Genomic DNA, 506,656 nt, shown 5'->3' with positions numbered 1-506,656 from the left:
GACTACACCGCCGCCCAGGAGCCGGCGAGCACCACGTGACGCGCCTCTCCCCCACCCCGCGCCTTAAAGGGGCCGCGGCTCCCGGTTGCTCCCACTGGGAGCTGAGGCGACAGCGGCCGCGTTCCGTCGGAACGGCGGGTGGGCAGCGGCCCCGCGGGGAGAGGGTATCACCCGCGGAAGGGACCGCAGCCCGCCCCCCGCCGCAGAGAACACACCCGCCCGGTGCGGGACCGCTTTGGCGTCACGTGTCGCGTGGTGCATCCGGCTTCGTGGGGGATTCGGCCGTCGCCGCAGCGCTCCGCACCCGCGGACACCTTCCTCCCCAAGCCCTGGGGCAGGCTGGCAGTGGAGGTCACAGACCTCAGGCCCGTGGCTGGGGGCCCTGTTCCACAGCTCTAATTGCCCTGAGGCCTTTGCTCATAGAATCATAGAACAGTTTGGGCTGGAAGGGACCTTCAAAGCTCACCCAGTGCCACCCCTGCCATGAGCAGGGACATCTTCACCAGATCAGGTTGCTCAGAGCCCCGTCCAGCCTGGCCTGGGATGTCTCCAGGGATGGTTCATCTACCACCTCTCTGGGCAACCTGGGCCAGTGTCTCACCACCCTCAGTGTAAAAAATTTCTTCTTCATGTTTGACCTGTGTGGTGATGAGGAACAATTCATACAGACATAGACAGAGACGCACACACACGAAGTTCTTGTTAGCAGCAAGACCAGAGACAGGCAGAGCGAAGCCCTCTTTTACTAACAGTTCTCAATTTATAGGTTTACAGATATAGGGTTGGACCAAGAGGTTAGACAGTTTTGAAAAGAACACTATCCCAAACACACCACACTCATGTTGTGACTGTTCTCAGTCACGTTCCCATGCGTATCTTGTGGGCAGCATTCTGACCCACTCATTCAGATGCCCAGGCCCAACATTCATACATCATACCTATAGGGGCAGTTCTCCGACCCGATATATCATTCTCACTGTTCTGGGTTGTCGCTTCTTACACTCATAAAAAACATACTTCTGTATAATCTGTCCATGGCTCTTTAGCTGGAACTACACATCCTGCCATTCCCACAAACCTGAATCTCCCCTCCTTTAGATTAAAACCATGCCCCCTTGTCCTGTTGTAACACGCTCTTCTAAAGTCTGTCCCCATCTTTCTTATAGGCTCCTTTATACTAAGGGAAGGCCACAATAAGGTCTCCCTGGAGCCTTCTCTTCTCCAGGCTGAGCAACCCCAACTCTCCCAGCCCATCCTCGTGTTCCATCGTGAGGCGGTGGCCTCAGCCATGGGGCTCCTCACACCTGAGGTGCTGGCCCCTGGGTTAAGTCAAAGGCAGCTCTCCTGTACCCCAGCTCCATCAACCACGGCAGCCAGGCTGCTCCTCTTGCCATCACCCCCTGCCCCCACATTACAAACCGCTGCTGCCATCACCATCGGTTCCCCTGGTTGTTCCTTGCAGTGCACTTGCTGGCCCAGGAAAGATGAACTTACGTAGTGCTGGGCTTTGACGTGACTGCGCGGCATGGTATAAAAATAACAGATACAAGCACGTTATACCTGCTGATAACTCAGGGCAACGTAAAACTTTATTGCAATGTTACAGCTTCGATGGCATTGTGTGGTAGCAATGGTGTGTCGGTACGTAGTTTAGGGGCACCAGTGTATTTGCCTTTCATTCACCATGCTTAAAAGGTCAAGGAAAAGCCTGATGGTGTTCAAAAAAGACCGGACAACGTCCTCAGACACATGATGTGAAGTGTGGGGTTGCCATATGCAGGGACAGGAGTTGATGATCCTTGTGGGTCCCTTCCAACTCAGGACATTCTGCGATTCTGTGAAAACACAGCTCAGGAGTTTTGGGAGGGAAGTGGAAGAAGGCACCAATTTCAGCGAGTCCTGATGAGCGGTTGGCGGCTCCAGCAGAAGCTGCCATCTATGCTGAAGCTGTTCCAGGCTTAGTTTGCATCGGCGTACACGGAGGAGCTTTGTGTGTACACACAGGCAGCTGTGAAACCAGGAGAACACGTTTGCTCGTTTTGTGGTCTAGTAAAGGGTGAGTTTTTTGAGGCAGGGCCCTGTTCTTCAGAAGCGTGTTCAGCGCTCAGCACACACTGCGCTGCATAAACAACAAATAGCAGTGGCAAGAGTAGGGACTTTGCAAAACTCATGCAATTGTATGCAGACTTTTACCACAAACAAATACATTCTAGGCCTTGTAGCATAAATTCAAAGTTGACTTTGTGTGACATCTCTTCTTAATACATGTCATTATTTTCAGAGCTCACATCTTGTCTTATTTCATGTCTTATTTCAGTCTTATATAGTACTGTCTTTATCTTCCTTTCAGAACTGTATTTTCACTTGGCCTCTGTTCATTTAACACTATGCTTCTGAAAGAAAGATTACAGTTCTGTCAGTCTCTCTATCCCCTATGTGTTACAGATAAAAGGCATTATTATGAGAAACTATTATAGTGAAATCACTCAACCATACAGGAGTTAAAGTAATACTACTTAGTCTGATGTCACAGAGTTTAATTCCCATATTCTCCTTATAAAAACATAGATGTTTTCCTTTTACACTTCAGAAAATAAGGGCTATTCAGATGATTTCTTTTTAATACCAGTTTTCAATATTAAAGAAGTTCCACAGTATGAGACAGTAGGTTTTTATAAACTGTGCAGGTCAGAATCTTTTTTAAAACCTGCGAGTAAATACGCTTGCTCAGGGAAATGAAGTACTTCTATGGTTTTGAACTGAACTCAACTACCACAGCTTGTTTCTAACTTAGGATTAGCTGCTGAGCCGGTAGGTTGTTTTAGAAATCAACACGCCGCTTTGGTTGTGGATTTGACCATTTGTATGAACCGGAGCAAAAGGGAGAGGAAATTAACTTGACTGCTTTGAAGACCTACAACTAAGTTTCTTACCCTTACTTGAATTAAATTATTTAAAATGTTCCACTGCATCACTAAGAAAATAAACTCAGTGATTTGAACAAACTAACTTTAATTTACCTCATTGTTAATTTCAAGTGTGGCATTGCACTTCAAAATCCTTTGGAGATGGGAAATTATTTATACTCTGAAAATTTTTCAGATCTTCCAGGAAAAAGCTTTATAAAACCTCACAGCATAAAGGGCGCAGATCACTGCAGTGCTTTCCCATGCTCTTCCTTCAATCACACGAGTTTCAGCGGCATTGGAGTTTTCTCTGTGGGCCATGAAGTCAATAAGAAGCTGTATGGAGAGTTGTGCAGGTCACAGTTACCTTCTAGTTCTGCCTTCGAGATGCGAGGTGGCAGGGAAAACTCAATAGCGTTTGCTGGAATGTTTGTGCTGATTTCCCATTGCACACACAACGACATAAGAAATGTATACACTGAACTGTTGTTGTAACTGCGATTGAAAAATAAGAGATCTGCTAATTGTTAGTGTTCTTGAAATAATAGTCTCTGTGCCAAGGAGGTTAAAATGTATGGTTTCTTTCATTTCAAGGGTTCATAATTACACAATTAGTTCCCAATTCTGCAAATGCGGCTTAGTGACATTAGTGATAGACAGAAGTCAAAGGAACAACTCACATGCAAGGCAGCCCTGCAAAGAGTTTAAAGCTGTCCTTCTGTTCTACACTGTTCTCTAATTACCCCCATTCACTGAACTGTTGTTTTATCTATATTTCCAAAACTTACTCTGGGATCCTGGGTTTCACTGTATTTTTCCCATATTGCCACAGTTTTGCTGAGGACCTGGGGCTTTTCATTGACGCGAACATTATACAACTCAAGCAATTTGTCAATGTAGTTATTCTGCAATGAGCACTCATTTGTCTTTGCTGTCCAACAAGCTGTCATTTTAATAGCAAGTTCATTTTTCTGAAAGGCTTCTCTACAGGAGAGTGAACATGCATGCGTGTGGGTTTAGGGAAGTGCATATTTATACATAAGTGAAAACAGTTAGAATATGTTGAGACCAAACACTTCATCTCATGAGTGTTGACAGGGGCTGTGGCATTACAGGTCCATGTCTTTCACCTCCAGAGGCTGTTCTGTCTTGTCCCTGGGTTGGGTTAAGAGGACCTACTGTACTTTGATTTAAGGATCAGTGTCACGGTGAGAGCCGCCCTCTGTGATCCACATCCCACACTCACATCCCACCACTCTTTGGGAAAGCACCTGGAGGTGACTGAGGTCTCACAGAGGAGCTCTGTCTGTGGTCACACAGTGACAGCACCATGATGACAAACTGGCATGGAAATCACCAGATCAGCATCACAGTCTACATCTACACAGAGCACCTTTTAATCAGCTCACCTCTTCTTGTCGTCACCACTGCCAGAGCATCTGAGCTCCTTTGGCATACGATGGATATTAACAGGTTCTGGGGTGGCCTTCATGGTGTCCTAGGCACTGCCTCCTTGTCAAAGAAAGAACATGTTCTTGGGATGAGGTTATTGATTTGTTTGCTTTGGTTGAGGATGTTTTTTGGTTGCTTGGTTGCTTGGTGGGACTAAACTGAAGAATGAAAGGAATGTAAGGAATGTCCTTCTTCTAGCAAGGCTTTCTGTAAAGCAAAGGGCTGCAGGTTTTCCTTTAGATGTCCAAATTCGGTTTCACTTCGTCTCCTCTGGAATGTGTTTCACAACCAGACGCCTCATCTGAGAAAACTTTAATGCTGGAAAGGTTTAGAGTAAAATAAAAGGAATCTTGCATATTGTGTAACAAAATTTGGTTTCAGGAGCTTTGTTACCTTTTTGGCTTTATTGTTGTTGGCTTTTTTCCTAGACAATCTTCACTGGGCCTTAAAAAAATGTGTTCTTCAAAGCCACAAGCAGAGAGGTCTTACCAAAGCCAGACTTGCTCCAGAGCATCCACCATGGAGAACAACATCCCAGGGAAGCCCTGGCTTGGTACGTGCTGTAGCTGAGATGTGTGAGTCCTGGGTGCTTGTTTGCAGTGCCAGCGCTGACAGACTCCTGTGTTGTGCTGAACTTATAAACAATAAATGCTGCGGCACAAAAGCAAGATATTGGTTTTTTTTTTCTCCCAAGTACCTCAGTAAATAAACTGGACAAAGGTCTGTTTCTTACAATGGCAATGCTAGAATGTGTGTGTCTATTGAACTCATCTTAATTCAGCATCCTTTTTCCCAATAATCATTTGATTCTCAACTTTTCCTCCCCTCAGAGTAAACGCTTTCAGCCTCTTCTGAAGAATGTCTTTTGAGACATCTCCCAATTTTTATAAGGCATTGCTTAATTCTAGCCATTGAAATACAGGTTATGTCATGTAATGATGCCCTGTGCGAGCTAACATTTTACATAATGAAATGTGGTGCTTTTTTGCATTAAAAAGCCACATTACCATCCCTATCAAAACAGTTACAAAGAAGCATTTTGCGCATCAGTACTGAAACCGCAGATAAGACTCTCCACCCGTTCCAATTTATCCTAACAAGACTATGAGATACACCTCTGTGTAGGGAACGGTCAGCCTGCGGGTATTGCCTACAATACCAGCAGCAGTTCAAAATGAAGCCGAGCAACTTGGACACATCTGCCCTCAAACGCTTCTGAACCCTTAAAATAAAGTGTACAGGGAATGAAGTTTCATTTCCCAGCTGGAGTTTCAGAAAAAAAAGAATCCAATTTCCACCTTTCAGCACAGGTGTTAAGCAACACGCTCAGAGCTTTGCTGCTGCACTGGGGAGTGAAAAGGACATTTCCATATTTCCACGGTGTGATCTTTGCTGTTCACAGAGTCCCCGTGCAGCAGGAAAATACAGCAGCAGTTTCCTTGCTCTCAGTTTCCAGTCCTGCCTGCCCAGCTCTGTGCCCCGAGGAGCCCAAGCTCTCTGCTCCCTCTGAAGGCCACAGTCACCAGGGATGGTCACCTTCTCTGCCTTCTGCTGCCAACATTATTGCCAATAATCCTTCAGATGAAGCAACCATTCCCTGAGAGGTCTCCCAGCATTTTGGGTTGGTTCTGCCCATCAGGTCAGAAATATTCTAATGGTGTTTCTTCTGTTTCCAGCTACTGCTGTATAATACGGTTTGGAGCTCCTGTGACCCTTTCATTTCACCTTTCAAAAGCTGCTAAATCCACCCATCAGTTTTAATTCAGAGTATGACAGCTGAAAGAGCAGAACCTGCCTCCTGGCACCCATTAGCACCTACAAACCTTTGTCCAATTTCATTGCACGTTGTACCCATAGGAGCATGTTCTGCTTTTGCACTTGTTCACTTGTAGCTTTTTCACATTATCAAGATGAACAATGCAGTTTGTGAGCCTTACAGTTTCTATTTCTGCTTCTTTGCCTTTTAAATTTATCACCACAGGGGGAAAAATAATATCTCCTTGTCAGCTGTTTCCTCAAAATATCCCAAATAATTTTTCCCTATCACTGACTTGTGGTTTTAGTAGCAGACAGATATCTTCATAAAATTAGTATGCTCAACAGAGCCCATGGGTCACCCCGGTTTCCATCCTGTGTCTGAGAAATCCAGCAGACAAAAGGGTTAAAAATTTCCCGTTTCCCTCTGCTTGTCTCTGAGCAATCAGCTTCGTGATTTTTTATTGCCATTTGTAAAGCAGTTGAACCCAAAATAAGAGAACAAGGGGGTTTTGGGGCTCACACCACCTTTCTTTGCTGGAAAGAGAGAGGGAGTACTGGACAGGAATGTCTCCCCACCAGTGTGACACTGGGGCATCCACAGCAGTCACAGACAGCATGTTTGTCCATGCTGGTTGAACCGAAAGAAGTGGAGAACTTGGGCCTTAGGATGCTGCAGTCGTAGACTTTAAGCCAAGAAAAGCCCAATTTACCTGACCACCTTCAACGTCACTCTAAAAATTTCACTTATTATTGCTAAGCCCCCAAATTACTTGCTGAATGACAGTAAGTTTTCCAAATGATCTCTGGTCTCAGCCTTAAAAATACAGAGCAAATGAAAACATGTGGTCATGGAGAAGATTCTACTGGGGAAGCAAATAACACTCCTTGTTAAAATGTTAGTAACTCTCCTATAACACAGAATTTGCTGGGCATGGCCTTGCCTGGCAGAGAGCAATGGCGATGTTCATGGTGCGAAGGCCGGCTCAGCTGGACTAGCCACACCTGGAGCGTTGTCCCCTGCTGTCGTCAGGAAGCCCAATGTCATTTCATGCGCCTGGAACATGCTCCTTCTTCATTTCATATCTTGGTGGCTTCCCCACTGATGGAATGAGGAGCATGTGGGTGCTCCCCTGGGAATGACCACCCAGGAAGAGGGAAGGGGTGGTGGTACAGTGAGTGCACTGCCCCTACTTTATTATGGGGTGGGTGGAGAGTGAGATGGGAAGGCAACACACAGATTAAATCCAAGCAATAAAGACTCAGACTTGGCAAGGAGCGGGGTCTGTAGGTCTCGTGGTGTGGCAGAACGGGTGGGAGTCGTGTTCCCAGGTGGGCAGGCTGAGGGGAACAAACATGAGGAACTCACTTTGAAGAAGTTTTGAAACCATAGCAAGGCACTGCACTGTGCCTTGCTCAAACAAAACAGCAGGAACCGTGATGAAGCCGATAATCCTGGTTGTTTCAGGTTCCTGATCTCTGCCTATCACTTCCCCAAGTCTTCTGCAACGTGCAAGTCCTTATTTCTGTCCCCACCCTGAGCAGAGTCTGAGAAGAGGTCCATCGAAAGCCTCTCCATCCTCTACAGGAATGGGCTCAAACCCCCATGCGCCTATTACCTTTGCACCCTAGGCTGGGGTGCAGACACCCAGCACCAAACCATGATGCTTTAGCTACATGATATGGTAGAGGACAAGGCACCAAAACTAAGTTTGGCTGCTTTTGCCTCTGACACAAGGTTCATCTGAATCACCTAACACTGTACAGTAGACACATCCCATGTTTGGAGTGAGGTTTTTGGCTGCAGAACATATCAGTTTAAGTACTAAAAAAGAAGTGAACTAGAAAAGCTAATTTCTATAGGCAAAATGCTGTTTCTAACAATGTTGTGCAAAGGAAACCAACACATACACTACCACTTTGTCTCAGTGACACGCTTAAGATTTATTTTTAATCCAGTGATTACTTTCAGTTCTGTTTGACAGAGGCAGAGATCCCCCAGATGTGCCATCCTACACGTTTTAGGCAGACATTAACTTTCACATCCCCAGGGTAGCCCCAAAAAGGGAAAAACACTTTTGGTCTCTTATCCGTAGCGAGAGGCAAGAACCCGTCAGCAGGTCAGCCCGTGCGTAGCCGCGATCACAGCATCAAAGATGCTGCTGCTTGCCCGACCAGGCTGCGGGGAAATGAGAGAGCTGGGAGGGGAGGGAAGGAATGTGGAGATGCAGAGTCCAACCCCATGGGAAACTTTATTTCCACCCCTCGTAGAGCAGCATATTTCACTGAAGACTGAGATCCAGAGGTGGCCTCACTGAGATGCCTCCAAGCCTGGGGCATTGGGGGCTGGCGTTTGGTCCAAGATCAAAGATACCAAAGCCAGCTGTGAAATTCCAGTCCAGACCAAATTCCTTACCACAATAAGCGTCTGTACTTCAACTTAAATATTTAGTTTGCTTGATGCGATTATTGGAACTGACTGGGCTTGCCCCTGGATTGTTGAATTCTTTCTATCTTGTCTCCTGAAGTCCAAACCAGGTCTTTTAATCCTCAGGAAACTTGAGCAGTTAATATAATGATCTGATTCAAAAATATGCTGAGCACCAGAAACCTCATAGCAGGAAGTGTAAATACATCTGGGTTTCAGCTACAGGTCCTTTAAGAGCTACCTGTTATTCTAATGACTTTACATCATTTGCACAGTGGGGCTTTTTGCTGGATTGATAAGCCGTTCACTGTAAACAACCATTTCATGGCATTTATATGAATACAGGGTGTCATAATTCTGAGCTTCTCTCATCCCTATGAGATAAAATATTCAAGGAAATTCCCCAAAGGGCAAGTCACATTCGGATAAGGCTGGCATCACTCCAAGAGAGTGCGATTGCCAGAGAAAGGGAATTTACGTGACGAAGAATGAGAATATAGCATTATTTACCAGCTAAGAGCTGATCCTGGATGGGTAGAGCATCGTTTGCCTTGGTATCAGAGGTGGCTGAGGCTGCTCCACATCTCAGCCCTGGATTTAATAAACACTGACGTGTTTGCACAGTACGTGCTTACAAGAGGCATTTCTGTAAGTGCACGGAGGCCGTTTGTGAGTTAGCAAGGCTGGCTGAGACATTTTCTGAGCCACTTCAGTATCTGAGTTGTCAAGTGCAAGAGCAATATCAAAAGCTTCATCAGACATGGGCTTGTTAACATGCACTGTTTCTGGGCACAAACCATTAACAGAGGGCTACGGCTGCTGGATTTCAGGGCTTTTGCTGGTCTGAGTTTATTTATATATTTATTTATGTGTTTTGAAGTGGTAAAAACCCCACGTGCATCAGATTGTTCACGTACGTGGATAAGAAGGAACTTGGCCCCTCTGGTGATGTTTAGCGCCCACATTTGAGCACACCTTTATCTTTAACTCCAGAGAGAAGTCAGGGCACAGTCGTACACCCCTGTTTGTTTTCAAAGCGTCCACCTTCAGAGAGAGCATCGCACCATCAACCACGTGCCGTTTGTTGGGGAAAAGGGTGGAATGAGGAAAGACTGGACGTTGCAAATATTTTACCCTACCAGTTATAGAGAACATCAAGAGAGAGCAGGTCAATGCAGCTGGAAAGGTGCTGTGCTCAGTTGGGTCGCTCCGTTGATTTCTGCCTGTTTGATCCCCCTGGCATATACTGGCAGGCTTGGGCACAAAAGCAGCATCTTTCTTTCTTCTGTGCAACTCTTCCTCCCACATCACTAAGTTCCCTCCAGGGTGGTGCCTAAATAATTTTGAACAACAGTGAGGCAGAAATGTTTTTTCAAGGGTAAATTTTCCTATCCTTTCTATTAGGTACCTGAGTCAAGGCTGACTGAGAAATGAGACATTTTCTCTTCCCCCTTTTAAAATGCCTTCATTATTGTAGGCAATTCATGCCAACTGAAGTCAAGGAAAGTAGGCTGTAGTTTGGTTTGGTTACAATAACTTTATTTATACTTCTTTTCCATCACATTTCAGCTTCTATAGGCCATACAACAGCTCCATGTCTTGGGCTAACGAAGCCCTTTTAGTCATCTCATTCAAAATTAAAAATATGACAATGCTGTTGTGCTAGACAAGAGATGGGTATATTCTCCCAATTCTTTTATTTCTTGGTGACTAAATTAGAGACAAGTTGGAATAAAGAAGAGATATTTGATTACATGACTGCAAATAAATGGTATACAAAACCACTACGTCATGTGCTTCAGCAGAAGAACTTGCTGCTGTGAGAAGTACTCTGCGCTAAAGATTTACTTGAAAATCCTGCACTTCTCAAAGAAGGGTCACCTCTCTACCTTTTCAGCAATCTTGTTTGCTTCAAAGTGCAAAATAAAAGAAGTGGAAAATGACTTTATTTAAGAGTGTGTGGTAGCCGGATGCATCATAGAGAAAATAATGGTTAATAACTTTAATCCAGAAAGGGCAGCGGATTCAGCCTGAATGAATTGAAAAGCTTTGTCAAAGAGAGCAATTCATTTCTGGCAGCTTGAAAGCTTAGAAAGCTGGTAGGGGAAGAGCTGCCAGAAATGTGTTTCTTGGAAGATGTCTTTCTGCTGAGGATACCCTTTAGGATTTGATCTAGCCTGGATTACTCCTTGGATGGTACTTTCTGCTCGTGCTCTAGCTTAGGACATACAGGGTCTGGGATGAGTTTCCTTTTCTGCCCAATGCCTCGTGTGGCCAGGACTGTATATTTAGCCTCCTTGGCCTCAGTTTCCCTTGGTTAAAATGAAGATAAAAACTAATGTGCAAATCTTCCTTCTGAGCTTCTCCAGTGCGGTGTCTTACTGTTTCCAGAATAAATCACTGAAGACTGCAAGGACAGGATGAATCTGACCTATAAAGTAGGTTGATCTGTAAAAAAAACCTACCGTAGTTGAACATCATGTAAGAAGTCAGTGGAATTATACTGGCACAGGTCAAATAACTATAAAACTATCTAAGAAATGGTATCCAATATAGACAACATTTGAAAAGCTGTACTCTGTTTTGTCATCCTGCGTTAGGATGGCTTAACGTTCGGGCAGTTCAGATCTGCAGTCAGGAGTTATAGATCCACTGCCTTGTCACAGTAGTTGTGGTAGTTGGTTAAAGCACCATCCCTCAAGCATTTATTAAAGCAGTTTAAAACCTTTTCTTTTTAAAAATGGCAATAAAATACTGAATGGCTATCTCATAGCAATTTAATAACTGTTCTAGTTCTACCAGTTCCATACAGTATTTCCTTAGTGCTCTCACTGTTAAAGCCTTACAAAAAACCTGTAGTCCCTTTTTCATCACCCAGGGTGAGATGCTGGAGTCCAAACACCATCGTGTGAAGCCAAAGGAGCTGCAGCCGTTCCCGCCCTCTAAGACATTGATCTGCCCATAACTCAGGGAAATAGATCTGTCTGAGTTTATAGTCAGGATGTTCTTAGCTGTTAAAGCAAAATCTTCTTTCCCTCCCAGGTTTTAAAATGTGACCCTGTTTGCTGGAGAATATCTCTGATCATATTTTCAAGTTCTGCATAAAACTGGCTAAAGCTCCCACTGTTGCTGTTAAACTGCAAAACGTCTCATCTGTTTTGCCTAGTTAACTTGGGCACAAAAGCAGCAACTTGGGTGAGTTTTTACAGCATTTTCCTCTGTTATCCTTGGAGCTCTGGTACAATGAAGGCTTTGTCTAACCAGAGCTGTAATTATTGGTAAGAACAGAAAGAAGAGGGGAAGTGAAGGAGAGATGAGAAAAGCATCCCCTTAGGGCACATCGCAATCCACCTGTGACCTTTAGGACACCGTGTCAAATAGCTGCCTGTTGTGGAGACCAGGAGGGCTTTTGTGCTTTGGTGGAGCAACCTGAACATATTTGGGTTCAGCTGTGGGCCAATGCAGGATTAGGTTTGGATTTGCTTGCTGCTTCATATGAAAAAACCTAATCCGAGAGAAGAAGGAGAGGGAGAAGGTGGTGATACCAAAGCTGCCATGTCCTGTGTCAAAAGAAATAAGGAGACCAAGCAGAGAAGTGAAGCAGTGGTTGAAGAGCTGCCGGGTCACCAACAGTGGCCAGGCCAAGGGCACAAATTGGGCTTGGACTTGGCAAGGAGCAAATGAAAGAAACAACATGGCTGTGGAAGATGTACCCCAAAAAAAGGCTGAGAAACTGATGACCTCACAGGGCTGTACGTCCCAGGTGGTGGGCCAGGGAGAGCAGATGGGTGTCCCGTGATTGAACATCATGGAAGGGGAGGTAGCGACTGGAGGGAAGAAAGGAAGATGTGGATTCTTGGAGATGTTTCTGGGCCTTCAGCTGCAGTGAAGTTCACCTGTAGAGAAGCCACCAAGCTTCACTGGCAGCTGAGAGCAGGAGGGAGGGTGGGGAAGCAGAGACCAGGAGAAGACAACACAGAAAATGCAGCCCATGGGAAAAAGAAGAACAAAAGGCAAAAGGGACAAGGAAAAATGCTGAGTTTTTGAGCTACTGCTTTTTTCACTTTATTAGGCCCAGGTGCAAAGGCAGCCGGGGGGCAGAGCACCTTTGCGGGTCTGTGCGCTACAGTTAAGTGTAGTGGTCATCTCAAAATGCCCCGAGGCAACACATGAGCTCATCCATGTCCCCTCTACATGGGATGGAAACTTTTTCTTAAAAAAAAAAAAAAAAAAAAGGAAGAATTTTCTTAAAAATGCTTAGGATACATCCATATTACTGTAACCTGTTCTTCCGTAGGAAGTCCAGCCTCAGAGTAACCATGACAACAACCAGCACCCATTTTCCCCCCAGTTGTAACCACTGTCAGGGAAGTTAGTCCTGGCTTTACTGCAGCACCGGAGAGGCCATGCATGGCTGCACATGTCTGCAAGCTCAGGCCTTCGGCTGAAAAACCCAAACGTCTATAAATAAAAAGGTTATTTTCCCCATGAACTTACCTCATTCCAATAAAAGAGCCCAATAACAATACTAATTAATAGTTTTCATTTCATTCCCATTGTCGCACTCCACTACTTCCCAAAGCCTGAGGCCCTGTTGGTGCCTCCATCATCCAAGATGCAGGTGACTTTCTTTTCCCAGATCCTCACCAGCATCAGAGACAGAGGTTTATATTTGTTCATTTGCTCTGTGGATTATTCAATTTTCTTAGCCCGAGGCAGCCTGCAAGAGTCAAAGTAGTAAAGGAACCTGCTTGCTTTCTGTTTTCTAGCCATCCTGTGTGGCTGCTGAATTGCTCTGTGTGGCCACATCTTTCCTCTGGGGCTCACAGAGGTACAGAGGGGCCACCAACATGCACACATCCCTGGTACATCAGCTGATGGCAGCTTCTCCTGGCTTTATCTCTATGAGATTGTGTCCTGAGTCCCAAAGTCCTGCTTGCCTCCATCCATGATGGGAAATTGTGCACAGACTGCTGAGGGCTGCGTGATGGGAGCTCCCAGTGTGGACAGCAAGTGCTTCACCTTCAGCAGCAGCAGTAAGCTGGGAAAAGCTCAATTTCCACTCCAGGTGCAGCATCTCCACCTTTCACCCAGGTGGCTTTTCTGTCTCATCAAGACCAAGCATGGAGGAAAATGCCTTTTCAGTGTCAGGAGCGTTGTCAAAACATTTCACCTTTAGTGAAAGCAACCTTCTGCCTGCAAGCTGAAGTGATCCTTATTCTTACTGCATCCCTGGATCACCCCTGAAAATAAAGGCATGTACAAATATCACAGACAGCTGACAAGTTGAAGACAATTAGTGCTGCTCACTCTGACCCACAGTCACACCACCTCTGTTGACCTTCTGGCTGTTTTTCCAGCTTCCCTCTCACCACCAGCCCCATTACTGTGTTTTGCTGTGAAAATATTACAAAGTACAGCTCAGTTCATAAAAAACCACAACTCTGTCAGGGGTGCACGTAGCTTTCACATCACCGCAGGCTGCGAAACTCCCCCAGCACAGTGACATCTCCCCCAGCTCTGCCACCCTTTTTGCACAGAATGGCTCTTGCAAAATTCATTAGTAATTACATAAAACAAGCAGGTTCCCCTTGTTTTGCAGCAGGAGAAACGCTATGAGACTGACCTATGCCACAGGTGCCTTCCCCGACCTTCACTTTGCCTTATTTATGGCTGTGTGTTAGGAGTGATCTCTGGGGTGACCACAACATCACGGAGACATTGCAGTCAGCAGAGCTGTTCTGTCTGCACGGGGCGAGGGTGGGTGATGATACCGGGCTGCTTGGAAAACGTGTGATAAAAGGAAGATGGAAACCACAGCCTGACTTTATTCTATAGCTTTGTAAGTGTCCATGTCACTCTTATGTATTTTTTCTACTACTTTTCTGCTTTGTCTTTAACGGGCAAACACTTTCCATGAGAAGCTGAACACATGCAGTACCATTTTGTCCATTACCAGCCTTATATTTGCAGGCTCTGAAGCCATTCCTTTCCACAGTGACTTCAGCCAGTGGAAGATGTGATTTATTTTAGCACGATGCGACTCCTTGTAATCGGAGCTACGTTGCTGCAACAGCCACGGGCTCCCTCCGCGGTGCAGAAAATTTTGACGCAGTGCAAAAACTCCTCCTTGCAATAACAAAAGAGACGTGGAGAGACACGCTCGACAGGCCTCCGTCACCAGTATTAACGCAGGTCTTGGAAACAACATCCCAGGCCTGGGAAGCCAGGGCTGCGCTCCTGGCCGTGCTCACCCCGCTGAGCACACCCCGCTCGGGGCCGTGGAGTCAGGGCTGGCAGCCGCAAGCGTCAGCCCACACCAACACACATCCACCTGGGTACCCTTACCTTCTATAAACAACAGGCTGAGAGCATTTCGGAGAAGGGCAATGCCTTTTTCATTTCCCTGCAAAGCATCCCACTCTCCTCTGGACACTGCGTAAAGCTGCTCTGCCGTTTCCAAGGTGATGCCTGGAGGTGAAGCCTGTGATATATTCTCTTGCAGGTAGCAGCAGCTGTAGCCGAGAGATGCCCTTGGATGGGCCATTGTTCGAAAGGAGGTAGAAAAAGATGGAAACAAAAGATCTATTTGTAATGATTTTTTAAAGATCAGTAAGAAAATAAGACAGATTAAGGCAATTATTTTATGCCATGGTGAGTGTTTTCTAATAAAATTCAAGTCCTTGCACCTGGGAATGAGCAATGTACCCACATTGTAAACAACAAAATGAATCACTTGATCCTTGTTAAGTTCTGTCCTCTAAGGTGATGGTTGCAAATGTTGTTCGTGCCTAATAGTAAGCCTTGAGTTGCCTGAGGAAGACTCTGATTTTAGGGTTTCTCACTTTATAAATCAAAAGGCATGTGTTCCATTCCATGGGCTCCTTACAGGAGCACTTGGCCCCTCGCTGCATCTTGGACCTGCTAACATCTTGGGGAACATTTTGTAAACTATAAAACATCTTTCTGGAATTTTGTCTACAGAGTTTTGCCACAAGCCAAAAGCTAAATTTATTTTGAGCTTGATTTACCCTCACTGGAGTCTTTCTGCTGACCTCCTTCAGCTCAAAATTTCATAAAAGCCTGTGGTTTTGCAAGCAGTGGATGCTTGGTTTAACAGATACATTTCAGCCAGTGTCCTAAGAAAACAAACAGAATACTGACCCCAGAAGATGCCTGTCTCCTTTTTGGTTTTCCTTCTAGTAATTCTGTGGGGAAACCTTAAGCGTATACCATCCACACTTGGATATAATGGGCTTTTCTTTAAAACATTAAAATACGTTGTTGCAGGGTAGTCTTTGATGTCCAGATCAGACCAAGACCTCGTCTGGGCTGCTGTCTGCCTCTGAGCAACCAATGCCACATGTTTTAAAGGAAAATTGATAGAGCCAGCCCCAGGCCTCGAACATGTGCAGTTTGTAGGATGCCTATTCCCAGGGCAGCTTTGCCCAGCTGTGTAGAATTCAAGATGAATTGTGATAGGACAAGGGGTGATGGTTTTAAACCAAAAGAGGGGAGATCCAGGCTAGACATGAGGAAGAAATGTTTTACACTGAGGGTGGTGAAACCCTGGCCCAGGTTGCCCAGAGAGGTGGTGGATGCCCCATCCCTGGAGACATCCCAGGCCAGGCTGGACGGGGCTCTGAGCAACCTGATCTGGTGAAGATGTCCCTGCTCATGGCAGGGGTGGCACTGGATGAGCTTTGAAGGTCCCTTCCAGCCCAAACTGTTCTATGATTCTATGATTCTGATTCTCCTCAGCTCAGGGCTGACCCCATCCTAGTTCTCCCTGTGGCTTGATAGTGACCACACAAAAGCTGCTGGTGGCTGCAGAATGGTGCCTGGCCATCGGTATGGGGTGCTGTGAAACCTCTGCCTCCACATCCAGTGGCATAGCGCTGCGTCAGCTCCCATATTTGTTATTTGTACCCAGAGAAACTGGGCTGTGGTGTGCTAGGGAAATATTGGAAGTTTGTTTTCCATGGAAAATGATGAAAAGCCACGTGCAAAATCAAAACCACACTGACTTCTGTGCTGTGCAAATCCTAGGCTTACAGCAGCTCTGTGTTCTGCCTGTGTAGGAATACGTGCATTTGTTTGCTGTGCTGAGTTCCAGGCAGCACCATGGTACACCCAGAGGGCACAATATGTGTCTGAATTAGGGTGCAAGCATCAGTTCAGCAGCATGTTGAGTGGGTAATCACTGGCAGATTATAGACTTACTACACATTAGTTCTAACTGGTGCAGGGAGCACTGGGGAGCACCAAAGCTGTTTCAAAATCAACGTCTCTTGATGCTTACGTCTGTTCGTGATAGTTGTGGCCTTTTAATCTGCCTCTGACGTACCAAACTTCTGCAAAACGCTCATTTTTACTGAGTTATAATTCTTCAAAGTGCATTCGGGGCTTGCAGCAAGGTGCCTGGCTCTCCTGGCAGCGCAGAGCTTCCGTTCGGCTGGAGCAGCAGCAAACGCCGTGCTGCAGGTCCTGCTGTGTGACATGCGAGTCCTGGCAATTAAAAACTGTGGCAGAGTGGGCACGTCGAGGTAGAAGGAGGAAGGTGGTGAAGCAAAGTGATGACATCTCTAGCTGAGTGTTTTTCCCGCAGATTGACATCATGAAGACCCATGTGTGCAGGCTTGGGTCAGGCTACACACACATTCACAAGACTCAAGTCACACACTGTTGCTTTAAGTTCACCCAAATTATTAATTGTATTATGTAGAGCAAGTTCTAACATCACAGCTTCCTGTTCTTACGTCAGTTATCCTAGCGAGACTTTCTCAGCATGAAATTGGGTGCTAATTAAATTGTGGTGGCTGGTATCACCGAGGTGTTCTCTGCAGCAACGCTTCCGTAGAGGGGATGTTCAATGCAGAAATTGCTTTATCTTTGGTGGAAAGAGCAAAGGTTTTGGAGTGGTCAAACTGTTTAAGAACACGTATGTATACGTGTGAGAAATGTTGATTGCATCATGCTGAGACTGAAAATAAAAGTCAGGGATTCAAAGCGCCGTGGCAACAGTTGAATGAGATTCAATATTCACTTTTCACACAGGCTGTGAGCCTGGCGCAAGTGGCAGGGATGCTGCTGGCCTTAGGGGATGCTGATACACCCACTCGTGTGTGTGCCTGACCCACAGCTCCAGCTCCCCTGCTCCAGTGGGGGGATTGGACTGCATGATCTTTCGAGGTCCGTTCCAATCCCTGACATTCTGTAATTCTGTGATTCAGATGAAGAGATTTTAGATCCATGCAGGAAATAAAGCCAGTGTCCATCTAAGGGCCCAGCTGTCTGTGGAAGGAGTGAGGCTATTTTGCAGAGTTTGTCAGGTCTCAACTAAGGTGAATGTGTAGCTCAGTGTCTGTGGCTTTCAGGAGCTACATTACCTTTCAGTTAGTCCTGTCTAGACCTGATAGATATGCCAATCTGTTTCATAGATACAGCAATGTAAAACTCATTGAATTTCAACTTAAAAGGAACAAAAGGGCCATATTCAAAGTTTACCAGGATGTGTAATGCTGAGAAGCAGCTGACTCTAATCACAACTCCCTGCAAAGCGCAGTGGATGCAGGCATCCATCACTTGCGATGAGTGGAGCTCATGGAAATAATACTGAGCTTTGCTTCTAAACCCATCCTGCACCGCTCTCCACCCCACTGACACCGTACTGCGCCTTCAACTTCCCCATCCCGAAACAGCCCATGCAGGGACAGGGGTTCCCTGGCAGGTCTTGGCCACTTGTGTCTATGTACCCTCTTCCCCAGCCTGGGGAGGAGCTGCCTGCACAATGCAAGGTGTCACCGCCGCCTCCTCTGATCTTCTCCTGCAGAACTCATCTCCTCCAGCCAAGCGCCAAGCAGTTCTGGGTGGGAAGCTGCAGACGCAGTAGGCAGAGCAGCTCAGTGGGGGGAAAATGGGGAACCCAGCCAGAGAACAGGGCCAAACCCCTTGCTCACGGCCAAGGGATGTTGTCACAGGAGCTGCTCTCAAGGGCTTTCCCATGCTGAAGCAGTGACTTCTTCATCTCTGAGTCATCAGCCCATGCCCTTCTAGGACAGTGGCAACCAGATTCCTTAATGGTTTGGACTTCCATCATGGAATTCTAGAATCACAGAATGGTTTGGGTTGGAAGGGACCATAAAGATCATCTAGTTCCAACCCCCTGGCCATGGGTAGGGACACCTTCCAGTAGCCCAGGTTGCTCAAAGCCCCAGCCAACCTGCTCTTGAACACTTCCAGGGCTGTGGCATCCACAGCTTCTCTGGGACGCCTGTTCCAGTGCCTCACCATCCACCCCATGAATAATTTCTTCCTTATATTTAATCTAAATCTACCTTCCTTCAGTTTAAAGCCATTACATCTTGTCGTGTGTACTACATGCCTTGTAAGAAGTCCTCCAAATCTCCCATGACTGGTAGAAATTTCCCCCTAAAGAACAAGCCCATCACTTGCTTGTCCAAGTCAGGCCAGTGAAGGCACCTGACACCTCCTCTGCACCAACAGCAGCTTCCAGTCCCGCACAGGGACCAACCACGGTGCTGCTGGTGGGGACCTGGCGGGGAAACACTGACACATTTCTGCAAGAATACAGATGTTTTGTCCTTAATCTTTAAGGGTCTTAAAACATTGTGAGAACTTTGGAGGAGCCAGTTTGCAAATGACCCAAGGACAGAGGAGAGGTAGGAGCCTGTTCCAGAGTGCTGGGCACTGAACAGGCTCCCCAGGGAGGTGTCACAGCCCAAGCCTGACAGTGTTCAAGAAGAGACTGAACAACACCCTCAGACACATGGAGTGAACTGTGGGGTTGTCACATGCAGGGACAAGAGTTGAACTTGATTATCCTTGTGGGTCCCTTCCAACTCAGGACATTCCGTGATTCTAAGTGCTTCCCTTTGGCAGAGGAGCTCGGAGCAGGCAGAGCCAGCAGCACCCGGCTGCAGCTGTGGCCATGGCTCGGGCAGAGAGAGAGCAATTACCTGAACTGCCATTTCTCCAGGACCCCGGGATTAATGATCAGGTTCTTATAAGAAGTGTCAGGAAAGCTATTACCTCCCCACAAATACTCAGCAACGTTTTAGAGAGTTAATTCATTTTCCTCTCCTCCTCTCTTCTTCTGCGATTTGCATTATCAGTTGCTAAATATATTACGGCATGCTTTACCCCCATTCTCCGCTTCAAAGACCTCTCTGTAACAATTTCATAAGTAATTCACTACTTGATCTTATAACTCCAGCACATATTGTCAACCACATGAATTTTATTTCTGTCCAAATCATCATCCTTTTGAATGTTAATATCCATTATTTCCTCTAGCAGAGTTGCTTCTGTTCTACAGCAGTAGAAAGAAAACATTTTGGTCTGGCTGGAACCATTAACTGGAGATCTGTGTAATGGAGACATCCCAGTGCTGCCCATTAATCTCTCCACTGCAGCTGAGGTCATTTGGAAAATATGAGTTTTCACTTTGCTCATCTCTGATCTCTAATCTGAGACATAACTTCTTTTTCTGCACTGATCCTCAAGTACACAGAGCCCATCACCGTTTAAACACATCTGGCATCTTACCTCCAGGAACAAAATACAATGTGAATTTATGATACAGGGGTCCCAAATCCACACTGGCCCACAGGTGAGCAATCTGGTGGCATACACCAGAGCTTCAGCAATTGCCTTCTGTCACAGGCAAATCCATAGGATTCCAACACCTATGCACAACAGTCAAATCACTGTTGTCCTGTCTACTGAGGACAGATATGAAGCTCCCTTCCAAACTTTTGACCCTTCTGCATTACCAATTGGATGTATATGAACCACATATTGTGGTCTTATATTCTGAATTTTATATATATATATAAATATATGTACATATATATATATATATATATATATATAAAATAGATGTTCTGGTCTTTCCACCTTCAAGTAGGAGAGTGACCCTTGGTTTCTGCAGTGGCAACATCTTATGGTATTGGGTGACTCTTGTCCTACCTCGTCCAGAGGATGAGGAAAATGGCTTGTCTGGCCTTTGCTCTTGGGCTGGTCCACACCAGCAGAACATCTGGCAAAGCCACCACTACCAGGACCCCAACACTGCTGCTCACCCATCACCGCCTTGAAGGGTGCTTACCTATTTGACAGAGAAATTAGTACAACACCAAAATAAGTATGAATTAAGATCAAGATAAATTGAAATAAATCTGAGCTAAGAGGGGAGGAATTCCCCCCTAGGGCCAGAACAGGGGCTCACAAGCCCTGTGTGCAACGGTGTGGGGAAGTCAGCAAGCACTGGGCATTGCAATATCAGTGTCCTGTGCTGGTCTATCACAATTATAAACAAAAATGCTTTCGGACAAAATACTTAGTTCTGCAAGAAGAGTATTTCGCTTCATTTCTAGGCTGCCCAGAAAGTAAAAGTTCCAGAGGAGCCTTATTAATTTTCTTAATAAACGTTTTCCAGGGGCTGGGAACCTCCCGACAGGGTCCCAGTGGACTCGGCCACTACGTTTGGCGCTAAATTCAAACTGCCCTTCTGTGAGTTGAATCATTTTGCTGTTCATCCACCCACCATTGCACTGGTCAGGTGTTTCTCCTCTTATCTCACGTAAAACGTAAGGTTAGGTGTTGGTGTGATGCCTGGCTCACAGCTGAACCACAAAAACATGTTTTAACATTTGCCATTAACCTTGAACAATCCCTTCGCTCTCATACTGACCCTGTTATTGCAATACACTAAATAGTTGTGTTAAAACCTCTCTAACAATTCTTTCATTAAGCTAAATAAAAGTCAGCTTTCTTCCATACAACCCACCAAGATCGCTAATCATCTCCATTGTTTTTCTCTTGCCTTCGTTTCATACTATCAGTATGCAGCTTAACCAGAAATTGCCGGCTTCATCATCTGCTTTAATAACAAGTGTTTGATAATTGCAGGTATAATTATTCATAACACTGACAAAATTTGCTATTCGCCGCTAATTTCTTCAAATTGCTCAGGGCATAAAGCAAAAATAGACTAGTTAAAGAGACATTATTTTCTAATCACATTTTGTTACCATTTAATGAACAAAATCTTCAACCCAACATTCCAACAATATTTCATCACAATAATAGAAACAAACTAATGGCAGCATACACACACATACGCTTTGGATTTTGGTTAGAATCACTAATCTCAGACCTCTGCAGGGTGTATGTCCACACCAAAACGGTGCAGCAGCAGCCAATGGTACATTCCCCCACCTTGTTTTTATCCAATTTATATGTTTTGGTTATTCCCACAACCAGAAAATGCGGAGACATGGCACCAAACCCCAAACATAGGATTGGCATGAAACAGAGTCCCCCTCACGCTGTCATCTGTGTCATTCTCTGTGAGGTCAGTGCATCGAAAGGGACATTTCCCAGGTGTTCCTGGGAGCCCTGCCTGTCCAGGAACAAGCCAAAGCTGCACCGTCAAACACCAGGCTTGCCCCAAACTCTTCCAAAGTGTTTGATCTAGGCTTAAACAGACACACGGAGTTTCCTGTCCTAGTGAACTGTGCTGTGTTGGGGTCCGGCTGACCACGGCTCTGGACATCGGTGCAGTGGGGAATGGGGGATGTGGGACACGAGCCCAGGACCACAGGTATTTCCCAGCCTATAAACACAGCACGTTACCCCGGGGTTCTCTCGGATGTTAAAGGTGCTTGTGGATATTTGCTGATTGAGATGTGGCAGCCCAGAGGGATGACTGAGGATGTTAGAGCTGCTAATCTCACTTCAGTCCAGAATACCTAAACATTGCAAGTTCAGCTGTAAAGTCAGTGTATAGGATAGTTTAGGCTAGACATGAGGAAGAAATGTTTTACACTGAGGGTGGTGAAACCCTGGCCCAGGTTGCCCAGAGAGGTGGTGGATGAACCATCCCTGGAGACATCCCAGGCCAGGCTGGACGGGGCTCTGAGCAACCTGATCTGGTGAAGATGTCCCTGCTCATGGCAGGGGTGGCACTGGATGAGCTTTGAAGGTCCCTTCCAACTCAAACGATTCTATGATTCTATTATATGATATATAGAAACATAAATATCTGTTTTCAAAATAATTTCAAAACAAACTTTACCAGACATCCCAACAGATATGAAAAAACAATAAACCAAATAAAATCCTATACTCTAGCTAGGTAGCAGTGGTGGGGTGTAACAAGAGTATACACAGATTTACTTCTATTTCTTTAATATCAAACTCATCCTACTTCCATTTCCAAGGAGCTGCTGCACACCCAACACAATTATTTCATTCTTCTCTTCAGACCAATAGGTATTGCCCTGCAAAACCCTATTGCTGCCAGGGGCAGCGGTGGGTTCACAGCAGATCCCGCAAACAGGGCAAGAGCTGTTTCCCCTCAGTGTCCCGGAACACATGGCAAACCACAGCCCCGCACCTTTGCAGGGAAGGGGGCCCCAAAAATTGCTGTAGGGAACCAGGAGGCATTTCTTGAGTCACCAGCCTCCAGCACTGCTTGAATCCCTCCCCGCTGCTCCCCTCGGATCACGGCTCGGGGGGACCATTTGCAGCTCCTGCAGAAGGCTGTGGAAGTTCATGGAACTGGCTGATTTTTGCTGGTCAAATAAAAATAACGTTAAACATTGTTTTTAAGTTCCATGCACCTCCAGCTGAAGTCCCGTTTCTTTCCGAGCAATGGTGAAAGCCACCCGGCCAAGCAGCACTGCTTTCCACGCAGTGCTCTCTGCCTTCAAATACAAGAGGCAGGAAAAGGGTGAAAATAAAAGGAGAATTGGATGGCAAACCTAATAAATTATCTCTACTAAAAGAGAGCCCTTGGTATGACAAAAGCACTTCAAATATGTTTTAGCCAGAAGTGTTGGAAAATCAGTCTTTTGCAAGCATTTCTTCTAATGAGCTCTTTGCAATTCCTGAGCCCAGACGTGGAGCCGAGAGCTCTCGTCCCCAGCCGAGTCCCGGCTGCCCCTGCGGCCCCACGCTCAGTTTGCTCAGCTAAAGGGTACTAATGCTTCAATATGCAGCAGGCATTTTCTTAAATGTTGAAAGTCTTAAACAAATTATAACCATCCTATAATTTGGCAGGTTAGAAAAGGAGCTTCTAAAGAGCCTTGTTAAATGAATGACTTAAACCTTCACCCCGGGCTATTTTTAGAATTCATTTGTCTGCACTCCAGCGAGGAGGAAGGCACAAATATATGCACGATCCATGTCTAAAATTTTGATTGCTGAATTAGTTAGAAATAAGCTACGATCTTTGTGGCTATTAATAAATGATTCAGGGAAATAGTGCTGGAACATTGGTCACTGAAATAGCCACAGCTGCATATCCCTCCTCCACAGAGCAAGAATTGGAATGAGATTTATGGAGGAATTTATGGCAAAGGAAAGAAGCCGTAGCACACCACCTCCTTGCAGCAGAGCTTTAACGCCTGATTTACACGCTCCCTTCCACTGCAAAGTGTGCGCTTTTAATCACGCTAATTATAAAGTGCCCACTTGTCATGATGCTGCAAATCAAGATATGCAAAGAGAGCTACACTGGAGTTTGCATAAAAAAATAATGCTGCTCCATGCAGCCCACCCCACAGAGCCACGAGGCACCTGCATCGAACGTCTCGGCCATCCGGAGCAGCGTGAGCTCCTAAGCACAGCCAGGACCTTTCCTCAGCTGGGGAGAATATTTAACCTGGCACCTTCAGAGGCTCTGCAGGAGCTGCCACCACATGGGCCTCTGGGGACTGGGAAGGGCAGAGGGTATCGGAGCCGCGATCAAAGGAATGAACAGTTCTTAATTGAAACGAGGGACAAACAGCTGCCAGAGGCAGCAGAGGTCCTGCACCTTCCCCAGGAAGCAAAGAGAATCCCTCACTAGATGTGAATGCATTTTGCTCACTCCCTGAGAAACAAGTTTCCATATGAATAATTGAAGTGTGTTTAAAATGGATGTCTGCAGTTGCTTACACAGACAGGCCTCTGAGACCATGAATCCCCCGATCTCTGTTACCTCTGTATTGAATCACTTATAACCTGTGATTTTTCTGTGTAAGGTTTTTAATGCCTATGTCTTGATCATGCAATTTGAGAAAGGAAAAAGGGTCCCCATTCATATTTTCATTCATAATGTATGTGCGTTTAACTGCCTTGCCTACAATCTTAAGGTAACATCTAATATGGAAAATAAAAATACACCAAGTCTGCATCTACAATATCTGGGTAGCAGAGTTACTAGTGGTAAGTGAGGCTCCCAGGTTTATGTTGCTGCTGGAATCGAGGGCTTTACAGAATGAAAGATGTTGCAACTATTCAGTATCTTTTAAAAACGGTCTTAGAAACCTCCGTCTCATTCTGAACGAAACCAGGATACATCGCATCAGGTTTGTATTCATCCTTCACCCCTGGCATGGGGGGGACCCCTCTCTGCAGTGACTCGTCTCACCCTTCACTCCAGACATCGCAGCACCGCGAGCAGCCCCCAGGCTACATGTCCCACCTGAACCCTGGACTGTGCTTCTGCTCCAGCTTCCCAGCCCGGGACTGGCCCTGGACTTCATCTTCTTCCATACTCACCCCTTCTCCTCTCCAAAAATCTGGTCCAGAATCAGACCCCAGGTGAGAACACCTCTCAGCCACCGCTGTGTGCTTCATCCTGTGGAAATGTCTCATTGACAGCAGATCAGGGGGTGGTTCTGATGGATCTGGTATTTCAGCAGAAGCAGAACAAGGGCTTAACTGAAGCAGTAAGGACTCACCCACCACAACAGCCCATGTGTCTGCAAAGCCTCCTGCTTAAAAAACTGATTGCTGATTAACAGCTGGTTGGTTTATTGCATTGCTGTGGTTGCCAATTTAATATTGATTTCACATTTTAACCAGGGACTTAAGGAGCTCAACTCCTCGTGCAGTTCTGTTGTACAACAGCTTGTGGGAGGTACACAGCAGATCATTCATCTAACATGGGGGAATGCTTATCACACAGAACAAAACATGAATCATTTGGGATATAATAATCTTACAATACTGTGCTGTAAATGTTCCCTTGAGGGACAGGGCACAACTCATGACTAACTTTTAATTATCTATTAAAAACTTGGGAGTTCCCAAATGTCATTTTCCACTACGTGAAGTGGCAGCTGCAGTAAGTACCTGCTCATCAGACCAAACATTCAGATGTTTGAGCAGCACTTGAGTACCTTTCTTACCCAACTCATCTATGACAGGTGGCGAATCTCAGTAAGAAACTGAAACATCAGCATCTAAAGCACCTCAGTAATAAACTGAAACAGTTGTCAGCAGGCTTGTTGTTTCTAGATGCCATACTAGAGGCTTTCTATAATCAGAACTAGAAACTGGCAAAACTCCACATGAAGTGGGACCCCAACCCTCCAGAAGCAGTTTATGCTCTTACCAGGTATAAAAGCAAGCTTACCACTTTCTTCAAGTTCTATTGGCTCTGCTTCTGAAGCCATTTCTGCGGTGGAAGCCACCACCCTGTTTCGCTTCCGAGCTTGCCTAGAATTAACTGCTCCTCCACGGCGCTTTCGTTGGGTCTAAGGAGAACAAAGCCTTAACATTTCCTTACAGACAGTTAACGTGGCTCTCATCTTTGAAGCACCAATGAAACCACACAAGGATACACCAAACACTCCCCTGGCAGGCTGTAATACGCATCCAATGGTGGCGTGGGCCTAAACACATCGCATCCAGGAAACGTCATCACCTCAGGTCTCTTACCAATTGGGTCACAAAGGAAAAACGTATTGTGATGTATTGTTTGCAAGCGGGAAGACTGGTTCACAGTTCTATCAGATGTTGGCTTCTAGCCAACCATTGCAGTCAGTTATTGCAGGGGTTTTGCTCACTTTGTAAACACTTCTGAACTATTCCTAGCAGCTAGAGAGATCAAAAATCTCAGCTATCACAGAATATGGAGTTATGTGAACTTGTAACACGCTTGTGTTCCAGAAGATGTACTACAGACTCTTAAAAACATTTGTATAGGTACCATGAACAACACGTTTTAACAACCTGGTTGGCACTGGGAAGTAAAATACTTACTGTGCTCATGGTCTTTCTTGATCTAAAAATCACAGAAAAAGCCAGAGGTACGAATACAAAAAAAAAAAAATTGCAAGGAAGCCCCAAGTATCAATTCCTTAGATTCCTTTTGGTAGCACACGGTTGAAAGTCCAGATTTCTCAGGGTCGGAGAATGATGCTCTTCCAAACCTACAAGAAAAGGAGAGAGAAGATCACCCATCTGTAACGCTTGTTCTCTTCCATACACCCCCTCCCCAAGATTCCCATTCCTGAGTCACCGGTTTGTGTCCAAAGCTGGAGGGAAGTCCCAGGGTTTGGCATTTGAGCCTCAGACACCTGCTGCTGGGCCTGAAGTCTCCGTCAATCTTATGCATTTCCTGAACTAAACACCAGAATAAGCCAGGCTGCCAGCCAACTAGAAAAATGCTAAGGAGTCCAAAAGAAGTTTAACTGAAAAGCAATGATTGACTCTCGATGCAACGTCTGTGTGTGGTACTGAAGTTCACAACTCAAAACTTTCTCATGTTGAAATTACTCTGTGTCCAACACACAATGAGGAGCCGGGGGGAGGCAGTTGGGGGAGGCCCAAACAAGTCAAATAACTAGTTTTAGATGACAAAGCATTACCAATTAGTAGGGAGTGGGATGGAATAGCACTGACGGTCCATCGTAATCTTGAACTAAGGGAAGCCTGACTGACTTTTTTTCTCGTATACTTTCTCTTGGTATTTCTCCAATCATGAGTTTTCAAGCCCAAAGATACATTTATGCGCAGTTTTAAGCAACACAAGATGCTGCTCATCCACTTTCTCCTGCTTTTTTGTTTTAGAACTGGATTGCAAAAGCTAAAGAGGTGTAAAGAAAACATTGGCCTGATACTTGTTGAAGATGGTCACCTGACTAATAGGGATGAAGAAAAAGCGGAGGCATTGAACGCTTTTTTTGTTTTTCCTCAGTCTTCAGTAAATACTGATAGAGCTTGGGCTGCCGCGTCCACTGAGTTGGAGGAGCACAAGTGTGGGAACAGTGGCTTTCCGTTGTGGACACCGATGTTGTCAGCGATCAGCTGTGTCAGCTGAACGTTCACAAGGCCACGGGGCTTGCTGGCATTCATCCCAGAACATGGAAAGAGCTGGCGGATGTCACGGTAGAACCCTTCTCCATCATCTCCCAAAGGTTTTGGAAGTCTGGGAGTCTGGTGACTGGAAGCTCTCCAGTGTTACTCCAGTTTACAAGAAGGGTGTGAGGGAAGACCCAGGAAACTACAGACCTATTAGTCCAACCTCAGTGTCTGGAAAAATTATGGAGAAGATCATGGTGGCTGCTGCTGAAAGGTGTTTAGAGAATAATGCAATCATCATCAGGAACTGTCAACACAACAGAAAAGTCCTGTTCACCTAAGCTGATTTCCTTCTACAATAAGGTCACCTGCCTTGTGGATGAAGGGAAGGTGGTGGATGCAGTTTTCCTGGATTTTAGTGAGGCTTGGGATAGTGTCCCTCACAGCATCCTTCTGGACAGGCCCTCCAGCTGTGGGACAAGCGGGTTCATGGTGCGCTGGGTGAAGAACTGGCTGGAGGGCAGAGCTCAAAGGGTTCTAGTGAACGGGGAACATCTGGCTGGTGACTGGTGAGCAGCAGTGCTCCTCAGGGCTCAGTTCTAGGTCTGGTTCCTTCCAGCTGGAAAGAGTCCACTCTATCCCCAAATCAAAATCAACATGTTTTCTTTCTTTTTCCATGGACTACCTGTTCCATGCCAGACTTAGTGATCAGTGAGCCCTCAGGCAGCTCCTCTGGCCACAGCAGACGAAATTTTCAGAACTGTTATGTGTAACTCCCTCCCCAAATATGAACAATTTCAATTGTATTAAAAAAGATTTCTGCTATGCATAACAGCAAATGCTTCAAAAAAACCACCACCTACACTTAAATGAATAGTATCTTCAGAGCTTTTCAAGCAGATGTGAGCAAACAGCCTTATGTTCTCACCTGAGGTGTAGAAGACCAAGGCTCAGAGTTCGCTCCCTGACAGAGAAAGCTGGGAACTTTCAACCTCTTGCATCTGCAGCGCAGGACTCACCCAGGCAACCGTTTCCATAACATTCTGTGTCCAGGTAACGCCAGTTCTCCTTGCACACTCAGAAATTCTACAAAACAGGTAACCTATAGCATCTGTTTAGTTTGTTTGGAGAAGAAAAGAGGTGAGCTTTATGACTCAGTGATCCTCCTCGGCCTCTCTCCAGCACGATGTTTCACCTGTGACACGGAACGGGCAACGTGAGCTTTGTCAATGTTTTAACAGCGGGGAGACACCCCGACACGCTGCAGCTCTCGACATGAGGCTGCTCCGCCTGCGGGTCCTGGGATCTCCCCCAGGATCCCACCTCAGCACCCCCAGTCCCCAGCAGGACTGTGCCCACCAGCCCCTCGTCCCTCCCATTCCAGCAGCACCTTCTCTCCTTTGCACACACTGACCAAAAGGACTCAAAGGTCTGGGGATGGAGGATTCCCCCCCCCAAAAAAAATGAATGAATACACTGTGACTAAAAGAACAAGCTCTTCTGATGGATCAAATCAATATTTTTATTTCCACCTGTTAAAAGAACAGTTTGCCTACCAGCAGAGTCCAACATAGACGGGACAGACAGACATGAATACAATTAAATACAGGGAAAAGTCAACTATATACAACAGGACAGACATTTACATAATGAAAAAAAATCTTTATATTATCTATCACTTGCCAATGTGAAGCAACACTGGAACTCAAATAGATTTGGGTTTCTTTTCTTTTTTTCCCTAAAAAAAGTGTGTAAAGCAATTTAGTATTTTTCCATGTACTGAGACTTAAAATTAACTTTGAGATGCACAGAATGTGTGGCACTGCACAGAGTACACAAAAGTTAAATATTTTATAGTTTGTGGTATCTAAATTTTAATGAGCTCTATGTATTGAGACACAAACTATAAGGTGGTATTTACATGGAGGGAGTTGTGCAAAGTCCTTTTCGGCTATGGCTAGTGCACGGGGAAAGACGCACAGATCTGTGACTCGCCCTCAGCCCCAGAGGTAAATCCCTTAAATCTTCTTCTTGTTGTCCCTCTCAGACAGTACCCAAGGAAAATGGCCATCATTATTTCCTTGTTTTGTTTTTAAACTGTTGAGAGAAAGCTGTTTCCGTGGCCCTTAAATATCTTCACAGTTTTAATGTTGGGCTGCTTCTCTTGATGCAATTAATGCTTCAAGCAATCTGCAGTACTGCTTCATCACTTCTATGGTTTTTTGGGACCCAAATTCCAGCCGTTGTTGTCACTGCACCATCCTAAGGCTGCTGTAGTCCTTGCTTGTAGTTTATATTACCAGTGGGAGCACACAGTAACTAAGGGTGTGTAACTTTTTAGTAGTTACCATATTGCCACAATGCAGAAACTGCACATTCCTGGTAACAGGGCTGAACCAAAGCTACCCCGAACCAGGGTGGGGAAGAAACTGTGTTTCTTCAGCTCACCTTTATGGAACAAGCCTCTGTATTGCTACATCCAGAAACACCCCTAAACATCCTAATAAAACACACTTCGCTTTTGGGTTGCAATCTTCAATACACAACTTGAGACAGCTAATTAGAAGAGCTGCTTTAAAAGGCTTCCTACAGATGCCTATGATAGTTTAGAAAGACACATCAGATACCAACATTAACTAAATGTGTCCTATAGTTGTGCTGCGCTTTCATAATTGACCAACTGCCAAAAGGTGTTTGAAGTTTGACTTTTTTTATTTTTAATTGACCAAATTTCAACCTTCATAGACACAACTACTGCATATATGGATCATAAAAATACTGATTTTAATAATCTCATCTACTTTTACTTACTATAATCCTTTTTTATTAGCTCATCTGGGATTCCACATCAGCTTGCAGAGTTCAGCTGTAACAGGTTTAAAGCAGACATTTGTACCACAAAAGTGACGGGATAACAGTGCGTAAACCTGCGTATTCCTGCCTTACTTCAACAGAGGAATGCTTTCTCCTAGACATGAATCTGACTTCTTTTAAAAACCACACATTTAAAGCAAGCTTGACAACCCTCAGGGCAAGGGGAAATGAAAATTCTCTCTCACAAAGCTGCCAAGCCAAGATTGCTACCAACCATCTTTTAAAGCCCCCACTTCCTAAATCCACGGCAGCACAATTGTTTGTTAGTCCTGTGCACCAGGCTACAACCACTCAGGTGTCAGTAAAACAACTGAAGGGAACAGCGAAGGGAACGTACAGAACTTTAAGCATTATGCTGGGTACACTTGATACAGTAAGAAGATCTGTAGGTAGTTTGGTATTCAGCTGACAAGAGGAAAGCACACAATTTGCTTCTTATTCACCACTAGCAAGCCTAGAGAAGATGATATTCTCCTTAGTTATCAGGAGAGAGCGCAATAGAACAGTTAACCCAAGAGACCATCTCATCACCTTAGGAAAGAAATTCAGTGTTGTGATTCAAATAAAGGAATTCTTGGCAGTTAAAACATTCAAAGAAGTATTTGCACATTGTACATGTTGCAATTTGTCTACATCAGATCTCATGGAGTTCATAAAGAAAACTACATGTTCAAGCCTTCTGCTTAAAAAACCTGATTGCTGGTTAACAGCAGGTTAGTTTATTGCATTACCCTGGTTGTCAACTTCAATACTGAGTTATGATAAAACAAACCCTCGGCACAGAACTTACTCTACTTGGGCAAAGATGGCAGAGCACAAAGCAATATTGCCATGAGCTTCTTACAGGATAAAACCAAAAGTGTAAGGAAATGGCAGATTGTTCATCTATATTTTGAAAGGTAACTGTTCCATATCCACATGGAATGCTGGGAATAATTTAAAGAGTAAGAAACAACAAAATATTCAGACCCCTCTTATTTAAGCATTAAAAAAGTAGAAGGAAATGGACTAACTGCTTCTTTTCTGACATAGGCTGCTGGTCTAGTTTAAAGACAGTCCTAAATTTAACATTTTAACCAGGGACATAACAAGAAGCAGCTTGCACCATAAAAAAGCTGCCTATGTATGTACAAGTTATTCTCCAAAAAAATCAGTTTTATTTGGATGTGTGCACAACCTGCTGTTCTTTAAGTCTTCAGAGCACTGAAAACATGACATTTTCTCCCAAAATCTAGTTGAGTCTGTCCTGAGAAACAAAAGAACTCATATATAAATGGGATGATATTGTCTGTGAGTGAGTTTCTTCCTGCAGGTTGGGCAGGAGTTGGCATTCCTAAGGGAATCACGGAGGCACTGGCTGCAGAAGACGTGGCCGCATTTCGTCGACACAATCAGTCGTCCACTTTGCACAATCTGGAAGAAAAGAAACCACAACTGGTATCCGGAGGAGAGAATTCAACAGCGCTGCTCTGTTGGCACCAGGCAAACAGGACCTGGAGTATCTGGAATCAGCACATTGCTACTTTAGTGATAAGGAACCCAAAGATGGCTCAGGGCCATCTTGGGAGGTGTTTCTCCCAGGACATACACCACTAAGAGATGACTGTGAGTTCCAGCCTGGTTTCACCCCCAGTCCAAGGTGTGTGCTCCAAGGCAGCTGTCTGCAGCACCCGCAGAACCCGACAGCGTCGCACAGCTCACCCTGCGCCCCGTCCTCCCTCCCACAAAACAGAAACGATGCCAACACGCGGATCCTCACCTCGGAGTAGCCGTCCATGCAGATGGGACAGCTGACGGTACCAGACGGCCTTGCGGGAGAGAGAACAGAACCACAAAGAACAGGCGCCGTTAATTTCACCGTGCACTGAGGGTTACCATACACAAAATGCCACGTAGCCACCCACCTGCACAAACTAGCCCTGTGCAGTACCTGTATGACAGTATTAACCTTCAACAGGTCATTAGGAGCTTTGTAACAAAAGCACCTGCCTGTCCTTTAGAAACTATTCATTCTGGAAGTGAAAGAGGTTGCCAGAACTTAAAACATCCCCTATTGTAATTGAGTAACATCCCAGCCCAGTAACATATTCATTCCAAGAGCGCTTTCCTTAAACAATGAAGGGTAGGAACTCACTAACATGAAAAAATATTCAGAAATAAATTTCTAGTTCAGAGATGGAAAGGCTGATTTGGTGGCTCCCACCAAACTGTGGTTACAGATGTTCCTTTCCTCAATTCAGCCTCCAAGACAGCTCTACTGCACACACACTTACTAACAGCACAGCTATTTGCGTAAGGAACATGTCATACTGTAAGTGCTGAGCCATATTCTCTGTCTGAAAGATAATTTATTTACAAATTAATCTCTATTTTAAATGACCACAGTAAGCTGCTTTTATAATTGTAGAATCATAGAATCATTCCAGTTGGAAGAAACCCTCAGGATCAGAGTCCAACTATAACCTAAATCCAGCACTAAACCATGTCACCAAGAACCTCCTTTAAACACATTTTAAACACTGTCTTTACCATAAACACTTGGCTTTGTTACATCACTGCCCATGCTAAGCAACACTTTGTAATTTATTAATCAAACAGGAATAAAAAGCACCAAATATCCTTTATCCCATGGTCTTAAATTGAAGCAGTGAGCACTAACATCGACCCCTAGTTTCATATACATAATTTAACTCCATTAATTCTCCCATTTTTACTACTCAAATTCTTTATCAGCTATAATACCAACTCAGTAATTAATTACAATTTATGATCACTTTCATATAAGCACGACTAGTATAACACTACAGAGTAACATCTTTGTGTCAATGTTAAATTCTGCAGCACCGAGCTATTTCAGCCTTACTGAAACAGAGCCCGAGAGCACATTCCTTAACAGAGGAGCCTGAGATCAAAGGAACAAAACAGTAACATTTTACAGTAACTGATTAGTGGGATTTATTCACCAACATACTCAACCAAATTAAAAAAAAATAAACTACAAATCCACTAGCAAAATGCACTATGTTTTAGAACAGTATAAGCTCTTTAGGTGGCATAATTAAGACCCAACACCCAAAATTTCCATAATTAAATTCTCTCTTACATTGTCTTCCAGTAAGCTAAAAAGCTGAAAGCTCACAAGCTTTATTAAAACCTGTTTTTTTTCCCCCCAAACTACTTTACAAAAACCTTTATACCACAGTTGTCATGTTCTGTGTCCTCCTTGGTCACAGGGACACCTGATTTCATTTTATTAGTCTAATACATTGCTCCTTTTTGAACATAAGGGAGTGCTCCTACAGCAGGAGTTTGCTGTTTCTCCACAGAACAGGGTCTTTGTTGTGCAGACACCTGACCCGAACAGTGAGATCACCATCTCACATGCAAACATATTGGAGCTTCGTGACATACATGGGACAGAACAAAATCTGGTCATTACTGCCCCAACCGCCTTGCAAGCACACCTTTGGAAGAAGGGTCACCACTGCGAGAAAGAGAGGCAGTTAACTGGCACAGTGCGTAAAAAAGCTGTGAATGAATAATAGCTCTTACTGGAATTTGCCAGGTTGCTGCCTGCTGGTCTTGTCATACCAAGCTTCATCAACACCAGTGAAAATGTTTCTATATCTAACATCACTACTAGAGCTTTGCGTGAAAAGTAAACACAATGCATTCTGAGCTATGGCCTGTGACTAATCCTCCCTCCTTGCCATACTCCCACATTCATCTTTAACATTGTACGCAAAGTTGTACATCTGTCTTGGGCCGACGTTTTATCCTGAAGTGCAAATGGTACCATTTGGTCATCGTGTGAAATGCTGTACTTGTTCAAAGAGGGAACTAACTAGAATAAGACAGCAAAGATAAAGCAGGTTATAGCAATATACCTTAGTCCTGCATGTATAAGAAAAGCAGAACGGAATGTTTGGTAGGTCACAACGCATACATACTTTGAACTTGCAGTTTCATCTTCTAGTGGTCCCAGCTCTCGAGACACTTTATCTGTCACATACACATCATTATCTCTTGTTTCATCTTCATCATCGCTACTCAGTACACAGCTGTCCGACTGTCGCTGGCTTCTTAGTCTAAGATTCCTCCTTTGTCGTTGATTCTCTGTAATTTAATTTTAGTAAGTTAGATATAATATATATATATCCCTGAAATGCATTATAAACAGTCTGTAACAGTTCATATTTTAAATGAACCATATTCAGCTGGGTTAAGAGCAAGCTTAAACAAATTAGTCTCCTAAATATTAAGGCTGAACATTTCCAGACATTGGGAATATTCTGCTACATAGACAAAACATTTGCTTTATTCACCCTACAAATAGCCAAAACATCTTAAAGATTCTCAGTGTCATAAGCTTCATCCAGTTACACCACCTGTGAATAAATCTCCCCTATAAAAGGGAAGCTACCTCTCCCAATCCTTACTAACACAGAAAGCTCCCAGCCCGTGTCGAGGAATTGCAACAATTGCTGTGTGAAATAAGAGAGAGAGAGGGGACTGAAGCTTCCAAGTAACATGGCAAGGCAGCACATACACAACAAAAAGTCCTGGTAAAACACAGAGTATGTTGTTCAGAAAGTTTCAAAAATTATGGAAGAGATGCCTAAATCTAAAAAAGTAAATCATGGAGCTGCTGTTGTTCCTCACTGCTCTATCCAGGTATGATGCTAAACTGTTCACTCTTTTTCTCTGTGTTAAACCAAATCTCCCCATTCAACGCAGTTTCTTTAAAACAAGTCTTTTTAAGAACAGTACTTGAAAAATCACAAAAATATTTGAAGCACTGTCTCCTTAGACATCCTCATCATCTTCCTCCTGAGTTAAGCTAACTTGAAAATGGAGTTATAATGCCCAAGATAACAGGAGATTAAAAAAAATAATTGCCTGGTCTTAAACATCCAAAGGTTAAAGAATTGCTGTTTGCTTTTTAATGATTAGAAACCACATGCAATAAATATATCTGCAACTTCAGTGTATATGTAACAACAATCAAGCACTAATCAAATTTACATAAATTCCTCAATACTGAAGTTCCTTCCTGCATAAGTATTCAGCTACAACTTCTACTGCAAGTATTTTTAATTTGCCCTTGCTTCACTCAGAGCACAGACTAGATTACATTTTAAGGAAGCAGCTAACAACATACATCTCATATCATAATCAGAACAACGTCTGAAAGTTGTAAAGGATTAACTTCTTTACACCTGTAACTACTGTAACATCTAAAGTCGAAAAAAAAATCCACACCTGTTAACACATCTCAGAAACAAATTTGAGGCATGTTATGACTTGATAATGGAAGTGAATACTATAAATTACTTCTTTAGTACCTTCACTGCAATACAGGCTAAAAAACCCTGTTGATATTTTCTTATTCAAAGCAGATAATGCAGTGTTAATTAAAATTATTATAACTTTGGGCTTACAGAACTTCACTATCTGGAAAATAAGAAACTATATTTTGAGGAGCTTTGATGTATTTTATTTCAGATAAAATCTAGACAAAATACCTAGACAAATCAGAGAACTGGGCAACCACCAACCATGTGAAGTTTAACAATGGCAAATGCTGGATTTTGCACCTGGGACATGGCAACCCTGGCTGTACATACAGACTGGGGGACAAGATGTCGGAAAGCAGCTCTGCAGAGAAGTATCTGGGTGTTCTGGTCAACGGCAAGTTGAACATGAGCCAACAGCGTCCCTGGCAGCCAGGAGGGCAACTGTGTCCTGGGTGCGGCCAGCACAGCATTGCCAGCCAGGCAGGGAGGCGATTGTCCCGCTCTGCTCTGCACTGGTGCGGCCTCACCTGGAGCACTGTGTGGAGCTCTGGGCAACACAGGATAAAAGAAGACATAAAACTACTGGAGGGTGTCCAGAAGAGGGCTATGAAGTTGGTCAAGGGTTTGGAAAGGAAGCCATATAAGGAGCGGCTAAAGTCACTTGGTTTGTTCAACCTGGAGGAGACTGAGGGGAGAGCTCATCGTGGTTACAACTTCCTCACGAGGGGAGGAGGAGGGGCAGGCACTGATCTCCTCTCTTTAGTGACCAACGACAGAACTCGAGGGAATGGCAGGAAGATGTGCTGGGGAGGTTCAGGTTGGACATCAGGAAAAGGTTCTTCACCCAGAGGGTGCTGGACACTGAACAGGCTCCCCAGGGAGGTGTCACGGCCCCAAGCCTGACAGTGTTCAAGAAGAGACTGAACAACACCCTCAGACACATGGTGTGAACTGTGGGGTTGTCACAATCAGGGACAGGAGTTGGACTTGATGATCCTTGTGGGTCCCTTCCAACTCAGGACATTCTATGATTCTATGAGATACTTTCTACAAGCTCTGACAGTGACAATCAAACACAGATTGGATCCATTCTCTAAGGCTCTGGCCAGATAATTTAGTACTGTCCTGTGCCTTTTGGTAAACACAGTTTCAATTCAGGCTGCTCAAGTTTGTTGGAAAAGAAAAAAAATAATTAAGTGTAGGACAATTCCATTATCAATTCTAAGATGTCAACTCACCTTCAACAATCTTGCATCAAAGTACATGGGAAGGGAGAGAAAAAAAAGAATACAATTAGCCTTTGGAGTATACCCCTAGTGTTGCAAACTAACACCAGATAAGCTCAGCAATTACAACAAAACAAGCAAAGAACTGAAGGACATCACTATGGAATTTGATTAAGAATGTTAAAAGTAGCAGTAAATGAGCTGCTCCTCTGAAAAGAAGCAATTGCTTCTGGTTCTGCTCACACTGCTGCAAAGGGATGGAAAAAGAGACAGGTTCTGAACCACCTGAACACCCCCCACCCCCTCCCCAGTTTCTGTACCCTACTTTGATTTAGGCTGGAGGAGATTCCTTCCCTCTTCCTCCCCAAACAAGCAAATTCAGGTGTGATGTCCATAAACACTTCAAATTACATTACCAGCTGCTGAAGAAACAAAATAACCAAACCCAAACCCACCGTTGACTTTGGTGGACCTGGAGCTGGGGCCAGGCAGATTCTGTCATGAGGTTCCAGGCCTTTCCTTGGCAAAGGCTAAGGAACGATCCCAGCAGGAGATACCCGCAGACCAGTCCTGCTGCTTCTGGTTTTTATGGCAGCAGGGGCATCCTAAAACCCAGGTTATAAACTACACTGCGGTCTGGATCAAATACTACTCTAGCTTTAAAAATTGCAGGAAAATAGTGGATTTTTTTAAGACTTCTTGGAGTAACAAACTGAAGTAGTTTGTACCATGGTCAGCTACAGTTGCACTTGGCATCTGACAGGAGAACCTTAAACTGATGTTGCAGCTAAACTCTTCATCTCTGACTTATCTCCTTCACTTTTTATTTAAATCATTGGCCTATGCCTTTGATACATCTGGAATAGCTTCAGCTTCAAATTGCATCTACTTATGCTATATTACCTATGGCTGGTATATATTCTCCCCAAGTTTTGGAGCAACAAGCTATTTCAGATCACCCTCTTGCTATTGGCAAGTGCACCCACAGAGGAGCTCCTGTGCTGACCTGTAATGCACGGCTTGCAGGCACTGCCAAGCCAACTTTGAACTAAAAACGTACGTTTAAAAGTCGGATTCTAAGAGGGAGCACAATACACACCTATTTTAACCGCAACATTTAGACAAGCATGCCAGTCACTACTTACCACAACAGAATCATTGTGAGTCAGATCGACGACTACAGGATCTGAAGATTCACATGTGAGATCTACTACTTCTTCACCAGCTTAAAAACAGAACACTAGAATCAAGATCAGAGATCTTCTGCATGTTGCAACACAAAAGGAACAGCAGCTAAGCTCCTCGTGCATTTCTGTTGTATGACAACAGTTTGTGGGAAGTCCGCAGAAGTAGATTATTCATCTAACATGGTAGAATGTTTATCACACAGAACAAAACACGAACCATTTGGGATATAATCATCTTAGAGTACTGTGCTGTAAATGTTCCTGTCTTGTATGTCTTCCAGTCTTTCATAGTCAAATGCACAGCAAAAAATGAAAAAGCCATATAATTACCTGGAGACCAACAGTTACATTTATTCTTTCCTAGGATTTCAGAAGGTAATTTAAATAGCTATTTAGGAGGTCAAGGAGGCATTGTAAAAATGTACTGACCAGTACTGGCTCTCCCTTCAGGGACACGGCACGAATAATGATGAACTTCGAATTATCTATTTAAAAACTTGGGAGTTCCCAAACATAGTCTGCCACTATCTGTAGTGGCAGCTGCAGTAACTCAGTAACAATATTCAGGAAGCAATTGGACAACGCCCTGAGACACACGGTGTGAACATTGGTGTTGTCCTATGCAGGGACAGGAGCTGGACTTGATGATCCTTGTGTGACTCTTTCAACTCAGGACATTCTATGTTTCTGTGAAATCCCAGCTCATCAGACCAGATATTCAGATGTTTGAGCAGCACTTGAGCACCTTTCTTACCCAACTCATCTATCACTTGTGGTGAATGTATTGCACCTCAGTAATAAATTGAAACAGTTGTCAGCAGGCTTGTTGTTTCTAGATGCCATACTAGAGGCTTTCTATAATCAGAGGTTTCCCTCCTTCCCAGCAAAGGGCCTAGAAACTGGCAAAACTCCACATTAAGTGGGACCCCCAACCCTCCAGAAGCATTTTATGCTCTTACCAGGTATAAAAGCAAGCTTACCACTTTCTTCAAGTTCTATTGGCTCTGCTTCTGAAGCCATTTCTGCGGTGGAAGCCACCACCCTGTTTCGCTTCCGAGCTTGCCTAGAATTAACTGCTCCTCCACGGCGCTTTCGTTGGGTCTAAGGAGAACAAAGCCTTAACATTTCCTTACAGACAGTTAATGTGGCTCTCATCTTTGAAGCACCAATGAAACCACACAAGGATACACCAAACACTCCCCTGGCAGGCTGTAATACGCATCCAATGGTGGCGTGGGCCTAAACACATCGCATCCAGGAAACGTCATCACCTCAGGTCTCTTACCAATTGGGTCACAAAGGAAAAACGTATTGTGATGTATTGTTTGCAAGCGGGAAGACTGGTTCACAGTTCTATCAGATGTTGGCTTCTAGCCAACCATTGCAGTCAGTCATTGCAGGGGTTTTGCTCACTTTGTAAACACTTCTGAACTATTCCTAGCAGCTAGAGAGATCAAAAATCTCAGCTATCACAGAATATGGAGTTATGTGAACTTGTAACACGCTTGTGTTCCAGAATATTTACTACAGACTCTTAACAACATTTGTATAAGTACCATGAACAACACGTTTTAACAACCTGGTTGGCACTGGGAAGTAAAATACTTACTGTGCTCATGGTCTTTCTTGATCTAAAAATCACAGAAAAAGCCAGAGGTACGAATACAAAAAAAAAAAATTGCAAGGAAGCCCCAAGTATCAATTCCTTAGATTCCTTTTGGTAGCACACGGTTGAAAGTCCAGATTTCTCAGGGTCGGAGAATGATGCTCTTCCAAACCTACAAGAAAAGGAGAGAGAAGATCACCCATCTGTAACGCTTGTTCTCTTCCATACACCCCCTCCCCAAGATTCCCATTCCTGAGTCACCGGTTTGTGTCCAAAGCTGGAGGAAAGTCCCAGGGTTTGGCATTTGAGCCTCAGACACCTGCTGCTGGGCCTGAAGTCTCCGTCAACCTTATGCATTTCCTGAACTAAACACCAGAATAAGCCAGGCTGCCAGCCAACTAGAAAAATGCTAAGGAGTCCCAAAGAAGTTAAACTGAAAAGCAATGATTGACTCTCGATGCAACGTCTGTGTGTGGGCAGGAATCACTGGGAATTGTGTCATAAACAGCCATCTTCAGTGAACAAAAAAATGCAGATAATCAGTTTTGATCTCCAGCCCATCTCCAGATTCCAACAGGCAGGAGCTGAACAGCTTGAGAGGAATCTAAAGCAAGCGGAGAAGAGACATTTCAGTTTAGAAACCCTCACAGACCTGCAAGAGAAGATGAGTCTACCATGGCTACCCTGTAGTAACTGTAGGTGTGCCTGCTCCTACCCATCAGACAGCAAACTGCTACTGTGGGAGGAGATGAAAAACACAGAGGCCCTTATGAGCAGCTGACATGGTACCAAAGTTCCCATCTGAAACTTACTCATGGCACAATTATCACGTGTCCAACACATGATGAGGAGCTGGGGCTGGAGAGAGTGCAGGGACCAGGAAAAAAAACTAACCAAGACAATTATGTTAAACAACAACTGCAAAACTGTATTCCTGATAATGACTTTGATCTATGCTGCAAATACCAGCACACACGTGGTTAAGCTGTTCTCAGATTAAGAAACACAGAGACCATGCAGCAGGATGGAACAGCACTGGTAGTCCATCATGATCTTGAGTTAAAGGAAACCTGACCGATTGTCTTCCTCTTAAACCTTCTCCCTCTATTTCTTAAATCACTAATTTTCTTAAGAGATCCATTAGCACTGAAACATTGTATTATTAGCTTGAAAAAAGTCCTTACACTAAATCTGGTGCTTTTACCAAATTCAAAGATACATTTATGCACAGTTTTAAGCAACACAGTATGTCACTCCTGCATATTCTCATTTTAAACTGGCACTGGATTGCAAAAACCAAAACGAAAGTCAACTCTTTTTCTTTGTTTGCTACTTGGACCTCTTGCTGTATGCCAGACTTAAAAATCAGTGAGTCCACAGGCAGATTCTGGTCACAGAAGATGAAGTTTTCAGACCTGTTAAGCATAACTCCCTGTCCCAATACAAACCGAACCCGTTTTGACAGTTCTAAGATTTAAGATGTTTTTTTAAAAGCACCTGTGATGACTCCAATCATAAAATGTTGCACAAATTCTCGCTGCCCACAAGTGGGTTAAGTACCAAAGATGAGCTATCACAGAAGAAAAAAAAGAAAAGAAAACCCAAACAAATGAACAAACTTACGTTTGAAAATTATGGTGAAAAGAAAACGAAGGTAATACACAATAGATCTGTCATGCCAAGACCACCTTGCCCATGTTAAATACACACCACTTTACCAAGGAACAGATTATCTATAGGATTACTATGGCATGTCTCAGAGGATCTAATATCAGACCTCAAAGGCAACACAGGCAAGAGATACTTCTTGAGCTCAGTGACAGAGGGCACCAGCGGTATTGAGACGGTTTAATTTTCAGAATCTCACATCAGCAGTAGGCTTTCCTTATACTTAATCCAGAGAGTATACATAAGGCACAAATGTTCTAGCTGTAATGGCTCAAATCTTAATGTCTTCAGAAGCTTCTTGTGAAGAAAAAAGTTGAGAACGGATACCCATAGGGAGGCTCACGACTGTTAAAGCAGCCTCATAGGTATGTTCATCAGTATCAACATGACTCAGCTCAGGAGTCACATTTATAAAGAAAATCAGACTGCTGGAATTTATTAAGTCTATGTTAGGAGTCTCATGATCCAGCAACATTTTTTTTTTATAACAAACCTCCTCTGTGGGGTCGTATATTTCTATACATTATTGACTTACGTGGGAAACTTAATAGAAACTTAATTACCTGAACTGTAAGAATGGGTAGCAAAAATAAAGCAAAGCTTACATCCTTGAACATACCATAGACCAAGTTTGCACAACAACAGAAGTACACAGAACAATTCTGAGTTTTGCAGTTTTGGAGACATACTCATCAATAAGAATTCCTTTCAGATTTCCAAAACCTCAGGAACACTCAATTTAATATGATTTATTATATAGGTCTGGGCAGCCCAAACTAAGCGATGAGGTCTATATGCTCCTCCTCCAGCAGTCACTATGAAACCCAGCTCCCCGGACTGAAAAATACAAATACAATTACTGCATCTACCTCCGCCCTCAGCCCATAAACATCAGGTATCTTCAGCAAAAGCTGTCAGCTCATCTGTCACACCTGTAGCAAGATGCATTCAGGCAAACTTCTACAATTAAGATTTTTTTAAGGGTTAAAAAAAAAAATACGTTTTTAATATGAAAACTTAGCAGATCATCTTAGCAAGCCAATGAATACTTGTAACTTTTACAGACTTTTGATTGCATTACTGCAGGACCATTCCGTACCAGAAAAGCACTCCCCTTCCTCTCACACAGAGCTCTGCGCGGGCAGGTTTTTTTCCTGTCATTTAGCTCTCCCAAGGGCTTAAGCAGCGTTGTCCTCATAACAACAAAATTCAAGGTTTATTCTAGCTAACTCACTAGCATTTTAAGGACTGTATCACCAACCTTCCTATGTACAGGGAGATACTTGGAAATAAAATAAAGGTAAATTCATCTAAATTAAGAATGTTTACACTATGAGAAAAGGAATACTGATTTCCATATTTATAATTTAAGTTTCCTGTTAAATTTTTTCCTCTATTAAAAAGTTCACTTTTCCCTGAGTTCAAGTTGACCTAATTTAACATATTTGAATTACAATTCTAAAAAATTGGATTATCTAGACAACATAAACTGAAAATTTTTCTTACATCACTCTGAAAACCAAGTCTTGGTCACTTACATGCTTAGCATGAATTGAGGCAAATTAGCTTAAGCAAGAAGTAGATATTTCTACCATGTCTCACTAACTCAAACAAGTTATTTATTAATCATGCTAAATATTACATATACACTAAAGCAACTACCTGAAGAAAGCAATCATGTCAGTCTAAATGTTTGGTGTGTGCAAGGCACAGGTGACAAAAACAGTATATATTGTATTTGTCATAACAAGATATGCTATGCCTTTAAGAGCTTGCTTCTCATTTCTACTCTTAGGACCCCTCTCTACATAACTAAGAACAGGAAACACAGTATCAAATATGAAAGCACATATAAAGCTTTTTCTGTGGTCAGAAGATGCATGTACAAAGAGCTAGTTTGTTTGTTTGTTTTTAATCAGAGGGAACAGTAACATGCCATTTTACTCTTTCAAAACTTTCCCATCATCTTATTTCCAGTACCTTCAAAGATGCCCTCATTTTTTCAGAAGCACTACTGCAGCTTCACTGAAAACAGATGCTGAGTCTATTGTGTTTAACCCAAACTAGGTCAAGCAATCCCATACTACAAAAGCTTTGTGAGAGGCACTCTAAAGAGTAAAGACGAGAGATAAACAACCTACCAGAGTCATAGACTAGCCTACCTGCTTTAAGCAGTCAGATACATTTACAGCCAAAAAAGACTTAAGACGAATAAGTTTATGAGCAGCCTAACAAAAAAGCACCACCAAACCAAGGAAGCTAAATAAACATCCAGAGAACAAAACACTGAAAACTTTCAGCTGGCCAGATGTTCTGTTTCAGAAACAACAAAAAAGACAAAGACTGGCCAGAAGGAAAGCTCCTCATTGCTCTTGTGTGCAGAATTTTCTCTGTCGGGCTGCAGCTTACGCTTAATAGTCCCCAAATGAAATACAGAAGAAAGGGAAAAGAAGTTGAGTGTTTCCACGTCCTGCAACGGAGCCGTAGGGGAGCGCTGAGGCAGGGCAGAGGCGTCCCCTCCGCTCCCGCTGTCACACAGCACGGCAGGACAGACCAACAACCCCGCACCGCGACGCGAACTGCAGGTGCTGACCCCCCTTGCACCCCCGTCGCCTCCTTCCCAGCGCTTGTCTCTCAGCCGCTTCAGGACAGAGCGGCCCCCGCAGCGAACACGGTTCACGACCCAGTCAGCACCCCGGGAGGCCGCAGCCCGGCGGGTCCCGCTTTCGAGGGAACGCCGGCGGACAACAACCGGAGGCCGAGCCGGCCCCGCACCCCGCCCGCCCGGCGGGAAGGGGACGGGACCCGCGGGCAGGGGAGGCCGGGGCCGGCCCCGAGAGCCGGGCAGCGCCGCTCGCAGGCCCCGGAGCCCCTCAAAACAACAAATAAAACCAAACCCCCGGCTGGGGTGGGGGGAGGCGGACACGCCGCACGGCTCCTCAGGCGGAGGGGGACCGGGGGGCCCCTCAGGGCCGCCACAGCGGCGGGCAGGGCCGCGCCCGGGGGAAGAGGCTCCGGCCACCGTCCCCGCCGCAGAGGAGGCAGCAGCCCCGCAGGGCGCAGCCCCGCACCGGCGGAACAAGCCCCGTCACCCCCCGCTCCCCTCAGCGCCAGCCTGCCCCTCCCCCCCCGCGGCCGGGCGCGGCTGCCCTGCCCCAACCCCTGACCTACCGCCCGCTGCCCCGAGCGCCTCGGAGGGGCAAGGCAGGCAAGGCAGGCAGGGCGGGCCCGGGGGCGCCGATGCCGCTCCCGGGCGCCTGTCCCACCCCCAAGCCGGAGCCCCCGGCCTGCAGCGCTCACCCGCGACACCCGGCCCGGCAGCGGCGTACGACAACGCCCGCCTCCTCTCCCCCGCCATTGGAGGGGCCACGGGCCGCCGGAGCACGGAATGGCCGTCGCGCACGTCAATCAGGAAGCTGTGAGACACGCGGCCCCGCCTCTTATCCGGCCCCGGGGTGTGCTGGGAGTTGTAGTTTCGCTTGGCGGGGGCGGGGCGGGACTGCTGCCCCCTCATGGCGTCCCGGGGCCAATGGCATCCTGGGGTGTATTAGAAGGGCGGTGGTTAGTAGGTCAGAGAGGTTTTCCTGTCCTGGTGAGACCACATCTGGAATATTGTGTCCAGTTCTGGGCCCCTCAGTTCCAGAAGGACAGGGAACTGCTGGAGAGAGTCCAGCACAGGGCAACAAAGATGATGAAGGGAGTGGAGCATCTCCTGTGTGAGGAAAGGCTGAGGGAGCTGGGGCTCTTAAGTATGGAGAAGACTGAGGGGTGACCTCATTAATGTTTACAGATATATAAAGGTGAGTGTCACAAGGATGGAGCCAGGCTCTTCTCGGTGACAACCAATGATAGGACAAGGGGTAATGGGTTCAAACTGGAATACAGGAGGTTCCACTTAAATATGAGAAGAAACTTCTTCTCAGTGAGGGTGACAGACACTGGAACAGGCTGCCCAGGGAGGTTGTGGAGTCTCCTTCTCTGCAGACATTCAAACCCACCTGGACACCTTCCTGTGTAACCTCATCTGGGTGTTCCTGCTCCATGGGGGGATTGCACTGGATGAGCTTTCCAGGTTCCTTCCAGTCCCTGACATTCTGTGATTCTGTGATTCCCCTGGGAACTTTTCCTCAGTCTCAGGGTTAGTTCGGTTCTGCCCATTCCTGAAAGGGATGGCCGAGGCAGGACTGTGCTTTTACAGTGTTCTGCAACGTTGTTGTATGGTGGGGGGTGCTGTGCGAGCTTTAGGTGTTTCCCTCTTCCCCCACATGTCAGTCTTCTGGAAGTGTTTCCAACGTGCTGAGCAAAAATCACCAGAACCATCAACTTGGGACATTGTTACCTGTTGTCTGTGGCACAATTAGTCCAGATCCTCTCTGTAGCTCGTTACAGGCCCTTGCAGCGGTGTTTTTGATGCCCTCAGCTCGCTGCCCAAAGGGCCGTTTCCCATCTGCTCAGTGTAAGGATCCCTCTCACTGCCCTGTGCTCGGCTGCTTTGCTCTTTGTGCATCAACTCGGAGCTTTTCCTGGTGACTTTTCTTGTCTTCTCCCCTGAATTAACAGAGCTTGAGATTTGTACTAGGTATTTTTATTTTTTTATTTTTTTTTTAACTTGCCATTCCAACATTTCTGCGTCTTTGATTTCATTTAAATAATAAACTATCTTTTCTTTAGGGCAAGTCGGATTGCCTGGCCGCGGAGCCACCGAGCTTGGGCTATGCCTCATTAGCAGGGCTGATTTGGAAGAGCCACATGCCACGCAGCAGTGCCTGTGTCACAGGCACCCTGTGTCCCACACTCACACAGGGCTCAAACCCCTTGGTCTTCCTCAGGTAGTCTGGGCCTCTTAGACCGCAATTACACCTGAAAGCATTTGTGGTTTGGCCATTTACACTGAAATAAGAGACCTCTGGAATGCGCAGCTCTCAACACTGAAAGCATTTGTTAATGAGGCTGTCAGTAAGATCAGACAGGTGAAACCTCTGATTCTGCAAGTCTGTTTTGTTGGATGATATAAGAGTCAGCCTTGTTCCCTGACCCTCGTTTTCTTGGCACAAATGTAACAAATGTGTAAAGAAATGAATCATGAATTATTCATGCACCTGTGTTTCCGTGGAGCATGATGAGTGTTGAGGCATTGCTGACTCAATTATCTGACCAGGTTGTGGGTGGTCTGTGCCAGAATCTCTAGCTAAGGCAGCGGTGTTGCCTCAAAGCTCACCTGGCCCCAGTGGTATCACACCTGCTTTTGTAACATAAGGCTAAGAAATTCTACCAGCCCTTTGCTGGCTCATCACCTCAGGTTTCTGTGCATCACATTCCTGGAAGGTGCTCCAGTGGCCACATGTACAGTGGTTCTGGACAGGGTCTGCTGCCTCCACCATCAAGTTATTCACATTTGTCAGGAGGATTGTAGTATTTTTAATGTTATTCTGTGTGTTCTGTTGCAAGACATGCCATCACTGAAAAATCAACAGGCTATATTGATATAAAATATGGGAATATATTAGCATTTTTCCTGAAAGACTCACATTCTTTTACATTCCTCAAAACATTGATTCTGAAGATGACTTTATGCATCAGATTCTAAAGTAGCAATAGGGCCATTTGTGACTTCTGAGGGTAAAAATTCCACAGCTGCATTAATGAGCTGTGGGAAACTACAGCAGATCTGTGGAATCCTTGACAGAGAGTATGGGAACAGAGATCAGCCTTGAAGATATTAAGGTTTACCCTTGAGAAGGATGGGAGTAAAGGAGTATCCGCAGATATTGAGTTGTACCCGTGAGAGGGAAGGGATGTGCCCGTGAGAGAGAAGGGAGTAGAAGAGTAACATGGATGATGGCAAAATTAGCCAATGAGATGTTACTGCTGTAACTTGTAACCAATAGTGAAGAGACACATGAATTGGTAGAACTGTATAAAAATGCACTTGTAGCAATAAATGGCATCTATCTACTACTTCCATCCTTGGTGCATGTCGTTTGTCTGTCTCAACCGCGACACCAAGCTTGCTCTATTCCTCAGTCCTTTCATTTGAGAGCAGAGAAAATATGGAGAAGAAAAGAATTGTGAATCGGCTTGATCACAATTCAGTAAGAATTCTGAAAACTGGTTCTAACATCACAGGGGAAGAAGCATGCAGTATGATTTCCATGTTACTTACCTACATAGTCCTGTCTAGCTCTTTGCTTAATGATGATTTATTTTTTTTCTCAAAATGCAAGAGACCTCAAAAAAGCAAAGAGGTACTATTCAGCTGTGCAATATCCCAGCCCACGGCTGCCAGCTCTGTTCATTGCTGGCTTCTGGAAAACCGAGGTGTTAATAGTCACTGCTCGGCTTTGTTGCTCTGGCACGAAATGCAGCAGAACGCTGCACAACCGCAAAGGAAGATGAACTCCCTGCCACCAAGGGTTTGTCATTTTAAGCTGTTAGAATCCTCTACTAGATATGGTTTCACAGTTCCCTCTTCTCTGTAGATCTGCTGTTGTTCCTTCTTGTCACTCTCCTACATTCCTTAACTCTTCCTTACTGATCTTGAGTCCTATATCACTTTAGCCGGCTACAGTAGCATTTACTTTGAATGAAAAATAATTTTATCAGCTTGTGGAAGTGATCTTCACAGCTAGGTGGCAACAAAAGAATTCCATTAGGCTTCCTTCAGTAAAAAGCCAGAAATGTGACGTTGGGAGAGCATTAAAAGCAGCTGCCTGACTATAATGTCAGCGACAGTCTCCTTCAATTTAAATATTTGCAATAGCCATAATTAAACACTTAGTAACTGGCATCAAGTTAAAGTAGAAATACATGACATAGTCTTACTGCTGTGTGGATTTTAATTCAGATTTATATCTCCCTTGGCCATGTGCCTAGAATAAGTCTTGTGATTTAAAGGCTGTTTTACACAGCATAGAGATTGTCATAGAGGGCAAATTATCTTCTAGGTGAGTAACAGAACTGTGACTTTTTCTGGAAGCTGCTCCCTAAAAGGATCAAACAATGTTATGTTCTCCTTCCACTGTTTAAAGACTCAAGAGATTCACATCTGCAAATAGAGGGACGGTCTGTCTGGGTCACTGGATGTGGTCTCTGGCTCCTGGCGGTTATCACATCATCTAAACCATCTCCAACAGTTTTTTCCTCATCCTCTAAAACTTGTGTTGAAACTGGTGATCTTCTTGCACACAGTTACTGTCAGGTAAGACGTGTTAGGAACTTGGGCTGAGTATGCCTCCTGAAAGATGCTTATGTACACAAATAGTGCTTGTTTTTTGCCCTCATTTTTATTCTTTTGGAAGATGAGCATAGCAAACCATGGCATAGTATACAATGCTAACAGAAATACAGATCTCAGCATTCTTACCTAGATATTTGCCATTCTGCTCTAGGAGCTTTGATAGTAAATTTTCAGATTCTTAAAGCTTTTGATTCTAACAGGAAAAAATGTTATCATTATAGCTTAAAAATAAAATTCTCTTACAAAAAGTTAACACATTTGTATTCTGTTTTGCCTGTATGACCCAAATTTTTCTAATCACACTATAAAGGTGAAGTAAAGATTAAAATTCAACCTTTTAATAGGCAGGCACACTGGGAATTTCCACCAGGCCTGAATTAGTTCCAAATGTATTTTATTTTACTTCAGAATGCAATACGTGGGCTGTAGGTGTCCTTCTTGCTGCCTCAAAAGCAGCCGTTTTCTGAGCCGTTTCTCTGGCCATGAGGCCATGTTGAAGGATCTTGACCTGTCGTTCCCGACTCTCTTCCAGTTCTTTCCAACGGTTCCATTCCAAAGAATCCTGTGGAAAAGACACATGGATGAACAGAGTGCAGAGACTACAGCGATTATCTTTAGAGGATACACTGAACTTCTCTTTGATAGCCTGGCTGGTTGGCAACATGGTTTATTTGCCAACAGGATTGTGAAACTTGCCACCCTCAAACTGGGCATGATGAATAGAAAGGTAACTTGAGTTGGTTGCCCAGTTTAAGATTAATTAAACACAGCTGCAACACTCCACAAAATATTAAATCAAGATAAAGCTACATCTGGATGGTTTGCTGCCTTATGTTCTTCCTTTGCCAACAGTTTATTCTTGAACTCTTAAATGAACAGTTGCACAAATCCTATCAGACTCTACGGGTTTGCTGATTCAAAAGCTGGGTTCACAAGGGAGCATTCAAAAAAACCCCTCATAACAAAACAAAACTGCTACATTTTCATCTGATTCTTTGCTTAAAATTATGGAAATTGACATTTTTTCATTCATGACAGTTTTTCTTACGGTTACTTTTCCAAATTGCAATATAAATTGTTTTATAGTGTCCTAGTCATTTATAAACAAATGTTACACTGACTTATATCGGCACAAACCCATTGGACCTAAAGTATCATCACAACTGAAGCCACAGCCTGGACTTGGAACCTTAATACAAGGGGTTAGTGTCATTTTCTTTTTCTACTGATTGGGGAAACTAAAAGGCAGTACAGACTGAATGCCAGGTACCTATCGCGTTATAACTAAGGGAGGAATTTTCTCCTATAGTCACATGAACACCCTTTTCAGCAATATACAGTTCAACTGGAAAAAAGATGCTGCTGAATATATCTGACTGGAATTGAGCCACTTCCCTCCAGTAGAGTTTTGACAGGGTCATGCAGAGCTGAACAGACCTGATGGAAAATACACTAAAACAGCTAAATAATTTATAGTAACCTTGAATTTATCTCTCTTTTTTTTTTTTTTTTCAGATGTCTTAACATTTGAGCAGAACATACACAAAAGCACTGTGACATCTTAACAGACCTACTGTGTAAAGCTAAGCTCAATAAAAAGACAAAATCTACCATCAAGACAACTTTCAAACCCTGGCCTTTCTGCTCATTCACATGACACCAAAGGACTCATGCAGACCCACATCAGGTAGTGAAAAAGTTCCACCTGGGAATTTATTCTTTATATTTGTTTATTTTAAAAATCTTGGTGAAAATTTTGAATGATATGGCTGCTTTCCCTTGAAGTCTGCATTTATTGCTTCTGCTTTACTTTGGACTCCAGGCAGCAAAGCGTTTAAGCATGTGTTCAAAACTTCAGTTCAGAAAGTCATCCCAGTTTAGGAAAAGCTTTCTTCAAATATGTCTTCAATGCTTTCATTGCTGAAAGGGATAGACCTAGTTGTCTGTATAATACACGTTTCCCTTGCCTGAAATGGGAATTTTGAAGGCAGCAGGCATTGATACTTTGAAAGATTGCATTGTTTTGGTTTTTAAACTATACACACATGAAAAATACAGATTTCCTCTTCAATGAATTCAGCTTCATCTAACTTTCTGACAAAATAGGTAACGAGTTATTATTTTAACAGATCGGGAGAATTGGTTCTAATTTTGCTTTGGGCTAGTTCAGCTTTTAGAAAGTGATCCCACCACGCCTGTTCACCGCCGTGTTCCATATGTGCTGTCACTGGGATATGAACCACTTGTAAATGTTAGGCATGCATGAGCAATGGCAGAGGGAGCAGCAGGAGCAGCAGTTCCTCACCGCTTGTCTTTAGACACTTGCCAAGGAAACACAACCGGTGAGAACAGCCTATGGGCTATTGGTGCTTCCATCCAATTTTGTGGGAGCAGGCTGGGGAAAGGTGAGGCAAAAACCATGGGAATGACCAACTGGAATGTGCCTTGGGTGAGACTGGGGGAGAGCGTCCCAGTTTGGTGTGTGATAGGCAGCTGGGAAAGACCAGAGTTCGGGACAGGGGTAAGATGCTGTTTCGGTGGGAGGAGAGCATGTGGTAATAAAAGTGGGAAGCGTGTTGTATGGGTGAGCCCTGCTCCGTGGCAGCAGGATGTGTGACAAGAAGCCGAGGTCAAGGCCACGGTTTGGAGAAATGGTGCCGAGGCAGCACACAGGGAGTTGCTATTGCCAGGCATTTACAGCACCATCTGCCTCCGCCCCCCGCCAGTGCTGGCAGCTGAGCAAAGGTCTGCGAGCAGCAGGTCTGTCACACAGCTTTTCTCCTTACGGAACACCCAGACCTTCCTCCATGCGATGCTGCTTTTCTGGGGAGTGATCTTTAAGAGTCCTGCTTGCTTTTTGCGCTCCATTGTTTTTTCTACAATCTTTTTCTGCAGGTTTAAAATACGTTCATCTTTCATAAGCCTTTCACCAGGCTGGGACTTTCTTTTCTTTTCTTCTTGCCTGAAAAAAACAAAAAGAAGCAATGAAAAGGTAAAATAATATCAACTCACAGAATAAATCCATCTGAACATATATTATCTTGAGAATAATGAATTTGCTCTTGCTTCTGGGAACCAGCTACACTCAATACAGGTTTAAATCATATAGCTCGATGAATGTGGTATTCACAACTTGCCTATTGTTGTTTATAGAACAGCTTTACTAAACAGTATAGAATAATTTCTTCCCACAGGATGCCATGATGACAATATCTGAAGTATTTCAAGCCTGACATGACATTCTTTAGAAAAAGCAAGTGCAAACACTGTGATAATATTGCAGCTTTTTGCTTGAGAGAACTATCGAGTTTTCCTTATACGACCATTAGTATTCATCTCAATTGCTGCATTCCTTGGCAAATTCTTTTCTATGTAATCTCAATGCCCCGATTCAGCATCTATGGGGTGGTGAATTATTAAGGTTAGTGGGTTTAGGTGAGCATAAATTGATAGAACCACGTGCAGCATAAAAGTAAGGCATAAGAGAGAGGTTATTGAATAGCCTTCATTATTTTAACCTTCCCCTTCTACTGTAGATACTTTTCTGTCCTCTGGAGTTGACATTTATCTGGTTTTGCTTACTTTCACCCAACTGGCACAATTTACTCACAACTTCTTCATGCAGGTTACACCACCTTACACAGTGATTCACTTTACATCCAACTTTCTCTTTTATTCAACATGGCCCTTGAATTTGGCTCAGTCTGATCAATCTGTAGTATTAATACTATGTCATGAGCAGCTGTGATTCTCTGGACAAATTTGGAGTCAAAGTAAGTTTCAGATCTGCCAAAGTATATACACAATTATATAATGTATAACCAGGTTATATCTGATGACTTCTCTCGGCTGGCAGGTTTTGTAAAAGGTCCTTCTGTATTGCAGCAGTACAACTTTACAATTGCTGTTCTTGGAAACCAGATTAAGACTGCAAATGACCGAGAGCAGAGTGCACTGGGGCGTCATTCAGCTGATACTGTGACTGTTATTCTGTCCATGGCAGCACTAATTTCACAGACTGGCTGCCCCTTGGAAATGCTTGACAAAAGAACTCTTCCCTTATCTCTTGGGTCTGATACCGCAGTGTTTTCAGTATGAGGTCCACTCTTTTCAAGGAGCTGGAGGAAGGGGAAGAAGGAAGTTCCTTCTCATGCTAAACCCACCAATTTGCCTCAAAAAGTGTCTGTATCAAGATTTCAGGGATCCAAACACTTTGATCATCTTGGGAGAGATGAGATATTCCCAAATCCTCAGGAATGGCATGAAGGGGAGATTTGTCCCATGGCACATTCTGAAACGTGACTGTGAACTCTAAACAAGGGGCACAGTTTCTTATTTCCAGTCATTTTCCTGAGACATCTCCTGAACACCTCTGCTCCTTGAGTCATGCTGTCTGGTTAGGATAACACTTCTTTGTCCTCATTAATACTGTGACATACTCTGCTACATAGAGATTAATTTTTAACACTATTCTGTAAATCTAAAAATTATGTGCTATCAATCTAACTGTGAACATGGATTATTTCTATTTGCATTGTAACAAGGCATTGCATTCCACGGGGCATAGGAGAATATAACAATAAGGTTTTGTAAACACTTGATGATTAAATATTGTCAGTGGGAATAAGCAACAAAATCTTTCATTACACACAAATCCACATTCTTGTAAATACATTTACAGGAAATATAGCAAGGAAATATAGCAGGAAATATAGGAAATATAGCAAGAGGTTTAACATCATGAAGCAGCAGCAGCTTCATTCATCAATAGAAAATTATGTGATGACTTATGGAAACAAATATGCAGAAACCATTTTAATTTGACTTTTAAGTTTATTTACCAGCTACTGGTATTGAAAGAGCACCTTGCACAGAAACTATTCTTTAAGAATCATAGTAGTTCCTAAAATGTAACGTCAAATATTTGGTAAAAAAAGAATTTGTTAATTTTCTTTTCTTTTGGTCTCAGCTAAGAGTTTTCTGTCCCTTTGTGATTATACCATTATTTAAAAAATATTTCCCTACCAAAGGCTTTGAAAAAAAAGGGCAATATTTTTGAAGTCCGTATGTATTTAAAACACTTTAACGAACTCTAGGTTTTGCTTAGTGACCTTGTCAGAAATTACCTTTTAGTGTTAAGGAATGAGATTAGAGGATTCTTGAACGTGCTCATGGAAGTTTGGATAAGTGTGGGGTATACAGATAAACTACTCAAAGGAGGAAAAATAAGGGATTAAAGATTTAAGAGAATATGGATATAAAAGCAAACAGTGAAAATTTCTTTATCTACCACAGATTTCATCCACAATTCACTTTCCATGTAAGCCACGTGTACAGTCAAGAGCAGAAAGACTTTGCCTTACTGTGACAAAGTACAGAACAATTCCATCAGTGATGGGTAAAATGTGTCTTTCTACTTAAAATAATGTTCCAGGCATCATAAACTGCAGCTGATATCCCATATTTGTTGTCTCAATGATTTCCTTAGTAGATATGAAGAATTAAAGTATTTTTTTAACTTCATGTTTTACAAACTTGGTGTGGAGTTTGGCAGTCCAGCACCTTCTTATTTACATATCCCTTGTATTTATTTAACTATCTACCCTGAAATTTTAGCATCTGCCCATATGCATTCTAGGGTCAGTAGGTTATCCAGCCTATAACTAAAGACGCAGAAATTCAGCATTAAAGGTTTTCCTGTAGGAAATGAAACCACTCTGAACACTTGGATTAGGTCTTCTCAGCTGAGTTTTAAAAATGGGGAATCTGAAGACCTGCACAGAGGATTCCCCCCGAAAACCACATTCATTTACATTTTCAAACTCCAGCTGTGCATCAAAAGTATAAGGAGACAGATGTGTGACACTGAGTCTTAACTGACTCAGTACTTGTAGGAGATGGAGTAAAAATGGCTGCTTGACCATTCTAGGCACCAGAAGATCAACTTAAGCAGCGAGGACCGTGTTTATAAACTCACCTTACAAAATGGAGTCTTGGGCAATAAACACAAGTATGTATTTTTAAAGCAGAAGTAGGATTGCTTTATAGTGCAATAAACATTTCTTTTTAATTATTTCCTCATAGTCTCAGTGACAAGGGCTGTCTGTACTTCAAAACACCTTGCCTTTTTCTGTCCTGCACGATATGATTCTTAGTTATTGCGGGCACAAAAATGAACCTCTCTGTTAACTGTTAAGGGAGTCATTATTTTGACATTTAAGAACACTACACTATTAGATTGATTAATATTTTGTACTAATTTGAGGGATTTAAGCACTCAAAAATCTGACTCCCTTGCAAAACAATTAACTTATTAAGCACCTAATTTTAGGTGAAGTCATTGTTATTCCTAACGGTGTTTTCCTCATTTGAAGTAACAATTATGAAGCTGTATAATCAAAGTTCATTCATAGAATCACAGAATGGTTGAGGTTGGAAGGGGCCTCTGGAGCTCACCTTGTCCACCCGCCTGCTCAAGCAGGGACATCTAGAGCTGGTTGCCCTGGACCGTGTCCAGGCGGATTTTTAATATCTCCAAGGATGGAGACTCCACAACCACCCTGGGCAACCTGTGCCAGTGCTTGGTCACCCTTACAGTAAAACAGTATGTCCTGATGTTCTGATGGAACCTCCCGTGTTTCCTCTTGTACTTCTTGTCCTCTTAGTGGTCACCACTGAGAAGAACCTGGCTGTGTCTTCTTCACAGGCCCTCTTCACATGTTTATGCTTCTGATCCATCATTGCTGATAAATTTTCTCCTTCTGTTTCAATGCTCATGAAGAACTGATTGCCGGCAGTAGGGACTTGGAAAATAAATCTTACTTCTTTATTACCAACACATGCAAAACCCTAAGTATTTATGAAATTTTTGAAATTAATCAAATCACAAATATTACAAAGTACAAAACCAAAGTCCCTTATATTGCTAATTATTCAGCCTTTTTCATTATTCTAGGCCGTGTTTTTGAAAACCTGAAGCAACAGCCGCACACAGGGACAGCATGGCACATGTTTGCCTGTTCCATCTTTCCACATCCATGTGCTGCCCCTTCCCTCAGCTGTGTGCTGCAGCCCAGGGCCGTGCTGCCAGGGAGCCTCACAGCTTCTGGAGGATGGGGCTCCCTTCTTCCCTCCTTGCCCCAAAGGGACTGACCCCCTAAGTCAGACCTGGACCTTCCAGGGAACATCTGCTTCAGGGAGCTTGTTCTGCTTGGAAAGGACTGTCACAGTCATCCATCCATAACTCTCCCTTCTGTTTTTTCCCCTCTCCTTCTTCATAACCTGCCTTCATCTAGGGGTGGCCCTGACTCGGGGGGAGAGAAGAGGTTGGGGCAGCAGGCACCGTCACGTCACTTGAAAATGAGCAGGAAAACAAACAAGGCAGGAACATGAGCAAAACCAGAAATAAGGCTGGATTCCATGTACCTCACATTTGTGCCAGTGGCTGGTGGGGCAGTGGATGTGCTACTGTTATCTGTGTGACACAAACAAAAGGATAGCCTGGGGTTCACTAGATTGGCTTGCAGAGGAGCCAGGAATTGAGAATGTGAAGTTTTGAGAGATGACTCTCCTCTGAATAGCTTTAAACCACATGGATGATGAGAGCGTGCAGTCCCAAGACCAAAGTAAAACCCCCCAAACCACAGATAGAGTGGAAGGAGGGAGCCTCAGCCCCAACTGGTTTGATCGGTTGCTTGGTTCTTAGTGCATTAAATTACTCGCAGTAGCAGAGGTAGCCTGATTGGAATGAAAGGGAATTGTACCTGACATACACAGGCACATCACTTCAGTACATTATTAGCACATATTCAAACACTTGTAAATCTTTTGGTGCTCATGTTGGAAAGCTGAGAACTCAAATGTTTGTCCAACTTACATGCCAGTGCTGATTTTCAAACTGTGTGAAATTCTAGCAATTAAAGGGATGTCCTGTGTATATACTGAATTGATTCTTAAGTGTTCTGCAAGCGCTCACAAAAGCACTGCTGTGATGGATGTCATGGCTTTCAGTCTATTAAAGGCTGATGTCCCTGTAATTTTTCATGTTCCGTTTCCTATTTTGTTTAATATAGCTCATTATATGCTTGCTCAATGTGCTTCTTTTGTGTTGATATATGTCTGTTTGCAAATGACACTGAAAGGAACCTGCTTAGTAGGGACCCAATTAAACTCCAGCTGACACTAACTAAAGCACATTTGTTTAGCAGCCATTAGCTGATTAGCAGTAGCCTTCAACATCATGCAATTTAAGATATAACATGTAATTTTCTATTGATGTATAAGGCTATTTTATGAGGAGCATTGGTAAGATTTGCTATTCTATTCCTGTGATTATGAATTCATTCTGTAAACATAAAACTTTTCACGTCTCCCATGCAGTGTATCAATAGTGCAACCCAAGCAATTAATCACTCACGCTGACTTGATGCATATTTCAGGATTCAAGATCTGTAAATTAGGTTTAACACACAAAGCCTACAGTTTGTTTAGAGAGAAATAAAAGCTGCAGCAAAGTGTCTAGCATTTGTAAATAGGCCAGCATGCTGTATTCCTATATTGACAGAAATAACACCGTAGATTTGGATTATAGATGAAAATGCATGAAATAATACACTTCCAAAGAACATTATTTGAAGATGCCTCTTTATGGTTGATACTTCCACATTACATACATAGATTGCCTGGGAGCCATGAAAAGAAATGTCTTATAACATCTATAATGAAACTTTGTATTTTCTTTGTATTTTGGAGAGCAAACAGGGCTCCATTAAAATTACTGTATTACTTATCATGAGTGTGATGAGAAGCTTGCAAATTAAGTATTTAATTTCATTTGGATTCTATCATCTTTGGCATGCTAGTCTGTTCTAAAAAGCGTTTCAAATGTCAGGACAAAAAGTGAATCAAAGTTAGCTTCTCATTCAAGCACGGCTTGTTTCAGAATCAGAACAGCTGAATTAAGATCTGAATTAAGCCAAAGAGTCTATTTTAAAGGAACCCACCACTATACAAAATTCACAGACTGCACGCATAGCATTACAAACGATTCTTGTCGTAGTTACTAGTGAAACAGGTTTTATATATTAATAGTACACCAGTTCTTAATCTGTAGTTTGTATCTCTAGCAGCAAGCGGTGGTTTAAGTTGTTCCCGCAGGCCTTCGCAACCCTGAGTGTTTTGCGATGTGAGTGTTATTTCCAGCTCCAACTCCATTTCAGGTTCTTTAGTCTTGAAATCTTTTCTCGATATGTGCCATAGGAGAGAGGGTCACTGATCTATGCAGCCAATCCACTGCAGTTGCAGTTATTGATTCATTAAATTCATTAAACTATCTTCTTAAGCACTAATATAGCAAAACTGCAGTCTTTGGAGATTAACTATCAGCAACAAACCAAATTAGAACTGGGACTAGTGAGAACCAGTTAAATGAACACATCAATACTGCCTTCTGTAATTGCGATTTAGAACTGGATGATAAATCAATAACATGAATTGAACTCCAGGAAGCCACCTTTGGTATCTCAGCGATAAACGTGAATCTCACACGTCTGAAGACGTGTGCTTTTAACCTCATACAATGTGTCTTCAGAATGTCAGCCTGAACGTGTTTGCAAAATAAATATGGCAAGAGCAGGACTAACCTCTCAAACCCACAAGGCAAAAAGTGAAAGACAACTTGCAAGGAAACAGTAGCAAGTAGTCAAGATACAGTAAAAATCACAGAATCACAGAATCACAGAATTGACTGGGTTGGAAAAGACCTCAGAGATCATCGAGTCCAACCCTTGGTCCAACTCTAGTCCGTTTACTACATCATGGCACTAAGTGCCATGTCCAATCTCAGTTTAAAAACCTCTAGGGACGGCGAGTCCAGCACCTCCCTGGGCAGCCATTCCAATGCCTGACCACTCTCTCTGGAAAGAATTTCTTTCTAATATCCAGCCTAAATTTCCCCTGGCAGAGTTTAAGCCCATGCCCCCTTGTCCTGTTGCTGACTGCCTGGGAGAAGAGACCAATCCCCACCTGGCTAGAACTGCCCTTCAGGTAGTTCTAGAGAGTGATGAGGTCACCTCTAAGCCTCCTCTTCTCTAGACTAAACAAGCCCAGCTCCCTCAGCCTCTCCTCATAGGTCTTATGTTCAAGTCCCTAAAAATGGTGTAAGATCAAGGAGTGTGCCATATTTTATACTTTCACACGGGCTTTCTTCCTTCTCAGCTTTATTTGTACATAGCTTTAACTTAGATTTTAAACTCCTTGTGCAAGGGACCTGTCTTCTGCATATGTGAAGCACCTATAATGGTTATGGACAATGGATAATAATAATAACGGCTTATGACAATGAATAATAAATACAATAATGAATAATAAATATGAATAATGAATACATAATTTGATCAGAGAGCCTGTAAGCAAGGAATTTTCTCTTTGATCTACTGCTATAATATATTTAATTTATAACTTATTATTGTTATCAGAAAAATCTCTTTCCTAAAGTATTTGGAACTTCTAGAATAAGGCCTGCCTTTTCACATAACCACTGAAATTTAAGGAAGAAAACGATAGCTCTGATGTATTGGTTTAGATGAAAATGAGAGACCCCTTTAAGTGGCAAGCTAGAATGATTCTAATAACATTGAATTAGTTCTCATTAGCTGAAAAGGAACAGAAGAAAGGCAGAACTTATTTCTCAATGTATAATATTGGCTCTGAATCCCAGGGCAATACTTTCAACACCAACTTATGGAGTGTCTTCAACCATAAATGATGAGATAGATTTGTTAAATCTGATGCAAATCATTTTTGAGAATAAAAAGGAAATCTGGGCCCCAGTATAACCCTTGACAAAAGTCAAGGGCAGTGTTTATAAGTTTATTAGAGGGCAGTGTTTTGCTCCCTACCCGTTTTCCTCCTCGAGGGACTAGCAAAATACTAACAGAGTTGCAATGTCTTAAATGTCACATGCTGTTTTATACTGACTTGAGAGCAGCTGCTCGTCCAAGTTCTGCTCTGAACATGGAAATCTGGTCCAGTTTTTCCAGAAGAAGTTGTTCCTTAGCTTGTTTTTCATGAATTATCTGGTCTCTCTTTTCTTCCTCTGCTGCCTTCTGTGCTTCTCTGAGTAGAGCGAGGCGTTCACGTAGTTCCACTATCGACATTTCACAAATTAAACCATGGCCACCAGTCTAGAGAACATGAAATATAGGTTTAAATAACACTGTAAATACCAAGGGGAGAGCAAATGAGTAAAACCAGAGTATTTTGATTGTGCTTCTCTTCCGTATGTGTAAAAACCACAAGGCACATAAAACATTTCATGGAAAAGCATTGAAATATACAGTAGATCAATAATAAATACCATGTATTTGCTGTCCAAAAAATTCTAGTTGACTTATCTTTTAGATTTAATTAGACTTCTGAAGTTTTAAAATATTTAAAACTGTTTTGTTTGTTTTAGTTTGTAAAACAAGAACAGAGTTTACACTAAAAAATACACAATTTTTGTATTTACCTGTTTCCAAAGCATCGATTTGATCTATCACATCACCTACTATTTCTATCTAAAAAGACTAGGACTAAACAATGCTTTGTACCCAGGAAATTCAGATCTTAATCCCTGAAGATAAATATTCAAACTTGAATGTTTAATGAAGGCTTTTAAAAATCCACTTTGCAATGAGAGTGGTAATGAGCCTGATTCTGAGATGTAATGAGACTTCTGCACCTTAGTTTGCATAAGAAGACTGATAATTTCTACAGATTTGTGAACACTTGAAGTTCTCAGCCCTCTCTCTTACATATACTCTTCCTTTCCCTATGTCTACACATATATATATCTGCATATGTGGAAAACTTGCATAAACGCACACAAATATTGAGCTTCTGTGTAGCTTTCTCTGCAAAATTTAATCCATTTCTCACCAAATGATATTCTATTGTCTATCTTAATATAGTTTTGGTACACAGCTTTGGTATGTATCTTGTATAATACCATGGCATGTTATAATGGAACATATGGGTGCAGGAAATCACGCTGCTAACCTGACTCTTGGTATATAGTTGTATAACATTAAGAGTGAAACACTGGTTGGGATTTTAATCATGGAGACCTCGGTCTACTTAGTTACATAGAACTAGTGATAGAAAATTAATGACGATGTTTGGAAAGGATGAAGTTGGGGGGTGTGAAATCCGAAACAACCACCACTCCTCTAAATTGTATTTCTCAGACTGAAATTAAGTGGTAATGATAAACATGTAAGTAGAACTCACTACAATCCTTTTAATGGAGGGATATTATTCAGTTAAAGAGCCTTCATTTTTTCAAGCAATCCTTTTTAGCAGGAAAAAACAAGCCCTTGTTTTGAATACTGAGTGAGTTGTTGACAGAATAGTGGTCGCTTTTCTGCTTTTGAGTTTTTTACAAAAGAGAACATGAAAGGGAAAAAAAAACAATCAAAAGCCAAAAAAAACCAAAACCAAACAATAAACCACCCCCCCCACCAAACCAAAAAATAAGGATGTTCTGTCATAAATAGACGCTCAGATTGTCAGTTTGGCTGCAATAACTGACTTGGGTTGGGTCTCTCTTCTCTGGTCTGGGATCTCATGTAAGCAGCCTGGTCAGGTACTTGTCCCCCAGGGATCAGCCCCTGGCTGTTGGGAGCGGTGGGTCCATGGAGTGGGGAAAAGCCAAGTGAGATGCAGAAAACAGTGAGTGCGGGTGAGGGGGTGCAGGGGCAACAAAACCACAAAAGAGAGTAAGACAAATAACAAGGCTTTACTCTCTGCTGATACAGCATCGGTGCTGAATAGGCATTATGACTGAGTTAGTCTGGAGGATCTAATGACACAAGCTTGTCAGTGAAGGAGAAGGTGTCTTGGGTGGCCATCCCTGGGGACTCCTCCAAGATCTCCAAGAGTGTTTCCTGCAGTTCTGGTCCCCATAGCTTCTCTTTCTAAAGCTTCGAAAGTTAAGTCAGTAGAAAGAGACCATCAATCTTTTTTCACCTAAATTCTGACTCTTCAATTTTGACTCAGTGGTTTCTGCTTCCATGCTCCTCATGTGTACCAAACACTTCCTAAACATTGGTCACCATCAGTAGAAGACTGATCAAAAGATTGATAAGAGTTGGATATTAAGCAGTCTTTATTTTTGCATCTCTTTGAAAAATATACGTTACTGAAACAGTAAATGATAATTTATCTGCTTCTCAGATTTCCATTTAGAGTGAATTTGCAAATAGCAAGTGCTGTAATACCTTGCTTCTAATTTAAACTAGTCAGTGACCTTAAAGTTGTATTCACAGGAAGTGGAAAGAAAATGTTTTGCCAGAGGTCATATATACCAGTGGTAGTGTTTGAGCATGGCAAGCAGACACCCAAAAGGTGTAGGAAAGAGAATTTCCTAGAAGTATAGAATGGTAGAGGCTGAATATTCTGAGTGTCTGCATTTCCAAAATACTCAGTGAAGACAGCACAGTGGTTCCTAAAATATGAAAAGTCCTTTACTCATGGTGGTGTTCAAGCAACTGAAGTGCCGTCAAAGGAAGAACTGGGTACCTTAAAAATTATGAGTGAAAATTTTATGGACACATACTTAATTTCTCTAGGCCTGAAAAAGCCTTTTGTAGAAAGAAAAAAAAAGAAAACACACCAGGGCAAGCTATCACCAAAAGTGTATTAGTTCACTCAGAGTACTACAGTAATAGTGAGTATAAGGGAACTGTGAAATTGAGATCTAGAATTATAGAAAGATTTGAGTTGGAAGGGACCTTTAAAGGTCAACTAGTTCCAACGCCCCTGCCATGGGAAGGGACACCTTCCACTTGATCAGGTTCCTCAAAGCCCCATCCAGCCTGGCCTTGAACACTTCCAGGGATGGGACATCCACAGCTTCTCTGGGCAGCCTGTTCCAGTGTCTCACCACCCACATGGGGAAGAATTTCTTCTTTATGTCAAATCTAAATCTATCCTCTTCTAGTTTCAAACCATTGTGCCTTGTCTCGTCACTACAGGCCTTGGTAAAATATCTTTCTTTGTCTTTCTAATATGTCCCTTTATATAGTGAAAGGCCACATTAAGGTCCCCCTGAACGCTTCTCCAGGCTGAACAACGCCAACTGTCTCAGCCTGTTGTCATAGGAGAGGTGCTTCAGCCCTCTGATAATTTTTGTGGCCTTCTCTGGACCCACTCCAACATGTGCAATAGCTGGACACAGGACTCCAGGTGGGGTCTCACGAGAGCAGAGTAGAGGGGGAGAATCACCTCCCTCGACCTGCTGGTCACGCTCCTTTTGATACAGCCCAGGATATGGTTGGCTTTCTGGGTTGCAGGTGCACATTGCCAGCTCACATAAATTTTTTCATCCAAGTCCTCCACAGGTCTGCTCCTAATCAGCTCATCCCCTGCTCTGTATTGATATTGAGCATTTCCCCAACCCAGGTGCAGGACCTTGCACTTGGACCTTGCCTTGCTGAACTTCAGGAGGTTCACACAGGCACATTCCTCAAGCCTGTCAAAGTCCCTTTCCTCAAGCATATCAATTGCATTGCCCAGCTTGGTGTGAACCACAATGAGGGTGCAATTAATCCCACTATCTATGTCATTAGGGAAGATATTAAATAGTATTGGTCCCAGTACAGACCCTTGATGGACTCGTTACTGGTTTCCACTTGGACACTGAGCCATTGACTGTAATCCTTTGGATGCGGCAACCCACCCAACTCCTCATCCATCCAACAGTGCATCCATGGCCACTCCGTTTTCAGCAGTTACACTTTTGTAATGTGTAGGATAAGCTTGAATTTTGAATGAATTTTTCACATACAGCTTGAAACCTGCTGTTTTTCTGCTTTTGTCTTTTGAGACAAAAAGAGATGGGAAAATGTATTTAAAGCCATATTCTGTAAACAGTGTTTCAGTGGAAGCTCTATGTGAGGTCGGCAGGCACTGTAAGGGGCAATGAGATGAACTAGGTTCAAAAAAAAGAAAGTACTGACATTCCAGTCACCTTCATTTCCCTGAATGAAAGCCTGCACCATTTTACAGAAGTTGTTGTGATTGAAAAAGTAATGACATTTCCACATCCGACTACATCATACCATTATGTGTTTGCAGCCTACACCTTGTGACTGAATCACCTGGGTAACAAATAAGCAGTGGGACCATGGTAAGGGCTCTGCTCAGGGTTGACACAATTTGCAACTCTATCTGCAGCAGTAAAAGACCTCGGGATTGAAGTAGCTTTTGGCCATTCCGTGCAGACAGTTTATAGGGTCTGTGGTGTGCAATAATTCTTTGTACTCTTCACTTTCTTCCCCTGCTTTTTCCATTGTGGTTCAGTGATATTTCTCCACAAATGGGTGGAGTGTGTCCGGGTTTGAAAAAAGAGATTTGCCTTCTTTGGCTGGAGAAGAAGTGGAGAAGTGATGGCAGCTGCCATAAAGGCAACCAAAGAGAGTAAAGGGGGAAGGGACATCTGATTTTATTCTTGTTTACTTATTTCACACTTTAACATTAGATGTATGCTAAAATCTGATAAATGAGATAGGGGATTTATCTAGTAGCTGCAAAGACAGTGGGTAGCTTTGGAATCAATAATGGCTCAGTTCTCTTCAGAGGAGCAGGAGATAAAACCAAACCATTGTATTGACTGTTCCAACGGCCCCATGGAAGGAAGACTTGTTCCTTCTGTATTGTTTCTGTAGAGTAACCATGGATGTTTTTAAAATTTGTGATCTTCATTTGAATACTCATGAAAGAAAGAAAAAACCCAAATAATTATATTTAAATTTCCAGTGTCATTTTATATTATTCTGTGCTATTCTTCTTTCAATATGCATAAGAAAAATGGAAGAGTAGTTTCAGTTAATTTCTGATTTAGTGGTAAGATAACAGATTTCAGACACTGCCTGAGTCTGGAAATTGTGCAGAAGTGGACATTGCAAAGCCCAGTCTCAGGCATATCAATTGTTGTACATCAATAGTAAGTCCAAGAAGTTTGGGATACATTTACTGTAGACTTAACCACACACACAGAAGTCATTTCCACAATACGTGCATAACAGCTCAGCAGGTTTTGGGTTCTCTTGACAATCTCATACACCTGAATGTTCACAGTTGTGAAAGCAGAGGAAATTAATTTTGCTAATTACCATGGCAATCACCACTGCAATGTGAACAACTGTACATCAGTCCAAACTTTGTGTTCATTCAGTTCTTACCCAAGACTGACAGATCTGTGAATTTGTGAAGATGGATAGAACACATTGTAATCACTTGTCGGTCTCTTTTTGAAAGATATCAGGAAACACAGATCCTCTGGCAAAATTGAAAGTTCAAGGGGACTAAGATTTCAGTTATCATCACAATATTCTTCCTGGTAAAATTTTCATTTTATAAACTTTGTGAAAGTTCCAGTTCAGATCTAACTGTTGTGTCATGGAGTCACTTTGTATTTCATGTCATGCATCCAGACTGACATATCTGCATGCAGTACCCAATTCCACTGAATGTGTGAAAGATGTACAATATATATTTATGTAAACCCAGTAGTTTTCCTTTTTGAGCTTACCTCAGTTAAATCAACAAACTTGTGTCTGAGGCTTGGTAAAGACGCAATAGCTCGTATTTGTTGAATTAGTTCGTATCTTTTCCTAAGCTTCTCCTCCTCTTCTTCTAAAGCTTGCCGAAGAAGTTCTCGATTTTCTTCACAAACTTCCTGAACTGAAAGAAAAGAACTAATCTCTGTGAGCTGGCTGCATATTTTAACACATAGTCCATCTGGAGGAAAATTCACATGAATTTGTGAATAACGATACTAATACTGATCTAAAGGTACTTGAGGGAACCGTCTGGCATTGGTGGGAGGGATGGCAAGAGAAACAAATGAGTACTTCCCACCTCCACTATCTATCATTCTATTCAACATATAAACATACTGTTTATATACATAGACACTCTGAATTACTGCTTTGTAATTTCTATTCTAATTAGTGCATACTGTTTCATTATTCAATAAAAGGATATGCAATAGTAAAAAAAATCCATAGTTTTACAAACTATATATATGATATAAACCATGGAATTTTAAAGGCTGGTACACTTTGCTGGCTCATTTCAGAGTGGCTAATGCCCTCTGCTCCCCTCAGCCCTTCCCGGTATACAAGGATGGAGATACACAAGCAGAGAAGTCTGCTCACCAAAATATCCACAACTCCATGTAGCCCGTGCATACAGTACGTGTTGGCATGGCCTTGCACCGGAATATGTCCAGACATGCCAGTCAGAGCAGCCTCCTCCATGGGCCTCATTAGCTAATGCATTAACTGGAGAATTTTCTTCAAGAATAGTGGAGGATGAGTAACGCTATTTCCCCTCATCCTAATGACCGGTCTGTCTGGGAGGTGCTACGTCTTTCTCCCTTGTGGTACTGTTCTTCTAGGAGATGGCTTTTCTTTCCTTAGCTACAGTCTTCTTCTCTGGAGAAGACCACAATGAGCCACAATTCTTTAACAGTGGTTGCTAGGCAAATCTTCTCTTAATGATATGAATCACAGGAATTTGAGCTTCTTAACTTGATTTGACAAAAAGTACAGTCATTCACATATGCTACTTTTAGACTGAAGGGAAACATTGCAGAACAATAGTGCTGTATTTCTCTCTTTTAAGCAAAGAGTAATTCCAATGACCAGTAGCTTAGAATTTCTGATCTGCCCATTACAAACTTATTCCTGGAATTCATAGTCATACATTTGTGGGAACGTATAGCCTGGATCTTTCCCTCAACTTCCCTTTCCTTTCTGTAAAAATTGTAATTGGCCCAGGAAAGTAAAGATACAGTAATTTGGGGACATTTGTCATAATTTCTCATTTTTGTGGCAATATATAAATACCTATCTGCTGTTTGTATTTCTGGAGCTTTATTTTTGCTTGCTTTGCGTTCTTGTGTCCTTCCACAACCTGCTCCACCAGCTCTCTCATTTCTTTCTGCTCCTGTAGACGTTTCTCTGCATACTGGTGCATCAGCTCTGCTTTCTAAATCCCAAACAAACAGGTGAATAAAATTTCTGATAACTAGTGATCTGAATACCTCAAATCGTTGAAACAGCACAAGGACAAACGGATCCAAAGTATTACATCATCCACAAAAGTAGCAAAGGACATTGGCTGGGGACAACACAGAGACCCAGATTTAAGCTCCCTTCTCTATGTTTTATTTCCACACAACACTCCTCCATAGCATTTGCACTTCTGTTTTCCACGATTCCCTCCCCATGTTTCTAAAAGCAGACAAAAAGAAACCCATCTCTGGATCTGGCTGTGAGATACCAAGAAAAAGAGTGCCACTCTAATGCACAGCTGGCTGTGTGCCTGCAGGATCTTCCTGGGCTTAAGTTGTAGCTCTGCAACATACAGAAAGCCCAGTTTGGGCTGTCACGTTCCTTTGTCAGTGGAAATGAATAGGAAACAGGAAACTGGATCTTCCCAGACTGCATTCTTTACCGTACTTTCTGTTTTAGGTGGAAGACCAGAGTTTTAAAAGAGGAGGAGGGTAAGCATGAGAGCTGTTGGTGAACAGGGGACTGGTGCTCAGTACTTATATGTATGAAGCGTTCTGCTTGCGTCTGTTGGCAAGTGAAGGGAGATGCCTGGTTAGAGCAGGTTAGAGCAAGTCTGACTTGCACATCCCCAAATCTATGCATATCGGGACATTTCTGTCAACAAATAAAACATTTATGCTCTGAAAGTGAGATGAATATAATAATTACAGTAAATTTGGAATGAGTGTGAGCGATCACACTGTGCTCACTTGTACACAGTAGGGTTCTTGCTGCAGCCTGTCTGAACAGACATGAAGACTCAATGCCAAAAGAGGACTGAAAGATTTTTTTAAAGGACAGAGAAGGAGCTCATTGAGTAACTTTCCCTTTTGCAGGGTGGCCTTTATGAAAATCTCAGACATTTGTGGTCCCATCTTAAGTTGCCAAGGCACTGTAGAGACATTTGTGAGAGGTGGCCAAGAGAAAAGAACTGGCTGGCCCACAGGGCATAGTGGCAAACTGGGCTAATAGAAAACAAAAGCCTGTGATGGTGACTATGAAAACTTCTATATATTTTGATCTAAAGCATTAGTTGTTTCTTTATTGCTTATTTAGTTTATAGGAAAAGCACTGGAAAAATGTAATGTGAGTTTGGGCAACTATGAAAAGATCTAACAATGTTTTTGGGAAACTGTGATTTGCCAGATCAGAAACTGTGTGAAAGTACTTCTTGGAATAAATATTCAATTTTCCATTTATATAAATCCAAAGAGGGTTATCTGCCTGAATTTTCCCCTAAGAGAGATTTAGGCATGTCAGATAATACGAAATAAATTGAATTATATCTGTTTGAGAAAACAAAATCTTTCATATTTGTGGCTCTCATTTTAACAAGATAATGACATTAGTCATATATTGGTGATTTCTTTGCAAATGGTGTTTACTATCTTGGTATGTGTTCAAAAAGGATATGCATAATGACATGAATATAGGAGAGAATGCTTTAGCCTTCTGTTTTTTTTCAATTTGCTTTATAAGTGTTATTGGTCTTGTAAAAAGTACTTTAGTGGATAAGCATTGCTGTACCTGGAAGTTATAGCACTACTTTTCCATTGTTTGCAGACCCCAGTGAGTAAAGACACTGTATAGAACTTTTACACCTTCATATAGGAGGTATCATCTGTGGTATGTTTTGCACGGATTGAGTGTAAGCAAAATTTGAGCGATGCTGTATATATTACCTCTTCTCTCATGAGATCAGCTTTCTTCTTATTTTCTTGAACCACATTCCGATGGGCTAGAACTGCCTCTTCATAACTCAGTTTCCCTTGAAGCCTCCTACACTCTATTTCAGCCAGCTGCTCTTCCAAATCTTTTCCACGCATCTGTTTTTGCCACTCCAAGAATTCAGATGGGTCTCTAGCCCCTTGTAGCAAGTTTTCAACTCTGCAAGAGAGAAGAAAGAGTATATTATTCCAGGGATCTGGCCTTGCAGCCCTGCCTTGGTTTGTAAAACATGTCTAGTAGTTTGTTGTGATACAAAGTGTTCGATCTCTGCAGGGAAAAAAGGTGCTCATGGCAAAGTCATTTGACTGATACATTTTAATCCCACTCTAAGAGGTGTTCCTACTTTTTGGAAAGCCTGAGAAAGCCAGGCTGGAAGAAAGTGCATGAGGGCAAGGACCCGAAGGCTTTCAGGAGAACAAAGCCCCAAGAGCGGGCAAACTTTAGCTACATACGGATTCTCATAAGGCACAAGAAGCATCAGGCTGAAGGTATGCACATTTGCTTTGCTTAGAGGTAGAAAGAACAAATAACTTTTGTCTTTGGTGATCTTCTTGGCCACTTTAACACTGAAAACTAAAATACTTTCTGCTTGATTCTATTTCTGTTTTGTAATTTGTCAATTAAATAATATTGCTGAAGTGAGGCAAAGAAGTATTCAGCTATTAAGCAAAACCATGTTCTTATTTTTTTGTGCTGAGAGGGAAAAGCAAAGCCCTGGGGCAGGCCTGTCCAAGTCCTGCAGCAAAGCATTGAATGAGCCAAGAATTAGGGCAGAGACACAAAAATGAAGTGAATTGTGCCTTACTGCTGCTACCCAATGTGTGTGTATATATATATATATCTATATATATATATGTATCTGTGGTGTATTAAATGCAGCTTAAGATTAAAACTCATTAATATAAAATAGTGTTAAGTTAGGAGGAAAATCTATGTCTTTGCTGAGTGGAAGAAAATTCTGGCAGATAGAGTGAAGACTATTATGTGTAATATAAAAGAACCTCAATATACATACATAGCTGATAACAGAACTTGAGTGATGCATAGTATTTTACTGCTAAAATCCCAATCCATACACCAAAATTTGCTAGGTCCAAAGAGCAAATCCAACCTTAAGTAGTCATTCTGGGACTTAAAATCCTAACAATATTAAGTGCTTAGCCTGCTAAGTCAGGCAGATTAGAAATAATACTAAATCAAGATGACACGGTATAGGTTTTATCTTTGTTAAAATTATTAGTGAAATGTTCTGTAATTCTAGTCATAGAATACAACCTGCAGTGGCCATTCAGGAGTCACCCTCTTCCTAATTAATGTCAGCTGAAAACCTGTCCTGCTGAATAAGGATTCCTTGTGTCAGAGGAACCTTTACATCAGGATTTCTTAGAGCCCTAAGTGCACCAGAAGGACCTTCAACCTCTTACTCCATACCCCTGCCTAGGATTCAGCTGCTTGTGTTCAAAGACAGCTCTGTTGCAGTATAACATCGGATCAGGCTGGACCGAAAAGAGCTGTGCAAGGAAGAGCTGTTACCGTCCTGTTGTGTGTGTAGGGTTTCTTCCTGGGAGCCACACTTAACCTGATGTTAACAGCTTTGTCCTTGCTAAGCTCCGCTGTAGGCCTGCCTGCACCCGGCCCGGTACCTGGTTGACCCTGCCTTGTTGACTTGGCTGCCTGGCTTGACCTTGGCCCTGACTCATCACTACGGCCTCACTGGGCAATGGCTGGACTGCCGGCTAACGCTGCTGTCTGTCACTGGATCCGCTGCACCGCCTGGCCAGGGCACTGTGGAACGGTGCTGCTGGCAGTGAGGACATTGTCCCCACGTGCCTCGCTGTCACTCTTGGCTCCGGGCTCCTTGTGCCTCGTGGAGCAGCACACTCTTAGACTTCTGTATCTTTCTGTGATAGAAATGGACAGGTATTTTTATATACATATAAACAAGTTCAATGATCAAATCTGGCATGTAGTTGACCGCAAATCATTGAAGAAAATGGAGGTATAAGAAATTATTTGGCTTAATATACATGCATCTTTTATAACGGACACAAAATAGATGTGTATTTGGGTCACTATTTATTCTGGAGAATCATAATAAATATAACAAGTGATCCTTATTGGACTTTGCAAGTAGACCCTGGCTAGAGTGTGAAATCAGAAGACAATCACACTGTGTAGCATCTACAGTAAAACACTGACTTTAACACAGACTTTCATTTCAGTCGACTTTCCTCTTTATTTATCAACTGTATTTATAGAATAGCTTTCTAATGCCTTACAACAGATCCATTATTTTAGTTTACCTGGAGTGTACTTAATCATTTTTAATGTGGTTAATTATTCTATGCCTGGGGACATGAAAAGTAATCTGAGAAACAAGTGTGATTGTTACCTCTTGAGCTCCTGTTCCATTTTCCGCTGATAGAGGGCACCCTCTCTTAAAATAGCCGCAGCATTTAATTTAATAGGTATATTGTCAATCTGTCAGGAAAGGGAATGTATATACTAGAGTTAGTAATGTAAACCATAAAACAGAGTATAAAAACATTTCAATGGGTTAAGTAAATCGACCTAAGACACCATAAATTTTGCTTAAAGCATTCATCTAGCATTAATCTGACATTCACAATGAAATTGCATGCTGTTCATAAACCACTCAAGCTGCTTAAGAAATCAGCAAAGTCCCCCAAGTGGATTATAAATTTGTAATCACTCTTGGACCATGTCAAATCCCATAGAATGTTTTCACTTCCTTTGATTTTTTTCAGTGCTCATATACGTAGTGTGCAGGGATTCCATCTGCTCTGGACAAAGAAAACAAACTGCTTCTCTGAAAGACAGTTAGCCAAAACCATTAACGTGCAACATAAGCAGTATATTTCATAGGAAGGTTTCAAAGCGTTTCACAAATAATCACTGTTATAACTTCAAAATCGTTGTAAGACAACTGGCATCACCAGTTGCCACGTCCATTTTCTAGACAGTAGAAGGGAAGCAGAGTTTTCAGTGACTTTGAGTCCTCATGGTGTAACTTGGACTGGATCCTGTGGCTGCTTTGCAGTTCTTCAAAGTCTCATTGCCTTGGGACTAACTCCCAGAAAACCTCTAATGCTGAGAGAGGAAGAAAACAACCTCTTTGCCAGTTAAAAATGTTCGCTGCACCAGCAGGCTATTCAGAAAAAAATATATATCACCTTTGCAGACACATATAATAGACCTGATCTGAACCGAGGCAAAGCAGTGCTGGTGGGATAAGAACTGGGATCATTCCTGCAGAAAACAAAGCTTAGTCACAACACATTGACCTAAATCCAGACAAGTTATGTGTTCAGAATCCAAATACATATTTAAATTCCAAATTAACAGCTTAATGAGTGGCTGAGAAACAGAAGCCCAGAATCACTGAAGCTATAGACTGCAAATATTGTATATGCAAATACCTACTGCAGTCTCCTGAAATACATAAGCTCACTGGAAAAGGGATGTTTTACAATTGATATTAATTAGGCAGGTTTAGGATAACAAACACATGCTATCACCTAGAAATTCACTAAGTAGGATTACCATGTTTTCCACACAGATGGCACATTTTAATGGAGAAAAATGAGTTACCTGTCTGTTTCTTGACAAAATTATGATAACTTGAAGAATTTAGGAAAAGAAGCAAACCAATGTATTATATTTTATTTCTTTTGTTTGACTCACTATAGTTACTCTTCTTAACGCCTAATGATGTCCTTACTTCCTTTTGGTTTGTTTCTCAATGCTCCTGGAAGGCTTCTGCATTACATGAACAATCCCTCTCCAGCCTGTATTTTACACATTATACTGGCTTAGAGTCGGCATTTTCTCTGACACATGTAGAAATTTTCGTATTTTTGTCAATTACCTGTGTATAAAGATTTCATGTTCTGTATTTACTAACTGTACTTTGGATAGAAAATGAAACTAATAATGATTATGGAAATACCCTTAAGTTTCCCAGTTTATTGACTGAAATGGAAATACGACTGAAGTTCATGTAGTCAAAAGAACTAGGACTCCCAAGACATATGCAGACAGGTATAAGTAAAAGAATTGAATAGATTCCTCTCTGTCATGTGGTATCAGGGAAGTTTTAAATTTGACTCATTCTCTTCCTGTCATATCTTCCCTTTTATCAAGATGAGAAAATGGAAACAATCGGGAAAATCACAGAACATTGTAATTCTTCTGGAAAAAAATTGTATTCACTGTTTCCATGTAATGAACACACAATAGCTCACCAAAACCAATAAATATGTAAAGAGCAAATCCTGGTATGAGCAAGAGGCAGATTGAGATGGTGATGATGCATTTGTACTGTCTTGTTCTTCTAGTGAATAGGATGAATAGACATTTTGTAACAGCAATGAGAAAGGATTGCTGCTGCATATAATGTGTCTGAGATGAAAAAGATGTGTTTACTATACTCTAGGTGTTCTAAAAAGAGGAAGGGAAAATACTAGTTGGGTAAAACATTACATAATTTCATTAATTTGAGGACAGATTATAATTTTATTTGTACATCTTGGATAAACCTTTCTCTTAGGATCTGTCTACTCACAGAGTTGCACAGGCAGGAAGGCAACGGCAATAGAAAGTATTTTAAAAGTCAATAACAATATGCCTATCTCAGCTTGAATGTTATAGCAGGATCTTGAATATCACCTAACCAACCTTTAAGGCAAATGTGTTTAGACGAGATAAAACTGATTGTGCTCCTAGAGGAGACACTAGCTGGTGTTAGAAGTGGCTCTGATCGATGCTGTAAGATTCCAGATCCATATTTTTCTTTATGCAATTTAGGCAGATGGTTTGACTGTCATTAGTCCACACTAAAGTTTCAGTATTTTAAATTATCAGAAAAGGAAGCAGAATATACAGAGTGTTGAACTAAACCCACATAATTACAGGTCCTGCCTGTGTGGATGAACTATGTAAATGTTTCCCATTTTGGTATTTTCCCCCTCTTTTGAGTGCAGAAGGAACGGGGACATTACTACTTTCCTGTAATTTCATGCTGCAGGATTGTAAGCAAGCAGACTGCATAGGGGCAGGGAAGAACCAAATGAAGTTTAACAAGGGCAAGTGCAGGATCCTGCACCTGGGGAGGAACAACCCCAGGCACCAGCACAGGTTAGGGGTGGACCTGAGGCAAAGCAACATCGCAGAGAAGGGCTTGGGAGTTCCGGTCAACAACAGGCTGACCATGAGTCAATAATGTGCTCTTGTGGCCAAGAAGGCCAACGGCACCTGGGGTGCATTAAGAAGAGTGTGACCAGCAGGTCGAGGGATGTTGTCCTGCCCTTCTACTCTGGCCCTGGTGAGGCTGCATCTGCAGTATTGTGCCCAGCTTTGGGCTCCCCAGTTTAAGAAGGACCAGCAATTACTGGAGGGAGTCCAGAGGTGGGCTACAAAGATGATGAGGGGTCTGGACCATCTTTCTTATGAGGAGAGACTGAGAGAGCTAGGTCTGTTCAGCCTGGAGAAGAGAACCTGAGATGGGATCTCATCATTGTTCGTAAATATCTCAAGGGTGGGTGTCAAGAGGATGGACCAGACTCTTTTCAGTGGTGCCCAATGATAGGATGTGGGGCAACGGGCACAGACTGAAGCACAGGAGGTTCCATCTGAATATGAGGAGAAACTTCTTTACTCTGAGGCTGCCAGAGCCCTGGAACAGGCTGCCCAGAGAGGTTGTGGAGTCTCCTTCTCTGCAGACATTCAAACCCACCTGGACACATTCCTGTGTGATCTGCTCTGGTGAACCTGCTTTAGCAGGTGGGTTGGACTGGATGATCTCCAGGGGCCCCTTTCAACCCCAACCAGTCTGTGATTCTGTTATAGGTGACACTGTTATTAAAGATAACTTCAGTATGTGATGCCAGATATGCTTTACAAATAGTTGCCAGATGCCCAGCTCCCCAAGCAGGGAATCAGTCTTTCCAACGTATATATTAGCTGTACCTAAATACGTAGTTTTAAAGAGTAGGTAGACCTGCTCACAAGATATTTAGGGTCGCAATACAAGCACACCTTCCACATTAGATTATTCTGCATATGAACGTAAAACACATGAAAGGTGAAAGATTGAACGATGTAAGACTGAAGATTGTCTGTAGTACAGTTATTGCAGAAATAGCAGTGTGAGCTTTCATGTGTTACCATGTGTTACACCATTAAGGCTGAACAGCCCATTTTCCATGTTTACAATTCTCTGACCCTTGGAAATCCTAGCAGAGAAGCAATCAGTGTGGTGGATTTTATGACCTCAGTATGTGTTTAAAGGCAACAAGACAAACATCCAGACCGATTGTATATTGTGTATCAGGCAGTCATTAGCTGGAGTGATTGCTCAGCATTCCTTAGGATATAATTTTGAAACAGTGATTTACAGACACAAGATTCTTCTGTCCCTATGCTGAGTTTCTAAACCAAGGTTTCACAATTATTTTTCTTCCTTTTCCTTTTCCTTTCTCTTTCTCTTTCTCTTTCTCTTTCTCTTTCTCTTTCTCTTTCTCTTTCTCTTTCTCTTTCTCTTTCTCTTTCTCTTTCTCTTTCTCTTTCTCTTTCTCTTTTCTTTTCTTTTTCTTTTTCTTTTTCTTTTTCTTTTTCTTTTTCTTTTTCTTTTTCTTTTTCTTTTTCTTTTTCTTTTTCTTTTTCTTTTTCTTTTTCTTTTTCTTTTTCTTTTTCTTTTCTTTTTCTTCCTTTTTCCTGTGCACTATTCTCACAGAATCACAGAATGTCAGGGATTGGAAGGGACCTCTAAAGCTCACCCAGTCCAATCCCCCTGCCGGAGCAGGAACACCCAGATGAGGTTACACAGGAAGGTGTCCAGGCAGGTTTGAATGTCTCCAGAGTAGGAGACTCCACAACGCCCCTGGGCAGCCTGTTCCAGTGTCTGTCACCCTCACTGAGAAGAAGTTTCTTCTCAAATTTAAGTGGAACCTTTTGTGTCTGCACCCATTACCCCTTGTCCTATCACCGGTTGTCACCGAGAAGAGCCTGGCTCCATCCTCGTGACACTCATCCTTTATATATCTGCAAACATTAATGAGGTCACGCCTCAGTCCCCTCTTCTCCAAGCTAAAGAGCCCCAGCTCCCTCAGCCTTTCCTCACACAGGAGATGCTCCACTCCCTCCATCACCTTTGTTGCCCTGTGCTGGACTCTCTCCAGCAGTTCCCTGTCCTTCTGGAACTGAGGGGCCCAGAACTGGACACAATATTCCAGGTGTGGTCTCACCAGTGCAGAGTAAAGGGGAAGGAGAACCTCTCTGGACCTACTAACCACCCCCCTTCTAATACACCCCAGGATGGCATTGGCCTTCCGGGCCACAAGGGCACAGTGCTGGCTCATGGTCATCCTGCATTCCTTGCCATTTTACATAAAAAAAACCCAATAAGCCATAGACGCAATCCATCCCATTCTCCACCCACAAAATTTGGAGTAAAAATGTGGATTCCAGCAAAGTTTGCATCACCACAGAATTTATAGGTGCTTTCACTCCATAGTTTTCAAGTACATCTGACAACATTACCTTAAAGGTTACTCACCTTGCTTTGGATCTTTTGAGCCTGGATTGCTGGTTTACTCTCCATAGTGTCATCGGTGTCCTGCAGTTCAAAATAAAAATACATTATTTCATTTCAGAGACAGATTTTCAAGTACTCAGCAAAAGTATTTGATATTTACCAAAAACAACTCTTGAATATTCATCTAGAGTGACAAATAAAGCCATAGGGGACATATTTTGGAATTGTTATATCCACAAAAACTTGCTATGTACACCAAACTTAGAATATTTCATATCAAATTATCATGAAAAGGTAGGTCCAAATATTGACTAAAACTTATTGACAAAAATAATGTTAGAAAAGTAACAGTGATGTTTTGTTTGACTATGAAATGTTACCTATATATATATATATATTCAGCTCTTAACTGAAATAGACTTTGGGAAAACAAAACAGGGTGTCAAAGCACACTTAATGAAATTATTAAATAGTGGTAGAATTCTACTCATGGTTATTGATTTCATTTTATGGTTTTAGCTACAGATACTGATGTGAAAGTGTCTGGTACCATGGGGATGAAAGCAGTGAATAGAATATGCATATGTGATGCTGAAATGAATATATTACATACATAATTTGGTGACATAGTTGTAAACTGGGAATCAAGCAAAGCAAGAATTCTGTATGAATGGGAACATATCCCCTCAGCTTGGCTGCTCTGTGGCATAAAAGTGGAATGTGGAAAAATAACATGTGGGTTTAGAGAAATATTGCCAGTTTGGAGTCTTGTTGGAGTGGTATCATAGGAAGGCTAACAACACGGATGTGAAATGACAGAACAGCTACCTACGACAGCACATAATTCCTATTCCTAAATAAATAAACATTTTCAAATACTTTGAGATATCTTTAAATACTCCAGCCATTTTTCTTCTTCGTACTGGGGGATTTCTAGACAATGCAGTATTTTCTAGCATACCTCTTCCTTTTCAGGCTTCCTGGTTACACACTTGAACTGGTTAGCTGCTGCTTTGAGGAGCGGAGCCTAAAATTAAAGCAATTAGCTTAAAAAATACAGTACATTTAAATTCTCTAATAAGAATTTTCTGTCTCAAAAAGCCTTGCAGCCCAGACCAGTATATAGTTTCCAATGAATGAAAGCTTGACTTAGTATTGATATGAATTTTCATTCCTGATTAAAGACATGAAGTAGGCAAGTCTTGATTTTCTCCATAGTTCTTCCTGGCTGTATCCTTTGCATAGGGCACTGGGCCTTTGCTAGGTCTGCCATTATGAAACTTGTTCCTTATTCAGAATTTGACTTAAAAGTCTCATAATTATCTATGGCACATCAGTACCATCCATAATATCCGTTTCTAAGGCTAACAAACAATGGTTTCAGTTTTGAGTTAAATTAGATTCTGATCAGGGGATCAGAGCATCGAGGGCTGCACCAATAAGCATAGCCCTAACAGTAATTACACCTATAATTTTTAAGGAGGAAGTAAAAGCAACCACATTTCTAGTTTTTGGATATTTCTTTTGGCTGTAAACAGTAATCTCTAATCGACGCTGTGAGACACAGACTGGATTTTCTAATGTCTTTGTGGCCAGAAGTGATCCAGAACATCACACTAGAGTGTGGCTTCCAATGTTCACACTCCTCCCTATAGGAGCTCAGACGTGGTACTTACAGTGACAGCTGAAGCTTCTGCAAAAATGCTACGAAACACATGGCATTTTTAATGCATATTTCTTTTAGGAGTGAACATTCCGGCTTGTTTAGCAAACAGTCCAGGGAACTGACCTTTGTGAATGCTTTGGATGCCTTTTACAACATTCCAGAAGCGACAAAAACTGGTGTTATTGCAGCTATAATTTCTGTGGTGGTTTTCCTTTGTTCCTTGTGTTCACGCATTTTCTCCACTGAAGAATGTGGCTGGTAGTTTAAGTGATTTTATAGTTATCATAGATTTTTGAAAATATAGGCACTGTGGTATCTTGCTTTACCTCCCTAGATTTTCTAGGAAGTTTGTACATACAAATAAGCACACAGACAAACAGGCATGTGCTTGCTCCACAATATGGAAACAGTAAAAGGATAAAAATCAAGGTTGTTTTCTTTTATAATGAAATACCAAGCATAGGAAATGTGATGGGCCAGCAAAAGGAATGCAAAGCTTATTCCCCTAGAATCTATCACACATTAAGGCATTTACTACAGTTTAGGAACAGAATCCAATGCCCCTTTCACAAGGACATGAGGAGAGCCCAGAACAGTGATAAATGGACTTGTAGTGTCTAGTGAAAGCCGGAGTAAGGCATTTTCAGAAGGGTGGTACAGATAAAAAGGAGTCAAATAGCATGCCTTTTATCGAGCTTATACCGGTATTCGATTGGGTGTGGTGATTGCAGTGTGGGGAGGAAGAAAAAAAGTGGAAACTGACATTTAATTAATTCTCTTCCAAGGAGAAGACGACAACAATCTGTTTTAACTATGATAGGAGCTAACTCAATGAGCAGGATTCATTATCAAAGTTTGGATCAAATAACTAGATGTGGTTATTTTTCCAGGCCTTCCCTTCTCCTGCTCTCTTAACACACAGCCTGTGTACTCTGCTTCTCTACAAATCCTGATGAGTTCCCACTCTCTCAGCCTGCTGAAGAGTATGGGGTCCACACACAAAAATATCAGAATCTGCTGGTATTTTAAAATGACGTGGTGATTTATCAGTTACTATAGAAAACAAACAAAAATATTCAGCATATTTTGTATATTGAAGCCTAAATTATTAAGTGAATACCTTACATAGCCACACGTCCTGTTGGAGTAAAAGAGCCATCAAACTATTTCAGGCTTGTGAAGAGAAGAAAGTCATTGTGTTTCTGCTGCCTTACATGGCCACTTGCATAATTTCTCACACAGTACTTGTACAGTGAATAAAAGGTGGATCTTGTCTCAGACAATTCATAATAAAATAATGAAGATGGAAAAAGGATGACAGAACAGAAGACAAAAGCTTCATGACTCTAGAGAAAGAGCCAGGAGCTATAAGGTGCAAAAGCAAATACAGTTCAGACAAAGTTCTAAGACTTGTGAAAATGGAACAATACAGAAGAAACAGTTTAGAAGAAAGAAAAGACTAGAACAAAAATATAATACACTTACTTGTGCTTTTCGGTAATTTTTTGTTCGGTTTTTCTCTAGTTGCTTTTTTTCCTTTGGAGGTTTATAGGTGCTTGGAGGAACCTGTATTAAAAGGCAATAATCTCCACAATATGGGGTATAAAACTTTGCAAGTGACACATTCTTACAGGAAAAAAACACCTTCACTTTTACCATAGAACAGCTGCAGTTATTTTTTAAATATTGATTCTTTTCTATTAGTGCCAGTGTAGAAGACATGGACAGATTCCAATTAGCTGGGACTACCCAAGCTTTTCAGTCCTGTCAAATGCAATATAAACCCCGGACAAAAGACTGGAAAGAAAGAAAAATCTGAAACTAGCACAAGAAAGGCTAAATAAATAATAAATCCTATGCGCCCTACCAAGGGGAAAACGAAGTTGCCAGAAGGGGAGAAGTTCTCTTTGGTGTCTCATAAACTTCAAAGCACTGACAGCCAGATAGGGCAGCTGAATAAAGTGAAGCTGTGGAGCTCTTCGGCACAGTAGTAGCAACAAGCTACAGAGACCCCAAAGAAGTTTAGGGAAGAGAAATCCTGTGAAGTTTATGAAATACCCAGGAAATTCACTGTAACTGAGGAAGCCTTGGAACCGAAATGGTGGGAAACAGAGAAGGCAGCTGGAGAAAGCAGCAGCTATGCTTGGCCTGTCCCTGGAATCTTCTCAGTTATCTGTGTTTGGCCACAGCTGGAGAACACCCACTGGGCAACATGGGCCTTTGCTCTAGTCTGCTATGGCTGTCCTGATGTCATAGAATCATTTCAGTTGGAAGAGACCCTCAGGATCATCGAGTCCAACCACAACCTAACTCTAGCACTAAACCATGTCCCTAAGAACCTCGTCTAAACGCCGTTTAAACCCCTCCAGGGATGGTGACTCCACCACTGCCCTGGGCAGCCTGTTCCAGTGCCTGAAAACCCTTTCCACGAAGAATTTTGTCCTAATATCCAATCTAAACCTCCCCTGGCACAACTTGAGGCCACTTCCTCCTGTCATATCACTTGCTACTTGAGAGAAAAGACAACACCCTCCACGCCACAACCTCCCTTCAGGTAGCTGTAGACAGCGAGGATGCCTGGAATGCCATTGGAGGTGGGGAGTAAATGTTTGGAGGGAGAGGACTGAGGGCTCTCCTAGCATTAGTCACAGATTTGGGAAAGCATTCACATGTCAGAAAGCACTACAGATAGAAAGAGCAGGACAGACTTCTCAGCTGGCTGTCACCTGGATCAGCAGAAGACTGGGGACTGGATGGTTTTGAGTTTGGCTGGAACTTCTGGAGGATTTTGATATTTGCTTGAGCAATAAATTTTGCCCCGAAGCAAACTCTGAAAAGAGACAGGATTTCTCCTTCCTATGTGCATGAGATAGTCTGGCAGTTTACTGGACATCTGCTTAAATATTTATCTTGCTAAAAATGTTCTAGCTCAATTAGAAATTACAGAATTAATTCAAGAATTAATGGGAAAAATCTATAATCTGTATCGTACTGAATGGCAGTTGATGGAACATGGGGATCCCATCTAGCTTTATGAGACTACATAAAGAGTTATGCTTTGAAAACCTCATGAATCTGATGTACTTTCCACTGTCTTTGCTATTTAATGTCATTATCTACAGGGAAAACAAATGCACACACAGAAGCAGCTAGCAATTAAATACACTGGTGAGACTGCTCAGGTATTTTTGTGAGGTTTTTAAGTGAAGTAGAACTGCAAGTATTTCCCAGCAGTACCTAATAGTTTTTATTATGCTTTTATGGATGCAGAAATTAAAGCCCAGAGGATTTGCAAAGGCTTGCGCAGGCAGAGGGTATCAGTTTATTGCACTCTTCTTCCCAGCCATGTGCTTTACCTGCAAAACTGTGCTCATCTGCCAGGGTAAGCTGAAAATCTCTCCTCAGAAACTGCTCTGCTTATTCCAAGTAATTTAAGGAGGAGACTTTTCAATCGGCTCTGTTTCAAAAATGACCTTAGCCTTGTAATTTAACCCTCAGATACCATGCTGATGAGTAGAAATTGGCCAGATAGGTAGACAATACAGTTGCCGGTAGAGGATGAAAAAGTCAGTATAAGTAAATTGTAAATTCCAGCAACAGATGAAAAAGTCCAAACTGTACCTATTTAATCCTAATGTGAAAAAAGGGGGGATATGGGTAAGAAACACCAGCCCTGCTTTTCCTCTCCAGCCAGTGGTCAGGCTCCCTTCTGCTTTCTGGATATCCCTTTACCAGAGGTTTATTTAGTGAGTGGCTACCACAGGAAGTTTAAGAAAGAACAAAATGAATAATCACTTGAACTTTGGTAGTCATCACTCTCCTATTTTAATAAAGTTACTGTCGTAAGATGGAGAAGGGCAATCTAATGTAATGCTATTGTATTAAGAGCTTCTAGCTTTATATATAAAAAGGTCATAAAGTTAAATATATTGTTGGGTCTGTATATTTGCAAGCAAAATCCTCTGTATTGGCCAAATGAATTCATCCATTTAATTATTTTAAACAATCAAGTGACTCCACTCATGAAGCACAGCTGAAATGATATACAAAATGTCTAAAAAATGCACTAAATTTGGCTAAATGGTGTTACAATAACATCTCAGTGTGACCCTTTTTTTTTTTCCTAGCTACACAATTTGTATACAGAAAATCTAAAAATAAAATAATGGCATAATCTTATTATTCTATTACAGTGGTGATATTAAAAGAATGGATTTTATTTGTAACTCAAGGCCAAGATATCCAGGAAGTTAAATGTGTCCAAATCATTTTCCATGTTATCAGGTTTAAACACCTGTCTTCATTTGTTTTCTTTGCAAACTTCAAGCTAAAGCAAAGATTTTTCTTTGCAGAATTGTATTTATGAATGTCTATATGCATATGTGCATGCTTGTGTGTGCACCCATGTGCTTGTGCGCAAAGGACAGTGGAGAAAATAATTTATAATCTTTAGACCAAATATTTAGAGTGAAAGATGTCGTTATTAAACTTTAAAATTCAAGTGTTTTTCTTTTTTGACTTAGTGCCCCCATTTCTGATGAATGTCTTTGATGACAAATGATTACTTTAACCTTCTAGGCCCATGTTACTCCAATGAAACCTTGCAAGGTCAGCGCAGGGTCCCATCTCGGTGTAAATCGCTAGGATGAATACCTGCCTTCTGCAGTAACCCTCAGCTCCAGGCGCCTCCTGCGAGGAAAGCTGGGCAGGGAGAAATTCAATGAAATACAACAAGAGCAAGTGTAGAGTCTTGCATCTGGGCAGGAACAACCCCAGGTTCCAGGATAAGTTGGGGAATGACCTATTAGAAAGCAGCATAGGGGAAAGGGACCTGGGGCTAGTGGTGGACAGCAGGATGACCATGAGCCAGCACTCTGCCCTTGTGGCCAGGAAGGCCAATGACATCCTGGGGTGGATTAGAAGGGGGGTGGTTAGTAGGTCAGAGAGGTTCTCCTTCCCCTCTACTCTGCCCTGGTGAGACCACACCTGGAATATTGTGTCCAGTTCTGGGCCCCTCAGTTCCAGAAGGACAGGGAACTGCTGGAGAGAGTCCAGCCCAGGGCAACAAAGACGATGGAGGGAGTGGAGCATCTCCTGTGTGAGGAAAGGGTGAGGGAGCTGGGGCTCTTTAGTTTGGAGAAGAGGAGACTGAGGCGTGACCTCATTAATGTTTACAGATATATAAAGGATGAGTGTCATGAGGATGGAGCCAGGCTCTTCTTGGTGACAACCAATGATAGGACAAGGGGTAATGAGTTCAAACTGGAACACAAAAGGTTCCACTTAAATTTGAGAAGAAACTTCTTCTCAGTGAGGGTGACAGACACTGGAACAGGCTGCCCAGCGGGGTTGTGGAGTCTCCCTCTCTGGAGACATTCAAGACCTGCCTGGACACCTTCCTGTGTAACCTCATCTGGGTGTTCCTGCTCCGGCAGGGGGATTGGACTGGATGAGCTTTTGAGGTCCCTTCCAATCCCTGACATTCTGTGATTCTGTGAATTACCTGCTCGGTGCACAGGACACTGTCCCAGCTCCTGAACTCAATGGATGTCATACATCTCATCTTACTTCGCATTTTATCTCTACTATAATGCAATGGAGCAGAAAGAAATACCTAAAATAATGATCCTATTAATCAGAAGGAATTAATTTCACCATAGGGATGCAATAATTATGAGCATTCACTGCTCAGAATCCAGACGCTTCCCTATGAATTCGTCCAGCTGTTTCAAAGCTGAGCAGTAACCATGTCTGCAGTGATTGTGAACACAAAAGTCCCTGCTAATACGCCCCATGACAAGTTCTTTGACAAATGCATGAGAACCATGAGTAAAAGTGGATATCTCATAGAACTAACAACTTTGTGAGAAAACGGATGAGAACATTTCTGCCACAGATTATAGGATGGAATCTGGAAGGGCTTTATTTCCGTGCATTCCTCTCCACAATACAGTAGCCAAAACGGTGGCCTGCTCTCACTTTACTAACTCTTTCTTGCCATCTGGGCTGCCTTTTCAGTCTGTTCATTTCAGGATCTAATATGGTGATACGGGCAACAATATGGCAAATTAAAGTGAAGCTTAATTTGCTGAGATAGGTGCAGAAATGAGCACAACATATGTCACTACTACGCTAATGGGTTTAGATTCACACAGCTTTTAAATTTGCAGACTTGGCCAGAATGTAAACCAAATTTAGTATAATCCTAACAACAAAAATGAACTTCAGTAAATGCATCCGCATGAAAGCAAATTTATTCTAAGAGGGGCTGCATGGCGTAAAGGTACTAAAATGACAGCAATATGACTCATTCCTATACTGATTAAATAGTTATTAAATGCAGTTTTTCAGAGCCTGGTATTAAGCTGTTTCAATGTAAAATCCCATTAACTGCATAACACAGTACCACTAAATTGCTCTGCCATCCTTAGATATAAATCATTTCTAAGAGCATTCAATACATGTATTATTTAAAATTGAAGTGCTAATACAAGGTGGCAGATAATGCCCAAAACTGTGACTTCCCACTGCATTTAAATATAGAAGATTTTGGAGTCTCTATTAAGTTAGTCCTAGCAGCTTGATCCCAAATCCTGTTTGCCTTGTCCCAGTGAGGTAACTTAAAGCCAGTTGTGTGTCTCCAATTTGTACCAGTGTAACTGAATCACAATCTTAGACAATAAGTAAAATAAAAGCATAGCATTTCAAAGATAAATACGGTCTCATTTGTTTGTGAGCAATAATTTCACTGAAAAACCTTAAGTTTAGAGATTCAACATTAATACAGATAGAAAGGAATAAAATTCCACTTTCAAGGAGGAGCTGTAAGCCTGGAGTCCACCTCAACTCCAGTGAAATTGCTTTGTGATTTATTTTAATGGGAGTTCATCTACAAAATAATCTGAATTTATACCAAAATTTCATTAGAATGTTCTTTTCTTACCTGCTTCAGTACATTATCCAAAGCAAAGATCTTACAAATCCAAGGTCTCCCAGAAACACTTGTACCAATGCTATCATCAATTTGTACCCATTGTATAGTTTTACCTCCAAAAGTCACAAAACAACTACAGGAACCATTTTTTCCCCTTTCTTTTGTTTGGCTTATAATTTGCTTACACAACATTCACTGAAGTGAAAAGAATTAGTTTGGTCTTTTTTAGGAATCTGATCTTCATTAACACAGAATATTATAAAAATCCTTTTTTGATCTGTCAAAGGTTGTAGATTTTCTACAATTATTTTGAAAGAGACCATTAACTCCCTTACCGTGATTTTGTGCACAAGCATACATAAAACTTAGTAACTCTCAAAGCATAAAATACTCACAGGTAAGCTTTTAACCAGTGTCCGTATTGGCAGAGGTACAGGAATGGCACGTGGCTTGGGTACAGTCAAATTAAATTCCTCTGGCTGAGTGACCCTCGAAGTCTTGACAGTGGTAGTACGATTATTCAGTTTATCTGTGAGCTGTTCAATCAGTCGCTGTACTTTCGGCTGCCATCTTCAAATAAAAACAGATTTTTCAATTTTATTTCATTATTTTCTCTCATGCAAACTTACACACCGGGTATGAGGTTGGCATTGGTGCAAATTCTGCAGTGCTTTCAGACATTCAATTTTAATAAAACTGACCTATGAGTTTGTGCTCATGATTTAGTAGGACTGCATTACTTCACCTCCTGATGGATGCCAATCCATTCAGACTAGTGGGGGTGAAATAGCCACAGTTTTTGCTGACTAAGCAACAACATCACCAGTTTGTTTTGCAGGAGGACCAGACTATGAATCAGAAAAGCAGCTTTCATAAGCTAAGTACATGCTTAACGTACTTAAATGAAAAAACTATGAAGAGTGGTCTGAGCATTGCCACTTTTACCAACCGAGAGCACACATAAATCCATCTCATAGCACAGTCGGTTCTAATAAAAAAATAGAAAGATGTAAGGAGTTGGGTGAATTAGCGAATGAACCCTCAGTGAACCCTGTGGGGCAGTCAAGATGATTTTGTTTTCTCTGTTTGGACTTTGGTTTGTAGGAAGGTTCAGACTTCTTCCAAGGAATGGCATGAACATGCAGAATTCAAGGTAAGACACAAGTTATCACGGGCCTAATTATAGTGACAGCTTCATGTCAGTTACTCCTCCTCTGTATGTGTTTTGTCTTTAAGTATTACACATGCAATGGAGCTCTCCCAGAACTTAAAAAGCAGCCGACAGTGTAAATTTACAGTAACTTGTTTATGTGACTGTTACCTTAGCTAGTACTGTCATTGTGGGATGAGGCTTGCAAGTAATTTCTGCAAGTAATGTAGCTCCATTAAAATAAATAGGAGTCTTTATGTTAACCTAATTGACCTTAGAAAGGGGAATACAAAGACACATTTAAAAGACTCCAAGCTACTGAACGGATTGAACTGACCAATGCATCCTTAGCCTTTCGAAGCAAGTTTCAAACCTAGTAACCAAATATGGGCTTTAACATTCTTGTGCAACTTAGATTTACTAATTCTAGGCAAAACACGTTTGTTACGTTAAATGTAACTGACTGTGAAGAACAGCTCCAATGAGCTTAGTGTTAATGAAACAAGCTATAGATTAAGTATCTGCCTGCATGCATATGTATATATATGTGTATATACAGAGCGTGGATATGTGTGTCTATCTCTGTCTGTATATCTCTGTCTGTATCTTTACACTATTGTAAGCATATGTTATAATTAGAATTACTACACTGGAATAAATTGAGTCAAATTCTTACTTCAGATATATCCCTGCAGTTCCTGTAGAACTGTGTGGAATCTGGAGTATTGCAAACCAAATCTATGGTGTACATTTGCTAATTTGGCGTAACTTACATAGTAGGAAATAACTAATTCTACTGACTTCAATTTCACAAAAGTGAATGCAAACTCTTTTTCAGCTAACATGGTTTATAATCTATTTTTGTGTAATGGCGTTAGCCACGATCTGGGTTAATCTATCATGCAGTGAGGAGGATGTGTGATTGCAGCCACACAGGTGTACCAATGCTAGCTCCAATTTATCTGTCCTGGCTAAACATGAGAGTGAAAAAGTGACACAATAGGCTGCAGAGCTACTGTTTCTCCACATGGAAATGTTGCTACTACTGTAGCACCACCTAACCAATGTGTGGACACACCTGGCACCTCAAAGCATTAAACGATGCTGCAATTATGTAAATAAATAATAGTTTTAAAAGACTTGTTTACATGCTTATCTGATTTGCTCAGAAGGGATTTTACGGCCATTGGCATAATCAAGTCTGCGCATAAAGCCCAACTCAGGCAAGTCACTCATCTTTTTTCATATACTTAATGTCATACAGATACTGAAGGAACTTAGGAGGCATGAATCTAACTCTGTGAGATAATGCGAACCTTCTATTTTTTGTTTTCAGAGTACGACGTTTGATCTGTTCAGGGGCACTGAGAAACAAATGTATGACAGCTGCAAAAGGACTTTTCCATGAGAGAACCTTGCCTCTGGGTAAGCAAAAGGGGTTCCTATAGTCTCATGAAGACAAGAAGGGTTCTGAGTGACTTTCAACAGGACAAACACTTTAAAAGCAAATTGAACTTTGAGGGGAAGCTTTCTGCATCATTTAAACTTTGAGGCGGCCACAGGCTACTTCAGTCCTGCTTACCTTAGCAGTGGATCAATCCAGTTCTCTTTTACATAAGGTGAATCGTAGAACTTACTCCATTCATCTTTTATCCACGTGTTCAAATACAAGGCATTGAAGAAAAATCTAAGAAACTAATAATAAGTTATTTCTTTTAAACATGAGTACTGAATGTATGGTGTATATAAGACTACAAAAAGACAGTTGCTTTTACTAGAAACATTGCTGAAGAACTTGCTTGTATTTTACCCTCTAATCATAATCATAGGTGCTCAAAGTTCTGTTAGAACAGCCCCATGTCTTTCAGCCCTATTTTGTGAAACACAAATAGATACCAAAAATATTTTTAGTGACCTAAAAAAAAAATCTAGAGACTACAACATGGTGATGTGTTGATGCATCTTTAATTTGCTTCAGACATTGTGAAACAAAAGGTTTTATTCAAAATTAAATTTATCACCACTGCAACACACTGATCTACTGATTTTAGTATAATTATACAATAGAGCTCCAGAGTCTAATACATGCACAATCAACTCCTCATTATCTATTGCTAGATGATCCATGGTGCCCAGAAACATCTCAGGTTTGGCATTGCATGTGATTTCTTAAGTTCCTTTCATATCCCTGGGAACGGGGCAGGGAGAATTGCTGAGAACTGTAGTAACTGCTATACAATATAGTTTCTTCTTTTATTGAAATATAATTAATTGGCATATTCCCATTAAACTAGAAGACTGAAATTTGGCACACTTAAACATTACAGAGCTCTACATGCTGGAGAAATACCAACTAACATTTGAACTTCTGTTTCCCACTGGAGTTCACCAGGAGGTCAAGAGCTGTTCTTTAAAACTTGAACTCCTCGAATGGCCTTTTGAAACAGACTCTTGGAAAGTGGCACTTGGATTCAGCATGTGTCATGTGCAGCAATGTAAATTGCAAACTTAAACATGAAATTTTTCATTAAAATTCTTGGAAATGAAAGTACAAGCAAGTATCCTGCTGAAATAATCCCAGTAATAGTAAAAAGCACACTAAATAATATAGACATTATGAGACATACTGTAAAGCAGTGTGCAGTCACTTGAGAAGCTTCAATTGGAGACTGCAGAGCTTATTAGTTCAGATCTGGCATCAGCCCTGTCTTGGGCTGGTTTTCACAGAGCCATACAGGTCTCTGTATTGAGTTTCTGGTTCTGGAGGACTACCAAGGAGCTTCTGAATTCACATGTTGCCAGGGCCAAGGTGGCTCAGAGCTTTGTGATTATTTCAGCTATAAACAGTTCAGATTTGACTCAAGGTGTCTGCTGCAGATGTTCAACAGCTGTAGAAAGCCTGCTGCTTGAAATCTATAGTCTTGATGTGACCATTTCCAACTGGAACAGGCTGCCCAGGGACATTGTGGAGTCTCCTTCTCTGGAGACATTCAAAACCCATGTGGAACTCTTCCTGTGTAACCTCATCTGGGTGTTCCTGCTCCAGCAGGGGGACTGGACTGGACTGGATGAGCTTTTGAGGTTCCTTTCAATCCCTGACATTCTGTGAGTCTGTGATTCTGTGAATTAATCCGTAAATTAGGCTTATTTTCATCTATGGTGCTTTTGTTAGAGTCAAAAGACTGATCAACAACTGAAGGGGTAAATGAGTATTACCCCCCTGGATTCCTATTCTTGTCTAGAAACTACTGCTCTTCCCCAAAACTGCAGATGCTGGCATATAAATACACCATCCAAATGAAGATATTTCATCCCTAAAAGTGTGACTATAAACTAAGTGTTGAATTGTGAAGAAGTTGTTTTGTTGGTGCTTGTAGATTCAGTGGAGTTTACTGAGTATATGATAAGGGATGAATTCTATCCCATTGGTCTAGAAATTCATTTATTTTCCTTATGGAGAATCTTTCTCTGTAGTGCATGTACATTGGATTACATTTTTCACCTAACATACTAATTTGTACTTATGCAATGTGTAAATAAATGCTAGAAGTCTAGACAGAGTTCATGCTCTCCAACAGGACCAATGCACTGTATGCACACTACTTCCACCGGTTATCATAACAAAATTGTATAACCATGTATCCCACCTGTATATATGGTTACAGACACAGAGAACATGTCCCCTGCTAAAGTACTCTTCTTACCTTATGGAAGGCCCTGACTATGGACAAAGTTTACAAAAAACGTATTTTTAAACAGATGTAAGCACGTGTGTATGCAGGGGTGGATTGAACATGTGGGGTGTACTTAAAACGAGGCAGACTCTGAGGGCTGAAGCTAGTTTCAAATTTCTAGGCATTCAGATTGCTCACAGAATAAGCTGATGTAGAAATACTGCAGGTGGTGATTTGTAAATCCTCCGGTTTTCTTTCACTAGATTCCATTAAGCTGCACTCCTCCCTCTCCGTGTCCTCAGCATTCCTCTTTTAGAGCCTAGTCCAACCCCAGAGGCTGCAGCCGGTTGTCTGCTACATTGCCGCATGAAACCGAGCCTCTGAGCTGTTTCAGCTCTCCTGGCTGATCTTCTCCATCTGGGTCTTCTAAACATTTGCTGTAACTATCTTTTACAAAGTATTTGCAACTCAACTACCTCTTCAAGGCAGATGAAACTGTAATAAAGGCACACAGTTAGTGATTTCTAGCTGTTGTATTTAACAGCTGGCTATTGCCCCTTGAGGCTTCCTACTGCAACATCAGTTATGTCCTGGTTACGAACATTTCACACTGTATTAAGACAAATGGTAATTATGTGGTTGATAAACGCTGTGATGTAGTCCTATGAGGTACGGAGAATGGTTCACTGTGTAAGCAGATATCAATACTGTGATGTGTATTTTAGTAGCTTTAGTCACAGTCCACAGAGAAATGCTACTATAAGGATATGCCCCAATATGCATCACGCTAGAAGGCTCCGAACGCTGCCCTGGAAGGGTTAACCAGGGACTGCAACGCAGGGATTGCAAACGGCACTGCAGGGTCACCAGACATCACTTCTGACCAGAGTCTGCCTGAGCCAAAGTCCGCGATCTTGGTTTTGATAATCCATATCACAGATGGCGAACGTGGGCAGCATAAGACCCGTGAAGCCATAGCACATTTCTTAACTACAGAAACTTTTGTGTTTTGCGAGCTGAATTGCTAGGAAAGATCCCTTATATTTCTGTTTTGTCTTTGGCCACATGTGACACGGGAGGCAACTCCAATATCAGCAGTTGTTGCTTTTATAGCAGCAAAACCTGGCTTGAAGTTCTCATAGGTTTCTGTTTGAATATTACCACCATTTGTCTCCTTAAAGAAGTCACTGGACAGTTAATAGCACTATTCTGCTTACTCCTCTGTCTTGAATGTTCCAAGACTTTCACTGCTCACAGATCTTGACAACCAAGATTCCTTTCCCTTCTAGAAGTGGTGGAATTACACCAGAAATTAATTGTTCCCAATTTTTTACTATTTTCATGTACTCTGGCTGCAATAAGACAAGTGTGTATTGTTAAAGACTGTTTTGTAATGCATTTTTACAGGCAGGCTAAATTAATACCTTGCTTTCGAGAATTTGAATATGCTCTGCTAATATTATTAATGTGTTTTACACAGTGGGATTTTATAGATTTCTCAAAAACAAATAAAAATGGGAAGTCTCCTCATTTGATATTATCTTTTCATCCATGTAATCATCTGCAGAGCTGAAATCTTTATAATCATAACATAAGCTTTTGACTCTTGAGTTAAGGAAGGAACTCCAAGAAACGGCAGGTTCTTTTTCTCCAGGCAGGTCATCTGCTACCTGCCAATGATGTTATTTTGCCGTGCACACCTACAGCTATTTGCCGTAGTAGCAAAAGCAATCGAGGAGGTTCCTGCCTCTCTTTACCTGCTGATTCTTTCCCTTTTATTGTAGTTTAGCTCTTCACCTATGCCAGCTCAATCACCTGCAGGATTGTACCCTTCAACTGCGACAGAGAAATGAAGAGGAAGGCCAGAAGCTCCTCAGAAGGCTTTCCTTTAAGGAAATTGTAATGGGCGACCCTATTTTGAGGGTCTTGAGGTAAAGCTGTAGAGAAGAGTGTCCTACATGCTCACATGTCCTTCTGCCATTGTCTGACCCAACTGGGACCTTTTTTGCCCCCATGTCCACCATGAGGCTGATCTTGTCCTCCTATTGCTACATCATCATAACAGCAATTACAACACCCATTCTTATATTGTGATTTTCCTTTGCAGATCCCTGAGGTTCTTGATGAAGGACTTCACTGCTATTAGAGGCAATCAGAACATGAAACAGAACAACACAGGGTCTTGAATGCTAGAAACAAAACACTAGTTATTTTGCATTTTTTACAAGAAAATTATGAAATTATAAAGCTGTTTACTTCAACTTTTTATTTCAACAGTATATTGTCTCTAACATACACACACTTAAATTTTACAAGAACTATAAAAGAATAACATGTATGAGTAATAGAACAGAAAAGTAGGCCTGAGCTAGCAATACATAGCCAGGCTCTTAGAAGAACAATCACACTAAAGTTACAAAATTGGGTTTTATCCTATGGTTCTGTAATTATACAACCATATGGAACTTTTGCATGTATACTTAATATTTAAGAGAAAGGTTTACTCACACAAATCAATCTTATTCAGCTGAATAGTCCATTTAATTTCACAAAGACTACTCATTTGAGTAAAGTTTATCTGCAGGATTAAGAAAATTGCATTCAGCCTGTGATGTGCAGAAAATATTTTTTTATTAAAGTAAATTTATTCTAAGTAAATATATGTGAATATTTTTTCTGCATCTTAACTGAACTCAGAGACAATAGTCATCAGGCAAAATCTGCAGGTCAGCACCCTGAAGGAGAATCCCAAATTTCTGACAACTTCTGTTGCTAGGGCTGCAGATCTGCCTTCTGCTGTTTTTGTCTCTGTTGCTGGGGGGACCAAACGCTGCTTCTAAATCCTCTGCTGCAGGTGCATTAATATAATGTAGCATCACTTTGGAGACAAAGAACCTCTTCTAACGCAAGAGAAGAAAACCTAGGTACCATGGTGATGATGATCTGATAAGATACTTAAGCAAACAAAGTTACATCTACAGGAAAAAAAGTAGCAGGTGCAGATCATTGTGAAATGCAGCACTTCCCCATCAGAAAAGAGTCATCCCAGACAAGGAAGGAGACGTTATCTGAAATAGAACATCAGGGCACTGACACTTGAGCCATATAGAGCTAGGTGAATGCAATCAGCAAGAGGTAACTGGCAAGAAGTGGGAAAACTGTGTTGCTAGCTGGATAAGCTCAAGATGCATCCAATCCAGTGGCTGTGTCTGAGGTGTTTACCAAAGAAGGGCTGGGAGAGCATTTCAGAAAGGGTGATTTGTCTGTCTACCAGATTATGATAATTCTTCCAGCCACTTCTCTGTTCCAACAGTTAATGAAATATATCATTTTTGTCTCTGAATGGAATTAATAAAAACCATTCCATAGTAAGCCCATCAAAACAAATTGAATAGAGTGTTTCTAAAAATGTTACGCAGACAATCCAACCTACTCTCTTCCTACATATTACAGAGCAACTGTACTCATTATAGAGACACTGGCATCCACAGGAACATTCAAAATAATCAGTACAGGGACAAGCCTTAGCCTTTTGAGTATTAATTACTGAAAATTGCCTATCTCTTCAATTCCACATTTTTTATTCACAGAATCACAGACTGGTTGGGGTTGGAAGGGACCTCTGGAGATCATCCAGCCCAACCCAGCTGCTAAAGCAGGTTCACCAGAGCAGAACTTTGTTGTCGTGCTCTCTGTTTGGCAGCAATGGTTTGGCCAATGGCACCTATGTAATTGGTAATTGGTACGTGCATAGCTCCAAATGAGCAATTGCCTTTTGGGGAGGAGAAAAAGCAATGGAAGGGCAATAGGCTCAGTAGAACAATAGGTGGTAGGAGGCAGTGGGTTGTTCAGGGAAAAAAGAGGAACTGCAAGTTCAGCAGGAACTGCAAGTTTCAATAAATTCATCACATCTGGAAAAAACTTCTCTTACCTAAAGTCAAAGAGAAAATGCGAGCAGAGCCAAGAGTATCCAAGTTAGAGGGACGACTGTAAATCACATGAACTGTAAACCATGTGATTATTCTACCTTCTCAGACTATACAAAATATATTTTAACTTGATCTTTGACTGAATATGAGGTAGTCACTGTGTAAACATAGATATTGAAGAGTTTTGTGATAACAAAATACAAATTTATTTTCTGAATTTAAACAGATAATAACACTGATTTCTCAATTTAGATTATCCTGAAAGTTCAGAAAAGTCATCTGATTAATCAAAATGAAGAGATCATGAATTATTTTTAAAAAGTATTTTGTACTTTCATTACCTTTTGCATTTTTGCAGTGTCCAGAGATTTCACAATTCTGCTGAACTGCTGAAGACCGAGCTCTTCTAGTTGAAAAGTAGCCAGGTAACAGATAGCTATCAAAAGATACATACATTTAAAATGCAGCAGGAAATTCAAATAAAGCTACACTCTATACTCAGCGTACTCTTGGATTTAGACTTACTTTAATTTTAAATAGTGTTTAATAGTGTCAATAGTAGCATTTGGAATCCTGTAAGGCCCAAGGTAAGATCTTGCCATGATTTCAGAGTCATTTCATAGCCATCATGCCAACATCACCACTAAAATAAGCAGTTCTGTCAACCTCTGATGGCTTGTTCCTGTCCCCTCCTTTTACCTCCTGATGTTAGAGCCACCCACACAGCCACGTTAAACCAGACTGGGAATTTTAACCTGAAGCACTTTCTTGATCAGTTCACTGGCTGGCTGCTAAACACAAGTTCTAACTTAGAGGAAATTTGACAGAGGGGTGAGATTGAGCTGTCAGTGGGGAGGAAAAGGGTGGCCCCTCTCTTTGGGGGCTGGTACCAGCTTATACAGCAAATACCTGCATATTCCACCTGCGAAATGCTGTGTTAGTCTGGCAACAAGGCAAGGAGAATAGGAGTCAGATGGCTGCTGAGAGACATGACTGAAAAGTTTCTGACAGTATTATCTTGCAGGAAACAGCTCTCTTTTAGTGTAACCAAAATCTCCCACGTAAGCAAGCTTATTCTGGGAAAATTTAATGTGAACAGGAGACATAATAGTAAGCTTTGATAGTGAATTTTTCAACATAATGTTTTCAGAGACGATAGCTCTTATTCTTCCGTTCCAAAATCATAGTTTACTATACATAACAATTCATTTTTAAAAATTATACATAAAATATATTTCTAGTATTTAATTTCCTTTTTCTTTTTAAGTGACCATTTTGCAGAAAGTGTTGTAATCTTTGTTTTTATTCTGAATCAGAATAAAACCAAATTTTTAAATTGTGACATTCTCTTGGAAATCCAAACCTAATTCTTGCATCCCCCTCTGGCAAGTATGCAGTTCAACACAGGAAGAGCCACAGCCAGCGCTGTGAGATTTTTGCAGACTCGTGAAGTTCATGAGCTCCCGTATCAGCTTTCATTTAACCATATTCACTTTGATCGATCGGGCTTCACTTGCACTGCAGTATTTTAGCTGCCACCAAATAGTAAGGATAAAATCAGTGAATTCTGACCAATGTGCTGCAGGCAGCTCAGTGTATCGTTAGGCTTCAATCTTGCGCTTTAGCATAGCAACATATTTAAGCAGTCTTAGTAGAGTATACATTTATCTTCTACAAGCTTTATTAAATTCAAATCTGCTCACACATAGCAACAGCCTTTGTAAGCAGCTTTGATCATTTAAGTGTCAGTGCAGCTTGGCAAAGGGAATCACAAGCAGCTTAAAAAAATGTAAGCCAGTGACCTTAGACTCTTAACTTGTTGATAAAGGAAAATTTTCCAGGGTCTACCCTCTGCTATGATTAATGAAGGCTTTTGAGCGGACCAGTCCTGACAATCCAATTATAGCAACACTCAGCTTAAAGGTATAATTTATGTGCCCCAGACAGTGAAAAACATGGCTATGGAGAAATGGAGACAACGAAGCATTACCATTTAGAATAAACTCAATATACTATTAATTTCATCCTTGATAGTTTAGGTTCTATTTCATTTGTTATTTGATTTAGATTTCTATACCTTTCCAGATTGTGACAGAAGCAATGAGAATTGCCATAAAAGTTTAGCAGTTTTAAAAACATAAAATGTAGATATACTGATATTAGATATGCTTTTGTATTTTTCAACCCCTTTGTATTAAACTGGCTGGATTTTTCAGAGTACCCACAAAGCTTCAGAACATATCTCACTCAGAAAACCAGTGCCAGTGGGATTTGTGATTCCAGTTTATTTAGGGACTTCACAAATCAACCTCAGTATGTGTGTATTAAATGCATAGCATTTTAAATTACTTTTGAATGTATTTCTCAATGCCTGAAATAATGCTGGGAGTAGTAGCTACTCTGATTGACTAGCTCATATGATCAAATATAGTTGTATTGTAACTGATTCTAACGAAGTAACTAATAAAAGGAAAATAATTGACGTCACTCATGGAGACAGACAGAAATCTCTTTATGTCATTGTGATGGTCAGTTACAAAAACCCCATGTGTAGGTAGAGCCAAACAGAGCTTCGTACTGTGAGACATGCCGAGCTCCTCAGCAGCCAGAGCTCTGTTATACTATTTCGTATCGGAATGGCTGAGCTATTAGGTTGCATAGAAGAGAAAAAAGGGAAATCACTGAAGACATTTTTTTTAAGTGATGGTTAAACTTCCACGATATTTCTTCCAATCGCCAATGCTATTTTCCATCTGCATGTTACCTAATCTGCAGGTATATTCTGCAGCATTTTCTTCGGTAAAATTCCAGCTAATACCAGTGAGAGTCCAGACTAAATAACAAATTCAGGATTTAAACTTTAATAGTAAGACCATTGGAAAAGGTCCTGTATTTCATACGGCACTGGGCACAATGGGAATGCTTCAAATGTAATATAACATTAAGACCTATGCTAGTAAAATGATATTTTTAAAGTTTTGTGGTAAACACATTTGGTGCTTTAAAGAAAGCTTACCTATATAGAGGTTACGCTCAGAAATCAGGCAGTATTTCCCATCCCGAACAAAAAATGCATTGACTACTACATCCAATAAGGATTTATATTCTATGCATCCAGCTAGTGTATCCAATACAAATTTTTCTTCTGTCACATTAAGGGTCTATAGAGATACAAAATTAATAATGATTAATGCGTTCTGGAAAGAAAACGTTAGGTGTCTACAAAAAGAACTACAATCATTTTGAAATAATTGGAAAACATGAATAATTAACAGCAATGTCTTTGGTAGGGCTGACACACTTCTAATACTACCAACTAAAGCAGTCCTAACAAATTAATGGCCCTTGTTAAGTAAAATGTAATCTTCCCCAGTGTCAAACTTTTGGTTTATCTGCTGACATACACGTTTAGTTAAAAGGCCTTGATGTGTGAATGTCAACAGTTAATGCAAAGAAAATCTGAAGTTTCTGAGCTGTGAACAATTATTAACTTAGTCAATAGTACAAGAACATTTCAGTAAGAGTTTGCTTTTCCAGTAGGAATCCTGTTCTCTGTAGATGAAGTCTGTGCTGATTGGGGAGATCACATTGAAGGGAGAAGCTGGACAGGATTATGGAAAAGACCCTTAACTGCTACTGTAACTTAATATTGGAGAATATGACTATTTTAAACTAAACCTGTGAGTGCCGGGATTCTTATTAATGCAGACTGTGTTTCTGATCTGCCTGTGCTCTCAGTCACTCGCAATGTTTGTGCAATACCACAAGAGAACAGAAAAAGGAGGATCAGATGCCTACTGTATTGGATCCCACTTCATCGTCCCTTTAAAAAGTCTGAATGCTCCTGAACTTTACAGGAAGTTCCGCTCATAATAAATAATCTATGGAATTTCTGTTACTACATGAGAGGAATTTCCAGTGTGAACCACCTTTAAACACTGCAATAAAATCTGAGGCCCAGAACAGTTTGTTATAACATGAATTGAAAAAGGACAGCCACACTGACAAAATGACAAACAATAATGATTCTTTGAATTAAGGAGGTTAGCCAAGAAGCCAAGAAAAAAGCTAATTGCGTCTTCTGAAAATATATAGTTCACATCTGATATATGATCTCTGCCAGAGCTCTGAGGTGTGGGAACAGTTGAACTGCAATAATATATCAGATCAGAGGTTCACCTTGCCTAGTAGGCTATCATCTGCTAGCATCTTCATTGCTTTATTTCCCTAATATGATGCATTTCTAGTTTGAAAGTATTATTAGAGGCTGCTGGAAGGAACTATGTGAGTATTCTGATATATGTAGGGCTCCGAGATTGAGCAAATATATGGCAAAACTTTACAGTTACAGTTCTAATTTTTAAATGTAAACAAATGATGCAGAAGTATTCCAAGTGTATTTTTTCGGATGATCATTCAGAGTAAACATAATTCCTTTATACTAATCCTGCTCAAAAGCCAGGTTTCTTTCCTTCCCATTTGTGCATCATCACTACAAAAAAAAACAGTGCCTCCATATAGTTGTCTTGATATCCATATGTATTTATATATGCATATACACACATACGTATGCAGGCAAAATTTCACCTATATACATCCTTGTGATTTCTTTACTGCCACTGGGATTACACTAACACATCTGACTACCTGTCCAGCAGAACTGTAATAGACATATTATTAGTGATATACACACAGAAACAGAATCAAGCTTGGTTTGTGGGTTTTAGGTCCTTAAGGCTAATAATAGTTAAAATGATAGAAAAGCTTTATTTCTATAACTGACATAATCATATATGACCCTGATGACACCAAGTTGAGTGGAAGTGTTGATCTGCTGGATGGTAGGAAGGCCATACAGAGGCATCTGGACTGGCTGGATCATTGGGCTGAGGCCAATTGTATGAGGTTCAACAAGGCCAAGTGCCAGGTCCTGTGCTTTGGTCACAACAACCCCAGGCAGCGCTACAGGCTCAGGGAAGAGTGGCTGGAAAGTTCCTGGAGGAGAAGGATCTGGGGGTGTTGATTGACAGCCGGCTGAACATGAGCCAGCAGTGTGCCCAGGTGGCCAGAAAGGCCAACAGCATCCTGGCTTGTATCAGGAATAGTGTGGCCAGCAGGACCAGAGAAGTGATTGTCCTCTTGTACTCGGTGCTGGTGAGGCTGAACCTTGAATCCTGTGTTTAAGGAAAATAGAGTTCCATGTGTTCACAATGTCATTCCCATACAAATATCTGAAAGTGTTCTCTATATGGCATTGAATTTCAGCTTTTACTCTGATTCCCAAGTGTTTAAGTTGGAAAAGAATGATCCTGTCTGAAATTACCCTGAATGATCCTGTGAAGAAAATGTGATTCTTGTCTGAATATGTGCTGATTTGTGTTATCCCCCGCTTTTGAGAAATCCCTAGTGTCCTTAGCCTGCTTCCATGGACATATTTTCCTCTCTCCTGACACTTAGCTGTAGCTGGGAACTATAAGAAAGCTTAAGCATAGGGCTTCGTACACAAACAACTTTCAACACGTTTTACTTCAAGAAATAGCATGAATTAAACGGAGAATTATCCGCAAAAAGCAAGCTTTGCCACTGTGGGTGCATGGTAATAAGGATGGTTAGAATGGGACCTGTTCAATGTCCAGAGACATCAGGAAAGGATGAGAACAAGAAGCTCTTGTTTCTAGAGAGAACAAAGGAAAGGAACATCAGCCAAGCCTTGTGAGACTTCTCAGTATAAGGATTTAGTTTAAGGTGAAACAAATGTCTTAGAAACAAGATAATATTTGATAAAAAGATAAAATAGCTTTCACCTCCCAAGTGAACTGAGTAATAGTATGTACTGAACTTGTGTACTTGCGGGCAGAATATGCACATTTGGCAGATGCAGACTGATTAATTTATAGTGCTTCAGATATCAGTGCTACTCCTCTCCAAGGGTCTAATCAAAACTCCCTGGAAATGAAAGAAAATACTCCTAGTGATTTCACTGAGTTTTAAATCAGTTGCCAGAACCCAGTCCTCTTTCCCTCTGACGTCAACAAAAATGCTTCCAGTAATTTCAATGGGGGAAAAAACCCTGAGATCTTAAGATATAAGTAGAAGAATGTCCTGCTTCTACTGTTTACAGTTGATGTTGCAGGCAGAAACCAGTATTTTCATCTTCATGTGATAATGCTGACCATCTTGAAGAGGTACACTTCATGTAATTTTCCCTTGCATTTAATATTAAACGATGAGTGGGACTGCAGAAAATTTAGATTCCATCCTTTCCTTAGCAAGATCCTGATGTGTATCTATGTAACTAATAACACAAACTAGACTTGTATTTTTTTCACCAAGTACCAAAATAATCCTGCATTATATTATTTTCATATTTAAAACTAAATGTATGACTTCTGACATTTAGGGATTTTCCTCACAGTTGAGTGGGCATGTGTGAGGTGCACAGCTGAACCAACACAAATGAGAACTGTGAAGAGTTATGCCAAATTACACCATGTTCTTGTGAAATGGAAAGCTCATGAGCGGGTTCATCTTGCTATCAACATGAGAGGGATAAAGGAGTAAAACAGTGAATTTGGGGTAGCAGTTCTGATTTTACAGAGGTAAGCTTTTTGGTAGATGGAATTTATAAAGGCCGATATGATAGGTCTGATCCTGCAACTCTAATTGAAGCAAATAATTCCACTGAAAATAGAGTTATTTGCATAGAGAAAGGCACAAACATTGCATGGCAACTTCTGTGTTAAAATCTGTCTCTTGTTATCACAGTAAAAGCTTGATTCTAACAGTCACAAGGAAGAAAAACTGCCTGGGATGCTTCAGTTAGGTACAAAACGTAATCTTTTTTCAAAAGGAACAGATGCAGCCCATTTCTATAAATGGCCTGATGAAACAATATCCTTATATACAATATACACTAGATGAAGGATCATTCTGAATATGGATAATTTTTGATAGATTTAATTGAAGAATACTTAATAAAATGGGGGGTTTACTACACAAGAATGAAGATATTATCTGGAGGGCATCAGTCTAATGAAAGGAGTATTAAAAAGCATTTAGGAAGATAAACAAGGAGAAGCAGTCGGCATTCAAATGAAGAACAACAGAAATAGAGATGTAAATTTGAATGTGAATGCTAATAATTTAAAGAACCAAGATAGACTTGAATTTTTTAAGTTAATGTGTTATTCAGGATAATTCAAATTGAATTCTGTTTTAATAGCAACAAGGTCACAAGATCAAAGCAAAAGCATTTATTTGCAGTTATTATTTATTTTTAGGAGGTTTGAGGGACATAATATGATTCTTCATGATTGAAGGTGAAGGCTTATTTGTTGCAACTAAGAATCACCCGTCATATTACTGATGAACCTATGTTCTTATTGAAAACACTGAAATGAAAAACAAGCCAAATATTATGTTATAAACATCATAACATACAATACAATAAAGATGAAGACTGTAAGTAGCTGAATTACAAGTCAAAGTGTAGTTTTCCTCCTGGAAGAGAATCAAGTCTGATCATTCACCAAGAACAACAAATAGAAATTCTTTGTAAACATTTAAAATTCACATGTTGCAGAAATAAATCGTAAGGAATTTAACACAGAATCACTTCGAGGCTAATTTGATCATAACATTCAAATTAGAGGAAACCATGTTATTTATCTCCCACTATTTGAGAATTAAAACTCCTTACCATATTTCATTTGTATTTCTCTAAAAACAGGAGGCTAATAATCAGTGAGTTTCCCTGTACAGAAGCACGAACTAGGAGTTGGAAGATAGGAACTAAGACTGGAATATGTCTTTTCTCTCTCACTTCCTGAGTGGCCTTGTAGAGATTGTTCTCATTCGACACCTTGGTTTTAAACACTATTAACTACCTGACACTCAGCAATTTATTTATACATTTCTGTCACACCTAAAGAAGATTCCATCTTTATACACACAGTTCTTCAGGAGAACCTGAACTGCTGTCAAAGTAAAGGTTTACCTCTGATTTCAAAATTTACTTTCGTACTAATTTTCTGATTCCCCATTTGTATCCTGAAATACCGAGTGGCTGAAAGGTGCAACACATGGAAAAGAAAAATGTATCTCAGTGGTTATTGGATGCATTATCTGCTTGATCTACCTCAATTGCAAAAATGCAGGGAAAGATGGGTGCTTTTTCAAAGCAATACACAAGGATTAGATGTGTGGCCACCGTTACTGTAAATGGACTGTGTAAATCTAAATCCCACATAGAGCTTAAAAAACGTAACTCTTGATAGCAGTATCTAATGCCAGCATTTCTCTATAAATAAGGGTGGCCAACTACTTATCTCATTTACGTTATTATATGTACAGAGTAATACTTCTGACTCCTGGAATATACTTGGAAACAGACTGTACGCCCAAATGTTTTCCAAACAGATTTGTATCGCAAAGCTTGAGACAAGACTTCCTGCAATGAAAGAATATGTTCAGATGGGAACACTGATATTTAAACAAAATTATAAAGATGTATTAAGAAATAAAAACTAAAAAAATAATAATGAGGTTCCTTTTGCACCTCTTGAAGTTAATGGATACCTTTCCATGCTATTCAACAGGGACATGGTGAGAGTGGCTCACATGGTCTGAGAGAGGAACTAATATTTAATAGAAACCTGTCAAATATTCAAGTTTTTAACTATTGGAAATAGTAACTAGTTGCAAACCAAATGCAGGTTAACCGCTAGGGATGACACACAGGGTTCAAGCAGTGCCTTAGAAATTTGGCCTTTTGGTTTTCTTAGGAAAATCCACACACATTTTGCCAAGTGAAAAATATCCACTTGAGTGTGTTTTGTGTGAATGGATACTGCAACAGTAAGCTTCCCTGAAGATACTTTGTGCCCTTGGTACGCCAAAACCAGGGCCAGCAGAGCTCTTGCTATGGTACAGGATGAGACTGGGATAAGCCATAGGGGTCAGTTTGGGAGCTCAAACTGATAGAAGAGAGTCTTTTTCACCTATATTCTCTGTGACATCTGCCTCTTGTGGGCTTCAGTTTGAAGACAGAGAGATTTATGATTCGATTTAGGTACAGTAGAGAGTGGAACTGAATGTGCAAGAACTTTGAAGTGAGCAGAACAAAACCAAGGAGGCGAACAGGACTTGCTGGACAGCGACAATAGCACAGGAATCAACAGGGTGAAGAGATGAAACTGGGATAGGTTAAATGAAGAGACCTGGGCCAGTAAGTTTGAGGGTAAGAGAAAGGACAGGGACAGAAAGATGATGGAGCTTAGAACAGAACCCAGTTTATCTTTCCCTTCCAGTTGCCCAGTATTTGGTGAGCAGAGTATTCCAAACTTCTACTGTACAGCCATTTCCCAACCATCGTGAACTGCCAAAACATAAACATTTCTACACAGTCTTTCTGCAAGAGCAAAATATCCTATCATTATTTCACACAATCACATATTTTGGGTTTTGTTTAAATTATTTATCCAACCTTAGGTGTAGGTAAAATTGGAGCCTCTAGAGATTCAGAAAAAAAATCTTGCTGCAGAGTTATAATGTAAACCTCTGGATTGTGTCATCTTCACAGCAGCACATTGAAACCAACAGAAATGTCGTGTTGGATTTTAAGCAGAATATTCAACAAAGGCCAATTCTATACTTACTAAAAGATTTAATATGGAAATCTGCCAGTTACTTTTTGCTACAATTTGAAAAGCAAGTTATTCACAGTGGGTGGTATATTTTCACCCTATGGCTTCAATCCTTTGCTTTTTATGCTTTTTAAAAAAAATATATATTCCCATTGTAAAGTCCGTCATTTTAACATATATTTGCTTACCCACTTTCACTTCTTTTCTTTTGCCTCCCTTCACCATTTTTACCAGGGAATCCCACAAGAATGGTCTTATGACCCTGGTTGACAGGGATATTTTGATCAAGGCAGATTGTGCCTTCCAGACTCACTCCCTTAGGACTATGTCCTTTCATAACATATTCACATTTATCACATACACGAATAAAAACTCTAACTACAGTCTAAAATGCTGGCCTCTGGGACATTTCCTTCTTGTTGTTGTCAGCTTAATTTCAACAGAGCAGAAATGTTAACCCAAAACTTCAGTGCTCTTCTTTCCTCAGGTATTGGTACTACTGCCACCCTATCAAGATGCTTCACAACTCAGTTCCATTCTACCTGTTATCTCTTTACTGATGTCATCCCCCATTTCTGATCAGCCAAGGATTCACATCTTCTCTTTTCATTTTTTAGATTTCCAAACAAGTCATTTTATTTACTTTCGATCAGCTCCTACAAGCATTTATATTACTCTTTGCTCCTTGCAGTTCAGGTGAGAACGTGTGGCTGTCAGAGGTACTTCTCTCCAGGACCTTGCACTTGATAATACTGGTTCTGAAGTGGCTCCCGCAGCCTGGCAGACACTGCTGGTGTGCTGAACACCCCTGAGCATATTCTGGAATGACCTGTGTGTGCTGTCTTTGTATTTGAGAGAAATAATCTAGCCCAAAATTGTTGGTTTCACCAGACGCAACCACAAACAGCTGGACAATAGGCTACAAGCAGATTCTATGTAGGTCATCAACAGGTTATCAAAGAACTAAAGAAGAAATCCCAGGTGTCATATTAGAAGAACATGAAGACCATAAAACATCCAAATACAATAAAGATATATAATATGAATGAAACACACGCTGTTGATAATGACTGGAATCTGACTGGACTTTTAAGGCATGGAAAACTAACTACCGATTAGAAAAGTATAACAGATAGAAGATAGTAATACGTAGAAAAGTCAAATCTGATGCACTACATACCTAAGTAAGGAAATAAATATAGAAAGAGCTGTACGTTGCAATTATTTAGATTTGTGCTCTCGGAATCTGACCCTCCTGATTTTTATCTGGTCAGTACTATGCAACACTAGGTTTGCTATTTGTCGTGCTGTTAGCATGAGACATACAGGCTTGAATCTAGTCTGTGATTTAAAGTGATAGTGTTAATCAGGATACAAACTGGAAGAAGTTTCTGCATGCATCAGTTAATATTGGCTAATTGGTAAGTGGCCAAGCCTGGAAATTATGTGTACAAAAATGCTACAATATTTTTATTATCAGGGACCTATGCTCTATGAAATAGAAATGAAGTTAATTTTCTATGATGAATTATAATCACCCATTTGGTACTGAAACAAAGCTGAATTTTATATAAATATAGATCTTACTTTTTACTTTCCTGGATAAAAAAATATGTAGTAAGTGAACTGAAACGATCCCAGGGAAAGATTTCTGCCTTATCTTTGCCATCAGCTACCCTCCCTGTTTTTCCCCTTTCGAAAGGTTTTACTATGAAACTGAAGGTTCACGTTTCTCTAATAGAGTTTCTGCTTGTTTTGTCTTTGTATAATATCACCTTTTCTGGCTGAGAAGAACAACAATCTATCTGAATATTAATTTTTACAAGTATTTATTTTGGCAGCAGTGGCAGCTGAATTTATCTGCTCTCTGCCCAGTGAAAAATGATTGTATTGAAACTGGATCAGTTCCCTGATGTAATTCAGCATATGAATGCACAGAGTTATGTCTGTACTACAAGGCAGGAGGACAGTGACAGAAACGAGCAGCCTGAGTGGGAACTGTTTAAGAAAGCAAACACCCCAGAAATGTGTATGGATCCACTGCCTCAGCCTCTGATTTTCATGTTACACCTCCATAGTTTTACCTTCTTATAGTCATTTGTCCTTATGTAAAATCAATGTAAAAGACTGTCTAAGGGGAATAGCAGTGTTTTAGACCTTACTGTCAGAAGTGGAAACGAGCACTTGAGCTACACGGCAGTGTGGAGTCAGGGCTCTGACAACATAGTTTGATAATACACAGCATGCAGAGACAATAGCAGTCTAAACAATATCCCTGTCATCCCCTAATGATTTTCTAAAGCTGATTCAATCCAGTAGCTGCATCAGCACAGGTCAGGGTGGCACTGAGGACAGAGATGGGCAGAGGTGACAGACCATGGTCAGGAAAGGATGAGGACTGCTTCAGCAGTTACATATCGGCAAATCTTGTTCTGGTTACTTGCTGTGTTAGATTAAAATCAGGTAGCTGTTTTACTGACACTTGCCTTGTCCCACTGTTCTGATAGTCATTTACATCCTCAAAGCAAGAGTAACTGATGCTGTGAGTCAGCTTCTGAACTGCAATCGTATTTACAAAATGGGTGCTGCTTAGAGAAAATTCCATTTGGAAGAAGGAAAGGAGATAGGAAACTACAGAACAGCTTAGTCAGAAGTGGAAGAGAAGCTTTTCCTATCATTGTCAGATCCATTTTAGGAAGTTGCTTTCCCTTGCCTTTTGTTGCTACCCAAGCAGTTATTCAACACCTCTTTACTTCTTTGTTTTCTGGTGATAACCATAAGGAATTTGGACTTCAGTCATAAATTAAAAACATCACTGTCAGAAAAATCTATGAAATTACAACATATTAGGAAACAGATATCTTTATGTTTAAAATCAGCTAGTAAAATACAGTAAGCTAGGTAAGACAAACTGAAACTTAATATACCTGCAACAACTTAGCTGATTCATTCAAGAAATCCTCCATGTCCTGATTTTCAGGGTTAAATTTGTTAAGCTGTTGGACTATTATTGCAATATGTTTTCCATGGCTGACCATCTTCACCATGGAGAATCCTATAAATATAGTAAATCATTAATTTTTCATGCCCCCTTCAGTTGTAGCATAATGTATGTTGATAGGCTCATAGAAAAGATATACTGCAGTAATGTAGAAGAGAACATTTAGGTCAAGCTTTCAAAATCACAGTTACTCAGAACAGCTAACAGGAGAAATGAGAATACAGTACAAACATCAATAAAATACAAGGCATAATTACACATTTCTTATTCTGCAAATGTCTCAAATATCCGTAGGATGATACCTGACATGGTTTTTGTATCGGGTTATTTGACAAAATATAATTGAAGATAACAGTAGAGAAAAGCATGCATTTTTGCATGTGTGCTATCCTGGTGATATTTAATGTTGCTCTTCCTGGTGAGATGCAACTGAAAGCAAAATTTTACTCTTAAATCTTATCACATATTGCTATTAACAGCCTATTTTTTCCAAAGCAACAAAAGCATAGGAACAGAGAGGAATTATAAGGAAGCAATGAGCCAGTGTTGGTCCCCAAGCTGGGCAGCGATCGCAACACATCAGCAGTCTAGGCCACCGTCAAGGTTTTTGAAGGCACAGCACTTGGGTACTTTTTATGCTTGATGCTTTGTTTGTGAAATGACAGGGTTACATCTATCTCAAATGATGTCTAACATGCATGAGAGTTTGCATAACTGGATACCTGGATTTTAATGTTCACGTGACAAGAACTATAATTCATTTGCTTATACACACGCACATGCTGTTGTGTATGAAAGGCCAATGATAGTAATGATCAGGGCTCTAAGTCATTAATCTGGTTTAGCGATGGGAAAAAACGAGCATTGAAGTAATTTTCCATGGTGACATAAAAATATATTTCTGAAAATCTTTCTTGTATTTTAGATATCATTGTATTCTGATGTTAGAAAAAATGCTTGATTGAGATGATTCACTGTGGTAAAGAAAATGCATTTCTTGTTTTAAAGGGATATCATAATATTTCCAGTTACGGTGTTTTTATGCCCTGCCTTTCAGCACTATCACACTCAATTATAATTGTCTGAATATCACTTTAATTACTAATCTCAAACTGCTGAAAAAACAGTTTGTCTGTGTTTATGCTCAGTATAGGCATTTAGTTACCTGGTATGATCAAGACAAACTGACTAATTTAAAAATAAGAAGTCCAACAAAACAGGGCTGGATCATGACAAGGGATGGTAAATAAAAAAAGAGGTGCTGCTGTGTCTCTTTCTCACAGAAGGAATCACCATTTCTCCACTCCTCTGAGAAACATGATCTATTTCTCTGTATCTGCCAAGGTTCTTACACTCACAAGGGATTTTGGATGAGGGAGACAGAAATACCTCTGTACTCATTCAGGCTGGATCGTAATTCAGGCTCGAACAGCTCTCCCAGCGACAAATATCTTTTCTTCTGGCATAGTAGAAATGAGTTTGAGCTCTCATGCACTGTACATGTTGATATTTACCCCTTCCCTCCCAATAACTATCATTAAAACAAAAAATTTGAATATTAACACTAAGACATATAGTAATACCTCGGGAATTCTGGGTTCTTAACAGGAAGAACTTCACTTGTGATTGTATTTAAACAAACTGCTATTATTATCATCCATGTTTTAAAACAGACACATCAGGAATAAAATGTTCTGTGTTATGACATGCATCCTTATTTCCACAAAGCCATTTATAATATTCTAATTGCTATGTAAAAAAGATATAAATCTATGCTATGTACAAAATGGTAGAAATTTTATTCCATTATAAGATGTAGAATTTCAGTTAAAGCAGGTAAGAACCTGACTTAGATTTACTTTACAATGGAGCTTGGAGATATTTTGCAAGCAATTATGAATACATAGGATAAGACTGGCCACAATTGTAGGGACTGGTTTCAACAACCCAAAAGATTCCTTCAGGTTTTACATTTGTTGCTATGCTCCTGGCCTAGAAAGCCTGCGATTGCATTTTCTCTCATGAAACCCATCGTTCTTAAAGAGAGGGCTGAACTAAGCCTCTCTGCAAAATTCAGTTAGATCAAGTAGCTGCTGCTCAAAATGGAACAGGTGTTTTCCCCAGCTGTGTGCTAGAAAAAGAGCCACAGAATGCCAGGTACACTTGTCCCAATAGTCAATCCCACCATTCACATTTACTCTGGACTTTCTGCATCACTGACTGTCTCCTGTGCTTAGCAGAGAGCAGTTCTGGGCACAGATCCCCTGTTCAGCAGGTTCCTCCCTTAAGGCAGCAAATCATCAGATGGAAAACACTCACCGTGAGCCGCTATAGCTGGGATCTTATGTTCGTTTTTAATTTGCGTGTATTTTGACGTTTTGCACACTGTCATGGTTTAACCCGAGCTAGCAATACAACCACGATAGCCACTCACTCTCAGACCAGTGCAATTAAAAACATCAGCTCTGTGCTGGGGTGTTATCTCTTGTTATCAAACTAAGTCCAAATGATGACCGTGCTAGCTAGGAAAAAGAAAGGTTTCTAACTGCATGCAGAAAATTAACTCATTTTCAGTCAAACCAGCACACATACCTACTACAAGTATTTTATTTGGCACAGTATATTTTTAATCGAATGCCTTGTGGAACTTTAAAATCAGATATCCATTGTATAAACCTTCTGGCGAGTAGGTTTTGTCATATTTACCAGACAGGGAAGCCAAAGGACACCAAGGCTGGCTTCTTGCCCAAAATCACAACAGTTAATGAAAACTCTGGGAGCAAAGACCAACGACCGTGTCTACAGTAGGGAACAGGCCCCGCTGGTCTTTTATATCGGATTTATAGACACCTAATAAAGGAGTGAAGTAGTTATAAGCCTGCCCAGAGCTCCTGACACTTTCTGCACACCACACACATCAAGCATTTGGCTTTAAAAAGCCAGTTTTTGGCTTTAAAGATGCCACATACCACTACAGCTCCTTCGCTGCCAGCGGAGGCCGGTGAGGCCGCAGGGGTTCGACCCCCCGGGCGCCTGAGGCAAACGCGCGAGCGCACGGCGGCCCCTGCCCCGCGGGCGGCCCCTCCGCCCGGCGCTGCCCGCTCCCGTACCTGGCTGGTCCCGCCAGCCCGGGCGGCCTTCTGCGTCCCCGTCGGAACCCGGCACCCGTCTCTCTAGCGCGGGGGACCCTCCGGCCGCAGAGACCCCGCTGCGGCCGCCGGCGGCCCGCCCCGGCCCGGCGCGGTTGCTAGGGGGCGCGGGGGCTGCTGGGAGCTGTAGTTCTCCCGCACGCCCGCCGTCGTGTTGCGAACGGTCCGATCGGGGGCAAAGAACTACCCATCCGGGAACAAAGATGGCGGCGATTGTTTGCCGCCGTTGCCAAGCAACTCGTTCCGCCCCTCCTCGTTTTTTCCCCTCGTGGGCCGCTAGAAATCAATCAGCCGATTAGCAGGCGCTCGGGTAGGGCTGCCTGTCACAGGAAGAGGCTTGCGATCCTGAAGCGGACACGCTCAGCTTTACTCACACATAAGACTACAAGTCCCAGCATCCAACGCGCCACGGCGCCTTGCACCGCGCCTCCGGCTGCGAGCGGGGCATGCTGGGGCGCGTAGTCTCTCCTCCCCCTGCCCGTGTTACGCAAATGAGCAGCCGAGTGGGCGGGGCGAGTCCACTGAGGGGCCGCCCCCGGCCGCCATCCGATTGGTCGCGGGCGCGGGCGCCGGTGGGGAGGGGGCGTGTGGGCCCGCCTCTGCGCATGCGTCGCGGGGGCGCCGCTGCCGGCCGCGCAATGTTTTGGGGACTGACAGCGGCGCGCGGAGCCTTTGGTGCGGACCGGCGTTCGCGCTGAGGCAGCGCGCCGAGCCCGCGCTCCGCCGCGGTCCGAGGTCTCTGCCCTGGCGAAGAGGAGGAGCAGGAGCACCGGCGGACGAGGACGAGGACGCGGCGACCCAGCCGAGCCTCCCGGCGAGGGGCAGGGCTCGCACCGGTCCCCCGAGCGGCGCGGGCGGGGAGCCGGCAGCCCCTGTGGCAGCGGCAGGCGGCGGCGGCGGCGGCCGGGAGGCAGCGGCCGCGGGGATGATGAACAGGTTCAGAAAGTGGCTCTACAAACCCAAGGTGAGCGCGGAGGAGCTGCCGGTGCCGGGTGGCCGCCGCTGCCCGGCTGCACCTGGGCTCGCCTCGCCCCGGGGTCACCTCACCCCGCGGTCGGGAAGTTGAGGCGCAGCGCGGAGACGCGGAGCCGGGCGGGGGGACGCGGAGCCGGGCGCGCAGCCGCGGCGCTGGCGGCCGCGGGTCGTTTCGCGCCGGTGCCTCAGCCGGGAGCCGCCGCCGCGGAGGTGGCGGGAGGTCGGCGGGGAGCGGGGCTCACTCCGCTTGTTTTCGGCGGGAGCGGTCGGGGTGTGCGAGGCACCGGCGCGGGTGAACGGCGCTTCCCGGCGTGCGCGGAGCGGCCGGCCCGCTGCGGGGGGAGACATGACAAAGCAGAGCGTGTGCGGCGGGGCCGTCCGGACCTGCCGGGAGCGCCGCCCGGGGCGGGCGCGGGGCTCTGCCCGGCTCCCGGGGGAGGCTCCGGAGGGGCTGCGGAGCGGCCGGGGGGAAGCGCCGGTCGGAGGCGGCTGTGCTTGGGCAGCCCGGCGCGGCTGAGCTGCGGGCGGCTCTTCTCTGTGCTTTGCATGTAGCCTGAAGCAGGAGAGACACGGTGCAGGTGCTGCTCCTCCGCTGTTAATGCCGTCTGCGTGCACCCGAGAACTTTTTAAGTAAAAAAAAGAAAATGTGGCATGGTGCTCTGTAGGTGTGTATTTTCTGCCCTTCTCGCTTTGGAATTCTTGGCAGGAATCCAAGAATCATAGCTGGCTTTGTAATAAAATTATCTTCTGGCAGGAGTTAAATAACAACTGTCTGGAGAGTGATCTTGTCTCGCGTGTGATGTTCAGATCGCGTATGAAGGGCATGGCAGATTTTTGAGCCTCTACAGCGTCCTTTTTTTGTCCAGGCGTTACAGCAGTCAGTGCAGTTATTCACTTTATGAAGTACTTGACTTAATTTTCATCCCTGTCTTTTCATGTCCACCCATTTTTTCTTATGTTTTAATTTCAGTAATAGCGTTAAGACTCATTTTTGTGAATCTTCCATGCACACAGTCAAGGTGATTCTGCAAAGTAAAAGTTCAGCCTGTGCTGGCTTTATGGATTTTGTATGTAGTCATAACCCTGATGGGTACTGCTGATGAACACATACTTGTCTGATATTGCTGCTAATAACTGAGAGCAACGTAATTTAGAGATTAAGTAACTGAAAATACAGTAACAAATTGTAGATAGCTTTCAATAAACTTTATTTGTTTATGTTCTGTACCAAGGAATAACTAAGAGACAAACAGTTAATGAACAAAAAAGAAATATTCATAACCTTAAATGCAGAAGAAATTTCAAATACAGCTTTTGTCACTGATTTTAATCAAAACTATTTAGATTTTGCATTAATTTTCTAATGGAGGTTTTTGATTATTTTTTTTTTTTAATAAAACTTACTTATTAATATACCATCCCTATGTTGTATCCTGTTATGTTCAACATCTAAGGTCTGTATCAAACAGCGCATGCTTACATTTCTGTGGGACTTCTCTGTGGTAAAGGAGCTTTCCAAGCCTGTCTCATGTATCAGTAACATGTATTACTGTTAGTCTCAAACCACAGTGTGTCCTTTTTCCTGTACATTTATAGTTTCTTTGTGAATACTTGTTGTTACATTCAGTAGCTTACTACATAATTTTTGTACTCCTATTCAGAATAGGCTACTGGCAAGCTGCAATAGCGTGTGTTCCTTGAGAAACAGGCATTTCTTCTGATGTGCCTGCTGGATTGGTATGGATAGTATAATTACACAGAAGTTTGAATAGCACTTTTCTGGTAGAAAGTAAGATGGAGGAGCTGGTTGTACTGCTTGCTTTCCTGTTTCTTCAAGGATTCCTTCCCGTGAGGTTCGTGGGTTCCACAGTCTATTTTGAAGTGGTTTTGAATATAATGTATTTGAAAATGGCACTTTTTTGTTTTTAATATTTGGCCTGATGGGGGCTGTCACCAGTAGTGACTTTATGTTGCTTAGTTATAAACTTTTCATATGTATTACAGGTGCCAGGTGCATTTTAGCAGTTAGATTTTGCTGCTGCCAATGACGGGTAATGCTTCTTTTGAAGTATTTCAGATCCTACTGTCATATAATAGGACTTCTGCACGGCAGCAGATTTTGATGGTTCTGGGCATTTGGCCTATGGCTCTGATTGCCATTCAGAGGTGCTTTTGAAGGCACGGGGGGATGACATCAGAGTGCAGCAAATTCACAGCGCAGCCCGTTCAGAAACCTGAATATATTGTTTAGCTCAATCCCAGGGGAGCTATTAAACAATTCTTCCTAAAAAAACCCCAACCCCAAAATATGTAAATTAATTCAGCTTAATCTTTGTAAACGGGGGAGGCAAGGAAATGGAATAGAACAGATATGGCTTAACAAGATGGAATTACAAAACTATCAGGATAATCAAATAATGAAGTTACTGTAAGATGCAGGGACCTGCATCTAGACAGATATTTACTCGGTAATGGCTGTATCTCTGAACACACCAAGGATGGGGGCAAAATGTGGGTGAAGGAAGTGGGATGGGGGACAAAGTGTGGGTGAAGGAAGCGGGATAGGGGACAATATGTGGGTGCAGGAAGTGGAAAGTCTTGCCTAATGTCGTGAGTGTGTCAGGAGAACATCCTGGCTTTCCTGGCTCCTTGTGTGGCCACTGCTCTTCCTGTCCACCCTACTCGTCAGGTATGCTGATATACCAGATTTTGATAACCCGCATCAAATGCCAATAGCAGAGGTAACCAGAGAATGAAATAAATAGCAGTGACATGATCTGTATAGGTGGTAGGAGGCACTTTTAAGTGATGTATTGGAGAGGGAGAGCAGAGATGAGATTTTTGTTTCCAGCCTCCTGTAACACTTCAGTTGTTATTAAAGTTTTAAAATATTTTCTGTAAGATGTGTTTTCCTTCTGGGAACTGGAGGTTCAGTGCGTTAAGTTTTTGGTGTTGGTGTTTCCTTTTGAACCAGGAGAAAATGCAAAGCAGGGATTTGAAGCCATAGTGTTCTTGAATTGCAGCACAGTGGTGGAACAATGACTGTTTGACCCCCTCCAGACACTGCAGGCTTCCCAGGCACGGCCACCTTTCTGGGACAAAGGATGGCCCCTTCTAAATCAAAATATTTGTCTGTATGCACAGATATAATAGAATATTTCCTCTCATTTCATGGAGTTTCCGATCTCCTACCTTCTGCTGCCGGAGCATTCCACAGGTGTCAGGTCAGAACCTGCTCCCGGGCAGATCTGAGCAGCCCGCAAAAATATGGAACTGGACTAGTTTTGTGGAGTTCTGAAATGAATTAGATATCCAAAGTATTCAGAATAGCTTCTGGGAATGTTGCTGCTTAAATTTAGAGACTAACTTGAAAAAAGTGTGGGTAAGTAGCTCACTGGGGTAGCTCTTTTGAATTGAGCTCACGTTTATTGATATTTTGAAAGAACTGTTTAGTGTTTGATAGGGAAAAACAAGTCTGTCTCTTACCACAACTTCAAGATGTTTTTAATCTGTTTAGCATAACAGGCTGAAACATCTTCAGAGTATGTTTATTTTTCTTTTTTTTGATTTTAAAAAAGATTGCTTATCTTGTGTTTACATATATGAATCTGAATAAATTTTTACCTGGGAAACAAAAGCCAATAAATATGCTTTTTCATGAGACTTTACCTTCTTTTTTTGATATTTATTTCAGTTGTGCATTCACTAGCCTCATTTTTTTGCTCCTAGTTTCTTTTATGTAGTAAAAGAATGCAGGCTTCATGTGGTAAACATTGAAGAATTTCTTGTGATCCTGTAATTCCCACAAAACTCATAGTCACTGGTAGATCTAAAGATACTGCTTTGTGAATACTTTGTCCCAGTTAAATGATGCTCGCAAGGCTTGCATAAGCATTGAGGTTTTGTATGTGCTTTTGGTTTTCTTTGTGTGTGGTGCTGCCTCTTTATGTTTTAACACCCCTATTCTCTAAGATTACCCAAGTACGGCTGTGCCCATAGTGCCTGTTTTAAATAAAAGGCTGTATAACTCACATGGAGCTGTGAAGCACTCCTGGAGCACTCGGACATGCTGAGAATTGCAGGTGCTGTCTTCCTGAGTATTTGCTCTAAACTACTTCTCATGGGTTTCTTTTTTAAATCTGATGGTTACTTTCTGCAGCTGGATTAGCAGATACATCTTCAAGACAAGAGGTTCTTGCTGCCTGTTAAGACGATGGTGCTCTCTGGTCAGAAATAACATTTAGGGATAAGTGGAATGGCTGGCACTTCACAGAATCACAGAATGTCAGGGATTGGAAGGGACCTCAAAAGCTCATCCAGTCCAATCCCCCTGCCGGAGCAGGAACACCCAGATGAGGTTACACAGGAAGGTGTCCAGGCGGGTTTGAATGTCTGCAGAGTAAGAGGCTCCACAACCCCCCTGGGCAGCCTGTTCCAGTGTCTGTCACCCTCACTGAGAAGAAGTGCCTTCTCAAATTTAAGTGGAACCTTTTGTGTTCCAGTTTGTACCCATTACCCCTTGTCCTATCATTGGTTGTCACTGAGAAGAGCCTGGCTCCATCCTCATGACACTCACCCTTTATATATCTGTAAACATTAATGAGGTCACCCCTCAGTCTCTTCTTCTCCTTCTTGGAGAAGGCTCGTTTCTGTGTTTGTGCATACTGCTTTTCTGTAACTTTTTTAGGGGCCATCTTACTAAGGTACATTTTATGAAAGTAAGCCATAGCTAGTAATAATTGTTTCTAATAATAGTTGTTAAAGGACTTTTTAAACAAAAGATAGGTGTGGTAATAGAAAAAAAGGCTGAAACTGAGATAGTAAATGGGTATATTGGAAGATGATTTCATGCAAGTAAGAGAGAGAGAGAGAACACTACTAAAGGATCAAGAGGAATCCCCTTAAATAGGAAAGTGAGAACCAACGGCAAAAAAAATCAAATGACCTCTGGGAGCTTCTGCATTACTTTGTACAAGGAGAAGTGCTTAAAAAAAGCAAAACAAGTCCTAGGTGAGTGCTGAACATCAAAAGCTGCATGTAAGGTAATTTTTCTCAGCATTGTAGCTGGAGTTGCTTAGTGGCAGAGCTGACTCAAAAGAAGAACAATATGGAAAATAAAAGAGGAAATAGTTAACTTTTTTTTAAGGAAGAGAAGAAACATGTCTGTAGGAAATTTTAGAGGAAAATATGATTGCAAGTAGAAAAAGTGGAAGGGTTTTTTAAAGATTAATGGAAGTGTGAACTTCAGAAGAATGGAAGATAGTAAAAAATTGCACAGTCAACCATGCCCTTAACATACTGTAAAGAGTGTTTTTAAAGTTGGGTCAGTAGAATGAGATTCCGGAAGAGGGAGAATTATTTTAAGCGGTGTTTTGATGGATGGAAATGGTCAGAAAAGAAATAGGACAAAGCTGCTGGAGTAGCCAAGCATCTATTGAGACTATTTTTGGAGTAGTGAATGAAAAAGGATGATTTTACAGAGTGATAGGTTGAAAGCAGTTAGCATCTTATGTTAGCTCTGATTTCCAAACCTGGCAAGTGAAGGGTTTCCTCTTCACAGAAGAAAATCAGAGTGTGTTTGGTCTCAGGAAAAATGTTTTCTCTAAAACTACTTGAATGAAGAGTGAAAAGAGAGGTAAATGCTATTTGTAGTATAAAACATCTTTTTCTTGGTGCCGTAATCAAAGCCTTTGGGCACAGCAGTTTGTGAACAAAACTTGTTATTTAATGGAGTATTTATATTAAAGCCTAATGACTTTCAAAGACAGAAGAATGAGGAGTTTTTTTTTCTTGGGGAAACAGCAGTTACTGGGTTTTTGGAAATCTTTGTTTTCATGATTAGCTCTTTGATCTCGATTATCTGCGTAATTATTCTTGTTGGTACTGTCTGATCAGAGGCTGCAGCTATTGAACTTTAATCAGTGTTATTGATAACAATCCTGAGGAAGGCAACTTATGAATCATCATACATTATTCAGTTTTAGAGTTTTGCATACTGAATTGCTTCATTTTAGAAGCACCATCTAGTGGTTTGAACACTAGTGTGGAAAATAACAATTCTTTGCTGATTTATTCTAGCTCTGCAGCTGAGTGAAGAGAATTACCTACAGTCATATTGTTTCTTAGCTGTGATTTTACCTGTATCTGAAAAAGGGAAGCAGGTAACTTGCAGTTGTCTATTAAGATAATTGCTTGGCTGTTCTAAATTACTGTGATGCAAGAGAAATATACACACCTTGTGAAATTATTTTTGATGTGGATTGCTGTGAGCAGAGTCATATTATATCAGATCAAAGGTCCGTCAGCCTGGTGGGATGTCTGGTGGTTATCTCTTTCTCTGTGTCCTGGAACAGATGCCTAAGGAAAAAAGATGAGATGAATAGAAACTGATATTTCCCCTGGGCCTTTTTTCTTTTTAACATATGGTAGTCTGCAGCATAGGAGTTGGCTGAGCTGCAGGTTGTATCCTTGTAATTCAATAGCTCATGAACATTTTTCCTTAAAATGTCTAATAGTTTTTCCATTTGTTTGTGCTTCTGGTCTCCATAATGACTACTGGCTTCTCAGAACTTAAAGCTGAGCTTCATTCTAGTGAAGTAAGCATTTTCTTTATAGGCTTTCCCAAGCAGCCATTGGTGTGACCCTTGTCCTGCAGACTCTGCTGCTCTTCTGCTTAGAAACTTGATTTGCTTGTTTAGACTCTGTTCCTCTCCCCCACCTCACATAGGGGTACTTGACAGAATTCAGAAATAATTACTTTTTAAAGATCACAATGCATTCTTCCTAGGTTATTTTAGAAGAATGACAAAACAAAATGAAAAAACCCCACCAAAATACCCTCTGTTTTGGACCACAGAAGAATATTTGCTTACTGAAGTAACTGAAAAACAGCACAAATCGTTTTGACATGCTTCATTTAGCTGCTTTAATAGTTATGACGATCTACTTTCCTGGCAGTAGTGCTAGCAACATTCATTTAAATGAATTCAGTAAAGCTTTTTTAAAATAATGATGTTAAAAATAAATTAATTGAAGGCTGAATATGTTTGTTTGGCTCATGTTTGAAGACTGACCAACCTTCCCAGTGCATGTGAAAGAGCAGGTTTATCCAGCTTGGTCGTTTTACTGGAGGATGCTGCTAAATTGGAGTCTGTCTTACCTGTTCTTAGCTGAGTCTTTTGTTTTCATCTTGAAAGTACAAAATATTCCAACTCCTTATTGTATCTAAAACTACAAGCTGGGGATTGTTGGTATAGTGGCCGTGTGTCCCCCGCTTGCATTCGGGAGGGGAACTGCTGCATTCTGTGGTAGCTGAAACCATTCAATCCTGTGAACTCCAACTATCTGTAAGTCAGCTAAAGCAAAGCACTTAGGCCAGGTCTGATGGATAGCTTAGTGTAACAGAATATGTTTTTCTTTTGAGCGAGTGTCAGCTGTCTGATATTTAAAAACAGGTGAGTGACAGAAGTTGTAATATATTTTATAGAGATCTAGATTTAGGATGTAGGAAAGAGCTTTTTGGGGAAATAGAATGTTTGGGCAACTTAAAGATACAGCCTTCCTGTCTCGACATAGCTTTCTGCTGTAACTGGAAGGTCTGGCTCTTATTTATTGATTTTTGGTGGTGTGGGTCAGATTTATTACATCCTGTCTGTGTATTTCTGTTCTGCCCTGCAGGCTGTAGGATTTTCCATCTCTTTCCCCAGTAGTCGGTGATTTTTCTGCATTCCTTCCTCAGGCCTGCAGCCTGGCAATTCTCCTTGATCTTTCTGATCCCATTGATGGTGGTTCTTACTCTGATTCTTCTACATTCACCACCCTCTTCTCCCTTTAGTATTATTGCTTTTGATCCTGTTTAGGAATAAGATGCCCTGAAAGGCTGATCGAGAGGAACTGAGTTATAAAAGGATTCCACGGCGTGGCTGTGGAAGTGTGTGACAATCGACAGCAAGGACAGTTGACCTCTGGAAACGTCACGTAGGGACTGACACCACTTTGCTCTGTCTTTGTGGGCCATAAGCTCATTTTGCTTTTCTCTCATGGGACCTTTATTCATACCTGGTAGCCATTCCGAGTGAATAACGTGAGCGAGCATCACGTCAGTTCCATGTGCGCCGTTGTGTGTGGGTGAAGGAAAGGAAAGCGAATGGGGAAGAGAACACTGAAGGGGCAACAGGTGAAGGCGGCAGGTGGAAGGAAAAGCTCAGCGTAAAAATGTATGAAAAGTCATTTGAGGGAGGAAGAAGGGAGGCTTACTCTCCCACTCTTTCAAAATGCCTGCTCTTTATTTTCAAATGGGACGCAGATTAATTTGAATTGGGTGATGTTTATGCTGAAATGTGTTAATTCCTGCCATTGACTGGCACTTTGATCTCTGAGAATTACAGGTGGTTGAAGCTAAACTAACCAGATGCTCTGGGTGTTCTGCATTTCTGCTTTGCATTCTTCTAATTCTCACCTTCATTGTAAACCTTTTAATGTAGGAAACGTTTCCTGATACTCTGAAGTTTATTCAGGTTGTTTCCTGCCATGACAGGAACTGAGCATGGGTGGGGTCATGCATGTATGTCTATAAGCATCTTTTGGATGTTTGTCATCTAGGAATCTTTTTTTAGGAATGATATAGGATCTCATATCAGCGCCTTATTCTCTAATTCTGCTGTAAGCACTAATCTCCTGGCAGAAATGTCACCTTCCTGTCTGAGTCCAGTTGCTGGAATTTGTGTGCCCTCACCATACAAATGAGAACACATCAGCAAACTTCCTGTAAATCCCTCCACATGCTCTCAAGGCGCTGTCTGCTTTTACTTTGGTTTTAATATTTGAGTGCCGAACATATTATTTAGTGGTTTTTAAAAGCATTTTTGTGAAGCTGTACCAGTATACCTAGAATCATAGAATGTCCCGAGTTGGAAGGGACCCACAAGGATCATCAAGTCCAACTCCCTTCCCTGCATGTGACAACCCCACAGTTCACACCGTGTGTCTGAGGGTGTTGTTCAGTCTCTTCTTGAACACTGTCAGGCTTGGGGCCGTGACACCTCCCTGGGGAGCCTGTTCAGTGTCCAGCACCCTCTGGGTGAAGAACTTTTATCTAATGTTCAACCTGAACCTCCCCTGGTGCTTCCACTGACCATGTAATTTTTTTGTTTTCTGCTGTATTTTAATAAGAAGATCCCTGCTCAGCCAAGTTGGCTTTTTGCCTCACCTGCTAAATTTTCGTCACTTTGGAATGGCCTGGTCCTGTGCTCTTGGTAAGTTGTACTTAGAAAATGACCAACACTGATGGATCCCAACACCTTCAAAAGCTTCTTCCCAGGGAATCTTACTAAATACACTCTGAGCAACCTGAATTCTGTTCTCCTCATATCTAGTGTTAAGGTCTTGGTGGAACAAGATCTCGTTAACAGCCTTACAAAAATACCTTGAATTGAAACTATGTCATTTTATGGTGAAAGATGGGTGGAAGCCCTTGCAGAATAAGGAAGACTTAACATGATGTAAGGAGTGGGAAAAAAATGTAAAGGGCCATCAAACAAACCTGATGTTGAACCCATGCTTCAACTTGCTTTGTATTTTAAAGAATCTTGCAGTCCTCACTGAGGTGTAAGAGATGAAGTGGAAATGGTAACTAGGTTTTTCTGTGTCCCTCGGTGACGACTGGTGCATGTTCCTCCTTGAACACGGTAGTTGTGTGGTTACATGAGCATAGATCTGTAAGGGCATATGGTGCCCTGGCTACAACATATTGCATTCTTGCAAGTGTACGCATGTGCTCTGTTGCGTGGTTGTGAAGAGGTAATAGGAACTTTGGCATTCATTTTTCTGTAAGTTTGTTTCTGTTTGATAGGTGTGCTTCTGCTTACGAGGTTGGCCAGATCTGGAGGTCTGTTTTGGAGACTAAAGGCAGCAGTGGGTTCTTTCAAGGAATGATCTTCCTGTGCCTCTCACAGCTGTCTTAGAATTTTTGTATAAAACAGAACATGACAATGTTATGTCATGATCAGCAGCAAATAATTGGAAGAGGTCAGATTATTTTATGTGCCTTATGTTAAAAAGTGCCTGTTGTTTACTGACAGATGTTCACTGGTGTAATTGTTATTTTGGCTAATATTTCTTTATATTGAAGTAGTTATTGAGCATTTTCTTCAGAACTGTTGTGTTCATGTTGGAGAGTCTGGTTTCAGATAGCATGGAGGTGTTATGGAGGTATTCTATGGAAGGGCATTGTAGTTTCACTGTGTTCTGTTACTTTTTTTCAAATTGCTTTGTCTAAGCAGTTCATTGGGAATGTTTATGGAGGATGAATTACATCCAGAGCAAATGTTCTCAGTTTCAGTAAGACTGTTTTTTAATTTTATATGGTTTTCCTTAGGCTGTGTGATATCTGTGTCCAAAAGTTTTGTTCACTGTTTGTGGTGGCTTCTATTTCCATAACAAAGATGTTACTTCCTCCTGGAATTTCTGGGGAGTTTTGTACATAGTTATGGACTTGCTACAATTATTTTTTCCATAATGGTTTCAGTCAGGATAGTTGACAAGTACTGTATCTGATAGTGGTGACAGTAGGTACTGAGGCAGAAAGGTTTTTCTCCACTTCTCTCAATAGAAGAGCCAAGGAGGTGAGGCTTCTTATTGGGCATTTATCTTTATTTTAGAGCATATATTCCCTTGACACTTTAATTTCTTTGTCCAGTTACATTTAAAGGTATATTTTCTCAATTATTTGTCCACGGTATTTCCTTTGACAATTAGTTTCTTTGAGAAAGCCTTAGCCTTAGGTTGTCTCTATTATTCAGTTGATTTGTTCTTGTCCTATTGAACTTTTGAGAGTTACTCTTTAGCACTCTCACAGTAGACAGTGCTGTGTGTAGCTGATGGCAAGAAATGAGTAAGTGTTAAAATAACTCACACCTCTGAGTTTTTAAGCATTTTTAGGTATGGAACTGGGATGCAACTTGTTCAAAAATGAATGCATCTTTAAAAAGCATAGCATGCTTTTCAGTATAAAAGAGTGAAATGATTTTTTTACTCTATATTAGAAATGTTCTGTTAATTTCTTGATATAATGTGTATATCAATCTATATGTGCATATATATACACATACATATAATCTACTATTCTGATGTAAACAAATAAATGTAGGTGAATTGAAGATGCCGAGCTGCTTTTATTTCTGACATGAAATGAAGAGGTAGTCCATTGCTTAAATTCACCTGACTTGGTTGTTGCTTAATAAGCTTTTTGATTCATTTAGAAGAAATGTGTATCTGACAGATATTCATGCTTTTTGAAAAAATATAAACTGTCTAAGACTGTCATAAATAATACTTCATGAGTGCTCCTGAAGAGCTAATACGTGACGACCCTTCTCCTGGAAACATTGGTTTTAATGTAAGAAAGAGAAGCACATTCTTTGCTGAAGCCCAGAGTCATTTGTTATCAGGCCAAGCAATGAAATGCTGTGAGGTTGATTCAAGCTCTTTTTATAGTTATTTTTCTCTCTTTCTGTCTATATACATCTGTGTGTGCCTGTGTGTTGTGTGCAGTCCAAAACTTGTGTATTGCCTGTGCATCTTTCAAATACAAATAGTCATTCTTCCTGGTTTTCAAATTGGGGGACTGAGGCACCAAGGTGAGATGAAGTTATTCAGTGCCCCTAAATGTAAGCCAATAGCCAGACCAGCCAGAAAAGCTTCATTTGAGGGTTTCTTAAACATTTTATTCCTAATTCACCACTTCTTCCTCTTGGCTACTTTATATGAGGCTATTTTTCCTTTCAGGTTACGCTGCAATAACATGTTAAAGCTGAAGCAGCAGACTGGATTGTGCGTACTTTGCTATTCAAAGACTGGAGTGCAACTTACTGTTGCCATATGTTAATATTAGCCGTCCAGCTCTTGCTCACAAATGAGGACATATGGGAGATAGGTAATGGTGATTTTCAGCTGTTAATTAGCCACGTTTAAATCAATGCCTCACTAACCATGCCTTCAGTTCTGTCTGTGCCTCCCATCTCCGCTTTGTGGTAGGATCACTGGTGTATGTTGACACGCGAAGCTGCTGAAGGACAAACACCACTCAAGTGCTGCTGTGATTTGGTGGGTGAGGTGTGTCTTCCAAGGCCATAGCTGTCCATGGGTTCTAAGTGCAAAGTACAGAAAATCAATTTGGTTTGTATAAAATAAAGCTGATGGTGTGATAAATGCTGTATAATAAAATAGGAATTAGAAATATCTCTTAAATGCTGGCATCTGCTATATATAGAGGTTTTACAGTATTGGATGAAACTTTTATCAGTAGTGACTAAACTTAACCTTTGAGCCTGTTTGTGCCAAACTCTTCTGATAGAATATGAGCCTGTTTTATAGTTACTCCATGTCACAACTCTGGTTACTTAACTCTGTTACTATATTCTCTTTATGACTCCCTTCTTTTACTGCTTATTAGACAACTATTCTGTTAAAATGACTTAAATCTTCTCTAAGGTACTCTAAGATATGGTCAAATGTATTAGTGCAGTTCTGATCCCTGTGTGCACTTTTCTCGGGTGTTCACAAAATATGAGTCCTATCAAGTGTCTTTGTGCTCCCCTCGTGAATTTTAAGTCAGAAAGTGCAGAAATGCTGCTGGTGCACTGCTGGCACTCTGCTCCTCTCTGAAGTCCCTGCTGTTCGTGTTGGAAACTGGCTGTGTTTTGCATTGGATCAGCTTTATAACACAGGTGGAAACTTATTTGCCTTGTTTATATAATTTTGCAGGGTTAGTTGTTGGCTTAATCAGGAGCGGGGCTGCACAAACTCCTCTTCTGGTAGCAGCATGGTCTTTATGTTACCTTGTACCAACTATGGAGTTGCATCTTCAGTATCTTTAGTGCTTGTGTCTGATGTTGTGTTAATGATATAAATACCGGCAAAATGAAACCCCAATCCAAACTGCACCTATTCTATTGCTCTTTCTTTCGTATGAAAGATGTTAATCCCTGTAAAGCAGAGAGCAGTCTGAAGCCTGTGTAGGTCCCCCACAGGAGACCAAGAGTTGGGACTTCTGGTACAGTTCTTTACCATAAAAATAACTTTGGGTGAGCCTGTTTTAGGTGACACTAAGGTGCAGATCTCGTATAAAATGTTAATGCACGTAATCTTGCAGCGAGAAAGGCACAGATAGCATTTGCTGGAAGCGAAGCTCTGCAGAAGTAGTGAAGCAAGACAGCGAGCCGTGTAAAGGGCAGGGTTCTCATTCCTGAACTGCTTGATACTTTGAGCTAGCTGTTCTTTGCAAAAAGAATCGTGAAGGTATTTAGTTAGTGCTCTGTGTTTGGCATATCTGTTCTCCGCTTCTAGTTCAATATATGAATTGTCAAACGTAGAACATGTGAATTTGGGGCTTGGAGCCAGTTAAGTGAAAGATCAGCTAATTATACTATTTCAGCATTAAATAAAAATTAATTTCAAAGCCTCTAAAAGCCTTTATTTAATGAGCTGGCTCAGAATTAATATATTTAAATGCCAGTATTGTCAGATAATGTAACACTTTTCACTGTGTACTTACTGTAGTGAAATTGAAAAAACTGTAAGAAAGGGGAGAAGTACCAATTCTTGTTAAATTTGATTTTGGCTGAGAAGTGCTGGTGTGGTTCTTTTGTGTTTCACCTGCGTTTTGCTTGCTTGAAAGCCAGCAGATAAAACTTCTGCACTGCTAAACAGAAAAGTCAAATTTGGGATACACAAATAAGAGATACTCTGTTATTTATTTCCTACCACACCCTGCCTGCAAGTAAAGCCCTATCTGCACGAGTCACTGCATTTTGCACTGAGAGCTTTATTGTGGTGTTAAGTGGTCACAAAAAGAGCTAAAACCTGCTATTTTTGAGGAGCTACTCTGAAAGCAACATAAGTTCTTCCAGGGAGGTTATTTGCTTGAACAACTGTGGAGCAGTATGGTTGGTGACAGTATGTGTTTCCATATCTATGTGCTTGCTTTCCCCATTTCCCAGTCTGTTTGATCTATGTGGAGCTGTTGGGTATTTCATACCTTTTGTACAGGAAAAAGACAACGCTATGGACAAATGTTGCCTTCTTCGATATTATTCCCACTTAGAACACCTTCTTTTGGTAGGAGGGAAATACTTTTTTTGTGATTCATATCACCTTTCTCTCTGGATAAAACAAGGTGTTAAGGGAAGCCTATTCTTAAACCAGCTTCAAAGTTATTTCCAGTTTCTAATTACTTCTGAAAAATGAGTAATTTGCTGAAGAATGTGGGGATTTGTCCTGGTTACATCTGGGTTAGAGTTAATTTTCTTCCTAGTAGCTGGTATAGTGCTGTATTTTGAATTTAGTATGAGAATAATGTTGATAACATACTGATGCTTGTTGTTAAGCAGTCAAGAACTTTACAGCTTCTCATACTGTGCCAGATGCATGAGGCCAGGACAGCTGACCCCAGGTGGCCAGAAGGGTATTCCGTACCATATGGTGTCGTACTCAGTATATGTTTTTGGGGAGGAAGAGGAGGATGTTTGGAGCGATGGCGGTTTGTCTTCCCAAGTAACTGCTACATGTGATGGAGCCCAGCTTTCCTGGAGGTGGCTGAACATCTACCTGCCCATGGGAAGTAGTGAATGAATTCCTGGGTTTGCTTTGCTTGCGTGCTTCGTTTTTGCTTTACCTGTCAAACTGTCTTTACTTCAACCCCTGTGTTATCTCACTTTTATCCTTCCAGTTCTCTCCCCCGTCCCATCAGGGAGGAGAGGGCAACTGGTTGGGTGGTGCTTAGTTGCTGGCTGGGGTTCATCCACCACAGGACTGCGTAGAAACTGCCTACAGGCGGTGTTGGAGCACCCTCTGCAGCCGCATAATGATATTTAAATGAGCTTTGTACACATCTGGTGATAGATTAATTGTATGAATATCCAAAAAGGAAAATTAAGTATCCAGGTGCTTTATTCTGCTCTACAGGCCCATCAAAGTACAATGGTAGATCCTTAGGGAAAATAATTAATTAGCGCGTTGTAGACCTTTTGAGTCTATTATCCTACTGTACCTCTCCTGAAAAGAAAACTCTCCGCAGTTGCTGTAGGTTCACTGAAGTTCAGGCTGAGAAGTAAAGAATAGCACATCCGATGGGAATCGTGTGAGAATTAGTTCTGTATGATAGGCAAATTGTAATGCTATTTAATAAACTGGGGAGGAAAGCTTGATAAGTATTCCCCTTTTGAACGGCCAGTTTACTGCCTTGTGATCACAAGTCTCCAAGATTTGGTAACGTGTGAGTCGTTTGGGAGCTCTGGGTTCAGCAACGGACTGATCACCAGGGTCATGCTGGGACATCGGTTCGGGTCAGGTTGGGAAAGAGTGTGGCCAAGTGTATGTCCAACGCTGTGTGCTTTCTGTAAACATATGGGGATCTATACTGCTGTTGAGTGGCTTGACCTTCCTTAATTTATGAGCCACACTAGGTTGCAGAATAATGTGTTGTAAGGTGTTCAAGACTGTGTAACTGAGCCATAAACATCTTGTGACTTGTTCTCAACATACAACAGTAATTTAAATTATTTTCTATGATGTCTTAAGTCAGTGACACTGCGTATATACCAGGATCATGTCAAGCCTTCTTTGTTTGTCTTCAATGTCTTTAAATGATTTGTTCAGAATATTGTAATGGTAGCTAGTGACAACTAATGAAGCGCATGGGAATTCTCTGCTGTGTCTGTGTAGAGTTGCCTGGCTCTGGGTGATGCTATTATATAATAGCTGGATTTATATATAGATGGATTTGCAGCTCTTCAGAAAATCAGAATTCTAGAAAGGATGAGGTTGGAAGGGACCTGTGGATCCTGTCTAGTCCATCTTGGTTTCTCAGGACCATGTCTAGTCAGGTTTTGAATATCTCCAGGGATGGAGACTCCACAGCCTCTCTGGGCAACCTGTGCCAGTGCTCAAGCACCCTTACAGTAAAAAAAAGGTGTTTCCTGGTGTTCAGATTGAATTGCCTGTATTTCAGTTTGTATCCACTGCCTCTTTTGCTCTCACTGTATGTATTTAGATATTTATACACAATAAGATTCACTCTGGGCCTTTTCTCAGTCCCAGCTGTCTGTCCTAGTATGACAAATGTTCTAAGGCATGAATCTGTGGCCCTTCGCACTCTCTCCAGTATGTTCCTGCTTGTCTCTTACTGGGAAGTCCAGAACTGGACTCAGCACTCCAGGCGTCTCACCAGTGCTGACTAGAAAGGAAGGATCATCTCCCTCCACCCACTGGCAACTCTACCTAAGGCAGCCAAGGATGCTGTTGGCCTTTGGTACAAGAGGTCTTGCTGGCATCTTCTTCAGATCTGGCAAAAATGGTTTTCACCATCTCTTTGAACAATACATTGCTCTTCCTTCATAATTAGTTCCCCAAACTCTCAAGGCAATCACTTTTTCCTGCAAATTGATCTAGTTTCTTCCTGCCTTAATCACAAAGAGAGGTGGAAAAGAAATCTATTTTCTAACTTTTTTTCACAGTGGAATGCTGGTATGTATGGGGTTTTTTTGGTTCATTTGTTTTGTGTGCCCTCCCCTCCCCAGTAAGCTTTTTTTTTTAAATACTTTTATGGGCTGTGGTTTTTCAAACTTCCTGTTCTTGTTTCTTTTCTGCTCCTTCTCTAGTTTGAGATGTAGATCTTCTATAAATCTTGATAGGCAGGACAGCAAGAGTGCAGTACGGACTAGAATGGGCATCCATGGTAGCTTACATGTAATCTTGTTTTTATGGGTGTTATGACATTGATTTACATTTGGTTGATATGTTGTAATTAGCTGATCCTCCTTCGCATTCCTCATTCATTAGAACCTGTTCTTCATGAGTACTTTCCATTTTGCAATTTTGCAGAGTATCATCCAATAGTTTTTTGGATGGTGTCTGTTACGGCAGTGAACTCTGTGACCACGCAGTCGACCCAACCTGACAGCTCACCCTGACTGTTCCTCACCCTCTGCCGTGGCCCCGCTGCTCCCCCAGTTTTTCTGTGGCATTTGCTGGAGCACAGCTGAGCTGACTCAGACTAGAACAGTTTGGGGATGTGTAAGAGGACCTGAACAGACCTCTTTTCCACGTTCCTTCCTGCCCTTTGGAAAGCTTTGAGATGTGTGCTTGTTTGTTTTTTTTTTTCCTCCACGTTTGCTGGTGAAATCAGTTTGACAATGAAAGGCCGGATGAGCTGTAGTCTTGTGCAAGAACTGAATAGTAGCCAACCATGTAGGCAGGAACAGGGGGGAAGATTCAGAGAAGTGGGATTACTCTGTAGGCAACAGCAAGTCATTGAAGTTCATAGGTGAAATTGAGCCAGTTTATTCAAATGTACATTCCTTTCCTGCTTCCCAAAGCATTTTTCATGCCTTAATGCAGTTGACTTATTAAAGGACTATATCCACACTTAATTTTTTTTTAAGTTGTATAGAACCAGGCCCATAGCAGCACCTGAAACATGCTCAGATTTTAACAGCAAATTGTATCTATTTTAAAGTTATACAAGAAGTTAAACAGGCCTTATCGCAGGGCAGGTTTATCTAGTTTGTGTTCCTTTAGCTGTAAATAGGAGCGTCACAGGGGTCAGTGTGAAGAGTTTGAGTGAGGTAAAGGGCTGCTTCTTCTGTCCTCAGTAGACCAGTCTTGTGGTACAAAGGAGTTGAACTGACTTCTGTCCGTAATGGAAGGAAATAATATTGGTAGTTTATTATCTTATTGTCCGTTCCAAGCTTACAAATTGATGCTTTCTGTGTATCCCCCTGTATCTTTCGAAGTTTCTATGAATCCTTCTCACTTCCTCATCTCAGTGAAATGGGTTTTTTGAGTTCTCTTCTTGGTCCTCCTAGTGTTCTCTGCTCTTCCCATGGGATGGTCTTTGGCTCATTCCTTAACTATTCCATGGGAAATTTTATTTGGTACTACTGATATAAATAATATTTAATTTTTAACATTTTATTTGGTAGATATGTGTTAATTTCATTACCAGAAATGCATCTCTTTCAGGACTTTAAGTTTCTTGTTAGAGAACTTGTTAGTATTCTTCTGGTGTAATATTAGAGAAACAAACATTTTTAAGCCTATGGATTTGTAAAGCACAGTTGAAACCTTCACATTCTTCCATGTTGAATGAGATTGCCTCAGGCCAAGAGCAGAAGATCAACAGAGATCTGAGAGACACCCTAAATACACATGAAGTCACCACAGCTATTGAATGAGGCAGTAAAATTTATGTTTTTTTTTTTTGAAGTCAGAAAATAAAAAGTTTTGGTTGCTTTCAGATCCTTTATTGATCAAGGACAGGTTTTGACTGACAACTTTTCATCATGTTAAGTGAGTGATGCTTGATTATTGGACCATACACCTTGCAAAACTGTTGATTCTGTTGCATTCTGAGTCTTCTTGCCAGATTTGTATGTGGGTGCATGATGTGGGTTTGTGGTGTGTGAGTGTTTTTTTTTAACAATGAACTTGAGGAATCATCAGTTTTGATGGTGAAAATTCTTCTGGGGAAAATAGCTTTTATACTTAGAAATTTTGACTGTGGATACTTTGAATAGAACCGCATTTGCTGACTTAGTTTGTGGTCTTTGGCTCCTAAAATATCTATTTGCAGCATTCTGAAGTGTTTTCATGAGAAGTTGCATAGGCTTAGGCTATTTTTAGAAGAGTTTCTAAAGAGAAAGGTTTCCCTGAAGAGAAAGCTACAGCTTGCTTTCTATAATGAAAGTACCCGAAGTTCAGGGTGGAGCTACTTATTCTTACGAATTAATGTAGTAGAGGTTTCCAGAAGGTGTCTGTAAGTTGATGAAGAAGGAATAAAAGAATTCAGCCTTTTAGCAGGTGATTTTTAGAGGTGTTTGCATGCCAGGAGAACCTGGGGCAGGGGTGGCACCTCTGCCAGTCTTGTGTTTAATGTCTGTTTGCCGCTGCCAGGGAGCACACCATGAACAGCCTTATTTTCTAAAACTGTAAAGCTTTAAACCAAAACTATATTGACTGTTTTTTCCATTTGCAAACAGTTGGAGTATTTGCAATTATGTAGGCTTTACAAGAGCTGCAGAGAAGGAAGAATATTGCCTCCTTTTCTTAAGGGAAGAGGAATTGCAGAGCTGTTTGTAGGCTGACTTCAGTCAAGTGAAGCTGGTCGGCTTCCCGCAGCAAGGAAGCGAAAGACACTTCTGTGGGAGACAGTCTGTAGCACCCGTAGTTAGTTTTTAGTGTGACTTCCCACCTTGAAGAGCTCCTCTCCTTTCTTCTGACTCCTAAGCAGGGCAATTCACATTCCTGCAAGTCTGGCTTCTGTGAATATTCCTCTTGGAGTTCCTGAAGTGAGCTGAGGAATCTGCTCTCAGCATTTCTCCGTAAGAGGTACTTCTGGGTTTTGCACATAAAATAATGATTTTATTTACAACTTCAGAGACATTGGAGAAAGGAATTGTAGCGATCAGTTAAGAGTTTGTATATGCTATATTGGATTCCTTCCATTTCTGACCTTTCCTAAAGTCATGGTCTTCTGTAAGAAAAAATTCAAATAAGCCTGAAAGACACTAGAGGACATTCACAATACCAATCATGTTATTTCAGTCTGTTTTTCTCCTCCGACTTCATCCTTTTATCTCACAAGAACAGCATCAGCTGCCCTGAATCTTTGTTTTAAAGATATTACAGCTTCCAAGAATAAAAAGATTTGTTAGAAGAGCATTTTTAGTATGATTTGCCACAACTTGGTTTATGTTTGAGTGCTTTCATGCAGCTTTTGTAAATGGGATTTTTGTTGGTGCCAGAATGTTGCTAATGGTAGCAACTGCCTCAAGGTGAAATCCAATTTCTGTCTTGAAAAATTCACACTTAGGGCTTAGTTTTTATTTGAGGATGGGAAAATATTGCATCTATTTTAAGGTAACTTCTTGGTTTAGGTAGATGTTTGGAAGAAAATCACTTTCCAGAATTGGAATATTGTATTTTAAACGTAATACTTACAATATATTTTGACATTTAATTTTGCAAGTATTAGTAGGTATAACTTTGTTGGCAGTTTTGTCATGTCAGCAGAGAAAGTTTGCGAAGGGATCGTTACCTTTGTTTTCTGCCTCTATGCATTATTTCTCACTTGAACTACAGAATCACAGACTGGTTGAGGTCGGGAGAGACCTCTGGAGATCTTATCTACCGCCCTGCTCAAACAGGGACGTGTAGAACCAGTTGCCCAGGACAGTGTCCTGATGGCTTTTGAGTATCTCCAAGGATGGAGATTCCACGACTTCTCTGGGCAACCTGTGCCGGTGCTTGGTCACCCTCAGAGTGAATAAATGTTTCCTGATGTTCTGAGGAAGCCTCCCATGTTTCAGTTTGTGCCCGTTGCGCTGGTCCTGTCACTGAGCACCACTGGAAAGATCCTGGCTCTGTCTTCTATTCTCACTCCCTTCAGGTATGTATATGTGGTGATAAGTCCAGGCTGAGCGGTCCCAGCTCCTCCAGCTTTGTCTCATAGGACAGATGCTCCAGGCCCTTCATCATCCTCATGGCCCTTTGCTGGATTCTCCAGTATGTCCAAATCTCTCTTGTACTGGGGAGCCCAACCCTGGCTGCAGAACTCCAGGTGTGGCCTCACCAGTGCTGAGCAGAGGGGAGGGACAACTTCCCTTGACTTGCTGGCAACGCTTTGTCTAATGCAGCCCACACTGCCCTTTGCCTTGTTTGCTACGAGGGCGCAGTGCTGGCTTATGTTCAACTTGTTGTCCACCACAACCTCCAGGTCCTTCTCTGTGAACGGCAGCACAACCCCTGGTGTATCAGCCACTCTTTCAGTGCAAACTTACTGAGGGTAAACTTTGCCTTATTATCCAGATCATTAATGAAGATGTTGAATGGGACTGGACTCAGTGTTGACCCCTGGGATACACCAGTAGTTACTGGGCACCAGCTGGACTGTACCACTCATCATTGCTCTCTGGGCCTGACTGTTCAGCTGGTTTCCAATCCACCTCACTGTTTGGTCATCCAGGCCACACAGTGACAGCTTGTTCATGAGGTTCTTATAGGACACAGTGGCAAAAGCTTTGTTTAAGTCCAGGTAAACAATATCCACGGCTCTCCCCTTTTTGGTCAGGCCAGTCACTTCATTGTAGGAGTTCATCGCGTTGGTAAAGTATGAATTCCCCTTGCTGAATCAATGCTGACCATTTCTGGGCATTTTCTTGGTGTTCATATGCTCAGAAATGGTTTCTAGGATTAGCTGCTCCATCATTAAATTAAAAATGTTTGTGATGGATGATTCTTCCTACCAGAAACTAGCTAAAATAACTTTTTTTGAGAAAGACAGGGTTGTCAGGCCCCATTCAGCATGCTCTTGGGTGTTATCACTCAGGTCTCAGCAGGGGAAAGGGATTATTGTAGCATGGCTTACATTATAGCATGAGTCTTGAGTTGATGTGGGTTAAAGTAGTTGCCAGGATTTTGTTTGGTTTCTCCTGGGGTTTCTGGTCCTTGCTATCTTCATTTTCATTTCCTCTGCCAATTTGACTAAAGCTAGCCAGGATCTACCAGTCTATTGCATTTACCTTTTTGGTCATCATCTGTGTAGATGAGTGGCACATAAAAGGCACTTTTAGACATGGCCACTTCAAGACTCCTCCACAATTTAGGCCTTTTGCTAAAAACAAAGGGACCTGAAGTTGTCTTAATTTCAGTGTTTTACAGTACTTTGCATTCGTGTATTTAACTTGGATACCTTGAGGTAAAGTGACTGCACTGGGAATAATGGAAATTATGCAAAGTGGCTGGATTAGCCCCTGTTGTATCCCCACTGTCTTTTCTGAATATCAGCAATGTCTGACCTTTAACTGATATTCCTAGTAGCTTTTTCTAAAGAATTGGTGAGCTCAAGCAAAAAGTGTTATGAGAATGGGACACAAAGCTTGAGTTACAGCTTGAATTAACAGTGTGGTAAGGCAGGGCCCTCAGTTTGTCATATAAAAAGTACAGGAGTTTGCTTCTTAGATCTGTATTAATCTGATTGTAGAGTAGTAATCCCAAATTTGCCTACCTATGGGTGTTGCTTCCCTTCTGTTTTTCCCCTTCAATAAGCTTAGAGTAAAATGTGGTTGCTTTTTTTTTTCTTTAGGTATGTCTTCCATCTATCTTGTTCGAGTTGAATTTTCTTCTGAACTGCTTTAAAATGGTCAGATCAGCCCTTCTTAATAAATTCAATTTCTTTAGGAATCAATGGCCTATTCCTTTCTTCCAACAAGACTAGATTTGTCCTAGTTAAGCACTAAGTTGAAAAAATACAGTAGAAATGTAGTTGCAGTAGTAACTTATCTTTTCCTGTATTTGAGCAGAGGCATGCCTAGTTAATGTTTTCTTTCTAAAACAAGCCAGCCAAATCCCCCCCCAACAACAAACAGTTGTGTGATCTACCCGCCCTGTGACTGAGCGTTCATGAGCTTTATTGTCCCTTGTGTGACATTCCTCACACAGCTCATAGGACACTTGGTGCAGCCAGTTGCAGTATTTAGCAATTTAATAGCATCAGCCAGAGTTGCTGTGATCTGCAGAAACACATTCTCCAGACTGTGGCAGTGAGATTGAACAGCTTTAGTTATTCTCAAAGGGGTTTTCCATTAATTGCCCTTGTAAATCCCCTTAGGTAATTAATCTCTGATATAGTAATTAGTTTATAAAATCACTTAGTACACAAACTGAATGCACATCTTAAGTGGAGGTGGCTGTGTGTGTGACAAGTGGACATGAAATACTTCTGAACCAGTTCAGCCAGTAACATTTTTAATCAACTGTTCTTGTTTCCTTACTAATTGTAATATGTAGTTGTGAGCTGAAAAGTGCTGTTGCCCATTGACAATTGTCTGAACAAATCTCTGTACAAAGAAGCATTCATAACTTGTTAGACATTAAAGTGTTTTACAACAGTTTACTTAAATAATTTGCGTGTTTTGGTTTCTAATGTGTAAATTGCAAAAATGCATTCTAGTTGCAATGTGTCAATTTTAACATGGGTTTTCGCTCATCAGAATTATTGAAAGAAATTGTGTACATCCAAATGTGCACCTTAACGCAAGGAAACTTTTGGAAACAGCTAAAAATGTAATCATAAACCACTTTTTTCTATCTTAGGATTTAGCATTTTATTTAGGAACATGTTTTAATATGAGTATAATACAGCAGGTAGAAACTTGAAACAGCTTGTGGAATTTGTATTTCAAAGCGCTTAATGGAGCTCCTGTTAGAGCCTGTGCTTGGCAGAACTGCTTTGTGTGTGACTGACCAGCTTCTAGGATAGTTTCAGATGTTCTTAAAACTTAGCAGATCTTTATTTGGGAAATGTCCGGGTTAATCTTCTACTTAAAGTGTGCATTTTTTTCTTAATTTTGATTTTAATCTGAAAAGTTGATTTTTACTTCAACACAGGCAAGTTGATAGATTTAGAAATTGGCAAAAGAATGAGAAATGTAAAAGTTCAAATCTATTTATATTTAGTGAGTTATTGTATGCTTTCAAAGGAGGGGTCATCCCAATCCAAATGTAGTGAGTAAGGAAATAAAACAATCAATCACATGCAAGATACTATGGCTACCTGGAAGTTGAAGCAAGTGCCTGGGAGATATTCCATGATTTATTTTTTTTCCCAGTATTCTGAACAATTTTCTTCTTAAATCCTGAAGGAGGTTTGGTGTTTGTTGCTGGTTTTGTTTGTTTGTTGTTGTTTTAATCTGAGGAATACATGAACAAAAAGGAGCTTCACAAAGGTTTTATTGTGGTCTTTTGACTACCAAGCAACCTATGGTAATTATGTCTGTTTTGAAGATAATTTTGACTAGTTATCATATTAATTTTTCTGAACACTGAATTTTTTTTTAATTAAAGGAAAATGCCAGGGATTTTTGATGCAACTTAAATTCCGTACTGCTCTAGATAGTAACTCTGCAACGGGACTACTGTGGTTAAATCATTGACCACATGGTAAAAAGTTACAAAGGACCGGAGTGCAAGTTGCTTTATAAAATAAGCCATGGGCTGTTTTGGATATTAAATTTCTATGAACAATTTCAAATAAGGACTCTAACATAATGTCACTAAAGAATTTGTAATGTCTTATATGACTAATTTTTCCATATGTTGTTGTGTTTTCCTGTCTCAAGATAGGTATATGGATTTGGTTATCTACACTGTATAATTTGACTTCATCTAACCACATATAGTTTTTCAGAAGGGATAAAATTTTTGTATGTGTTGAAAGTGTGATACTTCAGTGACAAGAAATTGAAGTTTGTATCCTTTGATTTGAAATAACATTGTTTATTACAGCGTCTGAAGCTGTAGGTAGGAATTCACTATGAAAATTCTGACTTACCTTGTCTTGCCTGTTTTACACTTTTCTGACGTACTTCATAAAACCTTAATAGTATTGCAGTTGCCTTGCAGTGATGCTGCAAGGAGCAAGTGATGAATTAAGAACAAATACTGTCTTTGATCAGGAAAAGGTCAGATCCTCATGTGATGTCGGGGGATAATTCTCTGTAACAGGGCCTGCTTTTTTATTTAAACCTTAAACCTTTTAGGCTGTTTATGGAGGAACAGAAATGGGGCAGTATTTCAAAATGCGAATTATAAGATTAAAAATGATAGAGATATATAGTTCTGGTTATTAAAAATAAATGAAACTGCTCAAATATAAACCTGACTGTTGTCACTCTGGTTTGTGGCTCAAAGGTGTGTTTTTGTAAATTCTGTTTTAGGTGAGACTTTTAAAATGGATTAAATGGGGAAATTGTTGTTACTAATACAGCTTTTTCTGTGTACATCATTTTGTCTTGCTCTTTTTTAATGTTGCTCATATATTGTTTCTTGTATTCATAGTGTAGCAATGATTTAGAAAAAAAATGCATGGGTGTGACTACTGCAAGGAGTTAGAGCTGTTCTCTTGTTGTCTGTGACAGAGTATAATTGATAATGTTAAGTCTGTTTGTAGTTGCAAAGAAAACTTCAGCGTGGAGTTTGTCTCACCTGACACTGGGATTAAGCCAGTGAAGTGGGGAAAGAGACCTGGGGTTCCTGGTGGACAGCAGGACGACCATGAGCCAGCACTGGGCCCTTGTGGCCAGGAAGGCCAATGACATCCTGGGGTGTATTAGAAGGGGGGTGGTTAGTAGGTCAGAGAGGTTCTCCTGCCCCTCTGCTCTGCCCTGGCGAGACCACACCTGGAATATTGTGTCCAGTTCTGGGCCCCTCAGTTCCAGAAGGACAGGGAACTGCTGGAGAGAGTCCAGCGCAGGGCAACAAAGATGATGAAGGGAGTGGAGCATCTCTCTTAAGAGGAAAAGCTGAGGGAGCTGGGGCTCTGGAGCTTGGAGAAGAGGAGACTGAGGGGTGACCTCATTAATGTTTGCAGATATATAAAGGGTGAGTGTCAGGAGGATGGAGCCAGGCTCTTCTTGGTGACAACCAATCACAGGACAAGGGGTAATGGGTTCAAACTAGAACACAAAAGGTTCCACTTAAATTTGAGAAGAAAGTTGTTGAGGGTGACAAGACACTGGATCAGGCTGCCCAGGGAGCTTGTGGAGTCTCCTTCTCTGGAGACATTCAAACCCACCTGGACACCTTCCTGTGTAACCTCATCTGGGTGTTTCTGCTCCACCAGGGGGATTGCACTGGATGAGCTTTTGAGGTCCCTTCCAATCCCTGACATTCTGTGATTCTGTGTAACTCCACTTGGTTGAGCTCAGTGGCTCACACAGTGAGGTGCTGGCGCTGCACAACCCTCCATCTCTTAGAGGTGAATCAGTTCACAAAACTGAATTAGACAGTGGATCTTCAACTGAACGCTATTTGCAAAAGATTACTTGAAGTAACTGTAGAGAATCTGTGCTCTTTATGGAGAGCACTAGTCCTGACTTTCTGCTTGTGATTAGTGATACTCTGCAAACCAGCACATCCTGTGGCTGAGTGATTAAACCCAAGCCATGCAGGAAGATACGATCTTTCATTTGCAATAACTATGACTATTTTCACATTGTGAAGAGACTCTTTTGCTTTGTTCAGCAGTAGCTTAAAGGCTTTAAATAATTTTTTAGTTCTGAAATAAGTTTTGACACCATGTTAAATGTTTTCTTGCTAAGGTTTTGGGCCTTCCTAATTTTTCTGCTTCTGTATGTTCTGTGCTTTCAGTGTTTGACAAATTTGACAGACTTGCTCTGCAAGAGAAACTCTGGAATCAGCAGAACAGAAATAAACCCGTTATATGCCTGTTGAAAGGTAACAGATACAACAGGAGTTTGCAAGGGTCACCTTAAAGAATCCTGCCGTGCTGAGATTTGTATGTGCAGATCGCATCGTGAAGCAAGGAACAGCATGAGATTGGTCTGTTTTTTCTTTACAGGTAGACTAGGTAACAAATACTTTAGTTTTTATACTTAAAAATATCACCACTGAATTAACTTTGGTAAATTTTTATCTTATTTATTAAACCATGTGGATAATATACCAGCTGATATTATGTGAAATTTTTGTGTGATTTCTGAAGCATAAACCAAAAGTAATTGTAGTGCTACCTGCAGCTTACTGGAACCTCTTATTTGAAGTTTTTAGGTGTGTTAGTTTATTCAGCTCTGTACTTGAGGTGTCAGGATAGCAGGCACCTCAGTGTGGCTTCGATTGTTTTCAGTCAGCTGTATTAGAATTCAGCTTAAAAATGTGTGATGTGTTTCAAATGTCTGAAGGGAAGGGCATGACACCTCACTGAAACTGTAATATCTTTACTTGAAGATGGTGTAGAACTGTCAGGGATAAACTGATTGTGAAACCAATGCAAGATGGCTTATTAAGGCCGAGCACTAAGGAAACCATGTTATCCTCAGGCAAACGGTGGTTTTGATGTGTTAATACTGACTCAAGTAGTCTAGGAGATGGTAAGTCTTCTGTACTAGTCAAAGAAAAATGTATTGTCATAATTCTGCTGCACAAAGGGAAATAAATCAGTCTAAGTTTTATGAAACTCAAACCTGTGGACACCTCAAAAGGCCACGGTTAAGCTTGTTTTTACTTGTGTTTTTGTTAGAAATCTGTTCTATGTGGTGCAAAGACTTGTCTTGTATCAGCTGTTCTTCTGCATTTTCGCACTACTGGGGCAGGGGCTTCTAGGGTGAAGGAAAGTTCTAGTTCTTGAATAACGTGTAACAAAAACCAGTGGAGAATGGGCCTGTGAGGAGCTGCCAGCAGTGTCCTGCTTGCAGGTGTTTGAGGAGGATGCTGCATTATCCCTTAGAGAGGTTTTTAATGCTGTTCTTCCGGGAAGAAAAAAGTGTTGAAGCTTCTACTCTCTCAAATCTTGTATTTTTACATCTTCTACAGTTTTGCCAATTATTAGATAGTTTTTGTGAGATGTTAGAGCTCACTCTTTTATGCCATTTAGTATATCTAACAGATTACCTATCCAGTCACATTCAGGAGAGTTGATACAGTTAACTTACAGGCATTAATTTCTCATCTTCAGTTCAAGTGCATTACGTTTGCAGAGGAGAAGATGGCCTTTGTTTGATGTTCAGGTTGATCTTCCTGGAGGGAATGTCCTTACAAGAGTTTAATGTGCTTTAATTTGTGTGCTGATGTAATGCCTTTGGCTAATTTGTCTTCTTTCTCTTGAGTCTCTCTGTTTAGGTGATCCATTAGACATGTCCTCTGAAGGCCAAACTCAGGAAAATAATTGCTTGGTTATCAGGTGTTTCTTGTATTTAAGTTGTGCTATGTTTGAGACCTTTTCATTTATAGTTATGGGTTTCCATGCTGGTTCTGCTCACTTCCAGCTTTGTTTAACAAGGAGGGAGTGTGAGTAAAGATGTAACACTTCCTTACGTTGGTCATTTATATTGTAATATCTGATCTATTTTTTTTTTTTCCTCATGTTTGTACAAGCTGGTGTTCATGGCAAGAAGAGATGTGGTGGAATAACTATTCCCCAAAGCAGGAATCTGAAGCCAAGGGTGTCATTTGATATGGGAAGCTCTTTGTGTGGCTCTGTTTCCCAGTGCCAGCTGAGTTCTGCAAAACCCCACCAGCCCAAGATATACAACTTCTTCTCTGCAGCCACTTCCCTTGGTTGCAGCTGGGATACAGGTTCCTTTGCAGGGTTCCTTCTCCTGAAGGCTGTCCCCTCCAGGGAGGGACATTGCCTTTGGGAAACTGTGGGTGCTGACAGGGATGCTTGAGATGTGAACCTCTCATGGCTGCTGTGCTCTGACTTGGTAACTGTCACCAGGGGCCCATTCTGGAGCGCGAGAACTTGGACGGGATGCGTTCTGTGGAACGTTTGCTCATATGCTAAATATTGTTGAATTTAGCTGTTGGTAACATATTAATCATTGCCAGGAAAAAAAAAGTGAAGAGAATTTCATTCAGAGCTGTGGAAGTGATTGCTGAAGCTTCCTCAGTGAATGACAGCAGTAGGAAGAGATTATAGGCACCTTCGCTTCAAGGCCTGTGTCCTGCTCAGAAGATTTCTTGTGTTAAGTGGGATTAGAAATGGCAGAATATTTGTGCCCATAAACTGTGTAATCTGAAAGCACTTTGCTCTTTTTGCCCTGTTTTCTTACATTTTTCAAAGGAAAAAGGAAACCTGTGAAAAGAAACACATGCAAACTACAGACTGACCTATGGCAAAAAAAGCAACCAAACAACAAAAAAACCCCAATAAACCAGATAAGCGATAGTTTGTCCTGAGCCTTGAGCACCACGTTGCACTTGAGCTACAGCCAGGAAAGGAGTCGGTGGGTAGGGTTGGAGTCACACAGATCACGCTGCTCTTTCTACTGTAGAGTATGTTTAGCCAAGTGCCACCAAAACAATGTTGATCTGCGTGGCTTGAGAAGCTGAGCTGTGGAACCCTGTGGTCTCTTGCCTCTATGGGAACAGTTTTGAAACAGCAACTTTAGAGAACGTGTTCCTGTCAATCATGGGTATCAGTACTGGAGAGCAGGTGTGCCATTGTACTCCATTACTGTCTTTTAGTCTTAGGTTATAAAGTGACACATGCAGTATTATAGAAGCATGACTCCACCACTTCCCTGGGCAGCCTGTTCCAATGCCTGACAACCCCTTCCATGCAGAAGTTTTTCCTGATATCCAAACTGAACCTCTCCCAGTGCAACTTGAGGCCATTTCCTCTTATCCTTTCAGTTGTTGCTTAGGAGACCCAGCCCCACCACACTACAACCTCCTTTCAGGCAGTTGCAGACAGTGATAAGGTCTCCCCTCAGCCTCCTTTTCTCCAGGCTGAACAGCCCCAGCTCCCTCAGCCGCTCCCCATCACACTTGTGCTCCAGACCATATCTGCAGACATATTCAGAATTTCTGTTCCTAAGGCAGTATCAGGGTCTTATGTTATCATGACTATTTAACTTCCTTGTATTTTTATCTTCCCTGCACCTCTCATCTCTCTAGTGATGCTGCAGTTGAACTCTGCTGGAAATGAAGTTGCAGAATAAAAAGAAGGGAGTGGGAGTGGAAGAAGAAACCAAAAAAAAAGAAAATAGTGAGCAGGAATGCTCCTTAACCTTTTAGTAATTTTGGAACTATAAATGCACATCAGAATGCAAAGAGTCATGTTAAGCATCTCAGCTAGCTTTTCACCTGTGCTCTGGTTACAATAAAAGACTATTATAATGTATGCCTAAGTCTTAGTTTAAAACCAAACCAAACCAAAACATCCGCACCCTCCCCACACCCTACATTTTATGTCTAGAAATGTGGCGATCTCCTTGTAAAATTTGGTACACTCGACATAGTGAAGACAGAAGAGTCCTGCCATTACTGCCATTCACAGCAATTTTATATATATTCATAACTTGTTCTTTTGGTGGGGTTACTTTTGCATAACTAATGGCATGCTTTATTTACAAGGTGCTAATGCTGTTGTCAGAGGTCAGCTCTGACACATATCAGCTCTTGTTTTTTCACTGGTTTTGGCTCAATTGCAATAGAAGCTTGGAGGTAAAAAGTTATGATGTTAGACCAAAAAGTCATAATTCAATTTTATACTTGTAAATTATAAATTAAATTGTCAACACCAGTTAACAACACTGTGTTTTGTGATGAAGTAGGACTTTCTTGAAGAAGCTATGTTTTTTCACAGCCTAGAATTTCACATGGCATTCAGGATGTCCTTACCAGAAATCATGTGAACACAGCTGAGAATGTAATTACAAGATTTTCAAAACAGACTAAGTGGGAACAAGAATAAAGCTATTTCTACAGCATATAGCACCATCGATATTTATCAGAGATGATCAAAGATATATAGGTTACATTTTTAGCTTTATTTCAGTTATAAAGGCAAGACCTTTACAGATTGTGAAACTGGAAATCAAAAGAGGAATAGTGACCTTGCTCCAATTGGAAGTATTCCTCTTAAAGAAGGAAGAAGATCAAAATATGTTAGAATGTGTTTGTACTCTTACAGTATGCTTTTTCTTCTAAAATGGTCCCTGGGGAGAATAAATTCAGACAGTTGTAAGCACCTCGCTAGTGCTGCTTCTCTGTTCAGAGTCCTTTGTGCACGCTGGTCCCTCTCATGGCAAGAGATGACAGAAGTAGTTCCTTAGGAAAGGAAACCCCATTGTTTGCTGTTGAGATTTACTTCTTCCAGTGGAGCATCCCCTCTTGTTTGCTGTATATGGCTCCGTTCTGGGGTTTGGGATGGCCCATGACACCCGTTTGCTGTTCTACCGGCCTGGCAGTTTCACTTGCTCTGGGCATCCTTCACTTTCTTGTTGTTTGACAATGTCTAAGTGTTGCTTTTCTCTTGTGACTTCCTTGGGTCTATTTGCTTATAAGCTTACATGCGTGGCTATATAGGTTTACACGTTTATCTATCTTCATACATTGACTACATTGTTACAGTTTAGTCATAACAAAGTAGTACTTAGAAACTGTGATGTATCCTGCTTGTGATGTATCCTGTCTTGTGTGATCCTGAGCTGGATTATCTACTTGGAAGATTTTTCCAAGCCTTACTTGCTGTTAGCTAATAAGCTATTTAATTAGTAGCTGTACATGTAATGTAGTTGCTGAACTTTTGATTTCTCCTGAACTAGAGCAGTTGCACCACCATCAGATGTCGTCATGCTACAGGACTTGTGCCCTTCCCAGTGTATGTTTTCAGCATCCTTATATTTGGGGCAGCTTAAGCAGGTAAAGTAGTGAGAAAATAGGAATGGTATGAATCTGAGTGGGTACCTGCCTGCCTCCTGGTGCTGGGCTCTTCATGGCCCACATCTGCAGCATCTGTTGCCTGGGCTGCAGGATGTGTCTGGCTGGACACCGCTCAGCATCACGTGCAGGTGTGTGCACAGCTCGCCTGGAAGGCTGTGTGAGTGCTTGGATCTCAATGAGAGAGAATTTCCCATTGATGAAGTTTTCACCAGCCAGGAAGGAGTGGTCGTTTCCTGAGCAAGAATAACTGTCATTGGGTTTCTTGTTTGTTTGTTTGTGATTGTTTGTTTTTTTCTGTTAAAATAAGAGGGTTTACCCTATGTCTAGCAATTCTGGCATCAGTGAAGTTATTTTATGTAGATTAACCATCTTCTCGAGTGAATCCTTACCTCTTTTGGCCTGGCATTGCCACTGGAGAAGAGCGGGTGCAGCCATCGCCATAAGCCAAGTGACAGGCAGCGACTTGTTTGTGTGCCTGAACTTCCACATGTTCTGAACTGCTCTCTTTTTTTCTCCTGTTACAGATCATGGAACCACATCACAAATTCACTGTAAAAATCCTGAATAAGAAATTATCAGAGATGCAATATTAACATTTCACTGGTGATTTTTTTTTTAACCTTAAATAATAACAGGCCTGGGAAATATTTGCGTTTTGAGTTAAAAGATGTACGTATTGCTTAGAAGCTTTCATGTCTGCTTGTAGAGCTTATTTTCTCCTGACTGACAAAGTTACAATTTGCTGTTTGGAACTGAGGATGCTTTGTTAGAAGCAAGGCAGGAGAAACCACTTTAGGGTTTATTTGCGACTTAAAAGAACATGGCTTGTGTGGTGGGTTGGAGGCTTTGAAGTGGTGACTCATTATGCATCATCAGTATCAGGAAAGAGTGCTTTATATAACATTCATTTTTGTATCTTGGTTAAAAATTTCAGACAAGCAGACGACATTTAGGAACAGTGAATGTGATGTTTGAAGAAGCACTAAGTCGGAAGTTTGGATGATGTACATTACAAGTAACTTCAATAAGCAACTTTGCAGCCGGACAAACAGGGATTTCATATCTTTATTCTAGCTTTGACTATTATAAACAACTTGTACTTTCATTATTGTAATTTTGGAATGGTTTAAGTACGAAACAATGGTCTATGAGATTTTATTTCAGATTCCTTATTGGATTTATCATGACTGTTACAGTGTCCACCTTTGCCTTAGTTTTCTGTATACCATGAGGAGCATGAAGCTTCATCAGCTCGAGATTTTTTGGGAAAAACATGCTCTGTGAGACTGAGACAGAAGACACAAAGTTTTAATTGCAGAGTTGCTTCCACTGAAACTCTGACATAGCCCCTACTATACTGCACATTGGATATCATCAATATACAGCATTCTGCCATTTTCACTGGAGTTATTAATGTGCTTTGGTATTTTTTTAATATTAAGAAACATGTCTGTGTCCCAAAACGACCAACCCCAAACAAAAAACCCAACCAAGCAAACGCCCTGGAGAAATTTGTGGAGATTGAATAAAAAGAATGTTTTTAGAATCCTGCAGCTGTCTGTTGGATGTGTGCAGAAGGTTCATAAAGAAACTCATGCAGACGTAGCAGAGAAGTGCGGGAGTTGTGTGGCCTGAAAAGGAAACCCCATGCCGTGGTGTAACATTGATACCTGTACTTTTCCTGCCCTTCACTCATCTGCAGTTAATGTAATTGTTAATAAGGACTTCCAAGAACAATTTCTTAAAGCAAAATGGCTTGCGCTGTAGTTTTAACAGTATAAGTTTTGATCTGATTGATCAGAATCCACATACTGAGTATTTCCCATGGTTTGTTCGAGTATTTTTCTGACCTTCTGCCATCACTCTTATGAGCATTTAAACTGTGATGCTTGGGAGACGATCATGCGAGGTATTATCTCGTGTTTCTCGTTGCGTTGCAGGTCTCCGGACTAAGTCAGGTGTGGTTCAGTGCCAGTTACTCCTTACTCAGCATCTTGGTCTGGTTCCATGTCACTGCTGAAGCCTTGTGCTGCCTTGGTGTTAAGGATTCAGAGGATTAAAATGTTGTTGTTATTGATATAAACTGTTCATAATCTTGATTATTTTTAAAGAAAAAGTTATCTTTGCTAAGAGAAATGAATATGCTAAACCTTTCATTTTTAAAGATGAGTCTGCAGTAGAAGTGAGCAGGTATACAAAATACCTGCAGTTGAATGTGTGTGGTTGTTTCCTTCTTTTTTTCTTTAGGATGGATGTTAGCCTGCTGGCTTAATTGTTTTTGTGTTTGCTTCAAGGAAAAATGAAGTAGTTCTTTATTCTCATTTTTCCTTAGTGGCCTGCTGTGATAGGCTCTGCTTGTTGGGTAAGAGAGAAGTCGGCAATCTTATTAGAAAATTCTATTTTGTGCATTGAGACTTGGGTTTGGAGTACAAATGCATGCAATTAGATTTGAAGAACTGAATCCCCTTCCTTGTGCTTTCTTAATGTACTTTGGAGGAATTAAGTTTTAAATTGCATCTTATTGATTAAAACCTATGCAGTATGTCTCCTCTCAAGAGCTTTCATATCTAGAGGTGAAGATAAACCTAATCTCCAGTGGAAAATGGAAATGGAGGATAAAGGACTTGCTAAGAGCTGAGCCGAGACTGTAACCTGCTTCTTTTAGCCCAGTCTTGCTCAGTGGGTACTCTGACAAATTGACTGGCAATGGAACCTCCTCTGTGGGCCGACTGGAAGAACTTGCTCTGGTTAAACCTTGTGTGTGGCTTGGTGAGAAAAAGCCCTTTGATCAGAAAAGCTCTTGGCATTGGAATTTCTGGTTCATATCTCATGATGAATTCTGGTGAACAACATTATGCTTTTTGTGGAACACACACCTTCAAGTTAGTTCTAGTGATCTCTTTACAATAATGTTGCGTCATATAATGTTTTTCATTACACCTGAGACTGTTTTTGTGGTTACGTTTTTAATGTGTGCAGTGTTTTGAATATTAAACAAGTACAAAAAAATTGATCCTCCATTTAGGAAACAGGCTGGTAGAAGCTGGCGGACTCAGAGTACTTCTCGAAGTCCCCAACATTACTATGACCTTAGGAAAAAACAATTACAGTTCTACTGAAAGTATTTAATAAAATAGCATATAGAATCGTTCTAAGACAATATACTGATATGATTGAAAGGTTATTTTTTTTCTTGTCTTTCTGAAAGCTGTCAATGGCCAATTTATTCAGGAAATGGGAAGATTTTTTGAATGCTTGCTTTTATGTTTGCTTTTTGTTTATATGCAGCTGTGAGAGGGTCTGGAAAAGAAACATTGGGTCCAGGCAAGGAGATGACAAAGGATTGTGCAAATTCAGGTATATTAATATATCACATGTCTGATTTCCTCTTAAAGATCCTGGTGTCTAGATGTAAATGTTCATCTTGATTTGAAATAAGCGCCTTTTGAAGATGTCAAAAGTTGGCCATCCAAAATAGGGGTTTCCCATGTCACCGCTTCTGAAAACCTTCTCTCGTGTTGAGGCCTTCACTTTTCTTCATTCCTTCAGCAAGTGAGGCTACTTCTCTAAAATATTCAGTTCATTTTCATTCTGATGCGTCTTGATTTTTGTGTTGTGAGAAAATAACCTGTGCTAGTTATTGTTTAAGGGGTTTGAATTTCATAGAAGTACATCTGTAAGGACACTGGAATGTTTAACAGGAACAGTACCCTTAAAGTGAACCTTGAAATGTGGTTTTGATCAAGTCCAAATGTAAAGCACGTTTTCCCTTGCAGGTGCCATGTGACTGTGAAAGCTGCAAAATACTGTAAATATTACTGTAAAATAATGCTCAGCTTCCACAGTAGCTTCTGCTCTGTGCGTTTTAAAAGCATGGTTTCAATAAGTTGTCATAAAATCATCAGAGCTAGTGCAAGAAGCCAGAGATGTTCGTGGAGCAATTTGCTTGTCTCTTGGCTTTGCAAGAGGTGGATATTGATGTGCCCAACTTCATCTCTCAGAGTTCAGTATTACTGCTAGAATGGCTTGTAATTGGTTTATGTCTTAAGAATTATTTTTATTTGTGTGGAAAGGTTATTTTCTTTCTCACTTTAACATAACTGAACGCCTTCTGTTTAAACACTTGATTGTTGCGGGGTGGGAAAGATGGCTTACCTTGAGAGATGCTGCCTGAAAACTATTGATTTGCAAGCTTGCTCTGCAGAGTTATGATAAATTGAAAACATCAGCGTTATAATGGAAATATTTGTGAAATTCCCCTAATGCTAACAGTGTGGTGGGTGTTCCATAGTGTGAGGTAGTGTTAGTCTTTTTAAACTGTCCAGTTTCTCTACCAATATAAAATTATTTATCTTCTGTGATTTTTTCCCTTTGTGGTTCCCGATATTATATAGCTTCTTGTGTGCACCTTTCAGTGAATGAGTACAATTCTTATCTGCAAAGCTCTATTTTCTGAGGTTTAATCCTGAAGGCATTTTAAAAATAAACTTGGCATGCTACACGCAGCTATAGGAGGAATTTTCACTGTATTAAAAAAAAAAAATCTTGTCTTGCGGCTTTTTTCTTTTTACCCTTATATTTATTTAACAGCTCGATTCACTGAAAAGATGCAGTTAAATTGCTTGATGCTTGATTGTAGGTGAAATGCTGAGGGAACAGGATGAGTGAACAAACCCACTATGCTGAAAAAAGTTGCTTGAGCATTTCAGTTCAAGTTCAACATGTGTCCAGTACCTTGCTGTGTTTTTCTGCATTAGCTGTTGCTTACCACGTTTCTTGAGACAGCCTCACCATCCTGACTTTTGTCTTGATTCTCTTTACTGTGCCATTTCAGACTCGGCATTGACTTCGCCTCTGATCTGTGTGTCTTTTTTTTGCAAATGCTTCTGGCATAGCATCAGTATGATACAGCCTTCCTGTACATCCATGGATATAAAACACTTTAGGCGTATTGCTGTCATATTTTTCTCCTAATTCATTATTTTCCCTTTGCATTTAGATTCATATGGCTACTTGAAATAATATGCTAACTGGTTGCTGTCACTGTGTGTGCTTATTTGGCACTGTTTTCCACGGCCGCCTTCTTCCCTATTGTAAAGACACATAAACATATAAGCTATTTCCTTAATTTTCTTTATTTTCCTTCCTGAACCACATACCTCAACCAAAGTCCAGCAAATGCAGGAGGTTTTGTTTAATATTGAAAGGTCATCTCTCTGCAGTTGGACAGTAATACCCAGCTTGTGCTGTGTGCTCTCCTCCCTGATGGGAACTCCAAGTTGGTGTTTGGTGGTGGTTGTTGGTTTTATTTTTGTGTGGTAGTGGTGTTTGTTTTATTTATGTTTGTTTGTTTTCTGCTATGTAATCATAAAGAATTTGGCTGTAGCTAATCTGTGCATGGGATTAACTAGCATGCTGGGCATATCTTGTTCTCCTGTTTATCACTGAAAATCCTAAAGCTCTTTCTCTCTCCAAATATTCAGAGTGATGTACAACAGCCCCGAGGTGAATGGTAGTCTGGGAAAGGGCATCTGGAGAGGTGACAGATGAGCACAAGCACTGAGAAGAGACAAGGACTGTTAGCTGGCAGAGGGAATTTATTCCGTGTTTCTGTGACCTGAGTTATGAAACATCCCCTGAGTAATGTCCAGGGCAAAGGGACAGTCACTGGCACATCTTTTGAGTAAAAGAAGAGACCTTGCTTGCTTTATGTATTTCATTTTCCTTAAACAAATAAACACAAAACCTTTGTGAAACTTGGGTGGTTGACTGCGTAGGAACCTCATCTTAGTGCTTCTCATCTCCCCCAGTCTAGCTACAAATATTTATCAATTTTGTAATTTTTTTTTGTTTTTTTTTGTGTCTTCTTCTTTGAAACGTTAAGATTCTGTAACCTCTTGTATCATACTAGCAATACTGGTATTAAGATACTTCCTAGAAACCACACACGTTGTCCAAGTCATTTTAGTTAATGCCATTTCCAAAAAAACCCAAGCAAGCTGCTTTGCAATATTACTGGTATATATTGATTTATACCAAGTTTTGGAGACTGGGAGATGATGATAGATGGTGATAGTTGTTCATCGTCGTGTTTCATGTAACAACAAGAATTTAGGTCTTGTAATGGACAAATACACGAGTTGTAAGTTCCAATCAGCATTGTGCTCGTAGTGTCTGAACGGTTGGACTCACTGATCTTGAGGGTATCTTCCGACCAAAATGATTCTATGGTATAGAAAGGCAGCAAAGCAAGGCAGCTGAGTGGTAGCTCTTTGCGTACATTGCAGAGTGTTTATTTTGTCTATCTGTAGTTATTGTGTGGCACATCTGTGTGGTTTTAATTAGGAAATTTATTTTCCACATGTTTTTTTGGTGGTTTCTGCTCGCTGACACCAGTCTCTATAACCTTATACATAAACCCTAATAGCAGCAGCATGATGGTTTGTAGGAAATGAGTCTGCTTTTCTAATCTTGGATGAGTTGTGATTTGTGATAGTTACCTGTTTTGTAGAATTTAATACTTCATTTATTTCATGTCGCTTTGGGATGGTGTTTGAATAATTTACTTTTAACCCCCAAAAGTGACTTGAAAAGGTGTATTTAATGTAAAAGAAAGGAAAACATGGCTTTTATGTTACAGATATAATTGAAGTATCACATTGCATGTAGCTGCCTTTAGGGGTAGATGTGCCATTTCTATCTTATTTTGCCAAAGAAGCTGGCAGTATGGATTCTGATCTCTTTTCATTAAGTCTTTAAGATGATGATAACTTGTGCTTTCTCTGAGCAGGATTGAACACAACCCATTGTGACTTAAATAATGTTTCTCAGTGTAGGTGTAGGCCTGGACCTTGGGTCAATAGAAGACACAGGTTTGCACTGAATCTATTTTGTGAAGATTAATGGAAATACTTAGTTTGTCAATATCTGCTGTATTAGAGGGAAAGCTATGCATGTCTTTTTGGTTTTTTTGTGTTGTTTTGTTTTTTTACTGTGGCACTTCAAGGCTATATTGTTTCCCATGGTATTGCAACTAAAATAATTCAACTTGTAGGGGAATGACACTCAGAAGTGTTTTCTCCATTACTTTATTGCATGGCAGCCACAAGTTAAATTACATGATCCTCAGTTTTAATGGGAAATCACCATTTTACTTCGCTCCCATCACTCCTTTGTCCCTCTGATAAACCACCAATTCTGCTTTCCTCCAAGCTGTCAGCCAGCTTGGATAAGCCTTTCCTTTTATATTTTGAGTGAAAACTAGTTAAATTTTATTTATACCATTTACTCAAATACCAAGAAAATTGTATATATGAAGTTTTAAATAACTGTTGAGGGTTAAGATTGCGAGGTGACAATAAAACCCTGGCAGATGTATTGTTAACCCCCTCTTCCCCACCCCCTTCTTGCCCATCCCTCTCCCCCCTTCCCACTCAGGACAGGTGATCAGGAGGGAAAGAAGGACACAGAGAAGAGAGTTGGAAAAATTAACCATGTTTTACTAGTGCTACTAATAAGAATAGAAAAAATAATACAAAATATACAAAACCAATCTTGAAAGTCTCAGCAACTGCAGAGCCGGCACCTGAAGTCCTGGACTGGACTCTACAGCCAACCAGAGCTGGATTCAGTCTGTCACTAGGCCTCAGTTTGCAGGGATGACTAGCAAGGTCCTCTCCTAATGTTGGCCATAAGCAGAAGGGAAAAAGCTAAGGCAAAAGGAACGACATTCCTCTTGATCTCCCACTTTTATATGAAGTATTCACATGAATGGAATGTTATACACAGTTGGTCAGTTTCTCGGTCACCAGTTTCTCGTTGCCCCTCTTGCGAGATGTCCATCCGTGCTTATCAATAAGTTTGCATTCCATTGCTATGTTTACCCAAACATGCATCTGGTTTTCCAGGAAAATGCAGTTAATATGAAGGCTTTAGCTTACAGGCAAAATTCGCTGAAAGAGAAGCTTGTTTTTAACAAAACCAGGAAAATAACAAACTTCCCTTTTCATGACCAAAATAAAGCCAAGGCAGGCTATTTAGAACAACAGTGGAACAACCTCTTAAATACTTTCTGACCTTAAAATAATGAAATATAACAATAGCAAAAAAAAGAACAAACAAAAAACTTGGTGGGCTTGTCCTATTTTGGAAAGATGATGCTGGAGTTGTTTTGGATTGATGGGGAAGGTAATTGCTGAGTGCAGGTTCCTCTTGAGCATGTTGCCTGTCACTGGGCATTTGTTTTCTAGTTGGGAAGCTCCAGTTCAAACCCCTCACTTCACCTGCTCAGGAGCCGTGCAGGGCTCTGCAAGCACCAGGAATTAAATAACAAGTCGGGATGTGTATCCGAGAAGTACCTTATTACATAGTCCTTGTCATTGTTGCCAGCCCTGTTGAGCTGAGCTTGCCCACAGCCCAGCCTTGCAGGGACTGGTTCCACTGGCAGCTCTTGGCATATCTCAGGGCACTGAGCTTCTTCCACAGACTCTGGTTGGTGTGTTTTGCAGACTTTCTGCCTCATGTGCTTGAATATCAGGCTCCCATAGATGGTTTCTTCATTGCCCTCATTTGTCTGGGCTGCGGTAGCTGCCGCTCTCTCAAACCCCAGGTGGTGCCAACCAGTGTGTCAAGACCTAGAAAAGAGTCAGTTGCATTGACTTGCTCTGAATATTTCCCATGTATCACCCTTCAGTTGGTGTGCAGCCAAACACATGATATCACACATTAAAACAGAAGGCAATTGGTGTGATTATTTTATTTATTTATTTATTTATTACCCCTTGACTTCAGTTTTCTATGATTTGGGTCTGTTCTGGCATTAAAAGAAAAGCATAGTTAAATCTATTAAATAGAAGAAAAGGTCTGATAACTGAAGACTGTTTTGAGGTACTGGAGACATGGGACTGCGGATGTTGAGGTCAAATTATGCTCAAGGTTTATTTTGTAGCTCAATAATTCATGTTTTGAGATTTTATTCTTTAATGCAACATGTTGAAAAAACATTTTACTTGTTATTGATAGAAAAAGCCTTTTGAGTTATTTTGATATGGAAGGAGATGATACTTTAATTCTCTTGTTGAAACACTCAGGCTTTCTTGTAAGTAACAGGCTATTTTTGTTGTTTGCTCATTTTTTTTTCCCTTCTGCTTTCACTAGGAATTAAACATCTTTTAGAATTTGCTTTTAGAATGCTACTTTCACAATTTCTTGACCTTTCTTTCTCATCACTGCCCCTCTGCTTATCTCCATTTGAAGTTATGAGCCTTTTTAAAATCTATTATGTAGTTTTCATTGTCGTAATATCAGTTTTCTTCTTGTTTCCTTAAGAGTGAAACAAACCCCCCAAAGAGAACTGAAATCTCTGGGACAGCTCAGGATATGAACCTAATGGACCGAAGCATCCTCAGCTCTGACCTGTGTTGTCTTTTTTTTCTTCTACAAGTTTGCCCTGTCTAGTTTTCTCCTGTGAATTCACATAGCAAAGTCCTCAGAAGACAATCAGTTTAGTTTTGCAAAGCAATGAAGCCCTTCCCATATTTTACATCTAATGTAGTTTTAACAGGTACAAATATATATTTATCAGGAAAGTAGCAATAAGCTGTAATACATTGGTGCGGACTAGATAACGCGTCTCATTTCTTTGATAACCTTCAAAGAGCAACTGCTATACGCTTATTACAAGCCTTTTTATTTCTTTGATTCAATGTTAAAAGCAGTTCTCGCTTTACTGTTTCCAGCTGTTGGAGCTGTGTGATTTGGCTGGGCGGGCGGTTTGGGGAGTGCTTGGCTTGCTGCCCGGCCTTCGGCAGCCTGTCATGGGCAGATGTTGTGCTGTCTCCTTCCGAAGGTTTGAAAGCTGCTCAAGTGAATTCTTCAGACAGCACTTAGGAATCCACATGCAGGCTTTTGCAGGCTAATAATTCAAACTGTAAGGCTAAAAATTTAAAAGCTCAAGTGGCATATTTGACATGCTATTCAACGAGAACACACACACACAAAATCAGTGTCTGCCTTTGCTAGATTAAAAATGTACTTAGGAAAAAATGAAGACAAATCCTAAAAAATGCTGGCAATTATGTAAGATTATGAAACAGGAGAATATATAACTCCTCACTGAGAGGAGCGTGTTGGTCTGTTTTGCAATGTGTCTATAAGATGTAACTTTGAGTATTCACATTTTGAACATGCAAGCGACTGGCATAGATTCACTATGCCCAGTTCACGTATTTCCAGGCTCACGTATATAACTGAAAAAGTAAAATGGTTTGCATGTCCATAACTAATAGGAGAAATTTGGAATATAAATCAGTCATAAAAGCTGACAGTGTTTCATGTAACTGTAACTTTGAAAATGCAAATATAGAGTATATTTGTTTAAAAATTACTCAAGTCTACTGTTCTACACTATACTGGCATAATGATAACTTTAAACCAGTAGTAAGAACTTGTTGTTACTGGGCTAAAAGAAGTTGCAAACAGGACCAAATGTTTTTGTTTTTTCCTTTTTTAAAATTTTATATCCAAAACTTCCTCAAGACAATAAGTTGAACACAGGTGTGCTTTCTTAACCTTATGTATTCTGCTCATCTAGAGAAATTGCTGTGAGAGAGAAGGTCTAAGATGTCTAAGGAGGAATTTGAAACAATTGATGGCTTAAAGAATGGAAAATTTCACTGAGCCAATTTTGGTACTGAATTGTTTAGGAATATTTTCTTGTTCCAGCTCTCTCATCCTTCTATTTTACTTAAATAGCGTGTACCAGCATGGTACATTTGTTTTCACAGGATCACAGAATGTCAGGGATTGGAAGGGACCTCAAAAGCTCATCCAGTCCAATCCCCCTGCCGGAGCAGGAACACCCAGATGAGGTTACACAGGAAGGTGTCCAGGTGGGTTTTGAATGTCTCCAGAGTAGGAGACTCCACAACCTCCCTGGGCAGCCTGTTCCAGGCACTGGCACCCTCACTGAGAAGAAGTTCCTTCTCAAATTTAAGTGGAACCTCCTGTATTCAAGTTTGAACCCATTAACCCTTGTCCTGTCATTGATTGTCACCGAGAAGAGCCTGGCTCCATCCTTGTGACACTCACCCTTTATATATCTGTAAACATTAATGAGGTCACCCCTCAGTCTCCTCTTCTCCAAGCTAAAGAGCCCCAGCTCCCTCAGCCTTTCCTCACACAGGAGATGCTCCACTCCCTCCATCATCTTTGTTGCCCTGGGCTGGACTCTCTCCAGCAGTTCCCTGTCCTTCTGGAACTGAGGGGCCCAGAACTGGACACAATATTCCAGGTGTGGTCTCACCAGGGCAGAGCAGAGGGGCAGGAGAACCTCTCTGGACCTACTGACCACCCCCCTTCTAATCCACCCCAGGTACCATTGGCCTTCCTGGCCAGAAGGGCCCAGTGCTGGCTCAAGGTCATCCTGCTGTCCACTAGGACCCCCAGGTCCCTTTCTGCTATGCTGTTCCCTAACAGGTCATTCCCCAACTTATACTGGAACCTGGGCTTGTTCCTGCCCAGATACAAGACTCTACACTTTCCCTTGTTATATTTCATTAAATTTTTCCCTGCCCAGCTCTCCAGCCTGTCCAGGTCTCTGGATGGCAGCACAGCCTTCTGCTGTGTCAGCCACTCCTCCCAGCTTGGTGTCATCAGCAAACTTGCTGATAGTGCACTCTGTTCCCTCAAATATCCCAAATGAGACGTGTTACCTAGTCCACACCAATGTATTACAGCTTATTGGTACTTTCCTGATAAATATATATTTGTATCTGTTAAAACTACATTAGATGTAAAATATGGGAAGGGCTTCATCGCTTTGCAAAATTATTTTGGGGTATTTGTAGTTAAGTGTCAACCACAAGAACAAAGCTCCTGTCAAGTTGTAGATTGAAAGGACCAGACCGTTTAAGCTAATGTAAGTGTGAAGGCTCCAAGAGAACAGAAAATACTTTTGTTACAAATTACAGCTTGGTTTTGGTGTTCTTACCTCAGTGTACTACTTGAATACATCTTATTTTCTGTACTTGTCCTTTTCTCTTATTCTTTTTTTCTATGGTAGGAGGTACAGGGATTTTGTGTAAATGCGCTGTGTGTTCTTTAGTGTCTGCTGAAGGCCACAGGAAAAGAAGACAGAAGTGATCCCGACCATCCTTTATTTAGATTTTTGCGAGTGAATAGACATGAAGGATGATCCTCAAGTTGAACTGAACTGAGTAATGTGAATTTGTATTGTGTGTGGTCCCTTTGGGGGATTTAAAGGTGTTTGGGTTTTTAGAAATGCTTTTATCCTCACAGCAGTTTAGTTAGTGGTCTCCTACTGCCACTATTGCCCATGAGGAACTGATTTATAAAGCAGCACAATATTTTAGTTTGTCTCTTGGCAAGTTTTTGCACAGTGCATTGAATTACAAGGTTAAACTTGGGGTGTTTACTAAGGGGAGATCCAGAAGTTCTGCAACAACTTATGCAGACACCACGTTGTACAGTAGCTTGCAAACAAAACAAGCTTCTAATCACACATTTGCACTGAATTAGCCTCTTTTTGCATGACCACGGTCTATTTCCCTTGTGTTTATTTTATTAAACCTAAGACGCAGGGCAGTATTCTCAAATGCTGAATATCTGATGGCTTAGGGCTGAGATGCAGGTATCTTTGTAATTTAAATCTGATAAAGCTGCTGTTGATGTATGAGGTGAAAGAAAATCCTGCTTGCTATCACATAACTATTTTCTAATTTCTGTGATAACACAGAATACATTTATTCGGTTAACGTGTTCCTTGTAGATATGCCTGTGTACTTGTAGATACACCCATGGATCTATGCATGGAGCTGAGGAGGGAGATGAGACACTTTTGTGTTTTTAATAACATACACATGATGTGCTTGTGGGGTCACGGGATATGTGGGGTGTGTGAAGGGGATTTTGGTGCTGCCTCTGCACCAGAGCTGGGTGAAACAGGATGGGCGACTCAGCCTCCTATGGTGACAGTATGACAGAATGTTCAATAAATCTAATATGTTTATTTTCTCTATAGTACTTTATGCAATTTACAGAGCTTTTATTTTTCCGTAGACAAACTCACATCTGGGGCTACACTATTAGTTATGCGAAGATTTGTCTCTTCTACACAACCCGTAACCTTTATAGTACTTTTTGGAGTTTGTAAGCAGCACAGTTAGGATAGGGACCTGTTGCTATAGACTGAAATGTGTCTTTCTCTCTTCCAGTTTTTTAAACAGAAACAAACTTTGAACTGGCTCTTTTAATTTATATATAAGAAGAAAGTTACAAATCTAAGTTAATCAGTTTGAGTCATCCTCCGCTCATTCCCTGATTTCCCCTAAGAAATCTCTTTCTCTTACATCTTTTTGCCTTCAAACTTGTACAATTACAAACGATGGTGACGCACAATGAGATGTATTAATGCAGCAGTACGTTTTCCTTTCCAAACGTAATCTGTGTAGAATAATGAGAAGCCCAGGCTGATCTCATTTGTGATATATAGGGTGTTAGCAAGAGGTGGTTTCTTCTTCTGTCCTTGATGAAAATTTGGCTGTTCAAGATCCTGGCTGTCCATGTGTTAGCAGATGGATTTCCTTGGCTCAAAATGTCACCAAGTTTTATTGTGGTGGTGGCTCAAGGAAGAAATTGTGGAGAAAAGGTTGTCATTAGCTAAGCAGAATTTAACAATGAAAAAGCATTCTGACAAAGTTTATTTAGAAACATGTCCCATCATCTTACAGTTTGTCATCTTTAAGGTTTCACAATTCTGTGGAAGAAAACAAAAGGTACAGAGAAGCATTTTAAAAAAGTAAAAGCCCCCACCTTGTACTTCATCTTTAATGTCCATTATAATTAAACCTGCCTAATATTGGTTAGTTTTTGTAGCAGATAATTGTTAGCTTTGATTAAATAATTCTCTTCCAAATCCACTTTAATTTAAAATCCTGGGAATTAACTTATATGCCAACTGATTGCAAAATTGTTATTGTAATTGTTGTGGTTTAACTTGAATATTGGCAATAAACGTTACGCTTCACTTTAAATTTGAATCTGTCCCAGATTCATAGTAAAATGTTCATTAATTCTGATCTCAGACGGTGCATAAAGTCTTGTAAGTTTTGTATTTAGTTTTTTTGTATTAACTTTTAAAAATAATCACAATAAGGTCACTCCTTAAAATATATGCACAACTCTGAATGTTACAGATGGTTGAGTGTCCACATTTCTCCTATCATGAAGCAAGAATTAATACATGGCTTTAGAACTGAATATCAGTTTTGATTATCTTCTGCTGAATAGGCCCTTAGAGACAGTAACTGTGCACAGTTTTGAGAGCAACTTGTGCTTCATCAAGTAATACTGCATGTGTGCATCAGGCTCTGTTGGATATGTACCTTATGTGCCTCCTCCAGCCATCAAGTGCCTGTACAAACTTTTTGCAGCATTTTGAGTGCAGCACCAATGAGCACTTAAATCAGCAACCGGATGAATCCAGACCTGGGGTCCCCTTGCCCCCCAGAGCAAGAACACTGACATTAAAAAACAAAAACCAAACCAAACAAGCAAAAAACCAAACTTAAGCTTCATAACTTTAGAAGGCAAGGGTACACTAGTATAAAACCCAAAATATAATCCCAAAGTTGCCTGGAGTGACTTGCCCAAAAGTGGTTGGAAGGAATGAATCATGAAAACTTTACGAAGGAGTATCTTGCATTCCTCTTTTGCTTTTTGCCTAGTAATGCAGAGTATCTTGTGATTAATTTGCTTTATTGTGTGTTGGTTTTTGTTTTTAAACTAAACAAACATCAACTCCCCCAGCAAAACAAAACGCATGCATTACAAATGCCATGTCCCTCCTGCGAGCCTGCTTTTCCTCTCCAGCCTTTCTGCCATTCCTGGTCCTCTGGTCTGTGGTACGCAGGGAGTGAAGTGACTTCAGAAACTGTCACTGACTTTTAGCTGAGCAAGTTATACACAATTAACACGTTGCTAAATGGCTGAAAATGCCTGTTTAAAGCTGGGGAGACCCTTTTAAAGGTCCTTATGCTGTCCTTCCTATTTTTCAGGATAGTGATAGAAAGTAATTTTGTAGTCAGGGTCCCGGGACTGAAGAAACAAATCTCACGCTGGCACTCGGACCCTCAGAGCCATCTCGTAATAACTCCATACAAGGTCTGGCGGGGTAGGAGTGAAAAAGCTCACTTTGAGCATAGCAAACCATGTGGTGCTGTGCCTTGTGCTGGTGGTTAAAGTAGTGCTGGTAACGCAGCTAAGAAGGGGAGTAGGAGGGGGAGGATGTTTGTGGTTTATGGCATTTGTGTCACAGGTGAGCGCTGCGAGTGCTGAGGCCGTGCTGGACATCTGCCCGCTGAGGAGGAGCGGTGGATAAATTCTTCTTTGCTTTTCGTCTTAAACTGTCAGTATCTCGATTTGTGAGTCTTTTTGCTTTCCTTTTATTTTTCACCTCATTCCCTGGGAGATGTTTGGCTGCTGGTTGGGGTCACCCCACCACAAACTCTTCCACAGGGCAGCTGGTACTGGATGGAATCAAAAAGTCATCACAGGTGGAGGATGAATATGAAGCCAGACCTGTTTTGTGAAGTGAAAGCACTGAGTGCGCTGCTCAGAGGGAGGGATGGACCGTGACAGCTCTAAGATAAAAGGATGCTTAAGCATCTCTAAGGGGTTGGTGCAGCTGGTTAGATGGATGTATGTTCCCTCCGCCCTAGTCCTGATCAGGCTGGTGGTGTTGAAGGTGCAAGACGGGCTTTTAAACTGAGTTCTGGACCTCTCTGAAAAACAAGTGAGGCTGTGTAGTTGTTTTAGAGCTATTGTGAAAATGGGCTGCTGATGCCACTGATGTATCTTGTTGCTTTTTAGAAAGGATTTGTGTAATGAGCTAGTGCCACTCTGTCAGACTGCTCTTGTCCTTAGCCAGATGGTTAAACTATCAGAGAAACTATGTTTGATGATTTGGAAATTTGTGTATTTGTAATATTGTCTGTGTAACCTATATTTACAGAGTGAGAATGAAGAATTCTGTATTAACTTGTCAGTGGAGGATATTATTAATTAGATTCTCTCATGAGCAAACTGATATAATCTGACTGAAACTGTTTTTCTGCGTGGGTAAGCAGATGCATTAAACTGTAAACAGGAATGGATCACGGCTTATACTTTAAAATGGGAAAACCTTAATGTTAAAGTTGGTGATCAGGTTCAACATGAAATAAAATGACCAGGCCATCAGATAAATGTGTAATGCAGGGCCAGATCATCTTCACTCATTATCTTAACACCTCCTGAGATAAACAGGATACTCAATGCCTTTTAGTGCTCTGTTCAGGTTCCCTTTAAAATGAGCCAGATGTGGCTTATCAGTTTTTACTTGAGGGAATTACGGTACTGTATTGCTACATATCAGCATAATTAGAGATGTACACTCAGGGAAGTTAAAATTGGGTGTTTACAAGACATAAATGTAGTTCTGTAGTTATGAAGCCCAGGAATTAAATAGCTGAATTAGTCTGGCAGAAGCAGAGCCAAGAGAATTTACTGAAAGCAAGAAAAGGAAGTCTGAAGTACATTTTCTTTATTACTTTAGTTTTATACAGTCTGTTACTGATCAGCAAACGGGGCAGTTACAAAGGCTCTGGTGAGCCATGAGAGTTACAGTGAACAAATCTGCTCATCAATTGAGCCCATTATAGCCAAATGATACCGTAAACATTTTTCTTGTGTTTCTGCTGTTTACAGTCAATACTTTTTACATATTGATGGAAAAAATCACTTTGCAATCTGCAATCTGTCACGTTTATTAATGCTGTAATTATTTTTTTAAAGGTGTGTGTAATGAGAGCACTCTAGGATGCTGGCTAGAACATTAATAGCCAGTCCTGGCAAAACACCCACTATCAAATGCAATGTTCAAAATACTATGTATGTTTTATGGACATGAATAATAAACAGTTATTTTTGAGTGACAATTAACTCATGAAACCAAGAAAAAAATCCTACTAGATGCTAGAGGTAATACTTTAGTGTAGTCCTAAATGAGTCTTGTGACACTTTTATTCAGACTTGGACTGTTTTGCCCATCCTAGCAGGACACAGAATTTAAATGTTTACTGTGAATCAGGAAGACTGTCCCACCTGTTCTCGGTCTTTCTCTTTGAACATGGTATTTGTGCCATCAGTCAGCAGGAGTTCTCCCTCTCTTCAAGGTTTCTGCTTGGTGATCTGCTTGAGAGACTGGATCTTCAGATTTATATTTCAGTTCAGAACTAGAAATGTCAACAGGCCTGGATGTTTTACTTTAAGTTGGAAGCCTTTGAAATGCACAGTAAATACCTCTGACACCATAGGAAGTTACTAAGAGCAAAAGTCAGGAACTGGTATAAAGAAACTTTAATTTGCTTATAGTGGGAGAAAAATCTTAGAGCATGTAGTAATTAAGATAATGTAGGAATCAGTTGCAAAGTGTCTGAAACTTTTTAGGCTTAGGAACAAATGCATCTTAAAACAGTAAGGGAACTTCTGTGCTTAGTGAGGCATCAATACATGTGGTCACATTTCTCAAAATGCAGCAGTCTTTGCTTTCTCTCCTACCTGTTCCTTTTCCTCCTCAAGTATTATTTCAGTTTAGGGCGAAAACAGTGTTTCTATCAACTTTATGCCTTTATCTTAAAAGTATTTGGTTAGTTTTTGTGGTTTATTATAAACAAGTCAAATGAGCAAGATGCTTTTTGTGGCATGTTGGTAACTTTACAGGTTTTAAAAAGTGGTGTGGTCTGTGTGATATGGCTGAATTTCTAGTTATAGAATGTTTTCTAATTCCTGAGTATAGAATGGTTTTATAGATGCTGTACAGAGATCAAAGGAGATGGCAATAAGGCTGTCCAGTGTGAGATCTGGAGCTGCATTGTATCTCATGTCCAGCCATGTTCAACACAACTTCCAGAAGCTTCAGGTAACTTGTGGGCTCTCAGCATTCCCTGTTGTGGCTGGTAATCTGCTCTTTAACCACCAGCAGGATGCTTAACAACTGTGTGCTGTTATTTGTCTGAATTTGATAGCTCTGCTTTTGCTTTAAACTGAGACCTGTAGGTACCGAAAGTGCAAAATATTATTTTTCAAGCTTTCATTATGCAGATGCTCTTCATTTCCCTAGTTGTGGGTGGTTTTTTGTTTGTTTGTTTGGTTTTATTTTTTAGGACTTTAAAGCCATTAACCAATTACAAGAGAGCTCGTTACAGCTTGGCTCATTTAGTATGTTCCCAAGGAAAAAAGCAAATTGCTGCTCATGCATTCAGGTGTAGTTGAGTGTGCATTAAACTCTGCCTCACCCCGAGTGCTATTCTGAGCCGCATGCAGACACGTGCCGGGTTCAGCCAGGTACAGCAGCAAAGCCTGGGTGTCCTGGGGATGTCGGCTGTGGCAGGATGAGAAATCACACACTTTGCTGTTATAACAACCATCAGAAAAAAACTTCCGAAGAGATGGAGAGGGTTTCAGTGGAAGAGTTGTGCTGGTACAGCGTATTGTTTTCAGTCTGGCTAACAGAAGCAGGGCAAAGCATGTTTTTTGCCAATATAGCTTGCACTTGTATTACAGGAATTAGCAGAGGCTCAACTATAAACTCTGTGTTAGAGTTACTGTTTGTAAATCTCTCCTGACTCACTTCCAGCCCCTGCTAGCGAGTGGTACAGCCACAATTGAGGAGTTCTCTTCTGGGAGGAATGCAGTGAGTAGTGACTGAACTGTGCTCTTGGGTTGCTCTGAGTCTCCCAGCAAATGAGTTACTCATGTTCATAGGCACAGGAAAGCCCATTCTGAGGTCGTTAAATGAGTTGATTTGGATCTGGGAATGGGAGTTACTTCATTACAGCATCCTTTCCCAGGGATTACAGATGACTGTAGGTCATCTGTATCATCTGTAATCATCTGATTACAGGTGGCTGTAGGTTTTGGTGACTTTTAAGATGAGGTTTTGTATTTAATAGCATTTTGATAAATATTGTTAGATGGGAATTGGCTTTATTTGCTGAGCATTTCTTCTATGAACTTTCAGAAAAAAAAAGCTAAGTTCTGCAATACTACACCACTCAAGCACTGAATTACAATATTTGGTTTTTATGGCCAAATGCCAACTGATCTGAAATCAGGTAATTATATCCAGTGTTTTCTAGTACTCCATGTGCCTGGTAATGAGTATCTAGTATTTATAGGGAAAAGAAAACAAGCAATGCCTCGTGATAGGAGCCAAATATGCATATTTCTATATCCTGTTCTCTTATAAATACATTTTGTTGTTTAGCATCTAACATACTTAATTGTCAACTTCTACAAAAAGTGACTATAGGTGTTTACCTAGTGGTTTGTATTCTGTACATGCTTCACCTATTTCCTTGTTTCTAAGTAGATGTATCACTTGAATGTGTGAATATTCTGAGTTTAAGGCAGTTTGAGAGGCAGAAGTAGTTAAATAAAGCTAAACAAGCGAGTTGGTCTTTAAGATGTAATACAATGAAATGTTTTTAGCAAGTCTGGTGTTTTTCTGAAAAGTACAGTGAAAGATTATATGATGTTTGAAAATATACCAGTCTCTGACTTAAGGGGTAACATTGTATATATACAGTATCCAAATAGGTGCCTTATGGAGTAGATAATCCTGTACTGTGCAGCGTTTGCTATAGTATTATGTAGTTTGGCTACTGTAAATTGTGTGTACCTGAGGGAAAGATATTGTAAGAGTAAATACCAACCAAAACTTTAAACTCCCTATTCTGCAGTCTTTAGCCAGGCTTCCTCTCAAGCAGGGCTGGGTGGGGGCAGGCTGGGTATTAAAACTCTGTGATGTAGTGGGACCCAGTGGATGTGTGCCTGAAGTGACAGACAGTTAAAAACCAAGAGAAATGAGCCTTTAGATGTACTGCAACAAGGAACATAAACTGGCTGGTTGAGACCGTCGCACTGAGAAGCTGCTGTTTCTCTCCCGTCCCTCTGGGTGTGCTTTAGCGAAGCGCCAAGCTGCGAGTTGCTGCCGGCAGCCATGGGATTGTGTCATGTTGCCGACAAAAGCTTCGCTGCGCGGCCACATGACTGCGGCATCCAGAAATAATCACATAATCTCGCTGCTAGAGGGCCTGCCTCAGACTTACAGCACAACTCTGTCTGCGGAGCCTCATCTTTTCCTTCTCTTTTTTTAAGCTGAAGATGGAGTGAACTTTCTAAATGTACCAGGCCCCTTATGTTGCTTGTCTGGTTTTTATCTGCTAGACGCTGTTGTATATTTACAGGTAATTGAAACTGTACAAACACATAATAATTTTCAAAGTGGATTTTTGCATTAGAGGATGCATCTTAAAATTGAACATAATTCCAGGTTATTGCTTGTGAAAAATAATGTACCTGGGAAAAGTTGCAGATAATTGAATTTCCATTTTGTTTCTAGGGTTATGTGTTGTTTGTTTTTCTTTTTTACTTCAGTGGCATTTCTGAAAATCTCAGTAATTCTGTTATGCAACCACTGGCAGCAATAATATGCTCTGAAAAAGCACAAGCGGCCCAGTCAAGGCCGGGACGGAATGTAATGCTTTAAATCGGGAGATCTATTGAGCAACCGGATCTGGTGAAATACGCTGCTGCCGCAGCAGGGGGCTGGGCAAGGTGTCCTTTAGAGGTCCCGTCCAACCCAGCCTGCTCTATGATTCTGCGAAGTATTAACACACGTTCAAGCTTTTACCTGTTTTAAAACAACTGCTATTCTTTTGCTGCTTTGCCTTTCCCGTTTAGATAGCAAAAGGAAGACGTTATTTGTAAGATCTACCAGCTTTTTACCCAGTTTTTTTCAGACTCCGAATATAATGTTATGTAATTGTAATAGGCTTATATATTTATTTGTTTAGGTGTTGGGTTTTTTTGAGTTCTGTATTCAGCATGCCAGCTTTCCCTGTTGTATGTAACCTTCAGAAGCTGCTGGAGAAGGGATGCTTTAGCTTTTGTCAGGCCACATTTCTCTTGTCAACAGAGATTATAAAGACAGGCAGTTCTTGTGTTTGGGTGACCAAAAAAGCAAGGAGGGAGACTGGCTGCCCAGATCTTGGCTGTGTAGAAGCTGGAGGGGGTTGTACAAGTCTTGCATGTTCATTTGCGGGGGTGAAGTTATAGTGTAAGGCTGGTGAGAATTGTCCCAATTTTACATGGTCAAGTCTTACCGGCTGGCTGATGTAAATCAATTTTCTGTCTTGAGTGGGTTTTCCAGTTTTTAGCATCTATCTTGACTGTGTCAAACACACGCTTATGAACACTTGCTGCTTGAATCATCCACAGAATCACAGAATCGACTGGGTTGGAAAAGACCTCAGAGATCATCAAGTCCAACCCTTGGTCCAGCTCCAGTCCATTTACTAGATCATGGCACTAAGTGCCATGTCCAGTCTCAGTTTAAAAACCTCCAGGGACGGTGAGTCCAGCACCTCCCTGGGCAGCCATTCCAATGCCTGACCACTCTCTCTGCAAAGAATTGGTTTCTAATCTCCAGCCTAAATTTCCCCTGCCAGAGTTGAAGCCCATGCCCCCTTGTCCTATTGCTGACTGCCTGGGAGAAGAGACCAATCCCCACCTGGCTATAACTTCAGGTAGTTATAGAGAGTGATCCAGCCACTCTAATAGGACGCTTCATGACCAGGTATCCGATGAGTTGACTAAGTGTTGTGAGGCATACATAGCCATAATTCTATAGGTATTGCATTACAGTTTTCCCAGCTTGTTGCTCTGGCTTCAAACTTTGAGTGGGAGGGTAGAAGATCAACTTACCCATTCATTTCCAGAGTTGCCTGTAATGTCTTCATCAAGCTGGTCGCTGAAGCTGCTATTTTTCAGACACTTCTGAGGATGAAGGCAAGTTAGGGATAACCTTTGATGCTACTGAATTATGCAATAGCTGCTGTGTGTAACTGTTATTTTTATGGTTATCACTGTCCTCCCCATATTCAATAACACCAAGAGTCTCATTGTCAACAGAGTTGTAGTGTTTTCAGCGCAAAAGATAATATATGTATGGAATGTTGCACAATAAATTCTTGATGTCAGTGCCGCCTTACAGCCATTTTTCTTTCAGTCTGAAGAACATTACAATGTGTTTGTGGAATTTCAGATGTAGTGGGCTTTAAAATGTGAAATACAGCTCTTCTGTTGTGTGAAATGATCGCTGTACACATGAAAAATTATGCCAGCAAAGCTTCCTGGGGTTTTTTAACTTGCCTCACAAGTAATAAAAAAGCCAGATGATGATAAAAATCTTGTGAACAGGTGTTCACCATTTTTTTTATTTGAATGTTTCAGTAACCTTTCTTACTGCTTAGTCATGATATTTTTTCCTGCAAGTATTGATTGTTTAAAATTATAAGAAGTTATGGTAGCAATACTTTTTAAGCTCAGTGAAGGCTTAGTGTACTGATTCCTAATCTAAGTGAGGCCGGGAGTTACGGATCGGGAGTTTAGTTCAATGAGAAATCTGAACTCCCTCAGCTGCAATAGTTTCAGATTTGTAACTTCAGGCAGGGTTGAACTTTGGAATTGACTTGGATCCTGTCCCCGCAGGCCCCATCAAAGTGAGGAGAGCTGTAGCGGTGGGTCTGGGAGCTTTGTTGGGGACGGATGCAAAATGCTTCCACTAGTTCAGAGTAATTTCATTTTTAATTATAATAGCTTTTATCCGAGAATCTCCAAGTGCTTTGTAAACACTTTATGGTATTGTTCTCACAATGTTCTCCCGTATTGCAATGCTGTGCAATAAGGGAGTGCTGGGGGAGTGAAAATACCTTAATTTTCCATTTGTGAGATGGGCAAGTTGTGGGTCTAGTGCCACAGGTGTTCATCATCTCTTCTTGTGAGAGTCACAGGGTAGACCACAGTTTTACTAAACTTAATCATAGAGTTGCAGGGTAAAATTAAAGGCTGTAACCATAGTGTTAAAGGCCTAGAATTGTTCCATGGTCACAGGGAGATTTAATGCTGATATTCAGATATTCATACAGCACTCAGCAGTGTTGTCAGGCCCAAGGCTGATAGTTTTCTATGTTCACAAGACCTGAAAGTTAAATTAAAATTAAGGGCAGGGAGATCCATTCCTTATTTAATCAGTTTGTTGGCTTGTTCTGCTTTTTTGTCATATTTTGATTTTTTTTAATACTATTTTGCACAGTTTCTGGGTTAATGAAAAAGTTTGTAAAATGGCTTTTTAAGAGCCACAGTTTTAATCACTTGAATAGAAATTAAAAAACTGAGAGAAACACAGTAAGAGTAAACACGTTAATTGAATGAGGCTAAAAGTCTCAGATGCCAGAGTTAAGAGAATACAAGTTCTGCCATGTCCTTGGTGGCCTCCTCGTTTCTCTTTGTTGTGGTGGTATTTTTTTGTTTGGGTGTTGTGCTTTTGTTGTGTGTTTTGTTTTGTTTTTCCCTTGTCTTATTTAATCAATATACTTTTCAGCTTAGTGCTTCTTGGTATCATGGTTCCATAGCAAAATGTGAGCAGCCCAGCAATGCGTCAGGTTACAATCTGGAGTACATCAGCAGCATAAAACTGTATCTGGAGTTCCTTGGCTTTGCTCATACCTCCAATAGCCATTTAATTATGGATTTGTGAAAAGCAGAGAACTTGGTGCGGAAACATTCACTATGTTTTAATGATTTTTTTTCTTTTTTTCCAAAACTGGGCATGCTTTGATGGAAAACCAATTTCATTTAAATAACCAATCATAAGAGTTACTTGGAGACATGATTTCAGCAAAGAGGAGGTCATGGTAAAGCTGAAAACTATGAAATGCAGTAACTTATAAACAAGCTTTTATGAAAGACATAAAGAGTAAGAAACTTGCCCATCAAATATTTTCGATTGAAACGTTCTGCTTTTCCTTAGATGCACATGAATACTCCTTTACAAATTGGGGAAACCAATACAAGTATGAAGACTTCTCGTTAGGATATCTTATTTGTTGTGGTGGTGTTGGTTTCTCTAGTGTTCATGCTCCATCAACAGCTGTATATCTGTGAAGATCTGCAAAGTTGACTCTAATGAAGAATTCAAGAAAGGAGAAAGATGTGCCAGTGCTGCAAAGCATCAGAGATCTTTCTCTGCAGTTCTATTGAGGGTTCCCTGCGGTCTTAGGTATCCTGGGTTGTTTTCACGTCACAGTGAGGAAGAAGTTACTTCTGAAAGTGGAATTTATCTAGAATACCTGTGTAATTGGCATTTTGTTTGTTTGTGTAAATAATTGAGGAAACCTGTATGTAGCATGTTGTAAAGATAAATTCTGGATTTGATTGTTTCCATGCTTCCACTTGGGCTGGATAGTGATACCTCTAGATGAATTTGGAAGAAAGTTTTATAAGATGACAAAAAACAACCTAATGAAATAAATTAGCAAAACCCGGTTTGGATTATAACTTTATTTTCCAGGTCTGGGGTTTGGCTCCTCTTCTGCCTTTAATCCTTATTTTCCAAATGCATATGCAGGCTTTTTACCCTTTTTGCACAAAGTAATTTCTTTTTCTTAATTCCTCCTTTGTAGTCACATTCCTCAGAACAACTCCAAGTTTTTTTCTGTTTTCGCCTATGGTGAGGAAAATAGGATTTTCCAGTTCTGCATTTTGGTGGCAATTCTCAGTTCCACTGGTTTCTGTGCTAAAAACGCAAGTTTCTTAGAATATTAGATGCCTCGAAGGTTGATTTCAATTAAAATATGTGATAATGAACCAGGATTATTGTACATTAAATTACCACACACTAACTGTGCAAGTCCACTTCTTCCCTTTGAAGCATTAGAACAAATGCCATTGCAAAACACTCGGTGTGACTGCTGGTGAGTTGTGTGTTACTGGGCTCCAGGTGTGAAATACCCAGGTGTTGGGCTCCTGGTTGTGCGTTCTGGTGGCTCCTAGAGACATCGCCCAGGTTCTGTGTGGGGTGGCAGCCCAGCTGTGATGGCTCGAGGGCTCTGGTGACGTGAGGCTGAATGGGCGTCATTTCACTGCTGAGGATTTGTTAGACTTGGCCCTGCTGAACCAACGTCTGTGTGTTGTCCGCCTTTGACTTGACTTAGAAACGATGTATGTGGCAGCCCTTTGAGTCATTAAGTTTTTCTTTTGTGTACCCTGTTTCCATGAAAATAAAGCAGGGTCGGTATTAATTTTTGTTCCAAGACATGCTTACTTTTTTACATGTAGAGCTGCCTGGACACTATTTAAATTGCCTTTTTTTAATGAACTGTAACTAGGGCTTATATTTCAAGCATCCTCAAAAATCCTGAAAAGTTATGCTAGGTCTTATTTTGGGGGTAGGTCTTATTTTGGGGGTAGGTCTTATTTTGGGGGTAGGTCTTATTTTGGGGGTAGGTCTTATTTTGGGGGTAGGTCTTATTTTGGGGGTAGGTCTTATTTTGGGGGTAGGTCTTATTTTGGGGGTAGGTCTTATTTTGGGGGTAGGTCTTATTTTGGGGGTAGGTCTTATTTTCGGGGTAACAGCGGAGATAAAAATATCTTAATGGTTTCTTTGCATACTATAGTCTGCTGTCTTGATTTCTTGGTGTTTCTTCCACCCCTCCACGCCCCAGTTGTTAGTCTACAAGTACAAACTTGTCTAAGTGTCAGTGTGTATGTGAAGATATTTCTATTTACGTCTGCATCTGATATAAACAGCATGGAACGGTATCCCTTCAGTGTCTTCTTAGCAGAGGACACTGGTTTAGTTGCTAAACCAGACACTAGTTTTGCTAGGTTTTCTTCATCATTTGCTGGAGAGGGTCAGCTGCCACCATGTTGTGTGTCCCAGCATTTTCCACCCCAGTATTTCAGTATGTGCATGTTTACAGAATATTTGTGACCAACTTCTGGAGGAAACCTTGGGGATGCTCGCTGGTACCCTGCACATGCTGGAGTGCCGCCTGGGCTATTGTCAGCCACTGGAAGATGGACCTTCCTTTGCAAACCTTGTATCCTACACCTTCCATCCCCTCTGCATTCTCCCCTTGCTGTGTGAGCTGAATTATGTAGTTCTTGGGTGAGCTTGGCTGCTGTGTTTACAGAGCTTCCGGAAAAAGTAGGACTGGTTTGCTGGCACGGTTCTATCTAAATACGAATTTCTACAGATTTCAAGACTGACCTTGAGGTTTGTTATTATAATACAACTGTATAAGTGCTATAGTGATAGCACTACTTACGTAACATTTTCTGATTAAAAGGAAGTAGGAAGCAATTCATGATGTCTTGTATTCTCTAACTTTCTTATCATCATTGAACCTATGAACCTGACATCAGAGTACGCTAGATGCAGCAGTGTTACATATGTTTATTGGGGGTTGTTTGTTTTACGGAGAAGTTTGAGTGAAAACAGGTGATAACTCTAGGCTGCATTTGGCTGGTTATGGCTTCACTGTTGAATGCTGAAAGAATAACATGCCTGTAGCAGCTTGACATAAGAGTCAAATCCATATAATTATTTGTTGCTCTGCAACAAGTTGTTGTGAAGACTACGCACACAAGCAGAAGCCAGCTTCTGAAAACAAAACCATGTTGGGTCTCAAATTATGATCATCTTCAGGTACTTCTGAAAAGGAGGTGAACCAAACTGAACAGCTGAGCAAATAGACAAAGACTTCAACTAGAATTACAGCAAGGCAAGGATGGCAAAGCAGCGTGGAGCTCATGCCCCATTCAGGTTTACTGACACAGTCTGTTTCTTGCCTTCTGTTTGTTGAAGTTCCATCTTGTTTTTTCTTTAGAGCTTGCTGTGAAGTACAAGTCTTGAGGCTCGAGATGGTTTCTCAGGATGATTTTGGAACACCGCAGCATAACCACATCATGATGAAGCCTGCTCAGAACTATGGCAATATAAATATGATGTTAAGGTTGATTATTAAACTGCAGAAAGTGACACGGCCATTTTTTCAAAACTAATTACTTAGATTATTGCCAAACTAGAATTAAATTAGGTTTTTGCTAATAACCAAAAGATGGAAGATAGGAAGCATGAGGAGTGGCATAAAACCCAGGAATGCCCACATTTTGCTATTAAGAATTTGTCGGCATGTCCACCTTAATAAATGTGTTAAGAGAATTGTTTTTATTGCTAGTGGCTCTTTGTCACTCTCAAGGTGTCTCTGAAAAAGCAGATGTCGCAAAAGAATTGTTTTGTATATGTGAGATAAACAGGATAAGCAAAGAATTAAGGAAAAGTTTTATTTCCACTTCATAAGAAGAGGCATTCTGTTTTATCAGTTCGATATCAGCAACTAGTTCAGTCTGTCAGTTTGAGGCTTTATGTGGACTTTTCCAATGGCAACCAGCGAAGATTTTTTTTTTCCCTTTGTATATAAATCTCTAAATCTGTCCAAGTCTGCCGTCAGCCTGGCTGTTCATCCATATGCTGCAGAGTTCTGGAAGAACAGGAATGCAGCTATTTCTTAGACAGAAGCATTTTACTGTACTCTGGAATGCTGGATGTGGAAGCTAATTAACATTTTTTGGAAGCTTCTTCATAGTTTATTATCACTCAGTGCAAAACTTCACCTGGGTATATGTAAACAAGTTCATATTTATCTTAGGGTAGTATAATGTATGAATGGCAATGGCTAACAAAAAAAATAAGGGATGCAGATCATTTTCTAGCATCTCACAAAACAGTTTCTCTGAACAGTGTAATCTTTCCTATGTAAAGCAAACAGTCACTTGGGAACCGTATTTATAATTCTATATTATATGTTCTTACATGTGAACTAAACTTTTTCTCAGTGTGCTGCAGTGGTTCAGTATTTTGTTTTTAAACTGAGCCAAAATACCCATAAGAACTCTTTGTGGGTATAGAACCCAGATTTCAAGACTCTCAGAAACGTCTAGATGCCCTCACACTAGTATTTGAACTTGGACTGGTGCAGATTGGAACCGTGCAGGATTAGAGGGTCATCTGGTTCTCTTAAATTATTTTGCAGCTACCCCATTAGAAATGTATATTATAAAATATTTCTGCTTTTTATGGCCATGCCCATTCTGATGAGAATCTACTACGATTCTGGTTTTAAGGAAGAAAAGAATAAATGTGAGTGTATGTGAAAACTTTCTTCCCTGTTAAACAGAGCTCATGCATTTCTCCTTCTGAGTCCTCTGAATGCCCAGGAGGTTTGGTGATTTCAAGGCATAAGGAAAAATAGATCCATCAGTGTATACACTCCAATGAATGCATCCTGCACTATGTTACCACTAAAACTGCTTGCGCTTAGTACAAGTAATTGAAGTCCACTGACTACATTATTTTTCACTCCTGGGTAGGAAGAGTACTTTTCACTTTTCTGACTCTCTGATAATAAAAGCAACATATGTTTTAATTGCTGGTTTCTTGATGAATGTGTAGTACTGATCATGACCTAGTGTGGTGGTGTGTCTTTGGTTTATTTGTTTGTTTGTGGGTTTTTTTGTGTGTGTGTTGGTTTTTTTGTTTGACCTGATGTGAGAACATTGGTATTGTCTTGATGGTTTGATCTCAGTTCATAGGTGTAGAGCTGTCAGGGCTGGTGGCCCTGGCCAACAAAAGCAGCACATCTTTCTCCCTAGGAAGTGATGACTAATTTTTCTTCAAATTAACCTTCGTTCTTTATGTCTTACCTGTTTTCCTGGGTAAATTTCTCTTGGGGATAAGCCAAGGCTGCTAATCCACATGTAGTTCGGAGCCATCAGGTATGGTGTCAACTTTTCCACTTCAGTCTGATATTTTATTTCTTTTGGTCTGAGGAGAAATGGCATGTGAGCAGAGGGCTGCCTGAGCAGCCTGGGCCTAGGGGACGAGTGGGGGAATCAGGTAGCAAGAGCTTCCGTGAATGAGCACATCTTGTACTTCAGAAGTGTTTTGGCATAGTTAAGCCACCTGCTGCACAGAACTGAGATGTTTCAAAGGCAAATGCTTGCAGTGTTGCCCCCGACTGTGCTTCGCTCTTGCAGAATTGGTCTTTTTACTTTGTGTCCATGGTTTCTCATGGGGCTGGGCAGCCTTTCCGCACCGTCACAGACTGGCTGGGGTTGGAAGGGACCTCTGGAGATCATCCAGTCCAACCCACCTGCTACAGCAGGTTCACCAGAGCAGATCACACAGGAATGTGTCCAGGTGGGTTTGAATGTCTCCAGAGAAGGAGACTCCACAGCCTCTCTGGGCAGCCTGTTCCAGGGCTCTGGCACCCTCAGCATAAAGACATTTCTCCTCATATTCAGATGGAACCTCCTGTGCTTCAGTCTGTGCCCGTTGCCTCTCATCCTGTTGTTGGGCATCACTGAAAGGAGTCTGGTCCATCCTCTTGGCACCCCCAGTTTCCCTTGCAGAGGTGTAGCATCTTGGGATATTACACTTCAAAACTAGACCCGATCCCTAATGCTCAGCTCTCAGAGGAGTGTGGTGTGATTTGACTGTAGCAAATGTTGTTCCTCCTTTGGACTGCTCGGCATTGTGCTTTTTCTTCTTTCTTCCTGGGGCATTGTGGCTGTTTATGCCTAAGTGTGACTTTTCTTGGCACGAGCTGACAGATAAACCTAAGAAATACTCTGAAAAAACTGCTACTTTTGACTCTCTTCCCAGCAGGGAACTGTGCTGATTTTATGAATGGGGAGAAAGTGCTGAGAGCATTTCTGACTAGGCTGGAAAATAGTCTGGAAACCTCTTCATGGATGCAGTAAATTGGGTGGGAACATAAAGCAATAAACTACCGGTTTAGTCTGGAGACCCAGACAGATATAATTTCCTAATACCAAGCATGTATATTTGTATCTCTTCAATGTGTATAATAGAATATTAGTGACTAGGATGGTCGATTTGGGATAATCTGTGATTGAGAGCTAAGAGCTTTGTAGAACACTGAATCCAGACTTACTTTTGGCATAATGGAAAGGGGCACCCCATGTTCTCTAAACAGCCAGGGTATAGATAATAGAATTTTAACAGTGCGCTGCTCACTATTGTCTGTATATCAGTGATGCTCTCGTGCTTAGGATGTGTCTCTGGCAACAAACATATTTATCAGTTTCTGTACAAGACTTTAGTGGAAGGCCGCTTTTTTTGATATCTAACTTTCTGCTTATCTTTTACTTCATGGGATTGTGCAAGCTGCTGTCTCTGGCTAAGGTTGTGTCCAGAAATACATTAGGCATGTAAGAGAAATTTCTCCCATTCGTTGTCTGGGAGTAGGGGGGCTTTGTTGGACCACCAGGAACACGGGGCTGTGTGCAAGTCTGGCCGGGGCAGTGACACGGAGCCACCCGTGTCCTACATGAGAATGAAGGGCACTGTGACACTGAGGGGACAGCCCACAGCCTCATTAGGCTCCTTTGCAGGAATTTGGGGTGTATTACGCAGGCTCTTTACGTACACATCTGCTCCTCACAAGTGCTGGCAGCTTTGTGGTAAGAAGCCTATATAATCATTAGGAACTCTAGCAGTCTGGTTTTTTATGTTTTGTCTAATGAAATTATTTCCTGGGAAATGAAGACGTTTGTAATGGCTCTTCTGGTAATTTGGCAAGTCTCACTTCACAGGTAATGTACTTTTTCCTTTACAGAATAAAAAAAACTTGCATAGCTTTCTAGAAATTGTCTTTTACAAAGACAATTATATATGTACAAGAGCTCTTAATGTAATTTTCATAATTTGAGTTGCCTCATTTGCTCCAGGGTTTATCTTGTTAGGAGGCTTGCATTCATGATAGATTTAGAAGTTAGCTTTGGGATTTGCTGCTCAGAAATTACCAGTGAGGAGAAGGGCTGGGTTTGCTATGGAAATTTTTGCTATGGACACTTTTCAAAGAGCTGAGGTTTGTGTTGGGCTTGAAGATGGAATTTAGATTTCATCTTTCTTTCCTGTATTGGTCCTGTTCTTAACGCTAGTACTGGTTTAGCTTTTGTCTCAGCCTGAGTGCTTTCGTTTGTGCTTTTTTGTGTCCTGTACTTCAGATTTTTGTCTGCCTCATCACAGTACTTCAGCATTCAGTGACATGTTAAACAATGACTACTATATTTCGCGTGCGGATTTTGTGTAATTTAAATGCAGCAGCTGCCTGTCTCAAACTGGTCTTTCTGAAGCAATCTGCATTCATATACCTCCTGGAAAATAGTTTTTGCCCTAATTTTTAACAGATTATTTTGTTGTTTATGGAATAAATAAATAAATGGATGTGTCTGAAATGAGTCATCATGCTGTAATGTCAGTACTTCTACCATCTTACTGCAATTACACACAGACACCCTCCCCTGTAGTTAATGCCTGTTCCTTTGTCTCAGGTTGTACTGGGACCTGTCCAGTCCTTAGGCTGCTGTGGTTGGTAACATGAACAATTGAGCAGTAGCTGCTTGGAGAGCAGAAGTACAATGCCAACTGCATTTACATTGCTGTGTTTTCAGTCCATTTCCAAAACATAATTGTGTTTTGCTGAATATAAGTAATCTTTGATACCTCTCCAAAACATATGCGTATCCCCAGACTTCATCAGTTCCAGGCTATATTCTGCCTGTCATCTCCACTTGATAAATTCTGGACTTCCCTTCTCTCTCAAATAAATAAACAAAAAAGTAAATGAATAAAAATTGTTTCTGAACGCATACTATAATTATGGATGTTAGTCATGATTCTTGAATGGTGTTTGTGTTCACAGCGCAGTTTTGGGATGCAATAACATCATCCTCTGAAGTTAACGTGTCTTCCCAAAAAGAGCCTTTAACTGGATCTGTTCTATTTTAACCTGAGTTGTAATGATTTCCTACGTATATTGTTGATAATTACAAATAATATTAAAATTGTATCAAGGAAAATCAATAGCAGGTAGGGAAAAAAATCTGAGTTCTGTTATATTGACACGTGTATTTGCAGTTTAAGAAATCCCTACCGGTCTCCCAAACATTTTCTTTGAAAGGGAATGCTTTATTTCACCTACATTTTGATAAGGAAAAGCAACGTAGCTTTGGAAGCTGTAAAATATTCAGTACATCAGGAAACCGTTGCCTGACTAGATAAGCATTTTACTGTAAGACTTTTCAATTAATTGCTTTGAGTGTTTGCGAATTGCCACCAAAGTGCAAAATATGGTTTTCCTTTCGGTACATTTTCACAGTTGCTTGTGTCATATATATTTAAAGGGGCTTTTTTATGTTTAATAATGGCTTGGGATTTTTCTTTTAGATCATCGTGGGTAGTTCCTGAAGTTCTGCAGGCATTTGCAGGCTTGCCTGTTATGTACATGCTGGCCTTGGGTAGCAACAGTGACCGCAGCTGGAGAGCAAAGCTGCAGATACTGGAGCTAAATTCAGGTGTAAGGAGCTTGTCTCTAAGGTAGCAAGTAAGGGCAAAAAAGAGATCTTTAGTTCAGTAGGCTCGAGCAGATGTTGGCTCTCACCTTCAGAAGGAAATCGAACCGCCACGCCTGCGGCAAATCCAGAAGGGTCCTTCTGCAGCTCGTGTCTTTGAACCTGTGAATGGAACAGTGAAGTATTGATTGGGCTGGAGGGAAACTTGGCTGGTTTAAGCAAAGGCTGCGCTGGGAAAGTGCTTCCAAATTCTGACCTCTGCTTTGCAGTTGTTGCACAAAAGAGAAAAGCTTGAGCAGGAAAAAACTGGTGACAACTGTTATTTTTACCTGTTTTGAAGTAAATTCCTATGTTTTAGGTGAGTAATGTGATCATGTGCCTGTAGGCTGGACAGCTGTGTAAGTCAAGCTGGATGCAGCTATTACCATCTATTTTCAGAAGTCTTGAAATTACTGGAATAATTAAGAACTTTAATTTCAGAAACATCAGAGAACTTTTTTGGCGTTTTGATTTTACGTTGATTATTTTCTTCAGGGAAAAATAGCCACTGTTTCTCAGTTGAGCAGCAGTGAATAGCTTTGATCCAAGACTGCGTGTGTGCTAAACCCTCTGCCAAATGCAGCATTCATAGCAAAACCAACTCAACTTTTGAAACTGTTATGCCATTGAGATGCAAGCTATAGCTAGTCCAGTAGGTGTTCTTCCCCAAAGCTTTGGAAACACTGGAATTCTTTGCCCCATTATAAGCAAAACCAGTCATGAATCTGCCTCTGATTTTGGCACGGTCCCCAGTCTGTGTTCATTGCTGGAGCCCCACTGGGTGCAGAGCAGGCGTTCTCTGTTGATAAAGACCTACTGTAGGTATCTGCATTGACATGGAAGTGAATTGTACGTGCATAAATTAATATTTTTGCCTTATTAAGCATGCTTCATTTTTCCAAGACCAGATTTATCTTTTTTCTTGGTGTCTTCAATGGTAGTAGGCTTTTTTATTATCAAGTATAACAAAGGAAAACTAGTTTGGATCATGTTCTTGTCAAACCATTGTAAATATTACCATCAGCGTTAGTGGTAATGCATTTCATAGCTTTCATCAGAAGTTCTGCAGTTAATGCCTTTGCCTCTTGTGTCATTTAGCATACTAGAGGCAATACATGCCAACCAGAAGCTTGCAGAATTAATTTGGGGATGACCCGAACATGTATATTATAGTGTGAAAGTGATACTGGTGATGGATAAAGAATAACAGGCAGTTTGCTGTATTTATTATAGTTTTTCTGAAAGTTGTTTTGGGGAATGTGGGGAAAGAAGCGTCCCTTCATTTAATAAGTAGTGCTGTAATTGCATTGTGTGGCATCAGGGTTTTTTTGTGTGTTTTGTTGTCGTCATTTACCTAAACAGGCAGCAAGCAACTCTGAGAAACTTGGTCTTTCTAGAAGGAGACAGTATGTGATTTATTTCTTTTTAAAATCCTTGTATGAGTCACTAATATTTAGTGACTAGAGGGTTTTGTGGGTGGTGTTTTGTTTTTTGAATTTTCCCTCTGCATAGTGAGTATAGAACTGTACATCTTGGGAAAATATATGACAGAAAAGCGTTCGTGTTTATATTTAACTTCTGCTTAGTTTTTATGCATTCTGTGTCTTTATTGCAAAGGAACTGGTTTGGGTGGGGGAATTGCTGAAGGCTGATGCAGCATATCCAACGTGCATGCTGATGAGGAGAAATGGTCAGACTGAACCAGTGTGCTGAGCTAGCACAGGAATCAGGAATGGCTGTACAAACACAGTTGTTTCCCAGGAGAGATTTTCTGCGTGACCAGGAAGGCAAGGACAGCCCGTGAGTGTATTTTCTGAAAAGCCCCAGGAATGTCTCCTGGAGCAAAGAGATGCAGTTTGGCAGGGCTGGCAGCAGGGGCTCAGGTGACCCTGCTCCCATGAGCTCTCATCCAGTTCACAGCCTTCCACCAAATACACACTTTTTGTGCACTTGAGTGTATTTTTTCATGGACGGACTGTTTGAAGAGTTTTTAGCATGGTTTACAGTCCTGTGTGGTTCTGCTGTTGGTCCTTCTGGTGCCTTTTTCCTCTCTTTTTGCCCATCTCCTGGCAGTTTTTGAAGCCACTGTTTGTGTTCAAGCATGCGTGATAAAAAAGGGTGCTAACCTCAGTGTCAAGTCCTTAAAAGCAATGAAGTTCCTAAAAGTTTCCTAAATCATTAGGTAGGTCCCTACCTAGAAAGCAGAGCTGATGTTAACTGCTCTGAGTGACGGTGTCTTGAGTGGGTTTGTTATTAGACTTGGATGGATCTCCAGAGGTAGGTGCTGTGGGGAGCACAGGATAAACAGCAATACAAGCTTGCTGTTATCTGGAAAACAGAATAGGAAACCGCATCTGACTGATGGTGGCACGCAGAAAGCTACTTGTTAGATGATTCAGCCAAAATAGTGGAAATAAGATCAAAATATTTACTTACTCAGGTGTTCATTTGAAGTTATTGTCAGAAGGCAGAAGCTGGGAAAAGTTCCTGTACTGCAGGCTGTAAGAACAGCTTCTTTCATCACTGGGCCTGAACAGATGTGTTTCAGAACAAAGTTCTGATGAAATCTTTTTGATGCAATGATTGATTCTGCTCGTGATGCCATGGTAGTTAAATCCTGAATATCTGGCAAGGTGTTCAGCCTGAGCTTATTGAAAACCTCCTACAAGGCAAATGAATTGATGTATGAGCAACTTACACAGATGACTGTGCTTTTATTAAAATACAATATGGAACACCTCAGATTCATCATAAGCAAGTTTGCTGAGGCAAGGAAAAATAAAGATGCACTTTCAGTATGAAGAAACCTGGGAAAGGCTATGGAGTAATTCTCTCATAGTCAGCAGGCTTGAACTCGTTGCTGGGTCACGTTTGCCTCTTGTTACTTTTCTCTGTGCCGTGATTAACTAAGACATTTATTTCATGATCCAGAAGTGTAATGCTGTATATAGCAGATTGTTCAGAACAGGTCGGTACTGAATAGCAAGGCAAAATTGGCATCCTACCAGGTCTGCCAAGCATGAGTGAAGTGCTCGAACTACAGACCTGGGAGGAAACAAGTCCTTTTAGGATTTGTGCGTGCCGAAAAGAGGCTGCAGAGCAATCCTGTAACTGCATTAAGTGGCTTTGTTTAGACTTTGATTGTTTATTTTTGTATACTTTTTTTTTTTTTAAGAATAGAAATATGATTCTGAAAGGAAAAAAGCGTATAGCGAACTAATAATTAGAAAGACATTAACACTGAGGACATGTCCAAGAAGAGAGGTCATTGTTCACCCTGGTGTTTAGGAATTGTTATAAACATTCAGACACATCCATAAAACGTGTTAGAACATAAGTGTAGTGGGTTAAAAAGTCATCTGATGCAGGAAGTTGTGAAGACATGCAGCATGGCAAGATGGAGGGGTTGCATTATTGTAAGAAAGACAGTTGGGTGCCGCTTGCAAATGTCACATCATTCCTTTAGAATGGGTGGGGGGAGGGGAGCACAGATGTAGAATTGAACATAGTCAATCAACAAGCCTATGGAGCTAAATTGGCTATTTTCTTCTTGAGAAGTAAAAAAACACTAAAAAACCTGAAGAATGTATTACCTTTCAAGTGATACTTAATGTAATCGTAGAATTGTTAAGCTTGGTAAGACCTTTGAGTCCATCTGTGAGCCTAACACTGCTGAGTCCACCACTAAACCATTTTCCTGATAGCCATTCTAGACCTTCCCTGGTACAACACTGCCTCTTCTTCCTTGCCTGTCCCTTCTGAAGAGTTTATAGCCATCCATTGCAGCACATCAGCTGTGGGAGTCACCCCACCATGTTTCTGTGATGGCAGCTGCCCTGGCTTGTATCAGGAATAGTGTGGCCAGCAGGACTAGTGCCACAGTCCTCCCCCTGTACTTGGCACTGATGAGGCTGCACCTTGAATTGTCTGTTCAGTTTTGGGCCCCTCATCATAAGAAGGATGTTGAGGTGCTGGAGAGTGTGCAGAGGAGGTGAGGAAGCTGGTGAGGGGCCTGGAGCACAAGTGTGATGAGGAGTGGCTGAGGGAACTGGGGCTGTTCAGCCTGGAGAAAAGGAGGCTGAGGGGAGACCTTATCACTGTCTGCAACTGCCTGAAAGGAGGTTGGAGCATGGAGGGGGTTGGTCTCTTCTCCCAAGTAACAAGTGATAGGACGAGAGGGAATGGCCTCAAGTTGCACCAGGGGAGGTTTTGATTGGATATTAGGAAAAAATTCTTAATGGAAAGAGTTGTCAGGAATTGCAGCAGGCTGCCCAGGGCAGTGGTGGAGTCACCATCCCTGGAGGGGTTAAAGATGTATAGATGTGGCTCTTAGGGACATGGTTTAGTGCCGGAGTTAGTTTATGGTTGGACTCAATGATCTTGAGGGTCTCTTCCAACCAAAATGGTTCTATATAGTTTTCATAGTTTTCCAGATGCCAGTGACTTCCAGGTCCTCCTGTTTGTTGCCCATGCTCTGCATGCATTGCTGGAGATGCACTTAAGTTGGGCTATTGGTCCTGCCACCTTTTTACAGGGAGAAGCTCTGATTCCTGTGTCAGTATTCTCAGGTGTTCTGTGGTTACTAACACATCGACGACCCCTGTGTCTTTGCTGCACAGCTCTCCGTCCACTGAGAGTGCAGATTGAATGACCTCGGTAACACACCTTCTCCCAAATATTGGCATGCTGCCCCCAGGCTTATCTCTAGTGAGCCTGGTTTTATCCCTTGCCCACTTTAAATCTAGTTTAAAGCTCTGTTTGAGTTTAAATAAGTCTAGGCAAATCTGAAGCAAACTGTATAAAAAAAAAATTTAAAGAGTCATTTTTCTGTTTCAATATGTATCCTGACAAACTGTGTTTACTGTTTCTAGGTAAACAGACTTTCATTTAAGTTGATGTTCTTGCAGCAGCTGAGAATGAAATGTGATAATTTTAAGGTTGAGCTTGGGGAGATTGGCTGCAGGAGGGGGCTTTGGGGAAGCCTTTACAAGTTCGGTGAGTGGCTTGACCTTGGCTGGCTGCTGGGTGCCCACCCAGCCGCTCTCTCACTCCTTCTCAACAGGCCAGGGGTGGAAGATAGGATGAAAAAGCTTGTGGGTTGAGATAAAGATAGGGAGATAACTCAACAATTACCTCCATGTGCAGAACAGACTCAATTTGGGGAAGATCAATTTTTTCCTAATTAAACATAGCCTGCCATAGGCTGGGTGTGGCGGTAGCATTGCAGCGTCCCTGCTCTTCACATGGCAGAAGTAGCTGCTCCATCACTTCTGACATCTGCTTAGCGTGTTGATTAGCGCGTTGACTTCTTCCCCACGGCAAAACCCCTTTCTCTTCCTCAGGTCTGTTTTCTTTCCTCAGAACTGAAGCTGCGGTTCAGCTGCAGGGCGCTCCCGTTCAGCAGAATACACAGCCAAACGCTTAAGTACTGTGTTCAGTGTATGCTTATGTGCTTCCACAGAAAATACGGATTTGAGCACATGCTCTTCTAGATTAGTGTTATGAACACTCAAAAATAGAACGGTGACTTAATCCATCATAAATGAAAACTGACTGCATGGCAGTCTCAGAGATTTGCTACTCCAGTTCAGTGTAACCACCCACATTTTCCCTTTTAGGGGGTTAGCATTATACCGATCTGTAGGGGAAACAGAAATCTTAAATGGTTTGGGGGAGTATTGCAAAAACCCATCCAAAAACTCATGTGTTGTCTAATAAATCATTATTTCACTGTTTGTTTTTTTCTTCTTCTCCTGAAGGTGCTGCTAGCATTTTAGTGTGTTAACCACCTGTTCACCTGTCTGTCTTGAGTGTGTAACGATATTCTGTAGATAAACACAGAGCAGCTGGCAAAGCTTTAACCAGGCTGTAGCATTTTCTCAGTGCTTGTTTTTTAAAATCCACATGACCAGTTACCAGTCGTATTCATCTTGGAGTCCTCTTTATCCATGTGCAACATCAGTTTAAGCCTTAAATACATTCTACAAACTGAGTGCTGAGGGAATTTTTTTTCCCTTTATTCCTAAACAGATAGGGCTTCAGGTAGGCAGTAGATTAAAAGAAACAACAAACCAACCAAACAACAAAGCCCCCAAAGCAACTGCATACTTGGAATGGCTGAGTTCCCCTTTCATTTAATGTTGTCAAGGGTTTATGATTCTGGGGTGACAATCAAACCCTGGCAGGTGTATTGTTAACCTCCTCTCCTCCCCTCCTTCCCCCTTTTTCCTCTCTCTCTCCCCCCTTCCCACTGCAGACAGGCAATCTGGAGGGAAAGAAGGACAGAGAGGAAAGAGTTGGAAAAATTGAAAATGTTTTACTAATGCTACTAATAAGAACAGAGAAAATAATACAAAACATACAAAACCAATCTTGAAAGTGTCAGCAACTGCAGAACCGGCATCCAAAGTCCTGGACTGGACTCTGCAGCCAACCGGAGCTGGATTCAGTCTGTCACTAGGCCTCAGTTTGCAGGGAGGACTAGCAAGGTCCTCTCCTAATGTCAGCCATAAGCAGAAGGGAAAAAAGAAGGAAGGGCCTAGATCCTTGTGATCTCCCACTTTTATATGAAGTATTCACGTGAATGGAATTTATAAACAGTTGGTCAGTTTCTTGGTCACCTGTTTCTTGTTGCCTCTCTTGCGAGATGTCCATCTGTGCTTATCAATAACTTCGCATTCCATTGCTATGTTTACCAAAACATGTATCTGGTTCTCCAGGAAAATGCAGCTAATATGAAGCTTTAGCTGACAGGCAAATTCACTAAAAGAGAAACTTGTTCTTTAACAAAACCAGGACAAATGTGAAAAAAGAAGTTTTGCTACTAAACATTATGACATTTGAACTTAACTATTAGAAATCTTGGCTCACCTGCCTGTTAGAGGATGATTGTTTCTTATTGTTATTCATTAGCATTTGGAAATCAATGAAAAATTCAAAGCACCTGTCCAAAGGAAGGATGTGAGTACATTTGGTTACATGGGAGGCTACTGATGTAACAACTGGCTGGTTCCTTTTGTGAAGAAATACCTTAAATCTTTGGAACTTGTCATCTGCCAGTTAAGCCTGTTAGTGCAAATGTGACTGGTGCAGTCAGTTTTCAACTGGATAAGTTGCTGTCACTGTAAATCTGTTATTTTTCGAGCTGGCGGTGAATAAACTCAGGACTTTGTGCCTAAATCCTATTACATTTGAACAAAACACTTTTTCCTTCTGATGATGTTACATAAGTCTTAGTTAGGTTTAATTAGCTTAAAACTAGTTACATGCAACATCAGTTGTAAGCTTTAAAAATAGTACGTTGCCTCATCACTGACTGTGTTTGAAACGCTTAGGACCTAATTGTGCCTTGTGGTGCACGGCACACATTGTTGTCTCATGTATGAGTTGCTTTCCAAAATATTAGATGGGGGTTTCTGCATGTTGCAGAGTAGGAGGGAGTTCTTAATCTCCAGCTTTTTCCAGTTGTTACCTCAAATGGTATGTGCTTTCACTTGTGATGCCCCTTTTCTGATTTCTGTGCTATGCAGTATTTGTATTTGGCATTGTCTGATAACTGCAACGTCTATTTCGGGGAGTGGAGAGTTGTTGTCTGGGTATGTGGCAAAGCACTTCTTTCCTCCAAAATACAGTGGACAAGAGATTTGGGCTGAGAACTACTGGCCCTTCCGTAATAGAGACATTTATTCCACCCTTTCCCTTACCAAAGGGGAATGAAGGAAGCTACATCAATGACAGACAGTTCCACTGATGTGAATGCCACGGCCTTTCTCTAAAACTCTTCACTTGGGCCATTAGAGATGTAGCACCAGCTTTATCAGAACAGAAGCTGTTGAATGGGCAGTTGCCGTTCGTTAACCCTCCTGGCTAAGGAAGGGTAACGTCATGGGGCACCCGCAGCGATTGAAACTATCAGGCGTAGAATATCACCCATTACTGTCCTGCGATTGTTTGTGGATGCATTTGCTGCGAAGTGTAATAAAATGCATATACTTCTGTAAAAATACGCCTTTTGCCATTACAAAATATTGCTTGAAAAGTTACTCTGATGGATATAGATTTACTTTGTTCTCTCATCAAAAAGCAATCTGCGTTTACCGTCGGCAAAATGCATATAATTAATGCTTTTCCATACAGTTTCGTTCCATAGGGATCGGGTTAGGGTTTCTGAGCGTATTGAGGGAGACACAAATGTTTAGTGCTGGAAAAGCAATGGTGAACAAGGGGGATCTGGAGCCCTTCATCCTGAGTCCGTGGATTTGATTTTATGCAGGGCTGGGGTTTAGCTCTTGTTCTGAAACCTTTAGATCAGCAATTCAAAAATGATGAATGTTATTTTCCAGAGGATAACTGACAGGCATCAGAAGATAATTACACCACTAGCTGGGATCTTGCTCATCTGTATGGTTCCCTTGCCTCAGTCTATTCTTTAGCTCATTTGGAATGTCTCTTTTGGGAGGGGCTCCGTTCCTGCTGCAGTGTCAGTGCAAGGAAAATCCTGAACAATATCTTTACTTCTCTACAAAAGATCACGGAAACCTGGGGGAAACGTTCCCTTTAGTGTTAAAAATTATGCGCTGCTGTCACTTAGAAGATGATGCATATTTTATGTGTTAGTTGAAAAAAGAGGCAGTATTGATACTCGAAAGCTGTTGTTTAAAATCAAGCAAAAGGTACTTGTGATTTTGTTTCAAAAGGAAGAAAACCTCTCCAGAAAGAGCCCTTTGTGTGGAAATGTTTTTTCAAGATGATTCTTAAATTCCAGAATTACTGAATGGTTTGAGATCGATCTCTCGGCACCCCAGCTTCTCATTGTAATACCAGGTTTTGGTCTAGCTCTTTGCTTCTGCCCTGTGGTGGGAAGCCTGTGCTAGAATTTCTTCCTTTCCCAGTTAGTTGACACTTCTTTTTAGTGACAGCTTCTGGTTGTGATAGACCACCTTGTTTAGGAGATGTGAGAACAACATCTTTTCATCTCATAACATGTACTAAGTGATTTTTCAGGCGTGTTACTCAACTAGTAACCTGTGGCTAATGGGTCTCTTAAATTAAGATGTTTTCCTTTTAACGTTCTATTATAGTCCGTACAAATCCTGATTGATAAATCAGATCAGAACGCATTATGCAACAAACAGAACTATCCTAATCATGGTCACTATTCATTGGTAGGACTTCATGGGCAAAAAAGATTGACCAGTTCAGTAGTAGATACAACTTTTATCACACAGCCAGTTTTAATCTTGTGGATGGCAGGCTGTTGTCTTGTGATTTTGATCTCTGACCTACTGAGAGTGGTATCTAATACAAAGTAAAAGTCATTAAAATAAATATTCAGTGAGTAATCTTTCATATAAAATATGAATGATGTGGCATTACATGACTTCACTAAATGTTTTAAAAAACAAATGGTGTGCTGATCTCTGTGCTGACTGGAGTGATAGACAGTGTACATCGCACAAATCAGGATAAGAAGTTGTGTGACCCATGTCTGAAGTGTTGATTTCACATCTGTGGAGAACATGCACCAGTGGTACGGTAAATTATGTGCTGGCAGTATAGCTACACAGATTAACCTGGACCATTGGGTGGGTTGAACATTAGAGGCGATATATAAAGAAACATTAGGCAGAAGGAATGCAGAGTGTACTTAGAGAATGAGACTCCTGCCTGCATAGCTCACACTCAGGAGGGCCTTGGGATGATAACAGGTTTAAAACTATCACTACATAGAAGAACTTCCACACATCCACCCCAAAAATCCAACCAAACAAAAATCCCCTTCACAATCCCAACCCCCTGTGTGCAACATACAGTGCTGAAATGATTGAAAGGGCCACTGCGGTCTGTGGATACAGAAATGGGCAAATAGAATTACCAGGAATACTCAGTGCTTTATAGTGGAAAAAGGCAAAATGAGCAGTAGCCAGAAGCTGAAGTCCAGCAAATCAAAACAAGGTATTAGATGCATTAATTTGATGGTAAATATGATTAATTCTTGAAACAAACTACCAGGATAAGTGGTAGTTTCTCTGCTAGGTGCTTTCATATGGAGCCTCTCCATTAAGTTGAGCAGCTGAGGCTGGGAGTTACTAATTCTGCCGAAGAATAATAAGTAATTTGGATGCCATTATTTGAACCATATTTTGCATAATCTGAAAGTAAAAATTGGCATAGAGCATGGTGCTATCTCTAATTTTCTACTACCAATTGGAACAAATTGAATTTAGAAAGTTGAGATTACTTGCTTTAAACAGCCCCCTGCTAAGAGATTGAGTTTCATGCAGCTTTGGTTTGCCAGAGACCACATATGACTGACACAATTAATCAAAGATCGCGCTACTAATCCGCACCAAACATAACACAGTCGAGAGAACTCAATTAAAACTTTTGTTCTTCCACTTTACAAGATCAGCCACGTGGGAGTGAAGTATCTCAGCCTTGCTCGTTTTGCTTGAGACCGGTCTTAATAAATTGCCTTATTTTGCTTCTGCAGTGCAATTTAGAAGCTTGTACATCAGCAGTCATGCTTTGCCACAATTCCACGCATGAACTCCTGCATCTTTGGTTAACAGCTTCGTCTAGAAAGTTTTAATAAATGTAGGTAAATGCTGAAGGAAAATGTAAAAATCTGAAAGAATAAAAATAATTGGGTAAGGGAAATACTGAAAGAAATGCTTTACTAAGCCTTACTTTATAAATACAGAAATTTAGAACCAAACAAAATTAAATGTAGTAGTTTACTTATAGACTCTCCTTCTTATTATAATTCATTTTGAATCTTGTTTGTTTCCCTATCACAAGCTTGATCCTTCTCCCTGGACACCTTAGATCAAGGCTATAGTGAAGACTCTAAATTTTTCACAGCTTACGCTTCAGGTACTGAAACTGCTCCACAAAAGACAACATTGAAAGGATCAAGAGCAAGAAGCTTATGATTGGAAAGGCGCTCCATTTTGTAGAAAGTGGCTGTTTAAAGAAGAAAAACAAAGTTGTAAGACTTAAATTACTACATTTCAACTGCCTCAGAAGATGTTTCATTTCTGACTTGGTTCAGAATTTACATGGTGTTAGTGCTGAGGTAGGAAGCTGCTGGACAGTGTGTCATTTACAGCAATGGAAAGGCAGCCTTAAATTCACTGTGTTCGTGCCCAAATGAGACACGGAGGAACCAGGAGTTTTCTGTTTTCATGGAGGACTCTTGTCCCGTTAAATTGCTGACTGAGAACCAAGCCAGCACTTAATGCTGAGGTAGTATTTAGCATTGTTTGTAAGGCTGAACCTTTTTCCTGAAGTCTTACAGTAATAAAATACTTGGCAGTCGTTAACTCGCTGATCCTGTCAAGTGTGGAGGATGTACACTGTCCTCTTCAAAATCTGTTAATACTCTGTTGTTCCTTTTCAGGGACCAAACAGCTGTGTGGGTTTTAATGGTTTTGTACTATGAAGACATGAAAGGATTTTTCTGCAGGATATGTATCTTGTGGACACCAGAGCAGGGAGTTTAACAATGTGTTGTGGTATCTTCTGCTATTTTTTTTTTTAGTATGAAGCAAAAATAATTGCTTTTTTCAAGTATTCCCGATGGGCATTTATTGTGCTTTCGCCACTGCTGAACCTGTGTTGCTGTTGGTAGAGGTTTGCTACTGATCTTCTTGTGTGATTGCAAACAACTTGTGTGTTCTGCACCGGAGCTGCGGGACTGGGCGAATGTGCAGGGCAGGATTCAGCTCTAGGACACGTTTATCCCTGTTACTGCTTTAAACGTGCACTTTGGCAACGGCAGTGTTTCTGATGCCGCTACATCCTTGTCACAGAATTGACTGGGTTGAAAAAGACCTCAGAGATCATCAAGTCCAACCCTTGGTCCAACTCTAGTCCATTTACTAGATCATGGCACTAAGTGCCATGTCCAATCTCAGTTTAAAAACCTCCAGGGACGGCGAGTCCAGCACCTCCCTGGGCAGCCATTCCAATGCCTGACCACTCTCTCTGCAAAGAATTTCTTTCTAATATCCAGCCTAAATTTCCCCTGGCAGAGTTGAAGCCCATGCCCCCTTGTCCTGTTGCTGACTGCCTGGGAGAAGAGACCAATCCCCACCTGGCTATAACTTCCCTTCAGGTAGTTATAGAGAGTGATGAGGTCACCTCTAAGCCTCCTCTTCTCCAGACTAAACAACCCCAGCTCCCTCAGCCTCTCCCCATAGGTCTTGTGTTCAGGTCCCTTCACCAGTCTTGTTGCTCTTATGCGCAGCCCTTAAGAACTTTGCCGTTTTATCCTTTTACAATAGTGGAAATGCTTTGTGTTTCAGAGAAAAAAAGTTACAGTTCACAACACGTACTTCCTCACGATATCCTCGGTGGTTTTGTCTTTTGCCATTTGTCGCATTTGGTGACGTTGCCTTTTAAAGTGATGTTATCTTTTGTTTTGCTGTTGACTGATTTCTTCATTGTGTTGCACTTGTTTCTTTAGGGACATGTTTTGCTCTGGTGTACTTACCTTGTATATCTTCGTTACTTATCATTTAAATGTGTTGTATTTTGGTAATTTCAACATTTTCACTGGGTTTTTTTAGTTTGTAAAAGCACTGTTTTCTTTTAACTGAATGGTTTTATTTACCTGGAAGTTCTTCCCTGTGTTATTGTAGGTTTTGTTTGTTTGTTTGGCGTTTTCTCCCTCAATATTTGAGTCTCTAAATTGCTTCCTTGCAACTTTGTTTCTATTTTTACTCATTATTTACATAACCCGGCCCTTCTAAAAGCACTTTTGTGTTGTTTTATTCTTCAGTGCATTAACAATCAATTTCAGATATTTTACAGTTATTTGTTTTCTGTGGTATCAGGCTTTTTTTTTTTCCCCTCTCATCTAGTGACAACTAATTCTGATTCCCACTCTACAGTTAATATAATGTTTCTTACACTGTTTTCATTTTAGACGCATCTCCCACAGATCTTGTGTATGTTTTACCGATGACTTCTTTGGAATAATAGGAGGTTGTGCTTATCTGAGCCCAGGAATCTTTCACCAAGTTCTTGGCAGCTACAGAAAGCTGCTCCCTCCCTCCTCCCACTTGTATCTCCCCTCTTTTAACAGCCAAAATTCTCATCTCCTCCCACATACACTGATTTTCTGTTTTTTTTTTTTTTTTTTTTTTTTCCAGTATTTTGATAACACCTTTCATAGGGATCAAAATTTCCAGTTCTTAGTATTAAAAACATTTCCCTTTTATGGGATAAACTTTTATTATTAATGCTTCTCAATATTTTTTGGTTCTATGATAATTGTTATTTTGTTTTAATGTGGCCAAAAATCCATTATGATAATTTTCTTTGCCATTTGCAACCCTTGTGGCTTAGTTTTCTCTCTCTAATGCCTTGTTTAGTTCTATTATTTGCTTTGTGAAGTCTTTACGTCTATTTGGTGCTGGTAACATATTTAGTAGATTCAGGACTCTTCCCTTCCGCGATTTGATTCTTGTGATTCTCCAGGTGAGGATTCTGACCCCATAGCACCATGTGTCCTGTTCCAGGGTTACCACACGGCTTGATGGGTTATCATAGTGCTGGGTAGATTTTGGAGTTTTAGTTTGTTTTAACTGAACTGCACTTCTGTTTCATAAACAAAACTTGTGATTTGGTTATTTGCCCCACCAGATAATTATGCCACAAGTAGTGAGAACACCAGGATGATTTTGGCAATCATGGCAGCTCAGTAATGCTCTAAGTTTATTACATGAGTTTATTACACTACTTATATCACTTAAATGTAAAAAAATAATCGCAATACATAGAATTAGCTGAAGTGGGTTTTTTATTTGCCAATGTCATGTAATATTGTGTCTATGTCTGTCTTCAATGCAGAGAACAGACCCGCAGCTCCTTGCCCAGTTCTACTACGCTGATGAGGAACTAAATCAAGTGGCGGCTGAACTGGACAGTTTGGATGGAAGAAAAGACCCACAGAGATGTACGCTGCTCGTCAACCAGTTTCGCTCTTGTCAGGTAATCAAACCTTCCTGATCCCACTGACATTTTGGTGTACGTTAAATGCGTTACGTTGTTATTTATTGCGTTAATTAGTTTTTACTGTCAAATCCCTTTAAAATTAACCTTTAGTGGATGTATGCATTTCCTTAGTGTAAAGGTTGGATCTTTGAAAACACTATTCATAAATTAAATCTACTGCATCTCATTTAAGAGTCTGGTGATGCTTTCCATTAAATAAGAACATACATCAAAGACTTTGTTTCCTTTATATAAAACAAGCATACAGAGCTTATTGGAACATGAAGTCTTGAAGATGAGAGGAACTACTGGGCAACCAAGCAAATGAGGGTTATTATCTGTCAGTTATTTCCAAAGTATGAATCTGTCCCTAAGTTCACATTTTGTCATGTAGTTCACCTAAAAAAAAGGTTCCTGAGAGTATTTGCTGAAACTATGGTTATACTTTGGGCAGGAGTTGAAGGGAGAAGAACCAGAGACTGGAGAGACCAATTCAGCTGAGTCCAGCTCTCTAGCCTGGATGGTTTGGGACTTTGATTTATTATAATAAGAACAACTCAGAAATTGAAAAACCATTTAAAATATACTTTTCCCTGTGACGATGTGTGCCTTTGTACAACAAGTTTTTCAATAATAAAATTCAAAATCAGAGGTGGAAACTACTTCTGTGGTACTCTTCATACTTACACGGATACTTAGATACTTCTTCTCTCAGTCACACCCAGGAAAAGCACTTTAAATCAAAGGAAACCCAAGTCCAGAATACACCATGCTCAGGTGATGCAAGGATTTCAATGTGAAAAGCAAACACTTGCGGTCAATTCAAGAGAATTGTAAGTGGAAACGCCATAGTAATAAAGATTCATTTACATCTCTGTGTAGTAAGAAATGGCAGGTTTTTTGATTCATCCCTTGCTAGAATTTCTTACTGCTACCAATAGTAAAATGTGCCAAACTTCATTATGTGGAGAAAATTTCTCGCGAATCAAGTGAAGATGGGTTTGAAGAAAAGTGCCCTGATCACCATAAAAAATGTTCACATTAAGTTGGCTAAGTCTGAAAAGGAAAAGTCAGTGACTGTCTGCTTGCTTGCAAGAAAAGTAAGTTTTTAAAGTGCAGGGTTTTTTGAAGAGCACTTATAGAGAGAGAGTTGACAGTCAATTTATTGTTATGTCAGAAACAATTTCAATACTTCTGTCTACTTCGAATGTCTTCAGTTTTCTGCTGTACTGTCACTGGAGAAAAACGTGGAGTTTAAGGGTTTACCAAACTGGAAACTGGGTTTTGTAATAGTCAGCATTCAGTGACTTGGAGGGAAAAAAATAGGGGTGAGAGTTATCCCGAAAGGTCATTGACTTCAGTCTCTGTGTGATAGTTCAGCTGTACTTCAAACACTTTTCCCAAGTATTTGTCTGACTTGTTCTTCCAAACCTCCAGTAATGGACATTCCACAAACTTTCTAGGCATATTATTTCCAGACCTTTCTTTTTTAGGAAAGGCTTTCTGAAAGTAAGGGTGGATGACCAATATCATGGTGCGAGATAATCTCCTTGTTTGTTGTTTTGTCCCTGAAGGTGACAATTCAGTTCTCTGCAGGTGCCCAGGTTTTCTGGTGTGTTTCTTGTAGCACAGGCAGACCAGAGGAGCTGGTCTGTTCAAATAGTGATTTCTCTGGGTGTTTCACCTCTAGGAACACAGGGAACACCGACTCCAACAGCTCCTCGGTCACTTCACTTGGCTTGTTATGTAGTGACTCACCACCTTGTGACTCTTAGTACCTTCTGATGCCTGGTAATTTCTTCCTTGCGTTGGTCAAACAGATTTCTGTTACTAAAACAAGCTGTTGCTGGAGCTGAAAGAAAAGATGGAGATGGTTTTATGTTTTCATGTCACTGTTTTTTTGTTTTTGTTTTTAATTTCCAGTTTTCGGGGCTCTGCAGAATAGGTCAGATCATTGTCAAATCTCTTTGCTAATTAGGACCTACATTATTTTGTAGTAATGTATGAGCAATGTTTTCTGGTTTTTCCTTTTAAGAACTTGTCACTTAAATGCCAAACATGAGAAGGAGCAGGATTTTAGCAAGTATTCAGAGTGTAGGTATTTACTAAGCAAATATTGCATGGTGAGAGGAGAAACCAGCTTAAGGTTTGGTGCAGATGGAGAACCAGCAGCCAGTCCTGGGGTCAGAATGGTTGTAGCGGAAGGTTGTGCACGTGAAGAGATGGAGAACAGCCGCGTTGTGCACCACCTCTGTGGTAGCTGCCACAACAGCACGTAACTCTGAGACCTTTTTCTTTATTTTAGACAAGTTCCCTTTCTGACTCTTGAAGCAATGCTTTTGAAAAAATTTTGTGACTGTAGAATGTAATTACCCAGACTCCCAGTCTTTGTGTGATTTCTTTTTTTCCTATTTTGTCCTTTTGTCCATTCTACTTCATTTTTTTTATCTCCATTAAGCTAACAGAGGCATCATTTTTCTACCAGACTAAGCGTTTTCAAGGGATGAAGATTTCTAAAACCTCTTGACCTTCTGTCTTTTCATTTGGTTCTGAAATTATTTTATTTTTCCTGAGTTGTTTATTTTCAGGTGATTTTCTGATAGCACCTGCATGATTAACAGATGCTGTTTGGAAATTTTATTCATGTTTTTAAGCTACTGTGATTTTATGAAACATCGACAAGCCTTACAAATTCTGGTTTTTTTTAGAGAGAGGTTCTGGTCTGTTGGATCTCAACCATATCTGAAGAGCTAAGTTATTTATTTTTGTGTGTATTTTCAACCTTTGATACTATTGTTAAAGAGCTCCAACTTTACTGTAGTGGTTGAGGAGATTCAGAGAAGACCAAAGGGCTCTGCCTGAAGGATGTAATGCTTTATGGTGGACATTTGTCCAGGGTTTAGATTGCGGGGTGACAGTAAAACCCTGGCAGGTGTATTGTTAACCTCCTCTCCTCCCCCCACTTCCTTCTTTTACCCCTCCCTCTCCCCCCTTCCCACTGCAGACAGGCGATCGGGAGGGACAGAAGGACAGGGAGAGAAGAGTTGGAAAAATTAAAAATGTTTTACTAATGCTACTAATAAGAATAGAGAAAATAATACAAAACCAATCTTGAAAGTGTCAGCAACTGCAGAGCCAGCACCCGAAGTCCTGGACTGGACTCTGCAGCCAACTGGAGCTGGATTCAGTCTGTCACTAGGCCTCAGTTCGCAGGGAGGACTAGCAAGGTCCTCTCCTAATGTCGGCCATAAGCAAAAGGGAAAAGGAGGAAGAAAAGGGATGAGATCCTTGTGATCTCCCACTTTTATATGAAGTATTCACATGAATAGAATGTGATACACAGTTGGTCAGTTTCTTGGTCGCCTGTTTCTCGTTGCCTCTCTTGCGAGATGTCCATCCGTGCTTATCAATAACTTCGCATTCCATTCCTATGTTTACCAAAACATGTATCTGGTTCTCCAGGAAAATGCAGCTAATATGAAGCTTTAGCTGACAGGCAAATTCACTAAAAGAGAAACTTGTTTTTTAACAAAACCAGGACAACATTCTTAATGTTTTTTGTCTTGACAAAACCAGCAGTATTAGTCAAGGCGAGGTGAAGGTGGGGGCACTGTGCTGTTCCCATGGATGTGCAGAGAACTTCAGACTGTTGACTCCCTATTAGTAAAAAACTGTAGCTCTGAACCTTGTCTTTTACTGTTTTGCCTTAGTACTATTTGATGATAAAAATCACACTTTTTACAGTAAATTAACTCTTCTGAAAACTTCCGAAGATCCTGCAATTTGGATTTCAAATGCTGTGAGTTGACTGTATAGCGTGATGCTGAGTGGTGTGTATCTATGAGTGTGAATCAAGGCAATGGTTTTCAAAGCTTCACTTTTCATTTCCACGTTAATGTTATTTAACATTTGTTTTTTCAGTTATGGTAGCTTGTTATAAAAATGACATCTCTTGTTTTGCTTTTGTGTTTGCATGTCAGTGGTAGAATATTCTAGCAACATGTCTATTAATACAGCATCTTGCAATTATTGTGTGGTTAATACCTGTCTAACAGAATAAAACACTTATTCCTCTACTGGTGTCTGTTGAAATGAGCAATAACTTAAGTGTGTGGAGGTGCACAATGAGAAGCTGTGTAGTTTTTTCTTAAATGGAAGAAAGGGTAGATAGCATGTCATACTTTGCTTTGTTGAACTTGACTTATGGTAATAAAAAGGGCAAGTTGGGTTTTTTTTTTTTTCTTAAGGAAAACATGTTTGCCTCAGTGAATCTTGAGTAATACGCAGTGCTGGTGCTTCTGATGTTTATTTCCCTGCAACACAAATAATAAGTTGCTGTATTTTTATACCAGTGGCGTAACAAGGTGTCCTTTCCTATGCTGCTCCCATCATCATACAGTGTTGAATTTCATGAGAAGTAATGGTACTTTATGTATACTTTTTAATTAATGACTCATGCATTTGTGGTCATTTGCTGAATTAATTTGTCTTGATCATTGCTATTTTCACATTGATTAATATCTTGTTACTTGAGTTGATAAACTGGTTTAAAACAATTTCTCAGCCATTTAAGTGGAATTAGATTCATGGTTACATATTGCAGAACTTCATTGGTTTCATTTAAGATTAAGCAGTAAAAAACCCCTTTGTTTCTAACCCAGAGATTTTGTTAGGACTTGTACATCAGTGCATCAGTACTTCACATTGTGAAAGTGGCTTTAGGGCCGTAGTATTTGCTTGCTGTTTCAGTACGCTGAGGATTATTTCTCTTTGTATAGTAATGAGGTCTCAGAAGAGTGTGAGTCAGTTCCCAGCATGGTTTTATCAAAATTATTCCTTGAACTGCATATTTTGCCTCAGCAATGTGTAATCTGATCTGCTAAAGCACATTAGGAAGGAATTTGCCCCTGTCAGAGCACTGACCTGGAGCAAACCACGGACTCGCCTGGCTGTGTTACCCCTCACGCTGAACCACAGAGCGGTAAAATGGGGAATTTATAATCTTTGTGAAACATGACTCTGGCTCCCTGGTAGGAGTGACTGACACTGCGTTGACTGGCAGCACATTATATTGGCTCTTCACTCTTTTCCTGCTATTTGCCGGCTTGGGAAGCACCTCTTGAATTACTGCAGCTGGCAGCCCAACATTTTCAAGTCAGCTCTCAGCAGTTTGTTTGTTGTAATATCAGGCTTTAAAACGTAGCCTTTAGTGGGCTGCTTCGTGTGTAGGTCACTCCTCTGTGTAGTGGGTGAAAAGCAGAGACCTGTGAATCTGAGCCTCATTGTCTGTCATAGCATAAGTTAATGTTGCTGAAGAATTGGAACCCATAGAGGAAGCTGAAGCATATTTCAGTGTTGTGTTATCACTTGTCTGTCTCAGTTTATGTAGCAGTATAAAGTATGTGGTGAAAATTATCAAAAATTCTGTGTTTCAACCAGACATATCTCCATATTTCTTCCAGCCCAATTTAACAACTGAAAGTGTCACTATGAGATGAGATTCAACTGTCAATGAAAACAAAGCTTTTCCCTTATTGTAAAGGAGTATGTGTTAGAGTGGTTCAGATCTACAGGCTGAAGGAGCCGACTGTAGAGTGTGGGAAGAGGATAAAAATGGGCTGTGGGAAACAATAAGATGGTAGAGGGTACAATGCTGCTGGGAGCCCATCCTTTGTAACAGAGTGGTATGTGAAAATCATAGAATCACAGAACGGTTTGTGTTGGAAGGGACCTTGAAGATCATCTAGTTTGAATGCCCTGCCATGGGCAGGGACGCCTTCCAGTCGACAAGGTTGCTCAAAGGCCCATCCAGCCTGGCCTTGAACACTTCCAGGGATGGGGCATCCACAGCTTCTCTGGGCAGCTGTTCCAGTGTCTCACCACCCTTATAGTGAAGAATTTCTTCCTAAAACCTAATCCAAGTCTTCCAGTTTAAAGCTCTTACCCTTCGTCCTATCACTAAACTCCCTGATAAAGGGTCCCTGCCTGTCTTTCTTGTAGGTCCCCTTTACATACTGGCAGGTTGCTGTAAGGTCTCCCTGGACCCTCCCCTTCTGCAGTCTGAACCCCAGCTCTCTCAGCTTGTCTCCAGCAGGTCAATGTCTGTCCTGTACTGAGGACTACCAGAGAGCTGGACACAGGGCTCCACGTGGGGCCTCACCAGAGGGGACCAGAGGGGCAGAATCACCTTCTTTGGCCTTTTGAGGCAGCCCAGGACACCACTGGCTTTCTGCAGGTGCACATTGCCTCCTCATGTCCTGCTTTTCATCCACCAGTATCCCCAAGTCCTCCTTCTCAGGGCTGCTCTCAGTCCACTCATTGCATAGCCCCTGTGTTTGGGGTTACCCAGGCCCAGGACCTTATGCTTGACCTTGTTGAATGCTCTTAATCTTTGAAATACGCTTTTTGTATATCTTAAAAGCTTAAAAACTTTATTTGCTTTCTGAAAGTGGAGCTGGATGGATAAGTCTAAAAGTGAGGGAGACTCTTCATCAAATGCTCTTTAGTGTCTTATTGAACCAGTGATGTTGTCTGACAATGGAGTACTTAAGGAGGTAGCTACCAATTTCTGCCTGATACAGGGAAACCAGTCTGGTTGCCTTGCAACATGCACATGGGTACATTTCTAGATTGGTTTTTTCTTTAATTAAAAGCAAATAAACAAAAAACCCACCACCATCACACATAATGCTGGAGTTGTTGCAGGGTTTGCAGAATGCCCAGTACAATTTCCCAGGCGGAGGAGAACCGTGAGTGAGCTGCAGTGGACTCTGTCATAGAACATGGACGGGTTTCTCTGTTGTGGGAAATTGAGAGGATCTTCAGAGTATGACTTCTGAATTTTTATATATATTTAAAAATAAGAAGTTGGTGTAGCATGGAATGACAACACAGGTGGCAATCAATAATGCACAAGAGTGTAACTGAAGCTAGACTGGCAAGTTGCTAAATAATGAAAAGGGAACTTATCTTTGTATAGAAAATACAATTAATTTTTTATCAATGAAAAAGGGATGTGATTATATTAAATAGTGCATGCTGGGGAGGGCATAGGTTGTTAACGAAGGGACTGGGATAGGAGGTTCTCTTGCACCATCTGCTCACGGTGACCCATTAAACACATGCCAACTCCTATGGAAAAGCACTGTCTTTGGAAGATGAGGTAGCCATCCATTTAAAGCAGGAGGAGATATGAGGAGAGCACGATTAATATTTTATCTATACTTCAGTTAGAACAGGATTCTTGTGGTGGCTTTTTTTTGGTCCAGGTGTCACAAGTTTTGTTTATATTAAAAAATGTGGCATTTTCTTGTTTGTGAAGGAGAACATGGCTGTAGAAGGCTCTTAATTTCTAAGGTTATGAATTCTTCCAATATTCTATTTAAAAAGATAAAGTGACATTTAATTTCTTAATGCGTGATTATCTGCTCTAGATCATACTTTTTATATTAAGAAAAATGGACATGTTGGTGTCTTGATTGAATATTGACATAGTGGGCCTGAGACACACAGGTGTAATTCCCAGAGCATTGAAAGGCTAAATGAGGACAGTGGAACCAGGTCATTTTAAAACTGACTTTTCTCAGCACTTGGGAAGTATGAGACTCTACCAGATCGGGTTCTGTAGGAATTAATGTAATGTGACATGTCTGACTATCAGGGGCTTTATAGTTCTTCCACATTCTCCAGTGGTGCCGTCGGAGGATTGCTGTCAGCTCTGCTACATTGCTCCTTTTAAGTTTGATTTTTCACTGTTGCAATGAAGGATAAATTACAGTATCAGTCACTGAATTGTTTATGTAGTCTCAAGACTTAAATATGCTGCAATTTGCCTTCTTTCCTCCATATGCACTAGGTAGCACCATGTTAGCAACATTAACAATATGTGCAAATTATTTATTTGGTGATATTTCCGTACTTGCGGATTAAATAGTTTTTCTGTTAGAAGCTTTTTCACTTAACCATCTAAGGAAAAAACTCCTTTCTTTCAATTTAATTTTTCTTTAATGCTGGTATGATAAGAAAGACAAGGCAGCTAATTATTTGTTTTTAAAAGCAGTTCTCAGCAGTGGAATTTAATTTTCATTGTGACTGTAATGTACTTTAAACAAAGGCTGCCTTTTTCCGTATGAAATAATTCATAGTTTGTTAACCATTTCGTCTGTTTTCAGGGGATACAACACCAATGCTATAACACTGTGTGTGTATATGTATTTCAAATATGAATAATGGAGAATATTTTGTAGAATATTGTGGAACCTTGTTTTCTCATGCGCCAAGGTGTCACATGTTTTCATTAAAGAAAAGGAAGCCTTTAACTGTTTATCAACATGTATATTATGCATTGGGCACAACAAGGACTTCTACATATTATTATAGGAGGGATTACGAAGTACTTTGGAGTTTGAGAGAACAGATGAATTAACCCTGCCCTATTGTTACTGTTAGTGTATAATTTAACAATAAACTACTAACTGAGTGGCTGGAGATCGAGGTGATGGGAAGAAAATCAACTGTTACCCATTAGGGTAGCATATTCAGTCATTGTACCTTTACAATTAGCCAGAGAGAAGGAGAAGCTTAAGTAGTTCAGTGATAAATCCAGGCTCCTTTAGTGGTATAATGATACATGGACTGTCTTCTGCCCCAAACTTACGCTTTGAAAAGAACGTGTGTTAGCTCATTGCAGCATGGTGTTCTTGGTGGAAAAAATCAAGACTTTAAAACAGTAATTTAAAAATAATTGTTGATTTTTCTAAGAGTTACATGTATTGACAAGTTAGTATTGCTTCAAAGAAGTTTGAAGTGGTTGGAATGCAAACAGCTTGGAATAAGCAAAAGTTTGATGTGGAAGATGAGGCAGGTTCCAGTATAAGTTGGGCAGTGACCTATTAGAGAGCAGCGTAGGGGAGAGGGACCTGGGGGTCCTGGTGGACAACAGGATGACCATGACCAGCACTGTGCCCTTGTGGCCAGGAAGGCCAATGACATCCTGGGGTGGATTAGAAGGGGGGTGGTTAGTAGGTCCAGAGAGGTTCTCCTTCCCCTCTACTCCGCCCTGGTGAGACCACACCTGGAATATTGTGTCCAGTTCTGGGCCCCTCAGTTCCAGAAGGACAGGGAACTGCTGGAGAGAGTCCAGCACAGGGCAAGAAAGATGATGGAGGGAGTGGAGCATCTCCTGTGTGAGGAAAGGCTGAGGGAGCTGGGGCTCTTTAGCTTGGAGAAGAGGAGACTGAGGGGTGACCTCATTGATGTTTATAAATATGTAACGGGTGAGTGTCACGAGGATGGAGCCAGGCTCTTCTCGGTGACAACCAATGATAGGACAAGCGGTAATGAGTTCAAACTGGAACACAAAAGGTTCCACTTAAATTTGAGAAAAAACTACTTCTCAGTGAGGGTGACAGACACTGGAACAGGCTGCCCAGGGGGTTGTTGAGTCTCCTATTCTGCAGACATTCAAAACCCGCCTGGACATGTGTCCTGTGTAACCTCATCTGGGTGTTCCTGCTCCGGCAGGGGGATTGGACTGGATGATTTTTCAAGGTCCCCTCCAATCCCTGACACTCTGTGATTCTGTGATTCATTGGAGAGCAGGCGTTGTCACTACAAGCTCTTGCACGACTTGCACACAAAAATTTCCTGTTTGAAAGACTTGGGGAAATAAACACTTGTGTGAAATGAATTCTGCAGCAAGTGTGCTGTGTTGGTTAGCAGTGCTTGCTTTTTTGTTTATGCCATCTACTCTCTCCTGCTGGATTTTCGTTTTTTTATAGAGCAGTGCTATTTTTTCAACACTTTCAAACATAGTGTTGAGATGAATAACAGCAGTTTTGCACCAAGTACATGGTTCTTCCAGCTGTGAAGCAAATAAAGCTGACTTTTTATATGCTGATACTCACCCCTGTTCCATAGTTCAGAAAGAATCCCAGAATTTAATTAAAAAATGTAGTGCTCTTGATACTACCATATTGTGTACACAATAAACTCTTGGTTTTGCCCTGAGAATATACTTTGATTTCTCAAGGTGTCTGCACATGAAGATTACCTAAGCAAATACCAAGCAACAGATATTTATATTCTTTGATTTCTCAGTTGCCCTGGGGTATCTGTAACTGCTGCTGAAGTCATTGTTGTTCCACTTACGTAGTACTCATAATAAAACAATGTTGTAGAGCATGTGGAAGCATAAGTGATCATCTTTAGGCTGCAAAGCTTGTTGAATTGTTTTGTGCAACCGAGGCACTGAGATAAATTGTCTTATGGATGTAAACTCTTGTAATTTTTGCTTTAGAATTGTTCTGATGCTGTGAGAAGGTGTTTTTTTGTCTTCTCTCTGGCTAGGTCTGATTCAGCCTTGTAAATAAACAAGAATGAATGCTAGCGGGCTGGCAGAGTCATGTCTGCTTTTGTCTTGGAGTGATAACTGGGATTAAAAATTATTTCCCATTTTTACACATTCCTACAAACCTGCGGCCTCAGTGTCAGCCCTCTTCATTATTTAGATTTTCCTTCATAGGGCTTTTTCAAATTTGATTGAAAAATAATTTAACTCTGTAATGGAAGGTGAAGACTTCCGTCTGTAGACCTAATCAACGTATTTGTGGTTGGCTGGCTTATTCTGCAATGCAAATAAGACTTTAAAAGGACATCATATTTGAAAATTGAGAAAATAAAATTTTGAGGGCCTTCTTAAACAAGGAAGGCGACATTATGTAACTTTTTAGGAGATCCCTGAATCACTCATTTAAAATATACAGATGGTGGAAATGATCCAAGGCCCCAAAACTCTGTCTTAGAATAGAGTCGTCTGAAGGTTTGTGCTCTGCAGTTTTGAATTGAACTGTTGCTGGATAACTCTTTATCGTTGGTATAATACAACTGTAGCCTTTCTTTGTCTTTTGTCTACAGCTGCAGAACTTCAACATCACTCTCTTAATTAACTCTGTATGCAGTGAAATCAGATTTTCCATTGTTTTTTAATGTAAAGTGTGTTATTTCTCTCATAGCAGGTAAAGGCTTTTAAAACTACTGGTACTGTGGATTAGCATGGCTAGGTTTTATAACTCTATTAATGAAAATGCATAGAAGGTTTCAGAAAAAATATTTATGTAGATTTGAAATGGTTTGGTCAGAGTCCTGTGACAAATTTAGCAGCTGTGCATGTGGATTGCCCAGTCTTTGATTCAAGCAAGCCCTTGGGCACCTGGTAGAAATGTTATAAACATTTTAGTTTCAGTAAATCTCTTTATTACTTGGATATGTGGTTGAGTATGGACGAACAAGATAAAAAAACTTTGAGTTTATAAAAGATTCTGCACGAACATGTATTTCTGTATTATCACACATAGCTTCTTGGGCATAATTCCATGGTTTGTTTGGCAGTAAGGTTTTCCATTCCAAATTTACACTCTCTTTGTTTCTGTCCCCACACTTTGTGGCACCCCCTCAAAGCTCAGCTTAACCTGATTTGAGGCTGTGCTGCCATCAGAAGAGACAGAGCCTCGTCTGTCCGTCCACCCTTCCAGCACCAGTCCGTGAGCTCCAGGAGCCCGGCTCGTGTTCCAGCAGTGAGCGAACAGCCATGGAGAGGCTGGGATCACCTGGAACCATGGTTGTAGAGGGGACTTTGGGGTCACACTTTCTGCCAAATGGTCCTATGGATTTGCTGTGCGTGTAGAAGTGCTGACGTACAGCTGGAGGAGAACCTGCAGCAGAGATGAAGCGGTGGGTGGATAGATCCTTATCCACAACCAGTTTAAATAAGCTGTGGTCAGCTTCAGACCTCTAGGAAACCGCATCTTCAGCTGCACAGATTTGCGCAGTCCTTCTCTGAGCTTTAGCAGTGAAATGACCTGGGTTGCTGTGGATCAGCGTGCTGGAACCATTCACACCTGCCCTCTGTACGAGTAAGTTGCTGGTGACACAGCCTGTGACAGCCTGGAGGTGGGAACAGGAGCTGCAAAGTGGCTGAGATAAGGAGCTGACTTCTCAGTTGGTCTTGCTGTCTAGTGCTTTACCCTGCCAAATGGCCTTATGCTGTTTGCTGCCTGTCTTTGATGAAAAGTGGCTATTTCAGGTGTAAAAGAAACTTATCTTGAAGGTGTCTCCTGTTATCTGATAAGTTTAAGTGGTATGAGAATAAAGAATCTCTAGGTAGGAAAAAAAAACACACCACATGCCCTTTTATTCTGTGCTTTATCTAAATTGTATCCATACTGAAGAGAAAGCAATTTTTAAAAAGAAAGTCAGCATTAATGAGCATCCCCTGATGAGGAGACTATCTGTGAAGAGCTGTTAAATAACTCATAGGACAATGCCAGTGTCATAGTGGATTGGCAGCAAGTTATCTAAGAAATACTAATTGTATTCATTAACATTCTTGACAAGAGCAGCCTGGGAGGATGTTCCATAATCACTGTGCACAATGAGGCAGTTCAGAGGTGCAGCGTCTTCGTGCTTGATTGCATCTGTCCCTCGAAGAACGTTTTATTGTAGAATAAGGCAGAAATAGATCTCATTAAAGGAGACAAGTTAGACTAAAGCTGTAAAACTTCCCACTGGATTCTGAAACGTAATGATTGGTTTGAAGTAGGCAAGAATCTATTTCTGATGTTCTTTCGTTAATTGATATAAAGGTTAAACAGTGTGGATTGAGCCAGGAGTACTTTTGGCTAAAGTAATAGCCAAGTCTTTCAAACCTGCTTTATTTGCAACCCTTGAGACATCCTATTAGTTTTGTTAGTGGAGGTCGATGAAGGAGGCAGCAGGGTAGTTTCTGAGATTGAGGGGAGAAGTTGACTAAAAGAAGCCTTTCGTGTTACCAAAGTTTAGAAACTGTAGTAGACAAAGGCATTTTAAACAGCAGAGGGAAGGTGTAGGAACGGAAAGTGGATCCTCTCCAGCCCGTTCTATTGTATCAGAATGCTTGGGTGTTACTCATCGATCTATGGTCAGGAGAGAATCTCGCTCATTTTCTGCATTGTATTTGTTTGTGAAGCTCTTTCTGAAATATAACAGAGCTGGTGGGCTATAGACAGATTCCTGTGAGGTCTGTATTTCAGAGACTTGATGCAGATGCAAGAAAGCCAGAAATGAGTGCCAGAAGGATCGGGCACTTGAGTGATGGGAAGTGAGCTGAGCCTTGTTCAAATAAAATTTTTCTCTTTTATACAGTGTCTTCCAATTTAATTTGAGTGGGGGCAGTGCCAGCTCAGAAAAGAAAGTGAAACTGAAAAGAATTTAAGTGATGTCACGATTAACCTTAAATTCCAGACAATACACGTTTCTGCTGTACTGTTTATCTGTGATAATAGAGTTTCCAAGTTTGGTTGGTTGGTTTTTTCCTGTAGTTTCATCCCCAGCTGGGTTAGCTTATAATTCATTACATTTGTCATTTAGTAACTCCTCGTGGTGGTGCCTTGTGTGAGCTGTGTTGCTCCACCAGCTGTCTTCTCCGTGCTGCCTGACGTCTTCCAGCAGTTATGTCAGGGACCTCTTTGCTGGTTGGGTTTGCAACCGAGTGAAAGCTTGTAACGTTGCTTTGGAAAACACGCCAGCTCATCGATCCTTTCAGATGTTTTACTGTCCTTCAAAGTACTGTGGATGAAGAAAAGGAACTTGGGTATCATTGTGCTAAATACGCTAAAGAGCCTGTCAGAAAAGTTGATTTTTAAAAAATTTAATTTTATTTTTGTTTTTCCCTGTTGGGACTCAGGCTACAACCGCAGATTTGAAATTAACTTCTTTTTTCCCCAGAAATTTTAAGTGATCAATGGTATAACATAGCTAAATATAAAATGAATATGTAGCAATAAATATTTCTAATTAGTAAATAAAATAATTGTTTGTTTGTTTTTATTTGTATATTTAACAGCTTTTCTTCATTGTTGTTGGGAAACTTTTGGTCACTTGCATTACTTTTCCCTATAGAATGATTGTGCTAATGGCTAAAAAAGATGAAATGCCTGACCAAAAGTTGGAGCATCAGCACAACTCTGTCAACTAAGCAAGAATTTTATTTTCTTTATTAGCTTTGATTCATATTTGATCTTATGTAGGGAGTGCTGAATATTGTAAGATATTTTTGCTTTGAAAACAGGATTGCAACAGTGTGTTGTACCATAATCTTAAATTGTGGTTTCCCATGTTAACAAGCTTTTTCCTATGTTGCCACTTGCTCATATGGGTCAAATAGGCTGTTTGGAGAAACCGCCTACTAGACTCTGGGCAGAGAGGATAGCAGATGCTGCGCACTGCAGGGCAGGGAATTAGCTCGCAGTAGAGAGCCATAGGGAGGGAAGCCGGTTGCACAGCAGCTGCACATGGGGTGCTTGGGGGTGCGGGATGCTCGCCCTGTGGCGCCAGGGGTGCGGGATGCTCGCCCTGTGGCGCCAGGGGTGCGGGATGCTCGCCCTGTGGCGCCAGGGGTGCGGGATGCTCGCCCTGCGGTGCCGGGGCTGCGGGAAGCTCGCCCTGTGGCACTGTGGATGTGGGAAGCTCGCCCTGTGGCACTGTGGATGCGGGATGCTCGCCCTGTGGCACTGTGGATGCGGGATGCTCGCCCTGTGGCACTGTGGATGCGGGATGCTCGCCCTGTGGCACTGTGGATGCGGGATGCTCGCCCTGTGGCACTGTGGATGCGGGATGCTCGCCCTGTGGCACTGTGGATGCGGGATGCTCGCCCTGTGGCACTGTGGATGCGGGAAGCTCGCCCTGCGGTGCCGAGGTGCGGGCTGCTCGCCCTGCGGTGGGAAAGGCATGGCAGAGGTGGCACCAGGTCGTGATGATGTTGCCTCCGTTCTGCAGAGCAGCTTTGGAGCAAAGCGAAGAATGTGCTGCCAGCTCTGTGCCAGGCTGAAGTTCTTTTGTGCTTGGGAAATCTTTAAGTACAGTTTTGGTACCCTGTACCAAGGCAGGGAGGCAGTGGCCTGATACTGATGGAGCAGAAAGCCCTTTCTGTGTTTATTCCAGCAGATACCCACGTTCAAAGCTAATATCTTTTATTTTTCTGTTGCTATGAAACTGTAAAAGGGGATGTTAGTATACCAGGTTACTTACTGGCTTATTTTCAACTGTTTTTTAATATAAGACGAACATTTTGGAGTCTTTACAGTATGGCTCAAGTATGTATACACTGCTGTAAGAGCATGTTTGTATCCATGATGTTTATCCAGTGACATTTTGATTCATTGTGGACAAAATTCTGAAGTTTTCACTTACTGATAAAGGGAGGCTTGGCTGAAAAACTCTGTACTGAGAACAGTCTTTCAGTACAAATGTTGTTATACTTCATTTCTGTGAAGACAGTCATGTCTAATATTAGTTGGTGGCTTTTTGGTGTGGAGGAGTAAAACTTTGTTGTTGTTGTTTTCCTTATGGTAGCATCAGGACCATTACAATTTTGAGACGTGAAAATGTTCTTTTCTGCAGAGAGAGAGAGGATGATGCCCCATAATGATGTTGTGCTTAATGTAGTCTGTAAAGTTGATGTTAGTTATAAACAGCCCTTCTGTAAATGGGGATTCCTCTTTGTCTACTGAGAGCTATATTTGGGTGAGTAGTAAAAAAAGAGGGAAATTCATTCAGTGATTAGGTCTTCATGTTAGAGAGATGCTCAGAACAGTTGTAAGTTAAATTTAAATGTAATTTGTCAAAAGAGTGCACACTGGCTTAGTGAAAAATCTCATTTTAGCTAATAAATAACTGCTACCTCTTTGTTAAAGAACCGTTTTCATTGGAAACTGTGCTCAAATATCTGTGACCTCTTGTTTTGGAAAACTGGTGAGCTGGTGTTAAACCACTTGTTGTGGTTTAACCCGAGCTAGCAATATAACCATGATAGCCGATCGTTCACTCCACCCCCTCTGTTAAATATGAGGCATGACACTAATGGGTTGGAATACTCCCCTTCATCAATTCGGATGTCAGTCAAGCTCTGCCCCATCCCTGCCCCGCTTCCCAGCTGCCTCATACCTGTGGGCAGAGCTCACAATATCCTTGGCTCCCAGACCAGAGCAATTGAAACCGTTAACTCTGTCCTGGGGTGTTATCTTCTTGCTCTCAAATGAAATCAAAGTAATGCTAGCTACAAAAAAATAAAGGTTCCTAACTGCATGAAGAAAATTAACTCACTTTCAGTCAAACCAGCACACCACTTCATGTGTAACAATCGCTCCACTTGAGCAGATGTAATTATTCAGTGCATGCATAATAAATTTTGAGTATATGCAGGAGGTAAGATGACGATTTCTCTTAAGAAACCTGGGATGTTTGGAGTGTTTAGTGCCCTCCTGAGGGCACGCTGGCAAGAGAGTTCAGGAAAAGAAGCTTTGACGTTGCAGTTGAACACAAACCGCAGCAATCGTCCTTGCTGAAATCGCTTGAGATACAAGTTGCCTTTTTTAATTCATTATGAATTTTGGCATTGCGCTATAAGTGGGCTGGGATGAACTAGAAACTACTGCCTAAAGTTCATACATAGGAAAAACCTAAGTGACTTATAGAAAGTGGAGCATCTAGAAGTTGGCAGTGGGAAATACTAATAGTCAAATAGCTGATCAGACGGAGAAGAGTGGCTGACAGTGACAACCATTGGGGTATGTCCAGGGGGCTGGAGGGACAGCATGAAACTTGAACCTGGAACTTGTGTGGAAAGAGACTTTGAGTCTGTGATGGGCGAAAGAGTTGTCTGTAGAGACCCTGCTGGGTTCTGAAGCCAGAAATTTGGATGTCCTTTGAAATCCTGTTACTTTACATCAATGAGTATGTCACCTTATTATTGGTTTCTTCTGCTGATGGAAGTAACCTCTAAAAACCTGACCACTAGGTAATTGCTTCAATTACAATGAGTTCTTCCCTTATGGTTGGCCTGAATTTGTGTTCATCACTTCTGTTTGTTATAAATGTGATGTTGAAGGAGCTAAAATACCATCTCTTAAGCTCACGGTGGTATTATCAAAGACCATGTTACCTTGGCTAGATTTTACCAATAATTCAAAATTGGGTATTAAAGAGATACTGAACAACAGAGGAAGTTACCTTTCTCTGAAAAATCAAGACCACCTCAAGAAGGTCATGGCAAATTTAATAGCATGTAAGAGCAGCATAGATTTTATCAAGGACGTGTACGAAAGGGTAGTTAAGTCTGCATTTTGTTCATCTAAACATATGTTTTAGAGCATAAGATGAAGTTATTGGCTTTTCTTTTTGTCCCTGTTCCAAAAGCTAATGCAGTGGTTGCTGTTAGCTTTGTGCTCTGATTATTGAGTATATGGGCAATTGCTGCTGGGCCGAAAATAAACTGACTTTTTGTCCTCTCTCACTAGCACTCATTATCTTTGCTATCAAAATAAAATATAAGTGCTCTCCATTCCGTGAAACACTGAGCTGTGTTTTCCAGGAAATGAAGAGCTTGGAGTAAATCCCAAAGCAGGATCTCGGCAGCGGCTGCCTGGTGTGCTGCTGGAAACCAGAGCAGCTGAAACAAACCTGGGCTCATCCCGGTATGCAAACGAACCCAAAGATAACAGATAAAGCCACCAAAGGATTCATTAAAATCCAGAGGCTTTTATGTAGAAAGATGGATCAAGTGAAATATTTACTACTTCAATTCCACCTAATTGATTTCTGTTGCTTAAATTAGAGCAAACCCTCAATGCTACTGTCTATCCGAAGCCATTCGTTCTTAGCTTACAAAGCAGAATATTGTAATTAACTAAATTGAATGTTTCTTGGGGCTCTTTTAAAGAAAAGACTAATTTGCTTACAATGCATTGGGCAGTCTGTCGAAATTGTCTGGCATCTGTCCAGTTTCAGAGCATCTGAGACTTGAAATCATGGGAGCAACTCCTCTGCATTTCCTTTATAGGTTACTTTGCCCCGGGTGTCGTCAACCGGGGAAGGAGTGGAATGGAAGAGGGAAGGAAAGTGATGGAGAACTTGGTTTGTTTTGATTTTTGTTGGTTGGGTGGGGTTTTCTTGTTTGTTCTGGTTTTTCTTAATCCTCCAGTATCCCCACTAAAGTGTACAGGAAGAATTGCTCATCTTATTAATTAGCTTTTACACTCAGCTTTTGGACAGAATGACCAGCTGCCTTTGTGAAGCCAGGTAACTCTTTACAACTAATGGCTACTAGTCCAGAGATTGAGCTACTGTGATTTGTCTCCATTGGGAAGCGTATATTAAAATTCTAATTACTTAGGATTTAGCTTACTAGTACTGCACAAGTTACCAATAACTGTTTGGTTTTTAAAACTGACTCAGGAATTTTGGCATACATGGGGATGTCTTGGTAGATTTTGGGTGCTCTGGAGCAGAAGGATCTAGAAGCTATAGGAATACTGAAGAAATGAAGAAGAATATTAAATATTGTTTAGGTGGTAAACAACTGATACACTGAAAAATTAGTATTATCCTTGCTTTGTAAAAAGTTCAGTTGTCTTTATTATATCCTGTTGCCTTGAGTTGCAATATTTGATTTGAGATAACTGCATTAAGGTACAGAATTTCATGATGCTTATTATAATTATCTCCTGAGATGATTTAGACAAGTCTTAGTACAGGTATAATGGTTAGAAAAACAAAACAAAAATACAGAACAGTTGCTTGGCCAGGTATGAGTCCTGCTGCCTTATTCTGTTTGCATAACACGTTCTTTGATAAATCAGGAATTTTCAATATGTATGTTAGGTGGTTATAAAAGGAGAATTCAGTCTGTATTGTGGCTGCTTTAAAATGAGATAGCATTTGAAAAATAAAGCATTTAAGTAAAAGATTAAACATTTAGGGAGAGAAGCTTATCAATATGGGTCTCATCCTATTCTGTGTATCTTTTTAGGGAAAAAAAAGGCAAGAGATTGAAAATTACATTTTCCCATTTTCACATAAAATAAATTGGAATATCATGTCCTAAAATAAAATTGAACTGGATTATTTAAAATCTGAAATAATCAGATTGAAATATAATTCTTCTCAGAGTTCCCTGACTTAATAGTGTTTTGTATTTCCCTCAGCTTTGGTCAAATTTAACTGGCAGGGTTGCTTTTCAACACTGTACCTCTCCAATGGTAAAAGACCTTTGCAAACTACTGTTAATTCCCTGAAAACAGCAATCTGCTTTTTTCATCCTAATGTACCAAACTTTATTGATCTGGCGATAAAGTGGGAGCTACAGCCAAAGCACCTGGTCTAAAAGTAAATCGGTGATAACTGATTTAAGATACATCATGAGTGATACATCATGCTCTGTAGCTTTGGGTATGAACTGTGTGGTTTAGGTGTTGATTTCCTTATGGGACCTACTTTCAGAATATTCTGGTTGCCCAGTTAGACCTAGCTAAATAATGATGAGAGAAGGATACTCAATACCAGGAATTCAGAAATGGAAGGAAGGAGAATAGGGAACTTGTTCTTAGTCTGCTGTTTCTCACCCTAACGCAGTTCCACCAGGGAATATTGTGAGGTTGTATTTTCCCCTCAGTTTCTCCAGTGGGCATCCCTTTGCATTCCTGGGGATCCGAGTGCCCCGCTAATCCTGGCAGTAGGTTATACCCAGGAGAATGAGGGATTGGTCTAAAATTAAGTATTTTAGATGTCAGGGAATCCAGTTTTCATTTTCTTGTCTCTTCTCACCCCTGCTGGCCATGGCCTGTGTTGTGATGCCATGGAGGAGCTACAGACCATTTGGATATCACATTTATTTCTAGAGAAGATGGTTGAGTATTGCATATTTTAAATGTACAGGGTGTTTGTTTAACAACTTTATTTAAGTGATATGCATTACCTCATGACAGACTTGCGAAAAATACATTTATATAAAAATGTTTTAATTGATAACACAATACTTTATACCAATATGTAATAAATATTGCCCATGGTTAATTTATTATTTTGAATGAAGACAACCAATATTACAATTATTTTGTGGCAACAGCAGTTACAGCAGCCTGCACTGAAATTACAGGAAATGTGAATGCCATGATCTAGTAAACAGACTAGAGTTGGACCAAGGGTTGGACTCGATGATCTCTGAGGTCTTTTCCAACCCAGTCGATTCTGTGATTCTGTGAATCTGTTTCTGTGCCTCAAGTAGGTTTTGTCTTTCTCAGTGGGGAACACACAAAAGGGGTGGGTTTCTTCAAAATTCTTGTCTTCTATTTTATTTTCTTTTTTAAATGCAAGGGAAAATAAGATAGTAAAGCGTGGACTTTAAGTAATTCTGTCTGTTAAACAGTTCTATACAGACAGATTTGGTTTATTTGTTTCAAAAATATTTTAAATAGAACATGAATTCTGCAAATAGTGGAGGAAGCATGAGACAGACACAACATCCTTAATGAAAACACTCAGTCTCTTTCATGCTCTGCATCTACCTTTATTATGTTAATCAAATTCCGTGCAGTTCCCAGCAGGGGTGTGTGAAAATTATCTCTTCAAATAAATGAATGCAGATTATTTACTACATATCAAGAAGCTGGTTATAGGTCTTTGATCTTTGTCTTGGTCCAGACATGGATCAGAGCAGTTATTAGAACTGTGACTTGTGCAGTGTCCCCTTGTCCTCTGGGGTGGCCCTTGGCCTGGGACTACCTGCTTGGGATTCCCAGGGTGACTTGAAGTGGTCCCAATATAATTCGGTTTATTATGCCTCCAGGGTACTCTGTCACATGTTCTTTTGGGGAAGAATGAAGTGCATATCATTGGGGCTGCTGAGAGGAAATGAGAGAAGTCTCATTCACTTCTACTTTTAGTTTATTTTCTGGTATTTTGCAGATAGCTGGAGGTAATGAGCTCTTCAAATCACTCCTCCTCATCAGAAGTCCCACTAAAGTAGACTAAGTTAAGTACGGTGTATCTGAGAAACAGTCTCTAGGAAAACTAGGAAAAGTGAAGTTTGCCACTCTGTTTTCTATGCAATATTCTCCTCTTTGTTCTCTCTTTATGTGATGATTATAAGAGTTAAATACTGCATTTTCTGTCTTAATTGGTTTTTGCCTCACTAATAAATTCTGTTAAAAGTTAAAAGTCTGTGGGGTTTCCGTGGGAACAGTATATATGCTAAGCTGTGTTTTTGCTTCAGGATAATGTTTTGAACATCATAAACCAAATCATGGATGAATGCATTCCACATGAACGGGCCAACCGAGACTTTTGTGTGAAGTTCCCGGAGGAAATACGCCATGACAACCTTGCAGGACAGCTTTGGTTTGGAGCAGAAGTAAGTCTCTCGTGTTTCTGTTACTTGGGGTTAACGGACAATTTTTTTTGGCATAAAGCCCAAAGTTTAAGTTACTTCTTGAGACTTTTCTGAATATGGTGCATATAATTTCAGGGCAAAGTAATTATCTTTAAGAACTTATTCGGGGTGCTCGGTAGAAGGGGACTGCATAACTATGGGTTTGGTATTGGTTGGGTAACAGTGTACTGGTTTATTTTCATAGTTGCCTGCTGACAAGTAAAGATATAAAAGGAAACTTTATCACAATAAAAGTTTCTTTCCAACAAATAGAAGTGCATGCTGTCACTTTATTTTTTTTATGCTATAACTCATAATAAACATACATAAGTTTGAGCTGACATAATTCACTTGTTTCATGTGTATGCTGAAAATATAATGGTTTCTGTGTAAAACACTGAAGTCCATCTTTCTTACTTGCTTTCTCTCAAAGACGTGCTTCTACAGCAACCTGTAGGAACAGGGGTTTTTTGTAGTGAATGAGCTTTAATTGTTTTAACCAGGGGAAGCCTGAAGTGTCAGAAAAAAAGGGTGTGGTATGTAAGGTACTTGTTAGTAGTTGTGGCATCTTTAATGGTAAATGTAGTGTCTTCAGCTCTGCTGGCATGAAGGTGACTTGAAGCACGATGGATTTGTTGAGGGTTGGGGAGGAGCGGGCTGAACATCCCACCAGACAACAGCACTTTGTGGTGTTGGTTTTGTTGTTTTCAGCTTTGCCTTTTCTGTATTTGAAGCAATCCTTCGGCTCCTGTTATCACCCATTCTTTTCTCTACCGGCTCGTCCTTTCTTTTCAACGTGCATGCTCTCCATCAGGAGGTCCTATCTTGGTCAGTCCAATGTACCTGCAGATGTTCTGTTTCTGAAACTGTCTTTGACAGTGGTTAATTGTAGGCTCCTCTGAGTCAGGGAAGTCCCGGGTAGAATTTACACAATGAATTTGTTATGTTTTGTCTTCAGGAAAAACAGCAGCAATTTTTCTTATCGTGGTCACCTTCAGTGTTGTCACCCAGGTGACACTATGCTCTCTTTTACAACACTGGGAGTCTGACACGTAGGCTTAGTGGTGCTTTCTTGGTAGGTAGGAGAAGATGGGGTAATGCTTTCTGCAACTATCTATAATGAATCCCTGTGAATCTTGTTATCCTTATTTACTCTAAGGCACTAACAAATTGGGATTACATAAACGAACAGGAAAAATGCCAGCCCATGTAGTAACTTCTCCATGCACTGTGGAAAATGCTTGAGGGAATCACCAAGACAGGCAGTATCTTCTAGAAGAAGACTATGTTGTATAAACTATTTATGTTGTATAAACCAATGCTTTTACTCCTTCCGAATCAAACTTTCGCTGTCTCCGAATCAAACCAGCAGACGGGAGAGACCTGTTTGTTTCACAGAAAGTGCTATACATGGTGCTGAGGTCATGCTGACTTGTCCTATGGTAGGCACCGTCCTCCTGTAAATTCATGTAGTAAAGAAGAATGTATGGGCTGTTACGAATGTACACTTATGTATCCTTGTCAGTACAATCACTCTTAGTTATCAGACTAAGAGTACATATCAACGAGTGAGAATTGTTGTGTCCATATTACCCACAAATGCTGCTTTGGCTGGTCAGAGGTAAGAACATGATCTTCCCTGAGTGCCTGTAGAAGACAAGTTGGTGCATGAGGCTACTGAGCCAGGGCTGAGATTGCAGGTCCCCCTGGAGCTGCAGAAATGCCTCCTGTCCACAGGAGTGCAGGGGACAGGGAAGGGACACAGAGCTGCAAACTGGGTTTAAAAAAATAAATAAATAAAACCCAACAAACCAACCAACCAAACTAAACAAACAAAAAAAAAAAAAACAACCAAAAACACAAAACCAAACCAAACCAAAAAAACCCAACCAACCAACCAACTAGAACAACCTTGCTTATTTTCCATTAATAAAAATATTTCCCTTAATACAGCAAGTATGATTTACATTGACACTTGTTGTCTTCCAAAGGTATCCCTAAAGGAGCAAAGCCATTCACGGAGATTATTAAATAGCTTGCTTTAAATGGCAAGATTTTAAAAAACTTTTAATTATGTGTTACAGTAAAAATCTACTTTTAATGTCTTTGTGAGCAGGTCAGAAGGAGTCATGTGTGATTTTTGGGGCAAGGAGTCTCTTAAATAGCTGCTTTCCAGAAACTGAAAGGTCACAGAATCAGTGATTTTATGGGTTTTTTAAAATATATTAATGGTTTCTGTGGGACATGGGATGCTGATCTAGCTGGATCCCTGGTCTCATAGCCAGTGTGACCAGTTTTGCTGCAAAAGACATCACAGCTGCAGAACTTCTTTTTGTAAGGAACAGATTTAATTTACAAACTCAAGCAGTACAGCCTGAATCAAAACAGACCATTGATAGTACTTTCTCTGGATTCATATCCCTTTTAAACAAGCAATCTTTGTGTACATGGAGTATATATCCTACCAATGCTTATTGCCTAACTAGTGGGAGAAGAGCTTTTTTAAGTTCTTCTGTCAGCTTCGTGGTTCTTGCACTTGAGTCTCCCCTGTTCTCATGTCTCCCTGACCTCTTATCAGAAGGCCTATGACTCTCAGCATATTGGTCTTAAATCTTTCTCTGTTTTATTGATTTGCAGCAAATTGGGGCCTAGTTCCACCCTTGTTCAAAGTATTAAATATCACATCTTGTGGGTCGTTTTAACAGAAGAGTAACTTTGCAAAAATTAATATTTTCTCTTAATTTATTTCATAGTGCTTGGCTGCTGGTTCAATTATTATGAATCGTGAAATTGAGAGCATGGCTATGAGGCCATTGGCCAAAGATCTGACCCGAAGCCTGGAGGAAGTGAGAAATATCATTCGTGACCAGGCCTTAAGGGATTTGAACCTCTACACAGAAAAAATGAAAGATTCACTCAAGCACTTTGACGTTCTGTTTGCTGAATTCGAATTAAGGTAAAAGATCTGAACTAAATGCATTGTGGGCATTGACTTTGCTACTACAGCTGTTGGGTGGCTTGTTGGTTTTTGGAAGTTGGCTGTTTTGTTCTGGTTTATTTTTATGGAAATAGTATGTAATTTTTTTATCATGGTGTTTGAATTCTTTAGTAGTTTGTTGTGTTGTTAGACTTTTTCCTTCCAGTGCACCAATAATGAAAAGAAAATGAAATAGCTTTTTAGCAATCAACATTTGCTCTCTTCAACTAAACTATAATCTTCCACTTACATACTGGCATATGGCATTTGAGGGAGGCTTTCCACAACACAAAAGCAAGCCATAAATGTCTTCCATTAATGTTTTCTTTGTCAGATGAAAGGCGACAAACAAGAGATATTAAAAAAAAATTATAGCAAACAGTCTAGAGATTGGTGTTTTGTTCTCTTGTGCCTAGAGATAAAGCAGGATGCACCCAGTGAATTTAAGAAGGCAAACTGAAATCTGATGAAGTGTTTTTACACAAGCCATAATTCGCTGCAGGAACTCACAGATTTAAAAACTTGAGGTTGAAAAATTACTTGGGGGCTTATAGCAAAAATAAAAATAACTGCTTTGGGGGTATGAAAAGCAGCTACTTATGCACGTTGACCGTGGCTTGCACTGCGCTTCAGAATTTAAGCCGGCTTCCCGCACCTCTGAGATGTTTGTGGTGCTGGGCGTAGTTATACACAGGATACTGGACAAGATTATCTATGGGTCTGACATAATACAGCCATTCCTACCTTTAGCAGAACCGGTGTCTCGGACAGTGTGTTAAATTTTTCTTGGTAATAATCTGTAGACTGTCTTGTCTCCTGTAACTGTCTGCCCTTCCTCAGTACACATACTCTGTTCTGTTGCGTTGCACAGGTAACCAGCTTGTTCTGATTCAAAAAACCATGATTATACTGTTACATTGAGAATAATTTTAATTGGAAACACTGGCTAAAAACATGTTTTTAAGTGCAGTTTTGAGCGCAGACGCCCATGACGACAGTCAGTAACCATTCCTTGATGGTGCCTGTGAATTGTTTCTGTTTATACCAACTCTACTTAAGCATTTTTCCTTACCATTGTTTTACAAACAATTTTTTCTCTTCCTATGTTACCTGTAGTCTACAAATGACCAATTAAGTAATACGGTGACAGAAAACCACTTACTTTTACCAGTATTTCTTGCCTTATGAACTGGTGGGTTTGCCTGTAATTCCACATAGAAATGAGGCCAGATTTTGAGTCTCCTGAATTGTCTCTGCTGAGTAACTGAATTTCACTAATGTAATTACAGGTCAAACCTTTATAGATGAAATGTGAATTTTAGGTTTTGTGTTGGTTTATTGGTTTTTGTTTGTTTGTTTTGATTTGCTTTTGGTGGGGTTTTTTATTTGGTTGTTTGTTTTTTCCTTAAGGAAATGCAGAATAAACTATTGTATTTTCAAGATACGGCTCTAAAGATCCTTCTAGGACCTACCTGCCTGTGCCACACAGTGTGGAGTTCCAATGTACTACGCACTAAACGTGTGCAGTTATAAATTACTGTTGAGTTTCACTGTCTCCATCTGCAATAAGTAAATGGGCTGCATTTGTTATAGATTCTTTCGCTGTACAATTTTCATAGTGAGTGCGGTCAAAATAAATACAAAATGGTACAAAAAAGCTTATGTTCCTAAGACGATTTGTCCTAGGTTTGTTTTTATTTATGATCTGATTTGTTGAAGTGTGTGAAATAATAGAACATTATTTTATAATCTCCGTAGTTATGTGTCGGCCATGGTACCTGTGAAGTCTCCAAAAGAATATTATGTACAGCAAGAGGTAATCGTACTTTTCTGTGAAACTGTGGAGAGGTAAGCATTTTAGTCAAGTACTGTATTTTCATTTCTATGTGTATTTTCAGTCTGAGCTTTTGTGGAAATACTATAACTGTAGCCTTTAAGAATCGTCATAAAACACCAGGTATTTTGCTTTTCTAGTAGGAAAGTTAAGAAGTAGAAAGTTACAAAGCATTAAGCATGCTTGCCAGGCACAAGCCTATGCTTTTATTTTCTAGACGAAAAAAGACCCAAAAGTTAATAATCCAACAATAACAATATTGTTGGTATGCTTAGTTAAATGTGTAAGTGAAGACTAAGCATTTAAATGAGCTAAATCTGTTTAAGGCATCAAGACTTAATGATATTTCACGCAAGAATACATGGGGAGATGATTCAAATCATCTGTGAACCTCCAGTGATTATTATTAAGAACTTGGAAAGTGTCTTTCAAATCTATGAGGACTAAAGCTTGACTCTCTATGTATGAAGAGATGTTAAAAACAAACAAAACCAATCCCGTAATTCCTAAGTGTAAGGTACAGTTACTGACTGTAAAGTGCACTTGGAGTAAGTGTTGGTTTTACTGCCATATTAAGAGAACTTGTGAAGTAGGACCCAGAGGCTGGTGCAGTTGACACTTCCATTAAGGATTGAAGGGCTGCAGAGGTCACTGTCACCGTCTGTAGGTGACAACAAGATCAGACGTGTTTCAAGCATTTTAAAAGACAGGATTATAACCCGTAATAGTAATGAGTTGGAGGAATTACCGTCCATCAGAGAGTTACCATTCTTTTCAGGACCAGTCAGATCTCAGCAGGACTCATGTGCTGATTTGAGTGTTGTCTTTTGCACCAATATGGACAAATTGGACACGAAGTTTGAGGAAATTATGAAACTTTTGAGTAAACTGTGAAACTTATGAGTAAATCAAGAAATTGTGAAGAAACCTGGGAAACGTAGCCAAGTGAAAAGACTAAACAAATTGGGGTTTGGTCTACAAGGGGCTTAAGATATTTGAAAAGTTTTTAGAGGACAATGAAGTGTCCCCCAAATATTAACCCTCAGACTTCAGCAATAGTTACTGTATAAAAATGGCTTTTCTTTAATGTGGTTAGTTTAGGGGAGGTTGACCTAAAAGGTTATAGCAAGTTTTATTTGAAAATGAAACCAAACACTTTAACCTATTACTTTAAAAATGTTTATTTTAATTGAAAAACTCTAAGCAGAAGTGGTTTTCCGTAGCAAGCTGCAGCTTGGCATGAAATAGTAAATAAAGAGGGCAAGTGGCATAAAGAATATTTTGGTTTTGGATGGCTATAAAAGCTGTAAGTGTTGAAAGTTGTTGGTTTTCTTTAAGCAGAGACTACAGCAGTCAGTTATATACGTAGTGTTTTAGATTATACAAAAATAGTTCATGAGCTAAATACTGTCAGTTTGGTCTGGATTATAGCATATTTACAATTTTTTTCCAGTTTAAATTTATTCTTCAAGAGTTTGATCTCTTACTTCATAATTTTATTTTTCTGCCTAGAGCCTTAAGGCTTGGATACCTCACTCAAGATATGATAGATGACTATGAACCAGCTTTAATGTTTACAATTCCAAGATTAGCCATTGTATGGTAAGGAATTTTAACTACTCTCTTTATTTCAAAAACTTCATTCAGAACTTCAGCATGTTTTCTTTCACCTGAATTTGCTTGTACTTTCTCTGTTTTTTTAATCATGACCAGTTTCATGTGGACTATCAAAAGAAAATAATAAAAGAGAAGGTAAAACTCTAACTATAGAAGGCAGGAATGTGGAACAATTGATCACTCATCCTCCAGAAAGAGATTTAAAGATGACTGAAGAACATCAGTCTATAAAATGTCATGTTTTCAGAATTACTTTTTGAAAGCAGATGTTTTCTTACACTCAAGGATACAAGTCTTGAAAACCAAAAATTTTCCATAGGAATTATGTATTTTTCTTAGTGACTTCAGTTTCAAAAGGAGCTGTCATGCCAAACTGAGTGCGTTGTGACCCTGAGTTAGGCTTAAATATTTTCCAAGGAAAGTATTAACATGTATAATGTTGTGTAGATTTGTGCCCTGTATTGACCACTCAAGACAACTAAATAAAACCAGGTTTTTTACTTCATGCAGTTTTTGCAATATTGAACAAATCAGATGCATTTTTCCTAATGCGTCTTCATGATTTACTAAGACAGCCGTTTCTCTGGAGTAAAGCCAGCATGTGTTTAATATTTTACTATTGTGAATGTTTTAAAGTTAGCTAATATAAGCAGCATAATTGAGGGAAATAAGAAACCTCAAATCCTGAGTGTAATACACTTCTCCTCAGGAAATCTCTGTGGCCCATTGTTCCTGTTAAATAGGATATTGTCTGTAACTGTTATTCTAAAAATGATAACAGTAATAATCTGATTATCGAAAGACAAGTGGAGTGTGAGAACTCAGTTTGAAGCTGCTGAAAGACGCAATGAAGAAGAATACATTATGACTAACTAGAAAACCAAGGGCTCTCTGGAAAATACACCATGTTAGTCCCCAAATTACAAAGGAGGAGAGAGGGGCAGAAAAGACGTTCAACTACTCCTAAGTATCCAGTGATCTGGAAATAAGTCGCTACCATGTGAAGTTCCACCAAAAAATGAAACCATCCAGATGTGGTGTTGTCTGGAAGAAATGCAGGCCTTTGATTTGGGCTGTGAAAGACAAAGCCTTTAAAGTCAAGACAAATGCATCCCAAAGTTGCCATGGGGTCACTCTGTTCCTTAATGAGACAGATGGGTCTGGGGCAAGAAGTGCTGAATCCCTTCAGGTCTGTAATAGCAAAGCTTTAAGGAATACTTTTCAGAGTCACTTTTGTCTACAATTGGTTTTCAGACATCCGTTTACCATACACATTATACAGCATATGTTGCCTGGAATGTTCATAAGTGTCAGTGAGCCTTGCACCTGGTATGTTTGATCCCTGACACACAGACAGGTTTGAGCAGGAGTGGAGGAACTGTTGGGAATTCTACAGTGAAGTACATGAAGGCATTCAGGATTGTGAACTAACCTCTTTCCAGGGAAATTTCTGAAAGTGCTGAGTTGATTTAGACGTATGGTATGATCTAAATGTATTTTATGTGATTTAGCAAATGTGTTTTTTCTACCATGTGTTAGTATCGGATTGTATTTATAGAATCAAAGAAGAGTTCAGGTTGGAAAGGACCTTCAAAGCTCACCCAGTGCCACCCCTGCCATGAGCAGGGACATCTTCACCCGCTCAGGTTGCTCAGAGCCCCGTCCAGCCTGGCCTGGGATGTCTCCAGGGATGGTTCATCCACCACCTCTCTGGGCAACCTGGGCCAGGGTTTCACCACCCTCAGTGTAAAAAATTTCTTCTTCGTGTCTAACCTGAGTCTCCTCTCCTTTAGTTTAAAGCCGTCACCCCTTGTCCTGTTGTAACAGGCCCTGCTGAAAAGTCTGTCCGTATCTTTCTTCTAGGCTCCTTTTAAGTACTGAAAGGAACTCAAGAGTCAACTATCTTACCCAGAAATTATTTAGACTGGAAAGAAAAAGCCATTTGAAACTTCTCTCTAGTGGTCTTTCTTTAACTTATTTGATAATCAGTTTATTTTTTTATTTTTTTTAATGTGTCGGCTGCAGCAATTCTATAAATGTATGTTACTTCCCTTACATTTCCATTGCTTTTTCTCATGTTTTGGGAGAGGATGGGGTTCTTTTTCTGTTGCATTAAATAACATCCAATTCTAACTGTGGGCAAATAAGACAAAAATAAGATAACAATATGTAACAACTCTAGTTCTAATGTTTACATACAGTTAGATTTGACTCCTTACTCAGTAGGTGTTCTATATAATGAAATTTTCATTTTCGTGTGTGTTCATGCATGTGTTTGTATTACAGTGGCCTTGTTGTCTATTCCGAGGGACCATTAAACTTGGACCATAAACCAGAAGATATGTCTGAACTCTTCAGGCCTTTTCACACATTGCTAAGAAAAATAAGGCAAGTAATGAAAGGTGGTTGTAACTGCTTCTCTTCTGAAGTGAAAATCAGAGGCTCAAAAACCCACATCAATTCCTAGGAAAGTGTTTCTGTTGGCTATGTTAAACATAAACTGTGTTCTCATCTCATTTGCTTGATATACCCATTGAATAACTAAAAGCAGTTTTTCATTTCATGGGAGTTTTCTGAACTTTTCATTTCTGCGATACTTTCTCTCTCTGAATATAATTTTATTACATTTCAGATTGTCCTTATGGTTGGGTGATGCTTGAAATACTGAAGTTGCAGTTTATTTTTGGGAGAACCTGTTTCTAATTAGCATCAATGTTTCTGTTTAACTGGGCTTATTACATTTTCTCAGTATGTTGTGATGCAATACTTAGGTCATTCTTAATCTGATAGAAATGACTATCAGTTTTTCATATTGTGGACCTGTTTTTACAAGATGGATTTTTTTATATATATACACCTCTTTTCACAGTACTTCAGTCTTGATAACCATTGGAGAAGTTGGCTTTGGCTCAATTTAAGTATAAAGGGCATTAACATGTTTTTCTTAGTTGAGGTGTTTAGAAGACTCATCTGTAACTTTGGAGAAATGAAATTGTATCTTTAAAGGATCTTTATATTCAGTTTTTTGTTTTCACCCTCAAGGTATTTTATCTGGGTGTTAAAAAGCCCTTTTCTAAATCCGTGAGCCATATTATTTTCTTAGAATTTTCTTAGAATTTCTTAGAATTCTTAAAATGCAAATGTTGTTCCTATGAATCTCTAGAGACAATTTGGCAGTTTTCCTTTCACTTGTCCAATTTTCACTAGTTTATTGCCTTCCCTGTGTGCCGTGATGACAGTTTGATGTAAGAATATTTTTCATATAGATAAGTTTATCCAGATTAATCTCCTCTAACTCTAAGTGAGGCACCTCCAGAGGGGGAACTCAAGCTCTGCCAGGGGTGGTTCAGAGAGGAACCTATATCTGAAGTTGGCTTGTACCAATATCCAAACCATATCCTTTTGTGTCTCTTGAAGATTTCCCAGGATTTCTGTCTAGAAGTGATACAGTTTTATTTTTAGGTACATTATATTTATATTGAAATCTCAGAATTAAAATTTACAAACTGACTTTTTTTATGGTTTTGTAAAATACTGAGCGAAGAAGAGCAACATGAATTGAGGAGCAAAACCTAAGTTAAAGGGGGGAAAACAACTTTAATGGTACTGAAACTTAAGAAGTCTGTGAAGTTTATGTTGAAGTATCTTATTCCCAATATATGGCTGTCGCAGGAATGTTCACCAGAATTCCACTGGCTGACTAAAGCCAGAAAGAATATTTAAAAGCTAAATGCTTCTCATAATCTTTCTGCTTACTGCTTACATTTCACAACATGGAAAATGAAAATCAATGAAGTCAGTTTATTGCTTAGTCCATTTAATTTTCAGTTAATCTGAACTTAACGCTTGGGTTGAAAACACATTAGTAAAATGCGTGTTTGTTCAATAACTATAATTTTCAATGGAAAAAATGAAAATACTCTTTCAGAATATGATCACATCTCTGCAGTGTCGTAGAATCACAGAATGTCCCGAGTTGGAAGGGACCCACAAGGATGATCGGGTCCAACTCCTGTCCCTGCCTGTGACAACCCCACAGTTCACACCATGTGTCTGAGGGTGTTGTTCAGTCTCTTCTTGAACACTGTCAGGCTTGGGGCCGTGACACCTCCCTGGGGAGCCTGTTCAGTGTCCAGCACCCTCTGGGTGAAGAACCTTTTCCTCGTGTTCAACCTGAACCTCCCCGGCACATCTTCCTGCCATTCCCTTGCATTCCAGTACATTCCTCCATAAAGTTCTACAACTTTTTAGCCAACTTAATGTTTTAACTCATGGAATAACACCAAATAGCTGATTATTGTGTAGGATTACAGGTAATTTTTGAGATGTATTATCCTAAAACATTCCTCCTGTTGAAGGCAGTGATAAGCACTGTATTTATGTGGATCCATGTAATTAAATCAGAACTAGCAGAGAAAAATATCTGTTGGCTATGGAAATTTTTTGTGTCCTGTTGGTGGCTGGCAACTTTGAAAACAATTCGTATTGTGGAGACTGAGCAAAAGCAGTAAGATAAGGGTTCTTGTTAAGGTTTTGATAAGGTTGAGCAGCAAACAATGACTTTGGGTGCTTTAATGCCTAAGCAAGGTTCTTTTGTTGATTTTTATTTTAGATATAAAACATCAGCATTGTTATTTTATACATCTACCAATGCACAATTATACAGTAGTGTTATCTCTGTTCCTCTTAAACTGAGATATTTGGACTGTTTCTACCAAACTACCATAATCTGCCTAGTAAGTACTGAAAGCCATATCACAGATATTTAACTTGGATGCCTGTGACACTGAACATTCTTCAGATAAAATGTTACCTATACAATATATATATTTGAGGCTGCTACATGGAGATTTTCAAATATAAGCAAACTTGGGATTTTGCTGTACTGCTTAATTCTGCCCTGTTTCCAGTGCCCTCTGCTCACCCAGCACCTGTTTGTGGAGCATTACAGTTGATGGGAGGGTCCCGATGGGTTTTGGTGGTGCAGAATCGAGCAGACTGCGCATCGAGCGGTGCAGAATCAGAGGATCGGACCATTTCAAGTACACCAAAACCCTTCTGTATCATTAACTAGAAATTGTATGTGGTGTACCTGTTGTCGGTGTGTTAAAGAATGTGGGGAGGCTTGTGAAACTCATTTGCTTTTAAAGTCTGCATAGTGATTGGGGGGAAACTAGTTAGTTTTTCAAAGGTGGCTGTGTTTAAAACATTGATTTAAAAGTTCAGCAGTAAAGGAGTACCAGTGATATTTGTGGTGTGTCAGTGCCGATGTATCAGAGTGGATCTGTGGACTTTGCTGCGCTGAGCTCAGCTCAGCACCACAGAAGCAGGAGGGTGCAAATTTCATTCCTGTACCTGCATTGTGTTCTTGTGGCAGCGGCTGCATAAAGGCAGCTGGTGATGCTCTGTTCAGAGCTTGAACTGAGGCACAGGCTGGCAATAAGAACAATGCCATTCTCTGAAAACAGACAATTTAAAATTCTAGTTGGAACAGGAGCAAAGTAAATGAGGAAAACTTGGAGAATGTGCAAGATCAGTGCATCTGGGTGTTTGTCCTCTATCCAGCCAAATTTGTCTTTAAATGGACATTTAGCCTCAGATCTTTGAAGAAGTAATTTGTGCACCCTGGATATTGGCAGCAGAGTAAAATTATGTTTATCCATTTTGCAATAGGCATAGTAAATTTCTACTGCTGCTTGTAACGAGCAGAGTACAGCTTAAGGACTTTGTTTTTCTGCCGATGGTTGTAGCAGCTGGAAGAAAAACATTCCTCATGTTTTCAAGGCTGGATTGCCTTGCTGTGATACTGTGCCAAAAAGAGTAAAAGCAAGTGAGGCCTCAGCCTGCACCCTTTTAAATTTGATGTTCTCTGCAGCCTCTGTGAGCAGCAAGCTCACCACTGCTGCCGGGGGGGGGGCTGCAGAACCTCTCTGTATAATGGAAGCAGAGGGAGAAATCTCTTTTCCATAAGAGCACAGTGCTTGCTTGGATCCACTGATGAGTTACAGATGCTTCAGCAGAAAGGAAATTAATCGTGGAAGTAGCTACAGCTTAATTAAACCTTATGGTTTAATAATGACGCTTGATGTTTAGCTTTAAACTTTCAGTAGTGAGATTTAACATTTCTTTCTGTACGCTGGCTCATATTAATTTTATTGTCAATAGGCATTTTAAAACATGCCACGTTCCTAATGTTGGCAGTGAATCCTGTGTAATCTCAAATACAGTGCGTCAAAAAAGTAACCTGATCAGGGATTTGTCACCTTGCAAGGATACTTGTATTTAGCACAGCCCAGTGAGCTTAGGGTTTTTGTATGCAGAGAGGTGAAGATAATTGTCCGAACCTCTTTTAGAACAAGCTGTATTTGTTAACAGCAAAATTTCTGGTGTTTGAATTGGGAAAATGAGAATATTTCCTTTGAATTTAAAGCAGGATCATTTCTCTACTGAAATAACAGGTCTGGTGGACCAGCACATGTAATACAACCAATTCTGTATCGCAGCTCTTGCAAGGCAGCATGAACCTGACTCACCTAAAAAGACATGAGTACCATCAACTTATTCCATTAGTTTTTTTTAAATGAAGCTTTATTTACCTCTCCTTGAAACTGCACACAATTCTTATATTTTGGGGTGGTGTTGTTGACAGAAGCGAAGAGTTTGTTACTCAGGTCAATGAAGCTAGCCAGGGTGAAGGTTAATATGTGTTTCTAGCACTCGCTTTTCAGTGAAATGTGTGAAACCCATATGGGGTAGCTCTGAGCATCCAGACATCCAGGCATCCTGGGTGCTGCTCTGGTGTTCTGCAGCCTGAATAGAACCCCAGACTAGATGCTAAAAGACAGAAGATTCAGTCTTTGATTTTTCCCTGGGCCCATTTCATTCCTAGTTATGCTGATCAGCTTGAATGGAATGCAAATCCCTTTGATTGTTTCTAGTATAGTCTATGTTTGTAGGATTGCTAATTCTTGTGTTTTGAGAAGCAGGTTTGGCTGTGGTGTATGGAGGAGCGTAGCTGATGTTTAAGCAGTTTACTGTTGAGCAGTTCCTGACACACACATTTTCATCTGTGCAAGAAGAGTTCCCTGAGGACTGCTGAGCACACAGATGCCACCTTGGTTCAGAAATCCCTGAGCCAGAGGCTGATGTAAGCCAGTGGGATGCACTGGGCAGAGATCCCAGAGGGCTTGGCCAGTTCTTGTGCTCAGCCTTAGAACCTACTGTAGAGACAGGCTTCTCTACCTGATGGACCCTGGCCTGACCCAGAAATATTGTATAGAATCATAGAACAGTTTGGGTTGGAAAGGACATTCAAAGCTCATCCAGTGCCACCCCTGCCATGAGCAGGGACATCTTCACCCAGATCAGGTTGCTCAGAGCCCCGTCCAGCCTGGCCTGGGATGTCTCCAGGGATGGTTCATCTACCACCTCTCTGGGCAACCTGGGCCAGTGTCTCACCACCATCAGTGTAAAACATTTCTTCTTCGTGTCTAGCCTGAGTCTCCTCTCCTTTAGTTTAAAGCCATCACCCCTTGTCCTGTTGTAATAGGCCCTGCTTAAAAGTCTGTCCCCATCTTTTTTTTCTAGGCCCCTTTTAAGTACTGAAAGGCCGCAATAATGTCTCCCTGGAGCCTTCTCCAGGCTTAGGTTTTAATATCTTTGCAGGTTTAATATCTTTAATATCTTTGCAGGTCAAGCTTAAACCCTTCACTGTTGAATTTGCTTACTCTGTGTTTTTTTCAAATTAAAAACCCCCAACTTTTTATAGTCCCACATTACTTTGTTTCTGCTTATAAAATCCTACATCACAGCATGTCTGTCAAAACTGACAAACTCAAAATTCATAATACAAAGCCTCATGGCAAAGATTCTTTTATTCTATGTTATTGATTATATTGGTGGAATTCTTTCACAAATAAACAACTATTTGAATGTTGACCTTAAAACTTAAACCATTCTCTGTCAGTTTGTTTTGATGGTGATGTTAAAATGATTAATCTCTTACAGATTACTGTTTAAATAAAAGATCTGAGTAAAGAGATGGTATCATTATATACTGTTTATGCAAAATAAATAAATGTACAGGTCTTGTAAATGTTCTAGTGTGCCACAGATAACTTTATGAGGTAAGTGGCTGTGTCAAAGATTGCCCATTTCCCTTTCTTACTCATTTATGACTGAAAAAATTGTCTAACTTCAGACTTGAAGATGCATATGGAATGATACAAAGAAATACTGACTTCTCTATTAGGGAATGTGGAAACAAGTGAAAAGGGGGGGATAAAATAGCGCAATTGTTCTTATATAGGGTACTTCTTCCATAGAATTTTTCCATTAGAATTTTTTTCAGGGTCATATAACTTTCATATAAAACATGAGTTTTTAAAAAATAAATATGTTAATTGTATGCAATGTACATAACCATAAAAATGTATGTTCTATACTTATCCTGACTTAAGTGTGCTTATCTAAACTATTATATTTTTTCCAAATTGTAGAGTAGCTGATATACACGTCAGATACCAGTGATGTATTTTTTAGGCAATTTGATCTTTTAGTGATAGTACTTGGAAAAAGATTTGGTGTTTGAGTTAACAAGAATACAGGCCATTGCCTGGAAGTCAAGATGTGAGATGCATTGAATGTGTCTTTGGGGTTTTTTTGGTCCTCTTGTTTAGACTGAAGTTACTCCTTTAAGGGAATTAAGTTGTTGTTGTTGCTGTTGTTGCTGCTGCTGTTAAGCCAGCTGCATGTCATCTGCTAGCCAATGATTTCTAATTATGACCTCCTAGCCTCTGTTTAAGCAGAAGGTCTTCCTTTTCGCATACATTCATCTATGCTAAACTATACTTGCTGATCTTTGAAAATGTTGACAGCAGTTCTTGACAGAGGATATTTTTATATGTGGTTTCTAATTCAGAAGCATATTGTAAATCAAATTCAGACCTAAAATTAAGTGCTGTGATGTCTATGCATTTGTTTTAATGTTAGAAAGCACTTACGTGTAACCACCTCAAATAACAGTTTAGGTGCTTATCATCCTTAACTGCAATACTGAGGATGCTTGATAACATTGGGGATGTTACATGACTCTAGAAAACACAGTTTAGTAAATACCTAAACGTTTGCTTTTAGGTCCGCCTGATTCTTCACGTCATGCAGAAGCTCAGCTCCCTCAGGACTGAGTTACATGTTTGAGGCAGGAGACACCCATCTCCCAGTCCTGGTTTCAGTGAACAGGCTTCCCAGACATCAGCGTTACATAAGCAGTGCTGATGAAATCTTTAATGAGTTCTTTTTGTCTGACAGTGTAATGGTGTGAAACTTGTGCGGTACTCTTTTGCAGAATAATTTTAAGAATCTAGTACGAAGGATGGCAAATTGATTTGCTAAGCAAATTCAAATCTGTGAATTAAAAAATTAAAATGACAATATATCTAATGCGGGTCATACTGTCACAATAAGTAGGTGGGGAGGGGTAAAGATCCATTTTTGTGTGTGATTTGATTTATTTTGGGCTGTCATTGCGAGGATGTAAATAATTTGGTATCCTGCATATGCATGAGTAATCTCAAATTCAGGAATCAGCAATCATGTGTTCTGAATATCAATGCCAAATGCACCTTGAGTTACAGCTGAAAGTTCTCTGTGCCCCCAAATTTCTTTACTAATAGTAAAAGCTTTTTTAAAAACTGTAACGTCAGTGCCTCCTATGACTGTAAATGCAAACTGACGTGTGTGTTCCTTCATTTTCAGGGATCTACTTCAGACATTAACAGAGGATGAACTTCACACACTGGAACGTAACCTCTGCATCTCTCAAGATGTGGATTTTCCTGTCAGAGCAGACCCTGAAGTCCCCTCTGTCATTACACCGGGCATAACTGCGACCTTGCCTGCCAAGCAGCTTTCAGGAAAAGCTGAAAACACGGAGGCTGAGCTGGCTTGTTCTATGCAGTACGATGAACAGGAGCTGGAGCAGCTGAATAGGATGGTACACAGAGTCGGAGATGAAATGTCTTCTCTGCTTTCCCCTCCAAGCATCTGTCAGTCTCCAGCTCACAGACCTAGTGTGAGAAACACTTCTAGCACAGAAGCTTCACCAACAAGACACCATCTTGACAATTTAACTGATGAAGAGGACAGAGTGTTTTTCATGGATGACCTAGATGGAGCAGGAGAAGCTCTTGCTGGGTTGGATTCAGTAGGTGATACTTTTGCTTGGGTGAATAACCCTTGCCATGATTCGAAACAGAACCTGCAATATCGAGATGCTTTGTTGTATGAGAACGGCCATCAGGCAGAGGAAACTTTGCTTTTGAAAGATGCTGAAAGTGACTTAAGCAATAATAACAATATTGAAGATAGCAAACAGATGTCTGGCATCTCAGTTCAGAATTCATGCAGCTGTCTAGAAGGTCCAGACTCACAGTTATACCTCAATGGCTGGGATGCATATGCTGATGATGCAGAAATGGCAGAAGTGATAGCTCACAGGACAGGGGGAATGAAAATATCTGCTACTGTGATATTCAACCCTAAATCTCCCTCTAGCTCAGAATCCCCAGTAACAACTCCAGAAGCTGCTATTAGTTGTGTTCCTGGATCTGCTAATCCATTACCAAATGAGGAGGATGAATCCCATAAACTCAGTATAGCTGCCACAAACTGTCTAATTAATTCTTGTGTGTGTTGTGGCAGCTGTGAAGACAGCAGGGAGGACAGTGTTAAAGGTTTGAAGACTAAACATTCTGCAGGAGGTGTTGTAAATGCTTCATACACGTTAGTAAAGTCTAAAGAAATGGACCGTGTAGATAACTTGGACGATTCAGTCCCTGCACAGGAAACGTTAAGACCTGAAACTTCTACTTTGTTAGCAGAAAGAGACTTTGGCAGAGAAGAGCAAAAACTGCCTGTCTCCTCTAAGTGCCTGGCACATTCCTCAGGTTCACAGGTAGGAGCAGAAAATGACTCACAAGGAGAAGCAGAAAGCATCACAAATCAGCAGAAGAAGTGGGAGAAGAGAAAACAGCTATGTGAGAAAAAACAGGACAACAATGAAGATGCTCATAGTGAAAGGACAGCCAAGGAAGACGTCAAGTCAAGATCTAGTTCAAGGTAAGAGCAACTTGAGGTTTTGGTCGTAACGTGCATGTAGATAAATTCCTGTATCCTTGTGTTGATTGGTGTCTTATTAATCTTGATTCGAAAGAATATAGTGTGTTGCAGGATTAAGGAATTTTTCAATTTAAATTTTTTAATGCAAGTACCTTTTTATTGGACTTCATCAGCTTTTTTGGAAAACATTCAGAGAATGCTTGAGTTTTAATAATATAATGTCTCCGTATCATTGAAATCAAATACACTAATCTCACCAGTTTAACGTAACAAAAAGCGTGTTGCTACTAAACATTACCTGGGTCATTACCTCTGTCCTACTCTGCTGTTTTGCAGGAAAAGTGTGTCTGGCAGATACTAAAAAGTTGACTTCTGCATCAGTGCACGGGATTAAATTGGGATCTAAAAATGTTACCTTAGTTTCATTTGAGAGATCTGATCACGTTGCCTGTGGGCACGAGTGTATTTGTGAGTGTCTGAGGCTGAAGGAGCCTAATAGAGTGCAGGAGCAGCTTTTAAACCTATTGGACCATTTCAGCCAAAGCTGATAGAAGAATAGAGGTCATGGATTAAGGTTCTACATAATGACAGTAAGGAGCTAGAGAACACGGAGAGACCATAATAATAGCTGTATTAAAGACAATGCTATGCTTCAGCTTCACTTTCATTAGACATTAGGGATCCTACGCACATCAGTAGGAAAACAGGTTTCATTTTGCTTTGCTACTTAGAGGATAACCTGTTTTGTGGTGAGTAATGTCTTCAGTTCCCTGAAGTATTAATATCATAAAGCAGAAGGAAGAAATTAACTGCAAATTATTGTTGTTTTCTGTATTCCTGTGACAGCTTTCTTCCTTCGTGCCTCACAGTGTCAGTACATGGAAATCGTGTGTGTGACGGAAGATCTCTGTTTCTGTGATATGTGTATAGAGTTCAGGGTCACGCAGTGGGGGTAGCTTGAACCATGAAGCATTACCACAATATAAAGGCTACAGAAATAAGCATTTGTTTAATAACACACCAATTGAATTATGAAATATTTTACTGGTAGTGGAAATAGAATTGAGAGTTCTTTGGAATGGTGTTTATTCCCCTTAGAGGTAAAACACAACTTACTGTGCATGAAACTTCACTTTTGAGAAGGTCATTTTATCTTTCTCATTATTCTGAGTATTTGAGAACTTAAGCTTGCAAGCATGATCATATTCAAGGCCTTGCAACAGAAAGTTAGTGGGCTTCATTTTAAGAAGTAATTCACAAATCCCTTTGACATTTCCTAATTTTATAACACTTCAAGTGGGATACTGCTTACAAGTAATTATGTTTAATTATAATGTCCTGATAAATCATACGTTGTTTACAAAGCTCAGACAATTTGCCTGCTAATTTTTTCCTTGGGGATGGTATGAAGTGAAATTTGGGAGAACAAGTCTACAAAATATAATAAAATTATCTATATGTATAGATATATAAAAGCTTCTTTTTCAGCCTCCCATGGTTTGTTTATGTCATGACCTCCTGTCCGGTCTCAGTTAATATTGTGTAGAAACTTAGTATGAGAACTGTCTGTTTACGGAGTTCTGTAAGTCTGCGTTGCTCCTGTTTGCTCTGGACCCGGCTCTTGGCAGCGCCCCTGAAGGGCTCCAGGATCCTGCCCGGCCTCTCCAGCTGGTTCTGACTTTGTAGACCTTGGTCACACGGTGCCTATGTGGTGGCTTTTTCAGGTTGCAAAAGTCACAGCCTACTTCGCCATTCTTTGTCCAGAAGTTGTCCACAGCTTTGATAATTCCTTTTGTCTTTCTCTGAATTTTTTCTAATTAATACTATTTCTTCTTAGTGCTAAGTGAATCAGAACTACACTTACTCCAGACAGGAACAAACCATGGATTTGCACAGTGGCGTGATTATTTTCTGATGTTTTTCAAGTGGCTCCCGGTATTTGACTTTGGATTTTTTTGCCAAGTGGTGTGCTCATGTCTTTTTGAAGTTGTTTGCCAAAGCCCCAAGATGCTGCTTGTGAGCTCAGAGGCTGTCATTCTGGGTCTCTTGCTAAAATTGTTCTCCCTGTGTTTACCAGTTGAATCTCACCTTGCGGTTCTATTACCTGCTATTCAGATTTAAAGATTCTGTGCAGTTGTTCAGTCTGCTCTTGTTGTTGTTAATAATAGTTTTGCACTGGTAGCAACCTTTCAGACCTCATTGCTCTCCCCATTTTTGCAGATGGTACCTGAAAACAAAACCCCCAGGGTCCTAAGGAACTTCAGCGGTGACATATCCTGCTCTTCTGAGGAGTGGTTGTTTAACAGCTCCTCCTTATTTAAGGTTAAGGATTATTTATCCATTTTGAACCCATTCCTCCTATACTACAGCTCCTTTCTTTTTCTTAAAAGCCTTTAGCGAGGTCTTTAGACAGAAGCTGTTTGGAAATCCGGAGGCTGCCAGCTGAATCACCATTCTTTATGAGCTTCTTGATTCCCTCAGAGAGCTCCCAAGAGGTTCCCTCTGCCACATTATTTCTTCCCTGTCAGACCTTCCCATTATTGTCTACCTATTTTAACTTTTGATAGATTCTGTTACGTTGCTTGGTATGAACATCAGGCTCACAGAACTAGAGCTGTTTGCATCCTCCTGGAGTCCTTTTTCTCTTTAGATCGCCACCTTTAAACTCCAGGCATCAAGGAAGTATTAAATGAGAGGTTAATAATTCATCTGATTCATTCTTGAGTTCTCCTAAAACTCTGGAGTGAATATGCTTGAACACTTTGTTCACAAGTTAGTGGGTTTTGTCTGTTTTCACTCTAGCCTCTTCCACAGTTAGTATGTCAATTACATGTAATTCTGTATATTCATTGTTGAGACAGCTGTACATCTGTTATTGGTTGGCAAATATTCCATTTTTGCAGAAGTGGAGAAATAGGGATGGAGGTATTTTGATACTGGATTCTTGCTCCTTTATTTGGAAATGTTCTCATATTAACTCCTTCAGTATATTCTGCGACACAGAGATGCTCGGGGTCTACTGAGGACTGGATTTAAAAATTATATGTGCGTAGATCCTTAGTTTTCTCATATATCTAAATATAGATTTGGTTTTTGCCTCTGAATCACTAGTCATGTTATCGGTAAAAGAGATAATCCAGTTACAAAACAGAAGTTGGTGGACCTTTTCTTACTCATGCTGCCTGGGCGGTGACTAATCATTGCTTTTCAATGATATTTTTAAATTTGAACATCACATTAGGCTTCTGTGACTGCTCCCTATTACATGCTTGTGAATGCCAACTTAACCGTAGGGGAAATGTTGGAGACAGTAGATTATTTTCAGAATGATGGACCCATTAGCTAGAACAATAAGCAATCTAATATATGTGGAATAGCTGCAGGATATGCTCATTCATCAAATCTATAAATGTATTTACTTTCTAGTTAGTGTATGTCACCAACTAAGTGGGGAAAATTTTCTTTCCCCTGTGTGAATCAAACAGCTGTCAAATGTGTACGTTATGACACAACCTGTTTCTCTTAGTAGATCAGTTCTTATACTATGCAATATGACATTATTTATAGGTATCATTTCAATGATCCAGTCAGGTTTACTGTAATTAATCCGTTCAGTCTGAAAGAGCTGGGATTTCAGGTTTCTCAGCATTCAGTGGAGTTTAAAATACAGATTAAATGCTTTTCTACTTATGGTTTAGGTATTAACATCAACCAATGTCTTTCTCCATTATTTGCATCTAAGCATCTCAAAAGCACCAAAGGCACCAGGAGTCCTGGTCATTAACAAGATGCAAATGTGAGAAGAGCACCAGCAAGACTACAGTCAGTACCGGATCTGCTGGAGGGATGGTGTGATAAGTGAAGGCTGTCATGTAACAAACCCAACTGTTAAACGGGGGAAATAATATAAGAATAGTGCAGAAGGTGAAAAACTATGACAAAGCAGCATTTGGTTTTCTGGGGGTAAAACAGGACATAACACCAAACCCAAGCTTCAGATCTGTATCTAGTAATCCCTCTTTTTTAACTGGAAGCAAGTTATACAGATTTTTTTTTTTTTAAAAGCTCATTCTGTCATAGTATTCTGCTGGCTTTTTCCAAAGAGAAAATTACAGAGCGACGCTCATGTTTATTTGGTGTTTTGGAAATACTTGGCTTTCTGTGCTTTCCAGAGTTGAAGAGTCCTTGTAAAACTGCTAGTTATCCTGCATGTTTTATGGAGCTTGACAGCTTGTTTTGTGTTGTCACGCAATGTTGGATGTTTGTTTATCTACACACCGACCTTAAGAGAGTTCTGATATAAAAAAGGATTCGTAAGCGTAGTTCCTCTCTGCTGCAGGTCTGTTATGTCTAGCTTAAATTATACTTATTTTTCTTTGCCATTTTCCTTGATCTGTTTAGTTAGTGTACTCTTGCTGAAGCCTTTCAGAACGTACATGAGAACTCGCAAAAAACTGATAGTGAGGAGAACTTCTTATCTTCACACTTTTGCAAGCTCTGGCTGTGGCCATCGCCTGTTAGATGCCGGTGCTGTTTGCGTTTATTTGTGGGGGCTTAAAAAATAGAACATTTTGCCATATGCCTTTGCAGTGTAAGGAGGAGGAATGAGGCATCCTTGGAGAAGGATGTTTTGCTATTTGCTGATCTGTATAGCAATTCTAGAATATGATGAATAATTTATTCTCTTCCAGCTTGGTATTCAAGTTGTCTCATTTCTTAGTGTTGCAATTCTGTAGTCTAAAATTGTATATATTGTAATATACTTAAAATTTTATTTCTTCAGCGTATTAAAATGACTTTGTAAAAATGTGAACACCTGTTCTATACAGTTGGTTTCTAATTTTGATTTTTCTGCCTGTATTTTATTTTGTTCACTCCTTAGCAACATGTGATGTGTGCACGTTTTCAGTACAACAACTCTTAGGGTAAATCATTCCACCTTTATAAATGCATAGAAAAAAGCGGTTGTGTTTTGGGGATGGTTACCATTTACATTAAAAAACAACAACAAAAAACCCACACAAATTATCTTTCTAGCTTGTCTTTTGCTTTGTAGCATTTGATTCTCCAAATGCTCCTTTATCAAAACTAGATTAATTGATATGCAATGTAAATTAACTTGATTCAATGTCTTAAATGCATGTTTTCCCTATCATATTCCCGTCACAGTAAGACTTAAGAAAATTCTGTGTCTACATGGCAAAGTTGCCTTTTCCATAAAAAATTAAGGACAGCTTTGCATGTTCACGTGAAGAAAAAAGTGTCTGCTTAGTGTATATTCACTGGCTATTCAGGAGTAAGAAAACTTCTCATCAAGAAGGAACTGGTAGTTGATTTAGAACAAAAAAAAAATCATCATTTCAGCTGCAAAACTTCCCTTGAGCCGTCCTTTCACTGGCTGCTGATTGAAATACCCGTTCCCTGGCTGCTATTCTGTTTCTTTGTGCAACAGGCCAAATTCAGATTCGATATAAATGATCTTTTTTTCATCCCTCCTCCCCTTCTCCTTTTTAACAACGCAAGTGTCAAATTAAAAGTGGCTGAGTTTGACCTTGGCTGTTGAACACTGATTTTGTGCGGTATCTCATCACGTGGCTGCTGTTATGAAGCCTTAGTGTGCAAATAAAATGTGTCAGTGGTTTATTCCAGCTTCTTTTACTAGGCCCATATATCAAATGCAGCAACGGTGAACTGTATTAACTCTTAACATGCACATTCCTGAAATGAGTCTAGTAGGTAAAACAAGAGTTCTGCAAGCCACTTATTTGGGTGGGTTTGGTGTAGCTGACATATGAGGCTTTGGAGTGAACTCTCATGTTGTGAGATAGGAAAGATCTGACCAATTAACTAATGCAACATGGGATGTAATTGTAACTCAAGTAATAACATTCATGGAGAAACCATCCCCTGAAACAACCAGAGGTTCAATTAAATGTGAGAGGCTGGAAGCACATTCCAGTAGAGAAGAGCACACAAACCAGGATGAAAGTGACTTTCAGTTTGGTTTTTTCTTAGTTACAAAAAATGGTTCGCTAGTTTGGTCTGCTGGTATTCCATGAAAAGAGGCAACCACGTCACCCCATGGCACTTGCTCTGTTGCCTCAAATCTTTATTCTGTATTTTTATCAGAAGTGCTGAAGGATTCTATTTTGACGAGCATGGATTCTGGTTTTATCCTGTGCTAGAATGTAATTTTTAAAATAGCACCGTAGGTGTTGAAGACTTCACAAACGAAACAAACTTTTGCCATATTACACAGTTCTAAAAGTCCTGTGAATCCTGGTCCAACATGGCATTAATTTCAAACGAACATGGGATGCGGTGAAGTTCGGGTTGCCCATGGGCTGCTATGGCAGGAGTTAGCTGTGTCAGGTACAGAGCATGTCTGTATGCACATACCTTCTCTCATAATTGTGCTAATGAACATGCGTGCTGAGCTACCATCGGCTGATAAGAGGAACTGTGAGATGGGAAAAGCAGGTCAATTCACCTCAGGATCTACCAGCATCTTAGAAAAGCTGAGCGAGTCTTCAGGCAGACACTAATGAGAAGAAAATTCTGCAAACAGGTATCCTGAGAAGGGATGCAGTGAGTATGTCAGGTGTCTTATTTTGTTTGTGGGTTTTTTGTTTTTCTTTAAAGCTATTCATTATAGTACTGAGAAGGTATAAAACAGAGTTATCTTTATTGGATTCCCATTTCTTGGTACTAAATAAACACAGAATTTCTTATCTGAAGAGTTACAGCCTGAATATGAACCAGAAATAAACATTGTAAATAATAAATATTATTTCTGGTGCAAAAATTCAATCTGTGTTGGTACACAAGTGAGAAAAATGTTTGCACATTGTAATTGTCTAAAGACACATCCTTTATTACAACAAACCTCTGAGAGCGTGATTTGTGTCAAGTGTGTCCAAACAGTTTGTGTTGCCAAGTGCTGACTGAGCAGATGGAGATCTAATATCTGATCCTGAAATCAGTGGAGGGCTCAGCATGCCAGGTTTGTGCACCGAGTAGTAGAAAAGGAAGGCATTTGTGAAGCAGTTTAGAATGGCAAATGGTGTGAAGACAAGGCTTGAAAAGAGATAGTGGAGGTGATGAGAAGAAATTCTCTTGATAGCGACTGGCTAGAGGTGAGAGGGTTCAATGGAGGGGATGATAAGTCTGGAGAAGAGGTACAAGGTATGGTCAGAGAACGTGTGAAGATGAAAATAAAGATAGCATTGAGAGCTTTGACAATGTAGGCTGGTTGTGGGCCGTCATGTTCAGGTTACTCATCAGATTTACTTATCATCAAGGTCCAGCACTTTGTGCAGCCTTTATCAGTGTAGAAGGCTTGGGCTGTGCACTCCACGGGTTAGAAAGTAATTTCATGACTTGGGACAGTGTTGACAGTAAATATCCACTCTTAATAGAGAGATGATATTTGGGGTGGTAGTTTGGTTTATGTTTTAGCCTAGAGCGTTTAACTCCCCCCTAAGATATGAGAAATTTGAGTGAGAGAAAATAAAAGGTGCTGAGTTTGCTACTTGTTCTTGTTTCCTGGTTCTGCTGTTCAGAGATTACTTTCTTCTGAACAATAAATTTAATCTTTGCAAGACAGCTTCTCCTGCTCAATCACACTGTGAAATCGCATGCTAATGGTTTTTAATATCATTTAGCTGCCATAAAACAGGTACTACAAGTACATTTTAGTGGCATGACCATATTGTAAGATTGGATGGGTAAAGGTGATGAGCTATAAAAGAGGAAGCCTTTGTTTAAATGCATATATCTCTTCATAATGTGCAGAATTAGCAAGGGAAATTATATAAAAGGAATGAAAGTTAAATAGATTTTTGTTCAAGTCTGATAAAATTATTTTCCAGTTGTGACTGCTCTCCTTCCATTGAAACCATAGTGCACTTGGGATTTATTTCCACATTGGCAGTCAGAAATGAGGAACATGAAGGGATACGTTTTCCAAGAGATTAGTGGGAGGTAGGCAAACAAATCCTATTACTTCTTAGTGGGATTAGAGCACATACCTTCCATACGCTGCTTTGAAGAATTCCCCTTAAGCATTCTTCCAGACTGCTAGCTGCAAAAATATCTACAATAGTAAATTTGGTAGAAGAAAATAATTTGGAGTGTAGCTGGTTTGACTATGTACCCCGCACACGCCTACAAATCAAAAGAACATTAAAAAATCTGCTAGTAATTGTGGAGAAGTAAGGTAAAATAAGCCTGACCTATATAATTACATCTCTTTTAACTGAAGGTATTTCATAGGTTTCTCTCTACATTGTCCAAAGAATTCTGTTGACTGAACATTTAAGCTCAGCAGGCTCGAATGACTCTTCTGCACTGCCTGGAGCCAACACAGCTTTGATACCTCTGCTCAAGATTGCATGTTTTCTTATCTAGTATAATTTAATTTTTTTCAGCTTGTGGAATTTCCTGCGGTTGAGCAGTAAATTGTTACTGAAACAAAAAATTAGTCTTTCCAAGATAGTTCTATAGTTGGCCCCTCAGTTCAGGAAAGAGATTGAAGTGCTGGAGCGGGTCCAGAGAAGAGAAACACGACTGGTGAAGGGACTTGAACATAAGACCTATGGGGAGAGGCTGAGGGAGCTGGGGTTGTTTAGTCTGGAGAAGAGGAGGCTTAGAGGTGAGCTCATCACTCTCTAGAACTACCTGAAGGGAAGTTATAGCCAGGTGGGGATTGGTCTCTTCTCCCAGGCAGTCAGCAACAGGACAAGGGGGCATGGGCTTAAACTCTGCCAGGGGAAATTTAGGCTGGATATTAAAAGAAATTCTTTCCAGAGGGAGTGGTCAGGCATTGGAATGGCTGCCCAGGGAGGTGGTGGACTCACTGTCCCTGGAGATTTTAAACAGATTGGACATGGCACTTAGTGCCATGATCTAGTAAACAGACTAGAGTTGGACCAAGGGTTGGACTCGATGATCTCTGAGGTCTTTTCCAACCCAGTCGATTCTGTGATTCTGTGTGATAGTCCTCATGAAACTTTTTAATCTTTTAATGCTACTTATGTTGATAATATGATGTAAGATGTAAAACAAAGCATTATTTAAAAGCTTTTCATTAGCCCGGGGATGCCAGATACAAGTTGTGTACCATTCATTTAAATTGTTCATATCCTTTTACTTAGTAGCCAGTGGATGTCCCCTAATGAAGAGCTGACAGTTTGCCATGGGACTGCTCCTTCCTGCTCATCTGGTGGTTTAAAGCACAAAATTAGGTGTGCATATAAGGCAGTTATAGGGACTGAGCAAATTTAGGGATATAGGTGTATTTTCATATCCGCTAAAGACTCAGCTTTCTGCCTCCTCATAGGCTTTTTCCTTCCCTTTGGGAGGAAACTTGGATCAAACTTGTCACGATATTTCAGAAAGTTTTGCAGCTAATTGTTTAGGTTGTTTTAGCCTGAAACATGCAGTGACTCTGTGAACTTTCTGTTTTGTTATATTTCTGCTATAACATCAAACCACACTTGGCAGCATGGGTACACTGTTCCTTCTATGCATTATGAAAATGTAAGATCCTTGGTTCCTTCCTGAATGTTGTATCTGTATGGCATGAATTAAATTGAAGATTTTTGTGAGATGTGCACCCACTGAATTTGCAAAACTGTCTGTCCTGTTGTGAGGAAAGCAGAATAGGTTAGTACCATTTTCTCAAGAGCAAAAACTGCCCGTTGACTCTTATTCTTGTCTAATCCATGAGAAGCCATTAGTTATCACAGTGCTCTGTTTTTCACCCTTGTTTGCTTCAGCAGTTCATTTTGTTTCTGTATGTTTTTTCAGTTCTCAGGATGGCTTACGTGATTCCCCCCTCAGCTCCATCTCCAGCAGTGACTATGAGAGTGTTTCTGTCACTACATGTAGTGTCTCCAGCATATACGCTCTGAGGTAATAACATCGCTTCGCAGTCAGATTTGACAAATGGTATTGGGTTATGCTTGGTTAAAATTTTTCATTGAATTAAGCATCAAGTGACAGCAACACTTCTGAGGATTCTTCCTTCCCAACAAACAGCAGGTGCTTTTTTCTTCTTCTCGCAGTTTTCTTCAGTGCTGTGGCAACTGAGAGGCAACTAATTATGGAAAAGTTTTAATGCATACAGCAATGAATTATGAATGTCAATGATCTCTAATTTATTTGTCCATAGAGCATTTCTTAGGAGAGGCTTCAGGTTTTAGCTTGAAAAATATCAAATGTTTGTCTTAGATATGTCTTGGCTTTCTAGAAAACCTATTTTTTCCGTTTGGTTTAACCTAATAAAATGAGGGGAGCGTTCCAGTTAACAATAATTTAACTTCCATAGTGTTGTTGGCCAAAATTGGTAAGAATGCTTGTTTATATCATCACCTTCTGAAATTCTATGAGTGTTAACTTCAGTTAGTTTTGTTCAGAGCACTTAAAGAGAATAATAGAGGAATTAAGTTTAGGGCAGAAAAAACGTAACTAAAGCAGAAATATGAGTTCTTTGCTTCTTTCAGTGTTTGCATGACGTATGTATGTGATGTATTGCATACATTGCATGCAGTAACATTTCTACTCCGGTATAGGCAGATTGAAATACCACTAGTTCAGTTGAGGTAGATCTTCTTCCACTGCTTCTTGTCCTCCCTTTTTCATCCATTTATCTCTACCCAGCACTTCATTTGAACTTCAGAAATTCCAAATTTTATCTAGGTTTGGGGACAGAAAGAGGGAGTAAACTGTCTTTTTTAATAGCGATAGAGGAAATGGTACGTGTATATATATATATATATATATATGTATATATATATTTATTTATTTATTTATTTGTTTGTTTTTTTTTTTAAAATGTGCCCATCTTTAGGCTCAGTTTTTTTAGAGTTTCATATTTTTAAGATAAGAGCAGAAAAACGCAACTAAAACTGTCTTTTCAGGGGTTTAATTTGGAAATACATTTCCTTTTGACTGTTCTTCAAACAGAACCCAATTAACCTGTGTGCAGTGGTTGCCCTCTTCTAAATACCGTCTACATCCAAGACTGTTTCACACAGGCCTGGCTGAATGGACAGTAGAAGTAACTTCAGTTATTCTTCAGCAAATAGGCCATTTCAGTGTACTTAATTTTCTTGCTTTTTTTCATTAACAATAATTACAAATTTGCAATATTTTATGAAAAATAATTAGCCTAAAAAAATTCCCAAAGTGCATTTATTTGGCATTTCAGCCTACCGTGAAGTCATAATCAATTCCTTGGTGCTGTTAGATAACAAATACTGAGGCTGAAATTCCTCTTGTCAGATTGCAGAGTGTTTTGCAAATCTAGCTTAGCCAGATGTCTTAGACTGGTGTCTTAGACAGCACAGACTGAATGGGTTTTAAACAATGAAGCATTGTATATGTGGAATTCTATATATATACGCATTTGTTTTCCAAATGGAGAACCAGGAAGGAAATTCCCAATTCTTGGATCCCAGAAGTGCTGTTCAACATGTGGGTCTTTGATGCCATTTTCATCTCTATTGGTAGCAAAAAGCTGTATGGGCTGTGGGAACCATTTGGGACCCGTTAAAGAAGGCGGCTTCAAATCAGCCTGTGATTTGCTGCCTTAAACTTTTTCCATCATCAACCGGTGCTGTATAATTTTTTGAGCTATATTCATCCCACCTAATTTTAGGCACCAAACTGATATACTTAAATTAGTTTTGCTGCTGTAGGTTCCTTGTTTAGTCAATGGAGAAAAGCGGTAACCTCGATTAAGCGTGTAATTTGTTGAAATGCATCTGGCCATAGATTTTCCTTCTGAAATCAGAACTGTGATTGCATACTTTGATTACTGACTGTGCACACACAGTAATTTGAAAAACATTTTAAAACCTTGCTGAAGATTTCCAGAGCAGAAATCGGAAAAAAGGTCTTAGAGGGCTTCTCAAATGGTTTTGCTAAGGAAGAGCTGATTATTTCATTGGCACCTGTGTAGAAGGTTCCTCCTCTAGTCTCGGAGCTCTGATGGTCGAGAAATTTAATGTTCAGCTCAGTTCAGGTGATGATCTATTCAAAATGTTCTTTAAGCAGTATCTAGACATGAGGTGCCCATATCAGTAGTGAATTTTCTCAGCAGTGAATAAATGTGTTCCCTGTATTTCAGAAGGTTTCAGAGAAACTGTGGTTTTAAGCAGAATTTTTTTGTACCATCAGTGTGACTGTGCAATAATACTGCTGACTTCAGTGAAAATGAGATGCTTATAACTACAGCAGGGAAGTGGCAATTGGTCCATTGTTTGTATTATGATAGCTCCAGGAAACAATCCACCAGTTTTTCCATTTTAATGGCTTATTTTTTGTAAATGTCATTTTTAGAGCCATTTTTAATATAACTTACTCAGTTGTAAATAGTCCGCTAATAAAAACACACTGCTGGAATCTTACCCATTTCCTTGTTGGAAGTAGTCAAGCCAGTAGCTTCTAAAAATAAACCATTTGCAGGAGTTTGTCCGTCAGCTTTCAATATGTATTAGAATTGTTGGGCAAGACCCTGAGAGAGCCATTAATTTGAGTGGAAACCTAAGTGAGGGCTATTCAAAAGCTAACAGAATGAGATGACTTTATGCTGAAAGCCAAGAATGAACTTGAATTCTCTGCAAGACCGGAGCTGGAAAATGCCAAGAAAAGCATTGTTTTGGGAAAGATGAGGGAAAAAAAAGTGAAACAACAGAAGAATAAGGTAGTTTATTTTAAGCCAATGGAGTTTTTGGAGTAAGGCAGTGCAAGGGAAGCTTGAATACAGATTCATCAGTGTTTCTTCATTTGCCTGCCTAAAGTACATGCTAAAGCCTACTTCATTTAAAGCCTATGATGACCCAATAAATGACAACTTTAAATATAGATAATAACTTTTAAACTAACCTTAATGATACAACACATGCCTTCTCTGATCAGCAATCACTTTTTTTAAGGTATGTCATTGTAGCTTAAATATTGGTGTTTTGGGGTATTTTTTTTCTACAGTTTTAGGCATTTACAAAAACCAGTGGTAAAGTTTTAGTCTGTTACCTCCTTTCACAGACCATAAATACCTAATGTGTTGTGTGACTCAGGCCTCTGCCTAAACAGCAAGACTGCTAGCAATTACAGTGAGATATTTATCTGGCTTTTTCTGTTGGAATATCTGTATTTGTGTACATGTGGGCAGCGCCCAAGGTCGTTGGCTTGCTGGATGTAGTTGAAGGCTATCACTTTATGTATTTTGAGTATATCCTTGCTAGTGTAAACACATGTGAAACAAGGCGGGGAAGATTATCATAGTGTATGAATGAGAGAGATGAGATTTTGATGACCTGTTTCAGAAGCAGAGGGTGCTTTGCAGGAGACTGAAGCCACCTTGCCAGTCAGTTTGCAGAACCACAGAACAGCCCAGGTTGAAAGGAACCTTGAAAGATCGTCTGGCCCAACCTGTCATGGGAAAGGGAGCCTAGATGAGATCAAGCACCCTGCCCAGTTGCATCTTGAAAACCTGCAGTGATGAGGAATCCACCACATCCCTGGGCAGGTTGTTCCAGTGATTCGTTGTTCTCACTGTAAAAAAATTATGATGTTGAGATAAAACCTTTCCCGGTGCAGTTTGCACCCATTGCCCCTTATTTTCTCCACACGGCTCCTTATGAAGAGAGCCTCCATCCTCTTTGTAGCTGCCCTTGAGGTACTGGAATACTATGGTAAGGTCCCATCCAAGCCTTTTCTTCTCCGGGAAGAAAAGACCTAAGTCCTTCAGGCTTTCTTCATATGGCAGGTTCTCTAGCCTTGGATTATCTTCATGGCCCTCCTTTGGGCCTTCTCCAGTTTGTCTGCGTCTTTCTTGACTTGTGGGGACCAGAACTGGACACAGTACTCCAGGTATGGCCTGACAAGCGCTTGGTAGAGTAGGATGATCACATCTCTTCTCTCTGCTAGTAATGTCCCCATGGATGCAGCCCAGGATCCAGTTTGGCTTTGTTGCTGCAAGGGTGTGCTGCTAACTCCTGCTCAGCTTGGTGTCCACCAGGACCCCCAGGTCCCTTTCAGCTTTGATTCTGCCAATCCCAGTGCAGGACCTTGCACTTGTCTCTGTTAAACCCCACACTGATTCTGCTGGCCCACTCTTCCAGCCTGCCCAGGTCACTGGGTAAGGTGACCTTCCCTTCTGACGTGCCCACCTCACCACCTGCTGCAGTGTCATTAGCAGCCTTGGTGGTGGTGCTCTCAATCCCATTGTCCAGATCATTTCTGAAGATGTTCAACAGTGTGAGGCCCATCGTCAATCCCTGGAGGATCCCATCTGTGACAGGCTGCCAGCCTGAGTAACAGCCACTGATCACCACCCTTGGAGTGGAGCCTGGAGGCCAGTTTCTTGCCCATCTCACAGACCAAGCCAAGTTCTTTTGGGTGACTGGTTTGTTACAAAGCCAGGTTTTGCTCTGGGTTTTGCCATCAGTAGACTTGAGCACCTCAAAGAGTATGCAAGAAGGAAAAATAACTTGGACTGTGAATTATAGTAGGAGAATTTAGATCTTTTGTCTCACGGTCCACAGCTACCCACTCATCTGTGCTATTAAAGCCACAGCACAGAGTACATGCCCACAAGTTTTAATAAAGCGATCGTAACTACCCCGAGGATTTTGTAGATGACAGTTTCGAGGACAACAAATGCGTTAGCAACATGTTTTAACTGATGTGTCACACTTTGCTTGATCAGCCATGTCTCCAGATCTTCTCTCTTGTAGTTTTACCGTGGTTAACCTGGTCAGGTTATACTTGTTTAAGCTGTGCAAAATGACAGATTAATTCTGCGTCAGTGTTTGGTGCTGTCGCTCTTGGTTTGATCAGTGCGTTACTGTGGATGTACTTTCCTTTTTTACTGTAGAGCTTTTCTTTACCGAAAGACGGCTCGTAACCAGAAAAAGGCTGGTGATAATAGCTTTATGTGCTGGAATCATGGAAATAAAGAGCTCAGCGAGAAGAGCTGTGGGAAGAGAAAAGGATTTATACCTTGAGCAAATCGGAATGGCTCTACAATAGGTGCCATTCCTGCCTGATTATTTTGAACTGCAAATTGCCTGTGTGTGTTTTGGGCACCGTGCGGCTGGGCTGTTTCATATAGCTCTGTCACTCAAGCAGCATGAGGGCAATTAATATGCATATTAATACAGTTATAAACAGGGTGCTGTGTACAGTCTTCTCGCTTTGCTGCTAAATCCCTTGTCCCAACAGCCAGCTGAGCGGTACCAGAAAAACCAAATTGCCGGCGTTGATGAGGTCTGTCAGCTTTTGCTTATGATTTTAGTCAGGGAGACATATGTGACTGAAGCAGATGTCTGTAGCTTTTCACCACCAGGATTCTTCTGGATGTGTTTCATGCCTATCTTGTTCTTCACGCTGCAAGACAAAAAATCCAATCTCCAAATGTTGCAGCATTTTCTAAGCTGTAGCATTCCCTTTTAGGAAATTCCACAAGGTATTTTGGGGTATATTATATGTTTATCTTTGTCTTCCGTAACAAGTAACTGATGCAGATTTATTTTCTCAAGGAATAACCCAGGCAGTTTGTGTTGAACTACTGTTAACAAGTGCTTTTTACAGTGGGAAGGTGAAAATTCAGTTTGAAGTTTATTGGTCTTTCCCTATTAAAATTATAAACGTCATATTTTAGCTATGTTAAAATATCCGATATTGTTGAAGTAAATTAAATATAAAGTATGTTCCTCTCTGTGTAAATCAAGTGAAATAGGACAATATTTTAAGCAGCATGGGCAATAAGTCTGTTCTAGCAGAACTGGTAGACACCTCAATATTTGGCGTTTGGGGGCTGTGTTCCAGATGCAATATCATCTGCCTGCAGACTGACAGAAGCGATCATAATGGGTTTGTGTTCTAATTTCTACATAGCTCACTTGTAATTTTCATTTTTAGTAATTTGGCCACATTTATAGTCATGTTCATTTTAATGATGTGTAAAAATCTGTTGTGGAATGTCACTTGGTGTTCCCTGCGCTACTAATAGAACAAAAATTACTAGCTCTCAGAAATTAGATTTCATTTTACAGATCGTTTTCCCAAAAAAAACCCCTTAGAATAGCATGTTTGGAAGTTTTGAGATTATGTGTAATTAACTAAAATCACTATGGTAACTGCAGCTTTTGCAGAGTTTTTGGTAATGCCTAAAACCAAGATACGTTGTAAAACCACGGTTATATTGGAGGAAAAGAGAGGGAATTTCTTCATACTGGCAGAGGCATTGAAGTTGAAAAATGAAGAGAAAGCTTTCTTTTCTAATTACAATTTTAAGTCTCCACCTAATACTTTAATTAGCTTTTCTCAGCATTGGCTCCCACGGCTGGATACTGAGTTCCTGCGGGATTCTCCTAGACCCAGAACGCCTTAATGCTTCAGCTGGTTGTTCTGTATTGTTCTTTGAGGGAACCGATGGAGGCGATATGAAAACGTTGTGCTAATAAGTTTCCCTATCCCTCAGAGTTCCTCCTGCTGGAACACGTTTTTCAGTGCTGCTGCTCCATCTTCATTTCTGCCCCACGCAGGAGTTGCCACTCAGGAGAGTACCTGCTGGAATTGGGTGCTGAATTAATTCACTTTTAATTCAACTTGCCATACAGCAAGTTGCATATCGCCGAGGACACTGCAGAAGAGCTTTATGAAATCACTCTTTGCCCTTCAAAGTATTTGTATCCATCTTCAGGTCTCCTGGTTCTGTCTGTCCTGCATCAGGTTCTGGATAAGGCTTAAAAGCTGGGACTGGTGTTCCCATCCCTGTATCAGAGACTGGAGCTGATATTACATACCATTCCTTTATAAGTGCTATATTATTTCTGTTTTTCACTTTCAGTTTTTCCAGTTCAGGGTTATTTTTGAAGTTTAAATATTTATGTGCTCTAATCTCATATTATTTGTCCTTTTGCAGTGTGAGTGAATGTTTGGGAGCTTTAAATGCATGTTCGATTAGAAAAAAGTGTTACAAAAAAAGGTCATGGTGGAATTGACAACATCTTAGAACCTAAGCAATATTCTAACTTCTATTATTTTCAGTTCTATTTTTTTCTTGAATTTTACAATAACCTGATCTTGCAGGTTTTATCCCTTTTTTGTTCGATTTTAAGAAAAACAGAAAATGTGGTACCTTGCGAGTATCTGACGTTAAATTTGATGGTTAGTAAGCAGCCCTGTGGATTACTAATGCTCTTAAGTTATTTGTTCATATGCACTCTTATAGAAGTTTTATCTCTAATGACCAAAAAAGCTATTTGGGAGAGAGCACTGTTAAAGCTGATAAATCCTACACTGTCTGTGGTGTTGTTTTTTTTTGTTAATTCCCATTTGAAATACAGTATCTTTGCATTCTTCTGAAAACCCAGGCCAGACTGGTAATGAGTTTGAATGAGCCCGTTGTTGAGGTAGAGTTTCTTATGGTGGATCTATTTAGCAAGATGCAGCTCCAACAGCTGTGGGTTCGGATAAGTCCAATGTGATAAGTACAAGGAGAAGGCTCTGCAGTGTGATGGTGGAAGGGCTGAGGGAGGATGTTCTTCCAGAGGGGTGGGTGGCTGCACAAGATGCTAGGACATTGAGCATGAGTTCTTGCTGTTTATTTAAAATTCAGTTTTCTTCAGGGCTGGGGAATTTTCCCCAACTGAAGGTATAATTTAGGACATGTGGCTAATCCCATTAGCCGAATGACTGATATTCATTAGCTGACTTCAGATTGCCCGCCTCAACTGGGGCCGAGTAAACTAAGAAGGGGCTTCTGCAAATCTTCCCCCTACTGTGGAATTCAATAATTCCCCTACTGTGGAATTCAAAAGGTTGACAGCAGATGGGGCTTTTAGCACATGTCCTGACATGTATGGAGCTCATACATGTGATAATGTTGTCATCTAGTCAAGTCCACTCCTTTTCTGGTGGTGCTTGGTTGGGTTGTTCCTGACAGCGATTTGCATGCAGTTGTCTTACTTGTTTCTCAAGGGTTCTGCAGCCTTGGGAACACTTTATGGGTTTGATCTGTTTCCCTCTCTAGAATTTTCTCTTAAAATAGAGACAAAATACATGAAGGATTGCGTTTAAAAACCCTCTTGACACAATAAAATATTAGGGTTAAAAAGTCAAGAAATAAAGTTCTGAACTGAAGCATTTTTTGGTCTGCTTTAAATGTAGCTTCTGAGATCATTCCTTAAAATACAGTCCCTACCTAAATAACTATATGCTATTACTTAAATAAGACGATATGTTCGGGATTGGGTTTAAATGACTCTGAGTGTATAGCCACTCCCCTTCACTTAAAATAATTGTAAGAAACCATTAATGCTAATTTTCTTCCCAACCATATAAAAACCAGTACATGTTAGAGACCAGAGAGTGGAACCTGCTGTTCATTGTGTTCCTTGTGAGAGTATCCAAAACGAAACACCAGAAGTTCTGCAAAAAGCAGAATAGGAAGTAGTAATTATATTTTTTTTGAGTGCCATGGAGTCATACAAACCAAACCTCTCTCACTTTTCTCATGTATGCAACCTTTGTCTTTCCCCAACTATTGTCTGATAGTTTAGATGGCCCTTGGAACAGTTATTTATTCTTTTTTCAAATGGGAACCCAGAGTTCACTATAGCCTTATGAAGTATAAAAGTAGCAGTAATAGCTTGGGAAAGACAGGTTGACAGGTTAGTGGTGGGGTTTCCAGCTACAGCCTCCACAAATATCAGTGGGATCGATGTAGTTTTAGAAATTGTGAGCAGACAATCACACTGATTTGCCTGCAAAAGTTTAGGAGCTTGATTTTGGGTTTTGTGGGTTTTTGTTGTTGTTGTTTGGTTGTTTTTTTTGTGTGTTTGGGTTTTTTTTAATTATTTAAATTGAAAATATTGAGATGGAAGAGAAAAAATCTTAAATATCATAGATTGGGTAGAAAGTATATGTTACACATATTGTACACGGAGCATAAAGTGGCCGTTGTGCTACCTTCTGTATGGACAAAAATGAATGCCAGGGAACTCATTATATTGTTGGGGTTTTTTTTAAATATTTTACAAACAATAATATTCAAAACATATGTATGTATATATAATGGAAATTTAGGTACATGATACAGCTATGTATGTCTATATATATATCTATATCTTTATCCTAGTTATTCAAAACGTGGCATTTTGAGTAACAGATGAGAGAGATTCATTAAGGTTCATTAAGATTTGCACCAACTAGTGCAAATGAACTGATGTTTAAGTTGAAGGAACTGCATTGTGAATGCTTTGTGGACAGTCTGTCGTAATTCTTTTATGAACCATCACTGGTATTTAAGAATTGCCCTACTATCCCTTTGTAAAAACTTTCAGCCTGGTTAATAGTTGCAGCGTCCTTTTGTGACATAGGAATGTGTGAAATCATAGAAAACCTTTTGCAAAGTTGTCGCATTTTGTTACTGTAGAAGGCATCTCACCTGCTTCCATATGGCACGGATCAAACTTTGCTGAAGAGCAGCTCTGTCTCAAAATTTATCACACTCATTTTGCCAAGCAAGTAAACCTCTACATCAGAATAGTACCACTGAATACATGGATTTTTAATTCACTGTGAAGTGGATTTATAATACAAGCTTTGAATTCCCACTGCAGCGGGAAGTGTTACCGCTCTTGTTGTGAATAGTTTGCTGGAGATTTTGAGCAAGTGAATAGTCATTGCTGGTGTCACGGGGGTTAGTATAACACAAAAGGTGTAGGGATAGGTGCTGAATTATGTGTTAACACTTTTCCAATAAACATTTGTAGTATTGTTCATAGAACTTCTAAGCATTTTGCTTTTAGACTTCTGTAGAATGAGTTTTTCTTGCTGGAACCTGAGCCCTCTCACTTTAATGGCACCATTGACAATCTTTGGAAATCTGTGCCTGAAAATTAGCTGTAATCAGACTTTGCCTGTAATCGGAGACTTAGAGGGTTATCTTACTTTCCAATTATATTTGGTGACATTGCATCCTTTATAGTAGAATAGATATATTGGGGTTACTCCTTTGCAAATAGTGGCCACTTTTGATCTAAGGTTTCTAAAAAGAAATAAAACCAAACGACTTTTTAAAAAAGGTTTTGCTATTATTTTGAAAACATTGTAATTCATTTGATTTCTTTGTATTCAATACAGTGAGCTTTTAAATTATTTTTACCTGCCAGTGCTGCATATTTAATGCATACTTCAGATATTCTGAGGGTTTGTTTGTGAGTAATGAGAAATTCTTTGAGACGATCTCATACATTCTGCATTCAGTTTGGAGCAGATTTCAGGTTTAATGGACCAAATACTTCTGGACAAATTTGGAAGGAAACATCTGTTAGTGGTTGCAGATTTCTACCACTACTCTTCTTTGAGCTCCAATGTAAAATATTTTAATTAGGACCAACTTTGAATCAATTGACTTTGGTTGTTCCATTTTAGACTTTGCTGCTTTCACTGGTTTTGGATGAGTGTCAATGCTCAACAAATTCAGCACAAGGCCATCAGTAGCACAGATGATTACCTGAAATAACTGGCCTTTCAGAAGTCTGAAAGTGTCAGACATAATCGTGTTCCACATGTATGGATATGACTGTTTAACCTGTCTCAGAAGTAACCTTTCGAAATTTAATTCTGTAATGTTCCATGGGTGTAAGATGATCTCGTGTACAATTGCATTATTGGGTTTTGGTTGCTTATACATATATCGCTACATTTCCCAGTCAAACTTTGACACCAGGCAACTGCTCTAGAGAGAAATCTTTAAAGTGCTGAAAGATTTTTTGCTACTGTTGTAACTTGACAAATGGAGAGCAGTTTTAAAATTGCCAGCCAGGTTAGGTAAGAAGCTAATTCATTGCATGTGGCACAGGGTATCTGTTCCTTTATAACATATAGGCAGGTTTACTGTTTGGAATCAACCTTTTTCATAATGTCTTATTTCTTGATATTTGCCTTCTGACGTGTTAACTTTGCAGTGTTTTTACAATATGAAAAATAAATGCATGATAAGCATTGCTTATATGATAAACATTTCACAAGGGGAGTTCCACACTTATTTTGGTCTTGTCTCTTCTTAACCTAATTCCTTGGGTAATGCAGGGTTCTCTTCAACCAAGAAGCTGAGAAAATGAGGACTTGTCTCTAGCTGCTTAGTATGGCTATTTACGTTCTGCACTGATACTGGATTGTGCAGATATCGGCAGTGAAACATTCCAGATCTGAGTGTAGCCTGACGTTAATGAAATGCTTCCTATGCATCTGGTATCAGCTGAGAATTCTGAGCCAAATCATGCATGTTGGATAAGCCAAGTAGGAATGGTATTCCTTATAGAACTAAAAAAAAATAACTGGTTTGAAAGAATAGTTTGGGGAAAAGGTAAGCTGAACTTTGTAGATCAGAATTCAGGTTTATTTTTTATAATATCAATTTTAAAAAAAGAAAGAATTTTAAATATTTTCACAGATGCCATCACTGCTGTTTGGGGTACCCTGTTATAAGGAAAGCTGTCTCTTTTGCCGTTTATCTGAAACAATTGCTATATTCATGTTCTTAGAGTAATTCTGTCCGCCTCTATAACATTAATTTTCTGGTTACATTATTTTAACAGTAAGATACATTTTAAAGTAAAGAACAGATGGTCATTAGCTATTCTTTGAGAGTCATTTTCATCTAACTCTAACTTGGCCCTGTTGCTGAAGGTAGAATAATGGTTTCTAAGTCTGTAGAGATTCTTAGGCGCACTTGTAAATTATTCTGTATCGTTGACTTTTCTCTGTCCCATGGCACAAGCAATCCTGAATACAAAATATCCTTGTTTCTGAACGTTTTGTTTATGGATATTGTACTTGACATGTGAGCGTGCATATGGAAGTTTATTTAATGGCAGTATGCAAACATGCTGACCTTCCATCCCACAGTGCTGAAGCCGTTTGTATGTGTTCAGCAATAGGGATTTTTAAGGCAAAAAATGTTCAAACCAGTCTTGTGGTGGGCCATGACCAGTCTTAGTGACACACCACAAAATCTAACACGGAATAGCCTGGATCAGAAGTAGGTCAAACCAAATTCCTTGGAGGAATTAGGAAGTAGGTAAAACTACATTCCTCCCAGTTGGAAGAAACTTGAAAAACCAAATGTTATTAGTACAGTTGGTCAGAGCTCAATCAGGACTGTGGAATGAGCCTTTCTTCCTTTCTGCAAAATGGAAAAGGACTAAGTAGTTTATATTCTTGAAAAGCCCTATTGACAGCTCTCTGCCCACTGAACGCCTTACTCTGAAATATTTCTTCAACTGTGATTTGAAGGGAAGAGTCATCCCTGAATCAGCCCCCCGCCGAGGGTTTTGCTTATTGGGAGTTTCAAAAGACCACGGTATTGGGATTGTGTAATTACAGACTGCATTTGGCGCAGTCCTGAGGCCAAATCTTTTAGAAAGAAGAAAATAAGTAGACCATATTTGGTAATGTTATGAGACAGGAAAACTCCTTTATCTGTATACGTGAGTGTTTGTGCGAGCAGGTGATTGATTGAGCCCGTACCATTGCAAATTAGGAATCGCTTCCTGGCTCTCGTGGCTTTCAGTTTACCCCTTCATAAGCTGTGTTCTTATGTGACCTTCTCATTGCCTCAAACACTGGCCTTTCCACACCGACAGGCTTGCTATTGTAATATATATATTATATCCCCTATGGAAAACCAAAGGAAAAATTGAGAGCGCGCGTTCTCACTTGTTTCCAAGTATCTTTAATAAACCTACACAGTTGTGGTGCTGAGGGAACTGTAAACATAGAACTAATATCTTTTTACAAGAATTTGCTTTTGGTAATAGGAATAGATAACATGAATGAAATTAGTCTCTTGCAAGCCGGCTCTTTACTCTGTCTTGGAAAGAATGGGAAGCCAGTTAAGGTACTCGTGCTACACATTTTCCATTGATATTGCTGTCAATAAGTAATCTCCAGTATTTATTTTCAGTTCTGTTTTTACTAGGGCTTTTAAGGTGGTGTAGCCTAATAAATTCATGTTTATATTTAAAGGATTACCTGTATAGCCTACAGCTAGAATTTCAAAACTACATCCCAGAAAATTTTCTTAAAAATAATTATAATTGTTTTCTATGTGTCTTATCCTGCAATAACTGCTCTGCATATTGTCATGGGGTCGGGATCTGCAAGGTGGTGAGTGTTTTGGCACCTAATAAAATCAGATTGAACTCAGAATGTGTTAGAAACTACCTTCTTCATTATGCTATTTATGGCATCAGCGACTTTTTATTAACATAGCAGTCTGCGTAGTAGAGACTTCTGGAATTTTGGACAGCCAAAGTATGATTATAAGTAAAATATTCTAGTTTTCTGTGTAATCATTGGTGAGATCAATTTCTTTCCGATATAAAGGGAAGATGATTTAGTGTTCCTTTGTCTGTGAATGTAGTGGGGTAAGGTGGCGTGTCCCCTTCGGTCAGCACACGGAACCCTCAGGACTTCAATATAATTACACCCTGTGCTCTTACTCCCCATTAAGGGGTTTTCCATTGGCAAAGTGCTACTTTTTCCCCTAAGTGCTTGTTTTTTAAAGAATACATCTTGATTTACAATTCACAGATAGTTCAGGTAATTCCTGAATCTTGAAGAAGCTGGATTCCCACCAAAGCTTCCCTGTGGTCTCAGGTTGTTTTTTTCCAACTGTGCATCAGGTTTTCCAGATAAAATTTAAATGGATAGTGAATATTTGGTGACACTTTTTTAATCTCCTTGGAGTTGATGATCCATTCCATTTCAATAGTTTGACACTGCAGCAATTTCTCCAGTTAGGTATATATGGGGACTAATCTACCTTTCTACTCTGTAAATTATATTTTATCGCTCTTCTTTCCATTTTCTTATGTAAAGTTATATTTAGACTCTATTCCCAATATTTTAAGGTACCACAACTTAGAATTTTTCTTTTTTCAACTTAACTTCCACATTAATCAATTTCTAAGTTGACTTTAGAGCTGACCTTCTCATTTTTAGGTTGATATTCGCCTTTTAGATTTGTGGTGGAGTTATGGTCTCAGCACTGAGCTTTTAGAAGAAGTTAATGTGAAAAATGGCACAGAAATTTGTAATAACTAAGGAAAATGCAGTAAAATACAGACAAATGATTTTCTGCTTCAAAGTGGTTTTTTTTTGCAGCTATGCCACAGAGTGAAAATCAGACATATGATGGCGATTGATTGTGTGTTGATTAACTTCAAGAAGAATTTACAGCAATTAGCTCTGGTTTGCTATAGAGTTTTGCCTGAGTCATAAATCCTTTGGGATTTACTGAACATCCTGAACAACTGAATGAAGATTTACGTTACTTGTATTTTTTTTTTTCATCTACAGCAGTTTAATGACAAGTTCTAGTTCATCGGATGACATCGATGAGGAAGAAATCCAGCTCGCTCTGCAGGCTGCTAAAATTGCCACCCGAGAAAAGATCAGATCCAGATTTCACGGCAGTAATGACCTTATTCACCGTCTTTTTGTCTGTATCTCAGGTAGGAGAGTAGCCTTTATTTCTGAGTGTGAGCAGACTAGAGATTAAGTTGCAGTAAAGACTGTATTTTGGGGCCCAAGCTGCAGGCTGGTATAGAAAGACCTGTTACTTGATGGGACCTTACAGGATCAGAGATGCAGACGTCATAGACCTGGAGTGATGAAGAATTTGGGCATGCCCACATGTTTGACGTGAAAGTGCTTCCTTTTTCTTGGTGGTGCCCTGTGTTTTCAAGGGAAGAAAGTTGATGCAGCAGTTGTATTTTGATGCAGAAAGGAATCCCTTGTTTCCTGCAAGGGACAAGGAAAATACATATCAAATTCCAGATAGCATGAAGTCCAGAATATAACTTGGCCATTATGGAAAATTAATTTAATTAAATGTTCAGTTTTTATTTCTAACACAAAAAAGTGATCCTCTCAAAAATAAATATGAGGCCATTACTGGTAGCAACAGACCATGAGCCATCACTGTGCCCCTGTGGCCAGGAAGGCCAATGGCATCCTGGGGTGGATTAGAAGGGGGGTGGTTAGTAGGTCAGAGAGGTTCTCCTGCCCCTCTACTCTGCCCTGGTGAGACCGCATCTGGAATATTGTGTCCAGTTCTGGGCCCCTCAGTTCCAGAAGGACAGGGAACTGCTGGAGAGAGTCCAGTGTAGGGCAACAAAGATGATGAAGGGACTGGAGCATCTCCCTTATGAGGAAAGGCTGAGGGAGCTGGGGCTCTGGAGCTTGGAAGAGAGTGAGGGGTGACCTCGTTAATGTTTATAAATATATAAAGGATGAGTGTCACGAGGATGGAGCCAGGCTCTTCTCGGTGACAACCAATGACAAGACAAAGGGTAGTGGGTTCAAACTGGAACACAGGAGGTTCCACTTAAATATGAGAAGAAACTTCTTCTCAGTGAGGGTGACAGACACTGGAACAGGCTGCCCAGGGTGTTGTGGAGTCTCCTATTCTGGAGACATTCAAAACCCACCTGGACACCTTCCTGTGTAACCTCATCTGGGTGTTCCTGCTCCGGCAGGGGGATTGGACTGGATGAGCTTTCGAGGTCCCTTCCAATCCCTGACATTCTGTGATTCTGTGAGACAAATTTGCTTTTTTTTTGAGGGTGGTGTAATAGTCTGGTAATGGTTTACCCATTTTCTCAAACTCCCAGGTGTTGCTGACCAGCTGCAGACAAACTATGCTAGTGATTTGAGAAGTATCTTAAAGACCTTGTTTGAAGTTATGGCAACCAAACCTGAAACAGAAGACAAGGAAAAGCAAAAGAAAGGTAAAGAGACTTAAAGATTTGTTTTCTGTAGTGAATTTCTGCTGTAGCCCCATGTGAAGTATTTGTCAAGAATTTCCTTAACATACTGTGACCTTTTTGTCAGGGCTTAATGTACAGTGATTGCAGCTAAGCTTAAAAAAAAGTCAAGGAAAAAGGCTGTAAATGAGCTGAAGTCACTGGAAGTGTCAGTACAAATGAGCACATCTTGAGGCAAATGTTGAAGGAGTTAAACCCCTCAGAGTGCATCTGCTCATCTCCTTATACCGATGTGTAACAGAACAGTGTTTGTAGCCCGTATGGTCATATTATAATCTATGCAGGACTTCATAGATGTTTTTTTCTGGTATTATTTCACACTGGACACGTTTTAATTAACCAAGACATGCATGTTTGATTTTGAAGTTTAAGTAGCTGTGTGAAGAGAGCCAACTACAAGATGAGAATGCTTAGGAAAATGCTGGAATCAGGTCTGCCTTGTAGAAATTGCAGAATGCTGAATTTGGCATTAAAATAAATTTTTAAAAAATTTAAAACATACCACAAACAACAAAAAAACCCACCACTTTTGAATTCTAGGTAACTAAGATAATGGAACCAGAACTAGACCATGAGCCAAAGCAAGAAGTTATTTTCTCTGTTACCATTTTGGTTATTTCTTTTTGCAAAGAGGCAAGTCTGCTAACTTATCTAAAATAACCGCGTAATCCCAGCAAGACTGCAGTTACCTTTGTCCTTTGTTATGATTCGAGCTATCAGCATCTGAAGGTTATCAGAGCTGTCTTTTTTTTTTTTTAAAACCTCCCTTATCTCTTGGTTGAAAACTTTTCTTTTTCTCCCAGTTTCATGTAAAAGCATTGAGGATTTTATATGAAACACCAAATTAAAAGTTGTTTAAATTTAGCAGGAAAACCTCCAGTCCAACCCAGTTCTGCAGTGGGATAATGCACAGCATGCATTATAGCTCTCTATTACTTGTGGTTCAAAATTCCACAACATTTTTATGGTGACAGGTTGTCATGATGTGAAAAGAAACTGGGGTTTTTTCATTGGCAAGAAATATTTGGCTTAGACAGAATTGCTAAAGAGAGGATCAAAGAACTCCTGAACATTCAAGCGAGAGAAATAAACTGGAGCTGCAAAGAATTTTCACTAAGAAATTAGTCAACAGTGCTTGGTTGGAATAATTTCTAATGGATTAACTATTAATATTGCATTAAAAATGTGTTGACAACAGTAAGCATAAAGAAAATGAGCGAAAGAAAGTCAGGGACTTTTGGGATGAAGTTTCTCTTTGATATATGTGATCTGCTGTGTATTATTCACCTGGGGAATCTCCGGGTGTTCTTATAATCTACTTCTTTGTAAAGGAATCAAGAATAAGGAAGTTAGAACAGATGGCTACTATAATCTAATCCCAGAAATCCTAACGTGAATATTTAAAGTGCAAATTGGAAAAATATGAATTTCATTACTTTTTGGTTTGTTTTGCAGCCAATCAAGGTTTAAGGAATGCAGCGCTGGAAGACTGTGCTTTATGTCAAGAAAGTATATCATCCTCAGAACTTGCAGCAAAAGCCAGAGATGGGGACTTTGAAGGTACTTTATTTTTTCTTGGGAATTAAAATGAGACAACGCTGATATATTTTTTTAAAAAGAAGTAAATAAATTAAAACTCTTTTAAAGTTTGACTCTGGAAAATGACTATGAAATGTTGTCATAGTATGGTTTAAAGTCAGATAATAAGATGAGCATACTTCTTTCAGATTTTCTTCTAGCAGCCTAATGAAACTCTGATCTACAAATTGTCATAACACTATATGAATTCCTGTGTATCTGTGGAGAAAAGTTCTGTATAGTAAAGGCTTTAATGTAGCCTCTGACGTTACACGTGACAAGTTTTAAAGGGCTGTGTAAGATGCAAAGCCCTAAGTAAGATCATCGCAGCTCAGTCTAAAGAGGTCTTTTATATAGTTTGCTATATGTGGAGGTGCTACTTTTTCCCACAGTAGAAGTACCTTTCATATTTTCTTCACTTTTGTCTTCAATATTATGAAAATATTTTGGTTATTATTTTCATATTATTCACTATATAACTTCAAATAAAAAGTTTTAGGTAAGTTTACTTTCATCTCCCTGAATACATGGTAAGAGTGAAGGAAAGTGCATGTCTAAGTCCCAAAGATTTGGTTGGGGTCCAAGCATTCCGAGAGCTCAAAAGTTGTTGTTTTTCTTTTTAAAATCTGTGTTGCTGCGGGAATGCTTAAGAGTCAGTTATGGACTGTAGCCCTTGTATGGTAAACTTGGTATTAAAAATGGATTAAAAGATACCAGAGCACTTGCAGTCAAAGAATAAGAGAAAGTAGATGTATGAGAATGGAGCAAACAAGAAAGCAATCAGCTTTCATCTTCAGGACTAAGCGGTGGTTTCAGCACACCAGGAGCCCAATTATCGGAGTGGTGGGATCTCTGTGGTCAAGTGAGAAATAAAGGACAACCGTCAGCTGTGAAACTGCATCTAAGCTCGCCAGAAATTCATGTGTGCAGTAATTTCCCTGCGCTTTAGAACTTTGATCAATCGTTGTCTGTTTGTTGCCATACACTTACTGCTGTTCCAGTGAGGGGTTTTGAATGCAGGGTGACAGAGTGGAGTGACAAACTGTGTGTGTCTCTGTACACAGAGGGGGTGACCAACAGAATAGAAATGTAGGTTCATGTCTTTTGTAATAAAGATCAGAAATCACAAGGAGGAGAATAAACCCTTTGAAGATAGTGTTTTGGAGTAATGCTACATAATTATAAGTGATCTTGTGTTTATGTAAAACCCGTAGTTTGCTTGCTCACCAGTCTTCTGAAGCTGCAGGCTAAAGGATCTCAAATCTATTTCTTTAGAACAGCAGGGCTAATTCATGTATAATGCTCTGTAGAAATAGTATCTCTTCTGGAGGAAGATGATTTGGTAGCAGATAAAGAACTATTCCATAGTAATTTTAATTGATTTTTCTTTTGTGCCATAATTCAGATTGTCACAGAAGGTGCAGTAAAGAACAAATCTTTAAGAAAAATCCTTACCATGTATAGACTGTATTGGAAAAGAATGCAAGAGATTATTCATTCTCTACCATTTCGGTTCGTATTCTTTTGTTTTGAATCGATGCCTGATGCTGTCAGTGAATTTGACTTACAGAACTTGAAAGCAAGTTATTCTCAACTGCAGGATGCTGAATAACCTTCTCACGGTGGATGTACATTTTGTCACGGCAGAGTCACTTCACTTCCCTGGCAGGTTATTCAGCTTTTAAGGTTCTTCAGCTTTTCATGGCATCTTCTATTGGCAAAGGGAAGGTTTTATGTTTGGAGAAGTGCAGCCTGTGTCTTGGGATGTTATTTATTGAAATAGAGAACAACAGTCTGGGAGCTTAGGGGATGTTATGGTCACATAGGAATGTGGTAAAGGCTAATCTTTGGAGTTACAAGGGCCCCTGCAGCACCCAGGCAGCGTGAATCAGTTGTGTCCTTGACCTGAGCGAATGGTAAAATCCAACCTGTAGCATTAATAACACATGCAGATGACTACAGCAAAAACAGCCTCCTGCCTGCACCTTTGTTCCCAAATAGCAGATTTTCACGTATGCTGGTGTGAGGGAAGGCAGAACCTTGTGGGATAACCAGGTCCCTTTTGAATAAGTAGACTTGGGTGCCAGAGTGAACTTGGCTACCTTCGCCCAATGTGTTCCCATCCTTTAAATGGAACCTGCAGGTGCTCTTTTTGGTACCCACGCTCACTCAATGGGAAGGTGTGGACGCCTCTGAATCCAGCTCCTCGCAGACTTTTTCTGAGAGTCTTACTTGGCTTGTGTGTAAGTGGTCGTGCTATAAATACCTGCTTGTACAAATCAGTACAGCCCCTCTGACTGTGTAAACTACCTGGTGTAGTCTGCTGTCACTCAGCTTTCACGTTTGCTGATGGGCAGGAATTTTCTGTACCACAAAGAGACAGAGTGTGCTGGGGAGCATGTGGATGAGCTCCACCTTCCAAACCAGAACAAACCACAAAAGGTCTACAAAAAGCAGCATCTGAAATCGGTCAATTTTTTGAATTTGTGGGAGCTGTAGAAACACCCATTCTTTCCCCTTTCCTCCAATATATTCCAGGCTTCTGTCCCTTCAGGTCACAAGTGGTCATCGCTGGCAGCACTGTACAGACTTTCTTCCACTGAGGCATGCAGTGATAGCTAATGAAATACACGTTTTTGCCATCCTTAATGCATCCAGCATGAGGGATATACTTAGAGCAGTGTTTTAACTTCAGCAACCGTGTGCCTTTCCCCTCTTATAACACCTCTCCACCTACTTCATTTTTGCTGGCCACTGTGGAAGCAGCAGCCCCTGACTTTGGGCGATGTGTGAGTGCGGGTGGAAGTTGTCTGGTGGTCAGAACAACCTTTACTGTATGAACATTGTGCCCTGTTTCGTGCACCAAGCCTGGTGGGCTTGTCCTCCGCGCCAAATCTGGGCCACAGGCCACCCATGGGAGCGAGTGCACTGTGGTCATCTCTGCAAGTGGGTGCAGTGCAAAGTCTGGGAGCGTTGCACCACTCTGCTGACAGCATGGCACCATAATTAATTATGTCCTTTTTTGTACATCATTTCTACACTTCATGTCACTCTTAGTGATTTCAGCTGGAAGTGAAGACAGTTTAAAGCAAATGAGCACGTCAGTGGCTCCTCCCTTCTGCCATGGTGGCGGAACATGAGCATGTATCCAATTGAGAAAGTCCCGCAAGCTATCTTCCAGGAAAGCTTCTTCCAATTATCAAATAAATACCTCTTATGGAAAGTACCAAATGTTTAAGATGGCTTCCAATCAATGGTAAAAAAAAAAAAAGGAAAGCAAGCCCAGCAACCTGCACAAATAAATGCTTTTAAGATTCTACTGAAGGTTCCAGCCTCTACTCAGATTATGAAGATGAATTGTTTGTTTTTGTCAGATTTCTCATTCTTACTGTATATAGAACCCACCAGCTGGTCTGGATCATAAAACAAATATGAGTGCTTATTATGAGCCAGCTGACATTGGCAAAGGTAGAAGGGTTAAATCCTGTGACCTCCTGAAGGTTGAAATAGAATGAACTACGGATTGGCGTTCCAAAACAAAAGCATTTTTGAAAGTACAGGTGAGCCTAAGGTGTATATGTTCATCTTTGCAGTCCTAAGGCTCTAGGACTTTATTTAAAGGAAGCATGTGTACTTATATTTCACAGAATATAAAAGGCACTGTATATTTATAGGGAGAGAATGTAAACATTTATATTTTCCTAGAATATAAGATAAACTTATACAATATTGTGTCAATGAGTTATAAATACAGTGAAATTTCATGCCCTGTTTCTATGATGAAGGAAATGGCCAGTGGGGACAAGGTTCTATGTATAAACTCAAAGCAAATTGTAGTGGCAGCTGCTTGGAGAAAAAAACCAGGCTGGATTCTGCTACCAGGGGTTCTTGCTCTGACTTGCAGTAACAACAGAAGGGATCCGTGTCCCGGGCCCCTTGGTGGCACTGCCTGTCCCCCCATGTCCTGCTGAGCCACCAGCCAGCGTGGGGAGTGGGTTATGGGAAGTTCTGAGATCCAGGTTGGGGCAAACCACTGTTGGATAACAAGCGGGCCAAGAAGTTTGCATGGGACTGTGAGTGGGCAGCGCGGGTTGCACATGAATTACAGCAAACCTCTGCATTTGAAAATATAAGAAAATTACTCTTAGTTAGAGTGGTATAAATGCTGGACCAGAGCTGAGTCAGCTTTAAAAAAATCATCAGGGAAGTAGAAGTTTGTCTTTCTGCCTTTTATGTGTCTGGGATCTTGTTTCCAGCTCCAATACAAAACTTGCTTTGTCTCAGTCAACAGTTTCCCATATATATACACACAGAGTAACTGCTTTTTTTGTCTTGATAAGGATTTTTATGTATTAATTTCTTTATCAATCTGTAAATGTGATCAAGGATAAATCCCTGCTCACCATATTTGGGAGCATTATGTTTATCCTTGTGAGCTTGGTGATTTTAATAGTGAACTTTGGCAAATCTGAGTTTTGACCATACATGTATTTTGGGGTAATTTGTAACTCAGGAGGATTCATCTATTGCGATTGAGGGAGGGTGAATATTTTCAACTGTCAATGTTGTGAAGTTACAGATTGGCTAAGAAAGTGAGTTACACTCCCTGTCTAGGAATAAGCATGAGATGTCTAGAAATCAGAAGATTTTCTCAAGGAAAATCAGAAAGCATTTATGAAGCTGTTGGTGCTCCTTGAAAACATTTGCTGCAGCATCTCAGCTCTCTCTGCGACCGTACGCTCGTTTTCACTCCTCATGCCTTCAGCACCCGTACAGAGCTGCCGTGCTCGCTGCCACCCGCTTACAGCTCCAGCCATAATGGATTTGCTGTGGCTGCCCATACAAATAATTGCTTGTGCCAAATGGTGTTAGCATCTGTTTGCTGCATAACAGCACGCTATTTCTCCTTGATCCCTCTCCATCTCGGAATATTCCAGCCCACCCACTTCTGACAAGTCACACGTTCTCGCTGCTCTCCAGCCAAGCACAATTCATTAATTTAAGGTCCTGGGGCTGGAGCTCTTGTTGCAATAAGAAGTCCCAAGGTCAAGAAAACCCACCCATGCTTCTGCATGCAGAACCTGATCGCCATGAGTTAGCTGTCAACCCAAGCAGAATGCTTCAGTTTTATTTTTGTCCTCTGCATGCCAGTGGCTACTCTATTAGTTATAATGATGTCCAGCAACACTTTCTAAATGAAAGAAATTAAATTGTTGCACAGTTAAATGGCCAAACATATTCCATCAACATAACTTTTAACTTTTTACTTATTCGACAGCTCTGCTTACACTGCGAGAGAAGAATCAAGCATCAAGTTTTCCAAATTGAGGCAGTGTTTTTTAATCAACTGAACATATTTAATCATGCATATAAAATTACAGTGTTCTGTACAGTTTTTAGGTTGTATTGCGATAATTTGATCTGACTTACGTTTTAAGAATTTGTCAGAGCCTTTTACCTTTTCGAAGTCTGTCCCTCTCGGTCAGCACAGTGTGGAACTTGTTGAATCTTCATTGCAGGAGGATAATACATCCCATAAGTGCTGTAAAGCTTATCCAGCTCCACAATGACATAACTAAGACTTTGATTAAGGTTGAAATTTTTTGTCCTAAAAGTACAAATATTGAGCGTTCTCCTGGCATGTAGTGTGTAGATCTGCATCATCAGCTTGCTTCTGGTTCGTAGTGGTTGGTGGCTCTTACAGGGGAAAGATTCCTAGTAACGGTTAGATGGAAGATCCAAGTTGCTGGTCCACCTGATTTAGAGTGAAGGTTTGAACCATATCCTTGTGTCAGTCAGTGTTTTCCATCAGAGTGGTTCCGTTGCACCTAAATAATTATTTGGCCCAAAGAACGAGTAGCTGATCGTGTACCTGTATGGAGTGGACATGGGATGTCGTCGCTCAAGGTCGTGTTGAATCAGGCAGAGCAGGTGCTTGAGCCCAAGTCTGCAAAGCTCCATGCTTTGGGGAAAGCTTTTAGACTTGCACTCCATCCTAAGAAGGGTGTTTGACAAAAGCTATCCTTGTAGCTAATAAATATGTATCTCTTTTTTTTCTCCCTCGCCCCCAAAATTTCAATCAAATAATGTTGTTGAAGCGGAAAATTTATTTTTATTGAAAAACTTTGAGTCAGCTGTAATCAACATTTAATCTACTGAGCAAGGGTAAAGATTACTTTGGCACACTTGCCTCCTAGGAACCTTATATAAGAGTCAGAGATTGCCCAGGATGACATGCGGAAAATTATGTTTGATAAGGGACAAAAAGGTTCATCTTACCATGACAGTTGAAGTGAGGGGTGAAGTCATGTCACCTTGGTTTCTCTACTTTCCATGCTTAAAACTATGAGTATTTACTATTCCTGCTTTCATTAGAAGAGCCACAGCGAGCCCTTGTGACCTTTTTCACAGCTGTGAGGATAATGCACTTTGACGGCTGCAGTGGTGTGAGTTCCACAGGCGGTTGCAGGACCAGCCCCCTTCAGGTTAGTTGGGTAGGAGTGTAATTGGAGGTATGCATGATATGCTCTAAAACCCACTACACGTTGATGCAGGAAGAACTCCCGCTTTTTCTGCATTAGGAATATTTTATTAAAACAAAAGATGCAGAAAGAGTCTTTGCTCTGAATTGTCTGGCCTTAATGCAAACACCGCCACAAACTTAGGGTTTAAGAGGTGCAGTTCAATAGGGAGCTACGGTGTGCTTGTTTTCTGATTTGTTTTCTACCCGAGCACAGGTTTGCTGAATTAGGCCTTCTGCAAGTTCCAACACCTGTTGAGATTATTTACCTCCCCCAGCCCTTGACCCAGTCTCCTGTGTCTCAGCACCACTAAATAAACTCTCTGGTCTAATGTTGTTTGAATCAACACTGTTGGTGGGTCTGGGTCCGGGCTCTCATCTCCTTGCTTTCTGAGACGCAGAGATGTTCTCCTTGGTTTTGTAAGATTAGGTGGGACTGCGCAGATTTGTAAGATTAAGTGGGGCTGCACCGATTTGTCAGATTAGATGGGAGCTTTTGCACATATTTAAGCAAAATGAATTTGCATGTGCTTTTTGATATGCTTTACAGCAGCTGTGGTTTTTATCATGCCTGTGCTTTTCTTACAGCGAAAGCTTCAGCATCTTGGATTTATATGAGATTTTTAACTTTTATACAACAGAAAACTTTTTTAGCTAATAAAGTTGCAGAGACAAGATAGGATGAATTCTAAAAGCTACAGCATAAAACAAATAAAAAACCTCTAAAATGTCATGATTTATGGGAGATCATAATGCAAGCTTTTTGAATAGTTAAGAGTTGGGAGTGCTGTTTCTTCTTTTATTAAATGTCCTTTTCAGTCTTCGCATTATTTAATTTTGTACCTTTGTCTAAATTTGTTTCTTATTCATTTAAGTACTCATTTCTATTCCTTTCTCAGCCTTTTTTCTCTACATGCGTTTAATGTTTTCTTCTAAGATTTATTTCTGTAGTCTTTCTGTCTCGTTAATCCTTCCCTTCCCTTCCTCCTCCTCTTTGATGTTTGTGCTGTGGTCTCCACCCGTTTCCCAGCAGACTTCTCTCAGCTCTCATTGCACGATAAAGCAGGAGGCCAATTAGCCCACGAACAAGGTTTTTCCCTTCGTTCCTTGCACAAATCCCCGAAGCACGGGCAGACGCTGCTTTAGAGCTGCATGTTTCCATTTGCTGCTGCACGCAGAGCTAATGGAGCAGCGTAGCTGGGAGAAGAACTCAAACATAAAAAGCCTTGGGGTGTGGTGCTGCTTCCAGCACGTCTTCAGGCTAATGCTGGGGGTTTAATTTGTATAACTCACTCTGCTCCTCATATTGAAGCTTCATCCCCTCGTGAGACTGCTCTTCAGAGAAAATTCTGAAAACCTGTTCTATAAAAAGCCGGATGATTCAGGAGTTTGTAGATGTAAGTCAGAGATGCCGCTCGTGAGGCTGAGTGAGATGAGGCTTGTGAAGGGGACCTGGGGCTGGATCCCATCGCTGCTGGGGCACGTGGGTGCTCAGAGGCCGAGTCAGTGGGAGATTCAACCTTCCTGCCCGTGTCAGCACTTCAGCTTCATCCAGGATTGCGTTTAATTTTGTAAGTGCATACTCTCAAAATGAAGCCTCTGTGTTTATATGCAGTGTAAGGACTTTTTTGGTCACAGCTGGAAGCAAAGGCATTGGCCTCGTGGCCCACACTTTCTTATTTCAAATGTTACTACAAGTCTGCACCACTGCATGATTTTGGACATTCCTCTCCTGCTTTCTCCCTACACAGACTCACTGACTGTAGCTGGGTGATGAGGATTAAAGCAATTAATGTTTGTGCAGCAGTTTGAATGTTAAAAGCCGTTACATAACAAAGTGTTACTATTTGGGGGTGTGCTGCAGTGCAGCAGATCTCAGTGCGAGCAGTGGTGATGTTCTTAGGGACATGGTGAGGTTCTTAGGGACGTGGTTTAGTGCCAGAGGTAGGTTATGGTTGGACTCGATGATCCTAAGGGTCTCTTCCAACCAAAATGGTTCTATGGTGTTGGGAGGGTGCTGAGCCCCAGCAGCAGTGGGGCACGGGGCTGGTGGTGCAGCCCCATCGAAAGGCCTTACAGCTCTTGAGTCACTGTCCGGGGACAATGTGCCCTTTGGCTCACTCAGCTGATTCATCACATGAATGCATTGGTAGATGTGACACCAGCATGGAGGTAAAGAGAATGCCTGTAATGTACGAGAGCATTCTGTAGAGAGGGTTGTGCTGTTTCTGTACATTATGTACCACTAAGATGTAAATTTTTTTTGCAAATATAAAAACAAAGTTTGCAGGTGAATTCATCTGGCAGTCAAGTAATTCTGTAACCAGGAACTATGGATTATACAACTATTATGAATTTATAAGGTGGTTATTTATCAAACTTGCTGTTTCTCATGTTGTTTTGTTGTTTTTTTTCATTTTTTCTCCTTATTTAGTGTTGCAGACAATTAAATCCATACAAGGTCAACTAAAAAAAATTAACATTTTTAGCATTGCTCTTCAAGGGCAACAACAGAATAAAAAATAGCAAACATTTGATAAGCTGCTTTCTGTCCGTGAGCTCCAGAGTCTTTGTGGTGGGGTTGCATTACTTTATAACACGTCTGAACTAATCATGCTCTAATGCAGAGGTGTCAAACTCATTTTCACTGGGGGCCACATCAGCCTTGCAGTTGCCTTCAAGGGGCCGAATGTAATTTTAGGAGTGTATCTCTGATCTAAGGAAAGGAGCGATCATGGTACCAGCTGCTGCGAAGTTGCAGCTCACATTGGTATGCTTCAGTTTGTACAGAAAGAGCCTCTGTTTTGTGGCTTTCCTGTGAATATTAAAATTAGCCACTAGCTGAACATGGTTGCACACCTGATAGTGCAGTTGGTAAAGCATTGGTAGCAAAGTAGGCATCTTGCCAAACCTGCTTCATCAGCTCTTTGTTCCTTTGTGAGGGAGACCTGGTGGCACAGAGCTTGGACAACCTCTACATTTTGGTGTCTAAAATCAGTGAGAAGCCATAGGATAGTTAAATCCTCAAAAATATAATCAAGGCTATGTAGTCTAATGGCATTTTTTAAACAGGAATATCATTATTGGCTCAGTTATTTTGGAATATATGTGATAATCCAAGGGACCTCCTGGATGGAGAACATGGAGATGCTTCAGGTTTGGCAGGCTTGCCATGGCTTCAGATCAGGGAGTCCTGTGGACATGATATGAAGTGTTCCAAATCAACATCATAAACTGATATGAGGAGTAAGTTTCACTGGACGAGTTAGGTGTAGTAGCTAAGGAGGTTGCAGAGAAGGAAAATAATTGGAATGGAAAATCCCTTGGTTTCATTACTATTAATGCTTCAACTTAAGCTGATGTTCCTGCATCTCCGTGCTGAAGGAAAACCTGCCTTTGAAGCAGGAATTTGTAGCCTTGTGTCCCCACAAAACATTTTTCTGGTGAGCAGTTCCCAGGGATGAGGTGAAGGCTGCTATGTGCAGCCTCCTTTTTCTACCACATTGGTCGTTTTTGTGCACACTGACTTTGGTTTTGGCTGTTGTCTCTACAGTCATGACCTTTGTCAGACCGCTTTGCTCATTAAGTGAAAGATTCCTTCCTTAAGCTAGTTTAACTTCCAGAGTAGTTCAGAGGAGCCCATAAAAGCTGAGTCAAGATTTGAAGTTCTCTGTTTTTATTTATCTACGTTTTGAACATCTTCTGCATTAAATGCTATACCCTTTTGACTTTTAATTTGACAAATGTTGTGATGTGACAAACACACGAAAACTGGTCATGGTCATGTTTGAACAATACAGTGGTTTTTCCATTTAATTATATTCTTTCTGCCTGTAGCTGTAGTTCTCTTGACCTCTGCGTTAACTGCACCATATATTTTGTTGTTTGATAATATGCTTCTTGAGGTGGGGATCTTGCTTGTCAGGTTTCTAAATCAGCAATTGCAGGGGTTGCATAATGTACATAATACACATAGGGAAGGTGGGTAAAAACATCCAGAGTTCATGTTTACTGTGTCCACAAACTCCTTCTGGATGGAACTTGCTTTGCCCTTCATTACATTTTAAACAATTTAATTAAGCAGTAGGCTGCATCATTCCTACACTCATAATTTTGGACTCTCTGAGGCCATGTCAGCCTGTCAGCAGCAGAAGCAGCTCAACAGAAGTGAGCCCAATACCTTCTGCTTTGCCAAAACCAAATTGTTCCCTGCCCAGCTTTTATGTGAGGTTAGAGAGCTCGCAGCAGAAATAAACAACCCAAACGGGCTCTTCTGGATAGCGGTCGAATTCTTTCTCTGCTAAATCCTGTACACTTCATTTTGTGGTTTTTCTGTTGTTACTGGTGATTTCCAGTAAGAGTCCTAATAGTTTAGCAGACAGTAATCAGGCTTCGAGTTTATTGTCTGTGGAGTTGCTTGCCTAATTGCAGAAAAGCAGCCAGCCTTTGTGTAGGGAGGGCTGGAGAGGCTGGGAATGGTCTCGGCTCTGAGCTGGTTTTGCATTGACAAAAACACTTGTGATCCAGCTCTGCTTTCACAGTCTCTTGTTTTCATACTTTGTTTTGCTTATCTCCTTTTCCCTGCCACTTGTCTCTGAACAGGATATATTTCATTTTGAGTCCAAAGCTGCTGTGGGTCGTTTCAGTGCCCGCTGTGCTCTGCCCAAAGCTGGGCGCCCGGCAGAGAAGGGGGAGCGGAGCCCTCCTGGTCTGCCTGTTCACAAAGCACCTTGAGAAACTCAGATTAAAGCAGCTGCCGTTATATTTTATTATCCCTGCTCCCCTGAGGATCTGGTAATCGCATGTTTGTTTTTATTCCCTTTTGATTTATGTTCCCTTTTGTTGCTGTGTTTCTGACAGATCCTCCTGACTGGGTTCCAGATGAAGTCTGCAGCTACTGCACTGCGTGCAAGGCTCCTTTCACAGTCATTCGCAGGAAACACCACTGTCGGAGCTGTGGCAAGGTAGTGACTCAGTCAAACATGTGAGAAACTATCTGCCAGCACACCACAGAAATTCAGCTGCACTGCAAAATGTGTGTGCTTGGCCAGGGTTTTCAAGTCGCAAGTGTTTTTATGTGCCTTGGCTATCAACTAGTCAGCTTACATTTAGAAAGCGGGGGAGAGGGTTTTGACTTGTATATGGCAATAAGCATTTGTCTTCTAAAAAGCAGAACTCCCTGTTGAGATCCTGGAACAAACACCCCGAATCCAAAGTCACTCTGGACGACTGCTCTGAGCTGGAAGGAGCTGCAGCCGGGGCTGCGAGGGGTGGTGCTCAGCCCGGCTGCGGAACCGCGGGTCCCTCGACAGGACTGCAGCATGTGGGGCTGCTGCTCCGCAGGTCTCGGGGGGTGAAGAGGGAGCGAGGGAGTCACCCAGAATCACAGAATGTCAGGGATTGGAAGGGACTTTGAAAGCTCATCCAGTCCAATCCCCCTGCCGGAGCAGGAACACCCAGATGAGGTCACACAGGAAGGTATCCAGGCAGGTTTTGAATGTCTCCAGAGTAGGAGACTCCACAACCCCCCTGGGCAGCCTGTTCCAGGCTCTGTCACCCTCACAGTGAAGAAGTTTCTTCTCAAATTTGAATGGAACCTCCTGCGTTCCAGTTTGTACCCATTGCCCCTTGTCCTATCATTGGTTGTCATCGAGAAGAGCCTGGCTTCATCCTCGTGACACTCACCCTTTACTTATTTATAAACATTAATGAGGTCACCCCTCAGTCTCCTCTTCTCCAAGCTCCAGAGCCCCAGCTCCCTCAGCCTTTCTTCATAAGGGAGATGCTCCACTCCCTTCAGCATCATTGTTGCCCTGCGCTGGACTCTCTCCAGCAGTTCCCTGTCCTTCTGGAACTGAGGGGCCCAGAACTAAACACAATATTCCAGATGCGGTCTCACCAGGGCGGAGTAGAGGGGCAGGAAAACCTCTCTCGACCTACTAACCACCCCCCTTCTAATCCACCCCAGGATGCCATTGGCCTTCCTGGCCACAAGGGCACAGTGCTGGCTCATGGTCATCCTGCTGTGCACCAGGACCTCCAGGTCCCTTTCCCCTACATTGCTCTCCAACAGGTCCTCTAATAGGGAGAACACAGCAGCCATGTGCCTCAGGAAACCAGACATCTGCCGTCCTGTTTTACTTGCTTGCTAGCGTACAAGTTAAAAAGGGAGAGGGTAGAGAAGCTGTTTTTGTTAACTTTAGAGTGAACTTGCAGGAATAGGACCTTTTGAGATGTTCACAAACATTCCCCTAGTCTGTCTTTAAAGCCAGTGGAGACAGACGTGCCTCTTTGTCTCTGGAGATGCCTCCCCGGTGACCTGCAGAGACAGACTCCTTGCCTTGGCTCATGTCAGTGCTCGGGCAACCAGGTCAGAGGGGCGAAGCACACTCCATTAATTGGTCTCGGGGCTGTGAATTGCTGCAGAGGGCTTTTGATTGCTGTGCTGAGGGAGGGACCTTGGTGTTGCTGTTGCTGGTTCACAAGAGCCCAGCACACTCGGTCTTCTCTCCCCTCTGTTGAAATCAGTTCTTCAAAGGATCTAAAGTTGAAATCTCCCTCTTGTTTTTCAGATCTTCTGTTCCCGCTGTTCCTCTCACTCTGCTCCTTTACCTCGCTATGGCCAAATGAAGCCTGTCCGTGTTTGCACTCACTGTTACATGTTCCATGTCACTCCGTTCTATAGTGACAAAGCTGGTATCTGACATATTAAACTACTGGTGTGTCTCCTGGAGTCTTACACAGACTGATAGATTTGACCTAAGCCAAGAATTAACTTGAAAGAGGGACCTCATGAGGGCATGTAAGCTCTGACATCCATTATTATAAATTTTGTACAGACAGTTTTTATTGCATTTTACTAAGCTGCTAAAGGGAAGTATGAAGCGTCTGTAGTTCTGAGGCTACAGTACAGTCTTCCATAAATTTATACCATTAACGTTACGATGCCATATGCAGAACAAATGCACTGTGTGGAAGGAAATAGGGCTCAGAGAACTGAACAAGCGCTGCTGCTTATCTTACCTGCTCGGAGCAGAGTAGCCGGTTAATTAGTCCATCCCAGCAGATCAATCCCAAGGCTCAGACACTGTGCTCACTGGAACACCAGCACGGCTGTGGGGCTCGGCGCTCCCGCTCCTGCTGCGGTTCAACTTTCCCGTCACTAGATGTTTGCCACCTATGCTAGGATTAATTAAAGCAAAGCTATTTCAAATCCACATTCAGTATTTTAAAAGGCAAAATTTTCCGTGGATCACATAGGAAGCACAGAGGGTCCTGAAGCAGTGTGTTTCTGTTGCCTTTAATTTACCAAGCAGAGCAATAATTCCAGGTTGTCTTTTAAAAATCAAGTTTTACAACTTCCAGTTCCATATTTTGGAGTTTTGGAAGTGTTTATGATCTGCGTCATTTGTGCTAAATCCTGTTAATAAAATTACACAGAGCTTTGATTTCTATATCAGCATTTAAAACTTAGCAAACTTCAGAGGAAATGGTTACCTAATGAATGAACGAATATGAAAATACATATTTTTGAAAGGTTTAGCAGCAAATTTCAGTAGATGTGACAAATTATTTATCCCCTATTGAGTTTTTAAAATGTTTTTTAAAAGGCAAATATGTAAGGGTATATCCCAAAGGTCCTCCAGAATGATCAGCCAGTGAAGGGTACTTGTCCACATTTGGCAGAGTAACCGTGTAAAATATTGCATACTGTTACTTCAGTCATGCTAACAACTCAGAAGACGTTTGTATTTATTTGAAACACCAGGGATGAATTTTTATCTCCACTTGGAGAGGAAAGAAATAAAGCTCACATGGCTTCATCTTACGATCTTGCACAAACTATTTGCAGTAGGAGCTCCCTGAGCACTGAGGTTTCAAAGGTGGTTGGACGTGCTTTGAGTTGGCCACATGAAAAGCGAGACAGCGTGTGCTGTGGTTACAGGGGGACGAGATCAAGAGCTCTTCGCTGGATCCTCTTTCCTAACGCGCGGTGTTACACACTGTGTTCCAAAGTGAGAAATACAAAGGAGGATGAAGTTGTTTGCAGTATCATGCTCAAGAAGGGTCGTCATTCAAAATGACAAAGCAAAACTGGCCAGTGTTGATTTTTTTTTTTTCTTTTTTAGTTTATTTTTTGGGAACATTCCCTTTGATAAGTGGCTTAATATTCAGTGTTAACGAGCCATATAAGGGTACAACAGTTTGGCACTACTGTCGTTTTGAATCACATGAAACAGCTTCACTTAGTTCATGTGTAATGCACAAGCCTTATGATGCCGTTTGTAGACAATGTCGGCTACGGTGTGTTATTCTCACCTTATTTATATTTTTATTATTGTTATTTCCCTGAAGTCCTTCCCATGGAATCCTTGAGTCGGAGTGTCGGCATTCACCAGAGTTCGGAAAGGCGTGAGGCTGGGCGGCTGGTGGGAGGTGGGTAATGGGGTGCAAGCGATGATACTTATTCAGGCTTAAATCTCAGGCTTCACATTGCAATGATTATTGCAGTTTTATTTTTAGAGAAAAAAAAAAAAAAAGACAAATTTATTGCTTCTTTTATAGGATAAAAAATACAACAAACTTCAATTGTGAAATAAATATGCACAAAAAGTTGCTTCTGTGAAAAAAATATCTTATTTAATGGACTAAATATTTATTCAAGCTTGTTTTTATTTTGTAAATGCTGTAATTCAGAATCATTTCCATAAATGATATTTAAAGATCTCAGACACTATAGTTTCTTATGTAAATACAGACTCCTATTTCTCTTACTGAAAAGCACAATGACTATATCAGTACTAATACACATTTGCCTCAAGGAAGACTTTCATCTTGTAATCTCTTCAGATAATTAAAGTGTCAGGACTTTGTACTTCCATGTGCTGGATTGCTCTTTCATTTCGGGGTCTGCTTACATGGAGTGACAGCTGCCAGCCTGGCCAACAAACTGGCCTTAAGTCTTTCTCACTTTGTGAATAGCATGAAAGAAACTAGTTTAAATTTGAAAATGGAAGTCGCCCCTATGGGGAAAGAGGGGGGTAAATCAAAACGCGAGCACTGGCTTGTCCCTTAGCGTTGCTTTGTGCCATCTCTTGCCACCGGCTGAAAATGTCCCTTCCCGAAATACCTTGTGTCAGCAGCCCCTTCACACGTGAGGTGTTTGATCTGCCTGCGTCAAATCTGAATAACCTTTTCTGTGGGCAATACAAATCTGCGATGAAATAGCGCTCCTCGCGTCTACCTGCACAGTTGTTCTGCTGCAGCGTTAGATGTCTGGTGCTGATTTGTGCTGCTCCTTGTATGAGATGAAACTGTTGTAGGTTTTATGAGAATTAATGTTGTTTTTCAGAGGACTTGATGCACAGCTTCGGGATGCCATTTCAATGAAGAAAAACCACGTTACAAGTCTGTGACACTGAGGTCTCAGCTTCAGTGGTGCGATAGCAGGAATTGTATGGGAAGCCTGCACACAAGTTTAAGATTGCATTTAAATTAACTTACATAATATTTATGGGCAAATAATGCTGCCTTAAGGTGTGTATAAATAAGTGAAGAGTAGAAATTAATTCTAAAGGGACTTTTAAAATTAAATTTACATCTCTTCAGTGTTTTGAGGGGAAAAAAAGCGATCTCTGTTTTCCAAACCACAAGGATGTGTTCCGCCGTGGTTTTCCTGTTGGGCATGCTGTACCAGGAGCACAATGGAATAAGAAGGTAAGAGCAACGTTGCCAAAGGTGCCAGTAATTCACCTGCTGTTGGGCTCTGCTCTGTGACAGGCTCCTCCTGAATTAATGCTGTTTTCAGGGGAAAAGTAAAAAATACAGTGAACTTTGAGGTGATCCGTTCTAGGTCTGTACAAACCCAGCAGCGCGTCCTGCTCTCTCCAGGTTTGTGAAGGGAGGTGGGATATCGGGGCTCCTCTGCAATGAAAGGAGCTAGAGTCAAAAAATACCTCTGCTTCCAGAGGGTTCTCCTGTCCAGAATACTCAGAAAATGCTGAAAATCTGTCACACAGCAGCTCAGTGAGGAGGAACCTGGATGGAAGCGATGGGTGAGGAAAGTGACCTTTGTGTGTGTGTCTGACCTGGGAGGGAAGAGGAGGAAAGTGGGGCTCATAGAATCATTTTGGTTGGAAGAGACCCTTAAGATCATCGAGTCCAACCGTGTGTGACTGTGCCTGTCCCAGGAGGGCACACGGGGGGTGGCGGCAGTGGGAGACTCTGCTCTAGGAGAGCGTCAAAGCCAGCCCCACTGCAGTCCTGCCTGGAGCTGAGGGAAACCTCAGTGTCTCGTCCCCAGCTGAACTCCCTGTCAGTTAATGCAGAGTCAAAGCTGCTGGGTCTGCATCCTCCGGTTTCCATGGCAACCCCCGCGAGCATCTCCCCGCGGAGTGCCAGGACTGCAGCACTCGCCCCGGTCCCCTGCGTGGAGGCTTCTGCTTTCTGCTTCGTCAGAGGGATTGGGATTGCTCAAATGTGTTTGTTTGTCACGAAGATTTATGCTGCAGAGTCAGACGCTCACTGTGAACTCTGTTTTCCGATGATAACATTTTACTGAATTATGCTTTATTTATGTTGCTTGTCTGGAAGAAATCTCTATGGGCATCCTTTTGGCTACTTCTGAGGGTTCTGTAGCTGTTTCCCCTTACTCTTTTTCACCTTTTACCCCGCCCATCACCCAGCGTTCAGTTTCTGCTGTGTACAAACAGAATGTGTTATGTAGCCTGCTTGGGTATCTTCCAGGTAGTGAAATATTAGAGGCTATATCAGACAATTCAAGGAGCTTTCATCCCTATTCCTTCCTGATCTTGCCCTTCAAGTTCCCAGGCGCAGGCTCGTTTCAAGCTCTCATTTGGTGGTGTTGTACCTGCAAGAGCATCCTGCCACACAGATGTTTAAAGCCCTGCAGTATTTCTTTACTTTGTGGAGAAAGGATGGATCCTAAATCTCAGGTTTCAGTAGCTGTTAGTGAATTATAGATGTAGTATAGATGTTGCAAAGACTTTTTTTGGTTCTCTTTGGTCTTAAACCAAAAAATGGCAAAATATTAGGCCAGAAGGATGAAGAGGAGAAGACTTGTTATAGCAAATCGGGAGGTGTGAAGATGATGTTTTAATGAAATAATTGGTATCTTTGAAAACTGTAACCGCATGTGCAAAGAGTTCTGGGACTCATGCATAAAACAAACTGGGCAATTAGTCTTTCATGAGCTCATTTCGTTTCTTGTTTTCACTGAACATGAAGGCTCTGAAGTGTAAAGTATGATTTACCCCCCCCACCGTGTATCTCTCAAAGGTATGAAGTTGATTAGTCTTCTGTTCATTTTTTCTCTGCAAACCACCAGTCTGTCAGGGCTCTGACCGAGCTTGTCTGCAACAGAGAAAGCTCTTGTGTGTCCAGAGCGATGCAGCCAACAGCTCTGGGGCTGTTGCTGGTGTCCCATGTCCCAGCGGTGCTGCCACCTACTCACTCACATGAGCATCAATGTCTGACACAGCCCGGGATGCGGGGACCACCGCCCTGGGGAACAGCAGAGCCCCCCAGCCTTTAGCTCTAACTATTTATTACAGAGATTTTATTTGCTGAAAATAACCCCGTGCCAGGCACTCAAATCACTTAAGCCAAGCACTAAACTTGCGTCTTACTCTAGAAAGTCTTACGTATTTTTGCGGTTTTATATAGTTATTCACAGGGCAATAAAACTGTTAGCAGCATGACTTGTTTATTTGCTGAGTTAATGATAAAGAAATAAATCAGCAGCAGGGAGGGTGTTTGAGGTGATGGCTTTTCTAGGTGATGTTGCAGCAGCAGGCAGCTTTCAGGTTTTTAGGTGTAATTAGGCTGTGGTACCAATGGGCTTGTCAGTACAGGGGGAGATGCTGAGATGAAATAGTCCTGAATAACATTTGTACTGATAACTTCTCTGTGATGATGTCCCATAAAAGGTGTTAAAAATGCCCATTTTTCTGAAAAGATGTGTCTGAAAAATGCCTCTTAAGTGCCTCAGGCTTTTTTGACAGCTTGGAGAAAATAGTCCCTCATCCTTCACGTGGCTGCACTTCAGGTCATCCCACACAGACCCTGTGGGTGAGGAGTTGTGTGTCAGCAATGGTAAGAGCAGTGAGACTGCCCTGGCTTTGTTAGCAAAGGACTTGTCCCATGCCATCTTCCCTTGCCTTTGGGGAGCCTCCCAGATCAAATCTTAGGGCACTTGATGGATAATTTCTTTTTTCTGGCTGAGACCATTTGCGATTGTCGCTTCATTAGCAGTTTTTTTGTTTATTATGCAGCAGTAAAGCCTGCTGGTTTGGGCTTGGTTTGCTTTGGGTTTGTTGTTGGTTGCTTGGTTTTTTGTTTGGTTGCTTTTTGTGGGTTTTTTTTTTAATTAATTTCACTTTCTTTGGCCTACCTACAGAAAGCTAGAAATCAAGAACTGAAGATACAAACAGGAGAATAATCACTTCTGCAAGTTCATACATGTATTTAAGGGAACTACCCTGTGATCCCTTAACTCAAACACTGGGAGATGGTGCAGAAAAAAGTGAACCTCAAGTAGTTCAGAAGTGCTGGATGGCGGTCTCTGAACTGTCTGCTTCTTGTCTAGGGGGGCATCTTGTAGCTACTGAAAAGGGTAATGTGGATGGATGGTTGCTGGGGGAAATGGTCTTGTTAGCAGGGAGCAATAATGAAAGATTTGAGCCAGTGATTGTAACTCATCTTCATCTAGAAATAACTCTTCCCTAATTTAAAAAAATAATGAGGGAAATTGCCATACTCCCCATGTAGAGAGGCTCTGTTCAAATAAGAAAAATCAACTAATTTGATCCAAGTGTGCTGGAACAGCATATAAAGCTGTTACAAATTCAGTGACCAGATTTATAGCCTCTAATTCCCACAGTTTTGGGAGTTCATTTCATTGGCCTGGAAAGCAAAGAGGGAAAACCTTGCCCAGCTGCACTCCTGAAAGGGATTTTCTCCATCCTGTTTGCTCATCATGTGCTACTTGCTGCCTTTCTTTCTTCTCTTTAAAGGAATAATGTTGGTGTTAGACTCTCCACTGAGTCTCAGGGAAAATACTTCTGTGTTTCTCTCCTGTAGGCAGCATTTGAAGCACGGCTGGTTTTCTGTGACTAGTGTCTGTCTCACCAACTTAACTTGTGGAAAGCTGAGGTTTCAGATGCAAACTTGCATCCATGTGCAAACTTTGCCTTACACTGGAAGAAGAGCAAAGTAGTTGCTGCAGTGGAGAAACCAAAGATCGGGTTGGTGTAAAGTGGAAGAGCCCAAGGGCTGCTTAGGAAGAGACTCTTGATGGTGCTTACTAAAAATACCCAAGCAGAAAGTCAGCCTTGGTCACCAAGAGGCCACGAGGTCGCAGGTGATGCAGCTGCAAGTCAGGGACCTGGGACCTGGCCAGGCTGAAGGGAGAAGCTGGGGAGCAGCCACCCCAAGGGACATGGCCCAATGTGATATTTTTTCCTATTGTTTTGCTAAATACAGATCCCAGGAGGAATGTGAGGTGTTCTCTTACCTAATGCATCAAGGGTATTTTCAAGCAGCTTGCAGAAAAATTCACTCAGGTGCATTGGGTGTGTGACTTCTATATTCACACCCAATGTTAACAGAAGCGCTCGTCCTTGGCAGGTGGAAGGGGACAGAGAGAGGCTGTTGTCTTTTTGCTTGTTGATTATAATTTTTATATTTTTAATATATTTTTTGCTGCAATAAGAAAAAGGAAAGAAAAAAAAAAGAAAGGTGTTCACTTTTAAAAAGTCTTGAATTCCAATTCATGCAACAATTATTTCTCATGATGTGATCTAATTGCACAGTGCAAATAAATACCAATCATAAAGTCATATTACTTTGGTTTTAAGAAGGTAAATCATTAACCCCAAATAACACAATTCTGAAAGCACTTCCTCTGAGTACAAACAGCCCAGAAGCTGCCGAGAATCCCAGGGCAGTGGGATAAAACCCTTTCTGCCCAGCGAGCCGCTCCTGGAGGCTTCCCAGTGCCATCCGAGGTTCTGATGCTGTTACGGCATTTGCTGCCAGAGGAAACTGGTTCTTGCCAAATCCTATCTTTATAACTGCTCTGTGTGCTGCTGGGGTTCAGTGCCGGTGGCTCTGTGAGCCTCTGCAGGGTTGCTTTTGTGATATTTAGAAAATGGTTTAAGTACATGGCAAAAAGGAAGATGTAGCTGAATGGGGGGAAGGTTTGAGCTGGTGTACTGCTGAAAACAACATTTCTGGTGTGTTTGGCTGTGAGGGAATAGCCATGGGAATGACTAAGGGATTGGAAAGCGCACTTTATGATGAAATCTTAGAGGCTGCAATCCATTGAATGTGTCAAAGAGAAGATTAACTGCCCACACAATCAACAACCCTGTAAATGCCCAAACTGGAGGCACAAATCTGATAACCAGGGCTTCTACATGGAGCCAGCAGGTGTCTACTGGGAACCAGCAGCCAGAAGTTGAGCCAACTTGAACCAATCCATATGAGAAAGAAGAGGTTAATTCTTGTGTGGGTAACCAGCTATTGAAAGAGTGAATTAATAGTTGTGGTGATCTCTGCTTACGATCACTAGAATTTTTAACATGACATCAGGGGCTTCCTGCAGGCGCAGTGGTGTGGCCACCTGCCCTGGGGCTGAACAGAAATGGATTGTCAGTGGGGCTGCCCGCACTGGAGGTCAGAAGTGCTGGTCATGGTGGTCTCAAATTTATATATCAGTTCAGGCATCACCAAGAAGAGGGATCCCTCTGCATGCTGACGTGCAGGAGAGATGCAGCAGGACAGGCAGAGCCACTCAGTGCTCCCCACCTCCTTGCTTCAGCCTGGAGTTAATCCTGTGCTGGGGCTGGAGTCACCAGTGTTGGACCCATTCTGAGGATCAGGGGAAGAAAAGTAACGGATTGAACACAAAGAAGGAGGGAGCAGGGAAAATACGCTGCTGTCTGGGAGCCCAGCGTCTAAAGGAGGGGAAGGAAAATCCCTGACCACAAAAATCCTCTTAGGTGCAATTTGCAGTCAGCTAAAGGAATTGCTTGCCAGTTTGCCAGCAGCAGGTCTCCTGTCCTTGAGAGCTGGCTGTGATTTCCCACCGCGCTCGTCAATTCTGGCATGGGGCTGAAAGCATCGCTCCTGCAAATGACCCAGCTGGGCTGTGGGTGCCATCAGTGTGCCATGCATGGGAGCTGAGCAGGGCTGGGTAAGTGAAATCACTGCTTTCCCACCCCCAGCCTGCAGCTAAAGAAGAAATGATCCTTCTGCTTGGTTTTCCTTCACAGCTGCTGGCTGTGACTCCGCTGCTCAGCTGAGCCAGCCCTTATAGCTGGGCCCTGGGTGATAGAGGCTGTGAGCTGGGATTTAGAATCATAGAACAGTTTGGGGTGGAAGGGACCTTCAAAGCTCATCCAGTGCCACCCCTGCCATGAGCAGGGACATCTTCACCCAGATCAGGTTGCTCAGAGCCCCGTCCAGCCTGGCCTGGGATGTCTCCAGGGATGGTTCATCCACCACCTCTCTGGGCAACCTGGGCCAGGGTTTTACCACCCTCAGTGTAAAAAAAAAAAATTCTTCCTCACATAAAGCCTGAATCCCCCCTTTTTTAGTTTAGAACCATCATTGCTTGTCTTATTGTAACAAGTCCTTCTACTAAGTCTTCCCTCTTTCTTATAGGCCGCTTTTAAGTACTGAAAAGTGGCAGTAAGGTCTCCCTGCAGCCTTATCCAGGCTGAAGAGATCCCACTGGAGAGCTGGGAGTTGTGTCCCTGCTCTTCATGTGAACTTTAGGTCAGTTACTTTGGGATTCGGGCAGAGCCTTTGCAGCCACTTCCCGGGGTGCTGCATCAAACCCCAATATCCTCCCCGTGCCTCAGTTTCCCGCATGCAGAGTGGGGAGGATGCATTTTCTGAGGAACTGGACATGGGTCCCAGTGGCTGACCCTGCACAGATGTTATGCTGAGGTACAACAGAGGATGTAAATAAATACCATACACCAGAGGGATTCATTCAGGTTCTCACCCAGCAGAGCACATCAGCTCCAAAGGACCGGAGTGGGGAGCCGTGCCCTTCTCCTGCCCGAGCATGGGGAGCGGGATGCTGGTCCCCACCACTTCTTCCAACCCCCATCCCAGGCCATGGGCACTTCTCCTCCCTTCAGAGATGTTCAGGCCAAACAGAATGTTGTGAGCATTCATTTGGGCATCCCCACAGCTGAGGCATTGCAATACTGTGCTGTAGTGGGGTCTATGGGATATTGTATAGTGATTCCTTCCTCAACCCTGCAAACTGCACAGCGCCCCTTATCTTCCCCTGCTAACCATAGCACCAGTATGCTGTAACAGTCTTGCTTATGTCACTGCTGTAGGCATCTTATCTCCATTCTACAGAAGAGTTTGTTAAAAGACTTGAAAACACAAGATCAGATCATCCCATCCTGCTATCTCAAACAACTATGAATAATCCTCTTCTTAAATCGCTTGTACCTCATCATGAAGGTAAGTGCAGTTTTCTTTGCTGTACTCAGACCTTAATCTTCTCAGTAGACAAGGTCTTAGAGATGCTGAAGTCTCCTGACCCTGATGTTTTAGTGGCCCTTTGAAGCTTAACCTTGAATCTCGTGGTCTCTCTGTTCTTCCTGCATGCCAGGGGACTTCCCTTCTCTGCATGTCACCTTATCTAGAGATGTGTCTGATGGGAAGGAGAGAACTTCTGGGAAATGTCTGTGCTGCTGTAAAGAAGGGTGTTGTGCTATGTGAATTGAGGCCTGTGGTGGCTCTGGGCTCCGGATCTCAAAATTCACAGCTTCTCCTGGTCCTCTGAAAGTGATTGGTGTGCTGCAGGTTTCCTTTCCCTTTGGCAGGCTGCTCTCATCCTAAAAGTGGTCTCTGGCTTTCATTTGGCTTGTTAAACTTCCCAGGCCCGTTGGACGCATCAAGCACAGGCACTGGTGGTCAACGTGGACCTGCAAAGAAAATTTTGCTCTCATCTCCATCACTTCCATCTGGGTCTACAGGAGCAGCTCCATCTCCATGGGTATTTACTGGCATTGAGGGGTCACTCAGCACACGAGGTGCTGATTGCTGGCTCTCTGGTGTGGTGTCAGCAAGCCTGGAACAGCAGAGGACATGTAAATCTGCTCCCAGGGACTGGGCTGGCGAGCAGAGCCGCAGTGTCAGACCGGGGGTGTGGGCCAGGGCCGCTTTGTAGTCGCTGTAGGATGATGTTTGTGTCTTGAGTTAATCTCTTCTCTGGCTAAACGCAGCAGAGACTGATTGATTTGTTTTGCTTAGATGGTAATGAAGCAGTTAATTGCACTTGGTAACGGCTGCTCAGAGAAGCATCTTAGAGGCTTCCCCACAGATCCTGGGCTGTGTAAGCACATCCCAGCCATCTCCCGTTTCCCAGGTCCCTTGCTTTTCCAAGCTCCCTTGTTGGCTTGTTCCCTTCTACCCAAACATGTTTTATCTCCTCATCTCACCAGTCCTTGGTGCTAAATATCTGCAGCGAAATGCAGCTGGAGCGGTGCCTGTGCCAGCGCGGGCTCCTCCGGGGGCTGCCTGGGCACCAGAGCTTGGTGACCCCAGACCCGTGGGCGCAGGTGCTTGTGCTGCTGATTCTGTGTGTTGTTACTGTGGTGAGTGATTCCCACCATGGCTTCTCACTGTCCTCATGTGTTTCAGGTGTGCAGAGGCTCTGCACTGCCCTGATGGATCTGCATGAGCTCTTCCAAGTCTGCCATGTGCTAAAATATTTCCCCTCCATCCCACCCCCGATGAGAGCCTCCTGTCCCCTATCCTTCCAGGGCATGACCAGGTTTCTTTCTTCTTTTTCAGTTTCTCGACTACGGCCTTTGAGCCTTTTTAAGGCCTGGTCTAGCATCCCAAAGTCATCTTCCAACAAAACAAACATTTCATTTTTAAAAATGCAGCAAAGCTATTCTTTCCAAGTCTTCTTGCCAGATCATAATTTCTCCTCCTTTAACAGTCCAGTAGCTTGGGGTGGGGAGGAGGCAGTGCTTTCACAAACCGGCCTGCTTCACCTGCTGTCGCTGTGCCAAGTCAATTATACTTGTAGGTCAAGTGCTTGAGCTGCACGGGAGTTGACTGCATTGGGGGGTGAGTGTGGAGTCCTGCCATTCTCTGCTTAACACTCACACTGGAGCATTAAAGCCACTGTTCTCCACCATAAAACACAATATTCAGGTCAAATGCAAGTGCTTCAGTCCCAAAAGCTTTCCCACCTTGTGTGTTAGCAGGGATCACACCATCCTCTCAGGGCTCTCATCAGCCATCATCCCCAGTGCGGCTCTGGGGCTGTTTGCATTCGAGCCGGGTGGTTGCAGGGTTTGGCACCAGCGCCTCGGAGGCCTCTGCTCCCTTGATGATGGCACCGGAGGAAGCCCCAGCTCTGCAGGGCTCTACTGCGCCCCTGCCTCGCTGCTCGGGTGAGGAGTTCAATAAGATTTTCCAAATGTTCATGAGCCTTTTGGAGACATAGAATAGAATCACAGAATAGTTTGGGTTCGAAGGGACCTTCAAAGCGCATCTGGTCCAACTCCTGCCATGAGCAAGGACATCTTCAACTAGATCAGGTTGCTCAGAGCCCCGTTCTTGAATGTCTCCAGGGATGGGGCATCCACCACCTCTCTAGGCAACTTACGCTGATGTTTCACCACCCTCAGTGTAAAAAATTTCTTCCTCATGTCCAACCTGAATCTCCCCTCTTCTAGTTTAAAACTATCACCCCTTGTACTGTCATAACATGCCCTTATAAAAGCAGAGGGTGAGCTGAGGTGTGAAGCTGCTGAGCCTTCTGGGGAGGGAGCAGCTTCCCCGGATGGGATAAAAGCTGCAATCTTGATTTTCATTTCTAACCCTTTCGGGACAAAATGCAACTGATGCTTGTCCCTTCTGCCCAGCCTGCTGTCACCTCCACATCGCCTCTGCCCAGGGTCCATCAGTCCCGGAGATGAGGAGATGACTGGTAAGCTGTGGGTGATCCCAGCAGGCAAACAGCAATGCAGCAGGCAGCGGCGCAGCAGAAGCAGCAGACAGCAATGCAGCAGCGGTCCGGCAGCGGTCCGGCAGCGGTGCTGCAGCCGCGGGCTCGGTGTGACCCCGTGCGGCCGCCGGGCGCAGCGCGGCGGGCGGGCGGTGTTTCTCACCCCGGGGAAAGGAAGGCGGGAGAGTAACTTTAGCGAAATGTTACGGTTTTCAGCCCAATTAACTTCCAGTCTTAGGAAAAAAAACCAAACAGCAACTCTTTTTCTGTTCTGTGAATTCAGTCGCTGATGCTGGATTGACGTCCCCTAAATAATCCTGGCTGGCTTGCGGCAGGGATGCTGGTGCCCAGATCTGGGAGCTGCATCCTCCCACAGCCCTGTAAGCCACGAGTGGGTGCCTCTCCCTCTGCCGAGGTTCCAGCACCTTCCAACCTGCTGTCCCCTGCAATGACTGCAGCATTTAACAGGGGAAACGGCAACAAGTCCCGTAAGCAGCCAGGCCCTCAGATCCCCTTGGAATTATAGCTGGGGATCAGCGGTGTTCTAGTGTTTTCCCAGTCTCAAAATCTTCACATGGAAATTGGTAGTTGGGGTTGTTCAGCCAAGACTCGGTGCCTGAAGTGATCGCTCCTCGCTGTCCGCGGCCTGGCTGTGCGTGGAGCCAGCAGCACGTAGGGCTGCCTCATCTCCTTGCCAGTTGTGTCAGGATGAGGGCTGGAGTTTTACGCTTCACCTTCTCAAAGATGGTGGTCATTTCCAGCCAGGCTGATGCGTGAGCTGGCTGCAGGCTTCAGGCTGGGAAATGGCTCAGCCACCAAAAAGACCCAAGCAGCTCCCAAACATCTGCTCGCGCAGCAGTGTGTATGAGGTGGGTTTTGGAAGCGTGTGGAGCAGGACAGCCTGGGCTGGTGCTGCTCCTGCTGAGTTGTGACAGCTGAGAACAGAAACCAGCTCTAAACATTTGGTAGTTCAGCCCTCTCAGGCTTAACGAAGAGCCTGGAGAGTGCAGAACGAGGGAGCGTCTGCTGTGCTCTCCCTGCCAGGGCCAGTGTTTAATGTCCTCCCTTGGGGTGGGGGGAAGGAGGAAGGTCTGCTTTTCTGCTGCCCTGCCACAAATGCTTGATCTTGGGTTTTTTTACTTATGGTTCTCCACTGATTTCTCTTACTGCACTTGCCAGTAGTCTGGTTAAGGCTTTTGGTTACTAGGTTCATGGAGCAATAGGGCAAGATGTTCCTCTTGGAGGGCTGCCCCATGCTGGCAAGGAGCGGTAGCCACACAGAACCAGCCAACCCTGTGCATGATACTTGTGATCATCTTTGTGTGGCTCCTACTGAAACTCAGTATGACATTTTACACCCATCCCATGCAAAGATCACCACATAGCTGGGTGATACCAGGAGAAACTGGAAGGATGGGACTTCTCAGAAGAATGACATTTCAAGGTCTCCCATGCTGCTTATTTGTTCATTTGCACTGACAACTGTTTACAAAAATCTCCATACGTCTATTCCAGAATGCACTACTGTCTCTAAATGTTCCATAGTGTGCGGTGCTCAGCTTCTACCCCAGAAGCATCAGTGCTGCTGGCACAAGACATGGCACCAATGTGCTGACCACAGAAACCTGGTGAGTGGCTATCACAGCAGAGCAGAACCAGGCTGCTCCACAGGGCTCCTGTTCCCACATACTGCTGATTAAATATCTCAGCTCTTCCTTCCCCTCCACTTGGAAATCTCCCTGTTAACTTGACTTAAGTCCTCCCTGTGGGTTTGCAAACTTGGAGGAATTTGGCTTTTTTCTTTCAGAGATGAGTTCTCCTTGCCAAGAAGGTTTTAATAACTCACCATGAAATTTATAGCTTATAAATTTAAACCACACGTGGGAAAGTGGAGCTGTAACAGTTTAATCCAATTTAACCTTGAGCGATCTGTTCCGCAGCACTCAGGCAGATGGTTCACACCACAAGCAAAATTCCACTGTGGGGTGGCAGACAGTGGCGCTCTCATCACATCCCCGTCCTTTCCTGAGATGGACAACCATGGTCCTCTGCGTTAGGTCCTTTTGACCAAACCTTTTTTTCATCCTTCTGCTGCTCTATCCCTGTGACATAGTAAGAGCCTGATGCAGTGTGGAGCTGGGCATACCCCTAGGAGAAGGCTGGGATAAGGCTTGTTCTAGCTGTCATGGTTTCCTTCCTTTATTAAATAATATCCTTTTCATGTCTCAGGGGCACACCACCTACTTTCCCTGCCCCATGACAAGAGGAAGGCACATTTCACAGGTAACCATACAAATGTACCCCTCTGGGGAAGCAATCTCCTGGGGACCTCCTTGATATCCTCCAAGTGGGACAGTCTCTTTGCCAAGTGAATCCTATGGATCATAAAAATAAAATAAAATTGAGCTATATTACAGCACAAAGAGCTGGACTGCTTTTGAGCAGTGCTAGAGACTTCATGATATTTAAAGAGCTGTTCCCATGTCCCTCAGCAGCCAGCACAGCAGACAAGCAAAGCAACAAGTGCAGCAGCTCTGACCTGCATGGCATCATTATATCCAGAGAGGAACTGATTCCTTGATCTTGGTGAGGCTGTGGTAAGGCCTTGGAGCTCACTATAGCCAGTGGTGGTGGAAACCTTATAATGACATAAAACTGCCTGATAACAATTGTATCCTCCCAAGTGTGATGCCCAAGAGACCACCCCCACGAGTACTGGGATCTCTAGAATTTACAGCTTTTGGCTTTGCAGCCATTCATGATGAGGGAGAGTCAGCTCTGTCATGGCTCCCAGCCAGTTCTACCATTGGATGGTCCAGTGTAATGAGACCCCTGAGGTGTTGAGCTCCTCCACTTTTCAGGGTTTTATCAGCTTGCTCTTATGCTTTGGTACTCACCTAAGCAGTTCTGCTGGGCGATCAGAAGCTCTTGTACTATGGAAATTGACACTTGCTGTTGTATCTCAATGAAACTAAGGCAACAGTTATGCTGACAGGCTGCTCTCCCCTCCCAAGTGCCTGGGTCATATCCCTTGATTCACAGAAACACAACGGTTATAAACCATGATTAGTGTGCACTCAGCAGGTAAGTGTTGAAAGTTTTATTTCCATTGACCTGCTGTGTCTTTTGTAGCAAAGTCAGTTTTATATCAACACTGTTCACATGTGGAGACCTGAAAGACCAACTGTACATTCATAGCGCAAGTTGGCCATAGAATTGACAAAAACCCGTTGAGTGAGGATGTAAAATGGTTGCTGACATGGGGATGCTCTAGCCCTGGGAGGATGCACTGACTGCAGACAGACTTGTGTTGGTGGCTTAAATCTGGGAAGGCTGAAGTTCTTGAGGGTGTCCAGCTAGGGCAAGCAAAGTCAATGCTAAGCAGTCACAGACACCCTTACATGTTGCATCCATCCACAGCAGTCTGGGTTGTACTATTAAGAAGAGCTGTGCTGCTGATCGTTCTTTTGCAGTCTGCAGCAGGCTATGCCTGTTGGAAATGTGCAGACCTGAGGATTTTCTGGAATGGTCAAGTGAAGAATGGAAATCCAGGCTAGACACATCATGGCTGACTTAAAGCTTAGAGGAACTGCATCAATAGCAACGCTGTTTCTGATCCAACTGCAACCAATGTTGCTTGTGTTTGGTGTGTTTGTGCACAAATGCCCTTGGTGCTGCCCTTCTTGGAGATATTCCAGTGAAAGGCGGGTAGACAGCAAATTCTGCTTTTTGGAATTCTTGTTTGTTTGTTTTTCCCCTTGGGCTTGTGCATTTAGCAGAAGATCATCAAATAACTTGCTTTGGTGAGATTTGCTTGTTTGCTGTTTTTCTTGAGAGAGCTGATGACATGTTAGATGTGACATGGTGAGACCAGAAATGCGTTTTGTGTTGTGTTCCTGGCCAGGCAGTTCCCCAGGGAGGCTGATTGCTGCCTGTGCAGCTCAGGTTGGAAACTTTGGGGTGTTGGAAGAAAAAATCTCAAAACCAGATTCCCTTCCAGTTTGCCAAGTGTGCCAGGCACCTCAGCTGACTCACCGAGGCAGAGGTTTCCAGAATGACTAATGACCAAGCGGGCATTGATTTCCACCTGTCTAATGGGACATGGCTTACAAAGTCTTCAGTTCCCAGACTGGGTGGGGTGTTTGCCCTTTGAAAATCAGATCCATGTATTGTGTATTGAGTTGGCTGCCCCAAAGAAGAAACCATAACCTTGAGATCAGGTAAGTGTGTCAGCGCTGGGCTCCAGGCTGCCAGTCATGCAAAGTGCTGAGGCAGCTACTAAAGCTGCCCTCATGTGCTCTCATGCCTCATCATTGACATGAGCAGGGCCTGAACCAGGCTTTTCAAAGTCTCATGGCCTCATGTAAGGGGTTAATTTACTCACTAAAATGGACTTACCTTCCATTTTTTTTTCCTGTAAGGATAATATTTGGTCTCCTGTTGCCACTTTTCTGCTCTCGGTGAGCACACACAATTTCTATAGGCTTTCTCCTGGCCATTCAGTGAGCCTTGAAGATGTTCTTGGTAGCTCCACATCAGCTCCACGGGAGACCAAAGCAGACCCTGAGGCTGTTGTGAAAACAAGAGCATTGCAACATCATATGTTATTTCTCATCATGGCTGTGACTGTTTATTCCTGACTCAGTGTCACAAAAGAAATACAGAAGTTCATTAGATGTCTTCTGACACAGAACTTACCATTGAGCACCCAGTTAACATCAGTGGCTTCATATCTGGTCCAGGCTGAGGTCTTCAATTGATGTGGGAGTGGGGAAAGTCCAGGTCTGGCTTGTGAATCTGACAAGTGAATCTGCTGTACAGCATGAAGTTACCCCATCTAAAGAGCACCCACTAGATGTGAGGAGACATGGATTTGGTTTATTTTTTGCCTTTCTTGTTCATTAGTCTCTGAATTTGATGGCACACTACCAGGTGTGTGTATTTTCCCTGCTCTTTGGTGACAGTTGTCAGCACAGATACAGCAGGTTGTCCCTCTTCCCTGCTGTTTCAAAGGACACAGCAGTGCTGGGCTGCTGTGGACCTGACGGATGTTCTCCTGGGAGCACTCCTGGACTTGTGTCCCACTTGCAAGGTGGGTCTGTGGGGCTAGGCAGTGCTCCTGGTTTAAATCCTTGAGGCATCCACAGCTTCTCAGTCCCGAAACATGGGACTGTCTCCCTGTAGAGGAGCAATGAGGGCTCTTCCTAGAACCCAAGAAAGGGTCTTTGCACTCCCCCTCCAGACTTAGAGCTACACCTGTGACTGGCTGTTGCTTGGACTCCAGTCCTTTATGGGTGTTTTAAGGCTAATTTTGCCTGGGCAGGGACAGCAAGGAGAGTTGGGTACTGTCACTGTGGGCTGGTGATATATAAGATATCCAAGTAGCCCTGATGACTGTGACCATGATCAAGCCGAGCAGTGTTTTGTGGTCTGTGCACTACATGTACATCGCTCATCAAGCTCACCTTTTCCTAGGAATAAAACTACAGTCTCAGGCAAGGGAGGAAGGAGAGAGCATTAGACTTTTAAGAAGCAGACTTCAGAGACTGCATCCTTGAATTTTCTGCCATTTAAAACGTTTCCCTAAGGTTTTACCAAAGTTAAATGAAACTATAATTACAATATTTTAATCCAATTAGCTCCCTTTGTGATCTGGCAGGTGCAAATTGGAGATGGATCAAACTTCTTCTTTCAGCGGATTATGCCTGGAGCCTCCTTAAAGCTGCTGTCTGGCCCTGTGTGTACACGCTGTACGACTTGCGTTATGGGGGGCACTGCAGCGAGGTCCTAAATTATGTATAGCATATGAATTATTGCTGAAATGCACTACTAGGACTTCACTCACCAAATATTTCCAGCTCCACGTGAGCAGCATGGGAAAAGCAAAGAATCTGCCTGTGGCATGGGCAGGGTTTTCATTTGCATGGATTTACATGGTGTGTGTCACTGACAGTCACAGGTCACCTGGTGTTAGCCTGATACATGCCACTAAATCTTGAAGGAAATGTATTTTGCAAGCTTTCATCTGATTAGCACAGAAATTACACTGGGACTTATATTTAAAATGGGGACAGAATTAAAACAAAACAAAACTTGGTGTTTTATTTGAAAAAAGAAAAGCCTTTGAAGGCAAGACAGCTGCCCTTCCTCAGGCAGATCTCCAGCTCACGTCTGGGACAGCATCCCTTCTTCATCCTGCCCATCCAAACCTGGAGCAGCCAGCCCAGCCTCTGCAAGAACAACTCCAGAGGGACATCTCCACAGCCGGAGCAACAATTATGGCCCAAGCGGGCAGCATCCTGTGGAGAACAGTTACACATGGATTTCCTAACACCTTCGGGTATGGTTACACTAAAAATGATGGAAAACTGCCAGGTAAGACCCCAGCTCCGGGCAGTGTGTTTGCATAGCAGAAGGGTTTCTGTCTAACAGCGCTGTCCTAATGTGGCCACATTGCCCCAGCGACCCGCACCATGCACTGAAAGGAGGAAGAAACTGTTTCTTGATAAAACCCATATGAGAAAACCCAATGGGCCCATTTTGACAGCGTTACACCGCCCATCACTCAAACCAAGGTGGGAATAAAATTACACCTTTTCTTTTACTGTGTAATTTTATTACATGGAAGTGACTGCATTTGCTGAGAAATGTTAAACCTCCAGATCAGGCACATTAAGTGGCACAACTGTCCCTTGAACACACAGGTCTGCACTGGCTGAGCACCCGCCTTTAACGCATGGATATGATCAAGGATAACTTCCTTATCTTTGGCCCGTTTTGACCGTATAAATATGATTTATTTTGCTGTTTATGTTCTGATTTCCTCTGGCAGGACTGCTGCCAGTCTGTGCTGAACGAAAGCCTTCACTTCTTTTAGAAGAAGGACTATATTTCAAAATAAGGTTTCTTTCAATACTTGTATTTGAAATCCCTGCATGCTGAATGTGTTATGTGCCATTTCTGTTTCTGTATTCCATCATCTCCCATCTTCAGGACAGGTAGAAAGGGAATTTAAAACTGGCTTTTCCTACAAAGACAGTGCTGTGCCAGTGAACAGAGAGTGACCAGCCCCAGTGAGACGCTGGAGCTGAGTTGTGAGGAGCGAGCCACAAATCACATGAAATAATAATTACAAAAAAAGCCCCAACATTGAATGTTTTCAAACAAACTGGAGAAAAGTTATTTTTGCACAATAACAGCATGTGAATGTAAGGTGGTAAAGCCCTGCTGGCAATGGCTTGCTCTGCTGTTGGGTGTAGAAATGCAGCTGCTTGGTGTGAGAGGGAACACAACGAAGGTGAGACAAGCGAGGAGGGGGTGTGTGTTTTAACAAGCAATATACCATCACATCATGGACAGTGGAAGTGCTGCATAAACCCTGGGACACCACAGAGCCTGTATATAAGATTATTGCTCAGCAGAACTGTGTATGTAGGAATGTATGTTATAAGGGTAGCAAAGTACAAGCTGGAAAGGATGTTTTGGTGGGGAACGCGTGCTTTTTAATGATCTGTGGTGCAATACAGATCTGCCTTTCATTTCCAGGGGAGGGAGAAACCGGAGACTGAGAGGGGGTTAGTCTGCTATCTGGTTTGACCTTATGATTTGACATCTTCACTTCAGCTGAAGTTCCCCTGTTTAACGTGGGGGCCCAGACCACCCCCTGCTCTGACCCTCCACAGACAAGGTGCGAAGTGGAGATGTCAAGAAGCAATTTTGGCTGAGAAGCTCTTTGCTCCTGCGGGAAGAAGTGCAGTGGTGAATGTTTGCACAAAGATTTGGGTTTGGAGTCCTCAGTTGGCCCAAGAGGTTGTTTAGTTTGAGTTTAGCTCTGTTTCTCTACATGAATTTTTTAGCACAAAAGCACAGAGAACAAGAAGCAGAAGCCTTGGCAAACTGAGGAAACCCACCCGGGGAGAATGGAAATTTACCATGGTTAGTGAACCGGAGTCAACAGAAAACTAGGAAAAAGGCAATGCGCAGGAGAGAAAAAAGGTAAGGCAAGCAAAATAGTCAGATTCGAGTCCCATAACCAGTTTAGTGAATTTACTTGATGGCTGCCTAAAAATTCATGTCCTTCATAATTTTTATTGGAAAATGAAAATCAGGCAGGTTTGGAAAAAGCTCTTTTTTTTGTTTGTTTTCCTTTGTGTTGTTGCTGACATCATGGTGGTCTACCCTGGGCCTCTTGCTGGGAGGGCTTCCTACTGTGGGGCTAGGAGAAGATGGATTGAAACAGCCTCTACTCTGGGCATAGGTCCCCATCGAGCCATGCTAACTGTGGGGGCTGAGGGAAACCTTCTACTCCTCCAACATTTTGGGGGGTGGGGGCAAAACAATCTGCAGAACCACATTTCTGTAGGAACAGCCCCTTCCTAAAGGCAAAGGCTGGTGGTGACTTTCTGGTGGGATGTGAATGTTTGAGCAGTTTCTCATGCCCATCACAGACCTCCTGGGTGCTGCTGGGAGACTCCCTCCTTTCCTTGATCCTCTCCTCGCTGCTGCTGAACTGCGCTTAACAGCATCGCAAAAGGACCAGGACACAACAATGGTCACAGAGGTGGAGAAAACAGTCTGGTCACCACACCAGGTAAGGTGGCAGGAGCACCAGGCTCCACCACAACTCCCCTCCACTTCCTTGCTCTACTAATTTGCTGCCCAGAACATCATGCAAAAAAAAAAAGAGCTGCTCCATGCATGGCAAAATGAGTCATTCCCCAGCCCAGGCAGGAGAGGGATGGTGGGCTGGAGGTTGTTTTGTGCTGGTGGGGGATTTCTGGGTCTTTGGCTGCATCTTTCATTTCTGCCTCTTCATTGACTTCTCAAGAAGTGAGAAGTGGATTTGTGCAGTTTAGTGTTTTTTGAGGCTGCTTCCTCTTGCTCAAACCGCCCGATGTCACCCGACGTGGGCTCTGACGCAGCCCCGTGGTGCCACCAGCCCTGTCACAACCCTGCTGAGCTCATTGTGGGAACCCAGCGCTACTGGGTAACGCTCAGACATCTGTAAGACTCAGCAGAAAAAGAAACCGGAGTCTGGCAGTGAGCAGAGAAAAGTCAGTTAAGGATGAGGGTTTTTGTGAGGTGCCTGTGCTCACTAGGGAAGATGGAAATGCTTAAGGTCCTTGTCTATTTAACAGTGCTAGATCAGTGGGAGTTGGGGTCCTGCCTGAACCTGTGCCTGGGAGAGAAAACACCTGAAAGCACTTTGGCTGAGTTTGGGAGCAAATAACCACCCTGTTCCCTGATGAAATCTGTAACCCCCCAAGAGGCCTCTAGCATAGGGCCTCTGCTTAACTGAGGTGCTGAAATTGCCATCTCCTGACTGTGACAGAGGAAGATGTCCAGCTGTGCACAACATGGCTGCACAAATGTCCTACATGAATGGTCAGACACCTCTGAATTCTGCAGCCTGTATTTTCTCTTCACTGACTGTAGAAAAACTGGGGTGCCTCCAGGTGGCAGCCCTGTCCACTCAAAACAGGGGTTTGTTTTTTCCTGGAGATGGTAAGGAGACCTAGGTAATGGAATTAACTTGGGATTCAGCCCACCTTAGCAGCACGGTGGTAGGATGGTGCCATGTGTGTTCGTGGTGATGCTCCCTTCATCCATACATTGGTCCAGCACCTGCAGAACTCATCCCAAACAAGATGTGGGCTCTGGGCCTTACTGGCCCATGCACAGGGTTGGAGGGTTGCAGCTCTGGCCCCACAACTTTCACAGCAGCCTTGGTTCTGCCCAGGGCCAGGCTGGCAAGAATCATGGGAGGAGAAGGATGAGCATGAAACAAAGTACAGAGCTTAGTCATTGTGCCATTCAGTTGACTGATTATGGACAGGAACCTGGAAATATAACACAGAAATGTAATTAGATTAAAACCAAAACAAAACCCAAGAGGTATAGACCTGAGTACTACATAGAAGTGACCACCACCACCAGCAAAAAGTCATCTTCTGGCACTGGGTGGTAAAGATACCATCTTCACCCTTCTGTGCTTGGACCATACCTACACAGCTATTTGGAAGAGAGGTGAAAAGCTCAGGCTCCAGCCACCTCTGCACCACCAAGATTTAGGTGGCTGGGCACCCACAAGCATGTTCTTGGGGAGAACTCAGAAATCTATGGGTAGCAGCTGAGAGGCTCTTTGCAAAACTTCAGCTTGACCCCTTGGTGGATCCAATCAATAACACCTTGAAGGACTTCCTGAAGGTGTTTAAAATAGTAATAAACCATTTAGAAGTTGACAGCAGTAATGAATTCGGATGTTCCCAAAATTTGCAGCTCAGTTTCTATTGGAAGCTATTCTATTTCTATCACAGAAAGCGACTGGTGACAGCCAACATGGCTTCACTAATGACAAATTGTGCCTGAAAAATGTGGTGGCCTTCTATGATGGGGTTACAGCATTGCTGGATGGGGGAAGAGCAACTGACATCATCTACCTGGACTTGTGCAAAGTGTTTGGCACACAACATCCTTGTCTTTAATTTGGAGAGACACAGATGTGATGGATGGACCACTCAGTAGATCGGGAATTGGCTGGATGGTTGCACTCAAAGAGTTGTGGTCAATAGCTCAATGTATGAGTGGAGAGCAGTGACAAGTGGGGTCTCTCAGGGATCGGTATGGGGGCCAGTATTATTTAACATCTTTGTCAGTGACATGGACAGTGAGATCAAGTGCACCCTGAGCAAGGCTGCCGACAACACCAAGCTGTGTGGCGTGGTCGACACTGGAGGGAAGGGTCCCCATGCAGAGGGACCTTGACAGGCTTGAGAGGTAGACCCATGTGAACCTTGTGAAGTTCAACAAGGCCAAATGCTCAGGCAATCCCAAGCACAAATACAGACTGGGCATAGAATGGATTGAGAGCAGCCCAGAAAGCCAACCATATCCTGGGCTGTATTAAAAGAAGTATGACCAGCAGGCCAAGGGAGGTGATTCTCCCCATCTATTCCTCCTTCATGGAACCCCACCTGGAGTACTGCATCCAGCTCTGGGGCCTCCAACATAAGAGGGACATGAACCTGTTGTAGTGCCTGGAGGAGGGTCCAGAGGAGGCTATGAAGATGATCAGAGGTCTGGATTGCCTCTCCTATGAAGACAAGCTGAGACAGTTGGAGTTCTTCAGCCCGGAGAAGAGAAGGCTCTGAGGAGACTTTATAGGAGCCTTCCAGTACCCAAAGGGGCCATACAACAAAGCTGGAAAGGGACTTTTTACAAGGGCAGGTAGTGATAGGACAAGGGGTAACCTCTTTAAACTGAAAGAGGACAGATTTAGGTCAAATATATGGAAGAATTTTTTAGTATGAGGGTGGTGAGGCACTTGAACAGGTTTCCCAGAGAAGTTGTGGATGCCCCATACCTAGAAGTGTTCAAGGACAGGTTGGATGGAGCTTCGAGCAACCTGGTCTACTGGAAGATGTCCCTGCTCATGGCAGGGCGTTCAAACTAGATGAACTTTAAGGTCCCTTCCAATCCAAACCATTCTATGATTCTGTTCCTAAAAGAAGGATCAAAATCAAAATGTTTCAAGGATCTGCCTAGTTCATTTCTCACAGATGATTTATAGCATTCAGGTAAATGCCCCGTTTTCTCACCAGAAAGGAGACTTGGTGGGCTAAGCATACAGAACTTGAAATTTTGCATCAACGCAGTGAAAAAGCAATGCAAAGAGCTGGTGTCTGAATTCTGGTTAGTCTAAGGATTGAAATACTTTCATTTATACATTTAACTAAGGATGAGCTTTTGTTTCTGTCACAATGCACAGAATTATTTCTAAATCATATTTAAGACTTCCAGCAGAAGAAGTTAACTAATGCTGTGAACTCATGCAGCCAGGGGAGCTCTAAATTCATGTGGCATTTAAGTGGGGAGATTGAAGTACTGATACCAAATGAAATGTTATTAACAGTTTTGCACAAGCAAAGATCTTCAAGAAATTTCAATGCAAGACATTTCAGTGCCTCACCACCCTCATAATAAAAACATTCTTCCTTCATGAAGATGCCAAGGTATGTTGCGGTAGTTTGGACATTTCAGCATCTCAGGTTCTGCTACAAGTTCCGTGCTTCTTCTCCCACATCATATCCCCCTAAGGAAGGTGCTCTGCCCTGTGGTTTTTACATTTTTGCTCTTTTTAACTAGAAAGCAGCCCAATTCCAAATGTTCCCATCCAGATGGCAGTTCTGCCGTTGGTGGTGAATCACAGAATGTTAGGGATTGCCAGCCTTTCATCCCTTGTTGCTTTGCCAAAACCAAACAAACACAAAAACCACCAAAACAAAGAACAACCACCAAGCAAACCCAAAAGCCCCCAACAATACAACAAAAAACCCCACAACCAACCAACCAGCCAAAAAACCACCCACCAAAAATAATAATAAAATATTACAGAGACACTCTGCATTTTTCAAAAGCCCACACACCTATCTTACAGCAAAATTTTCTTAACTACACAACTGTGATCAAGTCAACAACTTATAAGCATAGGGTTAGGCCACTAATTAAGCGAGAACTGTAGGAAAGATTTAAGTGGGATTTAGGGGTTTGACCTGTCCTTTTTCAAATGCCAGGTTTATATACGTGACCATGCATTTCAAATGGGTCAAGAGAGCTTGGCTGTAAGTACCCAGCACTTTGCTGTGAATTAATATTTAATCAAATGTACAACATGAGGCTGAATATTAAAGCTTATCTTTGATTTTGACTTCTATGATTTTCTTGGGTTTCTAAACCCCTCTGAAAATACTTGAGCATTTCATAACAGTGTTACTCATAGGATATGTTCCTTAGCTATGATTAAAGCTAGTGAGAATGTAAATCTACAAAGGGAAATCTAAGCATGACCTCATCAGCATAAAGTACGTGGGAGACTAATTTAGTTATATCCCTATTAGTAATGACAAATCAAATTGTTCCTCCTGTTAAATCGCTAATATAGCAAGGTTTTGCAACTCAGCACATAACACTCTTGATAAATCGGTTCAGCCTGTACACAAACACTGATGACTGCTTTAAACCTGGGTTCATTCCTGATTTCAAACTCTTTCAGTGCGTTTTAGTTGAGCTGTCCTATTTCCCTTAATATCTGGAAAGGAAAAAAAATTAAGTTAATCTCTATTCTTATGCACCGCATATTAAGCACTCAGCATTTATAACCCTGCAGCTGATTGCTTAGCAACGTCTTTGGGAGGAACGGCTCACCTGATGCGCTATCGGGCGCTCCTCTGTTCCCAGGGAAGAGCAGGGATGAAATGAGGTCAGGCAGCGTAAACTTACCCTGTGCCGAGCGGCATTCGCTCCTCTCCATAATGAAGTTAATCAAAGTCATTAATTTGATCCTGTTTTATTGTTATAATTGGAAGCTATAATTTGAAGCAGCTCAAAGAGGCAGAGTCTTATCTGTAATTATACCTTTATAATTACATTTATATTTTAAAGTAAACATTTTCATGTATTGCTGTAAATAGACAATGTATGATGGAGAATAATGCTGTCTCATACTGCTTTTCAGCTAGAGCTGCGTTATTGAAAACATGGACTGTAAATGGGAGGGGGAGCTATTGACATCAGCCAGTTGTGTGCCATTTAATTTGTTTTTTTCTTGCATCCTAAGGTTAAAACTGAGCCTAAACCCCTATACAGGCCCAATATCAAAGGCTAGGGCAAGTGGAAGAGAGAAAGGACTGCTGTTTAGTCTAATTAACTTTTAAAAATTGCAGAGCCAAGGCTCAAAGATTGTCCTCATGTAGCAAAGCTCTGGGAGTTCACGGTGGCTGAAAAGCCACATGCTGGAGACACCTCCAGACCGATGGCTGTCACAGCGGCCAGCAAGGACCGGCCCTGCTGATCCTGCGGGTGATGGGTGAGGAGAAATCCTGTTGCTTGTCCTGTGTTCAGCATCTCGCTCGGTGAGACCACGGTGGGGGTATGAAAGCACCTTTCGTCTGCACAGCCAATTTGGCTGCCTCTGTTCCCCTGGGGCTCTGCTCGTTGGCTGTCTCCGCGGCATGCATATGAGTTCCCTCCTGTCTCTGCTCTGGAGCAAACCAACTGGTTTCTCTTGGGATGAAACCTCGGCACGACTGACGGTGCTTTTTTCCAGGGCTGCCCAGACAGAAGAACCTGTCATGAGCTGGGCCAGACTCTACACTGGATGGTCCTCCAACCATCCCAGGAGATCTTATGTTCACCGACCTCCATGCTGAACTGCAGAACCCAAAACACCTTTACCTCTTGCTGCAAAACCAGAATGCTGGCAGGCTGCCCTTTCATTGCTTGGAGAATTTAAAAGTAATTTAAAAAGCTTCTGATAAATAATTACTGATCCAGGGTCTGTAGTACTCTGCAGGGAGCTGAGAGGAGACCCAAGTGGTGCACAGCATGAAGGTAACCATTGCCCTTCAGAGTGCTGGCCCTTGGCAGTGAGGACACAAGCCAGCCTGTAGCGAAGAGCAACAACTTAATGGTGCCTCCCAGGCATTTTCCACAGCAGCAGCAGCGAACACACAGCCTTTGCCAAGTAGCCAACACTCAGCATTTCCTTTCTTCTCCCTGAGATCATTTCTGGACTTTGGAAATCTCTTCTCCCCTGTGGCTGAGTGCTCCAGCAGGAAAGCGATGGAAGCTCTCCAGAGATGTAGAAATGGGTGACATGGAAGTGGGTCCATGAGGATGGGTCTCCAGAGGTAGAATGAGGACATCAAGTGTGTGGAGCCCAGAATGAGGGAAACGAGCCTGTGCAGAAACATGAAAAGTACGAAGATGTTGCTGGAAGAAAACAACTCAGGAATTAATCCCAACCCTGCTCCATTTTGGAAGGAATCTCCTGAAGAATCTAAGAAACCTGGCAGTTTACATAAAGAGTTGAAAAGCAAAAGCTGAGGTGTTTTTAATGTAGTAAAAACTGAATTCACGGATTTTCCCCTCAGTTCAAGAAGGACAGGGAACTGCTGGAGAGGGTCCAGCGTAGGGCAACCAAGATGATTAAGGGAGTGGAGCATCTCCCTTATGAAGAAAGGCTGAGGGAGCTGGGTCTCTTTAGTTTGGAGAAGAGGAGACTAAGGGGTGACCTCATTAATGTTTATAAATATGTAAAGGGTGAGTGCCATGAGGATGAAGCCAGGCTCTTCTCGGTGGCCAACAATGATAGGACAAGGGGTAATGGGATCAAGCTGGAACACAAGAGGTTCCGCTTAAATTTGAGAAGAAACTTCTTCTCAGTAAGGGTGACAGACACTGGAACAGGCTGCCCAGGGAGGTTGTGGAGTCTCCTTCTCTGGAGACATTCAAAACCCACCTGGACATGTTCCTGTGCCACCTCACCTAGGCGTTCCTGCTCCAGCAGGGGGATTGGACTGGATGATCTTTTGAGGTCCCTTCCAATCCCAAACATACTGTGATACTGTGATACTGTGATTTTGTGAGAAAGGGAGAGTGAAAGGGTCCTGTGTTCTCTACATGCTAATAACCTTGATGCAGCTACCAGCAATCTTGAATATATGTCCTTCTTGGCAAACTAGTGCCAAAACTGGGAGCTGAACTCTGAAGCTGATATCACCCTCAGGTACCTGGCTCTCAGCAAATAGATGTTTTCCATTTCTCATCTATATTTACCTCATAGTATATGTGCAATATATTTATAACTAAGCATCTGTCCATACTTGGCGTATTCTCTTCTCTGTTTAAACACACACCTGAGAAGAATCATGAACAATTTGCAGTGAAGCCCATTGCCTGTCACAAGGAATAAAAGCATTTATAGAAAAAGTTCCAGTACATCTCTGTAAAATGAATATATGAACATTGATTCATGAAAGATGAACTAGAACTGAATGACAAAGGACCTAGCAGGCACTGCGTGAACAAGCCACACAAGAACCTCAGGGCCCACATATCAGGTCAGCGTGCTTTATTTTACCTTACTGCAATGTTTAGAAGTGATACGGTATTTTTGAAGCCTTCATTTTTCAGTTTCTCATTTGAGATGTTTTTACATGATATTGCTGCTGTGAAAACGCTTGTCCACCACCAGATGTAAAGAAAAAAAAAAGGTAATAATAAAATTAGCTTCTCAAGATGTTTCAATTTGAGCACTCAAAACCAATGGTCATTCTTGTAAGTTTTGGCTATGGACACTCTGTCAAGGCTGGGAGAGAGGGGCCATAAAAGCACTGTGCTCTTCGTGCAAGTACTTGTTCTAGCAGGAGGCCAAACAGGTATATTTTGGGGCTGGTTTCTCAAGGAGGGCAGGGGACTTTCTAAGAAATCAGGAATATTCTATTAAATTCAGCAAGTGTGATTGAAATGGGTACAAGTTCACTTCAACCACTTTGGTCTCCTTCACTTGTATTGTCTCAGGATCCTTTAGAGCAAGTATCCTCCCTCCAAAAAGTTGTGTAAATGTATATAGCCAAGTGATGGGGAACTGGACTTGATCAAACAAAGCTGGAAAGGCTGGAAAAGCATTTTGCACCTCATTTCATACAAAGTCTGACCTGGCTGGGGTGATAGCAGTGGCCTCACCAGCACAGCCTCCAAAACTAAACACCCCATGGTTTCCTGGTTGCTCTTATCCTTCTTCAGCATCTCTGGTAACAACACACCAGCAGCAATCTTGGCTGTTTGAACAGAAGTCTCCCCTGTGTAGTCTGTTATTAAATTCTCCTATGTCTTTATTAGATATCAGATGCAATGAAAGAAGGTGACATCTCCAGGGAAATCTTGCATGAGGTATGGGGATGCGATGTTAATTGACTGGGGGAGACGGAAAGTCTACAAGTGTCATGATCTTCTAAAGTCTCCATGAAAGCATTAAGATCCAGATCTCTCTCTTTTTTTCTTGTTCTTTCTCCCTAAAGGCAAGCGCACTTGAGAAGCACATAGAACAAGGTACTTGTCTCTTCCCTACCCAATAGTGCTCCCTTCAATTTTAAGGATCGATTTGGTGTCTTTATTTTATATTATTTTGCCGTTATGGTGTCTATCCTGCTCAAGGCAGGAGGCGGCAAAGCAGGGTGCCCAGGTAAAGAAATAAATAGTCTAAATTGTTGTATCATATGACATTTGTATTCCTTAATTTAAAAAAAAAAAAAAAAAAAGTTAAAATAGAGTTGAAATAGGTTGAAAGAACTTGGTTTGAATTATTTAAAGCCAGGTGCTGAAAAGCTCAGGACTTGCACAGATATGGTTAAACCATGGTTCAGGAGCACTGTGTTTACGTTAGCTTTAGCCCATGTCCCTCCTGGTGTACCCTGGATGCAAGCACATGTCCTGCTCCATTCCGCTTCCCAACAGGTATCCTATGAGGGTCTGCAGATGTATTTATGATACCAGCAGTACTCACAAAGGCCAGTTTTCATACCAGAAACCCTCCTGTCTTTCACCATGGCCACATGCTCCCACAAAGCTCACACCAGGTACCTCCTGCCCTCCCACCCCTTCGCCCTTGGGCTGCCCAGGCCAAGTTTTGGGATACAGCCTGTTCCTGTGGACTTCTGCTTAAAGAACCCTTCCAGTCTGCAGCATGGCCTGGAAGATGTCTTTTCAGTCAGGGTGAGCATTAGAGGACTGCCCTTATTGCTAGAAACCTGGGATATATTTGAGAATTAAAGTGAGTTAAAACACCCTAGAAGTTTAAGCTGGGTTTTTCTTTTATTAAATTTCCAAACGACCAAAGCGGGGTGGGGGGAGGAGGTGGAGAGAAAGACATCTTAACGTTCTCCTTAAACTCATTTTTAGCTGTAAACTAATTGGAAATTTGTGTTTATTTCTAATGGGGAATGCATTCTAATGTTTATTTCTAACGGGGAATGCATTCTGCACCGCGAGCGCTGCAGCGTGGTGAAGGACGTGCTCCGTTTTCCATCCAGACCAGAAAAAGGATCTTCCGTTTGGGTGGAAATCACAGCCAAAGCTGCGTGGGGCGAGGACGGCTGGTTCTGCACAAGAAGTCCACGTGGTCCTGGGTCCGGACTCACACCCACCTTGTCACAGTGTCAGTGCTGGCTCCAGTTTGCTCTATGTGCGCAGATTTCCCTTGCGTCTCTCCGGACGGGGAGACACGTACTCGCAGCACTGTTGGACATGGCGCACACCCCCTCTGTTTTGGAAAAGCAAATCAAGGCACTGTTTGCTCCCAGAATACATCTACATCCCAGCTGCGTTATTAGTTGGCTGTCGGGCTCTTCCGAGCCCAGCGGTCAGACGCAGCTGCTCGTTAACTGCACAAAACCCTGCGCCTTTACGAGGAAGATGTGTTGTGGTTGGCTGGGTGGGCTGTGGTTCTTGGATTGCCTCAAAAATAGTTTTCTGCTTTACTAGACCTGAGTGGCTGATGATCTTAACATTTGCTCTAATTGCTGTTTAACTTCAGAGCTGCTTTAATACATGTAGCAGTAGTAGTTACAAAGAAAATACTCTACCAGAATTGAAATAATTAAAAAAAAAATATATATGAAGCTTTCACATGTACAGGGAGAGACTTAAACATGCACCGAGCTTTTTAGGGTCTGGATTTAAAACAGTATAATCACAGAAACAACAACAGAGGCCCTAAGGGTGAGAGAGGTGATGTCGTGCAAATCAGAAAGGAAGGAAAGCGTGCAAATTGCTTTCTAATAGATTTTTTTAAGGTGTTGAAGGAGACTTGTTGGTTAATCTAAGCTGTCTCTAAGTTGAATTTTTGTTTTGTTACAATTTATTATTATGATGATCAGGAACTGATGTAGGATTGCTAGGAATAGGTAAAGTGCTACTAAAATCCGTAATAGTTTATCTTTGATCTGCTGAGATACGGTATCAGCATGTCAACAGCCCGGTAGCAATCAGGACCTGGTTCTCTTCTTGCAGGCACTGGCACTGGGGTAAATCTCTGATTCAGGACAGCATTTTGGCACGAGCTGAGCACTAAGTGCGCAGGCAGGACAACAAAATCTCACCCTTTTTTAGCCCCCTCTTGCTGCCCAGAACTGTGCAAATCTCCCCACAACCACCCATTATGGACGAGGTTTTCCCTCCAGCCCTCAGACCTGTGAAGAGCTGGGAGATGCAGGAGGGATGCAGAAAACTCTGTCCTCCCTCCTGACCCCTCTCGTGTCCCAAAAAGGAGAGCGAGCAGCTCCAATGGAGGTGACTGATGTTATAGCCCAGCAGCAGAACCCTAGCAGTCACATTTTCATGGCCTGTCCAAGCTGCAGGTATGATGACCAAAATCCAGCTAACATCCAACTGGAAATGCAAGATGTTGGCTTCAGAAAAGCTGTATGCCTGGAAGGTCTGTAGAGGACCAAAAAACCCCAAGAAGCTACAAAAAATGATAGGGGTTCCATGGTGACATATCTGTGACTTAGCAACAGGGTTCCCTCGAGGAATAAGGAACTCATCCCACCAAACCAGGGATTTATTGCTGCAGACTCCAGCACGGACAGAGAGACCTGTACTCCTGCAAACAACCCCTCAGCACAGACAGCTCCGCAAATCTTGTCTTCTAGGCAATCACTCCTGTGTCACAACAAAACCCCCTCCTTATTCCTAATACCACAAGTCGGTGGATTCCAGAGGGTGAATGGGGCACTACTCTCCATCAGAGCATCCCGGGTGTCTGTGTCTGTGGGGGCGAAGCCCAGCTGGGGCCCTGCACTTCGAGGAAGCAGAGTAGTTCAGGTCAGACTCAGCCTTCCTTGCATCTTTTTTGTACTACCAAATGTGTGTATCCAACCCTTTTGTACTCAGAAGTCTACAAAAAAAATAACACAACACCCCTTTGTTTGCTTGTGATGTCTTTTATAAACATTGAGGATCAGTGTAAAAAAGGTAAGCAATTACCATGAATAATGTCGCAACCATTTCCTTGCAGTAATGCTGATAAGCGCTCCCACTGCAAGCCCTGCAAACAAATGTGTCAGCTGAGTTTTTCTCCATTGGCATGACCCTTTGCGACATCACACATGAGCTGAATTAGTATTCTTGGGATGGCAGGAAAAGCTTTTTCCTCCAAGTATTTCTGTGAGCGTGCAGGCTCCGGTGGTGCAGCTGACCCTGCCGAGCCCTGAGACAAGGAACACTTTCCCCATCTCCTTCACCTGCAACTTGGCTGAAGGCTGGGGAATGCAATTGCAAATCATTTTTCCTTAAGTGAAGGCCTGTCCTGTGAAGTGAGACTTAGCTTCTCAGATCCCTTGTGTTTTGACTCACTTTTACCACCTTTGGATGTGTATATTTGCAAATAATTTTCACTGAGAAATGACTGAGGGTCTCTGGATACAGCTGCTCTCTAAAATCAATTGACACTTTTGAGCCATTACTGCCTGCATCCCAACTGTAACTCAGCTGTGCTGCAGTAGTCAGATACAACCAGGAATTAAAATGCTGGTTTGTTGTGGAGATTTTTATATTTTATATATATAACATGTTTTTCTTTTTTAATTTATTTGTTTATTTATTTATTTATTTATAATTAATTCTCACTCAGAAGCACTGAGATTTTATAGCTTTCTGTCCTGGAGTTCAAACTAATGCTAAGGGGATCATTCAGTGAATGCTACTAAATATTTGTTCAGGATGGGAACATTCAGCACTGCTTTGGCAAAGTATTTTCTTCTGTGCACTCCTGACTAATAGAGTTTTCCCTTTTCTTTGTAAAAAGCAGATTTTCCTGCAGTTGTTTCAATGAGACTTGAAGGTTCTGTACCCTGGGGCCATTGCGTAGCTGCTGGAGCTCTGCTCTACTGGTGACCTGTCCTTCCTTAGAGGTTATTAATACTTTCTTCATTAGCGATTTAACATTGCAAAATGAAAACTGGTTACATCAGCTACGGACTCACTGGAGCTAAGTTTGTGAACGTAAAACATCATCATTCATGGTGATGAGCAGGTACCAAGTATCTGCTCTCTGCTGCCCTACAAGCAGTTGCAGGTTGTCCACCTTCTTATCAGCCAGATTTATAAAGAACCAGGTAATGGTATCAACACAAAAAGTCCTTCATTGTAACATTTAGGGTTCTTCCGCGGGTGTTTCTTTCCTTCATCACCTAACACTCTCTTCTAGGTGTTGTGTGTCTGTAGAAGTATTAATACAGTGACTCACATAAAGTTGCCCATGGCTTTGTTAAAAATATTTAACTGCTCTTAAGCTTCTGGCCTCATCCTCTGGGGGAATTGCCTTTTTTCAGTTTCCTTTGGTCTGTGTGTGCTCTCCGAAACCTGTTAGCAGGAACCATCAGCTCAGGAGTGGGTGCAGAGGGTTGGACCTACTCAACCCATACTCAGAGATGAACATCTGGCAGAACCTCTGGTGCCATCTGTGCCAGCTCCTGGCTCCTTCCATTGCTGGCCAAGCCTTACAGGGCCAGCACCGCCAGCAGCATCAGGTGAAGGATGCGGGATCCCAAATGGGAACAAAACGGAGGTAAACACCTAGTAGATATAAAGCAGAGCGGTTGTGGAGGGTCTTCGTGGGGCTGTATCCGTGGGTATTGTAGGCCAGTGTGAGCAAGTGTTTGTATTTCTCTGCTGGTGTGTCTGATGATCTGGTAGATCTCATGCAGTGCAACATCTGTGACACCAGCATGAGAACCCACACCTTTCAGCAGAGGCGTTTCATTAAGTGCACTTATTGCTTAGGCTAAGCGGGGAGGGTAAGACACTCTTGCTTGGGAATCATCAAAAAGTTACACTCTGGGGCTGTGCAAGCTGAGAACTGTGTACACAGAACAGATAATTATCCCCCAAGTTACAAATGGGCTCAGAATTAGAGCGACAGCCAAGCTTTGCATTAGATGGGAACAGCTGCATACACCATAGCCTCCAAATTTCCATAGAAACTTGGATCAGCCATAGAATATCTTCATTTTGTAAATGTTTTAATTATGATGCTATAACATTGTTCTGTAAGGATTGCAATGCTAAAGCCGAGGCTCCATGGAAGCCAGAGTTTAAAAGCAATTTCCCTAGACTGTATTTTAAAAAAAGCAAAGCTGGTTTAGGATTAAGACTTATGGTTTCTGATAGATTTGATCTTTTTCCATGCTACTGCATGCACTCTTTTAAATAAATAAACTCCCACTGAGCTTGCTACTCCAGTGGGACTGGATTGAACTTCCAAGCATGCATGAATTATAAAGTCAGATATATGTTCCTGCAGAGAGGAGAATTACTCGCATAAACCATCACTGATGCACGTAGCCTGCCTCAGCCCTTGTAAAACAAAACCCCGGGTGCGCGGGTGCAAAGAGCCGGTGCCGCACCCTGACGGGTGCATTGCCCCACGCAGACGTGTCGCTTCCTGGGTGTCGCAACCGCTCCACGTTGCGGACAAGGAGATGGCCCTGCAGATTGCAACAGGGGCTGGCAGGATGTGGCTGCTGCGTGCGTGGCGGCTGCACCGCTGCCGATGTTTACAAGATCAGGTACCGAAGTGGAAGTGGAGTCTGGCGGGCGGCCCTGGGAGATCTGGTTAGATCAAAGCCTTTCCCACGGCCAGGGCTCCCGGCGCGGTCACAATGTGCCTCGCACGGCAGCAGTGAGTGGCGGCTGTGTCACCGCACTGATGCTGTCCCCTGGGGTCTGTGTGTGCCCCAGCACAGCTGGGCCGGAGAGCTCTTCTGCAGCTGAGCTTTTGTAAAACCAGCCAGAGGACCCAAGCTGCTGTTGTTTGATGCTGCAAGATGCTCGTGGGTTGTCCCAGCCTGGTGGAGACATGGGTGTGGAGCTGCACCATGCAGCTGGGAGCCTGCACAGGGCCAGACCTGCCTGCCCAGGGGCTGCGGGGCAGCAGGTCCAGCTGTGGATGCTGCCACCTGTGCTGTCACCTGCTCAGCCACCAGTGCTGCCACTGGTGCTGCCACCTGTGCTGTCACCTGCACAGCCACCGGTGCTGCCACCTGCGCTGCCACCTGCGCTGCCACCTGCGCTGCCACCTGCGCTGCCACCTGCGCAGCCACCTGCGCTGCCACCGGCGCTGCTATCTGTGCTGTCACCTGCACAGCCACCAGTGCTGCCACCGGCGCTGCTATCTGTGCTGTCACCTGCACAGCCACCAGTGCTGCCACCAGCGCTGCCACCGGCACTGCCACCAGCCCTGCCGGCCATGGTGGTGCCCTGCTGCTGCTCTGCCCCCCAGGCTCCTCTCCCTGCCCTTTCTTTGCCTGTCCTCCAGGGACATAAGGCCCTAAGGATCAATGCTCAGCAAAATGTTCCTTAACTAATACATCTGCCTGGGATAGTCGGTCAAGTTGTTCAGATGAGGTAAAGCTTTATTTTTTTTCTTTTGTTTTTCTTTTTTTTTTTTCCCTCTTTCAGGGCAAGTTTTGTTTGCATTTCCTTGTGGGATGAGTAGGCAAGGGGGAGCTAAGCATCAAACCCCAAACCTGTCAGCTGTTTATGGGCACGGGGCCAGCCATGGCTCTGTGGTTTCTATGTGCTTTCTCTATAAAATGCTGTGTTTTGCTGCCCTGCATTATAAGGAGTGGAGACGCCAGTTGGTGGGAGACGGTGCAGCCGAGCAGTCGCACTAACATTCCCATGAGGCTTAGGTCAACAGAAGATGTTTGCCCAAGCCCAGCAAGCTGTGAATCAGAATATGGCTCCCAACAAAAAAGAAACCCTCCTAGCCCGTGCTTTGCGAGTCATCAGTCACAGCAGAGTGATGAAACACTTGTCCCTTCTCACCCTGATAAGCGCTTTATTTTTAGCTTACCTTTTAGCATCGCTTTGGCAGCTGGTCCTGCAGGCTGGGCTGTCGCTTCTGGCTCCCCATGCAGACGCAGACCCCGCTGTCGGCGCATGCTGGGCTGTTGCTGAGCCCTTCCAGCTCCTAATTTACACTCCAGGACAACGTGTCACTGCAAAACATTTGCTTTGTCGTGCCTTCATCTCCCTTTCACCTTTTGCCGCCATGCCGCTTCACGCTGTGACTTCTTGCAGGAACAGATTTCTGATCAGCTCCGCAAATGTCATCCTACATCTTCACATTCACTCAGTGCCTTCCAGCAAACTGAATATTTTAGGGGCGCTTTGGGGTAACTTGTTAAGACAAGAAAATGCCGGGCAGGACATTGTTCTGTGCAGAGGAGCTGCCCGTGCAGCTCCAGCTCTCACTGTGGTGACAGAAACCAACTGGCTGCGTGTGTCCCGCCAGCAGGGTCTGGGTGGATGCTCAGGTGGCTGCTCAGAGTATCCCAGGTGATCCCAGTGTGTCCCAACCAGAGCCTGTGGCAGAGTATGGGGACCATTTGCGAAAGCTGCTGCCAAAGTGAGTGACTCCATGTCCCCAGCTGCTGTGGCTTTGGGTGCTTTGGGGCTTTTCTAGTAGTGCTGTGAAAACACCACCAGGGATGGGAAACTTGGGGACTGGCGATTTTCTGCTCGCAAGTGTTAATGCGTTCAGAAGCAAATTTACTTGCAGAAATGCTTTGAATTGGACACAAGTTTGTTCAAATCAAAAAACTAGAGAGAAGGAGAAATTTTAGTTCCTGTTTTCAAATGTTTTGGTTCAATGTCTTTCGGTCTTACAGAAAAAGGTAATGTATAAAGGCCTGCATCAGATTTCACAGAAAGCAAACACTTTGATGTACCTGAAGTTAAACAATTTTTGAATTGCAATTGATAACAAATGTATTACCTGATTCAGAGTGGAAAACAAATTCTGAAATTGCAGATTTTTCCCATAAAACAAAATTAAACAAAACCTGGCTCTCTTCCAGCTCTCCCTTCTGAATGAAATATGTAGCCCAGTTCCCTGAAAATAAGACAGAGCTGTACGTGTGACCAGGATGGTCCCTTTCAGCCAGTGTCTCAGGCTGCTGGATTTCCACATGGGATTTCTTAGCTGTGTTGGGTCAACCAATCATGTGCTGGGCAATAAACTGGAGGGTTTCAGGACCCGGCCCCTGCTCAGCCTGTTTCCATCTCCTGGCCTTTCCTAACAGATGGCAATCCTCGTGCATTTGCTGCTCCACGATTTCTGCTGGTGCTTCAGAGCATTTCAAGGTCTATCCCAATCCTCTAACAGCAGAAAAGGACCTCAAAGTCCATCTGATTTCTCTGAGGAGATACCTTAAAGATATTCAGTTGCAGCATCTTCATCAAGCACAGGTGAGGAGAGCAAGTCTACCTTGTAAAACACTCATGTTTTCTCCCAAGAGCTTTTCCCTCTTCCCCTTGAAATAGCTGGTCTTCCTCCACCCTCCTCTTCACCAGCAATTAGCCAGCAGACTGCAAAGTTGCTCATGGTGGGGCTCTCGGTTGCCTCACTGCACACCGTGCGCACTGGGAATCTTGATTATTGTTATTATTATTATAGTATCTAAAGGGCTCAGGCATTGCAGCAGGCATTTTGTGTCAGAAAACAGATGTGCACTTGAAGGCAAGATTCAACAAGTGGGAGACAAAATTAGAAGGAAGGGTTGATATTAGGGACAAGTGGCCAAACTGACCACCACCTCTCACCCTTTGAAGTGCTAGATAAGGCTAATAAATGGAAATGCGCTCCATAAAAAGTTATTAAATGTTTTAAAATTTTAGGCTAGTTACAGACTTCATTTATTTTTCTCAGCCATACAATTTTGAGAGGCTTTGAAGTCCTGTTTTCTGAAGTCACTTGGGCAACCCAAGTCCCAGTGACTTTCAGGGAGATGGTAACTCCAAGATCCCTTCGCTGCTCTAAGAAGCAGCACATTGTTTCTTCCTTCATCTAAAGATTCTTGAATACTGAACGTGGGGTCAAACGTTTTTGAGTTAAGATATGCACGGGGGGAGGAGAATGAGGATGATGCATCTAAAAAGCCCAATATTTTATCTAAAATTGCCCATTTATATGACATATCTTTTTTTTTTTTTTTCCAAAGGTGATGCTAAGTACTTTAAACACCAGTAAAACGTGAGTTTACTTGATCATGAACTTGACACTTTAGATGTACTAAAAAAACATAGCTTAGATAGGCCTCCTCTCAGTTTATGTGTTTATAGGTATTTGGTGGAAAAAAAATAGGCAGTTTTAGATGTTTGTGAGTCTCTAAGGAAAATGTTCATTAACACAGCGCCTGCAATCAGCCACGATGTTGTGTCCCCACAATCAGCACCGTCCTGCAGCACCGGTGTGCTAGAAATCCCCATCAGTGCCCAGGAGGGGATGACCAGGAGGTGTTACCCCATGCCAACAAGAGCCAGGGTATTTCTTAAGCATGATCTGTAACCATCTTGCAGAGATCAGAGTTAATTTGTGGACAGGCAAAAAAAACCCCAACAAAATATCTTTGGAAAAATCACCGGAGCATTCAGGGTCTGTTTTAGATTATTGTTTTTCAAGAAGACATAAGGTGGTCCATTTGTGATGAGGGGAGATGTTCGTACAAGCCCTCTTGAAGTGCCGATGTCTGCAACCTGCTGGTCAAAGATGTGATGCTGTAAAATCACAGGAAATGGAAATGAGTTTATCAAAGTGGGTATTTTTCATGCGTCTGAAAGTCTGACATGGGAGCTTTGCCGAGCTGCCATCCTGGAAAAGCTTGACTGCTCCCATTCAGAGGAAATAAATAAGAATATTTTACTCTTTTTTTACTGTTGATAAAGGGTTGGTGTGGCCTGAGGACAGTGAGCTAAGGGAGAAGAAGCAGAGGGAGAAGCACTCCAAAATTTGGCTTCAGTAAATTGTTCCTTAGAGTCAATGACTCATTATTTTCTTTCAGTGCATGTGGCTCTCTGTGTATAAACTCAGTCAGAAAAATATCCTTCAGTCATTCGTGAGAGCTAGTAATGCTTTCCTAAGGATTAATTCCTCCTAAAAGATACTGCCTGCATTCCTTTGGAAGATGCCCTCCCACAGGCCCTCTCTTACAGGGCTGCACTAAAAATAGTGCTCAAAGCTTCGTTGCGACAGCTCCGTGTTGCAACTTTCATGGTTAGGTAGGTAAAGCTACTTTAATTCACCCAGCTCAATCCACTTAAATTTGCATGATAATGTTGTTAATTATCCATGTATTTCAAACTGAATAATGATTTCACAAAAAGATAAGACAGGGCCCTGGTTTTCTTTCCTTATATTTTAAAAATGCGCATAGAGTTTGCATAATTAACATGCATTTTCTCTGGAATGGAGATTTGTATCTATTGCAGGTTGAAGTGCAAGCTTGTCTGCACACTGGGACGCCATCCTCCAGCCAAGCCATGCGCTGGGATGCTGTTGTTCTCCAGATGAGATGTGAGCTGGGACGTTGTCGTTCTCCAGACGAGATGTGAGCTGGGACACCTGTTCTCCAGCCAAGAAGTGTGTTGGGTTGCTGTTGTCCTCCAGCTGAGACGTGAGCTGAGATGCTGTTATTCTCCAGCTTAGATGTGAGCTGGGATGCTGTTGTCCTGCAGCTGAGAGGGGTTGCTGTTGTCCTCCAGTGACTCGCTTGGCACACGTGCTCCAGCAAACCTAACTCGCCATAGTTTGTTGCCACATCGGTGCTGACCAAAGGAAGCTGCTGGGAACATGTCTCCAGTCTGGGTTAAAAATCTCTGCAAAAGGCTGTGCAAAACAAGCTGCCGCCCAGCTCCTCTGCACCTTTGCTGCAGGGTGGCAGGGGTGGGTGGGAAGGGCAGCAGCTCACCCCCTGCCCAGAGAGCAGGACCTTTCTCTTATCTCCATACAGATAAAGCAGCTGGTGGCAAAGGGCACTTCCTCACCGTTGGCAAATTCGGTCAGTCTTGGCAGCACATTTAGTCCTTGACCTTCCCTGCGGTCTGTGCAGATGCAGAAATCAGGGCAGGCTGGATCTCCCAGGCAGAAGCGAGCACCCCCAGTGGGGATGGGACAGGCAGCACCAGGTATCCCGCAGCCACTGCGGATGTTCAGCCCTTGCCCAACCACGCACCCCTGGAGCAGGGCACTGCTTTAAAGAACCCCAAAAACCTTTCTGGCCCAAAGGAATAATGAACACAGGGGATATTTTTCCACTAACCTTTCCTTACATCTCTTCTTCAGTGCATGAGCCTGGTTCTTCAGGGGAATATAAGGCACTCTGTCTCTTCTGGGTGAGAAAAGAAGCATCTTTATTCCATTTTAAAAATGACCTTATGGAAATAGGGTTGTGCCTTGCTTTTCTGTTGTCCGGGTTGGTCTGAAGCATTCTTCTTGTCCCTTCTCCAAAAACCGGACAAAGCAGCCAAGGACAGAGGAACATTCCCTGAGCTTGTGTGGGTGCAGAAGGGTGCCTGGTCTGGATGCCAGGTAGAGAGTTAAATGAGATTTTGGCATTGGGGGACAGAAACTACAGCCTTTGAAAGCAAAAAGATCATCCCTGCTGCTCCCTTTACTCTGTTGACTTTGTTTGCTTTGCATGAATGGTTACTGGGCTGGCATGTGGTCAGGTAAAAAAAATATCTCTTGGCACTTTGAGATGAGGAAACTCATCCAGTGTTAAAAGGAGGTGGTGAGGGGCTCTGAGGTGCATCTTTCTCCTGGGAGAGGGAAGAGATGCTCCCATGGGGACCTGAGTGGTGCCCAACAGCCCTGCTGTATCTGAGACACATAAAGCTCCATGTCTGCTAGTACTTGAACCGATGTTAATTAAAGCATTTTAATGAGGATGTTCTGAGAACTGCATGTTAGTCTGTGCATGCCCTTCATGAAATATTAAACATCTCTGCCCTTTCAGCAGCGTCCTTCTCCCCAGAAGGTCTTCCTACAAATGGGGTTTGACACTCCTGATAATTTTGGAGCTAAAGAAACCTAGAGAATTAATCATCTACAAAAATCTTAATGTGATCTTTGATGTTGCAGTCAAAGGAGCACATGCCAGAAAATGTTTTGCTCTCTTCAGTTTGTACTCTGGTTGTGTTTGTTGTTATTTTCCCATCAGGCACAACAACAAGCAGCTGATTAACTCATTAGCCAAGAGCATCAAAGCGCAGGGTGAGAGCGTGAATTCTGCTCCTGCCGCTCTTCGCAGCTCGGTGGTTTCTGCAGGACCCTCTGAGGTACAAAAACTCATCTCAGTTACTCGCGGACAGAAGCGCACCCTGTCTTTCTCAAGTCTTTTCTCCATACTTAGGGACCACGGCAGTACCGGAGCATCTCAGCCTCTGTCCAAGGGGACAACCCAAGCTGCAGCTTACATGTTCATCACCCAGCAGACAGAGGTAGCCCCACAGTGTGGGTTCCCTCCTCCTCCCTGAAAAACACCCTATCCTATGCCAGGAGCTCCTCAGGACCACATCATGGGCAGGGGGTCTCCTGCAGAGAGCCACACACACGGAACAGTGAGGGAAAGTGCTACATGGTGATGCTCCAGTTTGAGAGGCCAAGCACCACTTGGTGGACAGGTGATGTAAAGAGCACACATGCACATTTTCGTAGCTGCTCCTAACTATTCAGCTTGCTGAAGTTGCAGGAGCAACTGGTAATGTTGTGTTTCTCTTGTAGGTTCAGGTCATGTGGAATTATGCTCCAGGTCTGGCAAAGGCACTAGTCTGCATCTGAGTGCTGCTGCCTTGGGTTGAAGGCCACCAAGGTGTTTTCTCCCTTAAGTGGTGTGCTCCATCACAGTGTGGCTATTGCCCAGCCTTGAAAAGACCAGCAATGGCCCTGATCTCACTGGTGGTGGGTAAAATGACCTGTCTTCTGTATATACCTGCAGCCCTTCAGAAAGAAAGGATTAGCAGTTTGTTGCACTCATGGTAAAATCTTGCAGACCCAAGTATCTGTCTGTGCAAGCCCTATGGATGTGACACAAGAGCACAGCAAGCCCATGGCCTCCCAGGAGTGATCCCGTGCAGCAGTCACCCAAGAAATGGCCAGCAGGTACCCATCAGGTGCCCAACGTGTCTCTTGTTTTCCACCTCCTCTCACTCCTGCCCCAAGGTTGTGGCCTCCTGCCCTCTCTCCTCTTCACCTCCAACATATATGTCCATTTACACCCCACCAGCCTCTGCCTCCTCCTTGCTTGCATCCCTCGAGCCAGCCAGCACCTTGGCCCAAGATGTGTGAAGCCCAACAGGACCAAGCTGGCTCTGCCAAGGGGCCTCACCACACTCTGCCAAAGCTTCTTACTTTGGCTTTAGCAGCCTTCTAAAACCTCCACCACCCATTAGGCGTTAAGTGTCCACCCCACCCACAACAACTGTGGTTTGCCTGGCTTCCTTGAACATCTCTTCTAATGGGAATCACCACAGTCCATTGGGGCTTGAATGCAACCCAACAATATCTTGCAGCTATGCACAGGAGCCTCCTGAGCTGCTGAACAGTCAGTATTTGTCACAGAATCACAGAATCAACTGGGTTGGAAAAGACCTCAGAGATCATCGAGTCCAACCCTTGGTCCAACTCTAGTCCGTTTACTAGATCATGGCACTAAGCGCCATGTCCAATCTCAGTTTAAAAACCTCCAGGGACGGCGAGACCACTACTTTCCTGGGCAGCCATTCCAATGCCTGACCACTCTCTCTGTAAAGAATTTCTTTCTAATATCCAGCCTAAATTTCCCCTGGCAGAGTTTAAGCCCATGCCCCCTTGTCCTATTGCTAACTGCCTGGGAGAAGAGACCAATCCCCACCTGGCTATAACTTCCCTTCAGGTAGTTATATTGGCAATACTGGCTTCAGGTCCATTATGCATGGCACCGTCATGAAGGGAAAAGATCAGATTTTGCACCTGCAGAGCTGAAAAGGACTCATAGCTTAGCTCCTTGTTTTAATCCTAGAGCAAAGTTTTTTGCAAGGAGACTGCTCGTGCTGGCAGCACTGGGGATCAAAGCTGTTCCTGGAGAACTTATCAGAAAGGCTGATGGGTTGGTCACCTAACCAATGGCAAAGCGAAGGAGAGGAGCCTGACAGGATTAAAGTGTTTGTACATCAGTGAATCTCCCAAGTCCCAGCCCTGGCAATGGCGCTGCTGCTGAGCTGCTGGTTCTCCAGGGATCCTCTCTCTCCTGCAGCCCAGCCAGCCTGTGGTTCATTTAGCACTGAGCGAAAAATCAAACACTGAGGCCCTTTGTTTTGCAAATCTGCGACACAAACAGGCCTCTTTGCAAAGACCTGTGTGCACTTGCACACCCACCACGGGCTTAGTTTGCACCTGAAACCCTCTGCTGACATGGTGCTCCATGGAAGGAGACAGAATCCCAAGTGAAGTCATGCGAGGAAACAGTTGTGTTTTTTTGGCTTTATATGAGGAGCTGCCACAGTGCTCCCGAGAAATAGATATCCAACAGCAAGCCACAGGCGGTATGAGATGACAGATACATGTTTAAATAATGTCTTTATTCCAGTTCAGCTGAAAAAATAATTATTGAATTTGGGTCTTAAGCCAAGAAGTACCTTTGTTTCTGAGTGCTCATTGATTAAAACATCGTGTGCTTTCGGCTTGGTTCTAATAAAGATGCTACATTGCCCTTCACACAGAGCATTAAAATAATATCTTTATTTGGAAGGAGAGAGGAATTCAGAAGAGTGACCTTAATGTTTCTTGAGATTTGAAGAATTTCACCGAGCCTGGAGAAACTCCTACTTCTAAATGCAGGGATTTCTGTTAGAACAGGAAGTTTCTCTTGCATTGTTATCCAGCAAAACAAGCTCTGGATTATATTTAACTCCATTCATTCAGCACAATGAAAAGTAAGGCTCCAGCAAATTTCCTTAAGCAAGTTTATTAATAAGCACTGGTTGTTTGGTGGCTGGTCATTTCTAGGTGGCTGGGGAAGGTAAGATATGCAGGACAACCTCCCTTCCTCCTCTGAACCAGCTTCCCAGTGGACTCGACTCCTCAAAGCACTTTATAACCTTCACTGGGTACCTGTGCAAGCCTGGCAGCCTAAATATTGTCCCAGGTACATCTTTCAACCCTGTCCTGGTCATTCATGCTTGCTGGCCCATGCTTCACTGGAGGTGCAAACAAACCATCGAGGGCAGTTTAGCAGCTTCTAAGCTGGAGGAAAACAATGTTTCCATGGGTCTCAACTACAGGTTCAACGCAGTTCTGTGTAAAACTCCTAATGCTGCGGCTGCTGGGCTGGAGGAAGCCACACTCGCTGCAGGTGCTGCAATGAGAGCGAAGACTCCCAGTATGGGAACACATGTTGAAGCCACACACAAGTCAGGTCAGCGAGGGCAGCTATAGCCAGGCTGTAATTAATTCCTGGCCACATCCATTGCTTTCTGTGTATCAAAAGACAAATCGCTTGGCGTGTGTCTCTGCTGAGGACTAGAAAACAGACTTAAGGTGGATTTGTGCCTGACAAACTTCATGACCCATAACTTTCCATCCATTTTGCTGGCTCTCACTTGGTCTTAAAGTATCTGTAGTGTGTTTAGGATGCGCTGAGCTCAACATTTTCAGTCTGTGCCCAACTGATTTAGATCACGGGTCTTGAAGTTCGGGCTCGCCCTAAAGGAGTGAGGTCCCTACCACCCACCCACATTTGTAGTCATCAAGGGGGCAGCTCTAGAGCTGAGTGTCCCTGCAACTCTTTCAGCAGTGGCATACACTTCCCTTTAGGCCCTGAGCAAAATTCAGGCAATAAGCTATCTTGGTTTTGCGTAGACAGGAAAAACTAGTTGCTTTCCTCCCACTAGGAGTGATGGTGAGGAAGGGAGTGGAGTGTGGTTCTCCAAAAACAAAGTGCAGCAATATGTGGCTGTGCTCTCCCCATCTAGAAGCCGTGGCAGGGTCCCTTCACAAGTTATGGGCACAAGGGAAGAAAGGACCTGGGAAGCAATATATAGCAACCACAAACCATCACAGTTGGGGGGTCAAATGCAGAGGAAGGAGTAATGTTAGTCTAACTTTTCCCTACAAACTGTAGAAGTCCACGTACAAGAAGTAAAAATTACCTGGTACTCTGGAAACCAAACACCAGTCCTGGGAAGGTGGTGGTCAGCATGGCCACGGGTCCTTTACTGGAACAGCTGTGCCCGCCTTGGCTCCTTCGGTGCCCATCACATCAGCAGTCACTGAGACTTCCCAAAGCTCAGTAGTTGGCACCTTTCAGCCTGCAAACCCAGGCACTGCTGCAAGGCGCGTTTCAGCCAGATCTGGAAGATCTCGGCCAAAAGTATGGCAAACAAACTTAACTTTTCCTAAGGACAGCTGAGACTGTGCCACCAGAGCACGGCATCTTCAAACCAGGCACAAAGGAGGTAGGTAAAGCCACCTAAGCCAGGCAAATGTTGTAGAAGCAAGTTATAGAAGTATTAAAATATTAAGCCACAGAAATTCTTGAACTTTTAGTCATTTTTTAATGTATGTGTATGGTTGGCACTGCTCTGTTATTCCTGCCAAGCACTCAATTAGCACTTGAGTTAATAAGATGGTTTAATGACTGTTAAATTAATCAACAACTCTGACACTGCTTTCCAGTGTTTTCCATGGGAAAGATATTCTTTCAGCCCAATTGCTATGTTATCATTGTCGCTAATTATTTGTGTTTATTATCTTTAATATGCTTATTTGATTTCATGTAAAATTAGATGCAGTGATAGGGGATGTAATTTGGTATTTTTCTCTAATGTGCTGAACAGATGAGGATTAGAGCTTCACAGCTATGAGAAAATGAGTCCTTATAAGCATTTGTTCAAACAGAAATCACAGAGCCTTTTTGACGACTGTCATACTTGCTTTGATTTGCTCTTCATCAATGCTTTTGCGAGTTTGTTCACAGAAAGCTTTGCCAAAACAAAATAATTGCTAAGAAAGGCGAAAACATGTAGTAGCCCAGGAATACCTGTGAATATGTTTGGACTGACCTGTGCCACAGCTGCTGTTTCTTCTGGTGGTCTCACAGTGATCCAGGCGGGAAAATAACAATATTTTGGGGGTTAGCTCATCAGTCACTCAAAACAACTAGTGTACTATAAATAGAAGGGAAACAGCAAGTAAAAACAATATGCAGTATGTCCTAAAAAAATAGGGATTTAGAGCTGTTTAATCCTGAAAAATTAAAAGAACAAAACAAAACACATGACCTGCGGGTAGTTCACAGCTCTGCCCTGGCTGGGGCGGTGGGGATGACGGTCTCCCACCCAGGCTGGATTGCTGTGGGTCTCGGTCTGCGATACCTCCCAGCTCCCTTCAACCTGATGCTTCTGAGTGGAATAGCCTCAGGCTGGAGCTGCGCTAAGAGAAATGAAAAGCTTTCATAAAATTATGTCATGTGCTGAATGTGCCAGCCTGTCGTGTAATAATAGCTAAAACTTTCTGTAATTAAAACAAGTAGCTAGTTATGGTGTCTGACTATGATCAAAGCTCTTTTGTCTGGTTTGACAGTTGGCACATGTGAAAGATTTTGGCTTACATGGAAAATACTGTTGTGGTTTTTCTCTTGGTTTTAAATGGCAAAAGACATACATCTCGGATTATCCCTAAACTGAAAGAAAACAGTAACGGGAAACTGCGAACCAGAATGTGCATGACGTAAAATGTCTACGATTTCTGGCAGAAGCAGCTCCTCTCCCCAGCCGTCAGGCCTTCGCAGCAGTTGACCCATTTCTGCAATGCAAATGGTTCTATCAGGTCATTTTATATTTCTGCAGAGATGGGAATAAAGCTCTTGAGAAGATTCCCAAATGTCCTGCACTGCCTTTTTAAAATAAGAATTGCTTTTGCATAACAAATATTTGTCTGAATTGTGACAAACCAATTGTCTCCTATTAGAGGATTTATTTTTTCATTACTTGGCTTGTAATTGTTTTGAGACATATTATGGATAATAGCTGCTTTCTGTTCACAAGAGAAACCTACATTATTTTTCCATATTCATGTTTGGTATCTGTATTACAAAATAAAGGGCTGGGTGAGTAAATATAAACTGCTTTTGCCCTCAAATTCTGATTCATCTCAAAAAAAACAAAACAAAACAAAAACCCAAACTAATCCAGAATTCCTTTTGCATCTCTGAAAACATCTACTTCCGCTTAGCAGTCTCTGGGAGGATAAATATGAAAAAGTTTTACAAAAAAAACAGATGTGAACTGATTGGCTGAGGAACATCAGCCAATAATATGATGTTTTACACATTAAGCAACAAAACATCATCTGAGTGAAGTGGCCAGCTGAGCATCAGGGTTTTTCCATCCCTTCCCCCGAAGTTCTGAGGTACATTGTGTGAAGATTTGCTTCTTCCACATCATGTGTGCAATTATGTCTTTTTGTGCTTCCTGTAATTTCAAATTATGACCTGTGAACTCAGTGGGCACAGGCTGAATACTCCCCAAGTTCAGCTATGTTTGATGTGGGTTGTCTTCTTATCTTGGTGAGGGCTGGCAGAATGGGTTCAACCTTCAAGTGCCACTCTGCATGCAAGCGTGCCTACACCCTGCCACTCCTGACCAGAGATCTTTCTACCTTTCCAGCCTATCAGAGATGACAGGAAATCCTCCTCATTTGGATATCTGGCTAATCTTCAGTCATCTTGGGCTACCTTTGCTTCAGACAGCAGGACTTCAGTGTGAATGGTTGGAATCCACCTCTTCAGTCTGTTGTCCTTGGAGCAGCTTCAACTCCATGGCTGGTGCTTTTGGACCTGGAGCAGACTGGTCCCTGGAGGCTTAGCCAACAGCTACTGCCAAATCCTGCTGACCCCTGTGAGAATCTCCAGTGGTTTGTACCTTGGTAATACCCCATGTCAGACTGCACCTTCTCCACTTGTAACCTTGGTTCATACAGCATTGTCTACAGAATGACCCATCCTTATTTTCTCTTGGGTGTGTGACAATTGCTCTTTTGGTGTATGAGGAGGAGATGCTTCCCAAGCATAGAGACAGCCATCCAGGGTGCTAGTGTGATGTGCTCATGTGGGCATTTCAGTGGCACAAGACCTTTGGTCATTACAAAAATAAACCTTCAGCTCAAACATTATGAGCCACAGCATTGTGCAGGCTGCAGGCAAAGGTGTCATTAACATATCCAGGGACATTTCCTCCAGGTGACGACAGACAGTATTACCATCATCTGCAATACCAACAAGCAATGTGCTGTGACATTCCCCCGTCCCTGGCAGGAAGCTGGTGACCTATGGAGCTTTCCTATTAGATTAATTTATCCACAGCTCACCTTCAGCAAGTGCTTTTAATTGACAACCTGAGTGATTTACCTCTCACAGAAGATGAGCACCGGCATCTTGTAGACCACTTTCTTGGACTGGAGGCATTTGGAAAAAAACATATTTAATGCAGATGTCAATGCAGAAGAGTCGAACTTGCTGTCCTCAAAAAGGAAGGGGTCAAAGGCTGTGGTTGAACCTGTTTCTGCTCTTATGCTCAGTCTGATTGCCTGAATGTGGCTACCTTGGGCCCGCTACTGGGATTTCCATTGCCTATTTCAAAGAGCTCTGTTGGATTCCACCTCTCTTTGCTGCAGAGCTCTGGATCCAGGCTTGTCCCCAGCTCCTCATGGCATTCACACCAGGCGGCTCTCACCATCAGGGCATGCCTGCTCCCTTCTGTAAAAGAACTTTTCACTAGTAGCAGAATTGGACAAGAGACATTTACTTGGCACAATATACTTGACTTTTAGCTGGCGGTCTTACATGCCAAAGGTGAAAGACCTTGGTCTCTGCTGTGGCTTGGTCAAAGTCCATATGCAGCCTCAAATGGATGGAGCATTGGTATTTTTACATCTCTCCATCCTGAGATCTCATCAACGATGATGAATATTTTCCCTTTGTCTGTAGGTACAGGAAAGAGGGAAGGTCCCTCACCCAAATCCCCATCACACTGGGTGTTTGTCTACTCATTGTGTGAATGTACATGTTGACTATACACACACTTCTAACCTTGCTTACCATAACCAGCCTCTCTTTTTGCACACAGAGGCTTCCGTGGAGTTATCTCAAGTCCTCAGGGATTGATTCCACTTAATGATAAAACAAACTATTTGTGTTACTACTATTATAGTATGAAGTGTTTCTCAATATTCTATTGTCTCACACCAGGATATGGCTAAGTAGGAGAAAGATGGAAGCTGTATTTCAAGCTGGGCAGGGGAAAACTAGGCTATAATTTGCATGGTTGCACAAGGTAAAAGGATGCACTGTGCAGTTTAGCACTTTCACAAGCTAAGGAACTTGAGAGCAGAAAGGTTCCCTGAAACCCAAAAGCTGGAAAAAGTGTTGCTATTTTGCACCATTTAAATTCTTAGGTTGTGTGAGCATTGCGCAGATGGTTAGGGTGATGCGGTTTTAGTGGGCTGGACTAGGAAAATGGTGTCTTCTGTGATGGTAACCGGATTTTTTCTATGATATTCCTTCCTATATTGACTACCACTTCTCTTGCCAAAATGCAGCATATGTATTTTTCCATTCATGTTTGTGTGTGTGTATATAAATGCAGACATATGTATGTATGTGTGTGTATATATATATATATCTCTCTATACATACACACGTGGCCTGGGGGACCTGCCTATGTCTGCACAAATGCCATCTGAATTCTTAACTCTGCTTCTATTAACTTTTAGTGCTGATTACAACATCCATTTCACAGCAGAATAATGATCTTCACTCCAGCTCAAGGCATCAAGGACCATCAGCTCTGTCCTCACAGCACTTGGCTTTTCATGGATCTCTTCTAAACATGCTACTTGAAAAAAAAGAAGAGAGAATTTCCTAAACTGAGAGCTATAAAGAGATCATATCCTACTGCAGAAGGGACATACAGCCCCAAATAAAGACCAGACTAGAACCAGGAGATTGAGCACAAATGGGTGGGCCAGAGCTAATTGCCCTTTCCTGAAAGACACCAGTCAAACCTCAGAGGACTCAAGAAGCTGTAAGTACTCCCACAAAGGGGAAGGCATTGAGGTGTTTACTGTTTTTCAAAGATGTTTTTCATTATTTGCTTGACTTTTTAACTATAGAGCAAAGATGACTTTAGGAAGTTCCTCTGCAAAGCCCACATGTACATTGATCTGTCATACATATGAGCTCTCGGGAGGGTGAAACGGGAAGAAAGCACATTGGCTGAAGTGGAGCTGCTGGCAACATCCACAGCCTGAGAGTCAGATAGACCTGTAATAAAGGACCGTTTAAACAAAGGATTTCTAAAATGAGTAACGTTATTTTAAACAAAACCAGGCTTATAACATAAGGGGAATATATATTTAAATAAAAGCTTAATCTTTAAACCTCCAGAGCATACTCCCACGGCAGTCGCTAAAGTAATATAAGCTAAAGCCTCAAGATAATATAATAAACATGAAGGATTCATGCAGAGAGGAATCCTGAGGTGCTTTGCACTGTAAAATGATACAGAGAAGACTAATAATTATCAGTTAGCTGTGAGGTGGTGTCTTGTCTTCTGGAAACCCCTGCAGAGAGGTTTCCCATATAAACACGAGGTAATGCTGGTTCAATATTCCCCTCCTTCTGGCCATGAATAGCTTGAGAATCTTCTAGCAGTTTTTTCAGTAAATCCTTCCTCTACAACACACGTAGTTCAGTCGCTCCTGTTCCTTAGCTGAGCGTGGACCCACTTGCCTGTACCCTGCAAAATCACCAGGTCCTGAACATGGCTCAGTTACAAGGATTTATTTAAAAAAAAAAAATTAAAAAATGATCACAATGTATACAATCTGCCAACATAAAATAATGGGCCAATGGCATAAGCACCCGTAATGGCCATGGTAGCACATGCTAAGCAGGTGTTGTGGCCTGTGATACCTTGTTATAGAAAACGCAGAGTAAAGAAGCCCAGTTGTGTCCTCCCACCTCTGCCCTCCGCAGCCAGCTGTGCTGTGGCATCTCTCCAGCTGCTGGCAAAACATCTCCCACACGGACAATTGTGAATATGTTTCATGTGGTTGGAGAGTCCTGGAGAGACAGGCCAGAAATTCAGCCTGTTATGCTAAACCCAACAAATAGGAAATTATCTGCATATAAGTATAGTTTATTCTTTTCCACTTGAAAGGAAATCCCCTTATCAGCTCAGTCTCATATGAAAACAACCATGGACAATGTGAGCCAAGCCAAGTGCCCTTGCTGAGAGGAATCAGTGGCCTTCCCTGGCAACTGAATCCATGCCTTTGTGGCCCTTTGGGGAAGGAGTTTTACCATATTGTGTAAAATAAGTTGCCAGATAGTGCTGTTGAAGGGGAAAGTGGAGCATGGAGATAGCACATGGCTGGTTTGCTCAGCCAAATACTAGGAACTGATGCAAAAGCAGGGAAAGAGATGCGAGGTTGGAACAGATTTGTTGGGTCAAATACCATTTATTTCCCTTTTAAGTAGACTGCAGCCCTGCTGCCACTGAAATAAATGAAGATGTTACTATTAAATTTAAAGAAAGTAAGCAATACTACGCCTTAGAACCAATGGAAACTTTACCTCATTGCCTGAATAATCAAATTTTAGTTCTTCCCCCATTCCCCCTTTCTGTGTATATTCATCTCAAAATGCACTGGGTCAAACTCATTAAGTCTTATACAGCTAAAGATTATGCAGGTACAAGTGGGATAAAGCATTTTATTAAAAACCAAACCAAAGCAAAAAACCTGAAGTTCCCTGCTGCAGTAGTACAAAGATATCTTAAAAACGAAAACAAGCAAACAAACAAAAAAACCCAAAACTAAACCTCCAAAACCAGTTACAAGGATTACAGGTGGCATGAAGCCCTGGTTAAATACAGTGCTCAGAAATTCAGCACAGCCACATACAGAAGTAGACAGTTCTCCACGTGTTTGTCAGGAAACACAGCAACCCCTTTGAATTCTCTTAAGTCAGCTCCAGGAAAGACACATTTTTCCATGTTATCCAATGGTCAGAACGGTGGTTTTTACCCCAGAAGAGCAATGATGTGGCTGATACAGATAGAATTTGGCAGCCCCACTGGTGGGCTCTACACATATCTCATACAGGGATTGAAATGTAAATTTTCTCTGCATTCAGCCTGGTTTGATGGACTCAGGTAAGAGCAGAACATGGGAGCTTCTCTCCTGGAGCTGTTCTGAACCACCAAGCCACCTCCTTCTCACCAAGGCTGTGCTCTCCGAGGGGTGGACAAGAGCAGGCAAAGAGTAAGACTTGCTACTCATATAAATTCCCACCAGCCCCACCAGGATGGTTTATACGAGTAGTGAGGTGACTCCCACGTTTTGTAAAGATCCCAAAGACCCTGCACAAAGAGCAGCCGAGGAGGGAAGGAGCAGCAACTATGTGGGACTGGAAGGTAAAATGGGCTGATTGCCTCTTCAAGTTTCCCTTCATCTGTTGCCTGTGGTGGAGCTACCAGCAGCACCCATCGAGCAGGAACACTGCCTTTCCCAAGCAAGGGGAGATGGTTCCCACTCTCCAGGGGACTCCAGTGGGAGTCACGGCTCAGCAGCACGGGGCATCCACCTGCCTCCAGGTAAGAACAAGGCCTGCACAGCATTTTCAGCATCCCTGGGGCCCTGTCAAACCCTCTGGACTGGAAGATCATTGCCCTCCCATCCCTATTCTGCCCTGACAACCAGAATTCATTCTCCCCAGTTTCAGTGCGTGAATCCAAAACCCCCATATTTCTATCTGGCTTCCACTGCAACGTAGCATCATTTTCCTGATGGCATAGGGTCAGTTAAAGTTCTGGAGTTGTGTTGTGGAGGTTTTCTCCACAAAAGCGGGGATGTTAACCATGGTGGCACAGCTCCAGCCTCACTCACACCCCTGGGCTGTCCCCCTGCTCTGGTAGCCCCATGGTGTTTAAACAGCTGCCTCACTTCATCTGGGAGGTGGCTGCCCTTCAGTCCTGGGAGGAGACCTCATCTTCTGGATAGTTTGCATAACAATTAACATTTGTCAGCTGAGATCCGCCTGGTGAAAGATCACTATTTATAAGTAGGTGGTGAGTCTTTTGAGGTGGGAATACTTCTTGAACCACTAAAAACTAAGCTGAGAGTGGGGGCAAGCCTGAAGGTGGGCTGATTTCAGGTTTAGGAGGAGTTTCTTTTGCTTCCAGCTTGGAGGTAGACAAGTGGAGCTGCTGTGAAAGGGGGGATTCTTTAGCTCTTACAGATTTCGTTCAGTTGTTCCAATGAAATAAATACATCTGCCTTAAACAATTGAAAGAGGTATTTACTGCCTGTGGTTTAACAACTGTACTTAGTCAAAGGGACCAGTCAACTAGAGCCTTATAATTCTTCTCTAAAGAGAGGACGAGAGAAAAGAATGAGACGACAATGCAGTATTTATAATAAAGATGAAATGAGTGGAACTCAATGGCGCCAGCAGCCCCGGAGCTCCTGCTGCTTGGCCTAATGCATTTTGCATTAGCACGTCTGGATATCTGGCACAAGAAGGTCCTAAAAATGCTTTTACAAAGTCGCAGCACTCTTACAGCAGCAGCATTTCTTCCAAGCACCGCTGACTGGTGCAGCCGGGGTGGGCATCCGCTGCAGCTGGTGAATCCCCACGAAGGTTTTAGGTGACTGAGACCTGTTTCCCACTCACCTCCTTGCAGAGGGGTTCCTTTTTGCTCTGCTCACCTCCGCACGTTGACAAGTGGCTGCACCAAAAGGGCTGATGCCCTCACGGGGCACCTGCTCGAGCAGGGGTGGGTATAGGGGGCTCTCATCCCTGCCTGGGAGCTGGGGGCTTGGCCCACTAGTATAGCCTTCTCAGGTTATACTGGGAGGCTACTGGGCAGCTAGAGATCACGGTGAACATACAAGCACCAAATTATATCTGTAAATAGATTCGCTTTGCATTGGCTAAAAAAAATAATATCTGTGTTACAAGAACCCCCAGACTTGCATCCCACACTACTTCACTACTCCAACAGCTAATCTTTTATTTGCCTTGGAAGCAATACAAAATCCTCCAAGGAATTAACAGCCAGCAACTGCATTTATTTTTCATTATTTCCCCCAACAGATTGGAGAGATAACATGTCTCTTATTTCTTTCTGAAACCTGGATTTGAAAAACTTTGTGTTGCTGCATCTTCCCGTAACCCTGCAGAATTACAACTTTAGCAGCAACATGCAAAGCCCAGCAGCACCCCAGGACAAACTCTGGGGCAGGTGTAAAGACTGCCTGGGTGTAGGAGTCATCAGAAGCAGATGGCAAATGGTACCTCTTTTTAATAACTATGATCATAGAAAGGGGAAACCCAGCACTTCAAGGTTTTCTTTTGGTTTTGACATATACAAATGATTTATTGTCCTAAGAAATAAGTGATACCAAAATCTATTTCAAGAATTCTTAAAATATAGACCTTGGATGCTTGGTTTTCTTTTTGCCTAAGCCTCTCTTACACGAGCTTATCTCTGTACAGAAGCAGCACATTGGTGCGAGGGAAAATTATGCTGGAGGCTGCCAAAAAGTGTGGGAACAAGTCAATGAGGAGTGAGGCAGGGAAAACAAAAAGAACTGATGAACTTTTTGTCCTAGTTGCTGTATGCTCGAGTTCAACTAAGAACAGGACTTCTTCCTTCCAAAAGTAAGGCTGATCTCAGCCTCTGACCCCCATATTCTAGAGCAGTGGGATGAGGAGCAGCTCTGAGCTCTGGCACACTGAGCCCAGTCAGTCCTGAACCTCGTGTTCGTGGACAAATGACTTTTGGCTTGTTTTATTCAGCAGCCCTTCTTGTTCTTCTTAGGATCTGTTGGTGCTGAACTCCAAACCTGCTTTTAATATCTTGACCCCATATAGGAGAAATACTTATTAGATCCATAAGATGTAGGCAGGGTTGTTTAGTTATCATAGCACAGTGCCTAGAAGGCATCCAGCAGTGAAAAGTCCAAGCCACACTGCTTTTCACTGCTAACCTGCTCTTGTACCAAAAGAGAATGAGCACATTGACTTCACCCAAACTGGAGGGTGAAAAGAAACCAACACCCAATGGTTGTGTTTTAATACAACCATTATGAGATGTGTCTTGCAAAGAGCAAGCAGAGACTTTCAGACAGAAGGACACAGAATGTCCCAAGTTGGAAGGGACCACAAGGATCATTGAGTCCAACTCCTGTCCCTGCCTGTGACAACCCACAGTTCACACCATGTGTCTGAGGGTGTTGTTCAGTCTCTTCTTGAACACCGCCAGGCTTGGGGCTGTGACACCTCCCTGGGGAGCCTGTTCCAGTGTCCAGCACCCTCTGGGTGAAGAACCTTTTCTTCATGTCCAACCTGAACCTCCCTGGCCCATCTTCCTGCCATTCCCTTGGGTTCTGTCGTTGGTCACTAAAGATAAGATATCAGTGCCTGCCCGTCCTCCTCCCCTCGTGAGGAAGCTGTAACCACCATGATGTCTACCCTCAGTCTCCTCCAGGCTGAACAAAACAAGTGACTTTAGCTGCTCCACATATGGCTTCACTAACACTTCACCAGCAGCCTGACCTATGGAGTAACAAGACCTTTAAATACCATATCTGGTGACAGCTCAATGCCCGGCACATTGAGCCAAAAGCAAGTCTCCAAAGCAGGCAGAACCCCCAGGTCATGAATCCCCAGATTCAGGCAGTTGAGGCTGCTCAGGATACGGCTTGGATTCAGAGGTGAGATCTGGACTGGGGTTTTGACCTGACTTGTCACTAGTCAGAAGAGTTCCTGAGGGAAAATGTCTTACACTGAGTAACCTCCATGTCAGGTCTTGAGTACATCTTAGAGTGTGGATTGCTATCCAAGAGGAATCTGAAGTATTTAGCAGCACAGATGTTGCCGGCTTCAGGAGGATGTGCCGCTGGCCTCGCTCCACAGGTTCCTTGGGGACAGGCTCAGCTTTAACTGAAAGCTGCTGCAAGTTTTGCAGACTGTTTTAGAGCAAGTCTGGGCACCCCGGGTCTGCGGAAGGGGCATGTCAGGGCAGAGCCCTCCACTTCTTCGTACAGAAAAGCGAAAATGTTGACTATGAAAGTGATGCTAAAGCAAGCAGTCCTGGGCTCTCAGGAATCAGGAAAACCCCTTGTGTTCCTGCCTTAACACAATCTTGACACAACTTTCTAGTGGGATGCATTTCAACATTTTTTTAAGCACCAATGCCTTCTTACCATCTCCCCACTCTGTCTCACGCATCGCTACTTCTTTGCCTTTTTTTCTAGTGCAACCACTGGCTCAGAGAGTCTGAGCTGTCACTCAGCCTGGATGGAGAAATGGCCATGGAGGGATACCATTTGTGACAGGTAATTCTGATTTATGCCACTCCGTGCTATCACACAGGGATTTGAAAACAATATGCGCTGGTGCAGTCGCATGCATTTTGCTGTCTGCTGTTCTGCGAAGCCTGGAACAGCTTAAGGCTTGGTATGTATCCTCCTCCGCTCAGAGCAGAGAGCATCCTGCTATTGCTAAAAGGCATTTTGGCAACATGCATAAAGTATTATCCTTCCTGCAGGAGTTCTCAGCAGCGAAATGGTCGGAGTCACCGGTCCAGGCAAAGTAGATGTGGCAACAGGCTGTGCTGTGGGAGGTTTAGTTCCCCAGCTTTGCTGTTCATGGTTTGCTGGGTGAGCTGGGAGCAGCTGGTTTCCCTTCCATGTGGTGCCTGGAAGCAGCAACAGGTCTGGGAGCGGAAGGTCTTGGGTGTCACTTGCTGTCCCCTCAGTTTGAAGAACAGTAACTCATTGCTTTAGTAAAGAATCAGTGCCCCAAAAAACCTTATTATGGAACTGGCCTCAAGGCAGGACAGCAGGAAACCCAGCGATGCGATGGATCCATCACCGCCCTCAGAAATGACCCACGCGGATCCCACCAGGGAACGGACATTGCGCAGGAAGGGAAATCTCTGAAATGCAGCTCCCTCAGGAGATCTGAGAATCACCTGAGGAGGCGTTCTGAAGAAAATGAAGAAGAGCGGGAACAGTGGGACCTCTGCATGGGTGAGATCCTGGGGATGGGGCAGGGAGAGGGGAAAGGAGAGGTGCAAGATGACCCCATGTGGATGTGCGGCCCTGCAAAGGAAACCCAAAACAGGGCCCCTTGCTGCATGATGGGACCACAGGAGCAGGGGAGCGCCGCGCTGGCCCGGGCACTGCCGTGCTCTTGAGCTGTTGCCCAGCAAAGCAACCACTTTGTGAAGCTTTGGTGAGCCAGCAGACCCCGAATCCCAAACCCCGAGGGCAGAGGCAGGGAGTCTGCCCTCCTGAGCACACTGCAGGTGATGGGGTCTGACCGTCAGAGGACACATTGGGTTGTGGGTTGGTGCCGGCTGTGCGGGCAGCCCCAGCCTGGGGATTCCCTGCTTTGGGGTACAGGGCTGTGTTACCTAATTTGTCTTCTTTCATGTTTTTTGCACATATTTTCATTGTGTTGTGCTTTGCTAACGCAGTCACGTGTAAAAAGCAGTCAGGATATACTACATGAAAACAGGAAAGATCTTTAATCTTAGGGTCATGAGAATGACACTTGACTTAGCAAAACTACTTGTCCAGTTGCTTTACTTCTAATGTACTTGTTTTTTCTTCAGTACTGACAGTGCTTCAAGGCTCTGGATTTCAACAGTGTCTCCAGTTATGAAGCTTCAGATGAGTGATGGGGCAAGGTAGGTCTTGAGGGGATTGCAGTGAACTAACAAATGACACTATCCCAGAAGAGCTCAGAACTCGCTCTCTTTCCACCCATTTATTCTTTTGCCTTGAAATACATTCAGAAGTCCCTTACACAAATCAGTGGTTTTTATTTCATTGCTCAACTTTCTTCAGCTATTTCACCCTATTGGGTGAAATATTTGGAATCATGCAAATAGATCCAAATATTAATAACAGTTGCAAATTAAATTATGTTCTAAGTACTTTATAATAAACAGAGTGAGAAAAAATATATTCATGTTAACACCTGAATTTATTGTGTAAGCAGAATCAAGAAACTGAAGATGAGAAGGAATGTTAGAAGTTGCAATGACCCTAGATCTTGGGTCACGCAATTTGAGCTCAGCCACTGGAAAACTGTTGTGCGTATTTGCTTTGTTTTAAAAAACACACTGATGACCCTGCAAGAATGCTCCATGGATCAAGTCCCCAAAATTACATGGTAAAGTCCGTGATCAAAATATATCATTTCATGGTAAAGTCTCCAAACCTAGGCTGAACTTCACAATGGTGCTGAGCCTTTACAAATGCGTTCACTGCTAATTTACATGATGGCACCACCCTGGCACAGGGTTGCTCATCCCACTTCGGCAGTGGACCAAGCCAGCTGGCATTCAGCATGAATAGGGAATGGGTATGGGCGAGGAATAACATCTACACCCTGCTCTGCTGCCTCCTGCCTGCCCTGTGTCCCCAAACCCCACCAGCGCCACTTTGCAGCATCAGACCGCATGGAGCTTTTCTACAGTCGCATTGCAGGTGAGGAGTGAAAAACCCTTGTTTCAAACTCCTGCGTTATCAGAAAACTTCTAGAGTTTCTCAGGCATTCATCGCAAACCCTCTATCTCTCCAACAGTGAAATGCCTTGCAGCGGGATCGGGTTTTATCCAGCACCAGGTACGCTGATAACCCTCCCTAATCAGCCACCAGCCTCTGCTCGGTGAAATCGCTCCCTGCCGTACTTTTACTGAAGCTATTTTTAAATGACAGTGTGATATTTGTTTCTTTTTGCCTGTTTGTCAATGGAAAAACTGGCTGTGCGTGGGTCTGTTCTGGCAAGAAACTTGCAGTGATTTTTCAGCCCTTTCCAGCCGGGATGGAGGGACGGAGGCAGGGCTGGAGAAAGTGCTGGTTGCAGGCAGGGTGAGTCCCCTGGGAGCAGTGACCCCACGAACCTCTGCCTGGCGGGGTCCCCCCGTGTCCAGGTGTGGGAAAAACCTGCTGGGTTCCTTCTGACTCTGGTGTTGATGTTGCTTTGGGCTGGTTTTCACAATTCAGGTTGTTTTATGTTTAGCTCCGCTGCTACTTTCATGAATGTTGGGGTTTGGGGTTCTTTTTTTTTTTCACTTTAATTGTACTAGATTTTCACGAAATTATATTTTTAGGTTTCAGTTCTGAACGGCCTCAAAGCATGAGTATCTAAAAACTGAAAATTAAAACCTGAAATGTCCAAATGGGGTCACTGCGTGGACCATTCACATTTCTTTTTGTCAAACAGCTTTCCCAAACGGAGACGTAACCAGTTCCACCTCTTCATCCAAGCGCCTGGACACCACAGCATGTTCCACAATGGGCTTTGCATCTCATTTCTCTCAATAATGTATTACAGATTGACATTAGCCACTTTCCAACCCCTGGGGATTTCTTCTGGATGTAGGAAATAGGAAATGCCTGCTGGAATGTTGCTGATTCCCAATCCATCCACCCGTAAGCACTGTCAGATGACAGTTGTCCCACAGTTTTTTACCAAGATTTTCTAGCCCGTCAAATTCAGACACGAATGGCTCACAGTAGATAAGAACCTACTGAGAAATATGGATTGTCTATGTGTGTGCAGCGATCGGATATAAAACATGCCTGATTAAATCCTGGAAAATTACATTTTCTGGTTTTAAGTCCTCTGTTTGTACATGAGCCCAAGATTTTTGTTTCTGCACCAATGAGTTACTCCAGGATTTGTTCCACCCCCTTTTCTTACATATAATATATACAATACTGCTTCCCTACAGAGCTAATCCCAGAGACTTCAGCAAGATTACTGCTCAGGTAGCTCAAGTACCTTTCCATCTAAGAAATGGGACTGTACCAGTCCCATGAGAGGTGCCAGTCTCCAGGGTCAGCCTCAGGAGTAGAACTACATCTTTACTAACATTTTCTGCCCTGATCCAGCAGCTGCAACAGCTGGAGCAAGAGTGAGAATTTCATCCCTGCTTGGCCTGAGCTCTGCCAATTCCCATCAGTTATCCAGGCTGGTTTTCTCATTGCAGAATCCAGTAGAACTAGATTGAAACCAACATGTTTATTTTCTCATAGAGAATCTGACCAATATTCTAAAATCTCTTAAATTTTCTAGTTTCTAATCCAAAAGCCATTGGGAAGACCAGATACAGTTTGATGGGCTAGATTTTAAAGATAAGTTGGACCCCAATAATTTCTGCTGCCTTTGGTTAAGATTCCCGAGGCAATAATAATGGAAGCTGTAAAAATATGTCCTTTATTCACCATGGCTTTACATCAGTTTACCACTCTAATCATTAACTAGCCTGCTGCATTATCTGTGAAAATTGCTCTGTAACATTTATGAGATGTGACCTTTGTTAATTCAATGTTACAAAGTGTTGGATTTGTTCTGTTTGCAAGTGGAACAGATTTCCAAATCACTCTGCAATTAGTACAGTTTGATCTAACCAGCCTATCTCTGCATGGGGTGGCCTTCTCCTGGAACAGCAGGATCGCTGTCAGAAATGGAATCTATTTTCCATATGGCTGAAAGGAAGGCTGTAACACCTGCTTACACTGCATCATCTTTGGCAAAGGTAATTTCTGAATGAATATTCCCGATAAGGGAAAACAGTAACCAGACTTAGAAAGCTTTTTTGTTATAAGAAATACCTCTATTAAAAAAAAAAAAAAAAAAAAAAAGAAGTATGTGGCCAAAAATGTTTGCTATTTGTAATATTGTAAGGAGAGACCAAAAGGTAACAGGACAATCTCAGGCTGAAATGGGCACTATTAGTCATTCCACAACAGATACAGATAAAGCAATGACAAGTGACAATAGGAAGATTCAGGAGAGCCCAGTGGCGTCAGGATGCTTCAGTACGAGATTCTCCAAATCACTCCCAAGGCCACCATTAGGAGTGGATGGTGAGGTCCTTCCCTACCATCTGGGTCCATCCCCAGCCCATCTTCCTGATCCAGCTAATGCTACCACGAATTTCTGACTCTCACCATCACACAGGACAACCCGTACCACTGCAGCGTAGGTGGTGTGCTGGAGGAACCAAGTTTTGTTGGAGCAACAGCTGTGTCGGAGCAGCATCACGCAGCGCGGCCATGTGGCACCACTCGACAGCAGATCAGCAGCAGCCTGCAGCATCCCCAGAATTCGTATCATATTTTTCCACCCCTGAGCTCTGAGTGGTCCATGTCAGCACTTGGTTTTCAATACAGAGTGATCACCGCTTGCTCCAACTGGATCTGCCTCATGTGACACACAACATTGTGAACAAACTGAGCATTTTCCTGTCCTTGCATCAGTCCCCTGAGCTTGTCCACTAGTGATGGAAAATATTAGAGTTTGGTTTGATGAGCCAAGTTAACCTCCGATTAAATCTCTGTGTAAAATCATAAAAGATACCCATTTGGCCCCTCATGAATCTGTTTTAATTTTCTTCTAGCGTGACATCTGAATGTGCTTTCCTTCGCAGGAAACAAACATCATTTTGGACAAAGCAGGGACTGGGAAGCCACAGAGACACCACCCGCATGCTGTGCTCCCTGCCTGGGAACAGAGAGGGAGGCTGGGGCTGAGCTGGGATGGGATGGGATGGGCGGCGGGTCCTTGTCCAGGACAAACTGGTGCAGCTGCCACACGGACAGCATGGCTCTACCAGGCCAAGGAGAAAGGTGCTCAGGTCCTCACAATGGTCTTGCCTTTCAAACTGGTATTTTACCACTTTTTTTCTTTCTTAGGTATGAAATGGAAACCGTATTAACCTACAGCACAGGATCAGTTTGGTGTGAAGGCAGCAGCGCAGGCTGCAGACAGAAAGTCCTGCCTGTGCTCTGCTGCCAGAGTGCATCTTTTGGTCCTAACATTCAAAGCTGCCTGCAAGCCTGGCCAACAGTGCCTGAGGAACCTCCCCTCTCCTGGTGACCTTGACAATGTGCTGGTGAACAAAGGAGCTGCTAAGGAAACGAATCTGAGTTGTGCCTGCGAATGACATGGGTTTCTTGGCATGTGGCTGAAAATTGTGGCATTTGTTCCTAGAACTCAACAGAATCGGGGAATCCTCCTTCCTCCACGTCACTTTGCTGTCCCCTAAGGGAAAGGAAAAGGATACAAAGGTCTGAGCAAGGAAAGCGCAAGAGAGAAGCTAGAGACACGTACAGGCCAGAGAGAAGCTAGAGACACGTACAGGCCATTGTGATATGAAAAGTGGGGGAAAACGGGCTCTGTCAGTACTGGAGCTGCAGCATTGCCTGTGAGCGGCAGTGGGGAGAGGGACCCCCCAACAGGCTCCACTCACCACCAGCCCACCCCAACCATTTATTTAGATTACCTTCTCATCTCCCAAAGTTGTTTCTGAATGCAGGAACATTTGGAAGGGGTTAAATCACGTGCTGTGAACCAACTGGCAAGAAGGAGAAGATTTGAGAGCAAACACATGAAACCAGGGAGAAGGGGAAGGAGCAGCTGCTCTGATGGGATGAGCTCAGCCCCTCCAGGTGTCCCAGGAACACGAACACATGCCCTGCCAGCCGTGACGAAGACAGCAGGACTGGCAGCGACTACGGCACTCAGAAGTGTGGCAGCAACAGCACAGGCATCGCTGCCCTTCAGCTCCTTGCTGCGGCTCCATCATCGGCATTTATCGCAGTTGCATGTGCCTGCACTGGTGCAGACTGGGCGAAGTCCTGGGTGGCCTGGTTATCCCACAGCCCTGAGGCAGACACAGATCCAGGGAATGAGGGAGCCTGAGACAGAAGAAGTGGTCTGGGCAAAAACATGTCTAGAAATCCCCAGGCTCCCACAGGAGAGCAGCGCTAGAGCCAGGTTCTTCCCTGCTGGGCTGAGCAGGTTCCTCTCTGCAGCAACTCAACACAATGTTTTCTCTTTTCAGGATCATGGATTACTCCATCAAACGAAAGATTTTCCTGCTACTGTGTCCTTCCTCAAAAATGAGACTCTCTCTACCATGCACTGCTGCCCTCTTCTAGCAAATACACCCAAGTAAGTGTGCTGCAAGAGGAACACAGCTTTGCAAAGCCTGTGAGATCCCAGCATCCATGGTGTGAAATCCCCATTCAGTTTCAGGTCTTCTCTTTGCCTTTTTTTTTTTAACCACTTCAGCATTTTCAAGCTTCTGAAGGTTTAGGAGTTTCTACATTTTTGCATAATTAAGCAATCGAGAGCTGTGGTTTATCTACTTGTTTCCTGCAAAACACAAAGCGCCTGAGAGACCGGGGGTGTCTGTGTGTGGGGGGTGTGTGCACGGCCAGGTTGGACGGGGCTGCCCACCCAGAGAGCACGAGGGTGAGTGTGCAGCACCACCAGGAGAGATATTCCCTGGGTCCCACTGGTGTAAAGAGAAGACCACAGCCACATTTGCCCATGACTTCTGGAAAGTACCGCTCACACCAAGGTGGTGTGTTGCAGCTTATTGTCACTGCAGCTTGTTGTCACTGTGGCTCTCAGGCTGTATTTCAACGGCCATGGCTGTGCCAGTTTGACTGAAAATGAGTTAATTTTCCCATGCAGTTAGAAACCGTTCTCTTTCATAACTAGCACAGTCATTATTTGGACTTAGTTTTAGAGCAAGAGATAACACTCCAGAACAGAGTTGATGTTTTTAATTGCTCTAGTCTGAGAGCCAAGGACATTCTGAGCTCTGCCCACAGGTGTGAGGCATCGAGGCACGGATGAGGCAGAGCTTGACTGACATCCAGACTGATCAATGAGAGTATTCCATCCCAGTAGCGCCACGCTTCATATTTAAGGAGAGTCAGGATCTTCTGGGCGTTCTCTCTCTCACGTTCTTCTTCACTCTTTTTGTCGGAGCCGGGGGAGTTCAGTTCAGGACGCTTAGTTTGGCCTTTTGCTGTTTTGCAGAGGCCTCTGAGCCTTTCTGCCTTTTTTTTTCCTTTTTTCTCTCTAACAGGATCAGCTGTTTGGGACCAGGTGCTGCTTCCTGGGACTGGCTGCTCGGTGTGGACAGAGTTCATGAGGAAATGCCTTGAGTATATTTTATCTATATTTTATATGTAGTTACTAGTACTGTATTAATATTTTGTTAAACTGTGTTTATCTCAATCCAAGTTTCTCCCTTCTCTTTCAATTCTCTCCCCTATTTGGGCGGGGGGGGGGGGGGCGGGGCGGGATGAGTGAGTGGTTATTGTGGTCGTTTTGCTAGCTCGGGTTAAGCCACAACAATGGCACCCTCTTGTCCTCACCAATGTCAGCGACATTTCCCACCATCCGAACCCTCTCCTCCATTGTGGCATTTGCCACAGAAGTGTTTTGTTGATGAGGAGGTGTCTCAAACAGCTGTGATGAGGAAGGGGCACGGTGGGTGTGAGGGATGGTCCATCCACGAAGATGCGGCAGCACTGCTGGAGAGGTTGGTGCTCCCCATCCAAGCTGCCCCTTCCCCTCCAGCCCTGGTCCTGCTGCTGGGCTGGGACCATCGGGCTGGGGCAACGTGGCAGGCTGTGATTGAGCAGCACTTATTGTGGAACCAGCTTTCCTGCTGCCAGAAGGCAGCAAAGTTCCTGTATGAAAATGTTTTCAGTTGAGGATATCACAAAAAGTAATAACAGATATTAAACAGTAAACAGTAGCTCTTTTCCTCCAGCGAGGAAAAAAAATCACAATTACAGGATTTGCATGTCACATAGCTGTTTACTAACATGTAACGTAACTTTAGGGATCAAAAGTGGGGAAAAGAAATGGAATTAGAGGAAATGTGGGGTTTTTTATCCTAAATGTTCTCCATAAAACTATTATGCTGAGAGGATGACTAATGTAACCAGTGTGTGTTTTGAAGCGTGTCGTGAACACTTTTTATGCTTTCTGAACACACAAAGAGAAACCCCAGGAGAGAATTAATTTACAAATCTGATTAAGCATAGTGCCTAAGTGGCAAAAAGCATCATACAATAAATAACAGACTCCACAGGTAAGCAAAGCTTTAAAAAAATAAAACAAACATATTCTACAAAGAGCCCAGATGTGTGCATTTTGGGTAGCTTAACACATTTGGTTAGATGTCAAAGGTAGAGACAATGAAAGCAGAGGTCATGCTGAGGTATTACTTCCAACCTCTTCTTCATTAAGCCATCATACTGCCTGCCTAGTGTCAAGCACGTATCTTAATTTGAGAAGCAAAGTTGAGCCTGTAAACAGAGGAAAGAGTCATAAGACAGGGGTTTTCTACCTGTAACAGACTTACAGTGTGGTTCTCGGCCAGTCACAGTGGAGTAAGCTGGGGTGAATCACGAACCTGCCGTCTCCCGGGGTTTTTATCTCCCACCAGGTGCAACATATTCCCTCACCACTGACCCACAACGTGGGGGAAAAGTACCCCAGCACTGACTCCTTACCCTTGGGTACAAGATCTGCTCTGCTTCGCACAGGGCCATGGCAAGGTCCTGCCCCAGCCTCCTTTGGCACAGGGCCCAGCGACCTGAGTCTTGACCAAAGCTGCCTTTTGTATGGGTTGTGCGTGTTTATAGAGTAGTTTATGACCGCGCTTCAGAAACGACCAGTAATACTGCTCAGCAATTGGAGTTTACCTGCCTTTGGGGACTTTCTGAGTTCACGGGAGTCTGTGTGTTAATTACAGCGTGTTATAGCTGTACATCAGGGTGCCTTCAAACTCCAGAGAGATGTTTATTAGAAGTTAAAGCTTTAAATCTCATCAGCGCACCTCTGAATATTGCAGCGATCTTTTATACATGGGAATATACTTCTGCTAATCTTCTCACCCCCTGGGATAACCGCCAATATACGTAACACTTTAAAATAACCCTCATCATTTCACTCAAAAGCCAGAGAGATGACAGAGTGACTTGGTATGACTTAGACTTTCCCATGCAAGTGAGTGAGTGCGGAAATGCCCTGTCCCAATGCTGTTGTGGCAGTTGTCTGATATAGGTCCGCCTTCTGTTATCCTTAGCACATCCGCATGGGAGGCAAAAGTGAAAATCCATCCCTGTGTTACACTGGTTCCTGTGAAGAGAAGGAGGACTATTTTGCGGTGAAAGCCCTGAACTGGACTCCAGGTATCCAAGTCACTACAGGTACGTCATGACCCCTACTAATGAGATCCAGGGGTTTCTCTGTGTTTCTACTTCTCTCTGCATAGGGAAGATTTACACAACTTTCTCGTACCTTTTTCCTTTTTTCTCCATGTTGACTTTAAGGTCTTCACATTAAAAAAATCTCTCTCACTGTGTGAAGATCATCTAGACTAGAGGGACCTTGGTCTCCTGTAGATACCAAGAGACCAGCAAGAATGAAGAAAAGGTGAAGAGCTGCCAGTGTCTTGATCAGCTAGAAAAGAGAACCCATTAAGTAATGCCCTGAAACTTCTTTTCTGAGGGATAGTAAAACATACGCTCACTTGCACAATGCAGACACTGTCAGCGAAGCAGGAGGCCGTGTCCTCGGCATTGCGAATCTGTGCCGTGGCTGCAGGGAGCCCAACACCTTGGACGTGGCTCAGGAGGAGAATCTGTGTCACACGAAAGGAGAGGAATGGAAACAGTGGGAAACCACCGGCAACAAAGGAAGGCGAACAAAACCAGGACAGACGGGATCACAGACAGAGCCAAGTACAAGGCAAAAAAATAGACTGTGGAAAGCTGGAAGGAAAACAAAACAAGTAAGCTAAATTCTCCATCCTGGCCCCATCTCCCACCTCACTTGCACCTTGTTACTGAAATTTTCTCCCACTGCTAAAATCAGTGCATCAACACAAAGGATGGGGCACCCCACATGACACTTGCATGGTAAACATCTTCCTGAGGATGAAGCTTTCCCCTTGTGATTTTGGCAGTTTGCAGTTACCACGTTTAGCAAACACAGTGCTGTGTGGGTCCCATAAGGCTGGGTCCAAACCACTTTGTGCTACAGCAACGCCAAACCAACAGAGCAGCTTAAGTGATTCATTTTTATTTTTGCATGCAAGGCTGCTTTCAGCAAGTGGTGCCTTTTTGAAGGCCATTCCTTTTCCACTCCACCCCATCACAGAAGTGTTTTGGGGTTGTCGAGCAAAGATCTTCCCTTTGCTGGAATTCAGTGCCTCGAGCAAAGCACCAAAACCAACATCCAGCTTGAAGGCTTAGCTCGGAAATAATACAGGGAAGCATCACATACAATCGTTGTTGGCCAGACCTATGCCACCTCCCATCCACGATCCCTGAAAAAAGTATTCACTAAATCAGTTCCATCCACACAGCGATGGTTAGTCTGCCAACACTTACATACTCATTAGCATGATTGATTTCCCATTATCTAATTAATTACTGCAGATTTCACATTTTCACATTACCTACTTTGCCATTTGTTCAAGAACAGCAAACGGCTCGTCACCACAACGTGATGGCAGCAAATTTGTCTTTGTCCTGTACCTTGCATTTTTCCCCAAATCGATGCAAAACTCCAACCAGGGACCAGCAAAAGCGGTCCAGGAGGTCTCTGGGTGCTCTATCCCCTGCCTGAGGCTGCAGCCAAACCTCTCGCAGGCTTCTTGAGCTGAAGGTGCCAAAGGCTCCCGGTTCCCAGCCCAGTGTCTCGCTGTCCTCGCTGTCACAACGTTTTGCTGATATCCGACCTCCTTGCTGCAATTTAAATGCATGGCTTCTTCCTCGCTCAGATGCTGAAAGCTGATGATTTCCTGCTTGCATTAGCTTTTTGTTGCATAGTGAAGAGAGCTTGTTAGAGTTGTTCTGCCTGACTCCTCACTCAGTTTCTGTACTTATACCAATAAAAGAGAGTGGGAAATTGTACTTGCTTTATGTAGAATAAGAAACTATGTAAGACAGTATAAAACCAAGCCCATATTTTTTATTCTAAACCACACATTACAGATGCAGTTCCTATAGGGTGCACATTTACCATTCAGTTTCATTTCTGCATAGGAGTAATTAGCTTGCAATGAGGAAAATCATTTAATTAGGCCCACAGCTGATTAGAGCCTGGTGCATAGCCTATCAAAATAAAGGCAAAGATAGAAATTGATTTCAACATGTTTTGGGTCAGACCCCATCTTCCAAAGCAAATAGAGAGATAAGACAGCATCTGCTGACTATTCACCTGCCAAGTCTTTGTGCTGATCTCTAATTTTAGGTCCTGCAGGCAATTGTCTAGGTTATTTACCACCTGGGCTGTTTTGATCTTCTCTCAAATGCGTGTATTGATGTACGAGCTCTCTTACCTCTACCAAGGTAATACTGGCCCAACTACACTAGCAGTATGAGGTTCAGGATCAATATTGATTCCTCCCTCATTCAGCTGAACAGCATTTTATTTACCTAAATACTAATATCTTTTAAGGGCCTGAACTGGCAAATCTTGACTAAGACGTCTGAAATGTGTGAGTTGGACATGCTACAGAAATGCAGAGTATGATCATTATTGTACAATATGGGATGCACCTACGATATTCCCATCACACGTTCACCTGGATCCATCACAGCTAATGCAAGTAAGCAACAGAATCCTACAGCTGACAGTCGATCTGCATCCACCCGATTAGGCATTTTTTCCTTACTGGGCACAGAACTCAACGATTTGCTTACATACTTACTGCAGACTTCTATATATCTTATAGATAGACATTATTTGATAAACAAAAGTCTGTCCTCCCATAGATGTATGCACATCACTTGGCTCCTGGAGAATGGCTGCATGAAAAGACATCAGGAATCCACTTCTTAATTTCCTTCTCATCTCAAAATCTGACTTACTCAGCTTACAACTCAGTTGATTTTGGATGTCCAAGCACCCATGTAAGGAACCTCCATACTTAAATTTGTAAATCTAACTTTTTATTTCTTCGTTCCCTATCTGTAATAAATATTTTGTGAACTAATGGCCGCTAACTATTTTGTTGTTCTGCATAGGACACGTGAACTCATTCTTCTGTATCTAGATGGATTTTCAGACCAAAGAGCAACACAGATTCAGTGGAGCTTCTTCCTGTAAACTCAGCAGACATGATTCATGGATACACGGGAGGCAGGTACATTGGGTAAGAAAATGTTAAATTTTTGTTCAGAGGATAGATGCCACTGAGACTGTGTTACCACTGGCTGATTTTATTCCTAAAGCCCACAGCTGCCTCCCTGTCCTCTCAAAGTGGACACTGTGTTTGCCAAAGGCGGGCTGGTTTCAGCTCCATTTGCTATCACGGATGCACAACCCTGCTCTGTTTCTCTGGTCTGCAGCAGTGCTGCTCAGCATCAAGGCAGCTTGGAAGATGATCACAGCAAGGTAGAATACGTTTTCAGTGCTATATGATGTGCTTATATCAAAGTTACCTAACAAGAAGGTCTGACTGCAAATTTTATCAGATAAAGGAGAAAGGTTTCATTTATCAGCTCGTTCAAGCAGTGACCTCAGGCAGATGCCCATGCCCCCCAAAAGCACTCGAACAGAAAGCAGTCTGTGGTTTCTTCAAAGTTCCTTTGCACTGCACTCATCTATATATTTTGTGGAAGTTTAATGCAACACAAATGTACATAAGGCCCCTTTCCTACACTAGGGGAATGCAATAAGGCTTGTCTGAGATTCAGATGCTACATCAAATAACAAATCCTTCCTCTGCAGTGTATTACAAGGCCAAATATGCCGAACTGGAACGCCAGGTCATCCTCCCAGCTCTTCCCCTGCCTTTGCTGAGTGACATTACCCAGTCGTTTTGCCTTTGTCTTGTTTCTTCTTTGTCTTTTAAAATGAAAGCCTTGATACCACTTCCTTTTGCAAAGTGCTGAGCGTGGCAGCATCAGTGAAGATTTTTAGGATGATACTATTCAAAATTGCCAGGCATGGTTTAGGTGAAATAGAGTTGAGGCGGAGCAGGATGATGGAGTAAATCAGTGTCTCTCAAGCTTTTCAGTCTATGCCTCACTTCAATCAGTTAAGAATAATTTCATGCCTGATCACAGAAATGGCTGCAGGGCCTGGCGGCAGCGTACTGCGCGTCTCGCTGGTCGGGGAGCCCTGGTGGAGGGGGCATTCGAGGTCCCTGCAGCCAAACTGTCAAGGACGCTAAGATACAAACGTTGTCTTTCATAATTCAGTGATTAACAAGAAATGAATGTTACAAGGGACTGGCATTCAGTTTGAAGTACTGTTTGTTTTTTTTTCAGATTTGACTTTCAAGCATGTCTGTTCTGTAGCATTTCATAAACCCTCGCTAAATCCCAAACAAAACCAGGAGAAATTCAATTGTTTTGGCAAAGCCAGTGATTCAAAGAGTGTGGCAAACAACTGGTCAAGAGCAGGCAGCAAGCTGGGCTGGCGAGTGTGAGGTACAGAGCCACCAACCCAAATGCGTGGGAGTCATTCAGGTCCATAGGACCATACAGTATCTATACTGGTTACTTGTTGTCGTGGTCCTTGGACCAAACTACTCTCCAAGCCTACACCTGAGTTTGGTTCTAGGAGTAGGACAGGTCAAGGACCAACCCAGAAGGCACATTGGATGAGATTGCACAGACAGGACTGCTCCACACTACAGAGTCCCTCAGCACTGTAGCAGCAACTCCTTTGCCCAACACCCCACGTACCCTCATGTCATGTAACCTCAGCTTCAAGCTCTGAAGGCAGCTTTCTGATGGGCTGCCACACATCCTCAGACACTTTGCACCTAAAAAAACAACCCTAGACTAAAAGCAAACCACACAAAAAATAAAGTGATGACTAAAAGCCACATGTGTGCCAGGAGCAGCCTGGAGGAGACGCAGGGCCCAGCGGCTGCAGTGACACCTGCCATTTGAGATGAGGGATGTGCCCATGGTCTCCATGGTCTTTGGCCTTGCTTCATTTGGTAGGGTAGATATAATTGGAGCATCTCAGGTTGGGCTTGGGCATTGACAAAACTGTTACTTCTGAAACTTCTTTCTATTCAAATTTCAGGTGTTTTGGTTTCTGCATCTAGGAAACAGGAGTCATGATCTGAACCACAGGTGAGATGAGAAATTAAATGGGATTTGAGATGCTGAGACAAGGAGCTGAAACTTGTCAGTGCCAGCTCTGAGTGCAATCCCCTCCTGTGCGGGAAGATAACTAACTCTTTGCTAATTACCTAAGCCTTGCAACACCCAAGCAAACAGGGGGATGAAGTCTGAGGTACAGTGAAGGAGGTTATTTCTTGACATAGGGATAAGACACAATTTAAAGAAGAAAGAAACAAGTAGGAACTTCAATGAGCCAAATTTGAAAAGCATGGGAGGCCTAATTATTTCTTTAAGGCTGTACATGTGGAATAGTGAATGAAGCTGCTTGAACCATGGATCCTCAACTCCAGAGCTCTGCCCGCATCACAGCTCCGGGCAGTCAGCAGTTCCGATGTCACTGATCTGACACGCCATGTCACACACAGGACGGATTTTGGAAAGGAAAGGCGTTGTAACTTTTAAAAATGTAAATACTACCACTCCAATCGCAAAGTGCAGGCAGCAAATAAACCGCAAACAGTGCAGGTTGCAGGGTGTGGCTGCTGATGACTCTCCCTTCTGCTTCCAAACAGAAAGTTTTTCAAACTTCACCGAGAAGTGACAGCTACCCCTTATCACTGAAGGCCAGCTGTTTCTTTAGGACTCAGCTGTTCATGCTGCTTGCTCGTAGAAATGGAAAAAAGCTATTTAGAGACGCAAATCTGCAAAGCCTCTGAGCACATGTATATCTTAGAGCATGTCCTTCAGCTCTTGAAGTAATTCGCTTGATCTTCTTTCACACCCATTTTACACCTCTGCACCCGCGCTGACACCACCAAAGCTGGTCCCAGTTCACTGGCACAAGTAAAACCAGATCCAGAATGATTGATTCCAGGTATTTTAATTGTTATGGTCGCTCCTGAGGACTCAGCTGAATTAACTCTAGAAGAAATAATCTTGGTAAGACTACTCTGAATTCTCTAACACACTGTTGCACACCGTACAGAAAGGTCCTTTGATGCAACTACAGGCTAAATATGTGTCAGCGCTTGTTTGGGTCCAGCCAGCCCATACAATGTCCTTCCTAAACGCATTTGCGTTTACTTGGGATTTCCTGGAAAAGGCAATTATCCATGTGAAATTGTGCTCGATCACATTAAAACCACTGTCTTCAGAATACTTCTGTGCCTTATCTGGCCACCTTTGCATTTTCTTTACTACATGCCCTGTGCACATGGTTAGGCAAAGGCTTTCCTGTGTGGACAACACAGACCTATGCATATACGGTTTTACGCTCTTTTGTAACAGACAGAAATGTCAAACAGTGTCTAAATCTACTTCCAGTTAAGTCATCAGCAAAACTACCACACATTTCAATGGGTTTACAGTGAAAACTGTACTGTCACACACATGCAGCAGAATTTCAACAGTTCAAGCAGCATGTGGAAAATGTTACGCCACTTTTTTTTTTACTCTTGCAATCTAGGCACCAAATTCTCTTCTGCCTCTTCTTCATAGAGTCAGACTTTCTCCAAGCAGATATAAAATTCTCTTAAAACGCAAGGCTGTGAAGAAAGCAGCATTGTGACTGCAATCTGTCTCATCCCTGATGCCTGGACCAAACGGCAGCAATATATGATCTATGTTTCAGCAATGTTCAAGAGCCACATTGCATTTGAGTATCTGAAGCAACAAGATATAGGCTTACAAATAATCAGGTGCAATGTATATGTAGTTTTACGACAATCCTGTAAAAAGAGTAAAGCATAATCTTTATTTTAATCTGAATTGCTATTATCCTCTTAAAAGGAAACTGTGGCTGACATATTTTTCCGAGGAATAAACACACAGGGTGATATTCTGCATCCCTCCTCTACACTAAATAGCTTACTCAAACATTAATAGTTCAGTTAAAATCAATGGGACCACTTGTGTGCGTAACTGCTAGTCTGCAAGAGGACTGATTACAGCACTTTAGGCCTGAAAATGTACTAACTTGTGACCACAGCGCAGCTTGAAATGTGCCTCTTTAAAAACTACTTACTCATGTTAAAACCAACCAGCTTTAGGCAACAGCTGCGCAGCAGATATCTGAGATAAGGATGCAAAGTTAGGAGTGCAAATAGGGTGGTGTGGACAGGAAAGGTGCTGAGCTCCTTCCTGTTCAGCCTGCACACCAGGAGCCAGGCTATTCTGGTAGATGGCTTCTGTGTATCCAGATGACGAAAGGCAGCTGAATAAGCTGGCAAGGGTTGGAAAGCTGGCAGTAACTCTGACTGCACTTCTGAGAGCGTTCCACTGTTTCTTTTTTTCAGCAGGTCAGATTATTGTGTACAGTTTAGTAATTATTTTAAGTCTCTGTGCATGTTTTTGCAGTATTGCCGTTTTCCTCTCTCGTCTGTGCGCTGTAAAACATCAGAGTATGCGCCAGACACACTTTTTACAGCACCTCTGGCATCTCATTTCTATCGTCTTTTTCATTCCAATTCATTTCTTGCCATACTTTCCACTACGACAGCAGGCAGCTCTTCCTTCAGTTGTAGTCATACGCCAACATTCTTCTGATTGATGCTAAGAAGAAACAGGACTGAAATCTGCTTGAAATGTCAGCTGAGTGGTGAGAAATCCCACAGCAGACACACCGAGAGCCCCTTTCTTGCTCTAAGATGCTAAAGGGCCCAACCCCAATGGCCCGTGGACGCCCAGGGGGGTGACGCCCGGGGACCAGGTTGGTTTTTCAGCTCGCTGGGCGCTGTAGGGAGGCGTCTCCTCACGGCCCGCTGTCGCTCCCCCCCACCGCCCAGGGATCCCTGAGGCTACCAGGGGTTCCCTCCCCGTGGCCTGGAGGGAAAAATAACGACCTTTTGGGTCGAAAAGTGCCCGCGGTGAGGGGGCGGAGCGGCGGGGGCACAACCGGCCCGCGTTGCCCCGAAAACGTGCCCGCCCCCCTGCCCTGCTGCCTTTTCCGGGGCAGCGGGTCCGCCCCAGCCGCGCCAAGCGCATGCGCAGCCCCCGGGCCGGGCGGGGCCTCGGCTCCCCCGGACCGGACCGGAGCGGGAGGAGCGGCCGCGGGTGGCCGTGCCCGCGGGGGCAGGGGGCTGAGCCGGCCGGTAGCGGCGCGGGGACAGCAGCGCCGTGCGCCCAGGGGCACGCCAGGCCGGGCCCAGCAGTGCCCGGGCGGGTGTGTGCGGCCGTGCCGAGCAGGCGCGGTTATGGCCGCAGCGGGTTTCCTCCACACGGGCCGGTGATGCCCGGGCCTTGGGGCGGCGCCCGCGCTCCTGCACCGCCCGCCCCTCCTTTTTCCTTTGTTTCTTTCCTCTTTTGTTTTTTCCCCAGTTCCTCAGGCCGCGCTGCCGGCAGCAGCTTTGCCGTTAACGTCAGCGGCTGCCCCGGCGCTCCGCACGGCGGCGTGTGCGGGCGGAGCCTTGGCTCGCCCCGCCCCTCCGCCTGCCTCTTCCTCACAGCAACGCCACGCCCCAGCCCGCCCATTGGCTCCCCCCGCCTGCCTCCCCGCCCCCTGCCGCACGGCACGCGCCTCTCACCCCATTGGTCTATTCTCCGCCCTTATTTGCATGGAAGTGCGAGCACCAATCGGCGGCCGCTACCTGCTTAACATGCAAGAAGCCGGCCACTCAGCGAGCGCGGGGGCTGGGCCACCACGTGCTGTTGCTAAGCTTCGGCTTCTAAATTGTTACTATAGTGGCCAGCCAATCGGAGGGCGCGATGGGGATCTGTCAACATTCTCTGTCCCAGCCAGAGGAAAAGGGGGGGCAATGTGGCCGCCGGTTGGCCCGACTGCCGCCCTGCGTCCCGCCCCCGCGCCCAATCGCGGTTTGCTATTGGCGGCGCCCGCTGCCCGTCGCCTGTGTGTCAAATGTAGGTTGAGAGAGGTGCCTTATAACCGGGGGCTTGGAAGTCCCCCGCGCGTGAACTCGGCGCGGTGCGGGACGCGGGGCGACGGGGGGCTCGGGGCTCGGCACAGGCAGCCATGGAATTGAACTCTCTGTTAATTCTCCTGGAAGCGGCCGAGTACTTGGAGAGAAGAGACCGAGGTACTGGGCGCAGGCGGGCAGTCAGTCAGGCACCCGCAGGCGCCCCCGGCCGCGCTCGGCCTTTGTTGTGAGGCGGCGGCGGCGGGCGGCCCAGGCCGGGGGAGCAGCCCCGGTCCCTCACCTGCCCGGGGCCGCGGGGGTGAGCCGGGCTCGGCCGGCGGCACGGCGCTGGGGAGGAGCGGTGCTCCTCTCCTGCCTTTTTTCTTCTTTTTTTGATTTAAAATCGGTTATTTTTTTGTCAAGCTCTGGCTGGGGACGGTGCGTGTTGCAGCGCTCCGGACACCTCTCGCTCCGCTGTGTGTGGCAGTCGGTAATTGTACGGCAGCGCTCCCCTCCCCCAGCGCAGCGTGACAAGGGTTTGCATGATCCGCCTCGTTTTTTAGTGTGCACTCCAATAATCCTCCTAATTTCGGCACTTTTTTTTTTTCCTTTTCTGTTTATTTTTTTTTTTTATCCGTTTACCGAGTTGTTATATATATATTTTTTGTCTCGCTTCTTTAAGAGATGCCAGAATAAAATCCAAACAAATCAACCGGAAAAAATTCTGTTCTTTACCCTAGCGTTCCTGCAAAGGAGGAAAAAAATGCATGGAAAAAATATATTGCCACTAATGCTGACTTTGTCTCTAGAAGCAGAACATGGCTATGCATCAGTGTTACCCTTCGATAGTGACTATTCCAGAAAGAAAACAAAGGCAGGCACCATGGCCAGAAAATCCCAGAATAACAGGTAATAGACGCACCGCTTTTTCAGAATGAATCGGCAGCTTTTCCAATGTGTCTAGCTTATGTGCAGTGCATACATTTATTAAAAATAATAACTAATCCAGTGTCTTAGTTTCCCCCATCCCGGTAGTCGCCATTTTTTCCCTGGATGGGCTTGGCTCTGTTTTGATCTCTCATATAAACACTGCCACGCGTACACCATCTCCTTAGTACTCACTGCACTTCTAAACCATCCGCCCTCATCGCTCCTTCTGCTCTGCGCTCACCGACAGCGGCTTTCACTGCAGACCTTAACACCATAATCGCCACCCAGACTTCTCTTTGCATGACACTAATTTTTCTCCCCCCATACCCCGCCTCCCACCCCGGAATTTATTTATAAACCGCAGGCAGCGAACCGGCCGCCTCCCCCATGGCAGCCGCAGCAGATGCAGCCTGTGGTTGCAGCGTGGCGCCGGGCTCTCGGAGGGGGAGCGTGTGCGGGGCGGCGGGTGGAGACCCACTCGTGCACTTGAACTTGTGTAGGTATTAAGAGAGAAGGTGCCAGAGTGAACTTGACCCCTCTGGGGCTTCTGCCACGCCGCCGGATCGCCAGCCGCCCACCCACCGCATGCAGATCCATCAAAGCGCATGACTCGGTCGTTTTTTATCACGATTATCGTCTGCCTTTTTGTCGTGGTCGTGGCGGTTTTGTTGTTTTCCCCGCAGCCGCTACCTGTGCTGCGATGGCACGAGCGGAGGGCTGCTGTGCGCAGGCTCTCTGCAGCTTTGTTTGCTGCTCGGGCAGCGGCTGTGTACGTGCAGGAGGCTGTCGCGCAGGGACGGTGCTGGCCCCTGTCCTGTGCTGTGCCTGCTCTGCTTTGCTCTTCCAGGGCTGCTCCGGAGAGGACCGAGGGCTGTGCCCAGCTGGGCCTGCTTCTCGCTGGAGTGGCGATGCTCTCCCCAGCACAGGCTCCGCTCTGCACGGTCGTGCTGGATGGTGGCTCCTGTAGAATAGCCTAAAATGAACTCGGCTTGCACGTGACTTGTTTTCCAAAGGAGCAGTGAGTCTCGGCAGCCCGCTCGGCTCTGGCTCCTCCGGCAGGCATCCCGCACGGCCGCAGGATCTGCCGGGGCTGGGGCGGTGCAGGGCAGCTGGCCAGTGGCTTGTGGGGCACCGGAGGCACAAACTGAAATCAAAAGCTGACGAGCTCCCTCCCTCAGAAAAACGTGAGCTGGTGAGCACCCTGCTCGTGCCCACTGCTGCCCAGCAGTGTGTCTTGAAGATAGCTGAGGGGGAACAAGTTGTTCCCCTTTGCCCCCGCTCCAAGCAAGGCAACCATTTCAGGGGGTATTAATTGCAGTACTTCTACTTTTTGTTTTTAATTGAATTCTTTGTCTCATCTTGGAGCTTAGAGAAGACAGCAGTTCATTTTAAAAAAGAAAGTAATCAAGAGTGGGAGGCGTGTCTTTATTTCCTGAGACACTTTGCTCCTGAAGCTTTTAAATTATTTTCTTATAAATTATGCTTACTGCCTTTGAAAAAACCCAACACATTTAACCTAATCAGGTCCCACAGGATTTGCAGCTGTAAACTACGGATTTCTTCTCTTCTGTCTCTTGCATCCAAGAAATCTGTGTTACTTACAGAGCTATTATTCCATCGTTTCCGTTCTTAGGTCTCTTGTCATCCACTGCAAAATAGTTATTTGTCTGAACTGTAAGCTGCTTTCAGGAGTTTTTAGGAGAGGATTTGTAATCTATCAAATACAGCAGAATTAAAAGATTTCTGGTTACAGATTTGCTAGTGTTATTAAAGCTGAGGCATATACGTCTGCTTGCAGATACCTTCTTGCTTTTTTGATGCCTGTAGATTTGTGTTTACCTGTTCAGACTTTCTGGTTCTCACACCGTAGCAGTGGCAACCTTCAAAAATGCCATCCTGCGGTATGGGATGTATACGTTTACTTACACTTTCATTTCTTCTAGCTGCAGTGATTAGAGTAGGGGTGAGTTGTTTGTGTTATGGGACAGGATAATGCTTGTGAAGAAACAATTTCACGGGTGGCCAGCACCAGGACGGTGCTTTGCCTGGTTCAGCACAGACACCAGCCTTGCTCACTGGTGTGGGATGCAGAGGCGCGTTGCTTTAATGCAGCACCCTGCAATTTTGGGGACAGAGATGCAGCAGCAGGGCCCTGTGGGTACCTCTGCATTGGACTTGCTGAGCCTGTACCCAGCAATCGTTGCTCAGGTGTGCCTGTGTGCTCAGATTTCAGGGGGAGAGATTATCCTTATGTTGGAACACCAGTCTAAAATGCATGAAGGACACCAGCATCACTGGTTTATTGTTTGTTGGGGCTTACAGGCAGTGGGGTCTGAGCCCCAGACTAGAGTCTGAATTTTTGGTAATACAGTTAAATCTTCCTAAGCAACTCAGAGATGAACAGAGGGAGATGACTGGCCCAAGTTCAGGGGATCTAAAGTGGTCGTGGGTGATGTGAACCACCAGGCAAAGTGTTTGTCCATATTGTTCCACCTGCACCGTTTTCCAGACGCTCTGGGTTTGGAGCATTAGATGCAGGCGGGCATGATTGCGTACGTGTCCGAAATTTATGCCTTATTATTGCGTTGCTTTTCTTACATATAAAAATGTATTATTCTTAAGGGTGGAAGAGTAGGAACAGAGCAGATAACAGCACATTTCAAAACTGCAGGGGCTTTGTTGTTGTTTTCATTATCTATTTTTGCATCCTGCTGCTTGCAGCATCTGATCAGATTAAAAAGTGAGATATATTTTAGTTGTTGTTTTCATGCTTTATGAGCAATACATATATAAAAGCATGAAAAAGTGTCTTCCTCCTCATTCTTGGAAAATCAGAAAAGAGGAGGAGGAGAAAAAATCTGTCAGATGTGAGGAAGCCTGGTGTGCTTTACCCTTCTTCTTTGTTCTGCCTTTTCTCCCCCGTGTTGCGTGTGTGCAGGGGGGACGAGCGTACCCCGTGTCACACAGCGGTGCTGGCTGGGCGCTGCGGGCTGGGCACCCTGCAGGAGGGACGGATGGATCCCAGCTGCCCTGTTGCTCAGGTCTGGGCTAAAAGCTTGCCAGCCTCTCGACTGCCGTTAAGTGAGAGGCAATTTTGACAGGTTTGGATTCATGCAGGGAAGAATACCAGCAGAATTGCGTTTAATTAAGCAAAATCTATAAGCTTTCTGTCCACCGCAGGAATTCAAATGTCTTTGCTTTGTCCACTGGTAGGTTTGGGTCAAAATTGGATGTGGTCATTAGCAGTTTGTTGCTAAACAATATTCTCGGGGTTATTGGTAGCAAACAGAAACAATTTTTAGCCATTTCTTTTTCACTTCTACATTAATATTGCTTGATTTTACATGTTTTCTTTTCAGTTTCCCATGGTGTGCCCTTTCCCGTGTCACACGAACCAAACTGCTTTGTTTTCTTTCTCTTTCCGGTTTGCTGTTTGTACCGTATCCTAAGCTGAGATTCAGACTTGTTCCCCTCCAGTAGTTTTGACCAAAATCCTCTGGCAAATGAAACTGGATTCTTGTTTTGCAAAGAGGACAGGAGATGGGAGAAAAGCACACGATTGTCTTTTGAGGGGAGGTAAACCTGGGTCAAATCTTCTTGTTACGCTAATACTTATCAGGTACTTGACCACAGTATAATAAATGTCTCCTCTTAACACAGCAGCGGCTGTCGTTCCTGAAGCAGTGCCATGCAGTCTAACGATTCTTGTTAATGTGCAGTTGGAATTATAGAAAAGGCATGAAATAGCTGGATTTAGTGCAGTTGTGCCTTGAAAATGCTAATAACAAGTATTCAGAAGGCCCCCTGAGCTTGCTGGTTGATCCAGAGAAATGGAGAGGTAACACTTGTGAGGTGTGCCGAGGAGGACTACAACGCCAATCCGAAATTGGGTGATGTTTGCTCACAAGGGAAGGCGCTTTTTGACAGAAAAACAAGCTGACCTGCAGGGATTGGGCTTCCCTGTGCCCTGGCTGTAGTGACGCCCACCAGGAGTGCGGTGGCTTGAGCTGTGCGTGGGTGCAGGTCTGGGGGTGCAGGTCGACATCTGCCCTGGCAGCCAATTTGACATGAAAGGGTCAGAAATAAGGTAAAATCAAAACTAAAGTGTTAGTGTTAATGCCAGTCTACTGAGGTCACAGTTAAATTTACTTGCAGAGAAAGGAAGTGTACGGCGATGGTGCAGTGTGTTTGGCCTGTTAATTTAGGAGCTGGTTTATTGAAGGAAGGGGCAGCAAAATAAATGCCGGTTTATAAATATGTCTTCTGTATCTATTAATTAATAATTTTACTCATGTGTTTTATAAATAGACTTGGACTTTGTGCTGTGTTCTGGTGAAGAGTTATATCTAGAAAAAGATGAAAGCTGTGTTTGGTGTTTCAAATAAAAACAGAGCCTCGTATCTGAATTCCTCTGTTAATGTTGGCTCACGGAGAGGGTCAACCCATGGCCTGCAGAGCGAGCCCCTTGCTCTGTGCAGATGTTCTGTGCCCACACAAAGCAGCTTAGGGATCACAGCCTGATTTTTATTTTATTTTTCCCTTTTATTTATTTTTTCCTTTTTTTTGATGGAAGGCCGAGAATAAAACCCCGCAGACCAGACTCTGCAGACCTGGCTCCTCTGCTTTTTTGCCTGGCTTTCTGAATTCGGTACATCCCTCTGGGTTCGCTTTCCTAATGCTGGTGGCAGAGGGACGGCAATTGGAATCACCATGCCCGTTTTTAATGTTGTTGATGCATTTTTAGTCCCAATATAATAGATCTTGCAAACTGGTCTGTCGCCCCTGAGGAGCTGCAGGGGGTGTGCGATGCCTGAGAGTTGCAGTGCTTGTGTAATTGAAGAAAACAAATTGTCACCCAGTTAGAAGTGTGTTCGGACCTCTCTGCTGCAAATGTGTAGCAGCACAAAATCGAATGAGGTGCTGGAGCCAAAGCTCTTGCTATGAGGAAAATGCAGTAGCCATTTCTAGTGCATTGATTCCATACAGACTGTTTCTTCACAGGCTGGAGGCAATGTGTCCAGTTTAAAACAAATGGAATAAAAATCAGCAACCCAGGAGCAGTGCGTACTGGTCAGAATGCACACTTGTGCTCAGGTTTGCCGTTGCACCACTCCTTATATCTGGTGGTTGGGGTGCTGTGCTGTAATATTGTCAAGTGCGTCCCACATCAGGTTTTATGTGAGGACAGGGAAGCAAGTACCCTTGTGGGTGTATGAGCTGTGTGCTTTCACACACCAACATGCTTGGGAGTGGGACTTGGATGCAGACACTTCATGTGTAGCACCTTGTAAAACTTCCTGCTTTGTTTGTTCTTTCTTTTTCGGCCTGGGCAGAAGGTGAAGTGCAGGCAGCCCAGTTCACACGTGGCCCTCCAAGTGCTGTGCGACCTTAGGTGGAGTTGTGTCCTCTGCACGTGGGTTGTACAACACCCTGCCAGCTCTGCCTGCACCTGAAAGCCCTGCTGCAGGCGAGATGCTTCCTATGGTTTTAAGCACTTTGTTAACTACCCTGCTTTGCTCCCTATAGCACTTTAAAATGCATTGGCAGCTGGTAGCATATTGGTGAGTTGCAGCCTGAACCTTGCTCTCGTTAGCATAGGGGAAAAGATTTCTGCAGCGATGCTGACAGGTCCCCACTGTTGTCAGAAGCTGTGCTGGATCCTTCTGACAAGGTGCACTGTCTGGTGGGGCAAATGGCTGGAGGAGCAGGAGAGGGTGTCAGTAATAGAACAGGCAGCGCACTGGGCATGGAGTGAAATCTCAACCCAGTACAAATGGGCAGTTCCTGCTGGCTCACCTGTAAACTGTTAGGAAGTGGACTTTGGGGAGGACTTGTCTTTTTTGTGTTAGTTTTATCATCTCAGCACCTGGTCTAATTGTTTAAATGTGTCTGCTGAATGTTGGTTGCATCAACCAAATTCTCAAATCCAATACCTCGACTCTTGTTTAAGGGGAGCGAGGTTGGTGAAAGGGGACAGCTCCGGGGATGTGCTGTTGGAAGTGGCACAGCAGCTTGCAAACCAACATCTGCATTTACTTCACTCCTCCCCCTCTTTCACATCTTCTTTTGACGATTTATTCACAAAGAATATTTAAATGCTACTTCATAGCTGATGGACTGCTTGGCATTTGCTAAAGAGATATTAGGGCTGTCTCAGCAGCAGCATTGCTGATCTCCTCCTTCTGAGTCTGTGACTTTGTTGATGATTTTTTTTACTGCTGGCTTTTCCCTTTTATTTTTATCTGAACCTTTTATTGACACCTTCATCACTGCTACCCCCAACTCCCCCAGGTTTTGCATGGAGATATAAAACCCAAATATTGGGCTTAAGCTAAACACCAGAAGTCCTCCTTCTCTTGCAGCCGCTTTTGAAGGGCTCCACAGACCATTTGTCTGAAAACCACGACCATGCATCTGTCTCTTTTATAGAAATATATATATATCCATATATCATCTTAGTCTTGGCCTGCAACTTATCTTCTACTGAAGTAATAAAAGACTCTGTTTTGAAACAGAGGTAGTGCTTGGGGTTCTGGTTTCTATGCAGACCGGGTCTTAGTTTTTTTTTTCCCCTCACTTCAGTTTGCATGAAGAACAGAAAAAGCTGGATGTTCTTGCAATATGGCGTTGAGCTTAAGCTCGCTATATTGGATTCTGTATCTCCAGGAGAGAATAAACAATATTTAGAGAGTGTTCCATCTCTTCTGAAAACAAACCCATAAAAAAAAAAATAAACCATCACGCTTAGAACAGGGTATTTAGCCTGTTCTGTAGATGGAGCAACTCCCAGGTACATGTCAAAACTCTCAGTTTTGATTCCCGGGTAGGGCCTGATGCTTGAGGCATTAGTCAGCCTCCCTGCACCTCCTGAGCTGTGTGCTTGGTGCCCGTGTCTGCACACATTGATAGGACTTCTGCATCCCAGAGAGCTGTGCACAGAGGCACCCGTTTGCTGCCGCTCCGCTCGGCAGCTGGTACAACTGGGGTAGCAGCTGTGCCCCCCACATCTGGTCTGGCAGGACATGCCGCAGGGTCACCCTTCATGATCCAGGGTGCCTAGTAGGCGTGCTGCACGCAGGATTTCCAGCTGTGTGTCGCATCCTCTCTTGACCCAGCAAAATACTCTGTGCGGGTTTCATATTTTGGCCAGCAGCTCTGCTGCACAGTGGTCACCAGGCCTGCCCGCTGGAGCTGGATGTGAGCTCCGCTACAGCAGGCAGGTCAGAATCGAGTCGTTACAGTAATGATGTTCATCTTAAGTATAATTGCCAAAAATGTCAGGGAGGTGATGCCATAGGGCTGAATCTAGGCCAGCCTGTATTTCCTCTCCCCCAGAGTCCCCCGTGAACCGTAGCTTTGTGCCTTTGACAGGCCCATTGGGGGTGTTTGGGGAGAATGGTTCCTCCTGAACTTAGATTTTCTGTGGGTTTTTATAAAACATTGGCAGATTTGGCATAGTGTTTGTCACTTTTCATGGCAAAATCGTTTGAGCTATCTCTGTGTGTGTAGGAGTAGAAAATAAAAACAGTATTCCCTTATTATGGTCAAATGGCGAAGTAAATCACAGCAAAGCCAACCCACCTTGACCTATTAATTTAGCACAGAATGTGTGTAAAAGACTTTCACTGTTGCTGCGTTAGTGGGGAGCACGAACATTGCCTGATAGTGGCTCACTTGATGGCAGCAAGTTAAAAAAAAAATAAAGCCATCGAAACAGATACCAGGTAATAGCTGACATAGCTGATGTCTTTGTAACAACACTGGGATGCTTTCCAGTGAAGATGGATTAACATCAGCGCGGCACCTTATACACATTTGAGTTTTCTTTTATCTGCAGAGGGGCAGTTCGCCTAATTCCTTGCAGGATCAGGAGCTGCGCCGGGCTGAAATAAATTGCTTGGCGATTTGTTCGTTGGTTAGTTGTTTGCATGAGCTCTGCTTTGTTTTCCCCGCTTCTCTGGGAGCGGAGAGATGCTTTTGTCACCAGCAGCACTGAGGTGTGCCGCAGCGTCCAGCTGCCCGCGGGTGTGCGGGAGCGGAGGACGACTCGTGCGTTTGTGCGGGAGGAATTTCTGGCGCTGGGACGCCTCTGCTCGCTGGCTGGACTGTGCGCTTACACCTCCCCAAAGCCGCCTCGGCCAGCACGTCGTGCCCAGATGCAGGCAGGGGTTACAGCACGTTAGGAGAGCTGCTTTGACGTAAATCTGCCAGCCATAAAAGCTGCAACCGCCTTTGTATCTTTTGATCCTCAAGTACTGGAAATGTTTTTGCTTGGACTAAGCTAAAGGTCCAGGAAGTTGCTGGGTTTGAAGTGGTGACAATAACTTCATTTTAGGAACGTTTTTAATCTGAGATGTATAAATAAATAAAATTAATATTTCCAGCTGAATCGAGTAAAAAAATAATCCTCCAAGAAGTTTGGGCTGCCTTGTAATGGCAAAAAACTTGAGGCATTGTTTGGGGCAAAATATCCTGAATCCTGGTAGATTAAAAGAGAGCAGCACACTGATGTGGTCTGTTCAGGGACTGTGATGTTTTGATTTCTTATTTTTCTTCCCGTTTGTAGACTCAGAGGAATTAAGAAGATTCCTCTTTATTTTTTTGCCATTAAGATGACAACAGCAAAAGCAGTGGTTAGCTGCTGATTTTTCTTTCTGCTTCTCTGTGGGCTTGAAAGCTGGCTTTCAGGATGCCTCTTACTCTTACCTGTTCCTATTTAGATCTTCTAACACCTTCTGCCCCCTCATGATTTTTCTTCACAGATCAAAATCTTGTGGGCTGCTTTTATTACTAACCTGCTCATTTTTTTATGTTCAATTCTGTCCCTGAATCTATTGAACACTAATAAATGCAAATTTATTATAATTCCCCCCTAAACCCATGGTTTACGCGTGGAAATTAAATTGATACCTTGAAGTATCTAAGGGATGTAAAAGTGAACCAAATTAACAGCAAAGCTGTTTCGTAATCCATGTAAATACGTGTTTTAAGAGAGCTCTTTTGCAACTTATGCAGGTGTTGGCTCTTAAATATTCTAAATCTTTGCATTTATCCTTTTTTCTAATATTACTTTTCTCTTTTTAATAGGTCATCACACAACGAACTAGAAAAACATAGGTAAGTCTTGAAAAAAAATTTTAAAGATGTATGGTTGTCATTAGACTTACCAAGCTTGTTGAATAATATTTTGTTAAAATTGTTTTGATTCTGCACTGAATATTTTATTAAGGTGGGAGATTTTTGTCAACTAAAATCTAATAGGGTATGAATTATTCCTCTTTTTTCCTGTTGTTAGGTATACTGTTTTTGAAACACCCTTGATAATTAGCTTTGGACTCATTAATGCTGTAGCCAGTTAACTGTATTGCTACTAAAGAACCTGATTGCAGCAACTGTTTTCTAGAGGTGTTAAATATTATAAGTACAATCAAAGTGTTTTGTGATTAAGGTGGATGATTTTGGGGGAACAAAAGGGTTATTCTGTTGTTGTTGTGTTTTGGTTTTTGTTTGCTTTGTTTAAAGTATGCCTAAAGTGCAGTTAATTTTCCTCTTGCATGTAAGTACTTACAGACACGTTCTCCCCCCGTCCCTCTGCTTCCTCGCTGGTACGTGTCCTGTCCACAGAGCTGTGTGTGAGCTGGAAACCAGCAGCTCCTGGGCTGCAGCCCTGGTTCTGTGAGACCTGTACTTACCGAGGACATTCCTTAGACCCTGCAGACTGGATTTTTAAAGACCTCCTGTTTGCGCAGTTTTGGGGACAGTGTTCACTGTCTGCTGAATCCTGTCAGAGTCTGTTTGCAGGTGGGCTCTGTAGCTGCAGGAGCCTCCCGGCGTGCGCTGCTGCGGAGGTGCCCGTCGCCTTGGCTTTCGGTTCCCTTCACTGCCTTTCACTTACCATTCAGTACTCTGTCGGGTAGTTTATTTTGTTCTTTTTCATGCAGCTTGTGGACTTTTGGGTTTCATGCATCCAAAGAAAGCAGGGGCCGTATGTGTGAATGTGAAACCTATTTGCATGCTTCTGAGTACATAGAACGTGGTTGATGGCACAAGAAGATTGAACTCACAGGGTTTTTGTGTGTGTGTGTTGTTCTGTGGCTGCAGCTACGTAGCAGCTAGACCATCACTTCCCTTGCATGCCTGCATGCTTTCCTGTAGTTTAATTGTAATATGAGTAAACGATAGCCCTGCCTGATGGCCACGTGGCCATCCCAGAGATGAGAGGAACTGGGGAGGCTTGGGCTCAGTCACAGGCCTGGGCTGCAGAACGCAGTGCATTGGCTAAGGCAGTGACATCAGCTGGCAGAAGTTCTGCTGACAGAGACTTTGGGAAAATAACTTCATGCAAAAATTCTGTCCTTTGGTCACACTTATTTAAAAACAAAAAAAATCTTTGGCCCCAACTATGCTTCTTTCTCACTCTCTTTTTTCCCATCCTCTTTCCAGATACTCTGTTCCATTTGCTCCTTTTCCCCTGCTCCATCATTACTGACTTGTCATCATCTAAACTACATATTCCTTTTTTTTTGCTTTTTTCCCAGTCATTTTTATAACCTGAGCATGGAGTTGCCTCTTTCCCCTGCTCTGCTTTAACATGTTTAAGCAGCTCAGTAAATGAGGCACAGCAGCATTTGCAGGAGATGCAGAGGCAGAAGAAGGATCTATCAATTGTAACATCTCTGTTCTCACTTCTGGTTTTGTTGTATCTTTGTAGTAGCTGGACCATATAGTATTTGCCTTGCTAGCTTTTCTTTCTCTGCCGTCTCAAGGTCAAAATAGGTAAACTGCAAAGTACGTCTTGCAGTTATACAGTTAATATTTGTAACTGCTGCTGCTTGCTGAACCTCCTACAGTTACACCACACTCAAAGCCAGAGTTTATTATTTCTGGAGAGAACCTGCAAATTAGCACAAAATCTTTGTGTGTGCAAACAGGTGTTCCCAAAAGCAGATCAGGTATGCACAGCTGTAGTTATCTAACGTATCGGTGTGAAGAACTCTTGTAATGTATTTATGTTTTTTAACAACCTCCTCCTCTCCCAGTCCCTCACGTGGTGTCTGTGGGCTGGACCGAGCGCTGGAGGGCAGGGAAGAGGCTCCCTGCTTTGCAGGGTCTTTGCGTGCTAGAGGAGGGTGGCCAGAGCTGCCACCAGCCAGAAAGCCCCGGTAGCCATGTACTGGTGCAGGGTGCTGTTTCAGGTTCTGCATTGGTGTTGGACACAAGCGGTTTGGTCTCTGGTTTTGATGGCGGTGCTTGATCTCTGTGTCTGTGCAGACTCGGCCGTTTGGCGCCACTACTTTAAGATGCGTTTTTTGCTGCTGGGTCTCTTTCCTGTATTCTCTTCAGGGGATGCTCAGAGGAAGATAAATGGAAGCAGAAACGTAATTCCAACAAAAACTCTCGTTATACGATATAACTCAGACTCCAGTTATGGGAAAGTGTTTGTCAGCAATTCATACATAAAGTTCCTTTCTCTCTGTTTAAGTCTCCTTAGAATACTCTGCTCAGAACTTAAATGTGTGTTCATTCATGATAGTGAAGTTCTGTAAGGACTCAGCCCTCTATTGGCAGTCCTGGTTTGGTCCTGTGTGATGGAAGTTTGCATCTCAGGGCCATGAAACAGGAAACCCCCTGAACAAAAAGCAGGAAGGCAGGAAATCTCCTGTCCTAAGGACAGATGAGGTTCCAGAAGATATTTTAATAATTACAGACAGGTCAATCAGAGTGGCACTTGGATATAACTAGTTCCTAATGACAAATGTGTACAAGTATATTCATGTATATATTTTTGTTATTGTTCCCAGCCAGACCAGTGTACCTGTAGACTATCACAGAACAATGTAAATAGCAAATACACTGGTAATCATGACTTTTTGTAAGGCAGTTTTTAAATGGACCTAACCTGACAGCTGTACAGAGGAATTCAACTTTCATAGTGAAAAAAACCAAACCAAAACAAAAAAACAAGCAAGAATTTTAAAAGGCACAGCATAATCTCATTTATTTGCATCAATTTATGATAGTTCTACGTTACAATGGAAAAACCAAGGTGTACCCCCCGACCCATCGCAGCTCCTTTGGTGACAAAGTCATGTCACTCCTGCCTGGCCCTGAGGAGCTCTGCTGCAGGAGGAGTTCGAGATCTTGTCATTTCTGTGGCCAAATATTTGAAAATAGCTTGTGAAACTGAATGATTTTAAAGAACAGCTTTTAAGAATTAGTGAGGAAATAAATAGAAGCGTGCCTCGAAATTGGCAACTCGTGCTGCTGTCCCCAAGCTGGCACCATGTGAGCTTTGGCTGGGTGACCATGCATGGTATGGCACGATCTAGATGGATGGTTATCTCCTGTCTCTGTCAAACCATTTGTATTATTCTCTGTGGAGTTTTTTGTTGGTTTGAGTTTTTTTTTTAGTCAAGAAGGAGGGAAGGGGCTGATCCGCAGAGATAAAAGTTGTCCTGCCTGCATTCCACAGAACAGTAAACTCCTGGCAAGCAGTGGAAGTATTTTTAGAAGGGAGAGCTGATTAATGCCAGTGGGCAGCAGGATGGGGACAGGATGGACCGGCGATCTGGAGCACGGCAGCGCTCAGCAGAGCAGCATCCCTTGCGAACGCTCTCCTGCCTGGAGAAATGGGCAGATCCCATCCCAGGGCCTTTGGCGCAGGTGTGACAGAGCCTGGTGAGCTGAGCTTGGTGGGTAAAACCAGGCGTTGCTGTCGGGAGAGCTGTGCTCCGGGGGCATTCCCCTGCTTTCCTGTGCAAGTTGCTCCAAGAAGAAGCAGCACACAATGTTTAGCTCCATCGCTGGGTGTTGGGTGGGACAGGGAGCAGTTCTCTCTTGCCCGGGTCTCGCTCGTTGGTGTTGCGGCGAGCTGAGACTGCTGTGGAGATGCCCTGGATCAGCTGAGTGGGACAGCCCTGCAGTTTTGGAAGTGCAAGAGCAGCATGGGGAATACTTGAGACATAGTGACTTGCAAAAACTTTTAGTAGAAGAAAACAAACCTTTCATCCTTCTGAAATGAGCCTAACGTATACATTGTTTATGGTGCTGAGCGGGAGGAGACTGAAAGTGTTCTTGTACATACAGAAGGTAATGCAGCCCTGAGTTTTGGATAGGGCTTTGTGTAGTTCCTAAACCTATAATCTCGCCAGCAAAAGGTTGTATGAAGTAGATACCTGTATATAAATATAGGTTTTGGTGAAAAAGAAATATTTTGATGGAAGCATTATGATGTACAACATCAGTTGATAAAGTAAATGCAGTAGGTGCCTCTGAAGAGATAAGTCAGTTTTCTCATGAAAGAAGTGCAGATGAGCTTGCCAGGAGCATAGTTACGTTCATTGGTACATTGTTTTCACACACCAGGGTTGCTTGGAGGTTAAAGTTTGTTTAAGCTGAGAGGGCACATAGATGGATGTCTTGAAATTCTGTGGTTCTTCATGTTACTGAAAGAAAAGCACGTAATGGCCAGTTGCTGGATAAGCTTGGAAGTTTTGAAACCAAACTGAAACGTCATTGAAATAATAACATACCAAAACAATGCTTAATGTTTATTTTTATTATGGGCCGCCTCTTCAAAGTCACAAATTACCATTGCAGTTCGTACTGTTATGCAGCATATTGTTACGTGTTGATCCGTCACATTGAATGGCTGAGGTGCCGTCACTAGTGGAGGAAATCCCCCGAGTGGCTGCTGGGGGTGAAGTGTGTCCAGGGAAGGGTCACCCTGTAGGTGTCTGGCTGCTGGGGGTGAAGTGTGTCCAGGGAAGGGTCACCCTGTGGGTGTCTGGCTGCTGGGGGTGAAGTGTGTCCAGGGAAGGGTCACCCTGTGGGTGTCTGGCTGCTGGGGGTGAAGTGTGTCCAAGGAAGGGTCACCCTGTGGGTGTCTGGCTGCTGGGGGTGAAGTGTGTCCAGGGAAGGGTCACCCTGTGGGTGTCTGGCTGCTGGGGGTGAAGTGTGTCCAGGGAAGGGTCACCCTGTGGGTGTCTGGCTGCTGGGGGTGAAGTGTGTCCAGGGAAGGGTCACCCTGTATGTGTCTGGCTGCTGGGGGTGAAGTGTGTCCAGGGAAGGGTGACCCTGTGGGTGTCTGGCTGCTGGGGGTGAAGTGTGTCCAGGGAAGGGTCACCCTGTAGGTGTCTGGCTGCTGTGCTCCCATCGCAAGCTCACCCCAGCCCGGCTGCACGTTCCTCTGCTGGGTGCTGCCCCACGGGAGGGAGAAGTTCTGCTTCTCCAGCCAGCTCCTTTTCCTGCCCCAGCTCACTCTCTCAGGCACACCCAAATGCCAGCACAGGGAGAGGGTGGGATTGCTCCTTTGAGTGACAGTATCAGTTTACAGGACAGAATAGTGCAGTTCATTTTGTCAGTTTAATGTTTCTCCTAAGTGTCCAGTTTTGGCCGCTGTTGCCTGGAGTGTGCTGCACTGGATGGGTCTTACTGACCTGGTACAGATCTCGTGGTTATAATGAATCTATAAAAACTGCTGCCATTTTTAGAACATGTTCACATTATACATAAACCATCTGGATAACGTGGCTGCTACATTAGTGGTGGGCAGAACTTAACCTCTGTATTTGTTTCTTCTGGTTTTCTTGTCCATTAAAGAACTTTTTACACCATCTGGTTGGTGTGACGTGGTTTATTGCAATTCAGGTGAACACAATATACATACTTCTGCTCTGCTTAAGCAAGGTAATGTCTTAAGACTCTTGACTTGCCTTTGTGAGAAGACAGCTACCATGGTTTGGGCATCAGCGCCCCCCCAAGCTGTGACAGCCTCTCAAAGGATGCCAGACAGTGCTCAGGTGAATGGCGATGGCTCAGACAGTGCGAGGCTGAGTTTCAGCTCAAACCTGCTTTTACCTGTCATTTACCCTCAGGTTTCCAACAGAGAGGCAAAGTAAATAGTGGCGTTTATGTCCTAAATTGCTGTAATAAGATTTTTTGGGGAGCTTGTTTAGCAAAGTCTACAAAGAACTGGAAACATAGAACTGAAAATTTAATCCTGTGCTTTTCTCAAATTGTCCCATGTTTTTGAGTCGGATGAATCCATGGAATTAAAGAAATGAGAAGGTTTAAATCTCTGTGCTGAAATGCTGTTCTTTCCTCACCTTTTCCCCACCTGTAGGCAATCAGCAGATGTCCAGACCTGTGGCTCATCCCGTACTACATGCTGCTGTAGCTACTGTATGTGCTGTGCACTGACCTGCGGTCTTTCAGTGTACACAGCAGCTCACCTGATCGTACACTCCCACCACAAGTGCCTTCCCACCCAAACCGCTGGTTTGGAACAGAGGGGTGTAGCACGCAGATGGAACTTGGAAGTTAATCTGCTCGGGAAGTTCTATTCCAGGTATCAGAGCTGTGCACATCCTCATGCTTTGGGCAAAGCTTTTATTCGGCAAGGAAAAACAGACTAAAATACAGTCTTGACTACATTTCAATGTCCTTTTTCCTGCTGAAGCTGGCTTTGAACTGCAGAGCCTAAGTGCAGCCTTGGGTCTGAGCTCCAGAAAGCGTGTGTGTCCAGGCCGGCTGAGCGGCCAGCAGAAAGCAGATGGGCGAGAAACCAAGTGTGCGTGCGTTTTTTCCACTTGAATTTGTTCATCCCTCTCTCCAAACACAAGTCCATTGTGTGTCGGCCTCTAATGGACTATGTGAAAGGTGGTTTATGTTCTCAGCATCTGCTAATTGACCTGGCCAATTCTTATCCGCCATGGTGGAAAGAGTGGGCTGGTCTTGTACAAAATAGATGGGTGCGCCAGACTTCCAGGTGCTCTCAGGGCTGCACAGACAATAGGTAGGTGCTGCTTCCCTGCAAAGAGGGGAAGAGATACCTGATGGTGACCTCTCTCTTGATTGGAGGAGAAAAAGATTTGTTGAATTAGGTATCAAAAAAATGTATTCCTTTTAAGCTTGCTCAGCTACGTCTGGGTAAGCTGAAACTTGATTTTTTTTAAGGTATTTAGGCAGCTAATGGGCTTTAAGAAGCTGGCCTCTGAAATGAGTCTTATGTAACATGATGGGAATCCTTGGCTGAATCCCAACCAGTCGAGTCTGTGGAAGCCCACAGACAAAGACTGGGTGCACAGAAGTGGTACCTGCCATGGTCTGAAGAGGTGGCAAATGCACCCTAAAGCCAGCAGTGTGTCTCCAGCTGTGGAAGGCAAGGTTGGTCCTGCACTCAGAATTCACACCAAATCTGCAGGAGGCTGGATTATTTTCTCCCAAATATGGCAGAGCACAGAATTTCAAGGACCCCATGTCCCTCATTGGAGTAGACATTGAGGAGGCTGGCTATGTTGTGTGGGTCACTTGTCCCGTCCCCTCCTCTCCATGTTGTACTGGCATCTCTGCCTCTATTTTCTGCGCTCCTTTCTGTGGGCAGCTTACCCCATTTGAGTGTTGGATCTACCGTGGCCTGGTCCCAAAGTCAAACCCTCTCTTTCTGGATGGAACAATGTGTACTTTCCTGTTACAGCTCATGCTGCTTTCCCCTTGTGCTCTCTGTCAGCGGACACTTGTGCTTAAATTTACTACAGAGAATTCCTTCGCAGGTCAAGTAATTTTTTAGCCTGTGTTTTTCCCTGCGATACACCTGGTGCTTTAGCATGTGTCAGGCTGTGCATCTGATTCTGCACCCCGCTTGGGGTGTTTGGGTAGGAGCTGTGTGTGCCTGTCCACAGGCTGAACCCCATGGCACATCCAGTCAGCTACAGAGGGTGCAGTTAAGGTTCCAGAAACCGTACTGAGCACGAACATTGAGCCAGCAGATGATAAGTGTGGAAAAGCATAATGCTCTTCCCTCACGGAAGTTTAATTTGGGCCTTTTTTTGAAAAACAAAAGCAATAAGCAAAAGCCACAAAACAAAATAAACCAGACAAAAAAAACCCCAACCAAATAAAAACTCCATGCATGTGATCCAGTGAAACTGACTTTTCTTGTCCTAGAGAACTGCGCAATTCCCAATAATGGGTAAGATACTCCTTTCCCCCTTGTCCCTCCCTATTTTTGGAAGGAGAGGGTTATTTGGGAACTTCAGAGTTCTGTGTTTTGGGGTGGAAACTGAAACACATACTGAGCTATGTACCCGTCCTGCTAGAAGAGTACGGTGACAGGACTTGCCAAAGGATGCCAAGTAGCTAATATCCTTGTTTAATTCTAGTTTACGTTACACATTTTTTTTCTATACGAATTAGCATAATTGAGTGTGTAGTACCTGGAGATTGGTGTAGCTGATACAGAACAGGTGTGCACTTGGATGTACGTACATGGGGTCATCTGGTGCAATGCTTCTAATCTAAAAACTAATAACTCTAGTTACAGGCTACATGCCCTGTGTTAAGAAAGCCTATATTAGGTTCTACCTTATAGCGAGACAGCAGAAGATTTGAGGAACAGTCAAAGACTACATCTGAATATGGTAAAACATCTCTACAAGGTTGGAGAACTGCTTGAGAGTCCTCTCCTCCCAACTGCCACCTTGGGATTAATGCCTAACAAATTTATCTGCTTTTCTCTCATTGATGTTTCAATTTAGGTAACTAAATGAAGATACAAGGTGCTAAGTAAGGCGCCTGCCTGGTGCGTAATTGCTGCCAGAACTCGGCAGCTCCTGTTGAAGCTGGGAGTACTGTCAGAGTTTACAAATACCGGCTGTGCAGACACTGTGTGTCTTACATACCACATTCGCTGGCATTTACAAAACATAAAGGTAGCAAACCCTGTAATTCCCGCAAGAAAGCTGACTTAATCCCGATTGGTAAATGCTGTTGTGTTGACTGCTGAAATGAACAGCATGGGTGGAGCAAATAACTCCTGCGAGTGAAATTTAGGAGCTTGGCATGTGTGTTTGGCCAGAAGCAGTTACTGGGTTTAGGTGCTAAGAGGTGTTTGAAATAAACTGTCAGGTGTCGTGGTTCCCACTGCCTGACTTCCCATCCTCACGCGGCAAGTAGGTCCAAACTTACGGCTTTCCTTCCATTGCCAGACAAGCTCAGGACACTGCATTTAAGTAACCTGGGTTGAGTTTTGTGGGGAAGAAATAAGAAGAGAAGGAAAGAGGGAAAGCTTTGAAAAGCTGTTCCGTAACTTACCATCCCCAAATGGATCGTTTTCAGATTGTGCTTGACTGCACCCTGTTTGGCACAGAGACAACCAGCTTTGTACTGTTCAATGGAAAGGGAAATAGAACGGAAATTAAATTATAAACAAGGCACTATCTGTGCTGTGGCAAGCTAAATCTAAACTTTCGAGGCAGGACTGTCAGATATCTGCAACTCTCCACTGTCCCGTGATGCCAGATTTTGTCGCTGCTTGCTTGAGAGGGAAATACTACATAAGTGTTGCTGAGCTTTTAATTCATACAAAAGTAAGAGTACCCGTTGTAGTCTTGGAAGAGACCATCTTTAATTACAGTCAGTGCATTTAATCCTTCTAAATTTGTTTATATATACACTTCACTCTGTCTTTTCTACCCACCTCTAATTACAAGGTTCCAATGACGGAGTTGGAGACATACAGCAAGACATTTGGGGATGTGTATTTGTAATTACTTCAGGTTGATTTTTTCTTTTCCTTTGGTGTTCTCACTTGGGGCCTGAACCAGCCTCTTTTTGGCTGGAACAAGCACCCTGATGTTGTCCCAGGGCACCCCAGCTGTGTCACTGGAGGCCATCCCCACTTTCTGCAGAGGTAAAAGTCAGCAGCACCCACCACCTCCTCTCCCCCAAAAGCCATATAACTTCTCTCATGCATGCTCAAGCTGCCACCATTAGCTACACCTGGCCATGAAGCTTTGGTAGGTACAGGTGCTGAGGAAGTATTAGCAAAAGCAAAAATGGAACTAAGATCCCTTTCTGATACTTAATTTCCCAATCACAGCTTAAAACTTCCTACCTCTGAGAATGAGAACGTGATTGTTTGGGTGCTGAAGTGGAGATATAGTTACCTTAGCTCTGATTAGCTTTTCGAACTGCAGTGTGAATTGCTCTTGTTTCTTTTAGTGCCTCATACACGTGGGAACATGGAGTCCCTACAGCATTTGTCAGGCTTGTTCAATTGGACGCTTGGTATTTACTTGGCATTTGGATACAGAGGCACAATACACAATAAAACCACAGCCACAGGTATCCAATATTGCAGATATTAATGCCTCACACTCTTAATTTAACTTGGTGCAGGAAAAGGCTGTTTAACTCCAGTTGTCTGCCATCCCAAGGCCTCATGCTCAGTGTGTGACGGCAATGCATGGTTTTGATTTAGTTAGAATAATTCAGCTTGACTTGCCGCTCCTTTAATTTGGCATCATACAGTGGTGTAAAAAAAAAACCCAAAACCTTGAACACATTTCTCCCCTCATTTGACATATGTATAAAATAACTAGGTCTATAGGGAGGTTTAAAAATAGGCAGAAAAAGCTGGCTGGGCCTTGTACTGTGCTCTCTTCACTTAGTGCTGTGCAGCAGCTCAACTTCTCTAGGCTTCTCTAACCATTGTAGTCACCCCGCTCTTTTTTTTTTTTTAAGATCCTTCCTGTTGGCAGCTATCCTGAGACACGATGTTCTTGCTTAGCATTTTGATGTGGGGAAACAGTCTGATAATTAAAGCCGGTTTCAAGCCCTGAGCTGATTTGTAGGCAGGGACTTGCTCTGGGGTGTTGTCAGTCGATAAACGCAGAGCCGGTGCGTGCAGAGCTCTGCTGCACCTTGTGCCTCACACACCGTATCAGGGGAACGTGTGTGCTTCCCGGAGCCACGCACGGGGGAGACTGACTGCATCCCCTTCAGCCGCCTTTTGGTAAATGGTTAATTTGTGGAAAATTGCAGTTATCATCTTGTCTCTAAACCTGGTACAAACCCGTTGTTGTTATGCAGCTTATCCGTGTTTTAACAAGTGTAATTCTCTTTGACCTGTGCTCTGCGATCCTCAACAAATTGCTTACAAGAGTATCGTGAAAGGTAACAACTGAAAACGCAGCTATCGCAGAGCGGTGCCGTGCGTTTGCATTTGCTGTGCAGTTTGCTGTGTGGTGTCGATGTTCCACCACTGTCCAGGACCAGAGCAGCGCTGCGCTCGTGTAAATGGTGGCGAGTCCTAATCCACCCTTGTGTTTTCAGTGGGAGCACATGTAAATACGTCTGTATCTTCAATCTACGTAACTTCAAGTGGGAATTAAAGCTTCTTGATGCCAGAATGGCGTGATCTTGCAACGGCACTTGCCTTATCTAATTGGGTCTGTCACTATTTTGAGGTAACAGACAAACTGAAGATCTTCATTCTCCCTGCAGTGTAATGTAAGAAACTTGAGTGCCAGTAAGACAGATGGGTTTGAAAGGTCTAATTTAGGAGGACTACTAAATTGCAATGTGTGCATTTTCATGTGTGAAATGAATGGGTGGAAGGCTGGATGAATGAAGTATTTAATAAGTTTGTTAAAAGCATGGCTGATTATTTTTTGGTGGACTCTGTTTTCGAGTGTGTGCAGCGGTACCTCCATCACTCATGTATCTCATCCCAAGGTGCTGTTGTTCATCTGCCTGTATTAGATAGGTTCTGTGTGATGCTGAGCTCCTGCTACTGAGTGATGCCTCTTTTGCTACTGCTTAAAAGCATTTGAGAGGTAAATGTTAAAAGATAATGAGTAGATATCAGGGCTAAAAATAGAAGACACCTGAAACAGAAGTGCCTTTTCTATAGGTGTAATAATTGTTCATATTTGTCTGACTTTGACAGTGAAGGTTTAAAATATAGAAAACTGCTCTTTACAGATGAGCAAAATCTGAAGGCTGCAATGATAACATATAGGTTGGATTTTCCTTTTATTTTCAGAGCAAAATAAATCCATACAAGGGCAAAAACTTACTGCAGGGGATTTCAGCTGTTTGTATAATGCTTGATTTCTGTTGCCTCACATTCTTGCAAGATTAGAGATGTTATTGCCTCTGGTCAAAGGACGGAGGATCCTGTACATGTAAGTTTGAGATGGTCACCATCCAGGAAAGACGAATGGTATCCAGCTGCCATTTGTTTGTTTGTGATGCTTTTGGGGATCCTTGTATAGCTTATAAATTCTTACTGACATCTCCTGTGAAGCACATCTCAAATTTCTGTATGTTGCTGTTACTTCTCTCTCAGACCTGAGACAACGAAGGGCTGTCAAACCTTTCATGGCTGCTCTTCCCATAAGAGCAGCTTAAGGGAGTGGGATGGCTGAAGCCTAAGGAAAGCTGTGAGGACAAGTCTCGCAGCAAGGAGGAGTCCGGAAAAAACAAGGAGAGGAGATAAGGATGGTCAGATGATGGTCTGGCAGCTGTTAATACTGCAGAGCCTGAGGCTGAGGTTAAAACCCATTCCAGTCAGCTGCTGGTGTCCCACCTGCCCGAGTCCTCACTGAAACGGTTCTGCCTTACCTTGCACAGGTGCTCTGAGTGCCACCAGCCCGAGAGGGAAACCAGCCACTGTGTTTGGGTTTTGTCACCTTGCTGCGTTGGTCTGCAGGCAGTTTAGGCTTGTGGATGAGCATGGGGTGGGGTGGCCCGTGTCACACCTCGAGGGCTTCTCTGACAGCTCGTGCTCACTCTCTGCAACAGGAGGAGAACTTGAGCAGGAGAAGGCTGAGGAACAATAGAGCAAGAGGCACTAGCTGTGCCACAAAGCTTTTTATTTCTTTTGCTGGTTGAAGTTAAATGGGACTCGGGACCCTCATCAGTGTCTGTCTGCTGTCGGGTATGCTCCCGATGGGACAGCACATGGGTTCACAGAATCACAGAATGTCAGGGATTGGAAGGGACCTCGAAAGATCTTCCAGTCCAATCCCCCTGCCAGAGCAGGAACACTCAGATGAGGTTACACAGGAAGGTGTCCAGGCGGGTTTGAATGTCTCCAGAGAAGGAGACTCCACAACCCCCTGGGCAGCCTGTTCCAGTGTCTGTCACCCTCACTGTAAAGAAGTTTCTTCTCAAATTTGAGTGGAACCTCCTGTGTTCCAGTTTGTACCTGTGTGTTGTCCTGCCAGCCACCGGCTGCTGAGGCTCCAGTTGGGTCTCTTGCTCTGCTGTTGCCCAGGTTGCTTTACAGGGTCATTCCAGCCCAAAGTGAGCCGTGATTGCTGCTGCTGTTTGCCCATCTCAGCTGCTGCCCCAGCTTATGGCAGCACATGGGCCACCACAGCTCACCCTCTGGTAGGAACCGCAGCACAAGGAGCACCGAAGTTGGTCTGTAGGCATTTTGAGAGATGAAGAATCATTGATGTATCCCGATGCTCATAATGTAGGACAGGCAGCAGTCACTGCACTTGGCAGGGAGCTACCAGAGGGACAGGGAAAGGAGGGAGAGGGGCAGAGGGCAACATGGGCAGCAGGGTCTGCCAGACAGCCCCTCATTTGGGAACCAGCAGCTTCCTCTGCTCAGACCAGCCAGGGTTCACCTGTCCCTGGCCTGCGTCCCAGCGAGCTGTCCGTGTGCTGCTGCCAAGAGGCTTCGCTGGCCAAAAATGCACACATTTGTGGCACTGCTGATACTTCCCTTGTGTTTGCTGAAAGGTGTAGGAATAAGTTCTGGTTTCATGCATATGTTCCAAAATGTGAACAAGCCGCAACTTTTGGAAGGCAGAAAGGCCAAGTCAAAGTGTGGAGTCTTGGCTCAGCAACTGGGCTGAAGTGGCAGTAAGTGAAAGTAAATAGAACGCGCTGTGAATGCGGCAGTGTGCACTTATATATAGCGAAACAGAGAACTTAAGTGTTTTTCAGAGTGGTAAAATGCACAAAACATTGAAAGGGTAAAATGTATAACAGGCGGCAGAGGTTTTCTTCTGTCTTCCTTAGTGTTAGGAGCAGCACCAGGCATTTCTGAACAGTGTTCACAGGAAGACTTGAAGATGACTAAGTTCATAGCAGCATCGAGTCTTTGAAAACTAGTGATGGTGAGATACCGTTGGAGCCATTGCGTCCGTAGGCAGTTGATGTCTTGTGTTTGGACACTTCAGAGGTACCCCAAGACACCAGATAAAGCTGTCTAAAGCTATCCAGCTGGTTTCAATTTAGCAAAACAGACGCACAAAAATTATCATCAGCACACTGCAAATGCATATAGAGGATGAAACTCTAGTTAATACTGGAGTAAATAAAGTAGGCGGGTGCACTGATTGTAGGGCTGTTGCATTTAATTCACTAACAATCAGTGCAGTCAGGCACTTGCAGCTTTTTTTGCCTGTCAGTTGTCACGGTGCCTTCCCAGGCTTTGCGGCTGAGTTTAGCTGCAGAGGCCTCTGTGAGATGTTAGACACGGGCAAAAAATGCCATGTGGAACAAACCCTGGATGAACCTTGAACTGCAGCACATACCTCAGGATTTCGTTCTTAATATGCAAAAAACAATGGTATGTATTGCAGAACACTGGTGTTTGGCTTATCTTTTCTTGGATAATAGAAAACCAAGAGGTTTGCTGTAAGGGAGCTACTGAATGTTCTGGTTTTGACTCTGAAGCACTCAGCTGTGATAAAGCATTTCACACATCTCGTAGCAATCGGCACGCCGGGTGCTTTGCTATGGTACAGTGCTTTAATACTAAGAGGTTTTCTTTCCTTTTCACTAAAGCAAATTTGTTGTGTAGTTGGAATAGATTGTGCAGCTTGAGTATGAGCTAGAGCCTCTTCTGGAAAAAGTGGTGTTTGACGTTTCCTTTGTAGAGTAGAAAGTACTGAAAGTGTTTCTGACTGAAATAAATAGGGAAGAGACAGGATTTTATACTTCTGTAGAGGGTTGTTCTCTACCACTGTATTTAATATTTTGCTGAAAATAATAATTCTAAAATTCTAATTCTAATATTCTAATATCTGTCTGGACCATTAATAAATAGGTTTCTTTAGAACCATTTTGATATGATTGAATTTCTGCAATTTCTTCAGATGGAAGTTTATATATAATCTCTTTAAATGCCGTTGTAAACAAATGTGTTTTAATTAGTACAGGGTCATCTTTGCTAGCTTATAAAAAGTATTGCAGAGCTGTAAATATATCACTCCTGACACTTACTTCAGAAAAGTGTTAGTTTAAGGAGGAGTGAGGCAAGTGTGCTTCAGTACCAGCTCTACTAAGCAGAGTGGGGTATATCATTACGTGTTTACCAACATTATCTGTATTGCCATGATATCCAGGAATATACAAAATAATAAGAGCACATTTAATTGTCAGTACCGTTAAAGCCATTTGCAGCAAAATTCTGTCATCACTCAGGGGTGTGACTGTGCACAAGATAAAAAGAGCTGCAGCTCTTAAGAGATGTAGACTTGCTGTGTCGAGCAAGGGCTGATGTGGGAAGCAGGAGGCAGGCAGAGTTCCTCTCTCTGGTTTTACCTTGGTGGCAGCTGAATCCTGAAGTCAAAACGGGGAAGTTTTCTTAAAAACTTTGTAATAATTATAGGTTTGTGAGTATATCCTGACCAGTGCATGCCAGAAAGGATCCTGAGCTGCTGCTTTTGCTGATTCTCTTTATCTAAAACTTGAGTGCTCCCTGTACGCAGGTATTTGCATTTCATAAATAAACCTGTGAAGAGCCTGTGTAACAACACAATCGTCTCACAATTGCAGTTAGCTGACTTCTGTGTTTTTTGCAGAATTTCATGTCTGGTAGTGAGATAAAATCACCTTTCCTCAGGGAGAAAACAACCATTAGTTCAGCGCAGGGGTCTCTGGCCCAGACCACCGGGGTTCACAATGGACCTGGAGAACATTTGACTGCAGAAGTGAATTTTTAATGCAGAGATTCTTCTCTGACTTTACCCTATGTACGTTATTAAGTCAGATTACACAGTCATTATGCAACAATGAAATATTTAGTCACTGCTCTATATTTAAACCTTTGTGTATTAACTTCATCGCACAGCACCAGGACCAGGATAGTGTTGAATGTGGAAAAAAAATGTGAAACATGAGAGAAGGAATCTGAAATGTTTTGGTAATTCTGTCCAATTTGTAATAATGTATCTTCTTTTAGATTAACTTCAAATAGGTTTATATTCCTGGAAGTGGGGGTTTTGTCTGTATTGAATTTGTACTAAATTTGCGCGTGATAAAGTCTGAGGCTGGTTTTGGATTGAAATGGTTAACGTACAAAACCGATGATTTTTTAATTTTTGCATCTATGTCAAATGTATCTGTTGTTCTCACTAGTGCGGCTTATAATGATGGCATTTTCAGTGTCATTTGAGTGTTTGATCTATAGTGTCCTTTTCTTTTCAGAACATCACCAAGCAAGTATATTTAGCAATCGATTTGAGAATTTGTCAACCTCCTGTACACAGAGCTAGTTTAGTAGACTAAATTTGGGACATCTGAAATACAGACACATGTTCAGCCCCGCAAGTTTTTTTAGCATTAAAGCATCTTGCAGAAAGCAAAGTGAGGACCTTCTTGCGAGGCAAGCAGCATTTCATGCCCACACGTGCTTCAGTGATGCACCATAGGGTGAGAGGTACTCTGTTTCCCCGAAAATAAGACAGGGTCTTATATTAATTTTCACTGCAAAAGATGTGTTTGGGCTTATTTTCAGGAGATCTCTTATTTTTTCTATGAACAACAATCTACATTTATCCTTGAACAAAAAATCAACATTTATTCAAGTACAGCCATGTCATCACATTCTGGAACATCATCATAACTCCCCAAACCCTGAATTCCATCACGAATTTCTTGTGACTCTGTTTCCTTTAGAATCATTTGCCCCAATTTCTCATGTCCATCAATAGCTTTTCCTAAAACGAGCACCTCTTGTCCATGTAGCCGGCTCACAGTGCATTGGCAACACAACTGTCAGTTGTCTGTCACGTGTCTGCTTTTCTGATGAAGGGTCTGTCTGTCCTGCTGCATTCTGTTGCCAATTAATTTTACCTTTTTATATGCATAGCTGCCTGGATGCTATTTAAATTGACTTTTTAAATGAACTGCAACTAGGGCTTATTTTTGGAGTGGGACTTATATTTCGAACTTCCTCAAAAATCCTGAAGAATCATGCTAGGGCTTATTTTCAGGCTAGGTCTTGTTTTTGGGGAAACAGGCTACGTCAGGCTGTGGGTGTTGAAGCAACAACACCCTGTCTAACCCGCCAACTTCTGCTGGAGCCAGCGTGAAGGGAAATCAGAGCATACAGTATGGGAATATGGACACGTGGTGGGTGTTTCTCCATTTCCCAGCCTCCCAGGTCCTTGCCGCCCATCAGCTGGAGCTGCTGCAGCTCTGAGATGCCTCCCAGTATGGCCAAGACAGCTGCATGTCTTGACTGGGCAATCTGCTCGTAGGAGTAAGTGTGTGTGGAGCAGCACTGTTGTGGGACTGCCCAGGGATGACACACTCTGCTGACAGAGTTGCTCCTTGTACAGCCAGGCTGAGAATGGGTATGTGTGAGAGTCGTTCTTCTAATTTGGGGAGGCTGTGGGCTGGGACCTTGAGGATGTGTGAGGTGAATGCTGTCAGAAACTTGACGTCTCTCTGAGTTTTTTGCTCTTGCCCACGATTGTTGAGGAACAGATGAGCACAGCCCTTCCCAGCCTTTCTGCAGGTGATCTCTAGCAGTCAGCAGTGCAAAGACAACAGCAGGTTCTCCTTCCCTTCTGCTCTGCCCTGGTGAGACCACATCTGGAATATTGTGTCCAGTTGTGGCCCCTCAGTTCCAGAAGGACAGGGAACTGCTGGAGAGAGTCCAGCGTAGGGCACAAAGATGATGAAAGAAGTGGAGCATCTCCCGTGTGAGGAAAGGCTGAGGGAGCTGGGGCTCTTTAGCTTGGAGAAGAAGAGACTGAGGGGTGACCTCATTAATATTTATAAATACATAAAGGGTGAGTGTCATGAGGATGGAGCCAGGCTCTTCTCGGTGACAACCAATGGTAGGACAAGGGGCAGTGGGTACAAACTGGAACACAGGAGGTTCCATTTAAATTTGAGAAGAAACTTCTTCACGGTGAGGGTGACAGACACTGGAACAGGCTGCCCAAGGAGGTTGTGAAGTCTCCTTCTCTGCAGACATTCAAAACCACCTGGACACCTTCCTGTGTAACCTCATCTGGGTGTTCCTGCTCCGGCAGGGGGATTGGACTGGACGAGCTTTTGAGGTCCCTTCCAATCCCTGACATTCTGTGATTCTTTGGCTGCGGCTTCAAGCAGATGCCTCCCCAGCGCTACCTACCTGCCATAAAGGCACAGAGGGCTGTTGGCAGCTTTGTCTCCGTGGGTTGCCCAGCCCAGGTGGGACTGACATGCACATGACTCAGTGTGACACTGTAAACTCTCACGAGTGTCTGTGGCCATTGAATTTCACCAAGGCCTGGCTAAGATATGCCCCACTGAGGACTAAGCAGCTTGTTTTGGGTGTTCACCTGCTGAAGGAAGGCTTTGCCTTTCCAGCTGTCTTTGCGCAAATCGGTGGCTTAAACAATGGATGTCATTCCCTCCCACAAACAAGGTCTGTAGATTTATACTTGTATGGCTTAGCAAACACACCTTCACTGCTACCAAAAGTCTGTGCAACTGCCGCCCGAACAGCAGTCTGCGGTCTGAGTAGCTGCAGGCCATTGCTGTCTGATGTACTGCGCCTAAAAAAGGCCCGGGGAGCCCCTGGGGAAGGGCTGACGGTGAATTGGGTCACCCCACAAACCTGCCAGCACTGGATCCATCAGACTGGCACAGGTCTAAATCATGCAGTTTGGGGTCTTTTTGCTATTCTGTGAATGGGGGCAATCTTGTGAGTCAAATGCTATGGCTTTACAAGCAGCCTCCGATTTAAATGCATGTAGAAATGTTGATTGGAGGGACCTGTGGATGGTGATGCCTTTTTCTGGGTACATCTTGAAAAACCTCCAGGGACGGCACTTCGGTAACCTTTCTGCCAACCTGTTCTGATTGTGCACCACCGCGCTGGTAAAAAATTAGTTTCCTAATGTCCAGCCTGAGCCTCTCAATTCAGAATCATTGCCTCTTGTTGTATTATTTGGCCTTACTGGGGAATATTGTGTTCCTGTTGCAACCACCCATCAAGTAGCTGTAGGAATTTCTTGGAATGGTTGCAGTTTCCTTAGAATGAAGATTATCCAGTGTGAACAATAGGCTTTTTTGTTTCTTTTTTTTTTCTTTGCATCTTAGTATTCCATTTCTTGGTGTGCTAAAATGGATTTGTGTCTGGGGTTTTATACATATGGGGAAGCTTATAGACCATTATCTAATAGACTCATTTAGCACAAGTTTGAAATTGGTCAGAGTCAAAGATCTTAATTTACTTTTGCAACCGTTTTTGGAGAAGTGGTGAACCAGAGCTCGTCAGGCCAGCATTGCTCCTGCCTTTTCATAGCCGAGCACCGGAGCACACTGTCTCTGAGTCTCTGAGGAGCAGAGGCAGTGATTGATCTCCAGCTGAACTTGTGGGAGATGTCCCCCTACCATGGGGCCATCCTGACAACACTGTTGCTGCTTTGTGCCTCCAAGTTGTGGGGCTCCAGGGTTCATTTTGTCACCAGTTCTGAAATACCCGCCTGTATTGCCCATCACAGCTTTCACAGATTCAAAACCATTTCAACGGATTTCCAGCTGGTACCTGTTACTTGTCAGCAAGTTACATTCTTCTGGATGTGAACATGATGAACCATCCCACCACTCCTGGCTGTGGCCACTGCTGTGGAACGCTGACCAGGCCTGTGGGCTCAGTAATTCATTTCTGTTAAGCATTGCAAGGACTATAATGCAGATTTACAGGACCATGTTGTGAGCTCACTTATGAGGAAACATGAAGTGTTGAACATCTGAAACCCCTTTATCTTCTGGCAGAAAAGAAAATGTGGTAAATCAGAGACAGGTCACCCATCAGCCTCTCTCACAGAATCACAGAATGTCAGGGATTGGAAGGGACCTCGAAAGCTCATCCAGTCCAATCCCCCTGCCGGAGCAGGAACACCCAGATGACAGGAACATGTCCAGGTGGGTTTTGAATGTCTGCAGAGCAGGAGACTCCACAACCCCCCTGGGCAGCCTGTTCCAGGCTCTGTCACCCTCACTGGGAAGAAGTTTCTTCTCATATTTAATTGGAACCTCCTGTGTTCCAGTTTGTACCCAGTTTGTACTCTCCATGCATGGGGCCATACCCAATGTGGAGAGCTGCAGGTTTGAGGATTCAGATTTTGGATGGATGGCTTTCTTTAGATGCTTACCTTCAGTAGCAGTGATGGGGGGATATCTCTGTGCATCCTCCTGAGGTGAGAACAGTGCTCCTGTATCACCGGTGTCCAGGCCTGATGCCGCGCTCCACGTGGGCGGAGGTGTCACAGCCACGTTTGGAAGCTGGAGCAGAGCGTAATTACCCAGCTTCAACCACATTTCACACGCGGTGATTGTCACCCCATTGCTCTGAGACCAAGCTGCTATTTTGCTTATTTTTTAGGTGGAATTTAAGGCATGAGCTGCAAAACGGCTCCGGCTGCGATTGCCTCTGCGAGAGCCTTTCCCTCCTCCGGCGCTCACAGCCAGCCCAGGAAAAGTGAACCCTGTCAGGTCCCCGCAGAAAGAGGGAGAAATCAGTGCTGGCACAGCCTGAACGCGGCAACTTCTCTGCTGCCGAGTTTGAGTCCCTTATTCCTCCTGGTGTGATATGTTAACATAACATGCCTGAAATGTTTTCTTACATTCTTACAGTTTTTTTTCTTTTCTAAGATGTGCAAAATGAAAAGTGTGGGGATATTTACTCCAGTACCACTGGAATTGTGGTGGGCTGGTTTTCTTTTGTGTTCACATTGACTGTGCCGTCTTCTTATATGAATTAGCCACATAAACATGCCCATATTTACGTAACAATCTGTGTGCTTATGCTTTAAAATTTTTATTAGTTTTGTAGGTGCTGAGTAAATAAATGAAAGAAAAGGTCCCTTTAAAAAGAAAAAAAAATGAAGTTAGAGCAGGTCTTTTAGCAAGTGTTTTTATTACATTCAGTGCTATCAATTGTTAGTGCTGAGGATGCCTTAAAGCAATTTTTTTAATATTTAGCTCTTCTTAAGGCTTCTGGTAGGTCAGTTAAAGTATTCTTTTTGACTTGAGTCGTGCTCTTTGTGGCCCTTCTGCAAAGTCCTGCTTTGCCTGGTTGGCAGGTGACATAAAAGAGTTGGCGCTTTAAAGAGACACACAGCTGTGCCCGCTGGATTTTGGTCCCGTTTCTGTTGTAACAATTCCCCCGTTGATGCTGAGGAAGTGTGTGCACTAAGTCCTTTTTTTCTCCTGTGGTGAGCAGACTTTCTTCAGAGTAACAGAGGCAGATCAATTGCGAATATAATCTGGTTTCATTAATGTTTTTTAGGATTAATATGAAGTGGATCTCAGATCAACAGTTCCATATATTCCTTATCAGGCTTTTAATTACCGCTAGCATATATTGATCATTCCATTTCAATGTATTTAACTCTCGGTTTACTACTTGGATGCTATTCTTGTCCTCTTCCTTGCCACATCCTCCTTTATCTTCAGTCCCCACTTTCTTGTCAGCTGTCTAAATACAGTTGCATCCAAGTAGCGCTGAGTGACGCAGATGATTGCGTGTGTGTTTAGAGGCCATTTAAAAACCAAAAAATGAATTTAATTTAGTCCCTGAAGCAAGGTTTGGGTTTTATGTAAAACACAAAACGAGCCAGATAGTTGTTTGAGATTACAGACACAGAAATAAAAATCCACCTGATCAGGATTTTCTGTATAAATACCAGTAGTCCCTCATCCTGGTATTTCACCCTTGGAATCTAATCAGATTCCAGTTTAAATTTGCAGCCATGGAGGTGCTCTGTGACCTGATGGGGCTATTTTTGTATATATTTACCCCAGTCTTTGTTGTTGTTGTTTTAATAAATGCATATAGATGGTTATATGGAGACCGTTGTCTTTAAAAACAAACCCCAGGCCTAAACAAAGAATCTGTCATCAGTTTTCTCCTGAGAATCACATTTTCACCAATATTATTTTTTTCCCTTAGTGACTTGAAGAAAGAATTAACAATTTTATAGAAATGCTTGAGTTCCTCCCTAATATGTCGCTGATTTATAGGCAGCCAGAACGAAGCATGTGAGTGTGTAGTCATTACAGTACTGTATTTTAATTAGGTTTTATTTTGCTTTGCGTTTTTTCCCCATTAATTCTCAAGCTGTTTTCACATTACACTAATCATTCCGATTATACGTGTGTAATTTGTCATTTGGTTTATGTTAAACCCTCTCCAGCTGCATTTCAAACACTGATGCTGAATCCTGTTTCTGAACTGATTGTTCAACAGAAAGTTCCCTCTTGACCAGAAGCCTTAAATTTCCTGCAAAATTTGCTTCCTTCATGCAGCATCGAGCAGATTTGAAAAAGATGTTAATTCCTCTCACACTTGTGATCCCCTTCACTTATTACCACTGCTTTGTGGCGGCTGTTCTGGGCCGTCGGTCACGGTTTTGTTCGGTGGGTAACTGGCAGAAGGGAAGATCCAAGAGATGTTGCTCATGTCGGCGCTTCTCATCTGTTTCCATCTCGTTGCAAAACTGAAAGGTGTATGGATTCCTATTGAAGAATTGTGCATTAAAGCCAGGAGAGGTTTTATTTTTGGATTTAAGTGTAGAAAAACACTTGCGCACTGTTCTCATGGACTGTTGTGTCGCCGGCTTCTTCATCAAAGACAAAGTTTGGAAACGAAGTATCTGTAGAAACACCACTTTGTTTGTCCTCATTTTACTGATGGATTTAATATCACGAGTACAGGAGGGGTTGTTGAGAGAGGCCGTAGTGATACTTGCAAAGGAGTAGCAGAGAAAGCAGGACACGATGTGGCTGGAAGTGTTTTCTCTGGTGTGTTTCTAACAGAGGTTGTCGGGTCTGGTGCAAGGAGGAAGGTCTCCTTGGGTACAGTGGTCCCATGAGTCACTAGATGGGAGGAGAAGGGGGATCAAGACCTTCCTCTTGATAAACCGTGTCTGGAGGCAGCTCGGAGCCGTGCGTTAAGCTGGGACTAACCAGCCTGAGCAAACAGCTTCGAAACGTAGGTACGAAACGACTCTCTGAGTGTGCCAAGCGGCGTTACTGCGTTTCAAGTGACCTTTCGGTCTGAAGCTTTGCCAAAGGGAGGGGAAAGGAAGCCACCGTTGAGTCGAGTTCTGCACTGAGATCCTGCAAACAGATGGTGTTTTCATGTAGGATATGCTGTTCGGGTGGAACTTTACTACAACATTCTTCATTTTTAATAATTTCAGGCGGGCTAAGCTGCGGCTATATTTGGAACAGCTAAAACAGCTTGTGCCTCTCGGGCCGGACAGCACCAGACACACCACTCTAAGTCTGTTGAAAAGAGCTAAGATGCATATCAAGGTAAAAACGTTCATCTGTATTTTTATTTCTTTTAAAGCAGAATCTTTCAGAATTTGTATCCATAGAGAGGAAACCAACTTTCACACAAAATCCATATCCGTATGTCTGATCTTCTGGATATTTTGGCCTTTATTGGTTGCAAGGATTTCAGTCACAGTATCGAGGTTTTGTGTTTTTCAATTTGCCTTCCAGTTCCAATTACATAAAATGGTGGTTTTGTGACTTCTGCATAGTTAATAGTGGCTTACATTGTATATTTTTTTTTAAAAGAATATATATGAATCAAATATATTCTTTGACTACTATATTTATTTTTTAAGGACTGAGCAAAGTAGCCTTGTACTGCATTGATCTCAATGTAAAAAGCCAGATCCATTCAAGATCAAACAAACCCAGTGAAGTCAAAGTTTTTATAGCTACTAGTAAGTCTTATCCCCATCCCATGTCTAGATGACATGGGATGCATGGGAGCATTTGACAATCCTTTTAAAGAAACCAAAAATGAAATGCAGTCTCCTGTTAGTTGCCGCTCCCCTTGCAAGTTTCATGGGTGTAACAAGTTTAAAACGAAAAACAACCCAAAATCTCACCCTTGATCCGGCAGCAGTGCAGCTTGTACATTTACACAGGTAATTCAAAATGAATTAATTCCTCAGGCCTCTTCTCTCCAAAGACACCTTTGCTCCCATTTTCACTGACACAGGTTTCAGGGGATTATATGTAGAAATAAGACAAACAGGTGTTCAAATGTAAAAGTTAAGTAACAGGTTTCTGCTGCCGTGTCCTGGACTGTAATTATTCATCTGGTGTTTTTTCAGTGTTATAGGGAAAGAGGTCAAGACAAGTGTGAGGAGAGGCTGAGCACTGCTAGTAGTCTCGGAGTATTTTGGAGAGCAGCCTGCTGTTGTACAGCACTAAGATTCATTGCAGTTGCAGAAATGAGTGTAATTCATACAAAGAATTAAAGATTAATTTAAGCAAAAACCATTCTTGTGCACAAATTTACTGAGCTCCTTCTTCAGCTCTTGTGAGCACATTTACTCCAGCTGGGCAACCCCTGTTTTTACCATTTGAGATTTTGGCCTGCTGTTTATAATTCAGGCTAACACGCGTGAAAGGCACCGCATGTGCTTTTTGTCTTGGGCTGCCCCCCTATCATGGGCTGCTGCATACAAATTGAAAATATGTTTCTACAAGTGGCAAGTGTGGGAGATTAGCCATGCACTTACCCTTTCAGCTGCTGATTAAAAAAGCCAGGAACAGATCCTTTCCAAGTCCATCGTGCGCCGTACCGAGCACTCGTTTGCTGAAAACTGAAACTGAAGTTTAGTTTTCTTTTGAAGATTTTGAACTGGGCCTACCCTAACTGGCTTGCCACTTAATTGCTCCTCTCCCGCAGGTCATTTCACCCCTGCTGCACTGCCAGGCCTGGCTGCCCTTTCTAATAGTCATTAGTTTTGAACTTTTCACACACACACACCCCCTTATAAATTGAAATTTGCCCTGAAAGACTGGATGCTTTTGAGTCTCCTGGATATGAGTCACTGAGTTCACTCCTAAAATAGTTCTTAGAGTTCGGGATGGCAGCCAGGAAAATACAGGAAAAGGAAATCTGATCAATTGGGGGCATTTGGTTTGTTGTGTACATGGATGTACCAACCCCTTTGCTTATTATAACATTGTGTATCCACATATAATGCATATGTACGTCGTGTATTGCCTGTTGAGGGGCTTAAGACGTGGCTGCAGGCATTAAACTGAATTCAGCCCATTTCAGTAGTGCCAATTATTATTTTTTCAAAGAGAAATACTTTTGTTTTCAGGCTTGCACTGGAGCAGCAAAATCTCTCAAACCGTTTTGCTTGTGCTTTGCTGTGCACTGTCCCACCCCGCTCCGAAAAGCAAGCGCAGGTTCATGCGGACGCAGGGAGGAGTCGCCAGCAGCCCCATTCGCTCCCTGCTCATCTCCTAAATCTCAGTGCTGGTGTAAACACAGCTCACAGAGAAATCGGTCTTTCTTTTAAGTGCTTTGATGGCTACAAGCTGTAATTTACTCCAGTAGTTAGATAATTTTTTAAAATAATATAAGGTGTCTTGCTTTGTGTGTCTTTCCTGCTTTTGATCAGATGATGCTCATAACACTTTCTTCCCAAGTTCTGTCGTCAATTTTTAAATGGCTGTTGGTGATTTGGAAGAGGGGGCAGTTGGAATCATAAAAGAGACTATTTGTGTTACTGCATTTAGACCAACAGTGCAGCACATTTTACTGGGTGTAAAGTGTTCTTTTTATTCCCAAAATTAATGCTTTCTTTTATTCAAGCAGAGGGAAGAGTTTAGGTAGATGTGTGGAAGGATCCTTTCACAGGCTGTTTGCTGAGAAGTTTTGATTAATACCACTGATTTCCTAGGAGGTTATCACAGATTTACCATATTTGCTCTGTAGAAGTTCAAGGAAAAAACCACAATAATAAAGAGAACTGTTTGTAAATTCCTCCTACTATGTATAATTAATACTGCTTATTGTTACTGAAGCTTTTTAAATGGTAAAAATGCCCATGGCCTGCACTAGGAGGGAGAGCATTCAGGAGGCTCGCCATGGTTCCTTTATGGTGATAAGTGTCTTATTTCACCTGAAGAGCTGTTACGTTCTGACTGAAACCTGAGCTGCGCTCTAGTTATCAAAGATAATGCCAGTTTTGCTTAACAAAACGATTTAACTGTTCCCCACAGCAAGGCAACAATTGTCCTGACTTAGCTGAGGAACGTCTGCAAGTGGCAAAAGAGTCTCTGCGACACTGTTTTTTTGACTCTGTATCCATGTAGCTTATGGTGAAACAAATTCAGTTCTGTCCTAGCCAGCTCATAGTCTACTGACCTCTGTAGAATGGTAAAAAAGTAATTTTTAAAGTTAAATTTAATTTAAAATTAAATGTAAATTGTTTTAAAAGTACTGCTTGTAAAAAGATGTTAAGTTACTTATGTTTTAACCAGAATAAAAACTGTCGGCTTACTGTCTTGCTCTCCCTTTCAGAAATTGGAAGAGCAGGACCGAAAAGCTCTGAACATTAAAGAACAACTACAGCGGGAGCACCGCTACCTCAAGCGCCGACTGGAGCAGCTATCCGTGCAGGGCATGGAGCGGATCCGCACCGACAGCATGGGATCAACAATATCCACTGACTCTGAACAAGGTAACTCAGCGGGGAGGGAAAGGGTCCTAGACAAGCCAGAAATCATTATTTAGAACTAAAACCAAGCTTTCTACAAAAGCCAGACAAAATTGTTCCGTTATGTGATTTGCAGAATAAAAAACTACTGCATCTTTTTCACATGCTTTGAAAAATGTCCTTTTTCATCATCAGTTTCAAAGCTATTAATACATGGTGCATTTTTAAAGCTGTTTATACTGCATGTGTTTTTGCCCGTTTTTTAACACTTGCCATTTAATATTCTGACATTTTTGTGTAATTATTGGTAAGGCTGGCATATTATTTTCTTCTTGGAACTCTTAGTAGTCTTAATTCATTTGTGTGAATAAATTAATTCACACCATTAACTGTGCAATTTTAATACATTTTCTGTGTAACGGTCACCAAGTGTTCTCTACATTTGGTTCTCGTTGAAGACAGAGCTCTCCGGGCTGCCTGTCACCATTTGCTGTTTTCTCCCGTGGAGTTTTCCTGTGCCCGAACCCTGGCCCAGGATGACGCTCCCGGGCCGGTGGCAGACGGTTGTCAGTCCCGGTGCTGTTACCGGTGGACAGATGGTGACACCACGGCCACCACCGGCCGACACCTGTTGTATAAGTTGGAATTACCCTGCGCGGCGCTGCGGCCTCTGAGCGCTGGGGTTTTTCAGAGGTCACAGAATCACGGAATGTCAGGGATTGGAAGGGACCTCGAAAGCTCATCCAGTGCAATCCCCCCATGGAGCAGGAACACCCAGATGAGGTTACACAGGAAGGTGTCCAGGTGGGTTTGAATGTCTGCAGAGGAGGAGACTCCACAACCCCCCTGGGCAGCCTGTTCCAGTGTCTGTCACCCTCACTGAGAAGCAGATTCTTCTCCTATTTAATTGGAACCTCCAGTGTTCCAGTTTGTACCCATTGCATCAGTGTCCGGGCATAGGCTGGAACGGTTGCGGGACAGCATTTGGGAGCGATGTCATACAGTATGTTCATGGGGGTGAGCACAGAAGGGATTTTAATTCTCGGGTGGACAAGATGAACTTTTCCTCAGGAATTACTGTTCCAGGTTTGTTTGGGTTTTTTTAATTACAAAAAATGAAGTATGATGTAGGTTTCACCTTTTGATTGACACAGGCAATACTGGCCCAGGATTACTTGCTATAGCCTTTCTGAAAACGCACCTTCTGTTTTTTCTTTAGAAGTAGACATTGAAGGAATGGAGTTTACTCCAGGTGAAATGGACAGTATTGGAAGTGCCAGCGATGCTGAAGACCACTACAGTTTGCAAAGCGGTTCGAGTGACGGAGGCTACACACATTCCCGCAGACTGAATGCCAGGCTCTCATAGTGCCTGAGTGACCCGCTCAACTCAGGACCATCTGACTGAAGCACTTATATATGAAAATTCCAGAGGTGTCAACTGCCACTCTTCCGGGAAACCCCAGCCCCAGTACTCTGACACGGAGGTTTCTTACCCACCGTTCCCTGCACTGTAACCACAATATTGGATATTGTAAATCATGGGTTTGCTGCAGAGAACTGTGGTTAGGTACAGTTGTGACTTAAAGCTAGCTTGATGTAGCCATACTGCAAATTAAAGAAAATAAATTACGTCATTCCATTCAAGAAGTATTCAGTTCAAACTGTTGGAAGCATGGCGTAAGGGAGTTTGATAGTTATTTTGATTTTGCAGAAACCATTTTCAAACGTGGAGGAGTAAATGGAATCTATGTGTTAGTGAATCAGAGATACGAAAACCTAACCTAAAACTACTTTTTGTGGTATTTTTTTTCATGAAAAAAGAAAAACCAAACCATTTTGAATACTGCATAGCGGGCTCTAGAGAATAAATTCTTTCAGCAGTTGTTTGGGTGAAGCAGGCAGATAAATGTTCAAATCTCAGATGATCTTTAGAAAAGGTCATATTTACAAGTCACTACTGTACTTCAGAACGGGGGAAAAGCCAGCTCTAATAATGACTTCATGTGGGATGATCTCAACTTTCTTTTGCTTTTTTGTATTCAATATCCACCCAGCAGCAAATCATTCTGTCCATGTTAACGGGAGCGGTAGGAAGCAACACTGCAACTTCAACCTGTTACCATGGAATGGATGACATTTGAAGCATTTCAGTGGTTTTTTGGGTTGCTTTTTCATTTCTTTGTCTGAAGAATACACAACTCAAGCGATCCAGTTTGTGATAGTTAATCTTTCCTTGCAAGGAAATTAAAGCTCTGTTTGCTTGTATTTCTTTTCTTCTATTTACACATGTCAATACATTTTTATGGAAGGCATGGCTTAAAATTACAGTATTCAGCTAGAAGATAATTAATCTTTTTTTTTTCTTTTGCACACTATAATTGCATTTTCTATTCTTAAAAAAGTGCAAAAAAATGAAAATGTATGCTGTAAAACAGCAAAGTTTATTTAGTACTCATCAAGCTGTTCAGAACATATTTACCCAAATCGTAGCAATACTATGAAGGTGTATTTTAATACAACTTCTGCTTAGTGAAGTCATTAGAGCTTGGCTTGCCGGGTAAGAAAAAAATGGACCAGTCTTTGCATTATCTGTTTAAAGAAGGTCTTTTAAAAAAAGAAGTAAAAACAAAAAAAAAAGAAAAAAAAAGAAAAAAGAAATTAAAAAAAAAAAAAGAAAAAAGCTATAAACACTTTTAGGGAAGTGATTTTAGCAAGTGTAGTCTATATTTCCTGTAAGAGATTTTGTATTATATTTTCCTAAATGTTCTCATTTACTTGTATAGGGAGGGGAATGGTACAGACCCAGACCAGAGTCTCAGGGACTCTTCACCTTTGTCATATTGTGCCTTGGTGACCATTGATGTTTGCCTCTCCTGTTCATTGTTTAAAGGACAACTAAGCTTTGTTTCGAGACCCTCTGTTCCAATGGTCAGTTGTCCACCTTCTCGCGGATGAAGCAGAGAGGTGCATTTGTATCTCCACCCTCTCACAACTGAGTCGGGGCGGCTTTAAGTAAAATCGTAAAATTAGGTTTTGGCGCGAGGGTGAATTGTCTTTGTATAAGCCCTCCCTCGGGTTCTCCAGCACCCGAATCTCTATTTTGTTAGCTTATAACGTCAGGGTCTCTGTGAGACCAGTGCTCAGTGGCTGGGGAAACACAAACGTACTGTGTAAGGCTATGGGATGTCCAAGTGTGGTGCCATTTTTAGCATTCAGATACAAGACCTCATGACAGACTGACCATGATGATCAAAAACAAAGATTCAGTTGTTCTTTCAACATCTGACATACGTGTCCTCCCTTGGCTATTTCAACACAGAGTAGAAATATGAATACATTTTGTGGCAGCTTACAGATCCTTGTTTGCACTCTCGCTTACTGCTTGGAACTTGCCAACAAGGAAAACGTATACATTTAATTTACATAACCTAAAGGACGGCCACCCCTTCTTTGGCTCTGGGGAGGGGCCTAAGGTTATAAACTCTGGCAGCTGAATAAGAAAACAATTAACCTTTTCTGTGATGCAGGTTTTGGTATTATGTTCTATACACCTTGCATATTACTAAAATCCTCATTGTTGGGGAAAGCACACAGCAATATACTCATTGTGTGTAGCTGACAAGCAGCAGAAATTACTAGCTCCTTTGGTGCATATGTAACTAATTTCCAAATCATGGAAAACAAAAAGTAAGAGTTTACTTTAACACACGACTGTTAACAGGAAAAAAAAAGGCTAGTATATTGTTGCTGTTCATTTATTATATAATGAACACATTCATGAATTGTAAAGTGTTTCCTTTCATGACAAGCAGCTCTTGCACAGAACCTCCTAATGAAAAGAGATTTGAAACTTGCAGAAGGAAAACCGAGATTTTAAATTGAACATTATTGTACCTTAGGTCGACCTGAAATTTTCCTTTTAAAGATGAATGTGCTAACTTAATGAGTTCTTCCACGCTGGGTATCCATGGCTTTGTAGATCTTATATTTTCAATAAAAATTACTCAAATAATCTTGAGTGGGAATAAAAAGGGTTTATTTGGTTTTACTTTTTCAGTTATTACAGCTGGGGGCTATTATGGTGGTAAAGAACGACGCGGTTCTGCCTGTGTTCCTGTCCCTGCAGTGCAGCCCCATTTCGGGTGGAGTTTTCAGGCACAGCCCCTTTCCCGCAGCTGGGATGGAACGAGCGCAGGTGAAGGCGATGGCAAAACTGTTCCAAATGTTGGATTTTTGGCTGGCCACCTGTCCCCACGCAGTGCCCCGGCCAGCCCGCGGTGACAGGCTCTGACCTTCCTTTGGGGACATCACTCACCTGCTACTGAGCAGCCAGCGCAGCGCTACCTGTGGCCAGATCACCTTGGGGTGCAAACAATGCTCTGTTTTCTTTTTTATTATTTTAAGCTGGATATTTGTGTGTGTGCTTCGTGTGTGTGCGTGCGTGCATCCATCCGTGTGCGAGTGTGCAACCGTGCCTGCAATCACGATGTGATGGCGAAAAGCAGGTGGCTTGCTGCGAGATGAAATAACCTCCACCGCAGTGGTAGCTCTGTCCTTCCGCGTCGTGACCGTGCTTTGTGCAGGTGAGGACACGACACCGCTCGGTTCATCTAACGGCAGGAAGATGTGCTGGGGAGGTTCAGGTTGGACATGAGGAAAAGGTTCTTCACCCAGAGGGTGCTGGACACTGAACAGGCTCCCCAGGGAGGTGTCATTGCCCCAAGCCTGACAGTGTTCAAGAAGAGACTGAACAACACCCTCAGACACACGGTGTGAACTGTGGGGTTGTCACAGGCAGGGACAGGAGTTGGACCCGATCATCCTTGTGGGTCCCTTCCAACTCAGGACATTGTATGATTCTGTGATCTGTTTTCCCTGCAATTACCACGTGTGAAAAGGAGTAGGGACAGGACTACAGGGCTGCTGGGTCTTCTCCTCTGTGGAAACGGCTCTGGAGAGATGGAGTCATCAAGAAGTTCTTTCTCTGGAGACGCAGAGGAAGGGAAGGGTTTTACCTCGCGCTGTGCGGGTGTTGGGAGTGCACACGTCCCTCCTGGCTCAGCTCTTCCTGAGCTCTGTCAGCGCGCTCCCTGCCCCCACACAAGAGAGGCATTAAAATCAAATAAATAAACAAAAATCCAGCCTGAAATGGTTGGCTCTGCCTGCAGATTCTCCAGTGCCGTTTGCAGGATGAATCTCTTTCACACCCATCCCATCTCTGCTCAATTTGTAACCCGCCCAGCCCGCTGAGGTTGGTTTATTTACCTTCCAAAAAGCAGGGTTTGCCCAGTAGAAACTGTACAGCGTGTTGCTACTCAGAGCCTAGATCCTGTGTTGACTTGTGCAAAACCCAAATTTTGGCTCAGAGTGGGTTTTATGAGATGCAAGTAGAAATAAAAGATTCCCCCAAAACCATGAGAAGGGAAGAGATTTTCACCTGGTGTTTATAGATTCATTTCTATCCTAATTTCTTAGTGTAAGATTTGAGGTAGGAAAATAAGTGATTATTTCACCATTTTACCAACTTTATAGCAGGCTGGTAATTATCGGTGAGGCTTCTCATCCTTGCAGATCGGCCCTCTGGAAAAGAAATACGTTTTAAAAAGAACCACACCATTAACTTTATGAACTTCTGTTCTGTGATGGTGTAGATAAAGGATTGTCTGCAGAACAGATTACCCTTTCAGAAATCTGTTACTTATTTTTGTTACTACTACAGGCCATTGGTTTTGTGTGTGGTGAGAGCCAGTAACAGTGTTGATACTTAGTACATTAACTTGCACTTTCCAAAACGGGTAGAAGGAGAATTGAACCCCTTTAGGTAGTTTTGAGGAAGAGCTGTACTCCCTACAAACACTAATGGGGCAAACACACTCAGACATTCATTTCACCGGCAATGAAATGAGCCAATTTGCTTAAGTGGCTGACTAAATGCACTGTTGTTAATTGGTAGCTGCAAAAGAAACATCAAGAGTGTTGCATAACTACCGAGAATTAAAACACAGAGGATCTATGGAAAAGGAAAGATCATAAACCATTGGGTCACCTCGGCTGTTCTTTCTATGTGAAATACTGTAAATTAACCCCAGGAAAGGATTCCTGGGGAGGCAAATCCAGAGACTCGCCCGATGGAGTGAAGGTGCTCTGGTTTCTGGATTTCTTCCTTGCATTTTGCACAAGAGGCGCAAAATGTGTTTACACGCAATTTCTGTCACTGAAAGGGTCTGTGCAACACGGATGTTTAAGTGACGACATTTTGGTGCACGTGAAGCACTGGCAGAGCCCTTCTGCTCTTTCTTGGTCAAATGGTTATTGAAGGTGTTGGCAGGCAGGTTCAGTGCCAGAGCCGCCAAGGGGAGCTGTACAGATTCATTTGTTCACACGTACACGGTGCTTGCCGCGTTCTGTAGCACACGGAGTATTGTGTTGTGTCATTATCTCGTCATAATACAAATCCAGATTTTAATACCTTTTTGTTGTGGTTTTCATTTTTTAAAATATTTCATCTTTTGTGTGTATGTGTGTATAGCGTTTCTTCTCTTTGCAAATCTTTGCAAATACAGGCTTAGTGACTACTGAGTTTTAGCAATTCAAATTAATAGTACGGTACGAAGGTTGGAGTGCTATTTAAACTAAAGTTCTTTTACATATGTTGGCCTAATGCAGCCCTAATAGTCATTAATGTTATTTGTGTCTAACCATGGGTGCTGTATAAATTTCCACTATTTCATTGCTGAAGACAAACCGACCTGTAAAACAAAGTGCAAATTGAAATGCATTAGTGTCTGGTTTAAGTAGTTACACTTGCAACCATTCCAGCTCTGTGCGAGATAGGGAAAAAAAGCGTCACAAGGCAGCCTGCGAGTCCTGCGCGTGTGTCTTGTTGAATATGTAAGTCACATCACAAGCAATGCACAGACAGACAAAAATGAGCATTTTAGTGTGTTACTCGGAGAGATAAGAGGAGGGACAGAACTGCAAAGCTTTTGCAAATCGCATCGTAGAACTCGCAGCTGTAGTGTGTGACAGCCACCGGTTTTTGTTTCCGTTTGTCAAACATGTTGCACTTAAATACAGTGATGTCTTAAAATTATAGAAAGAGTAGTCTTAAGCTGAAATCATGGCAAGCAGCTTGTCAATATGTTTATGTTTGATTCAGATGAACTGAGCTGCTGAATCAGTAAACATATTTGTGTGCAAAACATAGTAAACTGTTTTTTTATCAAAGCTTTCGTTGAAATTACCACTATCACAGAACAAGCATAAAATACAACCCAGCACATCACTAGTTTATTATAGATCACTCTCCAACCACAAAAAAAGCTATAATAAACTTTTAGCAGTGCTATATTTTGGGAAAGCAGTGTTTTTCTTAGCACGATAAAGAATTGCACAGGTTAACAGCATCATGACAAATGTTATGGCACTTTTTTTTGTGAATTCTGTACAATTTATGACCTGTACAGCTTATTTCCTGACCTTTGTAATGTCTTCTGATTTGTTTATGAGAAAAGTAACTCTCCTCATTTTCCTAATGATGGAGGTTTCAAATTTAATATTAGAAGTCCAGAAGCTTGCCTTGCTGCAAGGATGAAAATTGGCCGAAAATGTTTTGACAAAGCCTGTTTAAATGCAAGAGAGTCTTAAATTATCATTGAATTTGTGATGATAAAACCACCAGCTTCCTCTAAAAGAGGCAGCTGAAAGTTGTTTCAATGGCAACGTTCTCAGAGAGGGGAGCAGAGCAAGGAAGAGGAGAGGGAAGATGGTCATTCATGGTCATTCATGGTCCCTGACGAGTCTCCATGTCAGTTCCCACACAAAGCTCCAGTTCCTTTGGAACAAAACCCATTTGCAGACAGCCCAGCTGATCACCCCTAATATGAATCCAAAATAGGGTCAGAAGAGTAAACAAACAATTTCTAGAAAAAAATCACCTTGTGCATCATATGTCTGAATAACACTAGGAGTGTCAGCCCAAACGTGTAGGAGCTTTTTTTATATTTATGGCACTGAATCCAACAAAGCTGAAGAAAACTAATAACTTTGACCTGCTTTCCTGAGAATACAAGGTCTCAGAATGAAATCTACTGTTACTCTAGAGAGAAGATACATGTGCTTGGGAGAGAAAGCAAGCTGGTGCCAAATTTCTGTCTTCTGACTTCATTATAATAAAAGCTCACATGGCACTTAGGAAAGTTGTATTTAATTCAGAATATAAATTTGCTCAAAGTAATGAATTACGTTTTAGGACCAGATGTTTCCAAAGAGAGGTTGTGACTCCAGCGATCTGCAGCGGGGACCTCGAACATCCTGCTGCTGCTGCTGTGAGCAGACGCGCACTGCGATGTAAAACAAAGGAGTTTCTGCACTGTTGCAGTTCATCAGCTAAAAACTTATTTCCATGTCTTCTCTTTCTTTTTTTCAGAAGCCAAACCAAAATCCTAAAGCGGTAATAAGCACAACACTTTTATAAGAGGGATAGCAATAGCGCTCCACGGCTGTTTCTTACTGCCTTGGCCAATGGGTACCCGACAGCTTCTCTCTGAGGTATCAGGCACAACAACGTAATTTTGCAGTGGAAGAAACACAACATGGCATCGATGGAATAGTGCAGAGCTCGCAGAGATCCTTCCAGGAATGCCTGTGTCTTAATCTGCTGGAATCCACCATAGAACGGCTTGTGAAGGCAACATATCATCTAAGCAACCTCACTGTTTCTTCAACACGGATGCAAAACTGCTCCTAGAATGGATAAAAAAAATGTAAGGTAAGCCTTTAATTATGTTTTGACTGAACACAACCAAGAAAAAAATGAATCAGAGGAAAACAGTCTTGACCCATAAGGAGCTGCAAAAGCAAATGCTGAAGCACATGGGGCTGTGGTTGGGTGGGGAAAGGGGCTGGAAGGAATTTTGAAGGTTTGTTTGTAACAGAATTGTAGGGGAAGGCTGTCGTTTAATCTCTGCCCTAAAAGCCAGTCCATGATCTGACAAATGAGAATTTGTTTCACATTAGAGGCTTGTTCTTTCAAAATGAGAAGTTTAAGTGCATAATGTTCTGACCTAAAATATTTCAGTTCTAGCCTGAATTCCTATGCCAGCGGGGATTATGAGATCATGCTGTCTGTCAGCTCCTCTTTCATCCATCTGTTCCCCTCCTCCTTTCCTTGATAACTTTTGAACCTTCAGGCTAATTTTCACCAAAGCAGAGATAGGATGGCGGCTGCAATGACAATCCGTGGTGAAAACATCCAGGAAAATTCCATGTCCGGGTAGAAAGAGAAATCAATTATTTCCTGCACTGACGGTGCCAGCAGGCTGGCCCAGCCGAGCTCTTCATGGTCTCGAGCAGTGGCTACTGGCCAGCGCGTAGGTAGCTCCAAAAGCTCCCGAAGGGGCACGAAGTCCTGCTTGCCCAGCTCAACAGATGGGGACGCAGGTTTTGTGAAAGGCCGGGAGGGAGGTGGCACATCGTGTGCATGCGAATCTGGAAAGAGGGAGAGGAACAGGTCACACAGGGAGCGGAAGGTACTAGTTGGACTGATCCAGACAATTTGATAGACAAAAGAGAGACAATCTTTCATCAGATGTCTTCTTTCATCCAGGAGGTGGGCTACACAGAGCTGAATTGCTCTCACAACAGGAAGATTTTTAGGAAGATTTCTAGGTGTTTAGAATTTGCTTTTACGCAGTCATTTTTTACATGAGAAGCGCTGATAGTTATAAAATTTTAAAAAAACCTAGACTGTGAAGCATAAGCCTCCAAAATACTACCATAGGACAAGTTGATTTTAGTGTGAGTAACTGAGTGAACTGAAAGGGTGTCATCTTGCAAAATAAGCCGGTGAATGCTTGCGTTCCCTGTTGGAAGGGCGCAATGCACTATCTGCAAGACAATTTGAAAACCTGAGATAGCTTAAATTGCAGCTGCACATCAGGCTGAAATCTGATGGGGAGGAACTCAACACTACGGGTCTTTTTACCCATGAGAACTCACTGCCAGGTCAGGAATTAATTTAAAAGTGTCTTGCACAGACCACATTATACCAGAAATCAACATACTGCACTTTGCAGGTGATATAGGCACTGATTTTGATTTAGAAAACCTCATGTGAGTTAAGCCTCAGCTGTGCTGAGCTGTGAGGTTGCTCATTTCCATGGGTTGATCCATTTCAACAATTGCGTTAAGCGAGATTAGAGAAGCTGCACATTTAGGACACGTAGTGGGAGGACTCAGCCACCCACATACAGACTAGGTCAATGCCTCATTGGGGTGAACCGTGGAGATAACATTTCTGGATGAAATACATGGTTTCTTTCTAGAATAACTGGCCTTAGAAACTACTACAGAAAAACCCAGCAAACAACAAACCCACCATTCTGAATTTAGCGGTGCAGAAGATCTAATTCAAGAACTATTAGTGGGTGAACTGCTCCATAGTAGCAACCACATTATAATTAAGCTTAACACTGTAAGAAGAGAGCAAGACAAATAAAGCAGACAGATACCCAATTTTAAGAAAACTACGTATGTGAAAATGGGAGGCAATGCCAGAAAACCCTAAATGAGTTCAAAAGCAGGAAGCGTACAAACAACCAGAAGGTTTAAAACCCACTGTACCAGAAGCCCAGGTAAAATGTTTGACACAAACATAAACCTGTGGCCCAAACCTCCCTCCTACGTGACTCAGTGAGAGCATCAAGGAGGCTATTGCAAGGTGAGCAGGGGAGCCCAGAAATTGTGGCACATGAAACATAAACAGGAGGCGGATAAAGGCGAGGAGTGGCTGATAAAGGATGATGCTCAGATTGCTGGTGAATTTTACATGATGCTCAGAACCCGCCCTCGCAATGCAGAGGACATCCCATGATCATTGCCCAGAGCTTTCTGGGGGCTCCGTGGGCAGCAGCAACCAAATAGCCAAGAAAATGGAGCGTTGTTGGAGAGAAGGTTGTTGTAGAAAACCTCGGTGCACCCACACCTCGAGGAATGGGCGCAGCCTCATCTCTGCACCTGGAGTGAGGTGCAGTGATGTTGTGGAACGTGCAGAAGACAACTGAGATCATCAGGGAACGGAGCACTCGCTTTGCCCAGAGAAAATCATGGAACCCTCCAAGTCGGAGAGAAGAGCTGAAGGGAAATTTACCGGTGTTTTCTAAATCGCTCTGGAGGCCACAGGTAAAGTAAATGCAGCAGGGCCATTCACCAACCCTGCAGTGCTACAGCCGAGGGTCATTGGATGAGATGATGAGGGGTCTGGAGCTTCTTTCTTGTGAGGAAATACTGAGGGTGCTGGGTCTGTTCAGCCTGGGGAACAGAAGCTGAGAGGGGATCTCATCAATGTTCATAAATATCTCAAGGGTGAGTATCAAGAGGATGGACCAGACTCCTTTCAGTGGTGCCCAACAGTAGGACGGGGGGCAACGGGCACAGACTGGAGCACAGGAGGTTCCATCTGAATATGAGGAGAAACTTCTTGACTGTGAGGTGCCAGAGCCCTGGAACAGGCTGCCCAGAGAGGTTGTGGAGTCTCCTTCTCTGCAGACATTCAAACCCGTCTGGACACATTCCTGTGTGATCTGCTCTGGTGAACCTGCTGTAGCAGGTGGGTTGGACTGGATGATCTCCAGAGGTCCCTTCAACCCCAGCCAGCCCGGGATTCTGTGGGAGGGTGGGAAAGTGCTTGTTCAAGCAGCAGGTAGTGATGTTCAGGAATTTGTTGTCTTGTGAAGTTTTGAGGTGTATCAGCGGGTTCAAAAAGAGGTTAGGTAAATTCACGGACCTCAAGTCCGTGGAAAGTATACTAAAAGGACTGGGCAGGGATGATCGCTGTTAACAGCCACCGTGGGCAGAGGGGGGTGGCCACCGTCAGCCATGTCGCTCCGCTCTGGGGAGGCTGGTGGCCACACAGGCCTGTGGCACGGCTTAGACCAAAGCTGAGCGACGCCGAACCGCAGCCAGGCCGCCCTCAGCCCCTTCCTCCCACCCGCGGCCCCAGCTCGACCCCGGCGGAGCGGGTCGGGAGAGGGACGGGCTCGGACACTCTGAGGGGAGAGACCTCCGCCCACAAGCCCCGCCCCCGCGGCTGTGGAGAGCTCCGCCCCATCGCCCTCCTACGTGACGTCACCGGTGAGCAGGCCGGCCCCGCCCAATCCCCGCGCAGCGTCCCGTCCGCCACTGGCGGGCGGCGCGGAAGGACGGCGGGGAGGAAGAGGCACTTTCGCGCAGGCGCGGTCGACGGCGGGGCGGTGGCACGCGGGCCCTCGCGGCGGGGAGGACGCGCGAGACTTAGCGCGTGGCGGGCGTTTCGAGCTGTTGGCGCCGCCGGCGTCCCCGCCCCTCCCCGCGCGGGCGCCTCCTCAGCCTTCCCGCCATTTTCTGCGTCTCTTCTGCCCTCAGCGCTCCGCCGGGACACAGCGCTGTGGTGAGTACCGAGGGTGCGGGGCCGGGAACCGCTCGTACCGGGGTCGGGCAGCCAGCGCAGCGTGCCCTCTCCCCTCCACCTCCTCGTCCTTCCCTGCCCGGGATCGGCTCTTGGCCGGGAACGCAGCTGCCCCAGAGTTGGGATGTGGCCGGCGGTGTTTGGACGCATTGGCGCTGGGATAGAGCCCGTGAGGGGCCCACTCGTGTGGGCGGAGCTGGCTGTGACCATGGGGCTTCCCCTTGGTGGGGATCGTGGATGGCTTCCTCAAGGGTCCCAAGATGCTGTGTTTGATTGGGAGGGCGACGAAGCTGGTGAGGAGCCTGGAGCGCAAGTCTGATGAGAAGCGGCTGAGACAACTGGGGCTGTTTACCCTGGGGAGCAGGAGGCTGAGGGGAGACCCTATCGCTGTCTACAACTACCTGAAAGGAGGTTGTAGCGTGGAGGGTGTTGGTCTCTTCTCCCAAGTAGCAAGTGACAGGACAAAAGGAAGTGGCCTCAAGTTGCAACAAGGGAGGTTTTGATTGGATATTAGGAAAAAATTCTTCACAGGAAGGGTTGTCAGGCACTGGAACAGGCTGCCCAGGGCAGTGGTGGAGTCACCATCCCTGGGGGGGTTTAAAAGGCGTTCAGACGAGGTTCTGAGGGACATGGTTTAGTACTAGAGTTAGGTTAGGTCATGCTTGGACTCGATGATCCTGAGGATCTCTTCCAACCGAAATGATTGTTTGGTGTTTGGTGGCGGCTCAAGCAGCAGTGTCAGCGTGCCTCAGTGATCCGCATACAGAAAGCGGTGTGCACTCTGTAAGTCTGTTTCTTATATAATCTGTAACTCTAAGATAACTAAATACACAGAATTTCAGAAGGATGCATTTACTCCTTTAGCACTCATGCCCTCCAGGCCAGCTGGCAAAGTGGGGTTTTCTGGTGGAATGTATGTTCTAGAAACAAAGTATTAAGTAATACCAAACTAAAAAAAACCCATGGATGTTACCAGTGTATTGCAGACAAGGCCTAACTTTCTTGATAATTTCTCCTATTCTTAGCTATCTGTTGTGCTCACTTTAGGATCCGAAAGCTGATGATTTATATGCTAGGAAACAGAAAAACAGCAAACTCCTTTATCTTATAACTTTTAAGTTGTGACTGTTACACCGGAGTCCTTACACCGATCTTAGTTTTCTATTTTATACTTGATAAATAAAGTGCAGTATTATGTTGAGAGTTTTTTATGGTAACGGATTTCTTGCTCCATTTTCAGAGGAAACTTTAGAATGGAGGTTTGGAAGACAAGATTCTGCTTGCTGCCGAAGTAAAAAAAAATCGCTATAAGCAGTATCTCGAAGCGTAGTGTAATGTCACTGTAGTTTTGTTTTTAGAACAAACTGAAAGTTCCTCTCACTTTGGAAGAGATAAAATGATTGTGGGTGGGGGTCTTTTATTTAATGTAAGGAAACTATATAAGTAAATCACTTTTGCAGGCTAGTGAATTACTCAATATTTATACCTGTTGCTTTTAAATTCATGGTAGTATTCTGTTTTAATAGTAAATTCATATGAATTAAGGAAAAACATTAGTGTTTGCAAAGATCAAGGCTTTAATCGATGTAAAAATATGTCCCCTGATTTGATAAACAAAATCTATTAAGACATCTCTGAAATAAAAATTTGTTTCTAGTTTTCCAATAGCATCTTTAAGCAGAATAGAATTCAGTTTTTTTTGTGTGATCTGACGCTTCCTTTTTCCTGTGCAGACTCTTTTTACTAAAATACTGAATATTCATTTAAAACGACAAAAAAAATACAACTGGAATAATATCCCAGATTTTTTCATGTGTTTGGATCTTTTCTGCTTACAAAAATATTTTAATCATGAGCTGTGGGAATGATTTTGTGGAAACTCTTAAGAAAATTGGATATCCCAAGGCTGATGAGCTTAATGGAGAAGATTTTGATTGGCTGTTTGAGTCTTCGGAAGAGAAATCATTTATGGAGTGGTTTTGTGGAAATGTAAATGAGCAGTGTGTGGTATCTGAAAAAGAACTGCAAGAGTTTGATAGTCTTCTTGAGTCTGGTAAGCCCATTTTGGAAGGAAATGCACTGGATGAAGTCCTTAAAACCTTGAAGCCTGTGGCTTCAAAGAACAGTAGCCAAGAGGAGGAGGATGAAGAGGAGGAACGGAAGAAATTAGAGGATGAGCTTCAAACTCTTCAGAAGTTAAAAAAACTACAAATTCATCGGCATAATAAGCTTCAAATAATGATTTCTGAAAACAGCCGTGTACTACAAACGTTAAAAAACGAAGAGGAAGAAGCACATAAAGATTTGAAAGAAGGACTAGCAGTGTTTACTGCAGCAAATAATAAGCTCAGTAATGAACTGCAGTCTCTTATAGATGCAGCTAAGAAACTGGCCTCTTTCTTCACTGCTTCAGATTCAGAAGAAGGGTCAGCTTCGCATCCAGTGTTTTTTTCCCAACTTTCTTTGGACAAATATTTGTCTCAGGAAGAGCAAAGCACTGCAGCACTTACTTCATACTTAAAAACGCACTCTTGTCAAGGTATGTCTGAATGGGTTGAAAATTCACATGAAGACAGCTTTCTACTTGCAGATATAAGCAAAGAAGTCACTTCTGATGAGTCTCATGAAATTTGTGAAGAGAGTCTAGAGATGAGCAGGCTCCAGACAGCGTATATTTGTGCTCAGCACCAGCTAATTCAGATGCAAGCTAAAGAGGAGAGCATGAATTCAGCTATAAAGTGTGTGGAGAGCATGCTGCAGTCCTTAAATGACAAGGTAAGCTGCAGAAGGTGAGTTTTAAACAGGCAGGCATGTTCTCTGGATCTAGTGAGGGGAATTGCTGAATTATTGGGATTTCAAATATTTTTACATAGTAAAATTGCACTTCTATAGAGTTTTAGTCTTGGCCACACTATTTCTCATGTGAAATAGCTCCGGTTTCTATAGTCAGAAATTCTTTGGTATGGCAGAGTACCTTTAAGTCTGCTTTCCAGAATTACTACCTTAAAAACCCCAGAATTTAGTAGTACCTTTCCAGTTTAGTTCAAGTTTGAAATTTCAAATTCTAACTGGCTCTCAGTTGTTTGTACAACAAACAAAAGCTTAACTTTGGTTGAAATTTTGTGATACTGAGGAGTTAATATGAGAAGTGTATTCCTATCTGTATTCCATAGCATAAACTTGAAAAGTTTTAGTTCACCTACTCTTTTGAAACTCGAGTATGTGTAATATGGTGATGTGTTTTAAATACCAAATAAATGGATCGGATAGTTGAAGCCTCAGAAATCTCTGAACAAGTGAGTGATCGGCAGATATGACTACTGGAATTTAAGTATGTGGAGAAATTGTAACAGAAGGCAAAATATTAACTTACGCCAGTCATGGACTAACTTGAGGCATCCTGTCAGTTTGTATATTTTCATTTATGGATGACTAGCATATAGGGCTTGATTGATTAGGGTAATTTGAAAAAGATTGATTCTGATAGCAGTGTTGATAGTCATCTGACTAAATATATAAAAAAATATGTTTGCATGTGAGATTTCAGTTAGATGAGCTGTAATTTCACTTAGAACCCAGATTTCAAGCATGTCTGTTTTTTTAAAAATAAACTGTTTCCTGGTGCTGCAATGAAATGAAATCGCTGTTTATTTAAATACATTTAGCTATATGTACTTTTAAAGTCTGTATTTGCCTTATGTTTTTAAGTTCTGTAAAACGGCTTGTGGCGGTTTTATTTAACTTCACAGATACAAAAGACGCAGTGATTGCAATGTGACTGAACTACGTGAATCTGGTGTGAACTGAAGAAATGCATTAGGAAAGTGGCTTGGAGGGAACCAGGAAGAAATTAACGAATATTTTACTTTTTGCAGGATACTGGAAAACAAGAGAACCTTGATGCCAAAATATCTAGTTTAAATGATGAAATTTCAACAATTAAACAAGATATAACTCGGATAAACAATGAAGAGCTGCTTCCCCTTCTGAAAGAGAATGCACGACTATTAACTGCTCCGGTGGTGAAAAGCTACTTGGATCGTCAGATTGCTCAGCAGGATTATTATGCTTCAAGACAAGATGAAATATGCAGGCATTTGGTAAGACAGAAAGCATCATTTGAACTTATCGAGCTAGCCTGTGAAATGGAGTTGAAGAAACATAAGGAGATCTACTGTCACCTTGAGAATCTGGTAGAATCGCTGAAACAGAGCATTAATGAGTTACAACAGAGACTACAGGTGATAGCTGAGCAAACTCAGCGTGCAAAACCGAGAAAAACTATTAGTTCAAATGATGGTTTCTCTTGCAGGTAAGTATTAGAGTCACTACTGAACTTTGACTTACTTTGAAATAATATTGCGGAGATAAAGGCTTAGGCAATCTAGGCCCTTTCTATTCCTGAGTTCTTAATTACTTGCTATAGCCAATTAGTATTTTGAATTCTCCAGAATCGAAGCCTTCAAGATATGAGACTTTCCTCTTGATTATCCTTTGAAATTCTTTTGAGGTTTGCCCAAGGAAAAAAAATCTTCAGTTATCAGTCTTTAATATTGCTGAAGCATTCCCAAGCAATATTCAGAATATAATGAATATTCAAATTAAACCCCGTCTTATGTGGTGTCCTGATATAGGAACTCTTGAAAGTTATTCTAGAGGTATAGATATAGGGAGCTGTTAATAACAATGATTTCCCAGATCATGTGCATGGCCTCTGCAGCTTAGCCTACCAAAACCCCCATGTGGTAGGGGAGAGGAATGACTCCTTCAATATATGAAATGTGTTTAGCTCATTCTTACTGCTTGATTTGCCATCTGGCTTCAGTGTCCTGTCACCCACGTAGAAGTCTAGTTTTTCACCATCTAAGTAATTAAGTCTTAATAATTGTTAAGTGATAGTTGAGTATGGTCTTGCACAGTGAATAACTGCATTAATTTCACTCCCATTGTGTGTTTGCATTGGCAGCTTGTAATGTTTTTGTTCAGGTTTATCATTATGAGTCTGAATCACTAAATCAGAATACTGTCTGGCTACTTTTTCACTTTATTTTTTTGAAGAGGCATGTGTTAGTGTTCATGATTCTGAAGGGAAGCTGAAAAAGTGATAAACCCCCTAAAGGGTTTGCAAGCAGAAGACACTTGAAAGAAACTCAATTACTTTTGAAACATATCTTCTACTCTTAGTAAAGCCAGTTGGATTCTGTATGGAGGCTCCAGCTTCCGAAGATTTTAATAGGCTGAGGTGGTGGTAGCAAGTGAGCAAAGAGATCTAATCGTATCTAATCTTCTTGATGCAGGGTAAGGGTACAGTTTAGTACTACAAATATTGCTGTCATTTGCATGACTCATAACTAATTGGAGAATTTCTTAGCAGTCTCTTCATAGACACAAAATGGGAAATAGTCCAGGAAGCTTGAAAATGACACAAAGGTTTATCTTATTTCTCATTGGCCATTGAAATCTGCTGGTTTTTAGCCCTTAAAAAAGTTGGGTCTTACTTTGTTGTGTTTGCAGTGTTGGGAAATAGTTGGTAAAAGCACATTGACAATTTCTATTTGCATTCATTGTGTACTAATTAATAGTTACTTTGGTATTTCATTGCTGTTAATTTAATATTTAAATATTTTTGAGTCCTATTGATCACATACTAGCTATATATAGATAGAATCCTTCAATTAGTGGGAGATACAGCAGAGTTGTAAGAGTACCTTGAGCAGTACTGTCCTTTACTAGTCCTCTGACTTCTCAACATGAACATCTTATCTTGACTAATAATGACAGGAGTGCTTAGGAAACTTAAAAATGCTTGTGTCTAATTTCATTTGTTACAGGCTATATCAGCTTCTGGAAGGAGAAAATAAAAACCAACAATTGTTTAAAACATATGAAAGCTTGGTACAGATGGCTCAGAAGTTAAAACAGGACTGTGTTACAGCACAAGATCAGCTAGAAGCATCTTCTCAAGAACAGTCTCTCCTTTTGTCCAAGCTAGAAAGTGATATAGATACCCTTTATGATGCTCTGTATCATGGAGGAAATCAGATACAACTCCGTAGTCAGGTAAGCCATTATCTAGTTATTAAAATTATTACATTAATGTGTGCCATATCCTTTTAATGAGAAAGATGTGGTGTGAAGGTTGTAGACACACACAGGCACCCACATATCAGCAACAAATTTAATAGCGTAATGATGATGGGCCCAGTATTTGTGTTGTTCTTAGCAAATGTTAGAATTTTGTAAATCTTGTCAGGTAATAATTTTTTTGTTTCTGAGCAAATAATTGCATTTAACTTTTAATTCCTTTCAAAGGTGTGTACAGTCCTGTATGAGTAGTAAGTTTATGGTGTGGGAAATATGTTGTCTGGATATGGTGTCACTGGAAAATTAGTTTAAATTTCTCCTTATTGAGACAGGTTTTTTTTACCTGTTGTCTGTAACACCTGAATAGTAGAATTTGGCCCCTAAAAAGTCTGGTCATAGGTGGCTCATTTGGACAAAATAAGAATATCAGAATTTTGAAGGACAGTTTTAGCAGGACAGTCCTGCTGCAGAGCTCCCAAGTGTTTGGTTTAGAGCCTCTTTTAAATGGCAATAGGGTTGTCAAATGCAACCTGTTTTGTTTTTTAAGTAATTGTAGATATCCAAGAAATGGATTGAAGGAAGTCTTCTGGTACATAATACTTACTTGGTTAAATACAAGAAAATATATTTAACACTTCCATCTGTCAAGGGAATTTGCAACATATACAACAGTTTGTTTAATAATGAAACTTTGTAATTGGAACAGTACACCTCTAGGGATAACATTATTATATCTATCAAATACCGTTATTGATCCAAGTTACTTCTTAAAACATAGTGACATCTCTTTCTATTTTTCAAGAAAAGTAGTTCCTTTAATTAGGAAATAATGTGCAAGTAGATGACTAGCCTACTTACACCGAACTATCATAAGGATGACTTTTGGGAAAATTGTAGCTGGTAATTAATGATTTAATTTAAAAAATTAATGAGCTTTTTTCCTGTGTGGTGTTTTGTTTTTGGGTGTGGTTTTTGTGTGTGTGTGGTTTTGTTATTTTCTTTGTTTTTTTGTGGGTTTTTTAAAGATTTGACTAGCTACAAAGACTTGTAATCGATTGAAAATCTTATTCAACCATCTGTCTAATTGAGGGGCAGATTCTTATGGTGTTAACTGGTTTAGTAAACAAGTAAATGAAATTACATTTTCATAACTTGATGTGAGTACTGTTACATGGTGCTCTAAAGTTACATAAGTTGAATGGAATCCTTCATCACCTGTGCTTTGATTTTTGTAATGACTTTTCACTTACAAACAGAATAGGCTACCAAAAACAAAGAACTTTATTTCTAATTCAGCTAGTGTATTAACAATATAAAAGTAATGATTTTTTTGTCTTTTGTTTGTTAGGAACTTACTGAGCAGTTTCACCAACTGGAGGCTGATTTAAAGAAACTGAATCAACTCCTTATGGATCTGCTTGCTGATGTGAAGTCAAAGAGAAACTTTTTAGAGTCCAATAAACTGCATCAGATGGAAAGGAACTTGTATGTGTATTTTTTCAGAGACCAAGACCGCTTGAAAGAGATGGTGGAGAAGCTTGAACAGCAGGCTGAGGCTAAAGCCAGTGGTCTGCAAGATGAGAACTTTATCACCAGTAAAGTACTTAATGTTTAAATTCAATGTACTCTTAAAAAGGAAAACATCTTCATTTAAACTGTCTACAAGTTTATGGAATAAGTATTAGCTTATCAAGGCTAACATTTACCTGTCATTGCAATGCATGTTTAACTGCGACAGTTACCACGTTTGGATTGTATGCTGATTTTGGCACCTACCCACCATGCTCAAATCTCAGTTTTGTCAGAATTCTGTGATACGAAGTAATACATTAGTTATTTGAATGAATTACATTCAGACTGCTCTTCTGCTAGCCTGTATCTTGATTTCCACTGCACACAGCATAGCAGAAAAAGGAACATTTCATACCCTTGAGATCAGTTTTCTTGCATGCTAAGAACGTCTGATATGTGAACTGAAAAATAAAGGCGGAGAAGGCATTCCAGATTTTGGAACATGGATGTAATCTGCTCCTGAGCAGGAGAGTTCTGCAAGGCAGACATTCCGTAATTGTTTCTCTTACAATTCTCCTAAGAAGATTTGGTTTTGTTAAAAATGTATTCGAATATGTACCAGAATCTGTTTCAAGTACCAAGACCATCCGTTTTAAGACCATTCCCTTATCTCATAATTTAACTTATGGCCTACCTTCTCCATTTAAACCAGTACCTATTCATACTGGGCTCTTCAAAGAAAAATAAGTTTAAATTTATCTTTTGAACTTTGAGTTTGCTGTATAATTTATAGTGATAGGCATTTCAATTCAGAGTCCTAATGCTTTTCATACTTTATGTTCATGTGCGTTGTTAGACTGTTTATCAAATTTTCATATAGCTTCCCAGTGTACCAATGGAACTAAATAGGCTTTTACAGTATGATAACTTCCAGTTTAATATTTTGATGGAGTCAGCTGTGCTTGCTTTCAAGTGGTGTACATATTGATGAGGGTTAATAAATCAGCTTTAACTTCAGTAGTCTTAAAACTTTTGATGACAGACTTTTAACTTATGTAAGTATAACTTATTTTTAAATGTTTAAATTTTTAACTGATTGGTTGGATGTCTTTTATATCTGGATTTCATGCTGCTTAACTCTCTCTATACATTGTGTTTATTATTAAATGCCAAATACTATAAATTCAGTTCGGTGTTGTCAATATTTATGGTAAATCAGTGTGTTGGTTTTAGGTGTGTTCTCATGCATTGTGTCTTGTTTGTGTTTAATCTGCTAGGTTCTCATTTTGATATGCCCCTGAAGCTTTAGGACTGCCACTTCCAACCCCGAGAAGTCAGGGAGCATTTTTACCCTGTGCGAGAAAGAAGTGTTGCTCGCTCTTATAAAAGTCAGGAATAGTTGTGTGTAGGGAAAGATTCTAACTCCTGGAGTGTGATGGGAAAGAACACCATTTTGTCTCTCTTTTGCATGCTTACTGTAAATCTAGAGCTAGAAAGATATAGCCAGTGTTAATGCAGCCTGATGGATACACATGTTTGTACTTGTAAGTATTCAAACTTGCAATCTGCTTGTGGTCTTGAGCTAAGAAAAAATTTTCCCATGTAAGCAGAGGAAATATTGTTTACTTGATGGTTAAATGACTTGAAAGTCTACTCATGCACTGCATTTGAGGGTTGAAAACCAGAGTACCAGGACTGCAGTTATTAACTTGTATAAAAATAATGTACTTAACAGCAGTTTTTGGTAGAGCAGTTGACTTGTACAGCTTGAATCCTTCAACTGTTTTGAAAATCTGGGATATTTATCTTGTGGTGGTGGTAAGTTTTATGCATTGTGCTGGTCTAACTATATTATGTCAACAAGGTCATCAGTGTAGATACCGTTGTTTCTGATTCTCCTGTATGTGTTACATTTAGGGGCTCTCTAAGTATTTTGTATGTATTTTAGAATATGGCTACGGGTCAATTGGAAAAGCAGCTGCTCTTCAAAAAAGGATAAAATTTAGAACAGCAATAGCTACTGTTTAAGTTTGTAGAGACTTCAGATATTGCTGACCTGTTTCTTAATTTGACAAATAACATTAAAATAGTTACGGTTTATTAATATTTAATAGTACATCAATTATACCCAATTTAAGGAATATAGGTCTTTTGTGATAAGTATTTTCTGAAATAACACATCACTGATGTTTGTATATTATGATAATAATTCTTGTTTCTTGCATCTTGTGTTGGCTCTATTTTGGAAGCTACTTGAAAGGTTTTTTCCTTTATAAAATCTTAGTACCAATAACAGTAAATTTATGTATACGCTAGATATAGACTAGTTTAAAGATGTTTAGGAAAGGGAAAGTATTTCAGGCATAAATTATAATTCTTGCTTTATTTGTCAGATTTTTTTTTTATTAGAAGTTAGTTTTACTTAACAGGACTGCTTAATTTTTATTGGTGTATTACAACACTATTTCAAAGAAGTTTCATGTAGTTTTCATGCATTATTACAAATTGCTAATTTTTATTTACAATACTTAGAAACTGATACGCATGGCAGGGAGGAAATGTCATGTGCTGTCAGAGAATGAATGACTGAACATGTTCGCTGTATTTTGTCTTGAGCTTCAACAGAATGTGAATGCAGATTGGTGGCCCTGATATCATGCATAATTTGTGTGTGTTCTTTGTTTAGGTTTAATCTTAAAAATGGAACAGTACACATCTTACATAGGATGTGAGGCTTCTCAAGTGCCTTTATCTGATATTGCTCAAAGGATTATGACAGCTTTGCAGTCTGTTCCTGTAGGAGGAGTTCAGACTATCAGAAAAAATAACCAGAGTGAGTAAATCTTAGGCTGCTCAAGTGTCTCCATTTTCAGTTGAAAAACTGAAACCAAAACAATATCAGATCTCTAGTCCCTATTTTTAAAAAGAAAAAAAAAAAAAAAAAACGAGACTCTCTGTTTCCAGTGAAATGAGGCTGTAACTGACATCGGCTGGGACTTTTCTGATTAAGTAATGCAGTATGAGGCCAAGGAACTAAGATATTACCAGTGCTCTCAATTATTTTTTTTTTTTTTTTCTGTTCTTGCTATGTGGTATAGAAGTAAATGAGGATTTCAAACTGTTAATTAACTAATACTGTAAAATAAATGTATTTGTTAACTTTAGATACTCTAGAGACTCTAGATACTTAAAGATGACTAGAGGTAATGGGAACCTGCCAGAACTGTGAACTCTCCAGACTCATGTCTATCCTTTAAACACGTGTTCATTAGCAACTCACTCCTTGTCAAATTCTAGGGAGATGAGCGAACAGAAGTCCCAGTGGTAGAGCACATTAGGTGATACTAGAAGTGCTTCAGCAGGTCTTTGTTGAGCAAATCTGACTCAGGTTGTTGTGGATATTAGAGAGGTTTTGTAAGATGGGATTTTTATTCTCAATTCTTTGGATTTCTTAGTTTGACAGCTTTGTAGCTCTGGAAAGAAGTAGATAAAATTTAAGAGTTTTGCTAAATTTCAGTTGTGTGTTTTTTCCTGAGAACTGGATCCTGGAATATCATCTGGTGGATGGGATTTAAATCTAGCATTTGTTCTTGTTTGCAGCCTCAGTGTTATGTAAATAACAGTTCAGGTTCTTTTTTTGGTAGTGAAGTATTGGATCAGTGGAGCCTGATGGTGTTAGCAGTGAAAAGGGTGATAGTTCATTGCTGTGTAAATCACTGATACACATTTTAAGAAATGTGGGGTGGGTTTATTTTAAAATGGGATGATATTGTAAGGAAACTCAGATCTCTTTTCAGACTCAGTTTAATTGCCATTCCATTTCTCTTGCTACCTTGTAATTTTCCCTTCCTTAGTTTTCCTGTGTAATCTTTTTTTGTTTTAGGCTTGGGAACTGTATACTGTGCAATATCTATGTCGTTATGTTGTCTGCTCTTGACCTATTCACTCTATATCAAGCTGTAAAATTACAGATTCTCTTTTTTAGAAAACACCATGAAGGTGCCTGGTATCTTTAGCCAAATGAGCTTGCTGTCTTTGTAGTGCTGCTAAATCTTTATTCACTGGAGAGTGAAAGAACGGTATCAGTATTTAGTGGTGGCAGGACACATGACTAGCTTTATTTGTGCTTGTTTTCAGTATAGTAGTTACAATTGTTTCTAGTGTACAGGCTTAAGAACGAAATTATTTTAATTGCTTTTAGGAAATTGGCTGTGTATATAGATTTAGCTGCTCAGCGTGGATCTGGAGAGAAGAAAAAGTGCCTCCTTTAAAAAAAAACAACCCCAAACCTGTCATGTTAGTTGATCTGTTTCAAACTGTATTGAACTATATTTTGAGAGATCTTTAAAGATTAAATTCTATTTACTGGAAAAACTGTTTGTCTTTAGAAGGTGAATAATAGTTTCAAATAGGACAAATATCTGTGAAGTTCAACTGGCAGATGAAATTCTGTGGTTATCTTGGCAGCAAAGCTTGTAATGGTTCCATCTAGCCTTAAGAAAGAGTTTGAAGGCAAAGATGGGTTTCTGCTGCCATCTGGTGAAACTTTTTTGTAAACCAAAAATTCAGGGTTCCATAGATCTTTAGGTAGCTGTCACACTGAAGGAGGGAAATGTAATTCTCCTCTTCTTCTCTCGAGGGTGAATTTGTCAAAAAATATTTAGCTGTGAAACAATTAAAAGCACCAAATGTAAACTCAGTTACTATTATTATTAAGTTATCATTTCATTGTAGGAAGTCTCAAGAAAACCAGATCTAAAATGTTTGAAGCTACGAATACAGTTATGCCAGATTAATTGTTTTAACAGCTCAGCTTAGTACTCTGAGCTGGAGATAACTGATTTTACATGTACACCAACGGCTGAGGGAGCTGGGTCTCTTTAGTTTGGAGAAGAGGAGACTAAGGGGGGACCTCATTAATGTTTATAAATATATAAAGGGTGAGTGCCATGAGGATGGAACCAGGCTCTTCTCGGTGGCAAACAATGATAGGACTAGGGGTAATGGGATCAAGCTGGAACACAAGAGGTTCCGCTTAAATTTGAGAAGAAACTTCTTCTCAGTGAGGGTGACAGACACTGGAACAGGCTGCCCAGGGAGGTTGTGGAGTCTCCTTCTCTGGAGACATTCAAAACCTGCCTGGACATGTTCCTGTGCGACTTCACCTAGGCGTTCCTGCTCCAGCAGGGGGATTGGACTGGATGATCTTTTGAGGTCCCTTCCAATCCCTAACATACTGTGATACTGTGAACCTGCATGTGATACTGTAAAGTAATAAGCTTAGTTTCTTCTGGAGACTAAACTAGTTAGTATTTGAAAATGCGGTGGGTGTTTTTGTGTGGTTTGGTTTTGTTTTTTAGTATTAATATTTTAAGTACAGGATCCTGGTTTGCCTAGACAAAATTTTTTTAAAAACAGTTCCAGTAAACAGAAATAGATCCCCTTATGCTTAGTTTGCTATTGGTCATCAGCACATTAGATTCAGAAGGTGTCTTGCTGCTGGTAATGCAGATTTCATAGCTGAAAATGGCAGTGGAGTGTTGTACTCAGTGTGGACTAGGAGTTAGAAGGGGACAAAATATGTATTTTACCCATGAGGTGTCTTTTGGCTGAGTAGAAGAAGAATTGAACTGTCAGACCTGATGATCTTAAAGGTTTTTTCCAACCTAAATGATTCTGTGGTTCTAATCTAGAGACAAAGGAGTCCAACTAATTGCAAACTCTGGAGACACATGTACTGCAGCAGAGTTCTGTTTTTCACTGTTCCCTTCCTGTCCCTACCAACTTTGTAATTACTGCTGTCCTGTTGCCCCTTGTACTTTTATCACTTCCTTCTCCTTTTCTTGGGGCTACTGGACAGCGTTGCAGGCATGTCCTAACTGTTTCATTTAGCATGGTGCAGAGTCCTGAAGTGCATTTACTAAGCCTCCCTTAAACTGCAGCATCTTTCTGCTTTCAAAGCTGTAGGGTAAATGTCAGCAGTGGTTCAGTGCTGGGCCCAGGCTGACAGCCGTGCTGTGGCACAGGGCTCAGTCTGAGACCCAGCACTGACAGCCCTCTGGCTTCTTGTGGTGTTAGTCACTACCTGACTTTTCTTTCAGTTGGATAGGTCTGAATTCTCCTTGCTCTCTGCTCTTGTCTGGTCTTACGATAGCTGTTCTACTGCGAGGATGAACAATGTAGAAAAACATATCTTTTGCAGTGAAGCATGGTCAGTTCTCTGTAGGGCATGATATGCTAAAATGTATATGCAAACAGGGTTTTATTGAAGAAAATAGTGGAATAATATTGCCTAAGAAAGCAGTTGAGCTGTGTGAAGTGTGTAGAGTTTTTGTTGTTGTTTATTTCTTGCCCATTCCCCCAGCTTTACCTCAACCAAGATTGAATGTATTTGCTTTAAAGAAAGAAATATGCATATTTACAGTATGACAGTAATGCCTTTTCTGAAAACTGTTGAAAGTGCTTGTCTGCTTTGTAGCAAATTTGAATTCATTTTTTCTTAATGGAGACAGATCACGCTTTTGCATATGCATATGTAGCAACCTGCAGGGCCTTTTTAAGCATGCATAATATTAATTTGAGGAAAATAGTTGCCATGGAAAATTTTATTGCAATTGTTTTAGTTTTGGTAAAAGTGTCAGTAATGGAACACTGTATGTAACCCAAGTTATATGCACTGCTTTCAGATTAACTGGAATTGTAAAATGTTTCCCATTCTTTTTTTAAAGGTATAGAGAAGACAAAGGAAAATAAACGTCTGAAAATTGAAAAGGCAAGCACACTTTAAGACTAGAGACCACTAAAAGCAGTGTTTTTGTAGAAGGTTTGAAGCTGTTATAGACTGGGTCTTTCATAATAAGCTTTATCACAATACAGTGCATACACTCATAGTTAACTTTCCTCTGTCTTATTTTGCACTTGTCATCTACTTACCTATGAGAGTCTTGGCCCTACTTCTGCTTTTCTTGTTACAGGAAGTTAGTCTTTTGTCACAGATTGATCAGAAAAAAATGGGGTTGCCACATTTAGCTATCTAAACCAGGGTTTAAAAATGTTCTCAGACCTCTGTCACTGAACAAGCACTAGCACCCCCAAAAGTCCCTCAAAATGCAGCAAGCTTCTTCTTTTCACAGTAATAGTGAAGTGGCTTATGTTTTGTAAATTGTCATCATCCGTAACTGGCAAGGCCCATATGATGCTCATGTGCTCTACAGAAGAGCCAATAGATAATGTGGCCTTTACATAACCTGTTTGGAGTTAACACATCATTCTGTGTACTAAATATCCTTATAACAACTGTGTGAATGAAACTTAACATATTTTGTTACCTGGATGTATTCCTACAGAAGACCACTCTGTCTTTTCCAGAGTTGCTAGTGGCACTTCATTTTTTTCTGCTCTGTAGGTGTTGCCTGTATGATTTGTTGTGGTTTAGCCCAGCAGGCAGCTGAACACCATGCAGCCATTCACTCACTTCCTCACATCCAGTGGGATGGTGGTTGGGGGGGAAGTAAAATTTGTGGGTTGAGATAAAGACAGTTTAATAGGACAGAAAATGGAGGGGAAAATAATAATATTGAGAACAAGTGATGCACAGTGCAATTGCTCATCTCCTGCTGACCGATGCCCCGCCAATTCCTGAGCAGCTGCCCCGCAGCTAACTTTCCCCCTGGTTTTATATTCAGCATGCCATTTTATGGTATGGAATATCTCTTTGGCCACTTGGGGTCAGCTGCCCTGGCTGTGTCCCCTCCCACCTTCTTGTGGTCCATCAGCCTCCTCACTGGCAGGGCAGTATGAGAAGCTGAAAATTCCTTGATGTGGTGTAAACACTGCTTAGCAACAACTAAAACATCAGTGCGTTATTAACATTATTCTCATCCTAAATCCAAAACTTAGCACTATACCAGTTAATAGGAAGAAAATTAACTATCTCAGCTGAAATCGGGACAGATTAATCTTCTTAATTTGTGGGTTTGCAGCACTGTAAGCCAGTCTGTCTTGCCACCTATTCCTTCTTTTCTGCTTTTCCTTGTTTTACATTTTTGGTCCTTCCATAGGCTGGTACTTGTCATTACATAAAGTGAGGTGATTGATATGAAAAATTACTTTCTATTAGGAAATTAAATTTTTGGTTTAATCATCTCTCTGAATTTGGTTTTGGTACATGCGAGTGAGTGCCAGTACAAGAATGAGACTGGATAACTGGGGTAGCCCCAGCTCAGGCTGTAAGATCCATTGAGTTAACTGATGAGTTCTAAGTACTGCAAGTGTACTCCTGTCCCAGCTGCAAATTTCACAGCCTTCCTTAATCTGACTCTGGTGCATGTTGCACACTTCAAGTCAATTCAGTTTGGTCAAGATGTAAAAAAAGTTTGCTTTTTTTGTGGGGTGGCAGAGTTTCCTACAAATTAAATTGGCTCACAGATTGACATGCAGCTGTGGGTGCACATAGATAGTAGTGGAACCTCTTTCTGTGATGATGAGGTGCTAATTCTGACTTGCTGCATCTAGTGAAATTTTCCTACACGCACATAAATTATGAAACTATATCCTGTGAGTTGTTTTCTCTGCTTCCAGCCATGTCTTTATTTCTAGTAGAAGATCAGTTTTTCCTGGAAGATGCTGCTTCTCTCTTTGGTTAATTGTAGTTCCAGCTGTATTATTCTGACTTGATAATTAAATTGCTTTGTTCTTATTTTTGAACTTTTAAAAGAGAATTGCTTGTTCCTGACTCTATAATTACTTGAGTGTCCTAATTCAAATTCTACTTTGTTAAACAGTAAAACTATTTCCAGTTTGACTGGAGAATACACTTGAGTGGATTAATTGCCCTTCTACAGCTCTTAAGCATTTGGTCCTTCTGTGCTATTGTTTTTCCACTTATGGTAACTTTTTATAATGTCCACTTTTTGGTTAGCATTGCCTAAACCCAATTTATTTGTCTTCTTTCAAAACAACCACTATTCACTTTGATAGTAGCAAAAACTTATTAGCTCCCTTTTTCTATTTACTTAGAACCTGTTATTTGTATTTTCGCTGTGGAGCTGATCCTGTGAAGTATCATCTCAAGCAGTCTAAACCTTTCTCATAGTTCTGAGGTTTGGGAATATGGGAACTGGGTTCAGGAGTATTGCAAAACAAGAAAAAAAAGAGGGCTTTGTCATCCTGGATTACTCAGTCAATACTGATAGAATAGAGCTGGACGATATTTTTAGTCAATGAAAATTGTCATCTTGGGGAACGGATGGGAGCCCTGCAGAGCAGTAACTTGTGGTTCTTTTGAAGTGAGAAAGCCTTAGTTTTTGGAATGGTAATGACAGCAGAGGTACCAAAGGAGACTGGCTGTGCTACAGGAGCAGAAAAAACAGTAATTATGAGAGACTTCAGTTGCTTTTCAGTTGAGTGATTGTTACGCTTATGTATGATGCTGAGATTAAAAATTAGGAGACAACTGCTTTGTTCGACTGTTAGACAACTTAAAAGATAAATTGGTTTTTATTTGATTCTGTATGAGATCATATTCAAAATCTTCCTGCTGAAAGATGCTTTGACAGGGACTATAATCTTTCTGAGGCATGAGAAGATAGATAAGTCACCACATCAACGCTTCATTTCAGAAAAGGAAATTACATAACAATGAAGGAACTTTTAAAAGAAAATATATGGAGTATCCCCTCTGAAAACTGAATGTTTGTAGGTAGTATAGAGGTTTATTAAAACGAATACTGGACATTTAAAATTATATTAAAATCTGTCCGGAAAAAAAAAAAAAGTATGGCTAAGAACCAGTATGAAGCAGACTGCTAAAACCACCATCATGCAAACGGCTGAACTTACAAGAACTTGTATTCTTTTATAGTTGCCTCATTTGAGTAAGTTGAGTGTAAATATACAATAATATAGTCTAAATAAACTCTGAGAAACAGCTTGCAAATGCATCACTAGCAATACATCATTTTTTTCAAATGCCTCAGGAGTCAAAAACTTGCCAGCTCCTATAGGGCTTGTTGATGATCAAGGCGTAAGAGGAGTATTGATGGAAGATACAACTCTCTACATCTGTAAATAGTTAAATACACATTTATCTTGGGGAATCTTGGACCGGTTGCCAGTCCAGAGTCATTATTTATGAAATCAAGGCAGAGACTCTATCTCAGCTCAAGAGGCTGTAGAAGAAACTAGCAAAATAAATGGCAATAAAATACTGGGGCCAGTGGCACATCAAGGAAATTTGTGAAGGAAATCAAGGATGAAAGAGTCGAATTGTAAACTTACCATGCATCTTCTTGCTTAGTACTATTTAATAGCATGCTGCCATAAAGGGATCCAGGGACTATCTGGAGTAGGAAAGCTGTTCTGGGCATAGTGGGTTAAGCAGAATAGAATACTTATTCACGTACTTCATAATACTACTTCATTTCATCTTTCATGTATATTTTTACGTCTTGTAAGTTGTTTGAAGAAATTGGTGGAAATCCAGTTGGCTCAGTGTGCTTGAATTTCCAAAGCAGTCATTATGGTGCCCTTCTAAAAGTTCTTTAGTGAAAGAAGCTGTCATGAAAAAGCTCTGAATATTGAAGCTGAAGATGGAAATGGTCTATTCTCTCTTCAGGTGAAGGTCACTAATAACCAAGTCACTATAGAAGACAGGCTACTGGACTAGATGCATCTTACAGTTGTTAATTCACCATTTTTAGTGTTGGACTAAAATTAGATTTAAAAAAATGGTGGGTTTTGATGTAAGCAATATAAATCAGCAAAATAGTCTTTACTGATAAATAATTGAATTTTGGTTTATGTAATGTGGTTCTTCTAAACTGACTTTTTGTTAGTATCAATATTTTTTAATAAAATACCACTTCCTGAAAAGCATATCTAAATTAGCTTCTGTACATTTATTTGTATTTCTCTTAGTAAGTTGAATAGTTGGTTCACTAAAATATTTCCGATTTTTCCAGGAGCTTCATGATTCCACAACTGGCTTATTAAATACATCTGCTAGCTCTGAAAAAAGTACTGCTGGTCAGATAGCCGGGACAGTACGTACCAATGAAATGCATGGCTGTCAAGATACTAAAACAGTGAGCTGTTTCCAGGATTTAGACTTGCCAACATGGGGATATAGAAAAAAAAATCTTTCAGTAGAAGCAAAAAACCCAAAGGGTGGTGAAAAGAACATAGCTGCTCCTCTTAAAAGAAAGCAAGATGTGCCGATATGTTTTTCAGAGAAAACAAGAAGACTGCCTGTAAAGATCTACTCTTCTTCACAGGAAAGAAGATACAACTGTACTTCTGGGCAAACAGAGCCTTCTGAAAATTATCCTTGTGATATCAGGAGTTTGGGATGTGAAGAAAAAAGAAAATTACTTGCAACTATAGAAAGGGCAATGGCTTTTGTAACTACTATGGTATTTCAAGATGGTTCTTCACAGCTCAACTCGGAGCAGGTTAGTGGATGATGCGTTTTGTTTACTCAGTTTTTTAGAACCATTTGGACGGTGCGTCTGACTGACAAATGCAAACCCATGTTCATCGGAAGCCTAGAACCTTGGTCACTTCAGTGTATTATTGCTTACCAAAATATAAATGTAAACCAAGATAAACCTTAATATTTCTGACTACATTTTATTTTTAGTTACTATGTAAAACTTGGAAAAAAGAAACCACTTGGCCTAAGTGGGTATTTGTATACTTCAAGTGAGGCTGTTTAATTCAAGTATTTTTTCCTGCTTTTTACCATGTCTGTGTCTGGATTTGTGTTTCAAGGCTGAAACACTTGCGTGTTCCTGTACTGTGTCAATGGTGTATGTAATAACTCCAGGGTGCATAATAGGTTTCATATTGTAAAATATTTGGGAAATTTTTTTTATAAGACTGCATGAAATCTGTCAGAGGAAACGCTATTGCAATTATACTTAACAGGTCTTAACCTCATCGGTAAAAGGAGTTGTTGTCTTAGTGAAGAATCAGACCAATTATTGTTGCCCTCCCAGTTACTCTTCAACTGACTCTACTTGGAATGCTGCTAATGAAGATGATAAATTAATTTATTTAAAAACTGCATGGTCACCTCTTTGGGAACAAGAACAACAGGCTCACAAGAAATTTGCTTGGTGAGAGTATGTAGGAAAAAATACTATTTTGCTTTACATATGCGTTTAGCAACAGTGGTGTTGGTTACATGGCACAGACTCAATCTCCTTATACGTCAAGCTCATTGAATTTCATATTAACTGTATTAGTTCTGTGTCAAGCCTGGGCTAATATAAACCAAATAAGAATAGACTGTTCCGTTGGGTCAGCATATCACTAACTGCAGCCCTGCAGAACTAGGTTGGGATTCTGGTAGGTGCTGCTTACGTTCACCTAGAAATCCTTTATCAACAGCTTACAGCTATATGGCACCAAAAAAATATTGTTTGTCCAGGTTGATCTTTCTTGTGTCTTCCCTTTCCTGAACTGCACTTCTTATCTAGTATGTTTTTGGTGGACGTTATTACAGTAAACATCCGTTTTGAGCTACTATTTTGTTGGGTTTTTTTGAGCACAACAGTTTTTTCTAATGGCCTTTGAGATCCTGAATGAAGTTTTCCTAGTATCGAGTAATAATGTTGCAAATTGAATTTTTAAAGTAAATGAATTATGTATCTGTTTAGTAGTTGGACTAAATTTACAAACGTTGGATTGTGTTTTAAACTTCCAGTTAGTACAAACAAAATCCATTTTTATTCGGTACTATTAACTTTGAAATAGTATCCCATAAAGGGAGAAATGAGAACTGAAACTGATTCTTAGATATCATAGCTGCATGTTAAAACTTCATTAGAATATTTTATGGCTTTCAGTAATAAGTGCTTTATTGTAAACTGCTGAATTGGATTATTAAGTTCCAAAGCATTCATTTTCAAGATGCTACACTTGGTTTTTAGTTGCATCTCTGCCACTGCTCCACTGTGACTTGAAACAAATCACTTATCTGCACTTACCCAGCTCTAATATTGGAGTTATATGACAACTCGTTTAATAACTTATTATTAGCTTGAATATAGATTGTTCTGAATTGAGAATAAAATATGAATAAAGCATGCATATATGAACAGTATAAATTCAATAATAAACAAGTTGAGTAAGTGTATTAGCATTTAGATAAAACCTATTGGTAATTATTTATTGTAAGAATAGTGCAGTTGTTTAATAGTGTATCTACACTGTATACATTAATACCTTATGGTCTACACCATTTCTAATATGTCCAAAAAGCTTAAAACTTGGTACTATGGTTGCATACCATCAAAGATAGATAGACTTGAAAGCTCTATAAAAATTGTTTTTCTATAATACCCAAAATAGATCTTATAAAACATGACACAAATAATTAGTAAAATCTATATACTAATATATATAATGGGTAACATCTATTTAAAATAGCATCAATTTGGGAACTATAGACACTTTCAAGAGTAATGGGAAAATATGACAAAGATGAAGCATACTAGATTTAACACTAGGCGATTATGGAAATTTATATTGCCCAGTAACTTTGAAATAGTTATTTTACAATACTACATTAATTCAGAAGCCTCTGTGATCCTATTTCATTATATTAAAGCATTACGGGGATGCCAGTTGCTGTTTCAGATAAAGATTGCATTTAATTTTGAGTGTCAAATAAGGATTTGTTTTCTTTATGGACACGTGATAAGGTCTATCTGCCACAATGTTTAATTTATTATAGAATGAGGCTTCAGGTATTAGTAAGCTGAGAATTTAATATTCAAATACAGTATTCCGGTCTTACAGGAATAAAGAAATGTCTTGTGTTAACTGTAGTAATAGGTGCTAGTGAAACTATTTACTTTGTACATTTAATTAAATCTAGTAGCAGTATAGTGTGTGTTAATGAACTACTTCTGTGCAGGCAAGTGTTGTTTCAAATGCTACATTGCAAAGTTCCGATTATTTGCTTCAATGCAAAAGATTTCCTGAGGACTCTACTTCAAGTTTATGGTAATGAAATTAGCTGGAAACAAGGTAACTATCTAATCTAATCCATGATTTAGTCCTAAAATCCCTGTGCTTTTGATGTTTCTGTTAAAATCACTAGATGTACAAGTAACTAGATTGGTGGTTAAATAATATATTGGAAAACAAAGTTTTAGTACCATGGAAAAGAACACCCTTCTTGGGGAAGGTTGTGACCAGAGGCTTGGCATGTCAAGATGATGTATTTCTGCTGAGAGTAGGAATCAAATAATTGAATAATTTAAGGATAGCATCCAGTGGAAACAAAAGCTGTCAACACAGTCCTGGCTATAGCTGAAAAGGTCAAACTGCTTCATATTTCATGTTCCCTAGAAAAACTTTCTCCGCTCAGGGAAAAGGTTAAAATAAATTCCAGAGGTGCTCATTGTTGTCAGAATTAGGAATCGCTTGAATAAATGGGTCCTTGTTTTTTTGATACAAACAAATAAGACTCTTTTGTATGGATTTAAAAGCAACTACAAACAGAAAATTTAAGATGTAAATATATTTATGTTTTTTCCTTGGTTCTATGTACTGCTGAGTGAGTTACAAAAATGTGTGACCTTTCAGGAAGGACTTTCTATACGTAAAGTCTTCAGCTTGTGTTCAGCATCTGAAAAGTTTCATCAGTAAATCACAGTAAACCAATGATGATTTAGAATGTGGTGTGAAGATCTACACAAAGACACTTAGCCCTGGGAGTGCCAAGTGCAGGAAAAAACGTGATACTGACCCTAGTGACAGTTTTGTAACCCGTACATATGGTAAATACTAGATCTAGATTATATCTTGTCTGATGAGTAGGATTTGCATGTGAAGTTTCTAGTATCCAAAAGAATTCTTATATTTTTTTAAACTTTGGAAGTTGGTGCTTCTTCATCTATTATTTGTGCTATGGTAAAAAACCAACCAACCAACCAAAACCGCCAAAAAACCCCAACAAAAATAAACCACCACCACCAAAACACAAACTCCCTGCCTTTAAGGTAGAAAGTTCCATCAATTGTAAATCCAGCAAACACTGAAATTTGTGTCATTTGCTCCAATCACTTGAATGATTTATCTCATTCTCAAACTAGTGTCCTGACGGGTGGAATACATACAGGTACCAGTAAAATATGGCATGCTTTGCCATTGGGATTTACTAATGTTTCAGAGTAGAGGGTCAGGACTTGAGAACTAACTCTCAATCTTGAGGAAAGCATGCTTTTATCAGCAGACTCTTCCGTTCACTTCATCCCAGCTTGAGCTGGTTTTGCTTCACTCCTTCCAGCTTTGTTCTGTCTCAGTTCCGTGTGTCCCTCCTCATCTTGAAGGTGTCACAAGAAAAACTCTAGTTTGAAATTTTTCAGTGTTAAGAGAGAGGCTTTTACAGTTAATCTTAAGAATGAAAGGTTTATTTATATTTTAATACTTGTAAAAACAAAACCATGCAAAATCCCCCAAAAACCCCAAACAACCAAAACCACAAAAACCTCCCCAAAACCCAAAGAAAACCAAAATAATAATAAAAAATAAAATAAAAACAAAACCATGCCAAAAGCCCCCACAAAAGATGCTCTTCAAAAATACTCAATATTGAACTTAATGCTATACAATTATTATATTGACAGTTTGTTCCAGCTGTGAATTCAATGTTTAGCATTTTCATAATGTGAATGCTTGTCTATTTATGATGTGTGTCTGCAGGAAAGGTGGGCAAAACTTTCAAGGGATTTCTCAGTATGGGAGCTAATTTAAATATTCTGACTGTCAGAAGTAACTTTTTTTGTAGTTGCTGATAGTGTCGTGTTAGATCCCAGGATTGCAGCGTGGCTGATAAACCCGAGCGACACAGTTCCCTCTTTTGAATGCTTAATACAGAAATATTTTGGAAAGCCTTTTTCTATGGAAACAGTAAATACAGATACAGCACCTTTGAGAAACACATCAGTAAGTAGTTTGTTTGAAATTGTGGTTGGGTTAAAAGGGGAAGGAAATAGTGAAATAATTGCTTTTGCTTATGAAATATTGCAAAAAAATTACAGATAATGCTTTTCTGATGGAAGAAAATGATTATATTAATGCTACTTTTTGGAGATATAATTTGAAAGAAAGGGGAGAAAGGAAGGGTTCACTGCATTCTACCAAGATGAGATCATGTTCCCCAGGAACAGCTGTGAAACTCTACTTCAAAACCATGAAGTTCAGTAACAATTGATATATAATCCAATCTTTTTTCTTTCCACCTTGCTGCAAACTGATTTCCAGCTTTCCTTTGCAAAGCTGACAATGCCTTGTTCTCTAATTCCTGTGAACTTCTAGCCTATACTTAGTTAATTGTAATTAATAATTTTGCTGAATTTCACATCTGATAAAGATAATACATTGTAGGCTGAGGAACACTAGGGAATCAAATGTGAACCTTCAAGCATGTATATGTAAAATGTGTGAATTTTTGTTCTCAATAAGAGAGAATGCTTAATGATTTTTTGAGAAGTTATTCCTGCCACTATAGAAATGTCTTAATGTCTGTTCAAACTTGTATACTGTTATAAAATGTTGGTATTTGTATTTTGGGCGATGGTGATCTGCTCTCTCTGCATTAGCCTTCAGAGGTCATTTGAATGATAAAAATAGATGTGTAGCTACCTGACCGGTGTTTTTTTTAAAACCTTTCACTTTTCAGAGGCCTTGGCTGTTCAGACACAAGTATTGGAATATGATGATAGGGCTTCTAGGATACAAATCCACTGATGTCCAGTGGGCTTTGAGCATGGGCAGAGGTCAGTTGTATCAGCACATACACACATTTCTGAGAAAAAAAAGCCTGTTTACTGTAAAACACCAGATGTAAACTGCAGTTGTTCATGAATTAAGCTATTGGTGTAGGGAACAGACAGGCAAACAGGCAGGAACTATAAACTTGCTGTATGTGATATCCCCTCCTGTGAGTCAGCATCCTTAATATTGTCTCTTCCCTTAACTTGACTTTAGTCTTTTGTTCTTCATATTTCACATCTATTCTTAGTTATTATTTCTTAACTTCATCATCCTGATTCCCAGCTCTGAGTTAAATAGTGAAATCTTATTTCCTTCCCACCCTGTTTCAGGTCTAGCTTGTTTCCTTGCCCCAACCATCTCCAGAGTCTTTTATGCTGACTTGCTCACACAAGTCCTGGTTAACACCTCCCCCTGACCTCCTGTGTTCCATTCCATTCCTCTCCATTCCTTACGCAATTAATTTGTTCCCTGGACTCTTCCACTTTCTTTTTGGCTTCTTGGTTTGCTCAGCAAGTCCCCGCTCTTTCTGTGACTCCTAGCTCTTTGCCAGATTTATCCCTTCAGCCTTCTTACTCTGACTTTACTGGTAGGTTCCTCACAGTTGTCTGTACTCCCAGAGGGTTCCAGGCCAGGTGATATGTCTTGTGCCCCACCACATCAGTTAAGCTCCCTCTGTATTGTCCTAGTCTTGTCCACCCAGCATAGTACTTGGAATGACTGCTGGTTTATTCTGTGTTTCGCTACTCACCCGCACACCCCTCTAGCACAGAATAGGTGCTACTTGCTGTATATTTGGTGCTGTGCCAAAAAGGCTCTGTGAAAGAGGTCATAGTCCATATACCTTGAAACCTTTGCTGAAACAAGTGCTAAACATCACACTGCTCTTGTCATGGGTGCATTTGCTAGTGAGGAATCTTGGTGTCAATTGAAGCCTGTCATTGGGCTCACTTCTGCCGCTAGAATGGGATCAAGTGAGCTCTCTGCTAAGTGTAGTATTTCACAGGCAGCTTGTTTGTTCCAGAACCAGTGGGTATGGACAAGGTTTACTGGAGACAGGTTGATGGCTTTTCACTGTGGTATGGCCCTGCTTAAATTAACCTACTGGGGCAGAGAGAAGTCTTCACTGACAGGACTAGACTGTTGTAAAACAAGGATGGTCACCAGTGGATCTAGATATTTCAGCTTTAAAGATAACTTGCTGCGTCCTACCTTCAAGAGCTGATTGTTTCTCAGTCTTGCAGTGTTCAAGCCTGCTGTAGGCAGAGGGAAAGCTTGTGCAGTGTCTGTATTGTCTGCTCACAAATGACCAACACAAACAGCGCTGAAGTTGTACAGACTAACAGCTCTTGAACAGGTGGAGGACCTGCATGGGCTGTCAGCGGGATTCGTTAAGCCGCTGTAACTCTTTTCTGCTGCTGGGGCTGTGCTGGGACATGCTTCCCACTAGCAGACATCAGCTGATGTCATATCTGTTCAGTTTTGTCTGCTGTTATCCTGAGTAATACGGTAATTTGAAGACAAAAACAACTATGGTCCAGGCTTAAGTATGTTCTGAAAGACTGCAACACTAGTGCCCTCGCTGTTTTATGATATGTGGTAAGAAAATGTGTCTGCAGAAAATATTACCCCAGAACTGGGGTAATTCTGTTTTTAGCACGAAACATAACTTCCTGTAGCTAGTAAGTGTCTCCCACACTTCTGTTACGCTCTGTACTTCTCCTCTTCTCCTAAAAATTAGTTGGACCAATATGATAAAGTTCCTGTGATGGTTCTTCCCCAGCTGTGTGCCAGAATGCTTGCCTTAGTAGCAATAATGTGTTATAATTTGTCCTAATATAAACTAATTTTCAGTCAGTTCTGATTCTATTGTGTTTGTGCAACAGCAAGTAATTTGGATTCCTTCTGCATTCTGTTTGGATCAAATAATGGATGAAGCATTGCTCTTGACAGTCTACATCTGTGGTAATGCTTTGGTTCCAGACTTCTGTTTTTCTTGAGATAATGGGGCTGTTTTGCAAACAGTAGGCCAAAATTGTGAGTTTGGTATAGAAGGCAGATTTTTATACAGTTTGGAGAATGAATTATGTTTGTGTTGATTTACAGCTGACTTTTGCACTGTGAGGGCACAGGATTAAGTGTCTACATATGCCTGTGTCTCAGTCCGTGCCTGCACTTACTCCCTAGAAATACAACCAGGAAGTTCTGAGAGTCATCCTGAAGACAAAGAGGAGATAATGGCATCCAGCTCAGGGAGCAATTTACACAGAAGACCCTATTCAGCTGGAAAAAGATCTCCAGAGATCCCTTCTCACAAATTCAGAAGGATTCTTACCTCCCTGAAGAGAGAGGAAGATCCTCCCCTTTCCGTTAATTTTGATATTAATTTATTTGTTTTTATTTTAGAGAAACCTTTAATTTGGAGATCTCTTTAGACTGCATAGACCTTCCTGTAGGAAGGATTTTGTAGATTTTTTCCAACCACTTTGATTATCCTTAGCTGCTTTTGTTTCATAAAAACTGCTGTTCTGGCTGGGCAGATTAAGAGCCCTGGAGGACCATAATGTTCTGACATCAGACCTGTTCTTAAGAAAATGTTCTTGGCAACAATTTCAATGGCAATCTTTCTGGTTTAGGCTACATCCAGTGTAGCAGAGTGACATCACATCTAGTTACATTGCGTATACTCTTCCGGATGATAGAATCTTCATTTTGTTCCTTCAAAAATATTTCTTTGAAGCTGAAGCATTGCCTTCATTTTCTACACAATCTTAGAGGGGAGAGTAAATCTGATAACAAGTAGAAACTTCTCTTTCCTTTAGCGATTGTGTTCTTGGAGCTAAAGACCGTGTTCTCAGTGTCTCTACACATTTCAAAACAGTGTTCTAGTCAATGGAATGAGGTGGTGTGCCTGTGTGCAGAACGCCTCTAGAACTGAAGGGAAGGGAATAGTTCAGGCACAGAAGGAGGGCAGTGCTGGTAGGAGAAAGAAAACAGCAAGGAATTTTTCTACATTTTACAAGTAGTAGTAGAATTCTGACTTCAGTGTTGAAGGCAGTGTAGTGGTACTATTTCTTCATACTCAAACTGTACAAAAGGCTAGAGAAAATCTTGAATGTTAATGATCTGTGCTGCTCTGCTCATTAATTGTTTGTCAGAGGTCTAAGAACATTAGTAAAATGTTAAATATAGCATGAGACACACAGAAAAATGTACTTAGAGTTTAATCCCTTTAAAAATATAACAAATATTTTTATGTTAGCATTAACACCTGATGTTTTTAAATTTATTTATAATCAGTATCAAAACTTAGGTGCCAACTTGGAGAAACTTTATAATGTAATGATGGACCTTGCTCATGACTTACAGGTAAGAAAGAGGAAGTAATTACTCAGATGTAGCTTCTGAATTATAATGAATTATAGAGAGTTAGTGATGTGCTTCTCATTCAGATCAGAGTCTCTACTCAAGTTAAACAGAAGGCTTCAGTCCTTATGGGTTTACAGTGCTGGTCAACATTTAAAATGAAGTTGTTGATCAAATTTGCCATTTTTCCCAGGAGGAGGAAATAATTAGTCTGAAGGTTAATCTTTGCAAGAAACTTTTCCTCTGTAATAGTTAACTAAATATTTAAATGAAGTGTCAAAGAATGGGAAACATTTGGAATATTGTGACTTTTGATATATTAAAGCTGTATGAAACTGTCAAAAAAGTGTTAACAGAGTTAAGACAGAGTGTAGCTGGGGTTTTTTTTTCAATGTATTCCTCAGGTACAAAAGCTCTCAGCATATCTATTGCTCTAGATTGTATTAGCCCAGTGCTGGCCAAACACTGGGACAGAATTCCCAGAGGGGTGGTCGGTATCCCAAGCCTGTCAGGGTTTAAGAGACGTTTGGACAATGTTTTAACTTTTGGTCAGCCCTAAAATGGTCAGGCAGTTGGACTAGATAATCATTGTAGGTCCCTTCCGACTGTTCTAGGCCTCATTGCAGTTCAGAGCGCATCTCAAGATTTTTGTGTGCGTGTGTGTTTATTTTCTCCCTGTAATCGCATACCTGGAAAAGTGTCAGAATTCCGGGACATGGAATTCTGGTGGAAGGTACATCACAGGATCAGAGGGGTTTTCCTTCAGATTGATGGTATCAAGTGTAGGACTTAGGCCATTAGTTGATGGAGCCACGTTAATCTGGATACCTAACTGGCCCAGCAGTGTGATGAAACAATGTGGGAAGGCAACAGGGAAACACCAAAGGACAGAAACACCGAGAGCCCATTTATGAGATATTTTAGACAATTGTTACTATCTGATTGCTTCAGTGGTTGGAGGAAAAACAGACTTGTTCTTGGTAACTGAATTAGGTATATAGCCCCATCATCATTTATTTTCTTCCTAATGAAAACAAAATTGTGAATTCCAAATGGTTCCTTAATTGTTCAAGTGAAGAAAGAGGGATAACTGTATTTTCTATTATAATGGAGATTGCTCTGAAAATAAACTATTTAGAAAAATTAGTTGTGTATTTCTTTATTACTATTCCTGTACAAAAATAATTACTATTACAAAATGTATTGCTATTCCACACAAAATGAAGTGATAATCAACTACAGCATTTAGATATTATAATTCACACTAAGTAGTATTTCATTCCACAAACAGTGTTGTGACATAAAAAGGGATTGTACAAAAAGTGAAATACTGCTTTCTGGAAAATAGATCCACATAATGACACTACTATATGTTTTAAGGTTAAAATTGGCCAATACTGCAGAATTTATTTGTATCTTGCTTTACAGGTTCAAGGTTTGTGGAAATTATTTTGCACATTAGAGCTTCCGCTTATCAAAATTCTGGCAGGTATGAGATTTCAGTTCAAAATATGAATCTTCATTTTGATGCAGCTACTGACTATGCTCAAGTAGAATGTTATACCTAACGATACTAAATGTTATTGTAGCCTCATAACAGTTTGAGTTTCCATTTTACAGCCTAAGAAACATGTAAGATTAAAATTGTCAGTTTTAAGTGTTCTCAGTATATACCATTTTATTTACAGTGATGGAAACACACAAAATACATGTGAACAAACAAGAACTGAAAAAAACATCAGAGATTCTAGGGGTAAATTTTGCCTTTATCTTTCTTTTGGAAATTACATAGTATCATCTTTCTCCTTTTACTGAGTACAACAGATTAAAAAAGAGGAGGAATCTTTGTTTTATCAAGTTTTACATGACAGTTTGGGGTTTCTAGTATTTTTGTTATTATGAATATAATTAACACTATTTACATTTTAGGATTCTTCTGTGTTAATGTAGAGACATTTAAAAAGAGACCTTTGCTTCTTTAGCCTTGCCCCAAAAATAAATTGCTTTGCAAAATGCACAGGTCCTTTTGGGTTGTGTGTCGTAAAGATTGTAATGACTGTTTTTAACCTACAGTTATCAGTAACCATCTTCCTGAGAAGCAAGAGATGTCTCTGTCTCTCTCTGTAAATAAAACACTTTCTGAACTCTCAGAACACATACATTTTAAAGTTTGATAAAAATAGCTACAAGAGAACCCTATTTTGTAGCATAAAGTCTGACTAGGTAATCATAGTGCTCTGGAGATTATGAGTGTATCAGAAAAGTTTACGTAGGTCTGTTTTTTGCAGGTCTCTATAGTATTCAGTAACCTAAATTATTTTCCCAGAAATTTTGGTACTTTTTACTACAGTAAATCCCCTTCCCACATAATGAAGAAATGTAGATTAATGAGTATATAAGCAATCTATTAAAACAAATGTTGGTAGCCAGTGGTAGCCACATTATCAAGTACCTAATACGTAAGTCAAATATACTTGTTAACCTAGGAAGTAGCAGAATATTAAAGAAAAAAACAATGTATACAGAATAATTCCGATGTACTAATTTATAGTTGCGACTCAAAGAGCTTGAGCAGGAAGCTCATCAAGTTGCTGGAGAACGATTCCTTTTGACCAGCAGTCATCAACTGAGAGAGGTAATATTTATACTACTGATACTGTGTAAGTTGTCAGTTCTGTAAATTGTTATTGATACAGAAGAATTAGAAAACATATAAAATAGTTCTTACAACTTCAGAATTCTTTTTCTTTCATAATAATTATCTTATTTTCTGATCTTAATGGAGGACATATCAGTTTTCCATAAATCTGGCAATGTTGGATAATCTCTATTTGAATGGATTTACATAAGTTATGCACTTGATTTTAGTAAAAACACTACTTTGTCAATAGCTCAAAACTAAAGATTTCGTCTTTTCAATTCTGTGTTAGTTCTCTTGGCCGTAGCATGCTCTGTTTTCCTTGAAATCTGTTTTTAGACTTTGGTGCAGGCACCAAATAATTTTCCTTTCTCTTTTAGCACTTGAAACACTGAAACATTTGTCTTACGGGCTTTTTCTTACTGTAGGTACTATTTGAAAAGTTAAAACTGCACACGCTGTGTAAGAAAGTTCACAGAACTGAAATACAACAACTCGTGTCCACCTCGGAAGTTGTGGTGAGATGGAGAGGGGGTTTAAAACCTTCTGCAAGATTTAGCAAAACTTCTAAGTTACATTCCAGCGAAACTGTAATTTGTCTAGAGTTTTCCTAACAATCTTGATTTATTTTTCCATTGTACTAATCATGCTTCCTTTACTTATGCCAGGAATGGAAGTTGCACTCCATGATGGGAAAAACAAACTAGCTACTGAGGCTAAACTTCAGTTAAAAATTAGGGTTAAAAACCCTGGCATGTATGACCATCCTTCTCACAGGAGGGAGAATTTCTTCCTGGTCAGATTTTGGTAGCTCAGCATGGCTGATGGGTTAGGTGAAAGAGACCCCTGGTAAAAGAGAAGAACATTAATGTAAAATCTGCTGGTGAAGGAAATAGCAACTCAGACTTTCTCTTTGCTATCAGGAGATTTGGGCTAAAACCATATTATCATCTTTTTATGGACCCTTATTCATACATGCTAGAGAAAGCAGTCTGTAAGAAATTACTTGCTACGTGCGAATTAGGAGTTGTGACATTTTTTGTGTGCTCCAGTGTTTTCTTTGAGTGTTTGTGTTAGATTTACTTTTGTGTGCTTGTGTCTGTGGAGGTGCTTGTCTTCAGTAAGAGCGGTTACATTTTTGAGTCAGATCTGCAGGATCTTATTCCCTTAAAGCAATAATGACCAAGCAGTTTAGATACTTTGGTACACTTGTACAAGAATTCAAGTGTATCTTCAGACTCAGCGCAATAAATATTGTGCATATGAAGCTTCTCCACTTCTTTCTGCTGTTAGTGTTGGAGCAGATAATTTTCAGCAATGCAGACGTTCATGTGTGATCCCACACAAATGCAGAAACCTGCCAAAAAACATTTATCTAAAAATGATGAAGTCAAGGCTGAACTGCAGACTTCTTGGTAACTTGAGGCAAATGTGGATGCCCCTTCCTTTTCATAGAATTATAGAATCATTTAGGTTGGAGAAGACCGTTAAGATCATAGAGTCCAACCGTATACTTAACACTGCCAAGTACACCGTTAGACCACGTTCCCAAACACCACATCTACATATATTTTAAATGCTGTCAGGGATCGTGACTCCACCACTTCCCTGGGCAGCCTGTTCCAATGCTTCACAAGCCTCTCTGTGAAGAAATTTTTCCTAATACCCAATTTATACCTCCCCTGGTGCAACGTGGGGCCATTTCCTTTTGTCCTATCACTTGCTACTTGGGAGAAGAGACCAACACCCTCCATGCTACAACCTCCTTTCAGGCAGTTGCAGATGGTGATACGGTCTCCCCTCAGCCTCCTTTTCTTCAGCCAGAACGGCCCCAGTTCCCTCAGCCGCTCCTCATCACACTTGTTCTCCAGACCCCTCACCAGCTTCGTTGCCCTTCTCTGAACTCACTCCAGCACCTCAATGTCTTTCTTGTCCCGAGGGCCCCAAAACTGAACACAGGATTCGAGGTGGGGCCTCACCAGCACTGTGGGCAGGAGGACGATCACTGCCCTGGTCCTGCTGAGGTGATAGCAACAGTATAACCATAAAACCCGCACGCTGCTCAAGGAGAAGAAGGTTTCATAGATCAAACGTGTAATCTTGGAGAGTGACAGAGAGCCTTGGGAGATGGGAGGGGTCAGTGAAATAGAATGCATGTCATCTTTTTGTGGGAACATAAGATTTGTTGCTTTAATCAAAGCAATGCTTTTATCCAGTGCAGTACTTTCTTTCTAACAACTGCTGAGACTTGGTTATTTAGGAGAAGGTAGCCTGAAACTTTCCAATAGATAAATACTAGATAATTAATCTTAATATTTTGTCTCTCCCTGGTAGCAAGAGAAAAACCTATGCTTTTAAATCTCCATTTTGGTACAGTTGCATCTGTTTTTTCACTCTGAACTGATGTAATTCCAGATATTTTTGTTGAACTTATAATATTTTATTATTTTCATTCTTTTTCTTAACAAAGTTTTATGGCAGTTTACAATCAAATAATCAGCTATGTGCTTTGTTTTATTGCTTTTGGATTTGACAATTTCAATTTTTGTTAAAGGTCTCCTGGATGTAGGAGATTACATCCCCCCTGGTTTAGGGGATGTACTGGAGAAATTCTTCTGTTGGATTTCATGTGTGTGTATAAATATGCATGAGTGTATATATGTATTATTCTGTATACTTCTATCCTGTTCTTTCTTGCATTGGTGCTGTCTAGCACAAAGAGTAAACAAAGGACCATAAATAACTCCCTCCCCTCTCTTCCCCTCTCCCATGCCCCAGTGTTTTTAAAGCTGTTGTGGAAAGGTTTTTGTGTCTGCATATTTTTTTTTGTCCTTGTCTGGGGCAGGAAGGGAAATGAAATGGGGAGTAATTTCCAGCCCTCCTGCTGAAGGCAGGAAAGAATGGAGGTTTTCTTGGGCCTAGGGTGAGATTGCTTGAAGCACATTATTCTTTAGCCAGTATTTTGTCCTTTCAGCTTGGCAAGAAAAATTCTTCCTCCAAAACTGATTAAGATTGTTAAATAATATAACAGAAAAGTAAACCAGAAATTCACATTATTTATTTTGCAGCTAAATAAATTGCAAGATCTTCATCCTTTGCCTAAGATAATTTTAGAATACCGTCAGGTGAGCTAATATCTTTCATATAATGTAGTTGCACTGAAGCAAAATTAGCAAAAAAGATAACATATCCACAGCTAAATACATTTTAAAAAGTTGGCTCTAATGTAAATTCATTCAAATTTTCATTTAAATTTTGAAGTTGTAGGTATTAAGTGTTTTCAAATGTCATGTTTATACTTCTGTTTTGCACTATGTTAGATTGTAGCTAGCAAAAAACTCTCGCAAAAACAATTAGAAAACTTCACGGTTAAATTTCTTTGGTGCTATAAAACAAAGTCTGAGGGCAAAACATTTATTTTTTTGAGTTTGGAGGAAATACTCTGCAGAAAATAAAGGATATAACTAGTGATGGTTTATCTAAGGTGACGGGCCTCCTGAAAACACCAAACGACCTAGTTAGTTTGCATTCACACGTTTGGGTTTTCAGTGGATAAATTTTCAAGATTTAAAAGAAATAATGAAGTGGTGGTGTGTTTTGTTTGTTTGTTTGTTTGTTTTTTGTGTATGTATGTGGCTTTTTTGTGTAGTTTATTGACCTGGGGATATAAGATGTAAACCAGTAAATTACAGTAGTTAATTTACTAGTATCTGCAAACACCTGGCTTCAGCATATAACACATGGCTTTAGCACTTACCTTACTTACACTACTAGATTAAGCTATTAGTGAGTATACATCCATTATTTACTAAGATAAAACTGTCTTTAAAAAAAAGGCTGCAAAACAAGTTAATATGCATTTGGAAATTAAGATCTGTAATCTGAAAAATCTGTTATTTTTATAAATGAGCATTTACCTAAATTTTTATGGAATTTAGGTTCATAAGATGAAATCAACTTACGTGGATGGACTGAGAACATGCATGAGAAAGGTAGAAATATAAAAAGCAACCTGTAAAATATGGTAGTTCAAATAAATCATAAAAGGATGTGAAATGATTGCAGTGTTTACAGTTTAAGAGCTTCTATGTATGGAAAATTATAAAGTATTTCTTTTTGATTGCAGTGAGTTTCTATTACTGATACTTACATTAAATAAAATTTAGATGTATGCATTAATCCTTTTTTTTAAATTCTGTGCTTTACTTGACTACAGGGTTTTATTTCTTCTACATGGAATCAGACAGGAACTGCAACTGGCAGACTTTCAGCCAAACATCCAGTAAGTGAGCCTACTGCAAGATTTACATTTTAATTAGAATTAGGACATTCTATGATTCTATGATTCTGAGTTGGAAGGGACCCACAAGGATCATCGAGTCCAACTCCTGTCCCTGCATAAGAGAACCCCACAGTTCACATCATGTGTCTGAGGGTGGAGTAATATTACTTATTTAAGATCGATATTACTTATATAAAATATGTAATTTTAACACATGAAATGTTTGTTTTCGTTGAAGTCTAGCAATTATATTGTATGGAAATGGTGGACCTAAGAAGCTTACTAAATGGGTGTTTTACTCTGGAACATTTATTCTTACAAGTATTTTCTGTTATCTGTGGAGCAGAATTTAATATTTTTACCTGGAGCAGAGGGTTAGAATTGAGAGCTGTGCATGTACCCTCTAGACTTCCACTGAATACTTCTTGGTAATGAATTCCCGGTGTCCTTGAACCACTCCTCCTCAAGGACTGGTGAGCCCTGGAAGGTACCCTGGGGATTATGGAAAAAAAGGAAATGCTTTTCTTCTGGAATTTGGCTCCAGGCCTCAGAGCAGCAAAGGGCTGAGCTGGTTTAGGCTGTTCTGGAAGCCTCGCCAGATGCTTCTGTGGCTGTGACACTTCAGCTCTTTGTGCTTCCCCTCTTGTCTTTGGCTATAATCATTTCCATGTACCCGCTTGTGGCTGGAATGTGTTTTATTTGACGTTTTGGACTGCTAGAGGCTTTTTTTTTTTTTTTTTTTTTTTTCCCCAACCAAAGTGGCCTTTTAAAGGGCACATTTGAATATGTTTTATTGTACCATTTTACTTTGACTTTAGGATTAAGTGTACTGACCTTTGACTGTAGGGACTGGTGAGGACTGTTGAGTTCCACTCCTGTTGCAGCCCGCAGCTGCGTGGATGAGCATGTGGGACCTGCAGGACCCAGTGTGGGAGGGTCGGGCTTGCCGGCTGCTTCAGGGGCTCAAGTCAAGGCACAGGAAACAGCAGTGACGGCCTGCCTATGGATATGTTCAGTTTGGTTTAATCATGGCCTTTCTTAGCAAAACCTCGCCTCTGGCCCTGTGGGAAAGTGGGAACAGATGCAGAAGTGGGACATGGCTCTTGAAGTCTAGAGGGAATCCACGATATCTGTTCTTTAGCTTGTGCCCAAAAGTACTGTCAGTTCTGATCCGCGCAGGCTTGAGTGCTGCTTACCTGTCTGTGCAGGTACTAGTCTGGAACTTTATGGGTACAAATGGCATTAGAAGCTTTCTGCAGTCCTGGGAGAAAGATCATGGTCTTTCAGAGCTCTATGTAGGAACAGAGATGTCAGACCTAATGGTTGTGTTGTGACCACCTTGCACAGGTAGGCACATGTGGGTCACCATGACTGGATGGTGACTTTTGGAGTTCTGGCAGAAACCTGTTCTGGGAGGTTCTCATCCTGATAATACCAGTGACTTCCTTAGCTCTTCTTTTACCTGTCTTCACAGTTCAGGTTTCCTTTATGTCTTCCTACCCTCATGGTACGTACTTCACAGAATCACAGAATGTCAGGGATTGGAAAGGACCTCAAAAGCTCATCCAGTCCAATCCCCCTGCCGGAGCAGGAACACCCAGATGAGGTTACACAGGAAGGCGTCCAGGCAGGTTTTGAATGTCTCCAGAGGAGGAGACTCCACAACCCCCCTGGGCAGCCTGTTCCAGTGTCTGTCACCCTCACTGAGAAGAAGTTTCTTCTCAAATTTAAGTGGAACCTTTTGTGTTCCAGTTTGTACCCATTACCCCTTGTCCTATCATTGGTTGTCACAGAGAAGAGCCTGGCTCCATCCTCATGACACTCACCCTTTATATATCTGTAAACATTAATGAGGTCACCCCTCAGTCTCCTCTTCTCCAAGCTAAAGAGCCCCAGTTCCCTCAGCCTTTTCTCATAAGGGAGATGCTTCCCTCCCTTAGTCATCTTTGTTGCTCTGCGCTTGACTTTCTCCAGCAGTTCCCTGTCCTTCTGGAACTGAGGGGCCCAGAACTGGACACAATATTCCAGGTGTGGTCTCCCCAGGGCAGAGCAGAGGGGCAGGAGAACCTCTCTGACCTACTGACCACCCCCCTTCTAATCCACCCCAGGTACCACTGGCCTTCCTGGCCACAAGGGCACAGTGCTGGCTCATGGTCATCCTGCTGTCCACCAGGACTCCCAGGTCCCTTTCCCCAATGCTGCTCTCTAATAGGTCATTCCCCAACTTATACTGGAACCTGGGGTTGTTCCTACAATTCATCATCAAACAATTTATAGGAAGTGCTTATGCCTTTTGCTGAGTAAAAAGCAGTGTCTAGGATTCTGAATTAACAGCAGAATGCAGCAGTTTTACTGCTGCTTCCACTTCTCATGCACTCAGAGGGGGGAAAGCGATGGGGAAGAATGGAGAAGGTGATCATGAAGGTCACAGTTTGCCAAATATTCTGGTGTGATGTGCAGGCATTTACGAGTCAGAGCTGGACAGGCAGCTGTCTTGAACAACCCCATACAACACAAGGTGACCTCTGGCCCATCATGCTAAAAATGGCATGAAATCTACTTTTCTTAAAGGTTGTTTTTCTCCAAAATAATGCTGCTAAAGTTAGAACCCGGGGTTGCTTAAGGCTGGCTTTTCCTTATAAGGAAAAACATTGGCATGGCTTTTTCTTTGTGAAATATTTATGAAACTTATACCATCTGTTTCTGAATCATTTATTCATATAGGAGATATACTGCCATGCCCAGTCACTTTACTAAGTGTTAAAGGATTGGGATGATTCTTGCCAGGAATCATAAATATTGTAGATATTTTTGCAATTACTATGATGTTATGTCAAATTTTAGCTGAATATTTGCTGAAGTACTTTATTTTTAACTCTGTTTTAAAATGCTTTAAGGACTGATTAAAGCAAAAGAGAAGTGTAAATCAGATAAAGTGAGAATCCCATTTGCTGCAGTGGTTGTGGGAGATCAGGTTCCAAACAAGGGTTTCTTTAACTTTCATTTATTTTGTAAAGGTAGTGGATCTATCTGTCCTCTTTTCTTTCAAGCATTAAATGGAGTCCAGGAAGGATTTACTTGTAGGTTTAAGGGGAAATGATCTGACACTGAGCACAGGAAGGGATTTCTTTTTCAGACAAACCCTTCTGTGATTTGTCTTTCAGACAAATCCACCTCTGATGTATGGATGGTGTATATTTTTTGCTTTATGTGGGTTTCTCTCAATAGATAAGTTTATTCACATGAATTTTTATGACTTCCGTGTTGCAGCAACTTAGAAGGGGGTTCTTGGTAGAACTTTACTTCAGTGCCTCTCGATGTATGCATCTATTTTAGTTTAACTGTGCACTTGATTTCTTTTCGTTCGGCTGCTTCCTCTGTAACACGTGTGCTGCATCGTTAATGCCTTTTTCACAAATAACAAAGTGTTAGATAATAATGTAGTACATCATTAAATAGGGACACATTTGAAATTGTAGTCTCCTGCTATAGCATCGTAACTGTTTGCTACTCCATGAGAACCTGTGTATCTGAAACCTAAAAGTAAATCTAAACACTAGAATTCTTCAGTAAAATTAGTTTGTGATATATACGTAGGCTAGTTTTCTACTTGATGATGGATTGCTTTTGACTCTTAGGGGAAATTAATTAGGTTTATTATTTGAAGATGTGATTTTTAATTAATTTTTGTATAGATATATTAGTCTTGTCTACATTAGGATACTCCTTTATTATATTGCTCATATATTATAAAAGTCAAATATATTTACTACATTCATAAAGACTTGCTTATATTCTCCAAACCTACCTTTCCAGCCTCTCACCTTTTAAAGCAAAAATAAGTCATGACAGAAGTAGAAAGGCATAAAGCCAATGAAGATCAAGCCTCTTTTAGAATGAACAGAGAGAAATCCTAACTCAAGATATTAAGATTCATATAATTGGATGTTATAATTTGGTTTAAGATGTAAACTTCAGTGCTTATTCTATTTATTCTATTACTCTATCTTATTCAGATATTCTATATTGATTTTTCTTTCCCCCAGGCTCCTTCAGCAGAGAGAACTGAAATGCTATTAATGAGTTTACACTTCTATACCTCAGAAGATGTTTGTATCATTAAGCTAAAAAGCATGAAGTGTTGGGCTTCAGGGGCATTTCTTTCCTTTTAGTAACTAAAAGTTATGTTGAAAATAAATAATTTTTTCTCAGACTAAGTGAAAAAAAAAATCCTGTTTCTCCCCAGGAAAAATTATTTTAGCAGCTTCTCCAAAAAGGCAAAGAAATAAGATAATTTAATCTGTCAATCAAAGGAGCATGTTAGCCTTTAATTTGGAAAGCAGGAATGTAATTTGAAAGCAAAACTAATGAGGGTATGTTGAATGTTAAAGTGCTCAAAGAAGCACCATAAAAAACCTGATATATTGAATATACCTCAGTCTATCCAACAGATATAAGTAATATTTTATGATAGTGAGTGTATGATAGAGAATTGCATATGTGTTACTAATAGTGTTTGGAATATGAATAACAAATTATTATACCCATCTAGTTTTCATTATAATGGGAGAGCCGGTCTCTTGAAGTAGAAACTGTTCTAGAGCAACTGCCAGCAAAAATGAGTCTGTTCTGTCAGTTAACTCAGCAAACCAGTTTTTCTGATTATCTGTATTACATCCCTTCCGGACTGTCTGAAGGAACTAATTCTTTCTAAGATAAAACTCGAATGTAGTTTTCAAATAGTTTTGGGATCATTTGTGAACAGTGTGGATGGGATGCTGCCTGTCTCCCTGTCACGACACCGTCCTCGTAGGTTTTACATCCTTGGATCCCCACATGTGCACACCAGGCAAGGTGGGCTGTCAGAATCGTGCTGTCAAAACTATTGTGACAGCTCTCAAATTTCAGGCGTTTTGTCCCAGGCCTCATTAAGGCTACAGGCTGATTTGTGATGCTACCCGTACTCTTTCTGAAAATATGTAGTCATGATTTGGATTCCAGCACAAAGAGGGTACTCTACAAGATGTTTCAATAATGGTGAGCTGCAGTACAAATTTGAAGTGTCCTGTTTTCCCTCCATCCTTTTCCTTCACAGCTTTTAGAAGGTGTTGACAGAGCTGATGCAATGTTGGATGCCAGACACCAAGTCTGGGAGCAGGGCTGTGATCACATCTCAGTGGTTTTCTATTTGTTCTGTTTTTAGAAATATACCAATGCTTTGGCTACTTTTGAAGCTCCATTAGTAGGAATATAATTTTTGTAAACTTGTTTTCATACACTGTCCTACTGAAATGAATGTTGACTTAAAGACAGACAGTATGGGCCTTAGCATTTTCATTGATCCTTACTTGAGTGTGTTTCCAATTTTTTTTAAAGAAGTGCATTTGTTGGAAAACACTGGGGATAGAGACAAGTCAGATGTATTACAGGTCATATAAAACATCTTGTCAAAAGTCTTCTAAAATGTCACCGAGGCTAACAAAATCATTTTTAGGTAAGTGTGCTCTGATGTGGCCTTGACTAAAATAATCGTAGGTTGTCTTAACAGGGATGAGAATGTTTGTGTTGTCTTGGACCTTTGCATCAAAGCAATTTAGTGTCATATTTTCTAGTCAGTGCAAACTATCACTCCTATAAGCTGATACACTATTAGAGAAAGTTGGAGTGTGCAATGCTATTTCTTATGGTTGGTCTCTTGCACTCAGAACATATTTCTGTGCAATGTTTCTTTTCAGTATATTTATTCCAGTACTCTTGAGTCATATGCTGATTATGACTGCATGAATAGCTCTAAAACAGTACCTCATATTATTAGTATTTAGAGGCTTGATGTTTTTACAATCTCTGTTCTTGCTTTGTGTTTTTAGAAGTATATTTTAGTGAAGGCTTTGGCATTTAAAGAAAGCACGTTTACAGTGTTGGAGACAGAAACTCTCAATTTTTTCTCTTTCTTCCTCATTCATCACAGCTTTTGTTTTGTGATAGGGAAATTTTATTGAAAAATGAGTGAAGGAGCACTTTGACAAGACTTTAGTTCAGCTGCATTCATGATGAAAATTTACACTACATTTACATTACAATAGGATATTCTTAGTTATTGGTGTGACAAATAAGAGTGTGAAAAGTCACTGTTAGTCATATCATAACACTGATGTCTGATGCTCCAGAACATCATGGTGTTGATTTAATATCCAAATGCAGAAATAAGATTTCTGCATCATAGAGCTTTGTTCTCTTAACATCTTGAGTACACATAGTATCATTTTTTATGATATATACATGTATATATTCTGTAGTAACAAGAGCAGTTCAAACATGTATATAACTTCTCTGCTATTTTGGATTATCTTTGTATGTATATAAAGAAAGATAATGTGTAGCTGCTTCTGTGCAGGAATCAACATACCAAACGCTTGCATTTTATTTCTGTAGGATAAGATAGGGAGTCTGTCATTATTTCTTCTACAAACTAAACATAAGCCCAGAAATACGGAGAGCAATTAAAATTAACAGCTCAAAAATTAAAGATTCTCTACAACTCAGAACAATATCAACTAAAGTATTTTTAGTAAATTATGAAATATTGATTATGGAGGTTGAGTTCCTCCTTCACTCTCCCTTAGTTTCTGGCTAAAAGCTCCTCAGAGAAGCCTGGGCTTGTAGAACTGGGAGAAAAATAGTTGCTGTAAAATTTTCCTGTGCTAAAGAGATGATAGCACTGCATACTTCCACTTGTTTCACTAACATTTGAAGATACTACATTTCAATACATGATATACATTAAATTGTCAGCACTTGAATGCCCGCTGCTGTTGAGTGGGCTTTGTTAAAGCAGTTTGTTATATGCTGATTCATTTTATCCTTTGAATGGCCTTTACTAGTGATGTTTTGGAAATGCTGCCGGTAGAAGCCAAAGGTGTGTCCTGGTCACATTTCAGAAGTCCACGCTGGAATACAGCCAGTGCTACTGCCAGGTTATTGTTCTCCAATATGAATGTGTCCGGAACACATAGCTAGGAAGAAGCAAAATTAGCATCATCTCTGATCAACCCGAGTGGTGTTTTAGCTCTGTAGCTTTCACTACCTATGAATTAAAAGGTGTTTTAAAGTGAAGGAATTAAAGTAATATCTATTACTTAGAGTATAGTGTTACAGAAGTTAATCTATACACTGTGTGTCTCTTGGAATTTTACTGTCTGATTCCATGTGATTTTTCCAACAGTTTAAGTGCAATTTTAGCATGGTATTTTGGTTACAAGAAATTAGTGATATGCACTTGTAACCTATCACAGCCAGTGTCTTCCAGTGTTTATCTGTGCAAATTTCAACTCCTGGCTGAGCACTTTTCATATACCTGACACTGGCGTACACCAGCATCCCCTGAAGTCTCAATGTGGTCACAGCTGTTGTGCCTCCCTTCTGAGGAGATAAATAGTGCCCGTGTCCTATGGATTCCACTGTCCTCATCCCTAAGACAGTTGCTCAGATCGAACTGTCAGTGATGTGCAGAAATGTATTTATGATCTTTATATTAGCTTAATTATTGGTGTGCCTGTTTGTTATGAAGTTTTCTGTTTGTAACTCTTGTGAGTTAAGATTTTAGAAATTCTGCTTGAAAATATTCTTATTATTCATATGAAGTATTCCATTAGTGGGATTTTTAGATACACAATTTTTAGGAAAAACACTGAAAGCTTAAAGACTTATGTTCCGAGAGAACAATTTAAAAGAATTTTAAAAATCTCAGGCATACAAGTTATATCTTGTTTTACAAACTCTCGAAAGTGAGAGCTATTAGTGTATTCCTCTAATGTCCTTTTTGCAAGGATGAATAAAAGTCTAATTCTGATCTCAGCATAGGTTTCATTATGTTTTAATGTAACAGAAGTATTTAAATAGTTTATTTTGCTATACAGTGTTCTCCTACTGTACGTTGTACTTCTCCTGTTCTGTATCTCAGTCAGCAAAAATTGCTTCAAAAAATCTGAGAGTTCTGACAAGACAAAAGGAGGAGGAGACAGAAATGAAGAATGATAAAAATAGAATGGTTCATAGGGGCAGATCAGAAGTTAGGTGCGGCAAAAGAGACTTCGGCAAAAGACACTTCGGCAAAAGAGACTTCTTGGGTGGTGCACTTATCAGACAGTACTGATTTTCAAAAGCTTTGTCATGGGCATCCCGAGGTAGTTCAGGAAAATTATCTCTGTCTCTATTTATCCCTATCACATTCAGCATTCTCTGCTGACAGTTATTGTTTTTCTGTGTCAATGAGTAGAAAATTTGCCAATTCTTTATTTCCTCATCATCCTTTCATAAAACATCAGGAGATTTCACCCCCAGTTTTGAAGATGGGTGCACTCAGATTTGGAAGAATGATAAAGAAAAAAAATACTGGTTTGTGTAAGGGGCACTGAAGATAGGACAGGACAGAGGTCATCTTGTGACTCCCACATGGCCTTGTTGTCCTTCATTCTCCTGTGCAAACATGATCATCTGCTGGCTGTGGCTCTTAGGAACTTCTAGTTAAGGACCAATTCTATCAAATAAAGAACTGCCCTTTCCTCAGTGTGAGCAAAGAAAGAGACATTGGTTATTTGGGTTTCCTTTAACTCCTTCAGTCAGCCTCCTGTTCACAGTCTTTTGTAGCCTTTTAAGAGGAATTCCCTGCTAACATATGCTCAGTAAATTCCTCAGTGTGTGGAACAATCTTGTATGAGATACTAAATTTTACCCTTTCATGAAACAACCGTTACATCTTTTCTTTAGAAAGTACGTTTCCTCAGTCTGTAAATCTTGTCATTTTTCATGTCTTTAAAGGTCTAGTATTTGCGCTTTTGGGCGATGTTGACTTGACACTGTTTACTTTAAAGCTATAATATACAGCTAATATACAACTAGTACAAAATTTACTAGCTCAAAATGCCACTCAAGGGGTTGTTATCTCTATGTCTTAGTCCTGTTTCTTCATCAAAACCAAATCACATCTTGGAGTTCATCCCAGAGTGCAATATCCTCCCATATTAATGAATGTTAGTTTAACAGAGCTTATATTCCGAGTATAATTTTCTTTCAGGAAAATGAAATAAGTAATTAAACTTATTTTATATATGGGAAATAAAAGTGGTCTTTGTCTCTTTCAAAGATGCATAGAGCTGTGTTATATACAAACTTTGCTTGCAGTGCGAAGGTCAGTTTTCTGTCAGTATATACCCAGGCATCCGGGCTGAAACCATGATTTGGCAAAACAATGTGTCACAGAACATGTCAAATCCATAACTTAAAATAACAAAAAATATTTTATTTTTCTAAAAATCATTCATCAAGCCCTTTCTCCTGTGCTACTACAACAGTGTTACCTGAGGTCATTGCCGGATCTAAATTTCGAAGAATATGGCAGAAAGGAGATTAGCCATAGGAAATCAAATACGCTATGGCCAGCTCTCTAAACTAAGAAGTCAGTATTTTTGGTTGCCCTTTTCTTCTTCCCTCGTTTTCACTTTGAAAGCTGCTTAAGCTTGTAGGAATTTGAGTAATTACTTCTGAATCTCCCACTTGACTGACATCTAAAACCTGGATAATTCTGTGCTGCTGGGTAAGGCAAGAGGGGAGTGCATTACCTTTCAATGATTGTTCGCTGCTGAAAAACAGTAACTGGTACTAACAATTAAGAAATCCTTTACCAGAAGTTGTATGATTCTGTGTTTTTTGACAAGGAAAATAGAGGTCTTTCCTTTGTAACTAGCCACTAGGTGGCAATTGCAGACAAGTCAAGATTTGCTTAGGAATGCATGTACACACACACCAGACTTGGATTGCTATGGTGACCTCGTTCATTTTCATTTTTTCTCTGTTTATTGAGCTACAAGCTGTATTTTAAAAATCAGATCTTCAGACTGTCTTGAAATTGTGTCTAATACAGAAGTCATGGAAAAGAACTGTTTGTTCCTTTACAGCAATAAATAAATGCTACTATTGACAATGATTAAATATGACAATTTTCCAACAGAGAAATTATGAAGGTGTTTTGGTTTGGTTTTCTGTTTGTTTGTTTTGTTTTTAAACATTTCTGCTGTGTAATTTCTCATGTGTGAGCTGCCACCAGCTTTGGAGGTGACAGGCAAATTGAGTGAATTTGATGTTGCGAGTGCCCTCGGGGCCTGAAGTCCTGTTGTTGTGCATTGCAAGAACGCTTCTCTGGACAGTGCACAATTTCCCTTGCTGTTTCTCCAGCAGCTTTGGCTCTTAACAAAGGAGCAAACAGAGTGTTGATGGTTAAGGAAGTAGCTCACTGAACCTTACTTACATTTCTTTTTCAAATCGATTAACTGAGCTATGAGAGCACAGTTTGTCAATAGGTGTGGTCCCATCTAGAGCAAGAAAAGAGAACTGAAAAAGACGAAAAAGGAGCGAGAAAATTTTGAAGAAGCAAATAAATGGGAAAAAATCCACAACAAGAATAAAGAGAAAAAAGTAATTAGAGATATAGAATATAAAGCTCAAAGGAGGTGTCAACTACCTATCTATTATCATTTAATGAAGTCTGGTCTTACAGAACAAAGTATTACTTCTTCTCCAAAAGTAATACAGTGCTAATAATCAAACGGATGCCATGAATTTAAAAGATTTCTTTGTGTTTCATTGTGTATAGCTGAGTTCTTGTTCAAACAGAATAGTTGTGGACTGATTATTTTTGTAAACTTTCTGGAAAAGAAGATATTAACACAAACTCCAGAAACTTTTTGACTCGTAGGACTTCAGTTTTTTGCTGGATTGCAACATATCATGAGATAAACTAGAATTTTGTCACTCTGAACTTTTTTCAAACAGAAGAGAAAAATCTTTGCTTTTCTCAAGTATTAGGAAATGATTGATTTCCTGAAGCAATAGCTGTTACACTAATCAAACTGACAAGATCACAGTCCCAGCAAATATTCTTGCCTACAAGAAATGCGACTGGTTTGTGCTATTTGCTGGCATTGGGAGCCACAGTGAGACAATATTTAATTCCTCTTTTGTCTTTATTTTACTCTGGTGTTTGGCACTATGCCTCAGTGTAACAGCAGGTGGTTTAGTCGCCACATCAAAGGATTTATAACATCATAACTTTACCCGGTCTAACTGTTTCCTTAGATCTGTTCAGTCTGACTCCTTGGCTGCTTTTGATCTTCCCACATGACACATCCATACTATATACATTGATGAATGGATGCTCTTATCACAGTAGTAAGTTTTGTGTCTGTTCTTATTTTTAAATAAGTCTTTAGATCAATGCAGGAATTAATCAGAATCAAATGTCCATAGAATAGTCTGCAGCCACTTACTGAAATACATGGGAATGCATGTAACTTACTGTTTCTGTATTTGTGTTTGTTTTGTTTTATTTTTTCCTGTTCCCTCCTTGCAGTGTGTAGGTCTTCAGACAGACATATTCCATAGATACTTAGAAATGCAGATCTGGGCAGTTAGTAGATTAATGAGCCATTTTCTTGTAAAAAAAGAATATATATATATATGGCTATAGGTGACTTTGTATACATCTACAGACATCTGTTTCTAAGGAATTACCAGGGTTGACTGAGGTTATTTGGTCAAAAAATAGCAATTTATGCTACTGAAAATGTACATGGAGAGGAAGAGGGAGGTATGGGTTAGCCAAATCAATATAAATAACTGAAAGGGGAATTTAACGTAGGAAATATGATCAACAACCCTACTTGACATAGAGGAAGAAATTATTAAAACGTACCATCAGCCTCTGTGACTAGGTGAAGTCTACTTTCCTGAATCAAAGGTGGTTTATCCAATATATATCTGTATAACTGCAATCCTTTGAAAGTGCCCAAATTATATACTGGCTTTAACCTAGGAAGGAATCAAAAATTCAATTGCAAATGTAGATGTAGAATTTTGGATACCAAAAATAGAAAGCTCAACAGAAAGTGTAACTGATTGAGAATAAACTCATCAAACCGGGAACTGTATATTCAGTTTCACTGACAACAAAAAAATGAAAAAAGAAAAGGTACAGCTGTAAGAGTGAAGGTTTTTTCAGCTTTCTACCAGTCATGATCTGAGGTTCAACATGATGCACCAACTGCAATTTCTGCAAAATGTTTGTTTCTATCTTTAATCTTTGAATTTTAATGTTATGCTGAAAGTGTAGGGTTTATATATATTTATACATATATATGTATTTTCAAGTTTAAAAATGCTTGGAAATGAAACCAGAATATTTCTGTGGCTTTCCACTGCCTCATACCGTTGAAGACTTCAAGTCTATCTCAGTCAGAAATCATATGAAGTAGAGAGAAGGCAATGGGCTGTCACTGGGATGATACTTAGACTAATCAGTTACAGTAATGTTATAAAACTAGAGTAATAGAATCACAAGATAGTTGAGTTTGGACAGAACTGCTAGAGAGAGTCTGATCTAACCCTGCTCAAAGCGCAGTCCACTAGAGCAGGTTTCTTGGGATCATGTCTAGTCAGGATTTGAATAACTCCAAGGATGGAGGCTTCACCACCTCTGTGTGCAACCTATTCTGATGTTTGACCACTCTCAGAGTCTAAAAGTGGGTTTTTCCCTTATGTTTAAATAGAATTTCCTGTGAGATTTTGTGACCACTGCCTCTTGTCCTGTGACTGGGCAGCAGTGAGAAGAACCTGGCTCCATCTTCTTCACACCCTCCCACCAGGCATTCTGAGCAGAGTGGAAAGACCACCTCTCTTGACCTGCTGATGACATTTTTTTCTTATGCAGCCCCGGATGCCATTAGCTTGCCTATGTACAAAGGCTCATTGCTGGTTCATGTTCAACTTGTTTTTCACCAGGATCCACAGTTCTTCTTCTGCAAAGCTGCCTTCCAGACTGTGAACTCTAAGAGATCCTGATGGCCCATTTGTCCAGACTCTTGAGGTCCCTCTGAATCGCCAAGCAGCCATCTGATGTATCAACCACTTCTGCCAGTTTTGCATTGTCTGCTGTCTTGCTGAGGTTGCACTCAGTCCTGTTACCCAGGTCATTGATGGAGGTGTTGAGCAGTATTGGTAACTCCAGCAGTGCCTGGCCTCCAGCTGGTCTTTGTGCCACTCATCAAAATCCTTTGGCGGTTCAGCCAGTTTTCAGTCTGCATCACTGTCCACTTATCCAGCTTGTACTTCATCAGCTTGTCTATGGGGCTTTTATGAGAGATTGTTTTGAAAGCCTTGCTAAAGTCAAGGTAAACAACATCTGCTGCTCTATCTTCATCCACCACCACTTCATTGCAGAAGGTTGGTTAAGCACGATTTCCCCTTTGTAAATCCGTGCTGATTACCCCACATCATCATCTTGACTTTAATACGTTTGCGAATATTTTCCAGAATCATTTGCTCCATCACCTGCCCAGGAAGTGAGGAGGGGCTCATTGGCCTGTGGTTTTCTGCATCCTCCCTCTTGCCCTCCTGGAAGAAAGGAGAGACACTTTCTTCCTTCCAGTGCTCAAGAACCTCCCCTGATCATCACAGCCTTTCAAACATAATTGGAACTGAGACCTTGGATTCATTTATCCTTCTAACCATTGGAACCTTTGGGAATGAATTCTGAATTATGGCATTTTCAAAAAATTTTTATTTATTATTTTTTTAAAACAGTGCTAGGGTTTTCTTGTTAATCATCCACTAGAATAGTTTGATTTTTGTTTTTTTAACCCTCACTCAAAAAATTGGGAGAAGTATTAATATTTCACGTTCACAACCAGCTTTTCCATCACACTGTTTCCAGTATATTCCTTCTTGGTATTAAAGCGTAGTTGTTCAGAGAGAGCAATTTTGTTTCTCTGAAACTTCTAACAAGGTGTGAATGCCCTTTTCCAACAATAAGGGAATTGCACTTGCAATTAGTGTTTTTCAGAATTATTAGTAACACTCCTAAAATTGCATTAAAAGCAGACTTTCTGTATATGCTGTTAGTGAAAACCAGATGGCAATATAGTGATTTATATTTACCATTGTAGATAGATATCAAAATATTATTTATTTCACTGTGTTCAAGATTTTGAGAATAATGGATTAAGGAACAAGAATCAATGACAGTAACTATAAACAACTCTTAGACCTGTGCTGGATGTTTTCTTCTTAAGTATACGTCAGTACCAGTATAGAGCTCAATGAAAAGTCCATACAATGATCTCTACCATTGAAATTATTCAAGTCAGAATTAAAATGTTGTGACTTTTGGCTTTTAAATGTGTAAAATTATGCTACCACATTCATCTCCAGGTACATGAGAATCTACTGGGTTCCATTTGAACTGCACATCATTCATACAAACAAGCACTGATCCTCCCCAACATGTTATTGATACCAATCAATAGTTCTCAATAGTAATGGGAGTTTTGTGCACAGATTGAATATCCACTTATTTCAAAATATGGTTACTAGCCTTACAGTAAGCATCTCCACAGCTGTATTCTAGAAACTGAAGAGTAGACTACAAAAGATGGCAAGGGTTTCTTCTGGGTCAAACTTTGTATTGATGAATCGAGAGCAGTGTTCCTAGTTTACCCACGCTGTGAAAATATTATGTATGCTCAGTAGTAGTTTCCTGTCTCTCTGTGTGTGGTGCTGTGGTGGGTGTTCAATACCTTTGATTGTAGACCTTTAAGGCTGATACCAAGGCTGGAAATGATACTGTTCTGTTTCGTAGGTTTTGTTCTTTTACTACTGCTTTAAATTTCAATGGCTTTTGCAGTGTGATTACATCCCTCTCAAGTTTAAAATAGCAATTTTGAGCTCAGAATTACATAGAAAATGATTGTTCTGATTTGGAAATTATATGGCACTATTCCCATCTCCTGAATTCACAGTGTTACATAATATCAGTTTGCTTGTCTAATTCTTGAGCCACTTAAAAATTAATTACATGGAATTATGAAAATTGAGCTTGATACACATTTTCTGTTGTCATGTGTTACCTTTCTAGATGAAGAGGTATAATGACACAAAATAACAGAAGGAAGCTATCGTGTGTCATGTGTCTTGCTTTACTGGGGGTGTATGAACACAGATCTTTAAAGAAACAGCTTCTGTTATTCCTCATCCTGCATGTTTGGTGATAAGCTTAGTTCTCACCTTTAACCTTGACTGATGTGGTGTAGTTAATAGAGAGCTCCTTCTTTATTTTATGATGCATTTCAAAAAGAGTGGGAATAGATATTAGAAACATTTCTAGAGGCTGAAGAAGAATCTGTTCCCTTAGCTTAAGGCTGGGTTCACGTGCATTCTTTTCCTGAGAGTAATGCACCATATATAAAAAACACAGATTAAAATAAGAAGAAAATTATTTTTGTTTCATTACTAATAAAGTTCTATGGTGTAGCCAGCGATTAGGATTTGGAAAGATGCTGCCAGCGAGAAATTGCTCTTACAAGTTTCCAGTTTTCAAGGAATAGCAAATATTCAAAAGTACAGGTACAGAAGTGTGAAGATTCCTTTGAAAGGCAAAGTGGTTAATCTTATTTATCATGTGGGAAAAAGCTGTTGGCATTAGTATCACTAATGTTCTTGTGCTGCTTATAAACTGTTCATAAACATGTTTGTATCAACTTCAACTTACTAAGCATATTTTTTAATCCTTATTTTTAGAACATTCAAGGTATCTCTAAACACCCCATTAGAATTACAAAGAAACAGTACATAAAAGGTAAACTATGTTTTGATTAACATGACAAGGCAATTTTATCTAATTATTTTATCAAGTTATATTAGATTTTAAGGCAGAGCAATAGCTTGAGCATTAAAGAATAGATTATTGATGCTTAGTTATACATTATCATTTAAACCATTACATTTTACTGTTTGTTCCTGTGAAAAGTGCCATTTCAGCACTGATCTAAATAGTCACAGACTCTTAGATTTCTTTTTTGTTTCTCTTGACTATCTCACTGTTCCTTTTTCCAGATGAAATTATGCATCTTAACTCTATTAAATATCTTAGAGGTGATTTTGTGTGCATTCAGCTCATAAGGCTTCTCCTGAGGAGGTGTTAAAGCTGCAGCATTTTAATAAAACTTACAGCTAAACACCAATAGACGTGTTGATTTTGGTAACAGAAGCGGATTTAAACCAGATGATTCAGAGAGAATCAAAGTAAAGTCTAGAGAAGCGTGACCCAAGTGATAAAGAGAGAAACCCACAAGAGTAAACTCAAATATAAGAGAGATTTGCCAGCATAAACTCTCCTTGAACAACCCCTGCAGCCATACCTGAGAAATGCTGCTCATTTGTCACACTTGGTTCTCAGATTAGGGCAGGCTTGACTTTTCACAGCTATTCACTGCCTGCATTTGGAATAATACAGATGATAAAACACGAGTCCGTTGAAGGTGACGTAAAACTTATACAGCAGTTTTGTTTTATCTACCTGAGTCATTTTTATAAGTATTTTCAAAAAGTTGTTATTAAAAATGTGTGAGCAGTGGCTGTGTAAACCTGAGCTGCTGTGCATGACTGTGGCACATGAGCCTTTCTGCAAACAGTCAAACAGTCCCATCAGTTTTGCTAATGATCTTATGATATCTGCTTCTCAAAAAATTATTTCTTAAGTTTTTCATTCCTGTATCAAGACACACTTATTTTTTCCACTTTTACGCTGATGGGATAAATTCTGTTGTGTTTCAAACCACCATCCCTTCCTACGCCAAGACAAGTGGTATTCCCAGATGCACTGATTTTCTAATAACTTCTCAAGACACATTATTGCTTTGTGATATTTAGGGGATTTCTGTCATTAGAATTTCGATGCCTACATCAGCTGTATGTTTTCAACATCGCATTCCCCTACCACTTGTAACTCAGAATTTGATTATTAGCACATTACTGCAGCACCTTCAAAGATAAGAAAATCTATGTTTTTGTTGATCTCTATAGACCTTTCCTTATCTGAATGCCTCCTTTAAGTGACCTGTGAATTAATGTTAGTTATTGTTGGTATTTGTTAGCTGGCATTTTGGGAAGGGTTTGGTTTCGAAAAAGGAGGAGAAGTAAGCGGTACTGAAAGGGTGGCAGAGATAAAGACATTGTACATGACTGATAAAATAAAAGAATTGTGATGCTGGCAGTTGGTGCTCTGCTACGTTGCCATTTGAGTGGTTTTAGTTGTGTGTTTGGTATGTCATTTATAACCTCCTGTGGTTTGCAACACAGTATTTTTGGACTGGGGTTTGGGACTTAAAAGTCTGTCTCCTCTCTAGGTAAAGAAGAGGAAATAGTAACTATTTCCCCAAGAACATTGTTTGTTTCAAAAAAAGGATACACATTTTTAGCAGCAGGTATGATATTATAGATTATTATTCTCATACATATTAATGTTCGCAGTTCTGTCAGCTCTCTTTCTCCTCTCCTTTTGATGATGTTATATTTTACAAGGCTGTCAAACCCCTTCATATCAGTTAATATTGTTATAGGATGTATACTCCTTAGTGTGCTCTGGAAGTGGATGATATGTAAGGCTTACTGATAGAAGCAAAGAGCTAATAAGATTAATTGACACCTGAAGATAATGAAGTAACCAGACACCTTGTGATCTGTGGCTGGAATGCAACTTCTTCAGGATAAACTTTTTACAGGCATCTGTTTTTTTTTTGAGTGTGAAGAAATTAACAGTCCAGGGTTGCATTTCATTTCTGATAGTTTGGTTAAAATGCAGATATGTTTTTATTTCAGATAACAATTTAATGTTAATGCTCTGTTTTCTAGATTTTTCCCATATTGAGTTAAGGATCCTTGCTGACTTGTCATCTGAACCAGAACTTTTGAAACTGTTCCAAGAACCTGAAACTACTGATATCTTTTCTTCACTGGCTTCTCAGTGGTAAGAGAAAATGTTGTGGGTTTTTTTGACAGTACTTTAGACAAAATAGTAAGAATAACTGCGTAATAATACCAAAATGCAGGATTTGGCTATAGTATCTATTGTTAATACTGTTTTAACACTGAATTATAATCCCTTTCTGTCTTTCTGAGCCTTTTCTTCTCCATACTGGTAATTATCGTATGTCAAAATGTTGCAGTCCAACTGACCAGTATAAGCCTTGTGACTATAATTGGTGCAGTAATATATTGTGAACAGTGCATACTGATAACTTTCTCATTGTGTTATTGTTCACCAATTCTTTTTAAAAATCCAGAGCAGCTGTTAAGTAGATTATCCAACTGAAAAACTGCAGAGCAACTTTTCTCTGTAGAAGTAAAAGTATTTTTTGAAACCTGCTTGGTTATCCAGTAGAAGTATTGGGACCAAATTATGCATGTACCAGAAACAGAGAGACTAGTGGTCATGGGGTTCCTTTGAACTCATAGGGTTTAGTGCTTCCATCTTCTGATGGAGGATGTGATACCTGGAAAACGTGGTACTTCAGTAATTAAAAATAATATTTCTTATCTTCATTCATAGGTTATTATTTACTGATCTCTTCAGCAGAGCAAAGATTATAAAAAAAGATGGGGTATTAGTTACTTAGCTATTTGAAGTTGTTTCTTATTTCTGTTTGTATCATGGTGAAGCCTAAAAATCTTACTTGAGACTGGGATGCCCCTTCAACTCAAAAGTGCATGAGCATTCAATAAGTGACAGAATAGATGTCAAGAAGCTTACAGTTTGAACAGATAGGTCAGAAAAAGATGGAATAAAATGCTATAACGTATAAGCAGATTGAACAGAATGATGTCCTGTAAATGTCATGCACTTTTCATATTTTCTCATTCCTCTCTGTCTTTTATCTCAGTTTTTTGTTGTAAGTTTTAGCTGAAAATGAAAGCAAAAATAGGTATGATGAATTCATCAGTCCTGATCTAGCTCAATTACTATCCTACAGTTTCTAAATTTTTGCAGATGTAGCCTTCCCAACCACAGTATTTCAACTCACTGCAACATTTGCTAATATACTCTGAAGTAGTACAAAGAAACAAAATGGAGCTCAAATTATAATTATCCTACAGTGCTTGAGCATTGGCATTGCTGGGAGGACACAACTCCAGGTCACAAACATCCCAATGAATATAGCTATGGAAAGATCAGCTTTCTCTTTAGTGTCACTTAGAAGCTTCTGTGGACATTATAATCAATTCTTAGCTCTAACATGATATCACTAGAACCTCGTGATGGAGTTAAATCTTTATTTTAGTTTGGAGGTATATTGCAAATGTATGCATGAAGATGAGTCAAATTTTGTCTCAACTCTGGGCAAGGCTCCAGGAATACCATTCTATTCAGCAACCTCACAGCTCTTGGCAGCTGTCAACCTCTTATAGTTGCTACACAGTAACTTTAAATTTAATGAAATATTACAGGCAAATATTTTTATCAGACAGAATTGTCATGGTGTGTCTACAAAATCATTACATAATGATTCTGCTGACTCTTCTTTTAAGTTTCAGGAAAGTTGATGCTTGGAAGTAACTTTATATGAAATCTATCACGACTGTTATTAATTATAGAAAGACAAAGGGTGTGTTTAATCTCATCTAACCCTGGAAATCTGTTATATACCTGGAAAGATTAATTTGACCTACTGTTGATGTTCCTTGTGTAATAAGATCAATCACCCATTAAAAGGGTTGACTTATTACCATTGAGAACAAGGTATGTCTGGGATGGCCACCTCACATGCAGACATGGGTATTTTTTCTGACAACTTCAGTTCCTCCTGTGGGATCAGCTCTTAGTGAACTCACCTTGGGTGCTGGAATTTTGTCCTTATTTATTTAACACCAAAGAGAAGACATAAAATCACAAGCTTCAATAAACAACAAACTTTAAATCTCCTCTTGAGGTCCTGATTTTCTCTGGGTCTTAATCCTTTAAAATCTGTGCAAGTGCTATACCAAGAGGCATACTAAATGGTTTATTCTGTTTGAAGGAATTGTGCTTTGTTGCTATTTGTGAATCTTTTCTAACACGTTTTGAACAATTAGAAAACTTTGACAAAAAGGGCTTTTTCTCTAAGAGATCTATAAAGAAAGAATTCATTTCTGAAGCTGCCTGTCAGAAGAAAAAAGTTAATATCAGTGTCTGATTGCATTCCGGCTTCTGAATGCATGTCAGTTGGTATCTTTTAGAAGTTTTCTGCATCTAAAATCCTTGGACTAATGAATATTAAATAATAAATAGTAAATAATATATTATTGGACAAAAATCTGAGCCACACTCCAGAGTCAAGCCAAGTTTTGTACCAGTTTTTTTGCTTTTTTTTTCCTAAGCTTAGTGGCTTCTCCACTGAAATGCACCTGTGTTTCTTAGCTTGTCCTTCAGGCTAAAGCCTTCTATCTGAAATTCAGCCTTTTGAAAAACCTTTACAGGCTTTTTATAACATTTGGCAACAAATGCACATGGTGGGCAGTTTCTGCAAAGAGGTTGGCTGTATGAGTTTCTGATTGAATTAAGATCTCTTCTGCATAAAAGCTTTCCTTTCATTATTTCATTAGACATGCTCTATTGTGACTCAGTCTATTCCCAGGACCTTAGAGATTCATCTCTCTTGGGAACCTGTTGGATCTGCGTTTCTATTAAACATCGTTCATCTGCAATCTTTACACTGGTCAACAGTGCAGTTTAGAGATGTATAAGTGTATTATGGCTGTACATTACAGCAGATGGCTGAATGGAGGTACTAAACTTCATGCTGCAATTCAGTATCTTGTGCAACCCAACCCAACAAACTGGTGTTACCCAGACACTTAATGTGAGTTTCTGGGTCACATCGTGTTTGGTGTCACATGTTTTATCTGTAAAGTGCTTTTTCTTCACATGGGAATAAATTTCATGGAATTCACGGAATAAAATTAAAATGGTGTCTGTTAGCCCCTTTGCAATAGATTTGCTTCTATTGGCTGTTTTTGTCAGTGAAAATTCCAAGCTCATCTCTGCCTTGTACATTTGTCAGGCACTGGAACAGGCGGCCCAGGGCAGTGGTGGAGTCACCATCCCTGGAGGGGTTGAGAAGATGTTTAGACGAGGTTCTTAGGGACATGGTTTAGTGCTAGAGTTAGGTGATGGTTGGACTCGATGACCGTGAGGGTCTCTTCCAACTGAAATGATTCTATGATTATATTTTCTGGTCATCTAACATAATTCCCCCAGCTAAAATTCAGATGATATAAATAGATTTCAATGTTCATTGGTATATGGTTAGCGCTATTCCTACTGTTATCCTGTCCTGTCTGTAATAATGATCACATGCTATTACCAGCATGATCTTATAGCAAATACTGTGTTATGACCTATTTGCTACTGAACAGGAAAGTTTCAAGGCTTGCCTAAATTTTTGAAAACTCATGATATAGTGGATTCCAGCTACCTGCTAGATCACCTTGTGTTATATTGTCTTGATGTCCTGTGAAAGTTATAGTCCTTTGAAAGCTAAATCGTCATCCCAGTGCTGAAGATGATGAGAGTTTGTAGACAATAAATAAAAAATAAGTAATTGTATTTAAAATGCCATCGATGGCCATATCTTAAAATCACTTTCAAAGACAGAGGCTGAAAAATAAGTTTACAGTCTTTTGGGTAGTCTGCAATTTCTTTCTTAATGGGAGGTACAGTGACTACTAATCTCTTTCAAACTGTTCATTTATCACCCTTCTCAGTAGCCTGTTGTTCCTTTGTCATAGTATATACTCATATTGAACTTATTGGGTCAAAATCCAGGAAAAATATCTTGATTTAGCTAAGCACCTAAGCACACCATATATATGTGATTTTTGTCTTACCTGACTGATGCCTACTTTCCTGTCCGAGTGCTTTTTTGAACTGGGATAGTGCTGCTTCAGAGTTCCAGTAGCTCAAGTGTTAAGCTCTATTTAAAATATTTGGATAAGTCCTCTCCCTGCTGCTTTAGAATCTGCCTTAGAGAACTGGAGATCCCTGGTTGTGATGAGCTCAGCTGCCTCCAGCAGGGCACAGGTACCTCCATCAAGGGTCATGAGGGCAGCATGGCCATACAAATGCAGCTGTATTATTTATGGCACCGGAACTAGCTTAGTCATTTTAATCTTGAAGATGTTGTTGCAGTGTTCCAATGTTTAATACAGATGTCTCTGATATCTGCAAATTACATTTGCTTCCTATATTTTAGGCTCCCGAACCTGAAATAGAATACAAAACCCAACACTGGGTTGCCAAGCTCAGTGTACAGTGCCAAAGTATGCATCTCCGAGAGTGAAAAAGGCCATGTGCTGGCCACAGAGCCATCTAAGAGAAGTTAATGAGAAATTCTAAACACAGAAGTTTGCATTTGAACTTCTCTTAGAAAGCTGAAACAGAATGACAAGGACAGCCAGTGGTCCAAAGTCTATACCTGAAGATACCTGCCAGATAGGTAGTGTTCTTTGGAAAAAGGGAGCAGGATTCACTCTTTCCAAGTGGCTGTGGTGCCCAGCTTTTACATGAGAGCTAAGGTGCTTGGAGACCTCTGTTCAACTTTTTAAATCTTAGACTCTTCAACTCTACATCTCTCTTCACCTAGGGAAGTGCAAAGCAAGGTTAGAACTTTCTACATTGCAACTGAGATTCTGTTCAGCAAATACTGTAAAGTTGAGATAATGGGATTTGTTTAGTTGGGAGAAGATATGATTTAGGAAAAACATGATAAAAGTCTTCAAATTTATAAAAGGTTATTGCAGAGAGTTGGGTAGAGAGTGAACTAAGCATAATGGATTTATGCTGTTGTAAGAGATGTTTCAATTAAAGAAATCTTTTGAGTTCTAAAGGTAGATAAATATCGTGATGGGTTACCTATGAAGACTGTGGAATTTCTATCACTGAAAGGAACAAGACAATTAGACAAATATTGCCAAGGACAGCTGAGGTGACTCCTTAGTCTCTCTCACAACCATATTTTTATGATGCTATGATTTTATTGCAGATTTCTCAAAACATTCAGTTGGTAAAGTTCTTCCTTCATTTCAGTGCCATTTGGGGGATTATTTGTTTTTTACTTAGTGATTGTTTAATTCTGCTTCTTACTATTAACTACAGGGACAAAAGTCAAAGATCTATGATTCTCACCTGAGTACTCTAAATAGAATAGTGAGTACATTCATGTTCGCTTTCCTTCTGAACTCATGTATTATGCTTTTTTTTTTGTTGCTGTTTTGGGGTGGCTTGCAGTTAGAGCATTCTTTAATGGCATGTTGCTGCAAGGTGTGAATCTCACCAGGTGAAGTGGCAACTGAGTTGCTGTCCCTCAGCAGCAACTGTTTCAGGATGGTACCTCCTCCATCTTATATCAAGAAAAACCAATAAATCCAAACCTGATAGCCAGAAGCTGTCAGTGTGAATAATGACGTAATCAAATTACATCTCCTAGATTGGGTCCTACAGGAATCAAGGGGAGGTCAGGTGGGCTCAGAATGAGACTATGATGAGCATGTCTACAATGTAGAATTTTTGGGAGCCTACTGAACTGTCAGGGAGGGAATTGTTCCCTGAGGTACCCAGAGATTTCAAGGGCATCCAGGATTAAGGGGCCACTTAGTAAAGTGAAAAGCGTTGGCTCACTGTGTTGGATCTGAGCATCCATATTCATTTCTTGAATTTTGTCAAGGCTTCACAGTAAATTGTTTGCAATATGATCTAATTGGGAACATAAATCTGTTACTACTATAAACTGTGTGTTTTCATTTCTGTGAGAGCAGAAAAATAATTTTCCCTGTGGACAAACTTTTCCAGGTGGTGATAAATCACCTAAGCATTTTCTGTCACGTATTCTGTGTCACTAGTTGTCTGTTGAACCAGTGTAATGGTCTGTGCCTCAGAAACATCCCTTTATAGATAAGACTGTTGGACAGTTGTAACTTAGTATTTTGGCTTTTGTACTCTGTAACTCTTTTCAGTTATAGCATATGAATCAGAGAACACACAGAAAGTTTGCCGGCCCATATGCAATCAGTTTCCCATGTACTATGCAGCTAAAGAATAAGAGAGTAGAGCAATTTTTATAATGTCTATTAAAAATACTTATGTAGTACTATGCAGTAGAGGAATAACTCTAATACAGTTCAATATGCAGATGTGCTGTGTATTAAAATATAATTACCTGAATAATCTGTGAACTGCCGCCATTCCACTGTGAAAACAGGCATTATCTTTAGAGTATTAATTTTTACCTATAAACTGTAATTTAACCTGTACATATTAATTGCTGACGGTTAATTAAAGTAACGGGGTAATTAGTGGGTACTCTTTAACCGTGATATTTATGCTGATTATACCAAAGACAGCATGATTTGTGACAGGTGTGTACAATGCTTATGCACAAGGCTACTCTTGAAAGAAGGCTGGGGAATCTGATAGTCGCCTAGTTGCTGCTGTTTCACTCTGAGACCTGAGTTTTGAAAAACCAAGCCACAAAATATTCCCTTCTCTCTCATCTGTCCTCTGCTTCCTCATATTCATGCCAAGAGTGCTTTTATTTGTGTGATCGTGTAAAACAGAGTGAATACATATCCTTCCAGGTATTGAATTTACCTGTCAGTAAGGACTGGACATAATAAATGTTCACCTGAGTCTATGTGGCTTTCAGAGAGTTAAAAAAGAATGACTGCAGAAGAAGAATATTTATATTGTTATTGCTTTGTAGCAATGGCAGTTAATATCTAAAATAAGGAAGTGTGTAGTTGTCATGGAATTCCAAGGGATTTATAAATTCTTTGCCACTAATAGTTTTGAAAAATATTCCTTTCCTGTTTTATAATGTGGGCTCAGTTGGCTCACACTTTAAGATGTGGAAGAGTCTTTAACTTACACTATTCTTCCAGAAATAGAGGAGCTTGGACACTTTATTTCCCATAGTCTTGGGAACCGTAGGCTGTTTATAAAATGTACTGAACATGTAAGTCCATCTTTCCTCAGCTGACATGTATGTGGGATCACGGTAATATCGGTTGTGAACCATTTTAAAAAGAGACAGACATGCCAATTTTGGAAATTACTTGAGAAACAGCCAAGAGAGAAACAAAGCACAGAACTACTTGGGATGACTGTATCGGAAGGACAAAAGTGTTTCGGTTTTGTTGGTTTTGGTTCTTTTTTTAACCAGATTTAAAAGGCCACGTTGCGGAAAGGTTTGTTTTGTTCTTCGCAGACTGTCTTCCTCCAGGAAGTGGGGATATTTTACTTCTTTACCACCCACCAAGCGGGGGACTCAAGGAACTGATTATATCTAAGCATGGCAAGGTGAGCCAGACTGTTGTGCGCTGGCAGTTGGTCCAGCAGGAACTATGGCAAAACAGAGACACTTGTTTTTCCAGCCTCTTGGCAATTCAGGATCCTTCCTGACAATAGCTCTATCTGTTGATATCCTGCTGAGTTCTGAAGAACACAGGAAATAAGCAGAGGTATTTTGGATATTCCTAAAATAAATCAAAATAAGTCCCCGTGGGCTGAATTATACAAAAAGATAGTGTGCAGGGTCTGTTTGAAAAAGATAAGGTCAAGTATGCACAAATGCTTGGTGGTAGGCTGACTAAATATATACACACTTGCCCATACCTATTTTATACAACCTTGTTTCAAATACATTCAGTGTCAAATAGGTTAAAGATTCATCCTCAGCAAAACACTGTCTTTTTTTTTTTATCTTACTTCATATAAATGTTCGATATAGCAGACATTGAATTCAGTTAAGCTGCCTAGTCCCTTGAATAGCAACAGCAAAGGCCCATAAATCAGGAATAAGATAAATACATTTTTGAGAAGTGAAAACCACACCTGTAGCTAAATGGTTTTTAAACAGATATGCATATTTGTGCTTCCGTATTAATTTTATGAAAACATTATCAACAAGCTCTTGAAAGAGTCATTATTAATCAGGAGATGTCACCTGGGTGTTTGTGAGGTAATTAAGGAATAATGAAATAATCATGTTTATCCAGGTGGACTTGTAGCAAGCAGACAGGAAGTGCTTACGCTCTCCTCCCATCCCCGTTAGCAGATCTGTGGTTACGAGATGCAGCTGCAGGTTTACACAGCTCCTTTTCCTCTAGTTGGACACCTCCCAATTTTGTTAATTGTCTAGATAATGTGATATACCAATTTAGGACTCTTAGAACTCCATCTTTGTCTAAAGATTTTTAGGTAGCCCAGGTTCTTTAATACAGTTCTTATCAGATATTAGAACATATAGTCTATTGGATTTGTTCTCCAGTTTTTATGAGCTTAATGTCAAGTCTAAAATGAATTTGGGTTAATTCATTTCACTTCATACATTGCAAAATAATTAAATCTTCGGGTTTTTTTTGAGTTGCAATGAAGAAGAGACATTCCATGCCATTGAGCACACAGGAGATCGTGAGATATTTTGCAATATTAAGACAAATTGTAAGCATACCTTCTCTTCACCGTGGGGTACTCAGGGTTACTTCTAGAATCCTGCCTTTGAAGAGAGCGGAGAAAAGCTTTCATGGTGTTATATGGCAGTCCCCTTAACATCCCTGCGGGAGTCTCTATTTTGAAATATACGACTGTGTTGTGATCTATTGTGTCTATTTTGAAATATAGGACTGTGTTGTGATCTTTCAGCTCTGAGGTTTGGCAGTGTAACTGAGCCAGTGTTGGTTTGCTGGAAATCTGGAGGTCCTCAACTTGGCACTATGTGCTAGGAGTCTCACTAAGCGTAAAAAGAACATTTCTCCCATTATCATTGGATTACCTGGTTTTGTGATACTGTTATAATTTTGAATTAGTTTCAAGGCTTCCGCTTATTTTTCTTTTGTGAAATAGATTCTGAAGAAACATTTTTGCAGTATTTTTAACTGAATAATTATTAGTACTCATCCATCATCTCATTGTATGTGTTATTTCTATTCTGATCAATATCTAAAATATCTCTAATTTTGTATTTTTGTTTTAATTCAGAGTATTACTGATAAAAAGTTGAGGAATCAAGAATTTGTTTCATGTATGCAGTTCAGAGAGAGGCACAATTTCAATTTGAATGGAAAGGCATGCTCTTCCAAATCAAGTCACAAGTGTTCTATGACAGAAGGTCTAATCGTGAAGATACTACTCATTATGAATACGGTGTTTAATAATAACGTGTTTGGTAGAGTGGTTGTGAGTGAGTCTGTACCCTTTGCAGCTCCTGCAGCTGCATCATTGCAGATTTCTTAGGATTATTCTTGAGAAATTTTTTAAACTTATGAGGCACTATAGTATAAGCTTAAATTCCTAGGAGAATAAATATGGTCTCTTGTGGCAGGAAAAGACCCTGTCAAGGTGACAGCGTTTATTAAGAAACAGGCATTCATAAGAGAAGCTCTAAGAAAAAGTAAGGCAGAATCCCATTGCTGGTTAGTGCTGTATGCTTGTTAGGAGTATGTCTGGTCGTATAGGGGAGTATGAGCTAGAAGGAACTTTGGGGCCATAAAATTGTTGCAGGTGACAATGTCCTAAACTCCCTTTCGTAGATTAGTAGGTTCTCAGCTTAGAACTAGTTTTAACGTACATAATGCTATCAAAGAGCTGTTGAATATCCCATTCTTCTTCTGGCTAGAAAACTCCTTTTGCTTTCTACTTTATATTTATTCCTACGGTTTGTACACCTACAATTATTCTTGCCAATGTTGCCTATTGGCTTTATTAGCTCTCCTCATCCCCGAGTGTTTGCTTTGTATGAATATTAATACTTAAGGCAAGCAATCAACTGTTCTCAACCCTCATTCTTTAAGGAAGCAGGACACACTTTCATAGGTGACTTGTCATCAAAATACCTTAATTGAAGTAGTATTAGGAGCAGCTAATTATGACTACATGGAATTCCATGTACGCTAAACTGTAGTTCATCTTGGCAAGGAAAATGAACCTCTGTGGCACTGACTGTTTCACTCATCTGCTTCAGCTACCAAAGCAGTTTGTTTAACTACAGCTCCAAAATCTCTGTACCAGAGCACAGTTGTGGGAATACTTGTATCGCAGTCCAGGAACATAACTTAACTTTGGAATAGCCATGAAACTGTGCTAGTAGAATAATGAATGACAGAAATAACAACTTGAGAGGCTACCTTTATTCTAATTAGTGCCAGAGACGTTCCTGGTTGCTGGCACTCAAAATCTGGGTTGGCAGATCGATTGTGATCATGGTTGTGGTCCTGGACCCAACGGTTCCTGGGCACAGTTCCTGAATTAGCAAGTGCCAGGGGTTATTATCACCAGGCTGATGGATGCAGCACTGTGTTTAGATGGTAAGAGAGTTTTAAAATATGGATGTGTGGTGGTGTTTTCCAGGTGGTGTTTCCCAGTGCTGCCGAATATTTTTGGGCAGGTTTAATTTCTTAATATTGATAGAGTCACTCTCTCCTTTCACATGGTTATTTTGTTTTTTTCTCTATTCAGTATTCTGGTAACCTACCACCACCAAATTCATTTTTCTTGAATGTGGTAAGGAAATCCTGTTAACTACTCCAGATAAAATTTCACCAGTATGTTGTACAGCAGTACTAGTATTGTTCTGTCGTTGGAAGTGGCTCACTTGACACATTGTGAAATTGCATTTGTTTTTCTAGAGCCAAATCATGCTGTTTCCGAGTTGTTCCATGATAAATTATTACATCTTTTGTCTGTTTCCAATTCCTCTTCCCCTACTTTATGCAAAAGTTCTATACTTTGATTTTTCTTACTTGCAAATAAAGTAGCTTGCAGAAAAGCAATAGTCCCAATTAGCCTTTAGACTCTGTGACGAGGTTTATTTCCCAAGCTGTGCAGCAGGAAGGATCCATTCACAATTCCTGCAGTCAGGAGCGGGGAGATGGTGTCAGGCTGCTGCCTCATGTTGTTCCTCTGCTGTGTTGGAGAAGAGTTTGTTGTGAAACAGCTTGGAAGACAAACTCTAAGATCTCTGTTTATTGCATTTCTGTTTCTCATTTCTGTCCTATTATTATACTGACTTTGGGATTAGACCGTCTCTTATATCTGCTTCAAAACACTGTGATATCAGCTGTAATGGTATCCTCAGATTATGTGTTCAGTTTTGGCCTAGGAGTATTTAGCTTAGTGTGTCATTTAGCCTGGTAAACTTCATTACTTTAATTTGCATTTTGTGAGGCTAACAGATTAAATTGTTCTGAAGAAGCACCATTATTTAAATCAGGCTTGTTTGCATTAGGCAAAAAGCACTAATTCTAGACTGAGATTTTCCTCTCTCCCTTTATAAACACCACTTGTGAAATGTCTGTTTCTTAATGAATTATTGTAGTAACTGTTACATTTTTGCATAATAAAAGAATTGTACTAAAGGGTACTGCTCCAAAGATTCTGACAGGAAACACTTGAATATTGTGGCATTCACATAAATAATGTGCATCATAGCTGTAATAATTTTTGTTTTGCTTTTGGAATACCCTTGTTATGCAGCTCTGCCTCCATAAATGGGGGTTTAAATACATGTGTATATATATTTGAACGTCTCTGTTGAGATATAGGAGACATATCTAGGGTTTGGCTTGTGTTATTATATTTAATTATAGTATGTTTTTCCAAAGAGCATTCATGTAGTTGTTTAATTAGCTATCGCTTTCTCTACCTACTCCCTTGTCCCATCCCTCCTCCACCCCCCAATAACTAATAAAAATGCTGAAATTTAGTAAAAGGAAGGATTGTTCAGTTTGCCTTCTCGGAATCAGAGTTTTAAAACATTTTAAGCTCCGAGTTCAACACCTCATGGGTGTTGGTGTGGAATGTTTTAACAGTTTTACTTTTGCAGCAAAGCATTTTCTATCTGTTTTGAAAGCTCGCTTGCGGTAGTTGATATTAATGAAACTTAACACTTGTCACGCTTTGCACTCTGACAGACTGTCTGTATGGCAGCTTATGGAAATTTCACCTTGTCGTTCACAGTCCCTTGGAGAAGTGCAGCTGTGACATTTGTTTGGACTAGCAGATAATGAGGCCGAGGGAATAAAGTCTTCAGGAAGCATAATAGCTTTTGTTTTTAGAAGAGCTAAACAATAGCTTTAAATAAACCAGGTTGTTAACTACAAGTTTAACCAGACAGCTTAATTCTATGTCGCTCTGGAAGCTTATTGTTATTGCACATTAAATACTTTCTTAGCATTCTAAAATAAATGAGAAGGAAAGTTTTAGAATTGTCACCACCACAACTAACACACAAACTACTGAAAAAACAGGCTCTGGGGAATTTGTTCCATGGTGTCTGATAACATTTGGCTTTGCCAGTTCCATGGAGACACTTTCTTGTGCATGAGAAACTCTCTCCAAATAGTCATCTCCTTCTAGAACAAATTTGATAAGATGCTACATTTTATGAGCACCCTCTAGAGCTTGGTAAAATGTTTCAGTTTATTTCATTTAGCTCAACCAACTTTCTCATCAAGGTAAATCCTGATGGAATCAAGAATGCAAAAGCAATTAATTCTTCAGTTTTACTTTTACCTTTGATTCAGTGTGATCATAGGCATATTACAAATTTTAGCTGCAAGAGGTGTTTTTAGTGAAGCTTGAAAGAGTGAAGCTCTCCAGAAGCCATTTGTTCAAGGTACCCTCATATATAACATGACTGATTTTTTTCCCTCTTTTAATTGCCCTACCAAGATACTTCAAAGTCTGCTTCTTATTTTTTTTCGCAACTATGCAGTTGCAGTTTGACGTAGTGTGACAACTCCTACCTTCTTCTCTTGATTGTCTTTCCTGAACAACCTGTACATTGTTGTAACAATATTATACCTCCACGTTTTGTTCTATGTGTTATGTGAGATGGCAGTGACATTGAGATTTGACTATATAATAAGAACTCTGATTCCTTCTGTTTCACTTTTCTGGTATTTGTCTAAAGGCTGCTCTGAAGGTCCATCTATTTCCTATAAAGTTTTGAGACTTCTGACAGGTCCAAGATGGGTAATTATTTGATACTCTGCTACAGCTACCTGTATCATCTTCCAGAATGGCTTCTGTTCCTTCTTAACTGTCTGAAGCTTCTTACAGAAAAGCTTGAGAAGCAGGTGTGGTAAGTGAAGATAGAACTCTAAGAGCATTAATTTGCATTTGATACCTGACTTTATTGTTTTATACAAGTGGCCTCTGACATGGTTTATGTCATCCCAGTTTGTACAGACCCTTTAATCTGTTTACATGTATTTATTCTTTCAGTGGTGGTGCCCATCACTGCTGAGGTTCACACTGGCACCTGAGACCGGGAGTTAGTTCCCCTGACTTCCTTTTGTTCTGCACTCATAGACACAAAGACCTTAAAATAAGAATGTCACTAGTTAATTAATTCCTTCAATCACATGACTCAGAAATAAATATCACTTGTCCACGTAATTCACTATGTAAGAGAGAGTATGGATGTGATAAGAAAGGCCTTTTTTTGTTCCTGTAGGAATGAAGGAGAGAAAAATTGAGGGTTGCAGGGTAGGATGTGCTCTTACAAGCACCTTTGTCGATGTCAGGGACTTTCTGTTCTAATTGGTGGATGTCCAGAATTGTACATCTTTAAAGAAAAAATCTCCAAATGACCTTTTTGTCAAGAGCACTGAAAAGAAGTGCTATCTAATTTATATCTTGAGTATCCAATATCTGGGACATCAGCATGCAGGTAAATATCTTCATAAAGATAATGGATCACTTTGCTCCTGAGTGAATCTTTCAACAAATTGTTACTGATGACAGCTATAACTTATGACATGACCTTGTTGCAATTTCTTTATCTGGTTCCCTGCTACTTTAAAATGTAACAGGAGCCTTCTGGCCCACAGAGCAAACTGCAAAGACATGGCTTTATCTGCTGTAAAATATGTGCAAGCCAGATCTCATGCTCCTTAAAAGAAGGTTGAGGACTAATGAAATAAATCTTCCTGCAATGGACTATAGATGCTACTCAGATAAATTATTTTATGATTAACCACTGGAAGGATTTTAAAATACTAAAGTGCTTCTGGAGTCTCACAAAATAGTTTTATAGGGGTTATAAAGCCTTTTCTGGTGCTAAAGAGACATAAAACAAATAAATGCAGTTTGGTAGAGTGGCATACAAAGAGAGAAGAGACATGATGAAAATATTGCAGAGGTATAGGAAGGATGACATCAAGCTGACAGTGCTGTAGTCTTTCATTCAAAGAAGTAGAACACAACTGAAAGCTTGCATAAAAACCTCTAAACAAAACACAAATTTGAACTCCCTGAGTAGGAGGTTGTGACCCTCTCTCCTTTTTCTTTAAGTACCTGACCCCTATATTTACATGGGAGATCTGTGCCAGAGATTCTCCAACATGTGCAGTGGCCACTGGAAGACTGTGTGTTACCTTGTGGATGGGAGAATCTGGTGTACTAGTTACGATATCCCAATGCCCTTGGTTGTTCATTCATTTGTTGGTGCATATCCTTGGGTGAGGGGGTTCTTTGTGTTATTCTATGACTCTTATATTAATATCTCACTTATGCAAACCAGCTTACAATAGAGATGTGAACACAAGCATTTGACATAACATCTGAATCAGACATGAGAAGTGTTTAGAAGTGATGTAGATAAATAAAGGAAAAAAAATACTTAATATATACTTAGGTTACAGCAGAAAGGTTGATCTTTCTGTTAGCTGTTTCACCTGCTGTTTCCCTTCTGACAAGATGCTGGTCTGCATTTCAGTCTTTGTAGGTGCTGCTTCTCTTTCTTTCAAAAAGTGTCTCAACTTCATTTCCACTCTTCTGGGCCATCTAGACAAATGTAGTTTTTTTTATCCTGATGTCTCTATGCTCTTCTTATGAGGAGGACAACCTAGCTGCTTTTTGATTAGTTGTGTAAATGCCTCATAGTTATAGAAGGCATGTGTATGGTTATATATCCGATTTTCACTGGATATCCTGTATCAGACTATACATTAAAACTGCATATGATAAAAATTGGCTAATTACATGTACCTTATGCCTGGCTCTTGGTTGACATGTGAGGCAAAAGTAGTGATCTATTTTGATACGACAATGGCTTCAGTGAAACTGTTTCCCAGCCTCCTCCTTTTCTGTATTTTGTAACAGAGATTAGCCAGGCAGAAGTTGTTCCAAGATCACTTCCACATGTTACCTTAAAAATGTCTGAGACAACCTATGCTTGAGCCCTGTCAGCATTTTCCATTAGTCATGGAATAGCAGCTTTCAAAAAAATTGCTTATTCTTGTGCATTGCATTAACAGTGAGCAGACTAGGTTATGTGCAGCCAATCTTTTCCATATGTTCAGGATGCTCACGTACAGTGTGGTCTGTATTCTGCTTGCCTTAGGTATAATAAGGCCAATATAATTTGAAAAGTAAGCTTTCAGAATTGATGTCCTACGTGATCTATATTGATCCATATATACGACATGTTTTACATATGATACCACTGTAAAACTGAGGTTTTCTGAAGCTTGCAGTTGTCACTAATTGCTTTAACTGTCTGTACCAGTTTCATGTGCCAACACAAAGTTCCAAACACAAACTTACAAAATATACAACCCTCATCTGCTATTAAATAGCAACAGGTGATTAAAAATGAGAGATTTATAGAGTTCACTGATGAAATTTAAAAAAGCCGTAAAAGCAGTCAGATGAATGAAAGTGTATGCGCTCATAAATTCACTCATTTATTGGACATTAATGACCGTGTATGAAATGACTTTAATGGCAGTCCATCTTGTTTCCCACATCAACAGCTCACAGCGAGGACTTGGATTCGTTGGCAGATGCAGGAGAGCAGCCAAGAGCTTTGTGGTGTTATGACTGAGCTCAGCTTGGCTCAAGCGGAATGGAATGCAGATCAAGGCAACGCGTGTCTGCCAGATATTGTGTTTGAGGAGTTTGTTCTGCCTTTTCCTGTACATAAACAGACAACTTCCGTCACCATACAACATTTCCCAGAAATGCTGAAATGCCTTATCGCATTCTTTTAAGACTGATTTCCTCCCATTTCTACCTGTTCCCAAGGTTTTAATTTGGTATTGCTCAAACTTTATGCCCTGTGACCTCTTAGATTTTTTTTTTTGGTGTGTGTGTTCATATACTTTATGGTGTGTGTGCTCATTTCTTTATACTTAGCTGTACGTACATTACTGGGTGAGCTGAACTCTGCTTCCATGTCAGTCTGGGCCCAGCAGCCAAGGCTTTTTTATGCCCATTTAGCTTCCTTTTTCAGATTCAAGTTTATTCAAAAATAATGCAGCTTCACTACAGATCTACGTTACATCACACCACAATTCAACACCAGGTATTTTTATTAGGTAGCTTGCTTAGTGATCGTAACTTGAAAATTTCTTACACAAGTAAGCAGATACCAATGTCTCCTTTTCAATGTCATGGTATTCCATAATGATTCCAAAGCCAAAATAAAAGCTTTAACTTCAGATAGCTTCTCACAGTATCCATTAAAACAAATTATCAGAAATGTAAGTTTGTTTGTAGACAAAACAGGCTGAAGAACAAAACCCATTGAGGATTTCTAACATGGCTGCTGTGTTTGAGAACTTACACCCACCCTCCCCCCTGCTTTTTTTAATTCAAAGGAATAAATAATCTTTACCTTGCACTACAGGAATGCCATGCTCTATTACAGAGGGAATCAAGCATCCTGGGTAGAAACCAATCGTCAATACAAACAGAAAAAATATTTTCTTTATTGGGATTTTTTTTTAAAAAGGAATAGTTTTGATTAATGACATTTGTTTGCTCAAGTGCTTGTGATTTATGTGGCAATTTCATACTTCATTATTCCAGATTCTTGAATGTGGTACATAAATTTACATGTATACAGAGCATTTGATGTGATGCCTCTCTGCCAGGTGCTCACATTTCACACTCTGACACACTAGGAGGTGTTGACTGACCATTTTGTTTTATCATTATATTAAAAGAAACACTTCACACAAAGGTCTGAAATTTTAATAGTGTCTCCTGTATTTCATGACTAACCAAAGATCAGGAAAAGCTGAGTGACTGTTGTGGTTTCCATGATCACACGATGCATGTACATCTGCTCTGGTAACTGTGTTAGGCAAGATTTTATTGTGATTGCTTACAGTGGAAATGCAGGATCCTCCTCCTGACGCTGCCTATTGTGAATACAGCAAAAAGTCTATTTCTGTTTTTCCCAGTTGGAACCTGGTTAATGCAAAATCATCCTTAAAACCCTAGCAGTGCGTCTCACTGTGCACATAATCAAGTTCTGGTGTCTTTTTTCGCTGTTACAGCTTCTCTAGCACCACCAGTCCTCCCCAGCAAGATTCTTGTCTTCTGTCTTCCTCAGTACCATGATCTGATGGTGTGCATATTCCTCTACACATCTCCCTGACTTCTTACCCGCTGTGTCCTTTCCATTATAGCCCATCTTCTTCAGAGTAGTGAGCCACCAACATCCTCCCTGCTGACCCCTTGTTTCTCGCTTGTCTCTAGCCTCAGACTTAAGTAAATCTGCAAGTCAGCTCTATTGCTGTACTCCTGCCTCTTGCCTTCTCCAGGCCTCTAGTTCAAATTATGCAGTATTAGGAAAGCAGTATCATGTTTTGTATTGGTTTAGTGGTTTCAGCATTCTTCAGTCCTCAGGTAAGATCTACTCTCTTATCAGATTCTGTTTTCCCTCCTGGTTGTGGAGAGGTGCTTTCTCAAGTGTATATGTAGCTTTCTGCCAGGTTCTTCAGGAAATTCCTGTGGACTTTCTGCCAGAGGTTGCTTCAGGAAATCCTTAATGATGTCTAGTTTCCTAATTCTGCACTTATTAGCTCCAGTTGCCCCTTTGTCCTCTTATTCAGGTGCATTTTGGAATCTCAGGCTACTTTATTCAAAAGAGCTGTGAACTTTTGACCTGGCTTAACTAAGGAGGGAAATTGTAAGAGTCTCCAGCTTAAGTGGGAATAGTCTGCATTACAGATGGAAAACACTATGTATTAAATTATCGAGTTCTTCATGTTTCTCAGCCTAAAGCAAGCAGTGAACAGTCCATTTCATCTCTGAGTAATTAGTAGCATTCAAAGAACAATGTGAGCTTCTACAAAACCGAAGACTATTTCCCCAATTAAGCTTTGAAATCATGTTCAATTTTATTTTTCCTCTTCAAAAAATCTGTACTGCCATAAGGACTTGCTTAAATCTGATTTCACTTAAGGTCTACCTGTTAATCTTTCAGAGTGCCTAAATATACCAGCACTGTGCACAGGCTTGGCTAAAATCAGTGTCTGAGCCAAGCAAGCAAAAATTTGTAGCTCTGCTGGTTTTCTAGGTGCTTGAATATCATAATAATGGTGAAAGACTCTTCTTCAAGAAGATACACAGAAATATATACCATTTTCTCAAAGCTCATCAGCCGGAACATTCAGGGCAAAGCATCTTTCATGTGGAAAAAACTTTCATAACAAATTATAGCAAACCTTGCTTTTAAAAATGTAACCAAATCCTCATGAACAGACTCATAGGAGGTTTATTCACAAATCATGTGTATGTCATCTAGTATCTATGATAGGAATACACCTTTATGTTATAAATACAATTTGTGTAGGTGTTTGTTTTCACAATGTGAGTAGATGATCAAGATTCCTGCCAATAGACTTCCATTTAAACCAAATGATCAATGTTTTTCAGTGTTGTCAATTATCAATAATGTCAGCACTTTTTCTGAAGCAATGTTTCAATGAGGGAAAGCCCATGTGGCACATACCCACTGATTGCAGAGTCCTAGCTTTTTATTTACAAATTGCTAAATCCAATAGCCCTTTCACAGGACTATTGTCATCAGTTGGTGAGTGAACGGGAACTGGAAAGGATGATACTTTGCTGGGAGTAAATGAGCTACAGTCTTGAGTTAAGAAACAGCCAGTGCTGCTGTTTTATGAAGCATCTCTGCTGTGAAATAAGATATATGGAGAGATTTGGTGCATGCTTTTATCGGTCATTATTCTTGATAAAAGGTTGGATATTGCTGTTAGTGAAGCCCTGATATAACCATGGTTTAAATAAGCTTTAGCTCAGCCTTATGCTTTGAGTCTATATATGTCACATCTTGAAGAAATGATGTTGCTGGAAAGATTTAGTTTTTTATCATGGGTCAATATTGAATCCTCTTCAACCTAAAGAACTAATAATCCAGTAGTAGGACTCTGCCTAGCCAATAATTCGATTAAAAAGGAAAGGAGAAGAAAAAGATTAAAATAGTTTCATTTACTATGGGATATCACCACCAAAATTTGTAAAGAAGTTGTGCGTTCCTGTCTGAAAACAAAAGCACTCAAGTGTTTCTATTCATATCTTACAAGTCTATACTTATTAAATGGTTATTGACTTTAAATGCACTTTCTGTGGGGATAAAAGCTTACGTTAGTTTAAACTGAAAATGTATGATTTTTGTTTGTTTTTTCAGGAAGGGGATTCCAAGTGAACAGGTGAAACACGCTGATAGAGAGCAAGCAAAGCGTATCGTTTACTCAGTGGTTTATGGAGCAGGTAGGCATTTTTAGGAAAAAGAAACTACGGTAGATTTATACTTTATACGTAACTTGTAAAAGTAGACTGAATTTCTAAAGGGGGACAAGTTTGTCAGAATATTGTATTTTTATTTTTATCAAGGATTATTAAATGATCTACTAGTATCAAAATTCTCAAAACTAATACAGCCACATTGACATATACAAAGATTACTCTGATTTTGTATTTTTTTGCTGCTGATGTAACCAAAGCATTTGTCTTTATCTAAAATGAATTTAATTTTATGTGGACTTTGCATTCTGCCATTATACAGACAGAGATGAGAATAACTGCAATGAAATTAAAAGAACTGCAATATTGTCACAAAACACATTCATAGAATCACAGAATGTCAGGGATTGGAAGGGACCTCAAAAGCTCATCCAGTCCAATCCCCCTGCCGGAGCAGGAACACCCAGATGAGGTTACACAGGAACGTGTCCACGTGGGCTTGAATGTCTGCAGAGAAGGAGACTCCACAACCCCCCTGGGCAGCCTGGGCCAGTGTCTGTCACCCTCACCGTGAAGAAGTTTCTTCTCATATTTAAGTGGAACCTTCTGTGTTCCAGTTTGTACCCATTGCCCCTTGTCCTATCATCGGTTGTCACCGAGAAGAGCCTGGCTCCATCCTCATGACACTCATCCTTTATATATTCATAAACATTAATGAGGTCACCCCTCAGTCTCCTCTTCTCCAAGCTCAAGAGCCTCAGCTCCCTCAGCCTTTCCTCACACGGGAGATGCCCCACTCCCTGGCTGGGGTTGGAAGGGACCTCTGGAGGTCACCAGTCAGATGCAACCCCCCTGCTCAAGCTGGGACATCTAGAGCTTGTTGCCCAGAACTGTGTCCAGATGGCTTTTTAATATCTTCAAGGATGGAGACCCCACAACTTCCCTGGCGAACCTGTGCCAGTGTTCCATCACACAGTATAAATGATTGATGCCATTTATTCACAGCTGCAGAAAACTTGCAAAAGTCCGCACTGCTACCCGTTCTGCTTAAGTCCTGCCCAGGTTCTAGATAAGTGAACACATTCTGCATACTTTCCAAAACTGCCTACCAGCTCTCATTATGCTTCATACATGCTTAGAATTACCTTTTCTGGGAAGACAGGTGTATACGTATCATCAGCCTACAAGCTCTTGTGAATTTTAGTGAACAGCTAACTAAACATTTTGTAGGTCTCTGGAGAAATCAAAGTGCTCTCTTGCAAAACTCATTTAGGAAATTAGAACCGTAAGTTACAGTCATTATTTAACTTGAAGAACTTAAAACTACACCTGGGGTTCCTGGGTGAGAATGCTTTCTAAACCACCTTTTGCAGTGTGTCATCAACAGTCCTTGAACCAAAGGCAGAGCTGGCCAAGGGCACTGAGTTTATTGTTTAGTGCTTTCTACTGGGAAAGGGAGAAAAACACTTCAATTTCAGCTCTCCAGAATATCTGTTCTATGTATAGAGAAGGTGTGTGTAGATTATGAAAATGCCCCGGTTACTGGGGCTGGAGCCTCCCTCCAGTGAGCCTCTGCCTACTCATGCTATAGAGAACTTGGATGAGGAGATTAATCAGAGTATTGGCATTTCCTCACTTGCTCGGTACCAGGCACTAAACATGTCAGTGCAACAGCACTTGATTTAAGTATCTCCTTTTACTTCTTTGTGCTTCAGCTCCCTCTCTCTCAAATGAGGGCAGCTGAAGCACCTGAAAGATAATAAGATGCTTCAGTTCATTAACAGTGTGATCAGATATCCTAATTAAGACATAACATGGCATGATAAACGATTTAGTTGGGAACGGGGCTGACAAAAAATAATCGTTAGATACCTGAAAGTGATGGACTGAATTCCACCCACAGATTGTCTTCCTTCAAAAAATGGCTAACTTTTCATTAAGGAGACATCTTGATACAGCTGAAGAGCATGAATAATACTTATTTCAGTTCTTTTGGGATTGAAAAATACAGAAATGTTCCATGAGGAGTTTGCCTGTATTACACTTGGCAGGAGTTACTGAAAATCTTTCATGCAGTAAATACTATTTTTTTTCTCTCTTTTTTTTTTTTTCTTAGCTTAAGGTTACACTTGGTTATATTTTCAAGGTCTTTTCTATAATCCTGGAAGGTAGAAAATAGTATCAAAAAGAAAGAAGAGTCTCATTATGTCTAGGAGGTGGTACTCCAAGTATTGAGACAGATGACATTATTACTGTCTTTTGCTTGATTTGGACCAATTCAATTCAATTTTCCTGCTTCTGCCTCAGTCGTCTTGTAAAACTAAAGTACAGACAACTTAAACATCTGCAAAATAAGAAATTAATTCAATTTGATGGCAGATTGAGAGATGTCAAGGTGTTTAAATGAAAAGCAGAGAAACTAATGATATTTTCGGTTTTGAAAGATGATGTTACAGAATGCAGGACACTAAAATTCATAGGCTGCTGCTGACAGTTCCTCTGGTGCAGATGGCTCAAGGAGAGGGCTCACGGAAGCTTTATTCCACTCTTGAGCATTGCTTTGTGTTGCCTGTGCTCCTGCATTGTGGAATGTGATCTAACAGAACTATGTGGCTGTACATTCCCCTTTGCTTCCCAGGAACTGCATTTCCCTGGAACTTTTCAGACTTCCTAACTGATATTGTGGCTTAATTTTCCTACTATTTTATGCAATACCTTGTTCTGTATTTAAATAGTTCTTTAGATGGATAGCATTGACAAACGTAGATGTTGCAGTTCTCTAAGGAAGCCACAGCAGTCTCCCAGCTGTTAACAATACACTCTTTATCAGATAGACTTGTGATTTGCTGACCCAGGAAGAAAACCCAAATGAATTAGATGTCAAATAAGGCCAATAATAGCTCAGCAAGAGTTGTCCTGGATGTCTTGTGACGTCTTCTAGCACCTTGTCCAGACTGATGTTCCTGCAGCTCAGTGCAGATCCTGGCACGACTGAGGACAAAATGCTACAGAACTGTTTTGAAATGCACATCAGACTGACAGCGATGGCATTTACGTGGCTGAAATCTTCTCTTTCAAAAATGCTAGACAATTTTTCTTGACAGTATTACTGTGACAAAAACTATTTTGTGCCTTTGGTGCTTATGTTATTTGCAGACACAGCACTGGTTTTGTGTTGCTGTGCAGCTGACATAAATATATGACTTTCAAACGTCATATGACTAATGTTGATGTATCTTTTATTTTTACTGGAACTGTTTGGTTTATAAATGTGTTTAAAACGCAGCTCTTAGTTTATATTTTCCCACTTTTGAAAACAGTCTTCAGCTTTTGTCCATCTCATCTGCTAAATGCTTTTAGTTTCAACATAATATATATTGTGCACCCATATTCTAACCAACAGCAATTATTCCTTTCTCTCTCTGTTGAAATACTTTTCACTTCTGCTTTTTGCTTTTTCCAACCCTTTTATCTCATAACTTGGACCCAGGATTTACAGACACTGAGGAGCCTGAAACTGTTTGAAATCAGGCTGCTTGCTCTGATTGCTACAGCAGTTAAGTTTTTCTGTGACTTCTACACCAAATCTAGAACTTCTAGCCAAACCCAGTCAGCCACATCTCCATCCTTTTTTAGATCTTCATTCACATTTGTGTTTCTTTAAAACTGATTTCAGGTTTTTTTATCTGCTCCTCAAAGTTTGCACATTTTAACACTGAACTAGTAAAGCGATACTTAAAGCGACAAACTTATTCTGTGAACAAAAGAGATTTCAAACGCATTATGAGTATAAATTATAACCAGGAATTTCTTAATTACATACTTTTTGTATTGTTCTTATTAAGTATATTCTTAATCCAGTAACTTCAGTAAAACATTCAAGCTCAAAGTTAAACGTGTTTTGTTCAAATAGTATTTCTAATCCATCCTCCTTCACAGAGATAGAGATAAGTAAAGCTTAACTAATTCCACTAATTGTGAATGTAACAGTGCTATAGTATGTAGTGGATTTCTGTTCCACTTTACTGCATAATAAATATAACTTCTTTACCACCAGGTAAAGAACGTCTTGCTGACTGCCTGGGAACTACTACTCTTCAAGCCAGTCAATTTATAGAGAGTTTTATGCAAAAATATAAGAAGGTATATGAATTTACAAAGAAAACCATCGAACAATGCCGAAATAAAGGTAATCCAAAGTCTCTGAGCATATTTTTTTTTTTACTGATTAACGCTGTATGACAGTGGTGAAGACAAAGATTCAGCTCAACCAAAATTCAGATAGTTATAGGACAAGAAAAGAGGTGGAATATAATTTCTTGTTGAATCAGTTTTTTTCTATTTTAACTCTAAGAGGAGCTGGTTAGTCCTGTCTGCCTTTTCTCAGAAAGATGCTAACAGAATAAGACGTCTGTTCTCAGAGTGAACCTTACTTAGTGACAAGCTATACTGCATTATTTTGACGTACAATGTACTCCAACACAAAAAAGCCCAAGTAGTCTTTTACTTAATAAATATGCTACATGGCTGGTGGACTGTGGAAGTTCAGTCATTTAGTCAAAGAGCCAATTTACAGAGCCATTTTTAAAATGTCTATTTTTGTTATAGTATATACACTATTATATTGCTTTTAAATGAAATTATTAACATATTAAAAAGGCTACATTAAGACCTTATTCAAATGAGTATTTGCAGATTAATCTTTGACGACCGAAGCAAACTCTGCCACAACTATAAGAAAGATGTTTGGGGATGCTAATCCGCTATGAGTATTGCAAGGGTGATTCTGTTGTGGAAACACACCGCACAAGGTTAAGGATATTATAGTAAATTCATTTTTCCCTGAGAATCCAGTGTTTCAAGATTTTAATCTTTAGATACTGTTCATCATGGCAAATCTCAGTTAAATTGGGAAGACTGATTTGCCAAAGAATACCCAAACCTCCAGATAATTAATCTCCTTGTTCCAAAACTGGTACTTTTGGTATCAGTGCTCCTGGAAATACAGGAAATACTCCCAAATGTAAAATTTTAAAATATCCTATATAATTTGCAGAAAGCTGTATTAATTCAGCATAGATATCCTCAGCCCCTGCACATAAGTCTGGGTATGTATTGTGCATAGTGGAGTTAAGGAAATTTGGCTGTGAAAGGGACATGAAAATACCACATAAAGAAAATGGAAAAAAAGTTATAACTTTTTTTTCCTAAAAAAACCCTATTTGATAATTTTGAGAAATATTAATTAATGATTTAATTACTCTACAAATTGATTTTTCTTTCCTATTCCCAAGTAAACTATTAATTGCATGGAAATCCCTAATTATGGCTGCTAATAGATAGCTAATTCTGCTAGGTATTTATAGTTTCATCTCCCACAGAGAGAGTTTGCTGATATATCAGTAGAGATTCCTAATGAAAATACAGCTTTAATGAACAGAAGTTTTACTTGTGTAACATGTACCAATTCTCTGAATGAAATAATTCTTAGACCAAAAATACAATAAGCATTTGAGGTTTAAGTAAGAGAAGCTCTGACTATCTTCAGAGGGCAAAGGATTAAATTTACTCAGGCAGCATGTAATTACAAAAATCTATATTATCTTCCAAAATAATTTTTGAAATTTAATTTTAATCACTCTGAGAATACTAATTTCTATTTGAATCCTACAAGGTTATGTGGTTTCCATAATGGGACGTAAAAGACCGCTGGCTAATATCAATGCACAGGATTACAAGCTACGCACTCAAGCGGAGAGACAGGCCGTCAATTTTGTTGTTCAAGGTAAAAAAATGCCTGCCCACCTTCCTGCTTACCTACCTATCTCTTTATCTGTGCTTGCCTTTAATGGACAACAGCTCTGATCATCTCAAAAGAATGAATATTCTACTACATGTATACTAGAGTAGACTACTGAGGCATGAGTTCGACTGTAAAAGAGATGTTTAAATGCTGCATTCTACCTACCTTTAAAATTCCCAGTAAACAGTATCATGAAACACAATGTTCTAAGACACTATAATGCTCTGTGATAGTTAAATATAGGTATAGATACAAACTATGTATAGAAAAAAGTATCTAGAACTCAGATGAGCTTCAGAAGTATCATCTTAAAACATTTTTCTTTCTGCTTGCTTTGATAGTTTATTACCCTGAAAGGGTTTCTGTGATTTTGCTGCTTAAAGACTCTAGCGTTTATTTTGTCAGATAGCTTTAGTTTGAGAAATACAAAATATTACAAGAACTGTGCATTATTCTTATTTGTTTTGAAATCCAACTCATTCTTTGTAAGGAACATTCAAACATAATTCTGTAGGGGGCAAGAATAAACGTGTCTTTTTCACAGAAAAACATTGCAAATTTGCCATATAGGTTGGGAATGTAAAAATCAGGATAAAGTGCTTGACTATTAGTTAATCCAATACTCTGTTTAAATCACTTGGGGCTCAGTCTTGCACAGAATTTAGCCACCTAAAGAAAAAATCAAAACTGAGCTGTCAGTCCAAAGCTGAGAGCCCTCCTACCAAGCTGGCCCTGGAAGAATTATTTCTTTAAGTGGATGATGCTGAAAGGGTTTTCATTAAGTTGTATTGGAAGTGTACCATTTACAGGCAGGTAAAAAGTGCTTTCTAGGAATGGAAGTGGGCTGCTCTTTATAAAGTGACTTGAATTTTCCTTTTGGAAGGATCATTTATGTTTTGTTTGTTTGTTTGTTTTTCTTCTCCAGATAGTATTCATTTTAATGTTTCATTTAAAAAATAGGAAGTATGTATGACATGTTTGACCCTCCTTATAATTCGTAACTGAATTTAAGTACTGTCTCGGCAAGAATAAGTACAGATCTGGAATTCTGATATACACCCTGTTGCTTGAACAATAGTTGTACTATGTTGCTCTGTTAAGCTCCAAAATGTAAAATTTTAAAATATCCTTATAAAATCTGCATCAAAGCTTGCATGTTTGTAGCACTGGGCACGTCCATACCACCTTCCATCCAGCAGCTTCTCCCGTTGGAGGCAAACGCTTGAGCTCAACAGCGAGTCCTGCTGAGCGTATGGTGTAGCATTAATAAAACGACATGACTTTCCGAGCAGCACTTGCTTATGTCCATCTGTCCAAAAAGCTTGGAGCTGTGGCAGAGCTGTCACGGGACTGTGTACAAAATGCTCACTTATAGGTATCATAACCCACAATAATGAGATTATGATATTTCATTGGTGGTTCAAAAAATATTGGAGGACAAATCTGGTGAAAAATAGTCTAATTGTTATTCAAAACATGCAATATTACAAGGTGTGATGAACCAAGGATTGAAAACTCTAAAGTATTCAGTATTCCCAAATTTATTAAAAATTTCCTTCTAGACCACAAGGATTTTTTTAATTTCAGGATTTCATCTCTGAGATAATCTTTAAAGACTGTAAAAATATACTAATTGTGCTAAAACATTTTATCACAGTGTACTAAGCTGCATATATGTGGATTATATAATACTTGTATGGAATAGTCTTATTAATTTAAGCAGTGTGCATTTTGGCTATGTTAGCAGAAGTCTTCTTCTGACGCATGACAATATTGAAACACGGAGTTCCAGCTTTAACTTCCTACAACTGGATTTGCCACTGGTCTTTTGTAGAGTTTTTTCTCTTTTTGAATATTTTCCAGTTCAATAGTTTTAACCAATGTACAGTGTAATATTTGTCACTTACAATTCAGCTCTGGATAACCTTATAGAACAAAGTATGTGTTGTATTAAGATATCATTAATCATGAAAACTGTCACATGTAGCTGGAAGAACTCTAGTCTGGGAGTTTGCTGGTTTCTAAGTTCCAAAGGCACTGGGAAGATAATGGAGCGCCATCCACCCGCGTCTGCCCTGTTATGTTATTTGACCATATTAACATTAAGGAATGTTATAAACAAGGACTGCACAGCTAGTCAGAAAAATATAATCAAAATACTTTTTCTGAAGTATGCTGTATCAATTAAGATTCTACAAAATTGTGGCAAAGTCAAGGATATAATTATTTTCTTTTAAAGTATTTTAAATGGTACATCTCTAAAAATCACATCTCAGAAAAAAAGAATTTTTTTTTGTTTTGAGAGTTCTGTTTTATTACTTCACATTGTTTCATGAAGAATACACATAGAACATATGTATTGTGGTGGATGAAATGCTCAGTTATATAATTTTGTTCTCCCAGTCACTTGGAAGACATCTACCTGACCTTTGGTGAAACATCCTTCCTTACCTTCTATATCAATGTGTCCCTTTTTGCATTGTATTGAATCAGTTTGTCACATCATTTGAACAAGAAAACAAGATAGGTAGTTGGGGTGGAACCCTCAATTAGACACAGACATCTCAATAATCAGCTTTGGATCTGCACTTGATATAGTCAGTGAGTAAAGCAGAGTCTCAGTATGGGATTCAGAGGAGGCAGTTTGTCACAGAAAGCCACGAAGAAAGAAGAGATGGTGTGTCTCCTCAATCTCATAGATATTCTCTCGCATCTCCCAGCAGAGCACCCTCACCATTTCCCTGCCTGGCCGCTCCGTCTCCGTGCCCGGGGAGCTGAACCATTTGGAAAAAAGATCCATTGAGTTAGAGGGTGCAAAAAGGAAGATGTCTTTGTTCAAGTACATTTAGTATAACTGATGGGACAAGGACAATTGTGGCTTCCTATCTTTGGTTAAGGGATTATTTCTGTATTTTGACTGATAAATCTTTATGTAAAATGTATTACAACCCTGTTGCATGGTTCAGAAAAGACCCTCTCACCAAACTGGAGGCCTGGACAATCGTTCTGTCTCTTGATCTCTAGAAATACATAATCTATTATATAACATGACACTTTTCATGCACCACTGTTCTTAACACTGTAATGTAATGCATATACATGTATTACATACACAGGGAAATATGAAAATGCAGAAAATTAAGTTTCCAAATGTAAACATAGCTCTGAAACAACGTTCTAATTTGTAATTCCAATATAGAGTTTGATAATTTCAGACACTTTTTTATAAAAAATAATTTTTTAACTCATGGCCATGACTGAAAACATTGACCTTTAATTAACACAATTTTGTATAATTATTTTCTGTTTTTAGTTAATGTGTAATTGTTCAGTTTGTTATTTATTAATCTTATTATAAGTTTCACATATTACAGAAATTGAATCTGCTAGTTTTGCTGATTCTTATAATTCAAAATCCTTGGACGTTTTTCATTCCTGTGCCATAGTTCCAAAAAGAACATTTTCCTTTTGCATGCTTTAAATTAAAACCAGATCACTTTCTTTCATAGGATCTGCAGCCGATCTTTGTAAAATGGCTATGGTGGAGATTTTTACCGCTGTTGTGGTTTCTCCCACTTTAACAGCCAGGTTAGTAATGAATGATTCCAAACCTGTTGACTTTAAAACAAAATTAGTTGAAATGAATGTGGGTTGAGGCCATTTAAATTCAGTCAGATCTAGTTCAGTGGTAGTTCTGTGTCTTTGAAATCAAGCCCACTGATCATATCCTTCCTGTATTTTGAGTGTATTGTACAATGGGGATTGAACATTCAATGGGCTGGGGAAAAAAAAAAAACAGGAATCAGGAAACCAGTGCTCAAGCGAAATAAATGCACATTTTTTTATTCTTGTATAGATGACTTTCCTTTGCTAAAGAAAAGCTAGATCATCGTGATTCTCTTCTGTTGTAACTGCTCATAGCTGGGTAGGTGATCATAGAATGTCCTCAAGATTTTTATGAAATAATGAAGTCTACTTTTCCTGTAATAAAGGATGGAGGGGATGCTGCAGAGAGTGAGCATTATTATTTGCTGCTGTAGAAGGATACTTTGAAAGCAAACATGGAGAAAAAAAGGCACGAACAAGATGGATTCTCATCTTTTGCAATGCTGTAGTGAACAATGAAGTAGAACAGGAATTTTTGCAGTAGAAGTTCAGATAAAAGCAGAGATAGCGGGTGGTGCAGAATGTCAGCGTTTCTGTTATCCATCCAGAAATAATAAACATTGAGCTGTGGCAGTCTTGTACTGGGGTCTTCAGTGGGAGTTTAGGTCGGTACAAAATAACAGTGTTTGGCCTTCCAAATAAACTTTACAATGATATGTAATATAATATTACATATTGTATGTAATTATACATAATGTAATATTACATATTACAATATTATTGTAATGTAATATTCCTGTAAATACTCTGTGCTTGTGTGTATATCATTTACACACAGCAGTGTTGTCTTATTTGATCAGTGTGACAAAATGTAATTTCTAATTACAAACCTAAGTTGTGTGCATTCAATCCAAAGGTAGGGTGACTCCCATCTAAAAAATCAAAGTGTTTTTGCAACTTTTTGAGCAAAATAGCAGTGAACTATGACCAAAAAAAGATATAAACATGTGGTTGTCTAGTATAAATCTGAACTGGGAAATGGTTCTTTGGTGAAGATATTGTGTGCAGCGAGACAATGATACATTTATGTATTAAATGTCAGATGATGTACTGTAACGCATTGCATTGTACATTTTGGGGCAGATTCTCTACACTGATTACAGTTCTTTCTGCTGTCTCAGTCATACGAAGAGTCTAGAATTTGGCAGCTGTGGCCTGGCTAAATATTTCTTTAGCAAGTGTAAGTTTGAGTTAGATTAGCACTAGAGCAGCTGCCTTCTGGGGCAATCAGCCAACAGTCTTTACTGGGGGAGGCAAGTGGAGGGCTGAGAGGACAAAGAACATGCTCGCTTCTTCAGATCCTACCCAACACACAGATCTTTAGGTTCAGTAACTAGTTCTTTGTCATACTTCTGAGAAAGCCAAAGTTTTTGCGACTAATGCCATGTCTGATAAAGCTTGTGAATGTTTTCTTCTCTCAACAGAAAATTTTGCTTGAGTGGTCCTTTCTCAAAACTGTTTGTTTTAAAGGAATAGTGTCACCAAGTGGCTAAGGGGGTAACGGATGTTGTGAAGTATTGTTGAATCTCCTTGTGTTACGAAAGAATACGGGAATGGCTACACGAGCCACCAGAGACATACACTGCCCATCCTTCTTATTCACAGAATCACAGAATCATAGAATCGTTTAGGTTGGAAAAGACCTTTAAGATCATCAAGTCCAACTGTAAACCCAACACTGCCAAGTCTACCACTAAACCGTGTCCCTAAGCATCACATCTACCTGTCTTTTAAACACCTCCAGGGATGGTGATTCCACCACTTCCCTGGGCAGCCTGTTCCAGTGCCTGACAACCCTTATGGTGAAGAAATTTTCCATAAAATCCAGTTTAAAATTGGATTAAAAAGTCCAATTCGTCTCATAAATTTCACAGCTAGGAAACACCAAGACGGCAAGGACGTCTGAAAGAGGCAGATGGTTTTAAACTGGAATTTTGAACTTCTGCCAGCCATTAACAACTGGATGGCTTTGCTAAAGGAGAACCCTTTAATAGTCACTAATGGCTCCTTGCTGTAATATTTAGTAGGTACTTACAAGGCAGGCTTGTCAGAAAAGCACAATCAATGCCTTTATAAATTCTGTGAACATTCACCTGTTTGGACAGTGGCTCAGGCATTTGAAAGCATCGCTGTGGTCTTGCCAAAAGGGTACAGGACGACAACTTGAAAATTTGTATTTCCACTTGTCAGCCAGGTGGCATGCAGTTAGTTATTTTTTCAGTTGTCTGTTTCTTAGTTTTCTTATCAGTCAAGTCAGAATAATGATCCTAATATCCTTTTTAAAGCTCTTTGATAAATATTGTTTAAAGGAAGTATATACATAATTGGTGCTGTTGTTGATACAGTAGGAAGGCACAGTAGCTCTTACAAAGTGAGAAACATAATCAGTCTCCTATTATCATGACATCAGATCATATTCATTCTAAAGATAGCACACTGCTATCTTTTCTTCTATCTTCACCCCCTTGTAAGCATTTTCTTTCCTATTAGGACTTCTAATTTTGGAAACGGGATTTTCACTTTGAGCAGCATTAACAAAGAAAAATATCTTTTATACATGCTTTAAAAGTGATTATGAACCCCGCATTTACACTGAGAGACAGTATCCTATAAGGCCTTGTCAAGCTGTGGCTAACACTCAACATTTTGTCTTCCTTACTTTGGAAATAAAAAAAGAAATGTAAATTCTAGATAAGGTCTTACAGTTTTTAGTGTTAGTTTGCAGGTGTGTTTGCAGCCTTCTCCACTGACAGCACTGCGTTTATTTTGCTTACGCTGTAATGTGTTCAGCTGCGAGCAAGCTCTGACCCAACAGTGTGAAGCTTCATTTTTGTATGGCTAGTACATGTTCAGTTATCGTTTGTGCATATGATATTGCATTTGGAAGTCAGGGAAAGGTAATAAAGTCACATTTTCATGATGCTTCATTGGAGAGGCCCTCTTGACGAAACAGCGTATTCCACTGTGCCTGATCAATGGCTGTTCTGTCAACTAGCAGTCTCGTTTTTCTCTTTGTCTTTCTTCATCTTTTAATTCAAATGCCAGCCTAGCAACTTATGCTGTTGACAATAAAAAGTCAATCAATTACTTGGAAATAATTTTACAGGAATGGATAAAAGCAGAATTAAATGTAATATGTATTATAAGGAGCTGATATGAGCATGGGTTAGCTACTGGCCTCAGTGTTAACATCTCTGCATTTTGTGTGGCATTGATGAGTAATCAAAATTATTTCTTCAGATTTCTTCTGTATTACCCAGATCTCTGTCAAGATGCTGTTCTGTCACTGATGGCCAAGTTACTTACTGAAAATTGTGCTGCTGACATAAATTGTTCAAGTGCCAGCTTTTACCTGTCCAATGCAATTCACAGAACCTCCACACAGTGTTACCTGCAGGCAGATGATAGCAAAGAAACTGAGATCAAGGCACACAGTAGCAGCTGCAACAAAGATGTATGGAATGTACGAGAGTGGAAAGGTGCTCGGTGAACTCAGATAGACAATTGTTGTCATTTGCAGTGTTTAACACATCGTGGCAGTGGCAGAAACGTGGAAATTTGGTGAGAAAGAAGGATTCTGGCAGATTGTGGGAGAATTGCTGCCTGTAGCAATTCTCGCAAAAATTATCACTTTGTAAGCTGAAGGTGCGCTGGTGTCACCTCAGTTCTACCTGGCGCTGCATGGACTTTTCAGAAAGTCATTGAAGATGATGATATCCCAACAACATGCCAATGAAATTTAACAAGTCTGCAGAACTATTGAGTAATTTGGTGTGAATCCAGCAATTCTGCTTTCTCACCAATTTATTGTTCCTTCAGCACTGGACCTGTGCCACAAACACATAGCTTTGCCTCTCAGCACGTCCGGAGCCCAGTTAAAGAGACAGGTTCAGCAATGGGCCAGATCGACATGAATGACCTGAAAAGGAGGAGCCACCAGCAGATAAGAAGACAAGGCATGGTCTAATTTTTTTTGGTCCCAGTTGCTTTTCAATAGCAGTGGATGTTGGAGGTTTTGTATGTCTTCCTCAAGGAACAAACACTTCAACCAACCTAATGATTTTCTGAGTTGGTGAACTGTAAATTCAGCTTGATTCTTCACAGATCACTTAATTAGTAAGAAACAGCTCTAATCATCCCAGGAACAAGCGTTGCGTTGTGTGACCTGGATTTTTTTCAGATACAAATCACATGATGAATCATAAATTATTTGTTTATTGGAAGTAGCTTCAGTTTTAGTTATACACAAGAACCTAGAGGCATTTTTATAAAGTGTGTAGGGATTCAAGCATTGGTACTTTATTGACTACTTATCATTTCTCAGATTCATACAAAAGGACAGACTAACCAAACCAACTTCTTCGTTCTGTCATAGCTTAACCAAATACATTCAGTAAACCACTTAGTGATGCTGCCATGTGTGATGACTTTCTTTAATTCTGGGCAGAAATCTTATGTCCCTATATCTGTTTCTTCAGGAATTAAAGAATTGTTTTTAATCCTTTTTCTTCTCTAGCAGTTATCCAGGCTTTTCAAGTAAATGCTTATTGCTCTGATACTCTGCCCAGAATTCCCAGTATGTGGTTGCAGATCTGCTCTAAAGGATTAACTCTAGCAAGGCTGTCAGTTTTATCCTTATTCTAATACTGGAGAAATAGAATCATAAGGAAAAGATAAAAGCTTTGGATTCTGCTTGAGAGGAATAAGATTTTTGTTTCACAGACACGTGCTGTTTTTTCAGTAGCAGAAGGAAACATCCCACATCAAATTGCTGTGTCAGAAATCACTGTGAGCTCTCCAGAGCTGCTGTCACCGTCCAGTGTGTAGCTCTTCACTTCCTGAAGTGGCCAAATAACCTTGAATTTCTAGGTGTGCTGTGACTTAGCAAATCCTTTATTTCCTCGAGCATACAAAGCTGTATTTTGCATGTACCCACAAGATGCTGAACTGTTACGTGAACACTTCATGCACTGTGAGCCAAAACAAGTCAGAATGGTTTATTCTTTATAGAAAGAGCTAGGTATATTTAATATGCTTAAATATCACAGCCAAAAAGAACATTAATGTTGTAGCATGTTTTTCAGTATTCCTTTATATGTGTTCTTCAACACAAATAAATCATTTTAGTTTATAAAAACCTTTTGTAGGTCACCTTTTAGAATGGTATGTTTTAAAACATTTTGGGTACATGCAAAAATTCTCTTTAATTAAGCATCTGTCCAGCTTCCTGCTCTTCCTGATGTAGCTGCTGAGAAAACAAATTTCATAGGTTAGCTGAATTTTTGTAGTAAAAACGCTAAGGAAACACTGAGGAAGGTAGACTAAATTTAATGCAGGTCACATCTATGCAGGCATGATCTATCTTAAGCTGTAGCTTTTATACTACCACGTTAGAAATCCTTATAAATGTAGCTTCAAAAGAAATTTGAAAAAGATCTACAAAACGTTACAAAATTATCTTAACCCTGTTACATGACAAATTCATAGGCATTCCTTCTGCTGGAATCTCTGTACTTCTGTGGGGAAACTATGATTCAATTAAATAACAGGTAGTAATAGCAGTATCAAAAAATTAAAAATCATACAGCTTTAGTGTAGGAAAAACAGAGATTTGTAAGAAGAGTTGGATCCAACATCTGTCCGTTTGGCCAGTAGCAGCTGCTTTAGGAGGAAAGTGTAAGATTTGGAGTAGGGTGGTCTGTCTGTCTGCAGATTTGCATCTTGCTCTGATTGCGGGGGTGAGTCCAAGGTCTGAAACAGAAGATTTAAAAGTCCTTCCCCAAAATAATGTATGTCATCATTTCTAAATTTTCTTGAAATCCACACAAGTGTTTGTTACATGGCAATGTGTGTCCTTTCATGCCTTGTAAACCAATATTTTGTTTTAGTAAATATGAATTTATTAAGTATGAATTTATCAAATTTTAAAGTCAAGTTATTGTTTTTCAGTTACAGAACATAAACCATCTTTCTATTTGTTATTTTATAAACTTTTTTCATATTCCTCCATTTACCCCATTTCAAAATATCTTTTTCGTTTTGTCTTTTTTCCTAACAGCTTAACAGCTTTTGCGCTCTTTTGTGAATTTTAAAAAACTTTTAGGCACATTTTTTTGAAACTTTGAACCAAGCTTTTACCCATGCGCTGTCCTATCTGCAATTTTGGAGTGCATAGAGATGGGGTTTTTCCAGCTGTCAATTCAGAACCTCTAAGTCAGAGCCTACCTTGGCCCCTGACTATAGGAGGAGCATGAATTGAATCAGTTTGAGCATCTTTTGGCACATTGCAATGGCCTGAAACACCACACATTGCAGTTACAAAAACAGCTTCTGAGAAAGACTGATATGACAGTAGTGTCTTTTTTCCCCTCTATCCTACGCTGACCTCTTCTACAGGATATCCCTACAATAAAGCCTGCAGCACGTCATACCACAGCACTTTCATTTGCAGTTTAGACAAAGTGTTGTTTCCTTTCATGGTAAAGAAATACAATTGCTCACCAATAAGGTAAAAGCTGTTTTGTTGAAATCATTTTAGTAGTGTACTTTCATCTTGGCAACACATTTGAAGTAGTCATAGAAAAACGTGCAATTCCGTACTTTCGAACAGAGAGACCTAGATCTGGAATATATTGCTTTACAGTAACAAACAAAATCCTCATCTGGTTTTAGACAAATTGGCCTGGTATTAGGAAAAAATATATACTGTAAGGAGGCATGTACTATATATATATCCTCATAAACAGAACATTATGAAAAAAATCTCTTGATGATACTTTAAATTGTTTTGGCATATATCAAGTCAATAGTGAGATTATGATACAGTAATGATAACTGGGTGGATCTGTTGAAGGCTTGAGAAGGTTAGTCTCTGTGTTGTTTCATAGGGAACTGGGTGAATGATGAATGTAGTGTTGAAGAGAATAAAATAGATTTTCCTTTTAATATTCTATCATGCAGCATATTGGATTAAGAAGGCTGTTGTGTGTTGAGCACAGTAAACTGGTGACAAAAGCCATATTCAGACTGGCAATCACAGAAATACTTCTGCATTTGAAGGTGCCAGCTGTAGCGGTGTCTCTGTTCCATACCACAGTCGTACTCAGACGCAGGTCATGATTTTCAGTTAGAGAAATCACAGTATCACAGTATGTTTGGGATTGGAAGGGACCTCAAAAGATCATCCAGTCCAATCCTCCTGCTGAAGCAGGAACGCCTAGGTGAGGTCGCACAGGAACATGTCCAGGTGGGTTTTGAATGTCTCCAGTGAAGGAGACTCCACAAGCTCCCTGGGCAGCCTGTTCCCGTGTCTGTCACCCTCACTGAGAAGAAGTTTTTTCTCAAATTTAAGCGGAACCTCTTGTGTTCCAGCTTGATCCCATTACCCCTTGTCCTATCATTGGTTGCCACCGAGAAGAGCCTGGCTCCATCCTCATGGCACTCACCCTTTATATATTTATAAACATTAATAAGGTCCCCCCTTAGTCTCCTCTTCTCCAAACTAAAGAGCCCCAGCTCCCTCAGCCTTTCTTCATAAGGGAGATGCTCCACTCCCTTAATCATCTTTGTTGCCCTACGCTGGACTCTCTCCAGCAGTTCCCTGTCCTTCTGGAACTGAGGGGCCCAGAACTGGACACAATATTCTAGATGGGGTCTCACCAGGGCGAAGTAGAGGGGAAGGAGGACCTATCTCCATCTACTAATCACCCCCCCTTGTAATACACCCCAGGATGCCATTGGCCTTCCTGGCCACAAGGGCACAGTGCTGGCTCATGGTCATCCTGTTGTCCACCAGGACCCCCAGGTCCCTTTCCCCTACACTGCTCTCTAATATGTGATTTCCCAACCTATACTGGAACCTGGGGTTGTTCCTGCCCAGATGCAGGACTCTACACTTTCCCTTGTTAAATTTCATCAGGTTATTCCCAGCCCAACTCCCCAGCCTGTCCAGGTCTCTGGATGGCAGCACAGCCTTCTGGTGTGTCAGCCACTCCTCCCAGCTTGGTGTCATCAGCAAACTTGCTGATAGTACACTCAATTCCCTCATGTGTGTACTCATCAAAACTGATGCCTAACCTGCAGACAATCAAGAAAACAGTTAATAAAATATGAGCTTGTAAATCAAAGGCATTCCTTTCATCTGTAGAACAACAAAAATACTACTCTTTTCCTGGTTTGCAGTCTCTAATTTAGCAAGAGGGAACGAGAGGAGCTTGCTATTTCAGTATTCCTTCAAAGCGAAGATGATTCAATTAAGCTATTAAGCAAAAGTCTAGGGATTTTTTCAAACTTCTTTCACTCAAGATGTGCAACGGGCAGGTGTGTGCATGCACTGAAATGGTGAAAGCTGTGAATTTTGAATATATAAATTGCTTTGATTTTTCTTTCATCTGTATTGATGTCAAATTGAATGCTTCCTTCTCTGGAACAGTGTATTGCGTGTCAGTGTTATTACTCTAACAACCCTGAACAAATACAGGTGGCCTTGTACTATAAACCTGCAAGGATAGAATCTATGAAGTAGATGTGAGGTGGATAAGAAAGAAAGAGATAAAATATCATTTAAAAAATCTGGCTTGTTTGATGAACATTAAGGAGGAAATAGTGTATACTATTCCATTTTTCAGCATCAAGCTAGGAAAGCATGTTTCGCATTAATTAAAACTTATGTATTATATTTCATTTGAAAATAGAAGTGTATTTGAAATACTCATTTCTAGATCTCACATTTCTGAGATTAATGTCATCCCTGTTTTCTATTCAAAAGTGCATTGCTTAGCAGGAGAGTAACAGAGCTGGACAAAGAACCAGCAATGCCCAGCTGGAGAAGCAGCTGCAGGAGCTGTGCTGCTTGCAGAAGGTGAACTGGAGCATGTGGAGTTGGGTCAAGTCTGTGCTGCCCAGACAGAAATGTTGAGTTCGGCTCACATTGGTTCCACAGGTTTTCTGAGTCAGTGCTGATCTCTGGGCCAGCCCTGCTCCTCCTGAGCTCAGTTTTACTTCAAGCGTGGAGATGAGGTGATCGGTTGATCCAGTGCTGACTGGTTTTGAATATCCAGTTCTTTTTCCTCCGTGCCTAAATCCTGATAAATTTATGATAACATTTTTAATTCCTATTGTAAATTCTTCTAAGAAAGGACTTTTCCTTACCAAATATTCAGCATATATGGTGTTCTAATTGTGACTGAAGGCATGAGATACCACTCTGGTACAAATAATAACCAGTCTGTCACATTTTTGTTGATCAGTGCAATTATTTTCACTTATTCCAATGATTCACAGTATATTCAGAGGTTCTAATGTTCGTAGTTCTTTCTGATTTTTATCTTTTTACGTGCCATTTCAATGATTATGACGAATTTCTTGCTTTAATTAGTTTACTCGCATTGGGAATTATAACTTCTCATATAACTGTATTCTCTTGCTACGGATGATCCTGGTCCTTTCATCTATTTCTTTTTTGTGTCCCGTGTCCCAATTACCTATTAGAAATATGTTAATCTGTTTCACTCTGCTTCTGACTGTGTTGTGACTAATAATTTAAGATCTATTATTAGAACTCACCACGCTGTTACTCAATGTCACATTGTAATTTAAGGCAGTGTGAAACTATCTTAGGATATTTTTCTGAAAGCTGTGAAAAGTTATTAGTACTAACCATATTGATGTTTCAGCCCTTTGTAAAGAATTATTTACTTGAATAACCGCTAGGTATTAAGAAAAGTCTACAATGGGCATTAATTTAAGTTTTATACAAAAATTGAAAAGCAACTTGGAAATAGGTGTTACAGTGCCATGACAGACTCCCAGGTACAGTGATTAAAGAAATAACAAAATAAACCTAGTAGAAATACAGTCTGATCAGACATACAGTATTTTTCCTTCCTGAGTAAGAACTACAATCAAAGATTAAAAGTGTTGGATTATAACTATTTTGCTGTGGACTTGATTCAATCAAATACATTTATTATTTCCATTGTGGAAGTACTTTTGCACCCGGACTAACTGTTTAGGGTCCCGTTCCTCTAAGCACTGAACAATTAAGTCGCAGTCCGTATGCAAGAGACGTGTTGATCTAGAACTAACACAAAGAACAAAACAAAGCAGCAGTATAAATTCATCACAAACCAGCTCTAACGGAAGGGCTCAGGTGTGTGGAGTTGCGTGGGTTCGAGATGTTGCTGCTTCCAGCTGTACGCTCTGTTCTTAGAAAGGCAGCAGGTCCCATTGTGTCTCTGTGCCTACGTTTTCCTTCTTCAGCCCACTTGTTTGTCAGCATGAGGACACCTGCTTTGTACTTAAGTGAAAAGAGTATTTCCTGGAAAGGAGAGTAAGCCAAGTACTCCTAGGATTGACCTAACTTGCATTAGTAAAACTTCCCGTTTGCAACCATATTTATTCCAGCTCAACCAAAGAAAAACGAGCTACATTAACAAAACACAGCCTATGTCTATAATTTCTTGCAGTTTTCTGCAGATTGGTTTTAAGTAATACCTTGTTACATCATCAAATCCCTGAATTACATTTATAAGCTGGCAAGCACAGCTTTGGTTTACAACCATGGCCTTTGTGTTTTCAGACTATGTGGAGTGGCAATCCTTTTAATTCCATTGATGAATTTTTCATTTTCTTAGGGTCTTTATTTTCACTTTAACGTATCCATTGTGTGTGTTGATGATATGAATAGAAAACCATGTTAGAAGTTTCCTGAATGTTATCTAAAACCTCTAAAATTTTCCAGGTTAATTGCCCAGATTCACGACGAGTTGTTGTTTGAAGTAGAAGATTCTCAAATTCAAGAATTTTCAGGTAAATGCCATCTCTCTCTTTTCTTCCCCACCTCCTTTTTCCCCCTATAACCTGTGATTTCTCAGAGAATAAAGAATTAATGTAACGAGAAGCAGCACATTGATTCTCATGATTAAGAAAGTGTATACCAAGCAGATTTTTCTGAATGTTTTCCACCACAGGCTCCTACGTAGATTAAATGTGATATACTCCTCATCTGGAGTTCATCAACATGCTTTGTATTTAGTTTTCTTACTAAGATTTCCCCATCCAATGTGCGAGTCCTGTAAAGCTAAATGATAATACTGTCTCCAAGGTTTCAAAGGGTTTTAGAAGAAAATAAATGAACTTAAAAAGAATGGCTTGGAAAGTAACTTCCTAAATACTTATGACTGGGGCTTGTTACATGAAGAAGTATGAAATTCTGAATGTAAGAATATAATATACTGTAATTTCTAAGTTAGTTTAATGCTTTTTTTATACTAAGAGAACTTTACATCAGAACTTTCAAGGTTAAGGGTTAGTAAAAGTTCCTGCCTGCATTTTTATCCTCTCACTTGACTTACTTCCAGACACTATTTCCTAAGCCAGAATTTGTCTCAGCATCTGGTACAAATTTAGCTGGCAAACGAGGACACATAGGAGACTGTTGGGTCTCTTTATCCCTAAGTAGTGGATTTATTCCTGTAGACATCAAACATCTATTCACAATCTTTGGCCTCTTTTGAATCTCAACAATATCATTGGCTAAAACAATGAGCATAATGTTGCAATATTTTAAATGAACCAATCCAAGAAATACCTTCTATTATAACATAAGCATCTAAAAAAAAAGTTCATTTCACCTTCCTGTGTTGCTTTCATTTAAACAGTACAATTTGGCCTGTTAGTCTCTCTTCATCACTGATCCCTCTTGTGAGTATTAGTTCATAATGAGAACATTAAACCTCCATCTAATCAAAACAGAGAACCTGGGAAATATTTGAGTTCAATATATTAGGGGCACTGTAATGAATTAGGTTAATATATTAACATTTGACCTCTAAATACAGGAGTTCATATCTGGTTTAAATTAAAAAACATCACACAATTTATCAGAGATTGGAATATCTACTCAGAAAAGGCTAATGTCTAAAAGTGCCATAGTTTAAGAATTAGAAAGTATTGTATATTGGATGAGATCTGTAAGACAACATAGAAGAATTTTTATTATCTTATTTTACGTTAATTTGCATTATATATAAAGATAATATTATACCCCAAAGACAAAAATCATTCATGGTTGCTTATACATACAGAAAATCACAGATTCCTCCCTCATCAGATCGAATTCTGGTCTCTGTTACTGATATGAATTTGTAGTAAATTCAGCAAAATCAATACTTTTCCAGTATAATGGAAAAAAACCTCTATCCATCATATGAATAGTAGTAATAATTTGTCTCACTATATAAATGTGGTGACTAGAGGCTCTTTACTGAAAACACAACAAGTCCAGTTCAAATACTGAAGTTGTGTTTGCTCTGCACACCACAGTGTCAGCAGTTCACATACCTCCACGTGGGGCTGCAGCCTGCAGAGCAAATGGACCTGGAAATGGCCAGTTTGTCTTCCACGCTACCACCATGGCATTCAAGTTGCTAAGATGGCCTTTAGAAAATGGACCCGGGCAGTCTAGAGTCTGAGACACCCTGGAAATTGTTGTTGCGCTTAACAACAGCCGCCAAGCTCGAGTGTTCAAGATGGAAGTTTGTTTCATTCTGCTGTTTGAAGACTGATATTTAGGTTTGTCTCTACTTTGCCTGAAGAGGCAAAGAAAAAAAAAGATTAAAAAATTAAAAAAAAAAAGATTAAAAAAAGATTAAAATTCTGCATTACAGATATAGGCACTTTTCTCAAAACAGAAGAGTGATAAAATGTCTTTTCCTTAGCACTAAAGACCAACCTAAGACATTAATTTCCTTTTTCATTTGTTCATTCATTCATTTTCTTCCTCTTTATTCCTCACTGGTGAGGCTACACCTGGAGTACTGCAGCCAGTACTTGGGCTCCCCAGTACAAGAGAGATTTGGACATAGTGGAGAGAGTCCAGTGAAGGGCCAGAAGGATGATAGAAGGGACTGGACCATCTCTGCTTTGAGGCAAGGCTGAGAGAGCTGGGGCTGTTCAGCCTGGAGAAGAGAAGACTGAGGTGGATTTTGTTAATGCATATACATACCTGAAGGGCAGGGACATAGAGGACAGAGCCAGGATCTTTCCAGTGGTGCTCAGTGACAGGACCAGCGCAATGGGCACAAACTGAAACATGGGAGGTTCTCTCAGAACATCAGGAAACACTTTTTCACTGTGAGGGTGACCAAGCACCGGCACAGGTTGCCCAGAGAAGTCGTGGAATCTCCATCCTTGGAGATACTCAAAAGCCATCAGGACACTGTCCTGGGCAACTGGTTCTACACGTCCCTGTTTGAGCAGGGGGGTTGAACCAGGTGGCCTCCAGAGGTGCCTTCCAACCTCAACCAGTCTGTGATTCTGTGCTTTGTGAATAATTCTGCTACTGGTAAAAGAACTAATCCAAGTTATCTTAGAAGTGACTGAAGATGGCTCTTCCTTCAGTGTCATTAACGAGGATTTCGCTTGATCTGAATAGGCAGGGAAAGGGCACGTCTGCATCAGTGTGTAACCTCCAGTCAGGAGTAGGATGATGAAGCACATCTCCCTGTTGTCCCCAGTCCATGGTGCAGTTTTGGTTCACATCACGGAGCAGTCTGAGAGCAGTTGACCTAGATTCCTTTCAGATAAAACTAAATAGGAAGACTCTTTTCTCCTAATCTTTTCCAATTATTTCAGGAGCTGCTAGCTGAGGTAACAAATTAGGTATGTGAGTTTTAAACCAAAGAAGGAATGTCAGTAGGAGGTGTACTTCTAATTTACTCTAGTGCTTGAAAGTCCAAATATGGGTTTCATCTCTTTACCCAAAATTCTTTCTCTCTCTTTTTTTTTTCTTAAAGTCCTTACTCTTCTTACTATTGCATGCAGATATTCTTTAGCTGTCAGCTTTAACTTTACATATTTAATGAGCTGTTGTCCAATCAGAAACTTTAAGTTGCAGAATCTGCAGACTTGCAGATTCCAGCCTGCAGCTTAATGATCCAGAGAGAAATCTCAGTTGTACAGTCACAAAGCTCAGTAAAGGGAAAGATGTGGACTTAAAGCTGAAGAGTGGTGTTTGGTGGCACTAATGGGCTGCAGGTCAGTGCTGTGTCAGGCGCCTGCTTTTAGTGTGATCCAACAAGCACTGGCCTACTATTCAGCAGGTTTACGTTCTGATTCCAGTCATGCTTCTGATATACTTTTTCAGGAAAGTAACAACAAATATATGTCTCAGTTTTATAATTTGCAAAATGGATATGAAATCTTAAAATACTCCTAAGATTTATAAATGAAGAACATAAAGGTAGATAGTATTAATTCAATTAGATCGTAGTGCAGTAAGTAAGTAAGCCTCCTCAGCAGCATTTCCCTTATGGAAGTGTCTCTTGTATTGTGTTACAAGACCACAGTATTACAGGATGTTAGGGATTGGAAGGGACCTCAAAAGCTCATCCAGTCCAGTCCCCCTGCCGGAGCAGGAACACCCAGATGAGGTCACACAGGAAGGTGTCCAGGTGGGTTTGAATGTCTCCAGAGTAGGAGACTCCACAACCCCCTGGGCAGCCTGTTCCTGTGTCTGTCACCTTTACTGAGAAGAAGTTTCTTCTCAAATTTAAGTGGAACCTCTTGTGTTCCAATTTGAGCCCATTACCCCTTGTCCTGTCACTGGTTGTCACCGAGAAGAGCCTGGCTCCATCCTTGTGACACTCACCCTTTATATATTTATAAACATTAATGAGCTCACCCCTCAGTCTCCTCTTCTGCAAGCTCAAGAGCCCCAGCTCCCTCAGCCTTTCCTCACACGGGAGATGCTCCACACCCTCCATCATCTTTGTTGCCCTACACTGGACTCTCTCCAGCAGTTCCCTGTCCTTCTGGAACTGAGGGGCCCAGAACTGGACACAACATTCCAAATGTGGTCTCACCAGGGCAGAGTAGAGGGGAAGGAGAACCTCTCTTGACTTACTAACCACCTCTCTTCATTTAAATATCTGTTTGCTTCTAAGACTCTTCTGAGTGGTGGTTGAGAATTGCCACAAGACAGTCATAGCACTGGTGCTTTCTCTAATCCTGCTTATGATTTCGTAGGTCACAATAAGGATTTTCAGTACTTTTCAGTGTACAGAAATCCAGTTTATAGTACACCTAATAATCTTTGCCCAACAGATATTTTTGAATCTTTTGAATCTGATCAACAACGGGCAAGCAATAAGGTGTTATTTTCTTCTAATGCCTTCTTTCGCACAGAATTCTGTATGTAACTTAAGTAAGGGGTTACCTGTACTTTGGAAGAATATCTGCTTCAAACAGAATCCATCACCCAGTTTTATAGTATGCATACAGTTCACTCTGAATGAACAAGGAAAGAAAAAAGCATTTATAACAAGGCTTTGAGTTTCCAAGCCTTGACATACTTTGAAATACAATAAAGCACATATTACTCTGAATTGTGTGATTTTCAACAAAGATATGACATGCTATTTGCCTCAGTTCTCTGTTTTGGGCAAGAACAGGACAGCAAAGATCTTCTTAAAAATCCTCATTTTCTATTAGAGGGTGTCTGGAAAGATCAAATCAAAACATCTGGCAGAAATTGGTTTGGTTTTGGCAGAAGACTCTCAGCTTTACCATCAGTAATCTGCCTGGTTTCTAGCCAGCTTGCCTGTCTAGTTTCCTCACATCCTGAGCTCTCCAGCAACCCAGGAAGCAGAAAGGCAGATGATATTTTGGGAATGCCAAAAACTGGGCTCTTGGATCCGCGAGGACTCAGCATCTCTGAAGTCCGTGTCATCAGGGAGACAGACTGTCCCCACATTGAACTGGGTGTCTGTCTCGGGAGGAATTGCAGAAGCCAATTTTTCATTTTGTGAAGTCCATTTCTAAGACTACCTCTCCATATTCTGTTTGAAATGCCTCTTCACCCTTGATTTATTCTGAATACATTACTGCTAAAAAGGAGAATACACTTTGGGGTGAAGAAACGCAGAATAATTTCTTGTTACAGTACAAGGATAGCCGTAGTTACAATGATGGGCTCTGACTCCTGATGCGTATTCCATATACACCTGGTGGCTTTGAAAGCTGAATTTTGCCACTGGTGGTTACTGCGGATTGTTCCTTGTCACTATGCTTGCTTAATTGCATCCGTTAGTGAGAGGCATAATTAAATGAGAGACACTTGCTACTTGAAAGAACATATTTTTGTAGAAATACGTGTATTCCAGTACTTTCTGTTAAACCATTCAGTATCACAGTACATTAGGACAATTTTTAAAGGTATAGCTTTTTTTAGAACTCATTTAGAATCACATATTACTGATAGAAATAAAGAAGTTAATTTCTGCATCTGTTCTTGTATTTGGTACATATAGGACATACAGTTTTAAACATTTTTCTCTGATATTCTTCCAGGTATAAAATATTTCAGTTGAAATACTTAACGCCCAAAATAAACTAAGCCTATTAAAATTATTATTACCTAAAGAACAAAATGTAAGGTGTTTTGGTTTTGTTTTTTTTTTTTAATCTGCCAGTATAAATTTTTGGCTCCTGTAGAAGTTCCATGAAATTTCATTTTATTCTGCTACAATTTCCCCCTTACTGGGTACTGAGGCAGCTGCATTAAAAAGTGCACGTGTTCAAAAGGGGACTCAAGTAACAGAAGAACAAAAGAATGAACTGTCTATCACAAGTTAGTGGCATTTTCTGTTCTCTGGGCTGCCTTTTTCTGACTTGAAAAACACTGGTGCATAAACTAAAGATGCCTCCAGATAGCTTTCAATTTGCAAAAATCCCTGTTCCATAGATCATACGTCTGGCCAGCTTTGACATGTTTCTGGAGTCATAATTTCATAGGTGAATGAGCTTGAAAAACGTCTTCAGTTCAACAGGGACAAATAAGCTTTTGTTCCACAGCAGGCATGCGTGTCTTTTCTTTGCTCCTATTCACAACACTTGCAATAAGCGTATTTATTCTGGCCAGTAGCAAGAAAATCTAATATATGTTAGAATATAGGTTAAAACTTCGGTTCCTCTATGATCTCTTCACTTTGTTGTTATCATATTTTTTATATGTAATATTTCAACATGACATACTTAGCACTCAGAGAACACTGCAAGATGAGCATCACCAACAATTCCCATAATTGCTGACTATGGGTTTTGAGAGTAATTCGCAAAGGTTGAGAAAACAGCATTTTACAGATGCCATTGCAGTGTATGGCTGGCTGCAAAGGAACATTCTAAAATTAATAATTTATGTGCCCTAGATATGCTAGATTCTTGACTGAACAGAAATAATCATTGCCTCAAAAGCCTCCAATCTAAATCTTAGAAAAGAAACAAATAAGGTTTGTAGAGACAGATCTATTTAAACATTGCAGTCACTTTTGTTAGTGAGCACACTGTATATAATGTGTATGAGATAAAGAAGATACAATTGTGTCAGCCTGGATTGTTTATTTTGAGCCTTGTGAGAGAGGTGAGTTATCAAGGAGATTTGAGAGAGTAGTGGGAGAAGCCAATATTATATACACAGGACTAAAGGGGACCTCTCCTGTGATTCCATACCACCATGCCATATGGTCCTTTTTATAAATGATCATCTCTATATGAAAAACTATTCCCACTGGGAGACTGTTCCAGAATTTCATTTCTCCATAATCTAGAACTTTAAATTTCCAGCCAAAATGTATTCAGCCAGTTTACCTATTTATTTTTGTGCAAAAATAGTCATTTAGTTTAAATACTTCCTACTTCACTGTTTACTCAGCAGACTGCTGAACAGGAGTGGTAATCCAGCTGCTTTTTCTTGATATTTTTGTTACCATTATATATTTATTACTTAATTCAAAATCCGTTTTCTAAAATACGCATAGGCAATTTTTTTTTGATACTTCCAATGGTATAATATCAAAAGGCTGAAATACAGGCAAAACAACTTCAGATTGCTTGCAATGAATGGTATTACTATGCCACCCACTAAACTCTGGGAAGTGATGCAGAAGTCAGTGTGACATGAGAAAGAGAACAGGGAGCCCAATTGACACAGAAAAAAAACAATGAAGAAAGTGGACCAAACCCATGCAGACTTTTTAATGGGTTGTCAAAGTGAATGAGGCACCATTAGGTTTGTTCACTGATGTGGCCACTTTAATCTGTGCTGTCTGAAATTCTGAGTAGTTAAGGATGCAGCAGAATTCTGATCGTGCCAGATGCCTTAAAGTGAAAACTGTGTGAACCAACAGAAAGGTGTTGCAATCATAACTGCCATCATGAATATCCTTTTAGAGACAACAGTTACATGGGAGAGAACTACTCCAATTCAGAGGTCTGGAGAACTGGTCTAACTCAGTGCGTATGCAGCCAGCACCTTTGGTGACACCGCTCACATCTTTCAACCCATGAATCGATGCCACGGACTCATGCTCCATCTTTTGTTGTCATTTGGAGCTCTTTTTGTCAAAAAGACCCATTCCTCCCACTGCCCTGGTGATCTCCTGCTGTTTAATTGTCTAACAGCTCAAAAAACGTTAAGTTGCACAGAGATGAGTTTGTCTTTAGGTTCTTCACAAGTACTTTGGTGGAACATACAGGGCTGAGGGATCCTGCATGGGACGTGCAGGATCCAGATGTTACGCTCTCACAACAGCTGTGTGCAGTCATAGCCTGGTAGGGAGTTTACCAAGGGAAAAGATGTTTACCTGGGGGTGACTGGGGATGCACTCAGCAGTCTGAAGCCAGGCCACCCGTTTGGAGTGTTGCAGCATCTGCTGCATTGCTGACCTCCCGGAACTGGCAACGTGTTTAAATTCAGAGTGGACTTCTCAAGACAGAGGCAGTCCTGCACTCCTCTGTTAACAGCTGTGTTGACTTGGACTGGATCTTAAATGGATAATTATTTAGGCCAGCATTTCCCCTTTCACAGTCTGTTATGTTTGTTTCTGCTCTCCAAAACCAATTCTGCATCCTACACTGGACCATAAACTACCTCAAATCTAACGTGAATACTGTGTCAAGTTTTGGTCCCTGCTGTACCAAAAAGATGTAGACAGGCTGGAGAGGGTCCAGAGAAGGGCCACAAAGATGATCAAAGGACTGGGAAGCCACCGTGTGAGGAAAGGCTGAGAGAAGTGGGCTTATTCAGCTCTGATAAAAGAAGGCTTAGGGGAGACCTCATCACTTTTTGCAGTATTTAAGGGGTGGCTACAAAGAAGATGGAGATTCCCCTTTTTACAAGAAGTCACATGGAAAAGACGAGGGGTAATGGGTACAAATTACTCTTGGGGAAATTTCAATCAGACAGAAGAGGGAAATTTTTCACTCAGAGAACAATCAGCCATTGGAATCATCTCCCCAGAGAAGTGGTGGATTCCCCAACATTGGACACTTGTAAGACTCAGCTGGCCAGGCTGCTGGGCCATCTTGTCTAGACTGTGCTTTTGCCAAGAAAGGTTGGACCAGATCATCCTCGATGTCCCTTCCAACCTGGTATTCTATGATTTTATGAAGCAAATAGAAGGTGTATCTGTACCTAGACATGTCAACAAATGTCTCTATTTCCTCAGCCTTGGCACTGCGGCTGCTGATCTTTTGAGTTGCTGCATAATTCGGCCTTCATGAAAAGTCTTATGACAGCTCATTAGCACACAAGTCTGAGTGAGCCAGCACGCTCTGAGCACCCCGCTGCTGTTCAGGCAGAAGCTGGTTATCATCGTTACTGTCAAGCCCGCCTCAGTGTCACAGATATGAGACTAAACATTAACGTACTACTCTCCATTGCCGGCATCGTTAGAAGATTCAGCCGCAGCCAGAGCAACAAGCACATGCAGCTTCTTGGAGTTCTTGTTGCTCCTTTGCATCTAACCTCAGCTGCAAAAGGACCACAATGTGCATTGAGGGACAAGTTCAAAGAATGCTTCGGAGTCATGGTGTGGGTTTCAGTCGAGCAGTTATCACCACGTATTGCATACCCTGAGATTTCTCAATTCTCTGAGGCACATGGCGACAAATTATCTAGTCAGCCATCCTGAGCAATGGAGGTTGCTCAATAACTTTTGCTCTGGGGCTGCCTGGTACTTCTATTTCACTTTCACTAGCCAAAAGTTACTTATTTTTTAAAAGCCATGTATCCATTGAATCTCTCTTTGATGTTTATTAGAACCATATTGTGTTGCAGCAGTGATCTTTGTCAAGCTAAACACTAATTGGCATGACCAAGGATGACAAATCTGGTCCCAGATGATTGATTTGGAACAATTACAGATGCATTTTCACAGTAATAGTGAGCATAACATTATGACCTGATGAGTTGTTAAGTTACACAAATCATGCTAAAGTTTAATTGTTTAGATTCTTGATAGCTCCACTATCCCACAGGGAAGATTTATTATTTTTTTAATTTGGCCCAGATCTTTTTATTTGGAGAATAAGATGTTTTAGATAGTTCGGACCTCTAGTATTTTTTTCCTTCTTTTTCTTTTCTTTTATTTTTTTTTTTTAAATAGATTGAGTTTTATGGCTGCACAAGAATATTAGAAGATATAACGTGTCCCCAAAGATATAGTTAAGGGTAATGAACTTGGAAAATGGGAAATACAGCACTCAAGACATCCTGTACATTTATAAATATATTAGTGCTGCATTTCCATATTTATGAGATATACAAGTTAAATAACTCTCCCAATTGCACCCTAAAATTCAATATAAAATAAGGAATTGAACCTTCCACAAGAGATAAATTTTAACTTGAAAAAAAAAGTCTGAAAATATGGTAAATGGTTACTTTTTTTTTCCCCTAATGTAGATATGCAGATATTATATAACAGGATATAAAGCATGTGATTTTTATGTCTGTGTAGCAATTCTAACATGGAAAATAAAGCTGTGGGTTTTCAAATTTACCTTGCAGCGCTGGTAAAAAGAACAATGGAGTCCCTGCAGCAAACCACAGCCTTGGAAGTGCCACTAAAGGTAGAGACAAGTCTGAATTTGCATTACTGTCTCAGGCATACTTAGTTTTGTATGTTATTGTCATCATATTAAGAATCTAGAGACAGCTATTTTGCCTTTCACTTCAATAGTTTCATTTTGATAGTTGTGGGTAATTGCTTTTTTTAAATTACTATAAAAATTCTAAAGGAAAATAACCAAAAGTAACTCATCCTCCGTTTTGGAAAGTATGATTGTCGTCTACTCTTTGTCTTAGCAATGCACTGTGATAATTTCAAAATCAATTTCGTTTATTGCCATGAAATTTCTGTTGGGTGTGGTAGAGTGAGAAATATGTGTCTTTAATAGGCTTTCTAAATGTGCCAGGCATTCATTACTGCTGAAAAATTATTGCAAAAGATCTTTCTTCAGTAATTTTCACTTAGAAAATTGGTCTTTTTAACATTTTTGTGTGAATATCTAACATCTAAGGCAGACAGAATCATCGGTTGCTGTTTAAAATATAGGACATCATCTATGGGAACAATATCTGTAGAAACTGAGTAGATAGCTGCACAGCTATTGGATCTATCTGTTGTATCCCATTGTAAATATTTTATAAGATAATCACATTTTTCTCTGTACGAGAGTAGTACCCTCTACTGCTAACCTACTGCTCGGCTTTTGTTGCTTAACAACAGACTGTAGTTCCTGGCAGTCCCCGAACTGATTAAGTGAACAACAGTCCAAGGGGTTCCCGTTTCCTGAGAAATGGAGTATTTGGTGTTGCCGGGTCACTCACTCGGCACTACTGCCAAACAAGATTCAGGGACAGAAAAAATGTTTATTCTGTTTATTTCAGAAATGGTTACGACATACAGACTTGCACTAATGGCAACGGTTGAAAAAGAAAACCACTAGATAATTTCTGTCTTATATTTCTTCCTCCAGATCTTCTGTCTCTATTTCAGTATCTCAGCCACATGTGAGGCTTTCTCTGGAGGTCTTGCACTTGCAGATTTCTGGGTCCCTATGGAGCCCATCTGTCCCACAAGAGCTGAGAGAGGGGAACAAGGGGTATCTGAGATCTAGATTACTCTTTCTCCCTCCCACACTGGAAACTGCCCGCCTTGCTTTTCACTTAACCATTGTAAGAACTTGCACCCCTGTTTATCAGATTTGATCAAGTGAGACCTTTTGGCCATGCTGGGGTTACACATTTCTTGCACTGATACACCCAAGCTCTATAAACTGCTTTTCTATAGGCTGCTTACATTGAACACCTGTGCTTTCCTAGCTTCTTTTGTTACAAATGCCTTGAAGGAATGAAGCAAGACGTTTTTTCAAGGTATACTACATCTAAATATTTCTAATGACAGTATTAGACACCTGGCACTCACGCTGCTGTAAAGTTCATTGAAATAATCAAATATGATATTACTGATAGTATATAAAGTGAGTGGCAGCACAATAGTCCTTCCTTGATAGTTTTAGGAGACTTTTTGGCAACTTGGTCAGAGACAACATCATTCAGACTTTGCCTCAGGAAGTCATTGCTGTGAAATAAAATATGGACATTTTAATAGTTTTCTGAGAAACACAAGTGTATACATAGTTAATGAGAGCATTCCTAGTTACATGGGCAGAATATAATTTTAGGGTTATATATTTCAGACTAACTGGCAGAAGGTTTTAACGTCCTATGAACAAAATGGGATACACCATCTTAGAACACAGTTTCTTCCACCTCTGTCTAAGGTGTCAGCTACGACATACTGACAAATTCATCTCGACGATGAATTTAATGCGTTGTTCCTGTGAGAACAGCAAGTCTTTGTTAAATGATAACTACATTTTAATAGGTGAAAAGAAACTCATTCTTGGGCACTAGGGACGTGTCTGAGGATTTGAAAGATTAGGACTTTTTAATAGTCAGTAAAAGTATTTGGAGGAACATGTTTTATTACCCTTGTTAGTTCTCTTCTTCCTGAGCAAATTGCTGTGGGAGCCATGACATACTTTTACTCCTACTGCACATTAGACTGCATGTGTCATGAAGATATTTCATCTTCCTCTGAAGCATCATGAATGGATTGATGGCAGAGGCCAGATAGAAAACATAAGTACCAACAGCTTGATCTCAGAGAAGACATTGAAAGTGATCTTTTAAAAAAAATCTGTATTTTTGTTGGTGGTGTTTACCTTTCTATACAGTAAGAATATGTCTGCTAGGATTAGAGATGTTGAAGATGAAAAGATTTTTGTGAAATGCTCCTGCTCTCCTTCAGCACACTTGCTTCTACTAAATATGTATTATGTGCTCTGTTAATATAAATATGATTTTTTAATATGGAGAAAAAGTGTCACTAAAGTAGAGCACATATATAGTCTTAATGGAGAGAGACTTCTTTTTCTTCTTTGAGGAAAAAATGTCTTATCTTTGAAGTAGCTTTTTTTTCCAAAATATAGTCCTTGCTAATGAGGCAGCTTTCATGTCAGAAAATTCACTGTGTAACAGAACACCAGTGACTGCAGAACAAACTGAGGTAAAACAAAAACAACAGCAAAAATACCCCAGAACTGGAAAAGTGGATGGTAAAAAAATACACCCTAGTGTCTTTATGCATTACTGACAAATTTGCTCATTATAAACACTGATTTTGTGGCTGTTCTGAAAAGCATAATAAGCTTAATTTTGCTTCAGCATTTCCTTGCAATTCAGTAACATGTATCTGCAATTTCAAAGCTGAAAGTTAGTCTTGATGGTTAAGGTATTTTAATCAAAATGGTAGCGATAATTAAGCATTAATAGATATGAAGAACATTTCCTATTGGATAGGCACGTAATTTAGAGCAGTATCAACATCCAAAGGGAAAAGCAAAAATAGTAATCTTGCTGTATGTGATGTGTTTGTTTAATTTTTTTCTTCTTTCTTCTTTGCTGACAGGTTCCCTTGAAAGTGATTCTTACCACTGGGAAATCATGGGGGTGTATGACAGAATTGCAGGAGATGTAAAGCAGCCATCGGGGATGTTGTTCGGTGCTGTACACCTCATTGGCCTGTGCTGATTCCTCGCTGGATCACTAGGCAACAGCGCTGCTGGATCTTTCATAAGCACCTAATACTCTGCATGTGAATTTTTTTACTTCATTTTGTCTGTAGCCCTGGGCAACAGCAGTCAGATAAAACTGGTTTTTACCAGTTCATCGTGTTTCCTTTAGCCAAGGTAACCAGCAGGGAGCTGCTTTTGTTCAGAGCTAAATTACTACATGTAAGAAATGAGGCAAGACAATATTAACCCTTTGGGAACGCAAAAAATACATTTGAGTTATATGGATGTTTAGACTTTAATGTTAAATATTTTGTGAAGTGCCAGTGTAAAAATACTTCTAATCTGGCATTAGAAAGATGCTATTTGAACTGCAACAGCAAGTGCTTAACTGTTGTGTTCAGCTTATTTTATAATTTGTGAGTAGAAGGCAGCTGCTTGGTTTGCATCACATATTAAATGTCATGTACCACAGACTTAGCAAGAGTTCTTTGGAAATGAAGAGTTTCCACCTTAATTTCTATTTAGGATTTTGGAGCAAAACAAATGAACAAAACTGGATGCCTAAATACATTAAAAATAACCAGATTGTTGTCAAGTTAATTAATTTCAAACTGAATTAGTATACTGTAGCCTTAGCATACTTTAGAGGGAGGATTATAGTTTTGTCTAATCTATTATTTTTGTTACTGATGTAATACTAAATTTTAGGATTCAGCCTTATACTTTTTAGGATTTAGGTTCCTACTTTAATGTTAGGATTTGTTACTGATATTTTTGTTTTCTGTAGAGTTTATTCTTTAAATGTGTTTGTTTCATAACTTTACTGGTTGCCAAATTCTGCCTCTGTGCTTATGGAATATGAAACTGTCCTCAAAGTCTACCAGTTATTTAGAAGTAGAAGTCAAGCACAAAACTTCTAAGAGCTGCTCAGCATTAGTCCTCAATTGATCAAAGAAATATAATTTAAATTTTAAAAGTGTATAGTTATAGAGATTTTGCAGCAGTTTTAATTTGTATCATTAGAGATTTTGCATTGTACTTAAAGGCATTAAATTATTAAACATTGTTTTCTTACATTGCATATTAATCATATGTAACCTGTCAGCTGAAGTGAGTCAGTTGTTTATAAAAATTGCTTCTTCTGGTTTTAAAATTAGCAGTGGTCATGTAAGCAAAGTCTGAACCTTCTACACATCAGCTGGGGCTCAGCTCTTGGTTGGCTGTTCGTGGCTGTGACACTGCGCTGGGAAGAGATGGCATGAATTTTCTTCTGCTTTTTACTGTTTTTCAAGCGTTTTGTGTTTGCGGTGGCACTGAGGAAGGGTGAAATGTTCTGTTCTCTCATCCATTGCACTCCTTTTGAAGACCTACTCTTTTCAGGAGGGCTGTACTAATTAAGCTGTGCTTCTCTAAGGCTACATTTCTAACCTTACTGCTATATTAAAGAAGTCGCCCCTTTTTGTACATTTCCCAGCTGATTTCTGCCTTGCGTGTGTTTCTTAGGATGCATACATTTAAAAGAGGTAGATAGCAAATTGCATCTGCTGTACTGTGAATTACAAATACTGGGACATGTTCTCTGATTTTTTGGCTCTGTTTTCCTTGGATAGCCAGGTGAGTATCTAATCCTCACTATCTGCCCCGTGTCACTGTGTTCAGGTATAGATTTTTGAGGATTATTAGATTTCTCAGACCTCACTGAAGTGCTTTGGCTTCAAAGTTCCTCAGCTTTTAACCCATAAGATCCCAGAAACTGAGAAGAGTCCTGAGTCTTTAGGACAATTTCTTTTACTTCACAATCCATTCCCACTGCCTTCCGTGCTGTTTGGCCATATAAGTTTTGGAAACTTGTGTTTTCACATTGTGGAATTGCAGAAGTATGTATCTCTTTAGCATGGCAGCCATTTCCTCACACAAGCTGCCTGAGGGTACTGTTTGCTCTTCATTTCCCAACAAGGTCCTCCGGATGAGGCATCAGTTTTACCACACTTGTGTGCTGATCTATGTATACCTATAAAATCAGGGCAGTGCTGTTTTTCCAAGCCCTAGGCAAGCTGCCCTGAATCTAAAGAGCCATTATAGGGAAGCTTGGCCAGTCCTGACCACAAATTTCCTCCCAAAGAAATGCAGGTGAAAATATTCTGTATTTGATGATCGCCAGGAATTCTTTCTGGGTGGTACAATAATTTCACACAAGAGAACTCAAGAGCCTTATTATAGTAAATGGTCACCTTTTCAGGTTATTTTGGTTGTGCGTGAAAGGGACTGTAAAATATGGGTAGGCTGGAGCAGGAACAATCACAAGAGCCCTTTTCAATCCTTAAAACTCTCAATTTGATCTCTAAAATTATTCCCTTTTTCTCACAACCTATGAAGAGGTAGTGGGAGAACAAGAACCAAAACTTCTGTTTGAAGAGCACAGCCCTACAAAAACATTGATCAATGAGTGTGGAAGATCACAGAATAGGTGGGGAGGCGTGAATAGCTGGCTCTGCTTAGCTTCTGTTTAGTGGGCAGAAATTTCATTAATTGATATCTGAACACAGTAATAACCCCTTTTGAATGGATGTGTGTCTGGGTTTAATGTCAGCTGTGTCTTTGGTGGCCTGAGTCTTCCATTAGGTCATCTGTAAATCTCTTCTTTTGCCATGTGGAGTAGCACAGAAGGAATGCAGTTTGAAAACACTTTAACCCAGTGTCTGTGAGGAATGGAACAGCACAGCTATTTGTTGGTGTTTGCATGGACGTGGCACGACCAATAGATATCTGCTCAGGACTTGAATCTTTGAATGTCCACGTATCACTGTGGGACAGCAGGACTCTGATCTTGAATGTTGGTCCAACTTGATAATAACCGTAGTTCAAACACTAGTCTCAGGTGTGATGGGGGGGAAGAGGGGAGAGAAAACCTCTCCATTTTTAAAAACAGAATAGATTAAGAGAATGCATCTGCTAGGGTATCCAGGACATCATTTGTTCTTGGTAATGATGAAGAAAAAGCCCTTAAAAATAAACGTGTTTCATTTTTTGGAGTCCACAGAACCTGATGTCTCATTTTCTTGTTTAATCTGGTTTGAAAAAGAGTCCAAAAAATGGGTTGAAGGTTGTATTACACCTTCCTGATATATTTTCTCAATGGCCTAGCACGTCTCTTCTCTCTTCACCATTACAAGACCAGACTGGATAAACCTCCAAGCAACCTGGTCTTGACCTCAGAGCTCACTTTACTTTAAGCAGGAGGTTGGACTAGAGACTTCCTGATCCCCCACCCAACCTGAATTTTCTTATCATCTTATGTCATTCTCCAGATGGACAACAGCAACCATTTGCTTGAAAGACAAACCAGAAAATCCCTTTGAATATTCTGCTGTATTGCATCAAAGTATGCAGTCCCTTACCAGAAGAAGGCCCAGAAATACTTTGGGATTTCATTCCTCCTTCCCACCTGTGTTGCCTCATTCTGTGCCAGCATTTACTATATTCCTTGGCTCCCAGGCTCACTTTTGGCTGGCACGCTTCCTTCTGGGATTAGCAGGTTGTCAGAAGCATTCGGTGAGTGGAAAGGAATCAGTTTGTATTTCTGCCATTCTGCAATGGCTTTAGTAGGCAGGGTGTCTCTGGGATTTCAAATAAGTTCTAACCACATTCTATCTTTACATACCTGAGAAGCTTCCCCAGCCTGATCAGCTCATCTCCACCGAAAACAGCAGCCTACAATCAGCTGGTTCTCCTGTGGCATCTTTGAAGTGCCACCCATTTTTGTATGACCCTCTCATGTTATCAAGTGTGTCTTTATTATCCTCTGTAAGCCCAGGCAATTTGTTGTCTTCTCTGCTCTCCTGACTGTACAAAGTTGTGTTTCAAATTCTGGAGGTCCAGCTTCCAGGCAACCTTTCCACATTTTTGGGATGCATTGTTTTCATGTCACCTTCTTCATTCAAGACTAATTAGCTGGGTAACATCCGGGTTATTCCATCCTCACCTTTTGCTATCTACACTGGTAATTTAATCCATTGCCAATCTTTCATCTGCACTTCATAGATACTGTTATTATTGATAGTAAAACTCTCACTATTAATTGTCCACAAGTTAAAAGAAAAAGTTGCATATCTTGCTGCCTCTAACCTTTGAGTCCTCAGCTTGCTTCCCTCTACCATTTGGCATGGCATATGTGAGACTGTTTTCTGGCTAACTATATTTTTACTGTAGTTGTTCATGATCATTTTTTCTATGGCATCAACAATTTATTGTAGAAATTCTCTCTTGCTCCCCCCCTTCATTTTTTGGCAGATTCATCTGCTGCACACACTGAATTTCTGACTTTCTAATTAATTGGAAGTGTCATGCATTAGATTACAACCCCATTTTCCAATTTGTGTGTTGAGCAGAGAACTGTACTCCTGACAATCATCCTCCATCCTCCCCACAAGTGGCTGCCGCCTCTTACTCTGCATTTCTGCGCAGAATTGGCTGAGGCAAAATTAAATATCTCCCTGATTACCTGGGCCTCTTTGCATTGGTGCATTAGTCCTCATCCAGCTGAGGCCAGAAATGAATTCATTGCTGACTTATCCTAAATTGGTGTCTGCTTAGGTGAAGAAAACAAGTCTCCTCAGGATGTCTGCCAGAATCTGGTGTTTGTTTGGTCTTTTTTTCCCCTTCTCCCTTTTAACTCCAAGCTGGGCCCCAAAGCCAGTTCAGGTTGATGATTGACTCCAAACTGCACGTGAGGGACACCTGTAAGAAGTTCATTCCTTTAGAATGAATAAATTCTGCATCAGTTTGAAAGCTGGGCCACCCTACTCGCCTGCCAGCGATCCCCATCTCTGTTTATCTTCCTGTCCATTCATTTGAACCGTGATGTTAAATTAAATAAGCTTCCCAGGGAGGTTTTCCTTCAGATATAATGAGCTTTTGTAAGACTTGAGCTGGGAGAAGTCAACATCTTCCCTTGGGGCCTCTGTGGGTCACAGATGAGGTTAAAAGAAGTGTTGTAAATGTTGTGCTTTAGTCAAATTCTCTGTCCATGTTTTGCTTCCTCTGATACTGGGGCTTGTGGTACATTTGATTTTTGGTTTGGAGCTGATTATTTTTTAAATCTCTTCTCATACGTGATCTAAATCTTAACCTTTTTGTGGCATTCTCCATATCCCTTAACACCTTCCATTCCCTGGAAATCAGATTGATAATCACCTCTTTAATTCTCCTTACCCTTCCAGCCTGCACCGTTCATTGTTCAGGCACTTATAATTGCACAATAAAACAAATGTTTCCCGATAATGAGCTTCTGAGTCTTACTTATATTGCTTTTGTAGAATTTAAATCTTGGTTTAAATCCTTCTGGCCAACTGGTTTATAATTCAACAGGATTTTAACACAGTGGAGTGGTAGTATAAAATGAATAAAATGAAGCAATTCAGTGATGGTAAGTAAAAAGCTTCACACACAAGCAAAACCAGTTGTCTACCCAAATGTAGGCAACATATTTCCCAAAATGCAGGAAACAGCCAGTTTAGTATCAGTTTCAGGAAAAGACCTGGGGATTTGTAGGTGTTTGCATAGTGATCAAGAACCGTATAATCAATCCTTCCACTCCCTCCAGCCCCAACAAGGGCTCAATTGAACGCTCTGCCCAATTTTCAGAACTACGTTTCAGAAAAGAGGTGAAGCAACAGGAGAGCAACAAGAATGGTTTGAGCTACAGACAATATCACCTGTGGGGAAAGACTGAAATGATTTACATCATTTAACCTTGAGAAGACTGAGGAGAGATCTGAAAGCCATCCTCCAGTATGAAATGGGCTGTCATAAAGATGGTAATAAACTGCTTTATAGGTCCCCTGGAGATAGAGTGAGAAGTCAGGGGCTTAAATTTCAGCAAGGTGTAACTAGGGAAGATGTTAAGCAAGCCTGTCGAAAGAAGGCTAGTGATAATTAAGCATTTGAAAGGGCTTGCGTAGAGCTTTTGGAATCTTTATTGCTATAAGTTTCTCGAACACGGTAGGGAGATATTTGTAAGAACATGCTCATGCTTAGTTGACTCTGCTTTGGGACAGGGACAATGACTGAGTAGAATCCAACTGTAATTCTGGCTTCTGAGGTTAAGGCCTTGACAACAGTACGCACAGCACCAGAAATGTGCCCTTGGCTCTTTGATGACACCAGCAAATCAGACCCTCCGGTTGCATCTCTACAGCGAAACAATGGCGCTTCCAGTACAACGTATGTTACTCGTTCTGGGCAAGCTCTGTACTAAGTAAAAAGAAATAAAGCTCCCTGCCGTACGTGTCTTTGAAAATGGCCTCGCTTTGAGCTGGGGCTTGGAGCAGGTGACCATCAGAGACCCTCACCAACCTCAGCTACTCTGTGAGCCTGAGTAGTGGCTGCAGCAGACCCAGAGCACCCTGCTTTCCTGCTGAGATACTCCCAGGTAGAAACTCCCCCGTCCAGCTCTGCAGCCCACCTGGGTGACAGTGTCAGGTTCTAATACACATTAGGGGAAGAGTCCATAATGATATCTTTTATCACTGGAGTTTTAGTGGGATGGAGAAGCTGGAGTTTTCTGATGGAGTCTGTCTCAACTACTGCAGGTAGATTTTCCTAAGGGTTTGTGTTCTGACCTACTGTTGATCTTTAAAAGATCTTCTTGGGCAACAAAGCTGGTGAGGAGCCTGGAGCACAAGTGTGATGAGGAGCGGCTGAGGGAACTGAGGCTGTTCAGCCTGGAGAAAAGGAGGCTGAGGGGAGACCTTATCGCTGTCTGCAACTGCCTGAAAGGAGGTTGTAGTGTGGAGGGGGTTGGTCTCTTCTCCCAAGTAGCAAGTGACAGGACAAGAGGAAATGGCCTCAAGCTGTGCCAGGGGAGGTTCAGATTGGATATTAGGAAAAAATTCTTCATGGAAAGGGTTGTCAGGCACTGGAGCAGGCTGCCCAGGGCAGCGGTGGAGTCACCGTCCCTGGAGGTGTTTAGAAGGTGTTTAGACGAGGTTCTTAGGGACATGGTTTAGTGCCAGAGTTGGGTTATGGTTGGACTCGATGATCCTGAGGGTCTCTTCTAACTGAAATGATTCTATGATTCTTTCGATCAAGCAAAAACATAGCAGTGTTCAAGCTCACTGGGTCTCTGTTGTTTCCCTTTCTCCCTGCACATCTCCCTACTTGCCAACAACTGCTCATTGCCCATTCCCTATGGATAATGTGTTGCAGCAATGTGTTGCTGAACAAGGTTTATTTGGACCTTGGAAATGGGGCATACCTTGATCAAAAAGCTCTTGGACAGCATGGGTGGTCACTGAAGAGACAGGAGTCCCCTCCACAAGTCTTGAGGAGGCATCTCTGGTTGGGTAAGGGGAAACTCCACCTGAACTGGGAACTTTTATCTGTATCTTTGTACGTGACTGTTCAGCTGGGTGAGGTTTTGACACATTCCCTTACCCAATGTCACTCCTTTTATATGTAAAACATAAACTATATGATTGTTTAAACACAGCAATTTACAAATTAGTGTCTTTTCCCTAGAAAGAAGTTACAAGGTCAATAAGTCATAAAGACATAAACCACTATTCCCAGGTTGATTTGCAGACAGCTTCTTAAGACTGGGCAGGGAGTAAAGTGTGTGTCTTCCATTAGAAATTGCTGGGTTTCTTTCCAAGTTGGGCAACACCTAACTGTCTTAAAATATTATTTCCATATATCTTAATATGTTTAAGGTACATGATTACGACTTAGAGTATTTTTTTCCTTACTTCAGTTTTGATAAAAACCCTGCAACCTACAAGCTCCAATCACAAAATGGGCTCAAAGGCTCACGGTACCAAATACTATGCATGGCGCATCTAGCAGAACTCATCACATCACTGTGAGGCATAGATGTGTTGATTTTTTTTCTCTCTTTTCAGCCCCAAACATGGAACTTTTTCTTTCTGAAGACTATTCAGGACAGAGCACCTTGAACTTCCAGCTGGCCACAAGCTGCCAGTTTGTGTATCCCACCCCAGACCCAGCACTCTGGTTCCTGCTCATGCATTTGGCATGTCCATCCCTGCCTTGCAGGGAGTTTTTCCAGTTTGCAGGTGACCTACTGAACTGGGTAATTTATCTTTGCTTATCTAGAAGTCCAGCTTGGGTCAAGCGAACTACTGACCTCTCATTTCATCAGCTGTTAATATCAGGCTTACTCAGCGTTGCTCAGCCTGGCAAGAGTAGCGGATCTGGCAGACTGTTAGTGTCACGTAGCATTTTTAGGATCAGATTTACACTTAGCACTCCATAAAATGCTTAAGGCCTATCTCGTGTTTGCCAGCCCTCTAAATACCTAAGTATCCTGCACAAAAAAAATCCCTGTGCACAGGGCAGTGTAACTGATTCTGCCCCTCTGGGATTTATGTGCCGCCTTCTGGAATTCACCTCCTTACAACCGATATTCGTGCCTTTTTGTTCCAACACTTAGGAGGCAATTCCTTCATTCTAAAGTCAGCCAGAGTGATGGATGTTGCTGCCGCTCCTGTCCTTTTATCTACAAAGTGTAGGAAACCTTTCCCCCTGAAATGCTTTCAACATCCAACAGGAATGCGTGAACCACCAGATTACAAGATGTTCTGCTGAGGAGCTTTCTGTGCTCCCCCTTGGGGCTGGCCACTGTATGTGAACGGATCAATATTCATTCTGCCAGAGAGCTGGGAAAAAAAAGAGAGATGATAGAAAAGAAAAAAGGAAAGATCCTCCAAGTTACTGTATCCTACAGAAGAGTCCAGACTCTGGTTCCAGCCTCCAAGTTACTGTATCCTATAGAAGAGTCCAGACTCTGGTTCCAGCCTCCAACCCGGGGGATGCTTCACCTTTTCAAACATGTCATTGTACGTAAATCGGAACTAAGCAGAATTAACTCTCTGTTGTGTAACTGCCCTTAGGTAAGAACCCAGTGAAATGCACATTTTTTTTGCCCTTGAGCTGGAAGATTTTTTCCCCTTTAAAAATCACTCTTGCATTATGCATTCTCCATGTCCTTTTTCTCCACACTAATGGTACGGAGACAGAGGTGCAGCTTCTTGTCCCTGCTTCCCCTCCATCGCCTTCTGACTCAAAAGTGAGAATTTCAGCTATTTTTTTGTGATCTCTTGGCCTTAAAACTCATTGCTGGTTTCCTTATATTTCAGTTATTTCAATAAATTTTCTTGGCAGTAGATGTTATTCACTCCCTGCTCCACTCCACCTCCTGCTCTTTTTTCCACATTGGTACTTCTATACCTAACAGCTGCCAAAGGCTTTTTTTATCTCCTAGCCCAAGGACATTCTTTCCCCAGCAACCATAAATTCTCCTTTTATATTTTTTTTCCCCAAATCTGCCAGCTTAAGTATTGTCCTGTTTGTGATGCAGCTAAACACATTAGTAATAGTGGGAAACTGTGGAACTGAAATCCTTTTACTGCCTACAAGAACCTCACACTGTACACTAAGTGTTTAATCTCCAGATGTCTTTCCCTGCCTTGAAGAAATGGGGACGCAAACCGTCCTGTTGCCTGGTGCATAAAGATATTGGACCGAAAGTCAGTTTTGAAAACTCTTCTTGATACACAATTGAAAAAAAAAATGTGTGTTCCCTTCCCCAAAAACCAGTGATATGAGAGAATCCAGCAGGTAAAACAGCAGCCAAAGGAAATCTTCATGGGAAAGACTCAACTCAGAAAGCATCAAGATGCTGTAAAGAAGTCTATGTCTTTCTGCTACCCATAGTTAAGCAACTAACAGGAAGTTTTAAAATCCTTTGGTACTGATAATGTTAAACTTGGACGTCAGTGCAGGGATCCAAAGGCTCAACCCTCCCTCGTAGCTGTACTATCAGCAAGAGGTTTAGAGAAGAACCACAATGTACAATTTACAGCAACTCTTCCAATGCGCCATGATTTCTTGCCTAAGGTTGTTTGGAATTTCATCTGAGCCACCAGGTGTGTGTACCACTGCTCCTCCAGACACCTCATTGCTTAAAGGCAAGACGTTCCTCCTCACAGTGTATGTTGGGATAGCTCTTGATATTTTGTTTACAGAGAACTGAGGTTTTTGGATCAATTCCTTGTGGAACGATTGAGTGGTCCTCTCATTCCATCAGGGTATGGCCTTGGACTGTGAAAAGTGCAGCCTCTGGCAATGACAGTATTCAGGACACAAG

The 506,656-nt window shown here is 41.4% G+C and overlaps 6 protein-coding genes and 4 long non-coding RNA genes across 27 annotated transcripts; 5 read left to right on the top strand and 5 right to left on the bottom strand.

The window, feature by feature from the left end:
• Positions 1-29,140: 29,140 nt before the first annotated feature.
• RNF4 (ring finger protein 4) lies at positions 29,141-44,840 on the bottom strand. The gene is made up of 8 exons (XM_065060394.1): positions 44,672-44,840; positions 39,836-40,004; positions 39,207-39,327; positions 38,185-38,264; positions 37,052-37,061; positions 34,467-34,632; positions 32,276-32,324; positions 29,141-31,929 (listed from the first exon to the last, which is right to left on the bottom strand). The coding sequence occupies exons 2-8, from the start codon at positions 39,842-39,844 to the stop codon at positions 31,780-31,782; spliced, it is 585 nt and encodes a 194-aa protein (XP_064916466.1). The 5' UTR covers positions 39,845-40,004; positions 44,672-44,840; the 3' UTR covers positions 29,141-31,779.
• Positions 44,841-48,761: 3,921 nt separating this feature from the next.
• On the bottom strand, positions 48,762-109,472 carry CFAP99 (cilia and flagella associated protein 99). 6 transcript variants are annotated; one of them, XM_065060391.1, is made up of 16 exons: positions 109,230-109,472; positions 106,046-106,173; positions 96,491-96,635; positions 93,816-93,910; positions 87,454-87,566; positions 85,117-85,291; positions 79,273-79,353; positions 77,083-77,148; positions 76,143-76,202; positions 70,959-71,047; positions 68,521-68,725; positions 66,632-66,773; positions 65,311-65,462; positions 59,715-59,920; positions 51,537-51,699; positions 48,762-49,299 (listed from the first exon to the last, which is right to left on the bottom strand). In XM_065060391.1, exons 2-16 carry the CDS (start codon positions 106,163-106,165, stop codon positions 49,132-49,134), a joined length of 1,980 nt encoding a protein of 659 aa, XP_064916463.1. In that variant the 5' UTR covers positions 106,166-106,173; positions 109,230-109,472; the 3' UTR covers positions 48,762-49,131. The 6 variants fall into 6 exon arrangements, with proteins under 6 accessions (XP_064916463.1, XP_064916464.1, XP_005498540.2 ...); XM_005498483.4 differs by lacking the exon at positions 109,230-109,472 and adding an exon at positions 109,089-109,215 and having other exon boundaries at positions 48,765-49,299; XM_065060388.1 differs by having other exon boundaries at positions 48,953-49,299; positions 51,524-51,699; positions 109,230-109,421.
• A 401-nt stretch (positions 109,473-109,873) lies between these two features.
• Positions 109,874-269,475, top strand: ZFYVE28 (zinc finger FYVE-type containing 28). 4 transcript variants are annotated; one of them, XM_065060384.1, is made up of 14 exons: positions 109,874-110,232; positions 187,722-187,862; positions 208,948-209,085; positions 211,857-212,059; positions 213,839-213,928; positions 215,427-215,516; positions 217,818-217,919; positions 225,288-226,649; positions 236,460-236,564; positions 251,034-251,188; positions 252,350-252,466; positions 253,958-254,062; positions 265,461-265,564; positions 267,173-269,475. In XM_065060384.1, the coding sequence occupies exons 1-14, from the start codon at positions 110,194-110,196 to the stop codon at positions 267,302-267,304; spliced, it is 2,883 nt and encodes a 960-aa protein (XP_064916456.1). In that variant the 5' UTR covers positions 109,874-110,193; the 3' UTR covers positions 267,305-269,475. The 4 variants fall into 4 exon arrangements, with proteins under 4 accessions (XP_064916456.1, XP_064916457.1, XP_064916459.1 ...); XM_065060387.1 differs by lacking the exon at positions 109,874-110,232 and adding an exon at positions 114,865-119,497; XM_065060386.1 differs by lacking the exon at positions 109,874-110,232 and adding an exon at positions 161,648-161,788.
• Positions 269,476-280,827: 11,352 nt separating this feature from the next.
• On the bottom strand, positions 280,828-305,335 carry LOC135579323 (uncharacterized). Its single transcript, XR_010472095.1, has 3 exons — positions 303,311-305,335; positions 289,164-294,351; positions 280,828-284,184 (listed from the first exon to the last, which is right to left on the bottom strand). It is a non-coding gene; the product is annotated as an uncharacterized LOC135579323 (long non-coding RNA).
• Positions 305,336-323,338: 18,003 nt separating this feature from the next.
• Positions 323,339-337,746, top strand: LOC110359406 (uncharacterized). 7 transcript variants are annotated; one of them, XR_010472091.1, is made up of 8 exons: positions 323,339-324,373; positions 324,961-330,317; positions 331,246-331,324; positions 333,262-333,385; positions 333,509-333,969; positions 335,643-336,097; positions 336,212-336,339; positions 337,460-337,746. It is a non-coding gene; the product is annotated as an uncharacterized LOC110359406 (long non-coding RNA). The 7 variants fall into 7 exon arrangements; XR_010472092.1 differs by having other exon boundaries at positions 333,509-335,793; positions 335,960-336,097; XR_010472090.1 differs by having other exon boundaries at positions 333,509-336,097.
• Positions 337,747-342,118: 4,372 nt separating this feature from the next.
• Positions 342,119-382,583, top strand: MXD4 (MAX dimerization protein 4). 2 transcript variants are annotated; one of them, XM_065060382.1, is made up of 6 exons: positions 342,119-342,300; positions 342,930-343,029; positions 352,138-352,167; positions 375,288-375,402; positions 378,434-378,593; positions 379,789-382,583. In XM_065060382.1, the coding sequence occupies exons 1-6, from the start codon at positions 342,237-342,239 to the stop codon at positions 379,935-379,937; spliced, it is 618 nt and encodes a 205-aa protein (XP_064916454.1). In that variant the 5' UTR covers positions 342,119-342,236; the 3' UTR covers positions 379,938-382,583. The 2 variants fall into 2 exon arrangements, with proteins under 2 accessions (XP_064916454.1, XP_064916453.1); XM_065060381.1 differs by having other exon boundaries at positions 342,861-343,029.
• Positions 372,982-376,990, bottom strand: LOC135579321 (uncharacterized). Its single transcript, XR_010472093.1, has 2 exons — positions 375,993-376,990; positions 372,982-375,204 (listed from the first exon to the last, which is right to left on the bottom strand). It is a non-coding gene; the product is annotated as an uncharacterized LOC135579321 (long non-coding RNA).
• Positions 382,584-385,851: 3,268 nt separating the features above from the next.
• Positions 385,852-391,503, bottom strand: LOC135579322 (uncharacterized). Its single transcript, XR_010472094.1, has 2 exons — positions 391,418-391,503; positions 385,852-387,316 (listed from the first exon to the last, which is right to left on the bottom strand). It is a non-coding gene; the product is annotated as an uncharacterized LOC135579322 (long non-coding RNA).
• On the top strand, positions 390,809-501,771 carry POLN (DNA polymerase nu). Of its 2 annotated transcripts, XM_065060379.1 has the most exons (25): positions 390,873-390,998; positions 401,299-401,445; positions 405,341-405,384; positions 409,574-410,062; positions 410,538-410,728; positions 412,534-412,646; positions 414,412-414,569; positions 418,698-418,766; positions 420,192-420,252; positions 420,452-420,516; positions 421,315-421,398; positions 421,830-421,919; positions 424,470-424,526; positions 425,340-425,393; positions 425,618-425,683; positions 441,308-441,365; positions 442,915-442,992; positions 443,420-443,534; positions 463,045-463,127; positions 467,158-467,289; positions 468,775-468,885; positions 472,413-472,491; positions 483,311-483,378; positions 493,418-493,479; positions 496,386-501,771. In XM_065060379.1, exons 2-25 carry the CDS (start codon positions 401,313-401,315, stop codon positions 496,452-496,454), a joined length of 2,529 nt encoding a protein of 842 aa, XP_064916451.1. In that variant the 5' UTR covers positions 390,873-390,998; positions 401,299-401,312; the 3' UTR covers positions 496,455-501,771. The 2 variants fall into 2 exon arrangements, with proteins under 2 accessions (XP_064916450.1, XP_064916451.1); XM_065060378.1 differs by lacking the exons at positions 401,299-401,445; positions 405,341-405,384 and having other exon boundaries at positions 390,809-390,998.
• On the top strand, positions 390,825-399,799 carry HAUS3 (HAUS augmin like complex subunit 3). Of its 2 annotated transcripts, none has more exons than XM_021288832.2 (5): positions 390,825-390,998; positions 392,750-393,791; positions 394,892-395,328; positions 396,848-397,076; positions 398,449-399,799. In XM_021288832.2, exons 2-5 carry the CDS (start codon positions 392,868-392,870, stop codon positions 398,713-398,715), a joined length of 1,857 nt encoding a protein of 618 aa, XP_021144507.1. In that variant the 5' UTR covers positions 390,825-390,998; positions 392,750-392,867; the 3' UTR covers positions 398,716-399,799. The 2 variants fall into 2 exon arrangements, with proteins under 2 accessions (XP_021144507.1, XP_021144512.1); XM_021288837.2 differs by having other exon boundaries at positions 390,998-391,799.
• Positions 501,772-506,656: the final 4,885 nt, after the last annotated feature.

Source organism: Columba livia, chromosome 4 (genome assembly GCF_036013475.1).
Source record: "Columba livia isolate bColLiv1 breed racing homer chromosome 4, bColLiv1.pat.W.v2, whole genome shotgun sequence".
NCBI lineage: Eukaryota > Metazoa > Chordata > Aves > Columbiformes > Columbidae > Columba > Columba livia.
The sequence above is the reverse complement of the archived record's forward strand: the minus strand, read 5'-3'. Positions and strand labels throughout refer to the sequence as shown.

Bases quoted from the DNA above. Each gene is read 5' to 3' on its own strand.
- RNF4 (XM_065060394.1), bottom strand. The intron at 32,325-34,466 runs GTATGTATGCGT...CTCTCCCGCAAG, and splicing joins GATGAAACTGCAAGTTCAAA to GCCGTCTGGTACCGTCAGCT. The intron at 31,930-32,275 runs GTGAGGATCCGC...CTTTTCTTCCAG, and splicing joins GCATGGACGGCTACTCCGAG to ATTGTGCAAAGTGGACGACT.
- CFAP99 (XM_065060391.1), bottom strand. From the start codon at position 106,165: ATGGTGAAGATGGTCAGCCATGGAAAACATATTGCAATAATAGTCCAA. The intron at 76,203-77,082 runs GTATGCTAGAAA...TTTGAACTGCAG, and splicing joins GGAAGCCTGAAAAGGAAGAG to GACACCGATGACACTATGGA. The intron at 49,300-51,536 runs GTCTGGGTGTTC...TCTTTTCCACAG, and splicing joins GCAGCATCGCATGGAGGAAG to GATTCTTTGGAATGGAACCG.
- ZFYVE28 (XM_065060384.1), top strand. From the start codon at position 110,194: ATGATGAACAGGTTCAGAAAGTGGCTCTACAAACCCAAG. The intron at 215,517-217,817 runs GTAAGGAATTTT...TTTGTATTACAG, and splicing joins CCAAGATTAGCCATTGTATG to TGGCCTTGTTGTCTATTCCG. The intron at 251,189-252,349 runs GTAGGAGAGTAG...TCAAACTCCCAG, and splicing joins TCTTTTTGTCTGTATCTCAG to GTGTTGCTGACCAGCTGCAG.
- MXD4 (XM_065060381.1), top strand. From the start codon at position 342,237: ATGGAATTGAACTCTCTGTTAATTCTCCTGGAAGCGGCCGAGTACTTG. The intron at 352,168-375,287 runs GTAAGTCTTGAA...TAATAATTTCAG, and splicing joins AACGAACTAGAAAAACATAG to GCGGGCTAAGCTGCGGCTAT. The intron at 375,403-378,433 runs GTAAAAACGTTC...TCTCCCTTTCAG, and splicing joins GAGCTAAGATGCATATCAAG to AAATTGGAAGAGCAGGACCG.
- HAUS3 (XM_021288832.2), top strand. From the start codon at position 392,868: ATGAGCTGTGGGAATGATTTTGTGGAAACTCTTAAGAAAATTGGATAT. The intron at 393,792-394,891 runs GTAAGCTGCAGA...TACTTTTTGCAG, and splicing joins TGCAGTCCTTAAATGACAAG to GATACTGGAAAACAAGAGAA. The intron at 397,077-398,448 runs GTAAGCCATTAT...TTTGTTTGTTAG, and splicing joins AGATACAACTCCGTAGTCAG to GAACTTACTGAGCAGTTTCA.
- POLN (XM_065060379.1), top strand. From the start codon at position 401,313: ATGGAACAGTACACATCTTACATAGGATGTGAGGCTTCTCAAGTGCCT. The intron at 410,729-412,533 runs GTGAGAGTATGT...ACTTCTGTGCAG, and splicing joins GCTCACAAGAAATTTGCTTG to GCAAGTGTTGTTTCAAATGC. The intron at 425,684-441,307 runs GTAAGTGAGCCT...CCTTATTTTTAG, and splicing joins GACTTTCAGCCAAACATCCA to AACATTCAAGGTATCTCTAA.